General features: G+C 35.2%; 6 protein-coding genes, 1 long non-coding RNA gene and 1 other non-coding gene across 11 annotated transcripts; 5 read left to right on the top strand and 3 right to left on the bottom strand.

Annotated features, from left to right (window-relative positions):
* The first annotated feature begins 21,929 nt into the window (after positions 1-21,929).
* On the top strand, positions 21,930-27,190 carry LOC123641234 (tripartite motif-containing protein 43-like). The gene is made up of 6 exons (XM_045555784.1): positions 21,930-22,340; positions 22,970-23,065; positions 24,217-24,447; positions 24,954-24,976; positions 25,492-25,589; positions 26,697-27,190. The coding sequence occupies exons 1-6, from the start codon at positions 21,930-21,932 to the stop codon at positions 27,188-27,190; spliced, it is 1,353 nt and encodes a 450-aa protein (XP_045411740.1).
* A 20,223-nt stretch (positions 27,191-47,413) lies between these two features.
* Positions 47,414-48,601, top strand: UBTFL1 (upstream binding transcription factor like 1). The gene has a single exon (XM_045556934.1). The coding sequence runs from the start codon at positions 47,414-47,416 to the stop codon at positions 48,599-48,601; it is 1,188 nt and encodes a 395-aa protein (XP_045412890.1).
* Positions 48,602-68,793: 20,192 nt separating this feature from the next.
* Positions 68,794-74,231, bottom strand: LOC123641999 (putative tripartite motif-containing protein 64B). The gene is made up of 6 exons (XM_045556933.1): positions 73,821-74,231; positions 73,163-73,258; positions 72,161-72,391; positions 71,378-71,400; positions 70,357-70,454; positions 68,794-69,287 (listed from the first exon to the last, which is right to left on the bottom strand). The coding sequence occupies exons 1-6, from the start codon at positions 74,229-74,231 to the stop codon at positions 68,794-68,796; spliced, it is 1,353 nt and encodes a 450-aa protein (XP_045412889.1).
* A 7,426-nt stretch (positions 74,232-81,657) lies between these two features.
* Positions 81,658-87,469, bottom strand: LOC123641235 (tripartite motif-containing protein 43-like). Its single transcript, XM_045555785.1, has 6 exons — positions 87,059-87,469; positions 86,334-86,429; positions 84,960-85,190; positions 84,254-84,276; positions 83,615-83,712; positions 81,658-82,151 (listed from the first exon to the last, which is right to left on the bottom strand). The coding sequence occupies exons 1-6, from the start codon at positions 87,467-87,469 to the stop codon at positions 81,658-81,660; spliced, it is 1,353 nt and encodes a 450-aa protein (XP_045411741.1).
* A 24,562-nt stretch (positions 87,470-112,031) lies between these two features.
* LOC123643122 lies at positions 112,032-112,102 on the top strand. Its single transcript, XR_006736682.1, has one exon. It is a non-coding gene; the product is annotated as a small nucleolar RNA SNORD56 (small nucleolar RNA).
* Positions 112,103-120,390: 8,288 nt separating this feature from the next.
* Positions 120,391-159,944, top strand: NAALAD2 (N-acetylated alpha-linked acidic dipeptidase 2). Its single transcript, XM_045557148.1, has 19 exons — positions 120,391-120,689; positions 121,378-121,489; positions 125,886-126,072; positions 127,596-127,697; positions 128,382-128,507; positions 129,907-130,093; positions 134,379-134,472; positions 135,488-135,586; positions 137,606-137,691; positions 138,006-138,125; positions 138,229-138,311; positions 142,493-142,556; positions 143,530-143,597; positions 146,250-146,341; positions 147,930-148,020; positions 149,652-149,916; positions 153,027-153,108; positions 155,168-155,260; positions 158,652-159,944. The coding sequence occupies exons 1-19, from the start codon at positions 120,608-120,610 to the stop codon at positions 158,842-158,844; spliced, it is 2,226 nt and encodes a 741-aa protein (XP_045413104.1). The 5' UTR covers positions 120,391-120,607; the 3' UTR covers positions 158,845-159,944.
* A 4,279-nt stretch (positions 159,945-164,223) lies between these two features.
* CHORDC1 (cysteine and histidine rich domain containing 1) lies at positions 164,224-186,709 on the bottom strand. Of its 3 annotated transcripts, none has more exons than XM_045557144.1 (11): positions 186,253-186,709; positions 182,659-182,708; positions 179,688-179,744; positions 178,471-178,628; positions 176,542-176,645; positions 175,938-175,996; positions 171,677-171,747; positions 170,394-170,499; positions 168,548-168,667; positions 168,056-168,118; positions 164,224-167,809 (listed from the first exon to the last, which is right to left on the bottom strand). In XM_045557144.1, exons 1-11 carry the CDS (start codon positions 186,314-186,316, stop codon positions 167,663-167,665), a joined length of 999 nt encoding a protein of 332 aa, XP_045413100.1. In that variant the 5' UTR covers positions 186,317-186,709; the 3' UTR covers positions 164,224-167,662. The 3 variants fall into 3 exon arrangements, with proteins under 3 accessions (XP_045413100.1, XP_045413101.1, XP_045413102.1); XM_045557145.1 differs by having other exon boundaries at positions 175,938-175,993; positions 186,253-186,430; XM_045557146.1 differs by lacking the exon at positions 182,659-182,708 and having other exon boundaries at positions 165,683-167,809; positions 186,253-186,377.
* Positions 186,523-439,409, top strand: LOC123642232. Of its 2 annotated transcripts, XR_006736405.1 has the most exons (7): positions 186,523-186,629; positions 191,213-191,252; positions 204,518-204,572; positions 287,625-287,735; positions 321,588-321,644; positions 322,848-322,940; positions 439,382-439,409. It is a non-coding gene; the product is annotated as an uncharacterized LOC123642232 (long non-coding RNA). The 2 variants fall into 2 exon arrangements; XR_006736404.1 differs by lacking the exon at positions 439,382-439,409 and having other exon boundaries at positions 322,848-323,009.
* The last annotated feature ends 129,599 nt before the right edge of the window (positions 439,410-569,008 follow it).

The raw sequence follows: 569,008 nt of genomic DNA, 5'->3' as shown, positions 1-569,008 counted from the left end.
ATATATATATATATATATATATATATATATATATATATATATATATATATATATAAATTAGCCAGGTGTGGTGGTGCATGCCTGTAGTCCCAGCTACTGGGGAGGCTGAGGCAGGAGGATCCCTTGAGCCCAGGAGTTTGAGGTTGCTGTGAGCTAGGCTAGTGCCACAGCACTCTACCCCAGGCAACAGAGTGAGACTCTGCCTCAAAAAAAAAAAAAAAAAAAAAAAAGAGAAATAAAACATTACCTACAGTAACAAAATATACATAAAACCAATCTCAGGCAAAATATCCCCAGAGTTTCCAAGATATTTACCCAAATCATTAAGTGACGAAATAGCTTTTCTACCTATTTTGTAAGTTAACAATAAAAACTATCAATCCTCTCAAATATTTTTAGATACTTGGGAGTACATTTGTTGCGAAATTTGTGATTTTTGATGAGATTATGTTTGTAGAAATTTGTTTACGGAGATTAGCTGAGGTGATAAACCAATCTTTTTCTTTGTCTTCAGGAAACCTCATTATCCATATTCACACCCATCTGAGGATCCCTGAAATGCAATCACTTAGAAGTTGTGGGCGTGGTCTTCAGAGATCCCATAAAAGGAGGCTCAAGGAGCCAAGCTCATTCTTCTCCACAACAGGCAGAGTTAAGTTTGGAGCTCAGCTGGCTGCGGAGACTTCAGAAAGCTACCACTACTTACACCGTGAGGTCCTGATCCCTAAACTGACTTGATATTAATTCTACAGCAAGCATTGTTGAGATCGCACATTCCTCAGGTGAGTACACAATCTACAGGAGTTCCTACTACTTCCTAACATGGAATACAAACCACATAATTTTAATGTATAAATCAGCAAACTGAGATTGTTTTTATAAAGTGATAATGTTTGCTTAGTTAGTAAAAGTGACTCCATTCCAATAACCTATTTACAAATTAAATTATTTCATCATCAGATCTTACTATCTACTTTGAAATTAATCTGATGATATTTTTCCTCTATTATTATATACATTTCATTATTGTTTATATATATGGTAATATTTTTAAATAGTTGCCAGATAACTTATAATTTTGTCCTTTTTGGAGATCCTATAAATTGGCTAGGAACTATTTTATTCTATAAGGAGGTTATACATGCATTACATACTGCCTTATTTGTGGTGCATTGATGTACACTTAGAAGAGAGAGTCAAATATTTTACAACATTATTAGGAAAATATTGCTGTTTATTGTGGTAATTTTTCCTCTTCCTAAGCTTCAGTTTATTGACTTAAATTCTAAAGAAGCCAGGAAATGTTTAGGCGAGGGAAAGGGTGACCTTGAGGATCGTGAAGGAATCTCAGTAATAAGAATCCCATCTGTATTCATCTTGTGTAGAAATAAAGGGCACCAATTTTTTTTTGTAAAATAGATTGTATGACCTCACAATTATAATTTTTGCTCAATGCAAAATATGCCTGATAGTTTTAAAAGACTTGGAAGATAATTGCTATTTTGAATTCTGAAAGTACTTGTCTGTTTGAAAGCAGGATATAGCTAATAAAGATAGAACAGAGTCATCAGCTTAGGGTATTTATATATAAAGTATGATCCAGTTTTACAAAGTTTAGTTTAGTCTTTATTATTCTGATGTGTTCAAGAGTTGATTTTGGGAGGAAATCTGTTTGAAACAACAAAGGACATCAAAGCAGAATATTGGGTTTTGTAAATATGTCTTGTACACACGTTTCTTATGCATTTTTATCAATGGGTTGCATGAAAGGCATTTTCTAGATCCTGAGTGAGGTAAGAGACCAAAGACATGCAGATCAATTGAATTATCTACATTACTGCATTTGATCAATTTTGTTATTTGTTGAAACATTTATTTTTTGTTTCTAAGGATATTGTATTAAACGTCATATCTTCAAGTTGATTGATAGATAGTTCCCAGAAGAGTAAATATACCAGAAAATGAGTGTTGAGTGAATTATAGTAGTTGCTTAGAAAATAAGGGGTGCTTGCTTAACTGATTTTAGTTTTGATCCAAACCTATAGGGCCGGGTGTGGTGGCTTACGCCTGTAATCCTATCGCTCTGGGAGGCCAAGGCGTGAGGATCCTTTGAGCTCAGGATTTCGAGACCAGCCTGAGCAAGAGCCACACCCCACCTCCTCGGGAGGTAGCAGTCCCAGCTACTCAGGAGGCTGAGGCAGAAGGATTGCTTGAGCCCAGTAGTTTGAGGTTGCTGTGAGCTAGGATGACACCACAGCACTCTAGCCCAGGGCAACATAGTGAGTCGCTGTCTCAAATAAATAAATAAATAAATGAAAAAGACACAGCTATAACACTTACTTAGAGAGTAATATTGGAGAAGTCATCAAGATAGGAGGGTTATAAAAATTAAATTCAACAATGAGGTCAAACCTCAGTTTCTAATGCCATTGCAAATCAACGACTGGCAGGGAGCATTGACGGATTTTGAGATCCCTCCAGACCTCAGCCCTGGAGCTACAGATTGGTCAAGGTCCTGCAGTTCAACCCATTTGAAGAAAACTAACAGCCCACAAAACAAGTACATTTATAGAGGAGAAAGAAGCTTGGCAAAGTAGATGCACGTTGGTTAGGCAACCGACAAAGTTACCTATAAAGCTTGAGAAATCTCTTTGCCTCAGTTTTCCAATTGTGTCATGCAAAGTAAAGCCTATTCTGCTCTGGATAGAAGTTTTTTATTCAGTCAAAGCTTTAGTAAATTTTTGTTTAGACTTTTGTCTCTCCAGGGCAGAAGAATAAATTCTTCTGATTTTCTTCCCTCAGGAAAATGGACTCAGAAATCACCCAAGCCATTCAGAGAGAACTCACCTGTACCATCTGCCTCAACTACCTTCTAGACCCAGTCACCATAGGCTGTGGGCATAGCTTTTGTAGGTCATGCCTCTGCCTGTCCTGGGAAGCAGCCCAAGGTCCTGCCCACTGCCCTGTGTGCAGGCAGCCATCACAGCAGAAACACATCAAAACTGATATCCGTGTGAAGAAGATGTCTTCCCTGGCCAGAAAAATCAGTCTCTGGCAATTCCTGCGCTCTGAGGAGCACATATGCGAGACCCACAAACAGACAAAGAAGATGTTCTGTGACGTGGACAAGAGCCTGCTCTGTTTGCTCTGCTCTAAGTCCCAGGAGCACAGGGCTCACAGACACTGTCCCATTGAAGTGTCAGTTGAGGACCAACGGGTAAGTGATGCCTCTGAGAGCACTGTGAAAGCTGGAGGGTAGTAGAGTCAGAGAGATTAGAAGGGAAATGAAGATGAGGATTGTGACCCCATTCTTCACTGAGTGCATAATATGTACTGGGTATTGCTCTAGGCATGGAAAACAAAGCTGTGAATAAAATGCATAGATATAGCTGCTTCCATGAGGTTTGCATTCCAATGACAGGATGATAAAGTGAATCAATTATTGTTTTACCTATACAGAATTACGCTAACTGCAACATGAAAACCTCATGTTCAGAGATTACTGGCTATGAAAACCACATGGGCAAAGAGGATTTTATTAATATATTGGAAACATATTTAATAACACTAGACCAATAAGTTAGATTTGAGTATGTTGGAATTAGCAGATGAGAAGCAATAGCAGATGGACATTATAAGGCAAGATGCTTGTCTCCAATTTACTCAGCTGTATAAAACATTTATTTGTCTTCCCTTGTTAATAATTACATTATTTGTGGTCTATGATCTTAGATCTTCAAAAACAGACAGTTATGGAAGGTAAATAGAAGATAATCCTTCCATTCTATCTAAAGTACTTTTATTGAACATGCCTTAACTCTATCTATCAGCCAGCATCAGAAGTCTACAATATTTGCTTTTCTGGTGCTCACATTCATACTTTTTTTGACAGGAGAAACTAGTAATGCGAATGAAATCTATATGGAACAAAATCCAAGAAAATAAGAGAAACCTGAATGAAGAGAGCACAACAATTATCCATTGGATGGTAAGTGTAGAACTTATTTCTACCAGAATCAGCTTCAGACAGACATGCTAGAACCTTATCCTTTAAGAATGTGAGCTGAAATCATGAGTTCTGACATTCTACACATCAGTTAATTTATAGGGAAGATGATTGAATTTTTCAATGTAGGGTCACATTGCCCTCAGTATGTCTAGACTCTAAGGTATCAGCAACTACAAACATAAAGGAGTCCAAACAAAGTTCAACAAGTAGTAAGATGAAGGCACATACAGGGATCTGAAGAGATTCAGTAACTAGTGAACTTTGCCAAAATTTCTCAATATAGATTTAATATCAATCTGAGTTCTGAGGGAAAAATAAGTGTTAAAAGTCCATGAGTGTTTCAGGCCAAGATTTATGTATGAGATGAGTTCTAGAAAGCAAAGAGCATATAATTGGGTATTCCAGGCATTTCACGCTGATCCGTACAATGAGCCCTTGGGGCTGGAAAAGGTATAAACAACGATTTCAGAAGTGTGCCTGCCGTGATAAAAACTGATAGCACAGCAGCTAGACAATGATACTGGTAGGACAATTAAAACATTTTCAAAAGCTTAAAAAGGGCAAAACTAAAGCCAAGAGACTCAGTGGAGTGAGAGAATAAATGCATGAATACTGGGAGGATATGCAATGAAATGAAAATGAATGTTCTTAAAATGGATGAGCAATATGAAGACTGTGGTCACGTTCAGGAGGAAGATAGAAATTAGAATAACAGAAATCCTTTTAAGGGCTTACGTCTAGATATTTTGGAAATTCTGATCTTGTCTGATAGCTTCTAATTCTACATATAATATACAATATTTCTTCTAATTGTAAGTGGTCGGGTTGCAGAGTGGGGAGACTAATGTGTTAAATAGATCAGAACATTTCATCTAATGATTTAGTAAGAAACCATAAATTTCAACTGTTTGAATGTAGTATTTCAGATTTCAGAGGATAACTATTAAAGAGATTAACTCTGGAAGATAATTCTCCAGCTGTCTCAGAAACTTATGAAGTAGATAAGAATAGGTTACTCTCTCTGTGTTATTAAAGAGCAGAAAATAAGTGAAGGAAGGAGAGATGAATTATGGATTCTGAGAGGTGGAGGGTATAGATTTAAGGTGTGAATAGCTAATGGGTGGAGGACAGGAACCAAAGAGAAACAGATGAGGTGTATGTGCAGGAGGGTAAAGCTGGCCTGGAAATGTGACCCAGGAAACCCATCTTCTTACAGGATTATGTGTCACTACTGACAAATATTACCAAGAGTGAATACAGGAAGCTTCATCCAGTTCTCTGTAAGGAAGAAGAACAACATTTGGAAAACCTGAGAGAGGAAGGTCAAAACATTTTACAGCAACTCAAGAGAAGTAAAGCAAAAATGTATCAAAAGAGTAAACACCTAAGAAAAATGTATAATGAACTGATTGAAACGTGCCACAAACCGGATCAGGAGCTGCTGCAGGTAGGAACTTTGTGTTTGCTGATGTCCACATCTTTAACCTCCATTATTTAGTTGGTAGCCCAAATATATTTCCTTACTTCCTTCATCTCTGGTGGGGGTCACTTTCCAACCAGGTATGATAGAGATAAACTAATTTCTAGCCATGAACAGCAAAGCTGTATGAGTTGTAGATGGTTATTCCAGAGAAATTTCCCTTCCAAAATTCTTATATCACTTTTATACAACTCTTGTTTCTAATAAACAGAAATAAACAAGTTGGGCATTCCATTTTTATCTCTAATGGACAATATGGAAATATTTGGGACAAATTCACATTGTCTTACTCATTCTCTGAGGATGTCCTAGATTGAATTGCCCTTATTTGGAACCCCTTAGCCTTCAGGAAAAACCCCTGGAGAGAACACTTGGCAGATAGTTGATGGTTCAGCAAGACATGCTGGCTATGGTTCCTACCATGTCCTTCTCTCTCCTAATTCACCCTCAGGGTTCTGAATTTATCAAGAGTTTGAAGTCTCTCTACAGGTTGTACTGGGCTTATACCTTAGAGAGGAAAAGGAAATCCAGATGATTAGAAGGTTTAGTGAATGGTTGTGATTGGTGATTTTCTTAACTTTCCCAAACCCAAAGACTGGATTGACACAACACCCAATGTCTGAAGAATTCTAAGTTTTTATTTTTTTTCTTCACAGGATTTGGGAGATCTTTTGATGAGGTAAGTTTGGCCTTCAGGGTACACTGGGATACCATGAGGGTTATGAAAGAGATCAAGCTGTTTCTAACAAAGTGAAGCCATTGTTAATATATATTATAATAGAGTATTGCATTCTTTATGCATTGACGTATTTGTATACGGTACTGAATATGATTTCCTGTGCTTCTTTATCCAAAGTTAGTCTTGATCCTCTGTCTGGTGGCTCAGAGGTATGTGTTGAAGAACTCAATCCAGAAGTTGCTAGAAGGCAGCTACCTATGTTTTTAGGATTCAGAATCATAATTATTTTGAGGTGGAAGAACTAGAATTTCCCAGGTAGTAGTTAGTTAAAAGCAAGTGCCTCTGAGAGTCAGGAGGTGGAAGCAGTTATGCCAACAGACTTGGTAAGAAAGATTCCCCATGAATGGTAGAAGCCTATAAGAGGTTTGTGGAGGCAACTATGATTTCAGAAGAAATTTCTGATGAAGCATTTTCCATTGAATATTTATATCTTTTTTTTTTTAATTTTAAAATACCATGACCCAGAGCCAAGCCCAACAGGCCTTGATCAAGTGGACGCCTATGTCTTTTCTTAAGAACTACGATAAAGTGTTTGTCACCCAAAACATTAACTGAGTCCTTCCTCTTCCAGGAGTGGGTCAGTGCAGCTGCGCATGCCCCAGCCTGTCCATCCAGAGCTCAGTGCCAGACCCATCACTGGACTGATGTACAGACACCGCCGCTTCGGAGGTAAGTGTCAGCCTGCGGTGTGACTGGGAATGGGTAACGTCCACTTCCATAGTGTTTTCCTCTAGCCGGTGTTTCTTTCTTTACCGACCTTTCATTTAGGAGAGAAATAATCCTGTCTGTAGGATCGATGTTTATAGTTATAGTTGTCTGTAGTAACATGGACAAAATATAAGATAGCTGGTGAAAAAATATGAGAAAAAAGGAAGACTGAGAAACAGGGCTCCTTGAGAACTGGAATCATTCCTAGAGAGCTTTTCAGTTCAATGAGTTGTGCAGAACTGCAAATTTATTCAGGACCTTCCAATTTATAATTATTAATAAATGCATTTAGTGATGGTGATATGATGTTTCGTTTAAAATATATTTCCTTTAAAATGTCATATTTATTAAATTTTTAATAATGTGCATTTCAATTCATATTATTAGAAAATTCATGAATAAACTAAATAACTAAATTAAGACAGACAATAGTATTTTATGAACAACAAAAATAAAGTTGGTGATTCACGAGGCTGGACCAAGAGCTCTATTGCACATCTATACCTAGAGGGTAGCCCCACAGGCAGAGGAAGATTAGACATTAGATAAAACCAGGCATAAAAGGCATAAAATTCCTAGTAGGAAGACACTTTCACAAGCGCATGTTTAGGTTTTTTCCTAAGTATACCTTAAGTAGCATAGAGTAACACTGACAAAGCGATCACCATTTCGTTAAGTCTAAGAATCTTCTCCTTTCCCCACCCCAGGAAGGGAAATGAAGGTAAGTTTTATTGCTGTGGAATTACAGCTATACACAGGTCTCCAGTTTTTCATTTGCTATGAGAAGTAACCAGAGAGAAGTAGTCATGGCCTCCCTCTTCATAATCTCTGAATTTTAAGGAATTTTGTCCCATTGTGATTAGGTTCTTCTTTCTGCTGAAGGTTTATGGGTAGCACGTGCATCTGATATTTCTTCAGCCAGAACTGCCTTTGTGGTCTTGGCCAACTTTTCCACTTACTATCCAGGTGGACTTTCTTATCTCATAGATAATTTACTGTTAAAATAGATTTGACTGAAATATTCTCTTCTTTCCACAGTGGAGATTTCCTTCAATACTGCAGTAACCAATCACAACATGTTTGAGGATGTGAGAAACTTCAGGTTTAGATCTGACAATCAAGATGCGTCTTTGAATTCTGGCAGGTCTATCTATTTTGCTAAGTGGGGAGCCCAGGCCTTCACCTCAGGGAAACATTATTGGGAGCTGGATGTCAACGATTCTTGGGACTGGGCTGTAGGAGTCTGTAAGGATTCCTGGATTAGCAGTCTTGGCACAGTGCTCGAATCTGAGGGTGTGTTTCTTCTTTTATGTGTGAAGGAGGGTCATCACTGCAGCCTCTTGACCACCTCCCCGATGGTTCCTCACTATGTGGAGAAACCTCTGGGCCGGGTTGGTGTGTTTCTTGATTTGGAGAGTGGAAGTGTGAGCTTTCTGAATGTTGCCAAGAGTTCCCTCATATGGAAGTACCCTGCTGGCTCCTTCTCTGTCCCTGTCAGGCCTCTCTTTCTCACTGGCCACAGATGAGCAGGGGTGAGTCAGGGACCCGACTGCAAGTCTGGGAACTCCATGTGCTGGGGAGCCCTTCTCAGCTGAAGCAAATCAATCATACTTTACTATCTTCTAAGTTTTTCTACTTTAGTGTAACCTCATTATATTGTTATTAAATGAGAAGACAGTGTGAAATGCAAAATTTGTTTGGTCCATTTTCTTTAAATTTAACTGATCTCTTGTGTTCCATTACCTAATATATACTGTGCTTGTTCACCTGCTTTGTGAGCTTACTGGGGTTCTGAAAGTCTATGGGTGTGTGATTCCAAATTAACGAACACAGTTGGTACATTCTGGACCGTCCTAGTTAGCCACACTACATACACCAGTCTGATATTGTCTCCCTGTCAGTCTAGCACATTCTACACAGCAGTTCACCTTTAGGGAAAATTTTATTTTACAGTGAAATCTCCATTGACCCTCAGGAGAGGATAGCCTTTCTACATGTGAACACAGAAGAGCTGCTTACTTTCTAATAGTATAAATTACAAAAGAGATAGAAAGTGTCTCACATTGTGGCTATATTATCCATAGGTAATATAATGTCTAGGACATAATGAGCACTTAACAAACATTTGATGGGTGAATAAATGAATAAATGAGTATGAAAGCTACTTTCTATGCAACAATGTTAGTTTACAGCATGTTGCTCCATAGTCTCTGCTATGTCACATAAAATACAGTATCTTCACTGAATTACATTTCTGGATAGAATGTTATTTCTGAGAAAACATGGTTCCTACTGTTTCCAGTTAATAATAGAGAACAGTAATAAAAAGAAATAATATAAAACATTAAGCAGTCTTCTATAAAACATTAAATGCTATTAAACATTAAATACAGGGTAAACCCATTGGGTAGAAAATGCTAGGGACAATCTGGAACAAATAAATGGTTGAGGCTAGTGGTTCTCACAGTTTGCTTGCAGCTCCAGCAGCATCAGTATCACCTGGAACTTGTTATAAATGCAAATTTTGGGGCCACACCCAAGACCTACTGAACCAGAAACTAAGTGGGTGGGGGCTGCAATCTGTGGTTTAACAAACCCTTCAGAGGATTCTAATGAATGCTAATATTTGAGAAACACTGATTTAAGCTGATTTACAGATGCAAAGCTTCAGTACATTTCTTACACCTGAGAACCAAAGTGTCACTAGACTCAATTTGATTCAATAGGAGTGATTAAGTATGTCTTAGTGAAAAAAATATAATAGGAGAGATTAAGTTCTTACCCAGAATTTTGGGGATTCAGAAAATAAGTCAATCACTTTGGATAATAGAATCTTTTCATGGAGCATACACATGGTCTTTAATATTTTGAGTCATTCACATACTATTACAAAGGAAAAATCTCCTTTCTTCAGTTTAGAAAATATAGGAAAACCATAGTAGTCAAAAAACAATCCAGATGTAAACAGGCCAAAGAATGCATGAGTTCAATTTACCTTCTCAAATATTATTCAGAGAAGAAATTGCAATCAAATATGAATTTCTGACATTTTTTGAATTTCTTACCTATTTTTTGCTTTCCTTTAAATTTCAAAATATTACAGGGGTACAAACATTATTTATTTATTTATTTGTTGGTAACAATGGGAGTCTCACTATGTTTGCCTAGGCTGCTCTTGAACTCTTGTCCTCAAGGAATTCTTCTGCCATAGTCTCCTAAACTGCTGAGATTACAGGTGTGAGCCACCATACCTGGCCTTTTTTTGCATTGTTTACCTGTCTGAAAATGCCATTGAATTACAAGAGGATTCCAAGGGCTTGCTTTATGCATATAAATGTTCTACTTGATATGGATGTCAGCAATGTTAGAGCGGTGTTCTATGAGTCGAAATATGAAATGTGTATTCTGAGATATCAGTGGCAGATGCTATGGTCTCAAGGTGCTGTTACAATTTATCCATAGGCCCTTGGTGCAGGGTCAGAGAAAGAAGTCCCCAGCAACTATAGAGAAAGGCTCAGACTCTCCTGATATATGAATGATCAATCAGGTATTGCAAATGGGTGTCAAAGGAATGGACTTCATAATAAACATGCTGTGATTCTGACCTGATACCCACAAAAACAACTTCAGATGCATTGAGTTAGTTCAGCATGAAAGGCAAATTCACTATTTAATATTAAGTGAATATTAGGAGTATATCCTTTTGACCTTATGTCACAAAGGTATTTCTAAATAAAGAAACAAAAAGCATATATCAAATAATGCAAATAATGATATATTTAATTTGTCTAGAAAAAAATAAGGCTTTTTTTTACCTAAGACACAACAATAGAAGAGAACTGCCAGGAAAATACTACAATACACAAAACCAACAAAGTATAAGTGTCCAGAATGTATAACGTGCAAACAAACAGGACAAACAAATAGAGCCCTCTCTTCCTAGTACAAGAGTCCAGAGGAATTAGTTCACAGGAAAAAAAGTTTGAAATACATATAAAAAGATGGTCAAACATTGGCAATTAGATAAACCAAAAGTATGAAATAAAAAGTTAGTACCTGTAGATGAATACTGAAAAAATATAAATATGAAGGTTTGGTGATGTATGGAGAAACCCACATCATCACTTGATGAGGGAGTTTAATTTTGTACAAGTGTCTTGGAGACCAATCTCTAGTAAAGTTAATTTGTTCTATTTCAGTAGAGAGGAGTCTCCCTCTTGCTCAGGCTGGTCAGAACTCCTGAGCTCAAGTGATCCAGCTGCCTGGGCCTCCCAGGGTGCTGGGATTACAGCCCTGAGCCACCGCCTCAGCTAGGAGCACCTTTGTAAGGGCTTGGTAACTTAATTACTTTGAGGGAATAAGTGTAGTCTTCAGAGATTCTATAAAGCTGTGGTCCCCTCCAAGGTCTGTTAGGGACCAGGCCCCCAAGTTCTGACAGGCCCCCACCCCCACTGCGCCCCCTGCTGCGGACCTTAGGAAGGGGGCGGGGGGAGGGGGGCCACACAGCAGGAGGCGGGCAGCAGCAGTGGGAGCCAGGCAAGCTTTGGCTTGGCTGCAGCCCCCCATCCCTGACATCACCGCCTGAGCTCTGCCTCCCCCCAAGCCCCACCCGCATCCACGGAAAAATTTTCTTCCATGGAACCGGTCCCTGGTGCCAAAACGGTTGGGGACCCCTGCAGCATAAATCGTCATGTAAACAGCTACTTCATTCTTCCCCAGAACCTCTATGTTTGGGGTTGGATGGGCTGTGGAGACTTGTGTGAAGTTTCTAGCTGCCTCGAGATGAGCACCTAATCCCGGAACAAAATTTATCAGAATTACTTCTTCAAAAGGAATGTTAAAATCCATTAATATCATCCCTAGTGATTACGCAATATACATAAAAGCAGTTTCTGCTCTCTTCTATTCAAAATAGGACCTTTGGGCTGGGCATGGTGGCTCACCCCTGTAATCCTGTCACTGGGAGGCTGAGGCTGGAGGGTTGCTTGAGGTCAGGAGTTGGAGACCAGCCTCAGCAACAGAGGGACCATCTCGACTAAAAATACAAAGAAATGAGCCGGACATCTAAAAATAGAAAAAATTGGCTGGGCATGGTGGCACACGCCTGTAGTCACAGCTACTCAGGAGACTCAGGCAGGAGGATCTCTTGAGCCCAGGAGTTTGAGGTGGCTGTGAGCTAGGCTGACATCACTGCACTCTAGTAGACCAGGCAACAGAGCGAGAATCTGTCTTAAAAAAAAAAAAATAAATAGAATCTTTAATCCGTGTGTCTGTCTGCTTAGGTTGTCTGAAAGAATTTAGTAGGATAAATGATTTTACTTCATTAAATATATTCCATTATGTTGTTAAATTAAGTTTAGTCTAAAACTGCCCCCTTATATATTTTAACTTCAACTGAAAGGTTTCTCCTCACCTAGTAAATTGCACCCTAGCTAGATGGGTAAACAGACTGTAACCTACTCTTGTATTAATCACCAAGTTTAAGCCAATCAAATATGGCAAAGTGTTCAAACCATGTTCAAATAAGACAAATGGCAAACCATAACCAGTTAGGCTGTTTCCGTAGCTCACTTCCGTTTTTTCCTTTATACTTTTCTTTTTCTGCCTATAAGTCCTCTCCAACCACACAATGACAGTCTCTCTAAACATTTTCTGGTTTTGGGGTTGCCTCATTCACAAATCCTTCTTTGCTCAATTAAACTTAGTTAAATTTAATTTGCTTAAGTCATTTTTTTAACTGTATAGATGCTGTATCTCTTCTTTCTACATATTTTAGGAATAATTTTTTTCTATTGTTTGTGTATGACTTAATTATTCATGTTTACTGTGAGGGATCAGAAGATAATTGCTATCAAGTAGTTGTGATTTTTAGCTGGTGCAATAAACACATACTAATTGTATTATTTTGCCATAATTATTAATGCATCTTTCCATGCCTTTCAAGCTGCTCATATTATGGTATCAATATATACATATTCTTGTATGTATTTGTATAACAGTTCTGTATAAAATGATGTTTTATTTAATGTATTGAATTACCCAAGAAACATTAATTGTTGAGTGCTTAAAATGCTGTCTCTTCAGTTTTCAACTTGGATGTTAGTTTTCAGACTTGGATTTTAAAGGGTTTTCATGCTTGATAGAGCTACAGAAAGTGTGTACTCTTGAATATGAGCAAGTTTTAGATATGAGAATGCTCTCACCATTCACCTACTATGACAATGAGAACTCTATATTGTAGCCACATCCATTTATTTTAAAACACAATTTCCATTTACTGCTGACAATCTTTTGATTTGAGATGCACATTATTTCACAGAATAAAGAATTCTAGCTTATGAATCTGATTGAATTACGGGCATATTTTTGGTCTCTTATGTTATTTTTAATTTCTTGAATGCATCAGGGTGCTTTAGAAGAGCAATTCACTTGCTTTGAAATTTTCAAAATGGAGACTGTAGGTAAGAACTGAGCAAACCATACAAAGTTTAGTTGAAATTTCATCAAAAAAATTAAATGCATACAATTTTACCTGTCAGTTAAAAAGTAAGATAGAATGTGTGCAAAAGAAATATTCTTCGTGAAATATGATAGGCCATTTTAACAAATTTGTTTGTGAGACTTAAGTGTGCTCCTGTGTGTATAGCATGTTTGTGTAACCAAAAGTAAAGCAGTAGGTGATTCTGTCTTCTCTTTCCATAGTACATCACACATTTCTCCATAACAATTTCCTTTCTGCTTTTTTACATTTTTATATCATGTGCTAAATCTGAACCACTGAGTACAGAAATATTATCAGATACAATGTTCCCTCATTGTAAAGTGTCTGCAGGAATAGAAAGTGAGGTAATAATATTATTGACAAGATTAAATGGATCATCCAGATAACAGAAGTTATTCCAATGTCTAAAAATAATAATATTAGTTTTTGCTATTCTTATTTAAGTATTGTGATCATTAACAGTATCAATCTAGAAATGATTATAATCATAATGAATTCATGGCAACTTTCTAACCCTTTCTACATAACAGATAATCTACACTTTCTCCATGTCCTTAAAATTATCTTCTTTGCCTTTTGGAATTAAATGGCTTTATGTTTCACATAAAGGAATATTTTATGGCCATCAATCAGAAGTCTATAAATCCCCTCTCACAAACTTTTATTTTGCAAATATATCTGTAGGTGTCCTCACCTCACATCATTGCTACTCATTTTTCAAAGAGACATCCTAAAACTGCGTTTATACTTATTCAATAAACCAATTACTTACCTCATATATACTCTGGATCAAACAATAAATTTCCAGCCTTAGAAATATGCATCCCCTCCTGTTCAAGTTTTCATGGACTAGGGAAGACAACAGTAACCAGATAATTACAAGAAAAAACAGGCTGGACCAGGTGGCTCATGCCTGTAATCCTAGCACTCTGGGAGGCCAAAGAAGTAGGATTCATTGAGGTCAGGAATTTGAGACAAGCCTGAGCAAGAGAGAGACCCCCATCTCTACTAAAAAATAGAAAAAACTAGCCAGGCATGATGGTGCTCACCTGTAGTCCCAGCTACTTGGGAGGCTGAGGCAGGAGGATCACTTGAGCCCAGTTGTTTCAGGTTGCTATGAGCTAGGCTGATGCCACAGCCCTCTAGCCCAGGCTACAGAGCAATAGAGCAATACTCTTTCTCAAAACAAACAAACAAACAAACAAACAAACAAACAAAACAAAACAAAACAAAAACAATGAAATCATAAAAGAAAATATTTAGCCACAATTTATAGTAAGCAATAGTTTGTATGTTTAACTTAAATAAATATTTTTAACATATTACTTGATGGTGGTTGAAAGCAACAAACTTAACTCACTGACAAGTGATCCTTGAGCAGGTACTTTGTTTATACATTAGTTTTTACATACATTGATAACACTTGCCTGAATATGTTATTAATCATTGTCACAAAATGACAATTCTATGCATCTCATTCAAAATCTGTTCAGTGACTCTTCTTAATGTTTCTTTCCTTGAGCAAAGAAACCTTTCACAAAATCCTCCCAGTAATTTTTCTCTGATACCTTGTTGGCCAAATAGAGTCAAACGGCCATGTAACCGATCACTAGCAAAGGGCTATGTATGACTGTTTCAGGTGAAACATGGCCCTCTGTCTGTGACTGGGGGTTGGACCAGAAATACTTATTGTCGTGTCCATTTAGAAGAGGAAATAGAAATAAACAAAACTGCTGTTGTCCTAGGGAGCTAGATCACAGCGGGAAGGGCTGTGTTTGACAAATCAACACACCTGCTGAGTATTCTCATTGTTCCTCAGGGTCCTCTTTCTTTCATGTGTGACACATAACCCGTCCTGCTCTGTGCAGGAAGTAGATTGGTGCGAACAGGAAGAAAGTCATTCACATGTTTTCCTGTATCAGTGACAGTTTTGAAAATACACTTCAAGGCAGAAGACAACAAAATTTTTCTTTTCTTTTCTCCTCAGAAACATGGCTTCCAATACCTTTCAGAATGAATTCACCTGCTCAATCTGTGGAAATTATTTCATAGACTCAGTAACTGTAGACTATGGGCACAGATTTGCAGGTCCTGTCTCTGTATCTGCTGAGGAAGCTCAATGTTTTCCTTGCTCTATTGGTATGTAGGGAAACATCACATCCAATGTACTTTAAAACCACATTGTACTGAAGACGCAGGTGTTTCTTGCTGAGTGGGGAAGACCCTACCATTTTCCAAGCTCTAAAGAACAATTATTAATAAATGGGATAAACATGCAAACAAAGAACTTCCATGAATTTGTCAAGCGCCTGCTGTGTTTGCTGTGCTGTAAGTCTAGGGAACAGGTGACACGTTCCACTGACTGGACTGCTGAGGAATACCCGCTGAGGCGTGGCTGTGAGACAAGTTTGAACCTGATCACTACCGGAGAGATTGTGAAAAAAAAGGGAAGATATTTCATGTAACAAATAGAGCAGAATTTATTTACTGAGCACTATGTATCAGACACTTGCCTAAATTATTTATTTCCATACATTATTGAAGATATTCTCAGTCTTATAAAACTTACATTTTTAAAGGTTAAAATCTTACACCTTGTGTTGTTGATGATGATGATGTTGATTGTGGTTGGAATTGTAATTATTTAGTTTAAGACAAATATGGACAAATCTATTAATTTCACTGACAGTACTAGCCACTATTACCAAAATTGCAAAAATCTTAATTAAATTAAGTCTATTGAGAGATATTCTCTTGCAGCTAAAAATAATAGGATTGTAGAGAGGGATAAGAAATAGCATCAGGACAACTAAAATTGAGAAAAGTGTCACGTATGAAGATTGGTCAGGTAACATAAAGTTCAAAGGTCAGTTTCTTCCATGGTGGAAGATCCATTCTAGTTATAAATTTATTCTGTGTTTGTAAAAGTCCAAAAGTCCCCTAGATTTGACCATTAGGCTTAACAATGAAAATGCACTGGCTTTTTCCCCACTTTAGTGCTGACTTTTCTCACATTCCTTGCCCCTTTCCATCTTTTGGGATGTGAAATTTGCAATATCAATTTCTCTGATGCTCACATTAGTGGTTCTTTTGCAACAGAACCTTCAGAAGCAAATGAGTTCTCTGTGGGATATAAATAGGAAAATAATCTAAAGAGAGAAACCAGAACAATCCGAACATAAAAAAGAGGCAAAGGATTCTGTGTCCTTCAACACCAACTTAGGACACATAGTGATTATACAATCAGCACTTGAGCTACAGTCATGTATGTTGGCTTCTGTGAGCAGCTGACCAATATCCAAAGGGGTCCATCTAAGCATTTTAACAGAGAAGCATGTCCCTTTGTTAGAATCTCTTACAACAATCAAAATAGCCAGATAAAAAATTTTATTTCCTGGAAAACAATATAAACCCTGAAAAGGTATAAGAAAATGTCCCATCACCATGGAAGGCAATAATTACTGGATGATAGAGACACAGGGTTCCACAGAAGTTGAACAATAGTTTGATGTTCAGGAAGAAATTCTCAGATTATTTTGATGATAAAGAACAAGTTGAAATTGGAAATTCATGGAAACATTAGCAGGTCATTCTCAGAGCTGGAGACTAGGAACTAAAGAAATCATGAGGCTGTTGGGATTCCACAGAGTTCGTATCACTTATTACACAGATTGTGAGGGAGACAACACTGAGAGATATAGGTGGAAATGTAGCATAGGTTAGTTCAAGATGACACCTAAATGCATAACTGAGGAAATTGCATTTTACATTTATTAATTCAAAAATATAAATTGAAGCCACTAATAGAAGAGATGAAATTAAAGTACATATACATTCTCATAGAAATAAAGATTTCCTGTTGCAAATGTAGAAACAAACAATATTAAAGGCACTCTTAATCATTAAGAAAGGAATCAAAATAGGAATATGTCAATGGCAAAGACATATATCATCACCTGGATTATTTATATTATAAACTATCTTGACTCTTTAAGGGTGATGTCCTAAGGGTATAATTTATAATTTTTTTTCTTTAAAATATCAAGTGCTTACTGTGCCTTAGTAACTATTCTAGGCCAAGACAGAAATAAGCAACACAGACAGATTTACTTGTATCCAAGGTTCTCATGAGGTTGTTGGGGGAGACAGACAATCCAGAAGTCAAAATATAAAATTTTGAAAGTGTGATACATTGCAATATGGGCTTTGGAGAAAAATACAGCAGAAAAGGGAAATAAGGAAAGTATCTTTGACAATTTAACAAAATTGAATTTTATTATTAAATACAGTAGTCAAATAAGATACAGTGTGAGTGTGGAAGATCATATTTGGGCAGATACTTCAATGAGGTTGGAAAACAAGGCAGGTGGCTATTTGAGGAAGAGTGAAGTGTTTGAAAATACCTTAAGCCAAAGGTATCATTTCCCCACACCATACTTGCCTTTCATTCTCCATCACGAAGGCTCTGATATGAAGGAGAATAAATGAGAGTAGAGAAATCTGAAGGCTGGCCTAAACGACGAGGGTGACTTATTTACGAGAAGTATAGTCTCCTAATAAGTATAGTCAGTTAAGCACACTGGGTAGATGGACCTCCATGTGAAATGAACCAAAAACTTATTTGGAGTAGTGAAATGAAACATCACTGATATATGGAGACCAAAGAGATGTATCATACTGCCTTTGGGCCAGGGCACAGGCAACACTCTGACCCTCCATTGCTTATTTCTGAAGTTAAGAGGAGAGACTGTTCTGTCCAGGTCACTCCTCCTGTAACGACTAGTTTCTCACTTCCCTTCTTCCAGAATTCCCTGGGCCCACTCCTCCTCCATTTAAGGGGTTCTGTGCATTGGTGATAGACTCATGAGAATCTGGGGAGCTTGTGGCTCCTAGAAGGATTAATATATACTCTGCTTTACCCACACCAGGCTCGGTGAACATAGGCTTCAGCTTGACTAGGTCACCTTCTCACAGGGACACCTTCTTGCAGAGTCTCTGCTGTCTGCCTGTAGAACCAAATGGCATCTCCTTTCCTATCCCTGGATGAGAAACTCCCTGATCCCACAGGAGTCAGGCAAAGGGATACTGGCCTTGTGGCTGCTGAGCTGCTTCTAGCTATATAGGGGGAATCCTGGAATGCAGATCTCCTTCCTTCCCTGCTCCCTGGAAGTTCCTGATGCTCCTCAGGGCCTTGGTCTCTCTCTCACCCAGCTCAGACTGCTGCTGGGCCCAGTGGTCTCTGCACAGCCAAGGTGGTTCTCTAAGGACTCCTGTCTGCACAGGGTCTGAGATGCTTCTCCAGAATTCACAGCTTGGTTTTCCACGACTGCATGAAGGATATCTGGAGCCAATGGTAACTAGGAAGAAGATTTCCTCAAGGGTCCCACATGGCACCTAGGCAGTGGAATAAATATATTGAGTTGTAACCTTGACATCGTTACTTTCTCAAGTCAAAATAAATTCCAATTTACATGAGTTCAGCATGTTTTATGCTACCCTAACCCAGGGGTCCCTGATGTGGGGCTTTCTGGCTTTTCTCTGCTGTAGCTCCAGACCTGGCTTGGGCAGCAGCAGGGCATATAGGAGAGAATTCTGTGTTCTGCATGAGGCCTCCATTCTGGAGTGTGAGACAACAGTGTTCTTACATTAAATTCTTACATTAAAATATAAAAATAAAGCAATAAATAATATAAATCATCCCTACATGACAGAATATAATTAAACATTGGACAATATATTTCAAAGTTTTCAAAAACATTTGCTGAAATGATTAACTGATAAAATCCTCTACCTTTTTTTAAGTTAAAAGTAAAATTGTTTGAATCTCACACCTGTAATCTTAGCACTCTGGGAGGATTAGGTGGGACTATGGCTTGAGGTCAGGATTTAGATATCAGCCTGAGCAAGAGTGAGTAGCCCTCTCTACTAAAAATACGAAAACTACCCAGGCATGGGGGCATGTGCCTGTAGTCTCAGTTACTCTGGAGGCTGAGGCAGGAGGATTCTTTGAGCCCAGGAGTTTGAGGTTGCAGTGAGCCATCATGAGGCCACTGCACTCTACCCAGGGTGGCAGAGCAAGTCTCTATGTCAAATAAATAAATAAATTAAAGTAAAGTAAAGTAAAGTAAATGTCTTTAATCCTCCCAAATTTTGATATGAAGTCTGCATCAGTTTATTTGCTATGAAATTAGTGGCTGTTGATGAGATAATGTTTGTGAAGGTTAATAGGGATTAGTCAAAGGTGTTAAATCAACACTTTCCTGTTTTGAAGAAACTTAATCTGATTATCTGCACTCACACCCACCTAAAGACCACCCAAATGCTATCACTGGAAAGAGGTGGGCATGGTCTTCAGGGACTCATAAAAGGACACTCCAGGAGCCAAGCTCACTCCTCTCCAGAACCCACAGAGCGCCTTTGGAGCTCACCGAGGAGACTTCTGAAACCTACCTCCACGAAGCTTTGAGGTCTGGTCCCTGAACTGACTTCATATTATTACTTCTACAGCAAACATTGGTGAAAACCTTCATATATTTTTTAGGTGAGTACACAATTTACAAAAGAGGAGTTCCTGCTACTTCCCCTACCACTCAAAAAAAAAAAAAAAACAAAAAAACCAAACCAATTTTCTGAATCTTAATATATCCTCAAAGTGTGAGTTTTTTAATGAAATGATCCATTTCTTTTAACCTATTTACAAACTATTTTGTCATCTGTCTTGCTATATGTTTATGGAATTAATCTGATGATCCATTTTGGTCTGTAACTTGATATATTCCTTGTTTGTTTACATTATAAAGACTCAGAAAGCAGTTTGTATATAAAACGTTCTGTAATTTTGTGTTTAGGGTAGATCTTGTAAATGGGTTTGGAGTATTTTATTTTATTTTAGTGGCATAAATGTATTACATTCTACTATAAATGTAGTAATGTATACACAGAAAAGAAAATATTTGGCCATATGTAAGTAGATGATTCATGGTATGCTTTGGGCAAAATTTTTTTCTTGAGTGCTTGTAAATATCTCTCTACAGAAACCTCAGTGTGACTTACAGCTAAAGAAAGGAGGAAATGAAGAGTTCTGCACAGTCTCACTGGCAAGCATACAGACAAGCCAGACAGAGAGGAACAGCATATTGTTATAGTGTAGAAATAGGAACTCAATTTTTGAAAATAGTTTCAAAGGCAGTAGAAAATAATACTATCCTCTTCTCCTTAAATTTTTTACTTTTTATTTTTTCATTCAAAAGTGTTGATAAAAAGCACAGGAGAGCAAATGTAAAAGCTCAGTGCAGTTGTCCCTTGGTGTAGGCAGAGGATTCGTTCCGGGTGCCCTTCTCCCTGGTCCCACACTGTTCTCAGGGCAGAACCTGAGTACATGAAAAGTTGGCCTTCCATACACCAGGGCTCCTTCTACCATGAATACAGTATTTTAGATCCATGTTTGGTTGAAAAAAACCCATGTGTAGTGGAGCATGGCAGTTCCATCCCTTGTGGTTGAAGGATCAACTGAATATTTCTATAGAAAGATTTTATGTGAAATTTGATCGAGTTTTACAAACTTAAATTCTAGCAACACTTTTGTATTTAGAAATTGATTCTGAGTGGTGGTTTGACTGAGATAACAAAAGATACCAAGGGGGAACATTGGGTTTTGTGACTAATTCTTGCATATCCACATTTTTCATGCATTTTTGTCAATAGTTACAATAAAAACATTTTCTGTATCATAGTGACAGACAGAAGGCATACAGATAATGGCCTTTTGTACATTTCTGCATTTCATCAACTTTTTTATTTAACTTCTATCTGCCTCATAAAGATGTTGTATTAACCACTCTATCTAAAATGGACAAAAAATTCCTGGAGTAGTAACCATATCAGAAAATGCTTGTTGATTGAATTCACATAGCTGCTTAGAGAACAATAGTTGCTTGAATTGCCAGTGTCATTTTAGAGATGGAAAGCTAACTCATTTTAATTTTGGTCAGAGGTATGAATGGTTCTGCTTCATCCCTGACAAAAAGAGTGCTTTCAGAAAAGTCAGATAGGATGATTGTCATAATTTAAAAAAACAATGAAAGTGGATAAGCTTCATTAGCTGCCCTTCCCTAAACCAATCACTGGCAGGTAAGAGTGTGACTGATTTCCAGACCACTCAGCGCTCACCCCTTGGATCTGGACGTTGGCTAAATCCTTGAAGCCCAAGCAATTTGGGGGACACTAACACCTCACAATATCTGAATTCTTTTATACAGGAAAAAGGAGGTTGGGGAGGTGGATGTGTGTTGACAAGACCACACGCAGATCACTCTACAGAGCCTGATCTTTCTTTTTGTCTTTGTTTTCTACTACTGTCATCTGTAAACTGAAGACTCTTGTGCTCCAAATTGAAAAATATTTTTAAATCACAACCTGATTCAAATTTACTTAGATACTTGTCTCTCCAAGGCAGAAGATTAAATTCCTCTGATTTTCTTCTCTCAGGAAAATGGACTCAGAAATCACACAGGTCTTCCAGAGAGCACTCACCTGTCCCGTCTGCCTCAACTACCTTATAGACCCAGTCACCATAGACTGTGGTCACAGCTTTTGCAGACCCTGCCTCTGCCTCTTCTGGGAAGAAGCCCAGACTCATGGATCTTGCCCAGAGTGTAGGAAGCCATCACAGCAGAAAGATTTCAAAACCAATATTGTTCTCAAGAATCTAGTGTCCATTGCTAAAAAAGCCAGCCTCTTGCAATTCCTGTGCTCTGAGGAGCAAATGTGTGGCACCCACAAGGAGAAGAAGAAGATGTTCTGTGAAGTGGACAAGAGCCTGCTGTGTTTGCTCTGCTCTAACTCCCAGGACCATGGGGCTCACAGACATTGTCCCATTGAAGTGGCAGCTGAGGACCACCGGGTAAGTGATGCCTCTGAGGGCATATTGACAATGGGTAGGTAGTAGAGTTAAGAGACTGGAAGGAAGAAGAGGATCTTGAGGATGGTCACTCCATTCTTCTCGGAGTTTCAGATACTGTTCTAGGTATGAATGATGGAATTGTGAACAGTATGCAAGTATCTGCCTTCATGGAATGTGTACCCAAAGGGAGGGTGATTAAATTAATGGTCATTTTTCTTTTTTGAGTATTAATATATTGTATAATGTTTAAGACACAGTAAAGTTACCAAAACTACAAGCACACAGAGACTTATTTTGGAAACATGTTTAAAATACTGGACAAATAATTGGAAAGTCAGTACACTACCAAAGCTGGGCCCTAGTGTCAGGAGAGGCAGTTCTGAAGCAGTATGCTTCACTGACAATGATCCACATTACAGGAAATCTTCTTTGCCAGTTTCCTGCATTATTCCACATTCTGAAATCTCTCAGAATTGATAATTATGATCAAGGACAAGCAGTACAACACTTGATTGTCCCACCCTCCCTAATATCCTTATATGTAACATCCCTTGCCTCTCTACACTGGTCAGGGTCTGAAAACTATGGTATTTCCTTCTCTGCTACTCAAATGTATTGTTCCTTTGCAGGAGAAGATCTTAAAGCAGATGAGTTCTTTATGGAAGAACATCCAAGAAAATCATAGAAATCTACATGAAGAGAAGAGAATAATCCTCCTGTGGGGGGTGAGTATGAGAACATTGCTCCTTGACAACCACTTTGAGACCAACATGCTAGAAAACATCCACTAAGTACTCAAACTGAAATTTTCATGTGACACAAGATTCTATGATATATGTATTCAAAGGAAAAACAATTCGAAATTTTTAAAATAATTGCTCAGGTGTTCAGGAAATGATTCTCCAGATAAATTTAAAATCATCTGAATGCTGAAGTACAAGTGTTTAAAATCCATGGTTATTTCAGGCAGAGATTTCTGTATGAGGTGAATTGTATAAATTAAAGGGTATATAATTGGGGCTGAAGGCATTTCATAATGCTGAATACAGTGATGGGCAGAGGGAAGAAAGGGGGCTGTGAACAGTCCTTTAAGAAGTGTGTCTGTGATGGTGAACTTGGACAGCACGGGAGCCACCTGATGCTGCAGGTTTAAGTAGGAGAAAACTGAACATGCTGAAACGCTGACCAAAAATGGGGAGAGGGGGAAGGACCAGGGGGAGTGAGAGAATGAATAGATATTGGGAAGATTGACACAATGGCATGAGGATTAGTGTTCTTAGAATGACAGGGCACTATGGTGCCTGTGACCTTAGATAGCAGGAAGAAGGAAAGCAGGGTAGAAATCAGTTTCAGGGCTTGGCTGAACATCTTCCTAAGATACCCTTTGTGTGAGGGCTTTTTGTCCTGAATATAACGTATGGATAGTTTCTCTGCTAGTTTTTCAGACTGATTATTGAGACTGTGAATTAAGGAGGTTTGAGACGAGAGACTGATTTAGAAACAGATCAGATATATTAAGTACAATGATTTAACAATCAATCAGAAATTTCAATTGTTTTCAGGTGGTATTTCAGATCTTTGAGGATATATATAAAATATTTTAAGTCTGAAATGCATCAGTTTTTCAGGAATTTATGAATTAGATGAATGTTGAAGGAAGGGCTGGTTTATCTCTTCATATTTTTAAGAAAGAACGAAAAATAAGTGAAGGAAGGAGCTGGATGAATGTTTGGGTTCTAAGAAATGGGAGGACGAGAATTAGAGTGCATGTAGCTGATTAGTAGAGAACATGATTCAGAGAGAAATGGATGAAGTTTAAGTGGAGGAGGCTGAAGCTGGCCTGTGTATGTGATCTGAGAAATCCCTGTCCCTGCAGGGCTATGTGTCTCTACGGGAAAGGATAATCAGGGAAGAGTATAGGAAGCTGCCTCCAGCTCTCCAAGAGGAAGAAAAACAACATATAGAAAGACTGAAAAAGGAAAGCCAAGAGATTTTTCAGCAACTCAATACAAGTGAAGCCAAAATGGATGAAAAGAGGAAACAACTAAAAGAAATGTACAGGACACTGGTGGAAATGTGCCAGAAACCAGCTGTGGAGCTGCTCCAGGTAACAGGGATGATGTGCCTTGAAAGATTTTACATTAGCTGACATTTACATCTTTGTCCTCCAGTATTTCTTTGGTAGGGAACAAATTACTCCTGGAAATTCAATTTTGTCTCCATTGGGAAATGAGTAGAATTTTGGGAAAAACTAACATTTTCTTCCTGCTCCTGTTTGGAAGTCCTCAGTTTCCAATGCCCTTAATTGGAGGCATGCTGCTCTTTGAGGCAAGCCCTGGGAAAGACCAGTTGCAGAGGCGGGTGTTTTGCAGCAATGCAGTCACTGCCTATGTCTTTCTCTTCATTCAAACTCAGGGTTCTGAATCTGTCAAGAATTTGGATTCTCTGATTGTGTTTACTGGGATAATGCCTAGAGACAAAAATGCATTTATTAATATAAAGAGGGTTGGGGGATAGTTTTGGTACTTTTCTGAACTTTCCCATACCCAAAGCCTGGATGGGAAGAATAACTAATATCTGAAGCTGTCTAAACTTTTCTTTTTTTCTTTATAGGATTTCGGAGATATACTGACAAGGTACGTTTCACCTTCAGTATGAGCAGGGGCACCAGGGGGTCTAGTACACAGATCTAGTGTTTTCTCACAAAGTGAAAACATAATTTATTAACAAATTAAACCACTGGTGTGTGAATGCATGTCCGTGTGTGAGTGTGTTTGTGTGCTATGTTTGACATTTTAGTGTCCCTCTTCCCTCTCCTGTGACTCAGGGGTTATGTGTTGAAGGGCTGAGTAGAGATGTTACTAGAATACAGTGGCCTGTGTTTTTAGGATTCAGAGTCACAAGCATACAGAGCTAAACAAACCACATAGTTACAGATAGTAGCAGAAAGAGGCAAGTAAATTTTTTGAGGCAAGGGTGGAAACAGAAGACGACTAAGAAAGATTTCCTAAAAATGCCACAATCCATCCCAGGATTGTGTACACTGCAATGTCACAGAAACGGGATTTGATGAAGCAGTCCCAGTTGGAATCTGTTATTACTTAAACACAGACACTGGACAGATTAACTAACTGAACCTGCCTCCTTGCAGAAGTGAGTTCGTGCACAAGCACATGCCCCAGCCTGTGAATCCAGAGCTCAGTGCAGTGCCCATCACCGGACTGCTGGACAGGCTCAACTGCTTCCGAGGTGAGTGTCAGCCCATTGGTGGGACCACCATGCAGTGTCATTAATAATGGTTTCCTATGGGCCAGCTTTCCCTCTGCAATGATCTTTCATTGAGAGAACAGCCTGTGAATAGGCTTCTATAGTCACAGTTGTACTAGCATCATGTAGACACAACTAAATGAAAGCTGGTGAAAGGTAATGAGATTCAGCCCAGCAATAAATTGGGTAGAAAAAAGAAACACACACACACAAAAAGACTCTATGGAACATAGAACCATTCTCTGATACACTGAGAGTTCATTGAGTCATACTGAACTGACTATTAACTCAGGACAGTGCACTTTCAAATTAAGTGCAGTTAATTATTGTGGTAGAATTGCTAGTCTTTTATTTTTAAATATATTCCAGTTAAAGTTTCATAGTAATTGAATTTGTAGTAATGTACACTTTAATTGATATAATTAAAAAGACATGAGTGATTCTCTATAACTAAACATAAAAACTGAGAACTTATGAACAACAATAAAGTGATTGGGTGGTTAATGAGGCTTTATACAGAACTCCATGATAGACCACAGTTAGTCCAGCAGGAAAAGGATGACTAGGCCTGAATCAGGCATAAAAGCCAGATAATGCTTAGAAGGAAGTCACTTCCAATAATGTGTATTCAGATTTTCTCTTCATCTTAAGTATCAACTTGCTGGCTGAACTGGCAGAGTACAATATCCCTGGCAAGGTGGTAATGTCCTATTTAGAGCTAAGAAATGCTCTGGTCCCCCACTTCTCTGCCCCGAAAGAGAAAGGGCAGTGGAGGTAACTTGTGTTGTCGTGGACTTGGCAGCATGCACAGGCTTCCAGTTCTTCAGGTGTCATGAAAAGCTACCAACCAAAGTAGAAATCACATCCTTCCCCTTTGTAGTTCCTGAGATTTTAGGAATTCTTTTCCTTGGGTTAGGTATTTACTTCTGCAAATATTCTGGAAGCCTTTGAATTCAGTGCTATTCCCAGGCAGAATTGTTTTTAGAAATTTGACCTGTTGTTTTCCAGTGAGACTGGACCTCAGTGCTCTCATCTACTGTATTTAACTGAAAAACTGATTTTCATTAGAATGTTCTCTTCTTTCCACAGTGGAGATTTCCTTCCATAATGAAATAACCAATCACAATATCAGGCTGTTTGATGATGTGAGAAGCTTGATACTTAGACCTGATTATGAAGATGCATCTTTGAATTCTAATGGATCTAACTACTTTGCTATGAGGGGAGTCCAGGCCTTCACCTCTGGGAAACATTACTGGGAACTGGATGTGGATGACTCTAACAATTGGGGTGTAGGAGTCTGTAAAGATTCCTGGATAAGGAAGAATGGCACATTGTTGGAATTTAAGGACATATTTCTTCTTTCATGTGTGGAGGAGGATAATCACTGTTATTTCTTCACCACCTCCCCGATGTTTCCTCACTATGTTGAGAAACCTCTGGGCCGGATTGGTGTGTTTCTTGATTTGGAGAGTGGAAGTGTGAGTTTTTTGAATGTTGCCAAGAGTTCCCTCATATGGAAGTACCCTGCTGGCTCCTTCTCTTTCCCTGTCAGGCCTTTCTTTCTCACTGGCCACAGATGAGCAGGGGTGAATCAGAACCCCACTTCAAGTCTGGGAACTCCATGTGCTAGGGAGCCCTTCTCAGTTGAAGCAAATCAATCATACTTTACTGTCTTCTAAGTTTTGTCTACTCTGACGTAACCTCATTTTACTGTTATTAAAAGTGTAATGAAAAACTTTTTTGGTCCACTTTGTTTAAGTTGAAATCACCTATTGTGGCCCATTATCTAAAATATGTACTGTGATGTTTTCCTTGCTTTGTGAATCTATTGGGTGGAGTTCTGAAAATATCAAATATGTGTTTCCAACTTAGTGGTCTAATAGAAGAACTCAAGTGTGAACATCATGGACAGACCTGGTTTGTTTATGCATCATTCAGCAGTTTGATTTTTTCACAAATAGCATAGAGTGTGCTTACACAAACCTAGATGGCATAGCCTACTACAGCTAGGCTATGTGGTATTGTGTATTGCTCCTAGGCTACAAAATTGTAAAGCATGTCACTGTACTAAATAACATATTCAATTGTAGCACCATGTCAGGTATTTGTGTAACTAAACATATACAAAGAAAAGATACAGTCAAATCTTGTTCTATAATCTTATGGGACCACCATCATATATGTGGTTCATGACTATATATGATTTCAGAATTGTTGGCTCTTTTAGAGTAGTATAAGTTGCAAAAATATAGGAAGTGACTCATAGTCAGGCTATATTTTCAGCAGGTCACACAGTGTCTAGGTCATAATGAGCATGTAACAATATTGGAATGGAAAACAATGTAACAACTGTCTTTTCAATAATTGTCATTTACAGTGGATTGCTCTGTAATCTTCACTATGATGTCATCTAAAATGCAGTATTGTCACTGAATTATATTATTGAGAGGACGAAATTTATTTCTGAAACAATATGGTTTCAAAGATTTCTCACTAGTAATAGAGAATAGTAATACAAATAAATGCTATAAGAGATTAAACAGTCTCTGAGATACAGGGTAAACCAACTAGATAGGAAATGTTAAGGGCAATCTGGAATAAAGAAATGATTGAGGCTAGTGGTTCTCAAAATTTTCTTCCCATTCCAGCAGCATCAGTATCACCTGGAACTTTTAATAAATGTAAATTCTTGGGCCACACCCAATACCTAATGAATCAAAAAGTATGTGCATAGAGATTGCAATCTGTGGTTTAACAAATCTTTCAGGTGATTATGATGAGTGCCAAAGTTTGAGAAACACTGATATAAGCTGATTTACAGATGCAAAGCCTCAGTGTATTTCTTACATCTGAGAAGCAAAGTATCACTACATTCAATTTGATTCAGTAATAGTGATTATGTATTTCTTAGTGAAAAAAGCATAATAGCAGAAGTTAAGGTCTTCAGTAGAATGTTTGTTTACGATCCTAAATAGAATGATGATAAGTCAATCATTTTGAATAATAGATTATTTTCATCAACATGCCTACATAATTTTAATTTTTAAGTCATTTACTTACCATACTAGAGGAAAAATGTTTTCCTCAGTTTAGAAAACACAGATAGTAGACTAAAAAAAAAAAAATATCCAGATGTAAGTAAAAAATTTATGAGTTCAATTTACCTTTCTGATTATTAGTCATAAGAACATTGCAATTAGATACACACTTATGTTATTTTTGTTTTTTTTAAATCACTGGCAATACCATTGTATGAGGAGAAAATTCCAGGGGCTTGCTGGATACATATATATTTTCTACTTAATGTGGATGTCAACAATGTTAGAGCAGTGTTCTTGCATGTGGCGAAATATCAAATATGTATTTTGACATATCAGAGGCAGACTTTATTATCTCAGGACAATGTATCAGTTAAGCCAAGGGCTACTGATATAGCAATAAGAAGATAGAACACAGAAATCAAAGGGCAAGGCCTCGATTTCCTAATGTGTAGATGCTGATTTATGACTGAATAGGCAAGCGTTGCAAATACATGTCAAAATGAAGTCTTTCTAAGTAAATATGCTCTGATATTTAATATTGTACACAAATATTAATTTCAATTGCATTACATTCAATGTGTAAGACAAATTGATCACTTTTTAAAGTGAATATTAAAAGGGTATTCTTGGATTTTTTTTAAACGATGGGGTTTTTCTATGTTGCCCAGGCTGAGTTCAAATTCCTGGGCCCAAGTGATCCTCCCACCTCAGCCTCCCGAGTTGCTGGGACTACAGGCACTTGAGCCCAGCTAGAAGAATGGCCTTTTTGCTCCTATGTTAGAAAGTGATTTCTTAAAAAAGAAGTTCAAAATCAAATTAAAATAAGGGAAAGGATGATCTAATTCTGGAAATCACCAGGCAAGGCAGGGTTATGATGGGCCATAATGATGGTGATCCTGGAATTCCCTTCTTTCCTGCATCAGTTCCTTAGTAATGACCTAGAAGGGCTCTCTTCCCACTTGGTACTTCACATGGGGAGTGATTGGGTGGTACTTATCCTGCACCCACCCTTTAGGGGACCTACTCCTCATAGTGATCCAAGAGCCGAGAGCCTAGTTTTCAGAATAAGATAGGATCCCCTACCTCAACACAACCAAAATCTGGCTTACATAATTTATTCAACAAAATAACCATCTAGCAAAGGCCAATGTTGATACATAGTTACCTGAGAACAGGGTAGGACAAGAAGGGTGAGAGGGAGGGATGAGTAAAAAGGATGAGGATATTTTCTGCAGCAATGGATGTGTGCACTGCCTTGATTTTATTGATAGTTTCATAGGTGTATACACATGCCAAACTTATTAAATTGTACCTTTTAAATATGTGCAACTTTTGCATATTATATATACCTCAATAAAAAATAATAATAAAGAGCATTTTCTGTGCATTGGGAGAGCAGAAAAATCTGTAAACCAAATTCTAGATTTAATAGAGTTTCAAATGTTAAAGGTAATTGAACATCCAGTGAAAGTAGTTCATTTATGGGAAAACCTGGGAGCCTGATGATCCTGACGTTTGCGTGGATGCCCCTGAAAATGTTGGTTTCTGCGATTTCTCTGGACCCACAAAGACAACAGAGGTGGCCCACGCTTCCTATCAAACCTAGAATTCCTGTGGAAGAAGACACTGCAGAGACATCCACATTAGGGAATATCCTCAGGGTCTGCCCAGATCTCTCCTAGCTTCTTTAATCTCCACAAAACCTAGTCAGGAAGACATTGGACCTCAATGGGAATGAGATAGTATGCCCCAACATGGCCGGGGGAATGATCCAGCATGTTCTTGCAGGGGTAGTGGAAGTCCCCTTAGGCCTGGATTTTGAGAATACTTAATGAAGGGAATCAGAACACAAAATGGAAAAAAAAAAAAAAAGAGTTTACTGGATTGGGTACCTGTTCACCTTATATATACCCTGACAAAGACATCACAGGATGGGGCCCACTTGCTGATTGGTGGCTCCAAACTGCCTGAAAGAAATCAATGGTCTATGCTAAATACCCTTGAAGCAGATAAATTGCTGTGTTAGTTGGAAGAGGATAAGATTAAAGGCAAAGGAACATTTATATGATGGAGGAGATACATTATGAGTCTCAACAATCAACCATAGGAATATGTTTCTCTGGAATTTGAAGAGGACCCATCATTCAACACTGTCCTCAACAAGGTTCTGCTGAGAAGGAAATTGTATCATTAAGTAGTTCAGTGGAAGCCACCCTCTCCTGGGCTCAAGTGGTCCTCCTGCCTCAGCCTCCTGAGTAGCTGGGGCTACAGGCACGTGCCACCATGCCTGGCTAATTTTTTGTAGAGATGGGGGTCTCACAATGTCACTCAAGCTAATCTAAAACACCTGACCTCAAGAGATCCTCCCACCTGGGCCTCCAAAATTGCTATGATTACCAGTGGGAGCTGCTGTGCCTGGTGGCATATGTCACTTTAAATTATGTCAGTCTCCATCATTCTAAGTCTTTTTTTCTCCTTTCCTAAAGCTTTATAGAAGATCTTCACCTTTCCTTAGTTTATACTGATCATCCAAGGGAAATATCAAAATCAACACTATGAAATACAATTATGCTATAATTATTTTAAGCCTCAAAATAATGAAATTTTCTTAGACTGTGAATATAAAATACTATCCATTTCTTGTCTTTTCTTGACATTATCAATTACTACAATTTAGAAAATTTTAATTCTCATAATATTTTTATATTAACTCATTCATTTATGCATCTATTTGTTCCCACATATGCATCCTGCACTATGTTCTAAGCATTGCATTGGATAGTGGGAATATAATAGCACATAGGACAAATATTGTGCTAATTATCTTTAAATTTACAGTCTATTAGCAATAAGTAACTATCAATTTAATAAAAGTTTGTTGAATAGTATGAAATAATATAATATGTTCAGAGTGTGTTCATTAAAGAAATGAACTCCTGGTCTATGGAGTCAAGGAGGATTTCTCTGAATAACCTGTGTTTGAGCTAAGAAGTGGTCAATGACTATGAATTAGAGAAATTTTAATCTGTCAGAGACTTGGATCTACTCATCTAGGTCAGACTTGAAGAGAAAACAGAATTTTTCATTTTGTTTAGTAATCTGAGATATTCACCACTTCATTTTTCTATCCCAGCCCAGTTCAAATATGTGAGTAAAACACATTGTTTACAATGTGGATGAGCCCTGGGAACATAATGTTAAATAAAAGAAACAAGACACAAAAAGCCAAATATTGTACCATTTAATTTGTACAGAATGTCTAGAACACACAAATCCACGAAGATCGAAGGTAGAGAAGGGGTTGCCAGGTTGGGAAGGGGAGAATGAATGGGATTAGAGGGAGGGGGAAGTGAATGGGGAGTAAATGTTAAAGGATATCAGGTTTCTTCTTGGGGTACTGAAAATGTATGAAATCAGATGTTTATGATGGTTTTATAATTCTTTATTGAAATAAAACTTAATAAATAAGTTTATACACTCAACATGGTTAACCCATTTCATAACCATACAGTAATTACATTTTCAAAATTATAGTGAGATCAAAAACAGTCCTGCAGCCTCACATGAGAAGGTCTCAGGATTGAAATTTCCTCAGACATGGGAGTTCATCAATAAATCAGCATGAAACCTGACTCTTCATGTGGAACCAAGGCAAAGAAAAGGCTTCAGAAGAAGAGAGAGAGAGGGAGGAAAAAGGTATATACGAGGGAACATCACAGAAGCTCACAGTTGCATTGACATAATCCAGAAACACCCCAACCTGTCCCAGAGGCCTTTGCACACACTGAGCTAAGGGTGGGGAGTTGGTGCAGAGCTTACAAAGATTACTCCTCTTCGAAGAAAATAGGAAAAATTCTTCCTCAAAACCAAGAATGTTATTGGTATCTCTTGTCCAGGAATATTTACAGACTCCCAGAATCCAGTTGGAGAAATATGTCACATCCACTTCACAGCAATGCCTGCCAGAAGTGAAGGCCTGAGGTCCCCAAGCAGCAAGGCTCTCAGAGGACTGGGGCTCCCAGGGTGCACCATAATGGTCATCTCCAAATATCACACTTCTCATGGCCTCAGAAAGGCCTATATAGTGACCAGCCATCTACTTACTCAACAGATTTTTACACTATAAATAGAGGCAAAAATCAGATCAGCAAGTGCCCTGGACATTTCATGAGAGTAATAACAGACCCTCCTTTGTAGCAGAGGTAGCCCAACACATAAGCAAAGCCCTATGTTTGAAAGGGATTTCTTAAAAAAGAAGTGCAAAAATCAAACAATCCCAAGATATTATGACTGTGTAAAGGGAATGGTGTTATTGTAGTCTAATGTACTTGCTAGAGTGTGAGAAGTGGCTATTAAATGAATATTCCCATTTGATTGATAGGCCATGGCATTTTAGATTGTGTTGGGAATTCCCTATATTGTTAGTATTTGAATTTTCGTGAGTTTTTCTACAACTTTCCTGGTGAGTTTTTGTACCGTAGTACTACTTGTATGGAATGTGGGTCAAAGTGGTGGTCGGTACTGCTGTATGGAGTGTGAGAAAAAGTGGTGATTGATGGTCCTTGGGTTTATTTTGAGCTGTTAGTTCTATTCCCTGGAATTTGTTGTTTGTATTCTAATTTTGATTTGATGGTGCATTCTAAAGAGTCTTCTCATCTACAGCCATACCACCCTGAATGTGCCTGATCTCATCTAAAGGGTCTTCTCCATTGCCTCTAAATCCCTTAAAAATAAAGAAAGACAAGGAGAATGATCCCCTTCAGGTACCCCAGTTGGTTTATGGTGCCTCTACTTGCAAGAATTTGTGTAAGGTTCAAAGACATGCCAGGTATTCTAGGATGGCCAATTCTTGTGCACAACTTTTTACTAAAGGGCAAATTATATCAAAGAAAATTCAGAGCTCTAATGGTTGACCTGCCACTATAGAGTTAAAGTGTTGAGTCTCAAGCCTTCTGCTTAAGATAAACTCATTGTTTATGGCATAAAAAATGATCTGTATTTGTAAGATTTTTGATAAACAAGGTCTTCCCACACCCTCCAGAACTCTGCAGATGGCTGTGGCAAGACACTGGGTGGGACCACAGCCCAGGGGTGCACCTGGTAGGAGGGAAGACTGTGTACATGGTGTACATGGCCTGCCACCAAGCTGCATGAAGCAAGGAGGAAGGAATGCCTATTGCTGCTGCCATTTTGGCATCATGGGAGGGGTAGAGGAGAGTGCCACCTGAACTAACTCTTCAGTACCACACCCAGTAAATTATGACTCGGGGTTCAGAATGGTCTCTCCTGGCAGCAAAATCAACTTGGGCCAGAAGAAATCCATAGCCAGGGTGGGCAATTTGCAGCAATATTAGATAGGGGGGATTGAATGTGCAAAAACAGCCAAAGGGTCTTCTGAAACAACCAAAAGGCATGGGCGAAAAAACCACCAAGACTGATTTTTGGTAAAGAAGAAGGACCCTGAAAGGAACATTGCTCAAAATTGTAAGGGACTCCAGGTTGCAGGAAGTATCCAGGAAAGCAAATAGTTTTCTTTTTTTTTAAGTCCAGGACTCAGATAGCTAAGGAGGGGGCCTGGAGCCCACTGCCTCCAAATATCCCCATAGGAGCCCTGCACAAAATTGGCAGTGGAAATTCTATTGGCACTAGCCTGGTGGACAGAAGCTGTCTGGGGAAAGCTCCCTTCCCCTGGCTGCCACCAGGATCCCTGGCACCAGCCTCATCTGGTGCTCTGCGAGCCAGGTAGGGGGAAGTGGGGAAGGAGGAAGCCATAGACAAGGGGCTGCTGAGAAACTCATCACAACAGGCCCAGGGGGCTGACCTGGGCAAACAGCAGGAGCACTGGGGGTTGTTTCAGAAGCAGCAGAAGCTCATCTCCATGGGGGGTGCTGCCAATCTCCTGCTAGATGTGTACCAGGGCCTGGTGAAGTATACAGGAGACTGTCATTGTGCTTTGAAGTTTGAGCCTCAGCAAGTTTGCACATTGCTTAGTCCAGAGAAAGAGGCCAAGCAAATAGAGAATACTGGTGATAGACACCATGAACAGATAGCTACAGAGATGGTTCAACATCACCTCCTCCTACAGCAAGGATGTCAGCAGACACCATTGTCGACAGGAGCCAGGAAGGAGCACACCCTGCAGAGCCCTGGACATTTCAAGAGAGTGATAATAGAACCTTCTTTGTAGCGGAGGTAACCCAACACATAAGCAAAGCCCTATACCTAGAATAGAAATTACATATATCCTGGAATTGATATAAGAAACCAGTCTAAAGTGAGACAGGTTATTGTAACTTGCCCTCCTCTGGATAAGGGCAGCCCTTTAGAAGCAGGCTTAAACCAATAAAAATTAGTTTATGAAAGACCCTTCCTAGCATCCCAAGGTGAGTATGATAATATATCCATAAGTAAAAAGGAATAGAGTTAAACAATATGTCAAATGAGTGGGTCAGGTGCTAACCACTACACAAGAGTTTGTCTCTTTCAGGTCCCTGCCCCAGCTGGAAGCAGAGAGGTGCAGGGGACCCTATGAAGTGCTCTAACAACTCACATCTTGTTAAAATTGTCAGAAGAGAAAGCTTGCATTCATCATACCAATGTAAAGAGGTGTAGCCCCCAGTGGAGAGGCCACCCTTACATGATCTAACGTGTCTGTTTGAGAAAAAAGGAAAAAATGAAAATGTTGATATTTTCACTAATTTTTTGGTTCTGTCTAGAGGATAGAGGAACAACTCCTCAGTGAGGATTTCCCAGGGCTATCCTCCTCTGTTGATCTGTCTTGCTGCCGCATATGTTATCCAAAACGTTGTTTGATACAAGTATTTCTGTACCTGATTTCTGAATTTGCAGAGGCCGAACTCTCAGATCACCTACTAATAGCTCTGCACTCAGAAGTCCCATGTTTCTTTTCTAACCCATCCTTGTATGGAGAGTGGATGTAAGGTGACAGTCCATTTCACCTTGTCAATCCCCATACCTATAGTTATTGCTTATGCCCTTCGTCACCTGATAATCTGTACCTTCTGTCTAAAACATTGCACCAAGGCAGCAGGACGTAGCCTGATGACTACATCGCCCCTCCTCCCATACATACAGAAGGGTAAAATTGACACTGGGGAATACGATGTCACAGAGAAAATGGCCTGAAAAGGGTAAAAATGTTTTCTGTCTCTTCTTTATTTTTTTTCTTTTTAGGCTAGTCAAGTGAAGCAGTGGGAATGGAGATGGAACAAAGGAACCTGTAACTGGTTGTGTGGTTGCCATCAATTAGTAGTAAACACCACTGCACTGGGACCAGCCTGTTTTCTGTCTCTTCAAAGCCCCCTTTCCCTTTTTGAGAAATAAAATCTTTATCCCTGCCTCAGGCCAGTGGTCGGGAGGGGCAGGGTAGTGTCCTTTGTTCTTTGTGCCACATGAGATTGCTCAAGGGAATTGTGGGGTGGAGGTTATGAGATTATCCTAGCCAAAGATGGCTTTAAAAGCTCTGTACTTTTGCTCAGAAGCAGAACCTTGGGGCTTTGAGACAGGAGTCTGCCAACCTCCTCATTTGCCAGCAAATTAATAAACTACTCTTTCCTTTTCACAAAAAAAAATGTATTCTCCAATTTTTGACTACAGGGAGGATCATTGTCACAACCTCCAGGTTGTTCAAGGGTCAACTAACTGTACATCTACTTTGTCAATAAGGGAATCAATTTCTGATTTCTGAGAAATCGGGGATCATTAGTGTAAACTCACCACCAAATCCTGCAAAGAAAAAACAGGTTTTAATCATGAAAATTATATCCTTCTGTATATTCTCTGATATTCTCTACTGTTTTTTGTGTTTTAATAATGCATTTTTTCCTTATTCCCCTCTAAGGAACCATTTGAGGCCATGTTAACAACAGAATCTGAACTGAGCCATGAGGGCTTCCTAATGAATATTAAAAAGGAAGGAGCTCAGGAAGAGGCTGTGTAGTGATACAAGGAGATCTCGGTTCCCAGTGTCACTCTTCATCCAGTCTTATTCCCAGGAGAGGGCTGACCACATAGGACAAAAATTAAAACAAAATGGAAAAAATAAAAACAGAGTGCATTGAAATTGCTTACCAATTTCTAAAAACCTTACCTAATCAAGGGGCAAAGCCTCAATAACTTCACCAAATTGCTTTTGTGAATGAATTAGGGGAAATAAACTGAGTGTTACCCCAAAGAGTTAACCTTCTCCTGACCTAAAGTTTTGCTGATTTTGGATAATCCTGTATGGCTCTCTCCCCGTGACACTTCTTCAGGGATCTTACTCCATTAATTCCATTTTTTTACTTCCCTCTTGTACCATGGACTGATTCTTCTCAATATTTTTCAATATTTAAGTATACACTCTATTTTATAGATTTTTAAAAATTTACTCTATTTCTTCTCTACACTCTATTTTATAGATTTTTAAAAATTTACTCTATTTCTTCTCTTCTCTACTCAATTTCTTTTCTCTCCTTCATAGCCAGACTTAGTTCAATGCTATCTTATTCTCAGTGACCGAGAAGTTTTATCCAAAACTGCAACAAATACAGATCATGCTGTTTCCCCCATATAAGTACGAGTATTTTTTTTTTGCATAGATTGTGTTAGTCTGCATATTTGTGATTTCTGATATTAATATATCATTTGATACCACTACATTTTTCTAGGAAGAAACCACTTTGCTTTAACTGGTAACTTGAAATTACTTAAAAAGTCTAAGTCAGTATTAAGTCAATCTGAATAAAATAAATAAAGCTTTTTCCTTCTTACCTTTCATGAATGGATTTCGCTAATTTCTTGATTTAAATTGCTTTGCATTTCCTGAGTCACTTTCCATAAAGGGCTCATTTTCTTTAGCAGTTTCTCCTGTGAAATAACCCTAAGCTTTAGCAATAGGGAAAAGGGTACTGTAGATCCAACCCCCTCATCTATTAGAAAAGGCCGTCGTTGACAGGACACTAATCTTGAGCTAGAGTGGAGTGGTCAGATTTTTCACAAGTTAACCTTATCTGATTTAAATATTTGGGATATCAGAGGTTTCAGAAACATAAGGCACCCTGAGGATAATATAATTTATTTCCTAAGAAATTGGCTTTTGTCTTCCCTGGCTATGGAGCAGGCAGGCTTGCAGCAGAAGCCAGCGTTCCTGGTGCTGCCTCCTGCTCCACAGCTGCACCAAATCCACACGGTTAACAATGTTTCTAAGGAAACTTCCATCAGTGAAGGCTCAACACAGCTGTGATTGGAGTGTCAAATTGATCGACAACATTGGAAGGACAAGTTTATATCTTGAGATTTACATCGAAAAATCACCACCTCTGTCATCTCCGTTCTCATCAACTTCATCTTCATAAACTCTCATCTTTCTCTCTGACTTAGGATGGTATAGATTCCAAATGGCGTCAGAGGCATCACTTACCCTGTACTACTCAGCAGCCCGTTCTACGGGATGGTGGCCACCAGTCACATGCTCTGGTCCCTCAGAGCAGGACTCACAGAGGAGTGTCTTCTTGCCCTCACAGAAGTGCTCCTTCACCTCCATGTGCACCACACAGATCTGCTCCTCTGAGCGGCGGACCTGGGGAGGTCTGGCCTGCCTGGCGAGGGAAGCCAGCTTCTTGAGTACAAAATTAGCTTTGAAGTTTGGCTTCTCTGATATTTCCCTGCACTCAGGGCAGCGCATTGGGTTCTGGGATTCCTCCCAGCAGAAGCAGAGTCAGGGCCTGCAGAAGCTGTGCTCTCAGTAAATGGTAACAGGGTCTATCAAGTATTAATAGTTCATGCAGATGGGGCAGGTGAGTTCATTCTGCAAGGCTTGCAAGGCGCCTGAATCCATGTTTCTGAAAATAAAAAAAAAGGGAAACATTTATATTTTTGCCTCAATGTGGGGAAAAAAGCCTGTGTACAGTTCAATTTGTCTGCTTGAGCTATGTCGAATCTACCTATTAACTTAACCCTAGTATGAACCTAGACATGGTGAATGTAGAAAGGCTGAATGTATACAGTTGTCTTTCAGTAGCCATGGGAGACAGGTTCCAAGACTCCCCAAGATTTCAAAATCCAAGGATGCTAAAGTTCCTTATATAACAAGGGCTAGAATTTGCACATCCTCTCAGATACCTTACATCATCTCTACATTACTTATAATACCTAATACAATGTAAATGCTATGTATAATAAATAGCTTTTATACTGTATTGCTTAGGGACAACAACAAGAAAAATATGTGTGCATTTTTAGTACATAGTCTTTTTCCTCCTCCAGATGTTTTGAATCCCAGGTTGGTTGAATCCATGGAAGGGCCAAATGTGCTGTGATACAAAAGAGAAAATTAAATGAGGGAGTCCTCAGGATCTTTTTAGTTAAAACAAGCAGTGTTCTAAATCATACCTAAATTACTTAGACAAGCTTAAAGATTGGGCAGAGTGAAAAAGTGGGGAAGATTCCAGAGTTACTTGTATTAGCTGACTGGTGCAAAAGCACATCCAGAATCTGTCTCTGTCCTTTTCTGTCTCAATCATGCCATGATTGCAGCACACTAAAAGTATTTAGTCTCTTTGCTGAGAGATTATGCTCCCTGCCTCTCAATTCACTGATGGACTTTTCTGAGGACAATTAGAAATCAATTAGGTTCAACTTAAGTTGATTAATTTAATCAGCATTAACATCAACTGTCAACTCCTAAAACAATAAACAGTTAAAATTTATTTATCCTTTTAATTTTATATCAAAATTTTTCCTTTCCAGAAATAAAACATAAAAATTATCTATTTATAATTGAGAAAAATAATTTTCCTAGAGTCAATTCAGATGATGAGAGACAATACTTTCACATTCTTAAATGGTGGATATTCAAGCTACAATAATCAGCACCAATTAATCAATCATCTTTTAAAACAACAACAAAAAGAACATAAACACTGGACTTTCCCCTCTACACTGGAGAGTCCATAGATGCAGTTCATGGAAGCATGACCACCAACCAGTTCATCTTTATTTCTGATATTTCCCCATAGTGACCTATGCCACTTACTGGGAGCCATTAACAGTCAGTTGGATCTGTTTTGAACACTTTTCAAATCTATTATGCAACCTGAAGGTTTTAAAGGAACGGCAAATAGGACCTTTACAACAAGTGCTTGTGAATTAATTCAGTACATTTAACTTTGATGTCGATAAAGAGTATTACTACATGCACATTATATTGGACATTTTAGGTATAAGTTCCATAATTGCATAAAAACGGTGGAAATATAACTTTTAAGACCTAAAATATCTACTAATACAGTAATAGAATAAAAATGATCAAATAACGGTATAACACAAAACAATCAATGCTCTAGTTACAGTTACTTTACATTGACGTGATTTTAAATAACTAGGAAAGACATTTATTTTCTTTCACAAGACTTAAGTGTGCTGGCAGGTTAAGCTAAACTATTTTTACAGAAGAGAGTAAGCATGAAATGCTTTACTTCAAATTTCATACACACCATCGTCTACTATCAGTGATTTCACCTCTGGAAGCTCTGAAAGATCTGTCCATATCCAGGGCAGCAGAACTCTTGGCTCTCCAAAGCCCAACAGCCACAGATATTCTGAGCAAGAGGGCCTGACTGTAAGGGAATGACTTGATGTTTTCTACGGCATTTGTGTTTCCATCCTACTGGGATGGGATGAATACTGTGCATTCTTCATTTCTGGATACATCTCGAAGTTTAATGTGTCATATGCCTAATCTTGAACCAGTAAGATCCTCTTTCTTCAGCCTCCCAAGTAGCCAGGACTGTAGGCACAGTTTCATCTCTTGTGGCCTAGAGCAGGAATTCAGTCCAGATCAATGGCATCCTGCAAATTTTATTTAACAGATAAAATTGCTTTTTAACATTTTAAGTCTCAAATATCTATGATGTTATAAGATTTAATTTCCTGTCTTTGATATTCATATTTGTGTGTGTGTGTGTTTCCAATTTGGTATATGTTTGTTTGTTTATTTATTTATTTTTAATTCAGGATGCCATGCGGGGTCCTGCTCTATTGCGCAGGCTGGAGTGCAGTGGTGAGATCATAGCTCATTGCAACCTGAAACTCCTAGCCTAATGTCATCCCCTGCCTCAGCTTCCTGAGTAAGTAGTTTTATAGGCATGAGCCACCAGTTGATGGTCATCTTTCAGTTTTGAAGAACTATATTAGAATTATAATCTGGTACATACCTACAATTTAAAAGTGAATTGAGACACCCCTGGGACTCTTGCCAGTTACATCAAAGGTATGGAACTTCTTTCTTCTCATTCCCAGAAGAGATTATTGATTCATTTACCGGCACATTTTTTTTTTTTTTTTGCAGAAGTTAAATCCTATATAAAAATAAAAACTGGTATAGAGAACATATAAGTGTAGTTAACACCAAAGAGTTGAAATTGTAGGCTGGGTGCGGTGGCTCACGCCTGTAATCCTAGCACTCTGGGAGGCCGAGGCGGGTGGATCGCTTGAGGTCAGGAGTTCCAGACTAGCCTGAGCAAGACCCTGTCTCTACTAAAAATAGAAATAAATTATCTGGCCAACTAAAATATATATAGGAAAAATTAGCCGGGCATGGTGGTGCATGCCTGTAGTCCCAGCTACTCGGGAGGCTGAGGCAGTAGGATTGCTTAAGCCCAGGAGTCTGAGGTTGCTGTGAGCTAGGCTGACGCCACCGCACTCACTCTAGCCTGGGCAACAAAGTGAGACTCTGTCTCAAAAAAAAAAAAAAAAAAAAGAGTTGAAATTGTAAAAGGGAGAATATACAAAATGGGAAGAGAACACTATCAATGATAGAATCCTGGAAAAACCAGAGGATAAAGGACACATTGAGGAATATGAGACGAGGAAGGATCTAAGATGAGTTAACAAAAGTAGTAGAAAGAAGAAAGTTGGGTGTGGTAAAATAAAATAATGCATTATAGTAGCATAAATGGAGTGCTTGCCGTGTGTCCTCAACTTAACCAGCACTACATACTTTGTCATTTTTACTGGCTATAGCTGAGAATACTGAGGACGCAGAGAAGAATGTCTATCCAGGTGTCCTGCTATCATCTGTCCTTTGATTCATTGTTAGTTAACCAAGGCTTCAGGATGATGTAAAATAATGTTACTGTTATTAGATAATGGAAGCCACACAGCTTTCAAATCAGAAATTGTTATTTTTGTTCTTAGCTCAACTCCTCCTGATAGGTATGTGTGATTTTGGTCCAATTTCCTCATATCTCTTTGTTTTTTTTTTTCATTATATGTTTGGATATGTCAAAAGAAAATATTTCAACAAATTTAGTTTAATGATCAAATTGGCTTTTATTTATGATTCATGAACCAGGAAGCATCTCATGTAAAAACAGAGAGATGCTATGCTATGGATAGCAGAATAGTAGGTTTTTATAAGGTAGCTTATGCAGAAACAAGGAAACAGCATAATACAAAAAGGGAATTGCTTAATGTTAGGTTACCCTTCTTGTAAAGATTAAAGCATAGAGGACTTCCTTATCATTCTGGTTAAACTGCTCTGTTCTGGCATTTGGCTATTACCTCTCTGTCCTCATTTCTCAGAAAGTCTGATAGAGTTTAGATTTGGTTTAGGGATGTGAAACTGTCAGGGTTCGGGGTCGGTAATCTTGTCTGTTCTCAGTTCTTGGCGTGCTCTTGGCTGAATAATAAGACACACCAAAAGGAAAGCAAGCGTGAAACAAGGTTTATTGAGGAAGGACAAGATAGGTTTACAGAATAAGAGCAAGATACCTTCCCCACAAAATGGTGATCAGGCCTCTTGTAATAAAAAAAGGCTCTGATTATGATCAGGGTCTTGTTTTATACTGTCCATATTGTGCCCTCCTTGTGATTCAGACATCACCATGGAACCACTTTGATGGACAGTAAATGACATGATAATTAGCCTAGGTTACTCTAGGTCACTTTGCAAATCCTGTTGTGCCTGGGCTGCCTGTCCTGCGGGTAGGGGATGCCCTGTGTTCTTTTGCAATTTAGCAGGGTTTCCGCCTTCTTCCCAAGTGTGGCAGTTACTCAGGGCAGGATTAAGGTGGGGCAGCACCAAGACAGGACTGCCCTAGGCAAGGTACCCACTTTGTCCCCAGAGAGTCTCCCTTGCTATCTACCTAACACAACATTAGCATCAGTGACTCTGTTTTGATATGGTCTGTTGGGGTCTGCTGCAAAAGCTCAGTAGAAAACAATGGGCTCCTATAAATTTTATTTAAGAAATAGAATTGCTTTTTTACCATCTTAAATCTCAAATTTTTATGATGTTATAAGATTTAATTTTTCACCTTTGATATTCATCTGAGGATTCATTAAAATGGCGGAGGCCAGGCCCAAAATATATACTGGAATTTGAGACCTCTAAACCTTTCAAACCTCAGGGGACTTAGAAATGAGAAGCATGTCCGTGTTTTAAAGGGAGACCTTAAATTCATTTTCTTATTTTAGAAAATAAGAAATGAAATATCTTTATGAAAGAGGCAGAAAATCTAGAGAAAACTGAAGAGGAGGGAAAAGTAATTACAATGTGGAAAAGAAGATTAGTGGTGATTGTTTCATTCAATCCAATCTTGGAAAAGGATCCTCTATGTGCTCACATACTCCTTTATTCCCAGCCACTTGGAATTCTGTTTTGAGTCTCTTCCCTCAGCTTAGATTTATTTCTAATGGTATCTGGGAAACACCCACAATGAAAACTACATTATCCTAAACCTATTAAGAAAAAAAAAATCATATAAATAGAAAGGAGGCATCCTGCAAGGGTCAGAAAAGGACGATCAAGGAAAATTCCTGTGATTTTTGTAGCCCTGTGCATGGAAGATTGAGACTGTTTGTAAAGAGCTGCAGTACGTCAAGGAAATTTCTTATTATTAATATATCAAGTGGTAGAGCACTATCTCAGTAGAAGTTCGAAGTAATCTGACGTTACATCTCAATAAATCTGTATTAAGAGCACTCTTCAAATGCCAGGTAAGAACAGACTGCAGATACTATCGTTTTCTCCTTACATTCTATCCTTTAACGCTTGCCTGTAATTCTGTATATATCAAAAAATTGTATCTTTCCCTGTGAATTGAGTGGCTAGATTGTTACTAATTGGTTTGTAATTTTCTTTCACGATATTATTTATTCCCTGGTATATATATTTGTAAGGAAATCTTCAACTGACTTGTTACTTACTGCTTTACAAGTTCGCCTAGATTTTAAGAACCAGGTAGCATGTCTAAATTATTTTTAAGGTCTTACAAATACCTCATATTTATTTTTTTCCAATAACTGTGCAGTGATCTCAACTGGTGGTGATTTTTCCTTCCTGGGGACATTTGTTAATGTTTGGAAACATATTTGGTTGTCATAACTGGTGGTTACTATTTTAATCTTGTGCCTAGAGACCTGGGATTCTGCCAAAAATCTTACACGGCACAGGACAGCCCCCCAGAACGAAGACTTGTCCAGTCCAGAATGTAAACAGTTCCACTGTTGAAAAACTGTGAACTATTATATGTGCACATAAGTAGTGATCAATTAATACCAGTTTGATGGTGAGTACATATGGTGCTTATTTTTCCATTCTTGTGCTACTTCACTTAGTAGAATGGGCTCCAGCTTAGTTTTGCTAGTTTCATCATCTATGTAATGGAATAATAATGGTAAAATCACCTCATACAGTTGGGAGGAGAAAAATAAGACAATAAATGTATAACATTTACATATTAGTTTCCTAAGGCTGTCACAATAAATTATCACAAATTGAGTGGCTTAAAACTATTTACTCCTTCACAGTTCTGAAAGCCGGAAGTTGAAAATCAAGGTGTTGACAGAATTGGCTCCTTCTGGAGGCTCTGAGGGAAAACCTACCCCTGCCCCTCTCCTAGCTGCTGTGGCTGCTGGCAACCCTTGATTTTCATTGATTTGTGACAGTACAATTCCAATCCATGCCTCTGTTTTCACATGGCCTTCCCTGTGTCTCCAAGTCTAAAATCTTTCTGTTCTTTCTCCTATAAGGACACCAGTAATTGGATTTAAGCCCCACCCTAAACCCGGAACCATCTCATCTGAAGGTGATCAAGTTAATTACATCTGCAAAGATCCTACTTCCAGAAGGTTGTATTCACAGGTACGAGTGGTTAGGACTTAGACATACATTTTGGGGGCCCACTATTCAACTGACTACAGTTGAAAAAAATGCCTGCCTCATAAGGGAGCCACATAACAACAAAAACAACTGTATTAGCACTTCCATTGCTCAACACACATCATCCTAACCTTCAGAATTGGGAAGATGGTGACTCTTCCTCCCTAGATTCACATTCCAAACATTCCATATCTCTTTTCTAATGTCAAGTTTATGTAATTTCATAATTACATTGAAAAAATTCTAATTTTTTTCAAAATCAGAATACATCTTACATTTACGTTTTTGTTTTTAATAATCACTACTTAAAAAACAGTTGGAAGTTTAAGACAAATTTTTATCCCTGAGCCATTTGAGAGTAAGTTGTGAACATAAACACAATGTATGGAACCGCTTCTTTCTTTTTTTATTTATTTTTTATTTTTATTTTATTTTTTTATTTCAGGATATTATGAGGGTACAAACGTTTTGGTTACATTTTATGTCTTTTTTTTTTTATGTCTTTGCCTCATCCAAGCAGGGATTAGAGGCATGTCCTTCCCCTCTACAATGCTCACCGCGTCCATTAGTTGTGAGTTTACCCCCCCAACCTCCTAATCTCTGGAGAATATTACTACCGTGTGATGGAACTCTTTATTTCTTCATTCTTTTTTCTACCTTCTAATGTGAATGTTACTTTTTTCTTAACTTCTCTTTCTGTTCTATTATTGTTTGCTTTTATTTTCAGTTTTCTTAGGACACTGATAAAATAGTATTTTGTCTGATTTTTAAAATTAAAACTTCAATAACTTTCAAATTTATTCTCTTTTCAGTCCTCCACATTTAATTTTAAGGCTTTCATTCTTTTGCAATTTTTAATTTGTTTTATTTATATCTTAATTTATTATGGAAGTACTTTTCAAAAGCCTTTTCTACATCATGGAGTCTAATATCTGGGCTGTTATTTATTCTCTCTTCCACCTCAAATATGGACTTTAATAATACTTTTAATTTTTCAGAATATTTTAATCTATTATTTTCTGATACATTCATTATTTATGTGACATTATTATAACTATTAAGATCTTCACTCTTCCAGTGAATTTTCTAATGTCATTTGAAGGCTATATTATTCTATACGGAGAATTAAAAATAGTTCTCAAAAATTTTTTTGCAGATATTCAAAAGCTTATTCTCAGAATTTCCCCTTCCATTTGTCTCTTAAGTCTGTTGTGTTTCCCTTCTTATGCATATTTTTTTCCTCCCATAGACCCCATGTTATACTTCTTATTTACCCTCCAGGCAAGATCTGGCTTTATTTAATGTCGTATGTATTTGTATGCAATTTTATTTACGTGAGCTAGTCTTAGAATAGATTATCCTAAAAACACTAGTGAAAGAGTTAGAACAATTTGGGGAGTGATGTGAGGAAATGTGTGCCAGAGACATTACACTGGGCAAGACAAAATTGGTAAGAAAATAGTACCCATCAGATCTGCCATGTTTTCAAATAAACATTTCTGGTAAATGCCAGGTATTATGGAGGGACTTCCTAGAGGAGACAAAACTGTCACTGAGCCTTAAATATGACAAAGAATTAAACAAATACAATTAAAAATCTTTCATAGTACGCATTAAATCCTTGCTATTTGGAAGGAGAAGCAGAATGGTTCATCTACAAATCAGTCTTTTATTATAGGTTCATATTCCCCCCATAAAAAGATTATAGTTAGTTGTGTGTCTGGAGGAGCTCTTAGACTTGTCTCACTGAATCTCCAGCTTCTCAAATGCACCTTTAGTCATGGCCATATGGGCTGCACTTAGAAAGTGGCCACATTCAGGGAGCTACAGAGTGAATGTTCTTTCCCTTATTTTTATATTAGGCTTCTGGAGTGAGTGGCTTGGTGTTAGTCTCATTCAGTTCTATTGAAGATAGGCTCCGGTAAGATTTGCCAGAAGGCAGGTTGCAGTGGGCAGTGGAGATTTTTTTTTTTTTGAGACAGAGTCTCACTCTGTTGCCCAGGCTAGAGTGCCATGGCGTCAGCCTAGCTCACAGCAACTTCAAACTCCTGGGTTCAAGCAATTCTCCTGCCTCAGCCTCCCAAGTAGCTGGAACTACAGGCATGCACCACCACACCCAGCTAAGTTTTTCTCTATATATTTTTAGTTGTCCAGATAATTTCTTTCTATTTTTGGTAGAGACAGGGTCTCACTCTTGCTCAGGCTGGTCTCGAACTCCTGAGCTTAAACGATCTACCCGCCTCAGCCTCCCAGAGTGCTGGGATTACAGGAGTGAGACACCACGCCCGGCCAGGAGATATTGAATATTGTAAATGTAGCATATGAAAGGCAAGCATAAACTTTAATTCAGAAGTAGACAGTTTTCCACTTATTTTGTAAATTATACACAGGACATATCCCAAGTGGAGTGTGATTTTTCTCATTAATCCCAATGAAGGAGAGTAAGTTTTGTTTCTTTCTCCTCAGAAATGTAGAATCACAAAGACTGCAAGACTTCCAAAATCAATTATCTGCTGTGTCTTGAGAATAAAGAGCTTTGTGCTCTTCCTGACGTGTCTACAGAACTGAGAACTTATAAGTGGCCCAAACGCCTCAAAATGGCGTTGCCTAAAAGCCAAGACCACTGGTCCAAAAAGGACGTCCTGATGTTACTGGAGTGCATGGAGAATAATTTCCCATCCAATGACAACCACATGTCTCAAACAACTCAGTCACATCTGGACTGGGGACAAATAGCTTTTAAAAATTTTTCTGGAGAAATGTGCAAATTCAAATGGTTAGAGATTTCTCATAAGTTGAACAAGTCCTGTACTTTGAAAGAATTAGTCCTGGAAGCTAAGAAACATGTTAAAAATCCAAACAGAAACAAACAAGGCAAGAAACATCCAGACTTCCCAAAGAAACCCCTAACTGCTTATATCCGTTTCTTCAAGGAGCAGCTGCCCCAGTACACCCAAATGTACCCTGGGCTGAGAAACCAGGAGCTGACTAAGATCCTGTCTAAGAAATACAGGGAGCTGCCAGAGCAGACGAAGCAGAAATATATCCAGGCATTCCAGAAGGAAAAACAAGAGTTTGAGGAAAAACTGGCACGATTCAGGGAAGATCACCCTGATCTAGTCCAGAACTCCAAGAAATCTAATGTCTCCAAGAGGCCCCGGGGCCGAATCAAAGCCCAAAAGAATTTTCAGGGAAACATAAAAGAAGCAAGGTCTCTTCCAAAAACTGAGACATTTTCTCAGAAAGTGAAATTTTATGGAGAGCCTGAGAAACCTCCCATGAATGGATACCACAAGTTTCACCAAGATTCGTGGTCAAGTAGGGAGCTGCAACATTTGTCCCTGAGGGAGCGCATGGTAGAGATTGGCAGACGCTGGCAGCGTGTCCCACAGAGCCTGAAGGATCAGTATAAAAGCCAGGCTGAGGAGCTGCAGAAACAGTACAAGGTGGACTTGGATCTCTGGCTCAAGACTTTGTCACCTGAAGAATATGGTGCATACAGAGAAGCAACATGTGCTAAGCGTAAGAACATGCCTGTGACAGGAGGTCCAAACCCCAAGTTCAGACGTGCAGATCTGCAGTGCTCATCAGCGCAGAGTTTGCAATGTCTTGGAAAGGAGCAGGGGCTGCAAGCTCCAGGGACAGATTCAGCAGAGGCTGTTTGGGTTGACTATCGCCCCTCAGAGGGATCAAAAGAGAATAAGGAGGAAGATGAAGAAGAAGATGGAGGCAGTAACACTTCAGACTCCAGCATCAGGGTTGAAGATGAAGATGATGATGATTAACTCCGAGGGTGGCGGCTGTAGCTCAGCTTCCTCAGGGGACTCCTGACTCAGACTCCACCTGAGCTTTGTTCACGTCCTAAAGGGTCAAACAGAGAACATGCCAGCAAAGGTCATTGATGTCATCCACGTCAAAGGGAGGGCAGTCACCTCCTGCTTTTTATTTCGTTGCTTTTTTGCATGTTTTAAATGCATAGACACATAGGTAACGGCATGTGCTATTGAGCACGCAGAGCATACTCTGCATATTCTACCTTGTTTCTATTTTACCTCAAGCTTGTGTTTTATAGATTTATCCAGTTTGTAACATGTAGCAGTAGTTTGCTAATTTTCACTACACTCTATATTCTTTAATAGGATTGTACTTTGATTTATTCATCCATTCCACCACTGATGGAACTGAGATTGATTCCAGGTGTTTGTTTTTATCCTTGTTATTAGATCTGTGATTGTGCATTTTGTTGTTGGGATCAGTTTGTACCTGGCAGACATAGCAGTGGTTCTAGTTTAGACTATTCATTGGGAGTCTTATTGTATACAACGTGACCTTTACTAGAGATTAGTACAAAAGAGATTTGTAAAGAATTAAACTCCCACGTCAGAGATAATCCAGGTTTCTCCATACCTCACCAAACCTTCATATTTATATATTTTTAATATTCATTTGAAGGTAGTAACTTTTTCTTTCATGCTTTTTATTATCTGATTACTAGTGAGTTTGAGCATCTTTTTACATGTAGTTCAGACTTTTTTTCCCGGTGAACTAATTCCTCTGGACTCTTGTACTTGGGAGAGAGAGCTTCATGTGTTTGCCCTGTTAGTTTGCAGGTTATGTATTCTGGACACTTACGCTTTGTTGGCTTTGTGTTTTATAGTATTTTCCTGGCAGTTCTTTTCCATTTTTTTTTTTCCTATCCTTCTGAGACTCATGTTCGATCTTTTCCATTTTTGTGTCTTAAAGAAATGCTTATTTTTTTCTACTCAAATTAAACTCATCATTATTTACATTATTTGTTTTGTGCTTTTTGTTTCTGTGTTTAGAAATAGCTTTCTAATATAAGGTCAAAAAGATATAGTCCTAATATTGACTTTTTTAAAATGATGAATTTGCCTATGACATTGAACTAACACAATATATCTGAAATTACTTTTTGTGGGTATCAGGTCAGAATCACAGCATATTTATTATGAAGTCTGTCCTTTTGACACCCATTTGCAATACGTGACTGATACTGCAAATATATCATAAATCAGCATTCTCATCAGGACCAGAAAGTCTGAGCCTTTCTCTTTGGATTTCTGGGGTCCTTCTTCACTGCCCTTGCACCAAGGGCCTATGGATGAATTGTAATAGCACCTTGAGACCACAGCATCTGCAACTGGTATCTCAGAATACATATTTGATATTTTGACACGTAAAAGAACACTGCTCTAACATTCCTGATATTCATATCACATAAAAATTTCTAGACATTAAGCAAGCCCTTGGAATCTTTCCATTATACAATGGTATTTTCAGACAGGTAAAAAATCCAAAGCTAGACCAGGCGAGGTGGTGGTTCACACCTGTAATCCTATCATGTTGGGAGGCTGAAGCAGAAGAATTGCTTGATGCCAGGAGTTGCAGACTAGCCTAGGCAAATATAGTGAGACTCCCATCTCTACCAAAAATGAGTAAATATATACAAATACAAACTCTAAAAATGACAAATGTATATTTGTGTGCAATACCTTCTCTGACTAATATTTAAGAAGGTGAATTGAACTCATTAATTCTTTGATCTGTTTATATCTGGATTGTTTTTTGACTACTGCGGTTTTCCTATATTTTCAAAACTGAAGAAAGGAGATTTTTCCTTTATTATATAAAGTGAATACTCAAAATATAAAAGAGCATGTGTATGTTCCATGAAAAGAATCTATTATCCAAAGGGATTGACTTATTTTTTAATGTTTTTTCTTTTAACATTTCTATTCTGCTGTATGACTTATTTTCTGAATTCCCAAAATTCTGGGTAAGAACTTAATCTCTCCTATTATATTTTTTCACTAAGACATACTTAATCACTCCTATTGAATCAAATTGAGTCTGACACTTTGGTTCTCAGGTGTAAGAAATGTACTGAAGCTTTGTATCTGTAAATCAGCTTAAATCAGTGTTTCTCAAATATTAACTTTCATTAGAATCCTCTGCAGGATTTGTTAAACCACAGAGTGCGGCCCCCACCCACTTAGTTTCTGATTCAGTAGGTCTTGGGTGTGGCCCCCAAATTTACATTTATAAAAAGTTCCAGGTGATACTGATGCTGCTGGAGCTGGAAGCAAACTGTGAGAACCACTAGCCTCAACCATTTATTTGTTCCAGATTGTCCCTAGCATTTTCTACCCAATTGGTTTGCCCTGTATTTAATATTTAATGTTTAATAGCATTTATTTTATTACTATTCTCTACAATTAACTGGAAACCTTAGGAATCATGTTTTATCATAAATAACCTTCCTCCATTCAGAAATCTAATTCAGTGAAGATATTGTATGTTATGTCACATAGCAGAAATTATGGAGCAACACATTGTAAACTAACATTGTTGAAAGGAAGGTAGCTTTCTTACTCATTTATTCACTCATCAAATATTTGTTAAGTGCTCATTATGCCCTAGACATTATATTACCTGCTGAGAATACAGCCTGAATATGAGACCCCTCCTATATCTTTTGTAATTTATACTATTAGAAAAGAACCAGCTAATCTTTGTTCATATATAGAAAGGCTATCCTCCTCCTGATGGTCAGTTTAGATTTCACTGTAAAATAAAATTATTTTCCCTAAAGGTGAACTGATGAGTAGAATGTACTAGATTGACAGGTGGGAGACAATATCAGAATGATAAGTGCAGTGTGGCTAACCAAGACTGTCCAGAATGCACAAATTGTATTCAAAAATTGAAATCACACACTCGTAGACTTCCAGAACCCCAGTAAGCTCACAGAGCAGGTGAACAAGCACAGTATATGTTAGGTATTGGGCCACATAGATGATTTTAATTTAAAGAAAATGGATCAAAAAAATTTTGCATTTCACACTATCTTCTCATTTAATAACAATATAATGAGGTTACATTAAAGTAGAAAAACTTAGAAGACAGTAAAGTATAATTGATTTGTTTCAACTGAGAAGGGCTCCCCAGCACATGGAGTTCCTAGACTTGCAGTCGGGTCCTTGACCCCTCCCTGCTCATCTGTGGCCAGTGAGAAAGAGAGGCCTGACAGGGACAGAGAAGGAGCCAGCAGGGTACTTCCATATGAGGGAACTCTTGGCAACATTCAGAAAGCTCACACTTCCACTCTCCAAATCAAGAAACACACCAACCCGGCCCAGAGGTTTCTCCACATAGTGAGGAAACATCGGGGAGGTGGTCAAGAGGCTGCAGTGATGATCCTCCTTCACACATAAAAGAAGAAACACACCCTCAGATTCGAGCACTGTGCCAAGACTGCTAATGCAGGAATCCTTACAGACTCCTACAGCCCAGTCCCAAGAATCGTTGACATCCAGCTCCCAATAATGTTTCCCTGAGGTGAAGGCCTGGGCTCCCCACTTAGCAAAATAGATAGACCTGCCAGAATTCAAAGACGCATCTTGATTGTCAGATCTAAACCTGAAGTTTCTCACATCGTCAAACATGTTGTGATTGGTTACTGCAGTATTGAAGGAAATCTCCACTGTGGAAAGAAGAGAATATTTCAGTCAAATCTATTTTCAAAGTAAATCATCTATGAGATAAGAAAGTCCACCTGGATAGTAAGTGGAAAAGTTGGCCAAGACCACAAAGGCACTTCTGGCTGAAGAAATATCAGATGCACGTGCTACCCATAAACCTTCAGCAGAAAGAAGAACCTAATCACAATGGGACAAAATTCCTTAAAATTCAGAGATTATGAAGAGGGAGGCCATGACTACTTCTCTCTGGTTACTTCTCATAGCAAATGAAAAACTGGAGACCTGAGTATAGCTGTAATTCCACAGCAATAAAACTTACCTTCATTTCCCTTCCTGGGGTGGGGAAAGGAGAGGATTCTTAGACCTATCGAAATGGTGATCGCTTTGTCAGTGTTACTCTATGCTACTTCAGGTATACTTAGGAAAAAAACCTAAATATGCCTTTGTGAAAGTGTCTTCCTACTAGGAATTTTATGCCTTTTATGCCTGGTTTTATCTAATGGTTTTATCTAATGTCTAATCTTCCTCATCCTGCTGGGCTACCCTCTAGGTATAGTTGTGCAATGGAGCTCTTGGTCCAGCCTCGTGAATCACCAACTTTATATTTGTTGTTCATAAAATAGTACTGTCTGTCTGCATTTAGTTATTTAGTTTATTCATGAATTTTCTGATATTATCAATTGAAATGCACATTATTCATAATTCAATAAATATGAAATTTTAAAGGAAATATATTTTAAATGAAACATCACCATCACTAAATGCATTTATTAATAATTATAAATTGGAAGGTCCTGAATAAATTTGCAGTTCTGCACAACTCATTGAACTGAAAAGCTCTCTAGGAATGATTCCAGTTCTCAAGGAGCCCTGTTTCTCAGTCTTCCTTTTTTCTCATATATTTTCACCAGCTATCTTGTATTTTGTTCACACTAATATAAACAAATATGAATATAAACACCTATCCTATTTATAGGAGTATTTTCTCTCCTAAATGAAAGACCAATAAAGAAAGAAACACCGGCTACAGAAAAACATTACCAAAGTGGACGGTACCCATTCCCGGTCACACCGCAGGCTGACACTTACCTCCGAAGCGGCGGTGTCTGTACATCAGTCCAGTGATGGGTCTGGCACTGAGCTCTGGATGGACAGGCTGGGGCATGCGCAGCTGCACTGACCCACTCCTGGAAGAGGAAGGACTCAGTTAATATTTTGGGTGACAAACACTTTATCATACTTTTTAAGAAAAGACATAGGCGTCCACTTGATCAAGGCCTGTTGGGCTTGGCTCTGGGTCATGGTATTTTAAAATTACAAAAAAAAAAGACATAAATATTCAATGGAAAATGGTTCATCAGAAATTTCTTCTGAAATCATAGTTGCCTCCACAAACCTCTTATAGGCTTCTACCATTCATGGGAAATCTTTCTTACTGTCTCTTGGCCTGACTGCTTCCACCTCCTGACTCTCAGAGGCACTTGCTTTTAACTAACTACTACCTGGGAAATTCTAGTTCTTCCACCTCAAAATAATTATGATTCTGAATCCTAAAAACATAGGTAGCTGCCTTCTAGCAACTTCTGCATTGAGCTCTTCAACACATACCTCTGAGCCACCAGACAGAGGATCAAGACTAACTTTGGATAAAGAAGCACAGGAAATAATATTCATTACCGCACACAAATATGTTGATACATAAAGAATGTAATGCTATATTATAAGATATACTAACAATGGCTTCACTTAGTTAGAAACAGCTTGATCTCTTACATAACCCTCATGGTACCCCAGCGTACACTGAAGGCCAAACTTACCTCATCAAAAGGTCTCCCAAATCCTGTGAAGATAAAAAAACAAAAGGTTAGAATTCTTCAGACATTGGGTGTTGTGCCAATCCAGTCTATGGGTTTGGGAAAGTTAAGAAAATCACCAATCACAACCATTCACTAAACCTTCTAATCATCTGGATTTCCTTTTCCTCTCTAAAGGATAAGCTCAGTAAAACATGTTGATAGACTCCAAACTCATGATAAATTCAGAACCCTGAGGGTAAATGAGGAGAAAAAAGGACATGGTAGGAACCACAGCCACCATGTCTTCCTGAACCATCACCTGTCTGCCAAGTGTTCTTTCTAGGGGCTTTCCCTGAAGGTAAGGTGTTCCAAATAAGGGCAATTCAATCTAGGACATCCTCAGAGAATGAGTAAGACAATGTGAATTTGTCCCAAATATTTCCATATTGTCCATTAGAGACAAAAATGGAATGCCCAACTTGTTTATTTCTGTTTATTTGAAACAAGAGTCGGATAAAAATGATATGAGAATTTTGGAAGAGAAATTTCTCTGGAATAACCATCTACAACTCATACAGCTTTGCTGTTCATGGCTAGGAATTAGTTTATCTCTATCATACCTGGTTGGAAAGTGACCCCCCACCAGAGAAGAAGGAAGCAAGGAAATATATATGGGCTACCAACTAAATAATGGAGGTTAAAGATGTGGACATCAGCAAACACAAAATTCCTACCTGCAGCAGCTCCTGATCCGGTTTGTGGCACGTTTCAATCAGTTCATTATACATTTTTCTTAGGTGTTTACTCTTTTGATACATTTTTGCTTTACTTCTCTTGAGTTGCTGTAAAAGGTTTTGACCTTCCTCTCTCAGTTTTTCCAAATGTTGTTCTTCTTCCTTATAGAGAACTGGATGAAGCTTCCTGTATTCACTCTTGGTAATATTTGTCAGTAGGGACACATAATCCTGTAAGAAGATGGGTTTCCTGGGTCACATTTCCAGGCCAGCTTTACCCTCCTGCACATACACCTCATCTGTTTCTCTTTGGTTCCTGTCCTCCATCCATTAGCTATTCACACCTTAAATCTGTACCCTCCACTTCTCAGAATCCATAATTCATCTCTCCTTCTTCCTTCACTTATTTTCCACTCTTTAATAACACAGAGAGAGTAACCTACTCTTATCTACTTCATAAGTTTCTGAGACAGCTGGAGAATTATCTTCCAGAGTTAATCTCTTTAATAGTTATCCTCTGAAATCTGAAATACTACATTCAAACAGTTGAAATTTATGGTTTCTTACTAAATCATTAGATGAAATGTTCTGATCTATTTAACACATTAGTCTCCCCACTCTGCAACTCGACCACTTACAATTAGAAGAAATATTGTATATTATATGTAGAATTAGAAGCTATCAGACAAGATCAGAATTTCTAAAATATCTAAACGTAAGCCCTTAAAAGGATTTCTGTTATCCTACTTCCTATCTTCCTCCTGAACGTGACCACAGTCCTCATATTGCTCATCCATTTTAAGAACATTCATTTTCATTTCATTGCATATCATCCCAATATTCATGCATTTATTCTCTCACTCCACTGAGTCTCTTGGCTTTAGTTTTGCCCTTTTTAAGCTTTTGAAAATGTTTTAATTGTCCTACCAATATCATTGTCTAGCTGCTGTGCTATCAGTTTTTATCATGGCAGGCACACTTCTGAAATCATTGTTTATACCTTTTCCACCCCCAAGGGCTCATTGTACTGATCAGCGTGAAATGCCTATAATACCCAATTATATGCTATTTGCTTTCTAGAACTCAATTGATACATAAATCTTGTCCTGAAGCACCCATGGACTTTTAACATTTATTTTTCCCTCGGAACTCAGATTGATTTTAAATCTATATTGAGAAATTTTGGCAAACTTCAGTAGTTACTGGATTTCTTCAGATCCCTGTATGTGCCTTCATCTTACTACTTGTTGAACTTTGTTTGGACTCCTTTATGTTTGTAGTTGCTGATACCTTAGAGTCTAGACATACTGAGGGCAATGTGACCCTACATTGAAAAACCCAATCGTCTTCCCTATAAATTAACTGATGTGTAGAATGTCAGAACTCATGATTTCAGCTCACATTCTTAAAGGATAAGGTTCTAGCATGTCTGTCTGAAGGTGATTCTGGTGGAAATAAGTCCTACACTTACCATCCAATGGTTAATTATTGTGCTCTCTTCATTCAGGTTTCTCTTATTTTCTTGGATTTTGTTCCATATAGATTTCATTCGCATTACTAGTTTCTCCTGTCAAAAAAAGTAAGAATGTGAGCACCAGAAAAGCAAATATTGTAGACTTCTGATGCTGGCTGATAGATAGAGTTAAGGGATGTCCAATAAAAGTACTTTAGGTAGAATAGAAGGATTATCTTCTCCTATTTACCCTCCATAACTGTCTGTTTTTGAAGATCTAGGACCATAGACCACAAATAATGTAATTATTAACAAGGGAAGACAAATAAATATTTTATACAGCTGAGTAAATTGGAGACAAGCATCTTGCCTTATAATGTCCATCTGCTATTGCTTCTCATCTGCTAATTCCAATATACTCAAATCTAACTTATTGGTTTAGTGTTATTAATTATGTTTTCAATATATTAATAAAATCCTCTTTGCCCATGTGGTTTTCATAGCCAGTAATCTCTGAACATGAGGTTTTCATGTTGCAGTTAGCATAATTCTGTATAGGTAAAACAATAATTGATTCACTTTATCGTCCTGTCATTGGAATGCAAACCTCATGGAAGCAGCTATATCTATGCATTTTATTCACAGCTTTGTTTTCCATGCCTAGAGCAATACCCAGTACATATTACTCGCTCAGTAAAGAATGGAGTCACAATCCTTATTTTCATTTCCTTTCTAATCTCTCTGACTCTACTACCCTGCAGCTTTCACAGTGCTCTCAGAGGCATCACTTACCCGTTGCTCCTCAACTGACACTTCAATGGGACAGTGTCTGTGAGCCCTGTGCTCCTGGGACTTAGAGCAGAGCAAACAGAGCAGGCTCTTGTCCACGTCACAGAACATCTTCTTTGTCTGTTTGTGGGTCTCGCATATGTGCTCCTCAGAGCGCAGGAATTGCCAGAGACTGACTTTTCTGGCCAGGGAAGACATCTTCTTCACACGGGTATCAGTTTTGACGTGTTTCTGCTGTGATGGCTGCCTGCACACAGGGCAGTGGGCAGGACCTTGGGCTGCTTCCCAGGACAGGCAGAGGCATGACCTACAAAAGCTATGCCCACAGCCTATGGTGACTGGGTCTAGAAGGTAGTTGAGGCAGATGGTACAGGTGAGTTCTCTCTGAATGGCTTGGGTGATTTCTGAGTCCATTTTCCTGAGGGAAGAAAATCAGAAGAATTTATTCTTCTGCCCTGGAAAGACAAAAGTCTAAACAAAAATTTACTAAAGCTTTGACTGAATAAAAAACTTCTATCCAGAGCAGAATAGGCTTTACTTTGCATGACACAACTGGAAAACTGAGGCAAAGAGATTTCTCTAGCTTTGTAGGTAACTTTGTCGGTTGCCTAACCAACATGCATCTACTTTGCCAAACTTCTTTCTCCTCTATAAATGTACTTGTTTTTGGGGTGTTAGTTTCCTCCAAATGGCTTGAACTGAAGGAGCTTGACCCAATCAGTAGCTCCAGGGGTGAGGTCTGGGGGTATCTCAAAATCCGTCAATGCTCCCTGCCAGTCATTGATTTGCAATGGCATTAGACACTGAGATTTGACCTCATTGTTCAATTTAATTTTCATAACCCTCCTATCTTGATGACTTCTCCAACATTACTCTCTAAGTAACTGTTACAGCTGTGTCTTTTTCATTTATTTATTTATTTATTCGAGACACAGTCTCACTCTGTAGCCCTTGCTAGAGTGCTGTGGTGTCAGCCTGGCTCACAGCAACCTCAAACTCCTGGGCTCAAGCAATCCTTCTGCCTCAGCCTCCCGAGTAGCTGGAACTACAGGCATGCGCCATAATGTCCGACTGAGTTTTTCTATATATTGTTAGTTTCCCGGCTAATTTCTTTCTATTTTTAGTAGAGGTTGGGTGTGGCTCTTGCTCAGGCTGGTCTCGAAATCCTGAGCTCAAAGGATCCTCACGCCTTGGCCTCCCAGAGCAATAGGATTGCAGGCTTAAGCCACCACACCCGGCCCTATAGGTTTGGATCAAAATTAAAATCAGTTAACCAAGTAACCATTACTTTCTAAGCAACTATTATAATTCACTCAACACTCATTTTCTGGTATATTTACTCTTCTGGGAACTATCTATCAATCAACTTGAAGATATGATGTTTAATACAATGTCCTTATAAATAAAAAATAAATGTTTCAACAAAAATAAAATAAATTCAATTCAAATAAAAAAATTGATCAAATGCAGTAATGCAGACAATTCAATTGATCTGCATGTCTTCGGTCTCTCACTCACCTCACTCAGGATCTAGAAAATACCTTTCATGCAACCCATTGATACAAATGCATAAGAAACCTGTGTACAAGACATATTTACAAAACCCAATATTCTACTTTGATGTCCTTTGTTGTTTCAAACAGATTTCTTCCCCAAATCAACTCCTGAATACATCAGAATAATAAAGACTAAACTACACTTCGTAAAACTGGATCATACTTTATGTATCAATACCCTAAGCTGATGACTCTGTTCTATCTTTATTAGCTATATCCTGCTTTCAAACAGACAAATACTTTCAGAATTCAAAATAGCAATTATCTTCCAAGTCTTTTAAAACTATCAGGCACATTTTGCATTGTGCAAAAATTATAATTGTCAGGTAACAGAATTTATTTTACAAAAAATATTGGGGCCCGTATTTCTACACTAGATGAATACGGACGGGATTCTTATTACTGAGATTCCTTCACGATCCTGAATGTCACCCTTTCCCTCGCCTAAACATTTCCTGGCTTCTTTAGAATTTAAGTCAATAAACTGAAGCTTAGGAAGAGGCAAAATTACCACAATAAACAGCAATATTTTTCTAATAATGGTATAAAATATTTGACTCTCTCTTCTAAGTGTACATGAATGCACCACAAATAAGGCAGTATGTAATGCATGTATAACCTCCTTATAGAATAAAATGGTTCCTAGCCAATTTATAGGATCTCCAAAAAGGACAAAATTATAAGTTATCTGGCAACTATTTAGAAATATTACCACACATATAAGCAATGATGAAATATATATAATAATAGGGAAAAAATCATTACATTAATTCCAAAGTAGATAGTAAGATCCGATGATGAAATAATTTAAATGTGTAAATAGGTTTTTGGAATGGAGTCACTTTTACCAGCTAAGCAAACAATATCACTTTATAAAAACAATCTCAGTTTGCTGATTTATACATTAAAATTATGTGGTTTGTTTTCCATGTTAGGAAGTAGTAGGAACTCCTGTAGATTGTGTACTCACCTGAGGAATGTGCGATCTCAACAATGCTTGCTGTAGAATTAATATCAAGTCAGTTTAGGGATCAGGACCTCACGGTGTAAGTAGTGGTAGCTTTCTGAAGTCTCCGCAGCCAGCTGAGCTCCAAACTTAACTCTGCCTGTTGTGGAGAAGAATGAGCTTGGCTCCTTGAGCCTCCTTTTATGGGATCTCTGAAGACCACGCCCACAACTTCTAAGTGATTGCATTTCAGGGATCCTCAGATGGGTGTGAATATGGACAATGAGGTTTCCTGAAGACAAAGGAAAAGATTGGTTTATCACCTCAGCTAATCTCCATAAACAAATTTCTACAAACATAATCTCATCAAAAATCACAAATTTCACAACAAATGTACTCCCAAGTATCTAAAAAAATTTGGGAGGATTGATAGTTTTTATTGTTAACTTACAAAATAGGTAGAAAAGCTATTTCATCATTTAATGATTTGGGCAAATATCTTTGAAACTTCAGGGATATTTTGCCTGAGGTTGGCTTTACGTATATTTTGTTACTGCAGGTAATGTTTTATTTCCTCCTTTTTTTTTTTTTTTTTTTTTTTTTTGAGGCAGAGTCTCACTCTGTTGCCTGGGCTAGAGTGCCTTGGCATTAGCCTGGCTCATAGCAACCTCAGACTCCTGGGCTCAAGGGATCCTCCTGCCTCAGCCTCCCGAGTAGCTGGGACTACAGGCATGAACCACCACACTTGGCTAATTTTTTGTTATGTGTATATTTTTAGCTGTCCATATAATTTCTTTCTATTTTTTGTAGAGATGAGGTCTCACTCTTGCTCAGGCTGGTCTCAAACTCCTGAACTTAAGTGATCCTCCTACCTCATCCTCCCAAAGTGCTAAGATTACAGGTGTGAGCCACCGCACCTGGCCATGTTTTATTTCTTATATTGATTTATTTTTGTATTTTATTGTAAGAATGTAATGTAAACACATTTAGCCTTACTTCAGAAGAGATTTCTCCTGCTCCTCGCACTCCAGAAAAACTCACCTAAGGTTTCCTCTCAAGAGCAGGACACAGAATTCCCTGCCAGGCACTCCCCAGCCCCCTCCAGGGGGTAAGAGAGAAAGGCTGGGGAGCCTCCGTTCAGGGAACCCCTGTATCAGAGCAGGGGAAGACAAGTTGTATCCAAGTAAATCAGATTTTATTTCTACTCCAAAATATAATCAGGAGAGAGGCTTTTCCTCACAACACATTTAGTTCACTATTTATGAGATGGGAGGAGATGCCACCTTGGAGGCTTGAGAAAACCCCCTCCTACTTACAGTTAGCCCCAAATGTTTTTCTTGTAGTCCAAGAAGCCAAACTGTGGATTTGGAAAAAGCATCTCATATCTGTGCACAAGAGTTTTAGAGAACTGCCTTGGCTGCACAGAGTATGTGATGGAGACATCAATGTGATAATTACTTGGTTATCTAAATTTATGTAGATTTATATGGACTTAGATATCAATTTGGGAATCGTTAGTGTAAGACTGATAGACAAAAACACGGGGCATGATGTGTTCCTGCTAGGAAAGGGTATAAACTAAGATCAGAACACACAGATTCCCAACAAATAGAAAGCAGCAAAGGACACAGAGAAGGCCAGATTGGGAAACCAGGAATTTTTGGTACTTGAAAAGGAAATCTTGATGAATGAGAACCAATCGATGTGTGTTCAGTGTCTGAACCAAATGACTCTGCAATTTTACTTCTCTTCATTTACTTACTAGCTCCTTGAAGACTCAGCTCAAGCATCACCAGTAAGAGGGGATACCTGGGCCGGGCGTGGTGGCTCACGCCTGTAATCCTAGCCCTCTGGGAGGCCGAGGCGGGTGTATCACTGGAGGTCAGGAGTTCGAGACCAGCCTGAGCAGAGACCCCGTCTCTACTAAAAATAGAAAGAAATTATCTGGACAACTAAAAATATATATATGGAAAAAATTAGCCGGGCATGGTGGCGCATGCCTATAGTCCCAGCTACTCGGGAGGCTGAGGCAGTAGGATCGCTTAAGCCCAGGAGTCTGAGGTTGCTGTGAGCTAGGCTGACGCCATGGCACTCACTCTAGCCCAGGCAACAAACTGAGACTCTGTCTCAAAAAACAAAAAAAAAAAAAAAAGAAGGGATACCTGCCCTTCCTCTGCCCTTCATAGTACTGTGCACATTATAGTAACTAAGTGACCCCTTGTATTTTTGCCATTCAATTTTTCTCCAATTTTCTGCCAACTGAAAGAGAATAATGTTAATCCAATCCATTCTGTGTGTCTGTAACAGTTTGGTGAGATTATTGCCCTAAATTCTTCTCTCCTAACTAAATTTTCTTTTAATTTTCTAGGGAAGAGAGTGAGGGAAGTCTTTGGACTTTAATATTCAATAAGTGCCCTGTCCCTAACACACTCCAGGACTGATTACTATGGGGAAAAAACAAAATCAAATCTGGATCACAAAAAATGAAAATTGGCAAATTTAATACATCCAGAAGCCTTGCATAAATATAATATTCTGACCTAAGGCAGACTGAAAACATATGCCTAAATTCTAGTCACTTCTCCACAGCATAACCACATGAGTTTAATTCTGGAATGTGTCCAGGGCTTAATGTAAGGTAATCTGTTAACTCAGTTACTCTTAGTAATATAGCTAAGTGTGATGGTTAATTATGTCTCAACTCGATTAGCCACAGTGCACCCAAATTAAATGTTTTTTCTGGGTGTGTCTGTAAGGGTGTTTCAAAGATGAGACTGGCATTTGAATCAGTGGGCTCAGTAGATTGCGTTCCTCAGTATGGCGGGGTGTCATCCCATCCACTGACAGCGTCAATGGAGGATAGAGAAAAAGATAGAAGGAGGAAGCCTCACTGTTGAGCTGGGACAATTCATCTCATCTTCTCCTGCCCTGGGACTGAGCTTTACATTATCAGGTCCCCTGGGTCTAAGGCCTTCAGATTCAGACTGAATTGCACCACTGGCTTTTTCCTGGGCTTCCAGCTTGCAGATGGAGATGATGGGATTACTCAGGCTGCAAAATCTTGTGAGCTAATTCCTCATTATAAGTCATATTGTATATATAAAATCTCCTGTTGGTGCTGTTTCTCTGGAGTTTGTTGGCTAATACTCTATAAGGCAAAATCATATTGATATATGATAAAAGGGATTTGATAAAAATGAATACACATTATGGATTAAAACCAATTAATAAAATTTGGCATATTCTTAATATGTTATAATTTTTTCCAAATGTATATATCAGCATAACTTTTATGGTTGCAAATACTGTAAATATTAGCTTGAAAGTAAGAAGTGAAACAAGAACCTATCACTGCTATTATTTAATATTGTTCTAGATTTTCTAAATGAACACATTTAACAAGAGAAAGAAAGTTGAGGTATGAAAATTATAAATATTTCCATTGTTTTCTCAAATTGTTTACCTACAAATACAAATGATTCACTAACATATCAGGGAACAAAAACATTCAAAACAATGAACATAAAAGTATACTAGTTTTTGATGCAAATATTCATGAGAACAAAACATGAAACTAGAGGAAAGAAAGAATAATGAGAGGGCAGTGTCCTCATATTTATAAACATACCAGTAAACCAAAGTTAAATCAGTTTGGTAATGGTGAATTTACAGAGACCATAACAGGATCCTGTACCTAAGTCTATATTTAGGTATTTATGGATCTATGTATGTTTCTGTCTATCCTGAATGTTAAAGGTGGGATTCACTTGTATCTGAGGCAGCAGGAAGGATTCAGAGCTTCTGCCCAGAATAAATGCAGATACAACTTGGCGTCGATTCTATGGAGGAGCTCATTCAGATGCAATAGAAAATGTTTTTTTTTTTAATTTTTAATTTTCACTTTTTTGAAACAGCCCATTTAATTTTCACTTTTTTGAAACAGCCCATTTTTCTTCAGGCCCCCATACTAGAGGTTCCTTAGCAGTGTTTCCTTTTAGACTTTCATAAAGGGACTTAGCCAGAAGCCCATAATTAGGTATCCAACTTCAGCAGAACCCCATAAGTACTACAAGAAAGCTCAGGGTGGGCCAAGTGGTAGGTTCAGGTAGGCAAACTATAGGCCGGATGCACATCAGGGACAGCTCTCATTTTCCCAGGGTGAGAACAAACCCCAGGTAGGACACCTTAGATTGAGGAATTTGGGCTTTGGCACGAGACACCCCGTACCGTACCAGCTGTCAGCCAGGAATCACAGGACTTGAATGGCATGTTCCCACGCTTCCTCGAAGCTCGGGGAGCTGGTCAGTACGTCATTAACATGTTGAAGCACCACACCCTGATGGAGTTGGAAGTCATCTAGATTTTTTTCCCAAGGCCTGGCCAAAAAGATGAGGGTTGTCCCAAAACCCTTGTGGCAACAGGGTCAAGGTTCACTGGTGAGGCCTGCCATGTAGGGGAGTCCATTCCACAGCAAATAAATTTTGGCAGTCAGGGTGAAGAGGGATTCAAAAGAAAGCATCCTTTAGGGCTAATATGCTGTCATGAGTAGTCTCTGGAGGAATGTTACCCAGTAATATATAAGGATTGGGCACCACAGGATGCAAGGGCACCACTGTCAATGACTGCCCTTAAGTTTTGCACCAATGGATAACTACTATCCTCCTTCTGGACAGGTAAAATAGGGGTGTTTCCAGGAGAGCACATTGGAATAAGCAGATCCAAAACTAGGAATTTCTGATAAGGAGATCAAGAATTGCCCGGGCCTCAGTTCGCAAAGGATACTGTTTAACACGGGGATAGCCCTGTTGTGGTCTGAGATGGCCCATAACCAGCTGGGCAGTTTTAGCATGGCCTGGGGAACCGACATCCCACACTGTCACAGGGATATCTACCTCCCAGTCCTGTTGATCTGGGCCTGAGACCTCTGAATTTGCTAAGAGGCCTATGAGGCTGGGTTCCTCCTGAGGGTAGAAAGAAACCCTGCTCGCAGTTTAGAAAGCAAGTCATATTCCAGCAGGTTGACAGTACTAGTAGAAATTACTAGAAATGAATGTTCAATGATCATGTTCTCCCACAGACAAAGCAAACAAAGAGCAAAGAATTGTTTGGTATGGACTCTGGAGACTCTGGTAACCACACAGGATTGAGTGCTCAGTTTTCTGGAGTAGGTGAAGAGGACAGAGTGGGCAGCCCCAGTATCAAGGAGAAAGTTTACTGATCTACCTGCCACCAGGAGGGTTACCCTTGGCTCCAGTCCACTGATAGTCATCTGCCAGGGAGCTAATGGGAGACGTGTCCTTCATTATTGTACCCTGATCCAGTCTGTGCACCAAGTCCCCTCCTGGGATGATTCCACGGGACAGAGTAAGGCCCAGTGATAGCACCAGTGACAAGAGGGCTTCGATGGCCTATCCTTATTGCGGTAATTCTTAGCCCAATGACCTTCCCATCAGCAGATGCAACAACAAAGTTCCCTTACTTAGGTGGGGGCTTTGGCTGCTGGTCCCAATGTGGGTGCCAATGTTGCCATTAAATGGGCAGGCCCAGCCTCCCTCCTCCACTTCTTTTCCTTAGCCTGAGACTCAAGCTCAGAGGTTCTGTCATAAAAAACAAAATTAGCAGCAGCCAGTATGTCATCCAGAGAGGTGGCAGGGTCCTGGACAAGTTCTGGAGATTTCTCCTAATATCTCGTGCTGCTTGGGTCAAAAACATATCTTTTAATATCACCTGTCCCTCATAGGACTTAAGATCAAGAGTGATGTACTTCCCTATTGCCTCCTGGAGTCGGTCCAGGAAGGCTACGGGGTTTTCCTTGGGCCCCTGGGTTCTGGCGGAGACCTTAGAATAATGGACCACCTTTTGCCTGGTGGCCTTGAGAGCAGCCTGGACACTTACTAAAACATGTTCTCTCTCCCACATCTCTTCTGAGGAACTATTATTCCACCCTGGGTCAGTCACAGGCACCACTGTTTCACCCACTGGATATCTAGGATCTCAAAGTTGTAATCCAGTGGCAAACTTTTGTGCCTCCATTAATACTCTGGATTTCTCAAAATCATTAAAACTCTGGCTTACAATATCATGCACATCTTCCCAAGCCAAGCTTTAGGCAAAACACAAATGAGGGAATGTCTCTACATACTTATTAGGGTGATCGGTGCAGCTCCCCAGACCCTCTTTTATTGTTTTAACTCCACTGAACTAAAGGCTTGTGAAGCAGAGTTGGTCCAGACTCCCCTGCTACTTCCACCAAGGGTAGGAGCTGAGTCACCTCCCCCTTTCTAGGGACCCTGTCAGGCCTCCCTGGGTCTGGGGACAGCTCAGAACAGGTGGGAACCTGAGGAAGATCTTTTAACACCATAGTCTTGCTTGGCTCCGAATACCCCCTGCACCACTAAGGATTTTCCCATAAACAAAAGAAAGTACACACATTATTTTGGTCCATTTTCCTTCTCTTTTACAAAAAAAGATCCAATTGTTAGTTGGTGGGGTAATTTGGAGTCTCAGCCACTGTTCTTCATAATGATTGGACCATGGAACCCAATGTCACCCACGGCCTTCAGAAAGCATCCTACTTGTCCCCGTTTGAAAGAATGCATCCCAAAGGGGTGCTAAGAGGGAGTTTTGATCCCTTTGCACCCATCTAGAAAGCAAAGAGGAAAAATGGGGAGTAGGCGAAGGGAAAGACTTTGCCAGCTGGGGTCTGTTAGAGCTGGGTATCCCAGGTAACGTCCCGGGCCATTCTGCCAAAGTATCAGTCCAGACGTCTCCTTTCCAGTTCATAGGAAGAGGGGCTGTGCATGACCCTGAAACCGAAATCCTCTTGTTTTTTTCTTCTGAGCACCAAGACAATATCTGTTGGTATTATGACCTGGTCATCTGTAGTAGCACTGGTCATTGGGTGGCCAGCCACAATAAAGAAGACACCTCCTAAACAAAGTTATCCAATTCAGAATGTTTTCATGGAAAAAGACAAGCTGATTGACCTAGACAGAGAAATCTGAGGCCTGGCACCAAAATGTCAAGACAGTCTGCTCTTAGTTCATGGTGTGGCCTTGGCCAAAGAATGACCAGACACACCAAAATGTCAGGTCCAGCCACTTGGTGGACTGCTATCCTAGTTCTTTGGCTCCTGGCTTGGAAAAAATTACAAGCAGGGCTGGTGTTAAGGAACGACCACAAGCAGGAAGCAGTTTCACATGAGTACCTTTTTACTATAAAATGAAACAGGTCTGTCTCTGAGACTTAGGAGAGACAGACAGATGGACAGACTGACTCACTGACTTTCTGACTGACTCTCTGGGAATTCTTGATTTGTTTCCTTTTATTGTCCTATTCTGGGGAAGGGCTTTCGGGAGGTATGGGATGTTACCAAGTAATAAACAGCTGTTCTCAAGGTTCTATCTGGGTATGCAAAGTCCTTCTCTAAAAGCCCTACCTAGAAAGGGATGAACCACAATGTAGATTTAAGCTAATAACAGAATAATTAGCGTTAGGTCACTCTGATCACTTTCCAAATCCTATTATGCCTAGGCAGGGGAATTCCCGGATTGGTAAGTCATTCCCTCCTTCCCCAGGTGTAGCGGTTTCTTGAGATAGGATTAAGGGTGGGGCAACCACAAAGTGGAATCCCACCCTTACTGTCCTTCCCAGGTGGAACAATTTCTGAGGCAGCACCAAAGCACGGCATCCTTGTCCCTAGAAGAGCCAGAGATTCCAGCTATCCGCCTAATAGATCTACCCACTACTCTTTGAGCAAACAACAGAAAATGAATCAGAGTCTCACTGTTAGCTATTATAGTATTTCATGTTGAAGGACCAACCCAGTGCCCTGGATGCAGGACAATGATTCCCACAGCAGCTTACACAGGACAGGGCATAAAGCTGATATATAATTCTTTCTTCACCTACCAAATTACTCACGGAAGTCACTTTGCTCCCTAATAAATGGAAATGTTTGGCTCAAAACTATTCATCCAGACCATAGTCAAATCCAGTGGCCTCCCTAACATTTCTACTGATTCTGATGAACTCTTTTCTCTAGGTCACATAAGACTCTGGCCTTATGAGTCAGTTCAGGGTCTGGATATTTTCAAAGACTTAATCATAACATAATATAATTTCCTTAGACTGTGAATCTGGAAATCAATCTATTTCTTATCTTTTGATAACATTAATCATTAGTATGTTCTATTTTGTTTCTTACATTCTGGAACACTTTCTTAATGCTAGAATAACATTTGTTCATATTAACTCCTTTATTCATTTATTTATCCATTTATTCGCCTCTTGTTTATTACATAAATACTGTCTTAACCCCCTTGGAATTTTCAATGTAGTAGTAATAAGTATCTAAGTATCATAGTTCGTTATAAGAGTGTGTTGAATGTTATGATGAAATATTATAATATGCTCAGAGAGTATGTAATAGAACTACCTTGGTCTATAGAATCCAAAAGGATTTCCTTGAAAAATTGTTGTGTTTGAGCTGAAATGTGACAAAGATTAGGATTTAGAGAAATGACAGTGTGTCCAATACTCTACTCAACTATGTCAGACTTGAAGAAAAAATAATCCCTCCACCTTTTGTTTAGTAGCTAGGACATATAACATTTCTTATTTCTACTGTAACCAGGTTCAAATATGTAATTAAAACACATTGTTTACAACCCAGTGGAACCTTGAAAACAAATTTTGTAAAAGAAACCAGATACAAAAAAGACACATATTGTATGATTTCATATATATGAATCCATAAAGATGAAAAGTAGATTAAAAGTTGCCAAGGAATGGAGAAGAAATGTTGATGGGTATTAAGTTTCTATTGGGGCCAAGGAAAATACCCTGCAATTAGATATGATGGCTACACTACTCGGGATACACTAAAAAAATCACTGAATTAAATAATTCAGATTATGTGACTGTATCACAATAACCCTGTTATTAAGAAAAGGAAAAAGCCATTGCTGTTATTCTAGTAAATACTCCATAAAAATAATTTTATTGAAGTAAAATGTAATAAACAAATTTATACATTCAATGTGGTTATCCCATTTTATAACCATACATAATTATGTCTCCTAAAGTTACAATGAGCTCAAAGGCAGTCCTGCACAGTCCTGTTGCCTCAAATGAGGTCTCAGAACCATAATTTCATCAGGCATGAAAACTCACCAGTAAATTATCCTGAAACCTGAATTTTCACGGGGAACATAGGTAAAGGAAAGGCCTCAGAGGAGAAGAGAAGGAGGAAGGAAGGAAACTATATATGAGGGCAGCTTTATAAACATCATAGAAGCTCACTGTTCCATTGTCATAATCCAGAAACACCCCAACCCGACCCAGAGGCCTTTGCACACACTGAACTAAGGGTGGGGAGTTGGTGGAGAGACGATAACCATTGCTTCCCTTTAAAGAAAATAGCAAAAACGCATCCTCAGAATCAATAATAATACTGGTATCTTGTGTCCAGGAATCTTTGCAGACTCCCAGAACCCAGCTGAAGGAGTGTGTCACATCCACTTCCCAGTAATGCCTGCCCGAGGTGAAGGCCTGAGCTCCCCATGCAGCAAAGCTCTCCGCCGTCTGGAGCTCCCAGGGTGCACTGTGACCTTCATCTCCAAATATGACACTTCTCAGGTCCTCAGAAAGCCTTATATAGCAACTGGCCATTTCCATACTCAGAGGATTGTCCACTGCAAAAAGAAGCAAAGATAGATCAGCAAGTGCCCTGAGAGGCAGAGGATTTCTGCCCAATTAGTCACTTCATTAGCTTCTCCTTCAAGAAAATGTGGAATAAAAAGAATAAAGAGAGTTCAGACTCACGAATCTGTGAAGATCAAGGCTTTTTACAACCTCTACAGCACACAAAATTCCTTCTCATAAGAAAAAAACCTGGCCATATCACTGTGTGAAGCAGTGATTTAATGTGTACCTTTGAATAGTTTGTTTCAGGACACACCTAAAACTTTTTTTTTCTTTAGTAGAAATCTCCTCCTGTGTTGTCTTGAATACCGTCAATAAACAGATATGAATTTGCTAGGATGCAGGTATTTCTTAAGATATAAACTGTACCTGTTACATATTCAAACACCAAAACTTTTGTTAGAAATCCACATGTGTAGTTTGGAAGTTTCTGAACAAAATGTTCTGGCTTAACACAATCAGTTCAGACCCCACCCCATTCAGGCTAATCCTAGCTTGAGCCCTCTGCTGCCAAGTGCCCAACGTCATTGAGCCCTGTTCACGGATCCTGCTTCTTGCAGTTGTTTTGAGAGGTATCTAATAGCTTTACATTGTTCTGTTCATAGACATTTTAGTCATTTTTCTTGTTGATCAAAACCTTCTGATTTTATAACTATATGTTCTTTGTACAATACATGATAAATGCAATATAGAAGAAATTAAAAATGATCAATGCCAAATCTAAACCTTCACAGTTGGAGTAAATGACTAAACAAAATTATTGATTGTTACTCTGAGAAATAAGCATTGTATCTCTTCATAACCACATGAGCTGAATACTCTTACTCTGCCTACGTCAGATATAACTGAAATGTGTATCTTCTTTTGCATTTTCAGCAAACTCTAAGTCAAAAATTTCAGTCTTGATCATTATGACTATTCAGAGAAAGGCAATTAAAAAATTTTGGAAAATCATGTACCACCTTCATGCAAGAAAAAATTTCAATAGGACAGAGCTCATCCTTAAAAACCCACTAAAGGTAGAAATTGAGGCCTGACTGCCAAAGAGCGGACTCTCACCTCTGAAGTTGTTCAGCATGTCCAGGAGTCCAGCGATGCGCCACGAAGTGAGCTCTGGGTTCACAGGCTGGGGCTTCTGCATCTGCACTGACTGGGTCCTGAAAAGAATGGCATCAGTGTCACTGCAGGGCAAGGGTTAATCACACCGTCATTATAAACATACTGGTTTTTAGTCTAAGATATTAGTATTTCATCTGAATTCTCCCATTTTTTGTTAATTGGATATACATATTATTCCACACTCTTGGGGATATAAGAAATTTTACTTTTTTCTAAATTTCACTTATATCACATTCCAACTTCCCCATTCTTCTCAGACAATATTCAACTTCTAAAATTTTTGAGTGCTGTTCCCTCTACCCCTCACACCACCTCAGATTATGCAAAAATCCTGGGTATGTGATAGGGAATAGAAAACTCAGGTATAGCCTTTGGGACTTCAGCCAGCAGTAGTCACCAATGATAACGTCAATGTCTAAAAGAGAACGTCCACTAAGCCAGAAGGCTTTGATCATTTGTACCAGCAACGAATGCAATTCCAGCCTCACAGCCCTGGGCCCGAGGGTCCTGAGGCGGCCATTGTCCTGCCTACAGCAGGGGTGTGCTGTGAGGGAGCAGGGCCTGGCCACGGCTACTCAGGGGAACAAAACCTCCCTCCCCTTCCCATCCTTAGGGAATCCTCCCCTTTCCTCTGTCTCTTTCACCTTCCACCATTTTGAAGACAGGGCTTCTCTGTGGTACCTTAGAATAGTCTCCTTATTCAGGTTTATTGGACAGGGCTAGAGAACATTGGGGGAATGAGTAGAACAAAGCCCGGAATAGCAAATTGTTTTTAGGTATATTTGAATTCAGCCACAGAATGAAACTTTTAAGACTTAGGAGGCGAAGGCTTCAGAATGTCTTTTGAAACAAAGTAGAAAATAGACACAGAGAATCACGTTAATAACCCAAAACATGACATCCACTTCATTAACAAGAGAACAGCTTTCTCAGATGGAGCAGATCCTTAGGGTCAACTCACCTTTCCAATACATTTCCAAAGTCCTGCAAAGAAAACAAAAAGTGATTAATCATGAGAATATATTTATTACACCTTCATTGGTTTTTTTGTTGTTGATTTTGTGTTTTAATAATGTATTTTTTCCATATTCCCCTCTAAGGGCCCGTCCAAGGCTATGTTAACAACAGAGTCTGAGCTGAGCCATGAGGGCTTCCTCAGTGCACGCTGAGAAGGAAGGAGCTCAGGAAGAGGCTGTGCAGTGATGCAAGGAGACCTCGGTTCCCGGCGTCACTCATCTCCCAGTCTTATTCCCAGGAGAGGGCTGACCACATATATCAATTAAAACAAATCAGGAAACCATATAGAAAAGTGTACTTTGAAATTAGTTACCCAATTCTACAAACCTTGCCTAGGCAAGGGCAAAGCCCCAGTGCCTTCAGCAAACTGCTTTTGTGTGGGACAACAGAAAGTGACGGTGGGTTAGGGGACATAAACTGAGTGTTACCCCAACAAAGTTTACTTCCCTGGCAACAGTTCTGCTGATGTTGGATAATACTTCTGTATGGATAGTATTCCTGATGGCACTGATAAGAATTTTGCCCTATATTATCTACTAAAATGGTAAAAAAAATCTCCCCAAAATGAGCAGAATCTGCAGAAATAAGTGCTTGGGTAAACAGAATGGTGGGAGTCAAGGAGCGTGTGTCACTCAGCTGAGTACTGGTATCAGCAGGTAACACTTCAATGTCCTGGCAACATCTCCCAGCAAAGGATTCCTGTCTCAGGATGGACCCTCCCCCACACCTGGAGCAGCTCCACGTCCGGCTGGTGGCACATCTCAGTCAGCTCTCTGTACATGTCTGTCATCCTTTCTTTGTGTTGGGTCATTCTCACTTCACTGTCTCGGAGTTGCTGGAAAATCTCCTCTGCTTCTCTGCCCAGTGCCTCCAGGTGCAGTTGCTCCTCCTCAAGGAGAAATAGATGCATCTTCTGATACTGGAGTTTGATTATCACCTTCCTCAAGGCCACATACTCCTGCAATGATATTCAATTAAAAGGATGACATGCCCTCATTCTCAACAGAAAACCAAAAACTTCAAAATCATTATTTCCTTACTATTATCAAGCAAGTAATTAGTAAACTTTTTGCCTCACCCCCCCAAACGGTCTTGAACATTTTCTAGTTCTTTCTGTCCATCCTTTTTCCACATTCCTATTCTCTCTCCCTGTTTAAATCAAAGTGTCTAAAGGGTCTTAGCTTTTCTCCCCATGATACTTCTTACAGTTCTTACTGCATCAATGATTTCCTCATTTACTTGGATCTTCTTCCATTTCCATTTTTCCTTTGCCTGATTTTCCTAAGTATTAAGAAATGTTTAGGCACACACCATATGATGCAGATTTTTAAAAGTTTACTATATTTTTATTCTAAGTAGTAACCTTTTTCCCTCCTCTTCTTCACACCCAAACTTAGCTCAATGTTGTCTTATCTTCAGTGTCTGAGAAGTTTTATCCAAAGCTTCAAATTGGTACTAGGAACACCCATCATACCCTGTTCATATTAGCATTCTTTGCACTAGCTTGTCTGGCCTGTATATTTTTTGTGACTTTTTGCTTTATGAAATCCAGATAGCCTTGCTGTAAGCCTCCATATTTTTTATTTGATTTATCATTTGAAAGCACTACTTTTTCCTGGGAAGAAATCACTATCAAAGGATAAAACTGGTAATTTGAATTTAGCTAAAAATGGATAAGCCAGCCATATGTCAATCTGCATAAAAACTAACAAAACATTTTCATTCTTACCGCTAATAACTGAGTTTTGCTAGTTTCTTGATTTAGATCGTTTTGTGTTTCGTGAGTCATTTTCCGTAAAGAGTCCATTGTCTTCATAAGTTCCTCCTGCAAAATAACCAAGGTCTTTAGCAATAATAAAGATGGCATTGCAGATTTCATCCCCTCATCTACGAGAGAAGACTATAGTTGAGAGAACAGTAATTCTGAGTTAACATGGAATGGTCAGAATATTCCATGTTAACCACATTGGATTCTAATATTTGGGATATCAAACATGATGGAAACCTTTAACAGAAAATTCAAAGGGACCCTGCAGATAACATATCCAATTTCTGAGAAATGGGCTTTTTTTCTACCCTGGCTATGGGGCAGGCAGGCTTGCAGCAGAAGCCAGTGTTCCCGGTGCCGCCTCCTGCTCCACAGCTGCACCAACCGCGCACATTTGAGGCTGCTTCTAAGGAAACTGCCTTAGTGTAGGATCGGCACAGCCACGGCTGGAGTGTCGAATTGGTCAACACCATTGGAAGGACACATTTATGTCTTTGGACTTACATTTAGAAATCACCACCCCCACCGTCTCCATTTTCAACTTCATTTTGTAAGCCCTCATCTTTCTCTCTGATTTAGGATCCCACAGATTCCCAGTGGCATCCGAGGCGTCACCTACCCGGCCCTGCTCAGCAGCGCGTCCTACGGGAAGGTGGCCGTGGGTCACGTGCGCTGGTGCCTCGGCGCAGGACCCACAGAGCAGCGTCCTCTGAGCCGCGCAGAAGAGGCGCTTCACCTCCTTGTGTGCCACGCAGATCTGCTCCTCTGAGCGGCGGACCTGGGGAGGGCTGGCCTCCCTGGCGAGGGCAGCCAGCTTCCTGAGTACAAAGTTGGTTTTGAAGTTTGTCTTCTCCGATATTTCCCTGCACTCGGGGCAGCGCATTGGGTTCTGGGATTCCTCCCAGCAGAGGCAGAGGCAGGGCCTGCAGAAGCTGTGCCCGCAGTCGATGGTGACGGGGTCTAGGAAGTAGTTCATGCAGATGGCGCAGGTGAGTTCCTTCTGCAAGGTCTGCAAGGTGTCTGAATCCATGTTTCTGAAAATAAGATGTAGGAAAAAAAGAGCGGAAGAGAGTTATTCTTCTGTCCTGATGAGGTTAAGGGGGAAAAAAAAAGGCTTTGGACAGTTCTGCTTGTCTGCTAACTTAGCCCCCCAGGAAATACATAGACTTGGTCAATGTAGACAGGCTGGATTTATACAGCTGTCCCTCAATAGCCGTGGAAGGTTGGTTCCAGGATTCCCGAGAACACATCCCTTATATAAAATGGCATAGTGTTTTCATATAACCTAGGCACGTCCTCCCAGATACTTTATACATCATCTCCGGATTACCTGTACCACTTAATACAATATAAACACTATGTAAATAGTTGTTATACTGTATTGTTTAGGCACAATGACAAGAATAAAAGTCTCTACATGTTCAGTACAGAAATTTTTCCTCCAAATATTTTTGATCTGTGGTTGGTTGAATCCACAGATGTGGAACCTACAGGTATAAAGGTCAACCGTACTGTGATAGAAATGGCAACATGAGACAAGGGAGTCTTTGGGATCCTTTTTGTTAAAACAAGCAGTGTTCTCAATCACACCTAAATTATGGACACATTTAAAGACTGTGGAGAGGGTAAAAGTGGGGAAGATTCCAGAGTTACTTATGTTAGCTGATTGGTCCAGAAGCACATCCAGAATCAATCTCTCTCTCTCTCAACGACCTTATGACTGTAACACACAAAAGACACTTAGTTTCCCTGCTGATAGTCTATGGTCCCTGCCTAAGAGTTCAGTGATGGACTTTCTGAAGACTGTTAAAATTCATTAGGTCTCATCTAAGCTTCACTAATTTAATTAGCATTAATTCAACTTTGTTTTTTGTTTTCCCAGATCCCCACATTGGTTATTAACTTCAAGTTTCAATTCCTAAAACTATGAACAGTTGAATTTGTCCTTCTAAGCTCAATGTCAAAACTCTTCCTTTCAAGAGATGAAATGTACAAATTATCTATTATTTCGAGGTTAGGAAAAGTTTTTCCCAGAGTCAATTCAGATGACCAGGGAAAACAACTTCACATTCTGAAATAGGGAATATTTAAGCCTACAGTACTTAGCAACAATTAATCAACTGTCTTTTTTAAAAACAATGAAGGTAAGCCCTGAGCTTTCCTCTGTACACTATAGAATACAAACATGCAGTTAATGGAAATGTGACCAACAATTTTGTTTATTTCCAATATTTCTCCATAATAACCGATGAAACTTCTTGGGAGCCCTTACCAGTTAGTGGAATGTATATTGAAATCTTTTCAAATCTCTGTCTGCAAACTGAAAGTTTTAAAGGGACAGCAAATAGTGCTTTTACAAGAAGTGTTTTCAATTAATTCAACATATTTATCTTTTACTTTGATGTTTATAAAAACTATTACTGTATGTGTACATTATAATGAACATTTGAGGTGTTTTATGGGCTCCATAATTGCATAAAACATGTGAAAATATATGTTTTAAGACCTAGAAATTCTAGGCTGGATGCAATGGCTCATGCCTGTAATCCTAGCACTTTGGGAGGCCAAGGTACAAGGATTGCCTGAGGCCAGGAGGTTTGAGACCAGCCCTGAGCAAGAGTGAGACCCCATCTCTACAAAAAGTAGAAAATTTAGCCAGGCATGGTGGTGCATGCAGCCTCAGGAGGTGAGGCAGGAGGATTACTTGAGCCTAAGACTTTCAGGATGCAGTGAATTGTGATGATGCCACTGTCCTCTAGCTTGGGCAATAGAGAGAGACCTTGCCAAAAAAAAGAAAAAAAAAAAACAGACAAAAACAAAAACCTAAAACATCTAGCAACAGACAAACAGAGAAAGTAGGGAAATAAAAATGATCTAATAACAATTTATCACAAACCAGTAGTACATTACAAATGTTCTAGTTACAGATACTTATTTTGATGTGATTTTTAATAACTATGAAAGCTACTTGTTTGTTTGGATAAAACTTGAGGGGCTGACAGGTCAATTTAAAGTAAAATATAAATGTTATAAGAGAAAGTTAGCAACAAGAGCTTTAGTTTAAATTCCATACGCACCAGAGTTTACTACCAGTGATCTCTCCTCTGGAAGCTCTGAAAGATCTATCAATTTCCAGGTGAGCGGTAACTCTTGGCTCTCCAAAGCCCAGCAGCCACAAACGCAGTGGGTCTTCTCTGGAGAAGTCTCTCCAAGGGTGGACAGGTGAGCTTTTTATGGGATTTGCCTCACCTAAAACCACACCCACTTCTTGTGATTGACTACTGTTTCCAGAAGGAATTGAAAACTTTTGATTAGGTTACACAGAAAGGCGCGCAATTGATTGATTGGATTAACAAAGTACAGAAAACCACACTTGGAGTCTAACAGCCTAACATGATGCAGAGGGGTTTGAGATGAGATGCAAGAAAGTTGACATGATACGTGTTGTTCAAAGAGAAACTTTCAGGGAAACAATTATTTCACTAAATAATTCTTTATTCCACAAGCAATGACCTCATGATTCTTAAAATTTGGTCTCTTATTCTACTTTTTGAATTTATATTTTCTTGTTAAGTTCTTAATCACTATTTATCTGAATATGCCCAACAATAAGACATTAACTGGGATAACCAACACATCTGTACTGTGTAACTTTCTCATATAAAAAAGTGCACCAAGGAACTCAATTGTATTTTAAAAAACTGTATGTATAATAGTTGGTGAAATTCCTTGTATTACTTAGGAAGAGGTGGTTGTCCTTTTACTCAAGACATAGGGTTGTAAATAAATATGAGTTCTGAAGTGTCATTTGACCATCCTTGTACTTCCAATGTCTATCCTTAGGAGATTAAGGAAAGGTTATCATAGACACATATATAAGGACTTCCCCAGAAATTTCATTCTTCAAAAAATGTCTCAAACATTTCTTAAAATGATGCATATCATCTACATAAGAGGAAAGGCTTTCTAGTATTCCCACTTATATATAAAAATTAAATGATTAGTCATGTAGGATGCCTCCTTTAGTGCTGTTAAATGGTGCTCTCCCGTGAGAGAGACTCATCCCACATTTGCTTGCACCATTGTTTCCTGGTTTGGGGATTACTTCACACATTACTTAAAAGTCTTATAAACCAAGCTCTGTGACCTCATCTTTAGGGCAAATGATAAAAATAATAGCAATTAAGTGGTTGTGAGCCTTACTGAGTTTTTCTAAGTGCCATACTAACTGCTCTTTCTCCTCACATTAAACCCAGTCTTCAAAGATAAGTAAGACAAAAGCTTTAGCATCTGGTGACTATAGGTTAGTAGGGAAGTTAAATGCATATATTCAAAAAGCAAAAGAATTATAAAATCTTTAATAAGGAAGAAGAATTCGCTGTGCACAACTGGAGAATAAAAAAGTAGCTAAAGGTACCTGAGATTTTCTCTCTCTCCCCAATCATTCCATAGCCAAAGACCCCTGAAAAAGATTGATTTAAAAGGCTTGCATCCCTGCTCTGCACCACTAATCCTATCAAAAAGAATTTAAAAGGCAGGGCGAGGTGACTCATGCCTGTAATCCTACCACTCTGGGAGGCCAAGACGGGAGGATCGCTCAAGGTCAGGAGTTTGAGACCAGCCTGAGCAAGAGCAAGACCCCGTCTCTAGTAAAAGTAGAAAGAAATTAGCTGGACAAATAAAAATATATAGAAAAATTAGCCGACCATGGTGGTGCATGCTTGGAGTCCCACTTACTCGGGAGGCTGAGGCAGAAGGATTGTTTGAGCTCAGGAGTTTTAGGTTGCTGTGGGCTAGGCTGACGCCATGGCACTCTAGCCCTGGCAACAGAGTGAGACTCCGTCTTAAAAAAAAAAGAAAAGTAGAATGTAAAAATCTATACTTCTCCCATGTGATAATTTTTGAATATTTGACAGATGTAAATTCACCAAAGTATATGGGCTTATCTTGATACAAATCTAATAGGGGCATGTATGTAAAAATGGATAGTTGAAAAACGTATCATTTTTAGGATAAGGAAACATTAATATCATAAATATCAGACGATTAGGAAACAAAGTACAGATGCGCCAAATACTATTTTCAAAAGAACACTGACAGTCTGAGAGGCCCAGAGTTTCCCATGGAAGATCAGCATGCAGCAGGTAGGTGATAAATGCCCTGCGGTTTATTCTTCTCACTAAGAGGGCCTGAGACAGGTGGAGGATGTCATGAGAAGCCAGGGCATTAGCAGTAACACATCCTCCTGGACTCTTACATGGATTTTTTATGTGTCAGGCCGCTGTCAGGCTCCTATCGTATTTTGATGTCTCAAAATCACTATGTGACACAGTACAAGTTTTCTACTGACAAACAGTGATGAATTCCAGGATTCCCACCAGTGTGGTTGGTGGGATCGAGTTGGTGAGTGTCTTTACCTGAAGCTCAATAAAAAGTTTTTAAATTGCTGTCAGTGCTCCTTAGACATTTAGAAACACTTGCTTAGGAAAAACACCAAAATCAGGCTCACCTGGTCATCTGCTTTTTCCTAATATAACTTTCAACCAGAAGATTTAGAGGAGAAACAGACCCAAAAGCCAGTTATCAAACTTGCATCTTCAGCACGCTGGACAGAAAGAACCTGAATGCAGAAGCCACAGGTCTGTTAGAAATAGATTTCTTATGTACATTTGAAAGTCTTTTATAGCATAGCTTTCTTCAGAAGATAGTATGTCGCCTAGCATGTCTGGGATGCAGGTACTGCCAACTATCTTGCGAGGGATCCAGCGTAAAATCATTTAGTGTTAAAGTGCTCCTCTTTCAGAGGCACTCAAGAAACTGGCTTAGCTAGAGTGAGGTGGGGAAGTGAATGGGAAGCATAGATCCTTTCTGACTTGGGGAAAACTTGGTGGTTCTCTTTAAATGTTCCATGTTCTCTGAGGATTAAAAAGGAGCTTATTATCTTTTAAGTCTAGAAATGGTTTGATGAGGTAGGGAATGTGTAATGAATACAATTGTGACTTACTGAGAATCTGAGTCTGCTGCAGATTGTAAGTTCACCACATTCATTCCAAATGAGCTCAGATTCAGGACTTGAGGGAGTGAAAAGCTGACGAGGCTCTTTTGAGACAGACCTTTATGCTCTGTTCCTACTAGAATTTATCACCTCTGCCACAAATGCTGTCCCTCACAGTATGGTGGCAGTTTCATTTGTGTCTTCTAAGTACAGAAAGAATTGTGTTAATGAGGCTGATAATGCAGGACTAATTCTTCTGTGGTGTTGTGTTCTGTCTCTTCCTTACTCTCTCAAGTCTAAAACATCTTCAAAGAGCCCCAGCTACACATATACATTTTAAGATCAACTTCTCAATTCACACACACACACACACACACACACACACATTTGCTTATATGTTTTCCATTTCTTCTTCCAACAGTGTTTTATAGTTTATATGCACAGAGCTGTACATCTTTTATTATGTTTATTTCTAGGTATTAGATATTTTTGATAATTTAAATGCATTTGTATTTCATTTCCCACTTTTAATTGCTATTTATAGCAATCTGCTTGATTAGATTTCTTCTTAATTTTTACTAATTAATCTAATAGATCCTAGATTTGAGGAAATTTTCTAAGCACACAATCATGTTAGGGTAATAATGCAACCTATGTTAGCTTTAATTCCTTCCCAACTCATATATTTCTGTTTTTCTTGTCCTATTGCACAACTAGGAAATCTAGAACAGTGTTGAACATGGGTGGTAATAATGAATGCCTTATCTCATTCCATTCTTAGTGGGATGCTTTGCCTCGGGGCTGCTCCCTGCCTCTTCCAGCAGCTGTGGAGTGTCATTCCCCTTGGACAACAATGGGATCCACCCAGGGATGTCAAATTCTGTTACTGAAAATTCTGCGCTTGTCTGAGGCCACATCAGAACAAGGACAAGTGGTCTGAGAAGGAAAGAAGAGTTATTAATTTGCTGGCAAATGAGGAGTTTGGCAGACTCCTGTCTCAAAGAACCAACATCCTCAGAGAAAACATTTTGACTTCTCCAAACCTTAACTCCTAATACCCTAATGTAAGCCTTACTGATAATATAAACAGGAGATTAATACATATTTAGTGTATTATATGTATTATGTACTATATTCTTACAAAAATAAACTCAAAGAATGAAAATGCTATTAAGAAAATCATAAGGAAGAGAAAATGTATTTAGTCTTTATTAAATGGAAGAAAACCGTCATAAAAGTTTCCATCTTCCCTGTCTTCACACTGAGTACGCCAAGGAGGCGGAGGAAGACGAGGGGTTGATCTTGCTGTCCCAGGGGTGGCAGAGGCAGAAGAAAATCTGTGGAGTTCAAATCCATGCTGCTCGTGAGGCAACTGTATCTGTTTTGAGCTATTGTATTAACATTGTTCTTTAGCCTATTATTCATTTTATTTCAAGCAAGACCCTGAGGGCTTCTTCTTAATCTCAGAAGTTTCCTTCTTTTGTACCTGAATTCAAATAAACCTAACAATAATGTGCTATTCTGGATTACTCTAAGGTACCAACACAAGCCCTCTACTCTAAGGAGATGGAAGGTGAGAAAAGACAGAGGAAAGAGGAAGAAGCCCTACATGAGAAAGGGAGTGAAACTTACACTACTCTAAAAGAGCCAGCCATTCTGAAACCATATATTGTCATGAACCACATATATGATGGTGGTCCCCTAAGATTATTGTACTGTATTTTACTGTACGTTTTGTTTCTATATGTTTAGTTACACAAATACTTGCCATTGTGTTACAATTGAATGGTATTCAGTACCGTAACATACTATAGAAGTTTGTGGCCTAGGAGCAATACACAATACCACATAGCCTAGGTGTAGTAGGCTATGCCATCTAGGTTTGTATAAGTACACTCTATGCCATCTGTAAAGAAAAGAAACTGACTAATGATGCATTTCCTAGAACTTATTCCTGTCATTTAAGGACACATGATTCTAAAGAACGTCTACTCTGTTCCTAAGACTCAGGAGATCATTCCGTGTAAACTAGACTTTTCCCCCTACAGGTGAATGGATGTGTAGGATTTACTATAGTAACAGGAGGGAGATCTTAGACTGACATGTGCATTTTAACAAACCAGGTCTGTCCATGATGTACACACTGTGTGTTCTTCCATTAGACCATTATTTTTTGGAAACACACACTTGATATTTTCAGAACTCTACCCAATAGATTCACAAAGCAAGGAAAAAATCACAATATAGATTTTAGATAATGGGCCACAATAGATGATTTCAACTTAAAGAAAGTGGACCAAAAATGTTTTGCATTACACTTTTAATAACAGTAAAATGAAGTTATGTTAAAGTAGACAAAACTTAGAAGACAATAAAGTATGACTGATTTGCTTCAACTGAGAAGGGTTCCCCAGCACATGGAGTTCCCAGACTTGCAGTCAGGTCCCTGACTCACGCCTGCTCATCTGTGGCTGGTGAGAAAGAGAGGCCTGACAGGGACAGAGAAGGAGCCAGCAGGGTACGTCCATATGAGGGAACTCTTGGCAACATTCAAAAAACTCACATTTCCACTCTCCAAATCAAGAAACACACCAACCTGGCCCAGAGGTTTCTCCACATAGTGAGGAACCATCGGGGAGGTGGTGAAGAGAGTGCAGTGATTATCCTCCTCCACACATAAAAGAAGAAATATGTCCTTAGATTGCAACAAGGTGCCATTCTTCCTTATCCAGGAATCTTTACAGACTCCTACAGCCCAGTCCATAGAGTCGTCTACATCCATCTCCCAGTAATGCTTCCCAGAGGTGAAGGCCTGGACTCCCCTCATAGCAAAGCAGTTAGATCCATTAGAATTCAAAGATGCATCTTCATAATCAGGTCTAAGTATCAAGCTTCTCACATCATCAAACAGCCTGATATTGTGATTGGCTATTTCATTATGGAAGGAAATCTCCACTGTGGAAAGAAGAGAACATTCTAGTCAAAACCCGTTTTAAAGTGAAATACAGGAGATGAGAGCACTGAGGTCCAGTCTCACTGGAAAACAACAGGTCAAATTGCTATAAAAATTTCTGCCTGGAAAAGCACTGAATTCAAAGGCTTCCAGAATATTTGCAGAAGTAAATACCTAACCCAAGGAAAACAATTCCTAAAAACTTAGGAACTACAAAAGGGAAGGAGGTGATGCCTACTTTGGTTGGTAGCTTTTCCTGACACCTGAAGAACTGGAAGCCTGTGCATGCCGCCAAGTCCACGACAACACAAGTTACCTCCACTGCCCTTTCTCTTTCGGGGCAGAGAAGTGGGGGACCAGAGCATTTCTTAGCTCTAAATAGGACATTACCACCTTGCCAGTGATATTGTACTCTGCCAGTTCAGCCAGCAAGTTGATACTTAAGATGAAGAGAAAATCTGAATATACATTATTAGAAGTGACTTCCTTCTAAGCATTATCTGCTTTTATGCCTGATTCAGGCCTAGTCATCCTTTTCCTGCTGGACTAACTGTGGTCCATCATGGAGTTCTGTATAAAGCCTCATAAAGCACCCAATCACTTTACTGTTGTTCATAAGTTCTCAGTTTTTATGTTTAGCTATAGAGAATCATACATATCTTTTTAATTATATCAATTAGGCCAGGCACGGTGGCTCACACCTATAATCCTACCACTCTGGGAGTCCGAGGCAGATGGATCGTTTGAGCTCAGCAGTTGGAGACCAGTGTGAGCAAGAGCGAGACCCCTATCTCTACTAAAAGTAGAAAGAAATTAGCTGGACAGCTAAAAATATATAGAAAAAATGAGCCAAGCATGGTGCTGTATGCCTATAGTCCAAGCTACTTGGGAGGCTGAGGCAGAAGGATTGCTTGAGCCCAGGAGTTTGAGGTTGCTGTGAGCTAGGTTGACACCAGGACAATCTAGCCTGGGCAACAAAGTGAGACTCTGTCTCAAAAAAATAAAAATAAATAAATAAAATTATATCAATTAAAGTGCACATTACTACAAATTCAATTATTATGAAACTTTAACTGGAATATATTTAAAAATAAAAGACTAGCAATCCTACCACAATAATTAACTGCACTTGATTTGAATGTGCACTGTCCTGAGTTAATAATCAGTTCTGTCTGACTCATTGAACTCTCAGTGTATCATATCAGAGAATGGTTCTATGTTCCATGGAGTCTTTCTGTGTGTGTTTCTTTTTTCTACCCAATTTATTACTGAGCTGAATCTCATTACCTTTCACCAGCTTTCATTTAGTTTGTGTCCACATGATGCTAGTACAACTGTGACCATACATGCCTATTCACAGGCTGTTCTCCTCTCAATGAACGATCATTGCAGAGGGAAAGCTGGCCCATAGGAAACTGTTATTGAAGACACTGAATGGTGGTCCCACCAATGGGCTGACACTCACCTCGGAAGCAGTTGAGCCTATCCAGCAGTCCGGTGATGGGCACTGCACTGAGCTCTGGATTCACAGGCTGGGGCATGTGCTTGTGCACAGACTCACTCCTGCAAGGAGACAGGTTCAGTTAGTCAATCTGTCCGGTGTCCATGTTTAAGTAATAACAGATTCCAACTGGGACTGCTTCATCAAATTCCATTTCTGACATTGCAGTGTACACAATCCTGGGATGGACTATGGCATTTTAAGGAAATCTTTCTTAGTCGTCTTCTGTTTCCACCCTTGCCTCAAAAAAATTACTTGCCTCTTTCTGCTACTACCTGTGACTATGTGGTTTTTTTTATCTCTGTATGTTTGTGACTCTGAATCCTAAAAACACAGGCCACTGTATTCTAGTAACATCTCTACTCAGCCCTTCAACACATAACCCCTGAGTCACAGGAGAGGGAAGAGGGACACTAACTTGTGATACAAAGGCATAGAAAAAATGTCAAACATAGCACACAAACACACTCACACACGGACATGCACTCACACACCAGTGATTTAATTTGTTAATAAATTATGTTTTCACTTTGTGAGAAAACACTAGCTCTGTGTACCAGCCCCCCCCCTCATGCCCCTGCTCACACTGAAGGTGAAACGTACCTTGTCAGTATATCTCCGAAATCCTATAAAGAAAAAAAGAAAAGTTTAGACATCTTCAGATATTAGTTATTCTTCCCATCTAGGCTTGTGGGTATGGAAAATTTCAGAAAAGTATCACACCTATCACCACAAACTTCCTTATTAATAAATGCACTTTTTTCTCTAGGTATTATTTTCCCAGTAAAACACAGTGACAGAATCTAAATTCTTGACAGATTCAGAACCCTGAGTTTGAATGAAGAGAAAGACATAGGCAGTGACTGCATTGCTGCAAAACACCAGCCTCAGCAACTGGTCTTTCCCAGGGCTTGTCCCCAAAGGGCAGCGTGCCTCAAATTAAGGGCATTTCCAACCTAGGACTTCCAAAGAGGAGGAGGAAGTAGATGTTAGCTTTTCCCAAATTTCTATTCATTCTCCAATGGAAACAAAACTTTTCTATGAGAACTTGTTCCCTCCGGGTTTTTAGAGAAGTCAACTGGGTAAGGCAGACTTTAGAAGGAAATATTTCTTGGGGAATTTACTTCACAGTTCCATATATCTTAGCATTAATGATACTGTTACCAAGTACAGTTTCTGTCTATTATACTTAAGTGGGAAAGACCCTCAGCATAGATGCAAGAGATGAAGAAAAATGTCTTTGGTACTGAAGAATTAGTGAAGGGCAGAGATGTAAATATCAGGTAATATAAAATGTTTCAGTTCTTACCTGGAGCAGCTCCACATCTGGTTTCTGGCACATTTCCACCAGTGTCCTGTACATTTCTTTTAGTTGTTTCCTCTTTTCATCCATTTTGGCTGCACTTGTATTAAGTTGCTGAAAAATTTCTTGGCTTTCCTTTTTCAATCTCTCTATATGTTGTTTCTCTTCCTCTTGGAGAGCTGGAGGCAGCTTCCTATACTCTTCCCTGATTATCCTTTCCCGTAGAGACACATAGCCCTGCAGGGACAGGGATTTCTCAGATCACATACACAGGCCAGCTTCAGCCTCCTCCACTTAAACTTCATCCATTTCTCTCTGAATCATGTTCTCTACTAATGAGCTACATGCACCCTAATTCTCGTCCTCCCATTTCTTAGAACCCAAACATTCATCCAGCTCCTTCCTTCCCCTACTTTTCGTTCTTTCTTAAAAATATGAAGAGATAAACCAGCCCTTCCTTCAACATTCATCTAATTCATAAATTCCTGAAAAACTGATGCATTTCAGGCTTAAAATATTTTATATATATCCTCACAGATCTGAAATACCACCTGAAAACAATTGAAATTTCTGATTGATTTTTAAATCATTGTACCTAATATATCAGATCTCTGTTACTAAATTAGTCTCTTGTCTCAAGCCTCCTTAATTCAGCCTCAATAATCAGTCTAGGCAGAGAAACTATCCATACATTATATTCTGGATAAAAACCCTCACACAAAGGGTATCTTAGGAAAATGTTCAGCCAAGCCCTCAAACTGACTTCTATCCTGCTTTCTTTCTTCCTGCTATCTAAGGTCACAGGCACCATAGTGCCCTGTCATTCTAAGAACACTAATCCTCATGCCATTGTGTCAATCTTCCCAATATTTACCTATTCATTCTCTCACTCCCCCTGGTCTTCCCCCCCCCATTTTTGGTCAGCGTTTCAGCATGTTCAGTTTTCTCCTACTCAAACCTACAGCATCAGGTGGCTCCCGTGCTGTCCGAGTTCACCATCACAGACACGCTTCTTAAAGGACTGTTCACAGCCCCCTTTCTTCCCTCTGCCCATCACTGCGTTCAGCATTATGAAATGCCTTCAGCCTCAATTATATACCCTTTAATTTATACAATTCACCTCATACAGAAATCTCTGCCTGAAGTCACCATAGATTTCAAACACTTGTACTTCAGCATTCAGATGATTTTAAATTTATCTGCAGAAAATTTTCCTGAACACCTGAGCAATTATTTTAAAAAATTTGAATTGTTTTTGCTATGAATACACATATCACAGAATCTTGTGTCTTATGAAAGTTTCAGTTGAAGTACTTAATGGATATTTTCTAGCCTGTTGGTCTCAAACTTGTGGTCAGGGAGCAATGTTCTCATACTCACCATCCATGGGAGGATTAGCATCTTTTCCTCATGTAGTTTTCTATGATTTTCTTGGATCTTTCTCCATAAAGAACTCATCTGCTTTAAGATCTTCTCCTGCAAAGGAACAATACATTTGAGTAGCAGAGAAGGAAATACCATAGTTTTCAGACCCTGACCAGTGTAGAGAGGCAAGGGATGTTACATATAAGGACATTAGGGAGGGTGGGACAATCAAGTGTTGTACTGCTTGTCCTTGATCATAATTATCAATTCTGAGAGATTTCAGAATGTGGAATAATGCAGGAAACTGGCAAAGAAGATTTCCTGTAATGTGGATCATTGTCAGTGAAGCATACTGCTTCAGAACTGCCTCTCCTGACGCTAGGGCCCGGCTTTGGTAGTGTACTGACTTTCCAATTATTTGTCCAGTATTTTAAACATGTTTCCAAAATAAGTCTCTGTGTGCTTGTAGTTTTGGTAACTTTATTGTGTCTTAAACATTATACAATATATTAATACTCAAAAAAGAAAAATGACCATTAATTTAATCACCCTCCCTTTGGGTACAAATTCCATGAAGGCAGATACTTGCATACTGTTCACAATTCCATCATTCATACCTAAAACAGTATCTGAAACTCCAAGAAGAATGGAGTGACCATCATCATGATCCTCTTCTTCCTTCCAATCTCGTAACTCTACTACCTACCCATTGTCAATATGCCCTCAGAGGCATCACTTACCCGGTGGTCCTCAGCTGCCTCTTCAATGGGACAGTGTCTGTGAGCCCCATGGTCCTGGGAGTTAGAGCAGAGCAAACACAGCAGGCTCTTGTCCACTTCACAGAACATCTTCTTCTTCTCCTTGTGGGTGCCACACATTTGCTCCTCAGAGCACAGGAATTGCAAGAGGCTGGCTTTTTTAGCAATGGACACTAGATTCTTGAGAACAATATTGGTTTTGAAATCTTTCTGCTGTGATGGCTTCCTACACTCTGGGCAAGATCCATGAGTCTGGGCTTCTTCCCAGAAGAGGCAGAGGCAGGGTCTGCAAAAGCTGTGACCACAGTCTATGGTGACTGGGTCTATAAGGTAGTTGAGGCAGACGGGACAGGTGAGTGCTCTCTGGAAGACCTGTGTGATTTCTGAGTCCATTTTCCTGAGAGAAGAAAATCAGAAGAATTTAATCTTCTGCCTTGGAGAGACAAGTATCTAAGTAAATTTGAATCAGGTTGTGATTTAAAAATATTTTTCAATTTGGAGCACAAGAGTCTTCAGTTTACAGATGACAGTAGTAGAAAACAAAGACAAAAAGAAAGATCAGGCTCTGTAGAGTGATCTGTGTGTGGTCTTGTCAACACACATCCACCTCCCCAACCTCCTTTTTCCTGTATAAAAGAACTTCAGATATTGTGAGGTGTTAGTGTCCCCCAAATTGCTTGGGCTTCAAGGATTTAGCCAACGTCCAGATCCAAGGGGTGAGCGCTGAGTGGTCTGGAAATCAGTCACACTCTTACCTGCCAGTGATTGGTTTAGGGAAGGGCAGCTAATGAAGCTTATCCACTTTCATTGTTTTTTTTAATTATGACAATCATCCTATCTGACTTTTCTGAAAGCACTCTTTTTGTCAGGGATGAAGCAGAACCATTCATACCTCTGACCAAAATTAAAATGAGTTAGCTTTCCATCTCTAAAATGACACTGGCAATTCAAGCAACTATTGTTCTCTAAGCAGCTATGTGAATTCAATCAACAAGCATTTTCTCCTATGGTTACTACTCTAGGAATTTTTTGTCCATTTGAGATATAGTGGTTAATACAACATCTTTATGAGACAGATAGACATTAAAAGAAAAGAGTTGATAAAGTGCAGAAATGTACAAAAGGCCATGGTCACTATGATCCAGAAAATGCTTTGATTGTAACCATTGATAAAAATGCATGAAAAATGTGCATAAGCAGGATTTAGTCACAAAACCAAATGTTCCCCCTGGATATCTTTTGTTATCTCAATCAAACCACCACTCAGAATCAATTTCTAAATACAAAAGTGTTACTAGAATTTAAGTTTGTAAAACTCGATCAAATTTCACATAAAATCTTTCTATAGAAATATTCAGTTGATCCTTCAACCACAAGGGATGGAACTGCCATGCTCCACTACACATGGGTTTTTTTCAACCAAACATGGATCCAAAATACTGTATTCATGGTAGAAGGAGCCCTGGTGTATGGAAGGCCAACTTTTCATGTACTCAGGTTCTGCCCTGAGAACAGGGCACCTGGAACGAATCCTCTGCCTATACCAAGGGACAACTGCACTGAGCTTTTACATTTGCTCTCCTGTGCTTTTTATCAACACTCTCAAATTAAAAAATAAAAGTAAATATTTAAGGAGAAGAGCATAGCATTATTTTCTACTGCCTTTGAAACTATTTTCAAAAATGGAGTCCTCATTTCTACACTATAACAATATCCTGCCCCTCTCTGACTTTTCTGCATGCTTGCCAGTGAGACTTTTCTGCAGGACCGTTCATTTTTCCTTTCTTTACGTAAGACTGAGGTTTCTATAGAGATATTTACAAACACTCAAGAATAAATTTTCACAAAATCATTCCATGATTTATCCACTTACATACAGCCAAATATTCCCTTTATTGTGTATACATTACTACTTGTATGGTAGAATGCAACATATTTATGGAACTGAAATATGGTAAAATACTCAAAACTCCTTTATAGAATCTACCCGAAATAAAAAATTACAGAGCTTTGTATATGGAAACTACTTTCTGAGTCTTTATAATGTAAATAAACAGGGAAATATCAAGTTATAGACCAAAATGGATCGTTAAATTAATTCCTAAAATACGTAGCAAGAAAGATGACAAAATAGTTTGTAAACAGGTTAAAAGGAATTAAATGACCTTTAAAACTTGGCAAATGGATCATTTCATTAAGAAACTTATAGTTTACAGATACATTAAAGTTCAGACAATTTTTTTTTTTCTTGTGGGGGGCGGGGTAAGTAGCAGGAACTCCACTTCTGTTAATTGTGTACTCACCTGAAAAATATATGAAGGTTTTCACCAATGTTTGCTGTAGAAGTAATAATATGAAGTCAGTTCAGGGACCAGAACCTCAAAGCTTCGTGGAGGTAGGTTTCAGAAGTCTCCTCAGTGAGCTCCAAAGGCGCTCTCTGGGTTCTGGAGAGGAGTGAGCTTGGCTCCTGGAGTGTCCTTTTATGAGTCCCTGAAGACCACGCCCACCTCTTTCCAGTGATAGCATTTGGGTGGTCTTTAGGTGGGTGTGAGTGCAGATAATCAGATTAAGTTTCTTCAAAACAGGAAAGTGTTGATTTAACACCTTTGACTAATCCCTATTAACCTTCACAAACATTATCTCATCAACAGCCACTAATTTCATAGCAAATAAACTGATGCAGACTTCATATCAAAATTTGGGAGGATTAAAGACATTTACTTTACTTTACTTTACTTTAATTTATTTATTTATTTGACATAGAGACTTGCTCTGCCACCCTGGGTAGAGTGCAGTGGCCTCATGATGGCTCACTGCAACCTCAAACTCCTGGGCTTGAAGGATCCTCCTGCCTCAGCCTCCAGAGTAACTGAGACTACAGACACATGCCCCCATGCCTGGGTAGTTTTTGTATTTTTAGTAGAGAGGGCTACTCACTCTTGCTCAGGCTGATATCTAAATCCTGACCTCAAGCCATAGTCCCACCTAATCCTCCCAGAGTGCTAAGATCACAGGCGTGAGATTCAAACAATTTTACTTTTAACTTAAAAAAAGGTATCGGATTTTATCAGATAATCATTTCAGCAAATGTTTTTGAAAACCTTGAAGTATATTGTCCAATGTTTAATTATATTCTGTCATGTAGGGGTGATTTATATTATTTATTGCTTTATTTTTATAATTTAATGTAAGAATTTAATGTAAGAACAGTTGTCTCACACTCCAGAATGGAGGCCTCATGCAGGACAGAGGATTCTCTCCTATATACCCTGCTGCTGCCCAAGCCAGGTCTGGAGCTACAGCAGAGAAAAGCCAGGAAGCCCCACATCAGGGACCCCTGGGTTAGGGTAGCATAAAACATGCTGAACTCATGTAAATTGGAATTTATTTTGACTTGAGAAAGTAACGATGTCAAGGTTACAACTCAATATATTTATTCCACTGCCTAGGTGCCATGTGGGACCCTTGAGGAAATCTTCTTCCTAGTTACCATTGGCTCCAAATATCCTTCATGCAGTCGTGGAAAACCAAGCTGTGAATTCTGGAGAAGCATCTCAGACCCTGTGCAGACAGGAGTCCTTAGAGAACCACCTTGGCTGTGCAGGGACCACTGGGCCCAGCAGTAGTCTGAGCTGGGTGAGAGAGAGACCAAGGCCCTGAGGAGCATCAGGAACTTCCAGGGAGCAGGGAAGGAAGGAGATCTGCATTCCAGGATTCCCCCTATATAGCTAGAAGCAGCTCAGCAGCCACAAGGCCAGTATCCCTTTGCCTGACTCCTGTGGGATCAGGGAGTTTCTCATCCAGGGATAGGAAAGGAGATGCCATTTGGTTCTACAGGCAGACAGCAGTGACTCTGCAAGAAGGTGTCCCTGTGAGAAGGTGACCCAGTCAAGGAGAAACCTATGTTCACAGGGCCTGGTGTGAGTAAAGCAGAGTATATATTAATCCTTCTAGGAGCCACAAGCTCCCCAGATTCTCATGAGTCTATCACCAATGCACAGAACCCCTTAAATGGAGGAGGAGTGGGCCCAGGGAACTCTGGAAGAAGGGAAGTGAGAAACTAGTCGTTACAGGAGGAGTGACCTGGACAGAACAGTCTCTCCTCTTAACTTCAGAAATAAGCAATGGAGGGTCAGAGTGTTGCCTGTGCCCTGGCCCAAAGGCAGTATGATACATCTCTTTGGTCTCCATATATCAGTGATGTTTCATTTCACTACTTCAAATAAGTTTTTGGTTCATTTCACATGGAGGTCCATCTACCCAGTGTGCTTAACTGACTATACTTATTATGAGACTATACTTCTCGTAAATAAGTCACTCTCGTCGTTTAGGCCAGCCTTCAGATTTCTCTACTCTCATTTATTCTCCTTCATATCAGAGCCTTCATGGTGTAGAATGAAAGGCAAGTATGGTGTGAGGAAATCACACGTTTGGCTTAAGGTATTTTCAAACACTTCTCTCTTCCTCAAATAGCCACCTGCCTTGTTTTCTAGCCTCATTGAAATATCTGCCCATATATGATCTTCCACACTGTATCTTTTTTGACTAATGCATTTATTAATGAAATTCAATTCTGTCAAATTGTCAAAGATACTTTCCTTATTTCCCTTTTCTGCTGTATTTTTCTCCAAAGCCCGTATCACACTTTCAAAATTTTATATTTTGACTTCTGGATTGTCTGTCTCCCCCAACAACCTCATGAGAACTTTGGGTCCAAGTAAATCTGTCTGTGTTGCTTATTTCTATCTTGGCTGAGAACAGTTCCTAAGGCACAGTAGGGATTTGATATTTTAAAGAAAAAAATCATAAATTTTTATCCTTAAGAATATCTCCCTTAAAGAGTCAAGATGATTTATACTATAAATAATACATAATAATATCTCTCTTTGTGATTCAAATGGCCCCATTTAGATTCCTTTTCTAGTGTTTAGGAGTGCCTTTAATATTGTTTGTTTCTACATTTGCATCAGGAAATCTTTATTTCTATGCGAATGCATGTGTACCTTAATTTCATCACTTCTGTTAGTGGCTTCAATTTATGTTTTTGAATTAATAAATGTAAAATGCAATTTCCTCAGTTATGCATTTAGGCCTCATCTTGAACTAACCTATGCTACATTTCCACCCATGTCTCTCAGTGTTGTCTCCCTCGCAATCCGTGTATTAAGTGATATGAACTCTGTGGAATCCCAACAGCCTCATGATTTCTTTAGTTCCTAGTCTCCAGCTCTGAGAATGACCTGCCTAATATTTCCATGAGTTTCCAATTTCAATTTGTTCTTTATCATCAAAATGATAGGAGAATTTCTTCCTGAACTTTCAGCTAATGTTCAACTTCTGTGGAACCCTGTGTCTGTATCATCCAGTAATTATTGCCTTCCATGGTGATGGGACATTTTCTTATACCTTTTCAGGGTTTATATTGTTTTCCAGGAAATAAAATTTTTTATCTGGCTATTTTGATTGTTGTAAGAGATTCTAACAAAGGGACATGCTTCTCTGTTAAAATGCTTAGATGGACCCCTTTGGATATTGGTCAGCTGCTCACAGAAGCCAACTTACATGACTGTAGCTCAAGTTCTGATTGTATAATCACTATGTGTCCTAAGTTGGTGTTGAAGGACACAGAATCCTTTGCCTCTTTTTTATGTTCTGATTGTTCTGGTTTCTCTCTTTAGATTACTTTTTATTTATATCCCACAGAGAACTCATTTGCTTCTGAAGCTTCTATTGCAAAAGAACCACTAGTGTGAGCATCAGAGAAATTGATACTGCAAATTTCACATCCCAAAAGATGGAAAGGGGCAAGGAATGTGAGAAAATTCAGCACTAAAGTGGGCAAAAAGCCAGTGCATTTTCATTGTTAAGCCTAATGGTCAAATGTGGGGGACTTTCGAACTTTTATAAACACAGAATAAATAAATTTATAATTAGAAAGGATCTTCCACCATGGAAGAAACTGACCTTTGAACTTTATGTTACCTGACCAATCTTCATAGGTGACACTTTTCTCAATTTTAATTGTCCTGGCACTATTTGTTATCCCTCTCTACAATCCTATTATTTTAGCTATAAGACAGTATCTCTCAATAGACTTAATTTAATTAAGATTTTGCAATTTTGGTTATAGTGGCTAGCACTGTCACTGAAATTAATAGATTTGTCCATATTTGCCTTAAACTAAATAATTACAGTTCCAACCACAATCAACATCGTCATCATCAACAACACAAGGTGTAAGATTTTAACCTGTAAAAATGTAAGTTTTATGAGACTGAGAATATCTTCAATAATGTATGCAAATAAATAATTTAGGCAAGTGTCTGATACATAGTGCTCAGTAAATAAATTCTGCTTTATTGTTACATGAATTATCTCCCCTTTTTTTTCACAATCTCTCTGGCAGTGATCAGGTTCAAACTTGTCTCACAGCCACACCTTAGCGGGTATTCCTCAGCAGTCCAGTCAGTGGGACCTGTCTGTCAGCCACGTGCTCCTTAGACTTACAGCACAGCAAACACAGCAGGCACTTGACAAATTCATGGAAGTCCTTTGTTTGCATGTTTATCCCATTTATTAATAATTGTTCTTCAGAGCTTGGAAAATGGTAGGGTCTTCCCCACTCAGCAAGGAACACCTGCATCTTCAGTACAATGTGGTTTTAAAGTACATTGGATGTGATGTTTCCCTACATACCAATAGAGCAAGGAAAACATTGAGCTTCCTCAGCAGATACAGAGACAGGACGTGCAAATCTGTGCCCATAGTCTACAGTTACTGAGTCTATGAAATAATTCACACAAATTGAGCAGGTGAATTCATTCTGGAGATATTGGAAGCCATGTTTCTGAGGAGAAAAGAAAAGAAAAAAATGTGTTGTCTTCGGCCTTGAAGTGTATTTTCAAAACTATCACTGATACAGGAAAACATGTGAATGACTTTCTTCCTGTTCGCACCAATCTACTTCCTGCACAGAGCAGGACGGGTTATGTGTCACACATGAAAGAAAGAGGACCCTGAGGAACAAGGAGAATACTCACGATATTCAGCAGGTGTGTTGATTTGTCAACCACAGCCCTTCCCGCTGTGATCTAGCTCCCTAGGACAACAGCAGTTTTGTTTATTTCTATTTCCTCTTCTAAATGGACACGACAATAAGTATTTCAGGTCCAACCCCCAGTCACAGACAGAGGGCCATGTTTCACCTGAAACAGTCATACATAGCCCTTTGCTAGTGATCGGTTACATGGCCGTTTGACTCTATTTGGCCAATAAAGTATCAAAGAAAAAGTACTGGGAGGATTTTGTGAAAGGTTTCTTTGCTCAAGGAAAGAAATATTATGAAGAGTCACTGAACAGATTTTTAATGAGATGCATAGAATTGTCATTTTGTGACAATGATTAATAACATATTCAGGCAAGTCTTATCAATGTATGCAAAAACTAATGTAAAAACAAAGTACCTGCTCAAGGATCACTTGTTAGTGAGTTAAGTTTGTTGCTTTCAACCACCATCAATAATATGTTAAAAATATTTATTTAAGTTAAACATACAAACTATTGCTTACTATAAATTGTGGCTAAATATTTTCTTTTATTGTTTCATTGTTTTTGTTTTGTTTTGTTTTGTTTGTTTGTTTTGAGAAAGAGTATTGCCCTGTAGCCTGGGCTAGAGGACTGTGGCATCAGCCTAGCTCATAGCAACCTCAAACGACTGGGCTCAATTGATTCTCCTGCCTCAGCCTCCCAAGTAGCTGGGACTACAGGTGAGCACCATCACGCCTGGCTAATTTTTTTCTATTTTTTTAGTAGCGACGGGGGTCTCTCTCTTGCTCAGGCTGGTCTCAAATTCCTGATCTCACTCAATCCTCTTGCCTTGGCCTCCCAGAGTGCTAGGATTACAGGCATGAGCCACCTGGCCCAGCCTGTTTTTTCTTGTAATTATCTGGTTACTGTTATCTTCCCTAGTCCGTGAAAACTTGAACAGGAGGGGATGCATATTTCCAAGGCTGGAAATTTATTGTTTGATCCAGAGTATATATGAGATAAGTAATTGGCTTATTGAATAAGTATAAATGCAGTTTAAGGATGCCTCTTTGAAAAATGAGTAGCAATGAGGTGAGGTGAGGACACCTACAGATATATTTGCAAAATAAAAGTTTGTGAGAGGGGATTTATAGACTTCTGATTGATTACCATAAAATAGTCCTTTATATGAAACATAAAGCCATTTAATTCCAAAAGGCAAAGAAGATCATTTTAGGGACATGGGGAAAGTGTAGATTATCTGTTATGTAGAAAGAGTTAGAAAGTTGCCATGAATTCATTATGATTATAATCATTTCAGGATTGATACCATTAATGATCACAACACTTAAATGAGAATAGCAAAAGCTAATATTATTATTTTTAGGCATTGGAATAACTTCTGTTATCTGGATGATCCATTTAAGCTTCTCAACAACACTATTACCTCACTTTCTATTCCTACAGACACTTTACAATGAGGAACATTGTATCTGATAATATTTCTGTACTCAGTGGTTCAGATTTGGCACATGATATAAAAAAGGAGAAAGGAAATTGTTATGGAGAAATGTGTGATGTACTATGGAAAGAGAAGACAGAATCACCTACTGCTTTGACTTTGGTTACACAAACATTCTATACACACAGGAGCACACTTAAGTCTCACAAACAAATTTAATTGTTAAAGTAGTCTGTCATATTTGAAGAAGAATATTTTTTTGCACACATTATATCTTACTTTTTAACTGACAGATAAAATTGTATGCATTTAATTTTTTTGATGAAATTTCAACTAAACTTTGTATGGTTTGCTCAGTTCTTACCTACTATCTCCATTTTGAAAATTTCAAAGCAAGTGAATTGCTCTTCTAGAGCACCCTGCTGCATTCAAGAAATTAAAAATAACATAAGAGACCAACAATCTGCCTGTAATTCAATCAGATCCATAATTTAGAATTCTTTATTTTGTGAAATAATGTGCATCTCAAATCAAAAAATTGTCAGCAGCAAATGGAAATTGTGTTTTAAAATAAATGGATGCGACTACAGTATACAGTTCTCATTTTCACACTAGGTAAAGGCTGACAGCCTTCCCATGTCTAAAACTTCCTCATATTCAAGAGTACACACTTTCTGTGGCCCTATCAAGTATGAAAACCCTTTAAAATCCAAGTCTGAAAACTAACATCCAAGTTGAAAACTGAAGAGACAGCATTTTAAACACTCAACAATTAATGTTTCTTGAGTAATTCAATACATTAAATAAAACATCATTTTATACAGAACTGTTATACAAATACATACAAGAATATGTATATATTCATACCATAATATGAGCAGCTTGAAAGGCATGGAAAGATGCATTAATAATTATGGCAAAATAATACAATTAGTATGTGTTTATTGTACCAGCTAAAAATCACAACTACTTGATAGCAATTATCTTCTGATTCCTCACAGTAAACATGAATAATTAAGTCATACACAAACAATAGAAAAACATTATTCCTAAAATATGTAGAAAGAAGAGATACGGCATTTATATTGTTAAAAAAAATTACTTAAGCAAATTAAATTTAACTGAGTTTAATTGAGCAAAGAAGGATTTGTGAATCAGGCAACCCCCAAACCAGAAAATGTTTAGAGAGACTGTCGTCTTATGGTTGGAGAGGACTTATAGACAGAAAAAGAAAAGTATAAAGGCAAAAATGGAAGTGAGCTACGGAAACAGCCCGATTGGTTATGGTTTGGCATTTGTCTTATTTGAACATGGTTTGAACAGTTTGCCACATTTGATTGGCTTAAACTTGGTGATGGATACAAGAGTAGGTTATAGTCTGTTTATCCATCTAGCTAGGGTGCAATTTACTAGGTGTGGAGAAACCTTTCAGTTGAACTCAAAATATATAAGGAGGCAGCTTTAGAATAAGCTTAATTTAACAAAATAATGGAATATATTTAAAGGAATAAAATTATTTCTACTACTAAATTCTTTCAGATGACCTAAGCAGACAGACACACAGATTAAAGATTCTATTTTTTTTTTTTGAGACAGATTCTCGCTCTGTTGCCTGGTCTACTAGAGTGCAGTGATGTCAGCCTAGCTCACAGCCACCTCAATCTCCTGGGCTCAAGAGATCCTCCTGCCTGAGTCTCCTGAATAGCTGTGACTACAGGCGTGTGCCACCACGCCCAGCCAATTTTTTCTGTTTTTAGATGTCCAGCTCATTTCTTTGCATTTTTAGTCGAGATGGTCCCGCTGTTGCTGAGGCTGGTCTCCAACTCCTGACCTCAAGCAACCCTCCAGCCTCAGCCTCCCAGTGACAGGATTACAGGGGTGAGCCACCATGCCCAGCCCAAAGGTCCTATTTTGAATAGAAGAGAGCAGAAACTGCTTTTATGTATATTGCGTAATCACTAGGGATGATATTAATGGATTTTAACATTCCTTTTGAAGAAGTAATTCTGATAAATTCTGTTCCGGGATTAGGTGCTCATCTCAAGGCAGCTAGAAACTTCACACAAGTCTCCACAGCCCCTAAGGACTCAGGATTATGGGAGGTCTGGGCCAAGCGTTCAGGTCAGTCCCCTAGAATTTGACAGATGTATCAAAATGACATGATAGATTATAAGGAGGTACTCTTTCTTCTTGGCTGTATTAAAGAGAACAATCATTACAATCTCTTTCCAACACTCCTGTTGATCTTTCAGTATGTGTCATGACCTACTTGCTACAGGGAAGCATTCCTGGGTTATGCAGGTGGAACTGTGAGCTTTGTTAATGTTGTTCAAAGTTCCCTTATACATAGCACACCTTCTTGCTCCTTCTGTCCCCTCTCAGGTCTATCTTTTGCAAAATTACATTTGACCAGGAATAACTCAGGAACCAAAAAAAATGTCGGTGGTCATCCAAATCTGAGAAAGCTGTGCTCCTTGTGCAATTTTGAACAAGATGTATAGATTATATCTGATTGTCTTCAGGTTCTCTCTAATGTCAATAAAGTTTAATGTCCAATACAATATTTTTCTTCCCTAACAGACTCATGCTATCTGGAAATACTTTTCCTTATTTTCATCTAACTAAATCCTACTTATCCATTATGCTCAAGTTCAATAATCCATTGTTTCAGGGTTATTTTGATCACCTATACTGTATTTTCCTTCATAATTCCCATCACATAAGTAAATATTTATTTTCTATTAATGTTATCTACCAATTTGTAAATTATGAGAATATAAGGCCAGCTCTGGGCCAGTTGGTAGTAAGTATAGACAAAAAATGAATCTTGACCCTTATTTCATGTCAGGAAAAAGAAATTTCCACATTATATCAGTTATAATTGTGAAAAGAGAATACATCTCTCAGAAAAGTTAGGAGTATTCCATCTCAGAGAAAGCTTTCCTAAGGAGGGCACTTAAATCCCTAATTAAACATAAAGGAAAATAAAGTGAAATACATTAAAATTAATAAGTTCTGTGCATTAAGAGACATCATTGAAAATGCAAGGCAAGAATGGAAGAGTTCAAAAGTTTATAAAAAAAAGACAGTTTCATAGAAAATGGGACGTAGGGACAATTTGAACAGGCCACTCTACCAAAAAAAGGATATCCAAGTGGTTGATAAACCTATGAAAAAGTGTAAAATTGGATGTGTCATCAGGTAAATACAAATTAAAATGCAATGTAAAACACAAAATGACCAAAAAATAAAAACAGATAATGGCTAGTGTTAGTGAAAGAATAGAGAAAACAAAACAATCAATTGCTGAGAAATATGTAATTTGGCAAACTCTTTGTTAAGCATCCTCATGCGTTATAATGTAGCTAGTTCACTCCTAGTTACACAGCAATGTATACATAGGATTGACAAAGGAGATGCCCACGTCTTCGTGGCAGCAGTGTTCATGCTTACCCAAATTGGAAGTAGACATATTCATCAACAGTAGAATGATTAAACTGTGGTATACTCATATAGTAGAATAATATAACACAAAATAATGAAAAACTATTGCTACACACAACTAAGTGGATAAATCTCAGGAACATAACATTCAACAAAAGAAGTCACAGAGAAGAGTATATATACTATATGATTTTATTTATATAAATTTCAAAAATCAGAAATTAGTGGCAGGATATAATATTCATCAACAGGATATTATTACCCTTATGGGGGGGTGGCAGTAACAGTTGAGATAGGGTAGTCAATGCTGAAAGCTGGATGTGAGAGTATATTTAGTTTGTATATAATATAGAACATTCCCTTGACAATTTCTTCACTATTTTCACATTATGTCTCAACAGGGAAAGTATATTCTTGAGTCAGCAATGTGGAACTTTTACTATGTTTTTTTGAGATATGTTTTTTCTGCCTTATGTATTTCAGGGACCTCTGAGGGCAGTATTCTCTTCATATCAGCTGTAAAAAGAAAAACAAAATTACATTCAGTGAACAGCCTTCCTAGGATGTGAAAATCAGGCCTAATGGTCTCTTTCTAATTTATGTTCCCCTATGAAATACATTTATTATTCTTTTTAAATGTAAGTTTTCAAGGCAATTTCATAAATGTGCTCCTTTTAAAGAAATAATTATATCATTGACCATGTTGCCTAAAATACCAGCTAATTTGTCATTTTCTCTTCAACATTTTATATATTTATCCAGTGGTACACTTGAAGTTGGTAAATATTATTGTGTATAAATTATACATCAAAGAGCCTACCAACAAAGCATGTTATAAGAAGAAGCACAGGAAAAATAGATTGGAAGGAAGACAGAAATAAAAATACAGAGAATAAAATAATGTAGACACAGAGAAAATGGAAAAAATAAACAGAGAGCAGGTGTGTTAAGATTTGGAAACTTGTAACTGATTCTGAGCCGTCTGTAATTTTCAAATTGATTTTTTAAAAAGATACTAACTACTGAATATTTTCATAGAATTAAGGAGTAATTTTGCAAGTTTTCCAGGACATATGCAGGAGAGACCCTACCTGCTACCTCTGCAGAGTCTGGGCAGACTTGTGAGAAAGAAAGTTGTGGATATTTTTTGTTGTCTGTCTCTAGTTCATTTTTTCTCCACTCTTTTCGTAATCTTTAGTTCACTCTTCTAGGTCTCTCTGAAACAATCTTTGCAAGAGATTTGGAACTTTGCTATGAAAGATGAAAGGCACAGTCAGTGATGAGATTAGCTGTGGAAACGGGAAGCCTTTTCTTGGAGAAGAGTAGTCGTGTTGCGAACCTGTGAGAAGAACTGAGTATTGAATGCGAACTAAAATGTCTGGACATAAAATTATTTTACAGATGTATTTCCGAAAACAAATATGAAACATTGCCAAATGTGTAGAGCAAGTCGCAGCACTGGGTACAGTGGCTTCTGCTACAAGCTTGACTGCTCCATAGCCAGGGTAGACAAAAGCCAATTTCTCAGGAAATGGCTTATATTATCTGCAGGGTCTTTTATATGTTTCTGATGTCTCTTCATGTGAGCAAATAAAACAAGGAAACAGCTAAAATGTCAAAGAAGTTATAATTATTGGGTTTTAAATGGTATTTATCCTAGAATTGCATTTTCATAATAAATATTCAATATTTCAGGAATTAAAGTCAGTTTTCTACACTTATCAAGGAAGTTCAGATAGTTTACTAAACCCAGAAACTAAGCTTTTTGATATTGATCAATACTTCAATCCAACATTACCTGAACACTGGGCATTGCACTGATTGAACTCAGATTAGGGAGAGAGCTTATTACCAGATTGTCAGACATAGTATTTTTGTTCAGTGAAAAACTTTGTGGTGGCAGTAGATTTGAAATTCTAGAATGGAAACAGAATGTCAGGTCCAAAAATCTTCTTTACTGAAAAGAGAAGCAGCGGGATTTGTGGAAAGGTTCAAAATTGGTTAGTTTTCTTCATGACAAAGTGTGTTGTTCTTCCCCATAGTCATCTCTATCCCTCTCTCTGGGCTTTGTTAGCACTTACATACTTATTTACATATTTATTTGTTTATGAGATGGTTCTCCCTGTGTTGTCTAGATGGTCTTGAACTTTGAGTGATCCCCTGCCTCTGCCTTCTGAGTAGCTGGGACTATGGATGTGGTCCACCATGCCTGGCTTGGTTAGGCCTTTCGAACCTAAAATTTGTCAACTCTGAAAAAATTACATCTTCACATTTATTTCATGGTTTGAGATCTATGTAGGAAAGTGAATTTCATTTATAAAGCAATTGTAAACAGAAGTAGGGCTAGAATACAAAATTCCCGATTTCTGAATGCTCCAGACTTTGTCTGCTTAAAGCTGAGTGTTGGGGTGAGTGGACAACTGGGTGCCGAAAGTGGGTGAAATGAGATCAGAAACTACCCTCTCTTTTTTTCTCTCTGTTCTCAAATATTTTCCTGATACTCTTTTATTTCCTGACTTTTCTAATAGTCATCAGACCTTGTGATGCATTACCAGGGCCCTGCCAGGGAGCTCCCCATCTCAGCAGAAAATGTTTGCATGGTCCAGTCCACGACCTAAGGGCCTCACAGGCTTCCCACACATGAGTCCAGGACTGAGCCTCCAGGGCTCCCACACATACCTGGGGCATATCCGAACTCTTTGTGGACACTTAGATGAAAAAAACTTATTGAAAAACAGAATGTATATCCAGGGCATTCTCTCTGTTGGTGGCCTTACATAGTATGCTAACCAATGCAGTGCAGGCAGCTTGAAATATCAATGAAGTGTTTGGAAAGAATGTGGATAATGAACACACAGTATGTCAATGGTTTGAGAAGTTCTGTTCTGGTGATTTTAATCTTGAAAATGAGCCATGTGGTGACCTGAGACCAAGGCGGATGATGATGAGCCAAAAGCTGGAGTGGAATGGAAGCAAATCCATCTCATCCTATGCATGAATTAGCAGCAAGGTTTGACATTACTCTTCCAACAATATTGGACATTTGAAACAAATTGGCAAGATAAAGAAGCTGGATAGATGGGTTTTACATGAATTAAATGAGCATCAGAAGAGAAAATGTCTCAAAGCTTGCCTTTCTTTGCTGTCACGACATAAAGGCAAACCATTTCCACAACGTATTGTTACGTGCGATGAAAAATGGATTCTTTCTGACAATCACAAGTGTTCAGGACAATGGTTGGATAAAGATGAAGTGCTGAAACACAGTCCAAAACTAAATATTCATCAAAAAGAGCTAATGGTGTCTGTTTGGTGGTCCAGCACTGGTATTATTCACTACAGCTTCATGAAACCTGGTTAGTGAATTACAGTGGATGTCTACTGCAACCAGTTGGATGAAATGATGAGGATGCTTGTGATTAAGCAGCTGAGATTGGTCAATAGAGACAGGTCAATTCTCTTACAAGACAACACTTAACCACATGTCACACAAATAACGCTGCTCAAACTACAGAGGCTGGACTTGGAAACTTTCTGTCATCCACTGTATTCACCAGACCTTGCACTAACTGACTACTACTTCTTCCTGGCTTGGGATCACTTCTTGCAAGGAAAAATATTCCATTCTCAGCAAGCTGTGGAGTGGAAAATGCCTTCCATGATTTCATCACCATTCGCTCTCCAGGCTTCTTCGCTCTGGCATAAACAAGCTACCGTTAAGATGGCAAAACTACATTGATAGTTTAGGCCCATACTTTGATTGATTGTATTGCTTCTTGTTTGAGATATAATAAACTACACTTTTGATTCTAAATCAAATATTTCATATTTAATGGCCTTATGTGTATATATATGTGTGTGTACATATATGTATGTGTATATATATATGTATATATATATATAAAATCATGCCATAAAGATGGAAATAAGTATCTAAATATAAGGAAAAGTGTGAGTACTTAAGAAGAATTAAAAAATTCATCTTTTATGACTATCTAATATTAATTCACTGAAAAATATTTCATAAGCACCTGGTCTATGTCAAACATTAAGCTAGAAAATTTACCAGTAAAAAGACAGAAAGCATCCTTGCTCTGACAAAGCTTAAAATCAAATCAGAGAGACAATTTGTCAACATATAGACATGTGAAATACATGAAGTGTTAGGGTGCGATAAGCTGTTTGGAGAATGATCAAGCAGGGACATAGAAAAGAGTGCAGGTGGCTAGAGACTGGGGATGAGTGTTTGAGTTTTAAATAGGCTGGTCAGAAAAAGCCTCACTGAAAAATTCACATTGCAACAAAGTCTTAAAGAGGAAGGCGAACATGAGAATATATATTGAAAGAGAATTCTAGGTGGACAAAACAGCACATGCAAAGGTATTGCATTCAGGTATATTTTGGGGGTAGGGAGCCCCAAAAAGTTCTGTGTGGCAGGTTGAAGTGAGGAAGAGAATGAAAGGAAATTAAGTCATAGATCTATGGGAGGCCAGATCATAGAGGAAACTTTTTTAGAGCAGGTTTTCCTGGGTGAAATGTATGGGGATGAGCATGCTAGTCTGAGATCACTGCATGTACAATGGGTTTAAATAAATTGCCATAAATCTCAGAAATAGAAATAATGGATTCTTATCTAGTCAATATGTAGCTCTAAAGTACAACTCTTAAGCATGAACTGCGTTGCCTTTCCATAAATACGGGTGGAACAAGAGGATTCCATTTTATTTTTTTCTTTTTAACTGTCTTAGAAAACAGTTATTAGAAATCAAGTGATAAATTTGTTTGGATAAAGCTGTGTTGATCCTAATGTAGGAAAAAAAGAAAAAAAATTTATGGATTCTGAGAATTGGCATATTGAGGGTTAAAATATTTAATGCTCATGGGACAAAGAAGAATGAGTGAGATTCAATAGGAGATGGATAAATGGGTTTATATATTGACTAACCCATTATCACTGCAGGATTATGGGAATACAAGGAGAGAAGCAATTAGAGCTGAGTATCAGAAGATGCCTGCATGAAGATTTCTGACGATTTCTTCATGAAGAGCTACAACATCATTTAGTTAAACTAAAAACGAGGGCAAGGAAATTTTCCAGCATCTCAGTGAGAGTAAAGCCAGATGGCTCATAAGAGGGAGATTTTAAGAGAAATATAGGAGGAACTGAAGGGAATGTTCCATAAACCAGACGTGGAGCTACTCCAGGTAAGGACTGACAGTGGGGTACCATGGTGTGCATTCATGTGCACAGGTATTCTTTCACCCAGCTAAAATCCACCTCTCCCTTTATTTTCATCATTTGTTTCCAAAAGCATATTTCCGTAAGTAAAGCTGCTTTTCTGAAAGGGTATTGCCCTTCCAAAGGATTCTGCTGAACCAGAAGTCCTTCCTGCTTTATTCATGAGCAGCAGAACTTCATGGAATGGGTAAAGTAACAGCCCCAAGAAATATTTATCATCTAAAAGTCAATATATATTTTGGATTTTTGAAAATTTACAAAATCATAAGTTATTCATTGATATTTAGGTTAATTCAGAGACATGGCACAATGGGGAGATTTGGGAATCTAGTCTTGCATTACTGTTATTTTGGGGTCAACCCATTGTGGAAATAAGGCTTGGGAAAAGTAAGTGAATAGCTTATTCATGATTACAGCAGAACATAGAGACTTCCCAGGCTTCTTCCAACACTTCCCTTGCACAGAGAAAATATTCAAGAATCAGACTTTACCAGGACATTAATTTATGACAATACAGTAGATTTTTTTTTTTTTTACTAGAGAAGAAGTAGAAAATACTTCCCAGGAAGACAGACAGGAGGGTCATAATATCTTCAGAAACTGAATCAAAATCTAACACAACACTTACTTAGTGGAAGAGGCATCTTGTGAAAAATACTAAAGTTTTCTATTTTTCTTTTGACAGGATTTTGGAGATATATTACGCAGGTGAGTGTGTACCTGGATTTCAGCATATGCTCTTTCAGTTTCTACAAATACCAAGCAGATCTACTAAAGTGAAGACACAACTTATTAGGACATTTTCTGTTTCCCTTCTCCCACCCCACATAGACGTCTGTCTCATTGCCATACTCGATGATTTTGTTTGGCAGGTTCAATGGAAATGTTGCAAAAAACAAAACAAATGGAAAGAAAAGACAGGAAAGGAAGGCAGGAAAGAAAGACAGAAGGAAGGAAGGAAGGAGGGACCTCTCTATTCCTGATTTCCTTTTTATTTCTCAAAAGCCTGCACATGTGAAGGAGAAACTAAGTTTTGTAGGTAGTGAGAAAATCAACCAATGAAAGCAGGAGAGAGAAAGTATCCTGGCAGTGAGAAAAATGGTGATGATTTACTCTGTGTGTGTGTGTGTGTGTGTGTGTGTGTGTGCGCATGTGTGTGTATGTTGACAGTTTTGAAAAATAATTTAGACAAACAGTCACAGTGTTAGCCCTATGTAGGCCTCTAGGGAAGCTCTGCTATAAGCAAATCTCCCTGCCTAGAACAAGTTTCAATACCTCTACCTTGAAAAGGAAGCAACAGATACAGCAATCCTCAAAGAAACCCCACTTTTTCAGAGAGATTTCAGAGGAGTCTGGTGAGGGCTAGAATGCAGATTTTCATTTTTGAATATTCTCCAGGACATAAGAGACAGAGGATATTTATGAATTTTGGGCAATAAGAAAAAGGATTAGACTGAATTCTGACTCAGATAGACTTTTCCATTACACTTGAAAATTCAGGAACTGTGGATAAGAATGAATTTGAGAAAGAAAGTGATAATTTTTGAAATTCAAAATTTGTGAATTAAAAGGATTTTGAGGCAGTGTCTTTTAAATAAAAATATTGATTTTTTTTTTTTTTGGCTGTAGATGTGGTAACTGCCCCTTTCTCCTGGCAGGAGTGAGTCCGTGCACCTGCACATGCCCCAGCCTGTAAAGCCAGAGCTCAGTGCAGTGCCCACAAGCCAAGGACAGTGAGCAGCCTTCGGAAGCTGGGAATAACCCAAGGTTTACAAAGGGGAAGAAAACAAGGATCTCAATCCTACAGCCACAATGAACTGAATCCTGCCAACAATCCAGATAAGCAGGAAACAGAATCTCTCCTAGAACCTTCAGGAAGGAGCACAGCCTGCCAATGTCTTGATTCTAGTTCAGTGAGAGCCATACTAGACTTCTGACCAAAGCAAGCATAAGATAAATTTGTGTTCTTTTAAGCCACTAAGTTTGTGGTAAATTGTTACAGCAGAAATAGAAAACTGATACAACCCTAGAGAAAGTCTTGTACATGTGCCCTATAAAAATACAGCAGAATTTTTACATTAGCAATGGTTAGTGTAGAAAAATAAACTGGAACAGTGAAATGACAAATGTATCACTGATATAATTTATTATGCTCATGAAATGCAATAGCATACAGCTAGAAAAAAAAGAATTAAAAATGCACAAATAACAGAAAAATTTCAGGAAGATAATTTTCAAAAAACGAAATTATAGGAAACATGGATTCTATTTGCATAACATTGAAAACTTGCAAAAATGAGTAAGCCTATTGTATTAAAATATTAAAATATAAACTATGAAGATGATAAAATGATAAAACACAGTTCCATACACATAGAATTCACAGTGGTTGTCATTCAAGTGTGAAAGAAGGGGGATGTAATCAGCAAAGGTTGCACAAGTCACTTCAAATGCAATCATAAATTCTAGCTCTTAAACCAGAAAGCTGGAGACACGGATGTTTATTCTGTGCTTATTCTATATGTATTCTAAGTATACTGTTCTTTAAATTCAATGTGTAATAAATTATTATAACTAGAAAAAATGAAAAACAGTGCATACACATTTCTAATATTTTTGTACCAAATTATATAAAAATTGCTTAGTTATTGTCTTGGTCAAGAGTGAATCTTACAATTGTTAGGACACTGATATTTAGTACAGTTCCCCTAGGTATACACCATGTTTCTGGAGGGACATAATACTCTCATCTGGTCTGTATAAGCCTGATTCTATCTAACATTTACTCTGCCCTCCATCCACAACTTGTGAAGGTGTCCCTAAACATTACTAGGTGAACCTGTGGCCCTCAACACATTTCTAGGTGAAGCAAGCTCCTCACATATCTGTGGATATCCTCTCATTAGAAGAAAGGGGGAAAATATCATCCTAAATTAATTTGTTTAATACCCGATTTTCAGTATTAATTTTATTGTGATAAAGACACAAAAGTAAATAAAATGTTAAAAATCATAAACTTTCAAGCACTCTCACACTAAACCTAACCCTACTCATATCCAAGGAAAATAGAAAGGTAATCTGTTTCTCAATCTGACCAGAATGCCGTAATGTTAATAATGGAAAATAAACTCAATGCCTGGATCTCTACCAAAGGGTCATTTTATATGGATCAAGGTATAGCTCTCATCACATTCTGGAAAGATTATTTATCTGACGCTAAACAAATTATCCAAAATATAATTGAAATAAGACAGCCTCTGGAAAGAGCCAAATATCACCAACAGTGACACAACAACTGAATCTAGGTCTGATATTTCATTCTGTGTGGAGGACAATGGCACAACTGATAGCAAATTCGTGAGAAGCAAGCATTACTTCTGCAGCATCATACATGACCTCAGCAGAAGGGCAAGGACATTCTAATTGGGAATAGCTTGCCTTATGGTAATGTAATCACTGTGTACCCAGCAAATGGCTCTTTCCTCCCAGCCCTCAGTGTGGAGGTGATTATTTTCTCCTTTTTAACACATCTCCATTTCTATTTCTAATCATAGAAAGGTGTCTCATTTATATACTCAAAGTAAACTCACACTAGTGGTGTAACATCTGTAAGTAAAAAAGGGGAAAATGTATCGTGTTTATGTACTGCTTTATACTCCTTATGAATAAAGAAAAGATTCTTTCATTTATTACCCACACTTTTATTTTTAATTTTTCTAAAACATTTTGTGTCTTATATCCATCATAGAATTGAGTCTTGCTTTGTGATTCAATATGACAGTATTTTTTCTTTTAATAAGAGTCAAGCCTATTTACTTTCATTGATATAAGAATTTTGTTTGGTTATATTTTGGTTATAGTATTTTATTCTATTAATTTATATGAACACATCTGTCTTTCACAATCTCATTTGTTTTTATTGGTTTTGTATCGGTGTTGTGATGTTTAGGAAGGTTGGATTTTTGTTCTGATGCCTGCCATATATAATTCCCTAAAGTCATCTCTTTCTTTAGACAGTGGCTGTTGTCTTCAAACTGAGAACAATGATACCAGCTGTATTCTATTCCTTCTCCTCCCTATGTGATCCATCATCTCCCAATTTGATATAATTAACTTTGAGGGTTTCCTTTGGGAGTATTAAACATGCCTACCTTCTTACAAACAAAATCTTTTGACTTCCAGGTATTATAGATGATCAGTCAGTAAATTTACAGAATATCTTTTCTTTCCCCTTTCCTCCCATTTTATTCTCTCATTTCTATGTTGTCAGAGCACCTAACAAGTACATTTCTTTCTGACAGGTTTATCCTGCATTTGTTCTGTTTTTTAAGTTAGATTTTAATGAATAAAATATGAAAGCACAAATTATTTGAAAAGAATAAACCGATCAACCATTAATTATAAAACAAAATTCAGTACTCACTACCATACTCGGGGAAGGAAGGTTTTTTTGTGTCTCTTTTTGTTTGTGTATTTGGTATTTTTAATACAGCAGCAAATGAACAAACAAACATTATATGTTGATGGAATAGAGGTGAGAGAGAGCAAATGACAGAGAATGAGAATGAATATGTTCATTTTGGACTGGGGGGATGACACCCCCCAGCAGTGTCTAAGTTGCAGGAGAGGATGGCTGATTGTGAGCAGCTGGAGTTTATTGGTTTCCACAGGAGGAGAGAAGCCCCGCCCTCAATAAGATGGGCAGGATCAAAAACTGGTGTTGGCTCAAACCAATTTATAGACCTAGAGGCAGGAGTTTAAGGAAGCTCTTGTAGCACCTATTTTCCTAAGAAAATATTAGATACTATTTGCTAAGCATCTGTTAGTCTGTCTGTTGTGGGACAGATCTGAGTAGAGGGAAGACTGGATTAGTAACAATGGGTCAGAAGATTGTCTATATAATATTCAACTGTGATTTCTTATTTTACATATACTGCATTTGGTATTTCCGGAACTAGAAGGTAAAGAAATCATCTATGCTTGAACTTGCTGAGAACTGTCTTTTCCTTCCTCTCTTGCATGTTAACCTGGACCTACTCTTTTCTTAAGCTTTTATGTCCTTGTCAAACTCCATTGATAATTGACTTGCTGCAGTTTCTCCTAAGGACAGGGCTTTGTGCTGGAGATGGTTAATTTGTAGAGTTCATAGGTTACAGACCACTCACAGCACCTGCTTTTGCCATCCTCACTCTCTGCCATGAGTTGGGGCGCAGGAAGCCCCCTCCTAGCCTCAGCTGCTGGTCTCAGATTAACCTGCTTAATTTAGGGTAGGAGTCTCTGAATTTAGGAGGATATGTGTTAGCACTTGGATTTCTAGGTTTTCCAGTTCTCAGGGTCTTTGAAAATCCTATTCCTTTCCTTCACTTCTTCCAAGACAGTTGATGATTCTCTTGATTCCCTGTGGTTTGACTTCACAAGAAGTTCCTGGGGATAACTTGTCACATTGTTTTTTCCTGGATATTACCTTGTTATCCCAGTTCCTCTGTCAGTTTTTGTGAAAGATTCAGGGCTACTAATAAAACTATGTTGCTGTTACTAACATTTAAACAGAAGCCCTATTAATTAAAATATTTATTTTGCTTATAATTTGAACAAGTAATTTTAATTCAAAGTTATTTGACAGAGATACATAAGAAAGCCTCCTTGATTTGTATTTTTGTGCATTGCAACATTTTAATGAAGAAAATATGACAGCATAATTTAAAAAGAATAAACCTATCACGCATTTAATTACAAAATGAAATACTATTCAGCTATAAAGAATGAGAGAATCAAAAACTTATGTGGGGTTGTAAACTTTTAAAAGTAATCTATATACTCATGTGACCATATTACTGTAAAAAATATTAATACATGCACACATCCTCAAGCAAATGGGTATATGAATTAAGAAATATTTAGATTGAATAATTGGTTCAATAATTTAACTTCATACAATTCTGTGTTCTCTGAATATTGTATATGCTAAAAACAAGTATTTTTTTTTTTAATTTTGAGACAATTGTAGATTCACAGGTAGTTTGTTATAATACAGAGAGGTCCCTTATGCCTATTTTCTAATTGAGTACCTTGTTTTTACTGAGTTTTGAGAATTCTTCACATATTCCAGATATCTAAGTCCTTTGTCAGATATGCGGTATGCAAATTGTTTCTCCCAGTCTGTAATTTATCTTTAAATTCTTTTTACAGGATCTTTCCAAGAGCAAAATTTTTATTTTAATGAAGACCAATTTTATTGATTTTTTTTCTTTTTTGGATTTTGCTTTTGATATCAAGCTTAAAAATTCTTTGCCTAGCCCCAGATCCCAAGAATTTTCTCCTTTAAAAAAAAAAGTTTTACAGGATTATATTTTACATTTAAGTCTGTGATTCATTTGAGTTAATTTTTGTTTAAGGTGTGAATTTAGGTCAGGGTTCATTTTTGTACTTATGGATGTCCAATTGTCTCAGCAACATTTGTTGGAGAAAAACGAGTTGCTTTTGAATCCTTATTAAAATTTAATTGGATACAGTATGGGTCAATTATTTTTTAATAAAATAAAAAAATCATAGTTTGGGAAGTTTAAAAATTTTTTAAAGGCATAATTCTGAAAATAGAGTAAAAACATCTTCACAGGTCAAATCAGTCAGTATGCATAGTACTTAGTCCTTTAAGTATTTTTAAATGCAAAATAATTTAAGTCACTAAAATGAATCATCTAAGACTATAAGTTTTAAAGACCTATTAAATCAAATTGTTGTATTCTAAACACTAGATTGGGTTCAGAAAAGGCCCATCTTATCTTTGAATAAGCAAAAGCTTGAAGCTTTCGGAGGATAAAAATTGATGTACCACTGCCCCCTTGTGGAAATATTCTCCTAGTACAAGCTATTATAAAAAACATTGCATGTGTGTAATCCTAACAAGAGTCCTAATTTCCTAATTTCTTAAATATCACACCATTTTAGAGACATTTTCCTTAAGGAATTGATTTGCGGTAATATATTTTAATAGATGGTTTAATTTGTTAAATTATTTGTCTCTGATAATACTAACTGATTAAGGTAAAACTACAAACCAAGCAGTATTTTTTTTCCGTGAAAAATAAAAGTTGATCCAAGGAAAAACACAGGTTTATTTTAAAAAAGTGAATTCTAAAATTTATATAAAAATTCAAACTGTTAAAGATATCCAATTAATCTTTAAGAATGCATTTGAAAAATTTGTGCTCAAAAAATCAACTTATTTAAGAACTTGATTCCCACTGGAGTTAGTATGTTTTCTAGACACCAAGTGCTTCTCTAAATTAAAGTTCATTTAGTTCACCTGGGTATCTTATCAACATGTAGATTCTTACTGAGTAAATTTAAAGTGAGGCTGGAGACTGTTCCCAGGTGATACTGATGCTATTGATCTTTTGAATGAACTTCAAGCAACAAGGTTATAGAACAGTGGTTGGAAGCCCTAGATGCATAATCACCTGGCGAGCTCAGTTAACACCCAGGATCAGACCAATTAAATCAGAATCTCTAGGATTGGGCTTCAATCATTGGCATTTTTAAAGCTCCAAGGTGATTCTAATGCTAATTTATTACAGGCATCTGTAAGTTAAAAACTCCGAGTAGCATTGTCTGTATCCTCCTCTTGGAAACCACAAATGACTGCCAAAGTTGGGACAGAGGTAAACTATACAAAAATGAGCCTGAAAATAACCATAGAGGACATTGATAGACATTTGTATACAACCTGACCCAAATAACATTTAAGGTCATTTTCCTCAGATCCTTACTAAGAATAAAGTCTATTGCAATAGCAACAATATAAATTACCTACAGCAATTCACCTAGTGAGTGTTGATACTTTCAGTCTGAGCGAAGCTGAGGATAGAGGAAATATGGCAGGGGGGGATAGTTTGTCCCTTCAAAGGCTGACAGAAAATTTTTTAAAACAGAAAAAAGGAATAAAGTGTACTTTTTGAAGCAAAGTCTTTTCAGCCAATCTAGGGGGGGCCTGTAAACATCGTGCATAGAGACAATGTGATTGATGAAATGGTTCTTATATTTAGAGAAGATAAGAAATATTGTGCTGGCTGGGCGCGGTGGCTCAAGCCTGTAATCCTTGCACTTGGGAGGCCAAGGCGGGCGGATTGTTGGAGCTCAGGAGTTCGAGACCAGCCAGAGCAAGAGTGAGACCCTGTCTCTACTAAAAATAGAAAGAAACTATATGGATAGCTAAAAATACATATATAGAAAAAATTAGCTGGGCATGGTGGCGCATGCCTGTAGTCCCAGCTACTCGGGAGGCTGAGGCAGGAGGATTGCTTGAGCCCAGGAGTTGGAGGTTGCTGTGAGTGAGGCTGATGCCGGCACTCTAGCCTGGGCAACAGAGTGAGACTCTTGTCTCAAAAACAAAAAAAAAAGAAAGAAAGAAATATTGTGCTGAGTAGGAATCAAGATTTCTAGGTAGAGAATCAAAAGGAAAATCAGTGTTTGATCCAAGAAGAAAACAAAAATTCTCTAAATTTTTCTGTGTGGATTCCATGAACTCGAGACTGTAATTTAGTCTTCAAACATAATAGTGAGTCATAATATTGCCTAGTCATAATATTGCCTAAGTGTAAATTTCAAATGTCTCACCATAAAAAATGATATACGAACACAGTGAGGTATATGTTAATGAGCTTGATTCAGTCATTTCACATTATATACATATCACAACATCAATTATACCCCATAAATGTATACAGTTATTATTTGTCAATCAAAACTAATATTAATACATTTCAAAAATATGCATACACTGAGATATGACTACTAGCACTCGTAGAGGAAGAAGTAGAGTCTTGGTCAAGTCCATTTTTTCTGGTTCAGGTGACTGTGCATAAAGTTTAGAAAAGCCAACTATCTTCTTTCCTTTTTTAAAAACAGCTTTTTTCAGGCATAATTGATATATAATAAACTGCATATCTTTACAGCTGCCCAATTTAAGTTTGCCATATGTGTACATGTGTAAAATCAACACCACAATGAACATCCATCACCTAAAAGCTTCCTTGTGCCACTTTGTAATCTCACCCTCCTGACCTTCTCTGCTGCTCCTCTCCTGGCAACTACTGATCTGCTTTCTGACACTATTAGATGAGTTTTCATTTTCTAGAATTTTATATAATTGGATCATATATATTTGCTTTTGCCCATCTTCTTTCACTTGGCATTTGTTTTGAGATTCATCCTTGTTATGTGCATAAATTCTTATTGAAGAATAGCATTTGATTAAATAGATATATCAGTTTGTTTACCTTTTTACAATACTTGTTAATGAAAATCTTAGTTGTTTCCAGTTTGCAGGTGTAATAAATAAAGCTGCTGTGAACACATGTACAAATCTTTATAAGGACATATACTTTGATTTCTCTTGGGTAATACCTAGGAATGAAATGCGTGGACCATATGCCTCTGCTTTCTAACAGCATCCAATTAGAGCAAACTCCCTCTTTATCAGACCTGCACTCATATCTCCCAACCAAAGTTCAAATCCCATAATAGGTCCTTCTAATATCCTACTACTGAGATGCCCCTTGGTTTCCCTTGGTATGTGTTCTCCTTCATGGAAAGAAGTAACAAATCCAATTTGCTTAATTATAGATGTGTTCCTTGTAGTCTTTGGCTGAAATTCCTTTCTGGAGGTTTTTTTTTTTTTTTTCCTATTTTATTGAAATTGCCTAAAATATTGGCATGAAGTTGTTCAAAACATTTTCTTACTATTCTTTTAATATCTGTAGAATCTACAGCATTGCCACCTTTCTCATTCCTGATAGGTAATTTCTGTCTTCTCTCCTTTATTTCCTTGTCAGTCTGACTAGAGGTTATCAAGTTGATTGATCTTCTCAAAGATCAATAGGTTTTGGTTTTATTGATCTCAATTGCTTTGGCTTTCTGTATCATTGATTTCTGCTCAGATTGTTATTTCTGTGGTTTTGCTTATTTTGGGTTTAATTTATATTATCCTAGTTTCTTAGGGTGAAATCTGAAGTTATTCATTTGAGATCTTCTTTTCTAATATATGGGCTTTTAGTGCTAAAATTTTCTCCCTAAGTACTGCATTACTGACACTCTGCAAATTTTTGTATGTTGTGTTTTCACTTTAATTAAGTTTAAAAGATTATCTGATTTCCTTTTAGATTACTTCTTTGAGTTATATGTTATTTTAGAGCATGTTATTGGGTTTGCAAATAATTGGGGATTTTCCAGATATCTTTCTGTTATTCGTGTCTGATTTCATTCCATTGTATTCCTAAAATATATTTTGTGTGATTTTAATAATTTCAAAGTTGTTTAGACTAGTATTACAACACATAATGGGAACTTGTTAAATGGTTTGTGAACAATTGAAAAAATGCATAATATGCTGTTGTTGGTTGATAGTGTTGCAACATCCTATATGTCCTTATTGATTTCATGTCTACTTTTTCTGTCAATTATTGACAGAGGAGTATCAAAATCTACTATAATGGTGGATTTGTCTGCCTCTTGCAGTTCTACTCACGTTTGCTTCGTGTATTCTGAAAGTCTGTTCATAGGTGCACGCATGTTTAGGATTGTTATGTCCTCTTGAATTGACCACTTTATGATTCTAAAATAACCTACTTTTATCCTTGCTAGTATTCTTTGTTCTTACTTATACTTTCTCTGATATATTAATAACCACTGGTTTTTTTGGGCTAGTGTTATCAAGTTACATCTTTGACATCTTTTTTATGAGAAGAGACTTTAAGGAGGAGTAAAAAAAAAGTCTATGTTGGTTAGAGATTTAGTTTTGTTGTGGATAGGTGACCTGTGTGTATTTTGGGACTTAAGACAAGTAGCCTGTGACAGTTTTGGTCTTTGTGAAGGCCAGAGAACATTCATTCATTAAACAGGCTATTTCACATCCCCTTGGGCCCCACCATGATTCCATGACTCTTTGTCTCTTCTTCTCGTGATCTTATTCACCTTCTTTCCATGTACAAACCAGAGTTTGCTGCAAAATCATCACTTGATCACTAATAGCCTTATTTGGGTCTAACAAAAGAAGGCATTTTACATGAAAGGTGGGATAGCCATGAGAAGGGAGGGCAAATGCCTGCCAGCCTTTTTCAGAGTGATCTGAGACTTAGCTGGGAATAAGCGCGGAATCCCAAATACTGGCAGTGCAGCTTAGGGAATTATGGGGTTATTGTGGATATGGCTTATGGAATGGGTATCATATTTCTATTGTTATGAACTATACTGTTCTTGGTCAGTTTAGCTGATCAGGGAGAGTAACCAGTTAATTAAAGAGACTCAATTCACTGGAGTAAAAATATAAAATAATTTTAGTTTTTCCAATAATTTCTTACAATTATAAAATTGTTGAACACCCGCTTCTTGCTATTAATATTTTGTATTATTAGGGTTCCTTATAAAACACTATAGAAGGCCAGGGGCTTTCTTAGCCATTTACCATGTAACAATGCCTGCTTCATCTGTAGACATATGTACTGGGAGGGCATGTACCTTAAGGCCTCCCTTTGAGCTTATCAGGTTCTTTGTGATGCTGGTAATCTTTGATTTGTTGGTTGCCTGGTCTGCATGTATTTAGTTTGCATATATTTCCTTGGTAGAGTCTTCCTTTGAAGGGAGGTGAGATTTAAACCCTAGATCATGTGGTATAGAGACTCACTCTAATGAGTCTAAATATTGTTTTTAAGTTTAAAGGGAAGGCTTTGGAGGATGTTAAATAATAACATGATCTGATTGTTGCCCTAGAAAGAACAATCTATTGAGTGGAAGATGCACTGCAAGAGTGGAGGCAGAGAGATCAGTTAAAAAATTTTGCAGAAGTCTAAGTAAGATATTATTGTGGCTAAAATTAGAAGAGTGCTGGTGAAGAGAGTGAGCAGCTGGATCCAATATATATTTTGATCGCAGAGCCAACAGACCAACCTAAACGATTGGATGGGAGAAGTGGAAAAAAAAATGAGGAGTAAAGGACCAAAGAATCAGGTACACCCAAATTCTACAATGCAGCTCTTAAAACTACTGGAAAAGATAAGAGAATATCTTGGAGCTTAACTGGGAACCATGATGAAAAGAGGAAGCAAATTATATAATCAGAAGGAAGTGACTTCAGAAGACAATGCACAGAGAATAGCAGCAGAGCAAGGGTCTGTCCTTCCCCTCTGACTCTATGAGTCAATAAAGAAGCAAGAATAGGAAATGTCCACTTACCTGGTTCTCAGGGAAAGTGGTATCATCAAGTGAATATAGGTGTCAGACAAGATGGGGTAGAAACAGGTCTGTTAAAAGATTAGGAGTCTATAGGGATTTATTCACAATCAAATAATACTGAAAGAATACAGAGACAGCAGCTGTAAATGAGGCTAGAGGATGGTAGTATTAGAAGAAAAAGCACCAAGGTGCCCTGATCCTGGCACTATTAGTTAAAGCTATCACGGGTGATAGGCTGAAGGCACGTGTTAATGATAAGGGTTGAGCAATGTTGAGTAGGAAAATCTAGTTTAAAGGCCAAGTTATATAACTTACCAGTGTCAGTTCCAACCAGAATGTTAGCATGATAGGAGGCACATCCTGTGTTGATGGGAAGGCATGGGTGGGGGTCCTCCCTCTATTTTACACTTTAACTTGGTGGGTCTTTTCTAATTTCTGCATTTATTGTTGAGTAGAATAATTGTGACATCAGAAGGAAATCATCCAATCATGGTTTCTGCTTTTCTTTTAAAATTTCTTCTCCCTTTTATTAGTCTTTTACCTTTTCTCACTATCTATATTCCTTTCTCTGTCTCACCTTTTATATAGTTTTTGATATATTGTTTGATGTACTAACATTCTAACATCTTATTTCATGTTTGAAACTAAGTTTTGACAATTTGGGGGCCAAGAATCTCAACTCGAATGTATCCTTTGTCATGAATCATGGCTATCATGACATAAACCATTCACTTTTTTGGAAAGTGAACATTTGCTGTCTGGATGACCATATCATGTGGGCCTATTGTCACTTCCCTAGTAATGCCACCTTGTGACATCATTAATGGCATAATGTCTATATCTATGCAGTGAGCCTCTCATATGAAGGATAAGGCAACATCTTCAAACAAAACATGAGATTTGTGACACAGCAGCTAGTGAGACTATGGGTTTGACAAATCATCAAGCTAAACATTATTCCTTTTTTATTAAAGCTTAGTAATTAAATCTTAATTCTATAAGCAGAATTTACGTATACTGCTTTGTTAGTACATATGTCACACTTTGTTTTTGAAACTTGCCACAAACCATCTGAAGGGACTTGAACTTTTATGATGTGAGAAGAGAGGAGAAAAGGTTACGTAAAAACAATTTAACTTGAATGGAGAAAATGGTGAGTTCTGTCATGTTAGAGGTTTACCAAATCATGAGTAGGTCAAATGTGTCAAATAGTTTTATTAAGAGATTGGTTTTTCAATACTAAACTTTCTTTTTGTAATATACTTTTAGCTTTGAAGAAGAAATTGAAAAGGGTTAGCCTAAATCAACAATGTTGCTTTGTTAAGTGTGCTTTGCAAGGTGCAATTATCTGTCAAGGTGGTAATAATTAGAAACTATTTTTTTGGTAGCAGCCTTCTGTTACAAGCTTAATTAAGATGGAATTCTGAATACGTTCAGCTTCTGTATTAACAAAAGGCCAAAGACTTGTTGAACCAGCTAACCGGACTTTTTACAATGGATTGTCAAGATACAGATTGCAGATGTCGCCTACTGAGGTATAGACAACGTTCATATGTGAGGTAATACTGCACCTTCTTGGAACTCTTTACATTTAAGTATTCAATATTTGCCTTCTCATTGTATTGTAGGTTTCATAGAGGCAAAGATCATATCCTCAGAATTTGTCACAATGTGTGGCATACTATAGCCTCCCAATAAATGTTGATTGAATGATGAATAATATAATTTTAATTTGGGAAGATTAATCAAACTGTCAAACTGTGCTAAATAGTACATTGATTTCTTCTATTAGTCAAACTTCAAGTAGCTATAAAAATTGGGATAGGAGTGGGAAAAAGAATTTCACAAATAACTTAGCCATTTTATTCCTTACCTTCTACCTTCTCTTTCTCTAACAAACCTTTTTCTAGAGATAATTATGACCTGCCTTTTGAGAGCTATGTAGTCAGCAACAAATGGTCCCATGCATAGCAGATAGAAAAAGCCAAGAGTCTAGAAATTAACAAATTATATAATCAAGCCTAAAAATGTTAATATGTGCACAAATATAATTTGATATTGTTTGGCATAGAGGAGACCCTTGTCACCCGACTGTTAGACACTGGATAGTTATTAAAATGTCAATATTCTTTAATAATACAACATATAAAATAATCCTCTAGCGGAGTGTTTCTTAGATCATGTTTCAGGAGTATGGTTACTTCACTGGCTATTGAACCTTTTGAATAATTTCATTCTAATTTCCTACATATGCTGCTATATGTGTATGTGTGGGGAGAATTTATTTTATTTTGAAAATATTGTTTAAAAGATACTTATCTCTAAGATACAAAACACTGAGGAATCAGTCAGGAAATGTCCAACAGACCAGTAGCTGAAAGAGTTGGTATTAGTTAGGACTTAAACAACATTCAAACATTTTTAAATCAATTAGTTCACTAGATATGTCTACAAACAATTACCTCCAAAAAAAAATAAATTAGAATCTTCCATCAACTTCGTAGGAGCAAAGGTGCATTACCATCAGGGCCCTAGACAATGCTGTGAAGGTTGGAGTATAATGCTAGATGTCCCATCATCTTCAAAGTCCAGTCAGTAGTTTTGTTTTGGCTGCAATACTGGTTTTGGTTAGATTTAAGAAGACAATCGTAAATTGCTAAAATTCTTCTCTGAGGTGAGATGGATGAATGTAGGAGTTCTATTGACAAGGACCACTATTTTGCAAATCTTCTAAACAGCTTTAAATAGAAATGCTTTATAAATGTAATAGGGGACGGGGGACAAGGGAATGACATTTGTTAATGCAGGAGTCAAGGGAGAACTTCCCTTTTGCCTTCTGAAGTAAAAAAAAATCAACTCACAAAAGGCAGATTAATATGAGGAAAGGCATACAAATTTATTTTAACATGTATAGCAAAGGGGAATTGTAGGAGAATGATTTCCCAATAATCCAATGAGGTACGGATGGTTATACACCCTTCTTAGGGAAAGGGAGATGGAGAAGTATGGATGATTTTAGGGGGGTAGCAAATGATTTTTAGGGGAATTCAATGAGCTTGAAGAACATACAATGGCCTGAGATAAAGTCTACTGGGCCCTCAGAGCAGACAATAGTTGGTGACAAAAATCTTCCCAGTTGTGTTGATAGACTTCAGTCTTTCTTCCCGGGTAGGAATTCAGTTAATGAAAACTCAGGGAGGAGACCACAGGTAATTGTTTTATTCCTTTGGCAGGTCTGGACTTTAAGTAGATAAGGGAACTTCAGAGAACAACTTTATCCTGTGCTTTGGGAGAGACAAAGGATTGAGAAGCAGGAGGCAAGGGGTGGAGAGGGGGAAGGTCAGGGAGACCTTGAGGTTGCTTCTTAGGTTCAGCATGTCAAAGGGCCATATTTTGGGGTACTGGTTTCTGAGCCCCAACATTAAGAACTTCCTGTCAGTAACTATTGGCAGTGCAAGGCCCTTTCCATGGGTTCATTTTATTAATTTGAACCTACAACATTCTAGTGAGGTAGGTGAAAACCTCAGTTAAAGGAGAGAAAACAGATTTACAGGAATTTGAAGGCTTGTTTAGTAAGGGGGAACAAAAATTCAATGCCATCAGTTTTGACGTCGATGCCCGGCTGAGGTACCAACGTGTTAACAGTGGAGCAGCCAGGACCAGAAATCCTTAGTTTGTAAAAAATTGGAACAGAGAACCTGGAAGCCGAGTAATCCACAGGGCAGGAAAAGCAGTACTTAAATGCACTTTGCGGCTGAAATCTGGGAATTCTTGGGGAGAGGGTGGCAAGGAGGCAGCAGGTGAGGTCTTTAGAAAACGGGGGCGATTTCCAGCAGTTCCGGCGGCCTACTTCGTCCGGGTCACGGCAGGACCCACAGAACCAGAGTTTCCTGCCACCAGGGAGAATGCGACCTCCCTCTGCGGGCCTCCTCTGGCTGCCCCGGGCCCCGGGGCCCACGGGGGCCGGACGGGCTCGGCGCTCGCTGGCTTTCATTAGTCTGGGACCGGCGGGGGAGGGCGGGGGCGGCCTTTGGGAAGGGCGGAGGCGACCGTCGCGGCGCGCTCTCTGTCCGTCCGCAGCCCCGAGGCTCGCGAAGGCAGCCGGCGCCCCCAACTCAGTCCCGAAGAAGCCATGGCAAAGTCCCGGGGCCGTCTGTACCTTTGGATGTGCTTGGCGGCAGCGCTGGCGTCTTTCCTGGTGGGATTTATGGTTGGTAAGTGTGCGGAACACCGTGCTCCGAGCCCGCGGAGAGCCCCGGAGCAAGCCCGGAGCGCCAGGGAGCCGGGCTGCGCCGGATCCGGCGGGCTGCGCAGATGCCGGCGCAACTGGAAACCAAATGGGACGTATTCTGGCCTCCTAACAGGCAAAGTGCGAACGAAATTCCAATTAATTAAATGCTCAAGGAGTTCAGGCTACTGTGATGGGCTGTTGAATAAACCAACTTACAGCTGTCATTCTCTGCAGGGATGAAAGAAATGGTTTTATTTCCAAGCCATATTAATGAGTCTGAACTTTCCACTAATATGGGCAGCACTGCAAAGAACTGCTGTTGATTTAAATAAATATTTGTGGAATGCTCCCTGTGTGTCAGGCACTGCCCTAAGAACTAGATGCCCAGGGGAGAATGAGAAAGGCCATGCCTTGAATAAAATGTGAGAAAATTAAAGAATATCCTCACATAAAACTTGTTTTAATCAGCTCAAAATTACATTGCACATCAGAATTTAAAAATTTTCTGAATTTAATATGAACGTATTTTTTATTAACACTCCTAATGAACATCTTTTAAAGCTCATGGTGTATGGTCTGTTAGGTAATTGGCTTTTTTTGTTTTTGTTTTTGCTTTTACTTTTAATAAAGTCGAAAGCGATAATGTGTATGTATGTATATTTTTCCCTCAGGCTGGTTTATTAAGCCTCTCAAAGAAACAGCCACTTCAGTGCGCTATCATCAAAGTATACGGTGGAAACTGGTATCCGAAATGAAAGCTGAAAACATTAAATCATTTCTTCGGTAAGTATATTTTGCATATTTGATCTTAAAAATAGTGTTTAAAATATTGCAGAGTGAGAAGTGTGTTATAACTGCTTGTATGTATGTGGGCAGTCTTCTTGTGAAATTATATATTACTCGTTAATTTATGATAGTTTAAAATGCCTATTTAAACCACTCACGGTGGAATCCATCTGAATATTACAGAAGTAGATCTGTCTTTCCTAACTTCATCTACCAAAAAAGTATCTTGTTGGCCTATTGAGAGATGTTTCAACTTCATGTAACTTTGGACTGCAACTGAATGTTATTCTTTGTTCCTCACGCCTGGGTTTAATCAGCAATTTTATTTAGATATCATATTCTCTCAGAAAGAGTTAGATGCTTGTTGATTCAGTGATTTATGGAAAAGAGATTAAAGTTTCAGATTCTATCTGCCAAAAGTTAAACTTTTATTCCATCTTGAAAATATAAATTTGTTGTTTACAAATAGGACAAAATGAAAGCAAAAAGGATCAGTGCAAATCCTCCAGCTTCTAAGCATGAAAAAAGAGTGAAATTCAGGAGAGTGATTATAAACTGCTTAAGGTCAATGACCATAGCATTTATTTCTGTGTCCAGAGTCTTTTAAAGGGGTATCATTAAAAAAAAAAAATCAGTTTTGTTCAAGCATAATTTACATAAAATGAACTGTATCCCTGTAGAGCCTACAATTTGAGAGTTTTGGCAGAGGTATACTATACTGAACAAACCACCTCTTCAATCATGATAGAAAAAAATTCCGTCATGCTCTTAGCAGTTTATTCCTTCCTTCACTCCTGGCCCTAGGCAATCACAGATCATTTTTATGTCACTTTAGATTCATTTGCATTTTCTGGAATTTTATGTAAATGGAATTATACAGTAAGTACTCTTTTGTGTCTGACTTGTTTTACTCAATAATGATTTTGAGATTCATCCAAGTTGTTGCATGTATCAGTAGTTCATTACTTTGTTTATTAATAATTTAAAGAGGTTTATTCTGAGCTGAGTGTGTGTGACCCATGGTCCAGAGCACATAGCCTCAAGAGGTCCTGAGAAAATGTGCCCCATTCATTACTTTTTATTTCTGAGTAGAATTCCATTGTATAGATACATTACAATAGATAGTTGAGGGAAATTTGAATTGTTTCCAGTTCTTTACTATTGTGAATAAAGCCACTATGAACATATGTTTACAAGTCTTTGTATGGACGTATGTTTTTATTTCTCTTGAAATGGCTGGGTTGGATGATAAGCATATGTTTAACTTTAAGAAAATGCCAAAGAGAATTCAAAAGTACTTATACCATTTTGCATTCCTACCTATTATGTGTGAGGCTTTCAGTTGCATCCTCACCTGTTTTGGCATTATCACTGTCTTTAATTTTACCCATTCTGATAGGTGTAGTGATACCTCATTGTACACATTTATTTATTTCAATAAGTAAATAATTATGCAGGGGCATGGGCTTGCAGGTGAGCAGGGTCCTCAGAGGAAACAAGTTAAAACAAGATCAAGCAAACATTCAGAGAAGGAGCTGAGGATATAGGAGAGTTGTTGAGCACACGTCTAGAAGGTTTATGAGCACAGAAAAAGAGTTTACGAGCCAAAGAGGAGTTCAAGATGGGGTTAAAGGGGTAATGGTGAGAATGACTTGATTTCTCCCAGCCACTTTCTTATTGGCAGAGCCTCAACTGAGAATGATTGCCGTCCTCTGGCGGACATGTGTTCAGTAAAGTTTCCCTTCTTCCCAGCCTAAGAATCTCTTGATGAGTCCATAAACCAATCATTATAATTCTCTTCCCTCTGACAGTGATTGCTTTGAGAAGGATAAATGGCCGTAATTTGTGTAATGAAATGGAAGAAACATTTATCTAAGATCTTTTACAAAAAGTTTTTCTTTGTTAAAAAAAAGAAACACAGGCCGGGCGCGGTGGCTCATGCCTGTAATCCTAGCACTCTGGGAAGCCGAGGTGGGAGGATGGCTTGAGGTCAGGAGTTCAAGACCAGCTTGAGCAAGAGCGAGAGAAAAAAAATACTAAGGAAAAAAAAATAGAAAGAAATTAACCGAACAACTAAAAATATATAGAAAAAATCAGCTGGGCTTGGTGGTGCATGCCTGTAGTCCCAGCTACTCGGGAGGCTGAGGCAGAAGGATTGCTTGAGCCCAAGAGTTTGAGGTTGCTGTGAGCTAGGCTGACACCACGGCACTCTAGCCTGGGCAACAGAGTGGGACTCTACCTCAAAAAAAAAAAAAGAAAAAAAAAAAACTGAAGAAACACAAAAGAGGGAATAGGTGTTCTTGTTCGTACTTGTTTCTCCTGAACATTACTAAATATGTGATATCTGGAGCTGTATTGTTCATCTCAGGACCATATGGAGAAACATAAAGGTAAAGGATGTTATACTCTGCTGCTCTTTTTTTTTGTACTTCTGTATTTTATTTCTCTAAAAGATGGGTGGCAAAAGTTTGTGGTTATTCCTCCCTCTTAATTTAAGAAAATATATTTATTTTTTCTCATTGCAAGAATAGTGTCTGTTCTTTGTAGGAAAATAACAATAATGAATTGTATAAAGTAGAAAATAAATATCCCCAGCCTCTCTAGTTTTTTTCTATACATATAAAATAATCTGTCTGAACACGTTAGTACATTTCCTAAATAAAGTAAGATACTAAACATCTGTTACCTATAGTTTTCATCTAGTGATATAGAGAGGGAAAACTTTACGGAGAAGATGATGCCTGGGGAGTCTTAATGGATGATTAATAGTTTAAAGATGGGAAAGGCGATAAGTAGAAGTGGTGATGGAGGGAGATTCAGGGAGATGGGGAAATACCTCTGTCTGAGAAAAGACCTTACATAGAGGCTAAAAGGTATGAAAGAGCATAAATCATTTCAGGAGAAAAATGAGAATACTCAGTGACATAGAACAGAAAAGTTTATACAGAGTGATGGGAAATGAAGCTGAAAAAGTGAAAGAGTGGACCAGACCTAAAAGGGCCTTAGGTGCCATGTTGGAATGTGAACTTTATAATGGAGGCTGTGGGGAGCTGTAGAAGGATTTTAAGCAGTTGGGTAATGAGATTAGATGAATTATTTAGAAACAGCACTATTTCTTAAGGTCAGACAACTATAATTTCAGATTCTAGCCCCAGCATTTATTAGCTGTGAAATTATGAACAAATTATTTAGCCACTCTTTCAGTTTCCTCATTTGCAAATGAGAACAACAGAAGAAGGATTGTAAGGATTAAATGAGATAACACATGTGAAAGTGTAGAGCACTTGGCACATTGTAAGTTTTCAATAAATGCTAATTTCCCCAACTGCCGTATATTTTGTGGATGTCCTCTGGTTGACTAAAATACAGATTTACAAAAGTATTTATTATTGCTCCAGTGCTGTGAGGGAGAGCGTTGGGAAAGTGTTTTAAAGTATTTTTCACCTCAAGTAAAATGAATCTCACTAAAAACTATGTGCAGTCACATAAAGACTACAATTTAGCGTGGACACAGTGGCTCACGCCTGTAATCCCAGCACTTTGGTAGGCCAAGGTGAGAGAAATCACTTGAGGCCAGGAGTTTGAGACCAGCCTGAGCAACTTAGTGAGACCCTGTCTCTGTAAAAAAATTTTTAAAAATTAGCTGGGTGTGGTGGCATGTGCATTTAGTCCCAGCTACTAGGAAAGCTGAGGAAGGAGGATCCCTTGAACCCAGGAGTTACAGCGAGCTATGATCATGCAGCTGCCCTCTAGCCTGGGTGACAGAATGACACATTGTCTCTTTAAAAAAAAAAAATGTTATGGCTCATTTACATCCAGAACCAAGAGAACATTGCCCAAATTCAATTCAACAAGCCTGTACTTCTGTACTTTTTATGTAACAGGCAAGAGCTAAGCACTAGGAAATATAGAATTAAAAAAGGCATGGACTTTTACCTCAATAAGATAGATAAGCAACTATATAGATGGTACAATCAGCAGTAGAAATTATAAGTTTTAAAAAAAGAAAATATAAGTTAAATGTAGAAGTGCCCACTGGTTGCTGCTGGATATTAAGACCTTTTCCCCAAAATGTCTGATAAGCAGCGAGAAGGAGTATCATCGGTATAGAAGTATGATATTCTTCCAGCATGCCTTCTCATATCTGCTGATTGTACTTACTGTGGAATGCATTTTTTTCTGAGGGAGCATAATATGAAAACTGCAGTTGCACACAAATAATTTAAAAATGAGCATATTTACAAGTTGGTAACACTAGGTGGGTTTCTTATATTTCTCATATAGGTATGATATCTTAATACCTAAAGGATAAGTAAGTAATGCATTTAAAATAGTTTTTAGACACACCTGAATATAGTCTTTAACTCCTACTTGTTTTTTTTTTTCATTTCAGTTCTTTTACAAAGGTTCCTCATCTAGCAGGAACAGAACAAAATTTGCTGCTTGCCAAGAAAATCCAAACCCAGTGGAAGAAATTTGGACTAGATTCAGCCAAGTTGGTTCATTATGATGTCCTCTTATCATACCCTAATGAGACAAATGCCAATTATATATCAATTGTGGATAAACATGGAATTGAGGTGATGTGAAATTGTTGCTACTTTTTATATTTTATAATCCTACCCTTTTATGTTGATTGGAACATATGGTCAAGTAAAAGAAATTTTGTTCATAGTACAATAGAACTCACATTTTTTTGGAAAAGTTAATAAGTTATAAACTAATTGTTCAGTGTCTACTATGTATTAGACATGGTATTAGGTCCTGAGGCCAGAATGAAAACTAGGACTTGGTCCCTTTGCTTAAGTAAGGTGAGGCAGACAATGGAATTTTTCAAATTTCAAATCAATAAGCGCTATTGAAGATTTTGATTAGAGCTCTGTATCTATAAAGAAAAGGGTCATTCAGACCAGGCTGGGAGTTAGAGAAGGCTTTCTGAAAATGTTATGTGAGTCATGAAAGACCATAAGGGGTTAACCACATAACAAAATAAGGTAAGAGATTTTAGACAGGAGATAAAATATTGGCAATGGCTTGGAGACATGTACCAGCTTAGTATTAATGGGAGAGCTTGAAGACTTTCTATATTCCAAGAGCAGAAAATACAAAGTTGGCCATGATAAGAGAGAAACCAGTAGATACATTCTGGGGACAGATTGTAGAAGAGTTTATATGCTGTCCTAAAGAGATTAGACTTCAACTTTAGTCCATGGGAATCAATGACAAGTCCTAAGCAGGGGGAAGGTGTGGTTAGAGGAGGTATTTTAGATAGATCGGACAGTCAAGTCTGTAGATTACACAAAGATTAGGCAAGGAGTAAAAGTTGCAGTCCTAAGACAATAGGCCAGGTAAAAGATAATGAAGTTTTGAATTAGGGTGCTAGCAGAAATGAGGAAGAGGGATGGATTTGAGAAATAGGAAGTGTATTAGTAGGACTTGCTTAGTGATTAGGAGAAGGAGGTGGAAAGAGAGAGTTCCAGATGACTCTTAGACTGTCTAATGTGGGTGATTAACTAGTGAAGCTATTAATAGAGGTAGGAAATGCAGAACCAGAGGGAGGCCAGGGGTGTGAGATGATAGATTCAAATTTTAACATGTTGAGTTTGGACACCCAAGCTTAAATAACCATATGGCTTTTAAATACATGAATCTGAAAAGCTGAGCATCATAAGCATATTAGCTATTGGCAGAATTTTGGTAGTCAATGAAATCTCAGTATAGAGGCAAACAGTGGGCTGGGGATAAAACATGGGGAAATATTATTTAAATGAAAATAAAAGAAAAGGAGCCCACAAGGAAGCTGAAAAGGCATAGGGAAAAAAGGAGAGTCACAAGAGTGCCATCCTTGAAGCTCTGTTTTTACACTTTATAAGGGAACTTTTAGTTAGGGATTGTATGCATTTATAAAAGTTTCTATTATTTTGAAGACAATAATAACAATAAAGCTCTTTCTCATTGTCAGTGTAATTTACCTATTTAATTATTGAACCTAGTTCCAGGATGTTTAATCGTAAGTGTATACTTGAAGGCAAAATGAATTATACCTTAATAATAATAATCTGGAATCACTCTGTCCAACTTGATATGTTTCAACTCTTACTAGATTTTCAACACATCATACCTTGAACCACTACCAGATGGATATGAGAATGTTACAAATATTGTACCACCATATAATGCTTTCTCAGCCCAAGGCATGCCAGAGGTAAAATAAAAGACTGTAAAACCTGTATACAGAACTAAAACCAAGAGGATTAGGTGAATCATACATGCTAATCCATTGTTTGATGTTCAGTGCTATGAGGACCTCCTCCTTAAAATTAAAAATACTACTACTAATAAAATAACACAGAAAAGAACACTAGAAAAAGAAAAAAAGAAAAGAAATTCATTAAAAACAGACCCTGAAGAAGCAGATGCCACTCTGAAATAACAAACTGCTGAACATGCCTTTAATTCAGTAAAAGAAATGATGTTTTTATGAGTTTCCTTCTGTTTGTTCATAATCTGAATTTTTTATAGATTTATATATCTGATTTTAGAGGTCATACCACAGTTATTAAATTAATATCATGGTTAAAAATTAAACATAGTTAAGACTTTCAGCATGACACTTATTTACTCTATTTCCTGTGGCTTTGTATACATTGATAATTTCTTCAAAACAGAACACACTGTTTAAACAAGTCTTATATATTATCATTTTTTTTAACTTTTCTGAATTTTGAAAGATTCTCTAAAGCCTTTTGTAGAATTACCATGGGTCTGTTTATTAATTCTAGATAAGGAAAGGAAACTTTTGATGATGCCATATTGTGGAACAAACTTATTTTTTTTGTTTTCTTTTTAATTTTAGCAGTAGTGTGCATTTGTTTTCTTTTCGCTATAGGGAGATCTTGTATATGTGAACTATGCTCGTACTGAAGACTTTTTCAAACTAGAAAGAGAGATGAACATTAACTGCAGTGGGAAGATTGTTATTGCAAGATATGGAAAAATCTTCAGAGGAAATAAAGTACAGTATTATTTGTTTTTCTAAAGGGAATGAAAGAGGATATATCCTATAAATGCAAATGATCAGCTTGCTTCATAGTTTCCAAAACTGCTTCCAAAATTTTTCTTTTCTTTTCTTTTTGTTTTATGTTTTGCTACTTGCCATGGTGCACAGAAAATCCTGTTTTTATGTTACCTTATATTTCTGGAAAGGAAAATTATTTTTAATTTATATTACAAAAGTAATGTTTGGGCCTCTGTTCTGTCTAGATCATGTACTGTGAGTAAATTACTTAACCTCTCTGTGGCAAAGTTTCCTCATATATAAAATGGGAGTGCTTATAATAGCACCAATCTCATAGAGTTCTTATTAGGGTTAAATGACTTTATGTTTGAAAGTGCTTAAGATAATGGCTGGTATTTAGTAATTTCTATATAACTCCTCATTAAATATTTCACTATTTTAAATGGTAGCATAATATTTCACAGAATTGGTAAGCAATTTATTTAACCATTCTCCTACTGATGGGTGCTTGTCTTGTCTTGAATTTGTTATTACTACAAATAATGCCATTGTGTACATCCTCAGCTGTATATACTTCAAACATTTGTGTGAAGATGTCTGTAGTATAGATTCCTACACATTGAATGGTTGAATCATAGTGTATGTTCTTTCAAAATTTTGATAGGCATCATCAAATTGCCCTTCAAAAACATCATGACAGATTATACTACCACTGATATAATAGAGTACTCTCTGAATATTGGAATGTATTTTAGTAAATAAGGACTGATGGTTATCCATCTTTTGCTACAATAGTTTTGATAATGAAGAATTAGTATCTCATGGGTTCGATTTTCTTATTCTTGGCAGTTTGGATTGTTAGAGAGATGTTTACAAAAACGCTATGGACAGTTTTTCACACACTATGACTGCTCTGCATAAGATTTTAAATCAATTTAGTTCCATACATATTAGTAGAATGCTTATTGTATGATATGCAAGATTTTGGAAAGCTGTAGTTAAAAATGGATAAGATATGATCCATGTTCTCAAAACACCATCAGTCTGGTAGGAGAAACATTTAAAAGATATTTTAATATACTATGATCTATCCTATAATAGAAATATATACAAAATATAGAAGTACAAAGAAGGGAGACATTAATTTTGTAGTTTTGGGGATAATAGGATTGTTTCACAGAAGTGATAACTGGTTTAGAATTTTTTAGAATAAATGGCAGTTTATTTCTACAAAGAGAGAAATTGTATTTGAGGCCAAGAGAGCTGAATGTGTAATGAATGGCATGATAAAATGCAGTGTCTAAATTTTCTCACATTATTAAATTAATCTTTTTCTTATATGAATAAGGTAATTAGTTGCCATTTCTGCATTATGGATTGCACGTTGCCTCTGCAGGTTAAAAATGCCATGTTAGCAGGAGCCATAGGAATTATTTTGTACTCAGATCCAGTTGACTACTTTGCCCCTGAGGTACAGCCATATCCCAAAGGATGGAATCTTCCTGGTACTGCAGCCCAGAGAGGAAATGTGTTAAATTTGAATGGCGCTGGTGACCCACTCACTCCAGGCTATCCAGCTAAAGGTAATGGATGAGCTTGTCAATCTTCCAGTTTTGCAAAAATACTCCTTGTCCTTTTAGATAGGATAAAAGCAAAGATCTACAAAATAACATTAAAACTAAAATGCATACAGTTATGTCATTTTGGATTACTATTGCTAGGAATTCAAAAGCATTCCTCTTATATTACTTTGGGCATGGGGAGGGAACACTTAGTTCATGTTCTCCATCTTCCTTTAGTTGAGTAGAGGTTCAGAAACACGGATCCTCATACCCCAAGTAATATTGCTATTATCAAACTAGAATTTATGTTTGCTGAGTTATCTAGGGTTTTTATCCTTCTTTAGCTCATACATTTCTACTTTAAAAATTATCAATGAGTTTTGTGTATTTTAAAAAGTAAAATTTGAAAACTTTTGGCATGTGGATGAAATGATCTTCACAATCAAGATAATGAATATATCCATTATCCCAATATGTTTCCTCTCTTCTTTCCAACTCTTCCTGCCTCCTCCATGCCAATCCCTAAGCAACCGCTGATCTGCTTTCTGCTGTCAGCATAATTGAGATCTATCCATGTTGACATCTGTGTCAACAGTTTCTTTCTTCCTTCCTCCCTCCTTCTCCCTTCCTTTCTTCCTTACTCTCTCTCTCTGTCTCTGTCTCTGTCTCTGTCTCTCTCTCTCTCTCTCTCTCTCTCTCTCTCTCTCTCTCTCTCTCGCTGAGCAGTATTCCATTGAATGGCTATAACATAGTTTGTGTATTTATTTACTTGTTGATGGACATTTGGGTTGTTTTCAGTTTGGGGGCCATTATGCATAAAGGTGTTATGAACAGCTGTACAAGCCTTTTTTTTTTTTTGAAAGAAGAATCTTTATATTTTAGTCCTTTTTTTTGAGACAGAGTCTTGCTCTTTTGCCTGGGCTAGAGAGTAGTGACATGATGATCATGGCTCACCATAGCCTTGAACTCCTGGGCTCCAGGTATACAAGTCTTTTATGTACATACACTTTTATTTCTCTTGGGTAAATGCCTTGGAAGTGGAATGGCTGAATAATATAGTAGGTGGAGGTTTAACTTTTAAAGATATTTAAAATTTTTTTTCCAAAATGGTTGTTTCATTTTATATTTGAACAGCAGTGTATGCCTGTTGTAGTTGCTACATTCTCACCAACACTTAGTACATAAATCTTTTCATTAAATAATTCTATATTCTAACATATGTAAGTCCTCCAAGTTATGACTCTTTCAAAATTGTTGTGTCTATTCTTGGTCCTTTCCATGTGAATTTTATGAAAGCCTCCTGGGAGTTTGATTCGGATTAAATGAAATCTATAGATCAATTTGGGGATAATTGACATCTTAAAAATATTGAGTCTTCTAATCTATGAATAAGATACAAGTCTCTGTTCTTTAATTTCTCCCAGCAATGTTTTATAGTTTCACTATATGAATTATGCACATATTTTGTCAGATTTATCCATAAGCATTTCATAATTTTATATTATAAAATTTCAATTCCAATTTTTTTATTACTAGTATATAGAAACACTATTGTATTTGTAGAGGAAATACATTGATATTGCATCCTGCAAACTTGTTAAACTTACCGATTAGTTCTGCTTGGTTTTTGTAGATCCCATCAGCGTTTTTATATAGATGATCATGTCATTTGCAAATAAGGGCCATTTTATTTCTCTGTTTCTAATCTGGATATTTTTTTATTCTCTTTTCTTGCCCTTTTGTAGACCCTCCAGTACAATCTTCAATAGAAGTTGTTAGAGCAGACATCTTTGCCTTTTTTCTGTTCCAAACAAAGCATTACATCTTTCTCTGTTAAATATTATACTAGCTCTAGGTTCTTTATAGATTCTTTTTGTCACACTGAGAAAGTTTACTTCTATCCTAATGTGGTGAGAGTTTTTAACCTAGAATGTATGTTGCATTTTGTCAGATGCTTTTTCTGTATATACTGAGATAATCATATGTTATTATTTACTTTGTTAAAGCATTTTGATTTTTTTAATGTTAAACCAACTTTACCATCCTGAGATAAAATTGGTGACAATTTATTATCCTTTTATGTATTGTTGAATTTTTGTTAAATTTTTCTTAAGAATATCTGTTAAGAATATCTCTATGTTCATAAGGGATATTGATCTGTATATTTAATTCCTTATAATATCTTTGGTATCAGAGTAATGCTGGCCTCTTGGAATGAGTTGGAAACTGTTCTATCTTTTACGTCTTTCTGCGAGATTTTATATGGGGTGAGTTCAATTTTGTCTATAAATGTTTGGTAGAATTCCCCAGGAATCTACCTGGGCCTGAAATTTTTTTTGGAGGGTTGTTTTTCATGACAAATTGCCTTTCTTTAAGAGCTGTATGTCTGTGCAGGTTACCTATTTATTCTTGAGTGAGATTTGGTAGTTTCTGGTTTTCAAGGATTTTAACCATTTTATATAAATTGTTGAGTTTATGAGCATAGAGTTCATAATGTTTTCTTATTCTTGTCTGCAGGTACTGTAGTAATATTCTCTCCTTTATTGCTGATATTGGAAATTTATGTCTTGTCGATTTTTTTTTTCTTGATCTGTCTTGCTAGAGACAGACATTTATTAGTTTTATTGATCTTGACAAAGAACCAGCTTTGGGTTTCATTGATTATCTCTCTTTTTTTTTTTTTTTTGCCTTCCATTTCTTAACTTTCTGCCCTGCTCTTTATTATGTCCTTCCTCCTGCTTATTTTGGCCTTTGTTCTTTTTCTAGTTTCTTAAGGTGGAATCTGAAGTCATTTGTTTGAAATTTTTCTCTTTTTGTAAGATAGGTGATTTAGTGCTATAACTCTTTCTTTAAGCACTGCCTTAGCTACATCCTACAACTTTTTATATATTGCATTTTATTTTTTTTAGCTCCAAATATCCATACTTTCCAATTTTTCTTTTCATTTCTACTTTGATCCATGGTTTATTTACAAGTATATCATTTGGTTTTCAAATACTTGGAGATTTTCTAGGTATCTTTAATATTGATTTCTGATTTAATTCCACTGTGGGCAGAGAACATACTTTGTATGATTTTTACATTTTTTGTCTTTTTATAAAGGTCCAAACAAAACTATTTATATTTATTAAGACATGGCCAGAATATGGTCTATTATGTTCTATATGCACTTGAAAAGAATGTATATTCTTCTGTTTTTGGGTGGAGTATTCTATAAGTGAAAAAAATGTCAGATCAAGTAAGTTGTTTGTGTTACTGAAGTCTTATGTACTTAAAACTTTTCTGACTAATTGTATTGCTTTTTATTTCAATAGTCAATTATTTTACAAAAATCATTTTATAAAAATACTTAATAAGAAAAAATCTTATGGAAAACCTATTGTTTCATATATTTTGTCATTTTTAAATTATTTCAGGCATAAAGATAAATTCAGTCTGTCTTACTTTATCTTGGCTGACATCCAAGGTTCCAATGAGGTTTTAAGGCTGGCAGTACTTTTTGGTCTTCCCTTAAAGAGAATATTACATTATTGTTTGAATGTTTATCTTTTTTCAAAAAATCTTATATATTCCTTTTGAGGTTTTTTTCCCCCCAATTACTTAAAGTTTCAGAATCTGAGACAGATTCTAGTCATCTGGTTAATGAAGCTTCTCTAAGAAGGATTCACAATATCCTTGAGGAAACAAAATATTCTTTTTTTTTTTTGAGACAGAGTCTCACTTTGTTACCCGGGCTAGAGTGAGTGCCGTGGCATCAGCCTAGCTCACAGCAACCTCAAACTCCTGGGCTTAAGCGATCCTACTGCCTCAGCCTCCCGAGTAGCTGGGACTACAGGCATGAGCCACCATGCCCGGCTAATTTTTTTTTTTTTTGTATATATATTTTTAGTTGGCCAGATAATTTCTTTCTATTTTTAGTAGAGACGAGGTCTCACTCTTGCTCAGGCTGGTCTCGAACTCCTGACCTCCAGCGATCCACTCGCCTCGGCCTCCCAGAGCTAGGATTACAGGCGTGAGCCACCGCGCCCGGCCCAAAATATTCTTGTAAATTCGAGAATTATGTGAAACAAATCTGGGAATCTATAATCTCTATAATCAATTTAACTTTAAAATATAAATGATTTAATTCTTATTGTTGACTCAAATAGGCCATATTAGGTAAAACAATTGTTTGACTTTGAGGACCTTTTAATGTTGGTATAATTGCAAATGTATAGCAAACCTGCAACGGTAATAGAAAAAATTCCTGTATGCTACTTGCTCAGATTCTTTCATTGTTTTCATTTTATGCACTTGATTTTTGCAGAGTACACCTTTAGACTTAATATTGAAGAAGGAGTGGGAATCCCCAAAATACCTGTACATCCCATTGGATATAATGATGCAGAAATATTATTACGGTATAGTTTTCTAGTTGGATATGAGATTAAGATATTTTGCATTAAGGTGTCCATTTTCTGATATAAAACCAATATTTAAAACCTAATTATTTAAAAAGTAAAGTCTTGTATAAAAATAACTTCTGAAGTAGGAATAATAGAGCCTACCATGTTTTTATTCCATAAGAGAAAAGTAGTCAGTCTAGTGACTAAAAAAAAATACGAAAACATTGCTCTGTTTGCTACAAATGTAATTCTCAAATAGAAAACTGTGTCCAAAAAAAATGAATACTGATTTGAGATTTTTCGAGCAGTTGGATTTTCTTAGATATATTTATTAGATATTTATACTTGATACATAGTTTAAAAATATAATAATGCCCATTACTTATTAGATATATGGCCTTGGACAAGTTACTTAATCTTTCTCTGACTCAGTTTCCTTATCTACAGATAAGGAAATGAGCACAATAATCATTTCTCCTTGGTAGGGTTATTATAAGATCATATATGTAAAGTAGTTAGCACAGTGTCTAGAATATGGTAAATAATTAATGTTTGCTATTATTGTATTTTAAATGTTGGTGTTAGCACAACTTAATAATTGCTTATGAGTTCCTACTATGTAACCAGCAGCTTCTTTACAAATTTCTTATCCTTAACACAGTCATGAGTCTCCTATATTCAGGATTTCTTGGACGCAGTGCTTCCTCACATAAACAACTAGGTCAAAAGTAAGGAGGCTAATGCTTCCCATCTGCCCTCACTATTTTATTTTTTCTCCTTAGCTCTTATCTCTAACATATTACATATTTTACTTATTTATTTCAATTATGGCTGTCTCACTACAGCCCTGTCTACAAGGGAAGGGATTTTTGATAGTACCTGGCACCTTGTAGATACTCAATATTTCTTAGATATATAAGTGAACTGTTATCTCTTCATCAAATTTTATTATTTCTTCTTGGAAATTGTGATGCTCAGGCTTTTTCTGTCATTTTCTTTTCTTTTTCTTTTTCTTCTTTTTTTTCAACAGCCATTTGGGAGGAACTGCTCCACCAGATGACAGCTGGAAAGGAAGTCTTAATGTGGGCTACAATATTGGGCCTGGCTTTACAGGGAGTAATTCTTTCAGGTAATTTTGCATTACTTTCATAGGCTGGAAAAGTTTTATATTTTTAATGGAAACATGTCGGGATAACTGTTCTGCCAGGTGTATTTTGCTTGTCTCTTTTTCTCATTTTCATTAGTAAACAAATGATCATTTTATATCACTTAAGAAGTACTTACAGAATGAACTATTGAATTTTTCCTCTAGTGATATCTCATTATTATTGTCATAGTCTCAAAAATTACTACATTTGAGTTATAGGTTTATTTTCAAGTGATATTTTTTCCTTTAACTTTTCTTTTCATCTAATGTTTTTTAAACAATTTTTCAAATAACTTTCAAAATGCTACACATGTGAAACACTAGGTTAAGTTAAGGGAGGGAGAAAAGGAGAAGAGAGAAAGGAGCCAACACTTCCTGATCACTTACTATGTGGATTAAATGAGTTAAAATGGATAAGTTATGTAGCTACTGTAAGGTTCAATAGACTGATCTTTCCGATCATTATTGTTATTAATGTATTACAGCACTATTGTAGATGATTGATCATAGAATGTGTGATTATTGAGCTTAGTCTTACAGAAAGAATAAAAGCTTTCCACCAGGTCAAAGCAGGCAAGAAATGCCATCTAGAGAAATCATCGTGTACAGAGTCATGAAACAGCATGGCATGATCAGAACTTTAAGAAGTTTGATTTGCCTGAAATGTAGCAGGAGAGGGAAATGTAACTGATAAATCAGAGAAGACATAGCTGTATTTATTAAACCAAAATTATTTCATCAGTCTTGTTTGCTAACAATTTATCGTAACTATATGAACTTGGATTCTCACAGCGTTTTTTAGTTTCTATAGGAATTTTTTTTTTATTGCAGAAATTTTAAAGTATTAGAAGGTCAGGCTGGACATGGTGGCTCATACCTGTAATCCTAGTGTTTTGGGAGCCTGAGGTTGGAGGATTGCTTGAGGCCTGAGTGAGACCCTGTCTATACAAAAAGTAAAAGAAAAAAAAAATGGTGAGCACAGTGGTATAGTCCCAGCTACTCAGTGAGGCAGGAGGATTGCTTGAGCCCAGGAGTTTCAGGCTGCAGTGACCTATGATCACACCACTGTACTTCAGCCTGTGTGGCAGAGAGACCTTGTCTCAAAAAAAAAAAAAAAAAAAAGAAAGTTCAATTTTCTTATTTTATAAGAATTTTAGAAATATTTGACTTTTTTATTTTGCTATGTTGCCCAGGCTGTTCTCAATCTCCTGGCATCAAGTGATCCTCCTGCCTCAGTGTCCCAAAGTGCTGAGATTACAGGCATGAGCCACCATGCCTAGCCCGGAAGTATTTGATTGATGTGTTTGTCTGTATATTGAATAAGAACAGTGTTAAAGCATGGCTCAAATCAGATTCAAGAATGAAGGCCTGGGAATGTTTCATTATGTAGTTGTGCATTTTATCTGGAACTTCCCAAAATCTCCTTTAACAATAGAATTTATTATGTTTGTTATAGGTAGCACTTAGCCAACTCTTTAACAATGAACTTATATAGTACTTCCATAATCATGAAGAAAGTTAATGAATAGCAGGATTTAATATAAATATAAAGACAAACATTCAAATAATATGTTTATACTTTTGCCTTTATTACATAATGGGCTGTCTTCCTTGATTTTGTAGTTAAGTAAGGTGTATTTAAAAATTTTAGAATAAACAACTAAGACACTGAATAATAGAATATTTTTAATTTTAAATAAATAACAATATAGCTATAAGGGAAGAGAAATATAAAATAGTTTTAAAATTTGACTTTAAGGTGCATGTTTAGGTGCTTAGGAGTAAATGGAATGATGTTTGAAACTTGCTTACACTTGGTTCAACAGTGTTAACAATTCTTGAATTTAGGTGGTGGATATATGTGACTTCATTGTCCTATTTTGTAGTTTTTCATAATAAACTTTCATTATGAAAATAGTTTTTCATAATAAAACATTGGAAGAAAACTATAGACATAATGAATGCTCTATACTAAGTAGTTTATTCCTTTTGAAATTCTAGGAAGGTTAGAATGCATGTTCATAACACCAATAAAATTACAAGGATTTACAATGTAATTGGAACTATCAGAGGATCCGTGGAACCTGGTGAGTCAGTGAATTTTTTTTTAAACATTTTGTTTTTACAAAGATTAAAAAGTAAACGAAAAATTTCATCAAGAATTGATTTTTTTTTTTTCCTGGCTGATTTGAAACTACTAAATTTGGGGAAAAAATTGTACAACTCTAAAAGAAAACTTACTTTACAGCATTAATTTTCTATGGAGAAAACTTAAACAGTTTCCTTAAGGAGATTGTTTTCTATGGAGGAAACTTAATCAGGAGGAAGTTTCATTTAAAAACATAAATTATATTTGTATTATATTCAAAGTTATAGTTGTTTTGAACATATTCTTTTCCAGACAGGTATGTTATTCTGGGAGGTCACCGGGACTCCTGGGTGTTTGGAGCTATTGACCCAACCAGTGGGACTGCTGTTTTGCAAGAAATTGCCCAGAGTTTTGGAAAACTGATGAGTAGAGGTAAATAACATTTCTTTCGTAGGTAATGACAAGAAAATGTAACTTACTTAATGTTCTTTTATTTTTAGGTGGTACTAACCATGTATGTTAACAATGATTACAGGCTGGAGACCTAGAAGAACTATCATTTTTGCAAGCTGGGATGCAGAAGAATTTGGACTTCTGGGTTCCACAGAATGGGCAGAGGTAAATACAGCAGAGAAGGTTCTTGTTATTTTTTTTTGGTCAACAGGGAAAAAATAAATATGTGTCTCAAGATGATCACAAATAGATTCCATTATCTAATATGGTTTTAATTTGGAGAATGACTCGAGAATTTAAGAAATTGTTTTTATTAATACTTTCACATCAGTTTGGCAAAACAGAATAACCTCTTATTACTAGACTATAAGCGAATTTATTTATTCTTGTCAAAATATTTTAGTTTCCAGAAAATAATCAGAATTAGCCAGGTGCTTTTTACAAGTGAATTAACTTATCTAAAAACTGACACAGATCATTGGAGTGAATTTTTAAGTTTTTGAGGTTTCCTCAGAGTTCTTCCATCTGAGAAAATATAAGATACTCTATTAGGATAGCTATATTTTGATTATAATTTCACATTTACTGATTCTATATAAAATTGGAACCATAAGTATATTTTACCATTCACAAAATATATGCTTAATTGTTAAGCATAAGATGATAATTTTATAAATTGAATTACCTTACTAAATTGACTTGCTTTACAATTTGAGGTGTTTTTTCTTCAGATATGATTGATTTTCACTAGCTCTTAGTTCTTTAAGTATCTCTCCTAGGCCCCCTTTCTCTCATCTTTTTCCCTTAGTCTCTTTGTTGAGTAATCTCTAAGTTCTTAAATGTATAAGGTAAGCTCATACATTATGTACAGATTGGTGTACTATATAACTGCTTACTTTCCCTCCACCATCTGCTTTTTATTGTTTATAAGTCCAGGTTTTATAGACTTGTTTTAAAGCATGGCATACCTCTCTTGTCACTGTGTTTAGTTTTAAAAATGCTTTCCTTCTGACTCAGTTCCTCTTACATTATTTTAAAATACTATAATAAAAATAATAGGAATCAAATAATTATGGGAGTGGTAAAAAAAATCATGCACACAGATACTTGTCTGGTATCATTTGTCCTTTGTTGTTGTTGTTGTTTTATTTCAATAGATTTAGTGGGTACAAGTGGTTTTTTGTTACATGGATGAAATGTATAGTGGTGAAGTCAGGGCTTTTAGTTTACTTGTCACCTGAATAGTGTACGTTGTACCTGATGCCTCACCCTCTTCCCAGCCTCCCTACTCCCGAGTCTCCAAAATCCTTTCTACCCGTCTGCATGACCATGTGTACCCATCATTCAGCTCCCACTTATAAGTGAGTATATGTGGTGTTTGTTTTTCCATTCCTGAGATACTTAGGATAATGGCTTCCAGTTCCATCCAAGTTGCTATGGAAGATATCATTTCATTTTTTTTTATGGCTCAGTAGTACTCCCTGGTTTTTGTGTGTATATATATACACTACATTTTCTTTATCCACTCATCAGTTGATGGGCACTTAGGTTGATTCCATATCTTTGCAATTGAGAACTGTGCTGCAATAAACATACAAGTACATGTGTCTTTTTAGAATAATGACTTATTTTCCTTTGGGTAGATACCCAGTTGTGGGATCACTGGATCAAATGGTAGGTCTACTTTTAGTTCTTTGAGAAATCTCCATACTGTTTTCTATAGAGGTTGTACTAATTTACAGTCCCACCAACAGTGAATAAGCAAGCATTTCCTTTTCATCACATCCAAGCTAACGTCGATTGCCCTTTGACTTTTTAATAATGGCCATTCTGACAGGGGTAAGGTGGTATCTCATTGTGGTTTTAATTTGCATTTCCCTGATGATTAGAGATGTTGAACATTTTTTCATATTTTCATTGGTCATTTGTATATCTTCTTTTGAAAATGTTCTGTTAATATCTTTTTCCCCACTTTTTGATGGGGTTATTTGTTTTTTCCTGCTGATTTGAGTTCCTTGTAGATTCTGATATTAGTCCTTTGTTTCATGTATAGTTTCTGGATATTTTCTACCATGTTTTAGGTTTTCTGTTTGTTGATTTTTTTCTTTGGCATGCAGAATCATTTTAGTTTAAGTCCCATTTATTTATTTTTGTTTCTGTTGTATTTGCTTTTGGGGTCTTAGTCATAAAGTCTTTGCCAAGGCCAATGTCCAGAAGAGTTTTTCTGAAGTTTTCTTCTAGAATTTTTATGGTATCAGGGCATACATTTAAGTCTTTAATCCATCTTGAATTAATTTTTGTATATGGTGAGAGATAGGGATCTAGTTTCATTCTTCTGCACGTGGCTCTCCAATTGTCCCAGCACCATTTATTGAATAGGGTGTCCTTTCCCCAGTGTATGTTTTGGTCTGCTCTCAAAGATAAGTTGGTTGTAGGTATATGGTTTTATTTCTGGGTTCTCTATTCTGTTCCATTAATCTATGTGTCTACTTTTATACCAGTACCATGCTGTTTTGGTTACTATAGCCTTGTAGTATAATTTGAAGTTGGATAATGTGATGCCTCCAGATTTATTCTTTTTGCTTAGGATTGCTTTGTCTATTTGGGCTCTTTTTTTATTCCATATGAAATTTAGGATTGTTTTTCCTAATTCTGTGAAAAATGATGTTGGTATTTTGATTGACATTGCATTGAATATGTAAATCATTTTGAGCAGTATGGACATTTTAACAATATTGATTCTTCCAATCTGTGTGCGTGGGATGTTTTTCCATTTGTGTTATCAACAATTTCTTTCATCAGTGTTTTGTAATTCTCCTTGTAGAGATCTTTTACCACCTTGGTTGAGTAAATCTCTAAGTATTTTATTTTAATTTTTGCAGCTGTTGTAAATGATATTGAGTTTTTGATTTGATTCTGAGTTTGACTATTTTTAGTGTATAGAAATGCTACTGATTTGTGTATATTAATTTTACTATATTTACATTGCAAATTTTTATTATTACATTTGTATTATGAATATACATTTTGGAAATAGAATATTAATTTAGATGAATAAAATTTCATTTTTAGGTCAGCTACTTTTTTTTCTCCTACTCCTGTAGTGGTGGAAGGCCATTTACCTTTAGAAATATGTAATTTCTTGTAATACATAAATACATGTGTCTTTTTCTTTAAATTTCAGCAGCTTAAAATGAAGACCAAAGAAATCTAAGATATAAAATAATAAATACGCTTTGCATTAATTTATATACATGTGCATTAAAAGATAATTTTAATACTTTTTCCAGTTTTGTACCAGATTCTTGATCATATTCAGCAGCGTGCTTCCCTTCTTTAAGTACACATAAGGAATATTTCTTATTTCTACTATAAATCTATTATAATAGAAACTCTGATTTTATATTTTTGTATAATGGAGGCAACTATCATCTGGTCTGTGCAGGCAAGTGCAAAGAGTTGACAGTTTTTATTTGTGCCACAACTATACACAGCTTTAAATGATTTTACTCTAACATGTTCTCATAAGGTGATTAGCTAGAGAGAGAGAGAAGTGAAGGACTCTGACATGTTCCCATTTGTGTGCAACTACATTAATCTTCCTCTACTTTATCTTTCTTGAATCTGTGTAGTGTGTGAGTGTGTGAGTCTTGTTTTTGTCTTAACTGTCCCTCTTTCTCTCCCTCTAATTTTTTCTGTCTTCCTCTCCTTTTTTTATTTTTTAACTTCTCCATATATATATATATATATATATATATATAGTAAATAAAGATAAATGAAAATTTTATATTTCTCACTTTTAAAATGGTAAATTTACATGAGTATATACTCACAGTGCATCTCAAACTTGTTGTATGTAATAATCAATTACTGGTGATATCTGTTAGAAAATAATTGATTTCCAGTCCTTACTTTCAGCAATTCTGATTTAGCAGATCTTGGTAGGGTTCCAGAAATGCTGAATCACAGATTCTGGTACCCTGTCCAGATCCACTGAATCATAATTGCTGATCATTCCTGCATTAGAATATGCCACACTCCTGTATGTTCTAATGCAGGGAATCAAGGAACCACTCTTTAAAAATATTTTTTTCTTCAGGGCTGTCTGCTATTGCTATAAACAATAGCTACTATTTCATAGTATTATTCATGTTTTAATTGCATTAATTTGTTAAGCAACCAGTTATCAGTATTTTCTCAGAAATTATGGTCATAGGCAGGCATAGGTATTTGATTCATAAAAGTTTTTATAAACCACTGTTCCATAAAATTAATTGGTTTTTCTTGTTTACATTTTCACAATTGTAAATATTGTGACTTACATAACAACTTCGCTTCAATGATAGGAGAATGCAAAAATACTCCAGGAGAGAAGCATTGCTTATATCAACTCAGATTCATCTATAGAAGGTAAGTTTCATTTCAGGTAATTTTTATTTATTGTTGAGCAGTATACCATTCTTTAAGTCTAGAAATTCCAACTTGTTAGCTACCTCTGCTAAATTTGTGGTGCTTGTTTTCAACAGATGACAGAACATAGTTGACTCATATATATAATAAGTCAAAACAAAATCTTTAATACACTATTTACTTATATGACACCTCTTCATATGAGATGCCTTAATAACACCTTCATTTTTCATTTTTACCACAAAGAAGATAATTATTATTCATATGAATCAATATGATTTATGACTAAGCTATTGTTCCTAATTTCTTAGGTATATTTATCATGTCTTTATTAGATTACTACTTAAAACTATAGTATTGACCACATTCTTTCTATGGAGCTATTAAAGGAATTGGGCCAAAATATTTCAAAAGAAATATTTCACAGAAAATTTCATACAGAAATAGTTTGTGTTTTTATTGTAACAAATTTGAAGTAAGCACAAACTAAAAACTTCGTTTTGAATCTGCCATATGAGATTTGTGTGTCTAGACTTTTACTGCATTGTCATTATTTCTAGATACATGTCAGAGCATACTTAATGATTACTCACATGCTCTTGTCTAGTGTCTTGATATATACTATTGAATTGAAAGAAACAAAATAAGAAATGAATGTTGTAGCCTTACCATTTCCTTTGCCAAAGTCCCCCTAAGAAATGTTGCTGTAAAGATGACTCTTACAATCGCTGTGGAAGCTGCTGCCTTAGCAACCAAAGTCTACCTAGATTTTCTTCTGTCTAAAATATGTGCTGTAGCCTCTCTTGCTCCTGATTAATTATTTCCACCCTGTTTTGTTCCATGAGAATGATGTCTTTGCTTTGAAGACCATTATGTCTTATTTAAAATTAGAAACTAAAGTTAGAGTTAAACATAAATGGAATTTCATTTGGAAGTATGAAATAATACTCTTTGTGTCTTATTTATTTTTCAGGCAATTATACTCTAAGAGTTGATTGTACACCCCTTCTTTACCAATTGGTGTATAAACTGACAAAAGAGGTACATAAGGAGATCTGTTGTAATATGTTTGCTGATGAATGGATAAAAGAATAATACTTTTTCCCCTAAATTTCTGGTGCTTTTTATTAACAGGTGATAGAACATAGTTGATAGGTGATAGAACATATAACAAGATAAAACAAAATCTTTCATATACTATTTACTGATATGACATAACTATGAAGATAATATCACCAGTCTCTTTGTTCTAATAATAGCTCTTAATAATTATATACATAGTTCTAATATTTAGTGCATATAATATTAACATTTGTCTGGCAGAGGCATTTTGATGTAGCAGAAAGTACACTGAGCTGGAATGGAAAAACTTGGGGTTCAAAAACTGCCTTAGCTACTCATTCATCAAGAAATATTGAGTTGTTACTATGTATCAGGCCTTGTAAAATGAATTAATAGCAGCAACAATGATAAAAGGACAGGGTCACTGAATTCAAAGACTTTGTAATCCAGAGAGGACACAGAGCTGTAAATGAGGAATTATAGTTTACTAGAATATTTGATATTACATGCAATGGTGAACAATTAAGGAATAAAGAATCTAAAATCCTAGGGTGGCTGGGGGAAGTTGGGAAGCATGGAGGATGTTTACAGAATAACTAATGCTTGTAATAGTAATTAGTGACTATTAAATGAAAGGATGTGGAAGTAAGAGAAAAGGCATTCTAAGCAGAGGACACAATACCTAAAAAAGATGTGAAGGTATGGAAGAACATTTTCCCTGACCTGTAGGCAGCTCAGTACAGCCTAAGCAAAAGGTGTTGGTGGAAAGACGATAACAAATAGGGCAGGGAGTTCAGAAATCTGGTGATGGAGAAATTGTTTAAGAATTTCTAACAAGGTTGCTCATTATTGTATGTCCATGTAGTGAATAAATTAAGTAGCAAGCCTAAAGGCAAAATGGAAATAATTCTACATGCTTACTGATCACACAGGTGTTTTATAAATATTAAATGAGTTTTAGAAGTAAAAAATATTCTGAAAGTTAAAGCACTCTGAATCTCTAAACGTTATATGTCTACTCATTTAATATCTGTGCCCTTCATTTAAATAGTTCCCTGCTATAAAATTTACTTATAGAGATGTTTGTTTGAGGTCAGCTTTAGATAACGATGTGAAGTAGGTATCACTTTTCTCTAGGTACTTTTTCCTAATCTCCTTTAATCTTGTCCCTCCCTTTTTACTGTTAGTGTCTTTAAAAACTAGTTCTCCCAAATGAGAGTCCTCGTTATCCTCATCACCACTCTCTCACCATCTTGAGCATCTGATGTCCTTGATCATTTTGTTGGAATGTCCCATAAAAGCATCTTATCTAAAAATAAGCTTAAAGAAAATCCTTATTGGGAGAACTCTTTTCAGGATAGGAATTTATGATTTGTGCTGTGCTAGAGAGATTTTTTGTTCTGCCTTTGATGTCGAGAATGATAGGAATTTGGGGGCCAATAAGGGAGTGGTTTATGTCTATGCCCCTTTGTACAAAGGTGAATGCTTATCTATGGCCATACCAAGACCCAGTAGACAAAGGAGATGTTTTTTTACTGTCCTATAAACTGATTATTACAGTTTTGTCAACCTCTGGTGTGTGTTGGCACAAATAGTCAAACCATGCTGGTGACATGAGGGGAGAATAGGGGTGAGAGAGAGGGCTGAGCTTAGAGAGAAGAACAGCTGCTTGATGGAGCAAGAAATGGGACAAAGTGTTGATAAGTCAGAAGAGGGCTATTTGTTCTGACAATGCATGTAGCTAAAGCAGTTAAGACTGATCTGGCCAGGCATTGTGGAATTCGCCTGTAGTTCCAGCTACTCAGGAGGCTGAGGCAGGATAGCTTGAGCCCAGGAGTTCAATGCATAGACCCCATCTCGTTCTCTTTTTTTTTTTATAAGATTCATCTAAATTGTATGGGACACAGTTCTGGTTAGCATTAGATTGAGATAATATGATTCCAGAAAATGAGAGGATTTTGCTCGGAGTTCAATCCAAGCAGGATGTAGGAAATGGAACACCATCTCTCTCAGCCATTGCCAATGGACAGAAGCAGAGTAGAGCAGTCAGCTGTCTGGAAAAATGAGCAGAACACCTCTGTAGCTGCAACATGCTGGTGGGGAAGGGAATGGTTCTGTGGAGTGCCAAGACTGTTTCTAAGCTGAGGACTTTGTATGCAGTGATGAAGTACCATCTCATCCATATTAAGCTCAGGACAAGTGACTACTTCTCAGCTCTGCCATTACTCTGAGATTCACCACAGTTACCTTCTACTTGATGGAATGGTAAGGGCCTATGTTAACAGTAAACACAGTGCTTTTGTGCATCTCAGTAGAGATGGGATGAGATTAAAACAGGACAAGTATTCAAAAACATGTGACAGTACCTAACATGTTTCTCAGATGCTCTTAAATTTCATTGTCATTTTTCTCAGCCTGGGCAACATAGCAAAATTTTAAGAAATAAAAATAAAAGAATTTGGGCTAGATTATTTCTTGCCATTTGCAAAAAATGTATTTCTATTAATGAATATGATACATATATGCACATGTAGGTAGAAGTACAAGTTGATGAAATAATGTATGTGTTTATTTTGGCATGAATTTAGTTGCTTCTGTCTCTAATTCCCAGTATTTGATGTATCTTTCTAGATCTCCAGCCCTGATGATGGTTTTGATCATAAATCACTTTATGAAAGCTGGTTAGAAAAAGACCCTTCACCTGAAAATAAAAATTTTCCTAGGTAAATTACTTGTATGCATTTTTTCTACCATAGGATAAATTGTGGCATCTCATTTGCCCCTTGTTTCTCCAAACGTGCAATTCTCAGATATCTCCTCGATAATTTGAGTAAAGAAAAGATAATAAAGTTCCTCTGTGCAGCCTTTGTTTTTGCTGATTAGCCAGCACAGCTAGGTCATTTAGCATGCAACAGAGCACAGATAGATCTAGTTTTGCAAATTTTTAGCCATAATGATTTTGCTACATTATTAGCCATTAATAAGTAATATACATTAATAAATAATATATTATAACTTCCAATGATAATAATGAAGTAAAAATCTCATGATGGATTATTTCCTTCTACATTTATTAAGGGGCATTATTTAATAACCACCAAACTATGTCTTTACATACAATTTAGATTTTATATAAATATTAATTTATTATTCTTCTCATTCATACTACTCAAGCTTCCTTGAGTTTATTTTATATTTGTTTTCTACTGCAGTGCTATTTCTAATATACAGGTTGAGCATCCTTAATCTGAAAATCTTAAGTCCAAAATGCTCCAAAATCCAAAACTTTTTGAGTACCAACATGATACCACAAGTGGAAAATTCCACACATAAGTATTTAACACAAACTTTGTTTCATACACAGAATTATTAAAAATATTGTATAAAATTACCTCCAGGCTGTGTGTATAAGGTATATATGAAACATACATGAATTTTATGGTTAGACTTGAGTCCTACCCCTAAAATATCTCATTATGTGTATGCAAATATTCAAAATCTGAAAAAATCTGAAATAGTTTTGGTCCTCAGCATTTTGGATCAGGGATACTCAAGTTGTACCAATGGATCAGTCTTATGAAAGTTTACATGTTTCCATTATAAAAGTTTCATATGCTAATTTAGCAAAAATAGAATGCAAAAAAGATTTTAAAAACATTGAAGGTCTCAATCTCAAAAACATATCTAATAATCTAATAGTTTGGAAATATATAGTTATGTTCTTAGTTCATATGCAACTTTATATGCTGCTTTACTGACTTATCATATCACAAGTGATTTTCCATGTCATTACGTTTTATATATCTATATGTATGTATATGTGGATAGATTCATTGATAGAGGTTTCTTAATTATATGCAAGGAAATATATTGTGATTAGATTTATTTCTGAAATGAACTAAGGCACATTTTTGGATTCTTCATGGTGTCAAATATAGACTTCTTTGCGGCAATTTCTTACTAGATGATAGTTCTCTGCAGGCAGGACTGATGTCTTTGTTGTTTTCCCCGCTAAATAAAACCATAAATGCTGGAAATATTGAAGAGAGCATCATCATCAGGCTGCAGTTTTTGGTAACACTGCCAAACTTCTTGTATTTAATGTAGCTTTATAGGTTTATCATGGCAGTTTCTCAGCAGATGATAGAAAAGTGTCTTGAACATGGTTAAACTTTACTTAATTCTTAGACGTGTACATATAATTCTTTGCTATTCTTGGGACAATATTCATTGTCTCATCTATTTAACGTATCATTTACTTCTTTGTGTGTGTGTGTGTGTGTGTGTGTGTATACTATATTTTACATCTAGAGTCAATAAGCTGGGATCGGGAAGTGATTTTGAAGCTTATTTTCAGAGACTTGGAATTGCTTCAGGCAGAGCCCGTTACACTAAGAATAAGGTAAACCATTTTATCATTTTGAATATACAGCATTTCAGCCACATTCCTTTGGTGAGAACTCCGTCATTGAGTTGTTTGGCACCAGACATCTGTTGGACATGTGGCCTGGCAAGAGTTCCAGGAACAGAGATAGACTGCGTGTCCCTTTGAAGATGGACTAGGAAATAATTTGAATTATTTCATGAATACTTCATTACCAGAGTTATTCAGTGAAATGACAGTTCACAGAGTAAAATCAGATACTTAGCTGGTTATCAGTACTGAGTAGTTCAGATCCTTTTTCAGATGCAGGATTTGCCAGAAAAATCTCATTCTGTATGGAAGAGTCTTGTATGTGGTGAAATGCTTTCTGAGGAAAAATGTAATTGAAGGACATACTTTGATTAGGGGAACACTAGGCTAAGATTCTTTATTGTAAGCAGCCCCACTTCATATTTCCTGTCTTCACTGTCATCTGAGGTAAGGGCTCTTGGTTAGGCTATAAAGGAATTTTCTTTTTTTAACTTTATTCTCTTTTCTGTTCTGCACTGACTGGTTTGCACCATTGTCACAGAAACATGCTGAAGAGATATGCACATACTTGTAATATAACCAACATATATGTTTGCTTGTTAATGTTATAAGTTATTTCATAAACCAAACTGCAGATTACATTAGTAGATACAGATTGTCATAAACTTTAATCAGTTTTCAAATCATAATTCAATACACCATGTTGCTTGCCCGTATATAATGTGACATAATACGTATATCACTTATAAATTTGACTATTCAGAATACAAAAAAAGAAAGAAAATCAAGTTACAATAACCCAAAGTATGTTTATAAATGCTGTATAACATTCATTACATTTAGTACATATAAGATGTGTTAATATTCATTATACTTAATACATAAAAGATGTGTTTGAAATCTTTTTCAAGGCCTGTTCAGCTTTATAATGTCATCAATTTGAACAAAATTATCTAGTTTTGAAGACCACTAGAGATGAGAAGCAGATAATTAGATAAAAGGAGAGGTCTGATACAGGGATTACTTTTTAGTGATACTAAAAGCAGTAAGAATGATAACCTTATAACAAGGTAGTGGATGGTAAAAACTAAAATTAGAATACGTAGACCTAAGAATTCAAAAAATGTTTATATAGGATATTACTATGTAATAATTCATGTTCATAATTTTAGCCCTTAATTATCTATTAAAGGTTAAATGGCATTTGGTTATATTCTGCTTGGGAAATAAGGATTATATTCTGCTTAAATACATTATCCTCCAGCTATGCAAATACTTACCTGCCCAGACCTTTTATTACCAGTCAACTGATAGATAATTTTGAATTAGGCTAAGATGCAGTTTGAATATGTATTTATTAATTTTAGTTATCAAAAATACAATAAGCAAAATTTTCAAGGAGCAGCATTTTGAATGAAGGTTACATGAATTATAAAACAAATAATGGTAAAATTTTAAATCAGTGCATATTTAGTTATATTTTACTTAGATTTTAACTTTTTGCTTCATGGTGATAAAACTCAGGGTGCTATATAGTTATTTTTGTGATTACATAAAATATTATAATTTGAATATTTAATGTTTTTTTATACTTGTCTCTTTCCATTTTTTTTTTTTAGAAAACAGAAAAGTACAGCAGCTACCCAGTATACCACACTATTTATGAGACGTTTGAACTGGTAGAGAATTTTTATGACCCCACATTTAAAAAACAACTTTCTGTGGCTCAATTACGAGGAGCACTGGTATATGAACTTGCAGACTCTAAAATCATTCCTTTTAATATTAAAGACTATGCAAAAGCTTTGCAAAATTATGCAACAAGTATCTATAATTTATCCAAGAAGCATGACCAACAATTGAGAGACCATGGAGTATCCTTTGGTAAGAAATGGTTGGACAGATTTTACAGTGTTTAAGATAGAGCTTTGAGATATTATCTCCTATCATGATTAATGCATATTGTTTCATCCTAGCATATATCCCTTTCTCACTTATTAATTCTGACTTCTAGACAAATCTTTTAAACAAATACCTATTAAAGAATCAGATTTAATCTGATCTGTGTAAAATTAATCCATTATGGCCAAGTTATTGCCACAAACATTAGGATGGTAAACATTTTTCCTATATTACTGCCTTTAAGCACATTTTTACTGTTACAGAACAATACTAGAAAAATGCAGCATTATTATAAAAGATTGAAAAGTAGAGAAAACCATGAATTCCATTACAGATGTATTTTTAATTATTATCATTATCATTACTGCATATATCTTTTAGTGTTTATCTACATGAAGGATTTTCTACATAGTTATAAGCATTCTTTCCTTTTATAACTGGCCATTTAATGGTTGCTGTGCTATACTGTGTATCTCCTATAGAACAGGGATGAAATAATAATGTAGTACAGTAGCATTAAGCATTGGGCTTAGAAGCAGTTTGCCTGGTTCAGATACTGGCTCTACCATTTGGTTACTGTGTGACGTTGGGAAAATTACTTAACTTCTCTATGTGTCAGATATCATGTGAATGAAATGGTGAAAAAAAAATAAAAAAGAATTAACATGTTTCAAAGATTGTTCTAGAGATTTAGTTAGGTAACATATAGAAGCAGTGGTGGCTGGCACTTAGTGCTCAATGAATGTTACCTATTATTGCTGTTTTATTGTAACTATTTTCTTTTATTCTGGGGGCACATATTCTTAGCATATACCAAAATTATCATATATGTACTAAATGTCTAGTGTGTACCAAGTACTATGTTTTTCTTGGGAGATATAAAGATGTGTAAGACACATAGTCCTGAAAGGGCTTAAAGTCTCCTACAGGGATGGAGAAGGCAAAATGCAGAGGACAAGTTATTATGGGGGTACATAAAAGTACTATAAGAGCACAGAGAATAGGTATGGAGTGGTCAGTGATGACTGTTGAATATTATTACATGGAGGATTAGTAATCTTTATGAAGTTATGAAGAGCAGGTACTCTGATCTAGAAAATAAGATGAAGCAAAGAAAATGTAGGAAATTGTGTTTATATGATTGGAGTATCTCTGCAAAGATAGGGGAAATGAGAGATCAAACTGGAGAAATAAGCAGAGCCTACAGCAAAATGGACATTTATAGATCTGTGGCTATCCATTATCCAGATATCCTCCTAAATACCCTGCTTTCTGTTTGGTATATTACCTATTATTAGTTTGTATAAGTCAGGATCCAGCCAAGGGACAGGAACTACACAGTTATAATAGAAGGGCTCTCTCTATGCAAGGTTAATTCCTCTACCTGCTTACCTTCTTCTAAGGTTTGATATGTTAATGCCTGTCTCTGCCATATTTTTAAAATCTCTATAACCATTGGGGACTATCCATCAGATTAAATATTCTCTTATCTTTTTTTTCTTTCTTAAGCTGTCATAGGAAGAAATCTTTTCTATTTTAACATTTCTTCTATCTGATGTACTCCACTTCCTTTACAAATTCTTCATTTAGTGCCAGACAAAAACTGTTCCTGAGAAAATGTATTAACAAAGGAATGAAGGTATGACTGGATAAATGAATGGATGAATACATAATCTATACTCCCTATCTATAGTTCTTTACTTCCTGCTAACCAATCCACTGTGCTGTGTTATGACCCTACTACTCTAGAGAAAGTGTTCTTGCCAAAGTTGTCATTGACCTGTGTCACTAAATCCCAGGACACATTTCAGTTCTTATCTATCTTGACTTCTGTACTGCATTTGAAATTTAAAATTCAGTCTTCAATACTCTCTTCTCTTGGCTTCCATTCCATGTATTTTTAGATTATTTTATTTGAACAAGGTTTAAAAAATGACAGTTAAAGCTTAAGGAATGTCTAGGACCAAAAGCCCCTGTTTTTTACACTGAATGTACTTAGATTGAATGTACCATTCACTACCTGTGTAACCTAAAAGAAATTCCATGTCCTGGTCTGCAAGTATTTTATCTGTAAAATGAATATTGTATCTCCTGCTTTGCTTGTATCACAGGATTGATAGAAACAACAAATCAATAATGTATGTTAAAGTCCTTTTTCAAAAATATGGAAAACCATAAGTGGGGTGTTGTAATGAAAAATACAATATATTGTTGGCCCTCTGTATCTATGGGTTCTGCATCTGTGGATTCAACCAACCGTGAGTCAAAAATAATTGGCAAGAATTCCACAAAGTTCGAAAAAGCAAAACTTGAATTTGCTGTGTGCCGAGTACTATGTTGAATCCACATGAATGGAGTGATGTGTGGGCATTGTCTTAGGTATTATAGGTAATCTAGAGATGCTTTAAAGTATAGAGGAGAATGTGTGCAAATACTACACCATTTTATATCAGAAACTTGAGGATCTGCAGATTTCGATATCCGTAGGGGTCCTGGAACCAAAACCCAAAAGAGACTGAGGGACAAGTGTACTGAGAACCTAATTACTTTCCTTAGAAATTTTGTGAACTAAAGAAAAGTCTGAGCAGGCTAAACCTGATCCTCTTTCTCAGAGTCTAATGTATCAGTCTGTCACAGGTTGTCATTTGAACAAGATCTTAAATGCACTATTTGAAAACAAAAAAATGGTATTGTTTTATTCTGCAATAATTATAGAATCATAGTTTATTTATAGTTGTATCCAGTGTCCAGCATATAATAGTTGTCCCAAAAAATACGTATTGAATGAAGGAATAAAGAAATGAATGTTGGCTTTCTGGTGAACCATTGGTTAAGGAATTACATGTCCTAGACTTTTGAAAGTTATTTCCTTAAGAACAAATTTAGCCATTTTTTGTTTTCATACAATATTTCTTTGTTGTGATATTTTCTAATAATTTTTCATGGATCTCCAAGAAGGCTTAGTAGAAAAATGGTTTCAGCATCTATTCTGTCATATCAGTCTGGAATGGGAAGAGCAGGAAAGTGAGCTTCTGAAATATGAAGCATTTGTACTTACTAATTTATCTTCCACTTTTCTATTTTTAAAAAAGACTCCTTATTTTCTGCTGTGAAGAACTTCTCAGAGGCTGCTTCAGATTTTCATAGAAGACTTAATCAACTTGATCTTAATAAGTAAGTTTCAGATGCCTACTGTTTGAAAAGCAATCTCGTTACTGGAATGAACTGTTTTCACTCATGTAAGCATTCACCACTACATCATTGCAATTAGAGTCTGCAGACTACCAGCAGAGGCAGCACCTGGGAACTTGTTACAAAGGCAGAATATCAGGCCCCACTCAAGACACTGAATTAGAATTTTGCATTTTAACAAGACCCCTAAGTGATTTATACTAACACTAAAGTTTGAGGAGCATTGCTCTGAATGGTAGACTAAAAGCTCATCTTGACTTTGGCCCAAGTCAAGGGTGAAAGAGACATGTCTTTAGGAGTTGGCATGATGAGAATTCTGACTATAGCTGGTAATTCATAGGTCTACAGGTTTAATGTATTTATAATATATTTCATTACAGTCCCTTGTCTGATGCTCCTGTGTATCAGGTTAGAAATTCTTTTTTTCGGTGTGGTGGCTGATGCTTAGCGCTTTGGGAGGCAGAGGTGGGAAGATCTCTTGAGGCCAGGAGTTCGAGATCAGCCTGGCCAACATACTAAGATCCTGTCTCTACAAAAAAGTCTTTAAAAAATTAGCTGGGCCTGGTGGCACATGCTTGTAGTCAGCTGTTTGGAGTTGGATGTTGCACTGAACTGTGATCGCCCACTGAACTTCAGCCTGGGCAAAAGAGTGAGACCCTGTTTTCTTATCACTGAAAAAAAAAAAAAAGAAAAATTCTTTTTTCACTTTTGCATTTCATTTAACTTCTTGCCACTTTTAGGTTGAAAATAGTTTAAAAGCTATTCACTGGCTGTGGCCCTCGTGACAGGGGCCACAGGTTAGTGACATGTTTCAGATTGACCTATGCAACTGTTAGGCTCACTTATATCCACAAATTAAGGAAAGTTATATTTTAACTAGTTCTTTAGAAGAACTCTGTTATAGCAATGTGTAGATTTTCTGTAAAGTGCTGTCAAGTGACTTGAATTTTACTCTTGGCACTGCCTCTTTCATCCTTAGTGCTTTATCCTGATTCTGTGAAATAAAGCTAACCTTTTCTTCCTTAAAAAAAGTAGTTTAGAAGGTATATTCAAAGTAAAACATTATATAACAAGCATAAATTGGTCTGGTCCATGTCACATTTATTTTTTCAGACTTAACCAGAATAATTTGCATATTGACAGAAAGCTACGTCAGTCATTTTGAAGGGCCTCTCCCTAAGATTGTAGGAGAGCCCAGGGAACTTATTCAGCTCCCAAAAAGAGTGTGAAAGGGAATTCTCTGTTCACTGTGTGCAGCTGTCTCCTACCCTTCTTACAGACTCCAGAAACCTTCATTTACTCTTTATTCCCCAGCCCTTCCTTATCTGGTCTTTTCTTCCACAGAGCTGAATGGCTTATCAGGAACAACTTGATAGTTCACTTTGTGTACCTTTCCAGGAAGTTTGGCTATCCTCCTAGAAATAAATATGTCTTTCAGTTCCTTTTTTTTTTTTTTTTGATTTTTTGAGACAAAGTCTCGCTCTGTTGCCCGGGCTAGAGTGCTGTGGTGTCAGCTTAGCTTACAGCAACCTCAAACTCCTGGGCTCAAGCAATCCTCCTGCCTCAGCCTCCTTGAGTAGCTGGGACTACAGGCATGCGCCACCATGCCTGGCTAATTTTTTTTATATTTTTAGTTGCCCGGCTCATTTCTTTTTATTTTTTTTAGTAGAGATGGGGTCTTCTTCTTACAGAGGCTGGTCTCGAACTCCTGACCTCAAGTGATCCTCCCTCAGCCTCCCAGAGTGCTAGGATTACAGGCACGAACCATCATGCCTGGCCTTTCAGTTCTTTTTGATCAGTCTGTGATCTAGAAAAATAAAACAAACCATTTTCCAATGGGTCTCTCTGCTTATTAAAAATGTCAGGATGACCCTGCTGTTATATGTAGCTTACCATTTAAAGCTTAATATGTTAATATGCATTTCATTTAAAATTTATTGATTTTAGAAGTTTATTTTCCCATACCTTGTTTTTATTTAATATTATTTTAAAACATGGTTCCATGGTAAGTGTTACAATTATGTATATCTTGTTCTCAAAGTCCCATTGCAGTGAGAATCATGAATGACCAATTGATGCTGCTGGAAAGAGCATTCATCGATCCTCTTGGTTTACCAGGGAGGCGGTTCTATAGGTAAGGAAACAACAGGTATCCCACTAAAGGATACGCATCACTATGACCAAAAACAGCATACCCAAAGCCGTCTTTAATGCCATCAGATGAGTGGGAGGTGAATATGTAGACTGAAAGGAATATGGGCAAGATCTAATAATAGTATAAATATGTGAATTAGAAATATAAATTTCGTACTGTTTATTGCTTTGCTGTGACTGAAAATGGTATATGATAGTTGAAAAAGAACTCTAACAAAATCTTCAAGCTGTAGGATCTTAGAGCTCATCTAGTTCAACTGTCCACATGAATCCTTTCTATAGATTCTCAGATAAGTAGTTGTTCAGTCTCTGTTTGAATCTTCTAGTGATAGAAAGCTTACTACCTCCTGAGGAAGCCCATTCTATTTTAGGGAAGGTCTAATTATTGTAAAGTTTTTTTCATAAAGATCTAAAATCTATTTTCTTGTAACTTTCTCCCTTTGACTCCATTCTGTTCTTCACAGTCAAGCAGAATAAGTCTAGCTCTATTTCTGCATAACACTTTTGGCTTTCAAAGATGTATGTCATGTTTCACCTAAAGAAATATAGATGGGTCCCCAACTTAAAATGGTTCGACTTGCAATTTTTCAACTTTATGATGGCACAAAAGTAACATGCCTTAAGTAGAAACTGTACTTTAAGTACCCATACAACCATTCTGTTTTTTTCACTTTCAGTACAGTATTCAATAAATTACAAGATAATAAACATTTTGTTATAAAATAGGCTCTGTGTTAGATGATTTTGCCCAACTGTAAGCTAATGTAAGTGTTCTGAACACATTTAAGGTAGCCTAGGCTAAGATCTTCAGTAGTTTATGTGTATTAAATGCATTTTTGACTTACGATATTTTCAATTTATGATTGGTTTATCAGGACATAACCCCATTGTTAAGCTGAAAGGCATCTGTATCTTGGTTTTCCGTCTGTATCTTTACATTATGTTTTATTTCAGTATCTTGGCCGTATGCCTCTATTTCCTCAAGATCCCTTTTAAACTGTGGTTTGTTGGTGGAAATTAGAAAGGTCCTAGCATGTAAAGTCAGGAAATCTGTGTTCTAGTTCACTTACAGCTGTGTGATTTAGAGCAAGTCACTTCTAAGGTTTTCTCATCTGAATTAAGATGATGGTAATTTGCTACTTTACAAGGCTATTTATCATCGAATAACATGGAAAAAATAGTTCTATATGTTATCTTTCTTATAAACGTTAGTGATTAGTATTAACATTTAAATAATTACAAGCACAGGCTTTTAGAGCCCAGCTCTGCTACGTCCTAATTGTGACCTGGGAAAATTATGCCTCTAAACCTCAGATTCCTCAGCCCTTAAGTGGAGATTATAATTGCTTTTACTCCAGGGGTTTGTAGATTTAAAGTAAATTGAAGCTTTATCTCAGAAAGGGATGCACTCAGAAAACAGCGGCTATTTTTATAAACTGTAAATAAGAACACAAATGTTTGTTTCTTCATTGATACAAATGAAATAAATAGCAACCATCAGTTAAGTATTTATATAATTCAAAAAGTTGAATGCAATACCTACAATGTTAGCCCTCTCTTGAGTGTTATTAACCTATCTTTATGTATTTATCTATTTATAAGAAAAATATCTGTATTTTATCATTATAAAAAATTGACTCTATAGAAACATATAGAATAAAAAGAGATGGCTGAGCTATCTCCTGTAACACAGAGAACAAAAGACATTCTCCCTGTCCCAGGCAGGCAGGGATGTAGGCCAGGCCACAGTTCCCAAAAAGAGTGGGGGAAGTTTTAATGAGATAGAAAATATTTTTGTTGTTACATATTCTCCTTTGTTACATATTCCTCACTCTCAATTTTATGCTTCCATATCTATGGGAGAAGGGGTGACTACTCTGTTACAATAGTATTCCATTGTATGGCTTACATCTATAATTTTAACTCATCCTTATTGACTTTTTAATTAGTTTTTTTTCCAATTATTTACTGTTATGAAAAGTACTAGAAAAGGACATCCTTGTGTCCTATATAAAAAACATTTGTTAATATCTCTATAAGGTAGGACCTGGTATTTAAGGGTTAAAGGATAAGCACACTTGAAAATTTGATTAGGTTACTGCCAAATTATTCTCCAAAAAGACTGTACCATATTTTTTAGAATACATTTTGAACTATTAGCTGAGCATTAAGATTACATATATATTTTTGAGACAGGGTCTTGCTATGTTGCCTAGGCTGGTCTTGAACTCCTGGGCTCTAGTGATCCCTCCCTTTATAATTCTCCAGAGGAGGGTAGTTATATTAAGGAACTATGACTTTTTTCTCTAATCTCCTGACTCATATACAGGTCAGAATATCAATGCTTGTAAACAGCTTAGCAAATGTACTGATTTTAATAAGAAAGCTCCATTTGAGGCCACATTCAAATTTAAAAGGCAAGAGTGATAAATCCTGATATGCTTTGGTATATCTAAGTGATTAGCATTATAAATTTCTTTGATCATTAATATCAACATACAGAGCCCTATAGTGTTTCTTACAGTAGATTTACATTTTGAATAAGCTCTAGGATTTGACTGTTGGGCCCAATTCCTGATTAGAGTGTTTAATAAAATATGTCCCTTTCTTGAAAGCAAAGTTCCACACATTTATTGGGGAAAGAAGTAGCTTTATCTCTTGAGCTACTTATGTGAAGTAGGAAAGCAATTGTAAAACTTTCCTTCTAGATCAGAAATTAAATATATCTTTGTGGGCAACCCATATACAACTGTTTTACTTTTGTGGAATGGGCTTCATTATCCTTGGTGTTTATGATACTTTGGGAATATAAACTTCCTTAAATTATTGCTTTTTAATGTCTGAAAGGTATTGGGGACAAATGCCATTCTTGTTGAATCTATTAAAACAACATAAAGATAAATTAGCCCCTCAATCTTCTTTCTTATTAAAAATATTCATAAAGCAAACATTATCACCATGTTTATGGATGCTCACAGGCATCCAACTACTATGAACAACTTACAAGAAAGAATTTACTTTCTTCCAACCGTATGGGTTAGCAACATGGTATGATTCCTGAGACGTCTTAGCAAATATATGTCAGCTACTTTCTTTGCTTAAAATTATACCTTGCATAAATATCTCAGATCAAATATATATATCTTCCTAATGGAGTAACAAAAGTGGACTTGAGGAGAAAACATAGTAATATAATAAGATGTGGTCTAACAAAAAATAAAAACCTATAAAATGTGCTGTCTGGAAAGTATCCAGCTGTTGTTAATACAAGAACATAGCACATGGATGAATACTTTCTGGACAGCCCTCATATATACTCTTTAGTTGAACATGCCATATGTTTTTATTTTCTCTTTCTTTTTTTCTTTTAGGCACATCATCTTTGCTCCAAGTAGCCACAACAAATATGCTGGAGAATCATTTCCTGGGATCTACGATGCGATGTTTGATATTGAAAATAAAGCAGACCCTCACTGGGCCTGGACAGAAGTAAAGAAACATATTTCTATTGCAGCTTTTACAATTCAAGCAGCAGCAGGGACTCTGAAAGAAGTGTTAGAATAAGGTCTTAGCTAAGTGCCTAGCCATTAAAGGTGTTGCTGAAAGTCTGATGATAAAATTTACCCTTCTTTTTGATAACTCACGAACCCAGAGTTTCCTAAAATCTTGCTTTTCATGTCATGTTTTGATTATAGACTTCTGTCTTGTCTGTAAAGAGTTTTTTGGCTCTTTAAAAATGCATAACTACGTAACCAAAGTGTTACTCTAACAAAATAAAAAAACCCTGTCATTGTAGCAGAAAGAAGGTAACAGAAAATTGCCTAAAATAAATTACGGCAAGGAATTTGAATTCTCACACACTGCTGATGGTAATGAAAAATGGTAAAACCACTTTGGAAAACAGTCTGGCACTTTCTTATGAAGTTAAATATATACTTACTTTATGACCCCAAAATTCTGCTTCTACATGTTTACTTAAGGGAAGCACAAACAATCATCACAAAAAGACTCTTGTGTGCAGGTTCATATTCATAGGAACTTAGGATGGAAACAACTCAAATGACAATCAACAGGTGAATGGATAAAGTGTGGCATATCCACAATGGATTTCTACTCAGCAGTAAAAATAACTGTCAATACATGAAATATTACTGGCAGACATTGTTGAGGGAAAGAAGCCAGACACAAAACAAGTACATAATATATGATCCTACTGATACGTAGAAGTGACAAAATTAATCTATGGTGTTAGAAATTAGAGATTGCCTGGGTAAGTGGTAGATAGGGAAGGATGAAGCAGAGAAGCATGAGGAAACCCTCTCCTATAGACAGCAGTTTTCAATATCTTAATCTGGGTGGTAGTTACACAGGTGTATACATATGTCAAACCTCATCAAACTGTAAACTTAAGTGATTACAAAAGAACCACAAACAAGTCTGGCAAGGATTTTTGCCAGAACAACACACCGAGTCTTGTGAAATCACCACGGAATGTTAAAGTCAGGAAAAAGTCAGTAATATCTGTACTTTTGATAACTTCAACTCTATGGAATAAAAATGTTAAGTCTAATAGGTGATAAAAATAGCTGCCATACTGGGCACAGTGGCTCATGCCTGTAAATCCTAGAACTCTGGGAAACCAAGGTGGGAGGATTACATGAGGCCAGAAGTTTAAGACTGCCTGAGCAAGAGGGAAACCCTGTCTCAAAACAAACAAACAAACAAACAAAACAGTTGTCACAGATCCTCATATTGTAACTTCTATAAATTTATCAGCATCTGCAAACTTTTATGCAGAGCCTAATGACTCCAAATTACAGGTAAACTGATTCAAAGCTTCAATAAACTTGGCTATTCAATTACTTCACCAAAAAGAATAAGCCATAAATTCTTATTGTAATACAGTAATTTACTTTAATCATTTAAAAAATCTAAACAGGTTCAATCAGAAGTTGTTTAATAGAAAACTACTAAATGAGAAATACTTTAACCCACAAATTGTAAAAATTGGTTCTAGAGAGGAAACTGGGCAGAATGATAATATACGTGACACAGGGTGTTTACTGCAGCATTTATCAGAGTGAAAAGTAACAAAGTAAATATCAATGGGGAACTGATTATAGCATAATATAAAAATAATCATAAAACTGATGTTTACATTTTTTCATTTCTATGGTAAATTGTCCATGACTTAGTGATAAAACTAAATATACAAATATCAAACAAAATGTCAACAGTGCTTACACTGGGATGGTGGACTTTATTGTACTCTATTTTTTCTGAATTGCTTGAATTTTTTATATTAGAATATATTCCTTTTGTAAGGGGTAAAATAATATAATAAAAACTACCGTTTTCATTTTAAACAGAAAAAAGTGTACAGAGTTCTGGGATGCAATACAGTTCACAACTAATCCTATTTTGTATTTTTGTAAATTACTAGTTTTTCTATTCTGAGGACATAAATAATTCATTTACATATGCATACATTGGCCATCTTAACATTTCTCATATTTAGTTCAGAATTTCAAAAATATCAGCTAATTGACCCTTGAGCTTTCAAGTGTAGATATGAGATTAGAGTAAAATAGTAACCTTTGAAATAATTATAATACTAAACCAGATTTTTTTTCTTGTCATTGCTTCTTAACTTTATGAAGTCATTTGCTTTTTTTCTTGTCCTTTCAATAACTTGTATTCATCCACTTCCCCCACTCCCTAATTCAGAGCAGTATCTTATCTTTTACTTAAATGATGCAAAACTTCCTTTCGTGTATTGCCTCACTTCCTTTCCCCCTTTGTGTTATAATTATACTATCTACAGCCAAAGTGATCTTCCTAAATGTGATCATGCTAAATGCTATTTAAAAACCGTTCAATAGGGACTTTCACTCCCAGAAATGTAGTAGTCCTGGTAGACAATCAGACCAGTTGCAGTATTTAGGAAAAAAATGGATCAAATGCAAAATACTTTATACATTAAAAGAGCTGTGGAAGCGCTGAAGACTAGATGTATTAAAGGTCTCTGGGTCCTTCCTAGATAGCAGAGATGTTTTCTTTCCTGAGGGCATTTGCCAATTCTGGGGATGGACTAAATATCAGGCTTGGCATGAATTAAGACACTTTACTGGGGGAAAATCAGCAGGCTGCATTAATTACCTTGATGTACTGGAATCTAGAGGAGCTCCAATCCCAATACTGAGGGTATTTTTAGGGTAGAAAGTTTGGGGGCTGAGCAGTTTTCTAACAGGCCAATACCATCTCTCAACTCCAGCCTTTTTCACACCCTAGTCTTTTTCCATGAAACCGTTCCCCTCTCTTCTATTTGTCTGGCTCCCTTTTTTTTCTCTTTTTTTCAGGATTCTGCTATCCTTCATTTAAGAAATCTATAAAGTCTACCAAATATGTTCCAAACCATCTTTTTACAGGCTTATTTTTAGCATAATTTTTATTGAATGACCTGCTGTTTTCTTCGTTGGAAACTTCCTTGGAAGCAGACACTCTGTGTTTGGCTAATTATCCTCAGCATATACAGAAGTGAGCAAAAGGGTTTTTTGAATCACACAAAATAATTAAGGGATGGCTTTAATATTAAAGATGCTTAATCATTAAAAGTTCTTAACTTTTAAGAAATTGTCTTTCTCTTGTAATGTGATGGGACATTTCCCTTTCCACAGTTGAGAACCTAGCTAATTTTACATGATTGAAATGAGACAATCTGTTTGCCTAATACACTAATACTTTATTTTAACTGATTGCACTCAAACCGTTACAGTGACTTATTTGCCTATGTACATAGTCCTCTAATCATCCACGTCTAAAAACGCAGAGATGCAGAGTAACGTTCAGAACCTAGATGATAATAAGGCCATAAGGCTTATATGCACAAGCCTTTAGAACAGACTGCCTGCAAGAGACAAATTCACTACCATGGCATTTTACTTGAATCAGTCCTACAGCTGCACTGCGGAATTCATCTCTAATTCTTGTCAACTACCCTTTAAAGGTTCTTAAGAAAGTCAATGGCTCAACTGATTATTTGGATAACTGCAAAAATTGAAAGCACGGTATCTTTTATTGTAATTTAATCATTCGGTGCTAAGAAAAACACTAAGCAATGGCAGTTTCAATTTTGGGTCTTGCATTGTGACTTGGATGTCTTCAGTGTCATGGTTAAGAGTTTAAGGACTTCAGAGTCAGTCTGACATTTTAAAATCAAATTTCATCATTTATTATGTGATCTGAAGCAAGTCACGCAGCTTTCCTTTGCCTCCATTTCTCCTTCTGTAAAATAGTAATGTACTTTATGTAATCATGGGGATATTCTGCAGAGTAAATGAAAAGTCATTATAAAGCACTTAGCTAAGTGTTTGCCATATTCTAATTGTGCAAAAAAAAAAAAGCTATCAATATATTTACAGCATCGAGTTACTTCTTTTAACCAATTATTTCTAAATTCCTACGGCTAAATCACAAATAGAATTTTTGAAGTGTCCTCTAATCTAATCAAGTGAATTAAGTCCTGTGATTAGACACCTCCTTTTCCTTAAGGTTTTAAATTATCTGCCTGAAAAAAATGGGACTAGAATTCCGTCTAAGTATCTTCAGGTTCTGGTTTTCATTATCTTGCTGTTGGCTTCCTGCTCCCTTAAATTTGTTCCCCTCCTCTGCCCCCTTAGTCTTTTCCAGCTGATAAATTTAAGTAGTTTTATTGTTGGGAGAGAGGAAGGAGGACTTGAAGGAATCTCTAAGGCGTCAATAACAGCTCAAGTTGGCCTCTAAAACAGGCAGTCTGGGCCCAATCTGTTACAGGGAATCTTTAAGGTTTTATATAAAATTATAATGAACCCATCAACTCTAACCAGACTAAAGTATCAAACATTTAAAATGCATGCATTTTCTTGTACCTTAAGAACATATCATGCCTAACTAAACTGTTTTATTGGATTTACTTATTCTCATACCTGCGTAATCATACTTACATCATACTCAAAAGCAGGGATTATAATTCTTTTCTGAACAAAAGGAAGATGCCCACAAAGTTCAGAATGCTATCACTTCTGCATCCTCAAAGTTAGTTTACAATTCACTAGTTTCAACTCTGGATAAACTATTAATACTTTAACAGTGTCATAAATTACTCTACCATAAAATAATAATAGACCCCACCTCACAGAGTTGTCATGAGTATTAATTTTCATTAAAGTTCTTATAACAGTAACCAGCCAATAAATGCTACATGTCTGACATTTGTAAGAGCCAACCAATATGCCAAGTACTAAAAAATGGGGATACGACAGTCAGCCAAAATATAAAGTCAAATATACATGCAGTTTACAGGGGATACAGACACAAGTTCATAATACAATAAAATATGAATAAATATGAAACTATAAACTGAAATAAACATTATGAAGGATCACACTGTAGTCCATCTATAATCACTTTTTGGAGGAAAGTACCTCAAATTCAGGGAGATTTCCCTTTTCCAGACTTAATCACTAATCTCACTTTAATAGCAAAGTTTTAAAAAAGGATAATCTAACGATCAAATTATTTGAACAGCATCTCTACTTAGTCAAAAAAGAATGCAAATTAAATTATTTTGACACAATGCTGGGTGTGGTGGCTTACCCCTGTAATCCTAGCACTTTGGAAGGCCCAGCTGGAAGAATCACTTGAGGCCAGGAGTTTGAGACCAGCAAAACAGCAAGACTCCCTTTCTACAAAAAACAGAAAAATTAGCTGGGTGTCATGGTGTGCCCCTATAGTCTCAACTACTTGGGAAGCTGAGGCAGGAGGAAGGCTTGAGCCGAGGAATTTGAGGTTGCACTGAGCAATGATCACGCCACTGTACTCTAGCCTGGACCACAGAGGGAAGACCCCATCTCTAAAAATGAATAAATAAATAAATAAATAAATAAATTTGACAAGCAACATAAAAATGTTTACGACTTCCAGGAAGTTTTATTTCATTTCAGTGGACATTGAAGATGGCCTACTAAACTAGAAAACTAAGAAAGTCACATTATAAGCATTTAACGAAAAGTCTTTAGAAAGACTATTCTTGAAGGAATTTTTCAGAACTAAGAATTTTATAAAAACTTAGAATCAAACAATAACTGTAAAAGAAAAAATTTGTGAGTCTGGTATTTAAAGATAATGCCACATGTATAAAACCATAGGCATCTACAATTAACAAACACAAGCCATGCAACACTACCAGATAAATTTAAGTTTTGAGATACCTGGGCAATAGGGAAGCAGTAAAGGACAAAACAAAAACAAAAACAACCTCCCACTTTTAAAACAATTAAATGAAACAAAAACCCTATCAACAAAACCAAAAAAAAAGGTGGACTTAGCTTGCATTTCAGAACCAAGGACATGAAATTATGATATTGGCAAAAGAGAACAAAGCAAATAATAAATATGAATGCCACGTCTAAATAATTTGCAATAAAACATCAACAAAAAACCTGTTAATGTTCAAATAGGTAACTTAAAATTATCTGTTAAAAAATAAAGAAGAGTACATACCCAAATGACCTAAAACAGACACCAGCCGTCATAAACTAGTTTTTAAAAGTTTAAATTATTCTAGGTGTATGCATGCCATGAATTTTTAGGTTCAGGAATGACTGATTCTTTAAAAAAGCAACAGGTTTGGAGGCAATAACTCAAAGTCCCCTTACAATATCTGCAAGAATTAAGATTTTCTTTACCCTTTGATGGTTGAAGAATTTTCTAAAGAAAATCAAAAAGTTACATTTAGTAAGAATTAAAATCCCTGGAATATAAATTATAATAAAGTAAAATAATTATAGTCCTTTGCCAGTATATGGTTACACCAAAAAAGTTATACACCATCAACCTGTAAACATTTGTTGATTCCAATTCATATTTTTAGTTGTTTATAAATTAATAGCTCAAATTATTACCAAAAAAAGTAGGGGTCGTCTCAAGACCTAACCCTCAAGAGTTCCACTAAAAATAGTTAAAAACTAAATGTTCTACTTCATTTAACAGTATTCTTGTACCAAGGTTAATTTCTTAGTTTTGTAAACGTTTTATGGTAATATAAGATTTTAACATAAGGAAAAGATTAATAGGATATAAGAACTCTTATAATACTGTTTTGTACAACTCTTCTGTAAATCTAAAATTTATCTCAAAATAAGAGGCTAAAAAGAAAGCTCAGCTTCTTAGGACATGACTTCCTTTATACAAGTAAATGCGATAGGCAAGAAAAATAACATTTTAGGTTTCTGAGAGTTGAGTTTAATTACCAAGTTCACGATACACCTGGTTACTAAGTGTATACTACACCTAGCTTTGACTGCTTTGCTACAGTAAGTTCTCTGAATGTTAAGAAAGACAAAGCGTATTTCCAGAGAAACGATTCAATAAAATTAAATATTTTTTATTAACTTTTTGACAAACTGATAGTAAAACATATTCTACCTAACTATAACTGTGTCCCTTTATGGATAAGTATAAGATAAATATCATTCAGATTTTTATCTGGACAACAAATTCAAAGACTCTTAGGAATAAAAAACAAAATAAGATGGTTACTAATGTAACCAAACTAAATACACAAGCTGTATATAAAAAAATCAGTGCCTTGTAACTGAATCTGAGGTTACAATAATCCACTTGCTTTAAATAATAGTTCAATCACATATAACGGATTAAGATATTGTTTAAGGGAAAACAGCCTCAAGAAGGAAGCATTAAAAAAGGTGTATTAATCATTACCTTTAATCAAAGTATCAACCTTCCCCCCTCCCCAAATAAATAAGACTTTATGTCTCTGAAATGAACCCAGGTTCCTAAATTATAAAAGATAACTTTTAAAAATCAATCTTGAAGTATACTAGACATTTATGCATTCTATTTGGGTACAATTTTTACTGCCAAAAATTTGTAATGGCATTTTAATGACATGAAAGTCTAGCTGCCAGATTTTGTCTTTATTTGTAACAGAGCTTAACCTTTTAATAATTATATAACCACATCTAATTGTCATTTGCTAAGGTAGTAGAATGATATATACACTTTATTAACTAGCACTTCTGCAAATTTTTCTTTACGAGAATTCCATTGATACCAAGAAAAGGAAAACACTCAAGGGGTTTGAGAAATAAACCACCCTTTTCATTTTTAATTTATATAAGCCTAATTAATTCCCAAACTTATTAAGTTCTGTCAGAGTCTGGCCTTCAAAACATTTCTTAATTTTTGAGTTCTGAACTGCCTCAAAAAATAACTTATCCTTTAATCAGTCCAATTAGCATAAACGATCTGTTACCTATATTTAATAAATAAAATGCAATATATAATCAACGTTGTATCACTAAAATCATGAAGCTCTTCATGAAAACCTTAATGAAAAAAAAAATTCCAAAAGAATTAAGCTGATTTAACATGTAGTAGACAGCTGTCATAAGGTAAGTTTGTATATTTAGTTTTCTTATCCCCTAATGTATTTCCACAAACCTTTAAGTCTATAATTTTACAGATATAGCTTTCCTTCAGGGAGCTGAGATATATATAATTTCTTTCTATATGGATCTAAAAGTTTTTAAGAGGGTTTAATCTGTAAATCAAGTACAATTTAGTCATACACCACACAAAGATATTTAAATAATCTGAAAAGATTTTTAACATTATTGCTTCGTCTTATAAAATGGGGAATTTTAACCAAATTGATGCCCCTGTACTTGTTATTTATGTTTCCTATATTCTTAAGTCATAATGCTTGGCAAGCAATTCAAGTTTTGATGTAATTTTTAAATTCTATAAGTTGTAAACAAATTCTTATTTGTTAACCAATGCATACATTCCCCTTTAACTACTTACTATGTACTACCTTAGAATTAAGCCTCCTAAAAAAAGTAATCATGCCACATGGAAAAAAACAATGCAGAGCTTCATGTTTTCCTTATTTTCAAGTATTATAGGAACACAAATCCATGAAAAAACTCATTAAAAATTTGACATTTCACCTTGCTTTACACTAATTATGGGATAATAGAGATGTGAAAAAAAAATGGTCCTTAATATTTCTCTGCTTAACATAGTATTATACTAAGAAATACTGCAATTATGTTCATGAGCTATTTTCCAGCTTCCTGAAGTACAGGACAAACCATGGTTCTATAAGTGAGGAGACATGAATAATCAATCTTATGTAACTCAAAAGGAAGATGGGAGGCACAAAAAAATAAACCGACTTTGGTTTTTAAAAACCAAATCTTGACCCTGAATGCCAGATTTAGCAACAACACAAGAACAAAACAAGATTATAGCTGCAAGCTACCACTTCATCATACATTAAGAATTTTGAAATAGGTAATAGCTTTTCCCCGCCTCCCACTCAATCTGTTATATCTTCTTTTTGTTTTTCCTGCTTTTTGGTTGCAGGCAGTTCAAGGCTTGCCCATTGCATAGGTTCAGCTTTTCTCATGGTGATCTCAATCTTCGTTGCAGTCATAGTTACATAACTTCGCTTTACATCAATCACCTGAAACATCAAAAGAATTACAGTAAACTTGGGTGGTTTTATTAGTTTCAGAGGAAAACAAAAGTCTTGTTTATGCCAATAACCCCCCATCCAAGTTTCTAAGGCCATTCTTATACCTAGACAAACTTCTGGGGGAGATATAATATTAAGTTATATATGTACTTTGTATTAATGCTTACTGCCTTTTATTCTACAAACAGTATTTTAAATTATTAGAAAAAATTCTTATGGATTCATAATACTTACACCCCATAATTTCACATTTTGATGAAATTCCTTCTCTCTTTCAAATACAATGTGCACATTTAACTGAAAAAGATACAGAAAGTTAATTGATCAAATTCAAATTAAAGGTTCATCATTGCCGATTGTAAAAACAAGACATTGATAAAAATCAATTAAGCTATTTTAAGAAACTGCTAATTTATTATGAGAAAACCATTAGCACAAAATAAAAATTGATTTGAAGTTTCATACTGAGAACTAAGTACATTATTTTCAATTTTTTAACTGTAGCTTTCAGATCTTACATACTATATTACTTGACAAATCTTCTAAGCTACTATGTCTCCAGAATGCTTCACAAGTAACTATTATGCAGAGATTTTCATTTAAAATAGAATTTCATGAATTTAATTTTTTCATATGGAAGACACTGTAAACAATATTTTATTACATAATACATTAACATAAAGGACAATGTGGAGAAGAGAATTTCAAGTTATTTTGTGTACTTACCAATGTACTATTTGCTTCTACTCGACTAAGTTCTGGAAATGAATTTTTAGCATATACTGAAATGGTGACTTCACCCCCAGTCTGATGCCAGTCATGCCTACAGGGAACAACTTTTTTCCCCTGTAATGTAAGAACTTTGTAAGTTTAAAAAGTGCCACATAATTAACGTCTTCAAAAGAGAAATTTGACTTATCCAAATGAGAAAAAATTACCATGCCCAACTAAGAACTTAATGTTTTTATAGCAAACATCAAGAAGTTTAAACAAAATACACCATGATACAAAAATTCTTCATAGCTTTATAATTTGAGAACAAAGTTTATCCCTTCCATTTGTTTCTTCTCTTTTACAACCACAGTATTAATATGCATTTAAAAAGACAATTTAAGAACTCCTACTAAACTTTATCCAATTTTAACATTCTATAATCCACTAAGTACTGTTCCTCAACAGTCTTTGAAATGAAAAGGACATTTGCTTAGTGGAATCAGACAACACCTTAACCTCATGCACAGGGACCTTCAACTTATATTTTCCACAAATCAGAATTTTGGGGGAAACCTGACCACTTTTAACTCTCTACTACTAGTACTGAATTCTCATTTTCCTCTTATGTTAACATTAAGAAAAAATGAGAATTTGTAGAATGTTTTGATTACTATTATGGAAATAATCATTACACAACAGTGGTATATTTCTACATTCTTTTTTTAAAAGCAGCAAATGATGATTTGTTTTATAAATGAGAACAATTTATTTACATAATTCAGGAATCATTCTGAGAAGCTACCCTTGTAAAGACACTATTTACATTTTGGTACAATTTAGTTGAATTTAAATCACATATAGCACTCACATTTTGCCTTTAGCTACTACCTTAAATACTTAATACTTGATAACTGCATATATGAAATAAAAAAATACATCATTCTTTCAAGGGTTATACTCTGAAAACTTTTTAACATAATAGAAAAAATTTTATTTTTTTTTAACAACTTTCAAACTTTTGAACCTTGGAAAAAATATACAGATAGAGCTCACTTTTTGCTAATAAAATATTCCTGGAAGTTTTGTGGTAGATGGAGTATGGTAACTTCAGGGGTATATTTATAATATCCAACATGTATTACTGAAAAGCAACTATAGAATACTCAAATGTTAAATAAATATCTAAACTATTAAATTTAAAAAGTTAAAACATTATAAAATATGTTAATCTTAGCTAACAGACAAAAATTTATTTAGTAATAAAGTGCTTGTCTTCTTACAATTTAATGGGCTTTGGGGGAATTATTTGCATAGCCCCAAATCTTTTAAAAAAGCTGTGCTGGGAAGTAGGAACTGATGCTTTTTTCTCTTGATAAAATTCCTTGCAGCAAAGCAGAGGCATTCAAAAGAATTCCACCAAAAACAAGCCTGCCATCCTCCCCTTTGGCCACTAGACAGGGTGTTTGTGCACCTGCAAATGGTTGAATGAAGTTTTAAGTGGCCAAAGAGAATTAGAGGTCTAAATGTTTAATAACATCAAATTAGTAGAAAAGTAATTTTTACAAACCAAACAGTAGGAACAGACTTTTGAGTTAATTTTAGTAAGCGAAAAACACAAGGATACTTCAATTTTGGCAGGCTTAAGTATTTCACAAAAACCCATATACCTGCATCAATATACACAATGGCTACCATGTTCAAGGGCAGTGTGTACTGGAAGCTTGACTCAGATTAATTTTACTTTGCAGGCATGCAAAACTTTACTGTGTGAGGAAGAAAGCTTTTTAAATGAAAATCTCAAATCTATTAAAAATGACTCAGATGAATAGAACCTAGTGTTATTTTGAAAGGTACTTACAGCATCCTTTTTAGTCCACATGTGTTTCCCTGTTGTACAACCCTCTTGGGCTAAGAATGTATTAAAATCAGAAGTTTTTCTTCTACAACAGCTCCAGTATTTCATCCTTTAAATTGTCATAAAAAAATTTAAGAAATACAATCTCACAATTAACACACTGACTGCCACACTAAAAATTCTTTTTCCCTTGGGGCTATGGTGTTTTATTATGAAAATAGAATAAAAACTTTGAAAACAAAACGATCCTTTCTAATTTAATGAAAAATTTGGTATTTACTGTCTTCTGTGTGTGTTACATGCCACTTGAACAATAGTTCACAGCTCAAGGTAAAGAGACATGTGAGTTACGTATGTTTCACGAGGTCCTGGGCTCAAAACCAGCGTGAGTTAAATACAACTCACATGGCAGTTAGTGTGTTAAATTCAGTAATACAGTGACAAGTGTGAGTTTTTAAAAAAATCAACAAGTGTACAACTTTAATATCTTGCAAGTTACTAAACAGCTAAAAATGGTTATACGGTGTATCAGAACACTAGTAATTTTAAAAGCAGAATGCCATTTATTATAGTAATTTTGGAGCTCCTGAGTAAAGACACATAAAATCATCACAAAATTCCAATCAGCTTTTCACTGATAGATCACAGTCCAATTTCTTCATGAAACTACCAAAAAGCAGTATGACCAAAGATTTATAAGGCTGACATTTCAATAAATCAGTAAAGTAAGAATATGCAAACATATTAAAAACTGAAACCCACCATTATTTGAGAAAAATCCAACACAGGAAGTAAAAAATTACAGTAAAACTTCAGGTTTGAGTCCTGAAGAATATAAAACCAGTGGAAGATTTCAACACAGTACTGTTTCTATAAACTAGAGGATAATACAGAAGAGAGACTCTCAACTGAGGGCCCTGGAAAACTAAGGGTCTTCTTGGAAAATTAGTACCCATGGCCAAAACTTCTAAATGCCCCTCAATGTGCAAGACAGTCTTTCAAACAAAAAACTAATTTAGCCCAAATACAAACAGCATCACACTGAAATATAGGGTATAAAAAAACCCATGGGGTTTGAAGTATAATGACCACTTAATAACTGTAACATTGTTTTTTTACTCATGTATAAAAAAAGAAGACAAAGCCTACATTTCTAGGTTACTAGAAAGATTAAATGGCAATGTAAGCAAACTGCCTTGTAACACTGCATGGCAAATAATTTTTAAAGATATTTAACTTTCCTAAACTCTACCACAAAGTATTTTAGTAAGTCATGCATAAGTTACCCTTCATGGAAAATAGGTACTCCAGAATGATATACACAGACTTCTTCTAGACTCTGTAGACCCTGATATGTCTAAAAGACAAAAAAGAGGGATAAAAAAATTAGCCGCATATCTCATAGTTATATCTAGTACATACTTGTAGTACTGGTGACCACCATGAAAATAACTCAAGAAATAACAACAGTATCCTAGAACATTCATAAATTCATCCCAGGACGTTGTTAAGAAATGAACAATGACTCCCTTTTGGGACCTGGTTAAGTTTTAGGTCCCTGTGAGAAAGTCAAATAATGGAAAAGCAGGCATAAAGACGCTTTCACCCTTTTGAGTATGAGGTCCCATCCAATCATACTCAGGTATTTAAATTTACAGAACAATGTTGAAACCAAGGGATTAGTACTCTGAACAGAAATACAGTTACAGTATGATTTATGTGTACAGTATACTCCATGTGGGCACTATTAATTAAATATGGGAAAATTAATAGGCAATTCTGGGAAGTTCCAGAGTGATGGTGATTTCTTATCCCTAATAAAGGGTAAAATGAGCTGCAGACCTATATATGTATATCCAGGGTTTGTCTGAAAGATTCCGGGCCCCACTGCTGTAGTAGGTGAAGGCTCTACAGATGAATTCACAGAAAGTTATGTTAATAAAACATGGATGTATAGTATATTTTCCTTCTATTTTTGTATTTATAGCAACTACCTACAAGTGCAGAAAATAAAACTGTTTATTTTTTGTAAATCCAAAGCATAGTACTAGGTATGTATATACCCTAAAGAAGTAACAAGGTCTGTGGAGTTTGGGTAAGGGTGTCAAAGTATCGAGTAAGAGATGTAGGCAAGAGACCTAAGCACATAAAACTCAGTATATTAGATTCTAAAGTTATCACTATTACCCCTCAAACCTATTCTTCATCCCATGGGTATTTGATGGCATCATATCCACTCAGTGTCCCAAAACAAAATTCCGTAAGTTGTCTTCAGTTTCTCCTCTTACTTCACCCGTATGTAGTCTATCATGAAATCCTGTCAACCTGACTTAAAAATACCTATCAGTTTAATTTGCTTTCCTTCCTTATGAACTAGCAAATTTTAGGCAATGACACTATACTAACACACGTTTCTACTAATTCATTTCTCAACCTTCAATTTCTGTTCTCTACTATCAATGATATTATCTAATTACTATCACTCTTTTTCAAAGTTCTGTAATTATGTTTACCTCATACTTTATAAAATAATCCATAATTCACTCCAGATGGTTTGTGTATTTAAATGTCCTTCCCCCCCACCCCCGCACCCTTTCCTCCCACTATTTATTTATTTATTTGGTTTAAATGTCCATCTATATGAGAAAATCTTCATGACTCTAAAAGTAAACAAAGATTTCTTAAATAGGACACAGCAATATAAAGGAAAAGATGCACGAATTGGATTTCATTAAAATTAAAGAGTCTCTATTTATCAAAGCCAGTAAGACAGTAAGTAAAAAGGCACTAGTATCTGACAAAGGACTTGCAGCTAATATATACAAAGAATTCCTACAAATCGTAAGATAAAGATATTAGAAAAATAGGTATAAGATTTTGGACATTTTACAAAAGAAGATATACAAATGGCTAATAAATATACATAAAGGTACTTAACCTCACCATCAAGGAAGTACAAATCAAAACCACAATGAGAACACTACACACACCAGAATGACTGAAAATATAAAAGACTGATACAACAAAGTGTTGCTGACATATGGGAAAAGTGGAACTAGCCTCATATACTGCTGGCAGGAGTGTGAAGTAATACAATCACTTCGGAAAACTATCTGGAATTATCTGTTAAAGCTAAACATACAGAAATTAAACATCCCTTATCCAAAAATTCTGAAATCCAAAATGCTCCAAAATATGAAACTTTCTGAGCAGTGACATGATGCTCAAAGGAAATGCTCACTGGATCATTCTGGATCTCTGGATTAGGGATGCTGAACAAGTATAATAACCAAATATTCCAAAATCCAAAAAAAATCTGAAATATCAATACTTCTGGTCCCAAGCATTTCAGATAAGGCACATTCAACTTTGTATATGTGTCCCAAAAGTCATGCACAAGAATATTCATAATAGTATCATTCAAAGAAAATTTTTTAAAGGACAAAAGAAAGAAAAAATAAATTGTGGCACATTCAAACAATGACCTATCTTAAAAGCAATGAAAGAGAAGAAAAACTACATCTACATGCAACAAAGGTTAACTATAACAAACATATCATTAAGCAGAAGATGACAAATATAAGAATACATACTCTATAATTCTTTTTACATTAAATTCAAAAATAGGTAAAACAAATTTATGTTGATAGAAAAATATGGGTTACCTTTGGCAAAAGGAATAATGAATGACAAGAGGAAAATGAGTGAACTGTAACGCTGTTGTAATTACTTTGTGAAAATCTCGAGCTATAAACTTGTATTTGTACACCTTTTAACAAATTTCAATGTTGTACTTCAATGAAAAAGATCAACAATTTCTTTAATGGCCTCCATAACCTAAGATAAGGTCTAACTTCTCAGTTTTACTAGTAAAGCCTTCTAGGATTTGGTCCCTACTTAATTCTATTAATCTCAACTCCACGGCATCAAATTTTGTACTATTATTATCGAGTACTGTTTTCTTTATGCTACTGCTATCACCTATGCTTGAAATACCCTTTCCCTGTTTTTCCATTTACAAAACAGTCATTCATTTTTCAAAACTCATCTGATGCCTTCTCCTTGATCTTCTTCCATTACCGTGCCATTTATACTGCCTTCCTCACTCCAAACAATTACTCATTCCCTTGTATCTACTACTTCTACCTCATATACATGTGAATACATTTATATTTCCCTTGCTTAATGAGCAAGGTGATCTCAAAGGTAACATGTGGGAAAAATACAGACCTGCTCTCATTCCATTTTCACCTTCTCAGTTAATGCTGTCACCAATCACCCAGATGCTGGAGCCACAAGTTTCCTTCACAGCCAGTCCATTAACAAATCCTAATACAGATGCTCTTTTGTTTATGATGGGGTTACATCCCAATAAACTCATCTTTAAGTTGAAAAATCGTAAGTTGAACCACAGTAAGTTGGGAACCATCTGTTCTTCCAAATTATTCATTTTATATGCACTGTTCTAAGCATTCAAGATACAACAAAGAACAAAACAAATAAAACCCTATCCTCATAAACCTTATACTAGTGGGGATTGGGGGGGGGGAGACAGATTATAAGCAAAATAAATATAACAAATGAATATAAGGTAAAAAGTTATAACGAAAAAAAAGAAGAGAGAAAATGTTGAAGAGTATGCAATTTTACATAGAGTCGACAATAGGCAGGAAAAGGCCTCACTGAAATGTTTGATTACATCCCACATTTAATCACTTCTTAACAAACTTCTTCTACTCTCCAATCCCACTGCCTGGTTTTAACAGCATCCTAGCTGGTTTGTCTTCTCCCAATTCCACTCCTGCTCTACCACCAGTTGTATAAGCTTTTTAAAATCCCTCCCTAAAACAGGTAATGGCTTCCCATCATACTTAGAATACAGCCCAAATCTCTCATTGTGGCTTACAAGAACCTCCATAATCTTGCCTACATCTCTTACCCGATACTTTCACACCCTTGTCCAAACTCCACAGACCTTGTTATTTCTTTAATAGCCAATTCTAAAGCCTCTCTCTACTCTTGCTGCTCCCACTATCTACAGCACATTTCCCCCTCCAGGTTTACAAAACACAGCTGTTATATTATTCAGTGTCACCATGTCAAAAAATACTTCACTGACAGTCTTACAATAAATATTTAGCCCCCAAATCCAACCACTCTAGTTCCTTAGTCTGCTTTTCTTCATATCTACCTGAATTCATAATATTTAATTACCTATTTACTGTCCTCCCCATACTAGAATATCAGCTCTACAGGAACACAGATTTTTCATTTACTTTATACTATATATCTAACCCTAAAACAATGTCTGGTACACAGTGAGTGCTCAGTAAATGTTGATTAAATTATATTTATCCCCATGATTCTATCAGGTATGATGCTCCTCAGAGACAGAGGCTTTTATCCATGTTCACAGCCCTGGTCCACAGCATAATGTCCAACATATAACAGGGATGCAAATGTTTGCTGAACTGAGTCAGTGAACTGCACTTTTTCTTCACAATTAAAATTTTACTTCATAACACATCATAATTTTGTAATACATACCTTTGAACACCCTCCATTTTTACATGAGGTCCCAATCTTAATTTCATCATTATCTTCTTCTGAAACAAAGAAAAAAAAAATTAAAAAGTTAAAATTAAACTTTTCACTGCAGCATCATTCTTAAAAAGTAATCTTTTCCATAAAACAATACATTAAAAAAACCAACTAATGTGATGAGATTTTGCCTATATCCCCAGAATGATATATGATACACTTCTATAATAAAATGCCGTATCTTAATTTTATACAAAGAGGAATCATGAAAGGATATTTTCCTCCCATGGTATCAGGTACAGGTCAGAGAATATTGAATAAATATGTTCCTATATCATGCACAACAAAGTATTTTCAATTATCAAAGAAATTTAACTTACTGTTAAATTTGTTGTTTAAAAAACAACGAACCTTAAAAGAAAAACAATCTTAAATAGATTCTCATTTTTAACAGAGACATAATGAAAATTAACCATATATTTATTCTGTAGTATTACCGGTTTTTTTACCACAATGTGCTCTTTCATTATTTATATTCAGTAAACTCCTGCTATCTCTTTTGGACTACTTGTACAGAAAATAATTACAATAAAACAAAATAAAATCTTACCTTTCTTATCTTCTTCATTTCCTGATGACAGTTTAAGTTTATCAAGTGCTTGTTTTAGGGAGGCTGATATTTTTAATTCCAAATTTGTCATGGGTTCATCTGGGCTAGAGAATTTTGAAACCTTATTATCACATTAATATGTACTAAAATATTTCTTTGTACTCCAAATTAATAACCTTAAAAGCTTCGTTTTGAGAAGCCAAATGTTTCATGAATCAAGTGATTCCCATTAAAAAGTATTTTACAAATAATTGTTATAATATATCTGCTTTCTAAGGAAAAGTGGAAAAGGTTCTTATACTAAAATAATGAGTCTCAAATAATCACACTATTGGCAGCACATTTAATTATCAGTTGCACTAATGGGAAGGGAATTAAGACTAGAATCCAAGTTTGTCAAAACGAGTAACTCCAAGGAAAGAACAGCAAAGTACTTCTACATTCCATGCCCAACAAAATGCTGAGCACATAATAAACAGGCAATAAATAAGTACTAAATGTATCCATATTCACTTCTTCCAGTGGATAATGTACTTTATGTGGACACTGGTATATGGATCTGTAAATTGAGATACAATAGTATTGCAACACCATTTTAGCAGGGTTAAAAAAAAAATCCTCTAACATTTTATAATAGTTAAGTTTCATATATATAATTCATTTAAGCCTATTCAATAAATATTGAGAATTTAATAAATGCAGCAATAAAAAATAGAAGTCCTAGGTTATTCACTCTATGTTAACAATGAAAAAACGGACATAGGAGGCATTTAAAAAGTTCATAAAGACCAATATCCTCATATTCTATAGTACCACCAAATGAACTGAGGATAAAGCACTTAATTTTTCTGTCTCTTAAATAAAATTATTAGTCCATCATTTAAAGAAAATATTAATTCATACTATTATAGAAGATTCTACTTTACTACTAAAGAGATTAAGAGTGAGCCATGATAGGCTTTTGTATTCTTCTAATAATTTATTTAACTGACAAATCAGTCAGCAAGGCATTTAATAGTATCATAATTACGAAAAATGTGGAGATGGAATGAAATCATTCTGAATAGTTCCTTTAACAATGATCTGTATCCAGAGTGTTAATGAACAAATAACCATCTAAAGTCTCTGAACGTTACCTTGGTCCTGTATCATCCAATACTTTATAAATTTATTTAAGTAGGATCAAAGAGCAAAAGTTGGGAATACTGTGAGTTGATAGCAAGAATAAAAATTTCGACAGGAGTCATTTTTAAAGCTCCAAATTAGGTTTTTTAAGATCTAGAGTTTGGTTCTAAAATAATTCAGTACTCAAAGCCAGTTATGAAGAAGAGCTGGTATAACAGAGGTAGCCAATGTACATGTGTGGGAACACAGAGCCTGGTTATCAAAAAGTGAGGATGAAGAATCTCTAACATTTTACTGCAAAATAAGCAAAAGCTATTTTAAGACTGCTTTAACAGATAAGTCATCAAAATCAAATACATCAAAAATTCACCAGTATTAATGAGATTAACAGCAGTTTTTTCAGATAGCTGAAAGTAAAGATGAATGATTAGGTCTCTGTGCTCTTTTTCAATTCAAACTGATGCCAGGACAAAAACAACTCCTTCAAAGAATTTCACTGTGCCACAGTGGAAAAAAAATACATGTCAACAGACAAGACAGGTATTTGATTCCCCTACCTTGAAGTTACATGTACCTGTAATTATGATAATACAATAAGCATATCTGCAATGAAGTTTTACTGTGTATATGTTTCTCACGTTGATGGGGAATAAAGTTAAAGGCAGATTTAAGCGAAGAACTAAATGGTTCAAAATTTGGTGGCTTACAGTAGATACAAATGGTATTACGCTAAATCAAAAGGAAATACCACGAACAAATGCTATTATTCAAGTGTACTGAAATATGCAACTGTATAAATTATACCTGGGCCTTTTTATTGCTTCTACTGGTTTGGGGGCTTGAATGATGTGCTCCTGAAATTTAGGTTTCAATTCAGATAGTTCTTTCTTCTCAGAAGTCTTGACTTCAGGTTTGACTGCCTCAGGTGGCTTCTCACTGTTATGTCTACCTTTTGTACAGCCCTGTTAGTGAAATGTATTCATTAAAAGTTATTTTATATGCCATGATAGAAATACTGTATTTTCACTTCTTTATTGATACATATTATTTTACAATTTTCTCCAGTTTTATATTTTAAGAAACTAAAAAATAGGACTACAAATGTGCTGTATTTTTAAGTGAATTCTTACTTCTGATTAGTTTTTTGCCTCCAAAAAAAAAAAAAAAAGCTTTTGAATTATACTTCACAAATATATGCTTATTCTATTAAACATATAGCATAAACTTGTTTATAGAAAATGAATTCTGGAGAAACTCACAAAGGGAATTCTAAGAATTATTCACATACAAGTCTGTTACTCATAAAAGCCTCAATTTGAGCCCTAGTTCTCCTACTTACTAGCTATATGACCTTGAGCAAGATAGTTAATGTTTTTAAACCCAATTTACTTATCTGTAAAATAGAGGTAAATGGCGTTTAAAATATTTTTTGAGAGGATTAAATAAAATAGAATACTTGGCACATCTGGCAGGGGTAAACGTTTAAATGTTAGCTATTTTTATACCACATTCCATTGAGTTATATACACATTTTAACACCTCACCTCTGAAACCATACAATCAATGGCATGTCAGTTTATTAGCAGCTTTAGTTTTGTTTCTTAGTGGTACATAAAATCATGGTGCACCTCAATGGTATCTTAGATTTGGCAAAAATTTATTGTTCTTAATTGAAAATGCCTTCAACTGTTGCCTACCAGTCCCTTCTTATTGATGTTCTTTCAATACTCTATCATCAAGAATGAACCTGTTTTTAAGATTCTTAAAAGACATAAAATAAAATACACCTAAAATGACAGATGGGTAATTAATATCTTACAATGTCAATCTCTAAAACAGATAGACAAATTCTTTATTTTAGAGACAGTGGAAAAAAAAAGATAAACTTCATTTTAAAAGTAAGGTGCTACCTGCAAGTTGACAAAGACCAGTCAAGAGATATCAGAAATCAGACTCCTCAAATTCGAAGCTTCTTATATGTACTTTTAGGGACATAATCTAGAAAAAAAATTAGTACTTACTACAATGCTTAAGAAATCAGTAAAATCAGTTGTTCTTCTCTTACAGCAAGACCAACCCTAAGAAAGATAAGAGAAAAAAACTGAAAACTATATTTGCATGAGAACCACCCTTTACTAAAACAACTCTACTTGTATTAATATTTATTTCCTTGAGTTGTAAGTAACTTGCGTATATATATTTTTCAGTTTTAGTGTTGTATATGATTCACCTAATCAAGTAAATTGATTTTTAAAAACAACAATTAACCATTCTTAAGGTGATTTGTGTTGTGACGTACCATCAAGAGAAAGTACTTTAAACTGCTTCTATTTAAGTGAAAGTGCTTTGCTTTAAAAATCTCCTAAAGATAATAACTGTAACAATTTAGTATCTAAACAAAACCCATTATAGTTCAACAATAAGCTCTCTATTTTCAGAATAACAGATTAATTAACACAGCAGCCTGTTAAATCTCTGGTGATCTTTATAGTCAAAAGCATGAAAGTATAGAAATTGTACCACTGTTTATGATTTCTGAACAAAATACAAGTAGCTTACCAAAAATGGCTTTAAATTATCATCTCTAATTCCAATTTACAGTAGAGAATACTGGAATAAAAATTTAGCAGTCTAAAGACTTGGGAAGTCCCAAATTCAAGTTAAGAGCCAACTTTGCTCATATCCACCTGGACTTCCCTGTTTCTCAATATACTGCATAGGGAATTTGGTAGAGATTTTTTTCACAATATGCATTGTCAGGTTCTTTTTCTTTAAAGGAAACTTTAAATATCCAATAATTCAAATTTTCCTTTATTTTGAAATTTAATTCTTTTATTCTGCATTGAGATAGAGAGGAATCAATTGCCACAACCTTAAATATAGGATTTAAATAGTACTGATAATATAGTTACCAGAAAAGTTACTCTATAAAAGTTTTACTGTCTTAATCATATACACAGAATTATGCCAGATACTGGGATACATACATCTAAACCATGATAGAGGCCAGCTGTTCTTAAATCCCAATCCGGATTCTATGTTAGTCCTCAGTAAAATGAAAAAAGGAAGGATAAATGTAAGCATGCGACTATGGGGTTGTTTGCTGCCTTTTCTTGAGCAGGATTGTCCTTTTCTCTGAATATGCCCCTTCTAATATTAAAAATGGTCTTTCTTTTGTTAATGCAATGTTTGACTTCTTATTTGGTCAAACACAAAAGTAGTGGCCCTGTATTGATGTACACATTTTGTCTGAAATCTTTTGTGCTGTGAAACTCACTAGTCTCTGAAAATCTAGGTCTTCAAGAAATGTTTATAGAATAGAGACAATACTAAACACTAGAACTGCAGAACAGAAACAAAAATACTTCATTAAGATTTAGAGTAATTAACAGTGGGGTGAGGACAAAAAAAAATGAGCAATGGACAGAATGACTAGGGAGTAGTCAGTGGCATCATCACTAGGACCAGGAAAGTTTTGAGAAGCAGACTATTTTTAGAGTCAGTGTTCACCTTAAAAACTGGTTTGAGGTTGCCAGTGAGACACATGAATGGAAATATGTTGTAAGAGACACTGGAATAGAGGTGACATTTGAGGACACAAATGAATGAACTGAAAGAGAGAAAATAGGAAGCCAAAGACCATGGTTAGGAGATAGGAGAAAAATAGCATAGAGAAAAAAAGAAAAAGGAAGAGGTAGGCTAAGAAAAATAATCAGAATAAATGGCAGTCTAGGAAAGACAAAATTCCCAAGAAAGAAAAATAAATCTTCCTACAGAACCACAGTTTCTACCCCCATAAAGGTTTGTAAAGAGGCTAAAAAAAAGATATTGGGAGGAATAAAGTCTCAACTTTCCCTGTTGAATGTTTATTCTATTTTCCTCACTGAGAACTAATCAGAGCAACATAAACTTTTTATCTAATGTACATCTGTGGCTAGATTGGTTGTATAACACTTAAGGACCAAAAGAGTCCAACTACTTTCTGGAAGGATAATTAAGACATTCGAAGGGGATCAACAATATTTAAACATATAAGACTGTTTATGTTCCTGAGAACAAAGGTAGTAGTATCTAAAACCATGGCTGCCCCACTATAGCATTTTCTTTTAAGATATACAAAGTTAACTCTCTAAATGTACCATATTATAATATCACGAATATAAAAAAGGTCAGGCCATGCATGGTGGTTCACATCGGCAATCCAGCACTTTGAGAGGCCGAAGTGAGAGGACTGCTTGAGCTCAGGAGTTTGAGACCACCCTGGGCAATATAGGAGATGCTGTCTCTTAAAAAAAAGAAAAAGAAAAAAACTTAGTGGAGTGTGATGGAATGCGCTTATAGTACCAGCTACTCAGAAGGCTGAGACAGGAGGATTGCTTAAGCCAAGGAATTTCAGGTTACACTGAGATAATGACTGGTCCACTGTACTCCACCCTGGACAACAGAGCAAGACCCTGTCTCTAAAAAAAAAAATAAATAAAATAAATAAAAAGATCACCATCAAAAATCTGGACATTCTATTACTTCTCTAATTCTACAGATCAAAGAAGTACAGTTAGAAAACTGTCAACATTTCTTTTCAGTAAAACACTTTAAACTTACATGTCTGCCTTGAAATTAGCATCACTAAGTGTTTGTAACAATCTTTCCTTAAATTCAGAGCTGTTTTTATTAGCCAGCAGTGAGAGACTGAGATTCAATACAACTACTTCTATTTCCCCTCGAAATCAGGAAAGTCAAGAAAGGGGGTATAGAAAATCAGTATTGAAATGGAAATAATATAATTTATAACTGGAAAAGACTTTAAGATCACCATATACTATCTTCTTTTTCTTTAGTGGAGTACCTGTTTAAAGCACCTCACAATGATCAGTAAGAAAGAAGAAAGTCACAAGCTGAGGGGAAAAAAGAGAAGACTAATAAAGATTTAGTATTACATTTCTCATTTTACTATACAGATATGAAGAAACTGAAAACATATCTAGTTCCTACCTTTAATGCATCATGAAAGACTGGAACACCTGGGTGGTATGTGCAAGCATCTGGTGAAAAAATAGAAAAGAAAAAAGTGCCATTCTTTGTAATTCAGTAAAATGTATGCATCATTATTTCAGGGGTTACCTTTAATTCTTTTCCCAAATGCAGGTAATACTGTTCCTTAAAAATTTACTAATGCTTGAGTTTGACGTATAACAAAGTATATTGTATTAAAGTAGTTAACAGCTAAAACTCTAATTCAAGAGTATAATAGCTATAGATAAAAACACAAAACAGTTTAACAAATTGCACATTCCTCTAATCTTTGTAGTAAAATTTGTTTAGTACCAAAACTTGAATTCCCAAGATTATGACTGTCATCTTTCAATTCTTTTACAAAAATACTATCAAAATTAATGTTTTTAAGTACACTGATACACAAAGGTTTCTCAAGAGATTCCCTAAAAAGATACTTTGGAAAAATAGGATCAAAATCTTAAAAACTGTTGTAGTATCTTATTGCTAATTTCACTTTTGTAGACAGTTGTCAATTCCTACATACAAAGCTCATTAAAAAGAAGTTTAAGTTCTACTGTCTTTTTTCAGGATTGTCACTGGTTGTTATTCTGTACTTTCCTCCCACTACACCATCAATCTTTACTATTTAACTCTCATGAAAATGGGGTTATTACAATTTGCAAGAGGGAGTACTATATTACAAAAAAAAAAAAAATCACATAACAGACACAATTATTCCCCGGCTATATAGTATTCTGGGTTTAGAGAAAAGACGTCAGTTCCTCTGCAATTTCCTTACAAAGCTACCTCACTCAACCTTTTGAGTTTGTTCAGCTTTCAGTTCTCTACAACCCAATTAAATTTGTTGTGTTGCCTTAAAATGATTAATTGCTGGTACTCAGAGAAATCTCCCTATCCCATATTAATAGCCAGTATTGCTTCCTTAGTAACCATGCACTACATAGATACTATGCTAGCTAATATAGTAAGAAAGTATTAGATATTTTCCTCACACAGTGAGTAAACCCATGGATCAGAAAGATACTATTAATAATGGAATTAAGGGCTGAAAAAGAAGTTGGAAGTAGAAATGTATACACAGAGGGAAAGGAAGTTGAGAGGGGAATGGAAGTAAAGGATACAGTATTTCTGAGTATCAACTTGAATGTAGTCCGAAGCATAAAATGCACAATGTATGTAACACAGTCAGAAGCATAAAATGTCATAATACTAGTCAACTAGGATAGAATGGCAGCAGGAATGAATCACATCTTAAACAAACAATTAGTATGAACAAAATTTGAGAAACACTACTTTTAAAAGCAATTAACCATTCTTTATTAGCTTTTATCATGTTTACCAGTTTTGCTTAAATTATTATTTTATGAGTAAGAAAGCTACAACACATTCAAATATCAAGCGCTTTTAACATTAAGTTTGACCTTGGCTAAAATCTCCCTCTGCTACTAACAGTTGCTTCAGTTTTTCTTGCATGTGTAAATTAAATAACTGCTTGTGAAGTTGTAATTTTTTTCTAGAATAAGTGTTTAACATATGCAAGTTACCAACCGTGTCTACTTTGAACACCCACTTAACTTGCTAAAATGAATAAAACAAGGTAAAATATCCTATCAGCTTAGAAGGGAGTATAATTTTTGTCTATAGGGAAAAAATCACAAGACTAAGTCAATAAACATGGTAATTACACAGCACCAATTTAGAAAGTATTTAATGTAGATTAACAGATTTTTAAGGATAATGGATCCAGCATCTGACTCCATGCATGATAGAACTTGCTTGCATCTTCAACTTCACCCCTTTAACTTACTTTACTCAAAGTACGAGCTTAAACCTCTTCCATTCTATAAAACTTTTTCCTAACCAAGCCCACAGTTCACTATTAGTTTTTGTCTTCTATTCTATCTCCATTTTCTTCACTTTCCATTCATTCACTCAACCAATTTATTTCAGTATTTATACTAAGTCTCTAAAACAACCCTCATTTTGCTAAGTGAATAAACTTTCATCAATCTTAAGGGAGTTTCCCTGCTGTATCTGGTACCGTTGACTACCCAATCCTTAAGACTGTCTATTCTTTTGGATGTCCTGGCTTTCCCTTCTCTCTTTCCTAGGCACTACATGTACCACTTCACTTACCGTGAAGTACCGACTTCCAACAAATGGGCTGTATCTCCCTTGAACTTTAGACAGTACTAACTACCCCCAAATAAACCTATTGTCCCATACAACACAGCATCAGCCTTTCCTCTGTATTTGATATTAAAACAGAAAATATCTACAGACACCAAGAGGCTACCAACACCAAAGGGTTTTAAAATCCCTCATTTCTCAAATCTGCTATCTACTGAAATCTCGCGATTTTCTCCTTGAGTAACATATTTACATGATAAAAATGTCAGGAACTTGAATATTGTACAGACTGGATTTTTCTCTTCCTTAAAACCCTTTAAATCAATAGTCTTATTTTAAAAGACATCACCAGTTTATCTGTGCCAAAGTATTTCAAACATTTCAGAGATGAAAAAGCTTTTAAAAGGCACTGCTTCTAATCTCCACAATACTGAACCATGTTACTACCATACTGAACTCTATTAAATGACTCGAATACTGCATACTTTCCAGGGCTGCTGTGAAGATTAAATGAGATGACAAAGTCTGGCACACAGGATACACTGGTTGGCCATGCCAATTTAATGACATGTATTGCCAATGTCTGGCATATAGAAAACATACAATAAATGCTAGTTGAACTTCAGAAAGTGTTGTCACTTCCCGCAAAATAAGGAATCAACTCACTTCTTTATCTCATTCACCGATCAAAATTCAAACTCACTGGTCGTTTCCCATCGTTCACCTAGCGTAGCCACTTTAACTTTACATCCCTAAGTCTACCTAAGTGTTGTAAAAGACATTCGCTCATTGTATACTGAAGATAGCAAGGTATAAAAATGTGGAGGCCATTTCAAAAATAAGCAACAATGCTGCTACCAGGCAAAGGACAACGAATGTACCCCCGGGGGGCAAACAAATCAAAACTGAGCATAAAGACAAAGTAATACCCCTAACCAAGAACACTTTAAAAAGTAAGTCGTTTTTAACAGCGGGGTCGACAGAACAAGCGACAAGCTTCTATACTAACACGAGGCAGAACTTAAATGCGAGGCTAACCCGCTGCCCGCCCATCCCTCCTCTCTCTCTCTCTCTCTCTCACACACAATCACAGCCAATACTATCTGGAGAGCTGCAAAGCGAACTCAGTAGTACCTTAACTTCTGCTTCCCCAAACAGACCAGGGGGACCAGGGAGGGCCAAGAGTGTTTGCTCTAAATTCCAGGCCTAATGAAAGAGAGCGCGGGGGCGACCCAGGACACACGTGGGCCGAGGGGAAAGTCTCTCCCGGGAGGAGCGCCGAGGGTGCGGCCTTGGAGCCGCGGCGCCCGACGCGAGCAGCCAGCGGAGGCCCCGGAGGGGTCACCGGCCGGAGCGTCGCGAAGCCGGCTCGCCGCAAGGCCCGGGCCCCCCGCGGGCAGAGAGGCGGCGAGCGGAGGGCGGGCGGCGCCATTCTCTTACCGTCGGCGTTGGTCTCGGGATCGAAGCGCTGACCGCAGCCCCGGTTGTAGCACAGCAAAGCCATTTTCTTTTCCAACCGTTACAGACAGGCAAGGCCCAGACACCACGAAACGCAAAACGACGCCTTCACCGCTCCCCGGTCTCCAGCACCCGTCCGACCGCTAAGGCGGCTGCCGGCTTCCGGAAACGACTAGTTCCGTTTCAAGAACCTTCGCGAATTTTCCGGTCGCGCAGGCGCAGAAGAGATGGGAAGAGGCGGAGGAAGCGGCGGGAGGCTGGGCAGCAGCGGCGCGGCCATAGGTCGGACTCCTGCGAGCGGCAGTAGGGGGTCGGAGACGGAGCCCGGACTTTTCAAAGTTAAAGAGCTGCAAATGAAGGTGGGCCTGACATGCTGTCTCCAGACTTTGTCACTCTTTATTGGCCGTGGGTATCTCCTCAGCAAAGCGGCCGCCCTGCCTTGTACCCCGCGGCCCAGCATCGTTCCTGCTTCTTTAGAGGCTGTGATTACACGGCTTGGTCGGTTTACCCGCCGTTTACCCGCTAGCTGCTTGAGAAAAAGTGTAGAATCCTACGGTATTTCCAAATCCGCGCATAGAATGTGAGAACTTAGTAAGTGAGGAAAGGAATGGTGGAAGAATGTCTTGTGCGTGTGTGTTTGTCTCCAGCGTCCTGATCTCTGGAGCATTGAAGAAATGCAGGCATCCCGAGCGGTTTGAATAACCGAACAATTGCATTCAAAGTACTTTGCAAATGTAAAGCACGTAAAAATCACAGTAACAAAATTGTGGATCAAACACAGTGCTACAAATGGTCACAATTGCTGTAAGACTTTGGTATAATCGTTAGTATTTCTTATTGGTTTCCACTTAACCAATTTCTCAGTGCTCAGTTGTCCAATCCTGGAACATCTAGTAAAATCTCAAGTACGTTATAAAAAGTACAGTAATACACTAACACAGGCACATGCAAACAGTATTAGCTCCAACTTGCATATTTCCCAAACTTGGGGCGTTTGCAATAAAAGCAAATGCTTTTTGGTAACGTACTGAACGATCTTTAAAATATTAAAATCGGTAGTTTGTAAGTGAAAGTAAAAAGCTATACAATGTTCCCAGTGATCGCAAGTTTGTTAAAGATCTGCTCACAATTCTCCTATACCTAGAATCAGACTTCTCCGTTTTCCATACTCCTTTTCTGTTCTTCTACGTAGAAGTATTACATTTTTATATGGTAATCCCAACATACGTTGTTGTATTACTCTTCATTTAACCTAAGGTGAATATTTTTGATTTGTTTCTTAATCATTAAGAATTATGGGGTATTCTGTTGAATAAATACACTGTAATTTAACCTTTCTGAATCTCCCCAACTTTCTATTATAATACATAAGTTTCAGTGGTTGACTTATAGTATATCATTTCCCTTATTTAAAATTCTTCCTTTGGGATCATTTTTGGAAAATGACAGTACTGGGATAAAGGTCATAAACCTTTTTAAATAATTTAAAATTTTTAAAGGTCTATGTTGCCAATTGCTTTCCAAAAGGTGTTACTAATCGGCAATTTCACCATCCATGGAAGTAAGAGACCATAGAATTTAACCATACAGAAGTAGAAATGGAGAGCTCTAAAAAGTTTTAGTTGTGGCCAAATCTATTGTTTTGAGTATCCCAGTATCACAAGCTAAATCTTTTAAATAGTTTTAATGTTTATTGCCAGTTTTTGTCATCTATAGCATTTTAGAATTAGAAAATATTTATGGTAGATAATTTGGAAAATGCAGAAATCCATTAAGTACAATCAACAATAATTCTGCCACCCAGCAATAATAAGTATTGAGTGGCTAAAATAACTCTTTGGTAAATTTATTTTCAGTGTTCCCTACCACCCCAACCATTTATAGCTATAGATGTTAAAAAGAAAGAAAAGAAAGAATGTAGTTATATATGGAAAGTTTATGTTCCTCTTTCAGGTATTTTGATTAACTGTAAAATTAAATCATTCTTATAATTAAGAAAAACAATGGTACAGAAACAGTAATTTAGGTGTTGGTACTGCATTAAGTGCAATGACACTTTACCTGTCATCATTGTGTTTGAATTTCCTAAGAAAGACAGACATGAATCAAATACTCCCAGAGGTAAATTCAGTGTCTGATAATTGTTGTAAATGTTATGAATGGAAATTACATTATGCTAAATTAGTGGGGCCAGGGGAATTTGCTTGATCTGGGGTTGGGGTGTAGGCATAGGTAATAATCTAGAGAAAGGTTCTGAGATGAAGGAAGCATAACATTAAAGAAACTAAAAAGTCATTGAGGTAAACCAGGGCCCAGAAAAGAAGGAATGCCAGATGAAGCTGGAGGGGTAGTCAGAAGCCATAACACATAGGCAGCCTGAGAGACAGTTGTAAAGATGATAAAAAGGCTTTTATCCTTAGGGCAATGAGAAATAATTGAAAGAATTTTACCATGAATATGATTTTAATTCTACTAGTTATTACCTGTAACATTTTCAAAAGCATTGTTTTCTGCATATTTGTTATTAAACCTCCTTGGAGGCAGTAAGAGACAGGAAGGAAAATGGCAGCACTCAGCTGCACCAATTACTAAAGGGAGTCTAGGGTAACTTACAAAAGCTACAAAGAGGAGACAGGACTTTCAGAATGGCAGAGCAGAGACCTCCAAAAAACAATGAGCTCATCCTTAAAAACCAGAGAGAACAGTGGCAAAAATTGACAAACTTTTCTATAAATCTGGAAATTAACTGAAGGTTTGCAGTAATCCAAAGAGCACTTACTCAGCCAAAGAGCTGAATGTAAATAAAAACAACAAGCTGTGTTATATTTTAACTTCTTTATTTCCATTCTCTTCTTCATAGCTAAATTGTACTTTTGAAATCCAACAGCCTCCCAACAACATGTAAAGCAGAATTCTAGAAGCCACTAGAGGGGGCAGAATTGCTTTTAGAGCCCTCCCCACCCCTATTCCCCCACCCAATTCCAATACTCAGACAACTGGCACTATTGATCTATCTCACAGCTCCTTGGAAATGCTCCATTTTCACGAGTTATGATTATTTTTACCTACTCAAAGCTTGCTGACTAGGAAAAAATCCTGTCTCCAGGACATTTGATGAAAACAATCAGTAGTGATTGTTTAACATGGAAGCTGCATGAGGAGGCTATTAGTTGAGGCAAATAAAAGTCTGGCCAATAAAAATATAAACAGAATATTTGATGAATGAGATTACACAAGAATCTTTGGAAAACTCTGACATGCCTGAGGAACTCTAAGAAAGCTACATGCATGGGCAGGGCTATGTACATGTGAAGGAATGATCTGAGAAGGCCCTAAGCTCTTACTTCTAGCTGACCTTTAGGCCCCATCCAAGCAGGAAGGGAAGACTAATGCAGAATTGTAAACTGTCCAGATATTAAGAGCATATCATAATATACACATAGAGCCTCAACAAAGAATACAAGGCTTAGTTGTTCAGAATATGTAAGGAAATGTTTGTCTAATTATGAGCTAACTGCAAAGCTAGCTGAGTGGAATACTCAGTGACCACACAAAACAGGAAAGTCTAGGAAAGAAATGAAACAGCAACAACAATAATAAATGGCAACCAAAAGAAAGCCTGGGAGAGGAGATTCTGATTTCTAGAGTTACCATATTATAATATATAAAATATCCAGTTTTCAATTTAAAAATTATGAGACATGTAAATAAACAGGAAAAATGGCTCATATACAGCAAGCAGAAAAAACATACAATATAAACTGTCCCTAAGGAAGACATTAGACTTATTAGACAAAGATTTTAAGTATTTATAATTATGTTTAAAGAAATAAAGGAAATCATGTGTAAAGAACTAAAAGAAAATATGAGACTGATGTCTCGGCAATTGCTATCAATAGATAAAAATTATTTTAAAAAGTAAGAATTCTGGAATTGAAAAGTACAATAATACCTAACAAATTAACTACAGGAGTTCAACAGCAGATTAGTCCTGGTGGAAAAAGAATCAATGAATTTGAATATCGGTCAGTTAAGATCATCCAGTCTAAGAAACATTTAAAAAATGAAGAAAAATAAACAAAGTCTCAGAGACCTGTGGTACATTATCAAGCTTACCAGAATACACATAATAGGGGTCACAGAAGAAGAGGGGAAAGGAAAAAGAGCAGGAATATTTAAAGATATTATTAACTGAAAACTTCTCAAATTTGATGAAAAGTTTACACATCTTAAAAATTCAATGAACTTCAAATAGAAAAAACTCAATGAGATTAATACACACAAATCATAGTAAATGGACAAAAGCCAGAAACAATGAGAGAATCTTGAAAGCAGCAAGAGAGAATGACTGACAAATGATTTTCTATAGTATTAACACATGATTTCTCATCTGAAACTATGGAAACCAAAAGATAATAGGATGACATTCTCAAAGTAATGAAAGAAAAAGATTTTTAGCCAAAGAATTCTGTATTCTGCAAACTTATCTTCAAAAACTAAGGAAAATATTCACATATTTCAAGTATTAATATGTGGGCACCTTGTTGGGGGAAGGAGGCATTGTTCTGCCTACCACAATATCATTATCACAGGATTCTGCAGTGCAGCTGAAAATAGTGTCCCTTCAGTTTGGTCTTATCCAGATCTTTTCTTGACTGAAACTACTTCTGGGTCATAGGAATATACATATTTAAAGCCTCTCCCTGTATCTTATTTATTTATTTCCCAAGGAAATAATATCTTCTAAACTCTCCAATTGTAAAATAAGGAAGTTAAGAAGTTTGTGTCCACTAGATAATGAAGTGGTTAAGACTATCATGAACTTCAGAATTGAAAACAGATTATAATCTCTAACTTAATAAGGATGTGTGGTCCTAGGCAAGTTACTTAACCTTGCTAGGTCTCCTTTGTAACATGAATTTAACATTGTATACTTCTTTAGTTTCACAGATCCACAGATGAAGAAAAACATGTGTCCCCAGGTAAATCATATCCATAATGTTACCTATACCTAATTTAGATTATTTAGATGATGAAATTTGGGACTTTTGAGGTGATGAGATTTAGATGAGATTTTGGATTTTGAATTTATGCTATAATGAGTTCAGAATTTTGAGAATCTTGAGATGAAGTAAACATATGGGTGACATGAATCTTTGGAAGCCAGAGGATATACTGTGATGGGCATAATAATGGTCCACTAAAGATTTCCACATCTTAATTCCTGCAACTCTGCAGTAGAAGAGGGATGCAGAAGAAGAGGGTAGAGTGATGTGATGTGAGAAGGACTCAACTCACTGTTCGTAATTTTAATATGGAGGGAGGGATCTACAAACCAAAGATGATGGGCAGCATTTACAAACTAGAGAGGAAAGGAAACAGATTTTCTTCTGGAGTCTCCAGAAAAGAACAAAGCCCTTCTGATACATTGATTTTAGCCCAGTGAGATTCATATTGGACTTCTGACACATAGAGTTATAAAATCATAAATTTGTGTATTTTCAAGTCACTGTGATTGAGGTAATTTGTTACAGCAGCAAGAGAAAAGTAATACACCTACTTAATATGGTTGTCATGAGGATTAAATTAACGTATATAATGTTTTCAGCCTAGTAACAGGTTAATTAATAGAAATTCATGTATTTCTTCTGATACCACTTTCTATTTCTCAGATTTTAATAATGTTATGAGAGAATTAAAGCCACATTATTAATATTAAACTTTCAGTTTTCATGTTATATGTTTCTTCCAGGTATACTTTTTGAAATTTATATTCAGTTTTGTGACCATACTTGCAAAATTTGTACTAAATCTTATGTTTAATTTGCTTTGATAATCACTGCCAATATACCATCATTTACCCATTTCAGTTTCTTAATTTTATTTAGGGTAATGTGTGTTCTGAATTCTTATGTTTCTGAGATGTCTTTATGCAATGACAACTTGTCACGGCATTAAATTTTGGGGTCAAACCCCCTTTCTGTCAGATTTCTCTCATAGCTATAACTCCACAGGCAGAATCAATGGGTTCCTAGAGGAAACGTCAGAGATGCATAAAGAACGAATGATAAAAATAATAAATATATGAGTAAATAAAAATGAGTATTGACATAATTATATAATCTTGTAGGGTGTAAAATAAGTATATAGAATTAATATTACAGATAACAATGACATACACATTGGGAGGAAGTTAAAATTGTCTCAGGTCGTTGCATTGTCTGGATGAGTATAAGGTACCAATTACCCTGAGACTTTGAAAAGTTGGGGAGGAAGGTTCTAGGGTGACCACTAATAGAATTATAAAACAATATATAACTTCAAAACTAGGAGAGGGAAAAAATAAATAATACAAATACAAAAAAAATCCAAAAGAATCCATAAAAGGGGAGAAAATGGAGCCTAAAACAGATGAGACAAATAGAAAACACATAGGTGGTAAATTTATACTCAATATAGCTCTAATTAACTATAAATAGAATATATGCTCCACTTTAAAACAGTTCCATTGATCTATTTGTCTACTTTTAGATAGGCATAGCAAATTTCACAGTATTTTGGTTACTGTAGCTGTATAATATTTTTTAAATGAAAATTTTTGTTGATGTAATTGTAGATTAACATGCAATTGTAAGAAATATGCAAAGCAATCTTTTGTACACTTTTTAGTTTTTCCCAATGGTAACATTTTTGTAAAGCGATAGTGTAGTATCACAATCAGAATATCGATACTGATACAGTCTACTGACCATACTTAAATTTTCCCAGTTTTGCTTGTACTCATGTGTGTGTGTGTGTGTGCGCATATTACGTTCTATGCAATTTTATCACATGAGTATTATCATTTACCCACCACCACAGTCAAAATACTGAATAGTTCCAACACTATAGGGTCACTCATGTTGCTGGATAGAGGGTCACACTACCAGCCCACCCTCTATCTGTTTCCTGATCCCTGGGAAGCAATCTGCTATTTCTAAAATTTTAATGTTATATGTATGGAATCATATGTGTTTGGAATCATACAGTAATTAACCTTTTGGGACTCGTTTTTTCATCTCAGCATAATTCCCTAGAGATACATCAAACTTGTGAGTCTGTATCTTTTTAATTCTAAGTTGTATTCCATTGTATGTATGTACCACAGTTTGTTTAACATTTCCTCTGTCGAAAGATGTCTGGGCTGATTTAAGTTTTTAGCTATTACAAATAAAGCTGCTGTGAACATTTATATATAGGCTTTTGTGGAACATAAGTTTTCATTTCTCTGGAATAAATGGCCAGGAGTGCAATTGTTAGGTCATCAGAGTACTGTAACAGTTTGTATTCCCACTAACAATGTGTTAATAAATTAGTTTCTCCACATCCTTGCTAACATTCTGTATTCTTACTATATTTTTTAAATTTTAGCCATTTTGATAGGCATGTAGTGATAATAAATTTTGAATCAGATGTTTGTCCTTCAGCATCATTCTTCTTTATCAAGTTGTTTTGTCTATTCTATGTCAATCACATTTTCACATGAAGTTTAGAATCTGCTTGTCATTGTTTACAAAAAAACCTGCTGAGATTTTGATTGGCATCATGTTGAATCTTGGATGAATTTAGGGAGAACTGACATCATAATAACATTGAGACTTCCCATTCAGAACATGGTATATCTCTCCACTTATTTAGGTGGTGCTTAATTACTGTTAGCAACATTCTGAAGTTTTCAGTTTACAAATCTTGAATATTTTTTGTAAGCTTTATTCCTGAATATTTCAAATTTTTGGATGTGATTAGAAAGATATAATTTTTTTAAATTTCCTTTACCTACCTCCCTACCTTCCTTCCTTCCTTCCTTCCTTCATTTAGAGGAAGATCTTGCTATGTTGCTTAGGCTAAGCTTGAATTCTGGGTTCAAGCAATCCTCCCATCTCAGCCTCCTGAGTAGCTCGGACTATAGGAAATTTCTATTTCCAATTGTGTGTTACTAATACATAGAAATACCATTGATTTTTGTATTTTGATCTTATATTCTGAAACCTACGCTCACTCATTAGAAGTTACTTTTGATAGATTCCATTGGATTTCCTGGATAGATGATCATGTCCTCTGAGTATACAGACACTTTAACTTCTTTCTTTCCAGTATATATGCCTTTTATTTCTTTTCTTGCTATATTGTGCTGGCTAGAATCTCCACCCTAAATGTTGAATAGAAATAATATGGGCTGATGTGCTTGATTTGTTACTTATCCTAGGGAAAGTAGTCAGTGTTTAGCATTAATTATGATGTTTACTATGGGTTTTCAGTAGTTACTCCTTAACAAGATGAGGAATTTCTCTACAGTCCTTGTTTGCTGAGAGATTTTTTATCATGAATGAATATTGGATTGTGTCAAATGCTTTCTCTGCATATATTGAGACGATCATATGAATATCCTTTTCTGATTTGTTAGTATAGTGAATTACATTGATTTTTGAATGTTGTGCCAACCTTGCATTTTAGCGTAAACTCTACTTGGTTGTCATGTATTATTAATACTTTTTCACATATATTTGAATTTGATTTGCTAACATGTTCTGAAGAATTATTGCATTTATATTTATAAGGGATATTGGCCTGTAATTTTCTTTTCTTATAATGTCTTTCCCTATTTTCCTAACAGGGTAATAGTGAGGACATAGAATGATATTTCCTTTATAGATAGCAATCCTGATGGAAGTAATTTATTAAACTCTCATATAAAAATTGTGAAATATATTTCTTATGATAAAATCTCATTTATAATTTTACTTTTTGATTTCTCATCTAACGGTATCCTTATTATTTTTAATAGCTTCACAAAAGAGATGAGAAAAATACACAAAATTTTTATGCTCCACCTCACATTCTCTTGGCCCACTGTTTGCCTTCATTAATTGTGGAGTGTAATCTAGCAACATCTCTTTTCATCTGCATCATGTACCTTTCTCTCTCTACTCCCAGGTTCTCTGTTGCCAATATGTAAAATGCCTGGTGGAATCCAGTCAGGCTTTCAGGTACTTGCCAAACCTGGAAGTGAGATGAGTAAAAACAAAATGGTGCAATACTTGACCAACTTAGAAGTGGAAACTGGTGGATAAATTCTCCCTGATTCCATTTTGGGTGGACAATACACATGAGATGATTTCTACAAGGCTTCTTAAAAGGATTGAGCCCCAGGTACATACTGCAGTAGTTAGTGCAATTGTACACCCTAATTTAGATAAACTTTCGGCTTATAAGCCTTTGTCTTCAGCTCTGCTTTTAAAGAGGACCTAGAATAAGACAAAATGAAATATAATGAAGTATGTGCATTCTTACTGAACATCTTTTTTTTTTTTTTTTGAGACAGAGTCTTGCTCTGTTGCCTGGGCTAGAGTGAGTGCTGTGGCGTCAGCCTAGCTCACAGCAACCTCAAACTCCTGGGCTCAAGCGATCCTACTGCCTCAGCCTCCCGAGTAGCTGGGACTACAGGCATGTGCCACCATGCCTGGCTAGATTTTTAGCTGTCCAAATCATTTCTTTCTATTTTTAGTAGAGACGGGGTCTCACTCTTGCTCAGGCTGGTCTCGAACTCCTGAGCTCGAGCGATCCACCCGCCTTGGCCTCCCAGAGGACTAGGATTACAGGCGTAAGCCACCGCACCCGGCCTGAACATCTTTTTTAAAATTAAAGCTTTAAGAAATGAAATTTATTATATCTCAGAATTGTATGGACTAAATATTCCACTAATAAGAAAAAAAAAGAACTTTACAGGCAGAATGCTTGAAGCTGTTGTTGATTAGGAAGAATGACTTTTTTGTGCAATAATGGTTGGCATTTCTAAAAAATTACATTTCCTTTATTGTCTAAAATACTGATTTTTCCAAACCCTTTCAATTTTCATTAAATTTTAGCTCTCTAGATGGCTCATATGAGGGCTAAATGACTTGTTTTATTCAGATTTCAATAAACTAACCCAAATTTTGAAATTTATTGCCGACTCCCTGTATATATGTAGTATACTTTTATATAATCCTATCAATACAGATAGTTACTAAGATTTACAGTTTCTACAGAATTTTATATACATAGTCTAAACCACCTTATTTTTCTTTTTTTTTTTAAAAAGAGAGTCTATTTTAGAGATAGTTTCCCCTATATCTTTCTTCCTTCCAAACTAAGAACTTATGAAGTTTGTTATAGTGGGAAAAAAGTTTATAAAAAGTATCAGGACATAGAAATCTACTTTATATATCTGACTAAAATGTAATTTCCTAGAAGAAGGCAGGAGTTTTTGTCTCTCTTTTCTCACTATTATATACTGAGTGCTTAGAGCAATAACTGAAATAAGGTAGTCACTCAAAAAAATATTTGTTGAATAAATTGAATAATTTATATGCACTCAATATAGGAAAAGAGCACAGTGAGTAAATTCACAATTAAATTATCATAGAAGATTTTCTTTAGCTTACAGAATTTACAGTAAAATTGAAAGAAAACAAATTTCACTAAAGAAATTAGTTTAGAAACATTGTAATTAACAAAACAATATTAGACTACAAAAAGATATAGATTAAAAAGTCCATGTAGATTGACAAGTATGTTTGCCTGAAATCAGCAGAAGGAATATTTTTATATTTTTAAGGATTAAGTTGAACATTCTTTTTAAAAAATGAAGAAGTTAACTATGGATAATTATAGACTCAGGAAATCTTGCAAAGTTTGCAGTTACAAAAATATAAATATTGTTTCTATCCACAAGATGGCAGTAAAGATTTATTTTTAGACTCACTAAACCATCTCAATTGTTATAACAAACGTGTCTTTTTAAAAGCTAATGTATAAAAAAAAAGCTAATGTATAAGGAATGCAAGGAGTTTTAATTATTATTATTATTGTTATTTCTTAGAGGTACTACTTCATCAGAAAGCTTCTCTCATTGGTGGCTAGAATTTCTGTGACTTTTTATACTTGCCTCCTCTCTTCTAATCTCTCCACTTTCATTTCATTTTTTATATACATCTTAATTTAGAAATCTGAACATGTTACTCCCTAATTAAAAAAACTTCAGTAATTCTCTAAACTATAAGGCATACAGAATCATCCTCCTATCTTATTCATTCAACCAATGTCAATCACTATTCTTACAAGGTACTATGTATAATATTCACTGGGAATAGAAACAAATAATTTACAGAGCTTTCTATTTTAAGTTTTATAAACTTGTAAAGATAAAGCTGTGACAGAGCACCTACTTAGAGAAAATTATGATTTGAGGGTTGTGGAGGCACAAAAGAAGGATGGGGTGAAGGGTAAATTTGACTCAGGGCCGTCTGGGTCTGGAAATACACAGAGTAGCTATCATGATGAGAGTTTGTGCTCTTGCCTCATTCCAGATCTTAGAAGAAAAGCTTTCAGTTTTTCCCCCTTGATTGTGATATTACCTGTGAGTTTTTCATATATGACCTTTATCATGTTGATGTAATTTCCTTCTATATATGTTTTGTTGAGAGTTTTTATCATGAAAGGATGTTAAATTTTGTCAAATACGTTTCTGAATCTATGGAGATAATTAGGTGGTTTTTCTTCTTCTTCTGTTAATTTGGTCTATAACATTGATTGATGATTCTCATACTTTAAACTATCCTTGCACCCCATGATAAATTCCACTTGATTGTGATATATGATCCTTTTCCCCTTTTTGCTAATATTTTATTGAGGATTTTGTTTTTTGTGTTCATCAGGGATATTGGCCTGTAGTTTTCCTTTCTTGTTTTGTTTTTGTCTGGCTTTGGAATCACAGTGATGTATTCTCTCTACTGTTTTGTAAGAGTTTAAGAAGGGTTGGTATTGGTGCTCTTTTGAATGTTTGGTAGAATTCACCCATGTAGGCATCTGGTCCTCACCTTTTCCTTGTTGGAGGGTTTTGATTACTGATTCAATCTTCTTGTTTTCAGCCTTTCTATTACTTCCTAATTCAGCTTTGGTAGGTTCTGTATTTCTAAGAATTTATCTAATTACCTATAGGTTATCAAATTTGTTGATGTATAATTATTCATAAGTCACTTATGATCCTTTTTATTTCTGTGGCATCAGTTGTAATGTCTTCTGTTTCATTTCTGATTTTATAATTTGAGTCTTCTCTCTTTTTTTCCTCAGTTTAGCTAAGGATTTGTCAGTTTTATCTTTTTAAAAACCAACTCTTATTCCCATTGTTTTGTTTCCTATTGTTTTCTATTCTCTATTTCATTCATTTCTACTCTGATCTTTATTATTTCCTTCTTTCTGCTATTTTGGGGCTTAGTTCCTTTTTTAGTTCCTGGAGTTACAAAGTTATGTTGTTTAAGATCTTTCTTTTTTAATGTAAGCATTTAGCAGAATAAACTTCTCTCTTAGTACAGTTTCTGCTACATCCTATAAGTTTAGGTAAATTGTATTTTTACTTTTGTGTGTCTCAAGATACTTTTAAAATTCCCTTTTTATTTTCTCTTTTACCTAGTGGTTGTTCAAAAGTGTGTGGTTTAGTTTCCATGTATTTGGAAATTTTCAGTTGTCTTTTTGTTATTAACTTCTAGTTTTATTCCACTGTGGTCTGAGAAGACATTTGGTATGATTTCAGTCTCTTTAAATTAAATTTATTAAGACTTGTTTTGTGACCTAACAGGTGACCTATCCAGGAGAATGTTCTGTGTGTGCTTGAGAAGAATGAGTATTCTGCTACTGTTGGGAGAAAGATCTGTATATATCTGTTTGGTCCATTTAGTCTATGGTTTTGTTTAAGTTAGCTGTTTCCTTATTGAAATTCTGCTTCAATGGTCTATCCATTATTGAAAATGAGGTTATTAAAGCCCCTTATTATTATTTTATTGTCAATTTCTCCCTTCAGATCTGTCCATGTTTGTTTTATATATTTATGTGCTCTAAAACTGTGTGCCTATATATTTTTATAAGTCATGTCTTCCTGTTGAATCAAACTTTTTGTCATTATATAATTACCTTTTTTGCCTCTAGCAACATTTTTTGAATTAAAGTCTATTTTCTTTGATGTATGTATAGTCACCCTGAACTCTTTTGATTACCATTCACATGGTCTATCTTCTTCTATCCAATTACTTTTAGTCTATGTATATCCTTATATCTGAAGTGTTTCTGTTATAGATAGCATGTTACCGGATATGCTTTGTTTTATTTTTATCCATTCTGCTACTCTGTGTCTTTTGATTGGGAGTTTAATTCATTTATATTCAGAATGATTATTAATAGGTAAGGACTTATTGATATTTTGTTAATTGTTTTCTGTTTGTCCTGCAGCTCTTATTTTCTTTTCTTGCTGTTTTATTTGGTATTTGGTGATTTTTTTGTAGCGGTTTGTTTTGATTCCTTTCATGTTACCTTTTGTATGTCTACTATAGGTTTTTCCTTTGTGGTTACCGTGAGGCTTGTATACATCTTCTTGTAGTTATAATAATCTAATTTCATAACAACCTAATTTCAACCGCATACAAAAATTACACTTCCCCCAGCCCTACCCCATACTATTTGTTTTGAAGTCAGAATTTAGTTCTTTTTATATATTGTAAATCTGTTGTCTATTTTATAGTTAATACTATTAATATAATACTATAGTTAATACAAAAGTCTTTATCTTTTGTATTAGGGTTGTGGGTAATATGTGTCCCACCATTACAATGTTACATTATTCTGTATTTGACTATATGTTTACCTTTGTTGGTGAGATTTATACTTTTGCATGGTTTTACATTGCTTTTTAGCATGTTTTTGATTATACTGGAAGAACTCCCTTAAGCATTTCTGGTAAAGCAGGTCTAGTGGTGACAAACTTCCTCAGTTTCTGTTTGTCTGGAAAAAGCTTTATCTCTCCTTCATTTTGAAAGGGTAGCTTTACAGACTATAGTATTATGAAGTAAATTTTTTTTCAGTACCTTTAATGTGTCATCCCACTCTTTTCTAGCCTGTAAAATTTCTTTTGAAAAATTTGCTTTATAGTATTATGAAGGTTCCCTTATATGTGACCAGTTGCTTTTCTCTTTCTGCTTTCAAAATTGTCTCTGACTTTGGCTTTTCACAGTTTAATTACAATGTGTCTCAGTGCAGACCTTTTATGTTTAACCTATTTTGGGGCTTATGGGCTTCTTAAGTTTGGATTTGGGAAGTTTTCAGTTATTATTTCATTATATAATCTCTTTCTGACCCTTTCTTTTTTCCTTCTTCTTCGACTTCCATAATCTATGTATTAGTTAATTTGTTTATTTGATAGTGTCCTGTAAATCCTGTAGGATTTCTTCACTTTTTTCCATTCTTTTTCCTTCTCTGACTGGGTAATTTCAAATGATCTGTCTTTGAGTTCACTCATTCTCTTCTCTGCTTGATCAAGTCTACTATTGAAGGACTCTAATGTACTTTTTGGTTCAGTCATTTTATCATTTTATTCTTCAGCTCCAGAATTTTTGTTTGGTTCTCCTTTATGTTTTCTATCTCTTTTTGAAACTTCTAATTTCATTCTTATATTGTTTTTCTGATTTCATCAAATTGTTTGTGTCTCTTGCAGCTTGCTGAGCTTCTTTTGAACAATTCTTTTATTTTGAATTATTTGTTAGGCAATTCATGATTCTCCATTTCTTTGTGGTTGATTACTGGAAGTTTATTGTGTCCCTTTAATGGTGTTGTTTCGCTGATTCTTCATGATTCTTGTAGATTTGCATATGTGTCTGTGCATTTGAAGAACTAATTACTTCTTCCAGATTTTATGGACTGGCTTTGGTAAGGAAAGACTTTCATTTGCATAAAGGTAGAAGGTGGGAAGGTGGTGTGGTGGTAGTGATTGGGAGGTGTAGGGTGGAGCACATTGTGGTAGCGTGTCTATGGACATGGGGTTCTAATGTAAGAGTATGCAGTGGCTACAGGTTTAGGAAGGCATGGTGGCTTGGGGGCCCAAGCAGTCAGGGTCTGTGACATCAGCAACTGTATTTTCCTCAGTGGCAAGAGCTATAGTGTGTTGATGGTGACTTTGAGGACTGTTGGAGTCCTCAGAGGTGCCTCTAAATCCAGTGGTGAGTGTGCCTGGCTAGGCATGGACCGAGGCAGGTGGCAGCAGGTGGTGTGGCTGGCAGTGTTCATGTACTATGCTATAGGGTCCTGCATTACTGTGGGGATCAGTGATGCACATGTGTAGCAGTAAAACCCAGGAGACACGGTGGGCAAGTGTGTGGCAGTGGAGGCTGGCAGCAAAGTGTGTGTAAGGACATGGGGGCTAGCTATTGGTGTGCACCCAGTGGTAAGGGCTAGGGCCAGTCAGAGGGGTTGGAGGGTTGATTGCCAGCATACTTGTAGTGGCAGAACCAGTGGTGAGTGCATGAGGCTACAGGGGTTGGAGCTAATTGCCAGCATGGTTGTGATGACAAAACCAGTGGTGAGCACATGAGGCTATATAGGGGTTGGAGCTGGTGCCATATGTATGTGTGGCTTCAGGGGTCTTCTGCAGGTGCACATGCTATGGTCAGACCAGTGGCCAGGGTCAGAGCTAACTGCACGTACACGTGCTGCTATTGTGAGGGTTGGAGCTGTGGTGTGTGTACATGTGGAGGTGAAGGGTGGCAATACTGGTCAGGTCTGGTTGTATATATGCTTGGATGTGAGTTCAGGGCCTACAGTGCATGTGTATGAGGCAGTGAGGACTGGTGGTTAGAGCTGGCAGTGGATGTGCACATGATGGTACAATTAGGACTTGCTGATCGGGCTGGGGTTGGTTGTGGAAGCACGAGAGGTGGCTGCCCTGGGTCCCAAGGCCAGGGCACTCATGGTAGTGCTGTCTGGGATGGCTCTGGCAGAGGGGTAAGGGTGTGGCAGCAGCTCAGTCAGCTAGGATCTGCAAAGAAGAAAAACTTCAGTGTTCTTGGTGATGAAAGATGTGGGCGTCTCTGGCTGTTTGATTTATCAGTGGCAAGAATTTCTAGGTTCTTGTGGAGCAGGCCTCTGGGGTCTTGACAGCAAACACTGTGGGGTTGTCAGTGGTGAATATTGTAAGCGATTAAAAGTGGCTGCAGTGACTGTTGAGGTCCCCAGCAATGAAGGCTGCCAGTGTCCTCAAAAGGTCTTTATTATGTGTTTTAACTATAGGTATGGAATATTTTGATTTCACTGTTTTTAGGTAATGGGTATGTAACTTTAGATTTTGATCCTAAGGTAATTTTGCCTCTTGTGCATGAGTATAAAATATTTTAATCAGGATTATGACAAAATTGATTTCTTGTGTGAAAATATTTGAGGGAAAATAAAAATATTTTGGGGAATAAATGTTATTTTGTTAGTTTAATCTGTTGATCAACTTTCACTACGCATTTGTATGTTCACAATTTGCCATTTTCATTTTAAATTTGCTAAAATTATTTTCATCAATATAATTTTTTTCTTATAAAGTTTTTAACTGAGATTCAATCCATTGATCCTTTTTGTCACTGTAAAATATTAATCATAACTACTGCTGCTGAATATTTTCTTTGGTGATCCTTATCTCTACCAAATCCAATGTGCGCATCAAATTTTATATACCATAATTTTACATGTGGAGTTTTATCTATTTACAAATTTATTTTTTTCGTTGTTTGTACTAGTCATATACATCAAAAATTTAAAGAATGAAAGTTTGTAATTATTTCTTAGCTAGTCTTAGAAAAAATATGGAATGACTACCTAGTATGAGATTGAGCTAATATCCAGGGCTAATTTGTTGTATCAAATGAGCCAATTCTTCCTTATTCTTTCAATCACTCTATCCTAGCAATGTTTCTAATTCAATATTTATTTGCTACTGTACTTAAAATGTACCTTTTCCTTTTTTAACCCTGAAAACTTGGCTTAGTAAATATCATTTTAATAGACACTTAGAAATCATATATTTGATCAGCTATCTATGGTTTTGAATAATATATGTTTAGGCCTTTCTCTATTTCTTTGAATTGCTGAGTTAATATAAATAATTTTATGGGAAATATTAATGATAAAATACTCATGAGTTGGTCATGAGATAACTGAATGACAAGTTCATAAAAACAAAAGTAGAGTGTGTTTAGAGGACTGAATTGATATAATGTTATAATTTAAGAAAGAAATTTTAAATAAATATAGTTTCAGAAAAAATGTTCTAATACTAAAATCATGCTATGAAATATCCTCCCATGGGAAGTGTGAAAACTTCAGTTATTCAAAACCAGCTTGGAAACAGCATTAAAAAAATATACCCTTGGGAGTAATTTTATACAGTGGTTGAGTTGACTAGGAGCCTAATAGGCCTTTACCACATCTACTTTGTGTGACTTCAATAAAATGGCACTTTTTACATAGTATTTGCCATTGGAAAGTAAAATTAAAAAATGACGTGACTAGTGCAGGTAACATGATTCTTTTAATAAAATGCAGTCACATTTTACCAACCTATCAAATAGTAAGAATAATGATGACTTTCAAAGAATTTTGAAAATAAAAAGTGTTATAAAGTGTTGTCAGGCTCTATTACATATTTTTATTCACACTTATTACTTCTCTGGGAAAATAATTCTGTAAAATGAAAAGTGGGAAAGAAATGGGGGTAATATAATAAAAAGAAAAAAATAAGAGGAAAAGCAGAAAACATCTGCTAAGCACTTTAAAGGGCTTCAGGTTTTAGTAAGACCAGTTCAAGGAGTATTTATTCACATTAAAATAAAAAAGAAATACAGATGTTTCTCTTTCAAATGTGTTAAAGAAGTCAAAACTTACTTTTTTTGTTTTTGTGAATACTGGTAGCATTGTAATTTTCAATATCTCATGTAATAAAACCTTTCTTGCTTGAACTTTTGAGTATCTGTTTCATAATATTTCAGTTCATTTTCTTCATCATTGAAAATAAGTATTAATAAATATGCCTGAAAGATAATGATGTAAACTACAATTCCAAAAATGAAGAATAGTTCAACCAACATATATTTCCATAATATTTATGTTATTCTATATTTCTTTAAAAATAAGTACATGGTAACTTTAAAAACAATAGAAGCTAACTAATATGTCTAACTTTGTACATGTTTATGATTTAAGTCATCTAAATATGACTTTCTATTGTTAATAATAACTAAGAACATAGGATCATTCTGTTCATTTACCTTCAATGCTAATATGACAAGAAGAACAATTTGTATGCATTTAATTCTCACAAAAACTGAGATAAGTAGTTTATTATCCTGGTTTTTTTTTTTTCCAGATTAAAAAGATGTCTTAGTCCATTTGTGTTGCTGCAAAGGAATACCTGAGTCTGGGTAAGCTATTTTTAAAAAAGGGGAAGTTTATTTGTTCCATGGTTCTGTAGGCTGTCCAAGATGCATGGCACCAGCATCTGCTTCTGAAAAGGGACTCTAATTTCTACTCATGGTGGAAGGCAAAGGGGACCCAGTATCTACAGAGATCACTTGGTGAAAAAGGAAGCAAGAGAGTGTGAGAGGGGGGGTATCAGGCTCTTTTTTAAAATAACCAGCTCTTATGAGAGCTAATAGAGTGAGAACTCACCCCCTCTGCCAGGTGGACGTTAATCTTTTCATGACCCAAACACCTCCCAGTAGGACCCCACCTCCACCACTGAGATCAAATTTAAACATGAGATTTAGGGGGACAAACATTAAACTACAGCAGAAGATGGCTTATAAAAGAATCAATTAACTTGCTGAAGTTATCATAGCTGGTGAGTTTCTTTACCTTTGTCAAAAATGAGTTGGACTTATTTTTGTGGGTCTATTTCTGTTATCTATTGTGTTCCATTGGTCTATGTGAAGATGTTTTATGGTGTGTTTATTACCAAGAAAACAAAAAGAAGAATTCTAGAGCAATGTTACTCAGTAGCTTGTACCTTTAACCCTTACTCAATATTGTTTTTTCCAGAAGAGAAGTAATATCATTAGGTTTGTTGTTCAGGGCCAAGCTTTGAGTCATATGATTTTACAAGTTCTATTTTACCATCTTATTATACCCTATTTGCTGATCCAATCACTACATTGACACAATCTTTTTTGGTCATTATATAATTGTGAAAATTGTTTGGCCATTATCATGCACACATTTGATTATATATTTACAAAAAGCCTCTGGTACTTAAACACCTTTAACTTTATTTTGGGAGACTTCTTCACAATAACTGTCCCTTTTTTGGACAGCCCTAGATTGAACTGGTAAGGAAATTGTATTTAATATGGAGATTTTATTTCCCGACTGGTCATGTAGACACATAAAAAGAATCAAGAAAACAATGCATTATGATCAAATAAGCCTACTAGAGTTGGAAATTATTTAGCTTATACTCATATATTCTCTGTATAAGTCAGTCTTGATTATTGATACTTTCAACATTTATAAATTAATTCAGAGATGAGGAACTTTTTCAGTAACTTCAATAATGATATTCATAGGACTTAAATGTAATGTGGAGGTTTTTTGATAAGTGCATTTTACTTATTGAGCAAAAATAAATTATTTTCCAAATAAATTTAATTAACCCTTTTTCAGTGATGGCTTAATAATTTAGGCTTCTCTTCCCCTCTAAGTATAAGCCACTTAATTGACAGCATATCATATTTCAGTGATTGCTTGTCCCTGTAACAACTAAAGCTATAGAATCCAGATGCTTGTAGAGTAATGTCTTAATTTCCCTAATAAAATTTATATGGTCTTATTGGTTTTTGTGTCTAAGTGTTAACGTAACAGTAAAGATATGATGCATTTGATTATAATGTTCAGGGACAAAAATGACAGATTTGATTTTCTTAAAGGAGTGGCTTATTTTAGTATTTTTAAAATAAAAAATAAAGGCATTCCTGGAGGCAGTAGAAATAATCAGAGTGACGAAATCAGAGGAGAAATGGAGTGAGTTTTAATAAGACGTGACAATATATATATATGTTTGCTGCCTTAAGCTATATATCAAAATTTTAGTTTCATACATGCATAATATATGAAATATATATAATGAAAACATTTTAAGTTACGTAGCTTAAGCAAGCAATTTTTCAAAATGGTTACTGATTCTTTGCAATTTTATTAATTTAATTGGCAAATTTTAGTGAGGGCCTACTACCATTTTTATTTGATTCAGAGATACATTGTCCTCACATTTTAGTATTTTGAAATTGAAGTACATTGTTTAATCTGTGTTAAATTTGCAGCTCATTGCCAAAACTTTAGTAAAGCAATTAGTTGCCCTGTGGTCCTCATTGCCTGCAAACTCAACTATGTGAAGGTGCATATTTATCTAATTGTTAGCTGGATTATTTGCAAATTGGTAATGAAAAAGAAGATTGAATTTTAATTTAATTTGGAATTGTAGCCCCAAATTTATAAAAATTATTATGTTAGATTGCAACATTTAAATTAAAAGTGTTAGGTGCAAAAGAGTATAAAATAGATTTGCAAGATGAAAATGTATTTTACATGGAGCAAATATTTGTTGCTAGAATGTTAATGTGTATATTTTTAAAGCATCAACCAAGTAATTTATAGTACCTAATTAGAGGGGAAAAGTATACAAAAAGATAAAGCTGAATTTTATTTTGTTATTGAGACATTTGAAAAAGAACTTCTGGTCTCACTCTAGGCAATACAATTAAAGAGAGAAGAAGTTGTTAAATCTCTTGGAACAGATCACAGAATTTTCAAAGCTAGGAAAGGTTGGTCTGATGATTCCTACATCATGAAAATCTACCCTGAAGATGTTGAGCAAGTTTAAAAGGCTTTCAGCTGACTTCCAACTGAAACTGTTAACTTCCAGGGATATATAAGTCCTGTAAGGAGAAAAGAAATCAGAAATGTAGATGAAATCTGGATATTATTTGACATGTCAAAAATCATACAGTCAGTTCTAATGTGCTAAAGCAGTGAGGATCTCATGAGCATAGAGTGTAAAAAGTAATATTTTTCTGTTAGATAACTGCATATATCTGGATAGGATTCAGAAGAAGTTTTGAGTTCTGAATTATTAAGAATATTCATATATTCTCCAGGGTAAGGAGACTTTATTGTATAGGGAATGTCCAAAAGGCTCTAGCCTATAAATAGGGCATCTCATTTTTCTCCTAAGACCAAATGATAATTCCAACAATGAGAGAGCAGGCTAGAGCAAAACCTAAAGCAAGGGTAAGAAGATGCTGAAAGAGAAGAATGAAATGAACACATGGTCTTCAATACCTTAAAGTCTGATAGTGGAGGAGCCAGCAAAAAGAGGCTGAAAGGGGTAGGCAGATAGAAGGGAAGAAAACTGATGGAATGTAGTATTATAGAAGCCAGGCAAAGATAATGTTTCAAGAAGGAGGGAGTGATCAACTCTGTCAAACGCTGCTGCTGAAATAAATATTAAATAGGATGAGGGCCGAAACACATCCATTGAGTTTAGGTATAGGAAGCTCATTGAAACATAAGGAAAGTGGTTTTCATGGGTAATGGGGCAGAAGACGAATTAGATTGTTCTGAGTAGTTAATGGTACAAAAGAAGTAGAGGCTTAATTTAAATAATTTTGGTGATAATTCAAAATGTGCAGAGGAAATGAGCTGAAGGAGCTCTTGGAAGTGAGTTTTTTTTTAAAATTTATATGAAAAAATTTAAAGAGAAAGTTATGGGGGAATAGAGTAACCCACTGTGGTTCAAACTGCAGATCTTAACTCATTAGTGTGTTGTAACATTAATTTAGTGAGTGGTGACCAGCATTAAAAAAAAAAGACAGAAAAGAAGAAAAAATAGTAATATCAATGCATTATGTATAGTAAGGTGTTATAAAACTTTTATGAATCTTTTGTTTTTGTTATTTGTATAAATTACTGACTATAGTAAGAAATATGTTTTGTATATTTATACATAATACTTATATATAACATATATGATACTTATATGATACAGATGTATACATAATCTGTATATATTGAGTTGCAATGTAATATATATTTCTTGTTGTGGGTCATAGTAAAAAGAAGAAATACGCTTTGAAAGCAAAAGTATAATATTACCTGTTAGCATAAATCCTGGAGAATGTGGGAGAGGATGGGACTCAGATTACATACTATTATTTTCTAGAATGGTACAAAATAAATAGCCTCCACTTGAGAGGGCTGTAGGAGGTTCCTTGGTAGTCATCCATTTTTTAGTAAATTAATATTTGGGGAAGCTGGTAGGGTTATAGGGATTTGCTAGTTTTATAGTTAAAGTTCCAAAAATCCCAGTGGAATGGTTTTGGAGGGAAAGGAAGAGTGAATGGGACGGCGGGTCAGTGAACCATGGGAATGAGATTAGAGCTAGGGGAGAGCTTAAAAAGCTTATATCCTCACAATGCAGTTGCCATAATGGCACATCATTCGCAAAGACCCTACACAGAAGCTGAGGTAGAAATCAGGGATATAAAACATTTGGTGAATTTAGTCTCAATAGTCATTCAAGGAAAGGAAGATGCTTTGACCTTACAGAAGTTATACATATATGGTCTGGAAGGGAGGTATGGGATGAGGAGGGATACTTCTTTTTCTTCTAGTGTCAACATCTACATTGAAAACAATTGTGACTGTCAACTATGTGTAAATGAGTACAAGCCACAAGGTTTGGCCTGGAAGTAGAAGGGGATGTACATTGGCCATAGTTCCATACATATCCAGTTGGTATACATAGGCTTCACCCCAGTCATTACCATTTCTCTGTTTCCATCAAGGTCATTATCATTTTCTTAACTACCATTTACTTGTTTATTTATTACTATTGAATGTGAAATCGATAAGAGCAATGATTCTTTGTCTCTTGATTAGGATAGCATATCCAGTGCCTACACAGCCACCATTATTTGTTAAATGAATATTCTTTCTTCCTTTCAATTCAGGGCATTTATATTATTTTGAGAATGTTACACCTAAGTCTAATATGTAAAGTTACTTTACATTTTAAAAATTTATTGCTGTTAACTGCTATTATTGCTGCTAATATATTTTTAAAACAAGTGTGTACTACTTGGTATAATTCACTATTTTGAATTTGTCTTTCTTATGTTATAAAACAAAATCATGATTATTCACTAAGCACGAATGAATGATTTTGTCGTGCAGTGTTATACAAAATAATTATATGTTGTCAAAATTTAGAATTAGTTTCATGAAACTTAACATACTTTGTTTATTTTATTAAGTCCTTGGCAAGGTAGAATATTTGGGTCATCAAAAGTGCTGCACTTAAAAAGAGGCAGAAGAAATATGACTAAGAAATATGACTTTCCTCACTAAATTGGTCTCTGCTTTTTAACAGCCCTCTTAACTTACTCTCATAACTCTCAAAATGAATTGGAATTAGTTTCAGGATATAAAAACCCAGTAGCTTCATGCAGTATTCAGAATCTACAGCATTATTCTTTCTGGAAGTATAACCAAATGGTCAACTGAAATCCTTTCTTCAGAGCCAGTAATAGACATTTTCAGGAAACACAATTTTCTGAAAAATAATAAAGTGATAGCTTCATATAGACATTTGCTTTGATATACTCAAAGGAATAGCAGATTTTTAACTGATAGCAAAGACCATATTTAGTTTTTATTAAGATCTGCTAAGATTATTCTTTGTAACTTACAGTTTATAAAAGAATTATAATGAATAATGAAAATCCTTATCTTTTGTCTTCAGCTCTGCGCCATTTTATTCTCCTTGGTTGGAGTGCCTTGATTTAATCTGGGAATTTACAATCTGTTTATATTTACTCCATACCTAATCTAATTTCAACCCACATATATGCAGTCTATACCTCTTTCCTTAGATTCAGATTCATATATCCAATTATTGTCTTGACATACCCGCTCAAAAGTACCAAAGAGGTCTTACATTTAACAGGTACAAGAACATATTAATTTACTTACTTATTCACCAAACTTAAATCTTTTTTCCTCATACTATTTGACACCACCATGCATTCACCTGTCTCATAAAGCAAAAGTTGAAGTGTCTGTCTTCATTATTTCCATCTATTGCATTAGGAAGGCCAGTCAAATCTACTTTAAAGATATGTTTACCACTGCCCCCTCTTCTCCCTTTGCACCCTTTGAAATCAATTTACATCATTCCTTTCTGGATACTACAAGTGTCTCCTAATGGCATTGACTTCAGTTTTAGTCATGCTTTTCTTTTTAGAAAAAGGCCATTTCTATTTTGCAATTATTTGTTCTAATAAAAGTAGAAGCTGGTATAGTTCTTATGGGAAACCCAGAACCAAGTACTGGCCCAGAAGGAAACATTACTCTTGCTTGTCAAGAGTAGCTATGTGGAATTTTGGCTAAAGTGGGGTCAGACCCACTCAAAGATCAGAAAGAAAGGAAAGATCAATCCCTAAAGGAACATCAAGACATATTTCCAAGGAAAGGGGAAATGGATATGAAGAAGGTTAAAAACAATTATATCTACTGCTTCCATTGTTGTCTTCTGCTGTAGATTGAATCATACTTCCCCAAAATTCATATGTGGGAGTCCTAACCCCCTAGTGTGCCCATATTTGAAGATAGGGCCTTTGAGAGATAATTAGGTCATGAGGGTTAAGCCCTCACAATGAAATTAATGTCCTTATAAGAAGAGAGATAGGAGAATCAATCATTCTCTCTCCTCTGTGAGGATACGGCAAGAAGATTGCAAACCAGGAGGAGAGCCCTCACCAGGAACAAAATCAGCTGGTACCTTGATCTTGGACTTCCCAGCTTCCAGAGCTGTGAGAAACAAATACTTTTTATTTAAGCCACTCAGTCTATGATATTTTGTAGATTTTGCCCAGGCATTGTTTTTAAAGCACCTCTCCACACCTTCCAAAAGCAGTTGTGTATTTGGCAGGGAGCAAATCACCTATTTGTGGTCACTATACCTGAATTACAGTTTATAGAACTGTGCTTAGAATGTTTTAGATCTTACCAATAACTCAGTACCACAAGGCATCCACTTGATGATTTTAAGGGCTCTTAAAGGTAAAAATCATCTAACTTATTTTTTAAAAATTAATAGAGCACTTTTAAGTTTATTAAAAAATAAGCAGAAATTATAGAGAACTCTCATATACCCCTGTACACCCCTCACACCCTGTACACAGATTATCCTATTATTATCTTTTATTATTTTTAATGTTTTCTTAATTGTTGTACCAGAGAATTGACAGAATTCCAGTATGACTTCCATAAATAAAATTTATTCTAAGCAACTCTAGATATACAAACTCTAGTATAATTGTTGAAAGTGTGATCTTTTATGTTACATGGTTGCACTTACGATCATCAGACATCAAACAAGCTTATTGTTTTTAAGCCTAAATTCCATTGTCTGTAATGAAGGAATAATAATATCTAACTCATACTGTTGATATGGGGATTAAATGAGATTATATAAATACAGCATTGATGCAGTGTCTATCTTAATAATGACATGGTATTATTTTTATTACAAATAACTGTCACTTTTTTTTTTTTTTTACAAGTAATGGTGTGGAATTTAAGGAACATTTAAGGAAACACAACATATGGTGGAAAGGCAAAGCAGTATGATACAAAAGAGAGAGCATGGGCTTTGGATTAAAAACTGCTTGAATCCCTGTATCACTACATGTAAACTCGGTGACTTTGGCTAAGTAGTTTAAAATTACCTGGTCATCTATTTCTTCAACTTAAAAATTGAAATATTTTTACTTACTCATATTTTATTTTGAGAATTAAATGAAATACTCTATGTAAAGCATCTCTCAAAGTGTTTTAACATAATTGGCCAAAGTATATTTACTCTCTATAAGGAATGTGCATATGTAGTCTTTTCTGGTTATGTGAGATGATAAAACATAAATATGGTAAGTGTGAACTATTTGATGTTCACTGGTGTTGAACTATTTGGTTTATTTGGATAGTCAAAAAAACTTTTGACAAGTTTCTGTACCAAAAGCTAACTAAACATGGAAATCCCAACAGATTTCTAGTTATGATTTTATTATAAATGACTTTACTAAGGTATTACAGATAAACAAAAATGGTCACATCTCTTCATGGACAGTTGTGTTGCCATATACCCTCACCCTTTTTACTCTAAATTCGAAAGGCTCCACAATTCTCAACTGAGTGATTTTGTGCTAGTTATCTAACCCTTTCTGCATCTTCGTAACTTAGCTAAAAAATATTTGTTATAACAGTCCACCTGATAAGGTGATTATGTGTAAATGACATGTGTGTATATGTACCTACTAGGCTCTGGCATATATCTGAAAGGCAAGCAACTTAGCCGCCATACAAGATAGGAAATATTGTTGGGTGTAAAGAAGTCAGGATTATCTTTTCCCTTACCGTGGAAGTTTATTCTTCTGTGTTTTACAGTGTTAAGAAAGCTGAGTGTGCGTTCTGTTTGGGAGGTCCTCCATTTGGAAAGGTCAAGCAGAGTTGTATGGTAAGGCCAAGAGTAAAAGACATAGGAAATGAATTTGTATAGTTGGCCCTGCTCTAGGATTTAAAAATGAGAGACTGTTGCTTTGTAGAAGAAAGTATAGGGTTTGTAAACAGAAGACCTAGCTAGGAATTAAGATTGTGCATAGATGTGGTATCTTTGACATTGTATTTCTTGGAAACTTTAAGCATAATCTTAGGAGAGTAGAAGGCATATATCCCAGAGGCTAATATTTGAGGGAAATAAATTTATGGCTAGTGAGTAACAGAACAGTAAGCAACTATTTCTTTTTTCCCCAAGGGATCCAAAATAATTCAACATTTTTAATGAAACTATTTTATTATATATATGAGTATGTGTATGTGTGTGTGTGTGTATATATATGTATACACACACACATTTCAAACAGAACTATGCTATGAAGTAGTATAAAATCTAAGTTCTGAGAAATTTTAGGGACAAATAAAAACCATGACTTTTAGGTTAGGCTCTTGCCCCAAATCTTATAACTCTCAGTGACAGGGCTTGGACTGGAACTCAGATTTCTCATCTGACTGCTCTTCTCAGAACTCCATGATGAAAAGTAGTAGATGGGGTTCTGTGTGGTGACATGCCAAACAATAGCTACATAACAATAAACATTAAGATTTAAATAAACATTACATTTTCAAAAGGAGTATTTTATGGGTGTTGGTGACATTTGAAGAGTGGCCACTCATAGTGCTCTCTGATAGATCTTCTGTCTTTGTAGGTCTCGGAGGAAGGTGAAGAGGAAGTTTCTACATGAAAAGGTTTAGTGGATTGGGCACACTGCCTTAAATATCTCTATATACTTGTCTATTAATCATGCTAAAAATTTCTCTGCTTCTTTGTCTGGAACTACATATTAAAAGATGTGACTTTGGACCATTCTGATAAGACTCACTTTTTCTGTCTTCCAGTCAGTTAACTGTTAGATAGTATTTTCAAAAATAAACCTATTTGGTGAGCTATATAATTTCTTTAATACTAAACAGTTTTGGACTATCTGGCAAAAATGTAAAATTAAAGGCATTCATATATGTAAAATATGTACAGCATGTTTTTATAATAATCTAGTATTTGTCTAGATATATAGAAGTAGATATAAATACATGAGGAAAGGAAGTGAATCATAAACTGACAAATCAGAAAAAATGACGTTCACATTAATGCATATTACCGAGAATATAATTTTTTTATTTTGTAAAGAATAATGATATATAAATATAAACAGGATTAGGAAAAAATAGCTAAGTATTGAATGCTTTGTAAATGAAGTTTTTATAATCTAGATTTGCTGAGGCTAAATCACTGGCATTTCTTGAAGTGCTTAATAGAATATCTTCTTTTAGTGGGAAATAAATGCTTTACAGTAAGTACATCAATGGATGTATTATTATACTGGTTTATTTTCCCTTAGTATTTTTACATGATGTCCTGTTTAGTATTTATATTTAGTATTCAAAATATATTTTTAGGCTTAAATTTTCAGTTTTGTACTCCACATGATATTTTTGGACATAACATTTGTTGATGAAGGGAGGCAACATTGCACATCAACAAACTTTGTTAGGGCCAGAGAGAACTACTCCTCAGATGCTCCTAGTAACACTGCACAGAGTGGCATTTTCACATGGTCCAGGCAATCAACAGCCGTAATCATTTGACAGAGTTTTTTACTCACAAAACATCTTCCTATTCCTTCCTACTCAGTCTTACCGCATGGTCAACTTTCAACTATGCTCTTTTGGTAATACTTATTTCTATACTTCATTTTCCTTCCATATTAACCAATTTTTCAAAGCCCAACATAGGGTAGATAACAAATGTGTATTTTTTTTCAATTTCTACTCTCAATCTTCCAAACATTAATGGACACAGTCATAATATTGGCCTAATTTATGTCAAGTCCAGTTTTACTTTCCTTATTAAGTCTGGTCAAATTCAGAGAAATCAAAAGGAAACTATAATGTATTAAATTCCTATCATGTAACTGTCTTTGAGCTTAATATTTAACATGTATTTTCAACCAATTCTACCTTCATGATATCTGTGGAACCAACCTCCTTCTCTTCTTTTTCCACTGTCTCTACTCAGATTAAAGATCCAAGTTATTCTTGGATTACTGGTTTATTACAAAAAAATACTCTAACAAATCTCCCTATTTCCAGCATATCTATTTTAATCCATTTTATATGTTGCTCTCAGATAAATGTTTCTAGGCTATCATTCTTATCACGTTATGTTCTTGTTTACTTTGCAGTGTTTTGTCATTGTTTCTTACAGTAGATTCCAAAGATAGGTGAACATATTTAAGTGAAGACACAAGATGATACACTAGTATATGGGAAGAATATATTAAAACTTTATTTGAATTACTATAATAATGAATATTATGTATTTTATAAGTGAGTGAATAAATATAAAGGTGTTGAATGAGATATTTTGCTAATAAAGGTGCATGATTATTAATAATTTGAATCCCTGGTCTATAGCATGAAGTCCGGGTTACTTAGCCAGTCATTCATTACCTCTCAAATCTTTGCCCCAACCATCACTTTCAGGCCATATCTACACTCAGGCTTTATTATAGTCAAACTGAGAAACATTTGCCACAGAAATTCCCTACTTTCCTAAGTGATTATTCCCTCTGCCTAGAATGTTTCCTTTTATCCCTGTATACTCAAATCTTAACTGTTTTGCAAATTCTAACTCAAATGCTAATTCCTTTGTAAATCCTTTAGCAGTTAAAATACTTTAGATTATAAATAACAGAGGACCACTCAAATTGCTATAATTAATAAATAAAATTTATAAGCTTACACCACTGAAAAGTTAAGATAAAGGAAAAGCTTCATATATAATTTCATCAGGCCTCACAGCCATTTACTCACAATTTCCTGGGCTAGTCATTCCTTCACGTGCTCTCTGTTCTCACGTTGACTTCCTTCAGTGTTACACAATGTTGGAGCAATTCTAAGTCTTACATTAACATTCCATGTCAAGTAAAGCAAGAAAAACAGCATCTTCCCACTCTACCCACACATTCACCTTCAATTCAGTAAAAGTCCTTAGCCTCATACTGAAATAGTTTAGGTCATCTTCTCACTCATATGGCCAGAGAAATGCTGATTAGATTAGATGATGCAGAGACTACCTCTGAGTTAAGTTAGTCAGGGTCCGCTCCAAGAGTTTGCAGGTCATCAATTTTATGATGTTTCGTAATCGAGAAAAAAAATTTTTTGCTAGGGAGGCAAACTACAATGTCTAGTACAAGCCTTAAGTCATTTACTAGTTAAAAGTGGACTCTTTATTGCCTGAATTACTGTGATATTTTATGAATATATTTTCTTATATCGCTTATTTCTTCCTTGAATTATATCATTTTTTTCAGATTTGCCAGGCTTTGCTTGAGGAGCAAGTGCCAATATGGGATTCATTTTTTTATTCAACTTTTCCTTGTCTAGCATCTAGCATAATGCTTTCTTTAAATTAGTGTATATATAATAAATGAATGCATAAATAAATGAATGAAGAAAAATTGCATGGTAGAATGATTACATAAAATCATTGCTCTTGAAATATTTTTCCCCTTTGTTAGAAGATTTCAAGCAAAGTTTAGCAGAACATAGTCATATATGGAAAGGAATCATGCATTAAAGTAGTGCTGAATGCAATTCATTCTAAGACAACTTCCATTTCAATAGTTCATTTATTTATTGAATATTTGATCCTCTGAGGTGATTTGTGTCTTTTAAATGGCTTCTTTTTAACTACATATTTTTTGTCATCCATAGTTAGTCCATGAAAAATATGTTACTTGCCTAGAAAGTAAAAAGGAAAGTACAAAGTGATTGGAAAGGATGGCACATTAACCTGCCTATATAGGAAGAAATTTGACCTTGACCAGTTCTTTCTTGTATTTAAATGAATAATAGTCACTTAACACTATTATTAGATAAATTAGTTGATCTTTTGAAAAGATAATTTCTTCATATCAGGATTTTAATTAAATGAATAAAATATATATAGTTTTTAAATTTCCAGATTCACTTTAAAGATTTTATTTCACCTAATATAGAAGGTATAGGTAATAAAAATTATTTTTACATAACTTTACCCTAGTTACCAGAAATCTTTTCCTCAAAAATGTTTCTTAAAGCACTAAATATACATTTATCTCCACACTCGTATACACAATTAGTCTATTTAAATAATCCACGTTGGTGCCCAAAGGCAAAAAAAAAACTGAACCCATGGTCTGCTCCCATCAAACTGGCTTCTCCTGTAATGTTAACTGTCTTGGCAAGTGACTTTTTTATCTGCCGAGTTGCTCTTTTCAGAAGTCTGGGAGCCATCCTTGACATCCTTGACACTCCTAACTCACTCTCTAACATGCAATTCATTATCAAATCTTGCCAGTTCTACTCTCTGTGCAAAATATGTCTTGAATGTGTTCACTTCTCTCAAACTCTGTTGCTACTGCTTGAAGCCACCATGATCAATTGCCAGGATTTAGAAAAATAGCCTCCAAACTGGTTTTCCTGCTTCTAATTTTGTCTTTCTCTATTCCAATTCTCACACTTTCACCAGATTATTAAAAACCTCTGCTAAAGGCTTTTAATAGCTTTCCATTGCTCTATGAATAAACATACAAATTCTACAAGATTTAGATAGCGTGGTTACTGCTTATTTCTCCATCCTCATTGCCACAGTTTGGATGTTTAATCCCTCTAAACCTCATGTTGAAAGGTGATGCCTAATAGAAGGTGTTTGGGTCACAAGGGAAAATCCCTCATGAATGGCTTAGTGCCATCCTCATGGTAATGTTCTCACTCTGTTAATTCCTTAGAGAGCTGGTTGTTGTTCTCCCATCCTCACCCTTTTCACTTTTTCTCTAACCATATGATTTCTGCACATACTGGCTCCCCTTCACTACCATGAGTGGAAGTAACCTGCAGCCCTCACCAGATGCGGATTCTGGCACCATGCATCTTGTATAGCAGAACCATGAACCAGATAAACCTCTGTTCTTTATAAATTACCTAGTCTCAGGTATTACTTTATAGCAACACAAATGGACTAAGACACTCTCATATTTCATTCACTAATCTCCTTCTCTTGTTCACTTCCTCCATCCACACCAACCTTTTCTGTTTCTGAAATGCACTAAGATATTTTGCCCTCATAACTCTTGCTAATTCCTATAAGTGAGATATTCTTCTTCACCTCTAACACACACACACACACTCTCTCTACTCTTTCTCTCTCTCTCCTTTCTTCTTTTTTCTTTTGCTCCCTTCTTATTTTTTGTTTGTTTATTTACTTATTTATTTTTAATTGTTATGGGTACATAATTGTTGTATTTTTTATAAGGTACATGTGATATTTTGATACAAAAAATGTGACTTAATCAAATCAGGGTAATTGGAGTAGCCATCACCACAGGCATTTATCATTTCTTTGCATTAGGAGCATTTCAGTTTAACTCTTTTATTTATTTTAAAGTATACTATAACTTACTGTTGATTGTAGTCACTTTGTGGTGCTATCAAATATTGTTCATTCTACCTAATTATTTGTCCTTGAGATTCCCAACTGTTCATGGTATCAGTTTTAGCTAAATTATTTCCTGATGCAAGTAAGGATGAGGGAAAGAGGTTTCAATGGATAGAATGGCATGGCCAAAGGTTCAGGACTGGAAATGTGTATGGAAGATGTATTAATTTTAATAATAAGAGAAAATTGTTCATGCCATATGGGGAACATTAGATTGTTGTCCATTTCTTTTGTAGGTAAAAAGTGAAACTGTGTTTATGTGAAAAAACAAATCATCTTTTGGAAGGCTGAATGAAAAGAATCTTCCTTTTTATACCAACCTTCCCTTTTGAGAAAATAAAAAAAAGATGGTTAGGAGAAGAATAGAATTAGAGTATTTGAAGGTATTTAGAAAAATGAGTAAATAAAACTATAGAAACTCAAGAACCATGTGATCCAACTTTCCATATCTTACATCCACATATCAAATTGTATCTCATTAGCCCTGAACAGATGAACTATGTCTTGTTGATATTGTTGCATTATAAATATTATTGCTTTGTACATCTAACCTATTACTTTTATAATTTGGATTTTTTTCTTCTTCTGTGAGATGTTGGTATTTGATCAGTATCAAACTGGAAAAGATTTAAAGAAGTTAAAATACATGGAATTCAATTCCTATAATAACACATTATATTTCATCTTCGTAAATTTGTGAATGGAAAGAGTCTGTAGGGTAAATAATTGTGAAAGTAGATTATTTTCCAGTTAAAAGAAGTCTAATGCACAAAAACAATATAAATTGGTTTCTTCAAACTATTAATAATATTTTATTTTGATATTCAGAGGAGAATTTGATAGTCTCCATTCCTTGGCTCCCGCAATACAATTTGTTACATACCTTTAAGATGTTACTATGTTAATGTGAGATAATTGAACCTTAAGCTATGCACTCTGAATAACTTGATCTTGTTTTAAGATTGCTTTCTCAGTTTTTTGTTTTAGTTTAGTTTTGATTTGTTTTGACTTTGACTCCACTAACTTAAAATCACTCACAGGCCTTTGCTACAGAATATACTAATGGAAGAGTGAATTATGGAAAGTAGGCAAGTAGGTTATTTTCATTTTATTTTGGGTTTTAAGTGTGAGCTTGAGGGCTTCTAAGGCATTCAAATAATCATGCTGGCTGCTTTTCCACAGACATAAAATAGCTAACACAGCTACTCATAAAAACATTCACATTCTCTTAATCTGTCTCTACTTACACCTGCAGTGACCAATGAGTTTATCATTAAGATTTGGTATCAGAAGCCTCTCTCATTTTTCGTGCTATGGTCATAATCAAGGATATATCTGAATAGGGCAAAGCAGGGGAGTAAGATACATAGACCCATAATAGTTTCCTTCCCAAATCTAGCTTTTTTTCCTTTGTGACCTAGTGACCTCTCGATAATTTTTCATTTCTCATCTTGGAGCAGGAAATGGTGCTGTTATAACATCATTTGTGTCTATGTGGATCTATCATTGTATATTTGATATGCAGTTATATGAAATCAACAAGTCATCATTTCCAAAGAACTGGAATGGTGATAACGTAAGGAATTTTGGAGGCAATCTCAGACTTTCCTGTCAGACTAAGTAAGTCTTCCATGGCCACCTGCCTCCAAGGGTGTTGGAAGATGGGAAGAGTGCATGATTTTACCTTTTGTCACAAACACTCATTGCTGACTGAGTAACATTTTTCCTTTGAGTTGATTTTAAGTTCTTTGAAAAGACTGGATGTGTATATTACATTTTTAGTGGTCTGATATTACTGTGGTCTGAAAGGTTGAATGCATTGAATGCCCATTTAAAAGAAACTAATGATCCTAGAAAGATAAATCACTGTTTTTGATTGAAATCACATTTTAATAGAATTTCAACAAAAACAATATGCATTTTAATAAGTTTCATGAAATGGCAACCTTTTCTAAATGCAAAAGAAAAAGCAAAAATGATGATGGTTAGTTGAATCAGCATATGTAACTTGAAAGTTCTAGAATATTGTGACAAGCTACAGAATGTATAAATGAATTCCTATATTTACCTTTATAATAATAATGAAGGAGGTTTAAAGATTTATAGTCAGGTCTCAGAAACATGGGATGTATATTATTAAAAAAAGTTACCATATTCCTGGGGTGATAGTGGTAGGGAAGAAGGTAGGAAACAGACCATGAAGTAGGAGAGAGAAGAATTGCATGGGTATTATCATGGAACACAGATTTGTGTTCTAAGAGTAATGTTTAAAATATTCTATTCTCTCTGCTTTATCCGCATTATCTCTGTATATGTCTAGATCAGGAGTCAGCAAGCAATTTTTATAAAGAGACAGATAGTAAACTTTTTAGGCTTTCCAGGCCAACTGGTCTCTGTTGCACCTATTCTACTCTGCAACTGTAGCCACAGAAAATATGTAATCAAATGAATATTGTTGTCTTTCAACATGACTCTATTGATGAAAGCAGGTGAAATGCTGGATTTGGCCTGCATGCTGTTGTTTGCTGCTCCGTTGTCTAGATTCTTAACAGGACCTTACCAAGTCAGATTGTGCCTGGACCATAACATTAGCCTCTTTCCTATCCATGAAAAACATCTTTATATCTTTATTAATTTGTTTAAGAAATTTTATATAACATCTCATACATACCAGACACCATTTCATACCTTGAAGATACAGTGGTGAAAAAGATTGATGACTTTCTTTCCTCTAGGAGTTTGTCTAAAAGATGATAAAAAATTAAGAAGCAAATAAATAACATAATGATAAATCATTTTCAGTATTATAAAAGAATAGAATATCATGCTATGAAAGAGAGTTATGGAGGTAGGAGCACAACTTTAAATAGGGTGGTCAAGGAATGCTTTCTAAAGACAGTGACATTTAAGCTAAAACCTGAATGATGAAAAAGAAGCAAGCTATATCTTCAGCTAGGGGAAAGAGCATTCCAGGAAAAGGTTCTGTTTCTCTGGAGAACCCTTACATTAATATATTACCTTCTTAATGAAACTTTAAGTGTACAACACAGTGTTGTTAAACTATAGGGACAATGTTGTACAGCAGATCTCTAGGACTTACTTATTTTGTTTCACTGAAACTCAAGGCCTATTGATTAGCAACTCTCCATATCCCCCAGCCTCTGAAACCCACTGTTCCACTCTCTGATTTGGTAAATTTGATGATTTAGATGACTCATATACGTGGAATCATGCAGTATTTTTCTTTCTGTTACTTATTTAACTGAACATAGTGTCTTTCAGGTTTATCCACATTATCTTGCATAGTGCAGAATTTCCTTCTTTTTAAAGAGTGAATAATATCCACTGTACGTGTGTGTGTGTGTGTGTATGGCACGTTTTCTTTATCTAGCCATCTGTTAATGGGCATTTAGGTTATTTCCACATCTTGGCTATTATAGTGTTGCAATGAACATGAGAGTGCTAATATATCTTTGAAATCCTGATTTCAGTTCTTTTGAATAAATATCGATAAGCGGAATTGCTGGATACGGTGATTCCATTCTTAAATTTTTAAGAAGATTCCATACTCTTTTCCATAGTAGATGCATCAGTTTGCATTCCAATCAACAGTGTACAAGGGTTCCAATTTCTCTACATTCTCACTAACAATTTTCTTTTCTTTCTTTTCTTTTTTTTTTTTTTGATAATTGGCATTCTGACAGATACGAGGTAATTCCTCATTGGGTTTATATTTGCACTTCTGTGATGCTTAGTGACATTAAACATCTTTTCATATAATTCTGGGCCATTTATATGTCTTCTTCTGAATGATTGTTCTCAATTGTGGGCTTAAAATATTTAGTAAACCATGCTGTAAACAGATGTGCTCTCATCAAGGCTTTGTTGTTTCCTTTATAGAGCACAGAGTAGATTCAGCATAATTCCTAAGGACCCTAAGATTTTTTGAATGGTAAATGAGCATTGGCTTCAATGTACTCACCAGCTACATTAGCTTTTAACAAGAGAGTCATCCTGTCCTTTGAAGCTTTGAAGCCAAGCATTGACTTCTCTCTAGCTATGAAAGTCCTAGATGACATCTTCTTCCAATATAAGGTTGTATGGTCTACATTGAAAATTAATTCTTTAGAGTAGCCACCTTCATCAATTATCTTAGCTAATCTTCTGTGTAACTTGCTACAGCTTCTACATTAACTCTTGCTGCTTCACCTTACACTTTTATGCTATGGGGATGGATTCTTTCCTTAAACCTTATAAACCAACTTCTTCTAGCCTCAAAGTTTTCTTCTGCAGCTTCCTCACCTCTCTCAGCCTGCAAAGAATTGAAGAGAATTAGGGCCTTGCTCTAGATTAGGCTTTGGCTTAAGGGGATATTGTGGCTTGTTTGGTCTTCTATACAGACCACTAAAACTTTCTCTTTATCAGCAATAAGGGTTTTCTACTTGCTTATCATTCTTGTATTCACTGGAGTAGCACTTTTAATTTCCTTCAAGAACTTTCCTTCAACAACTTGGCTAACTGGCACAAGAGGCTTATCTTTTGGCCTATCTCACCTTTCAACATGCCTTTCTCATAAGCTTAATCAGGTGTAGCTTTTGTTTTAAACTGAGAATTATGCTCACTGCTTCTTTCGCTTGAACACTTAGAGGCCATTGTAGGGTTACTAATTGGCCCAATTTCAATATTGTTGTATTTTAGAAAATAGGGAGGCCCAGGGAGAAGGGAAAGAGATGGGGAAATGGCTGGTTGGTGAAATAGTCAGAAGACATGCAAGGTTTATCGATTAAGTATTCTGTCTTTTATGGGTCTAGTTCATGGCACCCCAAAACATTTACAATAGTAATATTAAAGATCACTGATCACAGATCACCATTACAGATATAATAATATTAATAAAAAATTGAAATATTGTGAGAATTATCAAAATGTGACACAGACACATGAAATGAGCACATGGTGCTGGAAAAATGGAGCTGATTATACTTGCTCAATGCAGGGTTGCCACAAACTTTCAATTTATAAAAATGCAATATCTGTGAAACACAATAAAGTGAAGCACGATAAAACAAGGTATCCTTATATCCTAGAAGATAAAAATATACGTTAATGGAAAAACTGGATAAATTTAAAAAAATTATAGTTTAGGTAATAGTAGTGTGACATTACATTCTTACTTTTAATCATTATGTCCTAGTTATGTGAGATATTAACATTAAGGGGAAGCTGGATGAAGGGTATTTGAGAATTATTTCTACTATTTTTGTAACTCTTTTGTGAGTTTGAAATTATTTGCCTGTGATTTTTTTCATTTATAAAGCAACATCGAGACTTTGGAGGCAATAGAGCAGAGCGTTGGGATCCTCTCTAATTTTCCACAGGGCAAAAAAAAAATGATGATATTCATTTGATCTCTTAATACTAATGTATGGGGGACCTATAATAGGTCAAGCATTATGCTATAACTAGGTTTACAGAAATAAATAAAAGACACAAGATCTTTCAGTCACTAAGGGGGATTATAAGGGTTATATCCATGGATAATGGGAGACTAAGAACATTTAAATTTGTGATAGTAAAATTGGGTTGAAGGCTCAGTGACAAAAATATTTGTGTCATCTTTAGAGTGTGATTATCTTCAGCATGAATGTATATTGGGTAAACCAAGTTTTCATAGAAAAATAAAGTTCATAACTGAAATACTTATAATCATTAATGCTTGTGCAATAATCCTTGTTTTACTAGTCTTTGATGGTCATATGTATTGTAGGCTCTTTTCAATGCCTGGAGTCTCTGGTTTGATGGGGTTAGTAACATAGATATTAGGGCAGGTTTGCTAATGTCCTCAGGTATGTGCTGAGTATTCTTGATGTGTTATTCAGTGTTAATGTTGTGAAATCAATATCTCTGTGTATTCTGTACCACTTCAAATATTCCTATTCTGTATCTCCTATTAAGGAGCACATTTAAAAGAACTACTTTTCTATTCTTTCTCCATTCCTTTGTGAATAGTAACATTTAAAGGAACTATTGCATATATTAAAATAAGTATACTGAATTTTGAATGAATGAGGAAAGAGGTATTTATGAGATTTGTATGCTTCTGGCATTCTCTTGGGATTTTTTTTTTTTTTGCTGGCAGCATAGCTTGTAAATATTTAATATTTTCCAGAAATTATTCTCAGAGGCTCAATCCATTAACTCAAGTGCATGCTACAAAAACACATTTATATACTATTGACAGTACATGAAAAGAGGAAGGAAAGAAAATTAAATTATTTTTTATCAAGTACCATGATTTAGTAATTTTTGTGTTCTAAGGGTTTAGCTCAGTGCTTGGCAATACTGGTAGGTGCTAGATTCAATTTTCGTAAAATGAGTGAGTGAATGAATGAGTGAATATACTAACCATTGTTTCATTTAAAGAGCTTAAAGTATCATAACCTTTTCTTTTGTCTCAGGGACTATTTTCTGCAAAGCTATTACTAATACAATACCTGGTGCTGTGGTGCTGTTCAACTATTTCAGAAATGTTTACTGTAGACCACTAGATGGCAGTCTCTCTTCGCTTTCTATTCTCTTTAAAAGGGAAAAAAAAGGAAGAAAGGGATCGAAAAAGAAAAAGATGAAAATGGAAACAGATAAAGATGGATTTTTAAATTCAGCATGTTGTGTTTATTTATTTTTTATGAATGTATTTTTAAAAAGGAACTATTAAGAAGCAGGGAAAGTTAAAATATGTCTTAAATTAATTGGAAATAAGCCATCAAACACAATTGACTTTGTGTTAACTCATCAAATTTCGTACCATACATTTTGATTAAATGTCACTGTGTATTTCTTTCTGAAAATAGGCTTATCAATAGCCACATGGCATGTGCGATTTTCCATATCAATGGCAGCTAGTTTTTTTGCCAGGCTGGGTACTCAAGTGATGCAGGCTTCAGTTTTTAAAGTTTGGGGGTTCCACTTTGTTATCAGCTTGGTACCTTGGAGAGTGCTTAGGGAACTAAGCATTTTGGGGATAAAATATCTAAAATTTGTTGAGCAGCTCAGGATGCTGCAGATCTCTGGACAAATGCATGCCCTGGCACTGAAGCATAGTGTGAAAAACCACCCCACCAGGAGCTCATTATACATTGCCACAGAGGTTCCCAATATGTGAAACATGCTGATGCATTCAAATTGCGTCTGCACTACAGTAGTTGCTAGGGAGCAAACTGAGATCACCAATTTCATTTCCTTTAGAAAATATCTTTATTTGAAACCTAAATCATGGGTTCCCGAATAATTTCCTCAACCTCTTCCCCTCATTACATTCATCATTTCTCCATCTACTTCAGGCCTCTCACATTGACCCTGCTCCAATGGGAAAAAATGACTAAAGCCTGGTGAACAATTCTGAATTTCAACCACTGGTCCAGTTTCCAATTGATTTTTTTTGTTTCCTCTTATTTAGTCTATTTTACAATTTGTCAACAGATAAATGAATAACAACTTTAAATGTGTTCTAATCTTCAACCATTGTTAACTAGAGAATATGGGTCATGATAAAATTACAGTTTTCTAGTATAGTGGTAGCTTCTCACATATTTCTCATGAAATTCATTTCTCTTAAAATAACTGCTTTATGGGTAGTTTGACTATACATTATACTCAGTTCTTTGTTTTTATTTTGCTGTTAATATTTGAGAGATGTGTGAAACCAACCACATACTTATGGTAGAAATAAGAAATGGTAGGAGTGATTTAAACAAATTATAAAAGACACAAAAAGACGCTTCATGTTTGCTATGTTATATGTGTCTTCCCTTGACCTAACTGGAAATAGTCAGAATGCACACAAGTCAACCATTGCAGCTACAAAATTTGTTATAATTTTTAATGTTTGTATATATTTCTCCTTAGACTTTGAGACAGTTGAGGGCAAGGAAGTTTTCACATTAATTTATTTATGTAATCATGCTTTTATCAATCATTTAAGTGCCAGACCAGGGATAAAATAATGAATAAGACACAGCCTCTGCCCTTAAGAAGCTTAAGGTATGTAAAGGCAAAGCAGGCACATAAAAAATAAGATTAATAAATCATAGATGCTATCGTAAAAGTATGAATCAGCCATAGTGGAGTAACAAAAGATAGTGAGAGCCTTTTTATCTATTGAGATGTAAGGGGGAGTGATGGAAAGTTTCATTAGAGAGGGACACTTGAACTATTTTGAAAGGTGTACAGGAGCTCACTAGGCCAACTATGAGATAGAATATTCTACACAGAAGGACCAATATGAGAATTGCAGAAGGTCATACGTAGTGTGGCTTATTTGAAAACTGAAATTACTTGATATGGGGCAGTATAAAAGATAGATCTCTGAATGCAAGTAGGGTTAGGGTCAGGGAAGTTTTGCATGTCATATCAAAGAATTTGAATTTTATTATTTGGGTACTTGGAGTCAGGAATTGATTTTATGCAGGGAAGTGATAAGATCTGATTTGCCTTTATGAAATTTCACTCTGTTAGATGTGTCATGGACAGAATGAAGAGTGAGAATTTGGCAACAAGGAGATCAGTTGGAAACTTTGCAAAAAATTAGACAAGAGATTATGAGGGGCATAAATTCAGGAGGATGAGATGAATCTAGGAGGAATGATAACAAACTCAGTTTGGGATAGGTTTAAATAGAGGTGCCTGTTGCACTTCCCAGAAGAGATATATGACAGCGTTTGGAAGCAAGGAAAAGCTCTGGATTAGAACTGTGGTTGGGATCTACTGGCATATTAATAGTAACTTAAGCAATGGATATAGATAAGATTATTTAGGGAGAATGAAAGAAGGAAAGAATAAAAGATTATAGTACAAGAGACTTTTATTTTTCTTTTGTGTAAATACCTAGTAGTGGGATTGCTGTATAAATGGTAGGTCTACTTTTAGTTTTTTGAGGTATCTCCATACTACTTTCCATGGAGGTTGTATTAGTTTGCAGTTCCACCAACAGTGTGTAAGTGTTCTGTACAAAAGCAAATTGTGTAACCAAAATGTGTGTACCCCTGTAATAATTCTGAAATGAAAAAAAAAAGAAGAAAAGAGAAGAAAAAAAAAAGAGAAAAAGGACAGAATGTGGTCAAATTTAACATTGAAGGTGTAAATAGATAAAGAGCTCTGAGATGAAAAATATGAAAAAAGGCAGGAACAGAAGAAGGGTAGAATGGACTTAGAGAAATGAAAGAAGGAACAAGCAGTCAACATGCCAAAGGCAGCAAAAAGGTAAAGTATGGTAAAAATTGACTAGAATCCATTAAAATTAGCAATTAGGAAGTAATGAGGATCTATTCCAGAGTGGTTTGTGTGGAGTGGTAGAGTAGAAGCCTAATGAGTGAAAGCTGAAGAGGAATAGAAAGTGAGGAGGAGAAGATAAATACGTAGATTTTTTTTCTTTCAAAGAGCTTCTCTATAAAGGAAAGAAGAAAGAACTATCACTAGTATGGAGCACAGGACCTAGCACTGAGTGGGTGTTAATGTATGTTTGTGGAATGGAATTTATCAAGTACACTTTGTCATCACTACAATATTATTTGCTCAGTGGAATTCTTGAAATACCCAGAAATATTCATATTCATACTGGATGTGATTTTTAGGACACATACTTGTATAATTAGGTGAAATAACCATTGTGTAGTTTAGTCAAAGATTAAGGTCATGGTCTTGTAAGGGAAAGCAGAGTGGCATCTATAGCCCTACCTTAAGAATTCTCTTTGAGCTCACCAGATAAGAAGGGGTTTTTCCTTGCCCTAGTTATGGTGCTGCAGGATAATTCCATGGACTATCTGAGGCAGGACTGAGAGTGCACAGATAGATGAAAGTGAACAGGAATTGTTAACTCCTAAGATGTAAGAGCTGGAAGAGTCTTCAGAGATCATCTAACTATAAATTTTTCAAAATATTATTTTTCTTAATAGAATCTCCTTTTACCAAACAAATTAGTAAGTGTAATCCAGTATATAATACTGACAAAAGTATAATACAATTAATATAATTTTATTCTATAAATTTAGCTTAATAACAGCTGTGTATTTTGAACTTAATGAGTCTGCTTTGATGAACACAAGTGTCTTAAAATCTAAATTTGGTTGTTAGAGATGACAGTTGCAATTAGATTAGCCTCAGGATCCAATTTATTTCTGTATTTTGCTTTGGTTGTACTGTTTAGAGAAAATCCTGAATCATACAAGTAAGTTTTTGTAACTGTTTTTAAAAACAGATCATTTTGGAATGTTAGGACACTCATCAAATAAACTGTTAAGAACAGCAGGGACTCTTAATATTTGTCTGTTCATGCAAAGGTTGTAATTAAGACTATTATGAAGCACATGCTAAGTATATTACAATTTGGTGGTTAAATTTAACTTAATAAAAACTCATGCTTTCATAAATCTTTTATATATTTATTTTATTTTTAGAGATGGGGTCTTGCTTTGTTGCCTAGCATTGAGTGCAGTGGCACGATCATAACTCACTGCAGCCTTGAATTCCTAAGCTCAAGTGATTCTCCTCTGTTAGCCTCCCAAGTCACTGGGATTATAGGCATGAGCCACCGTGCCTGGCTATAAATCTTTTATTGAATGGTTATTCTACAATGAGATACAGATATAAAGATAAATAAACGTAGTTTGTGCCCTTAAGAAATTTACAGTAAAGAGCGAAAATTAAATTTATAGAAATAAAAGCAATAAAACATGAATGATAAAATGATAGAAGCATGCTATCAATAATGGATAGGCTATAGTGGAGAAGCAAAAGGAGGGAGCAGATCTACATGTGAGATTGTGGAAGAGAATTATACGAAGCTTAATGGAGGAAGTGATGCTTGTGCTGTTGTGAAGAATATGTAGGTGTTCACCAGATTGACAAAATTCGAGTGAATAATAGTAGCTGATAAAAGATATTTTGTGTAAATGATTGCAAAAATCTTCCATCTTTATGTAACAGTTGCTGGTATTCTTACCAGAAATACAGAAGTCAACAAAAAACTAATTATTATATAATAACCATAAGATCATGGATATTTTCACAGTATGATGTTTTATGCAGTTACTTTTACAAATTACTAGATAATTTGTAAAGAAAGACAGACCAAGAAAACATGACCAAGCAGAAATATCCAAGCCTTGACTGGCTTGGAATTGAGTATGTTGCCTGAGTGCTTTAGTAGCATATTCTACACATGAACAGACAAATCCAGGCCTAGATTTAAATAAAAGGCCAGTGTGATAATACAGGCATTGTATATAGTTAGTGACATATTTACAATAAGCTCAGATATATTAAATATGAGAGCAAGTTAAACTTTGTTTTCAAGGTTTATACATGAACAGATTAATATACTGTAGATCAGGAGAAGGTGAAACTCTGGCTTATAATACCTTTTAATGTTCACTTACTCATCTCTCATTTATTTTAAGTACTTAAAATATATTTAAAACTTTAAAGAGATATTTGCACACCCATGTTCATGGCAGCATTATTTAAAATAGCCAAAAGATGGAAGCAACTCAAATGTCCAACAACAGATGAATGGATAAACAAAATGTATATACATTCAATGGAATATTATTAAATTTTAGAAGGGAAGGAAATTCTGACAAATGCTACAATGTGAGTGAATCTTGAGGACATTATGCTAAGTTAAATAAACCAATCACAAAGGGACAAGTACTTATCTGACATACTAGAGTCATCATACTCATAGAAACAGAAAATAGATTGATAGTTGCCAGAGGCTAGGGAGAAGAGGAAGTGAGTTGTTTAATGGTTATATAATAGCTTCGATTTTGCAAGATGAAAAAGTTTTGGTAATTGGTGCACAACAATCTGAATATACTTAAAACTACTGAACTATACTCTTAAAAATGGTTAGGATAGTAAATTTTATGTTACGTATGTTTTATCATAATTAAAAATATTTTAAAATTAAATTTGAATAAAAGATTTGTGGAATCCCTATACTTTCTCTGAACCACAATTTAAAAGCCATTGATTTCATATTATCAGTTCAGAGGTGAAACTGTAATGCACAGCACCTGACCAAGTTGTCCATGTATACCTAGAGTTTCTAAGACTCTTTTCACCTAATTCCAAGTTCAGAGTTCTTTCCATAATAAAATACTTTCTCTTTATCTCACTTTGTCCTTTGGAAAAGTTTATTACTAACACTCCTACAAATGAGGAAATTAATACTCATTATGTGTGTGTTGATCTCTCCTTTGTTCTGGCAGATGGAAAAAATATCCTGTTTTACCCTCTATTTAGAAAAGAAAGTTAGAAAAATGCTGACCCCAAATAGACACTTAGATTTAGGAAATGTGTTAATTTATTCCTATGTCAATAATTTAAACAAATAAAAGTTTCTTTTCAAACCTGACGGTCACTGCTTTTTATCTTTGCTTATTAAAGTTTGGGCATGAATACATTTGTTAGGTTTCTTTTTGGTTAAACTGTGGACATAAATTTCTATTACAAATTAAATGGAAAAAAATGAATTTTGTATAGGGCCCTACAATTATTGTGCAAGAGATTTTATGCCATTTTAGAAATAAGAGGCACCACATTCAACAATATTATATCTTGTAAACTAAATGGGAGAAAATTAACAACAGATTGAGAATGTGTTTAAACTTAACCAGAAAATCCCTTATTGTCCAATACATTTAATCAGATATAGATTAACTCTGTAAATACCTATAACCACTGCAATTAGCTTAGTTGCATTCACATACCATGGCAAAAGTAGAATCAAATCTGTAATTATGCCAGTAGTAAACATAACTGAATTTCCTGAATATCAGTTGTTCATGTCATGATATGATATTAATAGCATAAACTTAACTCATTTCATAGTTATATCCACTATTGTATTTGGATTTGTAAAGAAATACAAGTTTTTTTCCTTAATAGTAATTAAAATTATTATTAATTACCTGTTGAATGTATTATGATGCATGAAATGCTTTCAGGCTTAAAGTTAACAAAATATAGGCTCACCCTCAAATAGTTAAAAGAAGAGAAAGATGAGTCATCATTAATAAAGTTCCCGTGATAGCTTTGTGAAAAGATCTCTGAGCACTTTTCTTTGGTTATTTTATCTATTGCTTAATTAATTAATTAATTAATTTTTTTCTGCTTCCATCCTCTTGCTTTTCCACTTTCCCTTCATTAGCCGATTATCCATTGCCTCCTCCTTGTCCATCTTTTTAATTTTTGTACTCATGCATTAACTATATAGCCTTTTTGGATTTACAAATGTTTTCTGTGTTGTTGTTCAGTGAGGGTATGTGACAGGTGTGTAAAGAAGCTAAGAGACGGAAGAGTGACAAAAGGTAGAGAATTTTTTAGAAAGGTGAAAAGACTAAGGATTTTGATTTGGGTCATAAGAAGGTCACTAGATTACCTTTGTAGTTTAACTATTTAAATTGGAATGGAATGCTGGGAATAGATGGTCAAAAAATATTAAATAAATTTGAAAGGAAGAATTAAAAATAGGTAGTTAGCTTAGAATATGTGATAAAAGGGAAAGCAATGCTTCACCAAATGCAAAGAAAAAAACTCAATCCACATTTTTTAAGAAAAAATTTCAACAAGATATTTTAAAGTATCTGATTACTATAATGTAAGATTACTGTATATATGATATGTTCTTTCAAAATTAACACCTAATTATTTTTAGAATTAAAGTTTCTTAATAGTATGGTAAATCTCCATTTCCACATCATGACTTAGGTGAAAGCATTTTTGTTAACAGAAAGTTCTGGTTAACTGAGACTTGCCAAATGGCTCATAGTTTTCAGAAACAAAGAATTAAAATTTATTAACTATCTCCAATAATTCTAATCCCTTACCAGGTCTTCTTAAACATTAAAAGTATGTAATCAGAATTCTTTAGACTTCTGTTTGGTGTTCCATCATTCTTTAAAAGTATGCCAAATTTAATAAAATAATCAGTAATATATTTTTTTAAAAACGCTTTATTTATAATGATCTAGTATTTTTATAAAACACTATATACATTCAGTTCTGAGTATCTCAATAGCAGGGATGTAGGTTGTTCATCTTTGAATCCCCAGCATAGTACATGGTACATTTGCACATAGTAAATAGAAAATATTTACAAAAATATTGAATTTATGACTCTGTTCTTGTAGTTATGACATAGGGAAGAGTCTAAAATCCTTAAAGACTACCTACTGATGGTATTTTGTCACTTTAACACTGTACCAAAACAAGATCAAAAAATATATGCTCTCACCAAGAAAGATACTGGAAACAAAACAAAAAAAGCCTTTATCCTATATTGCACTACTGTTGAAATAGCTACATTTGAAATTTTTGGTTCTCAGCCTCAAGAATATCATAACATGGCCAAAGACAATTTAGAGAAAGTATATGCAGCTTTTATTAGTGGAGATTAGAAATTATAGGCTTTAATTTGATTGACCTTAGTTATAAAAATGTAAGTTACATTATATTTGATAAGAGGGTTTGAGAAGAAAACAATATTGACCTTATTTTCTTCTTATGGCATAAGCACGTAAATGACATGTGAAATTGCCCTTCTAAGCAATATAAAGGAATTACCAGCAAGAAAATATTTACATTGCTGTGATTATAATCATTATACAATTAAGAATCATATTGGAAAGACAGCCAAATAGGAATAGGGTTACTTAAATAAAAATCAATACATTCTCCATTTCTTATAATTACATGACCTTCTCTCATTATGTTTGGTGAGAAAGAGGGATGCCCAAGATATTCAACTATTTCCTACAAGTTTTTTGGTTAATGTCCCAGGAGTATAATATTTGCATATAAGATTTGTGATGACCACAAAACTTATAAAATGTGTTACAGGATATTGTATTTGTTCACTCAGCCTGCAAAATGTTTTTTTTATGGAAAATTGAATTTACTTACTTAAGCTATAAATAAGTTTACTAGCCTTGAAAAATTAACTCACTGCTCTATGCATAAATTCCACCATCATGTAATCAATTCAACATCATCTGTGGGTTCTATAGTTAAAAAGAACATTTTAACTAACTGTGTTGCCTTTGACAGATTTAATTCAAATACAGTGTGAAATTTGTTGACTTTTACATGTGTGACTACAGCTTAAAATAGAGAATTTTTAGTTAGAAAAGATAAAATTTGGGAATGTTAATAACCTCAGAGTAGAAATCAAGAAGACTGTGGATAATTATTAACATTGACTTATTTACCTGGGATAATGCTTTCAAATTCGAAAGGATAAATTAGAGACAAATGAGAGTACTTAAGTAAATACTAAGAAATGTTAAAGGCTTAAACATGAATTGGTTCAAGAAGATTTTAGTCAAATTAAGGTAGGATAAAGGCAAGATGAAGGTAGAAGAATATTACTAAACATTTTGAGATTGTTATTAAGGCAAATTACTCTGCTTCTCTACCAATACATCTTTAGATGCCACTGTCAAAAAAGTATTATCAGATTAAATAAAATGAATTATTCTGGCTAGTATTGGAAATTTGTATATGTAAATAATTTATTAAATATTCTCAAATAATGATATTAACATCAATTAAAAAAATCTAATGACTACCTTTAAAAATCTATATATACTGAAACATGCTCTGTGGAATCTCCTTTTCCTATTTTAATTATATCTTAGGCAATCCAATAACTTTTTGCTCACTTTTTAGTATAAAAAAGTCTAGTCCAGTCCAGTACACTTTTTTTAAAATTTCAGAATATTACAGAGGTACAAATATTTAGGTTACATATATTGCCTTTGCTTCAAGCCAGTCAGAGCTACAAGTGTGCCCATCCCCCAGACAGTGCACACCATACCCATTAGGTGTGAATATACCCATCCCTTCCTCCCCACTCCCATCTGCCTGACACCCGATGAATGTTACTATCATATGTGCACTTAAGTGTTGATCAATTAGTACCAATTTGATGGTGAGTACATGTGGTAGTTGTTTTTCCATTGTTGTGATACTTTACTTAGTAGAATGGGCTCCAACTCCATCCAGGATAATACGAGAGGTGCTATATCACCATTGTTTTCTGTGGCTGAGTAGCACTCCATGGTATATATATATATACCACATTTTACTAATCCACTTATGTATTGATGGGCATTTGGGTTGTTTCCACATCTTTGCAATTGTAAATTGTGCTGCTATAAACATTCTAGTGCAGATGTCTTTTTTTTATAGAATGTCTTTTTTCCTTTGGATAGATGCCTAGTAATGATATTGCTGGATCAAATAGTAGTTTTACTTTTAGCTCTTTGAGGTATCTCCATATTACTTTTCATAGAGGATATACTGGTTTTCAGTCCCATCAGCAGTGTATGAGTGTTCCTGTCTCTCTTCATCCACACCAACATTTGTTGTTTTGGGATTTTTGATAAAAGCCATACTCACTGGAGTTAAGTGATATCTCATTGTGGTTTTGATTTGCATTTCCCTGATGATTAGAGATGTTGAGCATTTTTTCATGTTTCTTGGCCATTAGTCTGTCTTCTTTTGAAAAGTTTCTGTTCATGTATTTTGCAGTTTTTAATGGGGTTGTTTGATTTTTTTCTTTTGATTTTTATGAGTTCTACATAGATTCTAGTTATCAGCCCTTTATCAGATGTGTAGCATGCAAATATTTTCTCCCATTGTGTAGGTTGTCTGTTTACTCTCATGATGGTTTCCTTGGCTGTGCAGAAGCTTTTTAATTTGATCAGGTCCCATTCATTTATTTTTGTTGTTGCTGTGATTGCCTTTGGGGACTTCTTCATAAATTCTTTTCCTAAGTGGATGTCTATGAGTTTTTCCAACATTTTCTTCTAGAATTCTTATAGTTTCATGCCTTAAGTTCAAGTGTGTTGTGTATGATGAGTTGATTTTAGTAAGAGGTGAGAGGTGTAGATCCTGTTTCAGTCTTCCACATGTGAGCATCCAATTTTCACAGCACCATTTATTGAATAAGAATTCTTTTCCTCACTGTATGTTTTTCTCTGCTTTGTCAAATATCAGATGGCTATATGAGGATGGTTTTATTTCTGGGTTCTCAGTTCTGTTCTATTTATCAATATCTCTGTTATTGTGCCTGTGTCATGCTGTTTTGTTTATTATAGCCTTGTAGTGTAGCTTGAAGTATGGTAAATTGATGCCTCTCAACTTGTTCTTTTTGCTTAAGGTTGCTTTTGCTAAACAGGGTCTTCTTTGGTTCCATATGAATCATAGAATTATTTTTTATATATTTGTGAAAAGTGATGTTGGTATTTTAAATAGCGATTGCATTGAGTCTGTAAATCACTTTCGGTAGTACAGACATTTTAACAATGTTGATTCTGCTGATTCATGAGCACGGTATGGTTTTCTATCAGTTTACATCCTCTGCTATTTCCTTCCTCAGTGTTTTATAGTTCTCCCTGTAGAGATCTTTCACCTCCTTAGTTAAATATATTCCTAGGTATTTTATTTTCTTTGTTGCTATTGTGAAGGGTATTGAGTCTTTGATGTGCTTCTCAATTTGACTGTTGGTATATAGGAATGCTACTGCTTTCTGTACATTGATTTTGTAACCTGAGACTTTGCTCAATTTGTTCATAAATTCTGGTAGTCTCATGGCAGAGTTTTTGGGATTTTCTAGATATAGGATGACATTATCAGCAAAGAGCAATAGTTTGACCTCGTATAGTATGCCTCTATTTGGATTCCCTTGATTTCTTTCTCTTTTCTGATTGCTCTGGCTAGGACTTCTAGTCCTATGTTGAATAGAAGTGGTGATAGAGTACAACCTTGTCTGGTTCCAGTTCTAAGTGAAAATGCTTTCAATTTTTCCCCATTCAGTATGATGTTGGCTGTGGGTTTGTTGTATATGGCTTTTATCATTTAGACATAAGTCCCTTCTTTGCCTGTTTTTTAAATGTTCTTATAAAATGGTGCTGAATTTTGTCAAATGATTTTTCTTTGTCTACTAAGAAGATCATATGGTCTTTGTTTTTACTGCTACTTATGTGGTGAATTACATTTATAGATTTGTGTATATTGAACTATCCTTGCATCTCTGGGATGAAGCCCACTTGGTCATGATAGACTATTTTTTTTGATAAGCACCTGAATTCAGTTTGCTAGGGTTTTATTGAGAATTTTTACATCTATATTAATAAGGGATATTGATCTATAGTTTTTTTTTTGTTGTTGTTGTGTGCTTTCCTGGTTTTGGTATCTGGGTTATGTTGGCTTTGCAAAATGTGTTGGGGGGGATTCCTTCCCTCCTGATATTGTGGAATAATTTCTGCAGGATAGGCACCAGTTCTTTGTAGGTCTGATAAAATTTGGATGTGAAACCATCTGATCCGGGACTTTTTTTAGGAAGGCTTTTTATTGCTGCTTCAATTTTGGTACTTGATATTGTTCTGTTCAGGAGTTCTATTTCTTGCTGAATGAGCCTCTGGAGGCTGTGTGTGTCTAAGAATTTGTCCATTTCCTCCACATTTTCAAGTTTATGTGCATAAAGATTTTATAGTATTCATAGATGATATTTTGTATTTCCATGGTATCAGTTGTAATTTCTGGGTTTTCATTCCTGATTGAACCAGTAGAGTACTGTCTTTTCTGCTTCTGGTTAATCTAGAGAGAGGCGTGTCAATTTTGTTTATTTTTTTCAAAGAATCAACTTTTTGTTTTATTAGTTTTCTTTGTAGTTTTTATTTTATTTTATTTTTATTGATACATAATAATTGTACATATTCATGTATTACATGTTACATCTTGAAACAAGCATACAACATACTTTTCTGTATAGTTTTTTTATTATCTATTTTATTTAGATCTGTTCTGATCTTCGTTATTTCTTTTCTTCTGCTGGGTTTTGGGATTGGTTTGCTCATCCTTCAGCTCTTTGAGACAATTCATTAGAATGTTGATTTGTGATCTCTCTGTCTTTTGGATGTAGGCATTTATGGACATAAAGTTTCCTCTCAGGACTGCTTTAGCCAGTCCAGTACACATTAAGTAAGTTGAATGACTGGGCACAGTGGCTCATGCTTATAATACCAGCACTTTTTGGAGACCAAGGTGGGAGTATTGGTTGAGGTCAAGAGTTCAAGGCCAGCCTGGGCAACATAGTAAGATCCTGCCTCTACTAAATAAATAAATAAATAAATAAATAAATAAATAAATAAATAAATAAATAAATTGAACGTTTTAAGTTCATATCCTTCCCTCTGTGTTATGATGGCTTAACCTCAGCATGAGGGTCTTGGTGTGAAGAAGGCATAATTAGATCTTTTACTCCTCTTTTGTTTTTTTCTTCTTTTCCTTCTTTCTCCTTTAGTAAATGTCTAGGATCAGAGAAGGGGAAAAAAGGCAGACATCAGATATCTTTTTATTTAATTTTAATCCTCTTGGCTATCAGTGGCATTGGTATGGAAGGCATCTTAATGGTGACTCTCATATGGAACATGTGTGATGTCATTGGAAATTTTGAGAGAGGTTTTCCCACTAAACAGTTTCATAATAGGGGAGCCATTCTCTTCACACCTTTCTTCAGCTCTTTCTCCAATAGGTATATCAATCATTTCTCTTGCTGCTGGAATCTACTTCTGAATTGGTAACTCAAGCCCAGTTACCTTCTTATCTGGGCTTATCTGGCTCATGGGAAACTCCATGTGTTTGGCATTGTTTATAATGACAAATAGTTCAAATGCTCTATGTTCCACCACTGTCTCCTCTCTTCACTTTTCATTGTCTCTCTACTTCTCTCTTCCTCCTGCACAAATGTTCATGGTGGCATTAAGTAGATGTCCACCTAGACAATGGGATATCATCTCATCTTCTTGCAGGCTAAACCTGTATAAGTGGTTCTCTTGGAGTCTCCTTATTTGGATGGGAGGAACAACTCTCTCTTTCCTTCTGTTTTTAAGAATTTATCATGGATGACATTTAAATTTAACTGCATTTTAATTTAAATATAAGACAAAGAAGGAAATACACATCACTAACTTTGCCAATCAAGGGATGAACAGCTCTTATCCTCCTTTTGAGAAGGGAGGACGTAAAATTTTACCAGGATATCTGAATTTCTTACAGCTCTGTTCATGGACTCCTATATTTCTTTTCTTCTTTCATACGGTCTTGATGGGTACTGGTGGGATTGATGATATCTATTCTTAGTATATCCTCCTGGAAGCTCTCTTTAGAATGTTTGTGGTGGTACCTGGATGTAATTCTAAAACAACATGAAAAGTCAAATTCATAATTGATTACATATATATTGAGCTGGAGATCTGCAGGAGCACTTTTATTCTAGTGTATTTTTTAAAATCTCACCTCCTTGCCAATTTTCAGATACAATAAATTACTTGAGAAAGGTACTGTGATTTAAAAGAATATTTAAGATTTTAGAATCATCTGTTCTCCATGGCTTCTCTGTTTAAAGTTACTGAAGACTCATCTATAGTTTATAATCCAAATCCTTTATCAGATTCTTAATAACATTAGTTATTAATTTAAATGTTAGTTCTCAACTTCTCTATCTCTAGAGACTTACGATTACATGATAATAAAAGAATAAATTGTATTACTATGAATATTATTATAGTTCATATTTATTTAAATGGCTAGAAGAATTATAATTCATCTCTTTTTCTTATAGACATATGGGGCAAACAGAGTCTATATACATCTATGGCAAAAAGAGATTACATTCATATATAATTGTGTCTAAAATGATTTTTGTTACTAAGAATTTTATAGCATTCAAAATGAAAATAGCTCCTCTCTCTTCAAAAAGAGCCCACTTCTAAGGAGACTAAGCTAAGAACATTTCTTCCATTTAAAGACAGATCCCTTACTTTCAAAAGAAAAATATGATAGCTTATCAAAAGTTCAGTTTGTTAAATCTGACTGAAGATTCAGTCTAAAGCTATTTTGAAAGACTAGTATTTTAATTTGCATGCTATAGGTTTCTATTATGTATTCATTTTATGCAGTTATCTTTCAGTTTCATGAAACAGTCAAGCAATTGTTTATAGGTGTGTTAATTTAGTAAGACTGCCTCCCTTACTTAAATCATCTATTTCTGTTCAGCTGCCACTTAAAGATGACCTCATGCTTACTGACATATTATTAGCGATCGATTGTTAAAGGAATGTTGATATTTCCTTATACTGTTTATTTTGCTTCTTCATATATCAAATTGACCTTCTTTTATTTGTCCTTTGTACACTTTCTGTTTTTTTTGAGAACATAAAATAAATGTTGATAAAAGAAGTTATAAATTATATGATTGAGAAAAAAATCCAAATTTTAATTAGCTGCTTCACAATCAGACTTACTCTTCTAAACAAAAAAAAAATTAAAAGATCCTCTTTTTTTGGTTAAAGTTCTCTCTTATTCATGGCTACTATTTATTTTATCTTTGAGCTACTATCATATTACTATACTTAACAGAAAATACTCTATTTTTAAAAAATTTTTACTATGCTATTGTATCATATCTAACTGAAAATATTTTCCAAGTTTTTAGTTAACTTAATGACAAATTTTATTGTTTCATTTATCCTTCTATTTAACAATTTTTTTCTAAATACCTGCCATGTGGCAGCATTGACCTATATTCTGCAGGTGAACTAGTAAACAAAACAGGGTCTCTTCCCTCAACATTTGGATGTGGAGATAGAAAAAGAAAACAACTAGTACATGTATAAACTAAAAAATTAGACATAGTGATGAATATTTGAAGAAAATAAACACAGGATTCATATAGCACTTAATCTATTGCAAGTTTGTATGATAAACTCATCAATTATTTGGTGTCCAAAGAATCCTTATTCAATAAATGGTGCTGGGAAAATTGGATAGCCACATGTAGAAGACTGAAACAGGACCCACAGCTTTCACCTCTCACAAAAATCAAATCACAGTGGATAACACACTTAAACCTTAGATGTGAAACGATTAGAATTCTAGAAGAGAATGTAGGAAAGACTCTTACAGACATTGGCCTAGGCAAAGAATTTATGAAGAAGACCCCTAAGGCAATCACAGCAACAACAAAAATAAATGAATGGGACCTGATTAAATTAAAAAGCTTCTGCACAGCCAAAGAAACAGTCATGAGCATAAACAGACAACCTACAGAATGGGAAAAAATTTTGACATACTATACACATTAGATAAAGGACTAATAACAAGAATCTATTTAGAACTCAAGAAAATCAGTAAGAAAAAAATCAAACAACCCTATCAAAAAGTGGGCAAACGACATGAATAGAAATTTTTCAAAAGAAGATATAAGAATGGCTAACAAACATGAAAAAATGCTCAACATCCCTAATCATCAGGGAAATGCAAATCAAAACCACAATGAGATATCACTTAACTCCAGTGAGAATGGCATTTATCAAAAAGTCCCCAAACAATACAAGTTGGCATGGATGCAGAGAGACAGGAACACTCATACACTGCTGGTGGGACTGCAAACTAGTGCAACCCCTGTGGAAAGCATTATGGAAATACCTTAAACAGATTCAAGTAGACCTACCATTCAATCCAGCAATCCCATTATTGGGCATCTACCCAAAGGATCAAAAGTCATTCTATAAAAAAGTCACCTGTACCCAAATGTTTTATAGCAGCACAATTCACAATTGCAAAGATGTGGAAACAACCCAAATGCCCATCAATTCATGAGTGGATTAGTAAATTGTGGTATATGTATACCATGGAGTATTACTCAGCTATAAGAAATAACAGTGATATAGAATCCCTTTTGTTCTCCTGGATAGAGTTGGAACCCATTCTGTTAAGTGAAGTATCCCAAGAATGGAAAAACAAGCACCACATGTACTCACCAGCAAATTGGTTTCCCTTATCATCACCTAAGTGCACATTTGGGAATAACACCAGTTGGGTATCCAACTGAGGTGGGGGGTGGGGAGAGGGGATGGGTGTATACCTACATGATGAGTGCGTTGTGCACCGTCTGGGGAATGGTCATGCTTGAATGTTCTGACTTGGGGGGATGGGGGCATAACTACATGATGAGTGCAATGCACACTGTCTGGGGAATGGACACGCTTGAAGTTCTGACTTGGGGGGATGGGCGGGACATGGGCAATATATATAACCTGAACTTTTGTACCCCCATAATAAGCTGAGATAATAAAAAATTATATGTTTTCAAGTGTTACAATTGTTTGTATGTAAATGATGTACAATAAAGAAATTGAGAATTTGGGAAAAAAATTATTTGGTGTCCAGTATAAAAAACACATAGTACATATATTTTAAGTCCCTTAATACATTACTGAAATGTATTTGAACTTTTAACATTTAATTTAGTCAAGTACAACTTTTCCATTATAATAGCTTTATTAATACTAGTATTATTTTTATGAGACAGAGTCTTGCTATATACCCCAGGTTTGCCTCGAACTCCTGGACTCAAGCGATCTTCCTGCCTTAGTCTCCCAAAATATTGAGATTACAGGTGTGAGCTACTGTGCCTGAGCATTATGGTGCATGCTTATAGTCCTAGCTACTGAGGATGCTGAGGAAGGAGGATCTCTTGAGCCCAGGATTTCAAGGCTGCAGTGAGCTATGATCATGCTGCTGCACTCCAGCCTGGGTGACAGAGCAAGACCTTGTTTCAAATAAATAATTAAGAAGGAGTGGTAAGATAGCTGACTAGAGGAAGCAGGCATATGCCTCTTCTGCAGAGAGCAACCAGGATATGCATCAAAAACCCATATTTCAAATAGATTGTCAGAGAGAGTGAAGACAAGAGAGGCAACAGGAGACATTGAGGATAGACTGCCTTGGTGAGTTTTCTGAGTGCCTTCAGCAACCCTCCAACCAGGACTCAGGGAAGGGGTAACAGGAGACCTTTGGGGCCACACGCTCATGCCTGGAACCTTTGCATGTTATACATGCTATAACATGGATGAATCTGAGAAATATTATGCTAAGTAAAAGAAACTAAATGCTAAAGAATACATATTGATTCCATGAAATCATTTATATGAAATATCCAGAAACGTCAAATCTGTAGATACAGAAATCATACCAGTGGTTGCCTGGAGATGGGGGGTGAATGATAGGATTAACTGCAAATAGGATGGAGGGAATTTGGGGGGGTACTGGAGATGTTCTAAAACTGGATTGTGGTAATGGTTGCATAAATCAATATACTTACTAAGAATTGTATGCTTTCTATGGGTGATTTTTTGATGTATAAATTATGCCACAATAAAGCATAATGCAGTTTTATTAGCTTAAAAATGCAGTTTATTCTCACTGTAAATTACAGACAACAGCATGGTCGGGCTACAGTCTTCTTTCTTGCATTAGAATGTATATTTGGTTTAATTTTTTCTCTAGCAAAAAAAGTAAGCAGTCCCCATTTTTTCTGGGTTTTTATATTTATAAATGATATATACTATCTATTCCATTAGAAAACTCACCATTTTGTAATTAACAAAGAAATCATTTCTGAAATGTTTGCTTGGAGGTCTTGAATTTATATTTGTATAATATCTGCATATTGGATTAAAGATGTAAAGTTACATTTGGTAAAACAACTGGTTGTTCAGGGAAATACCAAAGGATGTTGGACTGAGTATGTTCACATACACATTTAGTCTCCAGTCATTGAATATGAACTTACTGAGTTTCTATTTTGTGCAATAGAGGCATAAAATGTTAAATGGTAGGATGATCTGATTGACTTCAACCTAACAAAAATAATAATAATGAGTCAAATGGCTTGTCCATTGTAAAACTTCCTAAGTGACCAAATCAGAACAGGTTCTTCTTGCTTCTATTCCCCCTATTACACTTGTGCTAAGTACTGTACTTCTGAGAATTTAGTAAAAGTTTAAAAAATTAGTAAATTAAAATAATATTTCATCATTGTCATTTCAGAACTAACTCAAATGTACATATGGTCAACATTTATGTCACTCAAAAGATACTAGGCTTTGACAGAGTTCAGAGACTATGGGAAATTTACTGACAACAGTCAACCTACTCTTTTTATATTCAGAATGGAAAGCATTCTAAACCTTGTCACATGCTCCTCCGCTTTAGCTTACAATGTAATTTTATCCTTATTAGCTATAAATATTATTGAAGGAAATTGAAACTGATAAGCCTCCTTGACAATAGTTTATGAAACTAGATTAAGCATTTATTGGTTAGCAAACCATACTTCATGCAGCATTTCAGAGTAAATCATTCCATAGTCTTATAACTAATACATGTATCCTAGACACATAAATCCGTTTCATACACTCTATGCTTACCCATATGAGAATATCAAAGTGTGATGCATCTTACAAAAACAAAACTGAAATTTTGTTCTTATATTAGATATTAGATCTCAAATTTCCATGTTTTCATTGGGCTGAGGAGAGAGAGAAGAATGGGGGCCTATGCAATACAGATTGGACATTTGTCCAGCAGCTATAAAATGCAAGCACACATACTAATAGATTGAGTTTTTAGAGACTTCTATTTTAAATATATTTAAATTACAAATAATATATATTCTATTAAAGGGATTTGAATGTTGCCTTAATAGGGACTGAGTTAACTCCAATGTATATGTTAGTTCCTAGAAACAGTAGGTAATTTTTTTAAAGAGCAGTTCAAATTTTTATAATTTATTTCATTTTTGTAAAAACTTGCTCTGATTCTAGATGGCCAGTTACTCTTATTAAAAAACAAAAGAATATTGGCCATTTACTATTGACTACATCTCCATCCTCAACCTTGGGTAAATTATAGTCTTACAAGATGTGCAGTTATCATCATCTTTGAGTGGATCACCTATTAGAACTACAGTGATATCAAAATTGGTATCATGCTTCTAAAACATATTCATATGAAAAGACTTTACTATAGAAGTCAGTTATATAGGAGACAGTGATTTATAATAATAAGTTTATATATACTTCTGTATTCATTTATTAACAAATATTAATAAACATTTATAATATGCCAGGATTCTACCAGGTATTGGGATATAATGATTAAACAAAACAGATTCATTTCCTCCTCTAATGAAGCTTAAAATATCAGGTTAGTAAATTGGCAATTATAGTAAGATAATTGGTAAGTATGAGCTAACCAAACAAAATGTGTTTTTAGTCTATACTGTTGAATTCATTAAAACAGTTTGTACTTTAATTCTGTGGATGTAATTTTTATCATTTATTATATGGATAGGGAAAAAAACATTTGTGGCAGATTGCATTTTCCATAAATGTTCACTGTGATATTTCTTGTCTGTCATTCTCTCACAATCCTTGACATACCACCATCAAAAAGTGGAGTCTATCTTCTCTCCCATTGAATGTGGAAAGAGTTGCATTTCCTCTGACAAAAAGAGTATGGCAGAAATAATATTATGTAACTTCCAAAGCTATATCTAAAAATTATATTGCTTCCACCTGGCTCTTTCTTGAGATACGTGTCATTAGAACCCAGCCACCATGTTGTGAGGAAGCCCAGGCCAAATGGAGGGTCATGTATATATGTTTCAGTTGATAGCCCCACTGAAGGATAGCTAGTATCAACTGTGAGATGTGTGAGTAAGCAAGCCTTCGGATTACAGACCTCAGCCTTCAAGCCACCTCAGTTGATGCATAGTGGGCCAGAGACCAGCTATTCCTTTCCAAGCCCTGACCAAATAGCACATTTGTGAGCAAAGTAAATGCTTTTGACATTTTAAGCCATTAAGTTCAGAGATTTTTTTTTGTATACAGAAATATGTAGCTGGAACAAAGTATCACTATATGTAAACTTTGGTTTATTTCAGTAAAATAATTTTTACAGTGCTATATAGTGAGAAAACATAGTTCCTTGGAAGTTGACCACTAACACTTGTCTACACGTAGATATTTCTCCAAACCTCCAAACTCATTTCCTGTTATGCATACATACTGTTTATATTCTAGTCAAATACAGTTTCTCACTTTTACCTTTTTCTTATTCTTTCCAGAGATAGTTATTGAACATCTATTGTTTGTTAGTTTTTTGCTAGAGATGAGTTTTCCCTGAGCACACTGTTTTTACAGCGCTCTCTCTCTTTTTTAATGGATAATTGTTGTAAGTTTCAAAATATTATGGGAGTATAAATGTTTTTGGTTACATGTATTGATTTTGTTATGCTTGAGTCAGGGTTATAAGTGTGCCCATCACCTAGATAGAGTTCATTTTACCCATTAGGTAGGTTTTCACCCATCCCCTCCTATCCCTCCTCCCACTTGATTTCCACTGAGTTTTCAGTGCACATATGTGCTCATTAGTTAGTTCCAATTTAATAGTGAGTACATGTGGTGTTTGTTTTTCCATTCTTTAGATACTTCACTTAGGATAATGGTCTCCAGTTCCATCCAAATTGTTGTAAAAGGCCTTAATTCATCCTTCTTCATGGCTGAGTAATAGTCCATAGTATACATATACCACATTTTGTTAATCCACTCATGAATTGATGGGCACTTGGGTTGATTCCCCATCTTTGCAATTGTGAATTGCGCTGCAATAAACATATGAGTGCAACTGTCTTTTTGATAAAATGACTTCTTTTCCTTTGGGTAAATACCCAGTAGTGGGATTGCTGTATCAAATGGTAGATCTACTTTTAGTTCTTTGAGGAATCTCCATACTGTTTTTCATTAAAGTTGTACTAATTTTCAGTTCCATCAAGAGATAGAGCAAAGAAATAAGAAAAAAGATCAGAGTCTTCAAGAAATGTGGGATTATGTGAAGAAGCCTAACGTGAGAGTTATAGGCATCCCTGAGGGTGAAGAAGATAATAAGCAAGGACTGGATAAACTATTTGAAGACATAATAGAAGAAAATTTCCCAGGCCTTGCCAAAACTCTAGATATACAGGTTCAAGAAGCTCAAAGAACCCCTGGTAGATTCATAGCAAATAGGAAAACACCACGCCACGTAGTCGTCAGACTGACCAAAATATTGACTGAAGAGACCCTTCTTTGAGCTGTAAGGAAAAAGAAACAAGTAACATACAAAGGGAGGCCCATTAGAATTACACCAGATTTCTCAACTGAAACTTTACAAGCAAGAAGTTGGGGCCCCTTTCTCACTCTTCTGAAACAGAATAATGCCCAGCCTAGAATTTTGTACCCAGCTAAGCTTTCTATATGAAGGAGAAATTAAGACATTCTCAGATAAACAAGGACTGAGGGAATTCACCAAGACAAGACCACCCCTCCAAGAAGTACTCAAAAGAGAGTTACACATGGATTATCACAACAAAGACCCATGAATGTAAAACCACCCAAGAGCTAAAGATCAAATTCTAGCCACCACAATGGCTCAAGAGAGAAAACATAGCAATGAAGTTCTACCCAATAAGATAAACAGAAATCTGTCCCAATTATCAGTTCTCTCACTAAATGTCAATGGTCTGAATTCCCCACTCAAGGGACATAGACTGGGCCAATGGATAAAAAAACACAAACCAAGTATCTGCTGCCTTCAGGAAACTCACTTAACCGGCAAAGATGCATTTAGACTGAAAATAAAAGGATGGAAATTGATATTTCAAGCAAACGGTAGCCAAAAGAAAGCTGGTGTGGCAGTTTTAATTTCCAATAACTTAGTCTTTAAACCAACAAAAGTAATAAAAGACAAAGACGGTTACTACATACTGGTGAAAGGCACAATTCAACAAGAAGACATAACCATACTTAATATATATGCACCCAACCTAGGCACACCCAGATTTATAAAGCAAACCCTACTTGATCTAAACCAAATGATAGACAACAACACTTTTATAGTTGGAGACTTTAACACCCCACTGACAGCACAGGGCAGATCCTCCAAGCAGAAAATAAGCAAAGACATAGTAGACTTAAACAGAATGCTAGAACAAATGGGCCTGACTGACATCTACGGGACATTCTACCTGAAATCCACTGAATATACATTCTTGTCATCAGCTCACGGGACATTCTCTAAGATTGGCCATATCCTAGGACATAAAGCATTTAAAAAATTTAAAAAAATAGAAATCATACCATGCATCTTCTCAGATCACAGTGGAATAAAAGTAATAATGAACCCTAACAGGAACTCTCATTCCTACTCAAAGTCATGGAAGCTCAACAACCTTCTCCTGAATAACAATTTTGTAAAGGAAGAAATTAAGTCAGAAATCAAAACATTCTTTGAATTAAATGACAAAGGTGACACAACTTATCAAAATCTATGGGATACAGCTAAAGCAGTCCTGAGAGGAAAATTCATTTCCATAAATGCCTATTTCAAAAAGACAGACAACTTACAAATAGACAACTTAATGAATAGACTCAAAGAGCTGGAGAAAGAAGAACAGACTGACCCCAAACCCAGCAGAAGGCGAGAAATTATTAAGATCAAATCAGAATTAAATGAAAAGGACAACAAAAATACTATAAGGGAAATTAATAAAACAAAAAGTTGGTTCTTTGAAAAGATAAATAAAATAGATACACCACTGGCTAGACTAACCAAGAGCAGAAAAGAAAAATCTTTAATAACTTCCGTCAGGAACATGAAAGGAGAAATCACAACCAATGCCACAGAGATACATGACATCATCTATGAATATTACAAAAATCTTTATGGACACAAATTGGAAAATGAGGAGGAAATGGACAAATGTTTAGAAACACACAGCCTTCCCAAGCTCAATCAGGAAGAAATAGAATTCCTGAATAGACCAATATCAAGAACTGAAATTGAAACAGCAATAAAAAATCTTCCCAAAAAGAAAAGCCCTGGTCTAGATGGGTTCACACCTGAATTTTACCACACATACAAAGATGAACTGGTGCCCATCCTACATAAACTATTCTTCAATATTGAGAAGGATGGAATTCTCCCCAACACATTTTACCAAGCCAATATAACATTGATACCAAAACCAGGAAAGGATGCAACAAAAAAAGAAAACTACAGACCAATTTCTCTCATGAATGTAGATGCAGAAATTCTCAATAAAATCCTAGCAAATCGTATCCAAGTGCTTATTAAAAAAATAATTCATCACGACCAAGTAGGCTTCATCCCAGAGATGCAGGGGTGGTTCAACATTCGAAAATCTATAAATGTAATTAACCATATAAATAGAAGCAAAAATAAAGATCATATGATCCTCTCAATAGATGCAGAAAAAGCATTTGACAAAATTCAACACCCTTTTATGATAAGAACACTTAACAAAATAGGCATAAATGGGACCTACCTAAAAATGATACAAGCCATATATGACAAACCCACAGCCAACATCATACTGAACGGGGAAAAATTGAAAGCATTCCCACTCAGAACTGGAACCAGACAAGGCTGCCCACTGTCCCCATTACTTTTCAACATAGTATTGGAAGTCCTTGTGAGAGCTATCAGACAAGAGAGCAGAATCAAGGGTGTCGAAATAGGGACAGAAGAGATCAAACTCTCACTCTTCGCTGATGACATGATGTTGTATCTGGAAAACCCCAAGGACTTAACCAAGAGACTCCTGGAATTAATTAATGAATTCAGTAAAGAGTATATTAAGTGTTCGTTTCTCTCTACACCCATGCCAGCATATATTGTTTTTGGACTTTTTAATAAAAACTATTTTAACTGGGGTAAGGAGATATTTCATTGTGGTTTTAATTTGTATTTCCCTGATAATTAGTCATATTGAGTATTTTTTCATATGTTTATTGGCCATTTGTCTATCTTCTTTTGAAGAGCTTTTTTTATGTCTTTTGCCCACTTTTTAATGGGGATGTTTATTTTTTCCTTGTTGACTTGCTTGAGTTATTTGTAGATTCTGCTTATTAGCACTTTATCAGATGTATATCTTGTTAATATTTTCTCCCATTCTGTATATTGTCTATTTGCTCTGTTGATTGTTTCCTTAGCTGTGTGATAGCTTTCTAATTTAATCAAGTCCCATTTATTTATTTTTGTTGTTGCTGTGATTGACATTCTTGTCTTCTTTGTAAAGTTTTTGCCTTAGCCAACATCTAGAATAGTTTTTCCAACATTTTCTTCTAGAAGTCTTATGATTGCATGTCTGAAATTTAAATCTTTTATCCATCTTGAATTTATTTTTGTGAGTGGTGAGAGATATGAATCCTATTTCATTCTTCTGCATGAGGCTATCCAATGTTCCTAGCACCATTTATTGAATTGGGCTTCTTTACCCCAATGTATATTGTTGTCTGCTTTGTCACAGATCAATTGGCTGTTTTTGGATGGTTTTATATCTGGGTTCTCTGTTCTGTTCCATTGGCCTATGTCTCTATTTTTGTGCCAATGCCATGTTATTTTGGTTACTATAGCCTTGTAGTATAGTTTGAAATCTGGTAATGTGATGACTCCAGATTTGTTCTTTTAACTTAAGATTGCTTTAACTATTCAGCTCTTTTCTGGTGCCAAATGAAGTGTAGAATTATTTTTTCTTGATCTTTGAAGTATGATGTTGGTATTTTGATGGGGATTGCATTGAATCTATAAATCACTTTGGGTAGTACGGACATTTTAGCAGTATTGATTCTACCATGAGCATGATATGTTTTTCCATTTGTTTGTGTCATCTATAATTCTTTCTTCAGTGTTTTATAGTTCTCTTTGTAGAGATCTTTCACCTCCTTGGTTAAGTATATTCCTAGGTATTTTATTTTCTTTGTAGCCATTGTGAATGGTATTGAGTCTTTGATTTGACTCTGAGCTTGACTGTTATTGGAGTATAGGAATGCTAATGATTTGTGTGCATTAATTTTGTAACCCGAGATTTTGCTGAATTTGTTCATCAATTCCAGGAGTCTCTTGGTGGAGTCCTCCAGTTCATATTGTCAGCAAAAAGCAATAGTTTGAGCTCCTCTTTCCTGATTTGGATATCCTCTTTTTCTTTCTCTTGTCTGATTGCTCTGGCTAGAACTTCCAGCACTGTGCTAAATGGAAGGGGTGATAGTGGGCATCCTAGTCTTGTTCCAGTTCTTAGTGGGAATGCTTTCAACTTTTCCCCATTCAGTATGATGTTGGCTATGGGTTTGTCATATATGACTTTAATAATCTTTAGATATATTCTTTCTATGTTTAGTTTGTTGATGGTTTTTATCATGAAAAGGTGCTGCATTTTGTTGAGTGCTTTTTCTGCATCTATTAAGATGATCGCATGGTCTCTAATTTTGCTTTTGTTTATGTGGTGAATCACATTTATTGATTTACATATGTTGAGCCATCCTTGCATCCCTGGGGTAAAATTCGCTTGGTCATGGTGTATTATTTTTTTGATGTGTTGTTGAATTTGATTTATTAGTATTTTATTGAGAATTTTTGCATCTATATTCATAAGGTATATTGGTCTGCAGTTTTCTTTTTTTGTGGTGCCTTTTCCTGGCTTTGGTGTCATGGTGATACTGGCTTTGTAGAACTAACTAGGGAGAATTCCTTCCTTCTCAATGTTATGGAATAATTTCCACAGTGGGTGCCAGCTCTTCTTTGTAGGTCTGGTAAAATTCGGCTGTGAATCTATTTGGTCCAGGGCTTTTGTTGTTTTTGTTGTTGTGAGGTTTTTTTAAATTATTGCTTTAATCTCATTGCTTATTATTGGTCTGTTCAGGAGTTCTGTTTCTTCCTGATTGAATCTTGGGAGGTTGTGTGTTTCCAGGAATTTGTCCATTTCCTCTACATTTTTGAGTTGATGTTCGTAGAGATTTTCTTAGTATTCACAGATGATATTTTGTATTTCTGTGTTATCATTTGTAATATTTCTCTATTTTTGCACATACAGTTCCTTCTATCAGAATAACTTTCTGTACCCTCTCTGACATACTCCAACTTATTCATCCAGAACTAGTTTAGATATCACCTGTACTGTGACACCTTTTCTTATTTTACTGGTAGTTGCTGTATCTTTCTTATAGTCACAGCAGTGTGCATATCTCTGTTATAGGTCTTACACAGAATTATAATTTTCAATTTTAGTCTAACTCCTCCACTAGATCTTGAGCCCTTGGAGGTTAAGAACAAATGTCTTCATCTATGAATCTCCTGTACTTTGTACCACAGTGTCAGGAATGTATTAGTTTCATGACAGATAATAGTCAAATATTGTTAAAAAATGTTTACTGATTAAGCACTGACATGTGCTTAAAAGAATTTTCTTTTTTAAAATCACTTTTAATACTTACTATGAGACTACTGTTACACACATAATAATAATCATATCATTAGCTAATAGAGTTACTGAACTCAAATAATTAACAAATTTCATATATATCACCGTGCATCTATAAGGTAGTAACAGCTTTTTATCACAACCAGCTTTAGCTGATTTTAACAGCTCACTAGAAGATTGACTGCTTATTTCTAAACTTCAGGTACCTTTTTAACTCTGAACACATTCCCATAAAGAAAAATTTTCATTAACCTATGTGATGCAACAATGAAAAACAGTCTCCTTTATGTACAACTAAGAAATATTTTTCAAGAATAGTTGAGAACATTTTTTGCTTTACAGAATATTTCATCCAGATAAATCTGTGTGATTGTTAATGGTACTTTTCTTTTTAATCATAAGGGCCTTCTGTATTAGGAACTGAACTGTTATCATTTACTCAGCTACAGTTCACTGGAGCCAAGAAGGAGATGGAAGACCTTCTCTTTTATCTTTTCTGTTTCAAAGCTGAAATGGAGGTACCTTATGCCCTTTTTAGTTGCTTACAATTCTAAAAGGGTTCATTAAGAAACAATGCCATAAAAATCAATGATGTTAGTGTTTCAGCTTTGTGAGCATGACCATTGCCAGACATGTAGAAAACTTGAGGGCTCTTTAGGGAGAGTTCCCTAAATTGTGAGTTCTACTCAGATTGTTGGCCTTGGGGAAGAGAATGAAAAAGTAAATAAAATGACTAATTAGGACTCCATGAACAAACTAACAATGTGGACTGAGTCAAATGGTATCCTTTACAGCCAGGAAAAAAAAATTCTCAATATTCAATCATTGCAGTTGTATATTTTAATAGAACATAAATAGTTAATTGGGCAAAAGATTTTGATTGCTCTTTCATGGTCTTCTTTCATATGTGTCAGTTCTCTATCCCAGAAATACTCTGGGACTATTACCTTAAAAATATAGAGATACTTGGCCGGGTGCGGTGGCTCACGCCTGTAATCCTAGCACTCTGGGAGGCCGAGGTGGGCAGATTGTTTGAGCTCAGGAGTTTGAGACCAGCCTGAGCAACAGCGAGACCCCGTCTCTACTAAAAATAGAAAGAAATTATCTGGCCAACTAAAATATATATATAGAAAAAAATTAGCCGGGCATGGTGGTGCATGCCTATAGTCCCAGCTACTCGGGAGGCTGAGGTAGTAGGATCCCTTAAGCCCAGGAATTTGAGGTTCGTGTGAGCTAGGCTGATGCCACGCCACTCACTCTAGCCGGGCAACAGAGTGAGACTCTTTCTCAAAAAAAAAAAAAAAAAAAAAAAAATAGAGATACTTCACTGAGATGACAACCCTAAAAAATAAGGCATTTTTCATATAGACTGAATTTATTCCTAAGCAGAATAGATTCCTATGTACTGTAATTCCAGGGACTCAAATGATGACCATTACTGTTTGTTAAATTTGTACACCTCAGTTTATAATTGCCTAAGATAATGTCAGGTGCATGATTAACTGTGTGTAATTTTAGGATGAGGGAAAAATAAGAAGTTTGGGAGACAAAATATGAGATTGCTCCTCCACATGAGTCCTAGGAAGTGTACCAAGAATTTGCATGCCAGAGCATCATTTTCTAATTGAACGACTTTGGGAACCAAAACTGAATTTTTGAAAGGTCAGTTTTTAGTTGCTTATGGCCGCCTACCTTTCCTTGTTCACACCTTTATTGCTGACATTCAGCATAGTCATGGAGAATATCCAATTAAGAGTCCTTTATGGCAAGTCACCTTTAAATTCCTATATTTTATTTGTCCCCTAGCATCTATTTGGAATGCCACCATCTTGGAACCTTGAAGGTATATGATCTTTATTATAATGGCCACTCTCCAAGGAAATAAATGTTCTAAAATAAAACGCAGGCCAGTGTGACAAAGTGTACCAGAATTTCCACCCTCCCATCAGATCACTACACATCACATAATCTTCAGGGCTTGTCTTTTTCTAGCCTTTATTTTCTGGCTAGAACATTAGCATAGAACAATAGCACATTTATAACTCAATTACTCAGGGCTCTTTCAGACTGAAAATTCTCATGACAAAATGGTTTGGTGGTTTATATCTAGTCAGTTAAAGTTTGAGGGAAGGGACTGATATTGAATGCATCAAAGTTTATCTTATAATCCTTAGGAGAAAATTAGACAGTGAGCCTCACACTTACCTAAGGAGCATTTTCTTCTAGGATCAGATCTTCTCAAATGGAAAGTTCCCAGGTGATTCTGATGGGGATGTTGTCATAGTACAATTTACTTTTGAGAGGTACATCCTCTAGAACTGAAATAACTAAGTATCACTGGCATTTTGTTAAAATATCCAAGGGAATCAGAGAATCAAGGTGATGAGAAAAAGATGATTGTTTGTTTTGAATCTTAATAAGATTGCCTTTTTGTCCAAATGATTTCCATGGAGATCTCTTGAAAAAGCATACGATTCCTTTCCCCAATGGGCTGTTTTGTCTGAAGAGATCAGAAAATTTAAGTTATGATCTTTTTGTCTTTTAAAAATAAATAGGAAATTTTGCTTTTAAGAGAAATGAAAAATAGCAGATGTATAATTAAATATTAACAGCTTCTAGACATATTTAGATGTGATTTTTAAAGACATTTCACTAGAAACTCTATTCTTAACTCTGCTGGTATTTGATTTGATAAGGTATTGACCAAAACAGGTCTTGAGTTATTCATAATTGACCAGCAGTAGCTCAATTAAAGTAGTTAAAGCTCATTTTCTGTGAAATCATTTTTTGCCTTCTCCAACTTTATTCCCAAAGCTGATCATCATCAAGAGTCCAAATCTTAGAACTCTCCAATGAGTTCAGTGATCTTGACACAAATATTGCCAAACAGCTAGGGCCTATTTAAATCCTTCAAACATACTCTCCAATTTAGATGGATATTGTAACACTGAACATCATTACAGAGAAGCATAAGATAGCAAAAATGCTATTATTGTATATTGATTTACTGAAGGAATTACAAGTCAAGAATGAAATAACACAAGTAGAAGTGACCAGCAGATGTGTTTATTAAATTGACAATTTGTTCTAACAATTAGGCCTTGGGTATAATGTTCAATGATTTCATGCATACCCACATAGTAATAATGCCAGTAATTTGTCATTATATCAGAAAAACAGTCCAAGTATGCTTGCTTTTATGATATTGCTTTTGTAATATCACCCTAGAAATCCCTGTGAGCACTATAGTTATATTAAATTTTATTGGAATTAAACTGATGTTCCCATATATATCTTAGGAAATATATTTTCTGGCTAACTTACTAGAATTTGAGAAAAATCACCAGATGATGTTCAAAGACTAGTCATAGTAGATACACCAAAGAAATGATATTTGAGGAACTGGTTTGGGACACAGGACACACAACCAGGAAAAGCTTACTAATAATGAATAATTATATGAAAAGGACAATATGACATATGTTGTGGTTTTGAGAAGTTTAGCAAAAGGACTGAACACCATGAACTGGACTGATGAGGAATGGTATTACGAAAATGAGGCTTCACTGTTTAGAATTTATATAACATTCAGAAGTAGAAATAAATGAACCACTAGGCAAAGAGACCACTCTGTGGGTAAGGATCCAGGCAGGAATGTTCAAGGCATGCACTCTAGTCGAAATATATATTTCATACTAGGGTAGGAGATAAAAATAGAAGTAGAAAAAATGAGAGGATTGGATAGTAGAGAGACTTTGTATTAGTCTGCTAGGTCTGCCATAGCAAATACCACAGATTGGATGGCTGAGAGCATAGAAATTTATTTTCTCTCAGTTTGGAAGGCTAGAAGTCCAAGATCAAGGTGTCAGCAGGTTTGGTTTCTTCTGAGGCCACTTTCCTTGGTGTGCAGATGGCCATCTTTTCACTGTGCCCTCACATGGTCTTTCCTCTGTGCATGCACATCTCTGGGGTCTCCTGTATGTTCAAATTTCCTCTTCTTATACGTAACCTAAACTTTTGTACTCCCACAATATGCTGAAATAAGAATAAAAAAAAATAAAAAAAAATTTCCTCTTCTTATGAGGACACCAGTCAGATTGGATTGGGGACCACCCTAATGGCTTAGTTTTAACTTAATTACTTCTTTAAAGACCACCTCTTCAAATACAATCACAATCTTAGTTTCTGAGAGTCAGGACTTAAACATATAAATTTTGGGAGGATTCAATTGAGTACATAACAAACATGTAAGTCAAACTGAGAAGAATTTTTCAAAGAGAGAGCATTAGTGTCCTGGGATCTAGTTCTACATGGGCCATTCCTTTTCTATGTGTCTTTGGGTGCCCTGTGAAACCATTTTGGACCTACACATAAAATGAAGGAGCTGAATTAGAAAATCTCTAAAGTTTTCCTAACTAAAATTGTGTATTTGGAGAAATTTCTAAAAATATGAGAATAGATCATATAGCCAAAATCATTTGATATCTTGAACCAGCTTATTTATGGGCAATTAGACCAAGCATAGCCTGTAGAGCAGTATTTTTCCAGACTATTCCTAGGAACACTGGTGTATTGTGAGACACTAACAGATACTGCTCAAAAAGTATTCTGAGTTCATAAAAATTCAGGAAATTTGGCAAATTATTTTACTGTAGAGCTTCTTCAATCCTTTAGTTAAGGCAATGCATATTGTGGAAGATACGAAAGCCTGATACAGGTGCATTCTCCTTTTTTCCTGATGGAATATCAACATCTTCCACCACTGCCTCCCAATTTGAACAACAAAATTATTTTATTGGAATAGATAAGCTATTCTCTGCAGCCTTTTTTCCCACTGTTTATGCAAAATCATTTTCCAAGAGCATTTTAAACAATTTAGGGAATGGTCATTATAAATATGTTAAAAAATTAAGTAAAAGTTAATCTTAACCAGGGCCAAAAAGGTAGAAATCCAGGGGACAATAAAATATTCCAACTGTGTCAATTCTCTTCATTTTATAAACAGTTTCAGAGCTGTGCTCTTAAAGTCATGATAGTCTGGAAGAATATAGAAAAGTCTCACAGTGTTGTGAGGGCTTTCACATAATCTTTCCTTGGTATAGCTCAGTCCCTGGGGTGACTGGACTGATGCAAACCAATTTTGAACCCATAAGAGCCTGAGAACTCCAATCACTCAGTTCCTAAGCTCCTTTTCCCCCTTCCCTTGGGGGATTTGAAAGGTAGAAGGACATAATGCTTACAAATTAATTGATTTGTTCTGTGTTGGTTCTGGGGCTAGTAAATGAGAATGGGGCTTCAAATGGAAGGGTCTAATTCCTTCTTATTGAGCTTAACAGGAAGTGCTGTCCTCAGGATTCTGTCTTTAAAAGGCTGGTAGAATATACAACAATTCCCAAGTATATTTGACCATGTCCTTCTCTGCGTTTGCATTTGTATGTGAGGGAGGGAGAGAGGGTAGCAGGTAGAAAGGGGGGAGAGAGAGAAAGAGAGAAGGTGGGTGGAGGAGGGAGAGAGAGAGAGAGAGAGGGGGAGAGAGACTGTTTCTTAGAGCAGCTTTAGGTTCACTGCAAGATTGAGCAGAAAGTACAGAGAGTTCTCATGCATCCCCTCCCCCAACACACACACACAAGCACAGCCTCTACACTGTCAACATCCCACATCAGAGTGGTACATTTGTTACGCTCTTGATGTTGTACACTTTATGGGTGTTTTCTTTTCTTTCTATGGGTTTTAACAAATCTATAATGACATGTATCCACCGTTATAGTCTCATATAGAATAGTTTCACGGCCTTAAAAATCCTCTTTGCTGGACCTGAGAATTCTCTTTTTGCTGGTATTTGCTGGTATTGCAACTAACTAACACATTCTGGGAAATGCTTTTCTAAAATAACTATAGCCTATATGATTGAATAGGCAAAAAGCCTTTTTTCCTGCTTTATTGAAGTCAGCAAGAGGATTGAAGTATCCAAAATATATGCTGCTTTATTGTGTACCACAAGTCCCTGACAGGATACCATGTGTTTCATTTAGTACTTTGCTAATACTAATACACTAGGTGGTTTGGGGCCTGAGCACCTAGTTTATTGCTTACTTGCATTTGGGCAGTACTTTAAATGAAGGTTTATTTATATTTTCTAGAATTTGGGAGTGGATAGCAGAGAGCTACATAGAATTTGTGCGTTCTCTTTGTAAATTGAATCTCATAGAGAAGTTTAGTTGCAAGAACACAGGTGTTTCACCTGAGATGGCCAGATGGAGAGGCATATGATGTGATCATGGAACATGCTGCAAGGAAATAACAGCATGAATTTTCATCCTCAAACGTAAAGTCATAGCATTTCAGACTATAGTCCTGATAAATATTTATGTATATATATGCATATGGGCATTTTAATTTTATTTAATATGAGTATCAAACATCACCAAGGAAAGACATCAGCCTTCCTGAAATACAGTGAAAGTATTTGCAGTAGTTATGGCATATCTTAAAAAAATTTCAATTCCAAAGTAAGAAAGCTGCATGAATCAATGAGGAATATTTTGCTAGTAGGGTTCAACCTTTTAAAAGGTTCAGGGAAGTAAGAAGATAAGAGTACCAAACTTGAATAAGGGCACTTGAGTACTTTCCCAGGCTACATGATACTGGGCAAAATACTAACTCTTTTGAGTTTCTACATCTTCTTTTCTTTTTTTAAAAAGTAAGAGGTTGGATGAAATAATCTTTGTATCTTTCTACTCTTCACACTTTCTTATATTTTTAAACAATATTCTATAGAATAGTAATAGGACTTTAATATCTTGTCCACCATAATTCCTCCCTCTCCTCTGTTCCTTCTCTTTCTTGCTTTCTTCTTTCCTGTCTGCTTGCTATTCTTTCTTCCCTTTTTGCTAATGTTTGTAAAGTTTTTCTACTAGGTTCTGGTCACTATGTTGGTGCTGACAGCACAATGACAAAGAAGACAAGGACTTCGACTTTAAAGAGCTTTTAATTTAGTGAGAGAGACAAACAAGTGAATTGGAAATTATAATATGGGGTGGCAGGTAGTACCATGGTGATAAATACCATGGGAGAACATAGAAGCAATACCTAACCTTCTCATGGAGTTTGTAAAAGGGAGACATTCAAATAGTTTATGACAGAATGGGCGAACCATTTATTAAAACAGTGAAATGCATTTGTGCTGGTTGATAAATAGACTCTGCGTGTGCTCCCAAGTGCTTCCCCAGACACCTTGGTCACCCAGGCTTTTCTCCAAAGACCTTCTTCCCACACCTTGCCATGACCCTGCAACAAAGGGGTTAATCTCTGCACATGATAAACCTTCCAAGATTCTGTTCCAGCACTTATGCTCATTTTAATTAATCCTGGGGCCCTGAGCCATACTTGTTAAATGTTTTGAATTCATGGACTACCTCTTGGGGAACTGAGATATAAAAGATATTTAGGAGTGAAGGAGAGAAGTGTGGGAGAGGGTGAGATAATGTTCTAGACCAAGAAATCAATGTATACACAGATCTATTGGTGAGAAGAAGGATGATTGTGGGTAAACTGACAACTAATGGACGCAGTGAGCATTGTAGGGGGGGAAGGGCATGCCTCAAATCATGGTTTGGATGTGGCAAAATCATAACATATAACCAAAATGTTTGTACCCCCATAATATCCTGAAATACAAAAAAAAAAAGAAGCTTAAAATAGTTTGGTAGAGCTGTAGCAGTGAGTACTAGGAGGGAAGTAGTGGGAGAAAATTCTAGTGAGGTAGGCGGGAGCCAGACCTACAAAGTGCTTTACAAGCAGACTCAGTACTTTATACTGAAGATAGAAGGGTATCTTTGGGGTATTTTCTGATGGTGGCAGCATTGTGTTTTAGTGGTGTTAGAGATTTTAGGAAAAACATGACAGAAAGGTCTCAATAACAGTGTTGCATAGGCACCTATCACTTGCGATATCTGTACCAAAAATTGAGTTGTAAGTTAGGATTGGTTGCTCTGCTCATATTCATACAACTCTTTCTAGCACATGTAAATGCATCAATATCTACTATAATTCCAGACAAATTGTCATATAAAACTGTTGGGTCTCTCTTTCCATTCTAGTAATCATTCCATAAATAAAGAAAGCTGGCAACTAGAAAGTAGAAAATAAATTATCCTCAGATTTTAGCCATTTTGAATATATTAATATTGTCTTTGGGAGTGAACTATAGGGGGTATCTAGAGTAATGTTTGAAGACTAGTCTTTTTAAGAGTCTAGATAGTAGTAGTGTGTAATAAATATTTAATGGAAGGATAAATGGATGAATGAATAAATGAATGAGAGGTGATAACTCTCAGGTATAAGGTGGAATTATTTATTTCCTTTTCCTGAGGTTTTTTTACCTATGTAGGAAAACTCACTAGCCTAACAATCCTAGCATCTTTTTCCAACCTCTCCCACTCCTTGTTGGAAAGGGGTGAGTGACTTAATATTATTGGTGAGTTTTGGAGGAATGACAAAACATGCATTGCGCAATCAGCCCTCTCTATAGCTCTTGGATTCAGTGGCCACCAGGGAGAATATCTTCTCTCACACTTCCTGGGTGGGTTTTGTTAGGGAGAGGGGGTGGGTAGGAGAATATTAGGAGAGAATTTCCTTGTTCCAATGCTTCTATGTCTGGATAGCCAAGTTTGTCCAACTTTGGAATTTGTTATTAGAAAGCCTGCTTCACAGAATGTGTTAGCCACATTTTCCAGTATCTGGTTTATCAGTGATAAAGGTAATATTTTGAGCTGTATTTGCTGGCTCTCTTGTCTTACATTTCAGTTGATTCAGAAATCAGGTGGAAAATGAGAGAGCTATTTATTAGACCCCTTTCAAATGCTATGATATATTATTTTTACTCAAGCCATAGAAAGATATTTTTCTGCTAAATTTATAAAGGAAGTTTATTTATACCTTAGCATGACAGCACATTAGCTGTTCACTTTATATAGTTTCAAATATGTGCATTATAAATGTATAAATGTATAAAATCCAATTTAATAGTCAATAGTTTAATGGCTTTCTGTATAAATTTTCTATTTCAAGGATACCAAATATAACATTTTCCTTGAGAAAAATTAGCAACAAAGGTCAAATATTCTTTTTTGATGTCTCTAAAAAGTTCTGTTCATAAGACATGAAATAGTAACACTTGAACAAATTTTTATGTCTTTTTTAATTTGCAAGCAAGTCAGGATTATAATGATATTCATCTATTTTAATGTTTCATTATATTCTCAGATTTCAAATTGCAATACAGATAAAAGTTATGCAAAGAACCATAAAAAATTCTACTCTTTGTATGGAACCAGAGAAGACTCCGTATAGCTAAAGCAACCTTAAGCTAAAAGAACAAATTGGGAGGTACCAATTTACCAGACTTCAAACTATATTACAAGGCTACAGTAACCAAAACAGCATGGTACTGGCACAAGAACAGAGACATAGACCAATGGAACAGAACTGAGAGCCCAGATATGAAACCATCCTTTTATAGCCATCTGATCTTTGACAAAGCAGACAAAAACATATTATAGGGAAAATAATCCTTATTCAATAAATGGTGCTGGGAAAATTTGATAGCCACATGTAGAAGACTGAAACAGAATCCACACCTCTCACTTCTCATAAAAATCAACTCATGATAGATAACAGACTTAAACCTAAGGCATGAAACCATAAGATTTCTAGAAGAAAATGTTGGAAAAACTCTTATACCCATTGGCCTAAGGAAAGAATTTATGAAGAAGACCCCAAAGGCAATCACAGCAACAAAAATAAATAAATCGGACCTGATCAAATTAGAAAGCTTCTGTAGAGTCAGGGAAACTATCAGTAGAAGAGACAACCTACACAATGGGAGAAAATATTTGCATGCTACACATCTGATAAAGGGCTGATAACTAGAATCTATGTAGAACTCATGAAAATCAAAAGAAAAAAAATCAAACAACCCCATTAAAAACTGTGCAAAATACATGAACAGAAACTTTTCAAAAGAAGACAGACTAATGGCCAAGAAACATGAAAAAATGCTCAACATCTCTAATCATCAGGGAAATGCAAATCAAAACCACAGTGAGATATCACTTAACTCCAGTGAGTATGGCTTTTATCAAAAATCCCAAAACAACAAATGTTGGTGTGGATGAAGAGAGACAGGAACACTCATACACTGCTGGTGGAACTGAAAACCAGTATATCCTCTAAGAAAAGTAATACGGAGATACCTCAAAGAGCTAAAAGTAGAACTATTATTTGAACCAGCAATCCCATTAGTGGACATCTACCCAAAGGAAAAAAAGACATTCTACAAAAAAGACATCTGCACTCGAATGTTTATAGCAGGACAGTTCACACTTGTAAAGATGTGGAAAGAATCCAAGTACCAATCAGTACATGAGTGGATTAATAAAATGAGGTATATGTATATGGTATATAGTACCATGGAGTACTACTCAGCTACAAAAAACAGTGGTGATCTAGCACTTCTTGTATTATCCTGGATGGAGCTGGAGCCCATTCTACTAAGTGAAGTATCCCAAGAATGGAAAAACAAGCACCACATGTACTCACCATCAAATTAGCATTAATTGATCAACACTTATGTCCACATATTGTGGTAACATTCATTGGGTGTCTGGCAGGTGGGAGGGGGGACTAGGGGATGGGTATATTCACACCTAATGGGTGTGGTGCGCACTGTCTGGGTGATGGACATGCTTGAAGCTCTGACCTAGGTGGGGCAAAGGCAATATATGTAACCTAAACATTTGTACCCCTATAATATTCTGAAATTAAAATATATATATATAAATGTTATATGAAACTATGGCAAAAATTTGAAAATATATAGGAAATGCATTATGTTCTAGGAGAATATAAATTAAAAAAATCAATCTAAGACAAGTGGAAAACTTGATGGGCTAATTGTCCAAAAAAAAAAAAAAAAGATTGAAATGTTGATTAAGGAAACATTAAAAATGGAAGCTATCTAACATATAAATAAAAGATGATTCCAATGCTATCTATATTATTCCAGATCCTAGGAAATGCATAATTTTCCAATTCATTTTATAAAGCCATTTTATGAATAATTTTAATATCAAAACCTATATAGTATCACTGCATTTATTACTATAGAAATAAGTTTTTGAAAAAAATAGAATGCCAAATAGAACCGTCGTTGTTTCAAAGGATTCTATCAGGCCCCAATACAGTTTATTCTAGAAATCCTAAGGTTGTTTGATATTGCTTGATCTATTAGTATTCATTTACTCAAAGAATTAGAAAAAATTTTATACATGTTTCTTTACTAAAATGCTGAAAATGTATTTGAAAAATAATTACAGGAGCTATGCCTAATAAGAACTCCAGGTAAACTGCAGTGTAAGGAAAGTACTTAAATATTTTAAATACTAAATATACAATCCAAAAGCAAATACAATTACAACTTGTGAAACATTAATTAATACCATTTTAACTTTAGTTAGAAACCAGAAAGAAAGGGATACCTGTAAGTGCCATGATTATTGAATATTATATAAAAAGATGTAAAATATTCAATAAGAGAATAAAAACCAAATAATGGTTATAAGTTTTGAAAAAAGAATAATAAGACTATTTATTTCCGCTGATCTCATTATATAACCAGAAAGCCCAAGATATTCTAGGAAAAATATTACTTAATTTTAAAAATTTATTGTATATAAGATAATAGAAAAATTATAACTTTTATCTATTCTAGCAATAAGTAACTAGAATGGGAATTAGGAAAGTTTCCATTCTTAATATAAACAGAAGTCTAAAAAAGTGCTTAGGAATCAATTCAACAAGAAAGATCAGGAACATGATGAAGAAATCCACAAAATCTAACTGAAGCAAATAAATTTCATGGAAAATCATGTTATTCCTGAATGGGAAAATTTAACATCATGAAAATGACAACTCTCCTAGAATTGTTAGAAATTTAATGCAACTACAATTTGAATTCTAGAATGATTTTTGAAATGATTGGACAATTTATTTTGAAGTTTATATGTAACATTAAATATAAAACACAGCAAGAAAATTATGAAAATGAAGAACAAATGTCAGAACAAATTATAAAGTTGCAGTAATAAATGAATATGGCATTGGCACAGAAACAGAAAATAGGGGAGTCTAGAGAATTCTGAAATAGACTTCATTTTAAGAAAATAATGTTTTTTGAATAGGAAAAAATAGGAATAGGATAGAAGTAGGCAACTAACAGATGAGTGATCTATATGGCTAGCAAAAATTGGAGAGGCAGTCAAGCTCACTAGTTAGGCAAATGAATGTTGAAGCAAAAAGGAAATATTACTTCATCTTACCAAGCTGTCAGAATTAAAAGATACTCTAAAATGTGCTGCTAGCAAGTATGTGTGGGAAAATGCTATCATTTATCATTGATGGAAGATTTTTCTTATTTTATTAGTTACCTGGAAAATAAGCCATTACCATCTACTTCATAATTAATATTCTTCTACCAAGCAACTCCATTCCTAGGAATCTATCCCATAGAAATAAAAACATAACATGTAAGATTACATTTTCAAGGATTTGTCTAAATCATTCATCTTGGTGGCAAAAAATTGGAAACAAAATTGATCACCATCAATAAAGAAATGGTTGAATAAATCATGCAAAAAGAGAATTTTCTCACATTTATTTGATGGAATTTTCTCAAAATATCATGGTGAGAGATATGAAAAGTGTTGAGAAGACTTTATGTGATAAATTATATGTTGGATGGAGTATTCTAAAAATGCCAGTGAGATCAAGTTGATAGTGATAGTGCTGTTCATGTCATTTTTCTCTTTATTGATATTTCTGCCTGCTTGATCTATCAATTATTGAATGAGGGATATATGTTGAGGTCACCAACTATAATATTAGATTGTTCTATTTCTCATTTTATTTCAGTTCTATTTGTTTTAACCTCATGTATTTCAACTCTCTGTTGTCAGTGAAGGCATATTTGAAATCATTTCTTCTTGGATTGCTTTATCCATGATAGTTTTCCTTATTCTGAAGTCTTTGTTTAAAATTAATATAGCTAACCCAGCCTTCTTTTGACTAATGTTAGCATGGTATATCTTTTGAACTTAACTGTATTGTCATGTTTCAAATGGTCTTCTTGTAGACATATATTATTTTGATTTTTTAACTCTAATAATCTTTGTCTTTTAATTTATGTGTTTAGACCATTAACATTTAAAATGATTATTTATGTGGCTGGATTATTATATATCATCTTTATAACTTTTCTATTCATCAAATTTGCTTTTTGTTTTCCCACACCTCTCTTTTCTGCCTTCTATGGTTTTATTTGAGCATTTTATGATTCCATTTTATCTCTTTCCTTATCATATTAATCTTCTTCTGTAAAAAGTTTTAGCAGTTGTCTCAGACTTTATACTGTACATTTTTAACTGATGTAATCCCCCTTTAAATAACACTATTCTGCTGCACATGTGTTACAGGTAACTTAGAGTATTTCATATTCCTCCCATCCATCTTTGCGATATTGTTGTCAGTCACTTCACATATCCATATGCTATAGACATTCAAAGTGTCTTAACATTTACTGCTTTAAACAAAAAGTTATCTTTTAGATGAATTATGAATTAGAAAAATAAAAGATTTTATTTTACTTTCATTTATTCATTCCTTGACAATGCTCTCTTTTTAACGTAGATCCAAGTTTCTGAGGGGATTTTTCTCAGATTCTCATCCTAAGAACCTGTTGGGTTTCTAAATACAAAGCCCGTAACATTATGATGGACATCTCTTAAGACTGAGGCCTCGGAGTTAGTTTCTCACTCTTACCCATTCCTCTCAGTCTCTGTAAATATTTCTACCACGTGATGGCTCCAGCAGCTTTTTGTTCCAGGTAAGCAGATCACAGTTGCTGTATCCCTCTGGAAATGCCTGTCTCTTCAGATTTCTGAATGGCAGTTTGCCCTGAAACCTCAGTTCTCTGATGGATCCAACAAAGTCATTAATTTTTATTTTGTTTCATTGTTTCTTGTTGTAAAGACTGAATTAATGACTTACAAGCTCTTTATGTGTCAGAGCTCTCATTGATATTTTGAAAAGTGAAAAATGGAATTTCCAAATAATTTTATATGAAGAATTTATCTTGGAGTAAAAGGGACAAAAATATAGAGAAATTAAAATCCTCTAAGTTTGTATATATGCTTGCATATCTTTCTCTAAGAAAGACTAGTGTGGTTTTAAGCTCACAAGGTTGGTAACACTGCTCACTTCATGTGGTTGGAATAGTAAGGCAGAAGGGAAAATGATTAGCTTAGCTGTTATAAATTTTTGTATTATGTTGGTCTCTTATTACAAAAGGTACACATCACCTCTCTAATTTGATTATTGTTTTAAGAAGTTGTGCAGTTTGCCAGAGCATTTATCATTTGCGTTCATGAATAATGATGACAAACCTTTAAAAGTGGGAGGGTTCTAAATGCCAGGCTGAAAAGCATGACCTTTATTTGAGGGGCAAAGGGGTACCACTGATGAATTTTGAGCAGGGAAATTATATAATTTGATTTCTGCTTTTAGAATACCTATTTAGCTACTGTGCATTGAATGGGATAGCATATTGAGGACCATATTTATGAACCTATCAGAAATATAATAAAAATGATATTTTCTATTTGTATAGTGCCCGTTGCCAAAAAACACCTCACTAAATGTCAACTCACTTCTATCAAAGACTAGGGCAACTAAAACGTCTGAAGAAGGTGGCATGAGATCTGCCATTGGGACTATTTTGGGTACAATGGTGGTGGCCTTCTTGTCCCCTATACTTGTTCCTGCCCTACATAGCTATAGTTATTCCCACTGTCTGAGTCGTTCAATTAGAAAAGTTGTGTCTAGCCTACTCTTGACCCTTGCTGACGTTATTAATGATACTCATTGAAGGCACAAGAGAATACCCTAAACTCCTAGGCCTCAGTAGTGTTGGATAACTGCATAGTCCTCTACTTTTTGTTGGCTAACCAAGAAGGGGCATAAAGTTGCCAACACCTTGTGTTGCCCCTGGATCAATGAAACTGACAAAGTAGAAAAGTACATATGCAAATCAGATAGAAGACCTTCTGGCTCTCTAGAGTAGACCCTAATGGGTGACAGGACATCTTTTCTTGGATTGATAATGGTTGGGGATCATGGGTACAATTAGGCCAAGCAGGCCTGATCATCCTTCTTGGAGTGATTTGGCTATGGACCTGGCCTGCTGTTGCTCTGGATTAACTGGCTCTAATCACAGCCCCCCAGTGTCTAGCTCATTTGAATTCATGATTAGGTAGCCTATATTCTCTCAGGTTTCTTGCTTGCACTATTGTGGTAAGTGAATAAAGGCCAGGCTGATAATTTCAGTTTGGTTCATTGTCCTAACTGACCACATCTACACCTGGTTGCATAGCTTAGCCCCCTTGCAGGAAGACAATGCAGAGTCCTCTCTGCTCAAATGCAATATATGTCTTCTTCAAGACACCTCCCTATGTCCCTTCCTGACTGTGTCCCTTAAGGTTAAATTAAATTTATAGCATCACCCAGCTGAGAAGGTGCTAAGACTGATGAGATAGGAGAGGATTTACATATTCCAAAGGATCTGTGAGGACTATCCAGAATATACTAGTGGGGGCTTGGGGAATACACATGAGGCTGGATTTGAGGTTGCTAGATCAAGAGGGCTGCAAGATAAATTTGGATAGGGAATAGTTTAATGACTTGGAAGCACTCTCTTGACATACATAACACTCTGGCAAGAACCTAGATGACGTTAACTTGCTACTGGTATGGTTCCATGCAATAAGCAATAGCCCTCAGAAGGATAAAATGTCAAAATTGGTATGGAAGAAAGTGGGGCTTACAGACTTCGGAAGTGAACACACGGAGAGACACATTGTGTATGGCCATAAGACCTTCCAGATGATTATATTTCATGAGAAGATCATGAGAACATAGCATTTAGCAGAAACCATAGGGAATTTTCTGATGAAAAAGATACAGGCATCACTACAATTATACAGTGGTCACTCTCTGTAGATGAGGGCTGATGGCAGGACAGGTTATCACAGATCTTGAATCACTGAGAGAATGAAGATAGGAGTCTGAAACAAGAGAGGCCAAGTGTTGGCACTTGACCACAAGAAGCCAGGAATACATAATTATTATAATAAGCTTCAGAGTCAAAGTAGCAGCTGAGGGGGCCGATCTTCCAGGAGTTATAGAGATGGTTAACAGAATATAGCTTCCCTATGGCAGAATAGATGGACAAGTGCCAAGGTCTTACTTAACTTGTAACAACAGATGAAAGCAAGGATAGATTGATGGGAGATTGAGGTCAGTCTCCCAAGTGAAAAATCAAAATTCCTTGCCCAGTTTCTAAACATGGGATAGTTTTCAGGCCTCCAACTCATCAAATAAAGAAGATCCATACTCCCAGGGGAAAAGACTCTGAAATACCACAGCAACTGTACATAGTAATGTTTCTCCCAGTTTTTGTCAAAGGAACCAATAGTTCTTTATTCAAGCAATTGCTCATAGGGGAAAAGGGAAACTCTAGACATTTTAAAGACTGTTGTAAATTGTCTTTAAATTAATAATGCTATCCAGAGATCCAGAGCAATATTATCACCTCCTGTTAGAGTGAGGGCATATGAGGTCAGGGTGATGAATGAAGTTAAGAAAAGTTCTGGCTTAAAGGGAATCCAATTTGTCCACTAGGCCACCAAGGTATAATCCTGTCAGTTCTCAAATGTATGATTGGGTTTGATGTACTTTGCAGTAGATAGTGCAGCTCCCACATTAGGTCCTTAGCCTGTGAGATGGTAGCTATCATAGTGGGAAAGGCCAAGCAGAAGTCTTTTACATTTTCCTCTTACCCAGACCTGATAGTAAATCAAAAACAATATTGCATCTGGGGGATGGGGTTGAAAGGTAGATATAACTGTTTTAAAGGATCTAAAGAATGCAATGGTAATTGTCCTCATCATATCTATGTTTAATTCACCAGGTTGTCCCCTATAGTAACAGGTAGATCCTAGTAAGTAACCATAGACTACCACAAACTCAACTAAGTAATAGTCAAAAGTCCAGTTGTTGTGGCAGATATGGTATCTTTGCTAGAACTGGTGAATATGGCTTCAAATTCCATCTTAGCATCTGCTTCTAGAGAAGCCAAACTTCTAACAGACAGAGATAGTAGAATTTGGCAATTTTTATTCTCATTTCACAGGGAAAGCCAAGGCAGGTACAGTCCAGAGCTTTTTAGTTTTTTTTTTTTTTTTTTTGAAAAAGTGAGTATGGCTCTCAATCTTCCTCTCTAGCTTCCAGAATACACAGGCACGCACACACGCAGATTCTCTCTCTCCATATACATTTTTCTCATGCATATACACATACACATCCAGCCTTTCTATTTATTACAAGCTGATTATTCACATGTAATTCAGAGTTTCTGGGCATTGTTATTTATGAGATGCAGCATGTATGATGTATCAATACTAAGCTGTCAGAAAAACATGAATCTTAAGTAATACATAGGATATTGAGTGCATCTTGCTTTCTTTCAACATCTTTTTTGTTAGGCTTACTTACATGTATATTACATTATTATTTGCATACATTCTGTTTATACTGTTAAGGAAAAGTTATGCTAACAAAGGTGCTTCCTACAGTCTGGGAGCCAAAGAATAACTGAACAGTTAGAGGTTTTTGATGGGGCTCAGAAGGACTTATATATGCTAATCATAAGGGAATCTGACATCTGTCACTTATTCTGTGAATGAACATTTGAGCTATAAGCGTTGTGGATAACTTGTATTTATATCTTCAGTCAGAATTGTGCTGTCATCACCTTCCTTATTGAAAGAGCTATGAACATTTTTTTCATCTTTGTAGAGTGAGTGGATGTTTTCTAGTAGTTGACTGTTGCATTATTGGTAACTTTAATTTGGCATATTTTTGGTGATCCTCTTTTGAACTGTTTGCTCTCTCCTCTGGCAGTAACAGCAATCAGGGCTGCTGCATTTTTTTTTTAGGTGGTTCCCTGAACAAGGGTCCCTAAAGAAGGAGCACTTGGGGGTTTAAATCCCCCATGAAGCTGAACTTGTTATTGTGTTGATCTGAGGAAAGGGGTGCCCTTCTGTGATTCACTCACTCAGAGATGGCACATTCTGCCTGTTTACACAGAGGCATTTTATATACTAATGGTGACACTGCCCCACTGTTGGTTCAGGTAATCAAATTGCTAATTGATATTTCTCTGTTTAATAAAAAAATAAATTAGGGTTTTATAATTTCTATTTACAACTTGAGATAATTATATCCTGAGTAAAATCTTATAAACATTATTTTTAAAAAGCAATGTTTTTTTCTTAATTTTTTTTTCTTTTTTCTTTCAAAATATTAAGCGGGTACAAATGTTTTTGTTGTGTGAATGTCAGGGCTTTTGGTGTGTCTGTCACCAGAATAGTGTTTATGTACCCAATAGGTAAGTTTTTAATCCCACACCTTCCCTTCTACCCTCCCCCTTCTTGGTTTCTAATGTTCTTTATATCTCTTTGTGCCTGCGTGTACCCTTGCTTAGCTCCCACCTATTAGTGAGAACATATGGTGTTTGGTTTTTCATTCCTGAGATACTTCTCTTAGGATAATGGTCTCCAGTTCCATCCAAGTTGCTGCAAATGACATTATTTCATTCCTTTTTATGGCTGAGTAGTACTCTATGATGTATATATACCACATTTTCTTTATGCGCTCGTGAATTGATGGGCACTTAGGTTGTTTCCACATCTTTGCAATTGTGAATTGTGCTGCAATAAACATTCAAGTGCAGCAGATAGATAGCCTACAAACATGAAAAAATGATCATCACTAATCATCAGGGAAATATAAATTAAAACTACAATGAGATACCACCTTACCGCTATCAGAATGGCCATTATTAAAAAGTCAAAAAACAATAAATGCTGGTGTGGATGCAGAGAGAAAACAAAGCTTGTACACTGTTGGTGGAACAGCACATTAACCTCTATGGAAAACAGTATGGAGATTCCTCAAAGAGATAAATGCAGACCTACCATTTGATCCAGCAATCCCACTTCTGGGTATATAACCAAAGGAAAAGTCATTTTATAAGAAAGACACCTGCACTTTCATGTTTATCTTAATTTCTTCTTCTTTTGAATCTTACATTTTATTAGCTTATTTTCAAGTGAAATATTATGTCCTCATTTTATAGCTTCTTCATTGGGATCTTTCTAGACTATTCCAGCTCTAATTACTTGTAATAACTTAGACTTTTACAAGTAATTTACTCCTTTTTATGTAAATTATAAGCTAAAATATATGTCCATTTTTTAAATCTTACTTATTCCAGCTTGGAGGGAAGATAGTACCAATGATTTGGGGCTTCGTCAGGGGGAAGAGAGAAGAAAGGCTGTTATGTATCAATCAGAAGGGAATGGGGCATCTATCAACTTTTTCACTTTCCAAAGCTTTTCAATACCAAACCTAAAACTCACTAAAATGCAAAGCTGCATGAAAATACAGGTTTTAATTTGTTAGCACATATAATAGTGCTGGCACAAAACAGGCACTCAATAAATATTTGTCACATAAAAGAATGTAGTAAAGCTCTTTAAGTGCCATGCCTGAAACTTGAAAAAGAAACTAAATTTGATAAATCATAATTTCATTAATATTTCTATTTTTCCTATAAAAACTAAGCCTCAATAAAGCAGACTTTCTGGGCTACATATCAAGGGATTTGGGCAGTGCAACACAGCATTTATTACAAAGGATTGCTATGAGGAGTAAATTTAATTATGTGAAATAATATATTTTCCAGGCACTATGTTTGGGACATCATAAATTTTTAATATATTTTAAAATATGTATAATAAAGTAATAATATAGATTCAATTAAATTTTATTTAATTTCCCCTTCTTTTTTTTGTTTATTAAAAATAGTCCCTGTCCATTGGAATGATTGTCATTAACTAAAATAAACAAACATTTTTTTAATATGCTATAAAATACTTTTTCTGTAGTATTCAATATTTTGGATACTTTCCAATATTTATTGAAATTGCTTTCCAGTATTTATTAATAAGTAAGTAGAGTAGAATGAGTTATTCTAAATCATACACTAAAGTAATAACAGAAACAGAATAATGAATCGGCACTACTGTCTACTTTCAGGAGTCCAAACCCATGTTGAGGTCAGAAACATCGTGTATAATAATGGGAATTACCTGTTTCTATATGGAAGAAATATAGGTGGTATATTGGCTATATGTATTGCTACTATGTTAAATATTAAAAATGTAAATTTAATGTATGTTATCTTAGTAATTTCTGGCATATTAGTATCAATAACTGATTATGTGTAAATCTTGACAGTAAAGAGTTACTTAAGATACTAACACTCAAATTAAACAATAATTGTTTTATCCTGTCCAGAAGTAGAAAACTGACTTGAAAATACATTGCAGGCTGGTCATTTCTTCCTTCTTGATTTGTGATAAAAAGGAGGAGGTATTGCATCAGAAATCAAAACCCATTGAAAGAGGGAATGAATGGAATTCAGCATCTCAAATGAGGTGGTGACTAAACAGAGGCAGATTTGGATGTTTAGAGGAAAATAAATCTACACCAAGGGAAAATTATGCCTTAGCTCTCGAAGACATATTTATGGAATCCTGCTTTCTTCTGTGACTCAATATGAAAAGAAGTCATTGATAGGGCCTATACACAATTCAGTAAGCTGATTTGATGGGATGTTGCTTTGAATGAAATCCCAATTTTAATCTCAGGAATAAATGTATTATTTATTTATTTGTCCATGATATTGTTCTGTTTTTAAGGTTGAGAATCTGCAATAACATTTATATTTCTTTTTCTTTCATGGAAAAGATTGCAATGACTTAATCTACAGCAATATCCTTTTTGCAAAATTTAATGAAAACTCTCACTGTTGGTAGTAATGCAAAATGGCACAGCCATTTTGAAAAATAGTTTGGTAATTTCTTAAAAAGCTAAATGTAGTCTTACAACACAATCCAATAATCATAATGTTAGGTGTTTATTCAACTGATTTGAAAAATTATGTCCAGGCAAAAATCTGTACACAAATGTTTATAGCACCTTATTCATAATCACCAAACACTGGTAGCAACCAAGATGTCATTCAATATGTGAGTAGATAAACAAACTGTGATACATCCAAACAATGTAATTCTATTTATCAATAAAAAGGAATGTATTACCAAGCCATGCAATAAAACATGGATGAATCTTTAGGGCATGTTGTTAAGTGAAAGAAGGCAATCTGAAAATGTTATATACTGTGTAGTTCCATTTATGTGACATTCTAGAAGAGGCAAAACTAATAGAGGTGGTAACTAGATCAGTGGTTGCAGGGGTTTAGGGAGGGGAGAGTTTTGTATAGGTGAAGCCCAGGAGAATTTTTTAAGGGTGCTTTAATCTGTATGATACTGTAATGGTGACATACAGGACACTATGCAGCTTATAGCACAAATTGCAAATCTTACTGTATGCAGACAAAGGAATCATTTAGGAAGTTGGGATTCCAGAATGAAATTCAGTCTATATTAGTCAGACTTCTTCAGAGAAACAGAACCAATAGGCTATATATATATGTGGAGAGAGGGAGGGAGAGAGAAAGAGAGAGACATCGATTTTAAGAACTTATTTGCTCACACGATTATGGAGGTTGAGAAGTCCCAAGGTCTGCAGTCAGCAAGCTGGAGACCCAAGAAAGATAGTGGTGTAAGTTCCAGTCTGAATCTGAAGGCCTGAGAACTAGGATAACCAAAGGCGTGAGTTTTAGTAAAACAGCTGGCAGGCTCAAGACCTAAGAAAAGCTGACATTTCAGTCTGAGTCAGAAGGCCAAAAAAGATCAATGTCCCAGCTCAAATAGTCAGGGAGGAGGAATTTTTTGTTACCCAGCCTTTTTGTTATAATCAGGTCTTCAATGAGGCCTACACCCCATAGAGAGAGCAGGTTGCTTTATTCAGTCTAACAGTTCAAAGATTAATATCCTCCAGAAACATACCCAAAATAATGTTTGACCAAATGTCTGGGCACCCATGGCTTAGTCAAGTTGACACATAAAATTTAGCCATCATAATACAACTATATTACAAATGTATGAAATAACCTCACTGAAGGGAATGGTGAAAAATGCTGATTCTAGTAACTTTGGAAATGAATGGAGACTATAAGACTAAAGACAAAATAAATGAACCTAAGCACTGTACTCTGGTTGATAAAATTGTTTCCCATGAAGGTACAGGTTAATAATTCTGAAACCATTCTACATGCATACTGGAATTGAAAAATTATGTAAATAAATAGAGAATGGTAGGAGCCAGGTTTCTCATTTTGGGAGTGAGAGTTACAGATAAGCAAGGCAAGAAGGCTAGAATGAGCTATGTAGTAGTGGATTAGAGTTTGAGACATAAATATGACTTCATGTTTAGTTTAATATAGACACAGATGGTTACATGTATATGTGTACATGTATACATATGTGTCTACACACAGGTTAGTATACACACATATTTTTCTTGGTTCTGTCAGTTGAGAGTGCTTAGAAACAAAGATACTCCAGTAACAATGAGCACACCCAACACCCAGATCATGGTTTCTAATATCATTCTCCAATAACAGTAACCTGGTATCCTTGGGGAAATGGCTGATGCTAGGTTTGAGGCACAGGATATACAAGATGACCTGGAGTATTTCATAGTGCTAAACACACACTCACACAGGATGCAGGAAACTGAAAGAGCTTCCAATGGCCAAAGCAGTAACAATTTGAGCAATAGAAGAAAAAATAGTGTTGGATTGTTGCCCACAGTGCTTGGATCTCTGGATGCTTAGTTAACAAAACAAAGGCCCTTGTTTCACTTGTTATCAGGTGTGTACAATGACAATGTAATTGTGTAGTTAAACAAATTGTATTAAAAAAATAAAAGAGGGGGTCAATGATGTGGAAAAGTGTAAAAAATAAGAATCTATCTTTTTTCTCTGATTTTTTTAATATTTATTTCATACAGGTATGCTAATGGTTGTAAAAAGCAGCATCAATAGAGACAGATAAAAAAGCAGACATGGGGTGGGGAAACAATGATAGGGCATTACAGATATAAATCCATGAAGGAAGTGCTTATATTTTGTTTAAGCATTTAGTTAATAATATTTATTGATGTCTCATTATATTGCAGGCACTGTACTCAGTGTTTATATTTATTTTCTCATGCTATCCTCACTATAATCCTATTAGGTGCTGTATAATTTCCTGAGGCTGCTGCAACAAATTACTACAAACTCAGTGGCTTAAAACAACAGAGATTTATTTCCCTTGCAGTTCTGGAGGACAGAAATCTGAAATCAAGGTTTCAGCAGGGCCATCCTTTCATCCTTTCTTTGAAGGCTCTAGGGAAGGATTCTTCCTAGCTTTCTCCAGCTTCCAGTGGCTTATGGCTGCACAACTCCAATCTCTGCCTCCACTTTCACATGGCCTTTTCCTCCTTTGTGTCTGTGTCTTTTCTTCTTCTATCTCTTATACGGACATTATCACTAGATTCAGGGTCTGCCCACATAATGCAGAACAATCTCATTTAGAGATCTCTAACTTAATTACATGTGCAAAGACCCTTTTTCCGAATGAGGTCACATTCACAGGTTCCGGAGATTAGGACATATCTTGTTAGGGGCCACCATTCAACACATCACATATGGGTTCCATAAATAGTCCCATTTTACAAAAAAAGAAGCAAAGGCTTATAAAGGTTAACTTGCCTAAGGTCACACAGAAAGGAAGTGACAGCCATTAAGATTCAACACTATTTTATTTGACTTCAGAGCCCAAACATGTAACTACTATCCCACATTACCTCTCCAAAAAATAAACAGGCCAAATGGCTTGACACTACTGGAAATCGATGAATAATTAATACCTGTAAAAGGAAATATTTCGGAGTATCTTCCTCTTTATTTAACTTAAAAAGGCTGATTCATTCATCACAGATAGAGGCCTTGACTAAGGACTAATGGGAAAGCATTTTGCTTCTTGTTATAGCTCACATCTACCTGCTACTTTCTATCACCACTAGTCCAAGCTATCATCCCCTCTTCACTAGATGACAGCAACAGCTTCCTAACTGGCCCTACCTCCAGCTTGCCTCATTTTCATCATTCTTCGGTACCGCAGATGGTATTACTTCTCTGCTAAAAAAGTCCTTCATTTAGCTCACAAAGCCTTCATCATTTCCCCCTTGCTCTTTTCTATCTTGCATTCCTCCAATAACAAGCTGCATGCCAGCCAAGCTGATCTATTTTCAACCAAGTGTATAGATCCTAAACTGGGATTTTGAACATTTTGTTCCTTTGCCTGGAATTATTCTCCATCCTCATTTTGCTTCTTTTGTTTAACCATATCTACTTATCCTTTGGGTCTCAGTTTAGTCTTTGTTTCCCAAGGGAAGCCTTCCCTTTCTTACCAAGCATGGGTCAGATGTCCTTCCTCTGGTGAGTGCCCATGACCTCTTATTATAATACTTTTCTGATTTTTTTTCTTTTTTTGTAATTGTCTGTTTACTTCTCTGATTTCCTTTTACCAGTGTGTAGATTCTCAGGAGGGAGAGATCATGTCTGTTTTATTCATCTCTAGTATTCCCAGTGCCTAGTACATAGCCTATAATCTAATTACCACCAAATGAATATTTGTTAAGTAAATTAATGAGTATGGAAAGTGAGAAAAGAAATGTCCACTTTGTTCTAGTTGGAAAGGGGCAGGGTTTAGGAAATATGGTAAACAGTTTCTTTTCTCACTGAGGAACATAGTTCTACTAATGTGAGAACCTGCTCTATTTTTTAGAAAGATAGCAGGAAATAAAGAGCTCAGACTTTAGATTTGAATAGCCCTGAATTCATCACTACTCCTCCTTTCATTCATCAACACATAGTAACTGCTAAATCTTTTTAGTAAATCTGTATGCTGTGTATCATTCAACCCATAATAACACAGAGTGGTGATGTAGCCAGGAGCTCTTGAGCCAGTTTATCTGGGTTTGAATCCTAGCTCTGTTACTTAATGTAAGTTACTTAATGCTATGTGCTTCAGTTTTCTCATCTGAATAATGGGGATAGAAGCAGTACTTGTCTCAGCCAGGTGCAGTTGCTCAGGCCAGGATCACTTGAGGCCAGGAATTTGAGATCAGCCTTGGCTACATAGTGAGACCCTGTCTCCACAAATAAAAAATTAGCCAGGTTTGGTGGTGTGTGCCTGTAGTCCCAGCTAGCAGGGAGGCTTAGGCGGGACAATTGCTTGAGCCCAGGTTACAGTGAGCTATGATTGTGCCACTGCACTCCAGCCTGGGTGACAGATTGAGACCCTGTCTCTAAAAAAAAATTAAATAATACTTATTTCATAGGATTCTTATGAGGATTAAATGAATTAATATATGTATTAATAAAACAGAAAAGCACATAGTGCTTGTTATATATTACCTGTCATTATTCACTGAATGTAGGCTCCATGAGGGAAAGGATTTTTGTCTTTTGTTTACTGCTCTCTACTCAATGTATAGCATATAATAAATGCTCAGTGAATATTGAATTGATTGAATGCGTGTTTTGGAATGGATGTGTATACTACCTGTCCGGTGCTAGAAATAGGTGATAGAAGGACAAATGAGATGTCCCTCCTCTTTAAGAGGCTTTTAGGAGTTTGAGTCCTGCTTTTCCACATATTCCCAACTCCTTAATATCTTTACTCTGCACATGCTTAGTGTTGTTGTTAACTCTCAAGCATACATTATCAGAATGCTCTCTGATAACAGGACACCCTTTTCCTCCACTCTATCTGATAAAAAGAAAAAAATGGGTCCAGCTGCAGAATTGAGGGTGTTCCAGTGTTATGGCTCCTCCTTTTTCTGTGAAATACAAATTAAGGTACATTGGTGAGGTAGCTGATGCAGAGAAGTGGTATGAAACTGCTAGTGCTTCATAATACTCAGGTTTCCCCATCTTTTGTGGACATATAGATCCCAGCTTCTCTTGTGGTTAGGTGCATCCAGGTATTTGAATTCTGGCCACAGTAAATGTGGGTGGATGTGATGTATGCTGACCCATTCAACCCCCCATGAGGAAATCTCTGTATTCCCTCTTTCTTTAAATTACAACTGAAGAGGTTTCTGAGCATTTAGAGAAAGTTGTAATGATTGAACTATCACCTCTCAATTCCAAACCCACCCTTCTACGCACTGCTTTGTCATTCTGGACTAGGATCTTAGCAGATTGCATGCCTTCTTTGCCAGGTGACTCTGTCAGTCTCTGCAGATAGGGAACACTAAGAGAGTCCAAAAGAAACGAAGATGGGGTAAGAGACTTGCTCTTTTATGTCTCCTTTCTATTCCTGTTAGTATTACACTAACAGAGACCCTTCACCTTAGCAGCAGCAGTTGGTACTAATCTTCCTATTTTATTCCAGCGTTTACAGAACAAATCTCATTGTCCCCTCCTAGAGGGAACTCCCAGACAATGGCCCTTCTCAACTGTCTGAGTCCCTGCTCTGTGGCATCTCCCCTAAACTTCTAGATTCTATAATTCCTACCTCTTATCTTTGGTCTCCAACTTAGGGGTAGTATGTGCTTTCTGGTGATACTCTATCTCTGTGTTTTCTCAGGATTCCATTATTTGTTTTCTCAGTTTTCTAAAATCCATTTAATCTATTCCTTATACTAAATTCTTTCTGAATTTCTGATGTGGTTTATTCTGATTGGATGTTAACTCTAAGTGTGAATTTACAAAATATTATAAAAAGGGCCCAGATCTCTGAGTCACTGTTTGGACAAAGGTATACATACATAATGAGTGCAATGCGCACCATCTATGGGATGGACACGCTTGAAGCTCTGATTAGGGGGGGAAGGCAATATATGTAACCTAAACTTTTGTACCCCCATGATATGCTGAAATAAAAATAAAATAAAATAAAAAAAAGGTAGCTACTCTACCTGGAACAGCCATAAGTGAGAATAAACTGATTAATTTAAGCCACTGAGGAGTGGACTGAGGAATGTGGAAAGTGTGTGAAAGTCAGTTAACTTGAAAATTGTAGTAAGATTGCCAGGGCCCTAGTTAACTAATTCTAAACCATACTCTCCCTGGTTGAATAGTACTTAGCTGTCCAGATGCAGTCATTGAGAAAGCAGATAGAAGAATTCATCAAGATTTGGGTTTCTGCTAGATGAATGGCACAGGAAAACAGCTGAGTAAAGGAAGAAAATAATGAGATATAAAATAATTTTTTGAATAGTCTACATTTTAGTTGAAAATAAATATATGTTTTCCAATTTCTATACATTTCTTTAAACTCCCCTTATATTCCATGTATTTTGTTTGTAGGAAAGTTACAGAGAAAAGTGAAAATTTAATTTTTGTTATGGTCTGAAATGTGAGAAATGACCACCTAAAGACCACATTGAGCCAAATCAGGAGTCTTTATTAGCTGGCCAGCGACTACCCTCTGCACTGCCAAAGGCAGCACAGGGAGCAGCAGTGAGCCTTTGAAACAGAAAGTTTTTATATTGTAAGTTTGTGGGTGGAAAATTATTAAGATAGAGCAAGCACTTGTACAAAAAGCCTTGAGTAAGCATTACATCATTTTTTTTTTTTAATCTTTGGTGTAACAGGATCTGGGCGATTTGGGCTGCGGACCATATCTTGTTCACGTAAAACATGGGTGTTATAATCACTTCATGCAAAACATGGGTGTTGCAATTATTTTAAATAGAACATGGTGTTGTAATTGTTTTACGTAGAACATGGGTGTTGTAGTCACTTAGGAATTTCTGTTTTGGGGGCACTATCTTGGGCAAGCAGGAGCAAGCAGGTTTACAGAAGCAGAATGGCAGATTAATGATTTTTCGGCTCGAAACTCACACTCTAACACTTCTTAAAAATCACATTTTATTTGGTCCATTTGATAGCTGAGAGATCAATACATCATTCTAGTTAGGTTTTATTTTTTAAATTAAAAATATATTTTAGATGAACCTATTTGAAATATAAACGTAAATGCTAAAGTATTAATCTGCCTTACCAATAACAAACTGTAAGGGTTTGTTAAAGCTCTTGAATATTGTTTCTAGGGTCTGTGGCTATAAAATAATTTTAATTTGGTTTAAGTGTATTTTTGTTTTTGTTACATAAATATCTTACTTTGAATTGATTTTAATTAAACTGCATGGAATAATTTATATCATGCCAACAATTTACATGAAAATAAAGAATATTAAAATACAGTTAAAACAGAGGAACAATATCTGACAGATGTAGTAACCCTGGGAATATTTAATTTTAAGTCAGATATCAATTTGTACAGATATTGTGCACAGGAGTTGAAATTTTGGTCATTTCAGTAAACCAGATGAAAGGTCATTTTTCTTTAGTCATGAGGCAAAGTTATGAAGAAAAGCTGTCACAAAGTATTTTATCAGCCCATCAAACCACAGACTGAAGAGTGGGAATTTTCATTATGCATAATGCAAGGCATCTAACCAATCTTATTGCACTGAATTTCAATATATATTCAATTCAAGGAGAAGGAATTCAGAACATTTTATGCTTTTCTTATGGCCCTAGAGCATACCAATATCAATTCAAAGCAATAATCATATTATGAGTTGGTAATATATTGTGCATGTTTATATGAAAAATTTCCATTACAGAATGTATTCATAAAGTAGATTTCAACAAATCTATCCAAAAAGAAAACATCCTCCATGACTATTAAAATGAAATGTTTATAAAAACTCTGCGAACTATTGTGGTAGTAACACTTCTGACCCCTTTAAAAATGAATCGCATTGTCAGCTATATTTGGCACATGCAATGATGTATTGCTACTTTATATTTAATTGCTTTACAAAGATTATAGTTCCTTATAGGTATTGTGTATTTCAAGTATCAAGAGCACAACATCTGTTTTAATGACACAAAAATTAACTAGCTAGTAAAATATTTATGAGACAAAAAGCCAAAATATCTTTTTAAGGTATTAGCTGGAATTTTGGCTTAATGTGGGTGGGGAACTTTCTCACCACTAGTTTCCCAATGCTTATCCATATGTTAGGCACATAAAATGGTGTTTAAAATATTTGTGAATAAAAATAGAGCTAAGTTTAACATTAAATCATTAGGAGGAGCTCAGTAACTTACAAAGTTCAAAAAAATAAATAATAATTGTTAAAAGCATATGTCTTGATATGCAATATCATATTTTGAAGTAATGGATTCATTTATTGTCTCCATCTACAGTTTAGTATGAACTTCCCTATGTATGTTATGTACTCATTGCCTAACTTATCCAATCTTAAGAAAATTATAAGGTTACTTGTTTTCAAGTCATTATTTTTATCACTGAGCTTTTATGAATTCTTTCTTTTTTTCTGGAGAACTGTAGGAGTACATTATAGAGAGAAGAATGTGGGTTGTTCTATGTACTAAATATTTTAGCTATAATAAATGATTATTACAGAATCTTGTTTACCACTAAACATCAATGTGCTTTAATTACCATGATTTATGTCCTTCCCTATGTCATTTCAAGAACTACTAGAATTCCATTATGCAATAAAAAATATTCCACTCTATAATCCAGGAGGCTAGTTTGTGCCAGACATTGTGCTAGTCACTTTGTATACATTATCTTTAATTCTCTGCAAAGTGCTTCACTTTGCTATTAAAAAAAATGAGGACTCCCACATCTTTGCAATTGTGAATGGTGCTGCTATAAACATTTGAGTGCAGATTTCTTTTTTATAGAATGTCTTTTTTTCCTTTGGGTAGATACCCCCAGTAGTGAGATTGCTGGATCAAATGATAGTTCTATTTTTAGTTCTTTAAAGTATCTCTATATTACTTTCCATAGAGGTTGTATTAGTTTTCAGTCCCACCAGCAGTGTATGTGTGTTCCTATTTCTCTACATCCACACCAACATTTGTGATTTGGGGCTTTTGTGGTATATGTATACCATGCAGTACTACTCAACCATTAAAAAAAAATGGTGATCTACCTATTGTATTATCCTGGATGGAGCTGGAGCCCATTCTTCGAAATGAACTATCACAAGAATGGAGAAACAACCACCACATGTACTTGCCATCAAATTGGTCCTAACTGATCAACACTAAGGTGCTCACATGGTAGTAATATTCATTGGGTGCCGGTCAGGTAGGAGGCGGGAGGTCGGGAGGGGTAAATTCACACCTAACAGATGCCCTGTGTGCTGTTTGGGGGACGGGCATGCTTGTAGCTCTGACTTGGGTGGTGCAAAGGCAATTTATGCAACCAAAGCATTTATACTCCCGTAATACTCTGAAATAAAAATTAAATTAAATTAAATTAAAAAATGAAGGTTCATAGATAACAAGTATATTGCCCATGATCCCCTAGCTACTAAGTGAGGTAACGGGAACCATTGTTTGTTGCCTGAGTCCAGAACCTCTTAATAACTACTGCTTCCTGCTTTTGTTCCAGATAGTGTTTTTGGCTCTTTCTTGTGAGCAGTTCTTTGTGTCTTAACTTGAACTTCTCTGAGAGTCTAACCCATCTTAGGGCTATCTCTGAAATAGGAGGGAGATTGGCCATCCACTTTTTTTTTTTTTTGTCCTGTAACATGAACACTTGGCAGGGTCTTGTTATTTCTACACTGTAATTACTCCTGATAGAGATTTTGCAGCTGATAAATTTGGCTTGCTTAAAATTCTTAACCTGCCTGGCCAACTTTTAACATATAAAAAATCATAAATAGTTTGTGTTTTAATTATGTGATGGCTAACACCGGTAATAAAAGAGAGAAAAGGGTGTGGGAGAGAGAAGGAGAGAGAAAAAGAAAGAAAGAGATTGATTTGATGTAATGAAGTAAGGTATTTTAAAATCTAAATGATCTTGCATTTATCAAACCTTTTTATTCCCAAAGATGTAAGAGAGAAAAACTGGTTTGTACATTATTTTGGTTTTCAGTTTTCTGAAATGTTACAAATACTAGTGGTAACTAACAAAAAATAGTGGCACAGTTGTAACAGGGACACTTAAATATTAGCTTTCAAGTGGCTCTGAATGCAGAATTAGATCTCAAAGTCCTTTTATGTCTTAAGGCCCTAGAAAGCCCTTCATCAGATGGGGAGCACAAGGGATTGACTATAAATGGCTTGAATAGTTTTGGCGATCTTTTTGGAGACTCATGTGAATACAACATATAATTCCATAGAAATTTCTCTGAACTTTATATTAATTTTCTATTTAATTACTAATACTCGTTGTTAAGTATACTTCCATGTTGAGAGCTTTGAAATAAATTTTGGACAGCCTCAGAAAGGTGTTCATAAAAGTGATCACAAATAACAAATGATAATGGCTTTTCTCACTTTTTCTCATTCTTTGAAAAGTAAAATGTAGAAAGCTATTGTTTATTTGTCTTTTCTACTTCCTGGTGGACTATTTAATTCTAGCACACTGAAATTGGGATTAGAAGGATGAAGATTCTACTTACAACCTGTGGGACATTTGCTCTATGTATCAGTGTCCTTATCTATAAAATGGGGACAGAAATATGAATGCTGCTCACCTCATAGGTATAGTAGACAGTATAATATAGTGGTCAAACACAGACTTTTCCATTAGACAGATAACTTAATAGATGTGTGACTTTGGAAAATTATTTAATCCATTGGAGCCATAGGCACTTTATCTAAGAAAATGTAGTTAATAAAAATCTTCTCACATCCATTATTGAAAGAATTAACTACAATGTTTGTAGAGTTCTTAGCAAAGTGCCTGGGTATAAACTAACAATGAAATTAGTAGTTATAATAAACATATTAATAATGTATGTGACAAATTTATAAACAGTAATGTTTTATACAAGTTTACAATATGTTAATCTTAATTTTTAGTATTTTAGATTATTTGGTTTATTAAAATTTTTAGGACTTCTGACTAGTATACACAAAGGAGCTACAAGATTGCTTGGATATTTAAGATAGTTTGGAAAGATAGCCCACTATGTGATTGATATACTGGTACTTCTGGATGAAGAAAATCTTAGGCAACCAGCCAAAATAAGAGGGAGAATTTGCTTGAAAATTTGGAAATGCATATAGTGGTATGCATAGGTAGATTGTCACACTGAATTTTGACTTCAATAGTATCTGTCATCTCAAGGATAATAATGACTTCAAGGGTTTTGTGGATTTAATGAGATAATACATATGAACATCCAGCATATTCTTGCCATGTAATAGCCACTGAATAGATGTATACTGTTTTCCTTTGGAGCATAAATTGCTTGAGGGGAAGGATTATGATTTTTGCTCTCTGCTTCTCAAACATACTGCCTTGTATAGAGTAGATGATTAATATCCATTTCCTAACAGTTACAGTTTATTCACTATTAAATGTATTATAGTTGTTCAGGCAGATACTTAATTTCTTTACTATTTTATTTCAATCCAGTTGTGCTAAGCAACTACTGTGTGACAGATTCTGTGCTACATGTTAGTGACTCTAAAATGAATATGACAAGACAGAGTTCCCACCTTTGCAGAAATAATAGCCTAGTAGAGAAAGTACCTAACTACACAAATAATTGTAATACACTTCAGTTAATTAGATATGGCTCATTGTGGATACACAGAGAGAGTAATGTTAGAAATATAAAATTCAAGACTGCACTCTGTTTTCCAAACTATTAGATACTTTCAGGGATGAAGAGTTTACTTATCCCAGTTATCTTATATTTTGTTAACATCATAAAATAAAATACCCAAGATTCCTTAATATATCTATGGCAAAAAGAATAGTACTGTGTTAGTGATTTCTATTAGCAGCATCAACAATGGTGAATAAAAGAAATTCACAGAAATCTCCATGCCCTTAGCTGAACATTCCGTGTTATAGATGACTCTCTTGTGGTTAAAATCATTTGTTGTACTGTTGTTTCTTTTATGGAGCTCCAAGTTGTTTGCTACTATATATTATAAGGATTACAACTTCTTGCTGCCTTTGGCTCCAGAAAAATAGAAAATCCTGGTTGGTTTTGATTTATCTTCCTAATACACAAATTCTATTTTTTTCCACAGACATTTTTGTAGATAGTCTTTTTAAATAATTCAGATACACTACTTACACTTTTTTCATGATACTGCTTATCTGACTTGTGCTGAAGAAGATGCCATAGTCCTTTGAAATATTTTCTTGATAGCTTTTTTGATACAAATGAGCCTTTTCTTAACAATGTTTATTTATTCATAATGTATAATTATAAAAATTTGTTTATAATTTTATATTTTTAAGTAATTCATACACATTATTTTTAAAAATCAAAGCACTTAATGTCTTATAATGAAAAAATATTTTTCCCGTTCTCCAACCTTTCCATTCCCCAAATCCTGCTTCTGTTCTTTTTTGTTTCTTCTAGTAACTTCCTCTATTTCTTAATAAAATACTTACCTTCTTGATTTAATAATTTTAAGATTATCTTCTGATTTCTACATACAATAGTTGAAGATTAAACTCTTTTGCAACTGCACATTTTGTGGTAGATTTGTTGTATTAATGGACTCAAATTTTATACCTTGCTATGTTTATACCCTTTGGAAGTCTTCCCAAACTGATTCTGATGTTTGCCATATGGCTTGCTTTTATACTGAGACCTTGGCAAAACTGATGCAAGGAGAGACTTGAAAAAGCACTGGGACACTTTTACTTCCTCTCTTGGTTCCCTGCCAATGCTATGAAAATGAATCCAGTTTAGTCTGCTGAAGGATGAGAGACTTTGTGGATCAGAGCTCAGTTGTCTTAGCTGCAATCATTCTTGACCTTTCACACTTTAGCTGACCTGACAACTGACTGAACATGCTTGGGTGAATGCAGTTGGTATTAGAATCATAAAGCCTAAACCTGTGGAATCATAACATGTTTTTAGGTATTTAATCTTGGTGTGAAATACGTTGTCTCCTTTTACTTTCCAAATATGGTTTTATCATATTATCTATTCTATCTAGCTCCTTCCTTTCCCAGCCATCCCCACCATCTTTTTAAAGTTTTTTTTTTTCTGAACTCTCTTGTCTCATGCTCTAATCTGAAATTCCTGCTTTCTAGATATGTGTTTCATCTAGGAACTTCTACTTGTTACTCTTCTAGAAAGTAGATAATTATTCCATTATCTGGAATCTATGAGTTTTTCTTTTATGGTTAACAGCCTTATTTTCCAGGGTATGTTCTCTAATTCCATCCAAGAATATGTGCATGTGAGGTATATATTCTGAGCACTTAAAATCTGAAATTGTCTTTGTTATATACTCAATATATTCAATTCATTTGATATTTTGATTTCCTAAATTGAATTTTTTTTCCTGAAAAATTTGAGAGCATTTATCATATGTCTTTTAGGGCATATACAGCTATCTAGAAGTCCAACAATTATTCTTGCTCTCATTCCTTTGTGTATAACCTGTTCTCCAACTCGCTAGAAGTATTTAGGATCTCTTACTCTGGATTTATTCATTGTACCATGAAATAATGAACTGAGCACCAAAATAATAAAGTGAGCTTGTTTAGAATGATGTTTAGAAAACTGGGACTATCCATGGATAAAAAAAAAGGCTGGATTTATACTAACACCACCAACCAAGGTAGAAGGTGAATAAAAGACCAAAATGAAAAAGGTAAAAATATAAAGTTAATAAAGGAAAATATAGAAAAATACTTTGGTGTTCTATGGAAATAACTTCTTAAACAAAATTATAAAAGAATAAACATTTAGATAAAAAAGTTGAATTTGGTCACATCAAAATAAGCAAGTTTTGTTCACCAAAGCATGCTATAGACAAAGTTAATAAATGACAAATATGATTAGAGTATTCGCAATGAAATTAAATTAGAATATCAAATACCTAAGAAGTCATGCAACAAGAAAATTCAATAATATCATTGAGAAAATGGGCAAATAATGTGGAGCAGATACTTTAATAAGAAAATTAAAAAGCTAATAAACAGATGAAGAGATGCTTAACATTATTAGTAATCAGAGAAATTGGATTTTAAAACTTTAATGCAATTTTACTTACAACCATTGGTATTGAACCAGCAAAATTGAAAAGCTGAATAATGCCAAATGCTGGTGGGGATGTTGGAATACAGGAACTGTCATGCCCTGTTAGTGGAAGTACAGATTGGAATAGTCATTCTGGAAGCAGTTAGGATAATCATACTAATGCTATTTGATCCAGCAATGGTAGTCCTTAGAATGGCGGTAATTCTAACATAGATTGGTAACGGAGCTTGTAGAAGCATGCCTATAGAAGAACTATTTGTATTGGTGGGAACATGGAGGTAAAATGGGTCTTCATATGCACACCATGGAATATTATGTATAGGTTAGAAGCAGTAGATTAAATGTACATATTGTCACTTGTGTAGAAATAAAAATCATAGTACTTAGAGTGAAATAAAAAGAAATAGAATGAAATATATAACAAAATAAAATTTCTTTTTGTAAATCAATCTCATCTCACCTCATTTTATCTCATCTCTATATCTCCCCTGTATGCAGCTCATATCGTAGCATTCCTCCAAAGATGGGTTATCAAACTCCTTGGGGGTTCTATGTGACAGAACTTCATTTTTATTTGTGTCTCTTTTTTCATGTACTTCAGATTTTTAGTGAGTTTTTAAGAGACAAACACAATTTTACTTTTTGTATGCTTCATGAAAATCACATTTTATATTTGAGCTTGTAGTATACCCTAACCCAAGACCATAAAATTTTCAATAAATATTTAATGGGCATCTATCATATACTAAGCACAATGACAAGGTCTGCAAATATAACAATGAATAAGATAGGCATAAACCGTGGCTTCCTGAAGGTTACATAATAAATTAGTGTGTGTGTTGGGGGTACATAATGAATTCCTAAAACTTTATGTCATTTCAGCATTCATTTTGAATACAAGTGTAACTTCCTCATACCAGAAGCAAGTCTCAGTCACCCTAGATAGTTTCCAGTTCTACATCACACACAAATGGCTCAAGCTGGTGGCCAGAGGTAAGAACTTAGACTTAGAGGCATCTCTTCTGCTCAGCAGACTGGGTTTCCTGCTTTCAGGCATTTGCTGTGAACTTGAAGTGACGCACACCCTATTCCCTTATACATATTGCTTGTTTCCATACTTTTCTCTCCTTCTACCTGACTCTTCATTTCTGCCTTGTGTGGCCCAGGGATGGAGGACTGCCCTTCTGACTCATTATGTCCTCCTTGCCCAGGATCTGTAAATAAAAATTTTGAACATGTTTCCTATTGTGGTAGTGTATTGAAATTTGTGCCTCCCATTGGAAGAACCCAGGGCTGCCCAGGCTGGGTTTTCCTGGGACGCTGGGAGAACACATGGTCAGGCTTCCATTGCCAGAGCAGTGGTCAGGCAGGCATACATTGGACACAGGTCAGACAAGAGCCACAGAGCATCTGCCAGTATAAATGTTTCCCATGTGATGGGTTGACTGGTTGTAGGTCAGATAACTAGGCATTAAGTATCTTGTGAAAGACACACTGTAACACCCAAGTCCAGCTCCCCTTTATTTCCTACTAGGGCAGAGTTGCTAGCCACTAGAACCCCAATTTAGCTGGGGATTCTTAATACAGGGGGATAAAAATATTTATCTATTTATAGCAGCATTTATGCAACAAATATTTTTAACTATTTAGTAAGGTCCTGGCACTGGGATTACAACAATGAGCAAAAGAGATATGATCCCTGCACATTGAGTTTGAATAATTAATTGATTACAACTTTGCTTGCTATCAGTGAAAGTTATAAGTTCTTTTATCAACTCTTATAGAATTTTATTGGTAGCCTTAATATTTCACTTATACTAATTGATACTATGCTTGTCTATTGCAAGAGATTTTATCTTAAACTAATGTACATCTCCCTAGGTTGGAAACTTGTCTGTACATGTTTGGACATGTTTGGTGGTCTTATGAGCTGCTGCACAGGAACTTTTGAATATATTTTTGAAGATCCTTGAGAAAGATCATTTAGCTTAAGTATGTAGATAAACTCAGTTAAACAAGCAAACAACCAAACAAACATTAATCCATCCTTTGATACATTTTGGGGCATAGATTAGTATAACCACCAGAAAGTACTAATTTTTTATTAATTCTTTTTAGATATTGATTGAGGCATCTATTGTGGCTGGTTTGTTACCAGGAGGTCAAAGCATATCATAAAGTGAGAAAGAGGGTCACTCTCCCATATCTGTTCAGAAGATAGTATGTTTTCAGAACATTGTGTACTCCAGAGAACGGTCTGTCACAAGGTTATATGTTGGGCAGTACCTGAAGCAGAGAGAAATGGTGTCCAGTGAGGGCCAGAAGTTTTCTTTTATTGAAAGTGGCTCAATGACAGTTACCAGAGACATTATTAGTACATTTGCTTTCTCCTTCCTCAGAAGGGACTGGCTCACTGGATGGTGGGGCATAGGAGGAGAGGGAGAACTTCGCTAATGCCAAATAAATTTAGGGCTTATTCCTGAGTGCACATGAAATATTCTAGGAGATGGATCTTCATATCGTCTACCTGGTTTTGGGAATCTTGTTTGGAAGCTAGAGCTTCTTGATTAGGAAGTAGCAGGGACAAGAGCCAGAAATTCTATGGGTATATGTATGGTTCTTAGTTCTCTTTCTTGATTGAGGTTCATGGATAGCAGCCGCTGGGTATAATACCAATAATACCAGCTTTTCTGTCTTCTACTGCAGCATGTAATAGGTATTCAAATGATTATTGAGTGATTTTGCATGAAAAAAGGATCTATTATTTTATAAAGAATTTAAGAAGTATATAGAAATTTTTTTGAAAAGTATCATTAATCAAATGTGAGAAGCTGAAACTTTTTGAGAGAAACAAGTGAAGAAGCCATCCTCCAGAGAAAACAAGGAAGTGAGTGACATAGTCTTCCTGAAAAACTACAGAATTATGTTATACTTGGCCTTACTTGAGATTTAAAATTGTGAATGGTATACAAATATGGAACACTCCTTCCGTTTTATTCTAGGCCATAATTTTAGATCATAGGTTCAGTGGACAGAAAGAGCTTATTTCAAATAAATTTAAACTAAAAAAATAAATAACCTTTAAAGCTAAAATTGGACTGCTTAGATAAATCCTTATTCAGGTCCTTCTTCCAGAAAAAAATAGGGTGATTTGCAGGAGTTAGGGAGGTTAGGGAGCACAGAGAATGAAATTAGGTCTTTAATTAAATGACTAGCAGTTAAATTCCATCCAATTTAGTAAAATACTTACTGAATGTTTGAAGTAAGGAAATTCTGTAATGAAGGCGGAAATGGCATTTACCAAGGCACTCTATGTGATCATGGTATTGTACTTCAAGAACCAGGAAAGTGGGATGAATTTGGGCAAAACTTCATCAGTTAATTCGCTCTATTTCTATAAATGGCTTTGCTCACAAATAGTACAATAATAGGATTTTCAGTATGCTCCTTTATAAACTGTGGTGTGGATTTTAACAGTTATCCTTGTCACCTGGTAAAAAGTATTTTAAAAGAACCTACTCCAAAAAAAAATTAAGACGGACCTACTCTAAAAGGCACATAATGATCAAAACAACATTAGTGGATGCCTAGTCCTTAACAAGACATACTTCTCAACTCACCACCAGGACTAGTTTCTTGGATATACGAACTGTGTGCTAGCACAGGGCTTTTTTTTTTTTTTTTTTTTTTTTTTTTTTTTTTTAGAATGGCCCTGTACTTGATTTAAGGCTCAGTTGTCTCCATCCTGAAGCTCTTAATAATTTTGAACTAGAGGCCCTGCAATTTTATTTTGTACTGGGCCCTGAATATTGGGTAGCTGGTCCTGCTCACCATTTAATTTTGTAGTATCTCCCCAGATAGAAATAAGTATCTGTATACTCTCCTTAACTGCTAAGAATCATTAAAAAAAATAAAATAAAATAAATAAGAAATCTTGTTAAGATTAACCGTATATTGACGGTGATACTTTATTACTTATTTTCACTCTGGATTAGTATCAAAGAAATGTAATGACATTATGACCTCATGTTCTCCTTAAAAAGGGGTTTTCCTTTTTTTTCTCTTCTCTTTCTCGCCTTACCAGTTCCCTTCCTTATTTCTTTATTCCATTAGCTTTGCTTAAAGTGCATAAAATCCCATTTCATTACATTTTCATTTATGTAAAATATTTGTCATACTGACAATACTGTATTGTTATTGAATTTTGAAAAATAAAGTGACTATATGTGTTGAGAATTAAATAGTCTAAAAAGTATTTTTTCTTCTTATTTTATAAAAAGACAGCTTTTCAAGTGTATAGTATTTGAATCAATTTTAAAATATCCCAGGACTCTCTGTAGGCTCACAGTAGTGCTCCTCTTATTTCTAATCTCTTTTGAACCTCTCTAATTTGCACTGCTTCTGTATATTTTGAAATAATTTATATTATTTATGTGTTACAATATTTGTATATATTGAAACAATAATTAGCTTTATCATATCTTTAATTATAAAACTCTTATAGAAACAATAATTATACCTTATTTCCAATTTCTGTTTGACTACAACAGTGATCACATACTCTTAGTAAAGAGTTCTCACATAGAGTACATATTGATGCTGTATTATAAATTAACTTTATTGTAACAAGCCAATTAAAGCAAGCTCCAATTTCTGCTCTCACAAGTAATGCAAATTATGCTCATAGGTTTATGGCTGAACTTTTAATTGTAACTCTATCCTATCTCTTAGGGTAATCATAAAGTATGTGGATTCCATTCTTCTCCTCTTCTCTGGCCCCATCCTGCCCTGCCCCATATAGATCATTAATACTAACATTGAGTCTCACAATTCCTGAGGGGGCATTTCAGCTAGGCTTATTAGTTAATTGTTTCCACTTCACTTATTCTCCTCTGTATTCTCTTTACTGGCATTGCTAGGATATTTCTTCAGCTATCCTATCCATTGAATGTAGATTTCAATGGATAGAATAAAAATACTAAATAGAATCCCTGATCAACAGCTAAAAGTAAAAACATCTAAATACTTGAAGTCTATGAAGTGAAGATTGGGCTAATTGATTTGTATGATTTACAATAGTGATAACTATTAATATGTTTGTGCTGAAGTGTAACAAACACATTTTAAATCCTTAGCCTTGAAGTTGTCAAAACTTTTGGACCATCAGAATCTGATCTATGGGTACTCTAAATTTATGAAACAAGAGATATGTTTGTTCTTGGTGAATTTTCCCTAGTTAAGCCCTTTTTAAATTTTATCAGGCATTTCCAATACCTGATATTTTTAGATCAGTCAATTTTAGGGGTTAAAACACTGGAGATCAGTGTTATATTGATATCTTAAGGGTATTATACATTTATTCTCATTTACTTTGACACAGATTAATTAAGTGTTTATAACTGTGGCTCAATTATTTTCTAGTCTATGTGACCTGATACTTTTTCAGATTCCCATTAGGCAGACAGCAGAACACAGCCCTATTGACTGGGATTATCTGTAAGACATCCATCCCATTTAAGTTTTTCATGTGTTATGGAGGTTTAGACTGAAGCTGTAAAAGCTCTGGAGAGGGTTCACATTTCACAGTACATGGGGTTTATTTTGAAATATCGTCATTAGATATAACACCTTTCCTTCTTCCTCTTCCTCTGTGTACTGGAGGATTTCTTCCTCCACAACACACCTCACCATGCAATACTGCCTCCCTGATTCTTCCCTTCTCCAAAAAAAGAATCATTTGTGATTTATCTATGAATTCCAAAATTCTCATCCTTTTATTTTATAGAACAATTTAGCAATAAACTTTTATTTTTACTTCAGTATGATTTAAGAAATTTCGTCTCTCTCCACCTAAACAGATTATTCACATATTTCCTCAGAAACACGTTTTCCTTTTAAGAAATCTCAAGTTGTTTAATAAGTTTCTAAGTGAGTATTTTTTCTCATTTTGTATTTGTTAGTTTCCTATCTATGCATCTATCTATGTATCTATTTATCTCTTCATTTATTCATCTGAAAATCATTTGTCCTATGGCCAACTTGTTATCATTATCATGAAGTCTTTGAAATAATGTAATCTAATAAACTCTCTCACTCTATGGATAGGAATGAGATGACATCTGGAGAAATTAAGTATTCTTCCCAGATAACTAATATCAGGACTGAAATCAGAACTTTCGTCTCTTGATTCTTGATTTTCCTACATCTTGGTTGCTATTATTACACATAACTTTGTTACTTCTATTAAATGATGATAATAATGAAGCCAGAGGGCTGAAAGAGACAGTTGTAATCCACATTCCTCCCTACCCTTAAAGTTTATGCTCAACTCTGACTTTTTACCTGAGTGTTCTCCATAAACCTCCACAGAGCTTTATATCTTCTTTTTCAGTTCTCTAAATTTACTTAGTTACTCCAAAATATCTCTTTGTTAGCAGAGTTCCTGATCACAAACACCACCACCAATTATGCTTGATACAGCCAGCAAATCCTGCTGTTAGAGTGACTTACCTAGGATATAATGACTTGCTCAGTTGCCAGTGGACACTTGTTACCACAGTATATTAATACCTTGCTCCATGCCACTGGACTAAACTTCACCACGGCAACCAGTATGAATAAACTCTGATTGATATGACTTTGTACCACTCTCTCAAGACTCAGATTCCTGAGTGGAAGCATCTGCTTGGCTGTGATTAGGTGACACATGATTTAAGCTGTTGTGTCCAAGGCTGCAGCGGCTAAAGGTATGTGGCTATTGAGCACTTAAATTGAAATAGGTTGTAAGTATGAAATATACAGCAGATTTTTGAAGACATAGTCCACAAAAAGAGAATATAATATATCTCAATTTTTATGTGGATTGCATATGAAATGATAATATTTTGAATATATTGGATTATTTTAATATGTTATTTAACATTACTATAAAATCATATTAAGATTATTCTTAACTTTTCATTGTTTCCTTTTAAAAATGTGGTGTATAGAAAATTTAAAATTACATATGTAGCTTGCAGTTGTGGCTTGAGTTATATTTCTATCAAATAGTGCTGCTCTAGCAGCCTCGTTTTTAAGGGAGATAATACCAATCCTACTTGGAGGATTTTTCCACATAGGAAGAGGATTCACATCCATACACAGTCGCTTAAGCCAGTTTGTCTCATATTCTGGTCACCTCTTTCCTCGTCTCTGGAAAATGAAACGTCAATATATAGGTTTTCTCATTTATACAAGTCCTTCAATGTGTATTCTAGAGCTAGAACTTAACATATCCTCATTAAATATCTGCTGGATTTGCTAGCTTTACATCTGTAATTTTATAGAATTATCTAAATGTTTGGAATCCATAATTGTGGTGAGGATAATTCAAATACTGCACTAAAATGAACATTTATAATTTGAGAAATAAAATTGTTCTGAGAAGGCAACATGTGTACTATCATTATTTCTGGATTTATAGTAGAATGTTGAGGAAGGAATGCCTGGTTTGCACCAGGCAGTTTCACCTATAATCTGATATGCTTGACAGTATTATGCAGAAGGTCTTGTCATGCCCATTTTACAGATCAGTTAATGAGGAAGTTCACTAACTTCCTTAAAGTTGCTGTCTTAAATCCTTTTGTGCTGCTGTAACAAAATACCACAGACCGGATAAGTTATAAACAATAGAAATTTATTTCTTATAGTTCTGGAGGCTGAAAGTGTAAGATCAAGGCTCCTGCAAGTTTGGTTTCTGGTGAGGTCTGTCTGCTTCCAAGATGGTACCTTGTTGCTGCATCTTTGGGGAAAGGAGGAAAGCTTTATCTTCACATGGCAGAGGGGATGGAAACTCACCCTTTCAAGCCTTTTTATAACCTATTCATGAGGGTGAAGTCCTCATGGCCTAATCACTTGCTAAAGGGCCCATCTCTTAATGCTGTTTTATCAGGATTAAGTTTCAACATAAATTTTGGTAGGGACAAAGACACAAACCACAGCAATTACATTACCCTTCAGTTGGCAAGATTAAAGTTTAAATCCAGAGTTGTCAGACTCCCTAGCTTAGGCCCTTTCCACTAAACTGTCTGCCTGTAAGAATGGAATTTAAATCTCTGCTGTTCATTTTTTACATTTTTTATGGCTACAATAGGTTACTTTTGTAGAAAAATTTATGTTCATTTGAAACACTACATGACTATGCTAAAACTTTTGCTAAGCAACATTTCTTTTTTAGCAAATTAAATATATATAACCAGAAATGTTATGTCTTCAGTTTGCTTGTAAATTGATTTTATAATAGATTAAGGACAAAAGACAAAGAAAAATATAATTTATTTATTGATTTCTTGAAATTCTGGGAACCAGCTGGGTAATGAACCTTGGCATAGTTTATTATTTTTTAAAGTCACTCACACCTGGTTGTATTTTCAATGTATTGGGTTTTGTGGATTAATTTTTCACTAAAAGCACTTATACCTAGTCAAATTTATTCTACTCTAAATGAAGAAATCCCTAAGGTACACAGTGAATATGGCATCATCGCAATGGTTTGTGTTCTGATTAAAGCAAATTATTTTTATATGACATCCATTTAAACAGTATAATATCCATTTCATGTTCTGGAAGTAATTTTTAGTGAGTTTTTTTGCCATTTCCATTAATGATGAAGTAATGGAAGATGCCAATGGAGACTTAAACATTTCTGGATTCAAATTTCTCATTAACACAGCATTTTAAAGACAGACAGCACTAGGTCTGTCTGGTGAGGGGGATTTCTTACTTTGTCTATGAGATCACATTTTGGTGCTTGCAACACATAAGTATAGGCTTGTGCTCCTATAATAAATATTTTTTAAAAATGTAGACATTGTAAAACTAAAACCAGCATTTCCAAAAGTGTATTCCTTTACTTGTTAACAGTTTATGGTTTTGGGGGGTTTTTTGTCCATAAAACATCTCAAGTGACCTATTGTTTGTTTGAAACCTTTGTTTGCAAGTGACAAAACTCCAACTCAAACTGTTGTAACCAGGAGGAGGGGAAGAGATCAACCAGGGACTCACAAGCCACAGCTCATTTCCTTTTTCTGTCTTTCTGGTTTTTGCTTCTCTTGTATTATGTCATCCACATTCTCTCAGGACAGTTTGCACACAATGGTGATAACAAGCTCCAAATTTATATTCTTGGTATTTATAACCAGCAAAGATAAAGGGCTCTTTCTCACCAACTTGAGATAGAAAATGTGTTGAAGAACTTTGGTTGATCCAGCTTGGCTCATAGGCCCATTACTAGACAAATCCTTGTGCCAGAGAATGTGGAAATATATTCCCTTCCCTGTGTCCAGTGGGGAGAGAGTTGTAACTAGAAGTAACGTGTGGGAAAGTGGTGTTAGCAGACAAAACTAAAACAGGAGTCAGAACATTTGAACAGATTTCTGCACTGTAGGGCATCTCAGAGTCTCCCATATGCTAATATGAATCATGAATCTGTAGACATGGAGGACATTTTATGCAATCTTTTTTAAACATTTGAATACAGAATTATCTTAATGGAACATTTTGTGAGATTAATGTGTTATATGGTCACATATTTACTCACAGAGCTTCTTCAGTTTGTGTTATTGATCTAACAGACTTCATAAACTCCCACTGATGAGTGGGGGGTCTGACTCTGGTATATATTTATAGAGTGAATGACTATGTGAGTGTGAGTAACTTGAATGCAATAAAAAATATCTCATATTTTTAAGCTATTTTAAAAGTTTTTGATAGTCTTTTTTGATAAGCCTGTCTTTCTGAGTGGAAGCTTCAATTAACAAAACTCCCTCCCTGTTCTCAAGTTGGCCTCTGGTGGCATGGTTAAGGCTGGGGTTGTTTATGTGATCTCCTGGCAATGGGGTCTGTGCTTTTTTTTCTCGATTCTTGCCAGCCTCTGCTATGAGATGTTTGTTCTGGCCCCTTAGTTCCTTTCACTGTGATTTGCTGAGGTGTGGCTGCTGGTGACCTTAGAATTTATTATTTGGCCCAACTAGGGCTTTTTGGCTGCATTTTGCTAATTGCCTCTACCTAAGCTTTTGCTACTTGTACACACTCAGATGATATTAAAATGTCTTGCATTTAGTCCATGGCCCAAACTGTCTATTCCCTAACAGGAGGTCATTTTTCTCTTACCCTGGTCACTCCATGGAAGGATCTTTAGTTCTTAACTCAGCTACTCTTCACATATTCCCCACCCCGATCACCTTGGGGCATATGGATGATTCTGGAGCCTTTTGTCACTAGATTAATGAAGATATTTGAGGAGTGTAAACTCAGGATTTCTCTTTGCTTAACTACACTTACTGCTGTTATCTACCCTGAAGCTTTATCCCCATGTTGGTACATCAGGGAAGCTTTTGACTTTGCCCTCAAATGACCTAACAAAGAAACAAAGAAACAAATGACATACCCTCACACCTCAACTAGGTGGACACATTGACATACATGTATCTCTTGTTTGTTTCCACTATTGAACCCTTTCCTCTTCTCTCACTCCACCAGCTGTGAGGTACTTTCTTATTTTTCTTTTCTTTTCTTCTTCGTTTCTTTTCTTCTCTTCTTTCCCTCCCTTCCTTCCTTCCTCCCTTCCTTCCTTCCTCCCTCCCTTCCTTCTTTCTTTTCTTTTCTTTTCTTTTCTTTTCTTTTCTTTTCTTTTCTTTTCTTTTCTTTTCTTTTCTTTTCTTTTCTATTTTCTTTCTTTTTCTTTCCCTCCCTTCCTCCCTCCCTTCCTCCCTTCCTTCCTTCCTTCCCTTTTTATTGTTAGATCATACTTGTGTATCTTTGGAGGGTAATGTGCTTATTTTGATGCATGTATACAACTATAATGATCAAATCAGGATAATTGGCATATCTATCACCTCAAACATCTTTTATCCACATTCTTTTTTTATTGAAATGCAATAGAAGTACATAGTTTTGGGGAATGTGTAATATTTTAATACATATAATTTGTAAAGACCAAATCTGTATACATGGGGTATCCATCACTCTAAATATTTGCCTTGTATGCTAGAATCATTTGAATTCATGTCTTCTAGCTATTTTGAAATATACAATAGATTCTTGTAAACTATAGTCACCCTAGTGATCTAACACCAAGTCTTATTTTTTCTATCAAACTATATATTTGTACCCGTTAATCAACTTCTCTTCTTCCTCCCCTCCCCTCTACCCTTCCTGGCCTCTGCTAACCACCAATCTACTCTCTATCTTCATGAGATTCACTTTTCTAGCTCCCACATGTGAATGAGAACATGTGATATTTTTCTTTCTGTGCTTGGCTTATTTCACTTAACATAATGGATGGAACTGCAGGTCAAACATTTATCTTTTCTTTGTGTTGGGAGCACTATAATTCTTTTCTAGTGATTTTGAAATATACAATAAATTATTAACTATAATTTTCTACTGCCAAATACTAGAACTTATTCCTTCTATCTAGCTGTATTTTTGTACCCATTAACCAATCTCTTTTCATTCCTCCCACCCCCTTCCTTGCCCAGTCCCTGGTAATCATCATGCTAATTTCTACCTTCATGAGATCTACATTTTTTAGCTTCCATATATAAATGAAAACATGCAATATTTGTATTTTTGTGCATGACTTATTTCACTTAACACTGTTACCTCCAGTTCCTTCCATGTTGCTGCAAAAGACAGGATTTCAGTCATTTTATGGCTGAGTAATATTTTATTATTTATATATGCCACATTTCCTTTATCCATTCTTCTCTTGGTGAACGCTTAGGTTGACTTAAATCTTGGCTATTGTGAATAATGCTATAATAAACATGGGAGTGTGCTCTCATATGTAAAATAAGCTTAAAAATTTAGGAATCCCTTTTCTCTCAGAGATTCTCATAAAAATATTTATGTTCTATACATTTGTTTTGAGATTGATTTGGAAAAAATAATGAAGTCAACTTTCTGATTCAAGACTAAAGTAGGACCACTTAGTTCAGTTCTAGGTAGAATCGATTCTCACCCTGAAGAGACCAATAATATTGACTCACTGGGTTGGAAGATACACACGATAGCAAATTTATGCATTATGAAAGCAGATATGAAAATATTTCAAAAGAATATTATCATCACTGTAAATTTATCATACCATATACTTGGGGTATGCTGACCTAGTTCAACCTATTAATTAACTAATGAGAAAAGATAGTCCAAGAGATATGCTTTGATTTTGCAATGTCAAACAAGCTTTTTGAGGGTCAAGGCTAGAGCCCAAATCTCCCATTGCCAGATCATCTTGACTTCCACTTAACCTTTTAAATTTATGTTTTAAATATAGTCCTTCATAGAATTTTGAATTATCAGTGTAATACAGATATTAACATCTCTGACCTTTCATAAAATACCAACTGGGAAAAGATATGGAAAGGAACACAAAAGCTGAGAAGTCTCTTTCTCTAAATAATAATAGCTAATGATTTTAAAGTATTGGTGTGTAGATGCTGTTTTGTGTTCTGTTTATATTAACTCAATCATTTCTCACTCCCCAATGAAATAAGAACTATTGCCCCACCTTTACAGATAAGGAAATTGAGGCACAGAGAGATTGAATAAGTTGCCGTCTGTCATAGAGCAAGAGAGTGATAAAGCTGGAATTAAACCTGAGCAATCCTGTTCTAGAATCCATGCTTTGCACATTACACATACTGCTTCTTACAGACCTCTGGAGGAGCCATCTCAGACTTCCACTTGACTGAGTTTTACATTTCTCAGGGATCTTCTGATCCAAAAGAAGGTGAAATAAACACTGACTATAATTAGTCCCTTTATTCAATTTTGGAAGCACTTCTAACAGCTCAGGTAGGGAACAAGTGAATTCTAGGTCCAGTATCATAAGGATTTTTTTTTTTTTATTTGATGATCCAAGATTTAAGCTACTTTTAATAAAACTATATTTGGGAAATAGAAGATAATATAAAGGGAGAAGTTCAACTGCTAAAAATAAATTCTCTCTTTTGTTATTAGTTTGTGATATTGTCTTAAATGCCCAATATCAATGTTTAGGAAAACATGCACATATTTTTCTCTTAAAAATTCTGATTAAATGTTTCACTTTTTTTCTTGTCACAGGAACCATTTCATTGAGTCTACAAATGCCATAATAAGCTCATTTTCTTTCATACAGTATTAGTTCTCTCAAAGTGATCTGGCATCTGTAATTTATTAACCTTCTGATACAACATAAAGTAAAAAAATAGTAAATATTTTCAGTTCCTGAGTACTAGGAATACTGCATAGTAGGTTCTCAGTTACTGTTGAAAAACTATACCCATCCCATTCAATTATTTTCTCTGTGTCTTCTATTTATAACAGTTAGGCTTATTTTTTAAATTTTCCATTATTTTTTCATTTTATAAACAATAACTAATTGTCTTTTTACTTAGTTGTCACCAACTTTTATGAACTTTCCATTCTGTGGTACTTGCTATTTTAGAATTAGCTATGCTATCATGGAAAGAGCATTGGCTTTTGTTTCTAAATTGACATTTGTGTTCTACTTTTGCCACCAGCTGTGTGACTTCAGGCAAGTCAATTCTCAGGGCATCAGTTTCATTAGTAACATGGAAATGGTTATTTGTGCCTCACTGAATTGTGTTTATATTAGAAGATTTGATATTTGTAAAGTCAGGTATGGAGTAGGTGGTAATTTTATTTTCTTATGATCATATTTGCTATCATATCATAAGAATCTAATAATTGGTTCCCACTTACATAGAAACATGATAAGGAGTGGTGTTCTTTTGCACGCTGGAGTGGGACACATTTTAACTGATTTTTACTTGGTATATAATTTTTGCAAATTTTATAAGTATTCTGTAGTGGTGATAAAGTTGTCTTGGAAGTATATAATTCCTGGGTCATAATCACTTTATAGAAAATGGAAAGATAAATATTTGCAGATGGACATTGAGGATCCTTTCTCTCTGCCTTCCTTCCTTCCTTCCTTGTTTCCTTCCATAAAGAAAGTTATTTTCTACATCAGCATCCATGAGTTACAAAAGCCAGCCTTTTAGCCATGTTTCCAAGAGAAATCATTCTACAGAAAGACTCCTTTCTAGCTGCTAGCTTATAAACTCTTATTAATCCTAAGTATATAAAGTAATATATAAAGGAAATATTTATTATAATTGTATTTTGTTAAATTTAAAAAATATATAATCATAGAGCTTTTGGAAATGAGAATAATCCTTACTCCATTAGCTTAAACTAAACAATTATTATAAATTTTGTATTTCTTCTAGAATATAGATATCATATGTGTTATATATATATTGAATCATTTAAAGCATAATTTACACGAAGATTTATAACTGGATTTTAAAATATCTTTATGTAGTGACTATTTCAACATATTGCTACCTAGATAATTTTTATAATTATCATTGTGTTTAGCTGAATATTATTTCTTTAAGTTTGTACTAAAGTATATTTAAGTGATGTCATTTGGTTAGGTAATAAAATACCTCTGTTCTATTACAACAAAAAATATGTAATGATCACCTTTTATGTATGAATTTTATTTGTTATTTTTTCATAAAAAAAATTCTCAAAATTTAATTTTTAGATCTAAAACAAAAAACACATTATGGTTCTTCATTTATATTATCAGAGAATCTTTCAAAAGTGTTTAAACAATTTTTCTCCCATCAGCAATACAATTCATCTTATCATAGCGGCTTTATCAGATTTCAATATTAATAATTAAATTACATTTTACCAATTTAAAAATATTGGAATATAACTATATAAATAGCTAGATATAGACATCAACAATCTAGAAATTTTTGAACACTATCAATTATTCTTTGAGCAGTAACGATGATGAGTACTGTTTTATCATGAGGAATTTAAAAATAAAAAATCTCGTTGATAAGAATCAGATAATGTTTCACTGAACAATCAACATTTGAAGTGGTCATAGAAAGATGAGGAATATTTTGCTGGGTGGAGAAGTATCTATTAACTTAGATAAATGCTCTATGAATTCCCATTGTAAATAAATTACACACTAAAATATATATATTAATAGATAAACTCACTCTAAGATATTCATGTATAATGATGTATATTTATGTATTCTATATGTATTGTATAATAATATATATATTTTTGTATTCTAAATATATTGTATAAATCTGTTATTTATATGTCATTATTGCTGGGAATTATGATGATAAAGTGTATGACTCCATATCCACCTTGAGAAATACGCATTGTATTTGTAGATACTCTCTATACATAAGATAGCTAAATAGGATACACAGTTGTGTAGTTTGCATGTCCAGTAAGTGAATCATTCTAGATAATGCAAGATGCCACAGAGTAGAGATTAAGAGTCTGAGCTTTGAACCAAAATACCTGGATTTGAATTTCAGCTCCTCCACTTATTAACTAGGTAATTTGGTGACAATTTACCAACTTTGTTTTCAAGGTTTTCAGCTGTGATGCTAGCATGATAATAGAATCTGCTTCCTAGAGTTGTGAAAAGCAAATAAGTTAAGAAAATGCTCAGAACAGTGGCACGTAGTAAATACACCATAAATATTAGCTGTTATTTTACTGTAATGAATGCTGCAGTAATTTAGACTGGAGAACATTACCAGAGTGGTGTTGGTTAGGAATGTATTTTGGAGTAGGTGAGAATTTTGCTAGGCATTGATGGTTAGGCACTATTCAAATAGGTAGGAGGAATGAGAAAGGGATTTTAGAAGTGTGAGTAAACATGATTTGGCCAGTGCCATTTTTTCTGATGCCATTTCATGCCATTTTCCTCCATCCTTCTACTTCAGCAACTCTGGCTTTTTTAGTTCTCTGGATGCACCAAGGTTACTCTCACCCTTGGTACCCTGGGTACCTAGGCACCCTTGGTACCTGCTGCTCCTTCTGTATTGATTGCTCTTCAGGCAGGTTTTCCCGTTGTTAGCTTTGCCTTGTCTTTCATTCCTCAACTTGCATGTCAACTCATCAGAGGCATTTCTTAACAAAACAAATTAAAATCGACACCACCTTCATCTTCCACCCTTTCAATGGACTGGTTTTCTTTCTCTCCTTTATGCCCTGTTTAATTTTTTATTTCTTTAATATTTTATGGAGGTAGGGGTAGCAGTTGAATTTTTAGAAAATTTACCCCTCAAGATTAATTAAAATTTTGGTTATGAGATAATAGTTAAAAGCATTGACTTGGCATCCAGCCATCCTGGTTTTGCCAATTTTTAGTTTTCTTCTATAGACCAAGTTATTTATCCACTCCATGTTTTATTTTTCTTCTCTATTATGTATATAATTATAGTAACTAACATTGTGTTGCTATGAAAATTATACATTCTTAGGACAATGTCTGGGACATCTAATGCATCTAATAAATGTTGAAAGTCATTATTATTATTTTTTATTATCTATTCATACTCTCTAGAGTAAACTCTTTGAAGAACCTTATCTGCTTTGTTCTTTGCTATATTTTCAGCACCTAGAAAAGGGCCTGCCACGTATTAGGTGACCGATAAATACTTGTTGAGTACATAAAAAAAGGAATGAGTGGTTTTTAATATATCAGAGATCAGGATAACTGACTACTGAATTCTGAGAGAATTGACTGGATTGTTTGTGAAGTCAGGTTCTTTGATATAGCCTGACTGATTATTTGTTCTGTGTTGATTGATACTGAGCCTCTGTAAACAAAACTAAGCTTACAGCTTGATTCACAGCATGGCTTAGCCAAATATGTTTTAACACCGGATTCCTCAATTCCTAGAGTTTGATTATTGGCACCACTGCATATAAGTTGCTTGAATATTGTCAAGTTATTGAATCTTAGTAAAATGAAGGTAAAAATTCCTACATAAAATTTATTGATAAGACTGTCCCTGTTCCAATGATTGGTACTTCTCTGAGGAGGCTTGAGGAAATCATTTCAGATAGAAAAAATATTCTGTTCTTAAAAATGTACCATGAAAGGGATACCCAAACTTCTTTAAATTACTCAATCTAGTGCTTAATCATCCTTTTAGGAAATTCTTTCTTCTGCCTAGAGGTGGTTTTGGCATATCCTTTTTCAAGGAAGTGTTTGTTTAGTAGACCACCCTCCATGTGTATGCTCTGAGAATCCCCAAGAGAGGATTTTTGTAAATTCAGAGGGATCATGGTGTTTTTGAAGTATAGAACCTTTTTCTAAGAGTGGAGGTGACCACATTCCCCTTAGCAACCACTTATCTTCCTCCATTATTGAATCTAGCATTTCCTATATGGAACCAAAATCCTCCTAAGGCAATTTAGACCAATTTCCTATGATGTATTTCATTAGGGATGGAGAACAACTAGCCACCACTTTCTATAAAAAAATTTTCACATGCTTTTAAAATAGCTTTAAATTTGCCATTCTTTTTCTAAGAAAGCTCCAACTTTATTGGTGTTTACTCCCCACTCCAGCCATCCCCTTTGGGCTTGTTTTTTTTTTTTTTTTTTCCTACCTATCAATCTAGATGTTTTTAATCCTCCAACATTACCCATTGTATCATTAACTAAATATAATTTTTGAGATTCTTTTTCCTGTTTCCCACAGAATATAATGATAATTTAAAAAATGGCTTTCACTAAAATATTGTCCTTGGAGTTGTATTGCTGGAAGTGTACTTCTTGCTAGTTTTGGTGTTAGTATGCACTAATATAGCTTTCACAGTGGGTATGAATGTTGTACTAAAATCACAACGCACAATTAATCATTCTTACCTGTAAATAGCAAGCACAGTAATTTAACACTTGCAATTCTGAATGTTGACAACAGCTTTTATTACCTTCCATTATAATATTCCCCATGTAATGACTATTTTCTTATTGCTAGTACTATATGATCCAAAAATCATATGCAATTGCTTAAAATACCAAATGCTAAAATAATAGGTAGGTTTGTTACTAGAAAGAAAAAAATTGTGTGTGATAATTTTGCTCTATATCTGTTTTGTTGTTAGTATAACTTTTTCTATATGTTTTATAAATGAAACACATAAGACCAAAAATGAAACAAGTAAGATAAAAAAAAAAAAAGCACACTTTAAATGTGCACCCAGCAGCATTCAAGCCACTCATGGTTTAGGGACAGACACTAATACTGCATTCTTGCCATCCACATTTATCCTGAAGAATAATGCCCACTTCAGAAAGGGACATGTGCTGAGCCCAGGGGCAAATTCCTAAGAAGGCATGCAATAGGACTATCCTTTATTTATTTCATCCACAATACACAGATAAATAGACTTTATTTTCATCTTTTAAGAACCCAATATTGGTGCTGAGTTCATTTGGTCTCTTGTGAATGGATTAGGAAGGCTTTGGTTAAGTGTTCCTCATGACTTTTATTCTTCTAGCCAACACAGAGGTAAGTGGAATGAGAGCCTATTTCTAAACCCAGTTCTGGCTCCTGCTACAATGTCTTTTCTATCCCACCATACTGAGACAAATATAAGATGGTATTTTCATTTTCTTTATGTCATAATCTTTTTTTTAATTTAATTTAATTTTATTTTTTTTTTGAGACAGTCTTGCTTTGTTGCCCAGGCTAGAGTGAGTGCCGTGGCATCAGCCTAGCTCACAGCAACCTCAGACTCCTCAGCTTAAGCAATCCTCCTACCTCAGCCTCCCAAGTAGCTGGGACTACAGGCATGCGCCACCATGCCCAGCTATTTTTTTCTGTATATATTTTTAGTTGGCCAGATAATTTCTTTCTATTTTTAGTAGAGACGAGGTCTCGCTCTTGCTCAGGCTGGTCTCAAACTCCTGACCTCCAGCGATCCACTTGCCTCGGCCTCCCAGAGTGCTAGGATTACAGGCTTGAGCCGCTGCGCCCAGCCATAATCTTTTTTTTAAACGAGCCATATATAGCAAATACAGTTATATTTTTTTCCTTTCCTTTTAGCATAATTTCTTCTCCAAATCACCTACTAATGGTGAAAACTTCATTTTCCTTATCTTTTCGGTGGAGATAGTAATAATATACCACACTTGGGATATTTGATAATTAAATAAAATGATGCATATAAAGCATGTGTACAAATGCCTTACATGCAATCAATATTCAATAAATAATAGCTATTATTGATAAGGTGACTATATGATTTTCATCCAAATTGGGACACATATTAAACTGGTTGGGAGCTACTGGAAACAGGTAAATATTGGAATTTTCTGGGTACTCTGGATTGTATAATCATCCTAATATAGCTAGAATTATGAAATTGAAATCATTTATATTTGTATATGGGTTTTTAGTTTTGCTTTTTTCACTGAGTGTTAACAGGTCAGCTATTTACGTCCCCACAAACAATATTGAGGATTGACTATCTCAATTCTATCCAACAAATATATATTGAGTATTTACTATGTTCTAGGACTCTTCTAAACCATGGGGATCCAGGAGTGGACAAAATACTCTAAATTTCTTGCACTCTTACAGCTTACATAACACATTGAACTTTATACATCCTTGCGTCAGTGAATAAATTCAAGAATGAAAGAAATAGAGAAGGTACCTATAAATTTTAAGATTTTAAAGACAAATTAGCCAATTGCTATGTGTGGATTTGGATCCTGATTCAAACAAACACAATTAAAAAAAAAGCATTCTTAAGATAACTGGAAATTTTAACACTAACTGGTTATTTGATGATATTACATAATTGTTAATTTTAGGTTTGATAATGCATTGCATTTATGGTTAAAAAAGAGACCTTATATTTTAGAAATACATACTAAAATAGTTTAAAATGAAATGATTTAAAGAAATTTGGCTCAATAAAATAGGGGAGATAGAAGAAAATGTGAGTAGAGATGAAACAAGAATGTATATGAGTTGATAATTGCTGAAGCTAGGTGATGACTTTAGCATTAAGGATGAATGGGAATGTTAGGATTCATGATATTTTGTTTATTTTTGTATATTTTGAAATTCTCCATAATATCAATTAAAAATCATAATCATTAATTATTATTGAAAATGGTATCTAACTGTTGCTTTAATATTTTTCCTTTAATATCACTGAGGATGAATAATTTTCTTAAATTAGCAGCCATTTATATTGATGCATTGAGAAAATATGTAGCAGGTATGTTGTATATCAGTTTTTCTTATGCAACTTTGTATCTTATTTGCATGTTCTTATTTTGTAAAACAATTGTAAACAGTTTAGTTTTGTTTACTACTTAGAGTAAGATTCAAGAATATGTTTGGCAGCTATTGGATATACAACCTTGTGTGTCTGGGGTAGCCTAGAACTGAGAGTACTCCCTTGTGTGTTCAAACTTTATGTTTCTATCATAGTCTTCCTATGGGTATGTACAATAAGCCTTTTGTTTTTTTAAGATTTTCTAAATATATTGCTGAGCAAGGAGTCTAGTGAGGGGCCAACTTTCAACAAGTTCCTGAGCATTATTGTATTATTTTTCCAGTTGGCTTATTAAGAAATTGCCTTTCAACAACCTTAGGATTTGTGCCTATACCTTTTTGGAACAAATTGTTCTCACTCATTGGCTATTTCTACATGACACAAATATGGTAGAGATGATATAAGCCAGGCTATTCTGGTTACCTGAGATACCAATGTCTTATTTCTTTTTTCCAATAAGGAAATTTTGAGTTTAACAAAAGTTATTTTAGTCACCATTTCAATAAAACCATAGAATTAATTTCGGGACTGAAAAGTCTACTAGTTCAACATGTCTTATCTGTTCTCCTAAACAAGCAGCAACTTATGAACTTGTGGCAGGCAAGATGGAACTAAGGCATAGTCATTGGCACATGAACTTGAGAGGGAAGCAAATATGGATATTGTCCTAGAGATCAGTGGAAATAAAAGTTTGAATAGACTATGACACTTGATTGTAAATATAAAGAAGATAAAAAAGGGGAAGAAATAGATATTGAGAAGCAAAACAGAAGTTGTGGACACCAAATAAGGAGGACAGTTTCTATTTGGAAAGAGACAGGAAAATACATGTAATAATTCAATTGAAATAAATAATCTATTCTCCTATTCAGAGTTTGATTTTTTTCTCTCTATTTATGAAGAAGGAGGAATGAAATTTGTCAATAGGAAGAGTTGCTATTCATAACAGTAATAATGCTAACCATTTATGGAGTTGTTAGTGTTGTAACAGAGTGAATGGCCTGAAGAAATGGCAAAAATATTATTTTCTGTCTCTTTAAAATATCCTTCATTCCTTTTTGAGAACTAAAACCTGCATCCCTGCCTCAAGCCAGTGGTTGGAAAGAGCAGGTTAAGTCTTTTGTTCTTTGTGTTACAGGAGATAGTTCAGCCATCCAGGCTGGTGCCAGCCCCCCAGGTGGGCCCATGTGGGGCTTTGTCTTTGGCAGAGATGAGACAGATTAGAATCATTAAAACAGTAGCCTAGGCCGCGGTGAGGGTGGCTCACGTCTGTAATCCTAGCACTCTGGGAGGCTGAGGCCGGTGGATTGTTTGAGCTCAGGAGTTCGAGACCCACCTGAGCAAGAGTGAGACCCCATCTCTATTAAAAATAGAAAGAAATTAGCTGGACAACTAAAAATATATAGAAAAAATTAGCCGGGCATGGTGGCGCATGCCTGTAGTCCCAGCCACTCAGGAAGCTGAGGCAGGAGGATAGCTTGAGCCCAGGAGTTTGAGGTTTCTATGAGCTAGGCTGATGCCACGGCGCTCTAGTCTGGGCAACAAAGTGAGACTCTGTCTAAAACAAAACAAAACAAAACAAAAACAGTAGCCTAGAATTGAGGGCACTCCCTTTAAAAGCTATGTATCTCTGCTAATGTTCAGGAAAATTTGGATTTTTTTTGAGATGAGAGTCTACCATTTTTTCTCCTTTGCTGGCAAAGTAATAAACTTCTCTTTCTTTCTCCTCAAACTACTTGTTCTCATTCTGCTGATGCAGCCTCAAGCACAAGTGCTGAGCTTTCGTTAACAGTATGAGTCAAAATTATGTTAAAAGTTTGTCATTAATTTTCTACTATAATTCCCATTCCTCAGGAGGTAATTACTAGACTTAGCCAGGACACCTATAGTTCTGTCTTTGTCTTTTCCTTCTGTCTCCCCAGAGTCCAAAGATGAACCAGAGGTGCCAGTCTAGGGTTCTTTTGGGTCTTTTCTGAGCATGTATCCATCCCTAGTCATGCATGTGGCCCTCTGGTTTCCTAGTAGATGCAGAAGCCCTTCAGTGCCCTCAGTCCCCAATGTATTTTCCTCCTTGGCCTCTTTCTTCCTAGGCTCTTAGGTCTGTCTGCTACTTGCCTCATCTGCTATCCGTTGTCCTAAATGGCTGTGGGTAGTGTATATTTTTATAGACTTTTAAAAACACTGCCCAAGAGGCTACTTCAGCCCTGAGAGAGTTCCTAGCGGGGAAAAAATTAAACAAGCTTCTGAACCCATCCGTCAGTGAACCACCAGACAGGTCAAAGTGCGCAACCACAATTAACCACAAGTCTTTGAGAACTACGTCCCTTTTGCCCCAGAAAGACACACCAGGAAAGCAGGTTAGTGTCTAACAGCTGCTTCCAAGCTGGGCAATGGAGCATGGTAGGCTGGTAAGCAAAAATGCCACAACATTCACTAAGTTTGATCTTTAAATTTGGAATAAAAAATACCCTATAACGTGGTGGTGAGAACTAAAGTAGATAGTGTACAATCAGCTCCTATTGTGCCCTATGGATGTGTTTAGTAAGTGGATACTATTGTTGTTACTTTTATTATTTATGAGAAGAGTGTGTTTTTTCTTCTCCTTTGTTACTATGTTGTAGACAGAGCAAGAAGAGTAATTATTTCTGACCAAAATGAAAAGCATTTTATTATTTTTTACCATTAACACACTAAGTCTAGAGTTAGCAAGTACTGACACATATGACTAACCATGAAGGACACATTATTGCCTCTGTTCATATCAACCTCCATTATTTTATATTGTTAGGAGGGCCAGATTTGTCTATCTATGCATTGGTTAACTTGGTAGCAAATTTTGAGAGACAAGAGACATATTCAACTCCAAATCCCTCTTTTACCATTTTTGTCAAGATGCCTAGAATATCTTTAAGGCACTAAAGACTTTAACACAAAGTAAATGTAAACCAGAGGAAGTAATCGTTTATATTTCTATCAGCTGTTTTTGACATCTCTGGCTAATATTTTTATTGGCCATGCAGTTGGCTATTTGAATATTAAAGGCTAATGCAGTCAGGAGTCCTAAGTCCTTCAGGATGTGTTGGAAATATGTAAAGGACCACTTGTGCTTTTCATTCCAAAGGTTCTGGGATGTGTTTATTTATTATACTTTTTAATCAGTGTTCAGTCAAGAAAATAAACACTAGTATATCTATTACAGGTATGAAAGGCTTAATATTTGAATTATGGGCTTACACAGTTATTGGCAGAGTGAAAAAAGAAAGAGCCAGAAGCCAAAGTTGAAAGTCAGGGAAACTAACACCAAAGGACCTGAAGCAATGAAAGTAAAATCATTAGTTCCGTGGCATGCCATTTGTGGCAAGGCATTCCTGCATAATATTTAGAAACATTTGAACCCCAGAGGGCTAGGGTTCAAATTCTGGCTCCACTACTTAGAAGATATATTACCTTGGACAAGTCATTTTTAACCCTTCTAAACTTTGATTTTTCTTATCTGCCAAGTCAGTGTAATAATAGCAGCCTACCCTTGTATAGGGATATTGAGAAATTAATATTAAAACACTTAATTTTGCATGTGATAGGTAGCAAATAACATCTCCTGCTTCACAAAGGACATGATTCAATAAATATTCATTAATAAAACAAATGGGATATTAACCAATATACTATAGAAAAGATCACTGAAAATACAATGTTTGGGATATGAACAATACAGCTGCTTTTGTTAATTTTTGAAGAACTGGATCTTTCCATGCAACATAACTAATGTAAACTGTAGCTAATTATTTGATGCTTTAAGCTCTGTGAAAAATTTTTCAGGTTGTCTATTCAGCTGTAAATGAAATCACTAGAGCCAAGGTACCTTCAGTTCTATTGTCCGGCAGTAGAGCTAAGTCAGCTGACCTCATAGCTACCATAGTGCAAATTTTAATGACCAGTAATGGAAATTAATTGTTTTATGTTGACTGAGTTTACACTATTGACATTTCATTATACCTACATTTCAATCCTGTACTTCTTCATTATACCGTAAATGCAAATTAATAACGTAGACTCTATTCTTTTAAAAGGTGCCATTTTTGTCTGAAGTGTAGATGTACACATTTGCAATCCACCAACACAACTTTTAATTAGCCAATTTATCAGAGAGAAGTTCTGCAAAATAATGTTTTTTCCTCTAGAGTATACAGGAGAGCCTTAGAGTACAATTTATATTTCTGTGTTCCCAGATATATATACAAAACAAGCCTGTTAATTAACTAATTTGCAATGGAAACTAATAGTCTATAGGTAGCAAATCTCTGCTTATAAATCCATAATTTCTTTTACTTTTAAATAGTCACTAAGAATGCATAGTGTTATTGCTCTTTTTTGTATCATACTAATTATTCTATTTCTAAAAATCCCAAACTTAATACATCATCTTAGTGATAACCAAGGAATGAGAGTAAGAGTTAGTATTATGTATGATATTTTACTCTTTATTATGATAATTTTATATTCATTGATTTTTAGAAACTGAATTGTCTTTTACTTTGTATAGTATTGATATTTTTGGATTTGGTAGCAAAAAATGTTTAACATTAATATGACCTCTTCTCTTAAAATGCATTTTCCAAAATATGTGTAAGTAAATTAACTGTATCTTTTAAGAGCATGGATATGCTGTTCATTTATTGTTTCAGCGTACTTTAGCTTATTTGGTTTTCAAGTAAATATACAAATTTGTTGCATATCCATTTTGAATATGGCTCTGAGAATTACAAAATGTCATTGCTTTGAAAAGTGATTATATAATGAATATATATTTCCTTTAACAAAATGTCATGAAATAATATGTATCAGAAGTAGCCCTTCAGTCAGTGAATCAAATTTTAAGTATATCATATACAAAACATAGATTGCTAGTTACTGAGGATACAAAGTCAGGTAACACATGTTCCTTGCCATTAAGTTGCTCATAGCCTAGTTGGAGAATCAGGCTTATAAATCAGTGATGACAACTGCAATGAACAAACTTTAAGGTGGCCCCATGATATCCATATCTTGGTGTTCATACTATTGTATAATCCTCTCTCCTTGAGTATAGGCAGGGCCAGTGGCTTGTTTTTTAACCAATATAACATAGCTAAGGTGATAGGATGTGACACTTGTGAATCCTTTATGTTATGTAAGATTTCTTCTTGCTCCAACACTTGCTCCAAGGCCTTGCTCCTTTTTCTGTCATTGGAGGAGGAAGCAGCCATGAGTTGTAAGGCCACAAGGAAATGAATTCCACCACCCTGCTGAGTGAATCTGGAAGCAGATCCTTCTCCATTGAGCCTGCAGATGAGAATCCAGCCCTTCTTGACACTTTGATTGTATTTTTGCGTGGGCACCCAGCTAAGCTGTGCCTAGAATTTTGACCCACAGAAACTGTTAGATAAATGGATGTTGTTTGAAGTTGCTAAGTTTGTGGTAATTTTTTATTCAGCATAGAAAACTAATTCAACAATTCAGTGTTAGATAGCCTCATAAACATACTGTTGTGCGAGTCAGAGAAGGTACACTGAAATTAAACTCTAGGGTCAGGAGGGAGTTCCAGAGAACATGACTCTTGAGCTGAAATTAGATAGATACTAGGCAGAAGGAAGAGTTACAAGAAAATTTAGATTGGAGCTGGCTAGAAAAAAAGAGAAATAACATTTCAGATAGAAACAATACTCTATGTGAAGACACAGAGGCAGAATTGTGACATTGTTTGTTGAACTGTATATTTATTTTCGTAATGTAGCTAAAGAAATGTTATGTTTTAGTGTAATGAGAAATGAGAGGTAGTTGAGGGCCAGAATTAGTAAAGAATTTTTTGTCCTGATTAAGATTTTCAAATTGGGCCAGGTGCTATGGCTCACACCTATAATCCTAGCACTTTTGGGGGCTGAGGCGGGAGGATCGCTCGGGGACAGGAGTTCAAGACTAGCCTGAGCAAGAATGAGAATTTGTCCCTACAAAAAGTAGAGAAATTAGTTGGGCATGATGGCACACACCGGTAGTCCCAGCTACTCAGGAGGCTGAGGCAGGAGGATTGCTTAAGCCCAGGAGTTTGAAGTTGCATTCCATTTTGTTTGATGCCACTCACTCTAGCCAGGGCAGCAGAGCAAGACTCTGCCTCAAAAAAAAAAAAAAAAAAAAAAAAAAAATCAAATTTATGTGATGGAAAACCATTAATATAAATTGGAGAAAAGATGATCAGATTTATGTGGAAAATTGATTTAGCTTAGAACATGTAATATATGATGAGTCCAAAGCCAATTCTAGCTTTAAGAACAAAGATTGCAAGAAGAAGAAACTGGTCCCTCCTGCCTTTTTCTCCTTCTATGCCCTCTAAGTACCGTACTTCTGCGAGGACCTCACATCCTTGCATTGAATCTATTTGTTTACCTAGGACTCTAAGAGACTGTGTTTCCCTTGGGCGTTGACCGTGTCTCGTTCATTTTTGTTTCTCCAGAGGCTAAAACAGTACTTGGTACATGATTTATATTACTGCGAGATAAATTGTTATTGACTGAATAGACCATTCAGCCATGGTTCAGGTGAAGTTGAGAGTAAGTTTAGAATAAGAGAGAAAGATAAAGAGCAAGAATTCCTACTTCAGAAAATATGCCTGAAGCACACCTGAAATAAATTGTAAAACAGTTGATTTTTCTTCTTTTTACAAGCTTGTAATATAATATGTGTACTATTTCTGTAAGCTTATTTAAAACATTGTACCTCAAAAAGGAAATAAGGCAATAATATCCATTAAGGAATTTAAAATCCAGCACATCTTATCCAACAAACTTTGGAGTTCATGTTAGGCTGTAATTAGAATAGGAAATAAGGATTAGAATAATAATTACCAAGTATATCTTTTAAAATAAAATTTTATTATAGATTTCTGGGAAGTCATTGTAGTGTCTTGAGCCTTAGATGCTGAAACATTCTCAGAAATCCAACATGATAAACCATCATTCTTCTCCTATTCTCTTTCTTTCTGACTCTACCGCGATAGTCCATCTACTTTTCCTGTCACGTCTATATTATTGCACTAGCATGTTAGTTGACCTCCTTGTGTCAAAACTACAATAACAGTGTTGAAAGAGCATAAATTTTAAGTCGAACAGGCACAATATTGAAGCTTGGCCCTCTATCTCTTTGTCAAATAGCCTAATTTCTTTGAATCTCTTCTTTATGTGAAAAAAATGCTCCCTATTTGTAAGAATTATTAGAAGGATTAAATAAAAAATACTTTATATATCTTTAATCACAATAAATATAATCTCAAGATATTATTAATTACTTCTGATTTCTCACCACACAAATAGAGTAGACATTTCTTTACTGAGAGGGACCATGGGACAGAGGAACAAATATGGTTTGCTGGACCTCATCTACAATCTTGTCTTTACTTCCTACTTGTGTGACTTTGGGCAAATTACTTAACTTTTTTGAGATTAAATTTATTAATTTATAAAATGCAGATATTGTGAGAATTTAATGAGTGAGAAAATGTATAAGAAAGACCTTAACAGTATGCCTGAGACATAGCATACACTGAAATGCTTTGTGAACATCTATGCCAGGAATTATTCTAAATTCTAATAAAGGCTGAGAAATGAAAAACTAGTGCAGAACTTCAAAGAATTTAAATACAAAAGCAAGCAGACTATGTCAGATAGATCTTTCATAAATGTTTTTTATTTTGTTCTAGCTTTCCTTAAAAATCAACTAAATCTAAATCCACTAAATCAGAGTTTAGAAAATTTCAAGTACAAGTTGAGGAGAGCTTTAACAAAAGTGACTAGAGAGTAAGCATAGTAAAGTGGACCTCAAACATTGTTTCAGAATATTTGCTTCAGTGTTCCAACATAAGTATTCCAGTTCCTATGGAATAGAAGCACCAAATCATCATTGAAAAAGCATGATCTGTCGGGGCAGCTGGCTTTGATATAAAATCCAAATCTCAATATCCTTGTTGTAAAATTATGGACAGTGATTCTTATTTTATGGGGTTATTATAAGGATTAAAACCTAAGCAGAATGGCACCTAACTGTACTTATATTCTAACTGATTTCTCCCATTCTTTTCTCTCTATAGAGAAGATAGATGTACCAGTCTATCATGGTTTGTTAATAGCCAATAAGATCGTTCTGACCCCATTGACTTGAAAATGATCTTATGGTAATGAAGGTTCAAATAAGAGACTTCCCTAAAGAGAATATCTTCTGGAAAGTTGACATGAATCTTTAAATATTCTTAACATTTATATCCTTATTGTAAATTAAGATTGACACTCTGTTTTACCAACCAATCTCTTCTCTTGAATTGTGTCACTCTATAACTGAACTTGATGGACTCTCATAACATAACTGAGTTTCTTGATCCTTAAGTATATGAATAAAATTTTGGTTGGAAATGTATTGCCAGCATTTAGTGAAGTGCCTGGCATGTCCTTAATAAATATTGAAATAATGAATTTTTTAAATAATATCAGTTTATGATGTCATGATTAAAAATGCCAGGTAACGATCTTATTAATATCCATCCATTAATACACTTAACAAATATCATTAAGCTGTTACCATACGCTAAGCACTATTAGGCACAGAGAATAGATGATTGAATAAAATAGACAAAAATCCACACCCTTATGTGTCTTAAATTCTGGTGTGTAGGAGCAGGTATCACTTTAACTGCAGTTTATCCACATAAAAGCAACTTTTTAAAAAAAATAATTTTTCTTCATGTAAAATTATGATTATATAGACATATCTTTGCTATTTTCTAGAAATTTTAAAGAGGCTTTAATCATTTACATTTATAGAACAAAGGTACAGAAGCCTTCACTCACCCAACAAATTTTTGGGGGTATGTATATAATGTAGTACAGAATGTGCGCTGAGCTGAGATGCTGATGCTGCAAGACCTAATAACACATATATTACCCTCAAGTAGTGTTCAGGCTGGTAGGCAAAACTAACAATTAAATAAACACTTACAAAGTTGAGTGAAACTAGTCCTACTATTGGCTAAGCTCTTTAGATGAAATATAGCAGGATGAGGAATTTGAGTCTTTTAGGTTACTATTCTGCTATGTTCATTAAAAATGGTATCAAATAGGAATAAACATAATGGTAATATTAATAATATACAATAATAATGAATTTATTTCCAATAAATTGAGGACATGAAATATGACAAAAGTAGCTTCCTTGAGTATATAAAAAAACCTGGGATTATGCACTTTGAAAATCTTTTTTGGCTATGGTCTAATCTAAACTTGCCAAAGGTTTCTATCATCACCATCATCAATTTTCAAAAGTTCTAGAATCAGAATTATACAGACGTGTAATCTTAAACTTTTTGACTGTGGTAAATTTGAGAACAATTTAACTGTAACGATAGGAATCACAGATAATGTATAGAATAAAAAATATAAGAATAATGAGAGACCATCATTACTGATGGTCTAAACTATAGTCTAAAATTAGCTGATGTAGTGAATTCAGGCATGAATGCATAGTTGTATCTTCTACATCTGAAGATTGTTTACCAGAACCCAGTTTCAGATCAGAACTATGGCTTCCTGGTGAGCATAAGGCACCAATATTTTACAATACATTTTTTAGATTTTTTTTTTGTCCTAGTCCCTTTGAGCCAAAAGCAGAGATTGATTTTGCAATGGGATTATATGTGATATATAGGAAATAGATCACCTTTAATCAAGTTCCCTTGAGGAATATTCTTCAGAGACTTCATTTTGAGGAAAGTACTGTTTAATTATCAAGAGTGCAATGCTTTGAGTCAATTTAAAATTGATTAGATTTATGTCCTCTTAAAAATACAAGTTTTTTGGGGAGGGTTAAATATCAGTTTCATTGTATAAAACCTCCCACAAAAATAGATGAGGTTAATAAACAACTAATTACATTTTAAGTCAATATGTGTCTGAGTTGAAATGAGTTAGACCACAAAGAGGTTTAAGATATAGACATAAGATATGAAGGAAAACTGAGGGAACCCTGTATGTCTGACAAGTAACGTATTCTTCCTGAACGGCCAAAACACAGTAAACTGATGGGAGTCTCATATTATTTCTTTCCATTTCACATTGACTAAGGGAGAAGACAGAGAAAACTAAAGACTCACTCCACTAGCAACTGCTTAAAATGAGCAGCCAGTACATATGAACATTGGCTCAGACAGCACTGTGAACAGTTTAAGTCTCAAAACAGGGAGATCAAGGGAAGTGGGTAGCATTCCAAGAAGAGAAATCTGGAGGTCAAATAGATAAGGACAGAAATTACTTCTTTCAGAAAATGATTTCATAAGATGATACTATGGAAGATAATTTGGACATCTCAAAATGGCTAGGAATGTTTTTTTCTTCTGAGATATATACTTTATGTTGACATTTCATTTGCTGTAAGTTTTGGGCACTCTCTATAGTCCCTTTCAGCTCTAAATTTTCTGTGCTCCTAAGAAGTATGGTATTGATATTGATGCTTATATCTTTACAAAGATTTAGTTTTGTTTAAAAGAAGTAAAATTGACTGCACTGATTGTAAATTTCTGGGGACTGGGCAATTTATGCTTTGATCTTTACCCTGAATTTTCATACTGTTAGATAAAACAACAGGAAAGCAACAGTACTACTTCTGAGTTGCAGAGTCAATATCTTGAACTCTCTGGTGGGCAGATCTAAAGACAAAGTTATATGAAAACACTCAGACAGTTCTCTCTTATAATTAAATTTTTGTGTAATTACTTGATGCTATTGCCATTATTTGCACATTTCCTACATGCAGTACCAAAAGTAGTTAAATTTTTCACACAATTATCATTACAGTGAAAGTCAACTTTTTCAGAATACATTATATGATACAAATTTCATTTTCCCAGTTGAAGAATAGCCTTGGAAAACATGTTAGATTTTTATTTAATAGTAAATGTTTGGTTGATCCATGTGATATTATTTTATTTGACGTTCCACAAACTCACTAGAAAAGAAGATGAAGCTAGGTTCAAAATTTTTTTCCCTTGTTCTGACACCCTTCCCACTTTGTATGGACATGTGTTATAAATTAGATCTATTTTTCAAAGTTGCGGTTATAAAATTGTGGCAATATTTAAAGTCTATTGGTATTGAGAACATTCTAAATCTTTTACATTTAAACATTTTCAAATCTCCAAAGGTTATTTCATTAAAAATTCATAGTAACTTTTTTCATATTTCCTAATATTTCAAAACAAAACCTTTTCTCAATTAAAAATAGCTTTGTTTTTCCAATAAAATAACTAGGAATCATAAAAATTAAAATAACGTAAAAATGATATAGCACATCAAGTAAAAATTAAAGTTACTATTAGTACTTTGGTGATAATGGATAAATCCCAGTAAATAATTATAAAGAAAGATATTTATATAAAATTTACATTCTCATACTATATATATTCTGTAACCAATGTTTTCACTCAGTTATATGTCAAGGGCATCTGGTAATGTCAGTAAATACACATTTAGATTATAGATGCCTGGTTCACAGTTTGGCTGTAATAGTTTATATATTCATTTTGTAAGGTTTCTTTGAAGTAGCCAGCGCCAGAGAAGGAAAGACGAGCAGAGTTGAAAGGGATAAGTAAAGAGGCTTTATTGGAGCGCTCCTGGGTGGGGGTAACGAGTCCCTGAGAGAGAGGGACCCGGGCGAGCCTCAGGGGACCCACGGAGTGGTACCAGAGAGGCCGCGCCACCCAGAAGTCTGAGTGGGTTTATATGGATTCTTAGGACTGGGGGATGGGAGTTTCTTCGGCCAGGAGATGTCGAGGTGCTAGGAGTGAGGAATTTCTTTGTTTCAGCTTTAGGGTGGGTATTCAGGGATAGGAGGGGCTTCTTCTTTTTTCATTAGGGAAGGGAGGGGTACCTGCCACCAGCCTTACACATTTACCTGTGGAAAAATATTTAGGGTTTTTTCCTTATATTATTACTATTATAAAGTTGGTTTTAACAAACATAAACACATTTTTGTACGTGTCTTGTTATTGCCTTTGGCTATATTCCAGGAAGTGGGATTGCTAGATCGAAGGATTTGCAATTTTAAATGAATTTTGATATGGAAAGTGTGTATCCAACAGTGTAGGAAGGGTCTTCCTCACACCCATTTTCACCAGATTTCTGAATAGATTTTATTGCTCTTTTAAATATCCAAAAATCTCATTGGCATTGAAGGGAATCAAAATATGCTACCCCAAAATATGCCAGTTTGGTATAAGGATTATTTTGAGCTGAAGGCAATTGAGAAATAGCAGACATAGCAAAAGCTTTCTGCCCTCTCCCTTTCTGCCCAAAAGAAGGGCATAGATTTCCCTTTGTAAAGATGACTGATGTATGTTTCCATTTGTAAAGGTGTTCCCCTTTCCCATATCAAGAAGACTGAAGACAGCACCTGGCTTGAAGTTTGCATGACAAACAAACCTTACTAAACAAGCCTTATTTACCATCTATTTCCTAGTCACTGTCCTTCAATTTATTGCCATTTGTAAAACGGTGTTTATGCCCAAAGTCAAACTGCTTTTGGGTGTTCACTTCTTTTCTGTTGGAGCCCCCCATGTACACAGAATTAAAAATAAAACTTGTACATTGTTTCCTCTGCTAATCTGTCTTTTACCAGTTTAATTTTCAGGCTTTAGGTACCTAACTTAAAAGGGTAGAAAAAACTTTTTCTTCCCTTTCAACATAAAATATTAATACTCATATGTGCGATACCACAAAGTTTGAATGGAGAATGACATTAAAGTTAGAAAAAATTAAAAAGCTTTTGAAATAAAGTTTAATTTTACAGTTTAAAGTTTAATTTATGGTGGAAAATTGCTATCTATAATGACATGTCAAGATAGCTGTTACTCAGCCCAGTGCAAGATCTAAAGTTTATAATGCGTTAGAAATAAAATACTGGCTTTCTCCCTGCTTTCTTCACTCCTTCCATTACTCCCTTTCTTCCTCCTTTTTTTCCTACTTTCTGCCCTGTTGAGAACCATTATTGAAAACATAGTTGATCCCTGAGATTTTTTAAGTGCTGGAACTAAAAAAAGCAAACTATGCACAGCCTCTCTTTCTCTAGGTGCTTCCTAGAGAAGTGGTGCTGTGAAACAACTGCAACAAAACAAACAACAAACAATTATATCAGCCTCTTTTATGGTGTAATTTCATGGGTGGCAAAAAGAGCCTTCCCATTTCAGTGTTGTTCCTATCCTTGGTGAAATAAACCAAAGGTTTGGAGATAGAAAGTTATGAGTTTGAAGTCTGGCTTGTCCACTTGTCAGCCATGCAACCTGAGGTGAGCCTCTTAACTCTGAGTCTCAAAGTCCTCATTTGGAAAGCAGGAAGAATAACAATTCTTAGAAATTCTTTGAGCATTAAAGGTGTTTAGAGAACATACTTATTTTTTTTGCATTCAATAAATGTTATTTTCATTCTTTATTTATACTTGAAATTCCACAATAAGAACTGTGGAGTGTTAGGGCTGGTAAGGGCTTATTTTTAAAAATTACATAAAGTGTTAAAGTTAAAAACAACAACCACAACAAAACAAAACAAAACTTTGGGCTTAGAATGGACAATAACTTCCTCAAGTACAAAAATGATTAGTTTAGGGTTACACAAGTTAAAAGTCAAAAAACTCCGAGTATAGTGTTTGCATACAGTTGATTGATTCTTTACTTTTAAGACTTTATCCCATTTCAGAATTCAAATTACCTTACAGAGAGATAACATCTTAAGGTAATTATCAGTTATAGTTTAATGTTGCTGATTATAGACTCACTAAAACATTTCCTGAGGTAGATAGTCATAACTTCTATATTTTATATGAAATGAGAAACTATAGATAAAGATGGAATATAACACATGATTTGTTTTGGGAATATCCAGCAGAAAGAAATATACATATGGATCATTAAAAGACTAAGGGAAAACTTTTGATTTAGACATTTATCCTATGGTATTTTATTACTTTTTTAAATCCTATAATATTATGACATGGGTGGCATTATCCCCATTTTGAAGAAAAGATCTGAGACTTCATGGGAATTTGGTAATGAGCAGTAGAGCCTATGTTCAAAACCAGGTCTGTTTGTCTTAAAAATTCATAATATTCCCATTATATCATAATGCCTTTAGCCAAGATCGACAACCTAATGAACAGTTTTGCCTAAGGCCAACTTTGCTGCTTCATCTAGACTATAGTCCCCAATATAAATTTGTAGACTCTTTTATAGGTCCAGAAGAAATCAATAACTCCTATTAAAGGACTATAATGAAAAGAAAATAAAAGCTTAAACTTAAAAAAAACCTAGAAAACATAATTAGACCTAACAATTAAGAAGCAGACTAGATATTTAGCTTTATAACTATTAGACCAGAGCTCCTGTAATTTTTCTCTCCCCAATCTCCTCCTCTATTCCTACTGTCCTCTCTATAGGCACATCATTTTAGGTTTGTAATAACAGTATTTATTAAATTTAAGTAGCAATTTGTAACTTAGGAGACATATTTACATTTATTTCTTAGTCCTTCTAGTTTCAATGGTGATCCCCAGAGGCAAGATGAGAAGGTAATTGATGCTTTTTGTCTTCTAGGCTTGAAGATACAGTAAGAGTTTTAGGAAAATTGGTGGAAAGAGTGAAGACAGACAGGTACATTTAGAATCATTGCATGCTCATTAAGTTTGTCTTTTATACATATTGCTTACAGTGGGCCTTGATGAGTTAAATTGAGCAGGAGAAAATCTGGGCTTTACATTTAGGTCTTAGTAGCCTGTTGGGACCAACACTCTTGGACCCCTAAATGTTAGCTGAAAAATCACTGACATGAGGCAGATTGATTAAAAGGAGAAAAGACACACATATTTGTTTAACATGTATACTTGAGAGCCTACAGAATGAAGACTCAAAGATACAGGAGAAATTGTCCATTTTTATGGTTATACTCAACAAAGTATGGACAGAGTGTAGAAATATGATTGAATAAAAAGGGTATGAGCTAATGCTAATAGACCCAGTGGGGAAACCCAGCAAGGCCTGTCTATCTAGATTCTTCTTGGCCTCACTAAGTATGAATTCCTTCCTTATGAGTGTGGGGCTGGGCCCTTTCTGGAATGGGGGGTCTTATGACTTACAATCAAACTACATAGGCTAGATAATTTCTTTATGGCCAGTTTTTATACAGAGTAGTTTTAGGTTTTATGTCTGGCTTTAGGGAAAGGGGGTTCTGCTTTCTATGACCTGCCTTGGGAAAGAGGGATTTTGGTTTCTATGGCTAGCCTGAGGGGAGAATAGTACCTAGAGACAGGAGGACAAGAGAGCGTTAGAGAAAAACATTTGCTTCTGAGGCTGCTTCTGAGGTCTTCATTTTGGGATACTATTTTCTGAGCCCCAACAAACCCAAAGTGTTTAATTCATCTTTATTGTAAAAGGTTACTATTCATTTTGTAATTCTGTGGAGGAAACATAGTCATCATTATTATACACAGTCGCAGATTGAATACATATATTTTCATGTGAGAAAAGAACTAGTGTCCAACTTCAAGGAAGTGATAATAGAGTTAACCAGAGCCCATGCCTATCTTGTTGACCTTGTAGCTTAGTGCCTTAGACCTGATATTTATTATAGTAGGTGCTTGTGGAAGACTATTCACCATATATCCTAATTTATCTCCTGAGGTGTCACAAAATGTGGAAGGATATATATCTTTTCCTGTTTAACCCAAAAGTAACCATGTGACTTTCTTTGGTCAACAAAATTTTGGCAGGTGTGATGTGTCACCCCATGAAACAGCTTTAAGAACTAGTGTTTGGTTCATCATCTTTATCTCTCTTTTCCCTGCATCTGTGATCAAGGAAGAATAAGTCGAGATGAAATTTCTGTCAGACTGGATCAATGGATCAGCACAGTGAGCAGAGCCTTCTTATGAACCTGCAGTGGACATAACGGTGTGAGTAAAAGGTGTATTTTTTGGTTTTCAGCCATTGAGTTTTTAGGCTATTTATTATTGTAGCATAACCCCATCAACACTTCTGAGTATTTAATTAATATTTATTCAATAAATTAATAAATAATGAATCTATTTTTAGTATCTAGTATTTGGAAATGACTTGTTATTTGCTATAGGAAATTTAAAGTTGAATAATGAATTTTTGCAAAGACTCTATAATCTATAATTGTATATTTACTACTAAAACATAATTTGTGAATTGTAAATTAATAAGTCTATCTTGGGATAAGGGACAGTTTCATTGAGCAGTTACTAGGCAACAGAGTTTTTATTGGTTCACAGGAAGCATGTAAAAAAGAGGCATTCATTTACTAATTCTTTAAATATTTACTGAATGCCTACTATGAGCTAGGTATTTTATTTAACATTTTACATTATTAAAACAAATAATATGTAAGTCTCTGCAGAGCAGTTAGTTTTTAACTTTCACCAGGGCCTGGCAGGTTACTTCTACCCTGGCGTTTAGGGACAGATTGCATTTTAAGCCCTTCCGTTCTTTCCCTCCTACACCGAGGATGGATGCCTACTGGGAGATATTTACACTAAAATACACTCTGATTATTAAAGTAAATTTGATGTTAGCTGAGAGAGTCATTAAAGTTTATATGCCCACTGATAAGGGCCAGCCAGTTTCCTCTCCAGAACAGAAGTTTATGAAATCAAAAAGTCAGGAAAAGTCAAGCCTGGAAAGAACCCGAGCACAGATTGTTGATTATGGAGCTTGTGGGAAAGGAAAGTTCTGGTCCTGCATGGAACTGAAGTAGTGGAAGAACCAGCAGGAAGAAAATAGATAATTTAGACCAGTTAACATATTAAAAAATTTTAACTTCTAAGACTGTATTCTCTTGAGCTGAGCAAGAAAACAGATACCAGTTTTCCATGGGAATGAGAGAAGGAAATATTTCAATTTTGGAAAATTGGGAAGGCAAAATGAACAAGCTAGTTCTGTTAGAAATGTCCCTGGGAATCCCTCATACATCTCCCATTGAGCAGCTGGTATAGTGAGCCCTCATGGGTTGGCCTTCTCTTTGTTAGGGCCACCTGAATGGACAGGCTTTCCAAATTATTCCTATAGTTAGAAGCAGCACCTGCCTTACTAGGCATGACCTGTCAGAACTTTGCCAGGGAATCCACCAGAGAAGATTATTAGTAACTTAGGTAATTATTGAAACATTATCAGAAAAACTATAGAAAGATACAGAAAGGATTGGAGAAGTTATTTAAATCGCATGTTTATTATCAGAGCCATTGACACACTCCTTTTATTGAGCTCATATTAGAGTTTAATGACACTGTAACAGCATATTCAACTTATTACAAATTCTGCCCATTTTTCTCAGCCTATTTCAAATTTTACCTCTTTCAAGGGTCTTTTCTGATGCCTTGAACTGGATATAACTTCTTTCAGCAAACAATTTTAAAATTTCAAATATAACTCTTATCAGGTATGCCCTTCACAGTTGCATGGAAAATTCAAAAAGGGTAGGTCTATTGTCTTACTTGTTTCTGTATCACATTCGGAACTCAGTATAGGTCTGTGAACATAATGGGTGCTTTATTATTATCAATTGATTTTAATATTTGTTTGATATATAAGGTTTTAAATCTAAGGCTGTGAGAAACATAGTTAGCTATTTGGTTAACATATGATTTTTTTTTTGAAAAGTTGAAATTTATTCTGATGGTCAAAATTTAATTTAAACTTTTAAGTGATACTGTAAATCAGCCCTTTCAAATTCTAATGATATATACTTTCAGAGAATAAGTCTTTTTATATAGCTATGATTTTGGTAGAAACTCTATTTTTAGAAACAAAATTCCCATCAGCCTCTAGAAAATTCCGATCAGCCTTTAGAGTGATGACATTAGTTCATTTGTTAATGTTTTATATACATATATGACACATTATAAAATATATATGTTATCTGAAGTCTCTGTACTTGCTTGTCCTTAGACCTTTTCATTAAGTAAAATTCAAACTAACACCCATAGAGATATGTTGAAATGGAAACCTATCTTGTTTGGTTCCTGACAGTTGCTGTGGTTGTAATTGATGTATTTGCTCTTCTCTATAGCTACAACCATGGCATTGCAGGACAACAGTCATTTAAATACTACAATCTGAAAGCTTAAACATGGTTAAGAGCCATGTTTGATGTTCATATGTGGTTTCTTGGCATCTGTGTGCAGACCCATCTGTTAGATGGCAGAGTGCCTACACACAAGGTAGAAAGCCGATTTCATTGGGGGTAATAATGCTAATTAAGAATGGTTCTCAGTGGGCAAGCTGCCTAATGTTACAGCTACCATATAATGAATATTTCTTTTATTTCTGGATTGCCACATTGTGTATATAAGCCTCCTTAAATCAATCTACTTTCTGTGTTTTTCTTTTTCTTTCCTTTTTTTTTAACTTTTAGCAGGGACTGACTACTTAAGCATAGGCTATAAATACAAAATCCGGGGCCATATTGAGTGGCCAAGTTTAAAGGACAGTAAGAGGAATGCACATTGATTAGATTCATTGAAAGAAAATTATCATGCAAATCAAATACATTTTTAGAAGATAATAAGCCATTTTGCTTTAGAGTACATCTTTTCTTCTTTTTCTTTCTCTATGATCTTGGAATGCTTGATGCAGAAGCAGTACTCAAACACATATAAATGGAACAAGCTATTAAATTAATAAAGACATAGAGGCCAGTGAAAAATCAATAATTTAATTAAATTATTATAGGCCAAAAATTGATCAGGTGCAAATGTAACACACCAGAGACTAGATTCCTAGACAATAGGTCAAAAGATCAGAGAGAAATTGAATAAGGTGTCACCAACCTGGGAAAAGATAATCATAAAAGCTGCTGCAGATAGTGAAGGCTGAATTGTACTGAAATTACTCAGTTATGTTAATGAGTTTTAGAAATTTAATTTAAATCAATGTAGATTTATAAAGCATTATTTTATACTGGATGTCAGTCATGGGGGCCTGTTGGGGAGTAGGAAATTAGGATAAACCCCAATACTAGCTCTTAAGAAACATATAAACTAATACGGTAAATTTTAAAAAAGAAGCAATTACTTTTGATACAAGGAAGAATATATATGCTAAATAAATGGAAAAAAAAACATGTTCTGAAAACATAAAGAAGAAATCTTTACGTTTGTTTCACTATGGAAGGCTACCAAAGAAGAGGTCACAAATGAGTTGGGTGTTTAAGAAACAATGTGTTCCAGTAAGCAAAGAAGAAATGGAGATACAGAGGTATGCATTTAAAAGACCACCATAAGTAAAGGAATGAAGAAGGAAGTTTGCCTTTTGATGTGGGTCATAATGAGTCCATCTTGGAGAGTTCTCACAGTGGAAAATCTTGAAGGCAGTGGTGATATATCCACAGGCTTGATGTGGGTAAAAGGAGATCAGAACAGTTATTTTAGGAAGTTAACTTTGGTAGCAGCATGAAAATTGCTTTGGACAGGTGAGAAACCTGAGTTAAGGAATCAGGTTAGGAGGCTATTTTTGGAAAAAAGGGTTATTGTGACAGAATACCTCTTGTGCATTAGCTGCCAATTTAAAGGTATAAGTCTCTCTAAAACCATCCACTTAAATTGATGTGGTCAGAATATCTAAAAATGGAAAAGAAATATCCAAATATGAAAAATATCTAAAAATGAGAAAGAACTTAAGATGAACATTGGTTAACTAAACAGATCCTTAATAGAAGACCAAGAGTTGTAAACATGGTCCATACCTTACATACCCATGGAGTAAGAAAAAGAGAAAACTTTATATTAAATATAAATAGTAATATTAAAATCAATATATTCAGTTATGTTTCTTGATATGGTAACAGCCACTATATGTGGTTATATTTCTTAAACTCATGTTTCTTTTCAGTGAGTGGAAGTAAATATATTTGAGTATGCTAGAATTTTTTCGATCCTCTCAGAATAATTTACAGAAAAAGCTTATGGAAGAGGAGAGATACAACAAAAATAGGCAAAATTAATTCATGAAAAAAAAAAAAAACAAACACACAACCATACAAATGAGGAAGAGAAGCAGACAAGAGCAGGTCATAGTAGTGATGGTCATCTGACAGTCAGGAATTGAGAAAAAGCCCTTTTAAATTCCGTTTACCTTTTACCAAATTTCAGGGTGAAAATTGTCAATGATATCACCCTTTCAAATGTGAATGCATTGCCTGAGGGAGCTTGTCTGAGCCTGAATTGTTCGATAGAGACTAAAATGGAAGGATTATATAATAGGTATGCTTGTTTCAACAATGTGTAATTCTGTGAAAATGCAAGGCCCTTCTAGTATTGTTAATTAATAGCTTTATGAAATCCCACCTCAGTCTTCTTCCCATAGGCTTTGTTCCTTTTTGATTCCCTATTCTCATCTCTGGTAAACCAAATATATTAGAATCTGATGCATGGCACAGGGGTGTCCATGGAGAAACCTATTTGGAGTAAGCAGATTTGAATTACAAGAAGCAAGAATTGTATTATGCAAATGTTCTATTAAAATTACCCTAAAATTGAATTTAAATTACATCGCTCCACACAAAATTAGGCTTTGAAAATTAGAATAGATCTGAAACGCACTGGGCACTGAAAGCTTTATGTCACTGGGCCTTTTCAGCCAGAAGAAAGATAATGGGCAGCGAGACCATTCAGAGAAAGAGATGGAAACACACAAAAAAGATTCTAATATGGGACAACTGGCCAAAATGCCATTAATAGCTGATACTACATTTTAAAGCATGTTTTTTTCCTCTATGTATTTAGATAACTGTTACTGTATTATTAATACATATTCAGATAACAATTACCTTATTGCATGCTGCAATGCCTTTTTCCCCCCCTTAGGAGAATATGTCAGAAAGTATAAGGAATAGTAATGTAGAAATTACAATCTTTGTACTATGTTGATCAAGTCCATTTAATTTTTCACCTAAAAGAGACAAATCTCTTATTAGCATGACAATGATTACTTGTCTTATATTTGTGAAGAACCTCTATCATTCAAATAGCAAGTTTCTTCATTGTTAAGGTACAAAAATAAAGGTACTTTATTTAGGTGGAAAGGATTGGTATGAAAAGTTGTTAATACTCCTTAATTTTCACTATTCAAATTATTGGAGTTGCACAAATATTTTAAACTCTGTAAATTGGAAGAAAAATTTCTTTGTAGCTAGACGATAAAGAGGTAGAGTGTCTCAGGGCATAATACACCTTCTGGAAGTAACTCCTTTTCCTACTCTTTCTCTGGCTATTTGTGAATCCCCCCGTGAGGACAACTGAGTCAGTGAAGTTCTAGCTGGTATATTGGGATAAGAGGGGACACCTGCAATCACCTCTGATTCTCTGTAGCTGGAAGCAACTCTTACCTTCCATTGCTCAGGGATCTCATAATCAGTTACTATTGGGGTAGGTACGCATATCTGGAGACCTCAACATGGGAAAATAGTGCAGGAGCAGCTGATGTTCTACTACTCTTTATTTTTCTTCATAGCAGACATTAATAAGGAATCACAAGCTGGGTCTGGTGGCTCATGCCTGTAATCCCAGCTACTTCAGAAACTGAGGTGGGAGGATCCCTTAGGGCCAGGAGTTCAGGACCAGCCTGGGCAACATAGTGAGACTTCATCTCTTAAAAAAGAAAAAGAAAAGAAAAAAGAAAGCTGATTTATTGAGTGTCAAAAAAAATAGAATGAACAATGTTTGATAGGACAACAAAGTGACGATAGTCAACAATAAGTGGACTAGGGGGTGGAGCAAGATGGCTGAGTAGAAACCTTCAGTGATCACTCCTCTGCGGGAATACCAAATTCAACAGCTATCCATGCAAGCAAGCACCCTTCTGCCATCCTCCAGCAGTACTGTGCCAGCACGCAGGGTGGAGAGAGAATCTGTGCGCCCAGTGGTGGAGGGAGAGTGAAGTGATTGTGGGGCTTTGCGCTGAAACTCAAGGCCACCTGTCATGGGGCAACACGGCACAGGTTAGAATTCTGCTGGTGCCCACAGAGGGAACATTTAGACCAGCTCAGCCAGAGGGAAATCCTCCACCCTGGAACCCAAGTTCTGACTAGCCCCACCACTGGCTGACGAAAAGCAGCCTGGGGCCTGGAATAAATTTGTAAGGTAGTCAGGCCATAAAGGCTTCAGTCCTTGGGCAATTCCTGTGGCTGAGTTCCTTGGAGCCAGAGGACTTGGGGTGCATGTGACCCAGGGAGGCACTGGTGGTGGCCAAGCCAGTACCTGTGTCACTGCTCCTTCAATTCTAGGCTACATAGCTTGAGGAGAATCTTCTTCCACTTGGGGGCAGGAAAGGGAAGACTTCAGAGGACTGATGCTTAGCTCCTGGATGGCATTTCTAGACTTACCCTGGGCCAGAAGAAAACATGCTGCCCTGAAAGAAAGGACTCAGTCCTGGCAGGATTCACCACCTGCTGACTAAAGAGCCCTTGGGCTTTGAATAAACATCAGAGGTAGCCAGGCAACAGTCGCCACAGGCTTTGGTTGAGACTGGGCTGGCTTCAAGTGTGACATGGCACTGGTGGCCATGAGGGAGTGCCCATGTCATTCTTCCTCCAACTCCAGCAGCCCAGCACAGAAAGTGAGGGAAGAGAGTGAGAGACTTTGCCTGATAATCCAGGCAATTCTCCCATATTTTACCTATGTCCACAAAGGCAGTACCACCAAGAGTCTACAAGAGTCACAGCATTACTGGTCTTGGGACACTCCCAGTGTTGATACAGCTGTAGTGATCAAAGACTGAGATCTCAGCATTCAATTACTCGAAATGAGTAATGGATACTCCATTACCCTGATTTGATTAATACCTATTGTATGCCTGTATCAAAACATCACATATATCCCATAAATATATACAACTATTATGTACCCATAACAATTAAAAATTTAAAAAAATAGTAAAAATAATCAATCACAGCAATCTTTTTCAATGAGTTAGGACTTGGCTTTGGATTCTCCTTAACCTGAAACTCTAGCTAGCCTCTATTAATAATAAAATTTTCCATGAAGGCAAAGCCTGATTTGTAATATGTGCATAGACTTCAGAATCAGGAAAACAGGGTTCTGGTCCCAGTTCTGCACCTTGCGCAAGTCACTTAGATTTACTTAGATTCTTTAAACCTCATCTTTCCAATCTATCAAATGCTGTTTTTAATGCCTTTTCTGACTACACATGAAGTTCAATGTGACAGAACTTTGTAAATTATAAAGTGCTGTTCAAATGTAAAGTATTTATTCATTTTCTACTAGATTGGACGTGTACCTGTAACACAATGTTTGCCTCACAGCGGAGGGTAAAAGCCTTCCCTTCTTAGCCTTGTTTAAAAACATGACTGGGAACTTAACTGCTAACTTCAGGTTCCTTTCTTCCCTCATTCAGGGAGAGATTTAGAGAGAAGTTTCACAAAGATTTTATGAGTTCCAAAATTTAATGACTTTCCAAGTTTCTTCTCAATTGCTCTTGCTGCCAATAATACTACCTAATCATCCACATATAGGGGTGGGGATTCAAGCACTTGTGGTCATGTCTGCCTCTCTATAGACAAGATCAGCATCTTGTTTTTGAAGATGCTTAGTGTTTGAGGAGTGGTGGTCAGGGGTGTATATGTAGTTCCAAAGAGGTTCATAACAGCTATAGGCAAGTCATATGTAGATATCTGAAGAAATATTTTTAAGGTCATATGAGATACCAAACCATTCAAGTTCTAACTTAAGGGAGTTTTATCAAATAGGGTAGTTCTTGTTCTTTTTATAGTATCAGATCTCTGTATACTTATTAATCTTGTACTTGAATAACATTTATGCTCTACCTCTGCACAGTGGCAATTATGCAAATAACCATTAGTTTGTAAGTATACGGTGTCATCCTTAGAGAGGAAGTTGCTTTAGTTTCAGGTACTGTTTATCCCTTCATTAACATTATTCATTATCAAGAGTCTTCCAAGTTCTAGGCCAGGTGCCAGGAACTGCACATGCAAAGATGAGGCACCTGCCCTTAAGATACTCAAGTTCTGGTGAGGAAAAGAGACATGTACACAAAATAATATTATGTTGTGTAAAACACTAGAATAGAGGTAAGTTAAAAATATTTCAAAGCATGAAAGAAGAGTGCAACTAGCTTTTGTCTTTTCCCTTGCTACGCCTATAATTTTTTGTCACCCATGCCCTTAAGTTTTCTCATCACTGTCAGCTCTGCTGATTCATTCTATCAGTAGTTGCTCTAAGAATATTGGTGACTGTAGGAAAAGTATTTCTTTAGTTATGACTAGAGGTCTCTATATTGCTCAAAGAGATTGGACTTATTAATTCCAGCATGTGAAGGGCAACATCAAACCGAGTACTAAGGAACTGCTTTCAAAAGAGCTTGTCAGCTTCAGCATCAAAGCTAAGACAGAATAAATGGCTACTCTTTGCTACCTGCCTTGAGCCTTCCCTTGCAGTCTGGGTTCCTGCCAGGAATGCTGGCACAGAGTATGGACGTACTCTTTAGGTGTGATCCTACTGTCTTTCACAGCATAGAGAGTTTATACTGAAATTCCCATGAGTATTATTGCCATATTATATAATATCACAATAGTCATGTAATAGCTCCACAATCCAGTAAACATATTAATATTCCCTTCCTCCCTCCACCATTTACAACCATGCAACAATTTCTTGATTGCTTGCTTCCCTACAAATACCCTTTCATTAGTACTCCTGTTTTTCTGACACCAGCTATATTAACCTGGTGAGAAACTTATTTTCTAGCCTGGAAGTAAAGCTTCAAAGATTTTTCGCCGTATAAATGTCCCTTTACAAAGACACAGATTCACACAGTAGAAATCAAGGAAACATGTTTTATTTCAACTTTTAGTCTTAGGACAGTAGAGAGGAAAGAGGAGGAATCTTAACTAAAAGGATAATTAAGAGTTGAAATGTCTTATACCTCAGTCAAGGTTTGACATATGTTAATGTTAAAGAAGAGCAGGTAGAGTAGTTCCAAAGCCCTGCTTGTACTAAAGAAGGATTATAACTTCTGTCGTCTGGTCTCAAAGTCTCCAGCAGCAGTGGCATTGCCTGAATATAATGCTGTTGCCTTAGGCTGTCTGTTATCAAATCCTTCCTTTTATGCATCCTGTTGTAGGGCTGACCATTTTTGAGATTAGCCAGGCATTTGGGATCTGTCCTATTCAAGAAGCCTGAGGATTAAGAATTTAGAGGCTGAACTGCAAAATCAAGATTAATCAACTAGCCCTTTAAAAAATCATAGGTAAAATCTACACAAAACATTGAATTATGATTTACACCAAATACAAATACACTTCCAATTTTCCTCAGTCAAATGCCTATTCATAGCCTATAATAGTCATGAGACCCCCCCCCAAAAAAATAACTCAGTATATTACAAAGTAATGTTTTCCTGAGAGGTCTGCAAGGGAGGAAGTTGACCTGAACATCTTTCAAGACATGGATTTACATGCATTTCCAACATGTCTTTTCAAACTTGATGAAAGACATCCATCCAGTCATAATACCTATGATAACCCAACTTCCTTATTAGCCTTTTCAGTATTGAATGCAGAATAGCAGAATAACTATTTTGTAAAACTTAGTTTAGTTCACTTATAATGTCATGTTGTGTTGTAATTATTCATGTACATGGTAGCCCACTAAACTATGGAGAGATTTCAACCATGTCTCAATTACTTATTCCCTAATAGTTTTCAAAAAACTAAGTACACAGTCTGTTATCATATATGGGGTCTACAGACTATTATGGTCTACTGAATAAATGTCAACAGTCACTTGTACTCAGAACTTACATAGTTCCTCTACTGAATATGAACGTTTCCCACTCCATTTTTTTTGTCTGCTTAGTTCCTTTGTTTTCATTCAGTAACTATTTTCTTTGGTCTGTTCACACCTTCTTATCAAAGTCATAAATTGCTAAACATACCTGCACAACTGTCTTCCTTTCACTGAAATTATTATTTATTCACTGGCATCTAAAAATAAAACAAAATGAAATACTTTTTCCTTTAGCCCGAGGGCATATTATTTTCCCCATTATAGGGCATTTAACACAGAAGCTTATATTTTTTATGATGTCAAACCACTGCAATGTTCCTTTTCTTCCTTTCTACCAACCTCACTCTCACTAGGAAGAATACTACTAATTATAAAATTAAAATAGAATTGGGAGTAGGAGCAGAATAATGAACAACATAAAATTAATGGGAGCATAGTTGAGGCTATTACTTATTACACATTTATAAATTAAACTTATATTTCCATTTTTGAAAGCTACATTTACAATATCACAGTGTGGCCATAGGAGAAAAGAAAATTTTGGTATTCCTTTCATATTATCACTTTCCAAACCATGGCTTTAAATTAATTTTACTAGAGTCTATTTTCTTTTCTCTCTCTTCTCCATCCTTTCACTCAGCCTATCCCTTTACATTTAAACTCCATTAGTTGGTTTCCTCATCTCCAAAGTAAGAACACAAATAATAATAATACCTATGCTTCAAAGAAAATTAAATTGAGCCAAGTAAATGAAAGTGTTCTGTGAACTGTACATTGATACAAAAATGTATTTCTGTTATTTCCATTGTAGGAGTGTTTAAATATTATAAGGCACACAAGGGAGAAGGTTTATTTGGCAGCTGTCTTATAACTGCAAATAAATATATTTATCGTGTATTTATTGAGAAATTTATAGCCTCTAGAGAATTTTCTCTGTGAGAATGCTGCTTTTGAATTTTCTTTTTTCTTTTTTTTTTCCTCTTTCCCCCTCTTGCTAGTTGAATTCACTATAGACAAATAGTGTTCTTAGCTGGGTAGCTAAGATGCAACTGAATTCTCCAGGGATTTTCTGTAGTATGGATTTAGCACTTAGGGAAAATTCAATGTAAAAGTGGAAAAGTTTCTTCTTCAGAAGTGATTTCTGTCTTGACGTCTATCAAGCATTGTTGCCTTTTCTTCCTGTATATTTTTCCATGTTTAAAATTTATTTTCTCTGCCTAATTAGACTGCAAGCAACCCTAATGTCACTTTTGTTTCTGGCATATTAGTCTTTACAATATTTTAATTTTGATTGGTGACAATGAAGTGATAGTAATAATCATAAGGGTCTTATTTTAAATGTTGTCAAGTCATATAGTTGAGAGTTTAACTGATGAAAACCATATTTGCATTATTGTAAAATATATATATAGTAAGACCTATTTTAAAAGTAACCATTTGTTATAGAAAGACACTTTTGGACAGTGTCTTCAAATATATTAATAAAAAACGCTTCAGAAGACTAAAATATATTTTCTTAGAATAACATTTTTGTTCTTTTGTTGTTGTTTCACTTCATATGTTCTCTTAAATAGCCTTTATTGCATTTAAATGATGCGATTTCCCTAAAATTATTAACAATATGTGTAAGGACCTATGACATGAAGTGTATGTGGGTATTTAAAATAGGGGAATGTAGTAATTGCTTAATTTAAACAAATGACAGATGCATTTATAGTACCTGTTTTATTAACAAACTATGTCCAATCATATTTTGTGACTATTATATAAAAATTTTCATCATACCACGATGCTCTTGCATTGTTTTGCCACAAAACCATAATAAAAGTTTTCTAAGTTTCATGGCAGACAGTAGATAATGATTATATTCAACAGCAACAAGTCTTTGAAATTGATATTAATACATGAAATTTCTTTATAACAAGTAAAAATCAGTGTAAAATATCCAATTTTACCTAATTATATTGGAGGTTTTCAGAATAGCTGCTCTCATATTTTTACATTTATACTGGAAAGAAGCAAGGATTGATTAGTCATTAAGTTGGTCATGCTGGGCTAGCGAATTTATTGTAGGAACTTAGTTCTGAAATAAAGGTGACAACAAATGCCTTTGAGAAAGTTATAAGAAAGTATTTCAACAGCTTTTCTTTGAGAAATGAGAACATCTATTGTATTATCAAGCAGTGAGCTTGTTAATGACAGAAGTGAAACAGTGTTCCTAACTGCATCATGACTTACAATTGCTTGTCACATTTTTACTTTAAGCATATTCACACATAAAGTTATCTTTCTCTCATAAAGTTTTGATTTAAAAAGAAATTCGCATCTTAAAGTGGAAAATAAAAGCAGTTTTGGCTTCATAGGTAAAAATCTCAAAACATATTTTGTTATATTTTTGTGATAATAATTATGTTAAGTTGCAATTTTTCATGATTTTTTTCTCCATTTATTCACCAATATTTTTCTGAATTTCATATAAAACATTATATGGGGTCATACATATATGGAATGTATACAATTTTGATATGTCTTTAAGGAACTCAGTATCATTGAATAAGCAGCAATTTGTAATAACCATCTGTATTAGCTAACTACTGCTGTGAATAATGGCAAAAGAGGAAATAGAGACAAGGAATAAAAACAACTCTTTCCAGGAGGTTTGTTATAATGACTATAAGCCATAAAATAATAATAAAGTGATAAATATAAAAATAAATGTGTTAATTATAGAATAAGATCATAATAGAGATGGAAGAGAATGAAATCCAATATAAAGTTAGACTTTCCACAAGTAGTGTGGAAACACTGGACACTCATATACAAAAAAAGAACTTTTACCCATACTACATACCATATTAAAAAAAAAAAACACTAAATAGACCATAAACCTATATGTAAAACTTTAAAACTATGAACTTTATAGAAGAAAAATAGGAGAACATCTTTGCATAGTTGGTAAAGGTAACAATTTATTAGATACTATACCAAAAGCATGATCTATTAATATATCAGGAAAAAATAAATATAGTTAGATTTCATCAAAGTTAAAAAATCTACTCCTCAAAAGATACTGTTAAGAAATTGAAAAGATGATAACCAGATCAGGAGAAAATTCTTTGCACAACTCATATTTGATAATGGGTTGTTATGCAGAATATATATACAACTCTCAAACAATAATAAGTAAACAAAACAAAACACAATAAAATAGTGGGGATAGGCTTGGAACAGACATTTCACTAAAAAAGATACACAATAGCAGATAAGCATATGAAAAAATGTGCAACACCATTAGTCATTAAGGAGAACCAATTTAAAAACCCAATGAGATATAACATTTAGGAAAAATAAAATAAAAATATTTGACAATACGAAATGCTGTTGATGGTACAAAGCAAGTGGAATTCTTACACACTGTTGGTGTGAATATAAAATGGTCCAGTTGCTTTAGAAAACTCTTGATCAGTTTCTTATAAAGTTAAGCGTATATTTATGATAAACCCCAGCCATCCCTCTCCTAGGTTTTTACCCAAAAGAAAGGAAGAGTTATGATTCTCCAAAAACCTGTACAAGAATGTATATGGTAGTTCTACTCATAATCACCCCAAATTAGAAACAACTCTAATTGCTTCCACTGGTGAATGAGTAAATTATGGTATATCTCATATGATGAAATAATACTCTGCAATAAATATGAATAAATTACTGATATTCAACAAACATGGTTGAATCTCAAATAAATTATGGTAAGTGAAAGAAGCCAGATTCATAAGGCTGAATAGTATATGATTGAATTTATAGGAAACTTTGGAAAAAGCCAAAAACATTTTTTTGGAGGATAAACAGTTCTATATCTTCATTTTGGAGGTATTTATATAACTACAGCTGACCCTCGAACAATGCAGGGGTTAAGAGTGCCAATGCCAGTGCTGTCAAAAATTTGCATTTAACTTTTGAATCCCCAAAAACTTAACTACTATTTGCCTATGGTTAAGCAGAGGCTTTACTGATAATATGAACAGTCAATTAACACATATTTTTATATATGTAATATATATATATATATATATATATATACCATATTTTTAAATACAGTAAGCTAGAGAAAAGAAAATGTTATTAAGAAAATCATAAAGAAGAGAAAATACATTTACAGTACTTTTGTATTTATTGATACCTTACGTTTACATCATTTGTTTATAAAATAAATCATCTGTCTGAAATGGTAGGCAGCCGCAGCTGCAGATCTCAATCTATGGTACATGTCAAGCACTTCAGCTTTTTCTTGGAATGTCATGACTTTTCTCTGTTTCTTGGGGGCACTTCCAGCATTATCAGTGGTACTTCCCATGTGTCCCATGGTGTTATTCAAGGTTTATGATATTACACTAAACATGATGAAAAATATGTGATAAACTTGAGATATTACTTTTTACTGAGATATGAAATTTACTGGAAAGATGAACTTTTCATGTAGAGATGATTAGCATTACACTGTGTTTTTTTCTACACACAAAAACTTGTACATGAATGTTAATTCTTAGTATTCACAATAGCCAAAAGGTGAAAACAACCCAAATGTGCATCAGCTGATAAATGGACAAGCAAAATGTGGTCTATCCGCATGATGGCATACCACTTAACCATAAAAAGTAAAGTACTGATATATGATACAGTACGGATGAACCTTGAAAACATTATGCCAAGTGAAATAAGCCTGTCAGAAATTATGATATATTGCATGTTTCCCTTTACATGAAATATTTAGAATAGGCAAATCTATAGAAACAGAAAGTAGATTAGTGTTCACTTAGGTCTGGAAGAAGAATAGGAAGATGAGGGGAGTGGTCATGTCTGAAGGATACAAGTTTCTCTTTTTGAGGTGATAAAAATGTTTTAAAATTGTGATGATGATTGCACATATCTATGAATACACCAAAAACCACTGAATTGCGTACTTTAAATGGGTGATGTTTATGGTATGTGAACTTTATCTCAATGAAGCTTTTAAAAAAGAAGAAAAGAAAAAAGAGAACATGACAGGTACCTGTTCTTCCTAACCACGTGTCAGAGCCAGCTAATACAAATGGAGGTGGGGTATGGGGGTTGGCTCCTGATGCCAAAACACAGCCTTACTCTTCCCAGTGAAGGTTCTTTGGTCTGTGACTTTTTTTCTTTCTATTCATTTTTTCCTTCTTCCTCAATAAATATCAGGAATATTTAAGTGTTATTTTTTTCTTCTTTTTAGATCTTTATTTACTGGCTTCTAATAACATATTAGAAGTATAATATCTTGAACTTGGTTTGGAATTGTGTTGCCTTACCATATTATGGAATATTTTCAATAGGATAGCTGCCAGTTCTTTGTAGGCCTGGTAGAATTTGCTGTGAATTCTTCTGGTCCTGGGATTTTTATTGTTGGCATATTTTTTATTCCTGTTTCAATCTTGCTACTCATTATTAGTCTGTTCAGGATTTCTATTTCTTTCTCAATCAAGTAGGCAGATTGGGTGTTTCCAAAAATTTATCCATTTCCTCTATATTTTCTAGTTTGTGTAGAGGTTTTCATAATAGTATTGGGTGATATTTTGTGTTTCTATGGTATCAGTTGTAATGTCTCCTTTCGCATTTCTACTGGAGCCTATTTGAACACTTTCTCTTCTATTCCTGGTTAAACAAGCTAGTGCTCTATTGATTTTGTTTATCTTTATAAAGAACCAACTTTTCATTTCATAGATCCTTTGTATTATTATTTTGGTTTGAGTTTTGTTTAGTTCTACTCTGATCTTTTTTATTTCTTTTCTTCTGCTAGCTTTGGGTTTGGTTTGTTCTTTTTCTAGGTCCTTGGGGTGTGGCATTATGTTGTTAATTTGTAATCTTTCTGTCTTTTTGATGTAGGCATTTAGTTATATGAATGCTTAGCAATACTTTTTCTATATCTCAGAGATTTTGGTAGCTTGTGTCACTTTTGTTGTTCAAAAAATTTTTTTGGTTTTCATATTGATTTCATTATTGACTCAAGGATCATTCAGCAGCGGGTTGTTTAATTTCCATGTATTGTTGTAGTTTTGAGAGTTTCTCTTGGAATTGATTTCTAGTTTTATTCCACTATGTTCTGAGAAGGTACATGGTATGAATTTGGTATTTTTAAATTTGCTGAGACTTGTTCTGAGGCCTAGAATATGATTTATCTTGGAAAATGTTCCAAGTGCTGATGAGAAGAATGTATATTTTGCAGTTTGGGGGTAGAATTTTCTGTAAATGTCTGTTAAATCCATTTGTTCTAGAGTCCCATTTAAATTCAGTATTTGTTTGTTGATTTTCTGCCTCAATAATCTGTCTAGGTAGGTCAGTAGAGTGTTGAAGTATCTGGCTATTACTGGTGTTGCTGTTTATTTCTTTCTTTAAGTCTAGTAGTATTTGTTTTATGAATCTGGGAGCTCCAGGGTTAGATGCATATATATTTAGGATTGCTATATCTTCTTGTTGAATTGATCTCTTCATCATTATATGACTATCTTTGTCTTTTTTTAGTACTGTTGATTTAAAGTCTGTTTTATCTGATGTAAGAATTGCTACTCTTGCTTGCTTTTCCTTTCTATTTGTGTGGATTATTATTTTTCCACCGCTTGATCTTGAGTCTATGAGATTCTTTATGAGTTAAATGGGTTTCCTGGGGACAGAAGATATCTGCATTGTTTGTTTTTATCCATTTCACCAATCTACAGTTTAAGTGGGGCATTTTGACCATTTACATTCAGTGTTAATATTGATAAGTGAGATAATGTTCCAATCATCGTGTTGATTGCTACTTAGTTGCTTTGTTTTCTCCCTGGTGTTACTGTTTTAAGGAGGTGTGAGTTTTTAATTTTGGTTGTTTTTATACTGGGGGGGTATTGATTGTTGTTTTCAATATATAGAGCACTTTTAAAGATTTCTTGTAGGGTGGTTGAATGGTGATAAGTTCCCTTAGTGTTTACTTCCCTGGGAAAAACCTTATTTCTCCTTCACTTATGAAACTTAGTTTTGCAAGATACAAAATTCTTCGCTGACAGTTATTTTGTTTAAGAACAGTAACAACAATACCCCATTCCCTTCTGGCCTTTAAAATTTCCTTTGAGAAGTCCGTTGTTAGTTGCTTTTATCTCACATCTTGTAGGATTTTCCCTTTCACTTTGACTTTGGCCAGCCTGATGACTATGTGCCTTGGAGTTGCTCTGTTTACAATAAATCTTCCAGAAGTTTGATGACCTCCTTGTATCTGGATGTTATAATCTTTAGCAAGACCAGGGATTTTTTTCTTGTTTGCTCTCTCTCCTGAGTTTTTCTTGCTTTTTGCTTTTTCTTATTCTCCTTTAGGGATACCTATAATTCTTATGTTCAGTCGTCTAATATAGTCCCATAATTCTCAAAGACTTTGTTTATTCTTCTTGGTTCTTTTTCTTCATTTTTGATTCTCTAGGTTAATTCAAAAACCTTGTCTTCAAGCTCTGAAATTCTGTCTTCTGCTTGATCTGCTCCGTTTTTAAAATTTCCACTGTATTTTGTACTTCCTTAAATGATTCTTTCATTTTCAGAAGTTATGTGTTTTTCTAAAACTATCTTTAGTGAGTTTTTCATTCATGTCCTGAATATTTTATTTTTTGTTTCTTTGTGTTGACCTTCAAGTTTTTCAAATATCCCATTGAGCTTAACTGTGATTCATGTTTTGAATTCCATATCTACATTTAAAAAATTTCTACTTGGAGTCCATTGCTGTGGAGAGGTAGTGTGATCCTTTTGTGGTGTTCAAACACCCTGCTTTTTTCATATTTCCAGAGTTCTTATGCTGATTCCTTCTCATCTGGAACGGCTTCCCTCAGCTCCAAGCAAGTAGCTTTGCAGGTCACCTATCCTCCTCTTCTAGGAACTCTGCTGCTCAGTGTGGAAAGGGTGAGGTAGGCTGTCTTTCAGCTAGGGCAGGCATGTACCCACTGTGGTGTTGCTGGCAGTATGGGTTGATTGGACTTTGGACCCCTTGGAGAGTGTTCATGTGCCAGCAGTGGTGACTTAGGTTATGTATTCCTCAGTTCCCAAAGCCCTTGATGGTGTACTTGAATCCTGGAGAATCAGACATGAACTGACTTGGCAAACTTGCCCTCAAGCTTCCCTGAATTCAGATGCTGGCTGTGATAGTAAGGTTTGGGGTGGTCTCCTGCTCCAGAAGAATGCCAGGGCAGGAGAAGGGCAGATGCACCATGAGTTTCTAATAGGAGGGACAAGTCCTTATTTATGAGATTATCAGAGGCAGGCAGGTGTGGGACACAGGCTACTCACACCTCCCTCTCTCAGCAGTGACAGTATTCTCTGTCTTTCAGGGATGCAAAATCACCCAGATTCCCAGCTCCCACCCTGGCCCAGCTATAGCAGAAGTGGTGGAGGCAGCTCAGCTCACGGTGTGTAGGGCTACCAGACTGGGCGTTGGCTCTGGCAGAGATGATCCAATGGGAGAGGTGTGTTTATGTCTGGGACTTGCCTCCATGGAGCATAGTCTCCTCACAGAAGAGACAATCAGCTTGCAGCTCAGGGAAAGTACTGCTGGCCCTGCCCTCACTCAGAGCAGGTAGTAACTTTTGTCTTTGGACACACTAAGGTGCTTGCTTCTTCTTTTTAGTGGGAAGGGAGGGAGGCTCAAGCTCTGTGGAAGCCTGGGTGTGTGATAGCTGCTCTGTCAGAGGTTGGGGCAGCTCCTCCCAGGTTCCCTGGCTTAATGGTTCCCTATGGAACACTGGCCAGTCATGAGTGGAAACAGCCTTTCTGCTGCAGCTGCCTCTGTGGCACTGGGCAGGGAGGGAAGGAGGAGAAGATGGCCCCAAATGGTGGGAATTGTCTCCATGGGGGGAGGCAGTGCAGACAACTTAATATCATGAGCCAGGGGCTCTCTGGTGCAGGAGAATGTGTTTCCCACCTTCCTCTGTCCTAAAAAGCATTTGTGGGACTTCCCAATCTCCTTGGGGCATCCTGCCCCCTGGGTCAGAACTCTGGGAGCACTGTGTCTCCCTATTTCTTCATGGTTGTCACAGTCCAAGAAGGTGCTGAGGAATGTTCTTGTGGGATCCAGTGACAGGGAGACTGAATGGCTGTGACTTCCACAGCTGGCAGAGGCACCCAGCATGTGCGTAAACAATATGGCACTTACCATCTCAGCTTGGGTCTGTGGTAAGGGGAAGCAACCCTACATGGGCCTGCAGTCCAGTGCTCTGTTTCCAGGGAACTTTCAGCTCGCCAATGGCAGCAGCACCTGGATTCATCAGGGCAGAAGGGCTTTCCAGTAGATCAGGAGCTGGGAGACTGCCACATGTATGAGGGGAGGAAAAGTAAACACTCCCACCTACCCTTTCCACCAGGTTCCAAATCCCTTAGAGTTGGTCTCCACCAAAGTTTTGCTCCTTCTTGTTCTGCTCCACCACTTCTTCCCACAAGATCTCTGATAAGGGTAGGTTCTGGCTCCTTTCCCTCAGTAGTTCACATGGGCTATGCTTTTTCACCTGAAACCTCTTCATGTATTTCGGATGATCTGGCAACTAATGTGTCTATTCTGCCATTTTACCTCCCCTCCCACATTGCATTTTAAGCAGATACAACATTTGAACTCACTGCAATAGTAACAAGAGATGGCTACAAAATTATTACAGTAGAATGGTATGCACTACAGTTAATTTTATGTATTATGATTCAATATTGAATCTTTATGTTTATTTACATCTTTTTCAATTTCAAATGGTGCCATGTATGGCCTCTAAGTGTATTTATAAGTTTTGATGAATTTGAACTTTTTATAATAGATTTGTGTATATTTTATAGTAGTAAATGATAAATAGACTAGTATCCACATATATTTTATGCATGTGTGGTTTTTCTTTTTCTTTCTTTCTTTTTTTTTTGATATTTCTAGTCTAGGAGGTTTGTCTGCAAGTTTATTCAAATTGTCACAAATCTCCAAAAAATTTTCCAATGTATATATTGAAAAAAATCTGCATCTGCATATAAGTGGACTTGCACAGTTCGAACCCATGTTGTTCAAGAGTTAGCTGTATATACAATTGTCACAACTCAGAACTGTATGTTTAAAAGCATGAATTTTATTGTATGTAAATTATACTTTAGTAAACTGGATTCTCTCTCTCCCAGGAAAACCTGTTTTCTACCATTGGTGGATGCCAGGGAAATTACTAATTATTTTGACAACTGGTAAACCATCACTTGGAAACCAGATAGTTGTTAACAGGAATGTTCCTTTTCATAGTCTTACTCCAGCTATTAAATAAAAAAAGGATACTACAATTAGAATAATGCTGTTTTTCAACATTTGGTAGATGTAGTCATTGGTCATTAATGACTTTTAAATCATACGAGGCAAGACAACCAAACATAATTGCCTCCTGAAGTAAGGATGCCTATCTCCTGTGAAATCAACTTCCAAAAAAAAAAATTTGCCCTAAAATGTAATCAAGTCTTTGTATTCAACTACCACTTTATGGGGAATACAGAGGAGAACACAACATGTTAAACTGCACCATACATATGCAATCAACAAAATCCCTGGAAAACTCTATAGTTTTTCAAAAATATATGGTAAGGGAAGAAAAAAGTATGGAAGGGAAGTGTAGATTAAAGAACACATTAACCAATTTTAAAGTGTGACCCTTATTGGATCCTAATTCAGACAAATTGTTATAAAAATGACATTTAAAGGACAATTTGAAATTTGATCATTGACTGACTATTTGATAACACAACATGGTTATTTTTGAAAAAGTGACAATGATATCAGTTTTTTTTTAAGTTTTTATTATTTGGACATACACACTGGATTATATGCAAAAGAAAACATATGATGTTCTAGATTTGCTTCAGAACAATTTGGCACTGGGAAAAATGGGTCCAGCATACAGAATAAATAAGATTGGTTATGAGTTGATAAATGCTTAAGCTGGGTGATGATAGTTGCAAGAGCTCCTTTATATTATCCTGTCTCCTTTTGTATATGTTTAAAATTTTTCATAATAAAACTAAAAAGAATAAAAAAGAAAAGGAGAGATGCAGGAAGAAAAGTGAAGGAGAAAGGATGTTGCTCCTGAAGCCATGATAATGGAGCACTTTGTAAATTACAGAACATTTCAGAGTCAATATTTCAGGTACAGAAAGCTGACCCAGCTCTAAGCTTCTTTCCTAACCACTTCTCTTCAAGGAAATGGATCCATGAATGCCTTGAGACCCAGGGTAGGGTCATGGGAATAGAATGAGGACCTGGAGGGATATGGAGATGTTTGCCGTGAGCAACAGGCTGTGGATTCAGTGGAAATACTCTAGGAGAAAATAAATTTATTAGTGTGAAGCCTCTTTAAATCATTATGTTTACATTATCCATAAAGGAAATTTACATTCTGGGACAAGTATTATCAATCTACATTTGATTACATTTCATTTAATTTTTTTTTATGACTACTGCTACCAGTGTCTCTTCTTACCCATCTTGCTTTCAGATATCAACAAACATCCAATTTTATTTTTTTTAAAAAATGAAACTTTGGATGGATTCCTTGGCAAGGATATGGTCGTTAAATCTTTGTTAAGTATTGTTAAAAGTTATAGAAACAACAGTAGTCTACTTATAGATGGCAAGTGACAGATGCAAGAACAATTGTGCAGATTTTGTCATTGGAGTTTAGGTTTGCTCCCTGAGTATCAGCCTGGATTAAAAAAAAGAGAGATTAATTCATTTGGGAAAAAACAAACAAATAAAACAAAACAGAACAAAACCTTAAGAAACTAGTCAAGTCAGGCGATTTCTAATCTTTCAAACTGGGAAGACATGAAGGCTTTCCCGAAGGTACATGAGGTTACTTGGTGTTAATGGTTACAGTGCCAGTTGGGCAGGCAAGTTCCTACTGCTACATTCATCAGCTGTATGACTTTGGGCAAGTCATTTAAATTCTTTGACTCTGCTTTCCTCATCCAAACATGAAAGCTACTGCAGGGCAATAGGGGAATATAAAAGATTTTGGAGCTAGGAAATGACTTGATTTATTTAATACACAAGGGCAAAAAATGGCCTCTGTAATCCATGAAATTTATGTAATGGGTATTCCCAGTTTTACATTTTCTTCTCTCTTGTAAGGGAAATGAAATTATTTTACAATAGCAAAGGCAGCAACAAAATGATATATGACTGAGATTTGAGTGATGTTCACACAACCATGTCTAAGTGACTGGAATTAATTTAGCTGCTATTTCAGTACACTAACAATAGGAATTAACCAGGAGTGCCCTATCTACTGTGTCCTCTCCACAATGTAGGCACCTGCCATAGCTTTGCTGAGAGAACAAAAAGGCATCAGGCAAAAATATTGGCAAAGAGTATTTAAAGAATGTCTTAAAACTTGCAGCCTGGTTTATAACATAGAGCAGAAGAAAAAACAAAATCTCCTACCCAGATTTGTCCACAAATTTCAACTCTCAGAGTTGGACTAGCTTTGAAACAGATGAGTCTACACAACACCAAAATGTCAATCAGAAAATATTTCACCAATTTATGGATTCTGATTCTGGGACATGCTAAAGCATATTTGGCACCTCCCTTTTTATTCCTCATTTCATGAATATTTATTAGGTACCTGCTTACATTTCTTTCTCTCTGACAGCAATTACACATGTAGTAAAAGTAATAATCATATAGGAAGACATAAATTTTCTTTCCTCTTAAATGAAACGATAGCTTTTTTTTAATATGGTGATAATTAAGTGGATATAATTATAAATTCATTACAGTTAAAATATTCTCTCTACCAGCAGAAAATGCAATTTGATATATGGTATTGGAAATATGCAAGAAAGATTTTCTAGTGTTATTTTCTGCAGTTGGACCTTAGACTTAGATTTTTTTGTGGGTTTCCAAGTACTTAAATTATGCAGACTGGTTGACTGAGTGGCCTCAAGCATTCAGGAGACAAGCTTTTTCAGCTCATAAAAAAATGAGTTTCTTTGCAAATGGATGTCAAAATTTGCAGTTTCAATTTTAAGCAATTTTTGGAAATGTAAGAAACTTTTTTTCAGTTAAGTTTATATGCTTAGAGCTGCTTAACATGGAGACTGCCTGAGGCCAAAGAAAAAAGGAAAAAAAAGAAAGGAAAACATCAAGATAAAATCATGAAAAATGTCTTCAAATTAAAAAATAAATATAAGAATAATGCTAGATAAACCTAGCTTTGGGTATTCATTCATTTTATAATTTTAAGTGTGTTTCTTGAATTTTCTAATTAGTAAATGGCTAATGTAGGAAATAATTGATGAACAGAGAAATAGACATTTAAAATGTTCCAAGAACACTAACAACTCTCAATAAAGGCCTGTTCCATGGTAAGCCTACCAAAAGGTAGAAGAGGAAATGAGAATGGAAATGTATTTTCTCATTTCTTATTGTTGTTTTAAAAAGTATATATTTAAAATATTCACTCAAAGTCTTCCTCTAAAATAGCATTTTCTACCTCAGAGTTTTATTTTTCTGAGGTAATGTTCTCAAGATGTTGCTAAAATGTCCATACTAATGCTCTAAGTGATTAAAAATTCAACACGATCCCCATCAAGTTACCAAAGTCATACTTCACAGATCCAGAAAAAATAATTCTACACTTTGTTTGGAACCAGAAAAGAGCCCAAATAGCCAAAACAATCTTAAGCAATAAGAAGAAAATTGGAGGTATCACATTATCAGACTTCAAACTATACTACAAGGCTATAGGAACCAAAACAGCATGGTATTGGCACAAAAATAGAAACATAAACCAATGGAACAGAACTGAGAACCCAGATATAAAGCCATCTACCTACAACCAACGGATCTCTGACAAAGCAGACAACAATGTACACTGGGGAAAAGAAGCCCTATTCAATAAATGGTGCTGGGAAAATTGGATAGCCACATGTAGAAGGATGAAACAGGACCACTACTCCTCACCACTCACAAAAATTAATTCAAGACAGATAAAAAACTTCGACTTAAAGGATGAAACCATAACAATTCTAGAGGAAAATATTGAAAAAACTCTTCTAGATATTGGCCTAGGGAAAGAATTTATGAAAAAGACCCCAATGGCAATCATGGCAACAACAAAAATTAATAAATGGGATTTGATTAAAAAGCTTCTGCACAGCTAAAGAAACAATCAACAAAATAGACAACGTACAGAATGGGAGAAAATATTCGCAAGCGACACATCTGATAAAGAGCTAATAACCAGAATTTACAAAGAACTCAAGCAAATCAGCCAAAAATAAACAAACAAAGAAACCACAAAAAATCCCCTAAACAACTCTGTTGAAAAGTGGGCAAAAGTCATGAACAAAGCTTTTCAAAAGAAGATAGAAAAATGGCCAAGAAACATATGAAAAAATGATTAACATCACTCATCATCAGGGAAATTCAAATTAAAACCATAATGAGATATTACCTCATCCCAGTTAGAAGAGCTCTTATTAAAAAGTCCCCAAATAACAGATGTTGGCATGGATACAGAGAGAAAGGAATGCGTATACACTGTTTAAGGTCCTGCCATACTGGTATAACTCTTAGGGGTCTGGCAGCCTGGTGTACATTTTTATATCCATCCTAAGTATACCTGCTATTTCAAAATATGACACGAGGGACATTTTTTTTTCCTATGCCTTTTTGGGTTTTAGAAGCAATGCATATCAGTTTTTTTCCTGTGTCCCATTTTCTCAGTAACCAATAAGTGCCAATTTTGAGTGGGGCTAGAACAAGAAAGAGTTTTGAATCAGATCACACTCTGGTGCAAGCTGCATACTACTTGTGTCTTATGACTTGGCTCACCTAACAAAACTGAACACGGCTGTGGCAGAGAGAAATGATACATGGAACATTTAGCAAGCCAGGATAGAAGAATCACTATACAGATCTCTAGGCTTTTCATCTAAGGCTACCCCTTCTTTTGCAAATTACTATATTTCATTTGAAAACCAATTTGTGGCATGATACCTAACTTTCATGGATACTGAGTGTCTGATCGAAGAACACAAAGACTAGCTGACCTAAACCATTCATCATACACTAGAAATTGTCTGATCTACTGTATTATAAAATTGAATGTATGCAGCAGGATTCTGTTGTAAATTAGAAAATGGTATATACAAGTTTGGGTCCTAGCAAATCCAGAAAGTACAAGTAAACCTCAGACTCTCACACTATAGCTTTGCAGCTTCTGTCTAAATCTATACCTATCACTTCACGAATACTTCCCTACAACTTCTGGTATGCCAGCACCTGTTGAATGTGGTGGCCACTGTAGGTACTACTACCTACTCATGGGTGGCCCTGAAAGGCAATGGAGAAAGGCAATGCTTTAAGTCTTATGTCTGTATTTACCTTGGATGAACAAGAGATGACACAAAGTACAGATCTATACTAATTTATCGAAAGTTTATGATAGGTTGACCGGGGATATAAGAACAGGATTGGAATATTGATGACAATGATTTCATGACAGATATGTTGATGACCATCTTGGAATAGGCACAGAATGTTAAGACATTCACATCCAATGTAAATGTCTATTTACTACAGAGATGAGTCTCAGTAATCACATGGAAAAGGTAGCCTGTTTTGTGGCTATCAGAAACCCTCTTTTTCTACCCACTCCAGTGCTTATTCAATAAATCCATGTACAAAATGTTATGACAACAGGGATGGAGGCTATGCATGGGTTCAAAAACAAGGATTTCCCCTTATTAAAACTAACCTTATGACTAACACTGCTGAGTCCCCAACCTGCCAACAACAGAGGCTTATGCTGAATCTCTTAATAAGATCATTCCTGGAGGAACTAGTAGCCAATAAGGCAGATTGTTTATGTTTGACCCCATGTTTCATGGGTGGAGAATGGGGGGAGAGACAGAAATTAATCTTTATAGGGATAGTCATATTTTATATCTTTGGAATTTCTTTTCCATCCTCTGAGGTTCTGCCAGTAACACCATTTGTGGACTTATAAAATGCCTTATCCATTGTCATAATATCCCATACAACATTCCCTTTGACCAACGGGCTCACATTATCAAAAGAGAAGCAGAGGACTCACATCTACAAAATTTACTATGAAATATTTTTACCAGTTGACCCAGAAGCAGTGGGGATTAAGTAGAATATGGGAATAGGCTGTCAAATACTCAGTTATGATGCCAGCTGAATGACACACCCTGTAAGTTTGTGATGTTGTCTCGTAAGATTCAATACATGCGTTTAACAAGTATCCAATATATTGTGATGTATTGTGACATTCTCTCCTTAACCATATTATGTGAGTCTGGGGACAGTCTGAGATCCTTTGGGGAAAGATTCTATAATAAAGCCACATGGTTAGGCCATTAATGTTCATACAAGACTTTCCTAAAGGGACGTGCAGAATTTCCAAGTTGATTGTACACCGGCAAAAGAAATGCCCCCAGATAGTCCTAGAGTTAATTGATACAGACTCTGGTTTTGTGCTTATCCATAAAAACACTAAATGTTACAAGCCATGAACTGATAAAGTTAAGTGACAATTGAAGGGTTGGGTTAAGTCAGTTTAACAAGTGTTCAGTGAAACCATGGATACATCCTGGGATTATTTACCTAGTCCTAGAAAGTATATTGGGAAATAAACATACTTAGTTGCTGGCAGAATCTCTGGACTTGTTATTAATAATATGAACACAGTGAGGGTGGGAAGGTCTGAACTTATTGTGAAAAAGGTATGAAAGTGTCTATGTGAATGCCCTGCCAAGATGATAAACTAAAATTAATACTACATCCCATAGAGAAATTGCTAAGAGTAAATTGAGAAATATGGTGATTCTTGCCACATCTGCGTTTAACTCATGTGTTTGGCCATTGCAAACCAAAGAAGGTGATAAAAAATAGTAGTAGAAAACAAAAAAATAAAATACTTTTCAGATGTTTATATCAATAATTTCTTTGGTTCTGGATATGGTAACTTTACTGGAGAAAATCAATACAGTTTCTGACACAAAATATATAGATATCGACTTAGAATATACTTTTATTTATTTTTTATTGTCATTACAAAGAGAAATCAGAAATAAGTTGACTTTGTATAGAAAAGCCAAAAATATAGCTTTAGTCTCTTAAGCCAGGACTACTATTCTGGTTTCCATCCTGCTCCATCCTGCCTTATTATCTCAGAGACTGATCCATTTAAGAAATGAGACAGAAGCTACAAGTTTCAAAATAAAATATGAGTCCTAAAAAGATAAACTGTACCAAACTGTGATGTGCAATAAAAGCTAAGCTCAATTTTTAAAAACAATTTATTTTAACAACAAGTCATTCAGATTCATAAGTTTCATAACAACATCCCATCATAATAATAGTGACTCCACATGGATTCATGTATTTCAAATATAGACTACCCAGTGCTCCAGAAATTTGTGTGGTTTACAAATTCTGACCAGTTTTCAAAACCCAAAGACACCTTTGACTCATAGGTTTATTGCAGCCTTGTGAGAGCTCAGAGGACCTTGCTAAGACATACCCAAAACCCTGAGCCATGGAAATTGTGAGATAATAAATGTATGTTAAGTTACTAAGTTTGTGGTATTTTTGATGCAATATAAAACTAATACAGATTTTGGTACCAGAAGTGGGATGCTGTGGTGAAAATTGCCTAAAAATGTGAGAAACTTTAGAACTGGGCAAAATACTGATGATGGAAGAATTTTGAGGAGCATAATAGAAAGCCTAAATTGCTTTAACACATTAACTGCCATGTGAGTTGTATTTAACTCATGCTAGTTTTGAGTCCAGGGCCTCATGAAACATATGTAACTCACATACCTCTTCATGTTGGGAGCCATATGAACTATTTTTCAAGTTTCATATAACTCATAAATCACAAATAAGTAAAAAATACCAAATTTTTCATGAAATTAGGAAGGACCATTTTGTTTTCAAAGTTTTTATTCTATTTTCATAATAAAACACCATGGCCCCCCCAAAAAAATTTTTTTCTAGTGTGGCAGTCAATGTGTTAAACAGATTGTCAGTAGAAATCTGGCTTGGAGGCAGCTGTAGGTGAGGTCTCAGAAGTGAGGAACAGGTTATTGGAAACAGAGGAATGGGGACTTCACATTTTGTACTATCAGAAAGCTAAGAAAAATTGCTGCTTGCAGTAATGTACAAAGCAGAACCTTTTCTTGCTCCAGATACAAAGTAGAAATGTTATGTGATGAATTTAATTATATAGGTAAGATTTCCAAGAAAGTTGTTTAAGGTGATATCTGGTTTCTTCTTGATGCATATAATAAAATGGAAAAGGAGAGAGATAAATTGAGGGAGGACTACTAAATAAAAAGGAACCAGGACTTGATTTTTGAAAATTCTGTCTCTCCTTATGGAAAAAGATGCTAAAATTAAGAGATTCACTGTCAGGAAAGCATGCTCCAGAGTAAAGGTCAAGATGTTAACTGTACATTTTGCTAAAATCTCAGAAAGATAAAAAGGTCAGAGTATTCAGTCACACAAAGGGCTCTTTTATGAGATTAAGGGTATGCCTCACAGATCCTCTCAATAAAACTATAGATCCTCTAGGAAGTTTAATGGCATTGTCCCTCAGCTATTTCAGTAGGACCCAAAAGTAGAGAAGATGTTACCTCAAAATGTCTGTAGGTGTAACTTTTGTCTAATGGAATGAAGTTCAGTGAAATCCGTTGCAGACTTACAAAATTTTTGAGAAATTTATTTCAGTAAAAAACTGCCAGCTTGGACTGAAAGAAACAGAAAGAGAAAATACATGCATGCTACACATCTGATAAAGGGCCGATAACTAAAATCTGTATAGAACTCAAGAAAAGCAGCAAGAAAAAAATCAAACAACTCCATGAAAAAGTGGGAAAAGGATATAAACTGAAGTTTTTCAAAAGAAGATAGAGAAATGGCCAACAATCATATGAAGAAATGCTCAACATCTCTAATCATCAGGGAAATGAAAATTAAAACCACAAGGAGATATCACTTACCTCCAGCGAGAATGGCTTTTATCCAAAAGTCCCCAAACAATAAGTGTTGGCATGGATGAGGAGAGATAGGAACACTCATACATTGCTGGTGGAACTGCAAACTAATACAAGCTCTCTGGAAAGTAATATGGAGATACCTCAAAGAGCTACAAGTAGAACTACCATTTGATCCAGCAATCCCATTACTGGGCATCTACTCAAAGGAACAAAAGATATTCTATAAAGAAGACATCTGCACTAGAATGTTTATAGCAGCACAATTCACAATTGTAAAGATGTGGAAACAATCCAAGTAAGTGCCCATCAATACATAAGTGGATTAATAAAATGAGGTGTATGTATACCATGGAGTTCTACTCAGCCACAAAAAAAAAAAAAAAAAATGGCGATCTAGCACCTCTTGTATTATCCTGGATAGAGCTAGAGCCCATTCTCCTACTAAGTGAAGTACCCCAGGAATGGAAAAACAAGCACCACATGTACTCATCATCAAATTGGTATTAATTGATCAACACTTATGTGCACATATAGTAGTAACATTCCCCTTTGGGAAGATGGGAGAGGGGATGAGGGGATGGGCATATTCACACCTAATGGGTGCGGTGCGCACCATATGGGGGATGGACACCCTCAAAGCTCTGACTTGGGTGGGGCAAAGGAAATATATATAACCTAAACATTTGTACCCCTATAATATGCTGAAATAAAAAATAAAAATACATAAAAAATAAAAAGGGACTTCTGGAGCTCTAAAATTCTATTGGCAGTAATCATACTGATATAATTTCTCTGTAAATACATTCTCCCTTTCATAAAATAAAGAAAGTTTGACTCAAAGACACAACTGAGATCCCAAACAATAGAAGTGAAAGCCAGGGAGGATTATTTCTGGGCTTTAAAACCCAGAGGAACTATGGCTGGAATTTGTCCAGCTGTACCTCAGGACTGCTATAGACCAGTGACTTCTTTTTACTCTTTTCTCTCCATGTTTGAACCAGAATAACTACAGCTATTATCTTATACATGTCCCACTATTATTTTGCTGTGTTTAGAAAAGATAATTTTTCTCTTTAGTTTCACAGGCCCACAGATCGTAAAAAATTATAGCTAAAGAGCTATTTTTAATGGGTTAGATATACCCAGGAGCTTCATCTATACCTGAACTTGATCTAGATGATAATATAATGGATTTTGATTAAGTGACCAAATTTGGTAAAGGGATGAGACTATTAGGAACCTTGGGAGGTGGTGAATGTATTTTGCATGTGCGAGGACCATGTATCTCTGGAGGCTAGATGGCAGACAGCCTCCAAGGTAACCTGCAATGGCTCCTACTTCTCTCTTGGCGTTCATACCTTTGTGGTTCTCATTCTGAGGTATAGGAAGCCATGTGAAAGGAACATGAAAGTAAAGAACAGACAGCAGCTGACATCCAGCAAAAAAATGAGAATCTTAGATTACAGTCACATGTGACTGAATTTTGTAAACCACCTGAAAGAGGCTAGAAGCAGATTCTCCCCAAGAACCTCTAAATAAGAGCTCAGGCTGGCCAAAATCTTTATTTTGGACTTGTGGGATCCAGAGCAGAAACTAGTTGTCCTACCAGAATTGTGAGATAATAATTTGTGTTTTGTAAGTAAAGTTTATTATAATTTGTAGAAACTTGTATGGAACTAGAGACCATTATCCTAAGTGAAGTATCTCAGGAATGGGAAACAAACACCACATATACTCTCTTATTGGGAACTAAATGATGGGCACACACAGGCAGAAATAGATGTAAAGGCCATTGGAAACCAAGAAGGTTAGAGGGTGGAAACGAGTAAGAGGTAAAAACTATATAGCAGGTACAACGAACACTTCTGGTGATGGGCACACTATAAGCCCTGACTTAAGGATTCTATAAGGTATCCATATAACAAAAACATTTGTACCCCCCTAATATTTTGAAATTATAAAAAAGAAATCTTAAATTGTTCATAATCTCATGATCCAGAGATAACCACTTTATTTTTTATTTTTCTTTTAATATATTTTCTGAAAATAGAATTCAAAGGAGGGAATTATTTACATAATTCAATTTACAATGTAAATACAATTTTCTATCCAGATTTTTTTCATTTATAATAATTTTGTGAGTATTTTCCCATGTCATTTAAAATTATTCAAACACATTGTTTTAATGCATATTTCCCTGCATAGTTCTTATTACAATTAACAATTCTGCTGTGGTGGGACATTTGAGTTACTTCCAAATAATTCTGCAATAAACATCTTTGTGCATAAAAAATGATGTAACAGTACTTATTTATGAATGAATGTGCTAGAAATTGCATATTCATATTATTTTTATATCTTTCCTTTTCCAGAATATTTAGTGATATTACCCAGTACCTAAGCACAGGTGGCATAATGATTTCTTAATAAATATTCATTGAATAAATATCTTAACTATCATTATCATTAGAAGCACTCTTTTGTGTACAATTAAATCTTACACTGCATTGTATTTCTTTGAAGTACTTCTTTAAGGTATTTGTATTTGCCACTAACCTTTACTACCAGCTTGTTTAATTTGTTACTATGAACATCTCATTTTATATGAGGAATGATAGGGCCAGAAAGGCAAAGCAACATTATTGAGAACACACTAGAACTAATGAGCTGAAAAGTTGAGGTATAAACACAAACTATTTGACAGCCATACTGGAGATCTTTCTGGTATATCATGTGAAACATCTTTATTCAGAATTTGTTGAATTTTACTTTTCATAATAAACTATATCATACAAAAATAATTGAAATCTAGTCAATCCTTAGATTATGATCCTGGTATTGCCACATACCTCTTATAAATTGTATAATCAACCCAACAAAAAATACTAATCCTGGCAATCTCTCCTCCCATTCTCCAAATATTTCAATCCTGGATCCATTAAAAATAGTGATTTTTTAATAGCAGTCTATGAACTGGCAAACCATCTAGAGTGCTAATGTTGGATTTTTTTCTTGGCTGTTTTTTATTTCACTTCCTCATTTCTTTTTTTATGAGATTGGTGTATGTTATTTGATTTCTCATTAAATTTTATATTTGTGGATTTATTTTATGATTTCTCAGATGTGCCAAGATTCCCTTCGTGCAAGTGATAGTAACAAGATGGATAACTTTGAGGGGACCATTTATTTGATAAAAAATTTTGTCTATATGCTTTCCTACCAAGAGCATTCTGTTATATTTATTATTTTAAGAATAACCTACAGATTTCTATGTTCTAAATTATGTTTGGTTTTTTTAAAACCATTCTTTATGTCATGTATGTAGCAGCAAATAAAATTCAGATTTATAACTGCTTTTTATTTCATATTGTACCATTTATGACTAGGGCTTATAAAAGTGAACCATAGCCATAGACCTAGGGTGGAAACTAATTGGATCTCTTGGAACATTGTTACTTTTTTAATCAAGCAAGAATAATAATATTAACTCTCTATTCTTCATAGAACTATCAGAAAAGTCAAATGAGCAAATATTCATAAAAATGTATAGGAATGGGAAAACACTGCTATTGTTGTAACTGTTGTTTTCTCTTGTGTTGGAATATGATATACATAGTGGTGATCATTATTTGCACTTGCAGTTGTTTTACAATATTCAGCTGATTCTCTCTGGCTTTCCTTTTATAAAGTGCCAATGAGAGGTGTTTGGTTTCATTTTATAACAATAAGCATAGTAGTTCACAGGGCTACTGTAGTTTGTGATTCAGTATTTTAGAAACACAAGGGTTATTTAAAAGGTATATACCAGTAATTTGAAGGTTCACTGTGTAGTATAGGGACCTCTGGTAGAGCCATTGAGTTATAAAAGAGAGTTTATTTATATACCTGGAAGGATCTAGAGGTGAATAAGTAAAATGTTGTAGACTTGCACTTTTAACATTTTAAAAATTTATGTAATTGCTATATGAGTAATAAAGTTTAAAAATAATAGAAAACTATTTCTTAAATAATACAATTATATTAAAACAACTAGGAAGTAGTTCTTATACCATATTTTCTCAAAATAAATTAAAAATTTAAAATACAAAAATGGATGATAAAATTATTTTGATTTAAATCATAGTTTTGGCTGGGCATGGTGGTTCATGCCTGTAATCCTAGTACTCTGGGAGGCCAAGGCAGGAGGAATGCTTGAGGTCAGGAGTTTGAGACTAGCCTGAGCTAGAGTGAGATCTTGTCTCTACTAAAAAAATGGGAAAATTAGCCATGCATGGTAGTGTGTGTGCCTGTAGTCCCAGATACTCGGGAGGCTGAGGCAAGAGGATTACTTGAGCCCAGGAGTCTAAGGCTGCAGTGAGCTATGATCACACCACTGAACTCTAGCCAGGGTGAAAGAATGATACTCTGTCTAAAATAAAAAATAAAGGATTGTGGTCTTTCTCCTTGTAAGAGAAATTTTTAATTTGAGAGCCATAAAATTCTTCAAAATGGTGTAGCATGTATGTATGTGTATATCTGACCATCTTTTTTTCTGCTAGGGCTCTAAATATGGTAGGACATGAAGGATCCATCCAATGTCCTCCACTGCTCTTCATATGTGCTGTCTACTTAGGTGATGATAAACCATACAGTGACTGTAAATCCCATCTTTATAACAGTGACTTCTAATTATGTATTTCTATTTCTGTCCTTTTACTGAGCTACAATCTCACATGTCCTATATCTGTTCAACATTTCCATTTAGATATCTGATATATATTTCAAATTCAACTTAGGCAAGCAGACCTCTTTTTTTAATGCCACTTACTTATTTCTCTCTGTTTGTTCCCATATCATTAAGTGGTATTACCATCTGTCCCATTGTTCAAAAGAAAGAAAAAAAGAAAGAAGGAAATAAAGAGAAAAATAAAGAGAGAGAAGAAAAGAAAACCCTAAAATTTTTCTAAATAATTGCCAAGTTATTCTTATTTTACTTCACAAATTAACCTTGTGAATGGGTGCAGTGGCACACGTCTATAATCCCAGCTACCTGGTAGGCTGAAGTGGGAAGATTACTTGAGTCGGGGAGTTTGACATCTCCATCTGGAAAAAAAAATTACCTTTTATGATTTAATTCTCTCCAGCTCCACCAATAACACCTTATTGTAAGTCATGATCATCATTTACATAGGATATTATAAGAGACACTTAACTAGATATAATACTTCTCCCTTGTTTATCAAGATCTTATGGCATTTAAATATTTTCTCAAAAAGTCCTATGCTTTGTGTATTTGGAAAATCACCATATTTCCATGTGGTTTCTGCAATTCTATGTGAAAATTTCTTGCTTCATGTAACAGTGGAAGGGAAGCTTAGCATAACTACCTTCATTTGCTTCTGACCCCCTGTGGTAACATCCTTTAGGTTAAAAGCTTCTGCTGAGCTCTACACATAGGCTAGATAAAAGGTGACAACCATCCCTTTTCCAAAACCTACTCTCAGGGAGATAGGAAAAGTATACACACAGGAAACAATGCTATATTAAAGATTTCTGGGAATATCCTGACCTTTGTCCTCCAAAGTTAACTGAAGAGTAAAGAAGTTTTACAACCTCCTCAGACCCTGACTGACATCCAGATGTCTGCAGTCCTTGGTTACTTCTTGCAACCCAACCCCTGCCCTGTTAAGACAAAAATGAGCCCAAAGTACATACTAATTTAAGGTAGTTCTTTGGGACATTATCCTGCCATCTTCTCAATTTGCTGGCTCTCTGAATAAAAGTCTTTTTCCTTGCTCCAACACCTTGCCTCTCAACTTATTGACTGTCTTGCAGTGAGAGGCACAAGATTGAACTCGGTAACACTTATAATTTCTTCTACCTCATTTTGTATACCTATTAAACTCTAAAACTCATTTAGAATTCAAGATGTTTTCCTCCCACAGTTTTCTTCTTTGATGTATGCCACTGTGATATGAGACACAGTCCCTCTTCAATTCTTTCTCCCAATTGCACTTACATGAAGCATATATGTCAATTTTCACCAAATTTAAGGTAATAGTTAGAAAATTATAATGGAGTACAAGACTGAATATTAGACAATGCTGTTATTAAGAATATTTTACACATTCTCAACATTCAAAATCTTCTTAATGGAGACATTTTTCTCTGTGCCCACTCACTGCCACATTGCACACCTTTTCTTCTCCCACTTATTTTTCTGTATACCTATATTCATAATGCAGTCCAGCTTGCACAAATTTTGTTTTACTCCTCTTTCCAAACTCTGTCCCAGTGGAGAAAGGCAGGAGAAAGATGACCCCTTACATCTTTCACATTCAAAATGGCCTATCAAGGTATTTTGCTAAATAAAAGCCATCTACTTCAGAGAGAAATTGTTCCCCCTTAGACAGCAAAGCCAACAATTTTTTGAACACTGACATATGGATATCTATTTATAGAATTACCTCTCAATGGTTACCTTTTGATTATGGAATAAACTTCAGATTTCATAAAATAGACAATTGGATCCTAATATTCTATTCTAAATTAGCTTCTTTTAATTTCTCTTGTACATTTCATCGTATAGCCAAATCAGCAAACATCTCCTTTCTTACCCAGACCACAATCTTTCATGCCTCTATGCCTTTCTTCATAGCAATTTTGATAAATATTCTTCTGCAATTCACCTGTCTGAAGAATTCATGTTTTAAGACATAACATGTTACCCACTTTAGCCACCAAGTAGAAAAAAGCATTCTCTTCTATGTTCCACATTTCCTTGTTTACACCACCAAACTAAGTAGATTTTAATCACTGACTTAAGAATCTTTTCTTTCTTATTAGACTGTGTATCCTTTGAGGATATTTTTTGTTTGTACTCTAGCATCACGGTGTTCCAAATGCTCAGTAAGCCTTTATTTTGGCTCAACAATTGTTTATTAATGCACAATTATTTTAATTGTCTATCCATGGACACATGGATGACCTTTTCTAATGACCTTTGGATCTCTACCCTTGACACAAACATCTTCATAATGTCAAGTTGTATTCTGGGATGGATCTAATTTTAGGTTTTATTCTCACTGTTTACTAAGCCTGGGCAAGTAGCCCAGTCTCTCTAATCCTAATTTATTCTGTAAAATAGGCATTATAATAGTACAAGCATTATAACTTTTTTAACAAAAACAATTAGATAATGCTAAAATACATATTTAGCATCATATACCAAATAGTAAATACTAAATTAATGCTTATCTTTCTTTTACCCAGTTGTAGGCATGATCAAGATGGTCCTTAGAAATAAAGAGAAAACTGCATTAATGAAGGACTCTTGAAAATATAGCACAATTCCAGGTGTCATATCAAGCACCCCAAAGCCAATCCCTTTCCTCCAACTCTTTCCTCCCCCAAAATTAATCAAAAGACTCAAAAAACAGTGGTAAACTGATATTGCCTCCTTGAACATCATATGTATATTTTTTTGGATTAGGTAATCAGAATTTTTACCCCTGCCTTCATGTTTTGACTTCTGATCATGTTCTTGTAAGCAAAATTTAAAATCGGTGTTCTGTTTCAGGGCTGGAGTGGCACATGTGTGAATTATGGAGCCACCACATTTTGTTTCTTGGTTATTGATAAAAGTAATATGGTAAATCTAAAAATTTCAGAATGCTTGCAGGAAAATATTAATATATGTGGGTTGTTATAGGCTGATATTTTTAGGAGTTCCTAAAACATTTTGACAATAGTTATTGGTTAAATTTTGCAGGTTGTCTATTTTGCACATTTTTGTTACCTCCTTGTGGGCCATAAATAGATATTTATTTTTTAAAACCTCTTGTTTTTTATAACTTGAAATATTTATTTCTATAATGAGAAACAATGAATTTGAAATTCAATATTCTCATTTCTGTTAAAGGTTATTTTTGTTCTAGATTTTGTGATATGATACAAGTTTTCAGCTGTCACAAAATATATTCCATCTTTTTCATCTTCTGAATGAAAATTGTTAAATTTGTTCAAGCTGCTCAGTAATTAAAAATAATTTGTTTACTAATTTGGACACAGTTGATTCAGCCCAGAGCCTTCTTGAAATCAAATAATGTAAACCACCAAACAGGTTTTTAGCCAAAGGAATAGAAAGGAAAATCAGATTAAACTGCTAAAATATTCAGGAATTCTACTTGAGCTTCTGGAAGTAAGAGAGTTGCTTAATAAGACAGTGCCAGATTCTTTTAAAGATTCAAACAGGAACTTGAGGTATAAATATTTATATGAAAATATTAGAATTTTTCATTACAATATGAAAGAACATCTTCCAAACAAAGATTTGGCCCTTGACCGGCTCCTGAAAGGCAATTGCTAGACCTTAAAATAATCTGCCTGATAAATGAGTGTTTACCTGGGGGACCTGGGCCACATGGGATAGTTTATTCTAACAATGTGAATTGTGGTGGGGGCCTTGGGTCAGGCAATATAGTTTGACTTCTGGAGTGGCTGGAGACTGAGTAACTAAGGTCAGCCATGGAGGCTGTCAGCAATGCTTAGGTGACCAACCCTCAGTAAAATCGTGGACACCAGGGCTTGTGGAAGCTTCTCTGATAGAGAATACCTCACACATATTGTCACACATTGTTCCTGGTGGAAGGAAGTACTGTCCGCATGCCTCCACTAAGAGAGAACAACTGAAAACTTACACCTGGTATCTCCTGGGCTCTGCCCTATGTGAATCTTCCTTTTGGTGATCTTAGTCTGTGTCCTTTTGCCGTATCAAACTGTAACTATGAGTATAATGGTCTCTCTGAATTCTGTGATTCCTTGTGGAAAATTATTAAAACTTAAGGTGATCTTGGGCATGTATGGAACTATAGTTGTGAACACGTAATCTCCAATAGCCAGCAGTCAGTCACTCTTCCTTTTACAAAAACTCTGCTTTAATTTTCTGCATGGGACTTGTTATTTTTTTCTAAATAAAAACCTTCTCTGAGGGTTTACTGTTGTTTCCTCAGCACCTTAGCATGTTACCTGACAGAAAAATGGCATTCAACAAATATTTATTCATTGAGTGAATGGATAACAAGCCTATTTATCTTCATCCTATATTTTTTTCTGTGTTAGGAAAGTAAAGACTTTTCAGATGATGTGTATAACTCTTTATCATCCTTATAATGGCCCCATGTCAGCTACCACCCCATTTTTCTCCTTCCTTTTAGACCACAATTCCTTAGAATTATCTGTATTTGTGGTCTCAAATTCTCTCTTTGCATGTTCTCCTAAACCCAATCTGATCAATTTGTCTCTACCAATATCCTGGTTGCCAGTGATCTTCACATTGCTAAATCTATCAGTAAATTCCCGATGGCCTATAACTTGACCTATTAGTGGTGTTTGGCAGAGTTAATCATTCCCTCATTCTTGTAAAGCTTTCTTCTTACTTGACTTATAGGAAACTGCAGACCCTGGTTTTCCACCTACTTTTAACTGATACTTCTCATGATCTTTTGCTGGTTCTCTCCCTATCCTCTATTTCCTAAATATTAAAAATGCATCCAATTAGTTCTTGGAATTCATGTTTTTAAAAAATGTATACTTATATCCACAATGGTCTCTCATATTCTCAAAAACCTCAAGTAGTATATCTATGCTGATTAATTAAAATTGTTTGTCTTCATCTCAGACCTCTACCCTAAACTTTGGGCTCATATATATTTAACCACTTGCTTAACATCTCCACTTGAAAGTCTACTAGACAAGCCAAACTTAAAATTTAATTTTAAGCATCCAATACTTAATGTCTAAAAGTGAGCTCTTGGTATTTTTTACCACATTTACTTCTCCCAAAGTCTTCTCCATCTCAATAAATGAAAACTACAAACTTGCAGTTTCTCAGGTCAAAAACCATGGAGCCTTTCTTAATTCTTCTTGTCACTCTCACCCCTCATCAATCCACCAGAAAATCCTTGGGCTCCAACTTCAAACACTTAGAATCTTACCACTTCTCCCTATCCCTAGTGCCACTTTTGTAGGCCTTGTCTCAACCAGTATCATCTCTTACCTTGTCACTATAATTATTAGTCCCTTATTGTTCTTCTTGCTTCCTCCACTCTATTGTTCTTCCTACATTCAATTGTTAGAAGAGGAACCAGTATGATACTGTTGCAATGTAAGTTAAATGGGACAATCCTCTCTTCAGAAAGCTCCAATGGTTTCATGCCTCACTGGCATTAAAGACAAAGAATTTCCAATGGTTTATAAGGTTCCATATAATCTGTCCCCACCATAATCCTCTTTGATGTTACCATCTACATTTTGTTTCCCTTTTCATATTCTAGTCACAGAGCCTTCATTGGCTTTCCTTAAACACTGCAGGGACACTTTTTCCTCAGGATATCTGCATTTACCATTTCTTCTGGTTGTAATGCTGTTCTTCAAGTATCTGCGTGGCTTATTCCTTCACTTCTATTAGGCCTTTACTCAGGTGTCATCTGAGGTGTCAAATGAAGATTTTCCTTGCCACTCCAACCAAACAACTGCCACCACCATCAACTCCATCAACACTTCAATACTCTCAATCCCTGTACTATAATTTATTCTGCACCTTGACATAAATCACCAACTAAAACATGATAAATAAATATTTACTCATCATTTCTATTGTATATCTCTTTCCTTTCTACTAGAATATAAACTCCATGATAGCAGGTTCTGTATCTTCAGTTCCTAGAATAAAGCCTACCACATAGAGGTAATTCAATAAATTATTGCTGAATAATTGCTGAGTAATGTTCTTTTAAAGACTTTTTACCAGTGAGTGAGCTGAATAGATGTACAGTAGAAGCCACTACAAAAATGTGGAATAAGCATGGCTTTACAGTCCCCAAAATGCCACTTGCCAGCAAACTTGTTTTTAATAATTATCAGTTTCTCAAATTGAAAGAGTGATATACTAATATAATTTCTAAAATGTACATGATAATTAAATGAGATAACTTATATAATAATGCTTGACATTATAGTAGATGTTCAATAATGCTAGTTTTCATTGTCCTTGGGTTATGTGTTTGTGTGTATGTTGAGCATCATTTGCAAAATAGTGTCAATTAGCGTAACCATAGTAAGTACCTCAAGATATCATTAGTTTGAAGTGAATAAACAAGTCTTTAAAAATCATAGAAACTTGAAGCTTAAGGCAACCTTAGAGATCATCTATCCTAAATACTTCATTTTAGAGATAAAGTAAAACCTGGAGAAGTGATTTTTGATGAAGTTGGACATACATCCAAGTGTCCACCTACACTACAATAAGAAGACAGAAACACTCATTTGTCACAGCCTAAAAGGCTGAACCTTGTCCCCAAATGTAAAACAAGGTTTCAGATGTAAGACTGAAGCATTCAGCATACGACGGCTACCAAGTGGCTAAAGAGGACCTTTCAAAACATGAGAGTAGGAAATAGACTACTTCCATTTTTCCCCCTTCTTTTATTTGGACAGACTGATGTTATGGAAAATTCACCTGGCATCCAGTCTTTGGTACCAAAGAGAAGACCCTAGTTGTGCAGTAACTAAACTGCAACGTACTCCAAGGTTTGCAGCTGTGAGATAATCATAAATCTGGAACATGTTGAGCTAGGAAGCTGAGAGCAAAGTGCTTCCAATTCATGAGAACTACATTTGTCTTATAATGAACATAATTGTCTTAGTGTCATTTCACTTAAAAAATGATACCTTTGCTGAATAGAGGTGGGGAAGGCAAAGCCAGCCCCAAAGACATGCGATCATTATTGGCCGGTAATTGTTGAGGCAGGTTAACTGGTCAGGCTGTTCCTTTGGATTTGGCTATTTTAGAAATGGAAAGAAATTAAAGGATAACTATAGCCCTATTGCCAACCATCTTGGAAAAGAGACAGTCAGTCTTCTCTTTTGTACTTAGCGGAAACATTAGTGGTGTCACCTCAGGGGTGGAGAAGCTTTATTGTCTGGGTGTAATCAGTATGGCCTGGAGGGCTTTGTGAAATGCACATTCTTTTCTAAGAGAATGAAAGTATTTCAAAAAGCTCACTTGTCTCTTTTCAATGAAAAACTATTCCTTTTCTATGCCAGTAATATCTACCAAATATGCATAACTAGACTACTAAGTTCTTACTCTTCATTCACTTAAAATGCAACTAAGAAAAATGAAAAATATCCCTACTAAAGTATATATTCTGGACCCTCTCCAACCCTATCCTCAAACTCAAAATAATACTATGAATGAAAAATTATATAACAATTGTACACAGCTAGAGTAAATTATTAATTTTCCAATGTGGATTCTTGAAAATTGCTGCCAATAGCTGTTATGCAAAGAGGATTATATGGCTCTACAATTTGCTGTCAAGTGGGCTTGCCCTGTGCTTTCAATTAACTAAGAGAAACCACACATATCTATATAAAGAATATAAGGATGCAAGGATATCTACATTTTTGTGCATTGCCTGCTTAGCTGCAATTTGATTTGTCTCTGTTTTATTCCATGGGATAATTTTGTTATCCCTTCTGGTAAAGAGAGGAAAAGAAAGGAGACAATAATATGTAGTAATGGTTATGTTAGCTCAGCTATAGTAATGTATTATTCAAGTATTGATACAATATCCTTGTTTTTAATAGTATCAAAGACCAGTGAGAAGAGCCATCATCAGGTATTTAGCTCCATTAGTATTTGTCAGAAATTTATAGTCAATGTAAACAAGGAGAATGGATAAAAATCATATCAGGCTAGACAATTGTTATAAAAAGTATATTACCATTGTATCTGAACTGCCCCTATTTCACTCTCTATTATCATTTGCTAATTCCCATGATTAGTTGAAGTGATGCACTGAATCCTCAGGGACTTAACTGCTCCAAGTTTAAATTAGCATTTTCTGAAATATACCAGTTAGTATTTTTATAAGACTTTATGCTGGATGTTATAACTTTCACCTTATGGAGAATTGCCACTGGGTGACAGAAGGCAGGTTAGCAACAAGAGAGGGTGGCTAAATTGAACAAAAAAAGTAATGACTTGGGATTTATTTCACAGTCATTTACTGATTGCCTTCTGTGTACTTCTGTGTACAATGAAAACATTATCTCCTTTTTCTCCTCAAGGAAATTTCAATCCAATAATCTGTCAAGCTATCCAAGGAAAGTTCAGGTTATAAATTCCTAATTCTGACTCATTAGTCATGTGACCTATCATAAGTAATTATTTAATATTATTAATCTTTACTTTCATAACCTGCAAATGGAGATAATTACACCTTGCAGAGAAGTTAAAATAATTTTAAAAAACAATGTATGTAAAATGCTTAGGATTTTGTCTGACATGGTAGATACACATGTGTGTTAATTTGCTTCACCTAGGACAGGGTGCAAATTATATAATAACTCTCAAATCTCTCACCTGTGGGAACTAGAAATAGGGCAAGGTAGATTATGAGGCAAAGAAACAAGTATTGCATTCAACCTCATAAATCCTTTTAGGTGGAGAAAGGACTTGGAAAATCTTTCTCTCTCAGGGACTTGAAAGGGCTCAACACTAATGATAAATAATCAAGGTAACAACATTCACAAATGTTTTAATTAATTGTATAACCATGAGGCTTGGATATAGAAATTTGCTTTGATTTGAGTCAGGAACTGAGGGAGAAATATATCCCCATTCTTTAGGCCCCTTTTGCATGACAGGATTTCTCATGCAGCTGGTATCAGCTCATTCTTCAGAAAAATGTGCCCTCCTAAATTGATTTGGACCAGCAAATGATTTGTTAAATTATTTGAAATAGTTCAAGCAAGCACTTCCGCAAAGGGGAGTAGAATTTATACTTGTAAGAGGGCTGTTACAGTAATTAAACAAGAGGATTCATTCCACCAGATAAGTACTGTTGGTTTTCTGTTCTGTAAGAATGAAGGAAAGTAGAAGGAGGGGCTCTCCCTCCATCTGTGATCATTTCTCAATAATAGCTCAACATACAAGGTCATCTCCACCTCTTTCTCCTGCCAGTTGAACTCATGCATTTAAGGAGAATGATACCAACTAATGATTACTTTCTCTCATGGTTCAAGTGTTTTGTTTTTTTGTTTTTTTTTTAATTAAAGTGTTAGTTGCTAGCCCATACAATTCTGTAGGAGTTTTTATTTAATGATATTCTCTATTTCAGAGAATATCAGAAACCGTGCTGATTTGCCTCTCATTTTTCCCCAAGCATTTCAACTAGAAGATGAATGCTAATTACAGTTATCTGGGGGAGAACTGGAGGGGAACTGTAAGGTTGAAAAACATGGGTATGTTCTGAGAAGGACTGACTCCCACAACCTGCTACTTTCTAGTTAGAAGCCTCTGAATGGAGAGCATTTCAAAATGCTTTTTATAAACCTTGATGACCCAAGAGCAATACTTTCTTGTGTTTTTGAGGATTCAATTCCTGGGCTTGACTAGTTCTATTTTGAGTTTATAATTATAAATATGTTGTAAGCAAAAATTTATAAGTACTATTACATATTTTAATGGGTAGATATCTAAATGGAATACAAAGGGAAAGGCCCAGAAGTAACACAAAGAAGAGATTCTCTCAAACCAGAAAAATGAGCTTGGCACATTTGAGCTAGAAACACACCTTTTACTTTTGACATATAAGCTAATTACAATACCACAATGGGAACTCTCATACATTGCTGATGGGGTTGCAAACTGAGACAGCCTCTCTGGAAAACAGTTTTTTAGTTTCCCATGATGCTACACTTACCACACCACGTAATAATCTCAACCCTAGGTATTTACCATAGAGAAACAAAAACTTATTTTCACTCAAAAACTTGCACGTGTAAATTTATAGCACCTCTATTCATAATCATTAAAAACCAAAAACAACCAGATTCCTACAAGTGAATGAATAAACAAAGTGTGGTAATCTGTACAATGGAATACTATACAGCAATAAAGGGAGTGACTGGAATGAATAATAATGTATTGTATACTTGAAAATTGCTAAAACAGTAGATTTTAAATGTTCTCACCATAAAAATAAGTATGTGAGGTAATTGCTATGTTAGTAACATAGCAATTATAGCAATATATGTTAATTAACATAGCAATTATATGTTAATTAACTTTACTTAGATGTTCCATACTTATACATATATCATCATCATGGTGCACACCATAAATATATACACTTTATATTTGTTAATGAAAACATAAATTAATTTTAAAAAGGAATGAAATATTGATACACACAAACATCTCAAAAGTACCATGCTGAATGAAAGAAATCAGTTTCAAAATGGTATATACTGTATAACTCCATTTATATGAAACTTTTAAAACGATAAGACTATAGTGACTGAGAATGGATCAGTGAATATGAGGGGTTGATACTGGGGGAGTATGTGACTACAAAGGAAAACGCAGGGGAGATTTTCGAGGAGATAGAGCTGTTCTATGTCCTGGTAGTTATAGAAATCTATACATTTTTTAAAATTTATAGAACTGTACACAGTAAAGCCAATTTTATTGTATATTAATTTTGAAAGAATAAAAATTAAACATTACACAATAAAAAATAATCCATTCGTTTGCCACCTGAATGTCACTGAATCTTCCAATTATCTGATGTCCATGTGATCTTTCATACAAACAAATTACCTTAAGATCCCAGGCCACCTCTTGTGGAAAATCCAGCCACTTCTCCAAAACCTTGATTGGGCCTAGGAAACATATCATGATCCAGTTTTCTGCTTCCACTAAATTCTCAATTTCACATTCTATGGTTATTCTCTTCTCTCTGCTCTTTATATCCTAAACATAGAAACTTTTTGCTTTCCTTCAGACCCCAGACTTATTAGGCTCATGAAATGGTTTTACTAAATATTAAAGAATACTGTGTGATCTCACTTATATATAGAATCTATATAGTACAACTCATTGGAGCAGAGAGTAGAATGGTGGTTGCCAGAGGCTGGGTAGAAGGGGGAAATGGAGAGATCTTGGTCAACAGGAACAAAGTTTTGCTCATGCAAGATGAATAAGTTCTGGACATCTAATATATAGCATGATGTATATAGTTAACAATACTGTATCGTATACTTGAAATTTTCTAGGAGGTTAGATCTTAAATGTCCTCACCATGCACACAAAAAGGGTAACTATGTGAGATGTTGGATATATTAATTAGCTTGATTGTGGTGGTCATTTCACAAAGTATATGTGTATCAAAACATCAAGTTGTATACTTTAAATTTTTACAGTTTTTTTCAATGTTGCTTTGATAAAGCTAAAGAAAAAATAAGGTAGATTTTAGCACAACACAGAGCAGGTCATAACAATTGAATTATCAAACAACTCAGCCTCTTAGCCCCTTGGCCATACCTGCCACAGATCTTCGTCCATCCTTTTCACAGGTAATTTTTTTCATAGCTACGTTTCTGATGGCCCTGCCTGATGCCATGTTAATTTGATCCTCCCCCATCTCTGTATCCTTTTATTACTCTTATTCTCCAAATATCTGATATTTGTCATTTATAGCATTTTTTTAATTTGTCATGAAATTAGTCCCCTTCACATCTTACAGGCATTGGGACAGGATAATTAACAATCACCTTTCCCAACTAAACAGCAATCCAGCTAGGTGTTTTCTTAAATGAATGATGATTTACCCCTGGTAATATTATTCTTCCCCTAAAATACAGCTCAATAATAATTATATTTTTAATAATTATTTTCATTTTGGATATAAAAATCATGTGCAGAAAAGTTTGTATAGTTCTTATTACACATTACACATTATAGATTAAATTGTTATTCAAGTCACAAGTTGAAAGATATAGGTGATTGGATGGGTGGAGATTCTGGTAGTCAGGATAAGAAAAGTTCATAAGCACTTTAGGGCTATACGTGGAACATATTACAAGGGTTGCCTTATCTCACATTTATTGCCTTTTTTGGTGTCCTTAGTGGTAGCTTTCGTGCATAGAAAATAAAATTTGTAACTACCTTAAAATTTAGAAAAAACACTGATCTGTAAGCAATTGTATTTGTTCCCTAGACACCTCTTTGCAGCTTATATAGTTTTTAAAGCTGAAAATTATGATAAACTTGAGAAAGGAGAGCTAAACATTCTATGAACTTTCTAATTTAAAAAAAGCTGCTGAAGTTTGGTGATAGGACCAATCATGTAAACATTTGTTTTCTATTTGTGTCTTGATTCAGTATATTTGGTTTTTATGTAGTAAGAGTCTCCAATGTATTAATATTTGTTTATAACTAAGTTGGTGTTCCTCTATAATATATCAGGAAGACAGGGTCATGGTCCACCTTAATATACTGGTTCTTAAACCCATAGCATGCATCAAAATTTCCTGGGGGACTTGTTAAAATACAGAATGCTGAGCCCCATTCCCAGAGTCTCTGATTTAGTAAGTCTGAGATGAAGCCCCCAAATTAATATTTCTAACAAGTTCCTAAGTGTTTATTGATGCTACTGGTGCAAAGGCCACATATTGAGAACCACTACCTTAATACATAACAGACAAAATCGTTTATTAGATGTTGATGAAATTCTTAAAGTATTCCCAGGAGCCAATAAGAAGAAAATTATTTAATAAGTCAAGAGACATTCAGTATGATTTCCATATTCCTAATTCTCAATATCTCTATATTTTTATTCTCAATATCTCAAGGGAATTTGATGGTCTCTTATAAGAAGCAGTCAGAGTTCTAAAGAAAACAAAGGGCACATTTGATATTAGATGATTTAAGGAGAGGTTGTTTATTAAAAAACTATTTGCAAAGGTATAGGATTAGTACTATACCCCGAAGCTCAGTGGTAGCCAAGCTATTAACACCCTAAGGCCCAAAACAATAAAGTGAGGGAGGGGATACTGGAACCCCAAGACATACAGTTGCCTACAAGATCAGTAATCTTCAATCAAGGAGCACAACCAACTCAAGGTGGCTTTACAGGTAGGTAGCCAATCTCTTTTGATTCTCAGTGGCCAAATTCAAAAAGAAGCCATTGGTTATTGGAATCCATGGTTATAGTTCATATGCTTTACCTCTCAGAACACAGCTTGATAGGAGAAAAAAGTACCAATCACTGGAGATTGTGTCAATTTATTGTAACAAACATATAATATCCAGCATAACAGCTTAAATAAAAGTACTACTTGGAAACTTTTATAGCAATCCCCAGTGTCATCTGCCATTATTCATTCAGTTTTGGTAGGGGGCATACTGGTGGATTAAATGGTAACATGATGAGGACGCCACTCCTGCATCCTTCAATCAAGGATCAAAGTTGACATCAAGCACTGTTACCCCCATGAGGATGCAGTATTGTTTGTGGTTTACTGCCTTGAAGGACAAGCAAGATTTTCAGAGCTCTCACTTCCCCTTCACCACTGTTATAGCTCTTATACTGTAGGTGAAGGAATCAGTGTAAGGATTTTGTCAACTACAAGTATATCAATTGAAATCATTTATTCAGTGATTAGAAAAAGGACCCACAGGTGAATTTTGAACCCTGTTGACCTACTATGGGCTGTATCTGAGCCAAGACTCCATTTATTACCTGTCCTTGCTCCAATATGGGCATTGATGATGTTTTTGGCTCCTGGTTCCCTGTGCCTAACAGTCCTGGAATTGTTTGTGTATTTACCTTTTCCCATGGTATAATTATCTGACTAAATGGACATACATCCCTTTTTGGAAGGCATCAGGGAATCAGTCCTGGATATAACTGCCAGTTGTTTCTTCCCAGATAGCCTCTCTTTCAGTCAGGGGTTTAGAGTCTAAGACTATCTCACATCAAGAAACTGAGCAAAACGTTATTATTGGGGTGACTGCCCCTAGCCTCCATGTTACACATCCTTGATTTCTTTTTATTGTATAAATTAAGCAATATATTTTTTGGCTACCCTTCTATCTTGGCTTAAGAACACTATTCTATTGGTCATCTCCACAGCTTTCTGTGGGTCAGAGACCCTTGCCTGCCATTCAGTCTTGTAAAGGTTTAACTCCCTGGTGGTTAAATGAAAGAAAAGTTAAAAATACACGTAATTTGACTTTGCCAAAAACCTGCCCTGTGGCTTTGCAAGCTAAACCGCTCTACGAAAGCAAGAGTGTATTTGAGGGATAGAGGTTTACCTTCCAGTGCTTTCAATCAAAGATGCTCACAAATAAGCCTAGTAAAAATTCCCACTGGTAATTCTCATATGGTACAAACTGTGATGTGGCATTAAATCTTTGGTACGAATTTAAGTGTTCATAAATCTTTCCAAACATTTTCTCGGAATCTATTGGCTCAATTAGATGGTGAATTCAGTAAGTTGACAGAGTCCATCCTTTAAAATTAGATGTAGAAGCTGAACTCAGATCTAAAATGAAAATGAACTATGTGCCTTCTCTACCTTCTCTATCATGTGTTCTTTTTTTAAAATTGTTTTTTAATTTCAGCATATTATGGGGGTACAAATGTTTAGGTTACATATATTGCCCTTGCCCCCCACCCCTCCACCGAATCAGAGCTTCAAGTGTATCCATCCCCTAAATGGTGTGCATCACACTCATTATGTATGTATACACCCATCCCCTCCCCCCCCACATCTGCCCGACACCCCATTAATGTTATTCCTAAATGTGCTCTTAGGTGATGATCAGTGAAACCAATTTGATGGTGAGTACACGTGGTGCTTATTTTTCCATTCTTGGGATACTTCTATCATGTGTTCTTAATTTTTTCCAGATGATGAAAAAAATTATACAGGTAAGAATTGTTCCTTGGAGAGAAATTTTCTCTTTAAATGCAAAATGATAAAAGTAACTTTAAATAATAGCAAATAATTCTAAATTGAATATGCTGCACAGTAGACATAACCTAACTAGAGGTCATATGGCAGAGTGCACACTTGCTGAGATACTGGAATCAGTAAACAAACAAAACCAAAATAGATTTGATCTGGGCTCCACCACTAACCAAGTGTGTGATCTTTAACTTATTTCATTTCACTAATCCTTAGTATCATCATCTGGATAATAGGAATAATAATATAAGAATAAAACACAGTAATGTGCTTAGCATAGTTCCTGACACATAGAAAATGCTCTTTAAGAAGAAACTGCTATTTGATGCTGTAGTTGCGAGTGGAGACTCTAAACCCAACAGCCAGGTTCATATTCTGGCTCTTCTGATTACCATCTGTATGACTTTAGGCAAAAATTTAATGTCTATGTAACTCATTTTTCTTTTCTAGAAAATAATTACAATATACTGTATTCATGAGGTAGTCACATGAAACATTAAGCATAGTCCCTGGCAAATAGTAGCTCTCAATTGACATTAGTCACCATTATCATTAACTCAGATTTGTTAGTGATCAAAATCCATTAGACTATATAAGGTCATAACTTTCATATACATGAAAGTCAGTGATTTTTTTGGACATTCTGCCATAATTTCACCAATACTAAAAAGTCTAAAAATAATTACAGGTTAGACAAATCATTTAAAGCAAGTGGCAGAAAGAAGACCAAGTGCTAGGCCAGTTACTTAGGGATTGAGAGCAATGGATTTCTTCTCTGAAGGCTATGCTGCTAGTGCCCAGGTAGCACTCCAAGGCACGTGTGCGCTCAGTATCGTAGCATTATCTTCACAGAGACCCAGCTGGTCATTACTGCCCAGGCGCTGTCTTTCTGATTACAACATTGCTTTGGATAGGTTGCTTGCTCATAATTTTTAATTTAAATTAAATTTTAGATACTGTTAATCTCCTACTTGATAAAATGTCTTGAATACTTGCTTAGAAATAAGGATCTAATGGTAGGAGCAGTATGTAAAAATGTTCCCAGATACTTTTCCATTTCTAGCTTCTATTTGATATTCAATTCTAGTTTTCTTTGCGATTCTAATTACTATCTGTATGACTTTAGGCAACAATTTAATGTCTATGTAACTCACTTTTCTAGAAAATAATTACAGTATACTGTATTCATGGGGTAATCACATGAAACATTAAGCATTGTCTATCATGAGTTTGGAGGGATCACCCCTGGCTAATATGTGTTTCTTAAAAGTGTTTTTTGGTGAGTCAATGTCCCACATACGACAACCTCAAGGATTGCTACTATTGTTATTTCTGGGAAAGTACTCAGAAAAGGCCATGAACAAAAAACATGTGAAATGGTGGGAAGAGACCAGGAGGGAACTGGGCACACCCTGGTTTTAGATTCAGCCCTTGTTAATTTTTATTTTTTGCAGATCTCTTTCTACCATACCATAATCATTCTCTGGCTCTGGAAAAGTTATCTTTTCTCTGTTGCAGTTGTTTTTTTTTTGTGCCAAATAGGCACAGACAGACATAGATGTTACATCTGGTAAACAAACTTTCTGGGACAACTAAGATATATGTGTCATTGTTTTGGAAAGGTTAAAAGTACCCTATAACCTGTTGTAACTCTGCTAACAAACATATTTGTCATAGGATGATAGCTGAAATGGAATCCTTGTAATCAGTTGAAGCAAATGTGGTATTGCCTTGTTGTAGCAACGCAACTCCTTCAGTTGCAAAATAAACATAAGCATGAAAAAGGGTTGTGCACTTTGGCGCCTGAGAGACCTGGATTTAAATGAGCTTATTATTCAGAACATATGTAACAAATTTCTTAATCTCTTTAATGTTCAGTTCCTCATATGAAATGAGGACATTAATAACCATCTGTAAGTATCATATTGAAGATTAAATTAATTGATGCTTAACACAATACTTGGCATATTGTGAATACTAAAAATGGTAGTAGAATTAGAATTGAAATGGTGGCATTTTATTCATTGGTGTTGCAAGTAAGGGGGATGAAAAATAATTTAGTTTTCATTCATTTCTATGGGAGCATGAACATATTGATTCACAGAATCATGGAGCTCATCAGTGAAAAAACCCCAAGGGAGTGCCTAATCCAATTTACATTTGGGAACAGAAGGTATTATTATCATTATATTATTTACAGTTGGTGTTTGAAGCAACTGAGGCCCAAAGATAGTGAAACTTGGTCACATAACTGTAGATACCAAAAAGGAGACTTGATCCCAATACATCTGTCTTTTAATGTAATATTTCTTGATGTCATTTTAATTACGTAAATGAAGTGTGGTGTTACTGATGAGAAATATTGACGGAATGTAATGTTTAAATGTTGCAAAGCTACTGAAATGTATTTAAAATAGATACAAATTTTCTAACGTACCAGTCAAATATCACTTCTTCCTAGAAGTTTCCTTCTCTAAATAAAGAGAAGTGCCATTTGAAGATGTTGTTCTAGCATTGTTCATCCTTGCAGATTTCAGCTGCTGCTGCTTCTGTTACTTAATAGGAACCCTTTAAGTGGTTTCAAATATCACAGGACCAATTCTCCTCTCATTAAGGAAACTTAAAGAATTGTTAACAAAGTATTAAAGATCATGGATCTCATTCATTTGATTTTAAAACCAAAATTTTAGGTATTAAATGGTCTTAAAAGTTAGCAATTTTATATGAGGTGGTATTACTATTTAATAATTCTTTTCCAGTTGAAATTCTAGTTTGGACAAGGCTCTCTGTCTCATTTAGCTGAACTTCCATGATTACTTGAAGAAAATGATGTTACTGGTAAACAACTCCCACCACTTGACTTTAGTGAAAGAATAAGTGAAAGAATTGCTATGTTTACTTTGAGATTTATAAAGTTGATTAGGATATTTTCATGAAAGTTTTCTTCCACAGGTGGTAATATTAATTATGATTGTATAATATTTGACCTACTGATAAGGGCCTTTATGTTCTGTTGGTAGACTGAATATTGTAATGCTAACCTCAGACAATAATAAAGCTACCAGTGCAGTGAATAGCAATATTTTAAATATTATTTTTGTTAAGATTTTATTAGTTTGGATTACTGGTTAGCCTTTGTATGATAAGCCAATAGCACAAAATGTTCAAAAACATCTTCTTGGAATGAAATCATGTTAAAAAATATTTCCTAGTCCATTCTGAGGTGGTCATTAAAATCCTTTTCTTCTACTTGCTAGAGAATGAATGCATTTAATTACTTTCTCTGTTTTGTATTTGAAACATCCCCTTTTCTACTTTGTCAAAGTTCTGCTCACTCTCATTTTCCTGGAAAAGTTTCAGCATAATGCAACATTTTGTGATTATTATCACTTACTGCAACTTAACTTTGGACCCTAATGTAATTATCCTGCATGTGTGCTTGGTTGATGATCCGTGTTGTTTGGTAAGCCATGCTGTTCAAAAGTGGGATCTGCCACATTGCCATGCCCTTTATCAACAAGTCACTAGAATTACACTCAAGAATTTCTCACTTCAGGGGAATGTGCCTTTCCATGAGAAAAATAAAGAAATAACAAAGAAAATTAGTTTCTATCTTCTACAACTGAACTTCATACCAAATAACTCACATTCCCTAATATGCACTGTTTTCCTGCCTCTGATCATGCCTGTGATATCGCTCAGGTATTTTTTTTTTCCTGTTCTATATCAAGCACCCATTTTTACTTGGGAAAATGTTTCCATTGTGGGAGGTATTATTGTAAACTCCTTACCGATCATAATACAACAGCAAAATAACACTACTTCTATTTGGATGTTTGTTTGCAAAGTGTCATTATTTACATAAAACTCAGAAGTTTTGAATCAATAAACTCACAATTTAATGCATATTAAAAACAAAAATATAGTAACATTTTATAAAACAATCAAAATGTAAATTAATAAAATTATACAATATCTTTATAATAAAATTGTATAAATAGGAACCTGTACATAAATCAATTGGACAGAATTCAAACGATTAATAAAACATGAAATTACATGACCTGAGCATTTTAAAAGGGTACAATCTTAAACAGGTAAATGTGCCAGTGGTAGAGCATCATTAAACCTGTGGCATGTCTATATAATAATTTTCAGTTGTTCAACAAGCTTCTGATTCTACTCTAGTCAGGGGAATAGTGAAAACATAGTTATTAGCTAAGTCTGTATTTTTACTATATTTAGCAGGAAAATAACCTTTTTACTTGTTTGATAACTTTAAGAAAAATAATCTCTTGTTTGATAACTTTAAGGGCATTTTTAACCATTATTTTTTATTGATAATGAACTATCTTTGCTTCAAAGAGGACAGTTTCAGTTCACCTTTGTCTTCTTTAGTTTAATCATGGAAATGTGGAGATTTCAGTGCAGAGGTGCATGTGTTATTTTCAGTTTTCTTATTTTTATATTTTAATTATTCAGAAAGCCTTTGAACTTGGATTAGGCATTAGTTTTTTAGAGAAAGTATACATTGCCAATATCCATTTTCTCCTTTCTCTGAGTATTATGTAGGCAAAGAACAATCCTTTTCAAATGAGTATTCCTTTGATTCAAACTATCAATGCGAAGTATATCTCTCTGGGTATTATTCAAGATATAAATGATTCAAAGTTCATATTTTCAAAAATATTGATGTCAGTTTGCACTAAAAAATTAGAATTTCATAGCATAATATGACAATTACAAAATTAACTGAAATTTTGTATCCAAAAAACTAAAAATAGTGTTCATTCTCTCACTTATAACGTCTCAGAACAGAGTTCTTTTCCTCACTCCCAGACCCATCTACCCTGCCTGGTATGTTGACCCTTGTGAGTTATGCAAGGATCAAAAGGCATTTATAGCTCACAATTTTGGGGGGGTTGGGGTACATGATCTTGCCTTATTGTTTGAGCTAGAGTGCAGTGTGTCCTCATAGCTCACTGCAACTTCTAATTCCTGGGTTGAAGCAATCTTCCTGCCTCAGCCTCCTGAGTAGCTGGGATTACAGGTGCATGCCACCACACTCGGCTAATTTTTTTATTTTTTTGTAGAGACAGGTCTCGCTATATTGCTCAGGCTGGTCTTTAACTCCTAGCCTCAAGCGATCCTTCCACCTCAGCCTCCCAAAGTGCTAGGATTTCAGGAGTGAGCCAATACACGCAGCCAGTATAATTTATATTTTTGTTGTTGTTGTTAGTATAGTGATGGGTTAATGATTATAGCACGTGGTTAAGATGGCTTCTGGCTAGATTTTTCTCATGCCTAGCATGATTTCTGCCAAATTTTCAAAATTGCCCATTACATTTTCTATTTTCTAAGCATGGTCTTCCAGCCTTCTCTTGATTCTGTAAAATCCCAGTAATTCCTCTACATATTTACCTTTTCCTTAAAGCTACATGGTCAGTTTTATGTGGCTTTTAAAGAAGAATCATGACTCATATTTTTTCATCTCTCAAATTTTTTACTACTCCTTAAAAGTCCACATGAAAAACCCTATCTTCCTTGAGTGCTTTCTTTATTTTCAAATTGAAAGTGGATGTTTCTGGCTCTGAATCCACCTTATTCAATTTATGTTTCTCTTTTACAACTCAGAATTATGCTTTGTTGTTATAGATGTTCATTTTTTGAAATTTTATTTTAGCTCTCTGACTAGATTGTAAACTCCATCAGGGAAATTATTATAGATAGTCCCTGATTTAGGACGGTTTGAGTTATGATTTTTTGACTTTTTGATGGTTCAAAAGTGATACACATTCAGTAGAAACCATACTTCAAATTTTGATATATCCTACACTTTATTATAAGACAGACTTTGTATTAGATGATTTTGCCCAACTGTAGGCCAATGTAAGTGTTCTGGGCACATTAAAATTAGGCTATACCAACCTATGATGTTTGACAGATTAAATGTATTAACAGCATTTTCAATTTATGATGTTTTCAAATTATGATGAATTTATTTGGTTGTAATCTCACTGTAAGTTGACAAGCATCTGTATTTTTTTCTTTTACATATTCTTGCCCCATACACATACTCAAAATAGTGTCTTTTCTGTGCAAGAGAAGATATAAATTATGCTGGGTTTATGTGTTCAAAATTTTGAATAAGCAGTTTAAACTAATGAAAAATAGTTTTTTATACATAGTTTACTGAAAGAATAAACTCATTTCACTATAATTTTAAGTTGTGTCTTGGGTGCAAAGGTATTTATTATGTTTTATTCAGAGTTTTTGAATGGCTTTAATATTTACTAATACAAAAATTTGACAAATAGTAATTGGAGTTAGTTTTAAAAAATATTTTATTCATCGTGGTATCATTTTAGCACGCTAGAATGGCTTTTGATTTTTATTAAATATATATGTCAAAAAACATATAGTAGACAAACATTTTACTGTCCATTGAATAGTCACCTGAAATCATTGGCCTGGAACAGGCTTCAAGGTGGCTGACTAGAGGCTTCTGCCACTTACCTCAGCCTCATGGAGAAACCCACATAGCAAGTAGATAATCACATTTTGAATAGATTATCTAAAAGAGAACATGCAATTCAGCAAAGTGACAGGAAATATCTGAGGCCCTGAAGGGGCAGGAAAGGAGGCAGCCAGCCCATCTGGGATTGGCTGGAAACCCAGAGAGGCTCCGTAATGTGGGGAAAGGGAAAGTAAGAGACCCCAGTGGTCCACATTCCGAGCATAGACTCCTGCAACCCTAGCCACAGGAGTGCTCCTTGGCCCTCGCAGGTCCTGAGACTAACATAGGAGCTGCCTGGAGACTGTGTGATGGTATTGCTTCAAAGAGGAAGCTCATGCTGGGTCACAGACACCCTCAAAGTCCTAAGCAGCTACAGCACAACATCATTTTGAAAGCCTACACCTCCACCAGACTGCATTCTACAGAGGCCTAACAGCCCCTATATCTCCACATCCCTGGACCCTGACTGACATTGCCCTGTATCCACCTAGAGAGGGGCAGCAGCACAATGCCAGTTGGACGTAGTGGAACAGCAGGGGTCCCCAGCATTCTAGCATACATGGTATTGTGTACCCGAGAGGACAGGCAGTGTAACAGTGGAAAGGCAGCCGCTGGAGCAAAGGAAGTCAAAGCATGTATTCCCTGGAGCCTGAAACCTGCCTGCCTTGGACCACTGCCACAGACAGCAACCTAGTCCCCACCAGCAGAAGGGCTGTAATGTACTTGCATGCACCCTGAGGATATGCTCTCCCTGCCTACAGGGGCTGAAGCTTACTCCCCACAGCCAGAAGTGAAAAAGAAGACTCAACAACTAACACCACAGAAATACAAAAGTTCATCAGAGACAATTATAAACAACTATATGCTAACAAACTGGAAAACCTAGAAGAAGTGGATAAAGTCTTGGAAACATAAAATCTATGAAGACTGACTCAGGAAGAAATAGAAAACCTGAACAGACATATAATGACTAACAAGATTGAGTCAGTATTAAAAGTCTCCCAACAAAGAAAAGTCCAGGACCAGATGGCATCACTGCCTAATTCTACCAAACTTATAAATAAGAACTAATACCAATTCTCCTCAAACTATTCCAAAAAATTAGGGATGAGGAACTTTTCTCTAACTCATTCTATGAGACCAGCATTATCCATATAGCAAAACCAGGGAAGGACATGACAAAAGCAAAGTAAAACAAAATAAAACAAACAAACAAAAAACAAACTATAGGCCAATATCCCTGATGAACATAGATGCAAAAAATCCTCAACAAAATGCTAGCAAACCAAATCCAACAATACATCAAAAAGGTAGTATACCATGATTAAATGGGATTTGCATCCCAAAGATGCAAAGATGGTTCTACATATGCAAATAAATAAACATGATACATCACATCAACAAAATGAAGGACAAAAAATCATATGATCATCTCAAAAGATGCAGAAAAAGCATTTGATGAAATTTAGTGCCCTTCATGGTTAAAACTCTCTACAATCTAAGTACAGAAGGAACATACCTCAACATAGTAAAAGCCATATATTACAAACCCACAGTTAACATCTTTCTGAATGGGGAAATGCTGAATATTTCTTCTAAGAAATGGAACTAGAGAAGGATGCCCAGTTTTCACCACTCCTGTTCAACATAGTACTGGAAGTCCTAGCCAAAGCAATGAGGCAAGAGAAAGAAATAAAAGGCATACAAGTTAGAAAAGAGGAAGTCAAATTTTTCCTCTTTGCAGATGACTTGATCTTATGTTTAGAAAGATCTAAAGACTTCACTACAAAACACATCAGATAAACAAATTCAGTTAAGGTGTAGAATACAAAATCTACATATAAAAATCAGTAACAATTTTATGCAATAATAATGAACTAGATAAAAAACAAATCAAAAGGAAATACCATTTACAATAATACAAAAAATAATAAACTACCTATGATTTAATTTAACCAAGGAATTCAAAGACCTCTATAATGAAAATTACTAAACAGTGATGAAAGACACTGAAGAGGGCACAAACAAATGGAAATATATCCATAATCATGGATCAGAAGAATTAATATTGTTAAAAAGTTCTATACTAACTAAAGCAATCCACAGATTCAATGCAATCTCTATCAAAGCACCAATGTCATTTTTCACAGAAATAGAAAAACTTTCTAAAACATGTATGGAACCTAAACAGACCCTGAATAATCAAGCAATCCTGAGTGGAAAAAGAACAAAAAACCAAAAATAACCCAAAGCTGGAGGCATCATACTACCTGAACCTGACTTCAAAATATATTATAAGGCTATAGTAATCAAAATAACATGATATTGGTATAAAAACAGACATACAGACCAATAAACCATGATAGGAAACCCAGAAATAAATCCATGTAATTATAGCCAACTGATTTTTGACAAAGGCATTAAGAACATACATTGGGGAAATGACAGTCTCTTCAATAAATGGTATTGAGAAAACTATATATTCATATGCAATAAAATAAAACTAGACCCATATCTCTCACCACACATAAAAATCAACTCAAAATAGATTAAAAAATTAAAACATAAGACCTGAAACTATAAAACTACTAGAAGAAAAGATAAGAGAAACACTCCAAAGCATTGGTCTAGGCAAAGATTTTATAGTAAAGACCTCAAAATCACAGAAAAAAAAAGTAAAAATAGACAAATGGAATTATATCAAGCTAAAAAGCTTCTCACAGCAAAGGAAACAATCAACAGACTGAATAGACAAACTGTTAAATGGGAGAAAATATTTTCAAACTATTCATCTGACAAGGGACTAATAACCAGAATATACAAGGAGCTCAAACACCACCACCACCACCACAACATAAAGTCCCATCAAAAAGTGGGTAAAAGATATGAATAGACATTTCTCAAAAGAAAATATATAAAAGGCCAACAAGTATATGAAAAAATGCTCAACATCATTAATCATCAAGGAAATGCAAATCAAAACCACAATGAAATATAATCTTATCCTAGTTAGAATAGCTATTTAAAAAAGACAAAATATAACACATGCTGGCAAGGATGCAGAGAAAAGGCAACTCTTACACACTGCTGGTGGGAATGTAAGTTAGTACAGCCATTATGGAAAACATCATGGAGATTTCTCAATGCATAGAGCTAAGATCTAGCAATCCTACTACTGAGTATTTATTCATATAAAAGGAAATCAGTATATAAAAGGGATACCTGCACTCTCATGTTTATTACAGCACTATTTATAATAGCAAAAATATGGAATCAACCTGTGTCCATCAACAGATGAATAGATAAAGAAAATACAGTATATATAATATATACCATGGAATACTATTCAGTCATAAAAATGAATGAAATCTTATCATTTACTGCAACATGGATGGAATTGTAGGTCATTATGTTAAGTGAAATAAGCCAGGCTCAAAAAAATGTTCTTACTCACATTTGGGGGCTAAAAAAACTTAATCTCGTGGAAGTAGAGAGTAGAATTATAAATACCAGAGGTTGGAAATAGTGTGGGTGTGGGAAGTTTGAAGAGCGGTTGGTTAATAGGTACAAACATGTAGTTAGATAGAAGGAATAAATTCTAATGTTCAATAGCAGAGGAGGGTGACTATAATTAACACCAATGTATTGTATATTTTAAGATATCTAGAAGACTCAAAATACTCCTAACACATAGAAATAATAAATGCTCGAAGCAATGGGTACCCTAAATATCCTGAATTGATCATTACACATTCTATGCATGTGATAAAATATCACATGTACCCCATAAAATATTATGTGTCAATAACATATGTAAAAGAAATCATTGGCCTGACACACATTCTCTTTGACTGAACCCATCCTTTTGGGCTTAAAGGCAATGAAATGCTCTTGAACCAGATGGTGGAATATGTTTCACAATTTCATGGACCTGAATTTTGCAAACTTTCTTTCTTTCTTTTTTTTTATTCAGGATATTATGGGGGTACAAACATTTTGGTTACAGGTATTGCCATTTGGCCTGCCCAAGCCAGGGCTACAAGCATGTCCCTCACCCATACTGTGCGTTCTGTTTCCATTAGTTGTGGGTTTGCCCCCCTCTGCTCCCCACCGACTGGCACTGAGTGAGTATTACTACCATGTGAACACCTTACTGTTGGTCAGTTAGTACCAGTTTGATGACAAGTACATGTGGTGCATGTTTTTCCATCCTTGTGATACCTCACTTGGAAGGATGGGCTAAAACTCTATCCAGGATAATATAAGATGTGCTAGATTGTAAGAAGGGTACAATATCCAAATAAGAAAGGATTTTGACTACATTTTATGTGTAAAGAAATTGAGCCTTAGCAAGGTTGAGTTACTTGAAAAAGTAGGACTTAGTTTTGAGCCTACTCCTATCTGATCCCTAAGATTATACTTTTTCTACCATGCTTTTCGGTCAGTACAAATGTGGAAAATTAAATGTATTTCAATTAAAGAAATATAATTTAAAAGAAAAAGGAAAAAATGGAATCTATACCCCACATCTGAGTTTAAAATTACAGTGTTAGAGACATTTTTTTTGTGCATGTGAAAATTTGTTTCCAATAAACAACATTCTCTCATCAAACCCTGCCTCATCACTAGAATGAACTTCTAATGATGTTTAAATTATTTATGTTGTGTTTGCAAAGAATCTAAGATCTTTAATTACACCCCTATAGAAATAATTTTCTCAGAAATTATTCTTCTGCCCAAGTCATTAAATCCAGCCAAAGAGAGTTTAGTAACTGAAATTATTTTATATGTTTCACAATTAATAGCTGCATCTTTCCTAAAACATCTGGAAGCTATGGTAATGGGAATTGGCTACCCAATGCTTTCATGAGATAGTAATAGTGCCAAATGAGACTTATCCTAAGTTTTCTTTGTTTATATTTTCTACCTTGGTGAAAAACTTGTAATTTTTACACTGTTTCACACAAATATATCCGAGATTTTGTTTCATGCTTTATGTACTAGATTTCATGGACTGTTGAAAGGTTAATCATATTTCTAAAATACCTCCTTTGTTAGGGAGAGGCATTATATAGCCACCTGTGTTTTAAAGATTTCCTGTTAATGTTCTTCTACTAGCCCTTGTTTTCTTTATTCCTTTCCTGATCAAATGACTCTTCATCACTTTCCAGTCTGAGATTTATTTGTGAGAAACAACATTTTGAATAATGATAGTACTGACCAGACTAGAAAGAAACTATTAGGAATATTGAAAATATCACATAGCTTTTTTTTTCAGATTTATTGAGGTATATTGAGGTATATTTGACAAGTAAAAATTGTATATTGAAGATGTACAATATGATGGTTTGATATATATGTATATTATGAAATGATTTTCATAATGAAGTAATGAAGTAAAAATTACCTATCCATCACCTCACACAGTTACCTTTTTTTTTCCTGTGTGGTATCAATTCTTAAGATCTACTCTTTTCGTGAATTTCAGGCATTCAATACATCATTATTATTATTTATTTTTAATTGATAAGTAAAAATTATTTATATTTATGGTGCACAATATGATGTTTTGATATGTATATACATTGTGGAATGGCTAAATTAAACTTTTTAACACATGCGTTACTTCACATGCTTACCATTTTATTGTGGTGAGAACACTTAAAATCTATTATCATAGCAATTTTGAAGTATACAATATAATGTTGTCAACTATGGTCACCATGATGTACAATAGATCTCTTCACCTTATTATTCCTCCTGTCTAACAGAAATTTTGTGCCCTTTGACCAACATCTCCCCCAGTTCCCGCACCCTCCAGCCTCTGGCGATCACCATTTTACTCTCTGTTTCTACGAGTTCAACATTTTTTAGATTTCATATGTAAGATTATGCAGTGTTTGTCTTTCTGTGCCTAGCTAATTTGCTTAATGTAATGTCCTCCAGGTTCATACGTGTTGTCACAAATGATACAATTGTCTTCTTTTCTAAGGCCAAGTAGTATTCCACTGTGTTTATATACATTTTCTTCATCCATTCACCCATTGTTGGAGACTTAGGTTGATTCTATGTCTTTTTTTTTTTTTTTTTTGAGATGGGATCTTCCTCTGTCACCCAGGCTGGAGCGCAGTGGCACAATTATAGCTCACTGCAGCCTGGAACTCCTGGGCTCAAGTGATTCTCCCACTTCAGCCTCCTGATTAGCTGGGAGTACAGGTATGTGCCACCATGCCTGGCTCAGTTTTTCATATTTTTCTTTTCTTTTTCTTCTTTTTTTTTAAGAGACAGGATCTCGCTGTGTTGCCTATGCTGGTCTTGAACTCCTGACCTCAAGCAATCCTTCTGCCTAGGCTTCTCAAAGTACTGGGATTACAGGAGTGAGCCACCACACTCAACCTTTAGATTCCATATCTTGACTCCTGTCAAAATCCTGCAATAAATATGGGAGTGCAAATATCTCTTCAAAATACTGATTTCATATCTTCTGGATATGTAACCAGTAGTCAGATTAATCATGTGGTAGTTATATTTTTAATTTTTTGAGGAAACTTCATGCTATTTTCCATAATGACTGTACTAATTTACATTCCCACCAATAATGTGCCAGGATTCATTTTTCTCCACATCCTCACCAACTTTATCTTTCATTGTTTTGATAATAGCTATTCTAACAGGTATGAGATGATATCTCATTGTATTTTTAATTTGCATTTCCCTGGTGATTAGTGATGTTGAGCATTTTTTCATATACCTATTGGCCATTTGTATTCTTCCATAGAAAAATGTCTATTCAGGGCCTCTGCCCATTTTTTAATTTGGTTATTTGTTTGTGTTATTGTTATTTGTTTACTTTTACTATTGAGTTTCATGAGTTCTTATGTATCATGGATATTAGCCCCTTATTGGATATCAGTTTGCAAATATTTTCTCTCATTTGTCTTCTCATTTTGGTGATTGTTTCCTGTGCCGTGCAGAGAATTTTTAGTTTCAGGTAGTCTCACTTGTTTATTTTTCTTTTTGTGGCCTGTGTGATGCCAGTCTCTGAGTTCTTATTTCTTTAGAAGTAATCTGGTTATTTTTTTTCCTTTCTGAAAGTTTATATAATTTCCTTTGAAATTCAGAAATTTTGCCAAGATATTTATAGGTTTAAATTTTTGTCTCCCATCCTATTTGATGCTCAATGAATTATTTAAATATAAAAATGACTTTTTAAAATCATTGAAATTATATTCCACTGTAATTTTATGACATTCTCTCCTAACTTTTCTGTATTCTTTTATTTTGGAACTTGTATTGAGTGGATGTTACAGTGCCTGCCTCAATCTTTTCTGTTCCTTAATTTCTCTCATTTTCTGCCTTTTGTCCACATTCATAGTTATTTGTCCAGAGTTCATAGTTATCTCATCCACAGTGAACAATTTGATTTAAACTATGTCCATCCAATTACTTAGCCATTCTGTAGACTTTTTTTTTTTTAACTTTAGGAATCTAATTTGAAATGTCCAAGAAATTTTACTTTTGTATAATTACTATTATTTTCCATTGCAGGCTTTATTTTTTGTTGATGAAATATTCTCTGTTATTTTTCTAAGGATAATCACAATTTTTAAAGTTCTCTTTTATTCCTTAAATTGTCCCTGGCCTTTTTGGTTCATCTTGATTTTTCTCTTGTAAGCTGTTGGGTTTCCTCAAATGTCTGATGACTCTTGCTTGCCTGTTCATATTTATGGACAAGGGACTTGGCTGATAAACAGAAAGAGCTCACATGAGTTTTCTTTGTAGGTTTGTCAAGTCTATTTTTCTGAAGTCCTTTCCCCCATGTGGGGAAACTGACTATAGGTTTTGTGCGATTTATCAAATAGTAGGCATTGCTTTGGGGTGACCTAGGGTAGTGGCTAAGGACATAGGACTCTTGACCCAGACTCTGTGTTCAAGTCTCAGCAATAATACTTACTCGTTGTATGAACCTAAGCAAGTTACTTGATATTTATGTGCCCCAGTTGCCTTATCTCTTAAATGGTGGTAATAATGGTATTTACCACATAGGGCCACTGTGAGAATAAAGTGAATTAATTTATGTAAATAATTCACAACAGTAGTGACACATATTATTAGGAGGCACGGAATACCAAGCTAGTCAGATAAGCTGGGGGACTCTTTCAAATGTGAAAGCAGTTCAACATATTTTTATCTTAAGCAGAAATTTCTTACCTTTTCTCTCCCTCTATCCTATATTTTTATGGCATTTTTGGAGTTACTTTGATCTCTTTTGCTTCTCTCTTAGGCATAAAAGACTCACAGCAGCTTTACCCCAGCAAAAAAAAAAAAAAATGCACTTTCTTTGGAAAGCAGTTTTATGAATTTATCCAAGACAAACGTTGTATACTGCTTCCTCTGTGGGAATGCCAGTAGGAGAGGTGTCATCTGATCAAGTTGTTCTACAGATAGCCACTAATTACTCTGATTACTGCTGATGTTTGACTTCTCTGTATAGCTGCTGATTCTCAACTGGACCTCCTCTAGCCCACTAGAAAAAAGAGCTCGCATTTTTGGCTGGTCATATTCTAGACTTCTACCCCCCTGCTTGGGTTTTCTCAGTCAATATGATCCTATCCAATTACAGATTGCTCTAAAGAACTTCTTTGATGGGCAAATGAGATTTTCATGGTTGGTTAGGATTATTTACATTTATACATTCCTACTATCATTTCATAGTTGAGAGGAGGAGGAGAAAATAAAAACATCTAATTGGTGTGCCATCTTTAACCAGAACTCCTGCAAAGGTGTAACCTGAGACAACAACAAATTGCTTCCCAAGAACAAAAATAACATTTTTATTTTTATCAGATTTTTTTGCAGTTTATATTAGCATTGCCCTAGAAGGAAATGTATTTATTTACTTCTTGTAATTTCCTTTTCACAATAAAAGTGCTTGATTTTAAGACATCTTTCTGTAGCCCTTGGAATAAAGTGTGAGAAATTATAATGTGATAAAACAATTTATAATCATGAAAATAATATCTGACTTAAAGAAAAATTCTTTTGAATATAACTAGAAAGATGTGTCATTGACAAAGTCAGTTGTTATATGTAATCCATTTCATCCTCTAGAAAAATTTTCTTCACTTAGAAAAGTTCATACAAGAAAATAGTTAATACAGGAAAGCAGGACAAAATTTTTAAAATACCAAATTTGAACCCCACAGGAGAGGAGCCATGATTTCTAAGTAAAGTAAAATAACCAAACCTTTGGCACTTATACAAATAAATAATTGAGGTAACCATTAATGATCATGAAGATACAGAGGGTAGAATGAGAGCTGAGTGCTAGCAAAGAGAAATTTGTATTTCTGTTCTTTACATGTGATTAGCAAATATAATAGCTAAATCTTAATAGTGAAGCAGTAGTCTCAGGTTCTGTCTTCTTGCTACTCTGAGTGTAAGTTATTCTTTATATTTCTCCTGAAGTTTATTCTCATTTTAAGAACCAAAGGCAAAGATGACATGCATTACAGATTCACTAGAAATTATCCAGTGTGATGTAAGCAGTTATACAAACAATGTGTGTGTATATGTAAACACACTCACACACACATATATATGCACCTCTTATCACATCAGCACGTTAACTTTGCTTTAGTGAACTATTATATAGAAGGTGACATATTGAAAAGCCTGAAGTATTAAAAAGAAAGAGCTATGCAATATCCAGGAAGACATGTTCTTTTATATACCTCTTCCCCTAGCACATACATATTACCACTTAAAAACAAAATCATTGGTCCTGTGAACAATTCAAATACGATTAATTAATGTTTTTAAAGATAATTTAGTTGACTATTCCTTCTTGCAAAGGATTGCTGCTGCTGGTTAAGAATAATGTAGGCTCAGTCAGCTGTGGAAGCTTTGTCAAACAGCTCTGCCAACACAGTCTCTGTCACTGAAGCTTCTCTCCTTCCCCTGCCCAACCACAGGCATTGACCTTTAGGAACAAAAACTAAATAGGGGGGGTTTGTGCACAAAGAGAGCTCAGGATGAAGTAAACAAAACAAAACAAAGCAAAAACGGGCCCAATTGTGCTAGGAAGTGAAATTTTCATGTACTCTATTCTATGATTTTGGTCAAGTGGTTTAAGTGAGATTCATAAGAATAATTAAACAAAATACCAAAATCCCCACATTATTTAAATGGGGAGATGAACTCCACATGCTGCTAATTATGGCAGATATTTCAAAGTATCAATGCATATACAAGAGTTTAAGAAGCCAGATTATCAAGTGAGTAAGCACATTAAATGGACAAAAGATTTCCATATGGTGCATGCACAAAATTGGATTTTAAAAACCTTATAGCCTGTATGTCTAGAATCCAAAATGAAACAATACTATTTTTGAGACAGTGCCTTTCTACCACCCATAGCAAATTAGATGTCTTTTAATTCTACTGGTGTTTATTCTGCTTAAAGTTCTCATCTCCTGATTCATTTGGCAGAAATAAGCTTCAATGAGCAATGTGAACTGGAGAAGGGGGAATAAGACCAAGGAAGAGAGGAGAGTTCAAAGAAGCAGCCAACAATTTATCAAAGTGTAGGTTAAGGTGCCTCACTTTACACACACACATACGCACACATACGCACATCAAACCAACGAACAGCAAAGAATGTACGATTCTCTCTTTTTTTCCCTTTCTCTTCATCCTTCTTCCATCAAAATAAGATTATTATCGTTGAAAGAAAAATGTTTATTCAGTTCAACTAGTCCTTTGTATACCATTCTTAAGGAACCCCACCGAGAAGATAGGAAAAAATAATTTTCTAAATGAATAACTCTATGAGGAATGTTATTTTGTGTGCGTATGTATGTTTTTAAGGTGCCCTTTTCATAAGAGTTTAAGGATTGTATAAAGCAAAGCAAGCACTGTGTCTTCTTGCTTCCACTGACAAGTAGTGGTAATTCTTAACAAAGCAAGTGTTCTGCTGATGATGTCTGAGAAATCTAAAAGAGATTGACATTTTACTCTGGAAAAAAAAGGAGGATATGGGTTATTTTTCTTATTTTGTGTCAGTATATCTTGGAGGAATCCACTTAGTATGGGACTCATGCCTTTAATTGCTGGAAATAGAACATCTGCGGTTGTCTATCATATTTCAAGAATGATACCTAGTAAAAGTTTATCTGTGGATAGACTGTGATAAAATTCACGTCCCACATTCTAACATAATATTTTCTTGGAGATCGCTAAACCTACATATGCAAGAGGTACCTAATTATGCAGATAATGATTTTAAAGAACACCAATAATAATAGATGGTGTTTCCGGAAGCCTTACTTTATGTGAAGCATTGCTTAAAGATGTGTTAAATGCATTCTCTCATTTAGTCCTGAAATCCATCCTTTGGGGCAGGGACTCTATTTCCCTTTCCTGAAACAGATCTACAGTGGTTAGTAACTTGCCTAATTTTAAGCAGCCAGAAACCAGAAGAGCCAGAGTTTGAACCTATGACCTTCTATTTCCTGTGTCTGAATCATTGTGTAATATCACTTTTCAGTACAGTTTAAGCAGGTTATTTTACATGTGTCTCTAAAAGACATCACAGTTTTAGAATTTGTCATAGGAATTTTTTCTGTCTCAGTAAAACCCAAAGCCATACTGAGTCATCACTACAGAGGGAAGACCTAAAAAGTTCCAACAAAGTAATGGATTTTGAAGAACTATCCGAGAACATGCATCAGTAACAAGAGGAAAAGCTGCTCTTTTTGAGTGGAGATTATAGAAATAATAAAATCAGAGATCTCATGTGGAGAGAGAGTGAGAAATATTTAAAGAGAAGCATCATATAACCATTTGACAAAATTCAGTCTTTAAAAATGATAACAAAACTAATGTGCATTGTGTGAAAGTATCTAGTCATATATTCTTTTATGGTATCTCAGTTACATATGTGTATATAGAGATTATTATGTATGTTCTGGTAAGAGTTTTCTGTAGGTTTACGTAAAGAGTCTACATGTTCATATACAGTTAATATGTTTTGTATATTATGTCTGAAAATGGTACCATTTGTGTTGCTATGTAGGGTCAATATTGGTGCATCCTAAGGTTAGTAGGTAGAATTTCTTTTGAGATATATATAGGAGATATATATGTATATATACACATATATGTACACACATATGCATGTGTGTATATATATATTTCTCAGAACCCTATCTTTTTGTAAATGTAATAAATAGGTTGTTATATCTATTAATATACATATATAATGTTGATATATTTATGATGTGTCTATCTCTTGCTTCAAGGCTATGTTAACAATTTAATCTACTTTTTGGCTCTGGTCCTTTCACAGTGCATGTGTTTGCATGCAGAATCTTTCAACCTCCAACAAAGCTACTAAATTATAATGCTAACCAGATCTCAGTGTCTCTGACAGTGTCTGCTTTTGCAGACGAAGAACTTAGCTCAGAATAGCAGTAATTTGCTACTCCCTGTGACTGGCTCACAGACAGAATATTTGGCAGGGATGAAGAGAAGTGATCAGGAGTAAGTGCTATTGTAGAGAAAGCCCAGAGGAAGAGCCCTTCCTCCATTACAGGATTCATGATGTGAGAAACTAGTCATTAAACTGTGTGCACACTGCGTGTTTGGGCACCACCACCCTTCTTGGAAAGAGAATCCACTTTTCTGTTTTGTGTAAGAGTATGGGGTCACAGCTAATCTGTATGTGTTCCTACAGGAAGGAATAATGGGCATATGGCTGCATTCTATCAAGTAGGCAAAAGAGGTACCGACAGAATCCCAAGTATTGCCTGTGTCATCTGAGGAACCTGTGGTATTACGGGAATAACTTGAAATAGTAAAGTTTAACTTTCTAGAGTGTGAATCAAAAGAGAAAACTCAAATCTCTCAAGGGACAGAATTACTTTTTTGGATATTTGTAACTACAAAAGTTAAAGTAATAAAACTTAGTGTTTCTTTTACTATGAATTCTAAGTACTTGAATGCCTAGTCTACTTTATTGTTACTATATGTTATTTAATATTATTCTGATTCCTTATAATCCTGAGGTTTAGAAATATTTTTCCCATTTTATGGATAAATTAACTGAGACTCAGAATGATTAAGTAATTTGTACAACGTCATAGAGTTATTAAAGTAGGGGAGGTGGGATCCTTACCCAAATGTGTCAAATGCCAAAACTCACACTCCTTTTATTATACCATATTATTAAATATTTCATTGCAAGAAAGAGAAAGAAGCTATTTATTAACTGGGCTTGTTGCTTGATTTTCCTATTAAGACCTCCCTTGTGCATTTCTTTCACCTGCATGGGTATACTTTGCATTTTTGAGTAAACATTTGCCACACTTTATAATTAAATAATATGTTCTAATTAAACAATATATATAATTAATGCTAGGAAGCCCAGCTCTCCTGATTTGAGCCATCTGAGGCTACAACTAACTCCATTTTTATTATTTCAGAAACTAAAACTTTAGGGGAAGATCAGTGATTTTTATATGTCAGCTCAAAATTTTGAACTACTTTGTATTATATAGGCACAAATTATTTTCCATTATATGGACCTTGATAGATTTTAACATCCCTTATATAATGTGTTGGTCTGCCTGCCAACCCTAAGGGAGAGGGGACACACTGTTAGAAGAAAAGAAAAGAAGAAAAACCCAAATAATTCAACCGTGATACTACGTGACCAAACAAAAACAAAAACAAAAACAAAAACATTGAACATAAATTCACACAGAAAATCATTTTGAATGTTATCCTGATGGTTAAATTTGCCTCAAGTGAGATTTATCTGATATTGTTCTATAATATATTCTTCAAATTTGATTTTTTATTCCTCTTCTTTTTTGTTTATTAAGACTCTTGGTTTCAATGAGAGGTGAAAGTCTGCTTTGCCATCACTCTCCCTCCTCTTAACACAGGTAGCCTATTATGCAGATTTCTATGATCTTTAGAAGAAGAAAATGAAAACCAAGGAGAATGTAGGGAAGGCATTAAGGGACTGTGAGAGTTCCATGAACTAGGCAAATTATAACTGAAAAAGAATCACAGTCAAAACCTCAGGGTTATTCTTGTTAGATTAGTTCCTCGGTTTTTTGAAATGTGCATTTCTAATCTTGCAAATAGCATCAGTACAAAAGAACTAGACACTTGTCTTTCAATGTGACAAGAGTTTTGGAAAACATTACCCCTTGAGAACTCTAAGCAAAATTATTAATAGTAAAACAAAACTTTTTATGAATCTAAATCTATGCTGTTTTTAATACTGAAATGCCATTCTCAACCCACTTCTAAATCCGTTTTATTTTTCAAGACTCTGCTAGGCTGCCAGTGTGAAGCTTCCCTGATTTGCACACCATCCCCACCCCCAGTCTGCTTCCACCAGACAGAATTAATTACAACTTGTTTTTTCTTCTCGCAGTATGTAACTAGTCCTTCAGTTTAGTACTATTTAACTCTTCTGTGTATTATAGACAGTTGTGAGTCTGTTTTCTGTGTTAAAGTGTAAGGTCCCTGAAAGCGTCTTTTTTATCTAACTCCACCCACCTGCCTGCAAACATTGAGTGCCTGGCATATAGTGGGTGCAGTCTTTGTTATCTTTAAAATGAATTGAATGATACTTCCTAGCTAATTCTCAAGTCAAAGCATAGTGCAAAGTATATGTCTGAGATTATTAAGCAAATCTGGTTGTTAAAGTTCTATGTTTTCATGTATCCAAAGCCACCATGCAAATTAGTGCTGAGATCACTTCAAAAGCTGCTGGAAAAGCGTTTTAGCAAAACAGATTCATGGACCTCAAATTCCAAAGCTGCTTCTGACGCCTGTATTTTCAATAATATTCCCTGGTGCTACTGATGAACTGCTAAATTTGGTAACCACTGGTTACAAGCAAAGCAAAAGAAAGTGATAAAGAAAAATACAGACGGTAAATTCATTTATTCAAATAAGGTATACTGATTTCCAGTTGCACATTGTGAACAAAATAGTGTTTACTGTTGGCCTCTTCCATGAGAATGTGTGCTATATGAGAACAGGAAACTTCTTTGTCTCATTCACCTCTAACATTCAATGCTCAGTGCAGGAATAATGTAATCATCTCTTAATTTGTCTCTCCCAATTCCTATCAGCAGCAAGAATTGTTTTTCCAAATTAGAACCTGATCATATAATTTCCTGCTTGTAAACCTAAGGTTTCCTTTCTCTGACAGAGTGGCTTTTAAACTTTAATATATATGAAAATAAGTTATGGGATTTAAAAAATACATTTCTAGGTTTTCTCACAGAGATTCTTTCCCATATGATCTTTGTGAAGGACAGGGCAGCTCTGCAAGTAATTCTTAATCTCAGTCACTCTAAAAACATTCTAGTTAAAAAAAAGAGAGTCAAACACCTTGATATGGCACTCAGGATACTTCAAAATTGGACCCCAATTATTGCTCCAGGTCATTTCTCATGAGACATTATACTCTAAGCATGAGTCTGATTAGACTACTTGCAGTCCTTCCCAAAAGTAATAATTTTCACTCTTTTCAGGAATTGCACATATTTTCTCATTCCCAGAATACTCTCTGTCTCATCATCTGTACCTAGGGAAGTTCTAACTGTGGCTCAAGATCCAGCACTCAAGTTACCCATGCTGTAAAGCCATTTGTTTTCTCTAAAACAAATTACTTCCTTCACTATACTTTTGTAAGAGGACTTATACTTCTTATAGCATCCATTTCATGGTATCGTAATTTTTGGCTGGCCACTTTCATTTAAAGATCATGAACTTGTTGAAGCACATATACACACATATGTACACACATACATTTCATTTTTATAACACCATCTTCTTGAATATTAGTGGGCACATGATGCTTAATAAATATTTGTTGAATTTTATTAAAGCTGTTTTGCAATCTAGAGCATGCTCATACTCAACAAAGTAATTGACATTATAAGTGTTAATTATGAGACTATAATAATAATTAGCAGTAAGTTTGTGAGTATCAAACAAATGAAATGTAATTACAATAGTAGACATATTTTAAAAATAATAGTTTGGGGAGGTGGGGAGGGGCAAAAAATAATAGTTTGGCAATATTTTGTATCTATTTTTCTATGAAATAGATTTATTTCTATAATTGATTTCTTCAATTCTTACCAGTTAGCCAATAGATCACAATCATCCATTTAAATCTTAAGGCTTCTGTAATCATGTGTTTCATAAAATCAATCAAATTAGAAAAATAAATCTGTTTAGATGTTTTAATTGGCAGTTTGTAAATGTTTATTAAATGAATGACTGAATAAATTATCATTCTAGAACTATGTTATATTTAAACTGTGGCAAATCCAGTGGTTACAAGAGAAAACAGTGAAATATTTTAAGCCTTTAAAAATTTCATATAAATTTTTGCTAGTTTAGGGTTTTGCAAAAATGTGATGTAAGATGCTTTATAATAACAATCCAACCTATTTTTGGACATATTTGAAAGGGGAGGGAAATCATTACAGAATAACTTATTTAAAGTAATAGAAATGGATTATACAAATTATTTTATAGGATTAGAAATCTCTTGAGGTAATATATCTTTAAATGTTTTATAGCCAATGAGAAAGGCTTTGTTCTGTATAGAGATATCATTTATAACGCTAGTAGAACAGGATTTAAATTATATTCTATTATTATGTTTAGTTCTTTTGACTCATTAGGGGCAAAATGTCATTTGAATTTTTTCATCATTATTTAAGATCATTACCATTGAAAGTACTATTTCTAAAAATCTCAACAGTCTGTTAAAGGTAAAATCTGTCAATTTAGAATAATGAAATTCTTAAAATCTCTCAATGATTAATGTTGAGAATCATTAATATTGTCCATAGTGAATACCTAGCCAAATCCACTCATTATGTAAAAGAGAAACTTGAGACCCATGGCTCCAAAAAGGTCATACAGGTAATCAGTGGCAGAGCTGGGACTAGAATCTGGGTTCCCAGTGACTCAGGTAGTGCTCTTCCCATTAGCCTGTGCTGTCTTTTGTTGCTATTTCCATTTCCGTGGTGCATGTTATTATCTCGGCTGTTACTCAAGCCTCATTCATGGTCTAATGTCTTGCTATTCTGTGACTTCAGCATTTGTTTTGAAATTCGTTGCACCCGAATCACATCTTCTCATTTATGTTGTTATTTTCACTTCAAGGTTTATGCTTGGCAGGGGGATTTGTCTGGAAACATAAACAAACTATGAGCTTTGATTAAGAGTATGGTTGGGAAGAACTTTCACTTTTTATATTATGCATATCATTATAAGTATGTTCTGAAGCAAGAAACTACTATATTACCTTTGCAGTAAAAAGATTTAGAAGAAGATTTAAAACAATGATAGAAAAACTTTATTCTTGCTTGGGACCCCTATCATTCCTGGTAGTTCCCTAGGCTGGTTTTTGTAGTACATCAGATGGTTTGCTTCTCATAGGAGCTCATGGAGGAAATGAGAATTCAGGAAGGATTCTTCCGAATTTACGCTACAATTTTCTGTGCAAAATTACAAATACTCCATTAACTCTATACCTTTTCTCTTACATTTTCAACATCTTTCTCTTAATTGGCTCTTTCCACTTAACCAGTAAACATGATCAAGATTCTTTTAAATTCTAGAACAATCAAACAAAACCAAACACCCATTCCATCTCACATCTACCCTGTACTTCTTTTCCCTTTGAATTTGCATTACTCTTGCTATCACACACTCTGTTACTACTTTATATATTTTTATATCCTTACACTATGCAGTAATACCTAGAGCATAATGAGCAAACATAAAACAGTAAGTCCTCTCTTACTGAGCTTTACATTGACCTATCTCTTTGTGCTGTTTCTGCTCATTAGCATGAACTTGCAAATAAAGGCAGTTATGCAATTAACTGAAATTTCACATAAAATATGCAAAATTTTCAGATGAGTTCTCTGAATTTGAAAGAGTTTTATATTTACTGAAATGGAAAAGAGCAGTTCCAGGGTCCCTGTTAGATACCCATGCAGAGTCATGTACTTTCCCTTATCAGAAGTTATCAAATTGAAATTTAAAATATTTTGCAAAATCCTTTGTTTAATATCAGTCACTCCCAGTAGAGTGAGAACTTTATGAGGGCAAGAAAACTGTCCATATTGTGTACTGTTCTTGTTGTAATCTAACAATATCCCGGGCTGTACTGAAAACTCCCTGAGGACAAGGACTTTGCCTAGCACACAATAGGAGCTCAAAAACCACCTGGTGAATGAATGAATAAATGAATGAACACACTGAACAGTTTTCAGCCGCTCATGATAGTAAAATTGCAAATTGAACTTAGGAGGGGATATTTAGTATATTTGACAATTAGCAGGTTAAATGTTGCACAAGTAGTTTAGAAAACTTTCTGATAACTATTGTGAAGTGAAAGCATCTTACTCTTGCAATTGATTCATTTATGAATATATTAATATATCTTAATAAATTTTGAGGATTCATTAGCAGAAAATTTCAAATATCCAAAAGCTTTCATGTGAATGGTGTTTCAAGGGGATTATATAAGCTTTTCCGTTCTTCATTCTTTGAAGCTAAAAGCTAAAGAGCACCATAGCCATTATTTTCTTAGGCTTTAGAAAAACTCAGTAAATTATATCAAATGACACAGCATACTTCTCTCAGGGTGGTACATAAATACTTTTACTCTTTGTCTTGGAGTTACATGAAACCATCTAAGAAAATGGCAAGATTTACTCTGACTCTATAAATTAGACTGGCAGATTTGCCGTATTTCAGGCTATTTCATCACATAGGGATCTATGTGTAACAGTAAAAGGACAAGAGTGCTCTTTTTGCTATAGCACACTATTATTTTGCTGCAGTTCTGTCAGGATTTCTGTGAAGTTCCCTTAAGTAGAAAAATGCATAGACTTATTATTTCATGTCTTTCAAAGGCTGCATTCCACTCTAAATGCATTGAAATTATCTTAATTACTTCAGCTCTAGGGTTTTGGTGTTTTATTTTCACCTTTTAAGTGCTTTTTTTTTTTCTTTTAAGTATCTCGTTTTGAAGGGCATATGCATATTTATGTGAGTGTGACAGCAATGTTCTTAATGTTCAAATATAATTATTTTTTAGTGATACTTCTTGGTATTTCCCAGAATTTGACTAAGGAAATCTGGTACACAAATGACAACCATCTCTGCAATGTGCAAGTGAGAAGAATGTTCTTTGATTGGCATTTGTAGCTATGACTTTCTGAGCCTTCTGATGTTGCAAAAAACTTGAGAGTAATTGATCTATGTCTTAGTTTTAGTGTTCATTCAAGTTTCCTTCTTGTAAATGTCACATTATTGAACACTAGCATATTTTGTTATGGAAAAGACCCAGATTTTATTCATTACAGCAAAGCTTTTATGTTGATGTTTTTAAGCTGGGAAGTTGATGGCATATTGAGAGTGTCAGGAAATGTTATTACCTCCAATAACTGGGAGAGAAGATTTTAAAAATTTCTCATGGTAAATCACTGAAATACATCTGTAATATAAAGAGACAAAATTTACATTAGACTACCTGGAATATCTTCTTGAATTATAATTTCATTAATGATATTAACCAAGTTAATGGATGAATTTATCAATGAAAGCATGTAGCTAGTAGAAAAACATGTTGTGGAGAAGGCATTTTTTTTTTTTTTTTTTTTTTTTGGTGTGTGTGGATTATAGTCTGTGATAGAGAAATATTGGGCCTGAGAAATATAGGCAATCATGTACCTATCATCTTCCATAATAAGTTAATGAATTGCATCTTGCTTGGTATACCATTGTTATGTGAATTCAATTATTAGAAAAGTACACTGGTCAGCAATTGATAATTTGTACATATACTAATAATAAGTTTTAGGTTCTAGATCTTCAAGGCTTGGACCACTCATTGTGCTACTTACTTGTCATACACCTCTATTTACAATTCCAGTAGAATTCAAACATCATGTCATTACTCAGGCCTTACAAGATTTTTTAGTTTAGCAAGACCATTTGGCCTAGATTATTCACATATGTGTATTAATTATTAGTTACATCAGTCTTAGAAACGAAGTCTGCTTCTTTCAGAAATATTTTATGTTTAACTTACTCAACGTGGGTATTTGTCCTAATTATACAGGAAGCTAAGACAAAAATATATAGGAAGTAGGAATAGAATGAAGTAAATTGTTAAAAGAAAGATTGGTAGATTCTAATGCAAAGTAAAGATAGAAAAAACATGAGAAATATGGCTTAGGATCACCACAAGTCATATATAATCAATGCCAGATTAGAACCACTTCTTGCCCAAGGCAGCAAAATGAAATAGAGAATGTTTCTAACCTACCACCAGTTCTCATTTCCTCTTCTGGCTTTGACAGTGGCTTTTTCAGAAGGAATACCTTTAAAGGAATACCTTTAAAATAAAATATATTTATTATATTAGTATTAGGAGAATTTCTTCAGTTATTTCTTTAAGAGTAGGCTATTCAAAAAGGAGAGTAGTTTTAGCCATGGCAAAACAAAACAAAAACAAAAAACAGGTATTAGATTTACTTTCCAGGTGTAAATAATTACAAAATTAAATAAAATTTATGAAACAATGGTTTCTATTCACTAGAAAACAGACAGCAGAAAGCATGATTTTTGATAGAAAGGAAACACCTGAGGTGAACTTCAAATTCAACCTGACTCTCCAAACCATGGTACAAAACAGTGAACCCAAACAATTAGTCTGTCTGGATGAAGAGAAATCCAAGGAGCTCAGGGGTCCTGAAGTAGGTGGAATTTGTGGGGCAGGGTCTTAGAGAAGAGGAAGCTGCTCAGAGAAGTAGCTCCAAAATCTGCATCAAGTTCCCTTGACATTTTTTCAGAATGCTAAACTGAATATAGTTATGGTGAAAGCCTTTGAATTCTCGCAAAGAATAACTACTGGTGGGATCCGAAATAAATAGATACTCTGGAGGTCACTCAATCCTTGGAGACATTGGGCTTCTCAGGAGCAGAGTGGAAAGATCTCACTGAATGAGGCTGATCCCTCAGAAAGGCCATTCTTTAGTATTAAGACTACTCCATACCTGATTTAACAAAAACTAAAAACAGTCCTTACAGTATCAAGTCATCTATCACCAAATTGTCTGCCAGAACAAATACAAAATTTCCTTACAAGAAGACAAAAAAACAAAATGCAAGCACTCAGCAATGTAGCATTTACAGTGGTCAGCATGTAAATGGAGATGCAAACAGGAAAAAGTGAGCCATCTATAGGAGGAAAAAAACACAGTGACCAAAATTAGTTGCAGAAGTGACAGGGATGTTAGGATTAGCAGGCAAAGGATTTAAAATAACTATTATAAATATGTTTAAAGATTTAGAGTAAAATATGACATGATGAATATACAGATACAGAATTTTAGCAAGGATATGAAAATTATTTTAAAAATGAATTACCCGGACATACTGAAACTGAAAAATTAAACAACCATCTGAAGTAAAAATATTACTGAATTGATTTACTAGAACATTTGATTCTATAGAAGAAAGAGCTAGTGAACATGGAGACAAGACAACAGAACTAATCTGAGTTAAAGGAAAAAAATTGAGGTTTAGTGACATGTAAGACAATATTATGCAGTTTAAAACATGTAATAGAAGCTCAAAAAGAGAGGAGAGATAGATTGAAGTAGAAAAATATTTCAAATATTAATAGCCATATTTTTCCCAGTTAGAAGAAAAATATCAAAATAGAATTCAAGATGCTTAATGACTCACAAGTAAGATGTAAACAAACAAAAACACATCTTAAGTTGCTGAAAACCAAAGATAAACAGAAAACGTTTTAAATCAGCCAGAGACAAAAGACATTATATGTAGAAAGACAGTAATAAAAACATACTGTGGGCTTTACATTAATATCAATAAAACCAGAAGATAATAAAACTATATCATTAAAAAGGGAAAAAAGATTATCTTGAATTATAATATATACCCAGAAAATATCCTTGCAAAAATTATGGCAAAATATAGACATCTTCAAATAAATAAAAGTTGGGAAATTTTGTTACCAGTAAGTCTGCCCCATAGGAAGTATTGATAGAAGTTCTTTAGGCTGACATGAAATGATATCAGATACAAATGCATACCTACATGAATGAACAAATTATGATAGGAATGTAAAATATACAGGCAAATGTAAGATTTTTTTGACTCTTTTTCTGAAAGACAACTGAAGAAAGACAAAATGTGCTGTGGGATTTATAATGCATAGAGAAATAAAATGTCTAACAATACTAGCATAAAGAATGAAGGGTATAAAATAGAACCCTTTTAAATTTTAAAATCATATGTGAAATGATACAATATGCATTTAAGATATACTTTGATACGTTAAGAATGCATATAGTAATCCTTAGAACAACATTAAAGGACAAGGAAAAAACTAAAAAGTAAATTGATAAGATAAAATAGAATGTTAAAAAAAATCCAAAAGAAAGCAGAAATGAAAAAGAACTGAGAAGAGGAGTTGGGACAAAGAATAAATAAAAACAATAAAATAAGTAGGTTTATATTCAACAACATTAAAGTAATCCCATTAAACATATTCAATGAAATAAACACACAAATTAAAAAGCAGAGATTTTCAGACTGGGTAATAAAAAAGCAAGAAAATTACTTCTTAAAACAGACTCTTCCTAATTATAAACAGATAGAACAAAAGTAAAAAGATGAAAATGATGCGCCATGAAAACTCTCATTCCAAGAAATCTGGACTGTGAATGGTAAAGGTGCAAAAGTGGTTATTAGTCATCAGGGAAATGCAAATTAAGACATATGAGACACTTCACTTAGTAGAATGGGCTCCAGCTCTATCCAGGATAATACAAAAGGTACTAGATCACCATTGCTTTTTGTGGCTGAGTAGAAAAAACTCCATGCTATACATATACCATATTTTATTAATCCACTCATGTATTGATGGGCACTTGGGTTGTTTCTGTATCTTTGCAATTGTGAATTGTGTTGCTATAAACATTATAGTGCAGATGTGTTTTCATGTACTCACCATCAAATTGGTATTAACTGAGCAACACTTAAGTACACATATAGTAATAACCTTCATTGGGTGTCGGGCAGATGTGGGGGGAGGAGGGGATAGCTATATACACACCTAATGGGTGCAGTGCACACCGTCAGGGGGATGGACACACTTGAAGCTCTGACTCTGGTGAGGCAAAAGCAATATACATGTAACCTAAACATCTGTACCCTCATAATATGCTGAAATAAAAGATAATATGAGATACCATACCTCTACTAGTAAGGCAAAAAAAAAAAAAAATGAAATGAAATGAAATGAAATCCAAACCTCGGCATCACCAAATATTAGCTCATTATTTTGTGATACAAATACAAGTGATGCAACTAGGATTCTTTAACATTGATGGGTGGAAGTGCTAAAGGGTAAACCAGTTTAGAAAAGTACTGGTAGTTTTTTAAAAAGTCATGCATATATCACAATCCAGCAATGCCCCTCATGTGTATTTTCTCTTGATAAATGAAAATATATGTCCACAAAAAGACTTGGATACAAAGGTTCATTGTAATATCATTCAAAATAGTAAGAAACTGAAAATAGCCCAAAAGTCAATCCATAAGGAGATGGATAACATTGAGCGTATATATGAAAGAATAGAATTCAATAACAAATAAGAGGAACTACTGATACACACAACATGAATGAATAACTGAAACAGTGATGAGCAAAATAATCCATACACAAAAGAGTACTTGTGTTATGATTTTACCTTAATAAAGTTCTAAAACAGGTAAAGCTAATCTATGGTGACAGATAACTGTTTGTCATTGAAAGGGTTTATCACTGACTGGGCAGGAACATAGGGAAGTTTCTCTTGTGATTTAAACGCTCTGTATCTTGATATGATTGTATACATTTTCAAACTTATCAAACTGTTCAGTGACCAATCCATTTGACTAAGTGTAAATTATACTTAAGGAAAACAAAGAAAATTTTGCAAATATTAGATATTTTTCTTATGTTAAAAATATCTAACTTAAACTGAAAAAACCTTAATCATGAGTGAAGAGCCCACATATCATATGCATGCTCCCTAGCTCCAATTTATCTACATCAATAAATTTGATTTTCACATAATTTTGTGCTTCCTAATTAGAGACCATAAGTTACTGGAGGTGTAAAAAAAATCATTAGAAGATTGATTAAAAAGTCTGTAATAATGGCATGTGTCACCACAAGAAACATCTTTTTCTTCCAATTGACTTGAGATGTTATTGACCACAGATCTTGAATATCTGCTTTGTTGTTGTCTTTCAACTTATTTTTATCAAAATAATGCATACAATATTTAAAGAAGTCAAATAATTCTGAAAGGTTTCTGGGAAAAACAGAACTATTTTGGCCATTGTTTCTGTTCCCCAAAATATATGTGTAGTACTACTTCTTGAATTATCTACTCTAGATATATTCTATTGTCTATTATCTTCCTTTGGTGGTAGTTGAGAGGCTTCCTTTCTTGAATACATACACAATCCCTACTTATTCTTCTTTATAAATTTTTGCTTAATGAAACAATAGTTGGGACTTATGATATTATAATTATCCATATATTTATCATCACTGAATAGTTTCTTTTAAAAATTATTTTGGTTTATTCTGTAGTTGTAATTGTTTTTATTTGCTTAGTGTTTCATACTCTGGCTGATATTCCACCCAATACACTTCAAAATTTTTCAGCAGCTAGCAGTATGTCTTTTCCAACGCCCAAACACATAGTCAATGTTTTAAAGGCCACTCTCACACCAACTTTCACCCTTCCTTTCCTCCTCTAGCTTCTTGTCTTCCAGCAGCAAATCTGGAAAGATTGCTCTTGATGTCCAGAGTTTACTTGCCATCCTGGAAAGTCCCTTTCCATTCTCCTTTGCTAGCTCCCATATCAAGATCTTGTCTTTCTCTTTCATCCTCTGCTGTCATCCTTCTATTCTCTTTGTCCTTAAAAGTTAACAATTTTTTTATTTCTTTCTTGTTATTTCAGTTAAATGTACATAAAGAGATAAGCACATGTAGTCACTATGCCATGTTTAGACAAACTTCATGAGTATGTACTTTGTATTAAACTTTATCATTGTTATTATAATTAGTAAAATGCCATACTGAGAACAGATAGACAAATGATTTTGTTGTCAATATGTGAAAAATGGCAATCAATTAAGTTATTGAGCCAAAAGAAACAGAAATGCCCATTCATCCCCCAATCCAGCCTGAACGCTATCCTGAATCCTTTTTCACTCGTGCTCCATATTACACTGTTAGTGCTTTATGTTAAAGGAAATTATCTTTAACATAAACCATCCAAAAAAGGTGAACTATCATTATTATTACAAAGAAACACCTGTGATTAAATGTAATTAGATACTTGCCAGCTACAAAAATATATCCTCAATTTATTATATGCAAAATAGAACTAAAAGTTCCTGTTATTTTGAAGAAAGATGAAATTTTGTAGGTGAAATTATTTTGAATTATAAAGCATTATTTAAAAATGGAAGTTCATTGATGTTTAACATCTGCACAAAAATTATGTCATAAGCTAGAATTTTTGTATTCAGCAAATGAAAAATAACATATAAAAACAATTTATTTTTCTTTTGGCAAAAGGATAAGAATAAAGGGTAAATTTTGGAAGGCAGATGAAATTGAGTTGCTGCAGAGGGAGGAGGTAAGTGGTGGTGGTAGATGCTTGATGATCTAAAAGGAAATAGGGCACTGGCTCCCTGACTTAAGGAAGTTTTGAAGGGATCAGTGTCTTCCTCTTCACTGCATCATGACAGTAGGCTATTGAATACTGCTATAATTGTGGGGAGTTACAAATGCATTGCCATTCTATTTGCAAATACAGTTAATTGATTTGCTAAACAAAGGTAGTTTTAGGATATGTGACATTGTCTGAAATATATGGATGTGTAATAACCAATCCTTTTCCTAAATAGCTAAATAAAATCTATGAGTTGATGCTGTCTCATAGAATATTCAATGAGAGCACAAAGGAAGTGTCATTACACTTATGTCTTTTTTATGTTAGGAGAAAAAATAATTTTCAGCTCAGACCATTGAAAAAAAGGAAGTTGGTATAACATCATTCTGTAAAATTTAAAGCAGAGATGCAGAACAGAGAAGCAGCTGGCCAGAGTACTCAGCACAGAGAGACAAGTAGTGGGTCAAAGTTCAATGGTCAGAGAGGCCACTTCCAAGAACATGTAGCAAGTCAGTAATGACAACACTCTCTGGAGCATATTGGATGGATCAAATATATCTGATAAAGGCTGTAAATTAAAAATTAATAAAAATTTGCAAAGAGTCAGTGCATTTTATACACATAGTAGTGAGCACCATGATGCAGGAAGCATATATAGCACAGAATTTCATAGAACACACATATCAAACAAAACACGTGAAGCACAGAGAACAGGATCAACAAAATGTGGGCAATATACAGAGAAGGTAAACCTTAACCAAATAAAAACTGCAAAAATCTCTTATTCTAAGAGTTTCATGGGTTCCTCTGGAAGAATTAGGAATCAGCGTAAAATTTTTCTTATATAGTCTTTATACTTGCTCTGTATAATTTTGTGTAAGTTGGTTATATAGGAAACTAGATACAATTATCTGATCCTATTCCTGAAGATTAGATATTCCCATCTAGTCCTTATATTCATTTTCATCTGAGATACTGTTAGAGCCAGTTATCTATACTAGATGGATGGCATGTGTTTATTTGCATGTATAGATTCTAGCACCCTAAGTGGGCCAAACTAGATGTGTCTCCTGTAGAGAGTACTGCTGTGATGAAACTTACTTCTGACTGGATGTATTCTATATTGCACTTATATAATTTGTATTTGTTTTTAGAGCCAGAGTTAACCTAGAAGTCAGAAAGCTAGGGTGATGGCCAAAAGTGTTAGGTTTGGGGAACTCCTGCAGATGGTGTTTATTGCCTCTATATATATTTTGTGGAAAAACTGTAGATCACCAGATTAGTCAGAGTTGCTGAGCTAGAAGTAAGTAGTGGATTCAGAGCTGAGCCACTAGAAATTGCTGGAGTCAGAGAGAAGGACAAAGTCAGAATATAAGGGCAAGTACTATGGCCAGGTCCAGGAAAGTTGAATAAAAATTATGTCTGGAGGAGGTAGATGTTAGTTATGTCTGAAAGTCACAGAGTCAAGAAATTGTAGATAGGTAAAGAGAGTTATATAAATTAGGGCAGAAACAAAAGAGAGGTTATGCCTGAGTAAATGTGTCAAATCTTGGCTGGCAATTTTTCTTAAGTAGGCTGGCAAATATGGCTTATAGGATGTATCAAACTGGCTATATGAGATACTACATAACACCCATTAAGATAGCTATTATTTTATTTCTTTATTGTTTTTGAGACAGAGCCTCACTCTTTTGCCTGGGCTAGAGAGCTGTGGCATCAGCCTAACTCACAGAAACCTCAAACTCCTGGGCTCAAGCAATCATACTGCCTCAGCCTCCCAAGTAGCTGTGACTACAGGCATGTACCACCATGCCCAGATAATTTTATATATATATATATATATTTTTAGTTGTCCAGCTAATTTCTTTCTATTTTTTTAGTAGAGATGGGGTCTCACTCTTGCTCAGGCTGGTCTCAAACTCCTGAGCTCAAACGATCCGCCCGCCTCAGCCTTCCAGAGTGCTAGGATTACAGGCATGAGCCACCGCACCCGGCCAAGATAGCTATTATTAAAAAAAAAAAGAAAGAAAAGAAGTGTTGGCAAGGATGTGGGGAAATTTGAATCCTTGCACATTACTGGTGGAAATGTAAAATGGTACAGTTACTGTGGGAAATGGCATAACAATTTCTCAAAAAAAAAACATAAAATTACCATATGATTCAGTAACTCCACCTCTGTGTACACACCCAACAGAAAGAAAGCAGGGGTTATCTGTACAACCAGGTTCACCGCAGCATTGGTCACAACAGCTGAAAGGCATAAGCAACTCAAGTATACATCAATAGATAAATGGATAAACGAAATGTGTTATGTACACACAATGGAATAATATTCAGCCTTAAAAAGAAATCCTGACATATGCTATAATATGGATGAACCTTAAAGACATTATGCTAAGCAAAATACGACAGTCACAATAGTATAGGATAAATATTATGATATCACTATGGGATAAGTAGTATATGGTTCCACTTATATGAGGTGCCTAGAGTGGTCAAAATCATAAGGACATAAAGTAAAATGATGCTTGTTAGGGAATGGGAGGAGGGGAGTATGAAAACTTCATGTCTAATGGGTACAGAGTTTCAGTTTGGGAAGATGAAAAAGTTCTCATGATGGGTTACACAACATTGTGAATGTTATTAATGCCATAGAACTATACACATAAAAATGGCTAAAATGTCAAATTTTATGTTATGTGTATTTTACCACAATTATAGAAAGAAATAAAACATTACCAGTATCTCCCCTCCATACACACACACACACACACACAGACACACACAGACACACACCCAACAACAAAACAACATTATGTAGATCTAAGTTTATGGACATGAGGATTTACAACATATATATTCATATTTTAAATTGTATGACAACATTATACCATGATTTCACTTATTAAAAAGCACATCTATTTTATATATGGCTGTATGTGTGTACAATAAATAAAAATGTCTATACATATACGTAGATAAAAATAAATAATTTTTTGAAAAAAACCTTGCTATATATACTAAGAACCAAAGAAAAGTAGAGAAAAAGAGAAATAAAATAATATGAATGGTAGGTAGTATATGAAAATTATTTCCAGCATAGAAATCCCTGACCCTCCCATATTATCATCCTGCAACTACTTGGTAGCCAGGTGCTGCCCATTCCAGCTTCAGCAGGGAGCAGAGCAGGGAGTAAATCTCAGCATATGGGGTCCATCCACCTAATACATAATTACAGAGAAAAAATTGGTTATAAAAAATATCAAAGGAAGCCTTGATCGGAGAATAAACTTTATGGACAGTGTTAGTAGGCAGAACATCCAAAGGGAATAGAGTCACAGGCAATTGTAATATCAACACTGCCCATATGGTACATTTGAGATCTGTTGATACCTTTGCTCAGAAAGAGCTACTTTGTTTTGCTTTTAAGAGGTCAGTGTCTGTTATTGCCTGACCTTTTAGGTAGCCCTGAGAAAAGTGTGAAGTATCTCTAATTCAGGATTCCCACCTATCCTGGTGATCTAAACCCTCTCAAATGACTGTCTTAGTCCTTTTCCCCTAGAAAGGGCTTTGTTCTTAGTAGTTGCCAATTATGACCCTAAGTGAGGACACTGAGTCGAATATAATAGGGAATTTTGAACAGAGTAAATTAGAATGTGTATGCAAGGTGCCTATCCCTGTGTTCAGAAGGACAGGTTCCTGAGACTGGCAATTGCATCAGAACCACGTGGAGTTGCTAGAGAGCATTCCCCAGACAGAGGGGTTTATAGAAGTAAGGGGAAGAGGAAGGAAAGCTGAGCAGAAATAAACAACTAGTGTTCGCTACAAAATAGCTTAGCCTGGAGACATACACTATAGAGTGTGGATTTTCTACCTCGATCTACTTTTGCTGCCAAAACACACATGTCTAATGGAACCCAGTACATGCACTGAAACGGTGGGCAGATACTGAGCTCATTGGATCTGACTGGAGAAGAGCCCCAGGATTGGGTTGCCAATCTGGCTGCATGGAGGGATGAAGCCAAAACAGTAAGCACTAAATCATATATCCATTTACTCTTTCAATGCATTTATTGAGTCATTAGTCTTTGGCACTGGGTTAGATCTGTGAACAGGATGAGCAAGGTACTTAATGCCAAGGAGCTCACATTACAGTGATCAAAAAGGGAGGATTCTTGAGCTATCCTCAAAGCTCACATAGCCTTTTGCTCTTATCCTTTTCTATAGACAAATGGTAGAGAAAACAGGAGGGAGACGACCAGAGATGGTCAAGCCTGATGTCTTCTGACCCTTTTCCTTGGCACTGAAGTGACAGAGAAGACAGGAGGAAGGAAGAGAGGACATTATTCAAGTGTATGATAGTCCAACAGTTACCTCAGTGGTTAGTAAATATGACCACATCAGTAAATAGGGGGTGGAGTGAGGAGTATTCCCTCCCACTTATATTCATATTGGAGATTGATAAACAGATCCTTTTTCAGGGCTGGGCGTGGGATTATGAGAGTAAAGAATACACAGAAATGGGTCATAAGCACACACAGCTTGCATCCTGACAGATAAATTCATTTTATTTCTCCAAGAGTCTAGTGTCATGGGAGAATTGAATTCAGTGACTATAAGTCTCTAAAACTAGTTTTTAGGCTATTTCACTTCTTTTCTAACATTATGTAACTCAAGTGTCAACAGATTCCACATTCTGCACCCTGCCAAATGTCTCTCAGACAATTTCTGAGTTTCTCAGATACTACCTAAAGGCAATCCTAGTCAAATCCCAAAGGCTTCTCTGCCCAGAACTCCTCTTGCTCCTGTCTGGCTGCCCCTGCCATAACCACCAGTGACCCTGACAGGCAGCTGCTTATTGGACAGTACTGTCCTCCACTGGTCACCTTTGCTCCTGCCCCACTATGGCCTTAGGGAACACTGATTCTCTGTTTTCTCACAGAAAAAAATGAGACCACATTTTGCCTGTGAAAAGATTTGCTTATGGTTTAGAAATAATAGAAATATAGCCAAAGGACTTATTTATAACTGTTATTCAAAGTCAGTATTCTTGGGGCCTACAAACTCAGACCCAATCTTGAAGTCCTGCCCCAGACTGGCTGCTTCTGGCTTCTGAAATATCTTCAAATGGCAGGGATCTATCTAGTCACCACCATGAATGCTCTGGAACCTCTACTCCTCAGACTTCTGGCCCATTTAGATACAATGAGAGGGGACATCTCTCTTCTCAGCCTAGGACCCATCTTTTTACTGACCCAATTCACTACTTTCCAGAATGATAATAGTGGAGCCATAGGAAGGACAGCACCATCCCTTACACGTATGGAATCTGGCTTCACAGGCTCCAAAAGACCAATAGCCTAATAGCACATTTATCATCCTCGAACTTATTTGATCATAAATAATACCAGATATTTGACCTCACAGTATATATTTTATAATGCCAAAGCCAGTCTCAAGGGGTAACACTGGGTAAGCTTAAAAGATTCTGTAGCCAAACTGCTTAGGTTGGAATCCTAGGTCTATGACTTACTAGATGTGTGACCACGGAGACTTCTTAGTTTTCTCATCTGTAAGTTGGGAACAAAGACAGTACCTGTTTTATAGAGATATTTGGAGAATTAAGAAGATTAATGTATGAAAATGACTTAAAACTCTATTTGGAACTATCATCTAATAAAGGCTGTTTTATAATAAGCACTATGTAAGTATTAGCTACTATTATTATTATTACTAGTGGTAGTACTTTTTCAATGGTGTTTTCTCCTACATGAAATAATGAAGAATGTGGGATTTACACATCTCCTACCATAGACTAGTTTTGGCTCTTGGTCCCTTATGTGCAAAAGTTTGAACATAAATTCACATGCACATCCCAGGAACAAATAATAGTTTTCAGGCATGAGAAAATTTAAGTCCATATTTTGGAAATAAAAAAATATTTTTCTAATTATGTAAATAATACCACTAATATACTTAATTTACCCTTTCAAACTGTACATTTACAGCTGAGGATGTAGCACCAGAATTGGGTGGCTGCACCAGTTTACACGTTTTCTTGGCAAAATATAAGAAGGTATTTGTTTTACGTATTCATAATTAAGAACCTGACAATTCAATTCTTTTAAGAATCAGGAAAATCTGTCTCAAAATAAATTCCATTCTTTCCTCTAGAAGGCAGAAACTTCTTTGTAACCACCACTTTGATAGAATTATCCTTATTGCCAAGCACTAGTATCTCCAGCTTTGAGATAACTTTAATGTGTAGTCCCCTCTAGGCAACCAACAATTTCTCTGTCCCTTTGCTATCTATGTGTGCTCCTTCCTTGAAACAGGAAAGACCTTCAACTCTTCTGTCTACACTAAGGAAACTAACATATGGGGGTGATTAAAATGAGTCATTCAAGGTTTCGCAACTAGTAAGTGATAACATCATGATCTGATGTCTTCTGATTCCAAATTCAGTGATCTTTGTCTACCTGATTTTCCTTAGTAAATCTTAAATTCTTTTTTAAATTGTAATCTGACTCTTAATTTTCTCAGTTCTACAGATGAAAAAAAGGGCTCTTTGAGGTAAAGTAACTTGCCTATATTCACATTGTTGGCAATCCTTCAAATGAGGTGTGTATATTCACAAACATATATTCTCTTTTAACATTCCTGAATGCATTTGAAAGTTAAAGCAGTTAGAAGAAAATTATTTGGTCTTAGAATAGATTTACTTCTCTGCCAGTACATGGGTAAGACCCATGGTTTTGACCTCATAAGAGCAGCACTAGAATCAAATGACATGATCAATGCACTTGTGCATTGATCATGACTCGTGTGAAGCTGATATCAATTTATATTGAGCCAAAATCAGTCACAGGAGCTGCTTATTAGTAGGATGACCATATGATTTATCATCTAAATCAGGATGCTTTTGAGAGTAAAAGTGGTGCTATTAATAATGATACCAGGACAACAGGATTAACTGGGACTGTTCTGAGCAAACATAAATGCATGGTTAACCTTCAAATAGCCTATAAATATGGCCATTGGCTTATGTTACTGACATTGCTTCCTGTAAGGAAGATATATGGTCATTCAGGGACAAAAAATAAATAAATAAATATAGAAAAGAGCTCTCACATTATGGAGGCAGACACCTCCTGGCAAGTTCCTTCAAATGAGCTTTGTTTACAAAAGAGCAGGCTTCATATTTTAATCATAAATACTTCTGCTCATCATTAATCCCCTGAAGAACAGAAATCTCCTGAAGTGTGTTTAATAATAAATATTTTCATGTAGCTTGAATCTCCTCACTGCCCCATTTATCTGGTCAATGGAATCATAATGCTTGCCTTGTTGAGCTGTGAATAGATTCTTCTAGCCTGTCTCCAGCTATGTGCTTGCTAATTTCTCCTTGTCAGGTGGCCTGCAGAGCAAAGCCCTGATTTCAAACGCTATCTCCAAACAGAGTGGCAGTGGGAGGCCAAAGGAATCTACCAAGAAAAGCAAATTTGAAGGGTGTTTAAAAAAATTATAATGGCCTGTCTTGATTCTGATGCTAATCTCATATTAAACCCTACAGTGTTGCTTGAAAATAATGGCATGGAAATGACTTAAAGGAATTTTACTCTCCCTAGGACCTTCTTTTCTTTGCTAATGTATTTATTAATACTGTACATTTAGGATTTATTAAACTGTTTTAAAATATTAAGCTGAAAAGATTGGTCTGTCAATTAACCGAAAACTTCAACAGCAGGCAACTTTTATTCCCATGTTTATATTACTGTTTCTTTTATGCAAGCTTAGCCCTAGGCAAAATAGTGGAATAAGCAAGACTTCTCTTTTATAGCCATCTAACCTCTTTCAATGCCTGTCTTTTCCATTTTGTGTCTTCCAGGGCTCTTTATCATTACCTGCTACTCCAAGAACTTGGTCTCTCTGTATTGTCTAGTGATAATTTCGTTAGTTCTAGCCAATAGAAGCCTAACATACTCCTCTTCCTAAGATCTACATATTTTTTACTGTAGATGTTTAAAGATTTGTCTCCCCTACAAAGTTTTTAAGCACCAGTGAAATGAATCTGAAATAGTGAAATTTCAGACACTGTAACAGGCAGTGCCAATAATCTCTGGAAAACTCTGCTAGAAGCTGTCATATCATATCATGGAAATGATGATTGCTCATTGAGCAGATTTGTATAACTTGTGAGCACTGATAACTTGTAGATCAAAGGAAAAATTGTAGAGGAGATTGAGCTGGCTTTTTACTGAGGGACAATATTCAGCATAGTCCCTGAATATTCATCAAAATTCATCAAAAGCAAATATAAGAGACACAAACTAAAGATAAGCTACTAAACTGTGAGTCATTGAATGGCAGAAGCTATGTTTTTTTATTTGCTTTCTGTCTGTCTTTGCATCTGGCCCAATTAGTACATCTAATTGATTTAGGTTTTGTTTGTTTGTTTGTTTTATTATTTTGGTGGAAGGAAGGAAGGAAGGGAGGGAGGGAAGTGGTAGAACTCTAGTTTGAACCAAAGCTCGTTGTGCATTTCACCATGAAATCTCCCTATATATTGACGGTAGTGGTTTGATTACTTCTGCTGTGCCCCTCTTCTTTGCCATGTGATTATGTACTTAAGAAAACCTAGGATCACATATAGTCACTGAAAGGAGGCCATCTACTAAAAAACAATATGTTCTATTCATCCATATCTTTATAGGCAGATATCCTAAGGAGCTTCTATTTTGAGTATTAGTTTAAATCTTGAGATCTTGAGCTTTTGAATCACTTGTCCAGTGAAGGAAGTGTAAAACTTCTAAAGAATGAATTTCTGATGCACAAATGTTACAATTTCATTCAGAAAAAAATATAGCTGGTTCTTAAATATTGACTGAATGGATAAATGAATAAATATATAGCAGAGAATGTTATTAAAAACTGTGGTAGTCATTCATTCTGTTCATTGATATTATGCTTCTACTACCTACAGACTTGTGGTAGGATTGTCTTTTTCTACCTCTTTGAAGAAAGACTTACTTAGATTTCACTTTATGAGTCATGTGACTTTGGTCACTGAAATGTGAGTTGAAGTGATATGCATCACTGTGACATAGGCACCTTTAAGATTCACCATATTTTCTGCTATTACTACAGTGTAACAGAAAATGGTGAGATGCTGGTTGGTGGAGAATCTATGAGCTTGTGCTCCTGAGTGAGGATTATGTCTAAATGTCAAACTGTAATAAAAATGTATTGTGAACAAGAAAGAAGCTTTTGGCAGTTTAAGCCACTTAGATCTGGAAGATATTTGTGAGTATAACATAAACTAGCCTAGCCAGAGTTGATGCTGCCTTTAATGGGACCACCAACGTATCTCCAGCTGAGGCCAAGAGGAAGAGACATTCTTGATGTGATGAGATGCCTTAGTAATTAATTCCAATTTTCTTTAAGTTCCACCTACACTATCTCCCTATATGGCAGTTAAAAAGAAAGATGGAAAAGAAGAGAGGAAAGAAGAAGGGAGGGAAGGAGGGAGGGAAGGAAGGAAGGAAGGAAGGAAGGAAGGAAGGAAGGAAGGAAGGAAGGAAGGAAGGAAGGAAGGAAACTTCAAACTGCATTTCACCTAACATATTTACCTTATTTAATTTATACAGTGACCCTCTAGATTATATATAGTGAGTATTTTTAAAATGAATACTTTATTTTAAAGCTACCCATGGCAGCATATATCTGTAGTCCCAGCTACTCAGGAGGCTGAGGCAGGAGGATCCCTTGAACTCAGGAGTGAGTCTTTGAGTTCAGCCTTCAGCCTGGATAACATAACAAGACCCCATCTCTAAAAATAAATAAATAAATAAGTAAGTAAGTAAATAAATAAATACTTTAGAACACTTTTAGATTTATCAAAAGCCAATGAAGATAGTACAGAGAGTTTGCATATACCCCCCTTACCCAGTTTCCCTTATTATTATTGTCTTACATAAGTATAGTATATTATTATATCATTAATGAATCAATACTGACACATTATTAACTAAGGTTGATATTTTTTTAGAATTCCTTGTTTTTTATCTAATGTCTTTTTTCTTTGCTAGGATCTCATCCAGGATATTCCATTACATTTAATTGTGATGTCTTCTTAGGTTCCTCTGGGATGTCACAGTTTCTTAGACTTTTCTTGTTGTTAATGATCTTGATAATTTTTGAGAGTACTGGTTAGATATTTTGTAGAACATCTCTCAGTTGGAATTTCCCATGGTTAAACAGGAGTTGTATGCTTTTTGGAGAAGATCACAGAAGTAAAGTGAAATTTTTTTATCACATCATATTAAAGGTTCATACTATAATATGACTTATCACTATTGTTTTCCTTCATCACCTAGCTATGGTGGTTTTTGTCATGTTTCTCCATTACTAAGTTATTATTTTTCTCCCCTTACTATACTGTTCTCTTAGGAACTATTTGTGGTCACTGTCTCCTTGTGGACAGAGCATTTACATAAATTATTTGGAATTTTTCTGCATGTGAGACTTGTCTATCTTCATTTATTTAATGATTTAATCATTTATTTATGCCAGTAAAATATAAATGATAATACCAGAGTAACATCCAATATTATTCTATTTGTTTTTTTGGTGAAATTATTCCAGCTTTGGCAACAGGGTGGTCCTTCAGATGGCTCCTGTTCACATTTACATACACCATCGTGTATGTGTGTGTGTGTGTATGTGTGTGTGCGTGTGCGTGTTTTGAGCATTTTGGGCATTTGTAACATGATTTAGGCTTATCTTAGGTATTTCTTGCCTCAGTCCTGAATTAGTTATTTCTATAAGGATCCTTGGTTGCTTTTATTGGTGAATAATATTAGAAATCAAGATCTGAGTACTAGGTGTGCTTATAGCTATTGCAGTGTCTAGGTGATCTCAGTGGACAGAACAAAGACATATATGTTTGTATACTACCTCCTGTATATCCATATAACTACAAATAGTTTTAGAGCCATCTGTATCTATATCGAGCTAAACATGAGTTCATATTGATGCCTTCAACTCTAATTCATTGCCACATGGATCATTCTATACATTTGCACTTGCTTACCTATAATCTTCCACTTCAACAGTGAGACACCTGGTTCCCATCTTGATGTGTACTTTTAGTCCCATATTACAGATATGGGCACTGAAATTCAGAGAAACATTATGACTTACCTAAGGTCTACAACTAGTAGACACCAGTACCCAACCCAAAATTCAGATAACTTTTGAATTTAAATCCAGTGCTCTGGAGCTCTTTATCCTACTTCACATTCTACAGGATTTGTGGGTATAATATGGGTGGGTTGGGGTATGCCTTTGCTCTCACCTGTGAATATCTAAATTCAAAAATACTTTAATCTTTTAAGAAATTTATAAAAGATCATGTAAATATATATCTTGGGGGTGCTGAGTTATTAAAAAAGCACATATTTTGAGGGCTGCTACATTATTCCAGACACTCTTCCAAAAACTTCAGGTACATTTGAACAAAACATGCAAAAAATGCATGCCTCTTGCTGAGTTATACAGTATGTTCTAAGTTGATGTGTATTAAAGAACAAATAGAACAGAATGGATTTAGTATATGTTTCTCTCTGTTCAGTGTTTTGAACTAGCTGGAAAAGAATGCTTTCTGGTTAGGATTATTTTTTTCTCTTTCAGTTAGTTGCCAGTTAGTAATAATATTCGTGAGATCATAATTGCTTAATTTTCTATGCATTGGGAAGTTTTTGATACCATATGTTTTAAAGACTGACATATGCTATTTATACCTTTCTATCTGTATGATAAACAGATAATTTAGTTGTTTTTTTTTTTCTAGAAGATTGTCAAAGCTCTTTTGTTTCAGTCAATCTGGGTGGAGATGAGATTTCCTGTGATTGCAATTTCCTTCTCATTCTAGTGGCATCCTTGTGTAAATTTCCAAGGAATCTTTCAGTTGTTATATACACAGCCATCTGTCTGGCATGGCTTGAAAGCAATTCTATCAAAGATAAGGAGACTAACCTTTGGAAATACCTCCAAACTCTGGGTTAATATTCAGAAAATTGATGGTGGAATATTTTAGACAGTAGAGGTAGTAAATTCCCTTTCTTAGAGTTTAGGGATTTAAGCATCAGCTCTGACTGAATGATATTTGAAAATGAAAGACTGTTTCATTGATATATATTAATGATTGGTCTGTTTTCAGTGAGTCTGTGGATATGCCCAAGTGCAATCATCATCTCAATCCTGGCTTGTTCCTACATTCCCATAGCCAGGTTATTCCAAAATCACCTTGTTGGTCTCCTTGTTTCTCATCTCACTGCTCAATCCATCTTCTCATAGTTAGTCTCCCTAGAATGTGACTTTCACCATTCCACGCTCCCTTGTTGAAAAGCCCTATGGCTCTTCATTTCCAAAATCTTGACCTCTCTTCAATTCAGAATAGGATTTTTGCTTTCTACCCTATAACTTTTCATCTGATTCTTTGAAGTTGTTTAAATTGCCTCTTCACTGTCCCCAAACTTTCCGTGTTCAAATATTTCTGTTCTTTTAATCATGCTATTAACTTCAGCTAGAATTATTTCCTCTCTTCCTTCCTCCTAGCTAAATCTTAAATATTCAAAGCATAGCCTAAGTCTCACTTCCTCCTTGAAGAGTTTCCTTACTGCTTTAGGCTCAATGATTTCACTTTCTTTCAAACAGCCATAGAATCTAAAACTTGTTGCATTAAATATATATCTATAAAATATATAGGGATATAGCTATATATAGCTAACGTGTGTGTATAAGCTATATATGTTAGTCAGTGGTGTGTGTATTTTTATATTCTGTCATCTAGTGTTTACTCTTGTTCTATATACACCAATATTCTCTTCCAAGTCATATTATAAGTGTGTTGCAAGTTCTCTGCCTTCTAATTCTTGATCTTTACATTGCCTTATGAAGGGTTGAAGGCATGATAAACACTCAACTTAGATGATCCATAATTAAAAAGCATTTGACTTACAAATGATCTTTACATATTACCAAATGTTATTTCATTTTCCTTCACTTGCCATATCCTGTACATTTGCTTCCAAGTCTGAGAAAGCTACTATGGAGAAAAATAAAATATGAGTTTTAAAGATTATCTGGATCAGAGATTTAGGAAATAAAGAAATGATTTCAAGTTATGACAATATAATAAAGACTCCAGTTCTGGACTACCTATATGGTAGTTTCACACTGTCCCTTTTTTCATGTTACTTAGTAAAAAAAAAATATAAATTTTAGAGTCTAAAAGACTTGCAAATAAATCCCAGACCCACTCTTTAACAGTGATGAGGTTTTAACCAGTTTGTTCTACACAAGGGATGATAATATTGTGAACACAAGAACCACAGGGTCATAATACTTATGTATAGTTTCTAATTATTATATATTACAGGTATTCTTAGTTTTAGTGTTTATGATATCTCATCATAGAAACTGGAAAATTCTGATAGATACTAAAAAAATAATAATGACTAATCTAGCTTTTGTATTTTGCAAATAAGCATCTGAAACCAAGAGAGAACAAATGACTGTTTTAAGTTTAGAAAACTAGCTTGCAGGGCCAATTAGAATGCAATACAGGTGCCTTGAGTCCAGGATCGTGCTTTCCCTGCTATGCTGTACCCTCCTCATCACACTCCCTATTACTATTATTTTACTCTGGTCCATGTGCTGCTTCCACCATTCTGCCTTGACATAGTGATCAATATCTTCCCATACTTTGGGATCATCATCACTTTTGCTTTCTGTGCTATTGACTCTGGCTTTGATATTGTTTCAGAACAGTTTCAAATATTAAACACAGGAATTTCATTTAAATAATAGAACAAATAAGTTATAATGCTTATGTAATGCATTAAAAGCAAGACAATAGAAAAGCATTTGGGCTAATAAAAGGGCTATTGATACAATTGTCTCATAGCAACCCATCTCATAGATAATTATTAGGATAAAACCCGTAACTGTGGAAAGATATTTTTGTAATTGTCCTTTCTTCAGCTGACAAAATCCAGGATTAAACTGTGCTTGACACAAACCTAAGGTATAGAAACCTCTGGTCAATCAGCTGTCTTTTTTGCAAATGTATTTAAGGAGGGTTTCAGAAACAGTTTATTGATGGAAAGAAAGGCATTTCAAAAGAGTGGCCAAATTATGAACTAAATCAGAGAGAGGAAAATGGAAAAAAATGGTACACCTAGCATTACTGTAATGGAAGCCAGCAAAGCCATAGACACCAGGACCAAAGCTATTCTAGCCACTGTTCCTTAACTTTTATATAGGTCTCTCTCCTGCAGAGCCCTCTCTGTATATAATGGTATAAGCAGAGCTCATGCTTTAATATTCATTGGTATTCTAATTTTCTGCTTAGTGCCTCCTTACCTCCTGTAGCCCTTTCTACTACCCTGGGTGTTCTTGCTATCTTGACTTGTAGCATACCTCACCACCACAGATGTTTTTCTCTACTTCCGCCTTCATGTTTGGTATTTCTGATATTTGCTAATGCGTTCATAAGTATGACTAAGGAAATGCAATATATATCTAGAGTTCATCTTTGCCTTTATAAAGGATTATTTTAATTTGAAAGAATGGGTATTTCATAGGTCATGGCAAGCCAATATATTATATAAAGTGGACGATTCTTTTATTCCCTTCAAATGTGAATGGAGTTTGTGAACACGTTAGTTTCTCAGTATCCTACTTATCATAAAGGAAGTATGTGACATCCAAGCACTTTAGGGAGGCAAAGTCTATGTAAAATAACTATAAAACTAATCACCAAACTATAATTCAAGACTCTTCACTTTGTAGTTGTGGCTATTAGCACTTTTCTTACTCAATAGTTACTATGGAGCAAATGTTTGTATCCCCCCTAAATTCATGTGTTGAAACCTAATCAGCTATGTGATGGTATTAGAAGGTTATTAGGTCACCATGGTGGAGGTCTTATGGATGGGATTAGTGCCCTTATGAAAGAAGTCCCAGAAAGTTGCCTTTTGCCTTCCACCATGTGAAGATAAGGCCAGAGGTGCAGTTTTATGAACCAGGAAGTGGGCCCTCACCAAACACAGAATCTACTGGGGACTTCATCTTGGATTTCCCAGCCTCCAGAACTGTGAGAAATAAGTTTCTGTTGTTTATAAGCTACCTAGTTTATGCTATTTTGTTATAGCCAAATGGACTAAGATAACAGTTGTCCTCAAAAACATTTAACCAATGAATAAAAACATTTAAAGGGAAAATTGTGATAGCAAGCAAGGTTAAGAATGGACAAAGACGATAATGAGGTAGTGGAAAGCATGCTGGACATGTCATATCATCGGAATGTGAATACCTATTCTATCGTTTACTGCCTGTGAAAATTTAGACAACCACTTAACATTTCTAACCTCAGTTTTTCCCCTTATTGGTAAAATGGGAATGCTGATACCTCCTTTAGTGAATGAATGAGGTCAATCATAGGAGTTGCCATAGCAGGCACTCCCTTCATGCATGAATTATTGGTCTAATAATTAGATAAACACAAAGTCATAATGCTTATGTAACACCATGTTCCCTTTTACCACATATGTAGGCCCATTTAATTTATACTTACTCCTGTTTTCCAAAAATCTTAACTATTTAACTTTGTGAATTACAATAAATATATGGAAATGAGGTAAAAATATATGTGTTCAAGTTAATGAATTGTAGAGCAGTGGAGTGATCCCCTACTCAGTTCAAGAGACAGAATAGTATCAGACCCCCAAATGCTCCTGCATATCTCTTCACTATCATAACCTCCTCCCTTTCCTCAGCAGTAACCACTTTCCTAAATTTATAACATTCAATTTCTTACTTTCCTTTAGAATTTCAGTATCTAATTATGCATACATATGTATGTGTGTGCATGTGTATATATGTATGTGTATACATATAAAAACATACACACACATAATTATGCACTGTATAACACCACTTTGTTCATCAACGAACTCAGTACATGACAGTAGTCCCATGAGATTATAGTGGAGCTATAAAATATCTACCACCTAGTGATGTTGTAGGTGTTGTGACTTTGTAGCTGTTGTAACATTGCAGTGAATGCATTACCTACGTGTCTGTGTTTTTTTTTTTTATTTCAGCGTATTATGGGAGTACAAATGTTTAGTTTACATATATTGCTTTTGCTCTGCCCGAGTCAGAGCTTCAAGTGTGTCCATCCCCCAGATGGTGCACATTACACCTATTAGGTGTGAATATACTCAACCCCTCCTCCCCCTTCCCACCTGCCTGACACCCGATGAATGTTATTACTACATGTGCACATAAGTGTTGATCAGTTAATACCAATTTGATGGTGAGTACATGTGGTCCTTGTTTTTCCATTCTTGCGAGACTTCTCTTAATAAGAATGGGCTCCAGCTCTATCCAGGGTAATACAAGAGATCCTAGATCATCATTGCTTTTTGTGGCTGAGTAGGGCTCCATGGTATACATATACCACATGTATTCATGGGCACTTAGGTTGTTTCCAGATCTTTGCAATTGTGAATTGTGCTGCTATAAACACTCTAGTATAGATGTTTTTTTTATAGAATGTCTTTTTTTCCTTTGGGTAGATGCCCAGTAATGGGATTACTGGATCAAATGGTAGTTCTATGTGTTTTAAGATGTTATTACAAGAGTCAAAAAGTTAAAAAAAATTTAGAAGTTTATAAAGTAAAAGTGTTACAGTAAGTCAAGGTTAATATGTTGTTCAAGAAATTTTCAAAATTTTATTGTAGCTTAAGTGCACAGTGCTTATAAAGTCTACAGTAGTGCACAGTTATGTCCTAGGCCTTTACATTCACTCACCACTTATTCACTGATATACCCAGAGCAATTTCCAGCCCTGCAAACTCCATTCATGGTAAGTGCTCTGTACAGATACATATTTTTTTTTTATTTTTGCATCATATTTTTATGGTACCTTTTATTAAAATAAATGTTTAGTTGTTTAGATATACAAATACTTACTATCATATTGCAATTGTCTACAGTATACAGTATAGCAACATGCTGTACAGGTTTGTAACCTAGTAATAGGCAATACTATATGTTCTAGATGTGTAGTAGATTATATCATCTAGGTATCAGAACCCCTCTATTCTGATAAGTATGCTCTGTGATATTTGCACAACAACAAAATTGCTCAAGGGCACATTGCTCAAAATGTATCCCCATTGTTAAGTGATGCATGAGTATATATATATTTAATTTTGGAATGTATAGACTATAGTCTATGGGTTTGACTTTTTGTCCTGTGTCTCTCAAATTCAACCATATTATAAGTGTAATTGATTTATTTCCATTACTGTATATTTTTTTGAACTGTGTATATCACATTTTATTTCTTTACAGAATTGCATTTGGGTTGCTTTCAGTATAAGATTATTTTGAAAAATGTGCTATGACCATTTTTACATATAATATTTTTTCCCTGTGCATAAAAGCATACTTTTGTATAGGGTATAAATTAAGGGTGGATTGTAGAGCATAATATATGCATCTATTTATTTTTATTTGATACTGCCAAATATTTTTCCAAAGTAATTATATTAATCTATACCCTTACCAACAGTGTGTAAATATTCTGCTACTCAAAATCCTCAAAAACATTTAGAATTGATATTCTTAGTGATATAAAGATAGGGCTTTTTGTATTTGTTTTGCCATTGTAGTATGTGTGTTTCATTATGTTTTTATGGTCTTAATTTATATCTCTAATTACAAATGAGCTTAAGTAACTTTTCAAAAACATGCTTATTGGGTATTTGAACCTCCTCCTATGTGAAGTACAGATTGTCTTTTTCTTATTGATCTGTAGAAGATATTTATATATTCTGAATATGAAACGTTCATAGGTAGCTTATGTTGTAAATAACTATTCCCAATATGAAGCTTGCATTTTTCTAAGTATATGGTATATTTTATGGGAAAAAAGTCTTAGTTATAATGTAGTCCATTTTACCAATTTATTTCCTTTAGCGCTATTGCTTTTTAGTGTTGTTTAATAAATTATTTTCTACTCCAAAGTTATAAAGCTTTTCTCCCCTGGTTTCTTCTAAAATATTTACTATTTTTCTTTGCACATTTAAGACTATTGACTATTTGGGATTTATTTGTATAAGTAAATGGTATGAGTCCAAAAGTATTTTTATCTATTTGAATTCCCAGTTGTTGCAATTCTTTAATTAAAAAGCATCATAATTTTCTGGTCATTCTGGAGTGCCAACTTTGTCATAAATTAAATGTCTATAAATGTGTGTTCTGTTTCTGAGGCTGCTATTTGATTTCTTTGGTATATTTGTGTTTTCCTTAATGCTGTAATGTCTCATTGTAGCTTTCTAATATATTTTTACGTTATTGTTAATTGTTGTGTTCTGTTCAATAGGACAAGTTTCTCCCCCTTTGTATTTCTTTGAGTATTTACTAATCTCAGCCCTTTGACTTTTTATACACATTTAAGAATAATTGTTAATTTCCACTGTAAAATTCCAACTGGATTTTCATTGAGTTCACATCAAATCTATAGATAAATTTAGAGACAATTGACATTTTATAATATTAGTCTTCCTATTCCTAAGCATGTGTATCACTTAATTTTTCTTGTTAAATTTTTATAGATCATTGCAGAAATGTCCTAAATATCTCTTGTTAGATTTAGTCCTCAGAATGTGATATCATAGCATAGATTCAACTTATATTTTAGCTTTTTTCCTCTATATAGATATAAGCTGATTTTTATCTATTCAATCTAGCAAAATTTAAAAATGTAATTGATTGGTTGATTGATTTTAAAATTCACAATCATATCATCTATGAATTTTGACTATTTTATTCATTTACAATTCTTACTTGAGTTTTTCTTTAATGTACTTGTTAGGATTTTGACAATGTTGAAGAGTTTTGTTGATAGCAGACAACTTTGTCTTATTACTCATCTCAGAGGAAAAGCTTTCAATATTTCCACACTAAGTATGATGTTTTCTGTATGTTTGTGCCTACCTGTACAGCTGATTCTCATTTGTAGATTCTGTTTTTGCAAATTCTCCTACTAGCAAAAATTTATTTGTAACCCCAAAATCAATACTCTCTGCACTTTTGTGGTCAGAGACATGCACAATGTTATGAAAAACTTAAGTCATCCAACACCCATGTTCTCAGCTGAGTTTGAACAGGTGATGCTCTGCATTCTTGTTTCAGCTCTTATACTATAAACAGTACCCTTTTGTAGTCTATTTGGTGTTTTTCACATTTTTATGACATTTATTGGTAAATTCACTGTTTAATATGGTCACCAAGCTTAGTGAAGTGTTGTCTAGTGTTACTAAAAATAAGAAGGCTGTGATGGGCTTTATTAGAAAAAAATGCGTATTGGATAGGCTTCATTTAAGCCTAAGTTATAGTGGTGCTGTCTGTGACTTCAGTGTTAATGGTAATATGTCCTATTTATATTATTGTAATGCTGAGTTCAGGTTATATCCCCCCCCACACACACAAATACATATGCACGTTCCCCTCTCCCAATATTTAGAAATGATATAAGTTTGTATTTTGTATTTCTTGCAGTGTCCTTATAGGGTTTTAGAACCAAGGCTATGCTAGTCATCAGAAATAGTTGAGAAGTGTTCCCTCTTTTCCTTTTCTCTGGATGTATTAGTCAGGATCGACTAGGCTATTCTTCATTAACAGACTTCAGAATCTCATTGATTACACACATGCACACACATATACATGTACTATTTCTCTTTAATACAAAATATGCTGGCCTAGCATCTCTTGCCCATATACAGACAAGTCAGCTAAACTGTAGGGCTTTGCCTTTCAGAAATTCAAACTTTGCTCTTCCTTCCTTCCTTCCTTCCTTCCTTCCTTCCTTCCTTCCTTCCTTCCTTCCTTCCTTCCTTCCTTCCTTCCTCCCTCCCTTCCTCCCTCTTTCTTTCTCTGTTTTTCTCTCTCTCTCTTTCTTTCTTTCTTTCTTTCTTTCTTTCTTTCTTTCTTTCTTTCTTTCTTTCTTTCTTTCTTTCTTTCTTTCTTTCTTTTCTCTTTCTCTCTCTCTTTCTTTCTTCAATATATTTATGGGGTACAAGTGTTTTTTTGTTACATGGATGAACTGTATAATGGTGAAGTCAGGGGAACCTTTCTGATACTTTCGTTAATCCATTGTGTGTGTGTTCTAAAAACATTTATTAAATTCTGTCTGCTCTCTTTGAGACTATCTTGCTTTCATTTGTTTCATACCTTGGACTGAATGCTTGGTTTATTCCTTTTGTATTTCCTAATTTAAGCCTTGAAATTATTAAGTTTTCTTTTAAGTACTGTTTTAGCTGCATCCCAAGTTTTGATATTCAACATTTCCATTATTATTTAGTCAAAATATTTTCTTAATTGAATTATGCTTTCTTTTTTGGTCAGGTGATTATTTAGAAATGTACTTATTAATGTTTGAGTATATGAGGATCTCACACTTGTATTTTTTGTTACTGATTTGCAGCATAATTACATTATTCTCAGAAAATGTACTCTTATGATTTTAATTCAAGGAATTTTTCTGAGAGTTTCACTCTTTCTTAATCAATACACTATCTTTCATCTAAGAGCTAGAAAAGTATGAATTTAAACTGGTTATCCAGAGACACCTTCAGGATAGAACTCTGAATCCAATTGTTGGCTCTATCAACTTCTACCTAGAAGAGATGAGATTTACTCTACCAGTCATAAAAACTGACCATTCCCTGGGTAGACGCTGAGGTTGCCATGGCATTTGCATCTGATTTGCCTACAATGAAGAAGTTAAGGATGACCTGAGTGGGCTAGTTTGTGAGGGGTATCCGTTCTCCACAAGTTTACTCCTGTCAGCCCCTGTTGCCCCCAGATTTACAAATGGAAACAGATTCCATCAGGCTCAAGGGGAAGCAAATTCAAAAGTCAAAATAGGGTGAGCATGTGCCTTATTTATGTGGCAGATATGTTAATTATAAATAGAAACATGCTGTTGTGCCAATATTGTTCTTTCTCCTGTATTTTTCCATTAGCATGAAGATGCACAGTTATTTTTCTCTCATCTCTTTAGCACACTCCTGCTCCATCTCTTTTTTTATTGTCATTTAACACTGAAAAGAGTTGTACTCAGAGTCTCTAGTTCTCCTCCTTATTGTCATTTACATGCCCCTAGTCAGGTTCATATCCTGCTTTTCATCACCACATGAAATTGCCCTTGTGGCAGGGTTCGAGGACCTCCATGTGGCTATTTTTAGTGGTCAAATCTCAGCACTCATCAATTTTGAAATACCAGCATCATTTGGCAGCGTCCTTAACACTTCTTTTACTTGATGTACTGAGTTGAATAGCATGATCTCCAAAAATTCACGGAAGCTCACATATCTGAAAGTATGTGACCTTGTTTAGAAATATGATTTTTACAGATGCAATTAACTAAAATAAGATCATCCTGAATTACAGTGAGTGCTAATACAATAACTTGTGTCTTCATAAAAGAGAAAGCTGACACAAAAGGAAGATAATCATGTGAATACTTAGGCAGAAATTGAAGTGATGCAAGCTAAGGAAGCTGAGCTTGGGAGAGGCATGAAAGGATCTCTTAGCCTTTAGAGCAAGCACAGTTCTGCTGACACCTTGATTTTGCACTTCTAGCTTCCAGAACTGTGAGAGAATAAATTTCTGTTGCTGCAGGACACTCAGTTTGTGGTACTTTATTAGAGAAGTCCTAGGAAACCACTTTGCTTGGAATCTAGGATCTCATACGTGCCTGGGGATGTGTTCACACCCCACTCATCTTTCCTAAGTCTCTTTAGCTGATCTTTCCTCTTACCCCTGATATTTTAACATTGTGCTGCAGGCCAGCTTCACAATCTCTTTTTTTATCTGTCTACACTCACTACCTTAGTGACTCCACCCTGTGTCTTGACTTTAAAAATGATGTGTTCACTGAAATCTCCTAAATGTGCATTTCCAGCATGGAGCTCTCTGACCTCCAGTATCACACGTGATCAACAACTGCTTATTTGACATCTTGACTTGTATTTCTAGTAGACGTCTCACATTTAGTATTATTCGCCAAAAAATAAACAACAAAAAACCTTTCCTTTCCTTCCCTTCACACCTGCTATTTATCCTCACTTTTTATCACCTTAATTAGTAGCAACTTTATCCTTCCAGTTGCACATTCATGAACTTCAGAGTCTTCCTGTATGTCTTATTTGTTTCCCACCAGAAAATCCTATAAGCTTTATGTTGACAATATGCCCAGGATTGCATTACTGCTCATCACCTCGCCTGATAGCAGCACAGCACCATCATCATTCTGTAGGGCTATTGCTACAGCCTCCAAACTGCCTTCCTGCATCTACTCTTGCTCCTCACCCTTCAATCCACTCTGAATGCATCAGACAAAGGGATCCTGTTCAGACATGTGTTCGATTGTATCACCCTGAGGTCATAACTCTCCCATGGCTCTCCATCTTGTTCAGAGTAAAAATCAAAGACCCCATTAAAGCCTACAGGCCCTGTGTGGTCTGACCTCCACTACCTCTCTTCTTTGCTCCTACTGCCCAACACCCCTGACTCCTGCCCCACTCACTCCAGCCATGCTGGGATCCACATTGTTCCTACAATACTAAGCACATTCTTCCTTACAGGATTTTGCATTGTCTATTTTGGGGCCTAAAATGCCTTTCCCACAAATATTTTCATGGCGTGTTTCTCACCTCCTTTAATTCTTTGCTCAAATGTCCCCTTTTCAATGAATTTTACTCTGTATTTTAAAATTACAGAGTGCCTCTCCTGGAACTCACTATCATCTTTTCTCGCTTAATTTTTTTTTCAAAACATTTCATATGCTACACAACTCATTTATGCACTTTTGATTTGTGTCTTCCTTGACTCAGAATATAAACTTCGTAAAGTCTTTATCCACAGGCCTAAACATATGACTGACACACAATAAATATTTGACAGATGAATTAATGAACAAATGATTGAATACATTTAAATTCTACCAGTCAGATGTACCTGTGGAAAATTTTGAGCTGAAACTGAAGAAAACAAGGTAAGAGAAATAGTGAGGGTTATCCATTAAATATACTACTTCTTAAATTAGCTACAGAGAGCTGATTGATATGCATGTCCATTATATAAAGAAATTGACCAATTTATAGACATATGTTATGCATTTTCTATTATACAGCTGTATTTTCATTTATTTTCATAAATAGTTATTAGGTTTCTATTATATTTCAGGCATTCTGCAAAATAAATAATATAATAGTATAATAAAAATAATTATAGCATCATCAATTGAGTAATTACTACTATACTTTGCTAATTACCCACACAGATATACACGCACATATATATGTATCTATACATTTGTGTATAGATACATATATATTTAATCCTTACAGCAACTCTGTAAAGTAGTTATTATTATTCCTAATTTACAGAATAGAAAATTGAGGTTTAAGGTTTTTAATTGAGGTTAATTAACTTTTCCAAGTTCATACAAGTAATTCCTAGAAGTCTTGAACCATTATTTGTTCAAAACCAATACTATCACTGAGGTTGTTTTAAAGAGTTTATAAATAGGAGGAAAGAAATAACTAAACCAATTATTGAAATTAAATATTAAAAATATTATAGTATTTACACTCATGTACTAGAAAACAAAAATAGAAATTACAGCTATGTTTTAGGGTGATTTTACAAGAGTTTATGAAGTAGAAACCTGGACTTCAGTAGACTCCTAAAGAAAAGACAGAAATTGACAAGAGCAAGAAGAGAGTGGGAATGAATCCAGACAGAAGAGAATGCCAAATATATGAAAGAGTTTAAGATGTACTTCTCAAGGTGAAAAGCTCTGTTTTATACATATAACATGATGTTATGTTAATATCTATTATTTGTATATTCAATAATGAAAAAAGTTCTATAAAATAAGGAAAATAGGAAATTTCAATATTAATAACAGCATTGAGGGCTTACAGTGTAGTAAATACATGGATCATGTCATTTAATCCCCATAACAATCATAGAAAGCAGGAAACATTATGAAGCCCATTTTAAAGATGAGGAGCTAAAGCACAGAAAGATTACAAATCTTGTCCAAGGTTATGGAACTTGCTAAGGCTACAAAACCATTGAGATGAGGAACTAGTACTTAAATCTATTATCAATAATATCACTCTAAAGCTCAAACTTTTAATCACTACTCAATATCTATCTATCTGTCTATCTATCAATTTCCAATCATACAGGCCTCACAGATGGCTTGATATTACTTGAGAGACATATTAATACTTTGTATTTTCTTTTTTACTTCCTTGACATTGGAATCTCCTTTTGTGTTTGACATTCTGCCTTCCATAAGTGAGATACTTGCTTTCTTAGACCTTTGGAAATTAAGTTGTGAAAAGATCTTACATTCAACCAATCAAAGCTTTCACTCATATTTTATTCACTTCAACGAGTGATTTAAAGACCGAACCCCAGGTCAGCTTGCATGGAAAGTTGCAGTAGGCACTAGGCACTGAGTGCTGCTGGCAGCGGCAGCAGTGACATCAGGATGCCAGAGCTGTACTGGAGGTGGCCCAGCAGGCAGTGTGCAGTGCTAGTATTAACGGTGCCCTGTAATAGCTAACGTCCAGCAATAACACACTCTCCAGTCTATTTCTATGCTTGACTTGGTTGTGGTTCTGACAACGAGCTCATCTAACTCCTTTTTTTCACCTTTTTCTTCTTTCTTTGTTTTTTGATATTAGCAACTTCTGGGCTTTGTTTTGTAGCATTCCCATCTGCTGATTCTGTGCATTTCTTTATATCCATTTATCAAATTATTATGATTATTTTGCTTAAATTCGCAAGAATGTTGCACATTTGGGAATGAGAATCCATCCTCCAGGCACAAAATTCCCATCCAAATTCCTTGAAAGTTATCTAAGCCATACATACATTTCCTCCAAATGACCTTTCAGCAGAAATAAATTGGATAGAACTTGATTTTGTCCATAAATATGTAGAAGTAATTTTTTCTGAAACTTACAAATAAGAATGATTTTGTTGATTTTTTGCTCTTGGTTTTCATAAACTAACACAGAGTACAAAAGAATTTTATTTAGGTTAAAAGTGGTCAATGATTTAAGGTCTAGGACATTAAATATTAATAGTTCACAAATTTATTCTACTTCTGAGCAAGCATCTTTATTGATCATAAACATTACAATAAGAGTTAGGATATAAAAAATGCATGTAGTCAGAGAAATGGTGTGCTTAGGGACGCTTAAATTATTGTAGACCTTTTCAGAAGTCATATGGTTTTGTATTAAATGAGAATGCAGTGACAAAATATTGTGATGAAAAGTTTAACCCAGCATTGCTAGAGGAAATGTACAACAAATGAAGAAGAAAACAAAATTGGTTGCAAAATCTTTTAAGGATAAAGGTGCAGATTAGAAACAGCTATTTAGCTAGAGAACACTTATCATGCCTTTTAAATAATATAGTATGCTAGAGGAAGGGATCTAGTGATTATTTCTATAGACTAAAAGAGGCTATACTAAGTTTTTTATCTCATCCATATTCTGCAGGTGTACATTCTTTGTATTTTTTTAAACACATAAACTGTTGAATTTGTGGCTAGTATGATGATACACCTCTAGCTTTTTTGCAAGCTCAAATAATCTTGGTGTTTGTAGAAGAGTAATTAAAAATTATTTTTATGATTTACATAAGACTGAATAAACTCATTTTACTGACCTGTCATAATCAGCTCTAATTTTCTTTCTGCTCATAAAAAGGCTAGAAGTGTGTTTATTCTCCTATTATAATGTCAACAACCAAATCTTATTTAAAGATAAAATCCAATAATTAATGTTTGTACACACTTATATATTGATTATTGCAAGGGCTGTACTCGGGAGGATAAAATCAGGAAACAACTTAATTCTTTCTTTTCATGTCCCATTCTGGTCTCTTTCAGCTGAAAGAATAATATCTTCGTTGGGTATAATAAAGTCTACTCTAGTTTAAACCAAAATTTTAAATGTGTTTTTCCTTTCTCTCTAGCTAATTCCTGGTCTGATGTTCAGGGGGAAGAAGGGTAATTTGATTTGTTCTTTTATTATATGTGTTCTACTTCCTCTTAGGTCTTTGTTTTTTGTCTGAAGTAGGGTATGGAGCTATGAGGGGGAGGAAAAGAGATGAGAGAAAAACAAAAAAGAAGGCCTGCTTCCTCATCTGTTCCTGACTTTGGCAGTTGACTGCATCTGCTATTACAAGCATTGAAATACGTCTTTGGTGATTTATTTGGAAATCCTCCTGTAGGAATCTTGCTCCTCGGCAAGCTTCATGGCCTTGTTCTCTAACAAGCTTCATGAGCCGCTCTGCTGATGCCCTTATGCTTCTTGTTCATTTCTTTCCCCTAAGCAGTGCCCTATGTCTTCTTCCTATTGGGAAAACCATGCCCAGAGGACAGACCTACAGTCCCACTCAGCCCACAGGGAAACCGGCTCACCTGAAGTGCAGCTTGTCCAGCTAGTGCCAATGAGGTCTCCTCCAGTGAGCCCTCAGCCTTTCTCTCTAACTTAACTTACACTGAAAAGATCTTGGGGACACATGTCAGATTCTCTCAAGAACTCACTCATGCTGATTTAGATTAGAGGCATAGGATTGGCAAACAAATTTCTGTGGTTCAGCAAGTAGCCAGCAGGGAGTGAAATGCCTATCTTTCTTCTTGCAAACAGTCTCAATATTTATGATACATTTTTGTAAGGCTACTCTAGTTAGTGGAGTTAGAAATCCTACCCTTTTTCCCTACAGGAGATTTATCACTACTTTTTAGTTATTGGTCTAAGCATTTTATATGTATGTTGGGATCTTGAAGAAACTCAATAACAATTGCTTCTGTTCTGTGAGTGAGATATGAATCAATTGAGAAATATGACAGAGAACCAGAAATATGAGAGTGAAAATTAAACTGTTATAGATGATAGGACCAAGGTGGGAGGATATAGCTTAATGTGAGAAACAAATGGGTCCTTCTAATACCTAACGCTGAACTCTAGAACCAGACAGATGTACTAATCTGATCTTGGAGCTCTGGACTGGTCCTCCCCACAGGTGATGCTATTACCTGGGGGAGGAGAAGAGGATGTACGCTCTCAGAGGGTACTCACCTCTCCAAAAGGAATAAGGTAGGAACTGAGCTCAGTATCTTGAGCTTAGTAAAAGGACAGAGAGAAGTCAGGAATGAGGCAGCAAATGAGTGTCCTCTCAGAAGGAATCATCATCAGAAGACAAAAACATCTTTCTTATTGATGAGTTAATTCCTTTGTGTCAAAATAAGACAGGAGTATGCATGAGATACCATGTTGGTATAAAACATCTATTCTAAACTGGGAGTAAAGGTAATAAGACTATAATTACATAATCGGTAACTATAATTATCTAAAAATTAAAACATTATAATTATCTAAAAAATTAGATAAAGTATCTAATTATAGATTAAGCATCTAATTATAGATGAAAAAATTAAAGAAATTAAATTAGAAAAAGCATTTAATTATAGATGAAGAAACTAAAACTCAGACAGAATAACTTTCCCAAGTCTAACATATAGTAAGAGGCAGAACCAAGATTCAAGTTCAGATTGGTCTTATTCTAAAACCTATGCTTTTAGGCTTTCTAAAATGATACTTATACTGAATTCTAAGGGGCAAGAAGAAGTAGTTAACTAGATAGGGAAGATGAGAAAGGAAATAAAATTAGTGTATTTTTTAGCTTTTGCGATGTAACAAACCACCTCTAAACTTACTAGTTTTAAACAGGAGTAAGCAAACTATGGCAATAGTACTTTCACTGGAACTATAAATTACCTTTGAATGAAGTTTTGCTGGCATGCACAGTCATATCCATACAGTTATTTGTTCTCAGTGGCTGCTTTCTTCTGCAACTACAGAGCTGAATACTTGAGACAGATATCATATGATTCACAAAGTCAATAATGTTGTAATATGGCACTTTACAGAAGCCTGGTTTAAAACAACACATCTTACTATTTCTCACAGTTCTTTGGGTTGGTTGGATGGTTCTTCTGGTCTGGGTCAGCTCATCTAGGGCTGCATGGACCGAGATAATGTCCCGTAAAGTGCTTAGCCTGAAAGACTTCAGCTGGGTGAGCTGGTCTCTGCTCCACATTTATGTGGTGTGCCTGGATTTTTTCCATACAACAATCTCAGGGGTCTAAAGAACAGCAAGAGAGGTTAAGTCCCGATGTACAAGCACATTTCAGCTCACATCTTGTTTGCTAACATCTATTGACCAAAACAAGGGCTTCCAAGGTAGAGTGAGTGCTCTGCCAAGGAGAGCTCAGACGCCTTGGAGAAAGGCAACACCGCGGCCTTTCCAGGATCAACAGTGACTCTTGTGTCCAAGAGCAGTTCTGATGACTCAGCAGCAATGAGTCTAATAATTGGTGCCTTGGAATAAATCACAGCTTATTTCCTTCTCCAGAAAATATGTTACCTCCTTGACTTGGTCTGTCATTTTCTGTTTTTTTCCCTAATAATTTGCTTTTCCTGCTCAGATTTTGACATTATCTTTTTTATTTTCTCTCATGGCTTATATTTACCCATGTTTTCTGTTTCCTTATAATTTGTACTGCTTTGATCTTAAAGCAGTACAAATTTTCTTTTTCTTTTTTACACTACTTTATATATTCTCTGGAAGTCTTACTTCAACCTCTTTAAGAGGGTTTGTGATTTAGTCAGCCAGACAATGGGTAGTTTAAGACATCTCTTTTTTGTCAGAGTTCTCATATTAGGATATTTTATAGCTGCTAATTTGCCTCTAGTTTGCTGCATTTGGGTCAGATAATGGACTCTTATAGTTAAAACAAAACAAACACCCCACCTACCTTGGAAAAAAACCCAGTGATCTCTTAGGAAGGAATGCCTCAGAAAGATGTTCCATAAATCAGCAGTCTCCCACAAATATAACACAAATAAGTTTTAAGTGTGCCAAGATATTGAAACCCTTAGGCTACTGTGTGCCTAAGCAGGGCCTGGGAAAACTGGAGCCCTTGGCTGGTTATCTCCGGCACATTTACAGCTTCTCAGTTTGCCCTAATGAGTTTACAAATATTGCCATGTCCTTCATGTCCCCTATCTATCATGAAAACGAATGGAAAACACTAACTTTCCTGACTTTGTTTTTCTCTGCTCAGTTGGGGTGTCCAAAGCTCCATCGCTTTCAAGACCAGATTCTTCAATATATATTTTCACAGCATTTTTCCCTCTTGACTTTTTGTAGCATTTCTAATATTTACCATTTCATTTAAACCTTTTTTTAAAATTTAGTGTGTTCCTCAATTGTCTCACTTAATTATATATTTCACTGCTATATTTCAACCAAAATGTCTTCTTCTCCCAAGGAAAATGCAAGCATATAGAAAACAAGAACATTTCTTCTATTTCTTTTTGTCTCTGTCATAGCACTTATTGTACTGCTGGACACAGGGTAAATGTTTACTAATTTTTAAAATAGAATTAAAATAATATAATTGAAGAGAATTAATATTGAAAATGGGATGAGGTACTATTAATTTTGCAGAAAATAAAAACAATTTTATTGTATATATATATAAAGTATATATATAAAGAATATATACTTGCCTTAATCATTTAACTAGCTGTAATCTGTGAAGAATTATGTAATTATGTAAGAAAATAAAGGACTGTTTAAAAAACAAACCAACAAAAACTTCTACAAGTCCTCATTCTAGGACATAGTGGTTATACAATTGTCCTAACTTCTCCTTAGGTTTCAGCTTAAAACAGTGATGCCCAAAACAATCAAATTTTTCTAGTAGGAAAGTCCTTCACAAGGTTAGTTCTTAGCTTGATTTCCAGTTCATTATGGAAAGGCTTGTTGTTCAGAGGTGACACCGTGACATGGAAGGCTTTGCATCTAATCACAATCAAATTAACATTGGATCATTTACTGCTGATAATCTTACTCTGTCTACCACTATCAATCAAGTTTCTCTGAGGCTTGCTTATGCTTTAACAATCCATATTTCACAGTTGTGATTTTATGTCTATAAAATGTAATTCCCAAATATCTAGACTATGTGTTCCTTGAAACTAAATGAGATGTGAAAAATCACTCAAATCTGTGGCTAGGGCTACTTTGTTTTGCTTGGAAAATCATGCAAGTAGGCAGCTTTTGAAGCATGAAGTAGACAAAGGAAGTCTTTATCCTCAGGACTCTGACTTGTGGTTAGGCAGACACTATAAATATAAAGATATATTCTAAACTGAACAAGTACTGGGTAGGAGAAAAACAACTGGTAAAGAAGTCAAGATTGTTGTGGGAAATGTTAGAATGCATAAATCCTTTGCTTCGCTGCTTTTGTGTGTGCCTCAGCCTGAAAGCCTCATGAAACCCCCAGGGCAGAGGTTTTCTCTGGTCTCTGAGATAGCACGGCTGGTGTGATGAGGGTAGCCCTTCTGTGACAGGGATTTCTTAACTTGGGCCATAATCAGGTCCAATATATCAGAAGAATCCTTAGAGTTATATACATAATTTTGTCTGTGGGGGAAATTATGCATTTTTATTGAGAGAGAGTCCATAGATTATGCTGAAGTCTCTGAATTAAGCAGATAAAGAAGAACACTCTATAAAAGCGCTACCCAGTATAAATATAATGTGAGTCATAAATGCAAACCACATATGTAACTTTACAATTTTCTAGTTGTCACACTATAAAAGTGAAAAAGGCTGGCAAACTTAATTTCAATAGTTATTTTATTTACCCTAATGTGTCCCAAACATAATTTTAACGTATAGTTATTCATCTCTTGATGGGGATATGTCCTGAAAAATACATTAGGCAATTTTGTTATTATTCGAATATCAGACTGTACTTACACAAACCTAGATGGCATAGCCTACTACACGCCTAGGCTGCATGGTACAGCCTATTGCTCCAAGGCTACAAACCTGTACAGCATGTTACTGTACTGAATATTGTGGGGAATTATAACACAATAGTATTTGCATATCTAAACGTATCTAATCATAGAAAAGGTACAGTAAAAATACCATATTATAATTTTATGCAACCACTCTTACATATATAATCAGTTGTTGACCAAAATGTCATCATGCAGCTAATGACTGTACAGTCAACGTAATATTATTAACAAGTTTTTTTTTCTCATACTGTCTTCAAAATCTGATATGTATTTTATACTTACAGCGTGTCTCAATTGGACTGGGTAAATGGCAGATACTTACTAACCATACCAGCCTATTGGCTACAATAACGGACAGGGCAGCTCCATGGCAGCTCCATAGCCTTCGTTTTGTATTCTTTCCACCATGATATGATTTTATGGTTTTCATTCCACCCCCAAGGCTTTCAGCATGTCTTGGTCTCTTGATATTTCTCTCTCTCTTTATCTGTCTCTCTCTGTCTCTCCCTCTCTCTTTCTCTCCCCCTTTTTCCTACCCTCCTCTCCCCTTTTTTTGTCCTTGGTTAATACCACATTGCTAAATCATACATTAATTAGTAAATAATTTTGATAACTATAATAAAGATAGGGCCTGAGAGATCAGTTCTTTATAACATATAAAACTTGAATTACTGCTCTCCGAGTCAGTTACAGAGCCAAAGTCTTCAGTGTAGGATTAGAGGGCATTAATCAAGGAAGGAGGCATTAGAGGTTGGACAGATCCATGAAGGAATCCACCTCTGCTTGTACTCATAATGTTCCCTCTGCACGCAGATTCTTATTTCTAAAGAATTTCTATGTAAGAGATATGTCACTAAAAAAACTTTGCAAAAAGAAATTTAGCTCCTTATATGTAATTATTTAATAATAATTTTGTGCATTGTTCTATGAAATGGGACAGATAAGAAAAGTGTGTGGGTGCTAACATGCAAATACCCCCCCAATCCCAAATAAATCACTCCCATTATTTAGTCTTTTAATCATATCCATGACTTTTGGAATCTTTTATGATTGCCTGCTTTTCATCAGAAAATCTTTTCATATCATTTATTGTTCAAAACCCCAGAGATAGCTCTATGTTCTGACATGTCTTCTAATTCAATCAGCAAACTATTTAGTGTCTAGTATATTCTAAGTATTGTGATAAGCATTAAATAGGCAGAGAATAATAACATTAGTGAGAGGTTTATTTCATTCTTCCTACTGCGGATACTCATAAATTCACACCTTATGCCCCACTGAGTGTGGTTCACCTGATATATAGCATACTATTCAGTATATCTAGTAGAAAAAAGAAAAAAGTCCAAGGCCAGAACTCTTATAATTCAGCTAAAATTTAATGGTATCTTTTTCTGACATTTTGGGGTATGAGAATTTCAAAAACTATATTACATATTTGAATTAAAATTTTCAAGTATAAACTATGTAAATAAAAGAAATTATTATTTGTTCAGTAATCATTTCACTTCATCAGCTTGGGGTATAAAACAAGGACAGATACCCTTTTACTGTCTTTTACTTTATATCTTTTACTGTTTCACTTAAAATGTTAGAACTTTCATTTCCTTATTTTAAAACCGTTCCGTTTTATTCACCAGGTTCTTTGAAACACTCAAACTACTTCATCATATTGAATGTATAATTTCTGGTCATTCTTGTCTTGTTTTTGAAATGGAAATTTTGCCACTTCAGGCTGGGAGATGTCACATCTCTCCAAAGTGGCTACTCCAGAATAGGTTGCTGTACCCCTAAAATAGGGACCTGATGTTGCACATGACAGCCTGGCTGTTCATACTCTTAAGCTATTGTAGCAAAAATGATATAATCTGTTGTTCTAGGCAATGCAATCAAGACTGAGTTTCCTTCATCCTTGTACCAGTATTATTCCTAATTCTTTCATTCTTTCATTCATTTAAAAAATACACTGGAATTTTTACTCCTGGCCAAGATAGGGGATAAATTTATGATACAACTTGAAACAACCACGAAATGATACAATGGCTTGCAAGACAGTGATTATTTGGGAACAAAGGAAAGTAGTCCCTTAAAGATGAAAAACAAATGAGTCCTAAAAGTGTCCCAACTAAATACCATTAGTTTCCAGGCAGTGGCACAGGGAGGCAGCATCCAATTGGAGCCCATTGACTTCCCGAGTTGAGGAGACATAGCTAAGGGGCCAGAAAGAGCAAGGTGGCTGAAGTTCTCGGGACAGAGAAAAGAGAGCTGCATACAGAGAGAACTCTAGGGATCTACAGAGGGTTCTCCTCAATTTTTCACTGAGTATTGACAAGCTAAAGCCTGTAAAGAAACTATACAAGGGCCGAGAAGGAACCACATTAGACTCTATTGTTAGAGGCAGCAGTGCCTAGTGCTTAAACAGGGCTGGGACAAATGCCTGTTCCAAACAGAATCAAAAAACTCATTATTCATGGGGCGTTGGGTAAAGAACACAGAAGATTCTTGCTCAGAAAGAAGGAGCATTTAACCCTAAACTAAATACTGTACTGCCCCTGCCTCATGAAAAGTAAAACCAAGACCTATAAGGATTAAACTCTTTCCCACTGATTTAGTGAGTCCCAAGACAAAACTCCTGAATTTTTATAGGAATACAAAATATCTGCCCCCTAACAAGAAAAAATTCTTAATGTTTAGCATCTAATAAAAAAAATCAGTCATTACTCTGCAAGCAAAGAATCAAGGAAATAAAACTCACATACAGGAGAAAACTCAGTCAAAACCAATGCAAGTTTGACTCAGATGTTAGAGGATGAGGATATTACAATAGTTATTATAACATAGAAAAGTTATTATGACATAGAAGATGTAAAAAGGCATAAATCAAATTTCAGAAATAAAGACAAGTTTGTGTAATGGAAAATACAGATGAGAATAATGATAAGAATATACATTACAAAATAAAATATTAGTAAACTCAAAGACATTGGAAAAGAAATCACCCAAAAGGAAACACAGAAAGATAATGGAATTAAAAAAAGACTTAAAGGAAAGAGCATCAGTGAGAGGCAGGACTACTTCAAGTAACCAGATATATGTGAAAATGGAGTCCACAAAGGAAAGGACAGAGGGGAGGGAGAGGACAGTAAAATATTTCTAGAAATAATGGAGAAAATCTTTCCAAATTCAGTGAAAACTATAAACCACCAAATCTAAGAATCTCCATGAAGTCCAATCAAAAGAAACATGACAAAAATTATCATACAGGCTTATTATAATCACAATCAAAGTGCTCAAAACAACAGTTTAGGATAAAGTCTTAAAAGCAGCCAGAGGAAAAAAGACATGCTATGTACAGAGAGACAAAAATAAGATGACAGTGGTTTTCTTGGCAGAAACAGTACAATGAGTGAGACAAGAGAGTAGTTCTTTAAGACAGTGAAGGAAAAATCAAATTGTCAATTTAAAGATCTTTACCCAGTGTAAATATCTTTTAAAAATAAAGAAAATATAACTGCCTTGTATATTTACTCTCTATATATTGAGACATACAACAGCCAGTGCCATAATTTTTGGTTCAACCGTGAAACATAGCTTGGGAAACTAAAGAAAAGAAAATTTTATTGTAGATACCCATTTTTAAAATTCTTGTCACTGTTTTTTTATCCTTTCTGATGTTCCAAGATTCTTTTAGCCATTCTGTTAAGGTAGATATGTAGATGACAAAATCTCTTAGCTTCCTTCATCTGAGAATGTGATTTCCACTAAAAATATATATGTATTTGTATATAAATGTAAGTTAACAACACCTGAAAAATGTGTGCCACGTTATAGGCTAATCTTGCTATTCTTTCACTATCTTCTTCATTTTGAAGCTTAGGTCATTGGTTTTACATATGTCTTCCATACTAACATAGGCACTCAAACCTATAAATTTCTAACAGTGTTATAGCTGCTAACTCTGGAGTTTAATACACTGTGTTTTCTTTACCTTTTAATTTATATCTATTTCCTGTGTGTGTATGTGTGTGTGTGTGTTTAATCTGTAAGTTGTATACAATGGCAAGGCTTAATTTCCAGATGTTTTGGGATTTTTTAGATATCCTAGAGTTACTAATTATCACTCTAACGCCATTGTGATCAGAAAACATACTCTGTATTATCTTTATCGTAAGAAATTTGAGACATATTTTATCATCCAGTACATGGCCTATCTTTTGGTTGCTCCAAAGTGTAATTGAAAAGAATGTGCATCATCTGGGTTTCTTTGAATTCTTAGGCTTCAAGAGTCACTGCCTTATACCGATCAAGATCTGGAACGCTCCAGAGTTATTCTTTGAGATTCTGTGTCTTGCTCTAAGTCTTCACCTGGTTTCAGCTTAGAGGATGGCCCTGCCTGCCTAAGGATTTTGCCCAGCGTGCTTCAGTCATCTTCAGGGTACTACCTATATGCTCTCAGTAAAGGCCTGTGGAAAAGAATTGGGTAAGTGCAGATTTGCTTTATGTTTTGGGCTCAGTGAGTTTCTGTGATTTCATTTCTTACTCTACTTGTTCTCTTGATTAGTGAGGGAGTGACATTCCCTTGCAACTTTTAAAAATTTTAATCAGAAGTGAAAGTTCTCTCCTGGAGTATCTTGTATGATTTCACTCTAATTCTTGTCTTCTAAAAAGCCATCTGCCTTTGCCCTCAGGCATAGTCGATTGCTCATTACTATACCTTTATGGTAACACTTGGAAACATATGATTTAATGATTTATTTGCATTTGCCTCCTTCACTTAACTGTATACTCATCCAGGTTAGACTTCGTATTTATTCATCTTTAAACCACAGTGTCTAACACAGTGTACACAGCATCTGTTATGTTTTTGTTATTTTGCCAAACTAGAGTTGAGAAAACAGTGTTATGACTATAACTGCCAGTGTCCTAGAAAACTGCACTGCTGAAATTGAACTTGAAAGAAACTGAAACACCTAATGATTTTGCTGTGTTCATAAGAGAAACAAATAATTAGCTTATGTTTGTTAATGTTAGGCTATTAGGTAACAGACTTCTTAATGTGCTCAAGATTTTTGAATATTACTTTTTTTAAAGGATAATTATGAGATTTTGAAACACTTGATAAAAGATCTTTTAGTCACTTTCTGTGTTGCCTCAGGCTAACCAACTAACCCCCAAGTCTTCATTTGTAAACTAAAGATAATAAAACATAATTTTGCTAATGTTTTTGTCTTAATGCATCTCAGACACTATAAAATTAAAGGACTTTGATGAGATAGAATATGTTACAGAAGTTTAAAATACTTTTTTCCCTTCCTTTCTTCTTCCATGCACTTTTTTGGGTTTGTTTTTTTTTTTTGTGAAATATCAAGTGCTTCCCCTGTTTCCATCTAGCATCTACCATATGTCAATGTGGTGATGAAAGTTTAGGCCATTTTGAGTGACTTTTCCCAGGTTTTTCCCGGAGGGTCTATACTTGCTGTTCAGGATGGTCATCAAAATGTTAACTTATTACATGAGTCCTTAATCCAAATGCAGTTATTAGTGGCAGTCATTTATTGTCAAATGGTTTTCCTTGTTTTCCCACTGTAGTGTGACTAATCTTGTCTGTGAGTGGAAGAAATTTACTATTAATTCTTTCAATCTGATCTTTTGCCTCAGTTTTATTCACTGTAAGTCTCCCAGTTCATGAGACCAATTCTCAACTTTGTCCTCATGTTCCAGAAACTCTATTTCTGCCCTATTCTTTTGATTTTAAATATATTATTTTATTCTGAGTAGTAGTTCCTCCCAAACAAACCCTGTATAATTTTTGGCACTGTGTCTCAAGAATATAGATCTTATCCCTCCCTTAGTTCTCTCAACAACTGTGTACTTGTGAAGACAGTGTTTCCTTTGAGTTAAAAATAAAATAAATAAACAAACAAAATAAACAAAATACAGTAACGAAATGTAGTCCTACGAAGGTAATTGAAACTATGAAAAATTTTTGATGGCTTAGAAGACTATGTCTGTGAGATAGGCTTATTTTTCATACATTATATGTTAACTTTTATACAGACGCAGCGCTAACTTTTCTGCTTGACGCTTGGTCCTCAGATACTATAAACTACTTTAGTTTTATCAAAAAACATTTATTTCAAGGAAATCTCAACATTTTCTAACTCTATAAAGATAATAAACCACGTACATTTTCCCCAAGAGAAATATTGTCAATAACACAGATAAAATAGGGTTTTCTGACAAAATATTTTGTAAATGAGGCATAAAATTCACCAATTCTTATTTTCAGTCATTCTCAGTTTCCAACTATGGAATTCAGATATGAACACATATTTTACAATTGCACATAACATTGAAAACAACTTAAAATTTACATATTAATTTCTTCTATTTGTTGGCCATTGAGCTTTTTCTATTCTGTGTGTGATAAGACATTTTAAATTACTTTAAAAAACAATCTAAACAGCAACAGTCCTAATTTTGAGTGAGTAGACTAAGGAGGTTAAATGAATTGCTGATCTTACTAAAAGACAAAAACAATCAAGACATAATATTTGTAACATGGCTAGTCATTTTCCTCTTGATGCTTAAAGAGAACAACATATCAAGAGGAACATTTTTTTCACTGCAAGAAATGAGATTGATCAAGTTCAAAATAGTTATTCAATAAAAAATTGTCATACAATATTAGAGATATGTATGATATAATGAAATGATAATATGAAACATAACAAAATAGCATGTATAAAGACAATAAAATTATCTGAAACAAGAAAGAGGAAAAATAAAATAAAATTAAAATTGATAACATATATTTTAAAATATGTATAATAAAAGACACTCAGTTGGATCTAGAAGAGATCCTCAAATGTAGTTTTAGATGGCATTAAATACACCAGTGCAAATGTTTGTGCTCTTAAATCAAACAGACTTTATCGTCATAAAAACAATTTTTCCCCTTCTGAAACATGGCAATTGAGGATGCTAGAAGTAAGGAGTCCAGTATCTTGAATATTATAATAGTTATTCAGTTATATATTCAATGTTATAATAATTTATAATATTAACTCTGTTATTGAGATTTAGACCCTTTCCTTATTTCATTTTATGTATTTTTGGAGCTGAAAACATAACTTGAGATTCAATTTTTCAGAAAATAAGCAAAATCAAAATTTTAGTTTGGACCCACATGGGATAGTATAATACTTTAAAAATACCATTGTCTTAAGACATAAGTATTTTTATTTCTTTTCTGTTATGCAATTTAAAAAAATTATTCAAATTTTCTTAATAGTGATTTTCTTTATGATGCTTTCCCTAAGTAGAATAACCTATATTCAAACTACATAATTAGAATCAAACTAAGAATTTTAATAAAATTTTAAGAACCTCATTTATCAAGTTTAAACTATATCTTATTTCTGACTAGGACTATCTGAATTGAATTGCAAGAAGATCCTCCTACCTTAAATTTTTTGGGTAAAATGGAAAAAAAAAATCCTATCGCAATAGGCAGAATAGTCCCCTCCTCAACACATCCTAATCCTTGGGATCCATGAATATGTTAGGTTACATGACAAAGATGAATTAAGGTCCTAAACAGCCAGCCTTGAAATATAGATTATCCTCAATTATCTGGGTGGGCCCAGCAGAAGCACAAGGGTCTTTATAAGTGGAAGAGGGACATGGAAGAGTGGGAACCAGAAAGACAGTCACAGGAGAAGAACTTGGCCTGACATTGCTAACTTAACAATAGAAGGGGCAGTGTCTTTAAGCTGGAAAAAGGCAGGATAATGGATTCCTCCCTAAATCAGCCAGGAGTTTGCAGCCATGACTGCCAACACCTTGATACCTTGATTTTAGCCCAGTGAGACCCATTTCTGACTTCTGCAACTGTGAGATAATAAATTTGTAATTTTTTAAGCCACTAAATTTGTGGTGGTATGTTACAGCAGTCATAGGAAATGATTATGAATTTAAACTATACCTGCTCTCTGACTAGGACAACCTGGATTACAAGAAGATCCTGATTGTTGCCCTAAAGTTTTAGGTTTAAAAAAATGGTATAGTAACTAATAATTTATTTTTAACTTAGCAGTCACTTTGGCAATAAAATTTAAATGCTGTCAATAGCCTTAAAAATTTTTCAAAACATTAAGAAGATAAATATATTCAATAAATTACCTATACCTCTGGTCAGTTGACTGCTTCTCAGAGGGGTGTTTTGTTCTTTTCACAACCTTGGTCTTATGTTAATAGCCCATGCAGATACATTGACCCCTGCTCAGACACTTTAAACTCAGATTTCTTGATTTTCTCAACTGGGGGAATGGTACTGTCTCTCTAGAAGGAATTTTGGAAATTTTAGGGGGCATTTCTGATTTTCTCAATGACTGGGACATTACTGGCATTTAGTGATCAAAGCACAGGGATGCAAAACATCTTACAATGTTCTAGACAGTTTTGTACACCAAAGAATTGTTCCACTCAAAAAGCTAGTAGCACTCTTGTTGAGAAATGCGGCAACGATTCTTTCTTTCTTATTTCCTTTTATACTTAGCCCCTATTTATTCTGAAGCTAATTAGCTCTATGCTGGTGTTATTTCAACCTTTGATCTTAGCTTTCCTCATGCTGAAGAAGTGCTGCTCCGTTGAGACTTTGAGGAGGTTGGGATCTCTTTGACCCTGAAAGGTCTTTCTAAAGCTTTCTGCGGGTTCCCTACTTATGTTCTTGGTAAATTGATTTTCAATTTGATAATTATTATTTAACATTTTTAAGGTTGTGTATACATACCTTCTTTCTTTTGTAATGTTTCTGTGAATATGAGGAGGGAGAACTTCTGAGCCTTTTAAACCTTCTCTTTTACAAAGCTACCATTTCTGTTCATTTCTTTAGGGAAAAGGTTGCTAGTGTTTATTTTTTCCCCCTAGGTTCAACTATTGTTTTGTTTTGTTTTGTTTTTCTCTTTTCATTGTGTCTTTGGAAAGGGAATTTTTGTAATCCTGACTCCCTCTTTCTTCTTTACCAAGAATAGTTCTATCTAAGTGAACCTTCTTTGGTGATGAAAATGCTCTCTGTTCTGCACTTTCTGTATAGTACACAATACATACATGCACTTAAAATGTGCCTAGTGTGCTTTAAGAGCTGAATTTTTAATTTTAATTGGTTTAAATTAATAAATATTTTAAAAGCCACGTGCAGTTAATGACTGCAATATTGGGCAACACAAACTTAAGATCAGATTTTTTCCCAACATAGCACTCCAGAAGGTTACTATAAATCAAGTGGAGTTTGCACATGAGATGAAATCTAGCTGCCATGCTATCAGTCTGCTCAGGCTGACATAACAAAATACCATAGACTAGGTGGCTTAAGCAACAGAAATTTATTTCTTACAGTTCTGGAGGCTGGAAAATCTAAGAACAAGTTGCTTGACAATTAGATTTCTAGTAAGCACTCTTTTCTTAACTTGTAGACAGCAGCCTTCTCACTGTGTTCTCACAAAGCAGATGGGGTGGTAGGGGAGAGAGAGGGGGAGAGAGAGAGAGAGTGAGACAGCATAACAGAAAGCACTGGTATCTATTCTCATAAGGTCACTAATCCTATCAGGGCTCTACCCTTATAATCTCAACTAACATTAATTACTTTGTTACTCCAAATACAGTCACATTGGAAGTTAAGGCTTTGACATATGAACTTTAGGGGATACAATTCAGTCCATAGACTGCTTAAACTAGGTTGTACCTTTCTTACGAGTGGAAACATTATCTTATTCTTTTTTGTATCTTTTTATCTGTACATGCTGCTTATAATGCCTGACATCTCATTAGAACCTCAAAAATAGTTTTTGAATGAATGAATCTGTATGTAATGGGCAACTGAAATTTTACTTAAAAACTCATAAAAAACTTAATCAAAAAGCTGTATTTTATCACAAAGGCATATACTTTGTTACACATTGCTTGTCAGTCTTAAAGACCACTGGATTCTCCTCTTTTTCTTTTCTCCCTCTTTTTGTGACAATTTCTTCTTTCACCTGTTGCAACTTAAGGAAAGAATACAGAAGATCTAAATCAATACTTCTCAAAGTACAGTCCCAAGACCAAAAGTACCGACTTGACCTGGGATGCAAATTCTCCAACCAGACCTCAGGATGACTGAATCATAAATGGGCGGAGTGTGGCCTGGCAATCTTTGTTCTAAGGGGTCCTCCAAGCAATTCTCCAATACCTACCATTGATCCAACTATTGTCCTAGTCTAGAAAAAGTATGAAAAACTGAATCTTATGCTTCATAAAATGCTTTATGCTTTATAAAAAATGATTTACCAATTTTTCATTAACTTAGCAAGTATTCACTGAAGACTGGTTATGTCCTAGGAGGCCCAAGGATCAACAGTTAGTACCCATCTCTGAGTGGCTAATGGAAACCTGTTTTGCAACTTCAGAGCAACTGCTCTTAGTCTGGTAGCATGGTTTTAGGAATAACTTATTGTTTAATTAATCTTATATTCTCTTTCTTAAAGAGTGGAAACAAATAATTTGTCCAAGTTCTCTCATCTTTACATAGTCATAACGAGATACTTTGTATCTCAATTTGGATTGGGAGTACAACTCCCATGCTTCTGAAAACTGTTTCAATCAAGAATATAGATTACATATCCAAATTGTCAGAGTGCCTACCTAGTGGTTTATTTTGAGACCAAAATAAATTTTCCTTGAAACTTTCCACACAATCATACTTTTATTCCTCTATTTTATTCTCGCTCATTCTTAATCTTCCCTCTTTCATTCTTTGTCTCTCTAGACCATGTAATTTTCAAAAAAGAGGATGTTACATGAGCCCTCTTATTTCTGCTTTTCTTTCACTGGGGCCTGTGAAGCTCAAATGCACAGTAAAAAACCTATTAGTTCCTAGGAATCCATTCTTCATTTTCCCTCTTTATTTTACTGAGATCTACACTGTTGATTTTCTCTCTCCTTTCTAATCTTTTCATGCCTAAAAACACCATTCTGAAAATTAAGAGATATCAAGCAATGGAAGAGAGTGTTCAGAATAATTTTTTTTAGTCTTGTATTGACATAGATACCTTAAGCATCTGGTATAGTTTTTGGCACTTAGTCAACAGTCAATAAATGTCAGTTCCCTTTCCTTTCCTGACCTTAAACAGAAAGCATTTTGTAAAGCATTCTGTGGTAGAATGCTTTTGTATTCAAGGAGAGTCATACCTCCTTAATTTCCTGCATTAGTGGAGATTTGTTCAATAGCAATTAGCCTCAGAAATAGGTAAGGCAATAGAAATACAGTTGATGAGCTGCTGTGGTTAGCTCAGAAAATTTTATACCTTACACACTGAACTTTGAATAGCTGCAGACAGTAAAACTCAGACTTTGCCACAAAAGGCATAAGGGCAGGGTGCATTTGCTATAGAACAAAGGATGCCAGAGTAGGAAAGAGGACTTGATAAAATAGACAGCTCTCTCTATAAGCAACCAATGATCCATATTACCAATCTCAGAGGAAACATCACATTTGAGGGAACAAAAGTAAGGACAAACAGTACGCAATAGCAGAATTTCTAGGTGGCAGTCTTTCTGAAGGTAAGTGACATGGTTTTATAGATTAAGAAGATGCATTCCAGTCAATTCCAGAAACAATAATCAGAGAAGAAGGTTTCAAGGGAAGGATCTTTCATGAACCACTCTTGTTTCAGCTGGAAAATAATCTGGAAACAAAGAAATCAGGGACATAGACAAAATGTCATTAAAGCAAACTTGTCTCACAATGAATCACAACTAAGTAACGTAAAACTCAGTCACCAGTCATTTCAGACTCCTTTTCAATCCAGACATTTTTTACTAGTATAAGAATTATACAAATTTTATCACTAGGTATATTTCTCATTAATTCAGATACTTGACAAGAATGAGTCTACTGTAGCTTGTGAAAGAAGGACCAGATTGGGAGCAGCAAGAGTGCTGGCTAAGAGATTTATAATACCCTGAGGCAGTGCTTCCTAAACTTGAAAGCACATCAGAATCACCTCCAGGGCTTGTTAAAACAGAAAGTGCTGAACTCCCATCCTAGAATATCTGACTCAGTAGGTTTGTGGAAGGACCCGGGCATCTGTATGTTTAACAAGTTCTCAGTAGTATTACCAGATTTAGCAAACAAAAATGTATTTAAATTTGAATTCAAGACAAATAACAAATATAATTTTTGTATAAGTATGTTTCATGTGATATTTAGGACATACACATACTAAAAATATAATCACTATTTATGTGAATTCGAATTTAATTGAGTATCCTATATTTTATCTGGCAACCCTATTCCCATGGTAAATTTTTGCCACTAGTCTTGGAATGAAACTTTGGGAACAATTGTTCTAGTGAACAAATGTTTGTAGTTCCATCTAGAACCCACTGTATTTTTGCAAGTTATTTGTAAAGTAATACATGCACAATAGAATCTTGAGATGGAAGTTTTGGTTAAGGCATCATGGATAATACTTACATATTAAAAGAGGCCCTGTATCATTTTGAAGTAATTACAAAGTGAATTCTGGAAGCATAGTCCATTATTATTTACTATTCTCTACTCCTCAGTCACATAAAACATACAAAAGGACTGAGTGTTAAAAACTGGGCGATGATTTTTACAAAAGTTTTGTTTGGAGGGAGCTTTTCATGAATCTGACCACTCCTAGAGGGAAAGTAGAAACATTTTACCTCTAACCTAAGATGGAATAAAAAGAGTTTCAAGAAAGGAAAACTCAGGGAACATGATGAGGGTTGAGTTTTGGATATGCTTTGAGTTCAAATTTCATATATACATATATATATATATATATATATACATATATATATAAAGAGAGAGAGAGAGAGGCTTACTCAACCTCTATATAATAGATGATGTAGTTTATTCTATACTCTGGATCAGGATATTCTTAAATAACTATTTCATGTTGTCATTAAGAAATCATAAGCTGAATTAACCCCTTTAAGCATCGTTAAGAAGATAAAACTTTCTAGCCCTGCCTGTGCCCTGTGAACCATCAAACTAACCTTTAGCATCTTCCTGCTGTTCATATCCTTGGCCTTCATACATTTTAAAAAATTAACTTTATTTTTTAGAACAATTTAGATTTACAGAAAATTGCAAATATGCTACAGAAAGTCCCCATATATTCAGCACCTAGTTTTTTTATTAATATCATATACTGGTATGGTACATTTGTCATAATCAATAAACCAGTATTTGTATATTAGCTAAAGTCCATGCAATATTCAGATTTTTTTTAATGTCTACCCAATGTCTTTTTTCTGTTTCAGGATCCCACTAAGATATCACACTACATTTAGACATCCTGTCTCTGGGCTACTCTTGGGTATGACGATTTCTTAAATTTTCCTGGCTTTTATTACTCTTGATAGTTTTGAGGATTATTAGTCAGATCTTTTATAAAGCATCCCTAAATTGGTACTTATCTGATTTTTTTTTATCATAATTATATTGAGGTTCTAGGGAGCATTCTGGGGAGGAAACCCACAGAGGCAAAGTGTCAGTTTGATCACATCATATCAAGGGTACAAACTTTAAACATGCATTGTCACTGTTAATGTTGACCTTCTTCAACTGCCTGAGGTAGTGTTTGTCAGGTTTCTCCATTCTAAAGTTAATTCTCCCCCTCCTTCCACAGTGAACAGTCATCGTCTGGGGCAGTAGTTTTTACATAGGCTGTCTGTTGAAAATACAGATTAGGGTGTCTGACACCCAGGGGCTTCTTTTACAAACCCTACTGTATGTGAAAGTGATTGATTCTGGCGTAAGTATTGAATGATTCCTTGAGCTAAATCCATCATGGTTCAAATGATTCTTTTAAAACCCTGGTGTGTTAAAGGTGAGATCTTACAAGGTAAGGAGTCTCTGTCACGTGAGAGAAGCTTCGCATCATATTCTGTACAACTGTGCTCTAGACCATATCCTGTGACCTAACGGGCAATATACAAATTGAGGACTTTAATAGTGGTTTTACTTACACAGTAGTTTTACAAAGTACTTTGTCAAGAGTTTTTGAAAGTAAAGTATTTAAAGGTGAGATTGATCTTTAGATATTAATTGCTACCTTTGAGCATGTTTAATAATTAGCATTGCTTTTAGCACCTCATGCCTCTGGCCTGCTGTTCACGTGTTCTTAATTCTTACTTCTAAATAATTTAAACACTAACCTGAATGCTGAGCTTTAGAGCACATTAGCTTTCATTATTGATGAGCAACCTTAAAGGACACTTCAGTCTACCAAAAATGTTCCCTCACTCTTCTTGAGTTATCAATAACATTTATCAATAGTTTATTTCACTTTTTAAAAATTCCTGATATTTTTCTTACTCCATCTCTCCTGGAAAACAGGCAGAAAATTTATAATTTGTTGAAAATGTCAATAGGCTTCAGGGGCAAAACACGAACTGGTAATGAAGGTGAAATAGTAAAGATTAATCATCATCAATGGATAGGTTTTTAAAGTCTGAGCACATATCCAAAGATAGAAATCCATAAAATTATAGCAAAAGATCAATTTTTGAATGGATTAAACTACATTCAAGAATAGTTTATTGTCTAAAAATTCATTATGGTGATTTTTTTATGAATAGCACTTTTATCAAATGACTGTCTTATGAATTTAAAATTAGATTATTTAGATTCTTTATAAAGGGAATTTGACATTGAGAAAAGGCATTCTAAGAATTGCCTGGAAAGCAAGTGCTTATTGAGTTTGTCTACCAATTTTCTCACCAGGTTTAGCTACTTTAGGTTTGGGGGTTATCTTCAAGAGTAGAAGAACAAGCCATTATTACACTATCAGATATAATATTGTTTGCCCAAGGCCAAGATGTTTTATAGTCATCTCTAATTAGGAAAGGGGAGGATGTGCTGGAATAGATTAAGCCAAATTTTACAATGTGAAGTGTACTTTCTCTCCTTCCTTACACTAGAATTTCTTTTTGTTTTAGGGAAAGAGAAAATAGAATAGAAAAGGGAGAAAAAGGAAAATGTGGTGTAAATCATGAAAGTAAAATATGAGCCGGATTACAATGGAACAAAATGTGGATCTTCACTAAATAGATTTCTCTAATAAGTAACTGATAGAAATTACAACATATTGCACATACCTTCTTAGTTGCCCTCTAGGTGATGCTTTGATGTCTGTAATTGAACATTTGCACGTTAGTGAAGGCAGAAATGATTATCTACCCTCAAACCATATTCTTAATACCTTTCTGCCTGTGTCCCTGTGTGTAATGTAAGCACACATGTGCACAAGAAAGAGGGGTACGATGTGAGGGGAGAGAGAGAAAGGAGGCGGGGGAGGGAAGGTGATGGACACAGAGAGAGAGAGATTGATTCTTGTGGCTAAAAAATATCCTGAGAATGTGTGTTTAATCTCTGAGTACTTGACTAGAAATAAATTATGATTGTAATTGTACCCTAGATTATTTTGCATCCTTCAGCTACTATCAAATGCTCAATAGAATATTGATGTTATCAGCCTGCTTGAAAAATCCTGAGGGAAAAAAAGAAAAAAGAGAATATTGATGTTAAATAATTTAAAGTAGCATTGATGATCCAAGAATTCCATTTTATATGTATGAAATAGTTAACATCCATAAACACTCAACAAATATTTATTGAACCCTCCTATGTAACAAGCATCATACTAGATGTGAGTTACAAAGGGATTACTCTAAACCAGCAGTCCCCAACCTTTTTGACATCAGGAACTGGTTTCATGGAATACAGTTTTTTTCACGGAAGGAGTGGGAGGCATCACCTCTTTGGCTCCACCTCAGATCATCAGGCGTTGGATTCTCAGGGGGAGCATGCAGCCTGGATCCCTAGCATGCCAGTTTGCAGTGGGGTTCGTGCTCCGATGAGGGTCTGATGCCACCACTGATCTGACCAGGGCAGGGGCGTGGGGGAGCTAGGGCCAGCGGGGAGTTGGGGGCTGCATCTCTAAACAACCTTTCCAGGTATGTGCACAGATGCTGTAGGTGACATAAAACCAAAAGTTACAGACATAATTCAATTATAGTTTTAAGTGTCTAGCATATATGGATAAATAAATTAAAAAAGTGTAAATATAAGACAAAACACAGGGTACTGTGAGACCTGTGTCAGAGGAATGAAACTTATCTAGATGGCTAGATGGGTGACCAGGGAAATGATCCTTGAACAAATAACATTTACATTGAGAAAGTAAAGATAAAAAACAATTAGCCAGGAAAGAGGTTGACTGGAATGAGTTGGTGGTTTAGATCCAGGTAGAAGAAATAATTCCCCGAAGTAGGAAGATATACTTATGGTCCAAAACAAACAAAACAAAATGGTTTTAGAAATAGAAATATAAACAAGGGATAGTCCAAAAAAGTTATGATTTCTTCTAAAACCATTATAATCTCGAAAACAAAGAAGATTTAAGATAAAGGTAACCAGCTTTTTCAAGTGTGTAGTTTGTGCTCTGTAAGGTGCTTTTTATGTGATGTGATGTTAAAAATTTAGTCTTCAAAAACATTTTTAATATGTTGATATTAGATCCATTTTTCAGAATGGAAATCTGAAACTGGAAGAGTCTGAGTTGCCAGGATCGCTCAGCTCATAGTTTGCAGAATGGATATTCACACCCAGATCTGACTACATTATCTATTTTCTTCCTACTCAATCACTCTTTTCCCTTTTTTCAGTCCTTAATTCAGTTCAATTATTTTATGATTTTTTGCCTCATGAATTCAACACTCCTGACCCTACGGATTGTTGAGACAATATCCCCTTCCTTCCTGCTTGCAACTCACCTCTCCCTCATAATAGGGAAAGGATGATAGAAGAATCTCCTAGGTGTTTAACTGAAATGGTTTATAATTGATTAATACCATATGATTGTGGACCAGCAAAACAAGCATCAAAATAGCCTAGTAAGTGAAGACAGAGAACTTTTCCCACATTCCCATCTTTCTGAGATCATTTTATTTATTCCAACCTGGAGGCGTAGATCTGAACTAGATGATCTTAAGGGTCAGAGATTCATCTCAGTATTCCTATTTGCCCCATATTCATCTCAGTTTTCCTTAAGAGAAAAAAATAAGGGAACAAATATCAGAGATGAAGTGAAACACAACTGTTTGTATTTTTTTTTATTTTATTTTTTAGCTTACTAGAGTGATGTTGGATAAGTTCTTTGGTGGAGAAAAGAGAGGAATTCTCCTCTATCTCCGTGAGAGTACTCGACCAAAATAATTAATTATTGATGTCACTTCTACCTGCCTATCAAAGTGAGTTTCATTGTCACATTTTGCAACTCTGCTGAGAATGATTGGATAATTATACTATCCTATGATAAAATTTTATCAAAAAAACACAGTCTTACACTTTTCAGTACATGACTCAGAAGCAATGGATATTGTACAAACTCCAAACTGACCAACATACAATTAAGAAAACTAATTATTAAGTTTATTTGTATTGTATGTGACATTATCCAATTTGTTTGTAGGAATATAGAAATTGTTTATCTTTTCAAAGCAATTTAATGTTCCTATATGCTGTTTGTTATTGAATTTTCTTTACTCGGAACTGAAAAAAAGATATCAAAAGATGTTAGATTAAGAAAGTAAGAAGATAAAATGGAGAGTTCTTGTCCCTTCATTTTTTTCTCAACCTGTGTTTATAAAGAAAGCTCTGGGGTTTAAGCTGTTTCAGGCAGCACATAACATTCAAGATTTGCGATTTAATACTTTTAAGGAAATTTTCATACTGAAGTAGAAATAGAGAGATCTTCCTGTAGAGTAACCTGATTTCAGTTTCTACATTTGAGACATAAGCTAATTCTCTGAATCAGTTTAATAATCTATGACAATCAAACAATAAGAAATTGTAAATAACTTTCTCAAGCAAAAATATAAAATTAAGAAAGACAAGAACATGTAACTTTCTAAGCGGCATAAACAGCCAACATTTTGAACTCTTGATATCACTGGACTTATCTGAAAGGACTTTGCATTATTTTCTTCCTGTTTTGTGACCAAGACAAAAATCAAATAATTGGATATAGATAGGTCCTATCCCAGTGCTAGTTTTCTATATACTTTGCCAATATTATACTGTTAAAATCAGGATATGTGATCAGATAATTTCTTTCTAATTTATAAACTAATTTATTTAAATGATCTTACTAATTTATACAATTTGAATCACTTTAGTTATGAATTTAACAGAGTGGTTAAATTGAAAAGAGTAAAATCCCAGGAATTAAAGACTGTTTCATAAAAGACAATACCTATGGTTGCCATTGTTTTTATAGTATGATCCCCTGAAGAATAAGTTGCAGCCCTTTGTTCAATCTTATTTTAATTTTGTTAGGCAATGGGCCTTGCACCACTTCCCTTGGGAGACACAGCTTAAATAGATTCTTGCTATTGGAAGGTTTTCTTTAATGCGTCTCCTGCTGGCAAGTGAGCTCCCACTATATTCTGAATCTGGGTCTCAGTCACTGATGCCTAATACTTATAAGTGTGATTTTCAGAAGAGATAATTCAGTTGTGGTTAGAGGACAAAAGAAAAACTGCTAAATAGCACATTCAAGAGTAATTCTCATGAAATTTTTAGAGCAGGCAATTGCGGCCACCAGACTCCATCAGGTCAATGGAAATGAGACCCTAATGCATGGAGCAATGTTTTGAAACATGTACCATAGAAATATTGAGAACCTTTTCTTCAGCTATGACAGTAGGTCCAGCTACTTTGTTATTTATATAATGCTGCTGATTGACACTCTCTATTTTTTTTTCTATATTTAGTCCTTTCTTTTTTAAATAGCTATTAATGGGTTCCATTTCTACTGGACTAACTTCTGTCTATAAAACTAGCCAGCCAGTCTGTCTCAGGCTTTCACATTCTTCCTGGAAGCTTCGGTATTTCTTTGAGGATCTCCCATAAATCAGAATCATTTTTAGAACAAAAGGATAGGTAAAATGATTAAAGATTCAAAGTAGCTTACATTTACTGAGCATTTCCTATGGGATAAGCACATGTTATAAGTGAGCTCAAATTTTTGTGGCAATGATAAGGGAAAGATATTAATCATTTAAGTATTCTTATTAAGAAAACTGATTCTCAAGCACAGTTAGCAAACATGCCTGCAAATAACATAGCCAGAGCATAGCAAAGCTGAGATATGGTTTCAAAGTCTGTATTCTTCCATTAGTCACAGGATGTCATTTTAACAATAAATTTTTATTTGGGGGCAGCAGGAAAAGCATAGGTGACAACTAGTTCTTTAATTATAGTTCTTTACCATAAACAAACCCATCTTGAATAATATTTTTTTTCTTTAAGAATGTAATGGGAGAAAATAAGCCACTGAAACTGTTAAGCTATTGGAAGTTTGAGCTTTCTTTTCCAAACTTCAGTTTCTCATCTGTAAGATAGAGGTAAATGCTTACCTCCCAGAGTTGTCATAAGGTAGATACTGTCTGTTACAGCAGTGGAAAATTACACCCTCATCTAAAAGCAAGCCCGCTCCACTTATGCCCCTCACCGCATGTAAATACCCTTGCCTCAGTCCCAGATGACTGGGACTTCCCGAGCCTCTTTGCTTTCTCCCTGCCCAGGAACCTCGTCCTTTGGGACCAGTTACCCTTACCCTGGAGCCCTCCTATAAAGCCTCTTTGCTTAACCCTTTCAACTCTGCTGTCTTTCTTTCTCTGGTGCCGACCATCCAAAAACCTGACAGACATGCGTATTTGCTTAGCTCAGTGCCTGGAACACACACAAAATAACCCAGAAATTAGAGATATGGTCTAGTCTAGTGATTAGTAATGTAGCATTGCTTGGATGTGAAACCTAGCCCTATTTGCTACCTATTAGTTGAATATCTTTATGCAACTTACTTGACTTCTCTATATCTCAGCTTTCTTTTCTGTAAAATATATTGAATAATAGAACCTATCTCATGGACCTATCGTGAGGAAAAACGAGTTTGTAAATTTAAAGTTCATAACAGAGTTCATACCCCATTTTAAAGGCTAAAAATGTTAGCTATCAGTAAATGATCAACTCTTTCTCAGTGCTAAGCAATTTTTTTTTTTTTTTTAGAATACAGCTTAGGTATTTGTTTTCTTTCACTTGTCTTTTCTTTCTCTATTTCGTTTCAATAACTAGTTTGTTTGTTTTTTCCCACATTATTCTGTTGCACTCTCATCTGTGCAGACTGGTTCTGAAGATCTGGACTAACATCAAGGATAAAGCATCAGCCTCACTGTGCAGACAGCCTCCCTCCATAGACAGCGTAAAACCTTTAGAACTGCCTATGGAGTCTGGAATGACTTTCATTTCCTCCTTCTCTTCTCAGCTTATTTAAAATCAGCTTTTCCTCTCCAAAAAATAGATTCTCTGCATTTGATAACTTCACACACAAAAAGAAAACCCCACCACTATGTAAACTAAACCTTCATATACACTTGCTACTGTTCAGTTAAAAAAAAAAATGGGGACAGAGACTTTCTTTTCATTTCCTCTCAGACTTCTCAGCAGTATATATTTTTTCTTTTTTTCAAATTGTAGTTTCAACACACTTTGTCCAAGCAACAGGATATATTTGTAAAAAATATTAACATGTCTTCATTGTCTAGCATGCTTATACTTTCTTTTCATTTCTTTGTATTGGCAGTTTCACCCATTATATTATACTTTGATGAAATTTTGCAAAATAAAATATATTTTATCATCTTCCTGGGGGATTGACAGAGAGTTTAATGTTTATTGCCAGAAAGGAAAAAAAAATATTTTCTTTCTTTTTTTTTTTCCCCTCGGTATGAGGGAATAGCGGGAATAATTAGAAAACATTTTAATGTAATACATAAACTCCACTGTCAGTAAAGTCTGATTTTTTTGTAACAAAATACAAGCTCTCAGTGTTGAGACCCTAACAGAGGCCAATGGCACACGTGTAGGGATAATCTCCAAACTTCTTGCTGGTCCACTAAAGCCATGTGGAATTAGGTTCTTATGCTAATTAGAAGGAGCATCTATAGTTAAGCAAAATCAAAACCAAGTAAACTGCCCACTCTGTAGGCAACTCATATGGATCAAATTCTAATTTTGTTTGAAGAACAAAAACAGTCATGCTATATTTATGTTATAGAATAAAATTCTTAAATTAGTTTTAAATATCTGTTTCTGTTCATTAATAGTCAGGAAATAATCTTTTCACTTAAAATTATCGAAAATTTAAGTTTATAATTCCAATGTCTTCATATTTCTCTAAAGCAGAATATCAAACTTGTTTATTTTCAGACCATGTGGGTGAAATAAATTACATCTTAGAAGCAGCTAGTTAACTGTGCTAGCAGAGAGGCAGCTTTTATTAAGATGTGCCATGTTAAAGCTAATCTGCAATGCACATAGATTCCATAATACAACAGCAGCTGTTGTAAAAATACATATTAAAATCAAAGTCATTCGTGTCACTCTTATTTGAATGTGTAAAACAAGTTGTAGTTTGGAAGGCAAAAATCAAACGTGATTGTTTTGTTTACTTCATAAAAAACCATTTATTTAAGGAAGTATTTGATAAATAATTATTTTACTTGTTACCTTGAGAAAAGGCTGAAATCCTTGAATTAGTTATATTTTGATGTATTTATAAAAGTCATATAAGATACATCATGTTGACTTTGTTCGCTGCTAGATGTTACTATTGTTTCAGTGTAATTCAACCATGGGATACTTTCTTGGACTATAAAAGGGGGTTATTTGGTTGTTGATCCTTGTTGGTCAGCATGTGATTCACCAAAGGAAAAACTTTGAATACCATCTCTATTAGGTAAGAAATAATTTAATATATACTCAGAGTGCACATTAGAGATTTAATTTCCTTAAAGATTTCCTAATGACACATGTTGATTATTAGCATGACAGAAGGTGGTGGTGGTAGTGGTTGCGGGGAATTCACAGTTTTGGCTATATTCAAGGCTAGGTAAGAATCTCTAAATATTAGGAACACATGTTGTCTTTCACTTCTGGACATACTTGTTGGGTTTCTTTTATGTATTTGATTTACATTCATGTATAACATAATGAAATATCATTTTTGTCCACACTATTCCATTCTCTGTGGAACTTCTATAGTTTATTAAATATATTGTTCTAATTGTTACTAGAAGCTCCTCCAGATGCTTCCAGTTGGAAACCAGCTATACTTCTACTCCTCAACAGAATATAATGTGATTAGCACTTTAGGGGATAGAAACAGAAATATTTGTACAGTTTCCAATATTTATGAGGACATACCAGTCCTACAAAAGTTATACATGTTTGAACACTGTTGAATGACTTTTACGTGAAGTCACTTGATTTCATTGTTCCATTAAAGAGTATACTAGTTACTTATAGGTTAACGAGAAGAGTCATTTCAAGTTCATAGCATTGTCTTATAAAAATGTAGTACACCATTAAACCAAAATAGAGGGATTTTTTTAAGAAAACAATATGAACATCCATCAATAGGTCCCTGTATGAACAAAATGACATACTACTTGTGGTTCAAGAAAATATTATAATTTAAGATGATACAGTATTGATAACTCATAATTTTCTAGATGAGATCAAGAGTGTTCATTTACTTTATAGTGTGGAAACTGTCAGTATTTTCTTTGACCTATCACATAAAATACATTACTAAATATTTCATTTATGTAAAATAATGCAGAAATGGCATCTTCACAATTGGTTGAAGTAATATGGGGCAGGAATAATCTAAAATGACTATTCAGCATAATGTGATTTTTTGTGTGGCTAGAGTTTCAAAATGAACAGATTCACAGAAAACACAACCCATGAGTAGGTAGGGTTATATCTTTTTTCTAAATTAAGCAATTGTGAAGTTGCAGGTATGATTTTATTTTTTATGAGTTTGTTCACTGACAGCAATTGAATGATACAAGCAGAATTCCTTTGATATTTTAATTTTTATTTTAAGATGTGAACCTTCAAAACATATTTTCTAAGCCATTCTTGGTTTTTTTTTTTTTTGAGACAGAGTCCCGCTTTGTTGCCCAGGCTAGAGTGAGTGCCATGGCATCAGCCTAGCTCACAGCAACCTCAAACTCCTGGGCTTAAGCAATCCCACTGCCTCAGCCTCCCAAGTAGCTGGGACTACAGGCATGCGCCACCATGCCCAGCTAATTTTTTCTACATATACTTTTAGTTGTCCAGATAATTCATTTCTATTTTTAGTAGAGACGGGGTCTCGCTCAGGCTGATCTCGAACTCCTGACCTCGAGCCATCCACCTGCCTTGGCCTCCCAGAGGGCTAGGATTATAGGCGGGAGCCACCGTGCCCGGCCCATTCTTGGTTTTAACAAACACAACTATGCAGATCATAAGCAGGCAAACATACCTAATTGTGTTTTAATAGTTATACATCAAAAATATTGAACAGCAAAGGATTTCCTTCTTTGTGGAGGCCTATTAAGATGTGTTTATGACACTTGTCTAAGACATAGAGAAATGAGTAACTTTGTGTGAGCTTTTTGATCACTCTTTTTGGAATAAAGGAACTGGTTAGACAAAAGGGCTAAACTTGGGATCTGGTTCAGCTTGTTACAGAGGCAGTGTGTGGAGTGTCAGTGCAGGTCTTTGGAGGACCCCACCCACTTGTTAATACAGTCCAATCAATGAGCTGAAATCCAACATGTTAATATTAATATATCTACCTCTTGGTTGTGGGGGGGAAGCTGGCAAAGCCTTGCATTTATGTTAACATAAAAGCAAAAACTCTTGAGATATGATAGAGATGATGGATGGAATCACACTACTGGTTTATCCCATTCACAACTTCTACTTTGATAGTGATTCTCAAAGATTTTTTTTTCTTTCGTTCTTTTTTTTTTTTTCAGAATATTACGGGGGTACAAATGCTTTGGTTACATAAATTGTCTTTGCACTGCCCAAGTCAGAGCTACAAGCGCATGCCCATCCCTCAGACTGTGCACCACACCCATTAGGTGTGAGTTTACCCAGCCCCTCCTCCCGCCTCCCACCTGCCCGACACCTGATGAATGTTACTTCCATATGCGCACAGAAGTTTTGATTGATTAGTACCAATTTAATGGTGAGTACATGTGGTGTTTGTCCATTCTTGTGATAATTCACTTAGAAGAATGGGCTCCAGCTTGATCCAGGATAATACAAGAGGTAGTTCAACATTTTTTTTAAGGCTGAGTAGAACTCCACGGTATACATATACCACATTTTATTAATCCACTCATGTATTGATGGGCACTTGGATTGTTTCCACATCTTTGCAATTGTGAATTGTGCTGCTATAAAGGTTCCAGTGCAAATGTCTTTTTTACAAAATGTCTTTTTTTCCTTTGCGTAGATGCTCAGTAGTGGGATTGCTGAATCAAATGGTAGTTCTACTTTTAGTTCTTTGAGATGTCTCCATACTACTTTCCATAAAGGTTAAAGATATATTATGAAAAAGCAAGACTTTTTCTCAATATATTCTAAAATCCTTCTTAAATTTTCCTAGCCAAATTCTAAAAGAGACTTACCATATCGATATATTATTTTCTTCTAAGAATAGAAGAGTTTTTCCTTGGTTGCATTTACTTCAAAAAATAATTTAAAAATAGATATTAAAATTATTCTAGAAACAGCACTAAAATATATTATTGCCTCTCCTTTTAAGCTATCTTAAATTAATCCATGTTCATTGCATTTAAGATACTAATAAGTTATTTAAAATAAAAAGATGCTTTTGGAATTGAATAAAAGTGGTGAATAAAAAGCAATCATTCCATATTTTCAAAAATGTTTAAGAATTATTACTAGTTATAAAATTTGGTTTCTCTTAACTAGATTTCTTCTTTCTAACACTTACTTTACTTCACTTTGCCATTTCCTCCCATCTTGTTTCAGATTTAAATTATAAAGCTATTTTTAATAAGAAAATTCATGTAAATATTTATATAGTTATATTTATTTATATTGTTGGGTCTAATGGTCACACATTTCTTTGTAGGGAAAATAATATATCCCTGGCTGAATCACATTTTCATAAAGGAAGAATTAGTTTTATTCAGATTAGCTACCAGTATGCATGTGTGTGTATACACACACACACACACACACACACACATACACTGCTGCTTCTTTTTAGGGATCTTTAATCATCTTCAGATGGTTTCTTTCAGGGTATTAACATGGAAATTTACCTTAGTAGTTAAGGTAAGGGCTCTGGGGTATGGCAGACCACCCTGGGTTTGATTCTACATGAATTGGGGAAATTATTTAATTCTTTGAGCTACATTTTTTACAGTGTGGAATAGTGTAGAATATTAGGGTAATTAATTAGTTAGACCTATAAAATATGGAGGTTAGAGAAGAAAAATAAGTAGGAAAGTAAGCTATTTAACTCTGACAGCAGTGAATCATGATTTGAAAAGAGGAAACAAAACTGAGTAAACTTGAATGTGGGCCTAACCATGTTGACAGAAAGAAGATGGAATCTATTTGGCAAAACCATTGATTTTATTGATAATGCACATAGTGCATAAGGGGAATTCATGGCAGAAACATTTAGGAAAACAAAAAACATTTTGACCCAAAATTGTATTCCTTTTAGAGATACTTTTGTCAAGTAAACGTGTCCTTAATCACAAGGTAACAAGCTATAATTACATTGATAAGATTCTATTGTTGAGTCTTTTGATACCAGCACAACTCAGAAAGCTTTAATTAAATGATGTAGATAGTTTGCTTAATCTTTTTAGGAGAGATTTTGTGTCACAAATACAACCTTAAGGTAATCCCGTGTCAATAATGAATGTTCCAGTATTTGTAGCTCCCTGGATAAGATGCCTTCTGATGCATCTGAACATTGTACATACTGATACCCCACAGGTGACTACTTAGTCTTCTCTTCTTGGATTCACCCTTCAAGATCACCACAGAAGTCACCTCTTCCAAGGTCCTTTCTTTAATCCATTCTGTTGCCCTCAGGCTGGATTGAGTACTTGGCATTAGTTAGAAATTTTAGGTACAGATATTAGAAGCACTGGATATAGTTGTGATTTTTATTGTTATGGTTTCTTTCCAATTTTGTCTTGAGGTCTTTCTGTTGAGAGGGCCATAAGCCAAGACAGACACCTCTCTAGGAAAGCCCTGAAAGAGGAAAAATTAGGTTTGTGTGTGTAGGTCAAGACATACAATGAAAAGGTGAAACAAAAATGCATGAAACAGAAAACAATTTTAGGGGTGCTAGCATGGGGCAAGGGGCATGAAAAGTCTGGAGGCAGCAGGGAACAAAACCAGCGGGTGGAGAGTGAGAGAGAGAGGCCCTGTGGGACCATGCCTTCACTAAAGTCCATGGGCGTCATCTCTTAGGCTTTCCTGTGGGGGTTGAGGATTGGGTAGTTTAAAGAACACACAAAGGGGAAAGTTATTTACATGACTCTGGTGTTGACCAGTAGGTTTTATGGTGGGCAGCAGCTATGGGGTGTGTTGGGTTTTGGGTTATTGGGATAAGGAACAGCAGGCTATATCCAAACAGCCATAGGAGAAGGGGAATTTTTAACTAGGCCAAAGGTGATGGGATATGACTGTGTTTTAAACAATTTATGTCAGGCCTAAAACTGGATGTGAGGCAGTAACTGTATTAAACAAATTTATGACAACAGTTTATGCAGAACATAATTTATTATGTGTTATCAATAGCTCACAGTATTTTTAGGGAGAGCTCCCAATAATTTCCAGGAAGGCTGAAGAAAAGGACTCTTAGCTAAGTTTCCAGGAAACCTTCCAAAACCACAGCATAGAATAAGGCCAAGGGAGCTGCTGCCTCTACCATGATTTGCAGACCGAAGAAACTCGTTCTGTGGCTACTAGCTCCAGAACAAGCCATATCACGTCTGGGTGGCTGCCAAATCAGAAAGCCAAATGCTTTATTGAGGAAGCAGTCAACCCAAGAACTACACAGCTTGTTGATCTGTATCATCAAAATAGAAATTTTCTGCACTCTGCATCTCTCCCCAGATAATTCACTTCATTTTCAGGCTTGTATAAGCAATATTACTGGTGGATCCTAAATCACATATGGAATCCTATTGTGTGATTAAGTTTTCAAAGTATCTTAATCTTCTTGTCTTTTCCATGGAGAACTGCATGCCAAAAAAGTGGTGAACACAGAACCTGCCATAGGCCCCTTCACTGGGCTCACTATTAATTTATGTGTAGCACTCACTCCCTGTAGAAGATAAAGATTACAACACTACTGCAGTGTCTGTAATTTTTAATAGGTTATATCAGCAGGGCCTATGTCATACTATTGTTATGATCTCAAATAAAATAAATATGTAAAAATACTTCAGCACAGTGTAAGCCACACATTAGTAACTCCAAAATAACTGTTATTATGACTCTACCCTCTTTCTTGCACATCTACCTATTATAGACTGCAGAGTCCTTCAGGGTAGTGATTATATCCTTATTTTATAGCCGAGTGCCTATCAGAACATATGGCACATATTAGGTGGCTCATAAATCTGGGTAGAAAAAAAGATGATAAGAGTGAAAATAATTTTCTGTTGGGATTTCCTTAGAGATGGAGGCCATGGGACTGCTAAGTGTATACACTGATATTTATTGAAAATCCTTGATTTTTTAAAAATTGGGACAGTTTGCATAGATAATGAAATCAATTACTCATTATTGTTTATTTGTAAGTCAAGTGAAAAATAAAGTGGTTAATGAGGATGCTTTTTAAAAAATATTAGGTATATATTAAAAATTAAGCAGGTGGGAGCAGGGAGGAGGGGATAGGTAAATTCACACCTAACGGGTATAATGCACACTATATGGGTGATGGACACACTAATAACTGACTCAAACTGTACAAAAGTAATTTATATAACCAAAATATTTGTACCCCTGTAATATTATGAAATTTAAAAAAATATTGGGTATATATGAAAAAGTATTGCAGAGTCTTCTGTTAACACACACATAACTTAATCAATAATATCAAAGAAGCTTTAAACTTAATCATCAGTACACTTATCATTATCTATTATGGAGGCTATTAGTTCTTAAAATAAATTTAACTTGCTAGCTGTCTTGTTATTTATTAATCATAAACCAATGACACTTAGCTTGGCTTGTAGGAGATAATACTGTCTCTCTCTCTGTCTATATATATATCTTAGGAATGAGGTGAGGAAATTTTTCAATTGATGCTATAGATCTAAAGTTTGAAAATAAACCAAAAAAAGTGTTTTTCTGAAAGATTTCCTCATGGAACATTTTATATTTTTCTGGGTTATGACTTTTGTTCTGGATTTCTCCTTTTGTAAATGATTTTGTTCAGGTAATCAAAATCACTCTGGCCTTTTAGAGTTGAAAGGGGTATTTTGCCATCTGCTATGTCTCATCTCAGGGTAGAATTCCTTTTAAGCAATTTTTGTCGCCCAGTTTCTGCTGAATTATCTTCTTGAAACATTCAGGTTGGGAAGCTTGTCACCTCACACTGCAGCCTAATTTCCCACAAACATTCTAATTTTTATAAAATCCTTTCTTAAAAGACAATGAAAATCTGTTTTTCTCTGTTTCACACTTGTTGGTGTATTTCACTAAGAAATAAGGGCTTTCAAATAAGTTATTGACCGTACAAATGGTATGTTTATTACTTTTACATACTTGAAAAAGGCTTCCATTCTGTCTGAGTAGTTTTCCTTCATATATTAATGAATTGCACACAAAATGTCTATTGAAAATTTATTCTTCACCTGATCCCCTTCTTCCTGGTCCAAGACTCCTGTTCTTACACTCCAGGCAAGGGAATCATTTATTCCAGCAAGAAGTTCTCCCTTCAATTCCTTTGCCTGGGGAGTTTCCTTTAGGACTCCCACAAATTTATAGGTTAGCTCCCAAGTGCACTGTTGCTGTATGTGTAAAAATTACATGTTCTCCTTTCCATCCACCTTGTGAAAACAACTATTTAATTTTTTTTAAAGGAGGCAACACCTCTTTCTTTCTGGCACAGTGGAGTCTGCCTGAACAGGGCAGAGTCTTTTGGATTTTTCCCACCCTATACCAAGCAGAGGGGGTGGCAGTGGTTAGACTTCAGAGGTGGTCCCCAAAGCTCTTTCCTTTTGGCATTTTTCTACAAGATAGAATCAGTCATGGTAGTGTGAGGTAATATGAGGAGGATAAATCTCTAGCTTTCTAGATACAATACCAAGAAAAGAGAACCCTGGGAACTAGAGAGTGGACGGTGGGCCATGAAGGGAAAGAAGCTTGAGAAGAGGATTCTTTAAATCACTGTACAAAATCCTGAGCTCACTACAAAACTGCATACATTTGATATGAATCAGAAGCAGCTCAGCAAAAGTTTTGAGATTTGAACTACAGTGAAGAGCACTGTGCACATCCCAGAATGGCACCTGGGAGGTGCATAAGCAATGAAAATCAGAATAGCACTAAAAAGATTTTGTGAACTAAAATGATATAACATCAATTGGCCCCAGAAGCCTATTCAGGAATTGTGATCTGAACACAATAGGGTTAACTACCTGCAAAGCAATTAGTATAGCTCACCAAATTTTAATATTTTTTTTCATGGAAAAAGTCTCAAAACATAGTATCTAAAATGTCCAGGGTGGAGTATAAAATTGCCCGAAATACAAAAATTCAGAAAAGCCATAACAACTTTGAAGGGGGCAAAAATGAACAGATCTCAATAAAGACATGACTCAAATGTTAAAATGTCAAAACAAAGATTTTAAAAAACCTGTTAAAATAGTGCTCCAAGAAGTGAAGGAAAACATTCTTGAAATGAATGAAAAGATAGAATTTCTCTAAAAAGTAATAGAAGGTATAAAAGAATGAAGTGGAAAATCTATCACTGGAAAATAAAATAATGGTAATTAAAAAAAATCACTGGATAGATTCAGTAGCAGAATAGAGATGACAGAGGAAAGCATCAGTGAACTTAAAGGTAGATTAATAGAAATATGCAACCTAAATAACAGAGAAGCTAAAAACTGTGAAAGAAATGAATATAGCCTCAGGCAACTATCAAACAATATTAACAAGTCTTATCTTAGGCTTATTGTAGTCTTAGGAAAAGAGAAGAGGAAATTGGTACATAAAAATATTTGTGGAAGTAATGACCCAAAACTCTACAAATTTGGTGAAACACATAAGTTGGAAAATCCAACAAACTTAGTGAACCCAATAAAATATCAAAAATATTTTTTTGTGAATTTAAAAATTCCACACTCAGACATACCAAAATCATATGTCTAGAAGCCAAAGAGGAAAAGTATAGGTATAGGAAATATCTAGGACAAACGTGGCACATATCATATAAGGAAACAAAAATTCAAATTACTTCAGATTTTCTACCAGAAACCATGGAAGACTGAAGACAGTTGAACAACATATTTAAAACACTTATGGAAAAGAAATGTTATCTCAATCCTACATCTTGCAAAAATATCTTTCAGGAATGAAACAAAAAAATAGCTATTGTCAGATGATAATAACAGATAATAACAGAAGGAAACCTGGACAATAAAGAAAGAAGAAAAAATGTAAATATCTGGTGAAATAAAATAGACTAACTTTTTGCTTCTTAAATTTATTCTTATGTATGGCTGTTGAAAACCAAAATTGTAAATTTTCCGATAAGAGTTTCAATGTAAGTAGATGTCACATCAAAAATGCAAAAGGGTAAAAGACTTTATTTAGTCATAAGATTTATTTATTTCATTTAAAGTGATAATCAGTAATTCTAAGTAGTTTGGGTAAAGTTTTATGTGTACTATGCAATCTCTAGAGCAGCAGCTATTTTTTAAATACAATGGACAAATTAAAATAGAATTCTAAAAACAAAATAACTCTCAAAAAAAAAAAAGCAAGGAAGAGAAGACAGAGGAACAAAAATAAGAAAGAAGGAAGGAAAATAAAATGAATGATAAAATGGTAGATGTAAATGTAATCTATCAATAATAACATTGAGGTAAATGGTTTAAGCACATCAAATAAAAAACAAACACTTCTTTGTTTAGAAAATTTTAAGAAATGTTCATCTTGTTTTTAAAACTCATATCATTATGACTCTGGGGGAGAGACTTAGTTAATCATCAAGTCATTGTTAACACATAATTTTGTTTCTTCAACTCTAATGGAGAATACTTCCTTTCTTTACTCAAGTTCTGGAGGTTTTCTCCCAAGGTCTCTTAACCTTGAACGATCTCTTACTAGGCAAATGTTCTCATTTATCTTCTATTTTCCTTTTATAAAATGTTTCACTTATGCCTCTTCTTTATCATTTATATTTACAAATAGCATCTTTTATTTTATATCTCAATAATGGCTGGCAGATTTGGAAGGAGAAAATGTTCTTGCTTATAACATTCTGAACATCCTGGCTATCATTGTGCAGCTACTCTCAGCATATAATGTAGCAAATCTAGGTCTCAGTGCTGCTACACAAGATGCTGCTACTCTAACTTTCTACAAGAACCCTCTTCTGAATTATTTTATTGAAGCCTTTCTTCTTCTAATCTCATTTGATACAATATAAATTAAATATGCATATCTTAATAAGGAGAGTGAAAAAATACTTTGGAATTAAACAGTTTTGCATTTTAGATGCATAATTTGAAGTTAGAACTTATTATTTTTAAGGAAAATAACAACAAACATTGTATAATTTTTATGTGTATTTTTTCCTAAATAGAGCTGCAAAGTGCACTTGTATATTATTAATATCATAATTCATTATTTCCAAACAAAATTTAAAAGGTACAAATTTGCTTAGATGCTCTGAATTAATGCATTTTTATAAAACAGCAGGAAACCATGCTTATAAGAATAAATGCTCTGATAATGAACTGTTTTGTATAACATGTTGTTGTCATGCATTTATCTGTGAGCAAGAACTTTTTTTTCTTCATCACTGGACTCCTGGCATCTAGATTATCATCTGATACATAAAGAATTATCAACAAATATTTAATGAATAAGTGAATGAATAGATGTTTTTAGCTGAATGATAGACCATTAGTAAGAATTTGCTTTATTCCTTATAATGTATCTGGAATAGTATTTGAATTTTACATATATCACCTTATTTAATTTATAAATCAGCTCTATGAAGTATGTACTACAATTATCTACTTTTTATAAATTAAAAAAATAAACAAACTGAGGCCCAAGGACTTTAAAAACACCCACAATCCCATAGTAAAAAAAAAAAAAAAAATGGTGTACCACACATACAAACCCAGGTCTGTGTAATCCAAAGCATTTAGTCTTTTCACTGTATAATTTTACCACATAAAAAGCACATCAGCCAGATGCAGGCTTTCTGAAATAAATATATAAGGCCTCTGTTATTACAAATACTAATACCAAGCTTTATGATCAAATGGAACAAATTAGTCTGACTTTGCCCCATTAGATATTTATCTATTTATTCACTTCCACTGAAGTGTTCTCTTTAACGTTGGTCTCTTTGGAAGCTATAGGTTTCTGTTTGATATATTCTATCTGTAAACTCACAAAAGAAACCAGCATTTACCTGATCCACAATAATAAAAGTGCAGAAAAATCAATAATGGGAAAAGAATAGCTACTCCCTGATTATGTTTTCCAGCAACCACAACAAAGAGGAAAAAGACACGGCACACTAAGATGCCACTATTTTCTAGTAACTTGGTATTATTATTATTATAGAATGTGCTCTCTATAGAAAATTGCCCTGTCTATTCCAGCATTAACTTGCAGTAGAGATGAAGCCAAAGTTCATGTATGTCTGTCTTAGATCTTGTAAGCTCTATGGAAGCAAGACAGAAATTTGGAGTCCTGGATTCCAGTCCTATATCTACCTTTTTGGTCTTTCAAAGGAAGGGCATTACAAAGCCTACTTAGCTATAGTGTATTATAAGAATCAAATTAAGTAAATGGCCCAGGTAAAGTCCTAAGAACCAAAACGTAATATTTAATTAGTAATTATTATATACTTTGACATGTTTTATATCATTTAATTCTCATAATAACCATTCCAAATAGTCATTCTTAACCCCACTGGATATACAAGAAACAATGAAAGGTGAATAATTTTAGCACACAACTAGGATTCTCATTCAGACTCTAAAAATTCTAATATCTTTTCTTCATTACAGATAAGCTGGAATAATTTTGGATGAGTCTTTACACAATTGTAAGAATTTTTTAAAAATACTATTGCTTTGGTTTTCATTCTAAAGATTATGTTTTGATCCCAATCATCTTGAGTCCTCCATAAAGTGTACATGGTCTGTCTTAGTCTGTTCCAGACGGCTATAACTAAATACCTTAGATTTATAAATAATAGAACTTTATGTCTTATAGTTCTGGAGACTGAGAAGTCCAAGATCAAGGTGCCAGCAGATCTGGTGGCTGGTGAGGGCTTGCTCTCTGCTTCATAGGTGCTGCCCTGTTGCTGCCTCCTGACATGGCAGTAGGGCAGTAAGGACAAACAGGCTCCCTCAAGCCTTGTTATAAAGGCACTAATCCCATTCATGAAGGTAAAGCCCTGATGACCTAATCACCTCACAAAAGCCCCAACCCATAACACTATTGCATTGGGGATTAAGTTTGAACATATACATTTTGAAAGGACATATACATTCACACCGTAGCATGGTCCAAATTTAAATTTACAAGATAAAACGTGTTAAAAGACCACTAGTTTATTTATTTTATTTATTCTTACACCCTACTCCTTTTACCCCTATATAAAGTAGAAATATATACATATATATATATATATATATATATATGTATATATTTTAGAGATGGGATCTCACTCTTTTACCCAAACTAGAATACAGTGGCCCAATCATAGCTCACTGCAACCTGGAAGTCCTGGGCTCAAGTGCTCCTCCTGCCCCAGTCTCCCGAGTAGTAGCTAAGTCTGCAGGCCTGAGCCATCACGCCTAGCAGAAACCTATTTTTAAAAATTTCATGGTGTATTTACCTATTGTGTGAATGCACATATATAAATATATAATTCTCAATAACTGTGACAGTTACATTCTATAAAGTTGCCAGGCACTCTGAATTAGTAAATACTGAATCATTTCTCACAATGTAAATACCTGGTGAAGTTCCTGCAAGCCTCTGCTCACAACATTTTGGTCAACTGGTCAGTATATAAACATATTTTATGTTTGTTTCTGTTTAAAGACACATTATTTAATATATGTCTTTGGTTCCTTAACACTGAACTCACAAAAAACAGAAATATAACTCATACCTGAACTAAGCTTATGTAACATACATGTTATCTCCATAAAGCACATTATAGCCTTCTTGCACTTAGGAACATCAGACAGCATTTCAGCACTATGGTTGGGGGCTATTTTAAACAGCTTGATTGTCGTGTTCCCCAACCGCACAAACACACACACACACATATGAAGAAAACATGAAGCTACATAGGTCATGAAAAGGACACTTGTTTACAATATGAAAGCTAAAACAATAGGCAGTGTTGTCTTGTTCAACTTTAACAAGCAATTCAAACTTTTCTCCACTCTGTGTATGTCTGCCAATGACCACAAGAGCTCTGCAAGTATTAATTCAAGGGTTACAAATTAATTTTACTAAGTAGGTATGTCTATAAATACAGAATCCATGAATAATGAGGATCAAATATATATGCGTGTGTGTATATGTGTGTGTGTGTATGTGTGTGTGTGTAGTCATGTGCCACATAATGTTTTGGTCAATGATGTGTGTACAATAATGGTCCCATAAGATTATAATACCATATTATTACTGTACCTTTTCTATGTTTACATACACAAATACTTACCATTGTGTTACAACTGCTTATGGTATTCAGTACCATAACTTTCAGTATTGTCTAGGAGCAATAGGCTATACCACATAGCAAGGTGTTCAGTAGGCTATGCTATCTAGGTTTGTGTAAGTACACTCTATGATGTTCACAAAATGACAAAGTCTTGTAACAATGCATTTCTCAGAATGTATCCTTGTCATTAAACATCGCATGACTATATAACCTTTTGTGCCCTATTATGAAGTTTTACCCTAGGCACACTGACTTTTATTGAAATAAGGAACACTGGGGAGAGAAACAGTTTTTGAGTGAGATATCAAAACTTCAGTTTCGTACATGTTAGGCTTCAATGCTTAATACATTTCCAAGTGGAATTGTAAGGTAAGTGGAGTCTTGAGTCAATGGAAAAGTTAGTGCTGGAGGTAAAATTGTAGGCATCACCAGATGTTATTTAAAGGTGTAATACTAGATTAAATCACCAGGAGATAAGAAGTCTAAAGACTGATTTCTGGGACACTTGAACATATGAGGGCTGAGATCGGGAGAATTGAGGGACAAACATTGATAAAGGAATAACCTGTTAGGTAAGAGAAAAATCAAGAGTGTGATGCCTCAGATGCAAAATGAAGAAAATCCAAAAAAAAAAAAAAAACAGTGTCAAAAGTTGCAGAAAACTTGAACCTTGAACTAAAAGAGGCTTCTTAGAGACTATTATATTTGATAGCACAGAAATTATCAGTGACTTTGGCAAGAAAAAATGTAGTATGAGACCATAGAAATAATTTTTTTAAAATTGATGCATTTTTATAAAATGGAGGAAATGATCTAGCATTGATTAAATAAGTGTCTTTACAAAAAGAGGGGATAAATCACAAAAGCAAAATTTCTTAAGTAATCTGGAGGTGCTGGGATCCAGTTTTTTAGTGGAGGATTGACCTCAGAAAGAAGCACAAACTTTTATCCATGGATAGAAGAAAGATTGTAGGGGTGCAAATAAAAATAGATTTACATATGTTGTGGTATAAGCAGTTTGAAATTATATTCTTGTTACACCTACTTTCTAATGAAATATGAAGATTCTATCACCTTAGTGAAATAAGAAGTTTGAGTGTGAGGAAGTATTATGAGAGGCTGTAGAAGAGAGCAGGAGGTATAACTACACACTCAAATGAGTGGAAGAGTGGATTGACCAGAGAAATATACAGAGGAATATACACATGGTGTTTGTAGCCACACATTTGAAGTGAGACTGGTCATTCATTATAGTTATATGTTTTCTTTAGATACTTTAAGCTGTTTGAGGACTGGCAAAGATTAATCGGATAGTTAGAATTATACAAAATTAGAGTTTTGTGAGGTAAGTAGAACCGAGAGAGTGTGTGTCAGTATGTGAAGATATGTGCTGGTAAATGATTGTAACAATGGATAATTGAAATTAAGCTAAGTATGAAAGAATGGGAGGACATATGGAGTAATGGATGGTTAAAATTTGCAGGACTGAAGATTATTATGTCAGTAAAAATTGGGTCATTTTGACCAAGAGAGTTTTGCAGTCAGAAAGCAGAATTCCTTACATTAAGATTTTTAAAGATGGCACGGTTATTGATAACAACAAAGTCTATGATAGTAGTTATCAAACTTTTTTGACTATGATCCAAAATTAAGAATAGAGAATATCCTAAAAGTCTTAGTCTGAAACTGCATTTAGGCTTTTGGAACATTCGTATTTTGCCTTTATTTATTTATTTATTTATTTTTTTACACTGAGACACCCTATATAAACACACATACATACATAGAGATAAAAAGTTTTACAAAACAATATTAATACTGCATTAGAAAAATATTAGATATTTTCTACTTTATTCTATTTTTTAAAATGCTGATTATGATGTGCTCATTTTCATGACTCATTAAAGGCCAAAACATACAGTTTGAAAAACAGTGGTCTAGGGTGTGACTATGGAGCTGGTAACCAAGATAAGGTGCATATAAGGTAGAAGGGCCACAGATTCTGCAAAGACAATGGCAGGATTAAAAATGGAGGGAGAGAGAGAGGTTCTAGAATCTCCAAAGAATTAATAGCAAGAGCTTGACAGATAACTGAAGCAAAGAGAGGAAGTGCTTCACTAAGAGGTGTCTGCTTCTTTCAACATGGTATTTTATGAGATTACGGAAGAAAAAAAAACATGCTTTTATTATTGCATATGTATTTCTTGTCTAAAATTTTATACTTTTTGCATTAATATATGACTATTCTCTACATGAAGATCTATACTCTTACAGTAAGTGCATATAGAAATACCAAAAGCATAATGTCTTTCCAGGAGGCAGTCATATGGAGAAAGGAGTACTTCAGGGATTGGATTCTGGAACTGGTTGGGTGATTCTTATTTAGAAAAGAGATTATCTAAAGGCATTTATTAAATCTCATGCTACATTCAGAGTAGAAAAGGGAAGCAGCAGGGCCTTTGAAGTCTGGTGCTGCTGATGATACTAAAGCCAAGAAAACCTGAAAAAGAATTGAAAAAAAACACAGGGATAGAGTTTTAGCCATTTTCTCAACTGACTTCCAGTACTAATTTAGATATTCTGGGTTTTACCTTTATTAAGAAACATAACTTTTTCTTACACTGACAAGTCTAAGAGCTACAATGATGAATTATTTATTTTGAATAAATTTCATAGACAAATGGAAGAAATTGCCTACTTAGAAATCAGTGAAGTCGCTTAATTAACACACTTTCATTGGGGCCCTTTTATGTGCCAGGCATTATATAAGGTGCTCTTAAAATACACAATGAAGAACAAAAATTCCCACAATTAAAAACCCTTAAAACCTCTTTAAGATAAATATGCAATGCATATTTTTCCAGTGTCAGGGGTCAGGAACCTGTGGCCTTGGGGCCACATGTGGCCTTCTGGATTCTTGAGTGCGGCCTTTTGACGGAATCCAAATTTTACAGAACAAATCTTTTTAATAAAGGGATTTGTTCTGCAAAGTTTGAATTTGGTCGAGGGACACACTCAGTGATCTGGAGGGCCACATGTGGCCTTGAGGCCACGGGTCCCCACTATCTAATGTCTCCTTTAAATTAGATTTATAAAATGAATGCTGGTAGCAATGATTTAGGAATTAAAATTACTTGAGGGCTGCTATTGTATTAGCCAAGTACTACTCTATTTCAGTAACAGTTAAAATATAGACCTTTACCTCCTCACAGTGGCACCATTTGCAAAGTAGGAAAACTTTAATCTGAAAGACTAATATAAAGAGATTTATCGCATGTATGTACTATATATGAGATAAAGAATATTAATAAATTAGAAGTGAGAGATAGGCAGGAATGAGATTTAAAGAAAAGTAGAAAGTCTTGGGATCGTTAGCCACCATAGGTCTATTTCTTTCATTGACACTTGGCGTCTTCCCTCTGATGTAGATGAATGCAGCTGCAGCTCTCTGCCAACTATAATTTAGTTGGCAGTAATTCTACTCTAGCACAGGGCACATGATTGCTACTTATCCAGCAGAAACAAAGGCATTGTGATGTGTAATTTGTGTTCATGCTACTTCTTCATTACTACACTTTATAAGTAATTTATTCTTTTTGCTTTATTTTAAACCCTAGGTATTTGAGTATGGCATGACATGTTTTACTCTAAACTACCAACCTAATATTCATAATAGAGACACTAACCAAAAATAATAATGATAATAGTAATAATAAATTTAAAAGCCAACATTGACTGGGTGGTTATTACTGTGTGCCAGACACTGTACAAAGGACTTTTCATGTATTACTTATATAATATAGTAACCTATAAAATACCCATTACTCTTGTAATTTTATGGGTGAAGAAATTGAGGCTTATATAAATTATGTACCCTGCCAAAAACCACACACTAGTATATTGTAGGTTAGATACTGGCTTTCTATCATTGTTTTAAAAATAAAGGGTATGGGGATGTTATAATTTATTTTTCTCCAAAAGAATGAACAAAAGACTGGTGAATATAATGAAAAATACAGGACATATTTATCTATTTACTGAAGTGTTTGAATTTCAATAAAGAAAAATTGTGGCACAGTGTTTTTAAAAAACTGTGATCAATCACTGATAAACTATGACGTTTTTTGTTTTTAAGCCAGGCAACAGTATCTCAAAATATTAAGGGATTTGGATCAAAGCTTTAGAATGCTATGGAGACCAGCATAAAAAACTATTAATTATTAAATCAATAAATTATTTTTGAAAGTCCTTAAACAGTGCAAGAATACCTCAAAAACGTCTTAAATATGATAAAATAGCTGACAATTGGAAATATCAATCAAATTCCTTTTGAAAATTGATATATGTGTATTTTCCACTCAGTACTCAAAATGGACATCAAATATTAAAATTACTAGATTTCTATAGGGAAATGAAAGCATAAATTTAAGCTTAGCTGTGGCAAAATTGCAGTTTATTCGATGTAATTTCACATTAGCTTTGGTTCTTGAGGGTTTTTTTTTTTTCCTTTTTCTTTGTTTTCTTTCCAGCCAGGCAGATATATTTTCCCTTTATTCTCAACCTTAAGTTCTGAGAGCAAGGCTTTTTTCTTATACATTTAAGTGTTCTCCACAGTTGATAATAGGCTCAAAATAGAAATTTCCTAGGACATACCCTAGATGAAATGTGAAATAGACTGGTTTTGGTGGTAGCTTATTGATACAGGAAAGCAACAAAAATATTACATGAGAAAGGTGGGAATAAATGTTCAGTAAGTACACTGAATAATGTTATACAGGCTTTTCAACACTTCAGTTTGTTTTGTTTGGCCAAGTAGTCAGGAAGCTGCTATACACTCCTGAGAGATAAAAGGTCAGGCAGGATCCATGCTTTGGCTTACAAATCTCTTTGTTCATGTCGCTTTTAGAACGCTCATAATGTACTAGAATCTGATTACTTGTCTGACTTCACCCATAGACTGAACCCCTGGAAAACAGGAGTACCTTTATGACTGTCATACAATAGGTGATAATAAATTTGGTTTTCAATTGATGATTGCACAATACACAATAATGTAACTTTGATACTCTTTGGGCCATTTTTTGTTCAACATACAAACTAAGTATTGCTGTTCTTGCTGATGATGGTCATTTCATGTTATTCAAAATATCAAGGCTGATAACATTCATTTACAATATTTTTAAAACAGAATTAATACTTTTAATTATTATGAAGATAACTATTTTATTAAAATTGGAAAATACAATAAAAGCATAAAATAATTTAAATATTGATAACTATAAATATTTTGGGATATATATTTTGAAATATATTTTACATATATGTATACTATGTGTGTATATATTATATTAGATATTCACCTACATGATTTTTTAATAAGCTTTTTATTAGTTGAGTTTTAGATTGAAAAGAACAATCACAAAGATGATGTAGAGTTATGTCTCACACCCATTTTCCCCTTTTATTTACATTCCACATTAGTATGATATATATATAAATAAAACAATTAATGAACCAATATTGACACATTATTAATAACTAAGGTCCACGTTATTAAAATTCCCTCAATTTTTTACCTAATGTTCTTTTTATCCAGTCTCCTTAGTCTCCTCTTTTGTGTGATATTTTTGGATATTTTTCTTATCTTTCATGACCTTGAAAGATTTGTGGAATACTGTTAAAATATTTGTAGGATGTCCCCCATTTGATACTTATATAATTTTTAAATCATGATTAGATTGGGGTTATGACTTTTATATAGGAAGACTATGGAAGTAAAGTGTCATTCTTATCCCAGCGTATCAGGCATATACTATAAACATTACTTATTACTATTGATATAAAGCTTGTTCATATGTCTGAATAGTATCTGTCAGGTTTCTCCACTGTATTGTTGCTCTTTTCCCCTCTTTGCACAGTGAACTCTTTGGAGGGCACTCTTTATGTACAGCTCAATGTTAAGAAGTAGAAATTTTTGTTCCTCTCCTTGAGGACAGAAAATCTACATAAATTTCTTTGAAATTCTTTTGCATTAGAGATTAGTTTATTCTCCCCCATTTATTTATGTTTATAGGCAATTATTTACAAACAGACTTATGGATATTTATTTTCTAGTTTTTGTTATAATCCAATTCAATTTTATTTATTTTGTTTCTCAAATTGTTCCAGGTTTGGCCAATGGGAAATCTTTCAGTTAGCTAATCATTTGTCCCTTCTTATACCTCTATCACTATGATTTTTTTGTTTGTTTTGTTACTGTTTTCTTTTTTTTTTTTTTTTTTGAGCATCTGCTTATTTTATGGGACTACAAGATGTTCCAGACTTATCTTGCACATTCTATGCCTCAGTACTATGGTCTGTCATTTCTCCCAGGAGTCCTGATTCCTTTCATTGGAGAATGGTATTAGAAACCAAGATTTAGGCACCAGGTGTGTTCATTGTTATTGAGATCCTATTACTTCTAGACTCTAACACACACACACACAGACTAACATACACATATATGCACACCTCTATATAAATATTTGTGTATTCATTCATCTGAATCTAAATTAAACTAAACAGGAGTTCACAATGATGTCTCTAACCCTAGCCCAATATCACATGGACAATTCCAGCCTTTTTCACTTGCTTGTCTGTAATCTTACATCCCAATGGTAAGAAACCTTGTTTCTACCATCTGTCATCCACTTAGTTAATTGTTCCATTTCAGAGTAAATGTGCAGCAGTTTTAGAACTATTTACCAGTTCCCTCATGGAAAACAACTTTAATAACTATTGCATTACTTTTATTTAGTCTCTTCTGTATTTTATCGTAAAGACTTCACTCATTTACAAACTTATTTAGGTCAGCATCTTTTCCCTCACACCCTTCAGTGAGGATGTTTCATACGTCTGTAATATTATTAGATACATTTGTCACAGTCTTCATTTCATCCTGAAATTTCCCCAATTCCTAAATTATATTGTTTTAATTTGCATATATTAAAGTTCACATTTTGTGATGTAAAATTCTACAGGTTCTAAGAAATGCAGAGTGCCTTCCACATACACTTAAATTTCTATACAGAATAATTTCACTTCCATAAAGATCACGTATGCTTCTCCTATACAACTGCCCCCATCTCAACTTCTGGCAACCACGAATCATTTTACTATCTCTATAGTTTTTCCTTTTCCAGAATGTCATATAAATGAAATAACAGTATCTGGCTTTTTCAAAGTGCTTTATTTGACTTAGAAGGATGGATTCATGATTTATATATATCTTTACAGTGGCTTAATAATTCAACCCTTTTCATTGCTGAATAATTTTCCACCGTAAGGATGTGCCACAATTTGTTTACTCAGTCACCTAGTGAAGGATTGTCTTGATTGTTTTCAGTTTTGAGTGATTATGAATAAAGCTGCCATAAATATTCATATGAAAGTATTCTGTGGGCTTACATTTTCAAATACATTGGATAAATACCTAGGGGAGTGATTGCTGGATTGTATGATAAAATTATGTTTGGCTTTAAAAGAAATTGTGAAAATGTCTTCCAAAGTGGATGTGCCATTTTGCATTTCTGCTAGCAGTGAAGAAGAATTGCTGTCACTTTTCACCCTATCAGTAATTGATATTGTCTGTGGTCTAGCTTTTAGTCACTCTAATAGGTGTGTAGTGATATGTCATTATAGTTTTATTTTATGTAAGTTAACAGTAATGTCTGCATAGTATTTCATTCTGTTAATGTTAAATAAGATTAAAGTATTTAACCTGATTTTATAGGTTGTTTATAATTTTCCTTTTTCAACCCATAAATAACATTATGATGAAGATCCTTCAAAAAAATCTGTGTGTGCAATTCTTTTTGCTTATTGATGAGTTTTGCTTTTCTATCATGCAACCCAAAATGTTACTCATTGATGAGTTTTAAGAGTTCTTTGTATATTTTGGGTACTAGTCCTTTAGCCAAAAGATGTGTTTCACAAATATCCTCTCTCAGTCTATGGATTTTTCTTTTCATCATCTTAACAATATATTTCACTAGGCAAAAGTTTTTAATTTTAATGAAGTCCAACTTTCCAACTTACCAGTTTTTTCTTTCACGTATTGTGCTTTTGATGTTGTATGATCCATCACATTTTACTTAACCAGTCTTTTATCATTGGCATTTGAGTTGTATTGTTTCCATATTTTACTATCATAATCAATTATACAAAAAAACCTATATGCATATATTATCTCTCATACATGTAAGGATACCTAGAAGATAAATTTTCAGAAGTGGAATTGCTGATTCAAATGTTATTTTAAATTTGATATACATTACTGAATTTTCTTCCCTAATATTTGAACCTATCACATTTTTACCATCAGCATCTGAAATTATCTGCTTTATATTTTCCCCATATAATTGTTGAAACATATTATTGTCCTTATAATTTGATTTTCTTTTATTATGAATGAAGATCCATTTATTCTCCCTCTTTCTTTGAATTCTACTTCATATTTTATTCCCTTCCAAAAATTGAAACTCCACTCCTTAGGTTCATTCTCAGTTTTGCCAGTGTATCTTACTTCCCACTTATCTATGGGTACATGTGCTCTGCCTTCTCTGGTACTACTATGGACAGACTCACTAAGGTCCAATTTGTGGCCAATCCCACCATTTGCTGACCGTATTTAGTTGGCTCTTTTCTACTCATGGATAATACTCCAAGAATCCTTTGCTCTCTCTTATGTGTCAGTAGCTTTTACCTCCCCAACGTTCTGGTCTTCTAGGCCCTGCCTGATCTTATCCCTGCCCCTCATTGTCATTCTGACTTTTCTTCTCTCCCCCAGCTCTCTCTGGTTTACTCACCTATTACTTTTCCAGAAACATCCATTCATTCTCCTGCCTCAGATCCTTTGCTTTGCCTGATTCTGGTAACCACATGGCTTGTTCACTTACCTCCTTCACATTGTTATTACCCAACTCCAAAATCAGTGATGATTTTTCTTGTTAGTTCTATTTAAAAAGAAATAATGGGGGAAAATTCTATATCTCCCATTTAGAATTGCAATTTACCCCAAAAACTCAGTATCTCCGTTCCCAATTTTACTTTTCTTCTTAATACTTATCACCATCTAATCTGCTTTATTTTTTATTTATATATTTTATATATTTTTTTTCCCTCTGACTCTAGTAATAGTTCCAGGAAGGTAAAGATTTTTCTCTGTTTTGTTTAGTGCTGTATTCTCAGTGCCTAAAGTATTGTCTGTTGCTCAGTAAATACTCATAAAAATTTACTAAGGGAATAACTAAAAGAATAAATGAGTATGATAATTTTTCACATATTTTGCCCATTTTTGTATTAGAATATTAACCTATTCCTGATAGACTTTTTTAGCAGTTACTATATATTAGGAAGAATAGTCCTTTGCCAATGATATGAGTTTTACACTGTTAGTCATTTGTACTTTGATTTTTCTTGTTTTTACCCATGTAGGTTGTTTTAAAATTTTAGTTAAACTTAATAGTTTTCATTTCATGGTTTCTGGTGTTTGAATAAAATGCTCAAAGATCACAAGAAAATATTTCTTGTTTCTTCCTGATTTGTATGACATTTTTCATCTTTCTGGAGCTGGTCATGATATATGACACTTGATATGGCTCCAACTTTATCATTTTTTTTTCCTAGACGCCTACACATTGTTCCCACATTTGTTGAATAGGCCACTCTTTCTCCCACTGATCTGGTATTCAAGGAGAAATGTGAAATAAGAGCCAGAGGACTAGGTGGCAGTCATGAGTACACTGGAAACTCCTGCCATTATCTCATCCTCTGTGTTTTCTCACCATGTCCTACTATATCCCCCAACCAAACATTGCGAATATTCCACATAATGGCAGTCAGGGCCCTGCCAGCTCCCCTCAGTTGCTGCCCTTGCTCTATCCTTGAAGCTACAGTCAGCAGAAGTCTTGATTGAAGAGCACAACACAGGGGCTGGCCAGAGACTCAGCTAACAACTGACTATTTAGTATCTTTTCTTAAAAGTTACACTTTACGTATTAGTAAATGGCCATGTTGATACATAATGATCATCAAGATATAATTCTCTTTCTGTCCTTTGTGCACCTCTCTTGTGTTTGTGGTGGAGTGTTCTTAAAATGATGCAAATAAGTGAATGAGCATGGCCTTAAGTGTGAAATCAGATAGTAGGCTAAGGGGCAGTGAATGTTGGTGAGAGGAAGTTGAGCCGGTGGGGTAGGAAGAGATTATAATTGAGGTACCTAAGTAGGTTTGCCTTTATGAAAAGTTTTTAGTAAGAATGATTAAAAACAAAATAAATACTAGACCCCCATAGGAACTGTACAGAAAAAGAGGATCAAACAGTCTCACAAACATAAAGAACTTTTTAAGTTATCTCTAACTTGGTATCTAGCAACTGTTAGTGTTTAAACTCTGGAGACACTGACAACAGTAGACCATTGGCCAGCTGAGGATGGGACTAGGTGTTCGAATTTGTGTGAGACTAAGATTGTGGGAGGTAAGAAGTTTTTCAGTTATGAAATGATATGGATACAAATTCAACATGACTCTGTGACAAAATCCAACAGAACCCATCAAGGACAGGATCTACAATGGGTTCAAGTGAATGGCTTGGGAAATCTAGGTGATAGAAAAAATGTTTTCAACTCTTTGTGGGGGATGAGATATTTACATGAATTGAATTGAAGACAAATGATCTCCAAAAGGTATATTAGACATTCACAAAGAAAGAATTCAGTAATTTTTGACAAGGAGGAAGATCAGGAAGAATTGCCCTGGGGTTGACTCTGGTACATACACACACAGACTACTTGGCTTGCAGGAAAGGAAAGGAAAGAGAATTGGGGTGGGGAGAAGTAATAACCACATAGACTGGGATGTGTGCCACATATTTTCTGGTCTCCTCACTGGAGTAGACATGCATTTTGTATATGGATTGGCCTATGAAGTTTCTGCCAGCACTATCACTCATGGGCTTATGGAATGTCTTCTTCACTGTCAAGTTATTTCTTACAAAATTGTTTCAGATCAAGGAATCCATTTTGTAGCACAAGAAATGTAGCAATGGGACTATGGCTAAATAGGAAAAGTTAAAAAAAAAAAAAAAACAGATACAGAGCTCCAAGATGAATACTGTAATTTTCCAGAGATGGATACAATGACTGTTTGGACTTTATGTCTCTTCATTTTGAGCAGAGGATGAGAAAAAAGATAGTTCTATCATGTTGTTTGGAATCTAGAATGGCTATTTTTGATTTATAGACATTTAAATATGTGTTGAAGAATATTTATGGTTTCCAAAGAGGCAAACAATTTGACTACAGTTATTAAGCTATTGTTTCTCAGCTGTAAAACTCACCCTTCTGTATTCTGTTCTGTGATGCTGGGCTGGAATTCTGTAAACCACACTTATCTTTTGTCATATAGTTTCTTAGAAGGCTCTGCCACTATGATGCTGGTTGGAGAATTAAAGGCTGCAGGAGACATCGTGGAAATTCTCCACCCAGTTTGCTTCCTGTTTTCTGGCTGTTAAGTTTCTTGTTCTTGTCTCCCTCACTGGTACTTTAATGATTCTTCTTTATGTGGCAGCAATAGTTGGTTTAAAAGCAATTTAATTTAGTTTGCTGTTTTCACAACACTCAGAGCCTTCAGCATCCAGTTAACTGGAACTTCTCCTCAGAGGCCTGAGTTTCAGCTCCAAGTACCCTTTCTTTGAGCTCAGAGACACCAGCAACCTGCCAAGTAGCAGCCCCTTCCAGAAATATGAGTTTCAGCTCCTCTTTCTGCATTCTGCAGTTACCATTTCTGTGACACCTCAGTGTACCTTCATAATGCTCAATTACCTATTTCACAACTATTTATGCCTGGATAACTGTTCCTTATAATGGATTATCTCTTTAAAAATAACTGTTGTGGGTTTCTTTTTTAATAATTTGACTTTATAACTCAATCTTTCTGAGCCTGTTTCCTCAGCTGTAAAGGGAGAATAATACCACCGAACTCACAGTATTATTGTTACATAAAAAATACATATGTAAACCATACAAGCAAAGAATTTAGCACACTCTCTGACATATATTGCACACGCAGTTAATGTCATTGTTAAAAAAAATGTTGAGTAGGGGGAAAAAGGCCTGAGGTCCTGAAGGTATGGAAATGGGAACATAGAGCTGCAGAGTGGAGTTAGGAAATGAAGATGGTGGGCTTAGAAACAGAAAGATGTAATACTCCTGGAAAACCTTGAGTTTCCCCAGACTTTAAAAAGTATGAATAAATCAACAAGGGAAGAAACCTTAGATAGTTCAGAGATAAGGTGTTGGCTGAAAGGAGACTTAATATCAATAATATTGGGGTGATGCGCATAAGATGAAGTCATATATTATTCAAGTTTTGTTCTAGAAAATAAGGAACTATGTAAATCTCTATCCTAGACTTCTATGATTCAGTTTTTTCAGAAGTATAATTTAAAAATACCTAACTGTTTTAAAGTGTTTAGTTAAAATTATTTTGTTTGTAGCATGGCATTTATTAAAACAATGGGTTAAGTCATAAGTATTTCATTTTTTAACTAGATAACTGACACTCTGTTTGACATATAAGCTCTGTTCTGGACACCATATTATCAAGATAAAGTCAAACTCGTTGGAAATTCAGAGAAGATTTTTTAAAATCATGATTAATGAACTGGATGAAATAGCTTGTGGAGAAATAGTGAAATACAAATGACCAAAAACATGGTTTAGAATTTATGAAAAAATATGTGAATCTTGAGTTTCTCACCTAAAGGGAGTTTTTTGATGTATTTTTTATTTAATTGCTTCCATATGCATAAGGTAAAAGTCTTATTATCTGAGCCAGAGGTCTTAGTGTAGTGCAGATACACATATTGTTTCAGAAGTGCACATCAGGTAAAAGCAGAAGAAATTTCCAGGCCTAGGGAAGAGGGATTATGTTCTAAAAAAATGCTAAAAGTGAAAAAAGGGGAATTTTAATTATAAATCAGTTGAGCAAATTAATATTCCTTAAAGCCATCAGCAATATGAGATCTGAAAAAAGTATTTACCAAGGACAATAAAAGGTATGCAACTGACCAGAAATAAAATTTCTGTAAGTTTCCCAAAAGTCAATGTAAGCATCAGATCACATTAAAGAGCAGTTCTCTGAGCTCATTTTCTTCGTCTACAAAATGTGGACAATGATAGAATCTATTACTTAAAGTAATATATGCAAAGTTGCTAAATACTATGAAATATGGATTACTATGAGGAAACTCTGAAAGAGTTGGTAGAGCTACCGCAGACAAATTCTCATGAAGACTAGGCACTTTTCATGTTTGGAGATGGTTGAACAAAATGGTGTAGGCAGGTATTTTGTGATGCCGTATGAGAGGAAAGGAGATAAAGAAAATAAAAATTCATTGATACATACCGTATACAAGACATTGTGTGGTACCTCACATAAATTTTATTTAAATTGCAAAATAACTTGGTACTTACATCAAATAACACCTCCATTAAAGATTTTTTTTAAAAGACTAGGACTTAGTGTGCTAGTAAATAAAACACATACTCTTATATATAGTATTATCATGAGTTATATCAGAAAGTGAGGTTCAGAGAAATTAAACTTATCCCAATTTTCCCAGCTAGTGGATGGTGAGGGTAGAATGAGTATAGATCTATCTGATTCTAAGTGTTATAATCTTCTCAATAAACTTCGCAAGAGTTGTCCCAGTCTCCAAACATCTCTCCTATTGGCGTCATACCAAGTTTGAATGATTGAAACAAATTATCTTTTGAGCTAAGCACTTAAACGTTTCTGTCAAAATTTACTCTTGTTAAGATATGTTCAATTATTAATGCATTTAATAATAAAACAAACAAAATTATATTGAAGAATTTCATAGGTGGCTTGCAATGTGCTAGGTGCTAGAAGTAAAAGAATACAAAACAGGAAGTCTTTTCCCTCAATGAGCTCAAAGTCTAGGTATTAACTGTAAGAAAGTATTAGAAGATAAAAAGATCAAATAGAGTTTGAGCCTATGTCAAAGTTTGGGTGAAAATCTGAAAAGTTTGGTTTCAGACTACAGTGCAATTCAGAGCTGCCGGTATTAGGAAAGGCAATTGAGGCAAGAGCCCTTTCTATCATTTTTTGAGGTCACCATAGAGTTGGCTGTCTGTCCCCTATGTGTACAGCTTACTCATTTATAAGCACAAGTTATTGGTCCAGTGTTATTTCCTAGGACTGAGCGAAACCTATGAAATTAATCTTCCCAGTTCTACCTTCTCCTCTATGTAATTCTTGTCTGGTGCTTTTTAGTACTCGTTTCTTTCTCAATGTTCAAACTTTCAATCAGGGAAAAGTTATAATAAATTCCTTTCTCCTCAGGCTTACCATTTTATTAATACTTTTTAAAAAATATTTTATTTTCAAAAGATGTGAAAAAGCTGCAACAAAAGTTATCAATTTTTCATCGTGCAATATAAAATATCTCAGTTCAGATGCACTGAAACAAGTACAGAAGCAAGGTATTCAGGACTATGTCTCTCTTTTTCCATTTATTATCTTTTTTTTTTCTTTCTGTATTCCTTTCTTTCTGTGTTTCTGCTGGGAAAGATGTCCCACGAGAGGTCCAGCCTTGTCTAGCTCCTAAATTTTACTGTCTCAAAAGTAGGGACATTGTATCCCCCACTGCTCATGTAAATCCTTACAAAAGAACCTTCACTGGCCTTCCTTGGGCCAGCTGCCTGCCCACGATGTCTGTTGTGGTAGAGGCAGAGCATCTTGAAGAGGATTAAAAAAGACATCAAAGCATAATCAAAACACTGTCTCATGAGAGCGATGTGTTCAGGAAATGTTAATTCTCAGTATTAACAATTATATTTTGGATGAGAACGTCTATGGGTCACTTAGAGATGATCATAAAACTCTAGAAGTAGAATCCACATCAGAGTAGAGTAAAATATATTCCTGAATATTTAGTGATTACTGATTTTTACTTATTTTAATTAACAAAGACCTCCTTTATGATAAAAAATTTTACCATATTGAATAACCGGAAATACACTAAAACAAAAACTACTAAGAATTTAGAGTATGTACAATTTATTAACCAAAATACAATCTTAAAACAGTAGTAAATATACAATATGAGGCAGACTAAATTTACTTATAGTGAATATTTTAGGGTTTGCAGGCCATATGGTCTCTGTTGCAATGATTCAACTGTCATTGTAGTGTGAAAGCAAGCATAGACAATATGTAAACAAATGAGTATGGTTGTATTACAATAAAACATTTTAAAATCAAGCAGTGGATGGATTTTGTCTTTAGGCCATAGTCTGAAGACCCCTGCTATAAGTAGTTATGTTTCACTTGCATGTAGAGTTACAGATTACTGGAAATATTTCCATAGAATCTTAATGTGGTGTTCATTTTGCTGTTTATAAGGTATTCCATTTATTCTGGACATCATTGTAGGTTGTGTTTCCTTATTTCATTTTAAATAAGGCACGGCCAATGTGCTTGCTTTTATTAATAAAATGTGAGCAAAAGTGTCATGTGTCCCTTCTGAGTAGAAACTTTAGAAGTCAGTGCATGACTTGCCATGCCTGACTCACACTGCTTCAGTGATTTTAGAAACATGTGTTGAGATGTGTCTAAGTGTTATGGTAGGAAGAGTCTTCCTGATGCCCTGCTATGAACACATATTAAATATGGGAAATATTAATATAATTTTATTTTGTTAAACCACTAGGGTCACAGGATTGCTTCTTTTTGCAGCATAGCCTCTTCTGAGTTATATCTCCAGTTCCATTATCCACAGGTTGAGAATTCCTGATTTTACCTCAGTAAATGGAGTTTCTTTCTAGTTTTTTAGAGATAAAGAAATGGTTATAAGTCTTTAAAGTTTTTTTTAATGTATTAATCAAAATTCATGTGTACAAATGAAATAAAACCAATTTGAACTAGCTTACAGAGAAGTGTTTAGAAAAATACTGGGATATCTCACATCATTCCTTCTTTCATTTATTCAACAAATATTTATTTACTGTACATTATGTCAGGCACTGTTCTAGGCACTGAATATACACTAGTATATAAAATGTTTAATAGGTTGTTAGATAGTGAAAACTGCTAAGAAGAGAATAAACACAAATAAAACAATGGGAATTTATAGAAAGTACATGATTTAAGAAAGATGAAACCACCCAACTAATGAGGACACAGGAGTGTGAATGGGCTTGATGATGAGTCTAACCAGCAACTGAAATGCCTACAAAAAGCTCACTCTCTCTCTCTGTCTCTTCTGTTTTTGCATCTCTCTCCCCCACTCCCCTTACTCAGTATCTCTGTTTTGCTCTCATTTCTGTTTCTCTTTGTATGGTAGCTATATAGTCTTTCATTTTAGGCTAGCTGTTCCACATGGTAGAAATTATAGCTTTTCAAGAACTACCAAGTCTTATCTCATAAAAGTTGTGCCATCAGATAGGAATAAAACTTTTCTTCTCAATTTCAGTTTCAAAAATCCTGGGAAGGGCCGGGCAGGGTGGCTCACACCTGTAATCCTAGCACTCTGGGAGGCCGAGGCAAGTGGATCTTTTGCGCTCAAGAGTTCGAGACCAGCCTGAGCAAGAGCGAGACCCTGTCTCTACTAAAAATAGAAAGAAATTATCTGGCCAACTAAAATATATATATAGAAAAAAAATAGCTGGGCGTGGTGGCACATGCCTGTAGTCCCAGCTACTTGGGAGGCTGAGGCAGTAGGATCACTTGAGCCCAGGAGTTTGAGGTTGCTGTGAGCGAGGCTGATGCCACAGCACTCACTCTAGGCAGGCAACAGAGTGAGACTCTGTCTCCAAAAAAAAAAAAATCCTGAGAAGGATTCTGGTTAGTCCAACTAGGGTCAGTTGCTCGTCCTTGAATTGACTGTGGTTAATGACTGAGATACAATAAGAACATGCTAGTCCCCACCCCGCCAAGCTAGTGCATTGAGAGAGTCAGGCATCAGTTTCCTATAGATAAAGACCAATATCAGTATCCACTAACATTCTTAAACATTTATGCTTTTGTATTACATCATATTAAACTGAATATATCTCATTCCACAATGAAACTTTAATATTAATATGTCTCAATCTATAATTTATTTTCCTGGCACTTTAAAAAAATTCCACATTGGATTTTTTTCACTATATTTACGCCTCAGTGGACACTACTTGACAATAAGAGTAAAATTTCTCTTACCCCAAGTGGGAAAAACCAGGTAAACATCCTTCTCACAAAATTTTACTCTAACAAAATATATTTCTAATTGGCTATGGCAATATTAGATTATTTAGGGGATTACACTTCTCAATTTTTTTAAGTCACACCTGTGTAAGGAGTAGTATCTACCTGCAAGGTTGTACTGCCTGGGCTGTAGGGTATCTTCTCAACATAGAATTCAGTGTCTAATACTATCTGGCACAGACATAGTGTTTTATAAACACATATTGATAAAATTAGCCATGCAAGAAAAAAAATTTGATAACAAATCCCACAGATTATTAACTGTTATTTGTTTAATAAAACATAATTATTGAGAAGAAAAAAATTAAAGCATTGTTCATTTATATTGCTAGGTCTTGTGATATTAGTGAAATGAAAGAAGTTAGGAATAAAAACAACTCTTGAAAAATAACTCCTGACTCAATCTCAGATTTATGCTTGAATGTGTGAATGGGAGAAAAAACTGGTAAGCAAACATTGTGTAGATGTGGTGCTGCCTGTAGAATGTACATAAACCTTGTCATGTGCTATACATATTAATATTTGGGAGGGTCAAGGCAAAAGCCCAGGGAAATATTCACTGGGCAGTTGTATTAAGCCCAAGAGCAGACATATGTCTGTTCTTTCAATCAGCACAGAAAGAAGGGAGTGTAGCACTATATATGGAAATGAAATTCTCAATGGAGCTGGGTGAGTACAATCAATACTCCTAATTAAGGAAGAACACTACAGACAGCTGCATGGAGTGTAACACAGTTCTTTGCGATCACAGAACACCGAGGCAGCTGCCAAAGCTTCCTGTTTCTTAAGGACAGGCAAACTGAGAAGTAGGCTTTTGAACAGGTGACTAAGTTATGTTCCTGAAATTCTTAAAATCTGAGAATGCTTTTCAGAGGGCGGGAGGGGACTATCCTTTAGAGAAATTTCTGATCGTTGGGTAAAGTAAATAATTTTACTTGCACAAGTATGTTGTAGTTTCACCTACTAAATTGTAAACATCTTAGGGACATCATTAAATGGTAGTTAAGAAAGACAGTTACATATCAATAAAAAAAAGAAAGATAGGATGGGATTTTGGAGAGTTATAAGGTTGATAGACACACCGACAGTGGGAAATGGTCCCTGGGTGGAAGCAGACACTGGTCTTTGTAATTTATGTTTATCAGAATGCTTATGAAAAAGACACACTAAGTAATAGAGGATTGTAATTTAGCTACTATAATACACTTTTTGTAAAATTGGATGTTGGTTCTCAGGATTAGAGAAATTATGAAGTATCTTCCTAGCCTTCCCACATGCTGCATCTCCTCCTCCCCTTTTCTCTGTTAACCTTGGCTTAGCTTGCAGACTTGTTCTCAAACCAACTGAATAAGTAACATCATTTATTTGAGATGTTTCATACTTGCTGTGCATTCTGAAATAAAAGATCCAGGAGATGGAAAAGGAACGAACTATCACAAAAATGATTTTTAACTATGATTCTCTATTCATCCTGATTTAGAGGTGTGTTTATGTTCCTTTTCAAAGGAACATTTCTTCTAGTTCATTTCTACTTCTTACCCATTTTTTTTGTTTTGTTTTTAAATGGACCATGCAATGGAAAAAGAAAGAAGAGATAAGAGACTTTGGTTTGCATCCTAACTCCCATTAATAGCTGTTTACATGAATTTGGAAAGCTCAATTCACTTCTCTGAATCTATTTTCCCATCAAAAGAAAGAAGGATTTGGATGAAGAGTAACAAAGTATCATATAGTACTAAGACTATGATATATTTGTGGAAAAAAAGAGGAGATCTATGTATTCTGAGTTTCATTAGGAGGCTGATTTATGTGTAGAAGAACAAAAAAGCTTGAGTTTATTAAATAGGTAATATAAATTCAGCATTGTGTTAGAGTCCCTTGCCATAAACAACCATAAAAATAAGCATAATGCAGAAAACAGATTGTTTCATAAATTGGACAACAGAACACATGAACCTGTATTAATAATTCCTGAAAGAAGGGAAATAAAAAATGGCATGTGCCCCACCAGCTCCCTAGCTTTCTGCCCCGTGGCAATTTCTTGTTGTTGGGGCAGGGAAGTGGTGCCCCAGTGAAGTACAACAGCCTTGAAGAATAGAGGAAACAGGGATTGTAGTTTGGAGCTGCTTAGTTGGTAGTTTTAGTTTTTCAAGAAATTGGTCCATTTCATTTAAGTTTTTTACTCTGTGGGTGTACAGATTTTGATATTAGGTTATTAAGTATGGAATGTCCGATTTCCTTAAGTACTAAATTTGATGGTTGGGATCTCTGACATTTTACTTTGCCACGTCTTGTTTTGTTTTCGTTGTGAAAGTACATCTTCAGTCTTTCAAACATATGTTTTGGCTTGTGATTATCTTTCAAATAATTTTAGAGTAACTTTTGTGAAACCATGGATAAGTCAAAAATTCATGTTATTTTTGAATATGAGTTTTGTTGTGGAACCAGTGCAGTGCAGACAGCTCGAAATATCAACGAAGTGTTTGGGAAGGATGTGGCTAATGAACATTCAGTATGTCGATGATTTAAGAAGTTCCTTTCTGGTGATTTTAATCTAGAAAATGAGCCATGTGGGCGACCTGAGACCAAGGTGGATAATGATGAGTTGAAAGCTGCGTTGTCAGCAAATCCATGTCAACCTACGTGTGAATTAGCAGCATGGTTGTACTTTACTATTCCAATAATATTGGACAATTTGAAACAAATTGGCAAGGTAAAGAAGCTGGATAGATGAGTTCTGCATGAATTAAACAAGTGTCAGGAGAGAAACTGTCTGGAATCTTGCCTTTGCTGTCAGGACATAATTCTATACCATATTGTTACATGTGATGGAAATATTTTTTTTTTTTTTTTTTGACAATCGCAAGTGTTTGTCACAATGGTTGGATAAAGATGAAGTGTTAAAAAACAGTCCAAAACTGAATATTCATCAAAAAAGTATATAGTCACTATTAAATTGGAACTAACTGATCAGCACTCGTGTGTACAGATGGAAGTAAAACTCAATGAAATCAAGCAGGTGGAGAGAGATGAGTGAAATCATACTTAACAGGTACAGTGTACACCATGTGGGTGATGGACACACTTATAACTGACTCAAGCAATACAAAAGCAATCCATGTAACCAAAATATTTTTACCCCCTAGTATTCTGAAATAATAAGAAATAAAAGATTAAAAAAAATAAAATTAAAAAAATCCCATTTATGAGGGCTCCACCCTCATGACCTAATTATCTCCTAAAGGCCACACCTCCTAATATTATCACATTGGGATATGATAGTTGATTATACAAATTGGGTCATTTTTGTCGTACCCAACTAAATTAGAGTTAAGGGACCAGGGGAAAAAAGAACTTGGGGCACGTAGCACCTGCTCCAAGAATTGAATTTTCAGCAAGTCCAGCTGCTGAAAATGCCTGCTCTAACCCTAAGACCAGTTTTAGCTAGTGGCTGCTAAAAAGACCTTCCGTGACTCCGTGACTAGTTTTACTTAACAACCATCACTCACCAATCAGAGCTTGCCAGCTCCCAAAAGCTTCTCTAGTGCCAGTGAGCTTTATTTCAAAACAATACATAACTTTTTTCTTTTTAATAAAACCACTAACCTTCTCTTTGTTCTTTGGACATACTAAAGACCACCTTGATCTGTGTGTCTGCCCTGAATTGTAATTCTGGGATTCCCAAATAAAATATTTAATTAAAAAAAAAAGCTAATGGTGTTTGGTGGTCTAGGGCTGGTATTATCCACTACAGCTTCATGAAACCTGGTCAATTACAGTGGCTGTCTACTGCAACCCATCGGATGAAATGATAAGGATGTTTATAGTTAACCAGCTAAGATTGGTCAACAGAGATAGGCCAATCCTCTTGCAAGACAATACTCGACCACATGTCACTCAAACAACACTGCTCAAACTGGAGAAGCTGGACTTGAAATTCTCTGTTATCCATTGTATTCACCAGACTTTGCACCAACTGACTACCACTTCTTTCAGGCTTTAGACCACTTCTTGCAAGGAAAAATATTCAATTCTCAACAAGCCGTGGAAATCGCCTTTTCACGATTTCATCACCACTTGCTCTCCAGACTTCTTTGCTGCTGGCATAATCAAACTATCATTAAGATAGCAAAACTGTGTCAATAGTTTAGGGGCATACTTTGATTAATTGTACTGATTCTTGTTTGAGATATAATAAGCTACTCTTTTGATTAGAAATCAGACATTTCATGTTAATGACCTAATAGTATTCTTTTATTATTATTTTAGTGTCTATGGGATTGGTAGTGATAAACTTTTTCTATTTGTGATATTGGTAATTTGTGTCTTCTGTCTTTTTTCTCAGTTAGGCTGGCTAGAGTTTTATCAATTTTATTGATCTTTTCAAAGAACCAGATTTTGTTTCATTATTTTTTACTGTTTTCTGGTTTTCAATTTTATTGATTTATACTCTAATTTTTATTATCTGTTTACTTCTACTTGGGGCTTTAATTTAAATGTTCTCTTTTCTCTAGAGTCCTTACGTTGAAGCTTAGATTATTGGTTTTAAATATTTCTTCTCTTCTAATGTACACATTTAATACTACGTATTTCTCTGTAAGTACTGCTTTTGCTGCATCCTACACATTTTGATGTTATATTTTTATTTTTATTTTGTTGAAATATTTTTAAATGTGTCTTGATTCTCATCATTATTATTGATTCTCATCATTATTGTAAATGCCCTGTCTGATAACTCCAAATTTGTGTCACATCTGAATCAGATTCTTATGCTTTCTTTGTCTTGTCAAGCTGTCTTTTTGCTGCCTTTTGGCATGCCTTGTGATTTTCATTTGAGAGCTGGACATGCTATGTGTATTAGGTTAAACGAATTGAGATAAATAGTCTTTAATTATGAGTGTTTTAGTTAATCTGGTTAGAAGCTGCTCTGCGTTTTAATATTTGCTATAACTTTAACAAGCCTCAAATTCTTCAAAATTCTTCAAAGTATTCTTGTTTTTGTCTGTCTTGTAATCTTAAGAATTTCTAAGTAGAATCTATATCTCACAGTTCTTAGTTGTAATCCCTGTTTTACAACTAGAGCCCTGTTTATGTGTTGGTTAGGTGTGGAAGACAGGAAGTAGTCTACCAGCCCATAATTAAATCTCCATCTTTTTTTGAGTCTGTGTCTCTGGGTTATAATTTTCACAAGTGTTTCTTTTTTATAATTTTTAAACATTTATTATTTTTATTGTGGTAAAATATACATAGCATAGAATTTGCTATCTAAACTACTTTAAGTGTGTAGTTAATGCTATTATAATGAAATATTCCTGATGTTGTGCAACTATCACAGCCATCCATCGCCATAACTCTTTTATCTTGTAAAACTAAAACTCTGTACACATTAAACAATAACTCTCCATGCCCCATCCTCCTGTGCCCTATTAATCACCATTCTATTTTCTATCTCTGTGATTTTGACTACTCTAACTATATCACATAAGGGGAATAATAGAGTATTTTTTTAACTGTTTCACTTAACATAATGTTCTCAAGGTACATCCACGTTGTAGCATATTTCAGAATTTCTTTTCTTTTTAAAGCTGAGTAATATTCCATTGTATGTATATACCATATTTTGCTCATCTATTCATCTGTTGATAGACACTTGGTTTGCTTCCATATTTTAAATATTGTGAATAATGCTGCAAGGACATGAGTGTACAATTTTCTCTTTAAGACTCTGCTTTCAATATTTTAGGACATATACCTAGAACTGGAATTATTGCATCATACGATAATTCTATTTTTAATTTTTTAAGGAATTATCATACTCTTTTCTATAGCAGGTATACCATTCTACATTCCTACCAATAATGCACAAGTGTTCCAATTTCTCCACGTTTTCTGTCTTTTTTTTTTTAATAGTAGCCATCCTCGTGGATGTGAGGTGGTATCTCATTGTAGTTTTGATTTGAATTTATCTAATTATTAGTGATGTAGAGCATCTTTTCTTGCACTTGCTGGTCATTTGTATATCTTCTTTGAAGAAAAGTCTTATGATCACTTTTGAATCAGGTTGTTTGTTTTTTGTAGTTAAGTTTTAGCATATTTCTATATCTGGATCTCAATCTCTTATCAGATATACAATTTGCAAATATTTCTGCCATTCTGTGGATTGTGGATTGCCTTTTTACTCTGTTATAGTGTCTTTTTTTTTTTTTTTTTTTTTTTTTGAGACAGGCTCTCACTCTGTTGCCCAGGCTAGAGTGCAGTGGCATCATTATATCTCCCTGCAACCTCAAACTCCTGTGCTCAATTAACCTTCCTGCCTCCTGAATAGCTGAGAATATAGGCACACAGCACCACACCTGATTAATTTTTCTATTTTTTGTAGAGATAGGGTCTTGCTACATTGCTCAGGTTGGTCTCCAACTCCTGGCCTCAAGGGATCCTTCTACCTAGGTCTTCCAAACTGCTAGGATTAGCACCACTCCTGGACAGGCCAGTTCATAGTGTCTTTAATGTAGAAAGCCCTGTTGGTGTCGTGGTTAGGTGTGGGAGAGAAAAACACTCTACAATATTATGATTAAATCTCAGTTCTTTAGTGGGCCTGTGTCCCTGAATCATAATCTTCACAGGAATTTCTTAGATTTTTGTTCTTTCACCCTTTTGTTAGATAGGAAGATCAAGGTGACTAGACGAGAGAGAAATGGTTTTTCTCCAGGTAAGAATAGGTCTTTGTTACAGAGAAAACTATGAGTGTATTTCACAATGTTTTCTCTTTTCCTTTCTCTTCCACAACCATGAAGACATCTTTCTTGACTCTTCACCATAGGAACTTAGTTGAGTTCATGTATGTAAAATCTATAGAGCTTGTGAGAGACCCTTAAGGTGGTAGACCAAGGCATTTTTACTCTCAAGGTTGTCCACACTCAGCCTCCAGCAATAAATCAAAATCACCATTTAAGAATTCCTGCTAGTTTATGGCTCTAGTGACTTCTCTTTCAGTTGAGCAGGTCTTTGCTATGACTGTCTGGATTTACCTGTTTCTCCAGGTGATAGTTTGCCTTGCCAACTCAGTTCTCTAATGGTTCCAAGAAAAGTCAGTGATTTTTCATTTATGATGCCTTTTCTTCTTGTAAAGATGGTGGTGATGATTTCAAAGCCCATTACATGTTAGAGCAGAAACCAGGACTCGTTACATTGAAAAGGCATAAAAATATGCCCTGAAATGAGGAAAATAAAAAATTCAAACCTTGAAAGACCTGATATAATCAGTGGACATATATTAAAACAATTATTATAACCATATTCCATATGTACAAGAAAGCAAAGGAAAGAATGACAATGTTAGGGAGAGATAGAGATGATATAACAAAGGCCCCAATTGAATTATTAGAAATAAAATAAACGATGTCTGAGATGAAAAGCACACCAGACTGGATTAATAGAAATTAGATGCTGACTGAGGAAATTTAGGTGAATTTAAGTACAAAACAACACAGACTATTTAAATAAGATACAAAAAGGAAAAAAGAGATATTGACAAACAGAGGGCATCAGTGTGTTTTAGATCAATATTAAGTGACCTAATATGATTGTAATCAAAATCTCCAACAAAAAGGAGAGAATAGAGCAGGAAACATATTTGAAAAAATTAATGGCTAAAAAGTATTGAATTTAATAAAAACAATAAAACCAAATATCTGAGACTCTCAACAAAACTCAAACAAAAAAATTTATAAAAAATTACAAGAAGGAATCTCTTAGTCAAATAGCTTAAAACTAAGCTATTTATAAAATAACAAAAACAGCCAGTAGAAAAATAAGCATATTACATACATATTACAAAGATGAGAATGACAGCTGACGTCTTCTTGGAAACAATGCAATCCAAAGGAAAGTGGAACAATATATCTAAAGTACTAAAAAAAGAAAAAAAAAACTTGTCAATCTAAAATTCTGTATTCAGCAATATGTCTTTCAAAAATGAAGACCAATAACACAAAAGACTTTATCACCTGCATACATGCACTACAAAAAGCAACAAAGAAAAATTTTCACTCAGAATGAAAATTGCACCAGATATCTGGATCTATATAGAGGAGTTGCACCAGAAATGGTAAATATGTCAGAAAATATAAAATGATATTATTCTTAATTTTAATATCTTTAAAATGTATTTTATAGTTTAATGTAAAATTAATGTATGCTGGGATTTAAACAAATGTAAAGATAAAATTTATGAATTCTATAAGACAAAGGTTGAACAGAATGGATGGAAGTATACTATTTTCTAGTTTTTATACTATATGTGAAGTGGTGAAATATTATTTGAAGTTAGGCTATGATAAAGTAATGTTTTTCACTATAAACCTCAAGTCAATAACTGAAACAACAAAAAAAGTTATTTCTAATAAGCCAACAACACAGATAAAATGTAATCATAAAAAATTCCCGAAATTTTCTGAAAGAGAAAAAAAGTGGAAAGAAGGAAGTAACTCTGTCTTTATTTTCAGACAACATAATTGTCTGTATAGAAAACTCTATCTATTCTGTATAGATCCAGATTCTGTATAGATCTAGATATCTGATGTAATTTTCATTCTGAGTGAAAATTTTTCTTTTTTTCTTCTTGTAGCACATGTCTGCAGGTCATAAAGTCTTTTGTGTGATTAGTCTTCATTTTTGAAAGACAGTGCTGAATATAGAATTTTAGATTGACAGATTTTTTTTCTTTTTTAGTACTTTAGAATGTTCATAACATAGAATATAGCATGCTTATAATATACAAAGTCAATATTATAAGTTAATAGTACTTCTAGATCCTAGAAATGAGAAATCAAAGTTGAGATTTAAATTTTTTTTCAAAATAACATTAAAAACATAGGCATAAATTGACAAAAGATATGGGATATTTGTACAGTGACAACTACAAAACATTGATGAGAGAAATTAAGTAAAAGATAAATAAATGGACAGATACATCATACTCATGGATTGGAAGACTCACTACTTTTAACATGTGAATTCTCCCCAGATTGGTCTATCGATTCAGTGCGATCCCAATAAAAATCTCAGGTGGGGTTTTTATAGGAATTGACAAGCTGATTCTAGCCTTTATATTGAAATGCAGAGGCTTAGAGTGGTGAAAACAATTGGATAAAGAGGAACAAAGTAGGAAGACCCATGTTCCTTGATTTAAAAACTAATTATGGAGCTACAAGAATCAAGAGTGTGGTGTTGGCATAAAGATAGATAATTTGGTCAATAAAACATAATAGAGAGTTCAGCAAGAGGCTCACACAGACAAGTTAAATTGATGTTCAACAAAGGTCCCAAAGCAATCCAATGGGAAAGGATAATCTACCCATCCTGCCACCCATGAACCTCATTCCATACCTCAAAACACTAATACAGAAAAAGTGGAGATGGATCATAGACTTAAATGTATGAACTAAAATGATAAAGCATTTAGGAGAAATCATAGGATAAAACAGTGATTATTTTTATTTGGCAAGAATTTACTACATATAAATAATAAAAAACACAAACTATTAATATATAAAAATATATAAATGGGGCTTCATCAAAATTAATTTTTCCCCTCAAAAAAATAAAAAAATAAAATGACAAGATTTCAAGGAAGTAGTGAATAGAATGGTGGCTACTAGAGATTGGTAAGGGTGGTGAGAAGGGGTAATGAAGAGATGTTGGTGAAAGGGTAATTCTGTTTAATACAAGGAAGAAGTTCTGATGTTCAGTGGTACAGTGGGGCAACTATAGTTGACAATAGTTTATTGTATTTCAGAATAGCTAGAAGTTTTCAAATGCTCCCAACATAAAGCAATGATGAATGTTTCAGGTGAATCTTGTCCCAGTTACCCTGATTTGATCATTGTATGTTGTGTGCTTGTTTCAAGATGTAACATGTAATCCATGAATATGTACAATTATTGTGTATCAATAAAAAAAAATAATAAAAAATAAAACATGAACCACCATAATTGCCCAGGGTCAGGAAAATCTACAATAAATAATTTGCTTACCATTTACAATAAACATTATTATTTCATAACAAAAAAATAAAAAATAAATTAAAAAAACATAACTGCAAAACAATATTTGAAAAACATTTATCTGACCAAGGACTCATATCTGAAATATATAAAGAGTTCATTAATAAGAGGACAAAGGTATCAATTTTAAAAATGGGCATTATACCTAAGAAGATATAAAAATGAGAAATAAGTATATGAAAATTTTCTCAAGCTCATTAGTCATTAGAGAAATGTAATAAAATTTCAAGGAGATACTACCACACCCCCACTAGAGTGACAAAATAGGCAAATGAACAAAAAAACTGACTACATCCAGTGTTGGCAAATATGTGGAAGAACTGAAATATTTTTATGCTACTGGTGGAAATGTAAAATGATGCAGTAATTTTGCAAAAATGTTTGGAAATACTAAAAAACTTAAATATATACCCAACATACAACATGGCCATTCCACATCTAGATATTTACTCAAAAGAAATAATAGCATATTCCAAATCAAACATCAATCTTGTACATGAATGTCCATAGCAGTTTTATTTGAAAACAACACAAATATCTACCAACAGGTAAACAGATTAATAAATTGTTCATTTTAAAGCACTACAATGAATATTACTCTGTCATGAATAAGAACTGGCCTATTGACACAAGAAATCACATGAATGGATTGCAAAATAATCATGTTGAATGAAATAAGCCAGACAAGAACATATAACGTTTGATTCCATTCATACAGAATTCTAGAACATGAAAATTAAACTAAAGATAGAAATTAGTTCAATAGTTGCTTCTGGATAGCAAAGGACCTGGAGAAGAGGAGTTAAAAAGAAGCATAAGGAAACTTTTGGGGCAATGGATGGGTTTATTATCTGATTATAGTGTTGGTTTCACAGCTGTATGTTTATCAAATTATATGCTTCATGTATGTGCAGTTTAATGTATGAAAAGTATATTTTAACAAAGTGGTAAAAAATGAATAAGTCAGTGCTTGACTTAGAAAATAGCCTGTGAATAGTTCATTGTAGCATGTGCCATGGCAAAAATAAACAGAGGGTACTTTAAGCCACAGGTAGACCAATCTAATCTTAAATGCTATTCATAGCACTATTGGGCTATTTCTTTAAATTTTTGTTTCTATATGGAGAATAGCTCAATTGTGCATTTTCATTTCATACTTAATATTTTACAGCTACCAGTTTATTTGGCAATCAAATCATTTTTCTAACATATTCCAGTGATATGGGAGAAGTTAGAATGATTTATTTAAACACTAGAATATGACAGATTCCATCCTTAGCTGGATTTTTCACTGTTAGCATGCATTTTTAAAATGACTACCACTACAAAATGTTAAAATATGCAATGATTACATAAACGTCTACTCCCAAAGCCATTGTAAAAGGATATATATTTTTGGAACAGAGTGATATATTAAGCACTGTGAACTCAATAGCCAGTATAGCTATTTGGAGGAAATACTAACACAGGTTAAAGTTTCTTCACCTATGTTTCTTTAGTCTGTTAATTAATTCTCCTTCATCTATATTTTCCTACTGCTATAATGCACCATGATCACCATTAATTTTGAAACTATTTTACAACCCAGAGGTTCTGCTCTAAAAAATGTATTTTACTGAGATTAATTTTATCAATGAATGAGGCATGCAAGGAAATACTGAATATCATTTTCTTCTATGCTGTACCACTTCTGAAAAGTGCGAAGTTTAGAAGTTTAGCTGGCTCATGAATAGTCTCTTAAAATACAACATGACCTCAAGATGTTAAATCTATAATTAGACTTCACATGTGCTTTCTGAAATTATATGGGGCAGATTTTGTCCCTTTGAATATATGCTTTATGGTTCAAAGATGTATTTTACACTTACCAGTTCTCTGAAATCTTTTTAGTCACTCATATTAGGTATTTGTTTTATTATGATGTATGTTCTTAAAATATTAGGTATGAGCAGAATACATATGAACGCAGTAGAATTCATACTATAAAGGTAACTTGGTAAATCACTTTGGAAACCAAAGAATACTTAAGAAAAAATGTACATTAAAAATAGTAAAGTTCAATGTCTTTGCCCTTTATGAGAAAAGGATATAAAAAGGTTATAAAATGCTTTGCTGTTTCATACATACAAACATACACACATACACATATGCACAGGCCTGGTTTAATGAAGATGATTCTTAGTGATGGGCATCGCCCAAAAATGTGCAAAGGTTGATTAGTGATACCCGAACTGGTCATAGAAAAGAGATTTGGCAGTCTTTCCACAGATCACAACATTTTGTGAGAGATTATACTGAAGTTACTTACTCGTAAATGTTAAAAGACTTCATCATAGAATATAGAATTTTTTTCTTTATTTCCCCAGAGAAGGGGTTTCAACAATTCATAACGTTGAACTGTGAGTTACTAAAAATTATAGTTGCTATAGAATTTTTGTGACTTCTAATCATCTCCTCTACTTAAACATATAATTTTAGTGTTTTAGGATACTTAATCACCAAAAAAAGGAGAATCGTGTTCTGTCATTCCTTTCAACAGAACTGGCCATAATGGTGAAACAATTTTAGTTTGGAAGTCAGTATTTACAAAGCTTATTCTTAGTTATTTCTTCCTTTCCCCATACAAATGTTTCCCACAGAGTTTCAGCTGGAAATAAAATCAGGTTTGAAGCCTATATTTTCCTCTTCTGACAACTGGTCAGATTCTGAATACAACATTGGCCTTGGAGCCTGTTAAGATCACAGTTATTTTTCAAAAGTAATTTTTCAAATTATTGCATCTTTAGTCAAAGAAAAACATATGTAAGCACATACACACTCACAGATACATGGTTTATGTGTTTCTTTGCGTTTTCCCAGAACAGATTCACAAGTTGAGGATGAAAGATGAGGCAAAGTTGTGATAGGTTGTGACAACACAAAATAAGTAACCGAGGCAAAGGTCTCAATCAATGGATGTTTATTAAGCCAACGTTTGATGACATGTCTGGGGAAAACACAAACCACAGACAAATCTGTGGCTGTTTTTCCAAAGCAGGATTTGAGAATTCAGGTTTTAAAGGGGATAGGGCCCACAGAAAGAAAAAAAGAAGAGGGGAGCTGGGTAGTGAGACAAAATGGTTACATCCTTGTGAGACCCAGGAAATATATATTTTATATAAGATAAGTCAAATGTTAGAAGACAAAAAGAGCATGAAGGAAGCATCAATTATGCAGAGGTCTCTGGGTAGGTGGAAGAATTTTTGATTTTGTCTTATCTCTCTTCTGCATCTAGGAAGATAAACTTGTAATCAACAGTATTAGTATGGACTCAAACAGATTTTAGTTTTAGGAGCTTAGCCTGCAGACCCAAAGTTACAATTTGCACATACTTGTTTATAGGGAGCCAGCAAAGAATTTCTTTATGAATGATCATGGGTGCAAACCTTCACAGATGCATAAGGACTTTATCTTTCCTTGGAGATCTGGCTGATGTATGGTGTTAGTAACTGCTATTCACTTGGAAGGGGGTGTTAAAAGACTCAGCCTTCTTCTCTTTTGGATAAAGAGTTGGGGGGTAGGGTGGCCCTGAGATTTTTATTTTCCTTTACAATTGGTTAAGAAGATCATACGCCTAAACCAATGAGCCACTTGCCAAATGGTACTAAGCAAGGAACCATGTTTGAGGGCTTTCAGAGGAGACTTTGTTCTCACTCATTAGGATTTATTGGGTAGAGTGATAATATACTTTATCCCTCACTGAGACAGTTGTTAAGTGTTCTAGAGAAATAGGAGGTGTGGTTACTCTATAATTGGGGTCAACCCAGGGAGCTATGAGATAACACAGAAACAAATCTAGAATTTGAAGTTTATTATGCATTTCACTGAGATTTAAATTCTGGTCTTATCCCATAAAACTATGTCTCTTTAGGCAAATTTACTTAGCTTATCTAAATGTCTACTTTTTCATTTGTAAAATAGTGATTATAGTCTTATCTCCAAGCATGGCTGTAATGATTAAATAAATGAGCTGAAGTATGTAAGATTCTTAGCAGAGAACTAAGAACACAGCAAGCACTTTTTGTCATTTGTGTTTGAAAGCAAGCTAGTTGAAATAGCTATTATTCCTTGAAGATTTACTTCCTAAAGTTTTCCTTTATTGAGAATTAATATTGTACTTCCTTCCTCTGGACCTGTATAACTCTATGATAACCAAAAATATATTCTATTCTGGCTACTCTATCTTAGGCTGTGATTAATTCTGTAGATGTCTATTTTGTCAAGAACTCTGGACAGTAAAGTCATGTCATATCTATCTTTTATGTGACACAGGGTCCACCCCTTCGCCTTGCACAGAGTAGGTATTCAGTGAATGCTAAATGCTTGCATTAAACTTACCATAACTCCATGGATTTAACAGCCCTTTAACATTATTTTTTTTTCCAAATTCACCACTGAATTTCTATGTGGTCATTGGATTTCCAAAAGAAGCTATTTTTTATTTTGATGATTTACTCACTATTTCTTTAAAATATAGTGATTTGGGGAAAAGTTAAACATTTCTAAAAGAAAATATATATTTTTTGGCTAACCACAATTTCTTTAATATAAAATAAACTGAAGCAGAGGTGAAAATGTGCAAAGAAAAACTGTGAGTTAAAGCTAATTAAACAATCTGTCTTGCAACCATAAATACTAATAAGGGAGCCTAGCTCAGCCCCTTGAATCTTAAAGTTGAACCATTAATCCTTCCTAGGCTAGCGTTGGTCTAAGATTTGGTTACTGCTTCCAAGTGATGGTAAATACAGAAAAATGGTAGAATAATATTCTTCCCCACTGGGAAAAGCAGACTAGATTTATCCATTTATTTATTCACTCTACCATTAAATAGTTATTGAGAATTCACTATGTGTGCCAAGCATACAAAGGTATACACAAATGAATAAGGCAAAGTCATTACCCTCTAAGTCTAAAGGGGAAAGATAGGAATAAACAAGCAATTATGATACAGCATGATATGTGCTATAATAGAGCTCCATACAGAGTGAACAACTAGGGATGGTTCCTAACTCAGAGACATGGAAGGATCCATGTTTAAGAAGGGTAGACTTAAGGAGAATTATGAAGATGATTCATTTAAAAACAATTCTAGAAGCAAAGCAGGTATCTTTTCCTATTGTGATAACAATATAGAATATTAAAATGATTAAATGACCTATCCCAAATCAATTCACTAGTTAGTGAGAGTTAGAATTTAGTTTTATAATACTGATTTTAAATTTCAGACTTTTTACACTTTATCCCATTTTTATATTAATTTAAGTTAATACATGTTTGCAATTTAAAGAGTGCTTTTAAAAAGTCAGGTTAGTCCATCAACTGGCAAATGGATAAACGAAATGTGTTATATCTACAAAATGGAATACCATTCAGCCACACAAAAGAATGAAGTGCTGATATATCCAACAACATGGATGGAGCTTAAAAATATATTGCTAAGTGAAAGAAGCTAGACACAAAAGACCCCCTATCGTGTGATTACTTTGTATTAGTTTCCTAGGGCTATCATAACTAAGTTTTTGAACTGAGTGGCTTAAAACAGCAAAAGCTTATTGTCTCAGAGTTCTGGAGTCTAGAAGTCTGAGATCAGTGTTAATAGGGCCATGCTTCCCCTGAAACTTGTGGGGTTGAATCTTTCCTTGCATCTTCCTAGCTTCTGATGAGTTGCCACCAATTCTTGGCAGTCCTTAGCTTACAGCTGTAGCACTTCAGTCTGACCCTGTGGTCCCATGGCATTTTCTCCTCATATATATGTGTCTCCTGGTAAGGACAAAAGTCATAATGGATTAAGGGTTCCATTAATGGGTTCATCCTATTCCACTATGACCTCATCCTAATTAGTTATATCTGCAAACAACCTTAATTCCAAAGAAGTTTGCATTCTGAGCTACTGGGGGTTAGGACTTCAACATATCTTTTTTGGGGGAAACAACTCAACCCATAACACCATTTATATGAAATATCTAGGGTAGGTAAACACTACATGGGAGTGAAAAATAAATTAGTGGTGACCAGGGGCTCAGGGTTGCAATGACTGTTTCATCAATATGAAGTTTTCTTCTGGGGTGATGAAACTGTTTTGGAGCTACATAGTTGCAATGATTACACACTGTTAATGCACTAAATACCACTGAACTGTACACAGTAAAATGGTTAAAATGATAAATTTTATGTTGTGTATTATAACAATGAAAAATAAATTAAAACCCAGGCCAAGTTATTATTGTTCCCCTTGATCACATTTTAAACCCATTTACCTTCCATTTTTAGGCTCTACTCATTTTAATATCCCCTGTCCTGCTACTTCCTTTTTACCCCAAACCCTGAACTCAGCACATGGCCTCTTTGCTGTAGTGCCCTTACTTTCTGTCCTGGGAGTCTCCTCTACTCTGCATGTTTCTTTTCCTCATTTAACCCAAATTACTCTAAAAATTTGTTCTTTTAAAATTCCCATTCTCAACTTTCATTAGAGACTAACTCTCCTTATGCACTCATGGCTGAAAAGAGCAGTGCTGTTTTTCCTGCTGGACCAGCAACTCTTTCCTATCCTTCTCCTGTTGTAGTCAAGAATGTAATACGCTCACGTAAAAAGTAGTCAGTGGTGAGTAATCTTTTGTCCCGGAAATGAAAGCACATGGCCATTTTTCTACACATTGACTTTAAGGTCTCCCCAGTGGTGGGCAAGGCCCACTCTGTTTTACTTTGTTTTGCTCTGGGAACTCACTCAGGCTGGTGGTGACCAATCCTGCTGGACATGAATCTTGGCAGCAGGCAGCTACAGAGTGAATTAGAAAGGTAATAGACAGGTAAGAGTTTGTTTGCAAACTGTGGTGTGAAAATGGCCTTAGTGCAATCATGTATACCACAAGAGTGTTAGTGCCTCCTTGCTTCCAAGGACAGTTTCTACCAAATTCCTTGAATTCATGTATTTTACTTTCTTTATTTCTAATTCGTTAACTTGGACAAGCAAGAAATGACCACATAATAAATTTGTAGTAGTAGTAGGAGGAGGAGGAGGAGTAGAAGTAGTGATAGTTACTGTTGGGGAATGGACTTTATTTCCCTTTAGTCTGCTGATTTCTTTATGGAGGTATTTTGACTTGAGTTATACTCCCAGCAATTTGGTGAGTGAAATTCATTAGTTCAAGTTCCTGAATTATTTTATTAAACTGTGGCAATCATTGGGAATTCATTCTTTTTTTTCCTTTCCTATCTGTCCCAGACCAGCCTGAGACAGCACCAGGTAAGGGAACAGGTTCTGCAGACTCAACTTCCCTTGTATGTGCTTCCAATTTGCACATTTGCAGGGGGTTTGGAAGTAACACTGGGAAGGCTTTTTGTCTACAGGTCAAAGCTATAGTTTTCTTTTTAGCCTGTCAGAAATAAATATAAACCCTTCCCCCTACCACACTTATTTTGCTTACACTGATCCCAAATTAGGGAGGTGTAAAGGGGAAAAGGGATAAGTATTGACTTTTTTAATACTACAGTTAATATTTATTGCACATTTGTTATATGCCAGTCATTGTGCTAATCTCTTTATTTGAACCATCTCCTTTAATACTCACAACAATCCTATGCTTACACTGCAGACAAAATGAGGAGAATTTCCTCTTTCTTCTTTAACAATTCCCTTCAGCCTTCAGCTTATGGTGTTTGTTTGTTTGTTTGTTTTTTGCTCCTTTTCTCTATCAAGGATACTTTTTATTGTGACACTACTTCACCTGGAGACAATTAGGGGGGCAGCAGAATAAAAGTAGCCTCAGTATCATGCCAACTTGAAGTACGTTTCCCATACAAGAAAAGGTTTAGGGAGACAGATTACTTGGGACACCTCAGAGCTAAGTCCAGACTTACTAAAAATACTTATATGTTCACCAAGAATGCTAATTCATGCTTATTATCCTGCTAACTTTCCTGGAAACAGAATCACTCTCACTAAATAGAAATCATTTGCTATTTTTAATTACTCACATGTTTCTTTTTCAAGCTGCATGTATTCCAAAAACATCTCTTGACCTGCTTTCTGTGAGCTGAATACTTTTTATTTGCTTTGATATTCTGCCAAGTGCCTGCTACAACATTGTTCCTAAATACATAATAACACACATCTATACTCTTAAACACTGGAGAAACTTCAGAATTGTCTGACTAAAGATTTTTTAAATGCTTTTAGATAAAGATCAGGCACAACAATATTTCCAACAGCACGAAAATATAGAAGCTCTTAAAATATGTGGTTCAGAAAGAAAGCACCATTGTGAGTCAGGCTAAAGTGTCCATATCTAGTGCTATTATGTCATGCTGGTGTTAGTAACCCAGACACATGAAAATTAACATCTCCTTACAGGGAAACAAAGGAACAGCTGTAGGAGAAAAATCACAGAGATGCCCCTGATAATAAACCAAGGAAAACCATGGCCAAAAACCTGAGGGGGGTTAGTCAATCAACATCATTTTACCTTCAAAAAACTCCCACTTTGTCTACCTCTCAAACAATTCACATTTAACTCCTAAGGAATCCTGCAGCAGCATTTGGCTCAAGGTGAATACATCTGCATAGATTTCCTTGTGGGTGATTTTTATTAATTTCTCTGCCTTGTCTTCACTTATAGTGAGCCCTGACAAATCACACCACCACTGCAGCTTTGACAAGCAGACAAGTCTAAATTGGAGTTTTCTTAAACAAAAAAAAAAAAAGTGGCACTACTTGAGAATAGGCTCAAGAAAGCAGAAAAGAGATAAGAGGATGAGGATTTTATTCATCTCACTCTAGAGCCATTGGTAGGGGGCTGCGAGTTATTATAAGCTTATATATGCTCATTATACAATTGTAAGGTGTGAAATCAGCTGTGTTTTGATGAATAACATATGCTACCAGCGAACTCAGAGTCTCAAAAAGGAAGGCAATTCCTGCCAGCTGCATAGCACTAATGCTTGCTCTTTGGAATAGCACCAGTATGCCCTTTTCCATTTGCATCAAGATGCACAAAGAGAAGAACAGTTGTTTCCAAGAGCCAACACTGGCATTTTGGTGATTTTGGCCAAGGTCAAAAGGGAGCCAGCCTAGTAGCCTCCTCGTTGGTCAGTAATTGCTAAGGCCTCTCCACATGCTTTTGTGATATAGAGCCAAATAGGGAAACTAAGCTAGCTGTCTAGTTAGAAGAAAAGGGAATATTTCTAAGCTATTTATTTCTTCTTTCCTTTCTTTCTTTTTTTTTTAATAGTGGAGGAGAGCAACTCTGAACACTAGAGGGAGTTCTAATTTTATTCACAGTCCTGTTTTCATTTTTAAATTGTTTGCATATTAAAAAAAGAAAAAGTCAAAACTTTAAAAGGCGTAAAAAATTTTAATGCAGGTAACTAATGCATAGGGAAATTTATTTTTTCCATTGAGAAAATGAGGAAAGGTTTCACTTTCATTTTTGTAGAATGAGTCAAAGTACAGACTTTTATCTTTAAAACAGTGATATAGAGAGATGTATATTGAGAACTCTCTCAAGTCTACTCAGCTTGAACTATTTTCACCTCCTAATATATATAATTATCCCAAGTGAGATGAATTTTATATATATGTGTGTGTGTGTGTACATGTGTGTGTGTGTATATATACACATATATGTATGTGAATGATATGTCTGAAGCAAGTACTTTAATTTCCAGAATTGAAACAGCAAGTGGAAGGGTTGAGGGTTTGCCAGAAGTTTAGAACTGTTATTTCTTACAGAAAAGAAGAAGGAAGCATGAATTATATAACTTTCTCTCTAAACATATTGAGCTGAACCATATTATGAATTATCCACAAAAGAACTCCATAAAAATGAACTTAGTTGTTTAAGATTTTGTTTAAGTATTTCCTTGTTATGCATATGAACATATAGAAATGTAAGCTGAGTTCTAAGAGAATACTCTGAAATCCAGACTTGCTTTCATTTACTAATGGCCAGTAATGGATGTGTAAAAAGGACAGAAATTCTCAGTAAAACAATGTATTAGTCCTGCCATGTATTTTTAGCCCTAAATAAATAATTACAAGAGAAACAGCTTTATGAATGGAACTCTATACTAATTTTTTTTCAGTTTATACTCATTTTCACAACACAGTTGTTTATTACTTTCAATTTTTGTTCTGTGTGCATATAGGGCATATGAGATTTACTCCACAAATGCAAACATGCAAGAAATGTCATATTTTATTTATTTTAATTACATGGAATCTAACTCCAAGCCCCATCCCTGGCTGATGAGAAATTCTATCTCAATTATTACTACCACCATTCCCCTACCATAAGCCATGTGAAAGATACTGTGGAGTTTAGTATGTGAAGGTTGGAGTAAAACATTTAGTGCAAAGCATTAGGAAAGCCCTTCTGGTCTCAGGTCCACACTATTGTGGTAAAATGTCCATTGCATATGTCTCTATGTCCTATTGAAATCCGAGAGCTCTATTTTTTTTCTGTGGTTTCAGAATATTTTTCAACCATGTGCCTTCCAAAGACATCCTGCAATCCCCTAGACCTGCTATTTTTTCTTAAGGTACTGCAAATAAGCGAGTCATATGTCTTAATGTCTTTTAACCCAAGATCTCATATTCGTTTTACCATCTTTCACAGTCTTAGGCCCATTGCAGCCATTTCTTTCTTCTTAAAAGCACTCATCCATCTTGTTTCCCAGGAGAAACTTTTTGCCCAGGAGCTCAGACTTTCAGAAAACTAAATCCAGGAAATGAAGTTGTCTGCGAATAACTTCTGCTTTCAGCTTGGTAACAGAGTAAGAAAGAGCAAAGAGTTCTAGTTGCTCTCTTGGAATAAGGGTTGGAAAAATATTTTAAGAACAAAATACAAATTCACATCATAATATATATTAACAATATCCTGCTACGTATGTTTCTGTGTTTTTTTGAAATTTGTATAATAAGCATGCATGATTTTACTTAGAAAAATATTTTTTATTTGGTACACTTTCTTTTGAGTTATTGTAAGTAGATGTGTTTAAACAAAGGATGTATTTAAGCAAAGGATGTAATAAAAAAGAAGTTTTCATGGGGAGGATTAATGAACTACACGATCTTTAGACTTTTTATACCCTGTATGATGCTGTTTCCCAATTCCATTAAATTTTAATAACATTATTTTCTAATATATTACTAAAAATGATGATCATTTCTTATCTCATTTTGGAGAAGACTGAAGTTTTTAAATCACATTTAATTTCTTAATTTTTTGTAAGTATCAGTTTTGATTTCCACTTGTGAAGATTCTTCTGAAACAAAAGGGGTCAATCAGCATTCTAACAGGTATCTGGTAAAAGTAGGAGTGAAGATTCTAAAAATGGACTCTTGAGCAAGGCTCTTATTCAGATGATGATATGGCAAGAACACCAACCAATCAGAGCAGATGCATGCCATAACTCTTTAAGGGACAAATAATCTCCCTGATCCTGTGGTGCATCTCCAAAATTCCTTGGGTTGACTGACATGATCACTAGATAATTTACTCCATCCGAATTTATATTAAATAATTGAGCCAAGAAGACCATATTTTTCCAGTTTACTGATGGATTTGTTGGATTAAGGTGTCACCTGTTTTTACAGCTGACTACTCAGCCAATATTTGTAATAATAAAATGCCAACAAGGAGAAACTCTTTTGATGCAGACCACAAGTTTCCAGATATAGTTGGCCCTCTACATCTGTAGGGTTTGCATCTGTGCATTCAAACAATCATAGACCAAAAATAGTTTTTAAAAATTGCACTGGATCAAAAAATTTAAAAAAAAATTACACCTGAGCTAAATATGTATAGCCTTTTTTAAATCATTGTTCCTCCTAAACAATACAGTATAACAATTATTTGTATTAAATATTAAGTATTAAACGTATTAAGTATTATAAGCAATCTGGAGATGATTTAAGGTATGTGGGAGGATATGCATAGGATATATGTAAATACTACACCATTTTATATCAGGGACGTGGGCATGCATGGAGTTTGGTATCAATGGGAGGTCTAGGAACAAATTACCCATGAAGACTGAGGGACAACTATATAGTAAATGCCTTTTCAAGGTCTCTAATTTGTTCCAAGAATGGGTTTACCGACTCAGATAAGTGCCAGGGGTGGGAGGGGATGGAGTTGGGGAGTGGGGGAGTTGGTCTTTCAGTCTTCTGACAAGGAATTGCCCAATAATTTGAATGGTATTGATTCCCCCAGGAAAATCATTCCCAAATATTTGGAGTATAAGTACTTGGTGTCTCTTCTGGCTGCTAAGTCAGAGGCACTGTTAAGACCAGCTTCCTTTTTATTTGGTTCATATCTGTTTTGTACTGTGAGTTTTGAGGTCTCTGCCTTAGATTTGATTGAAATAGAACATTAGTTACTTTTCTTTAGATCAGCAATGTCCAACTGAACTTTCAGTGATGAAGGAAATGTTCTATACCTGTGTTGTTTGGTAGTGTAGCCACTACCCACATGTAGCTTTTGGACACCTGAACTCTGGCTAGTGTTAGTGACTAAGGGGCTGAACTTAAATTTTCATTTACTTTTAGTCTATTAAAACTTAAATAGCCATATGCAACTCCCATATTGGACAGCAGAGCTCTAGACTCATTAAACCTCTCTTACACAGAATTTCAATTAAACAGCTTATTCTTTGTATTTGAGATTATATGCTAATGAGATATGAAACTCCAAAATGATATTCAAGATATATTTTTTGATTGAATAAATGATTTCCCGATAAAGATGTGAACTCAAAACCAGGTAAATATTTCGGTTAATGGTGACCATTAATCATTAAATGGTATCTAGAGATCGGTATTGTTTGCCTGTTTGTCACATAGATAGAAATTAGATATTGCTTACCATTTCCCTTTCAAATAAGTGAGATTTAAGTGGAACTATGAATAGAATTCCTGCCAAGTCCCCATCAGAATTAGATAGGAGGAGGCAGCTAGATGACTCAAAACTCAAGAGAGGGGTGGGTACTTCAATAAAATCTGCCCTCAATCAAGACTCCACAGACAACATAGCTGGAGATGATGCCAAAGTGAAAGCTACAAAGGCCAGGACTGAGGTGCACAGAGAGAGACAGGAATGTTACTACTATGACAAAAATAATACTAAATATAGATTCAAATATTTATTTGTAGAAATTACAGTGGCATGGCACTGTGCTAAGTACCTAACGACAAACTCATGAAGGAAGCGCTAATAACATCCCCATCCTATGGAGAGTAAGTATCCCACACCATCCTATGAATAGTTAAGAGACAAACTGGATAGGTTGAGGTGGGATTAAGGGAGTTGAAGTAATGAAGGAAAGGTATGTAAAGATCTACTAGCCAATGAAGACAGAGAGATTTGAAATCAAAACCAGATCATCAGGAGTAGAAAAGCAATGAACTATTGGAGCAAGTGATAATTAAGAGATGGTACCAGCAACTCCACCTTAACAAGACATCCAGTGAAAGAGACAGCTCCACTGGTACCAGGTGATACTCTGACTGCAGATTTATGCAATTCCAAAACTTCCCTCTTTCAGAGGAAGACAGGTTTGACTTGCCAAGGCTGTATATTAAGTATTACTAACTTTTTATACCAGCTGTTGTCTTTGTTCAGAAAAATTGTAGAAGAGCCATCATTTGTCTCGTTAGTTTGTAAGTTGCATTGAGATACTCCAATAGGTTAGCTTTTTAAAACTATTGTGTTTAAAGATTTAATGGCAGTTAGATGAGTTCTGCTTCTTTATTCTAATAACTGTGTCCATTGAAAACAATCATATATTCTATTCACTATAAATGAAAGAGCTGGAAACAAATACTTTAAGAGGAACATCACCAAAGCAAGTCCTGATTAACAGTTATATGATCTGCAGCAGTGAGTATTAAGCTGGATTGAGGCTGGCAGAAGAGGTCAGAGGAGACATTTACCAGCCCGACCTGAGCCCTGACACGTGCACAGATTCTAACATACTTTGCTTTGGCCACCTGAGTTAAGAATTACCAGAGGATTTTAAGGGTATTTTGTGCTTTGAAAATTGGAAATATTTGATTTCTTCTATCCTTTATTCTATAGAAATGTATATTTTATAATACCTTCAAGTACTGGTATGTCAAAGTACACTGATTTCAGTGCTTATTTTAAAAACGAAAATTAAAAAAACAAATAAAAACCTTCTAGCTCAAATTCAGGTCTTCTAGAAATAAGTTATTTTGGGAGAGAGCTCTGTGGGTGGCTTTAAGTTCTTATTTTTGCACTCGGAATACAGCTGTCACTTGTAACAAAATTATAGAGAGTAAAGCCCTGTTATAGTTGGCTATTTAGTCCACAGCCAGGAGGCATCTTTTTCACAGTATATTCCCTGGTGACTTGTCTAATCCAGTTTAAAATGACTAAAATGATAAACCCAGAGAACTTTTACTTGAGACGCTCTTAAATAGTCTAATAGAACTTAATTGCTCCAATAATATTACCAGATTCATCATCTAGTGCAAAGAAGTAAAAGGAAAAGTTGAACATTTACTTTATAAATTTATTTTAAAAAATTCATAATCTTGTGAAATGGAATTAATTTGGGATATTTAGCATTAGAATTTTTTAAAAATATAACTTAATATAGATAATGTTGTAACAATGATAAGAGATATTTCTTTGGTCTAGTAGAATCATAGGAAGAATTACTGGCTGTTTAATACCAACCTTCATATTTATTTAATACCAGTCTTCATATCCTAGACACAAATTAGCAAGGCCAACTCTAGAGAAAAATTTTAAACTGTAAAAGTATTCTCCACACAGCTTTTTTAATTTTTTTCTTTTTTCTTTTCTCCTTTCCACTGGCTTAATGACTTCTGCTACACCTTTGCCACATAGCACCATACTCTTAAAATCTACCCCATGCCAGAATCTCTTGGATTCTAGAAATTCATTGTCTTGTTTACTATAACCCTTTATCCCTGATTCTTCAAATCTCAGCTATCCTTTTTTCTCATTTCCTCAGCTATTTGCTCCCTGTCAGATGAGTAATGAATCATCAAGTAAGCAAATTAATGTTTAAAAAATAATTAGCTTCCACATATATATTTTCTACTCTTCATAAAATACCCACAATCAAATATTCTCTTTATCATAAAAGAGAGGGACAGTATAATGTCAGTATAGCAGATTCCAACAGGCAAGTGTATAATATTATAAGAATTCATTTGAAAATAAAAGGTTTAATACCCAGAATATTTTACTCATGGAATCAATTTTATACAGCCTGAGCAAGCGTGAGACCCCATCTCTACTAAAAATAGAAAAAAATAGCTAGGTGTGTTGGTATGTGCCTGTAGTCCCAGCTACTCTAGAGGCTGAGGCAGGAGTTTGAGGTTGCTGTGAGCTAGGCTGATGCCACAGCACTCTAGTCCAGGCAACAGAGTGAGACTCTGTCTCAAAAAAAAAAAAAATTATAAATTCTGGTTAGTTGACCAGCTGGTCTGTACCAACTGAATTAATCCATATTACCTTTGTCTATCATTACACTGTGTTCCTTTGTTGCTAAGAGAAAATATCCTCACTTTCAAATGAGAATGCATGACTACTGACGTGAGCAAGTGGGTCATTTCTCATCTCATGTGCTAGCTAGTCTCCAGAAGACAACTCCCTAAACACAAGCAGAACTTCCACGACGTCTCTACCTCTGTGGGTATAATATTAGGAGGAACAGTAAGGGATTATAATCTCTTTCAAATGAGATATTATAAAAGTGGTTAGAGCAGAAGGTGGAGAAATTGTGTTGTAGTTGAGAGAAAAGTGAAACATGAGTTCTAATGAATATCTAAAACAAGAATGAGGTTTCTATTTATGCAATGATTAAGAATTTTATGATGATCATTCTGTGCACCTGTGCACCAGGAGACTTGTGGAAATATAATTGATCCTTATTTTAGAATATTTTCTATTCCAAACTTCAAAAAGTTGCCTAGGTGCCACTTTTGTATAAAATAGGATAATAGTTTCTATACATAGTTCTGCTTTTACAAATTATATAGGGCAGACTAAAATTCCTTTCTCCCTCCCTTCCTTTCTTCCTTCCTTCCTTCCTTCCTCCTTTCCTTCTTTCCTTTCCCACAATTAGCTTTATTTGGCTTGCTCTGAACACAAATAGTCTAATATCATTTGAAATTAAGTTCTAAATTTGATACATTTTCTAAATGAAATATAAAATCATTTCTTATTAAATAATAAATTATACTTTAGACAGTTATAGACTTTTAAATAAATACATGCTTCCTTAGGGAAGAATTTTTAGTTTCTTTTAAACATTTATATTTTGTCTTTGTAAGTGTGATAAAATATATTTTTTGATCAGTAATATTTTGAATTTGTCTTTTACTGCTTATTTCCTTTTGACTGGCTTATTTAGCAGTTAAAATGAAGAAATTTATAGAAGAAATATAAAATGGTAAGTGGAGATTTGGAACAGTTCAGAGTGGCCCTGTAATATTTTTAGAATGTAAACACTCTTCTGTTGTTAAAGCTTTATAGATTATTGATGCTTTCATTAATTTAAAAAATCCTAATTGGCCACCTACAAAGTAAATAGCACTGTTCTAGTGGACCTCTTAATCTAGAGATGGAGCTATGCATCTGGGAGATATTTATCTATGGTAAAAATTATCAAGAGTGATGTGGGAGCCCTTCATTTAACAAGATACAAGTTAACATACATCAAATTAGGATAAAATTATTTTCTTCAGCTAAGTGGTTAGTCAGTAATAACTACAGGCTATGAAACCTGTAACAATGTTTGCAGTTCGCTTTAATTTGGTAGAGACTTTGATTTCTGCAATTCAGAAGTCTCATTTATAGTACTTCACATTCCTTGATGACTTATTTTGTACATAGCTTTTCTAACTCATTGTAGACATACAATATAAAAGAGACAAGGACATCTAAGTTTTCTAAATATTTTTTAAATTGGAATATACAATGCATTGATACTGTTTTATTCATTAAATATTCTATTTGATCTTCCATTTATTTTGTTAATTTTTCAAATAAAATAGAGACCTAGAAGTGAAATGACTTTCCATGTTTTCTGTGTCTGGATAATAGCATAAAACAGTAAAGCATTTGTTGCTGACAGTGCTTGCATGAATGCAAGCAGGGAAAGGACCAGTTGCAGCCCTCCACTTCTCCTGCCTGTGTTGTTGCAATGTGCATTTATAAAAAAGCTTTTGCTTCACGTTTTTATTTTTAACACTTGCAAAGAAAGAAAAAAAGCTGCAAGTTCCTGAGCATGTGAGTTAAGGGTGGTGGCTCTCTATTAAGTGATCCATTTGCTTATAGCCACCAAAAGCAAACCCTGTGTTACATAAAATCTCTTCATTGTAACAGATCTTTAAGCTGTTGAATGTCTTTCTGCAGCATTCTTTCTCTCTTTTTTTTAATAGCCCAGGCAGTGTTATCTATGAAGTTGTTATCTAGTAGTCATAAATTGGGGTAATGAAAAGAAAACTCAGGATAACAAAAAGGAATAATTCAAAATAAAAGGAAAAAAACTGATACAGAGATAGAAAATACTAGAATTCAAGAAAACTGATTTTCTAGTACCTATTCTGGTGCTAATTGTGTGACCATGGACAAGTCAAAGATCTCCAACAATTTAACCTAATGACCTGCATAATGAAGTGTTATGAGATAAAATATAAAATTGTTTAGGCACATTATAAAAATGCTGAATAGATTTACCAAAGACATAGCAAAGTAACATAGGTAAATTACTTTCTTAACAATACTAGCTAAATGTTTTTAACCAGCATGTTGCACACCTCCTTTAAAATAGTTAAAAACTTGAATATTTAGAAATACCCTTGCTCAGTTAATTTCTCTTCAAAACTCTAATGAGTCCCCTGTTATTCAAGGCACTTTGCTGTGGCCTCTAAGGCCCGCATGATCTGACTCTTAAGGTCTCTTTGATTTCAATGCTTGCAACTTTCTTCCTTAAAACACCTGTGCACCAGCCATATCTGCATGGCTTGTCCTTGTATTCCTTTCATAATTCTGATCAAATATCTTGTCACAAGGGAAAACTTCCCAGACCACATTATATAAAAGAGCACATACTCCATCTCTCTTAATCTCTTTAATCTGCTTTATTTGTATTAAAATCTGGGACCAATCTCCTTAGGTTTGTAGTTTTGCCATTTAATAACTCTCTATTTGATCAAGTTACTTAATCTCTCTGTGCCTCATTTCTCTCACCTATAAAATGAAAATACAAGCAGTAGTTTTCTCATACATGAATTAAAAATAATTTTTAGGAGCATTAGCCGTATCTGGCATACAGTGTTACATGAGTATTTATTACTATTACTATTCTTTTTATTATTGTTATCATTGATTATCACAAGGACCAAAAAAAATCTTACATTTGTATGCCTCTTAAAATTCACCAGAACAATTTATATGAAGTACATTGGAAGCAAATCACAAAAATCATGAATGTAGCAAGTCTTTCTGACTTCTCAGACTTTCATAATCACCATGTGGAAGATCCTCATGTGGAATGCAGCATTTTGAATATTTTATTGTAGATAATCTTCTCCAGGAGTCAATGTTACCCTGAAAGGTGTAGGGCAGAGGTGACTTTACCACAGTTATAGGCCAACCTGAAAATACAGAAGGATCTCCCTCTTAAGAATAAGCTTGCTAGTGTCCAATGCATTTATTGTAGTCTTTTCTGTGTTCTGTGCAGACTGAAGGAAGAGAAGGTGTGTCTAAGCTATCAAGATTCAAGATATAGCAGCAAATAATTGATTATATAGCTATATACATCCTGTGTCCAAGTTACTCTTCCCTGATGTAGCCATGTGACCTACCTGAATCCATTATTTCTGATGTCCACTCATTGTGGTCTCTTTGTTTGTCTATCTCAACACTGGCAAAGGGGTATCTTACTTAGTTTGTCTATATTATCAGAAGACTATAAAATTATGTAAGTTTTCTGAATATGTTCAGTCCTGGTGTTATTATTGTCATATTTCCCTGTACCACAAAGACATTTATAATTATAACTTCATCTTCTTAGCCCTGTCTCTTAATCTATTTTCTTGTTCACAGAGGCTGATGGTTTTAAATAATAATCCAAACTCCTGCCAATTTGGGTACAATATTAGTACTGATGAAGGTGGCATCCACTGCAAATATTAAGATGTCTAGTTTCCAGGAGGACCAGAGACTCAAAACCATCCATGCCCCCTTTTGTAACAAGCCACATTGATGATGTCATAGATTTAAGCAGATAATGTTGAGAAACTTCCTCATTTTACCTGATTTTCTCCATCTCACTGAACTTTGTTTTCTGTTAGCATAATCATTGGGAAAAGAAGGGTGAAATTAAATTTCTGTTGGATTCTCTCTCCTGCAACCCTCTGCACCTTTATCTCAAAAGGCAAGAAACTGGTTTTCAGGGACTCTGTCCCATTTTGAACAGGCAATAATGACACCCTATGGAACTATACCCTCCAGTAAAATACAATGGCATTTAACACTCAGTGAAATCATGAAGAGAAGCTAGAAATCAAATTACTGCTCATTGTGTTTTTTCTTTCTCAAAGGAAATTTTAATGATTTCTACCTGCATCTTTGAAAAAGCTTAAAATCTAATTTATAGCTCTGCAAATTAGAATTAAAGTTATATGGATATCTTTTATTTCCTGAAATGATATTGAATATTTAGAAAAGAATGTGAGCCTCAAGTGTCCTTGGTCTCCCTGAAGATAACCTGCAATTTACCTTCTTTCTGGTAGGAAATAGGTTTTACTTGCTCTCTGAAGAAGCCTCACACTACCAGAAAAATGAAACTTCTTTATGAATCATCAGAAATGTTCTAAAATGCCAGAAAAATAAACATAGAAAATCCTATGATCTTCTGAGTATTGGTAGAGATCTATCCTAACTGTGTCCACTTGTCACTAAGTTAAAAGTCACTTTCTAAATGCCTTAAGCCACTTGGCTCTCTTGCTAAGAAAAAGACAAATTAGGAAAGGATCTTCTGGGGCCATTTCGAAAACTCTTTGTGATGAAGACCACACAAATTGAAATTGTTGACTAAGTAGGCATGGATTGGTATATAGAGATTTTCATATAATAGTTAACATTTTGAACACCACATTCTTAAATTTCCTTTGATATAAACATAGATGTAGCATATTTTTGACAAAAATAGCACTGTCATTTAGTGACACTTTACAATGAGTAGGCAGTGCAAGGCATCCTATCATTGTCGTCACTTTGTAGGTGAGAAAACTGAGTTTCATGAGGTTTAAGTCATTTTTGTAAGGTTAGGTAGTAAAATATGAAACTGGCTTTGAATACAGACTATCCGATCCCAGAGACCAGTTCACACACTAAATTATAGCACCTCTCTCTATAAAATACAGTCCTGGAAATACACATGTAGTGATCATTATTTTTTCAATTGAAACAATCCAATATCTCATTATAAAATTGGAATCATTGTTATTGGAAAAATGTTTTAATATCAAGACTATGATCATCAATATGTTGTAATTAATATTTGAAAATATATGCTTCAAAAAAGATGATTTTAAATAAAAATAAAGTGTTTAAACTTTTAGACAAAATATAAATAAAATTCTAGTTAAATTTATTCCACATAATTTAGAAAACTAAAAGATAAACTTATGTAAATGCTGTATGTTTACATACACATATATTTTAATTAAACTTCTATCTTAAAGCAATAATAGATTCACATGTAGTTGTCAGAAATAATACAGAGAGATTTCATGTACTTTGTACTGTTTTCCCCAATAGTACATCTTCCAGAACCTCCAAAACAGTCAAGATATGGAGCATTCCCATCACCACAAGGATTTGTTTGTAATAGTGTTCTACTGCTGTTATTAAAAAAAAAATACACAATTTAGTGGCTTAAAACCACACAAATCTTGTATTTTACAGTTCTAGTGGTCAGAAGTTTGCGATGCATCTCTTGAGCTAAATCAAGGTGTCAGTGGGGCTAAGTTTTATCTGGAGTCTCTAGAGAACAATCCATTTTCTCAACTTTTCCAGCTTCTGAAGGCTGCCTTCATTCCTTCGCTCTTGGCCCCCTTCCATCTTCAAAGCCAGAAATGTCCTATTAAACCATTCTCACATTCTATCACTGTGAGGTTGATTGTTCTGCATCCCTCTTCCACATTTAAAAGACTCTTATGATTACATCGGGCCCACTCAAATAATACAAGATAATCTCTTTATTTTAAGGTCAGTTGATTAGCAACCGTATTTTCATCTGCTACCTTAAATATTCCTTACCAAGTAACATAATACATTCACAAGTTCAGAAGATTAGGATGTGGATGTCTTTTGGCAGGGGTGTAGGGGAATGGGGCATTATTCTGCCCTATTGCCCATTTATAGCCATACCCACTAACCTATTCCCTCTATACTCTCTTCTTCCCATTTTTAACGCTTGGAAAACAGTAATCTTGTATACATTTTTGTAACTTGGTCATTTCAACAATGTCATACAAATGGAAATACATAGCAGGTAACCTTTGAAATTGGCTTTATCACTCAGCCTAATTCTCTAGATATTTATTCAAGTTGTTTTGTATGTCAATAGTTCATTGCTTTGTATTGCTGAAGAATATTCCACAAATGTACCATAGTTTTTGACCATTCATTTGCTGAAGGACATCTAGTTCTTTCCAATTTTTGACTATTTCAAATGAAGCTGTTATGAAGATTAATTTATAGATTTTTACATAAACGTAAGTTTTAATTTCTCTGAGTTAAATACCTAGAAGTGAAAACTACTGGGCTATCTGGTAGATGCATGTTTCAGTTTTTAAGAAACTGCCAAATTGTTTTCCAGAGTTAAAATCTCAACAGCAATGTATTAAGTGACCTGCATCTTGACAACCTTTGGTATTGTCACTATTTTTATTTCAGCCATTTTAATATATATATAATGATATCTCATTGTCATTTTAATTTGCACTCTCCTAATGACTCAAGGTGCTGAACATCTGCTTATGTGCTTATTTGTTATGTATATGTCATCTCTGGTGAAAAGTCTGTTCGTGTCTTTGACCATTTTTTAACTGGATCTTTCTTTCTCTTCTTTTCTTATCTCTTCTTCCTTCCTTCCCTTCCTTTCCCTTTCCCTTTCCCTTTCCTTTTCCCTTTCCCTTTTCCTTTTCCTTTCCCTTCCCTTCCTTCCTTCCTTCCTTCCTTTTCTGCTAAGATTTGAGAGTTCTTTATGTTAGGTAGATAACGAAGGATTCTAGGTCTCCTAGGGACAGAAGTGGGTGTCTTGCCTTGGTGCAATTGCCTCACCTGGCAAGAAGGACAAGGCTGGGCCCCAGGCCCTCATCTTGGTCCTGCCCCACCTTAATCCTGTCCCAAGCGACTGCCATACCTGGGGTAGGAGGGAATACCCTACGAAACTGCCAATCAGAACTTAGTGTACCAACTGCAAAAGAATGCAGAGGATGATTGAGTTGGAAAGTGACCTAAAACAGCCAGCTTTCAGAGAGGCTCATGGAACATCTGCATGTGTAGTAAGACTCAGGTCATATAACTCCCAACTGTCCAATCAAAGTGGTTCCATGGTGATGTTTGAGCCACAAGGGAGGTCCCTATCTGGATGCTACAAAACAAGACCAAGACCATAACCAAGCCCTTCATTTTGCTCTCCCTTTGCTGAGACAATGGGTCTGGTTGTTACCTGTGGTGTATGTACCAAGCTCTGTAAACCTATTTTTTGTTGTTGCTCTATAATCCTATCTTTCTCTCAATAAACCTCATTTGCATGCTTGCTTTACTTTGGTGCGTCTGGTCATTCTTCAGCCACAGGCGCACCAAGATCTGACATTTCAGACCCCAAAACCTGACATTCACATATTCCAGAATGTAGTTCATTGTCAGATGTGGTTTGCAAATATTTTCTCTCACTCTGTAGCTTGTCCTTTTAATTCTCTCTACAGGATATTTTGCAGGGCCCAAGATTTTCTTTTCCTCTTCTTTTTTTTTTAAAAACAGCTTTATTGAGATATTCACATATCATACAGTTCACCTACTGAAAGTGTAAAATCTCATGGGTTTCAGTTTGTTCACAGGGTTGTGCAACTGTCACCACAACCAGTTTTAGAACATTCGAAATTGTTCTAAATGAGAGAAAAATAATCATCTATTGTGTTAAAGCTTGGGTGCTTTTTGTTTTATAGCTGAACTTAATCTTAACTGATATGATAATAAAGCTTCTTATAGCACAGGGTGGTGTGAGAGTATATGGGTGTACAAGAGAATTGCTTTGCCTTTAGTTTTTCACTGAGAACCAAAGGTGTCAGCTTATAGTTCAAAGTCTTCCTCCACCCTGCTTCATCTCACCAGTTTCTGTTGAGATGTCGTGTCTATGCGATTCTGCCTTCATCCCCAGCTTCCCTGCTTCTTTTTTGATTTTGATGAAGTCCAGTTTATCAATTTTTTTCTCTTATTGATCGTGCTTTTGGTTTTAAGTGTAGAACTCTTTGCTTAGTTCTTGATTCTGAAGTTATTCTTCTATTTTTTAAAAACATTTTTTTTTACAGCTTTACATTTTACATGTATGTCTGTGATTCATTTAGAGTTAATTTTTGTATAAGGTGTACAATTTAGGTTGAGGTTCGTCTTCCATCATCCCTCCCAAGGATATCTAATTGCTTCAGCACCATTGGTTGAAAGGCTACTCTTTCTCCATTGATTTGCTTTTGCAGCTTTATCAAAAATCAGTTGGGCAAATTTGTGTGGCTCTTTTTCTGGGTCCTCTATTTTGTTCCATTGATTTATGTGTCTATTCCTCTACCACACATAGTCTTGATTGGTCAAATTTAGAACTCATCGCATTTATTTATAATTCTCTGGAGCTCTGCAGCATGTGTGGTGATATCTTCTGACTCATTCCTAGTATCAATAGTAATTTGTGTCTTCTCTCTTTTCTTCTTTGTCAGTCCTAGTGGAAGTTTGTCAGTTTTATTGATATTTTGAAAGAAGCAACCCTTTGTTTCATTGATTTTCTAATATAATTTCTTCTATTGTTTTTCTGTTTTAAATTTCACTGGTTTCTGTCTTTACCCTTATTTTCTTCTTTCTGCTGCTTTGTGGTTTTGTTTGTTTGTTTTTGCTTCTCTTTTTCTAGGTTCTGGGTAAAAATCATAACTATACAATTAATAATATCCTAAAATCAAACACCCATATTGTCAGCTTATTTAAGTTGCAGAGAACCTACAGTTATGTCTCTTCTTGGGATGGCCTCTATCCACTGACTGATGATATGGATCCAGACATCATGACTCAACTTATGAAAACTCAAAATGATCTTTCTAGCTCTAGAGCTAACTGTGGTGTTAGCCAAGGCTTTCACTGGGCCTACATTAAAATTGACTGTTTGCTGTGCCCAGTCCTGCTTTTCCTTTCCCTTCTAGTGTTCTTGCCCTTAAAGGCTGTCCGTAAGAAACATCCTTCATGATAAACTCCATATCAGAGTTATTTCTTGGTCAACTCACCTTGCCACAGAGTTTGATAATTGTTCTATCTTAACTAGTGGTTAGTCAGGTTTTCACTTTTTAATACTGGTAGACTCTGATTTATTTTTATCAGGTTAGTTTGTGCTTTCGATTTAATCATTTTATCACTTTTGTGTTGTCTCGTTTTGCCTTCTCTTTGATGATGATTTTTCCCTCCTTTTTCTTTTTCTTTGTAAGGTAGGCAGTCTTAGTTTATTGTTTTTCCCTTTGAAAATGTAATGTTTACATATTTTTCTATTTATTTGTTAGTTATTCTAGATGTTTCATTTTGTATAAATAAAAATTCTAAAGTTATTCAAATTTCTTTACTGTTCTATAATTTATTACAATGAAATAAAAGCATTTTCACTATGATCTCTATATTACAAAAAATTATCTAGTATTTTAACTTTATCATTAATTTTCTGAGTATTGCTTTTTTATTAAATTATTATTATTATTTTTTTATTTCAGCATATTATGGGGGTACAAAAGTTTAGGTTACATATATTGCCCTTGCCCCCACGCCCCCCCCACCCAGAGTCAGAGAGAGCTTCAAGCGTGTCCATTCCCCAGATAGTGCGCATCACGCTCATTATGTATGTATACACCCATCCCCTCCCCTCCCCACATTGCCCGACACCCAACTGGTGTTATTCCCAAATGTGCACTTAGGTGATGATCTGGGAAAAAATAATCATTATGTTAAATAGAGGCAGTATTTATTTACATTATCTCTCTATCATTATCTCTTCTTTATTTCTGAAATCTCCCATTATATAAATATTGGGCGTTTTCACTCTCTCCTCCATGTCTCTCACTCCCTCTTTCATATTGAAACAGAGTTTCTAAAGCATTTCATCTTTCTGTGATGTATTCCATATAATTTATTAAGCTATATTTCCTGGATAAATATTTCATGTTCAGTGAAATCTAATTGATTTTTAACCTGTTTGTGTCATTTTAAAATTTGATTTCTATATTTTCTTTTATTTCTACTGTTCCCTTGGAAATTATTTTCAAATCTGCTTAGGCATTTTGTAGTTTCTTACATCATATTTATGTGTTCAATCACCCTTGTATTTATCTACACCTTTTAAACATGCTTTTTAAAAATCTTGTATCCAATAATTGCAATATATGAAATATTCATAGCACATATTGTATCTGTTTCTGTTGTTTTTCACTTGTGGTGTTTTCTTCATGTTTTTTATTGTGAGCTTATAATGCTCTGATGTAATTATTTGTGTTATTATTCTATAGTGTGTTTTTTATACTCATTTATGGGTATTTTTTCTTGGTTTCTGTAGCAGCCACTTCAAAATAGTATATCTTTTTGGTTTTTTTCCCCATCCTTACAAGTACTGCAAATTTTAGGTAAAAATGGGAATAAAGACCTGCAAGAAGAGCCCACTCCTTCCTATCATATCCAGCATCAACGTTGAGACAGCTTCAATAGCTTTTTATGTGAGAATCTCCTATTAAACTCCCCACTTGTAGCTTATTCTCCTTTTATCAATGTTCTATGTTGGTATTAAAGCTGAAACTCCAAGTACCAAAAATTCTTGGGCTCTTCCATGTTGACAGCTACCCTGAGTTCTGGCTTACAACTCAGGATATGTGTTTTCCCTTCATTTTGGGTCTCTCTGAATGCCCTGCTTATCTGCCAATGGGGCAAGCTATTGAAAACTTTGTGTATGTACTTAAAAAAATATATCTATTTTGGGAGTTTAACTGACAGTATTGTGGTGGGTATATGGTAATTAGAGTTTGGTTTTAGCTCTTAAATCCAGAGTAGTATTTTTAGGCAAATGCCAATATTTGTTCCCAGTTAATGGAGTTCAGTATGCTAATAAGATGACAAAGTAGTGTATTGTTCTCTGCCTCACTGCTACTCTAGGACCCATGCTATATTACATTTTGACAGCAAAGGCTCTGAGAAGTGCTGTATTAAGGAACCATAGTTTTTGCCTTATTACTTGACTAGAGACGCATTTTTTATGCCACATATGATGTCTTACTGAATGTCAATTGGAGATATATATATATACACATATATATATATTTGAAGTTATATACCAAGTTATACTTAAATGAGACAGAGAATGGCATTTTAGCTTTCAGAAAAAAAAATTTTAATATTTCTGATTCAATTGAAATTCAGCTCACATAATTATGTTATGGAACTTAGAAAAGCTAAGTTTGATAAGAAAAGTGAAGTCTTTGACCCTGGCAAGAAGGACATCTATCATTTATTAAAAAATATTCAGAAAAAAGAACTCTATAAATATCTTCTGTCTGACAAATGTACAACTCTTCTCTGATGAGGAAACAGAGTTTCTCTGGCTCATTTACGAAGATAGAACAATTTTCTGTCTCAAAGAATTTTTTTCTGATTTCTCTGAATTTCAAAATGTTTTCATTTATATAGGTCATCTTGCAAGTTGTAAAGAGTTTGACTTTTGTATTCTATTGAGAATTTCAAAGAACACATCAAAGCAATTACATACCTGATTTTGAATACTTTACTTCAATCAAATGTATGGACGTGGATATAGGAAGGTTAAAAAGACAAAAATCATTGTTTTAGATCTGAATGGCTTTTTCATGTAATTACAAAGAACTCTAACACTATCCATTGCTGGTAATGGCTTAATATAATATCATAAGTATAAATGCCTCAATGGTCTTCTATCATCTGATTTTGACTGTAACAAGCATTATACTGAGCTCCATTGACTTGCATAAAAAATAACTGTTTCCTCCCAAATATATAAAAGTATGGAGGAAACCTAATAAAATCTTAGGCTTACAAAGAGCTTTCACATTAGTCAGACTTTATTAATATTCCAGAATTTGTCATGACCAGACCTGCCCTGCAGGAAATGCTCAGAACTGCATTATACATGAATCAGAAGTCTGATGCACAATAGAAACCCACCAGTATAAAATCATCCAAAAAAGTTAAAGCTCTCAACTCTTATAAAACAATAGCACAAGAGGGAAAACAAAGCAAAACAAAGCAATAAGGTACTGCCCAACATAATGAACAGAACAGCATCCCACATGTTAATGTTCTATATGCTTCATTTTCCTTTTATCTTCCTGAGCTGTTATGTGTTTGGACATCTACCGATCTATCCACCTAGCTATGTAGGCTAATGGTAAATACAATTTAAAAATTACATTTTATAGGGAAAGCAAAAAAAAAAAGTCCCCTAAAAATCTCAAATCTCATTGTTTTTTCTTAGTACTGTACACAGAGAAATTATGTTAAAGGAATGGAAGCCTCTTAACCTGCTGACAGCTATTTTTCTCTGTGTTAAAGTTTCTTTGATTAATAAAATTAAAAGTTTTTCAATAAAGTTAAAAACAAAGGTAACCTTTTTTTTTCAGCTAACTTTAGAGAGTATTTTATCCTTAAATAATCCTTTGTGTTCTGACTTATGAATACATTTTTGGATTAATCTGGTGATTTTAGATACATAAATTTGTACAGAAATAGCCACCTTTATTAAAAGCAGAAAACCAGGTAAAATTATTACCAACTGGTTTTGGGTTTTTAAGAAACAAAATGCCTTCTGAGTGTTTTCTATAAAAATAGCTAGTAGCCTCTGGAGCTTCCCAAAAATTTATTTTGAGAAATAATAACTACAATTTGTAGGTTTATGGAATGCTAAAATGGGACTTAAAAATCACTTAGTTAAGCTTCCTACTTCCAAGATATTCTAAAACAACACATATAAAGTAGACAGGCTATTCTGAATTCTTGAGAGTAAAATCAAGGCTATGTAAGTATTTGTATTGTATCTTCATAAGAAGACCACAACTGAGATCAGAATTTTTGCTCTTTCTGTGTCTACTCTGAGCAGTGGTACAACTGTGTAGATGATTTCATGATCATTATGAAATTGGTGAACATTTGTGGTTTGATTCCCATACTACCGGACCATGAGAGCAAGTCCAAACGAGGAACAGAAGTCTGATGCATTTCTTCCACATGGATAAGGTTAGGTTGATCTCAGAGTGACTTACTCAACTTGTTATTAATATATATGTATGTTACATAAATTCAAATTCTATGTCCCTTATCCAGTATATTGTTCACAAGACTTTTCAGCTGCTAGTTGGCGCTTCACAATTTACTCTTTGAGGAAGTAAACTCTTCTTAAAAAGTGTAAGTGAGGAAGACCATGGAGAAAGATTCACAGGGTCAGAAATCAACATTAAACAAACAAAAAACATACCATTTTAAAACTTCCTTTACCTTTTTATAGCAAACATTTTTTTTCTCAGAAGATAAATTATTTGGATTTTGTTACTATCTCTGCCTTTGCCCTACATTGAAATTATCTATTTGGCATTTTCCTTTCCTGAAAGATAAGAAATTCCTTGAAAACAGTGATTCTGTCTTATTAGGTATTATACCCACACCTCTTTTACAGTACCTAGTCAGAAATGTACTCACAGATAATTTATTTTACTTAAACTCTTATAAACATTACTAGAGAAATGATAATTTGCCAGATACTTTTTTATGCTTTTAGGGCATAACAATAAAGATAAAAAAAAGACACCACTGATTCTGAAAATACTTAAAATATATTAGCTTTCTCTTCCTCCACTAAGATATAGTTTGGCTCTTAATTAACAACATTTGCTATATGCAACTTTTTATTTAATTTACATGTTTACCTGTTACTGCATTCTATTACCAGCAAAAGAAAGTCACTTACTATAGCTAAAGAAAAGGGGATTGATTTTGAAGACCTTAAGAGACATCTCAAATGTACTCAAGAAGAGGAAGGGGAAAATGTTAAGCTGTGTAAAGATAGAAGGTATAGTGAAGTTCTGCAGCAAGACCACTCTAAGGTCTTTAGCAAAAGTAGATTTCAGAATTAACTCCAATGTTCTGGCATTAATGTAGTTTAACTTCGATTTTCAGGTCTCATTTTCTTTTGTCATGCTACCAACTAACTTCCCCTTCTTTCCATGCAGATCCTATACCTCTGAAAATTTGTATTACATGCCACTGAAGTATTATGGACTTTTCATATGACCATATTCTGTTTCAACAGTTTGAGATGGACAGAAAATTCTTTTTTTGTTTAAGAGATTATCTAATTTAGAGTAAGAGAGAGTATCTACTAATAATTAGCCCAAAACATGCCTTAGAACCTGCTTCCTGCACCTCCTTCTCTGTGAAGCTTTCTTCCATGCTGATTCTTTGCTACGGAGAACAGACTTCTCCAGCCCACAGTAAAGGAGAATAACTGCTTTAAGTTACTACTTTGTATATATTCACTTTTGCACTGCATCAAAATGATTTGTTTATATTATTGTCTCTCCATTAAACAGTAAGCTTCTTTAATGGCAGAGATTTACTTCTTTTTAATTTCTATGTTAAATATCTTGGAGATTATAAATGTAAGTGGTTGATAAGTGTTTGTGAAGAAATCGATGGGCACTGTAACTAAAGGCTTGGAGGTGGAGAACAGTAGAAATCAAGCACTCATTCAGGGATAAGGTAGTGTTTGAAATGAACCTTAGAAGATAAACAAGTAGGAGGTGATGAAATCGGAGAAAGTTCCAATAATGAGCAGAAAGCACAAAAAGGAAAGCATATTCTTGGACATACATGGAATACCCATTTTCTATGGTGAGCAAATAGTACTGATTTATTCATTTATACATGTGGCCATTTTTTGAAAAGGCGACTCAATAAGGTAGAAAGAAAAAACACTTTCATTTTTCCCCACCGTTAATTACATATACATTCTGTTGAATAACATTTCCCTACTCATTGACTATATCTCGGCCACTTCCCATTGCTTTCTGTTCTCTTTTAGTTATAACAACAGTCTCATTTCCCTTGGTCAGGCTTATTTATAGATAAAAAATTTCACCTCAACCCAAATCAAAACTTCAATTTTACATCCAGTTCAAAGCTTATACTTTCCCTTGAGACCAGATCTGACCCATTGTTCGCAAACCTACATTGGGGAAAGTGGAAGTGTTCTATTCTGTCACTCTTTTTCTACTTTTACCCATTTTTTTCATTTTCTGACTATTCTAGGGTTGCAGTATAGGGGAGGTACATTAGATAGAAAGAGGCAAGAAGTCTTACAGCATTGGTACAGCTAAAGTTCCTTCTTAGCTAATAATGACCGATTTTGATCAGACTGTGAGTGTTGGCTCTTTAATGAGAAATGATCAGGCCCCACATGGACCTATACATTTTACCACTATTTTCTCGACATGAGTGATGCAGTTTCTGATGATTTGTTATAACCTCCACTTAGTACCTGCCCTTGATGACTCACACCTAACTGTTTTATTCCTGGTGTCCCTATAAACTACCATCTTGTACAGGTGGTATCAAAATGATATAAGCCTAGCCACTGTTTCATAGTATTCATTTAGCCAATAAAAATTCATGTGTCATTGTTAGGATAAATGCTGAAATTTCCTACTAGCTTCCTGCTTCCAGATCCTGTAGGAAGGAAGCATATACCAGCTAATATACTTATGTATGCCCCTCACACCCCAGCAGACACATGTTGAGCTCATTTAGGAAAGCACTAAGTGCTGCTCTAGAGACATAATAAGGAGTGCTGTTCAAATTGGAGTAAACAGGCACCCAGGAGGGGAGAGCATTGCCTACCTCTCCTTTTCTCAAGTCCACATGACATCCCTGATGGGTTCTCTTGGACTGTCTCACTTGCTTTAAGGAGTTTTTCCCTACTTATGAGATAGGGAACTAACTACACAATGTACTTTCCCCTAAGCTAACAACTCATTATCTCAATCAATACCTGTGAATTTCTAGTCTTTTGGTTTTGTAAGCAGGTTGGGGAAGGGACTGAGCATCAAAGGACCATGATTTGCATCTCTGTGAGTCCTGTGGGGATACGTGCTTCATTGCCTTTGTGGGAATACTTGTAGACAAATGTTATCTTTGGCCCTTTAGTGGAAATTTTAACATAACAAAGTGAATATGCTATTCCAGTATTTGTTTCATGAAAATCCTTTTGTTGCAATTAAAGCTGAACTCAAGTATCATCCCCTCTTCAAAAGTTTCACATAGTGTCTAGTTCAGGAAAAAAAAAAAAAAAAACTGTCACAAAACTAGTAGTGTTTACAAGACAGTGTAATCAAGTAGTAATCCAGTATGATCCACGCACAGTCAGAATTGAAGTGATGGAATGGGCAGAAGTAATAAGGGAACGCTTCTAGAGGAGGTAGGGCTTGAGCAATTGGATATCCATCCTCCCTTTCTTCCTCACTAACAGAATTTTGCTTTTATGGAAGGCAGCAATGAGCTCTTTTTCAACCACAGCCACAACAATAATAAAAAATTACATTTCCCAGTTTCTTTAGCATGTGAATATGACCATATGGCTCAATAATAGGCCAGACTCAGTAATATTATTAATAATGATTTTATTAATTTCCCATCAAAAGGTCATTTGACATTATTAAATTAAAATAACATTTTATTGTTTTTATAATTATTTTTTACTTCATCAAATACATGCAAGATGCTGAGTTCAATAAATATTAATTATAATTAATCATTACTATGTACTTACATCATTTCCCTCTATAAATGTAAATTATCTATGGCATTGCTTGTGCCTTATTAATTATCATAACATGTTAGGTCTCTATAACGATTATTAATTGTGTTATCAAAGCAATATTGATTGAGTAGCTTCTTTATTTTGTATCTGGCACTGTATTTTGCTCTGGGGATGTAGTAGTAGACTATTCATAAAAAATTTCTTATTCTCAGTGAGCTTATTGCCAGATAATAGACAAAATAAATAAAATGTATAGTACATAAGATAATGTTGCATTAATTGATGAATAAGATGAAGGAGGTACATTTCTTATAAAAATTAGTTTTGTTGAATTGTGAACATTTATCTCTTATTTTTGTATTTAGTACCAAGTATCCAATTTCAAAAATAAAGAAATAAAACAAAGAGACTTGAAATAATTAGAGAAGAATAGAGAGGAATAATTAGAAGGCATTTTAAAAGTTAGAAACAAAACATACCTTCTCACATGAAGTTAATTTTTTAGTAAAAAAGTAGAATATGTTGCCAAAAGGAGTCAGGGACACACCAACCTGATCCCTAAGATTGATCCCAATGAGTAAGAAAGACATGCCTTACTATTCTGGCAAATAGACTGAATGACCCAAGCCACTCTTACATTTATGATATTTCCTGTCTTATTATGTCCTTAGTAAAATTGTGATCACCACAGAAACACTTTTGAATTATTAATATAAAAGGTGAAATTGAAAAGGTGGAGGTTAAGAGAAAGAGATGATTGTTTCACTCTTTCCCAGGGATACTGCTTTAGGAAAAAAAGAGAAAAGATTATCAAAGTAAAAAAAAAAAAAAAAAAAAAAACGAGAGAAAATATAGAATAAAATATGCCTTTAATTTTACTTGGATTGGTTATTGACTTCAAGCCTTTTAGAGAAGAGACAAAATTTAGCAATAATACATAGCTTTGAACAGAGAGTGTCCTCTCCAGTTTATAGTAGAACAATGCCAAATAGGAGAGAGGTGAAGATTTTCTGCTAGTGCTTTATTCTTTCTTCTGGGAGGTGTACAGTGAAGTTCACTATGTACCAAAGAAAACATAAGTGTGTCATTTGTCTGATCCAGAGACAGCACTTCAACTCTGGGCTTTTCTTTTCTATAGAAAAAAAAATGTGACGCTAAAAGCCTTTGTAAATACTCTCACAACTTCCTAATACCTATCAGTTTCTACAGTAGAGTCAGACTGGCAAGGCAACTGATTAATTTGCCATGGCTCCCCTGTGCATCAGGAGTGGCCCAGCCTCCTGGATATGACTTTTATTTTCTCAACAAATGCAAAGATTTTCCATTGACACAGGCATATGTGCTGTCTGTCTTCCATACTCCCCTCTGCCCCTCTCCCTCACACATGCACACATTCACTCACACTCCAGCCAGCATGATGATATTTACCTATCATTTCTAAGATGAAGAGAACAGGGGAAAGTAACAGATGAGAATAATATTTAACAAAAAGAGGCCCATGCTGTGTAAAAAACAGATGGTATAGACTGGTTGGAGTGGCTGCATAGAATAATGATTTAGAGATAAGCATTGACATGATCAAATCTTGGTCTGTCATTTACCAGCTATGAGATTACCTTGTTTTGTTTTGCTTTGTTTTTAATCTCTAAGACTTAGTTTTCTCATTTCCAAAATGTGGTAAGGAGTGATTTTATATATAATATATATGTAATATATATTATGCATATTATATATAAATAAAAAATATATACACACATATATATCTTCTCTCTCTCTATATATATATATGTATATGCACACATACACACACTTCTGTCTGAAAAAATATTGCCTATTTTGTAATTATAGACACAGAGTCTAGGAGATGGCACAAAACATTTTTTTGCTGTTCCTATTGAATCCTCTTAGAAGGAAATCCATTAGTTCCCTTTTTTGTTCTCTTTTTCTTTCATCCATTTTTTATAATCCTTTCTGTCTTTCATTACCTTCACCTTCCCCTGAATCTGCATCAAGTCTGGAAGAGCAGCATAAGACTTCATGGTTCTGTATCTCACTCTTATAATTATTTAGGAAACAGATGCAGGTCTTTCTTGGAAGGCCTGTTGGTTCCATTAGCACCTTCAGGGTAAAATATCTGAAAGGCAAAACCAAGCAAACATAACACAGAAAAAATCATTCCCTTGTTATTAATAATATTGAACAACCTTAACTATGTTATTTTCTTTGTACTATTGTGCCTTCAAAATATCTTTCTCTTTTTGCTGCTTTTTCCATTGAGTTTGTTTCTTTAGGAAGAAAATATAAGGAAAACAGAGGTAAAGGAAAAAGAAAATTTAGGGATTGCATGAGATATATTACTTATGATCAAACTGCATGGCAAAAAGGTGATGGGTTAGATAAAAGTCTTAGCACAAAAATCTTGAACTAGAGTAGGAACGCACCAGAAGATAATGGACCAGAGATCCTAAGATGCTAGGGTGTTCAGGATGATGGAAGGAGAAAAATTAGAAAAAGAAAATCTGTGTTATACTCTGGAAAGCTGGAGAAGATGCTTTGAAAGTGTGTGCCAATTCTACTCTGCAGCCTAAGATTGCACAAAACCTGAATGATGAATTTTTCAAGCAAAACAAAGGGCTGAAATACCTGAGGGCAATTGGCACAGAGAATGGCCTCAGCTGGGCAGGGACAGTGTCACTGTAGGAGAAAGTCCTACTATTAGGACCAAAACAAAACAGTTAACCTTTTATGGTTCACATTGAATATCAATATCATAGGGTCCACCCCCAGATAAGAATAGTTAATTTTGAAGAGAGCTGCTCCTTACAATTATCTTTATGTGTGGGTAAACAGGACCATTCACTATAATTCTCTACTTGGGTCAAACAAGTTTCTCTATTACAATCATGTCCATGATCCTATTTCATGTAAAACATAATATGAATGCACTTAAAATGAAAGATTTTGGTGTCAGAAACATTTAAGTTTGAATCTTCACTACTTCCTAACTGCACATCAATGCACATCTACATGCCTATGCCTCAAAATTTCTACTTGTGAAATGGAGATGCACAAAGTTATTTGAAAAATTAATCAGATACAAAAACAATAGGGCAGTGTCTGGGCTGATATATGTGTATGTAACGGTTTTTTTTACATAATTAATAAAGCAGTGAGTTTTAGTCAAGAGAGCTAACACGATTCAGTTGATGAAAAGGCACTGCAGATATTTTCCTTCTGTGAAAAAGGCTAAACTGTAGGATTTGCCACTCTGTTTGCTGTTAATTCTCTTTGAAATTACAAATGGATAACTATGCTAATGTGTTCGCAACTTCTGTGCTATTTCCTGGCCTGATTAAGATGTGAGAAGAGTTTATAATGAATAAGCATGTCACTGCTTGTTCTTGTTTGGCCATCACAAATTAGAAATTTGGCAGTTATTCTTCTATAGATCAAGGCTTTCACTTTCAATGTGGTATAACATCTAAGCCTGGACAGAGACTGTGGAAAAAAATTGTTGCCTCCCGCTAATCAGCACAGAATTTTCCCTGCAGTTATAAAGCAGTGGTTCATATTGGCTGTTCTGTGCATGGCCCTAGTTATCTCACATTGATGTGGTGTACAGGGTGAGATGTCCTAGTCACATAACTTGCTTTGGTCAGAAGAGCAAAAGGCCATGACTTTCTAGTCTGATGCATTGAAATAACCCTGAACTAGAAATCAGGAAGCCCATGGTGTTTACTCTTACTATTTTGTGGACACAATCCAATAGTTTAAATTCAAACCCTTATTTCTCTCAACTATAAATTGTGTGTGTGTGTGTTTGTATGCTTGAAGAGGAAGAGAAAAAAGAATCTTCCCAGCCTGTCTGAAAGAGTTCAATTAGTATTCAATGAGACATTTGTTAAGAAAAACTAGTGCCTTACAAATATGAAAGGTTATTTAAGTATCATTGTCCTACTTCAGATGAAACCCATTCTCAGAGTGCACACTGTGATTACTGAGTAATCACTGTGATTGTTTTCCTACTAGATCTTAGGGAAGGGTCACCTGTCCAGAAACCTCAGTTCTCTAGCCTGTCCTTCCACTGTCATGGATATATATTCCTCTTGACATTTAATGCATATGAAGTACTATGTAAACAGCAAAATGCTGTATAAATTCTTTGTATCAAATAACAAATGGAAGAAGTACTCCTTTTGTTACAATTCAGAAGTTGGCCTACTGAATTGAAGTTAGATTTGAATATTTGTCTTGGGGGAGAAGAAATGTTGCAAGGTACAAAAAGGGGATGCTCAGAAATGGAAAAGACTTTTGAAGAAGGGGACGGCAGTAAAGATTAATATTCTTGGATTCTCTTTTTGCCCCTGTTTAATCTTGAATCTAAGACCATTATTTCTTTCTTTCTTTTTTTTTTTTTTTTTTGAGACAGAGTCTCACTCTGTTGCCCGAGCTAGAATGCCATGGCATCAGCCTAGCTCACAGCAACCTCAAACTCCTGGGCTCAAGCAATCCTCCTGCCTCAGCCTCCCGAGTAGCTGAGACTACAGGCATGCACCACCATGCCTGGCTAATTTTTTCTATATATTTTTAGTTGTCCAGCTAATTTCTTTCTATGTTTTTAGTAGAGACGGGGTCTTGCTCTTGCTCAGGCTGGTCTCGAACTCCTGACCTTGAGAGATCCTCCCGCCTCGGCGTCCCAGAGTGCTAGGATTACAGGCATGAACCACCATGCACAGCCATAAGACCCATTATTTCTTAAGAGAAAGAATATGCTGAATTTGTATTCATTCATTCATACTATAAAAATTAATCCTCTACTATGTTCAAGGCACTATACTAGGTTCTAGAGCTACAATTGTGAGTGAGACAAGTAAACTCTCTGGGAGGAGTTCGCAGCCCTGTTGACAGATAAGTGCCATGATGGGATAAGCAGCAGGCACCAGAGGAACGCACAGAGGGACATTGTGGTGAAGTTAGGGACCGCGTCCTAGAAAAAGTGACACACAGGTTGAGGCCTGAAGCTAGGACAGGAATTAACTCCTTGAAAAGGGGATAGTACCATTGAATCAAGAGAATGTGGCACGTGAAGAGTGATGAAAGTTCAGTAGAAATTTATTTAGCTTCCTATTACTTAATATTCTGCTACTATTTTGCCAATTTCATGCTGAAATTCATAGTAAGCAACTATTCTTTACTCTACCAAGCCCATTTGCTTCCACTGACTGACTAAATGAAATAAAATACATGTTTCATAAGCATCAGATATAATAGCTTCTAGAGTTTTTTGGTACCTCCAAAAAATAGAAGCTGTGTGTGTTGAGCATTGAGGGATGATCTGTGGGCATAAGAAAATATGCAGTATTTAGTGTGAATAAAATATACATGTGGAGGAGTAAGCAGGGAACATGTCATAAAATGATTTGACTGTTCCAGCAAGGAGTTTGGGTTTTATCCTAAAAAATATTGTATAAACATGTAAATGTTTTAAGCAAAGGAATGATATAATTATAATGGTGTTTTAGAAGCATCATTCTGGCTCTGACTATAGTATCTCAATATTTTTGATCATGTACCTCTATTAATAAATCAATTTACTCATCCCCTTTAATAAACAGTGTGTATATATATATATGTATATTTATGTGTATACATACACCTACCATTCTACAGATATATCTTTATATAGATATATATAAATACATATATAAAATAGAACATTTAAAGTGTGCGTTAACAAAGAATGAAATAAAGTTCAACTAAATAGTCTTTAGTGCCTTGTTAATCCTTTTGGTTTCTTCCACTTACTAGTAAGTATACCAAAGCATATTACTGACTTTTGGTGAGATTTCTTGGTAATGAACATGAATGTTAATAAATATTTAAAGTAGTTTTTTTAATCATGGTTTGTAGAATGTACATCTTTAAGAGTTGATTAAATTATCATTGTTTTATGCTATTTTGTAATATGGCTGATGAAGAGCTCACGGGGAGTATGAAAGGTGCCCACACTGCTTTTCCCCTGGGTTGCTTCCACTTACTTCATTAATCCAACATTGACTCTGGGGAAAGATGCTTTAAGCCATTTGTCCATTCAGTGTAATGGTTTTGGATAAAACTAGGCAGTACAATTCTTATAACCGTTTACTAGAACACATAAATACTGTGTTGTCAATGCAATGAAAGGGAAATAAGATAGAAGCTATTGTGTTTCCCAGTGAGCCCTCCATGTTGTGCATCTATTCTCTATGCAGGATGTCTGCTTAATGTATGTGACAGCCAGGAAGACCAAGTGAGAGGACTAGCATCAGTCTGGATGCAAAATAGGAATGGCTAATGTAATTCTTTATATATTTATAAAAAATAAGTCAAATGACTAATATAATATTTTCTTCTCTTACACTTGTGGATCATCTTAGAAGTTAGTCTCGAGGGTACATAATGATGTAGAAAATAAATCAGATTTCGTAAGTCAGAAGCAGGAAAACCATTGAGGACTGTGTTGGCATAATCCTAGTAAGAGATGATATTTGAGACTGTGGTTTGGCCACAGGGAGGGACAATATATATATAGATATGGTAGATTTTAGAGAAGTACTGTAGAATGTATTAGAGTTTATGTGTGTAGGTGTGAGAGGACTTTGGGCAGAAGTTTGAGAGTCAGATGAGGTGCAACAGTCAAGACAATGAACAGAATCTGCTTTGCCAAGCCTGTGGCAAAACTGTGAAATAGGGGCTTGCCTGCGTTAGAACTCCATCCACTTGCCCAACATTCTGTACTCTTCTTTTGGAGTGATTTCTGTGGCCCCTCCTTTGCAGACTTTTTTTGTACTCAAGTAACCTAGTGCTTCATCCAGTGAGGCCCACTTGGACTTCTCAGGACAACTAAGACATTCCCTTGAGCAAATAAAATATGAGAAGCCCCAGTCCTTAACATAGAAAACCATGACAGTTCTTACTTCCCATGCCATAGGCCGTGGTCTTTAATTGCTTGCACAATATTCATTTTCTCTTGATACTAATGACTTCAAATGTTCATCCTTCTCAGGTAACGCATATTCATTATAGCAGATACCACATGAAGACAATATCTTGACTCAGAATAAATTATTTCTAGGTCAGAAAGTCAGGCTATGAGAAGAAAGTTTAAGGAGCATTAGGAAGTATTTTGTGTGTGTGTGTGTATGTGTGTCTATGTTTGCATGTGTGTGTCTATGTGTGTGTATGGCTGCAGAGGTAGCAGACAATTTTGTACATAAGGAAAAATATAGAAAGGGTTTGTGCTGTATTTGAAGTAAAAATTAAAAAGGATCCCCCTAAATCATTCTTAAACTACCAAATTTTTTGCTATGACAGAAGGGATAGTATTTTAAGGTAAAAACTAAAATTATCAATGTCATAAAAAGTCAAATGTCTATTTTATCCATGTAATTTTCTATTCAAGGCAAAATAATTAAAAAATATTGAAATTTCATGTTTTTAGTGAATTAATCATGCTGAAGTCCATGATGTATGGAAATAATCCAGATGCTTAAATAAGGCTCAATGATGTACAAAGAGAAAGTAAATAAGTCTTATGATGAATAATTAGTATAACTATTATATTACTTTATCCTGTAATACTTACAAGATGGCTATAATAAGTAAGCCAAAGTCTCAAATATTATTTAAGGATTAAAATTAATTATACATGTGAATTAGCAATCTAAAATAAAACACTCCATCTTCACCAATGGACTGGCAGTAATTTCTAGACCTGACTCTGTCACTAACTTACAGTTTGATGTGGCAAAGTCACATAATGTCTATATTTGTTTAGTTATTTTAAAAAATAATTTTACATGACTAGACAATTTTAAACAGTGCTTTCAACTGCCACAATTTTGTATTCTTTTGTTTTCCAGTCAACTTTGAATTTCCTCATTATTATTATTGTTCAATTTGTATTAAAGTAGTAACAATATCCCAAGCTGGTCAAGACCTTAGAGCTTGTCAATTATGTTTTATTATTAGAGTAATTGAAAATATTCAGTCTCCAAGTGCTGGAATTTCAGATGCCACTAAGTCTTCAAAGGGTTTTATTGACATAGGTACCCCATCTGGAACTTATTCCAGTCTAGACTCTTCTCTGCCACATCTGCTCAAGTGATTAAATCAAAAGTAAAGACCTTGCTCTTAGTTAATTTTCTCATGTTTCAATTTTTTGTCAATTTTTAATATCTAAATTTAATAGCATGAAATATTTGACATATTTTAGTAGGAACCATGTTTCCAAATAAATTTAGACAAAAAGATGCTTGACACAAATTCTTCATGGTCATATTTACTGAGTACGAACTTAAAAAACATATCTACAAAAATGCTTTTGCTGCATGTGAAGTAAAATTCTATTAAAAAAAAAAACCTCCATATTCCTCAAACCAGAAGAATCAGTTGGGTGAGGCACTCTTTCCTCAGATTGTGATATTTACAAAAGAACAACTAAGTCAATTTCATATTAAGTGATAACTAAGGAATGTTGCAACATGTATTTCTAGTGATACTTACAGATGCGATAGGAGAAGTATTAAGGTGTTAAGAATATGAAATATATTTTCAAATCTGAGTTCACATCAGGATCCTGCCTCCTTCTCTCTCCAAACGAGTTATAAAACTCTTTTTTTTAATCCACAAAGATTATGATTCCAACAAAAAATTGAGTCAAACATGTATTGGGCACATAAAAATAAAGATTCCAAACAGCAAATGCAGCTGGTTGGTAAATTATAGTCATGGAATCCTCTGATTAATGAGGCAGAAAACTACAGCTTATAAACCAAGGCAAAAACCTATTGCTGCTCAAGAAAATAATTCTGATGCAGTGAAGTTTATATGGGATAATGACAACATTGATCCCCTAAGAGAGGATCTCATTTTAGCCTTCATAGAGCTTGTTCTTTTAAATACCCTGGTTCAAGTGTCATTGCCAAAGAAAAACTGAAAACTTTTAAGCTGAGTGAAAATGCTTTCTTTTATTTCCTAAAATGACTATGGTAGATGGTATATAAAAATATTATGGTATACAGAATTTTTTTCTTTTTACAATTTTTTTATTTTTAATTATTATAGGTACATAATACTTGTAGATATCAGAAGTTTTGCTTATCATTCCCAGCAATTTGTCTTTGTTATCTTTATAAAGTGTTGGATTAAAAAAACACATCCAAGTATTGTTATAGAAAATGTTTGTAAAGAGACAAATCCACCCAATTATTGGAATCAAGATTCTTATTTTACAGTAAGCAAAGTCTGGAAAGCCACCAGCCTTCATCTCAACATCTCTACCCACCATCACCACATAAATATGGCTAATATAACTCTATCTGATTGTGTTGTACATTTCAGTGCTACTTTTTTTTTTTTACGTGAAAATACTTCTAATTTACCCTGCGTTAACTTCAAATGTAAGTACTTTCTTTTGCTTTATATCCAGGTGGTACCAGATGAATATATCTTGAACTTTGTTACTAGCAGGAAAATGCCCAATGCTATTTATTCCTCCAACTGTGGAAATACATATTTCTGATATTTGAAATCTATTTCAATGCCAAAATTGACTATGTCATTGGCTAAATGGGCTATTAGTCAAGGAATTCACATTTGGATCACAAGTAGAATCAATTTCAAAGAACTGATGAAATCACAAAGCAGCAATTCTGTCCTCAAAGGTAAATATGCTAAATTGAAATGGGAAAAAAATGAACCCAAAGCAATTCTACGTAATATCTTTTCATTTACGGCTGATGTGGACATGTCTCTCAACAATGTTATGTTGCCTAAAGCAAATTAAGCACATTGGATTTAAAATATTTGAAAATAGGTAACACTCAGGTGCCCATTCAGTGAATTACACACTTTAAGTCTAACTGGACAGCAAAAGGCCAGAGGAATAGGGCTAAGGGACAACAAAGGAAAAGATACATTTTAAAGGCCTGGCAATGTTGCTTATCAAAAGGCAAAGACCAGATAAAAGGAAGGTTATAAAAGGAGAAAAACTACCCTATCAGATGAGTGGACATGAATTTCTTAAGAAAATAATGAGAGATGGAGATAGAAAGCCTTGGAGGAGAAACTGAAGACCATGTATTTCCCACATGGTGATTATAATCCGTACTTAAAGGTTGTGTCAAGAAGAAGACAGAGATTTGATTTTGGAATAGGGCACATCTAGTTTCAAATCTCAAGTGTAGTGATAACTGTGCAGTTTGATTCAAATTACCTCTCTGGTTTCCATTTTCTCTTATGCAAAATGAGGATAATAATTTTTACTTCTTAGAATTGAGGTAATGATATAGCTACACAATATATTTGTAAATATTTCTTACAGAGAATGGAATGTGATACACATACATACTTGTTTATTTTCTCCATTTCCTATCCAAGGAGGGAGCATCTTCCAGAAAGTTTTCTATCTCAATGCATTATATGATCATGAAATAAATATCACACTGGAGTAAATGTCAGAAGACTAGACATCACGCATTAGCTTCCCCAGTATCCAACAAATGTCATAGCTGGTATAACGTGCTTTTCACTTGTCTAGCTGTATCATAAACAGAACATGTAAAGCTATTGTTTCTAGTTGGGAAACAAAGAAAGTTATGGTAAAATAATAGTATTTGTTGAAATTAACTGAACCTATGAAGAAAAAATACATGGTTCATAGAAATCATAAGGGAAGCAATAAATAACTTATATAGGCTACTCTGAGTCAATTCAACAAAATTCATGGAGCATATCCTATGAATAAGATGCTACACAAAAGATACAAAGATGAATTCAACAGTTTTTACCTTCAAGGAACTTAATATCTGCTAAAGAAGAAAAGAATCGCACATAGCTAAATATATGGTCAAATTAAATGTAATATATCTTAAAGGTAAAAGATGAAGCTATATTTTTTGTATTGCTTAGGAAAATGGGCCACTGAGACAGACTGATTAGTATCCATGTCTGTTCAGTTTATCAATAAAATTTGCCAGTTGCCTTCTTTGTGCAAAGCCATGGTTCAAGGACATTGCTTTTTTTATTATCAGGGCCAGGACTAGACCTGCTTCTCAACCTAGAGCTTAACTACTTTATGGGTACACTGGACTTTTCTTAAGTGGCACAAGGCAGTACTTACACTATTTAGATTATTCTTCTGTGTTGTTCTCTGAAGCTTTCACTTAATTTTTCAAAAGAAAGTACAAAAGGGAATGAAAGTTTAAATCATTGGCCTTGAAAGAGCCAATGAATTGTGAGTAACTTTAATTATATATGCCGTTAATTTATACTACTTCATATTCTAAAATATGATAGAAAAATATTAAAATGATCGACTGAAGCCAGTGGAACCATGTTCTAGTCACACAAATGATGATACTCAGATACCTTATTCATCTCAAATAGCAAGTTAATGATGAACATTTTTGGTGTTAAGGCCTTAGAGAGCCTATGTGAGTTCCTAACTTCCTACAGGAGCAGGCCCAGCACTGGTCATCATGTTAATTTGTAACAAAACTATGACAGAGGTGAAGGTAGGGCATAAATTGTTATTAGGTGTTTACTACTTTCCAGGCACTTTTATATGTGTTACTTTTTTAATTATCATAGCAACTATGTGGGTATAGTATTATGAATATTTTTTTTTTTTTATATATATATTTTTTTTATTTCAGCTCATCATGGGGGTACATAAGTTTAGGTTATATACATTTTCCATGTCCCACCCATCCCCCCGAGTCAGAGTCCCAAGCGCGTCCGTTCTCATTCTCCCGACAGTGCACCTGGCACTCATCATGTAGTCATACCTCCATCCCCTCCCCCCCACCTCCCTGGGTCTGCACCTTCAAGCATGACCATTCCCCAGAGGGTGTGCAACGCACTCATCATGTAGGCATACACCCATCCCCTCCCCCCACCCCCCATCCCAGTCTGATATCCAATTGGTATCCTTCCCTGATGTACATTTAGGTGATGATCAGGGAAACCAGTTTTCTGGTGAGTACATGTGATGCTTGTTTTTCCATTCTTTGGATACTTCACTTAATATAATGGGTTCCAGCTCTCTCCAGGAGAACCAAAGAGATGTCGTATCATTGTTATTTCTTATAGCTGAGTAGTATTCCATGGTATACATATACCACAGTTTACTAATCCATTCGTGGATTGATGGGCACTTGGGTTGTTTCCACATCCTTGCGATTGTAAATTGTGCTGCTATAAACATTCGGGTACAGGTGTTTTTGTTAAAGAATGACTTTTGTTCTTCTGGGTATATGCCCAATAATGGGATTGCTGGATCAAATGGTAGGTCTACTTGAATCTGTTTAAGGTATCTCCATATTGCTTTCCATAGGGGTTGCACTAGTTTGCATTCCCACCAGCAGTGTATGAGTGTTCCTGTCTCTCCGCATCCACGCCAACATGTGTTGTTTTGGGATTTTTTGATAAAGGCCATTCTCACCGGAGTTAAGTGGTATCTCATTGTGGTTTTGATTTGCATTTCCCTGATGATTAGGGATGTTGAGCATTTTTTGATATGTTTTTTGGCCATTCTTATGTCTTCTTTTGAAAAATTTCTATTCATGTCCTTTGCCCATTTTTTGATAGGATTGTTTGATTTTTTCCTGCTGATTTTCCTGAGTTCTAAATAGATTCTTGTTATCAGTCTTTTATCTGATGTGTAGTATGCGAAAATTTTTTCCCATTCTGTAGGCTGTCTGTTTATTTTCATGACTATTTCTTTGGCTGTGCAGAAGCTTTTTAATTTAATCAGGTCCCAGTCGTTTATTTTTGTTGTTGCTGCGATTGCCTTAGGGGTTTTCTTCATAAATTCTTTGCCTAGACCAATGTCTGTAAGAGTCTTTCCTACATTTTCTTCTAGAATTCTAATTGTTTCCCATTTAAGGTTTAAATCTGTTATCCACCGTGATTTAATTTTTGTGAGAGGTGAAATCTGTGGGTCCTGTTTCAGTCTTCTACATGTGGCTATCCAGTTTTCCCAGCACCATTTATTGAATAGGGACTCTTGTCCCCAGAGTATGTTTTTGTCTATTTTGTCAAAGATTAGATAGTTATATGAGGATGATTTTATATTTGGGTTTTCTGTTCTGTTCCACTGGTCTGTGTCCCTGCCCTTGTGCCAATACCAAGCAGTTTTAAGAACCACAGCTTTGTAGTATAGTTTGAAGTCTGGCAAATCAATACCTCCCATTTTGTTTTTATTGCTTAAGATTGCTTTTGCTATACGGGGTCTTCTCTGATTCCATACAAAGTGTATAATTATTTTTTCTAAATCTGTGAAAAATGATGTTGGTATTTTAATAGGAATTGCATTGAATCTATAGATTACTTTGGGTAGTATAGACATTTTAACGATGTTAATTCTTCCAATCCATGAGCATGGTATGGATTTCCACTTATTTACGTGTTCTGCAATTTCTTTCCTTAGCGTTTCATAGTTCTCTTTATAGAGGTCCTTTACCTCTTTAGTTAAATATATTCCTAGATATTTTATTTTCTTTGTTGCTATTTTGAAAGGTATTGAGTCCTTAATTTGGTTCTCCGATTGAATGGTATTGGCATATATGAATGCCTCTGATTTGTGTGTATTGACTTTGTAACCTGAGACATTACTGAATTCGTTAATTAATTCCAGGAGTCTCTTGGTTGAGTCCTTGGGGTTTTCCAGATACAACATCATGTCATCAGCAAAGAGTGAGAGTTTGATCTCTTCTGTCCCTATTTGGACACCTTTGATTCTGCTCTCTTGTCTGATAGCTCTCGCAAGGACTTCCAATACTGTGTTGAAAAGTAATGGGGACAGTGGGCAGCCTTGTCTGGTTCCAGTTCTGAGTGGGAATGCTTTCAGTTTTTCCCCATTCAGTATGATGTTGGCTGTGGGTTTGTCATATATGGCTTGTATTATTTTTAGGTAGGTCCCATTTATGCCTATGTTGTTAAGTGTTTTTATCATAAAAGGGTGTTGAATTTTGTCAAATGCTTTTTCTGCATCTATTGAGAGGATCATATGGTCTTTATTTTTGCTTCTATTTACGTGGTTAATTACATTTATAGATTTTTGTATGTTAAACCACCCCTGCATCTCTGGGATGAAGCCTACTTGGTCATGATGAATTATTTTTTTAATCAGCACTTGGATACGATTTGCTAGGATTTTATTGAGAATTTTTGCGTCTACGTTCATGAGAGAAATTGGTCTGTAGTTTTCTTTTTTTGTTGCATCCTTTCCTGGTTTTGGTATTAATGTTATATTGGCGTGGTAGAATGTGTTGGGGAGAATTCCATCCTTCTCAATATTGAAGAATAGTTTATGTAGGATGGGCACCAGTTCATCTTTGTATGTATGGTAAAATTCAGGTGTGAACCCATCTGGACCAGGGCTTTTCTTTTTGGGAAGGTTTTTTATTGCTGTTTCAATTTCAGTTGTTGATATTGGTCTATTCAGGAATTCTATTTCTTCCTGATTGAGCTTGGGAAGGCTGTGTGATTCTAAAAATTTGTCCATTTCCTCCTCATTCTCCAATTTGTGTGCATAAAGATTTTTGTAATATTCATAGATAATGTCACGTATCTCTGTGGCTTCGGTTGTGATTTCTCCTTTCATGTTCCTGATGGAAGTTATTAAAGATTTTTCTTTTCTGCTCTTGGTTAGTCTAGCCAGTGGTGTGTCTATTTTATTTATCTTTTCAAAGAACCAACTTTTTGTTTTATTAATTTCCCTTATAGTATTTTTGTTGTCTTTTTCATTTAATTCTGATTTGATCTTAATAATTTCTCGCCTTCTGCTGGGTTTGGGGTCAGTCTGTTCTTCTTTCTCCAGCTCTTTGAGTCTATTCATTAAGTTGTCTAGTTGTAAATTGTCTGTCTTTTTGAAATAGGCATTTATGGAAATGAATTTTCCTCTCAGGACTGCTTTAGCTGCATCCCATAGATTTTGATAAATTGTGTCACCTTTGTCATTTAATTCAAAGAATGTTTTGATTTCTGACTTAATTTCTTCCTTTACAAAATTGTTATTCAGGAGAAGGTTGTTTAGCTTCCATGACTTTGCGTAGGAATGAGAGTTCCTGTTAAGGTTCATTATTATTTTTATTCCATTGTGATCTGAGAAGATGCAGGGTATGATTTCTATTTTTTAAATTTTTTTAAGACTTGCTTTATGACCTAGGATATGGTCAATCTTAGAGAATGTCCCGTGAGCTGATGAGAAGAATGTATATTCAGTGGTTTTCGGGTAGAATGTCCTGTAGATGTCAGTCAGGCCCATTTGTTCTAGCATTCTGTTTAAGTCTACTATGTCTTTACTTATTTTCTGCTTGGAGGATCTGTCCTGTGCTGTCAGTGGGGTATTAAAATCTCCAACTATTAAAGTGTTGTTGCCTATGATTTGGTTTAGATCGAGTAGGATTTGCTTTATGAATCTGGGTGCACCTAGATTGGGTGCATATATATTAAGTATGGTTATGTCTTCTTGTTGAATTGTGCCTTTCACCAGTATGTAGTAACCGTCTTTGTCTTTTATTACTTTTGTTGGTTTGAAGACTAAGTTATTGGAAATTAAAACTGCCACACCAGCTTTCTTTTGGCTACCATTTGCTTGAAATATCAGGTTCCATCCTTTTATTTTCAGTCTAAATGCATCTTTGCCGGTTAAGTGAGTTTCCTGAAGGCAGCAGACACTTGGTTTGTGTTTTTTTATCCATTGGCCCAGTCTATGTCTCTTGAGTGGGGAATTCAGGCCATTGACATTTAGTGAGAGAACTGATAATTGGGATAGATTTCTGTTTATCTTATTGGGTAGAACTTCATTGCTATGTTTTCTCTCTTGAGCCATTGTGGTGGCTAGAATTTGATCTTTAGCTCTTGGGTGGTTTTACATTCGTGGGTCTTTGTTGTGATGATCCATGTGTAACTCTCTTTTGAGTACTTCTTGGAGGGGTGGCCTTGTCTTGGTGAATTCCCTCAGTCCTTGTTTATCCGAGAATGTCTTAATTTCTCCTTCATATAGAAAGCTTAGCTTAGCTGGGTACAAGATTCTAGGCTGGGCATTATTCTGTTTCAGAAGAGTGAGAATGGGGCCCCAACTTCTTCTTGCTTGTAAAGTTTCAGTTGAGAAATCTGGCGTAATTCTAATGGGCCTCCCTTTGTATGTTACTTGTTTCTTTCTCCTTACAGCTCGAAGAAGGGTCTCTTTAGTGGATATTTTGGTCAGTCTGACGACTACGTGGCGTGGTGTTTTCCTATTTGCTATGAATCTACCAGGGGTTCTTTGAGCTTCTTGAACCTGTATATCTAAAGTTTTAGCAAGGCCTGGGAAATTTTCTTCTATTATGTCTTCAAATAGTTTATCCAGCCCTTGCTTATTATCTTCTTCACCTTCAGGGATGCCTATAACTCTCACGTTAGGTTTCTTCACATAATCCCACATTTCTTGAAGACTCTGGTCTTTTTTCTTATTTCTTTGCTCTATCTCTGTGACTGTCTTATTTAATTGGAAAGAGTTATCTTCGATTTCTGAGATTCTGTCTTCTATTTGATCTACCCTGTTCTTGAGACTTTCCACTGTGTTTTGTAGCTCCCTGAATAAATCCCTCATTTCTAGGAGTTCAGTTTGGTTTTTTTTCAATACGTCTATTTCTTTAGTGAATTTTTCTTCCAAATCCTGGAATTTTTTTGCGGTTTCTTTGCGGTGGATATCAATTTTTTCTTGTATATCATTCAGCTTATTTATAACCCAAGACTGAAATTCTTCTGGTAACATATTGGTATTCTGAAACTGGCTTGTGCCAATTGGAGGAGAGTTGGTATTTCTCTTTGGGGGCGAGGTTTCCGTTTGGTTTTTTGTGCTCCCCATATTTTTCCGCTGAGCCCTTCCCATCTGGCTCTATCGTTAGATCTTTTCTCACAGCTTTAGTCTAGTTAACAGCACGTCTTGTACTCTGTTCTTAGGCTATGGAACAGTCTAGGAATGTTGCTTCCTTTATCTATAGGGGGAGACTGTTGTGTGCTGTTTAGAGTTTCTTTTTTCTATCTCAGTTGGGGGACTGCTTCTGATGGGTCCACCCCCAGAGGGTTGGCTTGACCTAAGACCAGTTTGACAAGTTAAATCATTGTGTTGCGGACTTTCAGTTAGTAGGCAGGATTCACACGATTTGCAAGCAGAAAGCCTCTTCTCCCTCTCTTTTTTTTTTTTTTTTCCTCCCCCTGGCTTTTTGGTTCTTCCTCTGGATGTGTGGTTTCTGTCTCCTTCAGCAGGAAAGACACTGGCTAGGCCGAGGAGGCAGTGCCCTCACTCCCTCAGTGCCCCAGCTGCTGCAGCTCCCACGGGCAAAGGTCTACACTGTCCCAGTGTTCCCAAGGTCCGGGCTCCACACTCTTGCGTTTAGGGAAGCACTCAGTGTTCACACCTGGGAAGGGGACCTGGAGAGGGTCTATGGATCAGGGGATGGAGCCTCCTGGGGAGCCGTCTGGCACCCTATGGCTCTGCAGCAATTAGACCTTGGCCCGCACAATTGTTCCTGCCCACCCGCAGATCACTGGCACGGGGGGGCAATATTCAGGGTCCGATAGGAATCACAGCTGGGGGTCTGGAGCACTCAGGAGTTTACAGTAGCTCCTGGGCTGGAGGGACACCGGAAAGGAGAAAAGAAAAAGAAAGGAAAAAAGAAAAGAAAAAAAAAAAAAAAAAAAAGGAGAGAAACAATATGAATAACAAGAAGAAGAAAGAGAAAACAAGAAAGAAAAGAGAAAGAAAGAAAGAAAGAAAGAAAGAGAGAGATAAAAAGAAAAAAAGAAAAAAAAAATCCCACTTTAATATTTCAGGCTCGGGGCCCCTCGCCTCGGTGCAGGTCCGTGTCGGTCCCTTTAAGAGATAGGGCTCCGGCACCGCGGAGGCCTGCCAGAGTTCAAGGTCCTTTCTGCTTAGCTGTGGGAACCGAGATGGCCACCGCGCGTCTGTCGGTCGCAGGCGCCAGGGGAGAGCGTTCAGAGCTCGGCAGGCGCCAGGGCCCACCGCGGCTCCCCAGCCAGAGAGCTGCCGTACGGGAAGAGAAAAGCAAAAAAGTCCCGCTTTAATATTTCACGCTCGCGGCCCCTCGCCTCGGTGCAGGTCCGCGTCTGTCCCTTTAAGAGATAGGGCACTGGCACCGCAGAGGCCTGCCAGAGTCCAAGGTCCTTTCCGCTTAGCTGTGGGAACCGAGATGGCGACCACGCGAGAGCGTTCAGAGCTCGGCAGGCGCCAGGGCCCGCAGCGGCTCCCCAGCCGGAGAGCTGCCGTACGGGGAAAAAAAAAAAAAGCAAAAAAGTCCCGCTTTAATATTTCACGCTCGCGGCCCCTCGCCTCGGTGCAGGTCCGCGTCTGTCCCTTTAAGAGATAGGGCACCACGGAGACCCGCCCGAGTCCAAGCTCTCTCCCGCCTATGTCACCTGTCCTCGGAGCTCCACGTCTCCCGCGGTGATTCTGCACCAATTTCAGCCAGATCCCTGACCGAGTGGATGTGGGGGTCAGTGGGGAGATCAAGCCGCTCTGCTGTGGGGCTGCACCCGCCCCACTCGCCGGTGAGGCAGGCACGGCCGTCCCGCACTCCGCTGTCTGTTTTCCGTCCCGCACTCTCCAAATTATCTCGGTCTGATTTCTCACTCGCCTCTGTTTTTTCATGTTCCCCGTGTCCCACGGTGATTCTCCGTGGGTTCACACCGCCGTTCCTGTGGAGAAGCAATCCTCTAGCGTTGTGGCAGGTGGAGATCCACGCCTTCCTCTCTGGGAGCACAAATCCAGGAGGTCACCTCCACTCCGCCATCTCGTATTATGAATATTTTTAATAAAATTTAGACAAAGAGAAGTTAAGCGACATGATTAGGGCCACATTGCTAAGTGCTAACAGAGCCATAATTCCCAGCCTCACTCCAACAATGCTTTCAAAAATTGTTGGATTACAAAAAGTCCTCTTTTGTACAACTTAAAAATAAAATTCTCAGAATCCTCTTTTGAAATTCTGATTTAGTATTTCTGGAATAAGGCCATGAATCAGAGATTAAAAAAATTGTCCTGATTTTTTTATCAACAGGCAAATTTTGGAAACATCATACCATGTCATGATGTGGAGGTGGCCCCAGACATTATTTTTGTGGCCCTTTTATTTACTATGAGACCCCCTATTCTCCACCCTTTTTGGACTATTTCTATAGGGCTCTTCTTATGTTGAAATCTACTCCCTGGAAAATATTTTTATATCAGTCATTGACATCTGAGTACGAATTTAATTTATAATGTTTCCTTTCCTGGAAATTTGCATCTTTAGCTTTAGTTAAGAAGGCGGGAGGAAAGTCTTACTTTATGGTCAGCAACTAAAATATTCAGAAAACTGGCAGGTAAGAAGTGTGGGAAGAATGAGTAAGAAGTTATTTTAGGGCCCTAGATATCACAGGGAAGGAAAGGCAACTTTCTAGCCCAATATTTAAAACTGTTCTGAGTTAAACTGAAGATATGAAGAATGATTATGTGAATATAATTTTTTTGTATGAGTTCATGTGTTCATTTGTAATTTATATTTTAAAATTCTTTAAAACTGTGACTAAAAGATGTAATGGAAAAAGAGGAAAGTCATGGTGCTGCCAGGAGAAAATGCAGTGATTTCCCCATTGCTTACACCTTCGCTGCCAGAAGCACATATATTCCTGGTGTGGTGCACAATTCACCAGCTGAAATGATAAATGACTCTTTTAGTGTATGGTTGAAGCATTTAATCAGATCAAGAGTTTTTGTTTGCTTGTATACTAAGGGACACTATACTCTGAATTTTGCAAATCAATAAATTGCTCATCTTTCTCTTAACCCTGTAGAGTAATACTAGATACACTTGTAAAAAACAAAACATTAATGAGATGAAATGTATTTTTATGTAGATACAGCATACCACAGAGATATTGTAGGTTTGGTTCCAGACAACTGCAATAAAGTGAGTATCACAATAAAGGGAATCATATGAATTTTTGGATTTCTCAGTGCATATAGAAGTTATGTTTATACTCTACTGTAGTCTATTAGGTATACAATAGCATTATGTGCATATCTTAATTAAAAAATACTTTAGTGCTAAAAAGTGCTAACGATCATCTGAGCCTTCAGTGAGCTGTAATCTTTTTACTGATGGAGGGTCTTGCTTGTATGTTGATGGCTGATGGCTGATTGGAGTGGTGGTTGCTGAAGGTTGGGGTGGCTGTAATAATTCTGAAAATAGACAACAAATGAACAACAATGAAGTTTGGTGCACCGATTGATTATTCCTTTCACAAAAGATTTCTCTATGACATGCAAAGCTACTTGGTAACATTTTACCCACAGCATGACTTCTTTCATAATTGAAGTCAATCCTCTCAAACCCTGCTGCTTCTTTATCAACTAAGTGTTTGTAATATTCTAAATCCTTTGTTATCATTTCAACAATGTTCACAGCATTTTCACCAGGAGTAGATTGCATCTGAAGATACCATTTCTTTGCTCACTCATAAGAAGCAAAGCCTCATCCCTTCAAATTTTATCATGAGATTGCAGCAATTTAGTCACATCTTCAGGCTCCACTTGCAATTCTATTTCTCTTGCTATTTCCATCACATCTGCAGTTACTTACTCCACTGAAGTCTTGAACCCCTCAAAGTCATCCATGAGGGCTATAATCAAACTCTTCTAAATTTCTGTTAATGTCGATATTTTGATCTTTTCCCAGGAATCATAAATGTTCTTAATGACATGTAGCATAGTGAATCTTTTCTAGAAGGTTTTCAATTTCCTTTGCCCATTTCCATTAGAGGAATCACTATCTATGGCAGCTTTGTATGCCTGTAGAATGGATATTGTGTTAGCAGGCATGAAAACAGCATTCATCTCCTGCGCATCTCTATAAGAGCTTTTGGGTGACCCAGTGCCTTGTCAATGAGCAGTAATATTTTTTTTTATTTCAGAATATTACGTTGGTACAAACGTTTAGGTTACATATGTTGCCTTTGTACCACCCAAGTCAGAGCAGTAATATTTTTAAAGGAATTTTTTTTATTATTTATTTATTTTTTGCAGAACAGGGAGTTTAAAATATTCAGTAAACCATACTATGAACAGATGTACTATCATCTAGGCTCTGTTGTACCCATCTATAGAAAGGCCAGTCAGTGGAACAGTCACAACACACAACATTGGTTGGTTAAGTTTGTCATTTTATATGAGTACAGTTCATGGAGCTCCAGAATAATTGCAATAGTAACATCAAAGATCATTGATCACAAATCACCATAAAAAATATATTAATAGTAATAATGAAAAATTTGAAATGAAATATTGCTAGAATTATCAAAATGTGACACAAAGACATAAAATGAGCACACACTATCAGAAAAATGGCACTGATATACTTGTTCAAAGAAGATTTGCCACAAACCTTCAATTTGTAAAGAAATTTAATATGTTTGAAGCACAATAAAGTGAAGTGCAATAAAATGAGGTATGCCTATGTAAGCTGAACTAATATGGGAAGTAGGAAAGTTCACATCCAGGTCTAATAATAAACGATAAATGACATATCAAAGTATAAACACAGATATTTTATTGTACATGCCATAGTTAATGTTGAAGTAATTTATGTTAATAGATTTTTTTGTTATAGTATATTATATTATAGGTAGATGATATTAAATACATGGAAAATAAAGTGCCATAACACCAAAGATGAAGTATACTGAAAAATACAGTTATGAGTTGCTGCTGCTGAATGTTTCTAATGCTAATACTGTGGTAACAAACAAATCCAATTATGTATTTATTTCTAAGGATACTAATATGGCTGACATATAAAAAAGATTTCAATTTAATATAATAACAGTTATTTAGAAAGTGATTGCCTTGGCTCTACAATGAGATTTCCTGTGATATAATACCGGCTTCACATTTCACATATGCTAACTCAATGTCTTGGAAATAATTATGTAACCTTTGTGTGTCTCACTTTCCATTTCTGGAAAATGAGAATAAAAAGCTCTGTATTGCATAGTTGCATATACATATCTTTGTATACATATGCACATGTGGTCCCACAAAATTATAATACCATATTTTTACTGTACCTTTTCTATGTTTACATGCACAATTACTATTACGTTACAGTTGCCTACAGTATTCACTACAGTCACATGCTCTACAGGCTTGTAGCCTAGAAGTAAAAGGTTTTACCATATAGCCTAGGTGTGTAGTAGGCTATGTCATACAGGTTTGTGTAAGTATGCTCTGTGATGTTCATACAATGACACAATCACCTAACAATGCATTTCTTTTGATGTATTTTTTCTATGGTTAAGCAACACACAACTGTATATATCCTCTTAGTTGGAGTCCCAGGGAAATATCTGTAGCCCATTCAAATTAGGATAATTGAAGATGGAATTATTAGCAAAGATTAATAGCACAGATGTGGTGGGGTTCAGAAGAACTGCAAAGGGTAGTGCAGGAACTGAGAATAAATAACAGCAGAGCTGTCACTACCCTGAAACCCAAAGGGACAAGAAGAGGAAGGGGTCTCAGGAACTTGAAACGAGAGTTATGTTGGGCCACCAAAAGGAATAGTGGCTTTCTGTCAAAGGATAGTTAGCCTAAGGACTTTGCAGTAGTTTTGTAAAGGAAACTGATGGTTATTGAGTACCTATTATGTTCCAGAAAGACAAGTTTTATTCTGGTTGCTTAGGGCAGTGATTCTCAATCTTTGCAGTTCCAGGACCCTTTTATGGTCTTGAAACTTTACAAGAAATCCAAAGACTATGCCAGGTTATATCTCTTGATATTTACCATCTTGGAAATAAAAAAAGAAAAATTTAAAACTGTTTATTAATTGACTTAAAAATAATAGTAATTAACTCAAGGGTCCACACACTTTTTCTGTGAATGTCCAGATAGCAAGTACTTTAGACTTTGTGGGCCACAGTCTCTCTTGCAACTACTCAACTCTGTTGCTGTAGAACAAAAGCAGCCATCGATAATACATATAACAATGAATGTGAATATGTTCCAAAGAAAACTTTATTTACAAAAATAGGCAACAAACTAGATGTGGCCTTCAGATTGGATTTGGTCTATGAGTTGTAGTATTCTAAGCCTTAATAAAGTCATTAACATAAACTTGCTAACCTATTAATATAAATAACATATTTTATATGATAAATATTTTCCAATATAGTGTCATAAAGAGGCGTTGTTTCTTAATCTCTAAGGCGTTGTTTGTTAATCTCTAACATCTTGTTTAATAAGAAAGCTGAATTCTTCTATTTACTTCTGCATTAAATTTATTACAATGTTGATTTGATTGACATTTATGAAGAATATTTGGCTTTATCCAAATATATTGTTGGATATGTGAGTTTATTTTAATAACCTTTTATTTTTTTTTTTTTTGAGACAGAGTCTCGCTTTGTTGCCCGGGCTAGAGTGAGTGCCGTGGCGTCAGCCTAGCTCACAGCAACCTCAAACTCCTGGGCTTAAGCGATCCTCCTGCCTCAGCCTCCTGAGTAGCTGGGACTACAGGCATGCGCCACCATGCCCGGCTAATTTTTTCTATATATATTTTTAGTTGCCAAAAATAATTTTTTTTATTTCTATTTTTAGTAGACACAGGATCTCGCTCAGGGTGGTCTCGAACTCCTGACCTTGAGCGATCCACCTGCCTCGGCCTCCCAGAGGGCTAGGATTACAGGTGTGAGCCACCGCGCCCGGCCTTTAATAACCTGTTGAGATATTTGTGGATATTCTTCTTTGATACTACACCGAAATTCAATTAGTAGATATTTTTAAAGAGTAATTGCAATGTAGAAGCTTATACCATATCCGTATACATATTGCTTCTTTTTCCATTAAAACCATTAATTTTTCTTGCATATACATGATTTTATAACATCACACATTGGTCTTTTAAAGGATGTTGTTTGATGTAGTGTTACAGAGCTTCCAAATATTGACACAGTTCATTGTCTAATACTTTATAATTAACCTCATCATTTATCTGATCAGAAAAGTCACAACAAAAATGTGTCAGACTTACAGTACTGGATCCCGCTCTTCTAACACTCTAATTTTTGCTTGAAAGTTCTAATTTTACTATCGGTAAAAAAATACTATCCACAGTTTTCCTTGAAGTAACAGTCTCACTTTGTTCATTTGCAAGGCAATGTCTGTCAAAAGCCTAAGTTTAAATAACCATAGTTTGTATAGTCAGTTGTTCTTCAGGTAAAAATGTTCCCTAAATGAAGCCTCTAGTTCAACATACACATCGCAGAGTTGTCCCACTGCTTTTCCTTAGGACAGTCCTCAAACTCTGGTATGCAGCAAAAGTATTTTATGTGTACTCACCACTTCATCACACAGAATACAGAAAAAAAAAGATGGTGTGCTTAAGAGTAGAGATCTAGAACTTGATTAATTTTTCTTGCCTCATCAAAAATACAGTGATGAAAACCGTAACTACTAGTATGGTTGGGTGCCACTGCTTTGATTTGTGCAAAGGTAACAGCGGTTTTACTCACCATTATTTTTGTACCATCAGTAGAAATGTCAACATAATAAAAAGTAGCAAATAATATTTTAAGAACTATTAATATTATTAAAATACCTTGGATCTCATATACTCTTTGAAAGGTCTTGGGTATCACCAAGTGTCCACATAGCATACTTTAAGAACCATTGCCCTACATTTTATAAATGAGAAAAAGTGAGGGTGTAGAAAAAAGAAAAAATTAGTTTGGTGTCAAAATTTCAAATAACTTGTCTATGGAACAATCAAGACAAGAATATGTTTTACTAACTTGAAACTGAGAGGTCTGTCTAGAATGCTTTGCTACCTCATGTATATACTAAGAACTCTTATAAATACTTCTTTACCTTGAAAGGTTTTTGTGAGTGTCTGAAAAGATAAAAGAACTCTGAAAATTATAAATCCCTACTCATTTTCAAGGTTCTAGTACTCACCACTTTATTGTACCCTGAAACGTGAGTTGACCAAGCTGGGAGCAGGTATATTATGGTTCTATCAGGAATGGCTGTAGAAGAACAAATCAGTGAAACAATTCAGTTAATCCAGAAAATGAGGTGGTTGGTTTGATGTCATTTGACCAAGATGCAGGATGAATTTATATTTTTACTTTCTTTTTTTTTTTTTTAATTTATTTTTTTTTTATTTCAGCTCATCATGGGGGTACATAAGTTTAGGTCATATACATTGTCCATGTCCTGCCCATCCCCCCGAGTCAGAGTCCCAAGCGCGTCCGTTCTCCTTCTCCAGACAGTGCACCTGGCACTCATCACTAATTTTTTGTTTCCTTATGATATACACATTATTTTTTTTCAATCACTAAATGTAATAATGATTTTTATAAGATGCACTGCTTTTATTTTTCAAAATTACATTAGAAGTGTTAATACTTCAGAACTAAAGAAAAATGTTTCTATTAAGTGATTAAGCTCAAACATGGAAGATATTATATCAATTAAAGCAAGCCATGTTTCATGCTTAGATTTAGCCCAGAATTAATATAAAAGTAAATGCTCCACCAGATTTCTATTTAATTAACGGCATTATTTTTATACTGTAGCTACTTATATTGCCAAGAAACAGAATTAAATGCCAATGATTAATTATACCTATACTTGTGAAAAATAATCCCCATCTTTTCACATATTCTATAACTTTAAATATAAATATAAAATTATTACTATTTTCATGAATCACCACACATACATTTCATAATTGGTTTTAATTTTTGTATGTTAATTTTAAAATAAATTATTTATCACATCATTTATTGGGGCTTCAGTTCAGTGTTAGTGGAGTTGGTTGGATCCCATTTGTGATCTTGGAGTAATTGGACTATTATAATGCTTTTGATCTTACAATATGAGTTTGTAATATAGTGATCTGCTTACCATACCTGACCCTCATGAAGGTTTCTTTCTGTTCAGACACAGTATATCCTGCGACATTGAATAAAGTCAGATTCAATTCTTAGATTGGTTTCCTTTAGGCTCCATCCTGCCAAATTGTAGTTTATAAAAAGAAGTGAAATGATGAATCCTGGGTTAAGACCATAACATACAATGCTAGTTAAGCTGTCAAATTGTTGCTGAAATAATTTTATTGAGGAATAGAAATCTCTGGGTCTGTCCTTCTGGAGTCATTGCCCAGAAGTATACACTGAAGTGGTCACTGTCAGTAGCCAGGAGCAGAAAGAGCCAGAATGCAATTAGAAGCTGGGTATGAACTTGGTAGCCTTGTGGTTACAAGCCAAGGAAGTGAAATTTTGTTTCCAACTACACTTGATAACTTTTGGTTGAAACCAATAATTTTATGAGCAATGGTCATAGCAAATGGTCCCAAATATAACAAGTACATATTAGTCATAGTCAAAGATTTAAAAGCCAAGTAGATTCTGATTGTGATGGTTTGTTTTATGGGTCAACATGACTAGACCACGGAGTGCCCAGATATTTGGTCAAACATTATTGTGGATGTGTCTGTAAGGATATTTTTGGATGAGGTTAGCATTTAAATTGGTAGATTGAGTAAAGTAGACTGCCCTCTATAGTGTGCGTGGCCCTCATCCAGTTAGCTGATGGCCTGAATAGAATAAAAAGGCTGAATAAAAGAGAACTTTGTTGGCTTGACTGTTGAGCTAGGACTTTGATCCCCTGTTTTCCCACTGGAACTTATGCCTTTGGCTCTCCTTGTTCTCAGGCATTTGGACTTGAATTAGAGTTTATACCCTCAGCTCTCCTGGGTCTCCAGCTTGCCAGCTGCAGATCTTGGAACTTCTAAGCCTCCATGATCAGGGAATCCAATTCTTTATAACATAATATCTCTGTGTCTCTGTTTCTTCTCTCTCTCTCTCTTTCCCTCTCTGTGTATGTGTGTGTGTATGCATACATACACACACACACAGATATCTGTTGGTTTATTTCCCTAGAGAATCCTGACTAAATGCATTGCTATTGTATAATGAACAAGAATAAAGGTTAAGCTAGAGGAGCTGAATTGGCTGAGAGCTATTTTTTTTGTATACTCTTCTTAGGGTTTTATGTAATGCTGACTATTTTTGGAAACAGAGATACAAAAGATATTACTATAGTTTACTAATAAGAATTGAATAGGGTTATCAACAGAAAATTACAATAAATGATTTATCAAAAAGGTAGCACACATATACAGGTATAAAATTAGCAACATTAACTTCTTATCTATGTATCCCTGATGCCATTCCCTGAGTATGGTGAATTTGCAAGGTAAATTTGTGTGTAATGGTTGCATGTCAAATACACTGCTCTAATATATCTCAGAATTATAATATAATTTGTATTTAATAATGAGGCATGCTACTTTTATTTATGTCACCAGAATAATTAATAAATTTTTTTCCCTTTCTTTGAGTATACATACTTGAAACCCTTGGCATCTGAATGCAGTCATTAGGCCACAGTTAGAGATAATCCAAATTTCATTTACATAGGTCAAAAATAAATTATTGCTGCTTTCAAAATAAACATCATAGTGTAATGACTAAAATTTGCTGCTGCTAGGACTGGATGTATATTTACATCATATCACAGCAATATTCTGATGACCTGGGGTTTTCTAAAATATAAACAGAAGTCTTATTGGCAATCCCTTGACACATTTGAGAAATGCACTTAGTAACAGAAGTCAGTATAGAATCCAGGAATTGGAATAAGAAGTATACCTATAAATTCAACCACTTTAAGTAATCTATGAATTGGCCTGTATTTAAGACCAATTTAGTTAAAATATTATTTTACTTTCTGAAGTTTTTAGCCATTATGCTATATTTTCTTATGAAAAGGTTTGATGTTTTGAAAATTAAATTGATCTGTTTTTCACAATAAGAATGCATCACTATTACCTTAACATTTGCTTTTCTAAATGTAAATGTAATATACCATCATAATTATCCTAAAATAAAGGACATAAAAAACTATACATCAAACCACCATTACAAACATTTGTTACTATTATTTGTTTTCTTCTAAATGTTTTTCCTCACACATTTTCTTTACATAGTTGTAATAGAGTACATTAAGATATTTGTACACACATTTCATTGATTATAACATCCTAACTAATGTCCTGCTGCTGCATAGGTTTATTAATCATGGTTTTAACAGATACATAATATTTCCTGAGATAAATATACCATATATTTAAATTTAAATTTTAAATTTTCAAGTAGAGATTTACCTCTTTGAAAAAGTTATTGGGAAAAATGGGAAAAGAAGCACATAATTTATGAAAGAAGGTTAAATATTAGTTTATTTTATCTGAATATTTCAATATAAAGAGGTAAGAAAATAAGTAAGATATATATAATTGACCAACATAGATCACATGACAGCTTCTCTGTGTGAGAAATAGAGCTATAGGATTGATGGAAGCAGTCAGTTCAATTATTTTTTAATTCAATTTGATTCAGAATAAAGGAAAAATAATGAAGGTAATCTAACTGTTCACTCAACAAATATGTATTGAGTACCAACTAAATTTAAAATAAAATATTGAACTTTCTGAGTACATCTCCCATAGGGAAAAAAAAACAAAATCCAAAGTATAAGGCAAATCTTGCTCTTGCAGCCAGATATAGGATGTAGACATGTACACACGTGAACATGTCTACACTACACAAATGGAAATTCTAATTCATTAAAAATTAATTAACTACTGTTTTAAATATGGCCTAGATTATATAAATAATATTGGTTTTCAGAAGAAGAAAACATTTTCAATGTGTATGCAGTGTTTGGGCAAATGTGGGTTAAAAAGAAAAGTATTTTATACTAAACCTTTGAAGTTTGGCAGAATTTGGACATGGGAGATAGAAGATGAAGGGAAAGTAATTTCAGACAGAAAAAGAATTAATAAATACAGGGAAGAAAGAAATCACAGGAGAAATCAGCAGGATGGTAAATTCACAGAGATTTAAATCAAAAGCAGGGCTGTCATATTAGTATGTATGAAAAATTGATGCTTATAAGAACCTTTTTGAGAAAAGAAAATGAATGAATGAATTAAATATATGAAAATGTATCTTAGGGGAGAATAAAAGAAGATTTCTGATTTAGAAAGTTTGAGGAAGTGAGTTAAGAGGTAAGAGAGATGATATCTTTGGTAATGGTAGTAAATACCCAAATTTCTCATCAGACCCTGCACTATTTAGCAGAAGGAACTATGGTGCTCTTTTTCACTGTTACAACTCCTGCTTAGCAAAGCATCTGGCACATAGTATATGTTCAGTAAGTATTTGTTGAGTGAGAATAATATTCAATAAATAATTTATGAATGACTTCACAGATATCCACCAGATCAGACATAGGAAGAGACAACAGAAAAATATAATGAAGTAATACATATTGGAGAAAAAGAGAATGAGTATACAGCAATGCCATGTGACCATCTTAGGAATACACAGGTAGAATATACTGTTAAGTCTTGCAGACAAATACCATAGTTAATAACTGAATTCACTTAGAAGATTGTCTTTAGTTATGAATAGGACTATATAGCTTTCACAGAATGATAATGAATAGAAGAATCAAGTGGATCAATAAAAATAACCAATATATTGCAAGTAAGCAATTTCATATGAGAAAATATGATATAAATAATATAAACACAGTTATCTTAACAGTATAGCATTTCAGGTTGGAGGTAGGGTACTGGGTGATTGGTACTTGTGAATTATGGGCAAGGGAAGGGCTGCTTTTGAATTGGGAGTTATGATGCTGGTGGCAGGGTGTATCACAAGATTTAAAGATTCTTTTGATGGTGAGACACAACACAATGACACTTGGATAGATGAACTCTTAGTTATTTATAGTTCCAAAAGAGAGAAGGATACTAGGCAAGGCCACACAAGAGCTTCGACCTAGGGATAAGAACAGCAAGCTGGAACTGTAGTGGGGCAGCTTATGTATGGGAAGCAGGGTGAGAGGTAGCTAGGTTTTTCAGGCTCCCTGTGGACTGGCTAATTTGAATAATTTCTCTGGCTCCTGGGCATAGAAACTGTTCCTGGTTGTCTGATGGCTAGCCTCAAAGGGATTAGGTCTGACACAGAGTGGTCTGGAGTGTAAGAGGGAAGTGGTTGGGGTGTGGGCTTAATCAGCTACTCAGGAAGAATGCTGATCAGCCTCTAAATAGGGCTACATCACTGGGTCAAGACAGCATTAAAACAACAACAGCAACAGGAAGAAGCACTGTGAATGCAAGGGGGCTGCATATGACTCACAGATTATATTGGGACCACATGTGTTAGGTAGATAGTGAGGGATTCCGGGTCTCCTACGGATAAAAGTGGGTGCTGCTGCAGTTCACCGTGCCCGCCCCACCAAAATGGGCTTTCAGAGAGGCTCATGGGAGATCTACATGCACAGTAAGACTCAGGTCATGCAGCTCCCAATTGTCTAATCAAAGTAGTTCCATAGTGATGTCTGAGCCACGAGGGAGGTCCCAATCCAGGTACTATAAAATGAGACTGAGACTATCACCAATTCCCCCTTTTTTCCTGCCCTTCCTTTTGCTCTTCCTTTGCTGCGACAGTGGGTCCAGTTATCATCTGTGGCATATGCATCATGCTCTGCAAACCTTTATCTTGCTCTGTAATTCTATCTTTCTCTCCTCAATAAACCTCATTTTTGTGCTTGCCTTACTTTGGTGTGTGTGGTTATTCTTTGGCCACAAGCATGCCAAGAACCAACATTTCAGAATGAAACCTGACACTTGTATAGAATTGACTCATGTGTTGTAGACTAGAGGGGAAAGGGTGGGGGCCTGCTGTGGCCTCAAGGCCACATGTGGCCCTCCAGATCCCCGAATGTGGCCCCTAGACTGAATCCAAACTTTGCAGAACAAATCCCTTTACTAAAAGAATTTGTTCTGTAAAAGTTGGATTCAGCCAAAAGGCTGCACTCAAAGATCCAGAAGGCCACATGTGGCTCCAAGGCTGCAGGTTCCCCACCCCAGTTTGGTCAAATCTTCACACTGGGAAATAACCAAAATATTAAAGAGATTTGTAACTGGGGAAGGACAAGATACGGCTTTATAATGACTGTTCTGAGAACAATGGGGTACCCAGCCCACTGTGGGCAGTTTGAGAAGCACTTAGGACACCTTTCAAGGTCTCTGCTGTTGAGGAGTTTACAACTTGGTATCATATTGTCATAAAATCCTTCATGGAAATTGTCATGGTGGAAGCTTTTCTACAAGCTCTATAAAATCTACTTTATAGTTCCCTGAAGCTTCCATATGTAATATTAATTATTAGCCTATAATTTTCCTTTTCTTTCCTAAGAGTTCTTCTCAGTTAAAGTAATTTTAATAGTGTTGTTTTTCTGACAAGTCTTATGGGTATTTTATGGAAGTGAATATTGGTTTCCTGCATATCACCTAAAAACCATTCAAATATCAATAAAAAAGCACCTTCTTTCTTGATATCCTATAGCTCCTCCTAACAATAGTAAATCATTGCTTCTTCATATATATTGCCAGGAAAGCACCTACTTATTTCTCCTGATGGCACCATATGGAATAATAACCTCAAAAGATTACAAATTTAGCCTGAAGGCATTGTTCACTTTAAGGATGCATAAGACTTAGCACTCAGCACGAGAAAAAGCCTTTACCATGCAAACTATTCAAATGGATTGAATGGTTTCTAGGAATGGCTTTTAAATCAAGATTTCCTCTCTGTTCCTTTTTGTGATTTATTTGAATTAAAGATATATGACATTACATTATAAGAACTACAAGACACAGCCATATGCAGGAAGAATGCATATATAATTCATAGAATGGATCAATATTCTAAGAACACAATAAACAGTTACTTTGTTTAGGATGGACTAATGAATTGAATTGGAAGAAGAAAATTATATCAGAGTGCTTATCTTTATTCATGAATGATAAGGTAGCCCTCTTCTGAACTTAGTGGAGAGAGACACATATTACTCAAACCCCCCGTGCAGAGATGTACCAGCCAGCTGAGAGACATCCAAGTTTGGAGGCAAAGCTAAAGGTTTGTCAATTTGCATGAATATAGCATCTTTCCTGGTATTTATATCACCCACTGTCTGTCATAACGAATCACGCTCAGATTAAATTCTGTTAACTTCCAGATATAAATGTCAGAATTTACTCTTTTTTTTTTTTAATTTTTCAAAGAAAAACAGGAAGGTAGGGGAGAAATGGCATTTATAGATTATTGCTAGGGAAACCATTCAGTTAGGCTCTGACTATGGCTTGTCTGCCTTACTTTGTATGTACTCCATGAACAGTCACCCTATGGCTTGCTCTCAAGTTCAAATTGGAAATTATGATAAGAGATTTAAAATAATTTTTAGAAAGTGAATGTTATCTGATTTCATTTACAACATCACAGTCCTCATCCATTGTTGAGCCAGTTATTTATTTATAAGAATCTACTGGCCCAGATTCTAAAAAAGGTGAACAAACTTATAAACCTCTTAGGCTTTCTTCCTGAATAGGTTTGTTGATCTCATCAAAATCAGAGCTTTTGCTTAAAAAAAAGACCCATTTTTCTTTCCAATAAACGCCCACAATCAGCATTCTCCATTTGCTCTGAAATTTAGCCTGAATCAGTACTATATCCAGCACCTTAAGAAATTATAGGCCTCAATCACTTGTCACTCAACAAATATAGAAATGATAATCCAAATTATTTGTATAGAATTTTACAAAGTTTTGTCATATACATGGTTTGATATAAAGGCCACAAAAGTATTATCATCATCTCAAAGATAAGGAAACTGAATAAATTGACTCATTAAAGATCATAGAGCAAACAAGTAACATGGCCATGACTTAATTCTATGTTTTTCATTTATGTACAGTGAAAATAATTAAAGAATCATCTTTCCATTAAAAAAAAATCATCAGGAAATGCATGGGTCTTATGACAAAATATGTGTTCATTTCAGATTTAAACAGGCCACCTGATATATTTACAGCAGATAATTCAAACAGAAGGGCCCCCACAGTGCACATTATATAACACATTTTTTGTATCTTCTCACATTGAAAAAGTAAGATTTGAGGGAATATTTAGTCTCCTTCATAAAAGAGTAATTATTTTTGTTCACTGGGGCTTTCCCTCTATGTGGGCAGAGAGTAAAAAGCATTGAGAGGCAGCTTTCCCCGAGCTGGGTACAAACGAAGTTTCCTAAGTCATATCCCTTCTTTGAAGATCAGAAAATACCCCTATAAAAATAGTTATGCCACAGTACTCACTTCTGGAAGCTGGTACTTGCTATTAATATCTACAGGAACAGGATGAGGCCCAGACAGTGTTGATTGAGGACTCATCCCTTCATGGTGATTCCATGCACATGTGGCAGGGAGTAGCTTTCCCTGGAACAAACATGAACATCGTGCTAGGAGGCAGTTTTATCAGCAGCAACAAACCTTAATAGAAACGTCATGGCAACAGCAAAATCACAGTTTTTATGACAAACATAAGAGGAAATATTAGATACATGCAGAAACATTAACACATAACAAAATAGTAGAAGGATGGGGGATTCAGGCAATAACTACATTAACAAAGAGAACTGATGGCCGAGACAAGAGTGTTTGTGGACAACCACCCCATTCCACCATGGCCACTCTGCTGGGGAACAAAATTGGGATGGGAAATCTCAAATCCTAGAAATTACACAGGTAAGGACTAAATCAGCATTTCTGAATTTTATGGTTATTGTAAAATTCTCATTTTTTTCTCAAATTGTTAGCTGGAATAGTATCCATTATATTTCTGATTACATTTAAATTAATAGTCCATTATTCTACTACTAAATTATTGGGTAGGTGAATATGGGAGGAGATCAAAATGTTTTTTCCAAAATAAACATTGTGCAAAAAATTATATACATATCATAGCTTGAATCCCCTTGGTAACAGACTCAACTGTGGGAGATGGCTCTCCATCCTTCCAGGTACCATTTCCAAGATGGAACCTAAGCTGCACCTGTAAAAGGTAACCTATTGCTCTATCAGGCTGATGGCTTTCAGATGGTGTACTACTTACAGATAGAACTGGTCAATACCCTTGTCATGTGTTCATCACTGTACCTCTTTTGCTATAACATGGATTCTTGGTCTGATAGGTTGGGTAGTATCATGTGCTTATGGATCAAACATTTTTAAGTTATCTAAAAGTGGTGTTGACTGAGGTTTGAGAGGCAGGAAAAGCGTACACAAACCTGTGCTGAATATAGTCAAGATGAATTGCTGACACTTCAGGGAAAAATGGTTCATTTAATCAACTTGCCACAATATAGCTGATTGTGCCATTTCAAAGGCTCACCATTGTTTCTTTTTGCTGGAAGCAACCTTAGTGAAAGAAAACACATCCTAGTAGGCCCATGAATAGCTTTTATTCTTGACACCATGGCTGCTCTGTTTATAAGCCTAGTATGCCAGCACTGGGAGGGCAGGTGCTTATTTGGATGTGAAATGCCTTTCCCATGGGAGATACTCTCACCTTTTGTGTTCACTCCCATAAACCTATCTTTACAGTTCTTCCCCAAAACTTTGTCCCTAATCTTCCAATTTTTTCTTTCTAAGACCTTGAGTCATTGACCACTGACTATGAGTCTGCATATATTCTTACCTCAGATACATCTTTTTTACTTGAACTGGATGATCAGGTTCATTGAATAACACTGCCTATTGAGAAGATATTTCTCAGCCATGGTCTTTCAGAGCCATCTCTGTGTAAGACCAAAGTGCAACTATGGTCTTCTTTTCAGCTTCTACTCGCACTTTGAGCTGACCCTCTCTGATTCACACTTAGCTTCATTAGCTGCTCATAAAGAGATCCTTTTCCAAAATTTCCATATGTGTGAACTATAGGAGAGTCACAGATGCAATTGTAGTGGATGACATGGGAGTCCAAACCACCTAGTCGGCCTCTTGCAGTACAATGGTCATGCACTCCATTTCTATCAGGGCCCAGTCAATGCCATAAGCTATTTTCTGAATAGTGTAAAATTATCTATCACATATTGCATCATCCTGCTACAGAATACTGCAAGTTTACATTATATTTATTCTGTTGGAACTTGCCATCAATTCCATGAGATATTTTTCACGAAAACAAATATTTTTAATACTGTATAGGAGGCCACATCATATGGGTCATGAGGCAGGGTGTACTATGTCACAGTCTGGACATACTGTAGAGCCCTATTCTGTGATTGGCCAAACTCAAACCAGGTAGTCTCAACCCAATCAGCTAATGGATTTAAGCAAGATTTCAAAGGATGGAATATGGTGCCTGCAGAAAATGAGGAGGCCTTTTAGACATCATGCTTTTTTTGGAGAGAATGCTCTGTAATATCCCAGGCCACTGGACTCCTAAGACAATACCTGATATGGCACCTCTGAATCTTCTTAGTATTTAGCTACACCACTCCCAGCCCCCAGCCCTGGAATGCATATCTCATCCAGTCCCGCACTATACTTGCCACACTTTTTGTAAAGCATTTCACAGTTTTCTGTGGGTCTGACACCCTGATTGCCACTCCTTCCTTGCCATTCATTTTGATAATTGTACTAGCCTTGACTCTATCGGTTAAGCATCACCACCTGGCTTCTATTATTTTAAAAATCCTATGATCCCCATTGCTATCAGGGAGCCCAGTCCTGTAACAGCATCTCCTATCATTAGCCCTGGCCTCCGGAGAACATTTGCCAGTTTCTCAAGAGTGCTCATTCAGTTCTTATCAGTGAATGCCTATCACTTTTGGTAAATGAAATGTCTTCTGGATCCTTCCATGGACTTTAGTCATTTGTTGTCTGTAGTATGGTGCAAGTGGTGTGCCCATCTCTCTGACTCTTGCGATCATTTTTGATCGCAATTGCGATTCCCTTCTGTGACGGAAGTTCTGGAATTTCTATTTTATTTTGTGTGCATCTTTTCTTTCTCCAAATTTCTAAGACAATGCCATCAATGTGTATGCATCATCAAGGTCCCTGCCAGAATGTTAAATCGTGTGTCATAGGATAGTGCTTCCATATCAATAAACTCTCCTTCACCCAAATTTATGTTCTGGCCATGTCCTTCTACCTCAGTACCCTAGAATCCAGTCCCTTATCAGCACACAGTCAGTTTACCCCACCTAGTCAATCTCTGTGCTTTACTGTACACATTGCCAAGATTATGGAACTCCTTCAGGATGAAGTCTCTTTCCTCTCTTGGCCAATGCATACCTCTCTTTCCTCATGCATACTTCAGGTTGTATGATGACTTATGTTGGCATTGTGGCTTAGTTATTTTTGTGGTGGCCAGGAAAAGAGGTCCTGAGTGGGGTATGCATTATTTGGCCCAGTGATGCACTGAAGCTGGCTTGTACCAACTCATGAAAAATCATTGTCAAACATGCCATGATTTTGTTAGCCAATTGTTAAAATGTTGGTAGCTTGAAATCAACCATGGTGTATTTATTTGTAACATGCAAATCAGTAAATGCTATAAGTTAGACTTATGCCTATTTGTTTGATTTTCTTCCTAGATGGTTGTTAAGCATTTATCAGATCACCACTGGGACTCATCAACCTTAAGCAACAAGAAATAAGCAACTTCGACAGTCTCAGAGGATTCAAAAGACTCTGGGGATTTAATGATTTTTAATGTGTCCACCCAGATGTTCCCACCTGATGTCTCTGAGTCCCATTACTTCTCAATCAGGTCTCTGATCTTGGTGTATCTAATTTCCATAGTTGAGAATTCACACTTTCCTGGAAATATGCTATTGCTGTAAATAAGTCCTTGGCCTGATCTAAAGTTGTCTTTTTTTTTTTTTTTTTTTTTTTGGCTAAGGGAGATAAGAATATCTTTATTTGTTGCCAAGAAGCCCTCATGTGGAGGAAGACTTAAGAGTTTAAATTGACAACTAATTACTGTCAGTTTTTCATTGAGTTTCTCTAATGTATCAGTTGCTCCAGAAACAGCTGTATGATTATGTGATCCATATAATTACTACTGTTAAGTATTTCTCAATGGTCTGAGATAGTACACCTGCCAGTGCAATTCCTTTCATAATTGTCCCCATCCAATCTCACAATCTGTGAAAGTTTTCCTAATTTCCATCTGGCTCCAAAATGTCATTTTAGGGTCTACTTCCTACTACCACTTTGTCACAGGTTGGGTCCCCAGGGAAACAGATTCTGATACGCTGAGAGTTGCATGCAGCAGGCTTATTGGGGAGTTATTCCTGGGTTATCTCTGGAATAACCATGTGAGGGAGTGAGGAGTGCAGAACTAAGTGAAAGCAAAGGTTGAACAACATGCATTCATAACAGTGACCTCCTCAATCCTGTGGGGAGCTCTGGAGCTGAAGCAGTCTTATACAACTGTCCTCCATAAAGGCAAGGGCCTGAGCCTTTGAACTGCTCCATCAGTCAGTTATTAGATGACAGTGGCTTTCCAAACAAGGGACTCAGGATTAATGCATCAATAGTCAACACTCTTGAAAGCTGAAAAATGGCGTTCCTCAGTACTTAAGTGGTATTGGGTGGCTCTCCTCAACCTCCACTACAAAACAAGGAATCAAAATGACATTAATTTAGGAATCAGTTTCCATAACATTATGTCCATCATATTTACTTATAAGAAGGGTTTGGGAACTTTAAATTGAAGAGGTTTTAAAATAACATTTCACTTTAAGAATTCAAAGAGCTTCATCTTGTTATTTTGAAAAGTTAAAGAAAATAGTGGTCACAGAAATCAGTCTCCCTTGGAGGTACCCCAGGATGTAATACCGACCTTGCAATATGTCTGATCTTCTGAATAAAATTAAAAAGCCAGAAGGTGTATCATGCAAATCCAAACAGAACCTCATAATTTATAATGAAGTATTTGGTATGTATTAACAACAAGGAGAAATGGAATTCCAAGCTTTTCATGGCCAATAGATTTTCCCTATGTAAACAGGTCAGATTAATCATGGAAATAAGAACTCTGAATAAACTTTTCATAATGTTACCATAATTACTCTTTTTGCTATAATTTTAACATTTATGTGTCTTTGCAACAGAACTCATTTGCTAGACTCTGTCAACATTTTCACAAATCATGAGTTATACTCCATTAAAAAGAAGCTTGCCAGAATTTTTTGATTACCAAAACATCAAAATTAGATTTACTAATTTTACTGGGATGAATTACACTTTAGAAATTCTAAGCATTTCTCTCCCAAAATCCAATAACATTTTAGATTTTGCCATTTATTTATGGTTAGGCTTAAGTGATTATTTAATAAGAACAAAGAGTACTTGCTGCTGTTCGATATGCAAGTAGGAAAATATCATTCATATATTTCTTATTGTGTACTTTTGTATGTTAGTGAGAAATATTTATGTGAGGAAAGTACTATTTAGTTTTATATCAGGTATGTTCTGAATGATCAAAATATGCTGAAGTTATTAAAAAAAGGTGGGCTTCTTTTAATAAAATTTATTTTTTAACAGAAAATTATTAAATCTATAGATTAGAGACTGCTTCTAATTGCTAACAAGTATAGTATAGGTAAGATAGAAATATAACTGAAAATAATGTAACTAAGAAAAAAGGCTTTGGGGAACTTTTTTTCTTTTCAAACATTTTATATATTCAATTTTCTTTTGAGGGCAGAGAATGACTCTTCTTATAAATACGTACATAGGTTAGTATATTTTACTACAAATACACATAGTTTCAAAGGTTTATGTTAATTTACTAGTGTGAATGCAATAATTTATCCACTGACAATAAGAATTACCTTATTTGATTAAGTCATTATAAAGTTTTAGGTAAACAAAGAATGACTAGAAGTGTGATTTTTAAAAATCTTTTTCTGAATATAGTATAGGGACAGGGAAATAGAAATTGGAAACCTAGCACAATATAAAGAATTGAAGTTTGAATCTCTTAGAACAAATTTTTAAAACAATGCCTGAGATATTTTGATCCCAAGTTTGTAAGCTGCTGACTTGTTTGATTGAGACTCTAGGCAAGCATGGAGAACTCTACTTCCTAAAAATGATTTATATGAAAAAATAGAAGGAAGTTTAGCCCTCCCTCTGGGACAGCTGAGAAGGGGATAAGAACTGGGGCAGATGCAGGTAAATGTGCAGGTAGGTCGAGGAGGTGATATGTATTTATGTCATGTAATCTCTGCTTCCTCTATAAAAAATGAAGTGAGGCCATTTGAGCATTTGAGAAATGATGGCAGGAAGCTGCAGAGGACTTGAGGAAAATGGTCAACATTTGGAATAACTGGTAAGAATAATAGATAAC

The sequence above is a fragment of the Lemur catta genome, chromosome 7 (genome assembly GCF_020740605.2).
Source record: "Lemur catta isolate mLemCat1 chromosome 7, mLemCat1.pri, whole genome shotgun sequence".
Classification (NCBI taxonomy): domain Eukaryota; kingdom Metazoa; phylum Chordata; class Mammalia; order Primates; family Lemuridae; genus Lemur; species Lemur catta.
This window is presented reverse-complemented; position numbering and strand designations above follow the sequence as displayed.

Coding starts and splice junctions, on each gene's coding strand:
- LOC123641234 (XM_045555784.1), top strand. CDS start 21,930: ATGGACTCAGAAATCACACAGGTCTTCCAGAGAGCACTCACCTGTCCC. Junction 23,066..24,216: donor GAATAATCCTCCTGTGGGGG/GTGAGTATGAGA, acceptor CTGTCCCTGCAG/GGCTATGTGTCTCTACGGGA. Junction 24,977..25,491: donor TTCGGAGATATACTGACAAG/GTACGTTTCACC, acceptor GCCTCCTTGCAG/AAGTGAGTTCGTGCACAAGC.
- UBTFL1 (XM_045556934.1), top strand. CDS start 47,414: ATGGCGTTGCCTAAAAGCCAAGACCACTGGTCCAAAAAGGACGTCCTG.
- LOC123641999 (XM_045556933.1), bottom strand. CDS start 74,231: ATGGATTCAGACACCTTGCAGACCTTGCAGAAGGAACTCACCTGCGCC. Junction 73,259..73,820: donor GCGCTGCTGAGCAGGGCCGG/GTAGGTGACGCC, acceptor GTTATTTTGCAG/GAGGAACTTATGAAGACAAT. Junction 69,288..70,356: donor CATGCTGAACAACTTCAGAG/GTGAGAGTCCGC, acceptor TTCTTTTTGCAG/TGGACAATCCTCTGAGTATG.
- LOC123641235 (XM_045555785.1), bottom strand. CDS start 87,469: ATGGACTCAGAAATCACACAGGTCTTCCAGAGAGCACTCACCTGTCCC. Junction 86,430..87,058: donor AGGCAGCTGAGGACCACCGG/GTAAGTGATGCC, acceptor GTTCCTTTGCAG/GAGAAGATCTTAAAGCAGAT. Junction 82,152..83,614: donor TAGGCTCAACTGCTTCCGAG/GTGAGTGTCAGC, acceptor TTCTTTCCACAG/TGGAGATTTCCTTCCATAAT.
- NAALAD2 (XM_045557148.1), top strand. CDS start 120,608: ATGGCAAAGTCCCGGGGCCGTCTGTACCTTTGGATGTGCTTGGCGGCA. Junction 128,508..129,906: donor AAATCTTCAGAGGAAATAAA/GTACAGTATTAT, acceptor TTGCCTCTGCAG/GTTAAAAATGCCATGTTAGC. Junction 142,557..143,529: donor CTCAGATTCATCTATAGAAG/GTAAGTTTCATT, acceptor TTTATTTTTCAG/GCAATTATACTCTAAGAGTT.
- CHORDC1 (XM_045557144.1), bottom strand. CDS start 186,316: ATGGCTTTGCTGTGCTACAACCGGGGCTGCGGTCAGCGCTTCGATCCC. Junction 175,997..176,541: donor AAATGAAGAAGATAAGAAAG/GTAAGATTTTAT, acceptor TCTTTGTTTCAG/AAGAAGATAATGATGAAATT. Junction 171,748..175,937: donor AAAATGGAGGGTGTTCAAAG/GTATGTATTACA, acceptor TTTGTCTTTTAG/ACATATCAGGGTCTACAGAG.